The sequence below is a fragment of the Rhipicephalus sanguineus genome, chromosome 6 (genome assembly GCF_013339695.2).
Source record: "Rhipicephalus sanguineus isolate Rsan-2018 chromosome 6, BIME_Rsan_1.4, whole genome shotgun sequence".
In the NCBI taxonomy this organism is placed as follows: domain Eukaryota; kingdom Metazoa; phylum Arthropoda; class Arachnida; order Ixodida; family Ixodidae; genus Rhipicephalus; species Rhipicephalus sanguineus.
The window spans coordinates 119,164,803-119,741,518 of NC_051181.1; the positions used below are offsets into that span (position 1 = coordinate 119,164,803).

At 46.2% G+C, this 576,716-nt stretch overlaps 9 protein-coding genes and 1 long non-coding RNA gene across 10 annotated transcripts; 6 read left to right on the forward strand and 4 right to left on the reverse strand.

The window, feature by feature from the left end:
* The first annotated feature begins 5,488 nt into the window (after positions 1–5,488).
* LOC125759019 (cuticle protein 14-like) lies at positions 5,489–7,991 on the forward strand. Its single transcript, XM_049417024.1, has 3 exons — positions 5,489–5,632; positions 6,683–6,784; positions 7,153–7,991. The coding sequence occupies exons 1-3, from the start codon at positions 5,627–5,629 to the stop codon at positions 7,702–7,704; spliced, it is 660 nt and encodes a 219-aa protein (XP_049272981.1). The 5' UTR covers positions 5,489–5,626; the 3' UTR covers positions 7,705–7,991.
* Positions 7,992–11,665: 3,674 nt separating this feature from the next.
* Positions 11,666–18,868, forward strand: LOC119397499 (cuticle protein 14-like). Its single transcript, XM_037664924.2, has 3 exons — positions 11,666–11,671; positions 16,951–17,058; positions 18,337–18,868. Exons 1-3 carry the CDS (start codon positions 11,666–11,668, stop codon positions 18,838–18,840), a joined length of 618 nt encoding a protein of 205 aa, XP_037520852.1. The 3' UTR covers positions 18,841–18,868.
* A 9,962-nt stretch (positions 18,869–28,830) lies between these two features.
* On the forward strand, positions 28,831–32,840 carry LOC119397501 (cuticle protein 14-like). Its single transcript, XM_037664925.2, has 3 exons — positions 28,831–28,836; positions 30,765–30,860; positions 32,340–32,840. Exons 1-3 carry the CDS (start codon positions 28,831–28,833, stop codon positions 32,745–32,747), a joined length of 510 nt encoding a protein of 169 aa, XP_037520853.1. The 3' UTR covers positions 32,748–32,840.
* Positions 32,841–45,564: 12,724 nt separating this feature from the next.
* LOC119398023 (cuticle protein 16.8-like) lies at positions 45,565–46,213 on the forward strand (the record flags this gene model as incomplete). The annotated part of the gene is made up of 1 exon (XM_037665292.2): positions 45,565–46,213. A coding segment is annotated over one exon (537 nt), but the record flags the coding sequence as incomplete, so codon positions are not given.
* A 10,702-nt stretch (positions 46,214–56,915) lies between these two features.
* On the reverse strand, positions 56,916–59,759 carry LOC119396270 (protein TsetseEP). Its single transcript, XM_037663409.2, has 2 exons — positions 59,515–59,759; positions 56,916–58,156 (listed from the first exon to the last, which is right to left on the reverse strand). The coding sequence occupies exons 1-2, from the start codon at positions 59,521–59,523 to the stop codon at positions 57,218–57,220; spliced, it is 948 nt and encodes a 315-aa protein (XP_037519337.1). The 5' UTR covers positions 59,524–59,759; the 3' UTR covers positions 56,916–57,217.
* Positions 59,760–88,027: 28,268 nt separating this feature from the next.
* Positions 88,028–91,791, reverse strand: LOC119396271 (uncharacterized). Its single transcript, XM_037663411.2, has 3 exons — positions 91,661–91,791; positions 90,254–90,349; positions 88,028–89,629 (listed from the first exon to the last, which is right to left on the reverse strand). The coding sequence occupies exons 1-3, from the start codon at positions 91,661–91,663 to the stop codon at positions 88,250–88,252; spliced, it is 1,479 nt and encodes a 492-aa protein (XP_037519339.2). The 5' UTR covers positions 91,664–91,791; the 3' UTR covers positions 88,028–88,249.
* Positions 91,792–108,688: 16,897 nt separating this feature from the next.
* Positions 108,689–123,507, forward strand: LOC119396272 (uncharacterized). The gene is made up of 4 exons (XM_037663412.2): positions 108,689–108,792; positions 118,172–118,282; positions 120,749–121,016; positions 122,173–123,507. The coding sequence occupies exons 1-4, from the start codon at positions 108,787–108,789 to the stop codon at positions 122,904–122,906; spliced, it is 1,119 nt and encodes a 372-aa protein (XP_037519340.1). The 5' UTR covers positions 108,689–108,786; the 3' UTR covers positions 122,907–123,507.
* A 6,666-nt stretch (positions 123,508–130,173) lies between these two features.
* LOC119397502 (uncharacterized) lies at positions 130,174–143,503 on the reverse strand. Its single transcript, XM_037664926.1, has 3 exons — positions 143,311–143,503; positions 139,229–141,078; positions 130,174–130,263 (listed from the first exon to the last, which is right to left on the reverse strand). Exons 1-3 carry the CDS (start codon positions 143,501–143,503, stop codon positions 130,174–130,176), a joined length of 2,133 nt encoding a protein of 710 aa, XP_037520854.1.
* A 6,092-nt stretch (positions 143,504–149,595) lies between these two features.
* LOC119396273 (protein eva-1 homolog C) lies at positions 149,596–390,452 on the reverse strand. The gene is made up of 8 exons (XM_037663413.2): positions 389,945–390,452; positions 170,029–170,264; positions 167,215–167,338; positions 163,980–164,129; positions 162,621–162,767; positions 159,242–159,400; positions 157,646–157,816; positions 149,596–156,283 (listed from the first exon to the last, which is right to left on the reverse strand). Exons 1-8 carry the CDS (start codon positions 390,120–390,122, stop codon positions 155,946–155,948), a joined length of 1,503 nt encoding a protein of 500 aa, XP_037519341.1. The 5' UTR covers positions 390,123–390,452; the 3' UTR covers positions 149,596–155,945.
* A 98,140-nt stretch (positions 390,453–488,592) lies between these two features.
* LOC125759020 (uncharacterized) lies at positions 488,593–498,805 on the forward strand. Its single transcript, XR_007416574.1, has 5 exons — positions 488,593–488,834; positions 489,689–489,817; positions 491,526–491,665; positions 493,994–494,094; positions 498,633–498,805. It is a non-coding gene; the product is annotated as an uncharacterized LOC125759020 (long non-coding RNA).
* The last annotated feature ends 77,911 nt before the right edge of the window (positions 498,806–576,716 follow it).

The following is a 576,716-nucleotide window of genomic DNA, read 5'->3' on the forward strand; positions in this document are numbered from 1 at the left end:
TCATTCATTCATTCTCGTAAAGTATTGTTTTGAATACAGTATCTGTGTTGAAGATGTGCGCGTATAGAGAAACTTTCACAGCCTTGTGTACGAATGCACGACTTCTCCCATGCGCGTTCAAGAATTGCGGTTTTAGCAGGAATCCAACGTTATATAACAGAGTTGTAGCTCTCCCTCGCAACTTCCATGGAAAGCGAGCGTAGTCTGGACGCCATGGCACGAATGAAAATCGACGCAAATAATATTAAGGTCCACTAGAGAAGTGAAATAGTGGAATGCGAGTGGCGGGTAATGGTTCAGGTTAATGAAAACGTAATTACTGAACTACATCGATGACTTTTAGGCAACGCACATATTTTATCCGGTACTCACCGATGCATAACTGGTATTTAAAGCTATGACGGACTCTCAGTCTGCGTATTTCATACATGCTGCGGGTGCTCACGCAGAGATCAAGATAATCTGCGTCCAGTGCAGCGTGGGCTAGAACCTGTTTCCTTAATGTACATCGCTGGTGGAGCAATAATAGCTCGGGCTTGCAGGGAGACGGCCTGTCAGAGGCCGAGAGTTTCGAATTCCAGTCTCAAGGTGACGAACGCGCGAACTTGATTGAGTGCCCCGTCGATTCAAGCGTCCTGTGGGTCGGCGTAGTCCACGTCTCCGTCACCTGTCCAAACATCGGCTCGCGCAATTTTAGAAATAGCCCCAAAGGTTGCCTTAGGTAACAGCTTTTCTATAGATCCTTGGGGCGATATTTCCGATAGGAGAAGAGAATCTCCTCACCTGCACGCAGACTTTGCAACAAAGGCGACTGGAATGTTGCATAACCATTTTGTTCACGAGATATAAGGTATTTTTCTTTCATAAAATGCCATCTATCTTTTTCATCTCTTTGTGCGACTCGCTCGACTATGTTCAAGAACTGAAGTTGTGTTTTTGTTGTGTAGAACGTACAACTGCGTATTATGAGAAATTCCGCAGTGGACGAGATTCCGAGTTCACTTTGACCGTTTGCGATTCGTTCAGATACTCCTAAATCTGTTTTCGCGTTTCGAGCCTATCGGTAGAGTGCGAGCGTGGGTGGGTTGGTACATGACACTTATGAAAAAACCAGAAGCCCTTGCTCTATCGGGAAAATTGGGGGCAAGCGAAGCTTGGCGCGTGTGTGCCTGGCGTGCTTTCTTTCTTTCTTTCTTTCTTTCTTTCTTTCTTTCTTTCTTTCTTTCTTTCTTTCTTTCTTTCTTTCTTTCTTTCTTTCTTTCTTTCTTTCTTTCTTTCTTTCTTTCTTTCTTTCTTTCTTTCTTTCTTTCTTTCTTTCTTTCTTTCTTTCTTTCTTTCTTTCTTTCTTTCGCATTGCGCAACGCTCCCTACTAACTGCTTCCTTCCTCCATACTGGGAATCGGGCCTTCATCCACGTGCTTAGCAGCGTCACACTCCAGTTGCTAAGGCAACAACGACGGTCGTGCGTTCATATCCAGGCGACAATGAAATGTGGAAACGTGAAATGACAAGTCACCTCGATAAAAGATTAGACTGCCATATCAGGAACGGCTGATCGCCTACAAGCCCGCGATCGAGAGAGCACCAATGATTGGAAAACGGCGCGTACAGACACGCATGTGACCGGCCCACCTTCGAGGGCCGCACTTCGCCGCGGTCTCCGGCGCCAGATTTTATTTATTATATATTTTTCGCAGTCACACCTACAGTATCAACGACAACTGCGAAGCAGTACAAGCTTCGCTTGTAAGAAAAACGTGTAACAACACATTCCACAGGACAACGGAGAACAAAGCAAAACGCTGACTTTAAACCATATGCAAGAATTTCTATTAAAGTCGGCGCTTCCTTCTGTTCCCTCCTTTGTCCCGTGTCTCGTGTTGCCTGTTTTTTTTTTTTAAAACAAGCGAACATATATGGATGTAACCTTCCTCAGCTAAGAAATTAACTCGCGACATTGGGCTGAACAGCACAGTTGCATAGTCACTTAGCGAGTGGCGATGCAACAAGAGCTTAACCTTCGCTTTCAGTTTCCTGCATTTGCAACCAGACATTGTTACGGAATGAGGTTGGCATCTTAATGTTTACGTGGCCTTTCCATGTCAAGAGTCCTGATAACAAGGCGCGCCCGAGGTGTTGGTGGACGAAGCCAGACAGCTGAAAGGCCTCTTACATGTGGACTCCCTCGCGAAACGACCTACGGAGGCCACGGCAGCGAAATATTGACCTCGCCGTGATGTAGCTGTCAAGGGCCTTTTATAGTGCGACCTTTACGTGGCCTTCAGGCGAAAAAAGAAAAAGAGGGCACCGTTTGTTACTGGATTTAAGCCATTTGCGTCATTTGACGCTCGTGAAAAGTAAGCCCACTGACCCATGACCTTGAACTGCCTCAAGTCATAGTCTACATCGCTGAAAAAACAACGATCGTCAGAAATGGAAACAATGCATGGTAACTCTAACGTGGTACATAAGCCGCGACAAGAGTTAATTGTCGGTCTCTTTGATGAGTAGAGCCGAAACGATCCTACATGAAGAGTAAATTTAACTTGTCTCCTTAAATTAGCAGAAGGAATTCGTGGCATGATGATAATACAAGTCACACAGTCCCTTGTCCGGAATAAGGTGTATTGCAAGCTTTCTACACCTTTGGAGTGCCTCCGGAATCAACCCACGTTTATGCTAGCGACGAAGTCATGCGATGACGTCATCACTTAATGATTTGTTGCATCATATCATGTTGACACCTACGCCAACGGTCACTTCTCGCGTTTGAGGCACCTAAGGCTTTCGGCTTAAAAATTGCGGAATCTACGCGGGTTTGCGCGCTTTAACATAAAATGAACGGACCCATCTTGGACATTTGCTTCAAACAGAGGAGGCGCTCATTTTCGATGTGTGTGGGGCTTGAGCCAGAAAATACGCATTGTAAAATGAACCCCAGAGATTTCAATGTGTGTAGAATAAGTGCGAGACACGACATCGCCTAACTAATCAACTAAATTTTGGTCTCCCAAGTGTAGGGCCGCATACGAGCTCACTCCATTTGGTTAACCTCTCTGCCTTTCCAGCTTCCTTATCTGTTACACACTGATTTAGTTTCGTCAGCATCTATTTATTCAGAATACCCTCAGGTCCATGTCATTATAGAGGGAAATGGGGAGAAAGATCGCATATAATCACCATAAGAGAGACAGAGAAACGAAGAGGAAAGGCAGGGAGGTTAACCAAGCTTTGGCTCGGTTGGCTACCCTACACTTGGGGTGGGGGAGAGGGGGAATAATAAAAAGGAAAGGGCAGAGAAGAAAGCAGAAGAGTAAGAAAGACATGGATGAACAGTTGGCTTGAAACTACACAACACAAACTCGCGCTATTAGTTCACAGGCACTCGTGAAGTCCGGTGGCCCTCAAGCAGCACAAGAGGGCTTTCGTGGCCTTGCGCATATGCGAGACCGTAGGCCAACGTCCCAGGATCTTCTTTTCTGTCAGTGGTCTTGAATCCAGGTGACGGAGCTTGGCTTCCATACTACGTCATTGAGCCTGGTATGATGGGCAGTGGCATAGAATGCGTTCAAGCGTCTCCTCGCAGGCGTATTTGTTGCATGCCGCTCTGATTGCCATTCCAATGAGACATGAATACGCACTCGTAAATGCCACGCCCAACCACATGCGACACAGCAAGGTTGCATCGCGTCATGTCAAGAACAAGTCACAGGAAATTGAACAATATAGCAAGTCTTCAGGGAAAAAAAGCATTAATTCGTAGAGCATGCGCAAGATACGTTCTGTTGTAGTAGGAGTGTGTAGGAAAGAAAGATGGAGGCCTGCAGCTGCACCGGTGATGCTGGTGGTGTGACATATGATTCAGTGCTTCTGAGACTTTCGTAATAAAGTCTTGTGAGCGTTTGTGAGGCACTGCTATCCACGATGTCTACGCATCATCACGCGCAAGCTTTGGTGATCTCACGCCGTGGACATAAAGGCAATTTCGCAGGTTACGTTTATGAATATTACTCAAAGCTATGTAGAAGAACGTACCAATTCTAGCGCACTTACCGCCTATTGTCGTCGCTTAGACACATCCTTTCTTGCCTCGGAAAATTAATCTTGTTATACCGTAGCATCACGATGACATTCATTTAGCGATGTTATAATAGGCGTGCGTTACACTTCTACATTTATCGCGTGCCACATACAAAAGACAACACGTTATGAATGTCAGACTGTGACAATAGTTCAAACTTTCGTAGTCGAGGATGGAAGCTGCAATATTCGTTGTGACCTTTCTATGCTGAACATATTTCTCGCATGCAGCCGGATTGAGAGTTTGGCGACGGGGTGACGGACAGGCCTGGGAACGGGAGAGAGAGCAGGCAGAAAAATGGTCGGCTTTCGGAAACCTGACCTGCATATTCACTGTCACGGAGCGGGTAGAAAAATGGAGCACGCGAACTTTCCTGCCCAACTTCGTCCGGTTGACACGTAGGAGTCGCATATACTGCCCAAAGCCGTGTGTGTCCACTACTCACTGTCGCGACTTCGCTCTTACTTTCTCCCACTGTCTAGCGTGCTCCTGCACCACGCCACGCAACGGCAGACATGAAAACGAGAAATTGAGTGAAGCGTTGAATAAAAGGAATGAAGTACACGCACGTATACTTGCCGAACTCAGCGGTCCTAGGGTGGTATCGCAGTGAATCGAGGTAGCAAGAGTGAAAAAAAATATACGTAAAAGGCCAACTAGCTCCGTTCGCGACGTCGAAGAATGCGCTGAAGAAACGGAGGCGACCAAAGCGGAGTGACTGCGGTCGCTGTGGATACCGGGCGGACAGCCCTGACGCGCTTTTTATTGTAATTTATAATTCCATTTTTCCCGTAGAATGCCAGGGCAGACCGACCGGAGGTGGCCCACGGAGCTGTAGAAAACTCGTTATTAGTTTAACCTGGACACCGATCAAGAAGGCGAAGAGCGGAAGGCGGGCGGCCTTTCGGGCGAACAACAACGGTGCTCTGAACGGCTTCCGATGACTTCTGGGGCTGTCCTTGGGGGCGGTCTCTCCGCTCGAGGAACACAAAGGAAGCCCAGCGCGGCGGCGAAATTCCGCCGCTGCCGCCTCTGTCATCAGCCATGCGGCTTGCTCGGCCCAGACACACGCACAGACAGACGCACCGGGGTCCTATTCTCCGTCATCTGCTGCTCTTGGCCCCGCGAACTGGATCGCACGCAGCGCGTGCAAGCTCGTGGCAGCGCGCCGGAATCACTCCTTTCCTCCGTAACGCCTGAGACTGGACGCGCGTACAAAGAAAGTGAACCGGTGTGTCAGCGTTGCGTTGGGGGGATTGGGTTGCGTGGATGGAGGGGAGGGGGGGAGGCAGAAGTGTTGGTGTAGCATGCAAGCCGCTCGCACAGCGGATCGTGTCACGTGGTACGGTACGGCTCCCATCGCAGGTCTTGACAGCTCGCCCGGACCTCTGCTTGTGAGGCATTGCGCGTTCACCACCCAGGATCGCCAGTATATAAGGGCGGCCGCAGGCCGGACAGAGACATCAGAACTCGCTCAGCCATCTCTGGAGTTGAGTCGCAGAAGTCCTGTGGAGTACGAGCACACACGCCACCGGCCCACCAGCTATGAAGGTGAGAACGTCGTGCAGGGGCGGGAGGCCCGGTACACCAGCGGCTTCTGAAACGGCTCACTGGTGAAGTCGGACTTGAGCTTAGTTCCTTTGATACTGCGACTTGGGGCCCCTGGAGACCCGCTGCTGAACGCTAACAGGGCTATATGAAAATCTGCAGTAGATTGAATGTTCATCTGTGTAATCTACTCCTCGCTTATATTCAGCAGCCTTAATTGTTGATGAAGGCATAAGTATGGTGATATCTACATAAGTGATAACTACATAAGTGATATCTACAACAGGTATTTGAGGGAATCAGTCTCTCAGCTGTGTTTATATCCCATAAGGATCAATATCGCTGAATTTATAACAGTCTCTGACAAGCTGTAAGCGTTTATTGTTGGAAGTCGATACTTGAACAAATTATCAACTGACCTATTGAGAGTTAAAATGAAAAGTTTAGCTGAAGGTGCACGTAGTAATTTAATTCACTATAGAGCTCACATTGTTAAACCGAGAGATATAGGAGAGAAACACATCGAAGTTAATTAGACGCGCACGTAAAGTTTCCTACACTGAATTAGGGCAAGATGTTATAGGAGAGAACCTAGAGAAAAAAAAAATGTTGCAAAGATGGCGAACTAGCTTAACGTTACCAAAAACAGCACAATAAGACTAATTTTCTCAGATTTTAACACCGAGTAGCTTTGCGAACTTGGCGAGGCGCTTAGTCTCGGTAGCCAAGCTTACACACTGCCATGTGCCCTTAATTAGCCTGAGATAACATTCAAACTTTCCAGAGGTGTGGACGTCTAGGTTCGATGTAGCTAATTAAGGTTGCTCGAGCTTTGTTAATTCAAAATCCAGACTAGAAGGACAGGCGATTTTCGTGTAGCAACAACAAAAGCCTATCCCCGCAATATCTCATACAACCGCACATAAGAAACGCATAAGTTAACTTAAGAAACTGTCAGTCTACCACATTGAAAGAAACCTAATGGAAACAACTTTATTGATTTATGTACAACTTTATTGAAAAGAAACCTAACCGTCTTGCCGTTTCCTTCAGGTCCTCATTGTTCTCGCCGTTGCCTGCGCCGCTGCCCACGCCGGTTTCATCGGTGGTGGCCATGGGGGCGGAGGAACTTCCAGCCAGCATCGTTCTCAGGATGTGAGAATCGTTCCGCATTTGCACGTTGTTGACGCTTCAGTGCGTCACCTTCTAGCTTATCTATGGACAAACAGAGCGTAGCGTAAGGCATTAGCACTTGGGAGCTTCGTATTCGTGCTCGAAAGTACAACAGCGCGAACACCTTTAAAATGTAACTCGACGGAAACATATACACTGATGTAAACTAAAAGGTAAAACTTCGCAGCGTGTGGATGCACTTCCCACGCTATTATGAGCCTCTTCATTGCTACACTTAACGCACAAAACTAAATAAGGTTAATGAGACTGCTAAGCGAGAGAGCATACAAGAGGGATAGTTAGGAACTTATTCCTTTTTTCTCCTCCTCATTCACCTACCATCCGAACAGATCTCCGGCGCCTACAGCTTCGGTTACAACGAAAACCACGCCACGGGCGGCACCTCTCGCTGGGAGTCCGGTGACGGCGTGGGCAACAAGAGGGGCTCGTACAGCCTGCGTGGCGCTGACGGCCGCTGGCGTACCGTCAAGTACGTCGCCGATGGCGCTGGATTCCGCGCTGCTGTGTCCACCAACGAGCCTGGCACCGCTCCATCCTCCCCCGCCTCCGCTGGCATCAACGCGCCGATCCTCCACGTTCCTGCCGGGCACCATGATGGCGGCTACGGAGGTTACGGAGGCTACGGCGGCGCCTACGGAGCCGGAGCGTACGGAGGTGGAGCGTATCTCGGAGGCGCTGCTTACGGAGCCGGAGCAGGCATCGGAGCCGGAGCGACTAAGGCGGCCCACGTCTTCGGTGCTGCTATTCCCGGAACTGGCTTCGGCGGCTTCGGAGGCTACGGTGGCTACGGAGGCTACGGCGGCTACGGAGGAGGCTATGGAGGTTACGGACACCACGGCCACGGCGGCCACGGCGGCCACGGCATCGTTAAGCATTATTAAGTTATGTAACAAAGACGAATGCTAGTTAATTGTGGCTTCAACTCGCCTTTAGTTAGTGTTATTTTTCTTATTGTTGGCACCGGTGCTTCGTCGCCATTGTCGCTCACTCCTCGATGGTCTCTCCTCGTACTATGGCCCCCTTTTGTGCAAAGACTCACGTTCCTAAGCGCATTTCCTTGTTTGGTGCTTCGATGCTGCTCAACTTCGCTCATTGTTTGCTTTCGTGTGTTCGCCAAATAGTGTGTGTCGTGCTTGTTTTGAATAAAAAATGTCTTGTCGCTGTCGAACTTGAAGCGTTGGACTGTTCTTGAAACACTGAAGCAGGTCGTCCGGTCAATCTGGGTCCTTTGCTTGTCATGGTTACGAAAGCAGCGAGGCGCTCATCGCGCTAAATAGAGTCATGTAGTGAGAGATCCCTTTAAGGGTATTATAAACAGCTAGGTTTTTATGCAATGCTTTTAACAAAACACGCCATAGCGTCACTAAATTACTAGTATTGCCCAAATACTATTAGGGTTCTCGATATACAACAGCGCTAGGAGTGCGTATCTTCAAAACGGTTCCTTAAGACACCGAACCTTGAACATCGAATAGCGGCATATTATACTAACAAAGAGGTCTTGATAGCAGCACACACTAAAGGCTTAGGTGTGGACTTGTTTTCCATGTGCCACAAACACCAATACTGTGCCTTATCGTTTGATGCCAAAATCATATCTCATATCAGGCTCATATCCTTACAATGAGATAACGCTTTTGCGAAAGAGGTGTTTCGGATTGCGAAATTCTTCGGCTTCTCGAAGGAGCTTAGTTCATGTAACCTTGCTTCAATTTTTTTTTTTTTGGTAATAGGTAAACTGACAGGAGCGTCACGGCCTCTTTTCAGTGTATATACGCACTTTGTCAAAAGAAAAAATATCTAGTAATGACAATGAGGTGAATAACATAACATAACGCAGGGTGAAACATTGTGCAATGTGACTTAGACTACAACCAACAATGCCGAATGACCCATAAGGGCACCGCACGTTAGTAATGATAGTCGTGGTGCGGTGGGGTTAGCAGACGTCGCCACCTATACCCTTAATTCCGCTTCTCGGTCACTGAAGTCAAACTATAAACCAGGTTGCGTCGGAAGATTGCAGCTCAGGAGCGTTTCTTCACCCTCCCTTGCATTTATTCAATGTAGATGTTATCATTTGTCCAGTAATGCTAAGAGTAGCGTTTCTCAGGACCCAATAAAGTTCTATGTCTGTCTGTCTAACTCATGCTTCAGGGCCCCAACACCAGTTTATACGCACTACCCCGTGCCATGCTTCGCACTTGTTCTGGGAAATATGGCAGGCTCTTTCTTAATGCAAGAGTGCCAGAAAATATGCGTTAAAGCTTATTCGAAAACCTTAAGTACTCCGAGTCTACTTTGCAAAAACCACAATTATCTATACCTTAAGTTAGTGTATTGAGTAAAGAAATGCTGAGTACGAATTTTAGTCATGTCACGTTCGTGTTTGTTGGTCGCTGCTGTGCATACATATATGCAACGAACCGAGGAATCTTTGCCTTATTGGTTGAATCGGTACATCAAGGGCCAAATATCATTTGGTCTTTCTCCCGGCTTAATCTTGTCAACCTGGTGGTTAATGACATTAGACATCAGTCTGTCATACCATATTATGTTAAACCCCGGGTGCGAGCGATAGAGTATCCTAATTCTGTACGTAAATAAGCCATGTTTTCAAGTTTCCGTGACCTGGAAATAAGCAGCGTAAAGAGGAGCGTTCCCAAAGCACCTAAAATGACGCGACTTCAAATGTTGCTTGTTTCTTCACACGCTTCGAGGCGTCGTTATAAAATATTGATAGGTAATCGGAGTTCTGAAGGCTGCTTTCGCCGAACTCCGATGAGAGCGAAGAGGGAACAGTGAATAATAGGTGGATCGTCCTGAATTCCAGTCGGAAAAAAAAAATTGGGGGACGCCTAAGCTTCGCCTTTAAGAGTTGAACGCGATAGCGATATTCTGTTCCTAGTGCGCAGTTCGAACACTACGAGTGTTTAACAGAATGCGCGCACTAAGGTGTGTGCCTTATGTAATGGGTAGCATGCTTTAAACCAGGAGCAATTATGCGCGAGAAACTTTTTCGAAGTTGCGATGCACCCACTACGTGGTCTTAAGGGAATACGCGCAGTAATGTGTGTGCCTTTTGTAATGGGTGGCTGTCTTTAAACCACCAAGTCGTTATGATATTGACCTGGTGTGAGGCCCGATGGCAATGTACGCTTGTACCACGCAATATTACTGCGATATTACATCTCGTACTGTGACACCTGTATACAGGACGCGTATTTTTGGTAAGCATGAAAGTTACTTTCAGTGCAGCTCCAAGCAGAGGCGTGGCTGTGTGGTAGAACACCTGCTTGCCACGCAGACGGCCTGGGTTCGATTCTCACTCGGGCCCAACATTTTTATTATTTATTTTATTTGCAGCTTTTTCCATTTTTCGCTCACGGACAAGATGATGATTTTTCGCTCACAACCAACGGCCCCGACGCCGACGGCGGAATTTCTGCGATACGAGCTCTTTAACGCTATCGCGTTAAAATGACGGGTGGTGCCTACTCCCTGCTCCATTTATCAGGCAAATGACGTACTGCCTTCATTAAAGCCCCCTTCGTGGTATGCAGCTAGGTATATCCAGACAAATGGCGTTAATGGGCGTGATGATCGGTCGAAGCGAAATCTCACGGACTGCTTAGGCGTCTGTAGAGCTTCCGTCAATCCGCATGGAAGTGTGAATAAACGTACAGTAGGTGCGAAACGTCCAAGACACGGAAAACATAAATTCTCTTTTGATCCCTGAATGTGCGCCTGGTGAAATCCTGAAGTGCATGAATATTTGATAAATTTAGGGAATCTTAAAGAATCCAGGAATGCGCTGATAAGCGCTCGCGTTAGTTCCACAGTTCGTGATATTCATGGAGATGAGTGTTTTCGGTCAATTGCGGCCATCGGTGCCGTCTCAACGGCGTCACCGGGGGTTAGGCTTCCTCGGGAAAGATCACGTTTCGGAATTCCCGCGTAGGTAGAACCTCTTCCCTGCAGGCTGTCACCAAGTATAGGGAAGCCTAAGACGTAATACGGAGATGTAAACCAGATCTTACACACAAGGGGCGCCTATGTAACGAACAAGATTGCGTGTTCATAAAAATGAGGAGCATCCCGAGGGCGAATACAGTGCTACTTACGCAGGCGACAGTACCAACTAAAAAGTGCATTAGGAAGCTTATGATTGCTCTTAGATGCCAGGCCGATGCTGATTTTTACGTACAATCTCCATACATTTGCTTCCTTATGTGCGTTACATTCAGCGGCTGGTGCTCTTTGGAGGAGGTGCTGCATGCGCATGTGCAGCATTAACATGTCGCTGCAATACGATACTCACGTAAGATCTTTAATTCATGCCATTGAGCATTCCTTGTACTAGCTATTGGTATAGCAGTCCCAGTTCGTGCAGTTATAGTTTAAGTTAAAAAAAATGTACCAGAGCCTCTCTTTGTAACGCACGTGGATATTACCAGATTGAAGAAAGTAACCCTTGTATATGTTGGGGACCAGAACAGTTCACGACAGCAAAGGCGCCAGGCAGAGCTATTCGGACCCAAGTGAGAGTGGTGGGTGTGAGATCAGTGCGGGGGAAACAGCGAGAGGAGGCAGGATTCAGGGGCTTTCCGTCCCGGTGCTCGTGTGTGGGTCACGCAATTAGAAGAAGAGCTGCGCCGTACAGCGTTGTCGACGAGCGACAGCGTCGATCGCGTCAACCGCGGGTCAGGTCAGGTCGGTGGCGCTTTCTCTCCCACGGCCGTATAAAAGGCGGCCGTCACACGCCTCCGAAATCCGAACACGCTGCGGGAACATCTCGTCTTCGGAAGCCGTCACTCTCTTCGTCAATCTCTGGATTACGCCATGAAGGTAAGTTCACCGGATGTGCGTATACGTAAGACAGTTGTAGCGGTGATAGTTGGCGGTGGCCCGCGTATCACGTGAAACTGTGCTTAAATGATTTTTTTTCTGGTATATAAATAAAAAACCTCAACGATATGAATTCATCTTTGCACAAGTAAGTTGCGCATTGTTGGTAGTACGTAGCGTACTTGTTTACCTCGAGAGAGAGAGACATAACTTTATTTTTGTCCTTGCTGGGGTCAAGGGAGGCGGGGGCCGGGAGACTAGCCCTACCGGAGCCCCCCTTCCTCAGGCGGCGGCCAGACCTTGGGTCTTGGCGGCGTCTTCGGCCAGCCGGACTGCCCAGAGTTGGTCATCCGAGTGATCTCTCCCTTTGAACGATACCTAAACGTCATACGCGTTGCCGTACATTATTCGTTTGAGTGGAATACAACTGAAACAGTTGTTGTGGTACATGGAACGTATCGGGCTCTACAAATTTCGCATAACTTTTTATCTGAGGTTAATGCTTCACGTCATTAGCTAGTGTTTGAGGTAGCTTCGTACAACTACGGGCAGAACAGCAGCTGCGTTGGAGTCATCCAGCACTTGTGCTAAGCGAAGGGTGGCCAAACAGTACTAGAACCTGCAGAAACGTGAGCCTTCAGACTCACATAGGCACGATGTTTGCATAACAAACTATAAAGAGCATAGTTTCTAAGCTTCTTTGTGCACTGAAGGCTCTTTGTTCACTTTGTGCATAACGTGTACCTAAAGCGTCTTGAACTCTGCAGTCGTCGGCATTGTGCCGCCCTAGTCCTGAATGAAACACTCGGACTCCTTCTCGATAGCGTGACATCATATAATATAGCAGCTGAGCCGCTTTGGAGGGTAGAGTTTCTTTACAGCATGCCACGACGTGTGGTATGCCACCTTTTGATTGGATGGGCCTTATCTATGTGTGCAGAAAAGAAGAATTTTTTTACATTGTTCGATTAAGATTGTTGCATTTAAGATAGAAAATTAGAGGGATGTTGCCGTAAGAAGCTAGTGGCTTTAGAGTAAAATATTTTTATTTAGGTCCACATTTCTTGAACAAAACTTCTGGAATATTGCAGAACTCAAACTGTAGAAGCACGCCATCTTACTGGTCTGTAAAGGGCACCTAAATTTACGTAATCTAAAAACTGTTCCGCATAGCTTTTCAAATGTAGATATTGTGTCAAATGCGGTCGACATATTGGCAATAAATGTTTTAGTGGGGAGCTAGAAATCTGTAAACTTGTTTCTTTTTTTTTTATTGCGACATATACTTTCCCTTAAGGCGTGTATATATGTATTAGATGTGGGCCGTAAGACCGGTGTTGTGTACGAAGTGAAGCAGTGCCACAAACATGTTACCTTCGAGTCGTCAATCTATTACTTGCCAAGTCGTCCAGGGGCTATGGCTTTCCACAACTAACCGTCCGTTAAAGGAGTGGTGACACAAAAATTCGGACACAATTGGACTGTTGAATCACACTAATGGATGCAAATAGGTGCCATCTGTACAGTATCAGCCACAAATACAGCCTAAAAGTATTTTAATTGAGTTTTGAAGTTCGTGAATGTTCTGAATCGGAAATAGAAGCAAAAGACGGTGAGGTCATCGAGCGGATACCACGTACGTCACGAGTTCTGGCCGGGTTACCGGAGGCGTGTACGAGACGGACAACGCTGGTAGCGACACCTGATGATGCATAGCCTAACCAGAGACCTACAGTATAACATCGCAGCGACTTACCCGCTTACTGATTCTGTGTAAAGCATTAGCAGTGAGATAATTAGCAACTCACAGTATTCTCATTGCTTTTTTTCCGACAAGAACAACAACGCGACGAAAAAAATAGAAAAAAATATTGTAGTTGGACAAAACGCCACAAGATGTCGCTACGGGCACCACAGTTTCTGCTACTACTGCAGCCGTCAACAGCTCCGGTAACCAGGTACCCGCGAACGTTAGGAAGTCTACAGACGAACTAAAGCTCTCTGCTGCCGGGATCATATTGCGTAGTGGACAGATAACTGCTTCGGCCCTCCGACGTGCGTACGTGGGATTGGTATGCCTTGAGAATGCGGCGTTGCCCGATATAAATAAGAGTCAGTAAAGCGTACATCACGTCACTTGCATGTTACGCGCAAACACTGTTACAGAGCGCCAATGAATTGTGATTTCACTGCTTCCTTCGTCACATCTCGTCCTGCTACTATACGAATGATCGGAGCGAAAATGTTTCAGCACGTCTAATGCTGCGGCTACTCCCAAGCCTGGCGGTAAACGTCCTCAGTTGGACGACGACGACAAGAACAAAATCGCAGCTACCGGCGAGATTCGCAAAATAAATCGAGCTTTTCTTACTGATTTTTACACTCCTTCCAGCTCTTTCGTCCGCCACCGCACTAGATAAGCAACGTAGTTTGACGATCGAGGAAACAAGCACTCGCAACGCTCAACACCTGCTCAACACAGCAGACGAAACAGCAGCGCTGAGAACATGGCAGAAGCTGGCCAGTGACGTCACTGGCTCTCGCGGTCACCTGATCGAGTAGGCCGGCTACGTCACGGGGCCACCGAGTGCTCTTCGAAATCAAAACCACCTCTGGTCATAACATGCGAGCATATAATTAAACATTCGTCTCGCGCTGGGGCAAATGAGTTTCGTTGCCGCTATTGTCGAGTCAGTAGACATTGATTAAGAGCAAAAACAGAGGTTCACAAATTTTCTGTCACCGCTCCTTTAATGGTTCCATTCAGCAATCGAGGCGGCTTCCTTTTGATGCGCGTGAATGGTACGGGAGGAATAAGGAACACAAGTAAAGATCTCCGTGTACATGCGCATGTGTTTCTTCGTTCTCCGTTGTCTTAGCACTTCTTTGTCAGGTGTCAGTGTTTAAGAACCCCACGCAATTGTTACATAAGGCGGTCTGTTAGGGGCTGGTCGGAATACCTCCGTTTGACGCGTTTCTTGCGCTTCGGAGAAATAGAAAAAAAAACAAAAAAAAACAAAAGGAGGCACAGAAAGACCAAAGAACATCTTTCTTAAAGGGACTGTCTACCGTCCTTCATCGCTTTTCTGTTTTGTACCGCAATAGAAAGCGTACCGTCTGAAGTGTCCAACCTTGCTGCGGTTTCTCTGGAAAGTGAGTAGAAATTTTTTAAACAGAATTTTTATATCTGCGTTCGGTCTTCTTCCATTGGCGTGAAACGTGCCCACAACGCTGGTTGGTGGACACGATGACGATTGTAGTGCCGGTAAAAATTAAAACCGAAAGCACGTGATTTCTGTAGGATTACTTTATTTTCGCTGAACACTATTCTAATGAATGTAACAGTCGTTTTCAGCGCGCTAGCGGTTAAATGAAGCCATATTATACGATTATAGAACACTTGTTTTGCTGTAATGCGTTTATTTTAGCACTGCTGCCGCAATCCAAGCCAAGTCGATTCATCAAAAAGAGACAATAAATGCGCGCCCTCACAGCGCAGCACATGTGAGACGTCCTAACAACAATACAGCGGCACGGTACGACCAGGGAGTTGAAGCAGACGAAATCGAAGACGGCGCCGCAAGCAGCGCCACCCGGCGCCTTTTTGGATGCGAAAAAAAAAGCAAAAAATTACTCCCTGACGCAACCGAAAGGTGCCTCAAGTGCGTAAAATGCAATTTCAAGCTATACATGTTTGTTTTTAAGCAAAATGAGTCTACCTGCGAGAATTTCTAGTCCTACCACTAGATTGAACCACATCGCCGTTGGGTGACGCTAGCGGTCGTTCTTTCACGATTTTCAACATCAAATTAAAAATATAATTCCCTTTTTATGGGGCAAAAGCATGCTCGTTGCTGCCGATGTGACGATCTTCTCATTTTCACCACAATCAGAAAATTTTTTCCGAGCGGTAGACAGTCCCTTTAATATTTTTCTGTCCTTCTGCGTCTTCGTGTTCGTTAAAGGGACATTAAAGGCAAATATTAAGTCGACGTTGATTGTTGACATAGCGATCCAGAAAACTCGTAGTGCTACTTTTATACCAATGAGGTGCTTATTTTGAAATAAAATCACGTTTTAATGGTCCGCATCGCGTTAGCGCACTTCAAATCACCCGCCTGAAATCAGACTTTCATACGTCACTGCTGCCGTGCCCAACGTTGCCCGCCTTTACTGCGCTGCTGCCGACGCTAGCAGCAGCAGAGCTAAAGTAGCGGGACCCACAGCTGCAACAACGGCCATTGAAGCCATCGAAGCTTGCCGCCATCGCCGCAATGGATGTGGGTGGAGAACTTGACAACGAGACACTGGCTCGCGACGCTGGGCTCCAATTCAGCGACTTGAGCCCCGATGAACGCGGTATGCTGCTGAGGGCTCGTAGTGTCGGCGTTGTTGCATGCGGCATTTTGCCGAACTTTCTGTCAGAGCAGCTTTCACGAGCGCGCAAAACAAACGCGGCAGTACGCGATCCCGAAACTACCACCGAGACGCGACCGCGTGAGCGAAGCAGGGCGCCGGGCGAAGCGCAGTTCGGCGAAAACGGAACCTTTGAACCACGCGCGCCGTTCCCCATGGCAACGCCACAGAGGTTCTTTTTTCTCTGAATCAAACGGAAACGAACAAACAGCATTTTATTACGTCTTTTGATGCACGGAAGGTTTTTTTTTTATTGCTGCTAGTTTTATTACTAGAGATTAATTGTAGGCAGACTCTCATACGTCATCGGGATCACTTCGAAAACGTCCCACTCGTGGCGCTCATCGTGTGATACATTTAGCTCAATTTCTCGGTAAGTAAGGCACTGCTGTTGATAATATTGCCGTTTTAGAAGTTGTCATACATTGAGCTTTCACTCTGACATAAATTGTTATTTGCCTTTAGTGTCCCTTTAAGCGCTGCAAGTGCATCACGCGTGGTCGAAATTCACGCAAAGTCATCGGCTGTATGACGTTTACTATTGCCCCGATGTTGTTTTGGGACGCCAAGCCGAACGATTAATTAAGAACACATAACTTTCGAGCGTCAGTTTTTCAACTGAGGTCTATTGGCGATAAAATAACCAGGTGTCATACTCATCTTTTTGAAATCTCTTAATTCTTATTTCACTTAAGTAAAAGTATTCTCAAAGAACTACTTGGTGATCAGCCGTGGTATGCTTGAACGTCATAACTATCTCAACGTCTTACCTCAACTCATTCAGGCAAAGCCAATTTATAAGGAAGTACACGAGAAATAACTAATAGTGCTGTGTGTCCTATTTTTGCTTTTTTTCTGAGCAGGAGTACATCGTTTTACCCGTTCTACTGGCTGTGGCTCGGGCTGGATACGTTGCGCCAGTGACTGGCTACATTGAGACGGAGTCTTCTACAAGCCATCATTCCCAAGATGTAAGGTCACCGCTCGAATACCCATACACATGCTTATCTTGTGCAGACGGGCACTGTGTTAATCAGAGATTGATGAAACATAAGCGGTCGTTAGATGTAAGCTCACCATACAATCTATCTTTACGTTTTACACAATGTAAACGCACACCAAAATTCGATGACTGCGCAATTCTGCACAGGCGCAGGAATGAAGAAACGCATCTAATGGTTAAGGCCTGGCGTATAGATAGTAGTGAAAGCGCATGCGTGAGCCAGCCGTCGATTAACATGCATAAAGAAGAAATTGGATGTCTGAACAGTTATCTCTCACGTAGACCTCCACGTGTGCTGGATAAACAGATGGCGCTTCATGCCTGCGCAAGCGCAGTATTTTTTTTTTGTCTACTTTCTTTTCTGCCACTGTGAGCCTTTTCAGTTACTAGTCTGCGTTTTTTTTTTTGTGTGTGTGCATGCCTGCCTTTATTTATCATGTACGACCGCCGTGGCTCAACAGTATCAGAAAAGCGGATTTCAGGTTTTATGGCTCAAATGAATGCCACAAGAATATAAATTGTACAGTAAGACACTGGAAGCTTCTATCGACGCACGTTAACCTGTCCTCTGCAAGTAAAAGAGTAGCGTTTAATATCACTATAGGCTAAAGAAACCATACGCCACCCACTCCTGCCCGGAGATGCTTCTCCAAGAAAATAATTTTGCTAGCAACCACATCTAGATTTCGTTTCTATAAGTGGCCTTCGAACAGCCTTCATCGCATCTACGTGCTGTTTTCTACGTGGACATTAGTTCTGAACTAGTGATTGAATGCTATTTGGGTATATGCAAGGATGGTTTCCATGCTCCGCTCAGCGCGTATGCCTACCAGTCGAGAAATGTTTTTAACGCTCATACCCTTGAGAAGCTTCGGAACACGTTCGCATTAACGTGCAAGACACAAAGCCTAACTGCCTTTGTTCACGTAACAAGATCGAATAATACATACAGAATATTAAATCTGTGCGAAAGACAGTCAAGAGCATGTAAAAGCCCACTTGAGTACTTTTATTCACTCTTAACAAAAGCTTACGGGACGCTAATGTCATTACGAGTTCGCAGTTAAAGTACAATCAGGTTTCAAGCTGAGCTTCAAATTTTATTGCAGAAACGGCTGACTGTCGAACAGCTGTCGGCCAATCAGTTTTTGCGAGTCGGCAGTCTATGGTACATTCCCTCCCCCGGCGACGCGTTCACTGCTCGCTGTGCGACCAATGGTGCGTGACGCCCTACCTTTACCCTCAGGTGGCCGGCAACTACAACTTCGGCTACAAGGAACGTCACCCCGGCGGTGCCACTTTCCGCCAGGAGACCGGCAACCCTTGGGGTCACAAGGTCGGCTCGTACGGAATCGCCGACGCCGACGGACGGGTCCGCCTCGTCAAGTACGTCGCCGACACCAACGGATTTCGCGTCTACATTTCGACCAACGAACCGGGAACGGCAGCTTCCAGTCCTGCCGGAGCCGGCATCAACGCTCCCGTGGCACTGCCCACGGCACCCGCTGTGGAGCCATTGCTTCTCGAGCCCTCGACAGCCGTGGGAGTCGTCGCTAAAGCCATTCCTGCGGTGACCGCGGCCCACGTCTACGGACCGCCCATAGTAGGACCCGTACTCAAGCCAGCCGCGCCCGTAGCTGCGGCGCTGGGTGGTCTCAGGCCAGCCTACGCGAAGAAGTCGTACGTAGCGGCTGCGGTGCAGCCTGGTCTCGAAGTTGAGTACGATGCCCGGGACGACAGGCACTGGTAAAGCACATTATTTTGTCATAAGTCAGAGTACTGCTTACAGCTCAAGCATCACTCAGTGTCCTACGTCTAGCATGTACCACGCGCATAACGGGGGAATGGAAAAGCCGCCTAAAGTCGTTCCTCGTCTGGAAAACGTCAAGTATACAAGTGTGCTTTTTGTGTATGTTAAGGCAGATAAAATTAAGCATAGCACTCGTGAATGCGACATCGTTGTTACACTGTTCGTACACTGCACTACTCGGAGCACATTTCTGGCGTATATTAAGGACGGTGTTCAAAATCCATTTCGCGGAGTGTGATGCCCAAGCTGAAGCGAAGATTCAGTTCCAAGTAAGCGTGATACCAGCATCACAACATCCCAGAGAGCCGTCAACAAATGTGTTCAGCTTGGCCTTCAAAAAAAAGAAAATAAAAAAAAGCGTTAGGTATGTGTTGCAATACCGCTCTATGTACATAGTTGTCACTTCGGATCTAGCGAACTTCAATACGCTATAGAGTAGACTCAAGCTCAAGGGGCCCCTTACCAGTTTTGGGGAATGAACGAAACAATCGCGGCGCGTAGATAGTTTCTCAAAATATTACACAGCTTCCCGGCGCAAAAACTACGGAAATTTAAGACAGACGGCCACGCGCCCTGCCTTTAGAGGTAGACGCACTTGGAGAGGCAGAAAGAGTCCGCGTTAATAGGTGCATGTATACGTAACAAGCGCTCCTCGGAACGCCGCCGATTCGGTTCCTGAATTTGGGTCTTCATTCAATATTTCTATATTGCTTCGCGGCAGGTACACTCATTGCTGGCGCTGTCAAGATATATAGATAGAGAACTAAAATTCGCGCAACAGGGGCGTAGCCAGAATTTTTTTTCGGGGGGGGGGGGGGTTCAACCATACTTCATGTATGTTCGTGCGTGCGTTTGTAAGTGTGCGTGTATATATGCGCAAGCAAAACTGAAAAATTTCGGGGGGGGGGGTTTGAACCCCCCAACCCCCCCCTTGGCTACGCCCCTGTCGCGCAAGTTCCACACCGCGTGAACTGTACAAACTACGGAGCAGAGGTGAAGATTCGCCTGCTTTTGTTGACGCTTGGCTTCTGTTTGAGTCGAAGCTGCGGACTCGCCCTGTCTTTGTTGGTGCTCGGCTTGCGTCCGAGTCGTCCGTAGCTGAGGGTTACCTCGCATTGGCTGGCTTTTCGCCACCGCCTTCTCTCCTCCGTAGATATGCATCTGACTCCCGGCGCTGGCGTTTCAATATTGCTTCGCTGGCTCGGAATTAACCTTACGGCGACGCTGGCGTTCCAAACGTGCAGCGTGCTCGGAGTCCATGGCGGGGAAAGAAACCTCAACGTGTGATGCAGTGGCGCCCTCTCTTGACCTATTTTGATACTGATTGCTATCCAGACGGCATCTTACAACTTCTAATGCGTATAAAAATTTACAATACGACCTGGTGAGGGGACCTTTCAGAACAAATTACGTGTCTGTAGTTCCTAATATGTTCTTAATTTCGAAGCTTGTTACGCTTTTCATTATTTTATGGACATTAAGGAGTCTACACACTTAACAATATTATTAACAAATATGGGGGACATGTTTCAGCCGTTGTGAATGAGTATATAAGACTCGGCCTGGAGTGACTCCAAGTTTAGTGCTTGTCTCATGCGCATAATCTTTAATAACTTGGATATCCATGGATAAATGCTTCCACAGATGTTTTAAATCGTGAGTTCGATTCTTGTCCCCTATATTTGCGAGCTTTGCATCTTTGAAAAGTACTTTGGCTGGGGCAGTGCGAACACATTGGCCCGCACACCTGGTGCAATTGATGCACGAACTCGCTCGAGTAGAATAAATTTCACTTTACCGTGCCTTAATTGTTCAGCTATTGACGTACATTCCTGTAACCAACTTTCAATTCGGCTTCTCAGTTAGGGCAAGAATATACACCTACGAAGTTCCTTGCTTTCTAATCGGTATCATATTAGTTTCGTTTGCATCGTTAGCATATTTCGTGATGGCAAATCTGATAGTTAATTTAAAAAACGCCCATAGAGTCAGCAGATTACAAAATTGAATCAGGCACTAACATTTCGAAAGCTTACACTCGAAAACTTTGAAAATTTAATGCTTGCGCAGTTATGACAGACGAAATGGCTTAGGTCTTATCCGTGTTATTGTTATTATCGAATGTACACCCTTGCAATTCTTTAATAGTATTACGCGAGCGTCGACCCCAGGAAACTGTAGATTTTAATATTTGCGAGAAACAACGAGATCAGCCGTACGACGACAAGCGTCACACCGGCTTCTGAACACATTATCGCACACCTAAGGCTGATAGTGTGTATTCATTTTTAAGCAAGCAGCGTAGCAGACTGCGTTCGCACGCAGACGTTCTCTCTGCGCTTGCGCATCATGTAAAAAATGTCGTTACTTGTAGCCTATATCAGGCGCTACAATGCCCAGGGGTCTATGCTCACGCGTTATCATTAAAAAAATTGCAATGGTGTACCATCGCAGTCGCTAAAGCAGTTCCCATCACCGAAGATACTATCGGAAAACCGAGTAGTAAACATAAACATGGCTTTCGTGTTAAAGTGCTGTCGCTAAAAAGTTTCTGAATACAACCTCTACCGCACTTTCAAAAGACGAGCTGCTCGTAGCAGGAGACAGAGCGAAGCATGGGTAACATTGGAAATAAATTTGCGGAAGTAATTCCCTCAATAGGACATCTATGTCGAGTAATGTTGAAGGAAATGGTAACGGTATCGGTTTTCTTCGCAATTTCAAAAGCGCTGATGCGTCTGCCCAGAACGCGTGGCCGCTAGCCCATTTATTTTTGTAGAATTGTCTGCCAGTTCATGAGTTACAGAAGAAGGTTATGCGGCTCAATGTAAGATAACTTTGAGAAAAAAAGAAAAAAAAACATAAGAAAGGGAAAATAGACAACCACCCATTCAAATCCGTATGGATTTCCTTGTGGCTTTGTGCTACAAATGGATGGTTGTCTATTTTCCCTTTCTTAACCCTTCCGCCACCTTGCGAGATTCCGCAAAACTGATCTGCAAAAAAAAAAAAAAAAAAAAAAAACATAACAATGGTTACGGTGCTCGGCTGCTGACGCGAAGGTCGAGGGTTCGATCCCGGCCGCGGCGGTTGCACGGGCCTCTACCATTTTGTCAAATGGTAGAGGCCCGTGTACTGTGCGATGTCAGTGCACGTTAAAGAAGAACAGATGGTCGAAATTTCCGGAGCCCTCCAATACGGCGTCTTTCATATCATATAGTGGTTTTGTGAGGTAAACCTCCAGATACTGTTAGAAAGAAAACACATAAACAACACAAGTTTTTTTTTTTCTTTCGTTACGGAGCTTCACAAAGGCACACGCGTATGTTGGTATCGTAGTCATTTATCTGTAGAGCCACCATATTAAAGAAAATTGTCTTAGCATCGTCGTCTTCTCTGGACGATTGCGTCGGGGTTTCCTCAGCATTTTGCTATGAAGCTCTTAAGGAAAGCCTATTTTCGTGTAGCAGCATTGCATCTTCAAGGTTGGGAAGTATAGCTAACAGTTGCGAAACTAGCTGTGTCCCTCTGTCGTTGCAGTGCTGAGTTAGGAATGAGACGAAGGCAATCGTTACACATTCTGCTTCGCTTTCGGGAACTGGGCTCTAGGTTTCTATGTAAGCTTTGGTGGCTGGATATCGCTCTGCTATGGGGAACTTGCTTATTGCTCAGCGTTTGTTAAATGTTTTGAGGCCGCACCGCGCGTACTTGGTGCAGTATACACACGAGCGATTTTTATAGAAGTACTGTACTAGGGACCAAACCCATGAGGTTGGGTTAAAGAGTATTGCTCACTTTTTGTGAGCTACGATTGTCCTGGAAAGATACAAGGGTAATAAAACGTGGCCTAACTTGGCACTCATGTTGTCGCGTCGAAACTTTTGACAACTCCAGCGCCTACATAAATGTGTACGTCGCAACCTTGTGCTTACCAGGAACTCAACAACTGCAAATCAGGTGTTTAACCTGCTGTGACGTTTGCAGTACAGCTAACCACTTTTATCTACTGACCTGAAACGTTGTTTCGGGTGCAACTGTAGTGCCAAGCCACGGTGATTATTTGTTTTTATATAGTGTTATTCCCGTTTTGTGTCTGTGTCTATAGTATTGTAATAGCAGGTTATACAGAAGTGCAGTCTTTTTTCTGCTTCAGCTAATCAACAATAGCTGGTGAAAGGTGCACAAACCAGTCTGATATTGAATGCTTACGTTTTAGGCAATATCGTGGTGCGGTGTGCAATTGCTTGATGTAATTTAGCATGAATGTGCATGTTGATTATTGTTTCGTCGTGTCTCTGTATGTGATAGTACCTTGTCTTTACCAGGAAAACTGCACATCTCTCTGTAGGCTCCGGCTCGTATACACGATTTATCTTCAGGGTATATTTACGTCGTGAATATGGTGTGGTTATTGTATATGAGTTGTATGCAATGATTTCTTGTGCGAATAAATACTCACGATTAATGGGAATCCCGCGTCATGAATCTCTGTTTTTCCATTGTAGGTTCATTCTTGTGCGAAAAGGAGTAGTCGCGCGCGACACCATTTAGAGCTGCACATGCATAGACGTCAGACTCTGCCCAGACGGCGCTGCGAAAAACACCGCCACCAGCGCCCTCATCGCAGCCCCGGCGCTAACTGGGTAGTACAAAAAGAGCCGTCCGCAAGCGAATGTGCATAGGCCACAATAGAACCCCCCCCCCCCTCTCTCTCTCTCTTTCATTGGTTACGAGGCGCGGTTTCCTGAAAATCAAGGACTTGGAAAGCTTCTTCCGCCAGTCCACGCTTCAGAAACGTAGAAAGCTCATCAAAGCGAACTGCGAGTACAATGCAAAAGCAGTTTTAGTTATTCCGGCACGCTGCAACTCGCAAGTACAAGCGAGCAGCGCATGACATCGAGTTCGAGGCAAGCCCTCCGCCATCCTCTCTAGCGCCTAAATGCGTTAAAATCGGGTATATACGTAATGCCAAAGCAATGAAGTACATACACGATCAATTTACTTAGCTATGTATATTACGATCAGTAATACAAAACTCGCTTTATCGGGGACGAATGGCCCCGGCTATTTTCGCCTTTCCAGTTGCATTCTCCCTTGATCCATGCCTCGCTTCCTGTGCATTGGACTGTTTTATTACGCATCCTCAAATGGTCTTTTGATAGTCGTCTTCCGTTTGTATATACTGCAAATGGGGACACGTGCGTGTCCACTTTCGCGGGGTACAACCAAAGGCAAAACAGTCGCCTCCGAGATAGCTATACGGCAATCGCAGAGGCCACGGGCAAAACAAACCTGAAGGTGCTCACGACCAACATTTTGAGATTTACTTGTATGACGCACGTGTTAGCTAGTTAGAACCAGAACTCTGAGCCTTCAAAACGTACCTTCGCGATGCCGTGTGGTGACGACCAACTCAAATTATAGGATATCGCAGTGTGAGTATCACGCTTCTTCAGTCAGCCTCTCTCTAGCTGCGCACTTCGTGTTACACGGCACGCACCGCGGTCAGAGCCTCTGCTGAGCTTCATAGTCAAGGTTACCACGGTTCTCCGTCAGGGCTACGCAAAACAACAGCAGAACCACATTATCACACTTTCACATGCGACCGGCTGTGGAGAATACGGGTACTTCGCTCACCCAACGCGCTCGCAACGTCCCGTATCCAGCGCTCTCGCCTTTCTTCTTTGTACGACAGCTATGGAAATCTGTAAAACTGAACGTTGTTATTCAGTTTTTTACGTCCGTGGCAATTCACAACGGAACAGTAGCGTCGATTGCGGCGTTTCTTCGTAGCCTGCGGAGCGGTCTCGTCTGCTGTTGTTTTCGCCGTCGTTCTGGCGAGTGATCCAGCAAGCACTTCATGACGGTTCGGTGGCGCGTCCGACTAGCGGAGAGATATTCACAGCTCTCGTTCTCAGTGTTAAATGCGCAAACACACGCGATATTAAGCTCAATCATTGTTTCGCACTCGCTAGTTGTACCTGGTCCCTCAGCAAACTGTACGAGGGAGTCTGTCTTTGCACTACCCAATACTTCTTCGACAGGTGGCGCCACGCGTCTTGGAAACTCCAGAGTCTGACGTCTATACGGCAATAAAACAGAGGTCAGGAATATGAAAACACGACGGGCGCGAACATTACCACTCACTAATGTTTGCTACAAGACAAACTTCCCAATATTTTTGCCGACATTTTTGTAACAATGTTATTGTTGCATTTTTCGGCCACCAGCTATCATTATTGTAGTGTACGGCAGTACCACTAGATGGCTGTATGATTTATGTAGTGTACAAGAGTACTGACAGATGGCAGCGCGGCATGTACTGGATTCAATAATAAGGGCTGCCAATAAACCTGACGTCACTTGTCCGCCCGGGGACTCGGCGGTCGTGTCACTTACTCGCCCGATGCGCTCGACAATTATCATTCCTAGAAGTTCGGTTTAAATTTTGTCTTCGTCGTCCTTCGAGGATACCTTAGCATTACGTAAGACTAATGAAGACTCATCCAGGTGCAATTTTTGAGTACTATATGGCTGCTGGTTTATGCTCGCGTCAATTCCCAATAAAACTTATGGCCCTCAATTCTCCAGTGAGGTGCCGACCGCTATTCAAGTCAGCTTAAAGGGACACTAAAGAGAGAAACGATTTTTCTCATAATAGTAGTTTATTCTTTCACAATTCCAAGATCACCACGCTTGCCACGTGAAGATGATTGGTAAGCAAGAAAAAAAGCACAAAAAGAAATTGTTGTGGCGACGCCACCTTGAATTTTTCATACCAAACGCCGTGGCGTCATCGATTTTGACGGCGTCTACAAGGTCGGACGTAGTTCATGATCAGTAAAAATGAAGTACTTTGCCCTCTGAGGGAGCCATAAACTCAGCATACTAAGTTTAAACAAAGCTTCGGGAAATTTTCATGAGCCAATGTCACCAGAATACGGTAAGTATACGCTTTGAAATCCGCGACGCAACACGCAGTGATTACGGCGCCGCGAAATTTAAAAATGGAACTTTGACCTTGATTTTCTCGTCTATTAGTAAACCAATAGTGGTGAAATTGACGACATTATAGTTCTCAAATTACAAATTATCAATCTAAATCGAATCATTGTTTCACTTTAGTGTCCCTTTAAAGATGTCCTTTTACAGATTTTCGTCAGTATACGAGTTAATTATACCGTGGCCAGGTTTTATGTGTGGCCTCGTAGAAGCCTTACATAGTTTTACATAACTCCTTTCTGAGGCAGGTTCGGAAGTGTATCTAAACACGCGTTGAGCAGAAAACTAATTGGAAAGAAGAGGTAAAAAAAAATAGCTGTCACAGGCTGCATCTGCTTACATGCAGGTGTTCAGGGACCAAGGAAAACTCACATTCCTTTGAATATATCTACGGCTTCAGCATTTTTCTTTTTGCCGGCTCATTTCAGTCAGCCTGCGAGCCGTCCGCAGAGTCTGTCCGGTGATTAGGATCACGCCAATGTATCTGGCCCCGATTCGGGCATCACCTTGAACTCCCGGTCAGTAGCGGGATACGAGCATCGCGCGGGTCACGCTTTCACTGACGACCTTCGACGGGGATATATATGTCCGCAGCCAGGCATACCTGTTTCCGCAGCAAACCAATCGTAGATTATAGAAGAAGAAGAGAATCACTTTGGGCCTCTCTCATTCCGTACCTCAATTGCTAAGGAAACGAGAATTCGCCTGTCAACGACACTATAAGAGTTGAATGGAGCGTCGCTTGATGGCGCTGATGATTTCCGCGGGAGAAAATATATGCGAGGCGGAGGTCGTCTATATTAAGCGTGCTGATTCTCGTAGAACCTGGGCAAACACAAACGTTGGCAGATTAGACAGGAGTGGCAAGTACCCTGCAGAAAATAAGAAGAAGGGTGCCTCTGAGATTATTGGAAAACGCGGGAGCTACCGCTGCTTGTGTTGCAAGCAGTATAACTTCATGTATTCCTATGCTAGACAGTTAAAGGAGTAATTGTTAGGCTGTGTAAAGGTCGTTCAGAAATGCACACATTCGAAAATAATTATTATTTCACTTGCCGAAGTTGGGTGCTTACAATATACCAGTAGCAACATGTCAAGAATATTTTCGTGGGACGACAACGTAGATTTGGCGCTTCCCTAAAAAGGCACCTCTGGTATATTTATGCTGCAAATAACGCAGTGCTGAAACATGCGGTTATGAGCATTTATCTTCTCGTATCAGGAGTGGTTTCTCAAGCACCAACCTGCAGCCTGAGGAAATTGATGCTCTATATCACTTACCAGGATACTAATAAACCGGGAATGAAAACCCGCGAGACTGAAATCGAGAACTTGCAATTAACCAGCTTTAATTTGTTTCGTTCATTGTGGTCGCCCTTCTTAACATTATGATATCACCAAAGAACTATGGGGTAAAGACATAAAAACGAAAGTAGTCAAAGTTAATCAAGTTTCATTGCTGCATTGCCACGGTTCGGTGAAGAAGTCGACATGGTCTGAGTCATCGCTTTTAGACAAAGGCACACGCGAGCTCTATTGGTCATCGGAGTACGGTGCTTCCTCGGCGCTATCTTCGCTTACGATGCGGCTCTGGGTTAGCAGTGATCCGTCTGCGCTCATCCTGCGTTCCATTCGTGTCCCTATATTTTTTTTTCTTTTTTTTTTCGCACAGTTCCGCGTTAGTACGGATTACCAAACCTCCTAGCGCTTAGTTCACCTATGACTGCCTGGTGCTGAGTCCCGAGTGATTGTTACGCCGCTCACACTGAACTGCCCAGCTAGAGTGAGCAGAGAGAAATTACCTATCCAAATTTTCATGTTCTCTTCTAACATATATCGAGGACCGTGAATAAATACAAAGTTAGATCCAACGTTACTTCAATGTATACCAGCCAATTGGATTATTGAAACTTGAAGAAGCAGTACTAAAGAAATCTCGATAATTCCGAGATGTTTTTCATTATATTTGCTTTCAGGAACAAGAAAAGAAGTTCACTCTACTGGAAGCAATGGTTAAAAGACGTCTTGATGCGCATAAGTGTGTGTCTTTTGTGTAAAGATGCGCGCTATCACTTGTCCATGCGAATGCCTACGAGTGACTAAGCGACGCGCTACATATTTCACGATACTACCACATTTCACATTTATAAAAACCAATATACAATCGCGCTCGACTAATCCTCGTTAGCTCTTCCTCGTTGATTTCTATTCCTGTTTCAACACATACCACATACACACGGATATCAATTTCGAGCTGATAATTAATCACAAATGTATAACAATACATGCCCGTACTTGACCGAAGCCGCGAGAAAGTCCGGCCTCGCAAACTGCCCGGTGCGATGCCCATCTGAGGCCGGCGCGTGGCTAGCGCGCCAGCGACCTCAATCTTCACCACGACTAGCGCTGCTGCTTAGTTTTGAGGTGGAGACGGTAGTTGCATCAGGCACCTCCGCTCCGCCTCTCCCAAGATCCTACGGGCCACTAGCCGTGTGTGCCTTGTTGTACATAGTGACGGCAGTAGTGGTCATACAGTATGCAGTGAAAAGCCCGTTAGCTTCGTGCGCACGGAAGTACCGGATCCTTCTTTCCGGCGTATTTCCTTCTCTCGATGGCGGGCGCCGGTGAACTGCCTTGCTGGGAAGAGCCCCCAGTAGCACCACTATACTGTGGCTTCAATGAGCTGGCGATATGGTGGTGATCAGCGGCCCGCTCTAACGGTGTAATTGAAGGTGCGGTGTGTAGACAAATTGAACTACCATCTCATCGCCTTCTCTTCCAGTCTTGCCCTTCCTTCATCGACGAATTTGCTGAAAGGGTGGTTGTGACGTCAGTGCGCTATTCGTATAAGGGGCCAGCAATCAGGGTTCGGCGCTGGAAACGGCGACTACGTTCCGATTTGGAGTAACCGGCTTCATCACGACAATTATGAAGGTGAGAATAATGATTGTTTTTCCGATGACCAAGAAGTGTTGTTACATCATCAAGCAGATTGATACCGAGCGAATTAAACTTTCGTGGTTGCAAAGTTCGCCACTGATTATTCGCGTTAGTGGTTTTGAAAGGACGACCCTCAAGTTGAGCCCGCCAAGTACTATGCCTAACCCGCTCCCAGGGATATTTTGAGCAAAGATTTTCTTATTGACAGTCAAGATGCATTACACAGTTGGCAAGATAGCAAAATCGTAGTAATACCGTTTTACGAAGATGACTAAGAATTCGAGTGTCGTAAATGCTTTCTAGAAATTAACCCATTTCGGAACAATATTCGTAAAACAAACGTAACTTACGCCAGCACTAGGGCTATCGATTGACAATTACCCTGGTATTTTATCACAACAAAGAAAAGTAAAATTGTGAGCTAAACTTCACAAGTTTTTCCAGCAAAAACTGGGTATCCACTTCGCCATAAACACATTCATAAACATGCATTTAATCTATGTTACTCGCATTTTATTCTTAGAATATACATCTATAGAAAGCTGGAAGATGATGCATACAAAACTGCAAGCCTGGAGACCAGGAAAAAAAAAAGAAAGAATGCCACTTTTTTGATGTGTGAGAAAAGTGCTTTCGGAGAACTGTGCCTGCCTGAGCTAGTTGGTTGCACTTAGTGAGAAGGGTTTCCAGCCAACCGCACTGACAAGGGCACAGGAAGAGAGAGAGAGAGCCATCATTAAGGTTTCTGAACTTCGCAATAAGGTGAATAAATATCTACAATTCGTGACTAGCGGCTTGCAGGTGCATATTTCATGCGACTTCCCTACTGAAACGTTCCGTATGCCAGTCCAATAATTCCATATGTTTGCATACGGAATCCATATGTTTTCCGTATATTTTCCATACGTTTTCCATATATTTCCGTAAGATTCTTACGGAAACATACGGAATTATTGGACTGGCATACGGAACGTTTCAGTAGGGTTGCAGGTGCATATTTCAGTCTGCATGGACGACGTGGTTAATTAAACCGTTCAAAGGCACCAGGTACTGGGATACTGCCAATTCACACGACACGCTACATAAAAGCAGGACTTCGTGCAAACCGACAGATGTGTAGTCTCCTTTGCACCGGTTTTAAAAATTATGATTAGTGTCACCCAGACAGCCGCGGTACTCATTATGTTTTTGCTTGATCAGAGTGCAAGGGCTCACGTCAGCTCCTCCACCGTACAGCATGTAAATGGAGTTCATTTCTCTAGTTAGTTCTGATTAAAGGCAGAATGATTTACTAAACACATTAAGTTTAACACCGCTTTACAGTTGCCCACCTACACTTTTCTTTGTGGATTACCGCGTCGTCTAATGGGACTTGAAATTTACAACAAAATTGTCTTTTTTGTTACCGATAATGTAGCAGCGTATTTCTAACTGACACTATCGATTTTTTCAAGAGCCAGTAGCAACAAGTGGTTCGCTTGTGCGTGTATACGACATGAGCAAGCTGCCAATAATCTCAAGTTGCAAAGCCATACGGAAGACACTACAATTATGGGATAAGAGGCGCTGAGTACATTCGAAGCGCTATTCGTACAAGTATCTCAGTTATCGATTGTGCGCAGCCGGACACGACTTGCAAGATTTTTGCTGCCACGCTTGGCCCAAAAAGCGACATGCGTCTATCTTCACATTACATCACACCATTTTATCTCACTACTCCCCATTAACAACGAAAATGATGAAAGCGGTAGTCCGTGGAGCGCACGCCGGTCCTGAAGTGTCTGATTTCGGCAGTTACGCAAGCGTTAAACGCGGACGCCTCGAGCGGGAATGATAAAAGGTGAAGGGGATAAAACCAGCGATCTTTATTTTATTTTTTCATCTGTTTTCTTCTAAACACTTGTCTTTTCATCATCTCGCAGGTCGTCATTGCGTTCGCCCTTGTGGCCGTTGCACAGGTTGGTGCAGTACAGTACGTTCCTGAAGCAGCGGTCTCTACGCAGCATCGGACGCAGGATGTAAGGAACCTATTCACCGCGAATAGTACTTACGCCACGCGAACTTGCTAACTGACGCTCAACACGCCCGCGCCGTGTGACGTTTCCAGGAGGCATCGCTTTTAAGGATATACTTAAGCGCAACAGAATCATCCAGAGCTGCCTGTGTTGAGTTATTAGCCTCTCAGACATGAAAGGCTAGCTCAACACGCCAGACTTCATGCAGCCACCATAAGGTATTGCCACAGAACAAGACAGTGGGATCTTCAGGTTCATACAATCAAATATCTGTGCCATTGCCGGCACTTGAAGGAGCGACGACCGGCGTTACAAGTAGTCGTTATGCAATGGCCTCGTCTTGGCAGGGCTTATCACCAACGAAGCAGTGATGTGAGCGAAGTCGTCGCCCTGTGTAAGCGTAGCATTGCAATGTCAGTATTGTAATAGTATACTTCGTATTAGATTCTTTTACACAATTTATAAGAATACCACTCCCGAAGGCAACGTACGTTGGCAAAACGATGTTAAAGGGACACTAAAGAGCAAAACGAGTTTTCTCGCATTAGTAAAGTGGTCTTCCACGATACCAAAAACACCACGCTTGCTGCGAGAAGACGCTTAATAAGCGAGAAAACGCGCAAAAAGAAAATACAGGTGGCGACGTCACCTTGGAATTCCCGCACCATTTGCCGTGACGTCACATTTTTGACGGCGCCTGCTTGGGCCTACGTAGCTCCTAATCGGTTAAATCGAAGTACATTGTCCTCTCAGGGGGCTAGAGACTTGATAAAACGAGTTTGTGGAAATTTCGTCGAGCCAGTGGCGCCAAAATACGTTAAATGCTCTTTGAAATGTTTTACGTCACGAATTACAAAGTTCGGCGCGAAATTTAAAAATGAAACTTTGAACTAATAATTAGCTGAACTAAAGCTAATAATAAACCTATGGTGGTGAAATAAACTACACAAGAATCCTCCGAGCAGACTTTATCAATCTAAACCAATTCATTGTTTCTCTTTAGTGTCCCTTTAAACTATCGCTTGAGCTGTATTTCTCATATTGTGCTCGTGATCCAGTCATGTTGTGAGACCGGATCACGATCACCATAATGCATGAATGTGTCGTGCCTGCCGCGGTCGTCTAGTGGTTATGGTGCTCGGCTGCAGGCCCGAAGGTCGCCGGACCGAATCCCAGCCGAGGCCGCCGCATTTAGATGGAGGCGAAATGCTATAGGCCCGTGCACATATACCTATAGATTTAGGTGCACGTTAAAGAGCACCAGATGGCGAAAATTTCCGGAGCCCTCCAGTACGGCGTGCCTAATAATCATTTCATGGTTTTGGGACGTAAAACCTCAACAATTATTAATATTATGAGTGTGACCCACGTGAAATTACTCACATGATGCAATGATACTCATCTCATGGCTGAACGGTGTCTGTAGCCCTCATGTCCCGCGCGTTGCGTGTACCTCACACGCACGCATGTATACGTTCGCAGGTATGGGGCAACTACAACTTCGGTTACGACGAGAAGCACTCCACGGGCGGATCCTGGCGCAAGGAGTCTAGCGACGCGTCTGGCAACACTGTCGGCTCATACGGCCTTCACGACGCGGATGGCCGCGTGCGCATCGTCAATTATATCGCCGACAAGTACGGCTTTCGCGCAATGGTTGCCACCAACGAGCACGGCACAGCCGCTTCCAGCCCGGCCGGCGTGGGGATCAACGCTCCGATGGGACCCATAGGACCTCACGTTGATAACGAAGATACCGGTGGAGAAGAGAATGCCTTTGCAGCTGCGGCGCCCGTTGCTGTCTTTGCTCCCGTTCCAGTCGCCATTGGTGCTCCCGCCTCTAAGGTGTGGCCCGCTGCAACCTTCAAGCGGCTGCCGTTGCCCCTTTGAGGGCGTACGCTGTCCTCAGCCGAGCATCAGCCGCCACTCACTGTTCCCACAACCGCTGGGAGTTTTGTGGCTCCCGCTACGGCTGCTTTCGTGGCTAACGGATGTGAGTCTACCCATTGGGAAACAGGTTGAGTACACTTACGGCAAGCACAAGTAGGCTAAAGGGAAGATGACATGACACCTGATGTACTCATGTCAGAACCCGCGGTGTTTTTCACCCGTTTTCTTGCTTTGTGGTCTGGCTGTTTAGAAGGTATTTATGGTCAGCCTACGGGATAGTCAAATGAGAACACCATGTGTTTTGTTTTGCACCACATATCCTGACAATTATGTTGTCTCTATTTCGCTGCTCGCCCGACTTGCACCCGCATTCATGTTCATGTCTGTACCTCATGGTTATCTTCTTGACCAATCAGCGTGTCCCTCTTACCGTGAAGTGAAATAAACGCATTGTGGTATTTTCATGAATTCTTATATTGTACAAAGAACAACGGACACAAGTTGTCGCTTGGTCATTATCTGCACTGTATTTCTTTTCCTTTTCTTTCAAAGCTGTTAAGGTCCACTGTCAAAAAGTTTTTGTGTGCTGCATCCTCAGCCATTCAATCAATGAACAGTCCCATAACAAAAACCCACAATGCTTTATACCTCACAAAGACCAGTCAGCGGGTTGCAGCGCTGTGAAAGTTCTAATGACGGACAAATGAACACTTCTGTAAATGCTTAATATAATTAACGTTTAGTTGTGGGATGCTGACAAACGGGTGGTACTGTCAAATGATCTTTAAATAACGCGCAATACTGAACAGGACACGTTATTACTACAGGAAACGAATAAGGAGTAGTTTCTAACTTTGCCGTTACAGATGCGAGAAGCACACCCAGGACACGCAGTACATGGTTTACCAGTGCACCTGTTAAGTCCTACTGTTGCGATTGCGCTGGGGCACATACACGTGCACGCATGTACATTCACACAATTGCCTGCAAAGTGAGGCAACACAGTGTCCTGGAGTATTGGTATTTATTTTACGAAATGCATAGCATATACGAGCATTACTCGTGAAAATAAAAATTCGGCAGATCCCACGCATTGTGGGAATCGATGTAATGCGAAGCAGCCAGCAAAGAGCTGAATACATCGCCTTGTTTGTCTTTGAGCCAAATGAAATCATTCATGCCATGGCATCTAGTCCACCATATATCGCATGTTTGCCATGCACGCATGCATGCACAATCTAGAGTACACCATGCCAATGAAACGCATATTCTGGTATGTAAATGCATGACCTGTCCCTTATGTTCATCACGCACTCGTGTCATTCCATACCAATTTTGGTATATATCACGTTAACAAAACGGCCGGAAGCGCACCATGACAGTGGCATGTAAATCATACCGTACATGACATGCATAACATGATACGCATGTTAAGACCTCTCATTTATGTTCATCATACAGTCACATCGCGCAATACCAATTTTGGTGTATATCAAAGGAGCAAAATGGCCGCGAGTGCACCATGAGTAGAGCATGTAAATCATGCCATACATGACATGCATATTATGGTTTTTCATGTTACCACCTGTCACTAATGTTCATCATACAGTCACATTGCGCAATACCAGTTTTGGTGTATATCAAGCTATCGAAACGGCCGCGAATGCACAATGAGCGTGGCATGTAAGTCATGACATACATGGCATGCATGTTATAGTTTTCATGTTACCACCTGTTATTCATATTCTTCATACAGTCACATCGCGCAATACCAATTTTGGTGCATATAAACCTAGCGAAACGGCTAGGAATGCACCATGAGCGCAGCATGTAAATCATGACATACATAACCTGCATATCATGATTTCCATGTTACCACCTCTCATTTACGTTCGTCATGCAGTCGCGTCGCGCAATACCAATTTTGGTGTATGTAAAGCAAGCGAAACGGCACGAGTGCGTCATGAGCATGACATGTAAATCATGTCGTGCATGTCATGCATGTCATGATTTTCATGTTACCACGTCTCATTTACCTTCGTCATACAGTCGCTTCGCGCAATACCAATTTTGGTTACATCAAGCTAGCGAAGCGGCCGCGAATGTATCATGAGCGTGGCAATTAAATCATGACATATATGGCATGCATGTCATGGTTTTCATCTTGCCAACTGTTATTCATGTTCTTCATACAGTCACATCGCGCAAAACCAATTTTGGTGTATATCAATCTAGTGAAACGGCCGCTAGCGCATCATGAGCGTGGCATGTAAATCAGATCGTACATGACTTGCATGTCATGATTATCATGTTACCACGTCTCACTTACGTTCGTCATACAGTCGTGTCGCGTAACACCAATTTTGGCGTATATCACGCAAGCGAAACGGACGCGAATGCACCACGAGCGTGGCATGTAAATCATGACATACATGTCATGGATGTCATGGTTTTCATTTACCACGTGTCAGTTATGTTCGTCATACAGAAATATCTCGTCATAGCAGTTTTCGTATGTATCCCTTCATTTAAACGGCCGCGAGCGCCCCGAGACAATGTCATGTAAATCATGCTGCACGTGACATGCGCGTCATGATTTGCATGTTAGGACCTGTCATTATGTTCGTCATGAACTGTTGTCACGCCGTACCAGTTTTGGTATATATGAAATTAACGGAACGGCCGCAAGAGGCCAAAGGCCGTGGAATGTAAATCATGCTGTTCATGACATGCGTGTCATGATTTTCATGATATGACCTGTCATTTATGTTCGTGATAAGGCCATGTTATGACACACCAATTTTGGTATACATCCGATTAACGGAACGGCCAGGGAGCCCAAAGGCCGTGGAATGTAAATCATGCTGTTCATGACATGCGAGTCATGATTTTCATGATATGACCTGTCATTTATGTTCGTAATAAGGCCATGTTATGACACACCAATTTTGGTATACATCCGATTAAGGAAACGGCCAGGACAGCACAAAGTCGTAGGCGGCTAGATAGATAGATAGATAGATAGATAGATAGATAGATAGATAGATAGATAGATAGATAGATAGATAGATAGATAGATAGATAGATAGATAGATAGATAGATAGATAGATAGATAGATAGATAGATAGATAGATAGATAGATAGATAGATAGATACGCTCAAAGTCGCAGAAGTTCGCTAAGAAATGCTTCGCATTTAAAAAAAGAGCACACTTGGGTGGGTATGCAGCCTGAGCTTGGGTGAAGTGCACGGTTTTTGAAGTACACTGCCCTTACTGTTTTGCTTGTTTGTTTCTTATTCTCAAACAGCATACACCGGAAAAGCGGAGATCTTCCCGCGAGCCATCAAACAATGTATCTGCTCATGCTAATCACACACTAGAACATAAATCCTTTTGTATTCTAATATACACGTTCTTGAGTACCCTATCTTTTAACTTCCTCATGCTACGGTTTAAGTGCACAGTATTTCGCAGGCAGTCAGACTCAGAACTCCATATATCGTTCCTCTATATTGCTGAGTCGATTAAGTACAAGGTGAAAATATTGCTTCGTAGCGCAGATCCCGCGCGCGCAGCGCGTGCATTCCTAAGGAGCGCCACAAAACAACGCTAACCGCAATGCAAAGTACGCATGCTACCATGCGCTGCTTCCGTCTGTATAATGTACTCTTGCACAACGTCAAAAATAAATACACGGGGAAACGCTTAGCATACACCGCCAGCCCCGCTATCGTAAGACCGCGAGAGTATGCGTGTCTTACGCGGCTTTGACCCGGTGGTTGGCAGGGAGGATTTGCGTACGCGCTTGTCCGTGTAAGGCCTCTCCATCGCAAAACATACCGCCGAGAAAGGTCAAACTGCGTAACCCGGCGGACGCAGGGAGTGAACGCGCGAGAACGCTTCCTTGTCCCCGTAACACCGCGGAACTGGCGAGGAAGCTTCTTGTATGCACTTGGTAGCCTGCATTTAGTGCCGAGGTAAGCCGTTCATTAAAGCAGTGGAGTGCACGCCTTAAACCGCGGTGCCGTTAGCCAAGGAGGGCCAGAGATTTGAGTAGGTCAAAGCGAGAGTGCGATGCAGGTGGAAGGGCAGTAGGAAGAAAGCCACTGGTCCTCACTTTGTGTTTTCGCTGTGCTGCGTTTGCGGTTATCGCTTTTTTTTTTCTTTCCAAACAAGCTCCGTGTTTATCGACGCACTGATCATGACCAGGAAAGAACAGTCGGACGAAGCTAATAAGTTCGTGCCCACTCAAAATAAAGAGATCTTCATTGACCCACTGCTATTGCTGAGTTCGGCGTATAGCAACAACGTGATCCGATTGCAGTGCACGATGCTGCCCCCCCCCCCCCCACCCCCCAGCTTTTGAGACATACATTCAGAGCTTGCATTCTCATCCGCCCATCTCAGAGTGCAGTAGACGTCGTCGCGATTAAGGATAAGTGTAAAGCATTCATGTCTAACGCGTAATAAAGGCCAAGCTTGTTGGCAAGCGGTGAGTGTCGAGTCCTATACAACCAACGGCAGTGCGCACGATAGGGTTTATTTTCGTACTCTGCAGCATGAAACGTCAAGCAATGTATATTTGTATGCACCTCGAAGACCACGACCCAATGCTTCTGTTGGTCTATAAAGGCGACCTTTTTGATGGCCCGGTAGACTGCTTAGTCTGCATTTAACGCTGAAGTAAGGCACTCGATGAAATAAAGAAGTGCTTGTTCAAAACTCTGGTGCTGTCTGCCAGAGATGACGGGAGATTTTACTGGCTCCGTGATCAGCCCACAGTGAGGCGTAGGAAGAAAGCCACGGGGTCTCCCTTGTGTTTTCGCGAAAATGATTAAGTATTTAGCGAAACGTATTCGACGAAATACCGACCGACCCAGTGGCTAACCGACGGACGTGTAAATGGGGTGGAAAAATAGCTTCCTTTTCAAGTGAATGCTCCTTACAAACGCGAATGCATGCAGAGTTTTGTTCACTCATTAGTAGAACGTTTCGAAAGAAAGAGATCTGTTTCATAAGCATGTTATTCTTGGCACTATGCTTGAAGCATGAAGCAAGGACAGAGAAGAGGCAGAGAAGCTTCAACTTTGATCAGCTTTGGCCGCCAATAAACAGTTGGTATAGTTGGCGCTCCTCTGTCTCTTCTCGGTCCTTTCTTCACGTTTGAAACACCGCGCTAGGAATAAAATGTTTAGCAAACATAGGCACCAACTCGGCCAGGAACAGGTTCTTTTAGGTCTGATTCAATTATGCTGTGGAAGTTCACGTTTTTGCAAGAAGGGAGCTTAAGCTCAAGCTGGTTCATTGGTGCGGTATATTTCGGCATTGCGATGATGCCGAAATTTACCGCGCGTTGCCCCTGAAAAAAAAAGTGAGGGAAATAATTTATCGTGGGAAAGGGGCGAACGTCCTTGCGTGAAACATTCTCAACTCTGAATGTTTGCGTACGCAAAGCACTCATTTCAACTGATAAGAACGAAAGTGGCATAAGAAAGACGAACGAGAACAAGGTGTGTCTCCCAAAGTACGTAAACATGCTTGGCTACCTGCGCTTTTGTCGCCCATTGACCCTTCTACATGTGCGCCTGCTTGAAGATCCTGAGAAGCTGGTAAACACTCCGCGCGCAAGTTTGCGGCGCTTCGAAAACACACCAACGCGCTCGTACGTGCTTCCCTGCTTCCACGCGGAGTGAGGTGACGAAACGACGGTGTTGAGGGGGAGTGCCGCCAAACACTCTTGTAAACAAGGATACCCGCCCTCGCTCATAAACATCGCCAAGATCGTACGCACCTTATAAGACGTGAATGAGAAATATTCAAGAAACATGGCACGCAGTTTCAATAAAAACCATGCGTAAGCGGAGTAGCCGCAAGTGGCGTCCGCCCGTAAGTGTTGGAACTCACACAATATCACCAGCAACAAGTGGGAAGATTGCAGTGGTGTGACAAAGACCACGACGATGGCGACAGAGAGCGCGTAAAGGTAAAACGAAAACCCGGATTGAAATTGTGCACGTAGCATCAATGCCAGACTTTTTCTGCGAACATAACCCGTTGATGACTTACATAGTACTAAAGTGAGCAAGTTTGGTATAGCAAACGCTTAGCTTCGAGCCCATAGCCAAAAACAGCATAAGCTACACTAAATAAAAAACTGAAGTGAGTAACGCTGGCGATTAACATGCTGGTAGTGTGTGCTTCAGAGGCCTTGAAAGCTGAAGAAAGTACTTGCAGCTAAAACAATTTAATAAAAGAATTAAAGCGCCGCGTGCGTTCACAATGTGGCAGAGTATACGGAGCCGGTATTGTTATGAAAACTGCTAAATGCTTGCTTTTTTTTGTATTCGAAGCACACTTTGTCGGTCTGACTGCATGATTTGCTTGCTTCAACCCCATTACGATGTACTTACTGTACGTAATCACTGCAACGATTTACAGGTTTGATCGATTTGTTCAAGGCGGCGATGTATCAAAACGAAGCGGTGTCAAGACAGCCAGCATGGCTCATGTGAGCAAGAGATCTGTCTCGCACCGTGTTCGATCAGTCACAGCCGAGTGCGTCTCCTTGAACTTGGTCGTAAAGCCAATGCAAGAGTATATAAGAATAAGGAAAAAAGCTCGCTCACGCCTTGACGGATCATAAAGCTCGAGGCACGCATCAATTAAGGGAAGAATAAAAACAGAGCTAAAACGAATCGAGAAACAAGGAGAGAGAGAGGAAGTTGCAAGCGGGTCAAGTTCAGGTCAACGTGTCGCGGGTCGCGTTCGCGCTAAATAAAGATTCACCGGACCCGGTGAAAATGAAGCAAACATCAATCCCAGCGAAAGAGCAAAGTGCCACTAAGATCAGATAGAGTGGCGAGGAGGAGTTGATGAAAATTGAAGGTGAAAACAGACCGCGAGAGCTGCGGCAAAAACACCGCGGCCCAATTTAGAACAACGTGTGACGGACAGCGAAGGAAATAACGAGATTAATGCCAGCCGGCCGCCTCAGCCGCCACCTTGAAAACGCTAGGTTGAAAAGCCGCGCTTGTCGCGCTGTATCAAAACAAATCTTGTCGCTTGGAGTACTTGAGAAGAGTCAGGCAGAGAGAGATAGAGAGAAACGAAGGAGCGATTAAAGCAAGCTTTCTACCTGCCTTCTCTCAACTGCTACGACTGCAAAAAAGAAAAAGAAAGCCGAGAGATGAAGTATTTGCCAGAATCTGAATTTTGGGTGAGAGCTCCCCCCGTAAGTTACATACAGGCTTGGAGTCTATGGTAATATTACAAGTCAAGATGCCTTCCTATCGAAAGTCAGCCCTGAAAAAAAAATAAAAGAAGAAGAAAATCAATTCCTGCCGTTTCACCGCCCGCCTCCGCTTCTTTCCTCCCGCCCTCAACTGTTCTGGCTCAATTCTGTACGCCCTCACTTACGCCGCTTAGTCTATAGCACGCTGAAAACGGCAGGGAGATGTATTGGACGACCGTAGCATCAAGGGGGTATGCCGAGTGAAATGGCTAGAGAGGGAGGGCGCAGAGAATGTGATTTGGCGCAGAGACGCGGCTCATATGTGACGTCCTGAAGCCGCCCCCCCCCCCCTGGCACTACAGCGTTCAACATTCCGGACCATGAGCGGTCGGCATTGTTCCGAGCCGGCTGCACTCTCACACAGTTGGCATCTCCTCTCCTCATCTTTCGAGAAGAGCGGAGATAGAGAAAGAGCTATGTAAAGAGTTTAAATAGGCGCATAAGACGTAGGGTGTAGCTGCCGCGTATCCGTGGCTTTGAAAAGCCCTCTTCGTTATCCTTGAACGGACGACACGAAGTACCAGGAGGAGGCCTACGTGCACTGAGTCGTTGATACTTTGATGTGCGCGTCGTCTTTTGACCTGGCAAATGCTTTGCAGAGCGGCCGTGTCCGTTTTCTTGGTTTTGTTTTGTTTAGCTTTATATTTGTGAACTGTACGCGTCGGTTGTGGATGAGCGCACGAATCGGAGTGTGAGTCACGTGGTGGGTGGACGCCACACCGTGTAAACCTTTTTTTTTTCCTTCTCGTTTTTTTTTTTTCCTACCCGAATTCTCCGTCGAGTCGCCGCATAAAAAGCGAGGCGGGAACAGAAAGAGCGCGCTATTTGGTTTTGGTTGCCCGGCAGCTCAGGATTACCAGTTCAAGCGAAATGAAGGTAAGGCGCGCGTTCGGAAGGTTACTGGAAGTGCAAATTACTTGCCAGGGCTTACACTACGCGGCATCTTTGCAAATGTAGTATGCTTCATTCGCAGTCATTATCGTACAACAAATATCGTACAACAATAAATCGGGTGCCGACTGCTGTCGTAAGATAACGTATAGAAATTCTGTTACGCAATTTTTCGGAACACACAAGGAGTTTCAACAATCCCTCCTAACGCGTTAGACAAAGTAGGATGTAAAGCTCAGTGGCGATCTTTGCGCTCCGTTACTGGGCAAAATATTTCTTTTTAATCGCTCAAGTAGCACTGACACGTGCAGATAGGTAGCTTGCAGCGATCTCATAAAGTGTACTCGTTCTGTACGTGGTTACAGTCATGGCCAGCCCATATTCTTTTATATAAGAAAAAAAAAGTAAATAGCATAGTCTGTGAACCTGCACTCGGGGATATTGCTATGCGCAGTGCATGAATACGGCTTCCTGTTGCTGACCAATAGGTCATGGGTTCGATTCCTGGTCTTGGCGACCGCACAGCTGGTCGCGAAATGCAATAGTACTGGGGTACTTATAGGTGTAGACACGCATTTAATGATTCGTGGTGGTCGAAACTATAGGAAGAAACCATAAGCCACAGCATCCCTTATAAGGATTAAGCCATAGTCACTAGCCCAACTCGCCTTCTTGTTGTCATTGAGATCTTTCGATGCGTCGAGCCCGGCAATCAAATATTTTCTGATGATTTTTAAGTTCAGGAGCTGAGCAACCAGGCTGGTATGAACGCTTAATGTCCGATGGAAAGCACGTTTCAGAATTATGCAAATCCCTATTTCATTATTTGCGTTTAACGTTCATCCACATTTCTGCATTCTCTAATTTCTACATGACGCCATCTTGCACGACACTGGAAAAGCAAGACGAGAAACGCGCAGTGTCTTAAGTAATTGGGCAAAGTATGGGTCACTTACTTTGGTCACATTTGTGCAGACGTTATAGACAAATACTTGCGCACCGCTTACAATGAAGAGCAACTGTAAATTGCCGCACGAGTAGTTTAGGAAACTTGCGGCCCGATTGTACTAAAGAGCCATTTCTGCATGGGAGCTTTCGTCACACGTATAACTTGAGTTAAAGCTATATGTATTAAGTTTACTGAAAGAGACAAGCGCGACAAACTAGCAAAAAGTACTCGTGTTAAGTAACCACGCACGAAACTAGAAAAGGTAGAATGCATTAAGGCTTGGATTGTGGTTAAAATTACTCGGGGCATAATGACGTTGTTAGAATGATAAGAAATTCAGCGTTACTGACGGTTCAGCTATATAGTTCTGCATTTATGGTTCGTTGAGTTACGTTTCACTGTCATGCTATTATTGTGCAGCAAATTTGTTGTTGATGTAAGCTGCAATAATAACAGCCCCACCCCCTTTTTTCTTACTCGGCGCAAGCTCCTATAAAGCTCTGGGTTATCAGTGATGGGCATTGGTTATTAATCAGTAGCGATAAGATCAGCAGATCTAACTGCGACAACGAATGAAAAAGCAATTGAGAATTTCGAAATTGAACTATTTGGTAGGCAGTGTAGGTTTTTAAGAGTTGGGACATTCGATGAGACGCAGCCTTGGCGCGTAGTAGATTAGAAAACGCTGCACCTTACAATGCGGAAATACTCTCGATGTAATTCTTAGCGACTAACGAGTGCCCTCTTTTTCGTCAGAGGCATCCGTGCTGCATTTCAGGCTCATCGTTCTGTTTGATTTAGGACTAAATTTTGAATAGCTGCTAGGTGACTGTAGTCAGTCCGCGCACAAATACAGAAACATGCTTGTATCTTTTAGGGCATTCACTGTGCAGAGAGAGGCCATTCTCAACGAAGCCGAGGTTTCAGAAATGGCGTAGTATTTATGGTGTGCATACATTCGCGTTGGTAAGGTCCTGGAGCTACAGGCCGCTACGGAAACGACTTGATAAGACGGAAATACAGATATTTATGCAGCAAATCTTAACCTTAGACTTGTCCTCATTGTAGGTAAGATATCTCTTGTGGAGGTAGTTGACTGCATATGTATATCCATATATATACTTTTTCATTGCATGAGGGCAAATATTTTGCCGGCAGTCTCAAATCATTAATGCTTTGGTGGTTATTACCTCGTTATCTCTACTCTACGTTTCTGGGTAGGTATCTTGAACATTGCTCGTCACATTCGTTTCAGACGTCAGCCTTTTTCCTGGCAGCCGTGATGGTCCCGGTGGCAGTGTGGGCGATACCTGCTGCCCCTGCAAGCGCCGTGACGAACCGATTCTTCACCGACGGTGTACGTACAACACTGAGGACGCTGCTATTGTTGTGTTAGATCCTTAGCGTGAAATTCAGTTCCCTTCAAAAGCCTATAAGGTCGACAGGATCGTAGGTGTGGAGTCATTTTAGATTTCGCACTAGCTACCTACACTTGTAAATGGGCCAGAGTGTTTCATGCGCATTCTTTTTGCGGCCACACTTGGCTTTCGACTAGCATTCCTTTTATAGATATGTAATGGGAATGGAGGTTGCGTTTGACACAGCCCTTAAGGCAGGCGCACCCATCGCACATTTCTGAGGGGAACACAGGAAAGAGATTTCACGGGGGAAGTGAGAAGCTGGGCGTATTTTAGGGAAATTGTCGGTGCAACTTCTCTAAGTATGTGCTTCCCTTTCTGCCCCGCCACGGTGGTTTAGTGGTTGTGGCGCTCGACTGCTGACCCGAAGGTCGCGGGATCGAATCCCGGCCGCGGCGCCTGCATTTTCGATGGAGGCGAAAATGTCTGAGGCCCGTGTGCTTAGATTTAGGTGCAGGTTAAAGAACCCCTGGTGGTCGAAATTTCCGGAGCCCTCCACTACGGCGTCTCTCATAATAATATCCTGGTTTTGGGACGTTAAACCCCAGATATTATTATTATTAATGCTTCCCTTTCTGGGACGCTTGCATATGAAAATTATCAGATTGGTGTTTTGTATATGTAGCGGACAATTTCGACTTCCCCTTTCTTGCCACTTGTACCAAGCGATACATGGCTATAAAATATGGGGTTCATGTACTTATTGTTTTGACTTATCTGATGCAGCAGTTGGGATAATGCGTCCACATTGCCATGTACAAACAACAATGAAGTAGACGTGATACTGGCAAACTACGAGCCGCTGTTATATGTTAGTGCCTCTTTCTAGAATTTTCTTACTACACAAATTGTCCACAATGTCAAGAGGTTTTAGTGACAAGAAAACTAAGCTTCGGAGAATAAATATACTACAGAAAAAAATAGGCATATGCCGAATTCTACGAAGCCTTTAATACTAACTTTTTGTCCTATATCTATTGTAAGGTCTTCACTGTCATGTGCCTATATTGTGGGGGATTTAAGCACAAGGTATTACTCTTGTTGGCCATGTCAAGCATGCACGGAGTATAACGGGTATAGCCTCTATTAATGCTTAGTTTTTAAAACAATCCATAATTATTCCTTACCCGGAATTTAGGAGAGGGTTGACTAAGATTATTGTTTGTATTCTGGCAACGAAAGCATTGAAACAATTAGTATCCCATCAGCACATCGAATGTACCTCATGTTTTCATTGCTATCATGGTTTATCCTTCCCCGTGCACGCAAATTTTTGTAGGCCACTATTTATGGCAATATACGTGACACCTGGAAATAAATCCTTGCTTTTGATACTCTGTGTTAACTCGAGTCACAGCCTGCACCTCGTTGTGTGCCCTTCTTCCTTCGATTCTCTTTCCATCCTCATCTCACCTCTTGCACTGCCCAGTTTAGGGTGGCAAATCTGGTGTTTCCCTATGGTTAACGACAATGCCTTTCGCATTCTAATCACGTCTCTCTTCCCGAGCCCGCTTGGCATCGAGCCTGTGGGCGTTAGGACGCGCGTAACGAGGACGTTCCCGGGTAGCTAATATGACTATAGAAAATACCCTTAGCGAGCAAAAGCACTTTCTCTTGCTCAACAGCCATAACTAGCTAAAGTTCCCTAGCAGACCTATGGCGGTGATGTAATCGTGAACCCACTGTGCTGTGTGTCTCCGCCTTGCGGTAATATATTGCCTTACGTTGGCGAATTAAAACACGTACTCTCAGACTTACAAATCCACTATGTGTATATCCATGTGGAGGGCAGTTGATTATCGCTCTTTAAATAACCCTTTCATGTTAAAAAACTGGGAGTGGAAACACGAACACAAGAGAGAAGTCAAGACACCACAAACGCCGACTGGGTGAGCCATGTGAGCGCATGCACGGGCCAACCGTCGATTAACTTGAATAAAGAAGAAATCAAATGCCTGAATCTTTCACATAGACCACTACGTGTGCCGGATTGATAGGTGTCGCCTGTTGTCTGGACATGCGCAGATATGTTTTTGTGTCTACCTTCTTTTCCGTCGATGTGCGCCTTTTTTTAGTTGTCATTCGGCTTTGTGGTGTCTTGACTTCTTTCTTGTGTCCGTGTTCTCACGCCCAGTCTTCTTAACATGAATACTTACCAACTTGCTCAGCTCTGTTATTCTAAAATGCCTCTTTGTTTCGCCAGCTTCCTTTAGTACGCCAGCTTTAACTCTTATGTTTTCGATTGATGCTTATGCTTTCTGTGTAAACGCAGGGTCAGGGAGCTTACCAGTACGGATACGACTGGACGTTCCCGGAAGGCGAGGGCGCCTTCCAGCGCGAGTCCGGAGACGCCGAAGGACGCAAGCAGGGTTCCTACGGCCTCAAGGATACCGACGGGCGTGTGCGCATCGTCAGCTACATCGCCGACGAGGGCGGATTCCGCGTCAGCGTGTCCACGAACGAACCCGGAACGCAGCCGTCTTCTCCGGCGGACGCTCTCTTCCAAGTGCCCCAGGGTCCGTACCAGGCGACGGCGTACGAAGCACCCAAGACCGAGAAGACGTACAAGCCGGTCCAGTCTCAAATCCAGACGTCCCAAACTGTAGCAGCAGTTCCTGTCGCCGTCACTGCGCCGAAAGTGGTTCCTGTCGCTGTCGCTGCGCCGAAGGTGGCGGTCGCGGTTCCTACAAGGCACGTGATCCCTGCGACCTACCATTATTACCCACATGCCCACGGGCCTGTGATCTATTCGCAGCCGACCGGAGTCATTCCAGTGCACGGCCGGGTTGTGTATAGATTGTAGTGCCGCTTAACTGAATGCGCAACTGCAGTCTCAAGATTGTGCGAGATAAGGGCAACGCCCATCAACAACCGAAATGCAGAAAACGAAAAAGAAATAGCGGCTGTTATGCCTCCGAGTGCCAGAAAATCATCAACCTGTTGAATACGTGCTGAACTTTCTCACGTACGATGTTGAAGTCTATAAGAGCGCAGCGTCAGCTGATGCTCGTTACAGAAAATAAATGCTCGTTGATGTTTCGGAAAAAAGTGCCTTCTGTCTTGTCTTGCTGGAATCAGTGCAGGAACGCTGAACCAGATGCGTACCCGTTGTTGAAGGGTTCCCGAACGCAGCCGGCGCTTCGACGTCTTGTGTCTTCATTGAATGCATAACCGACATTTTACAGTCAAGTAGTTCTATATTGGTTCACAAACGAATTATGATATAAACGCTCACATACATTAGCACACCCACAGTTATACTTTTATTACCGGAAATTCATAACTCAGGATACCATCATAAATTGCGCTAAATCACGTTTAGAAGCAATTTCAACGCAAGTATCCCAATCGCAGAAGTGGAGTTGGCGAATATATACTGCAGGAATGTCCACTTAATCAAAATGCGAGCGAATATTCCAGAAGCATGACAGTGCAGAACGCTGGAACTAATAAGCAACAACTATCAATCAGTCGTGGTCTCTGCTTACGCTTGCAGACTTGTCACCATCTTCGATGGTGCGCGTCACTGGTGCCCTTTCTCACACCTCCATTATATCCTCTAGTCCCTTTATGACCATCTCCTTGCGCACATTAACGAGCCGAAAGAGAGTCTCGCTATGTTCCCTCACTTTTCTTGCAAGGACAAAAATAAAGTTATGTCTCCCTCTCTCTCTCCCTCCTAAACTAACACTAGCTATTAGTTAGTGGCCGCTAAACTTGCTTAGTAATACAATGCCAGGATGCCATGTTCCTAGAAAGATACCCCTCAAAGACTGACTACGCGTGATTTCATCCCATTTAGTTGCTAAATATATCGAAACATTGGCAGTCTCGACACTTCTAAGGCCGCCTACCTTTAGCACTGACACGCTTCGATTCCGCAGCAGGAAGATTTATTCTAGAGTGTTTAATTAAAGTAATATTATGAAAGTTTCCATATTTAAAGAAATCATTTTCATGTACCCGATGTTTGTTGATGTAAGGTATCGATATCATAATGCAAATCCCATAATGTTGTTTTGAATTCCCTACATACTGTTATCGGATGCAGTCGGAGCCGCAACACGTATGTATAATGAAGGCCGATCAGGCAGCAGCATACGTGGGAACGGCCGGCACTGCTCCCATTAGTCACACAGTCCAGGTGAGTCATTAATCGCCTCAGGAATCTCGGTGAGAAAAGGAGCAAATCAACATTGGCGGCGACGAAAAAAAAGGAAGAGAAATAAGCCTGTTAGTTCAAGCATCTCGGGAACGTTTTGGCTCAAATGTTCGGTCATTTACGTCTCGCGTGTGTCTCCTGCTTTCGGACTTAAGACGATGAATTTTCGCGATACGCAGCCAGCCGGGACGGAGGTGGCTCATTGCGAACTCAAGGGCAGGCGCGTATCAGGATAGGAAGGCACGTCCGTTCGTAATAAAGTGGACCGCGTTGAAAATGGCAAGAAAAAAAAGAAGGCTCTCCTCGGAAAGTGGACGCGCCAAAAATTATTCCAAAGCGATCGTATGGGTAGGGTTTCGGGAGCACTTACACTGCTCGCGATGCCCAGTGGAGAGAAGAGGTGAACGAAGTGAAATAAACGTCCTTCGTGTCCTAGGTAATCCCTACGCTTCGCCGCTTATCCATGGCCAGATCGCTTTAATACTCGAAGCAGTCACCTTTTGTCCATCGAGCCATGTCCTATCAAGGACGTCATAGCGCGAGACCTGCTGAGGTTATTAGTCGAAGTAGGAGAGCTTGAATCCTCACAAGTGCGGGTATATGACTGAACCATATCGACGAAGAGAAAGAGGAACAATGCGCTCAATAATGAATCGTTTTCAAAACTTCCTTAATGTCGGCATTGATCAATTCGCTGTAATAGCTATCATACGACTTATTAACTATGACTCACGCGGTGCATGCGAGGTGGATTTCCACTGACGTGCGGTGAAAATTTCGAAATGATGTGAAAGTTCTTCATGAGACAAAGAAATTGTTAATGGTGGCTGTTTCCTAAACCAAGTGATGAAGGAGGTGATAACCAAAGAAACGAGTGTGCGTTGCAGTGGCGCACAAAAGCACAACACATCTCTTCGTAACGATTGTTGTTTTGTTACGGACTCAGTAGCACTGTTCAATTATTGCAGAGCGAAATAAGGTTTACGGCAAAATCAAATAACCGTCGCGAGCGTATTCATCAAACAGCAGGTGACAGATATAATGGCTCCTTTCATATTCCACTTGAGTCCCGCGGCTGTCGAGTGCATTTCAAGAAACGACAAGAAGTAGTTCCAGAACTCATGTTTTCGTTTTGCGGAGAAATTGTAATGAACAAACATAAGTGTATTCTGAGCCCCTCCGCCCACCCCACCTTCCCCAACCCACGCGTCTCAGGAGATAATGCTGTATAAAGAAAAAAAATTAGTAATATGTAAACCTCTACGACCATTTGTATAGCTGTAACGTATATCAAGATTCGGATTCATGTCATCGTTCAAAGTAATACTGTTGTCTGCAGGCTTCGACGCGGTTTCTTCCTTTCGCAGCAGAAAGTAGCATTTCAATTGTACATTGCAATCGCATGTACGGCCCTATTTATATGCTCAAGCCCAACCAAAGAACATTAATTTTTCGTTATCACAATCTCTAGTGCGGCGCCCTTTGAGCGGGACAAATAAATACTTGCGCTTTGCGAAATGAGGTACACACTTCTCAATCTATAAATCAGCGTGTCACCACAGAACTATGCTTTGAAGGGACAGACCCCTCCACCACTCATTGTAACGCTGTGCACATTGTGCGGCGATAGGTATGACGTAAAAAGCTGGATAAAGCAGGGGTTCCTACTGCGAGTTGAATCTCAATCGAAGATTACTGGCCTGTGTTTTCACTTCCGATGCTATCTGCTGCATACAGCGCAAGAGAAATGAATCATCGATCACTCTTAGCTGGTGCCAAAACAACCACATACGCTCCTGACACAGAAGAGTACTTGTTGCTGAGTGGTTTCGTCGTGACTGTAGTCACTGAGTCGTTTCGTCATGACTTCTTTTGTTATCTGCAGTCATACATTGCGTTTCTGTGTATACTTGGTCAAAACGAGTTGAAGCTTGATGCTGACTGCAACTTCAGGCTTCAGGTGGCGGCGTGTTTATCGGTGTTATTTTCACTGCGGAAAGCTGGACGTTAGCCAGAACACGAGATCTTTGAAAGAAGCCGTCGTGATGCTCATGGTATTAAAGTGGAAAGCAGCAGCTTTTGGTGTTAGGTGGCACATCATGCGATAGCGGCATTCGTGACTGGAATACATTAGTGTCACGTAAATAGAGCGTACGAAGCGCTGGTTCAAAACGGTTTTCGAAAATATACTTTCGAAAAAGAAAATTACGACGGCATTCGACAGATATAGAACAGTCTGAACGCTCATAAAATCCCGACGCCTTCTCGATGCATACCGCTGCGAATTCGTAATGAAGCTTGCCGCACGTGTTACGGGTGTTATTGATACCGTTCGCATACTGTTTTTGTTTTTATACTGCATATTTACACTTTTATGCATTTTCGCTCCTCAGATTACAACGTTCTCGAAGTTTGGGTTTTTTTTTCAGGGAAGGCTCTCGAGAAGCGAAATTCTATGCAGGAGGAACAGAACCCTTACCATCTCTCCAGAGGAACTCAGTTAAGAAATTGCGCTAGAATGGGAGAACTGAAAGAAACAAGATGGTACTTTGAAATTAACGATGATCATTTGGTTTAAACTTCGATTTCATTACGTGGCTTAGCGCTTCGCAAGCGGAGGGTGCTGACCCCCCACAGTGTTCTAGTGGTTATGGTGCTCGACTGCTGGCCCGCAAGTCGCGGGATCGAATGCCGGCCGCGGCGGCTTCATTTTCGATGGAGGCGAAAATGCTTGAGGCCCGTGTACTTAGACTTATGTACATGGTAAAGAACGCCAGATGGTCAAAATTTCCGGAGCCCTCCACTACGGCTGCTCTCGTAATCAAACCGTGGTTTCGGGACGTTAAACCTCAACAATTATTATTAATTATGATTATTAAGCGCAGGGTGCTGGACTTGTATAAAACAGCTCGGTTTCTGTGTTACAAGCTCAGTCTAGGAAGCACTTTAGAACTGGGTACTATCGAAATGCACGCTTAGCGACCGCACGTCTCGTCCGAAACGCCCTGACTCGGTAGAATCAGTTTTACATATTCATGCGTCGCCTCATCGTTCAGTGTTGTGCAATACGAGAGAAAATGAAGGAGAGTTCATAAAGAAAGAAGAAAAGAGTCGACATTAATCATTCGGAAAAGAAAAGCCTCTTTCTACCCGGCGCTGGGAAACCAGGGGCGTAGGCAGAAATTTTTGTCGGCAGGGGGGGGGGGGCACCACCTTGATCTGAAGTGGGGGCCAGGCAGGCAGATGTGGTCGAGTGTCATTTTGTGCTCTGTGCGCCATGGCAAATAATTTCGGGGGGAGGGGGGCACAGGCCCGGTGTGCACGCTCCCCCCCCCCCCTGGCTACGCCACTGTGGGAAACCGAAGATTATTGTTAGTAAATAAGAAGGAAATGGTAAGAGATAGCAAGATACCGAGGCCGCACCTTGTGAAACGAGAAATCTAATTCTGCGATATTTTCCTAACCAATATGATATAATTGTTCCTTAGCTGGCCACCTTATCTGCCATGCTTATAGATCTCTCATAACTGCTATCACACGCGATACGAGACGTTGCTGTAAATGATGTGGCATTGAAAAAACGAAGACGTATCACGTGTCCCGTATCTCGTGTCTCGGATCCCGAGCCGTAGGTGCAATGACTTCGCGTTATTTTTTGTTTTGCGTTTTATCACGCATTCATACAAATACATTCTCTGTCACAGTCAGCACATGGGCTGGTTCAAAATGTGAGGTCGACAAACTGCGGTATTTCTTCTTGAGATTTCTCGTCAATAAGTCCGGTAAGCTATATCTATCTCGCTAATTCAACAAGTACCAAGAGACAGAGACATTGATTATGATACAAAAGCAGAGGCGTCGCGCTGAATCTATGTTCTGCCCTTGAGAAAGAATGAGAGCAAGGTCTTGGCGCTGGGGACGGTGACATTTGTTCGGAACTCGGTTGATAAACTATAACATATAAGATTCCTCAATATGTCAAACCCAGGCCATTCTAAGAAAGCCTTTACAACATGACACCAATGACAAGCGTCCGGCCAAATGCCTTGCAAAACATTTTTATACAGAGATTGATTGACGAACTTCCACAAATGTTCTGCCAGCCTGGTGAATGATTCACATGACGTGTTCTCTTCTGTTGTACAACATCGAGTCGCTGTGGACTCCAGGTGGCGCCATCTATGAACCTCAGTGGCATGTGACACAAAAACTCGTTAAGTTCCCCAAAACGCTTTTCGGGAGCTTAGAAAATCTCACCTATCCATCTCGTACTGTGACGTCACCATTTTCTCTTACCTAATATCCTAGATAAGTTTACGTTCAGTGAGACTCCTGCAGCCCGCTTGATACGACGTTTTCGGTAGTTACAGGTGGGTCGCACTCATCCTATCGCCCGCACAGCCCAAAATTTGTTAAGAAAATATTTTAAATTTATTTTCTTTTACTCTGTGTTTCGACTGCTGACCCGAAGGTCGCGGGATCGAATCCCGGCCGCGGCGGCTGCATTTTCGATGGAGGCGAAAATGTTTGAGACCCGTGTACTTCAGGGGCGTAGCCAAGGGGGGGGTTGGGGGGGTTCAAACCCCCCCCGAAATTTTTCAGTTTTGCTTGCGTATATATACACGCACACATACAAACGCACGCACGAACATACATAAAGTATGGTTGAACCCCCCCCGAAAAAAATTTCTGGCTACGCCCCTGGTGTACTTATATTTAGGTGCACGTTAAAGAACCCCAGGTGGTCGAAATTTCCGGAGCCCTCCACTACGGCGTCTCTCATAATCATATCGTGGTTTTGGGACGTTAAACCCCAGATATTATTATTATTATTTTACTCTGTGTTCCAACATCAAAGCCATTACCTAATGCTTAGAAGCATTTGAACCACGGCAACTGAAAAGGACACGTGTACACGCACACATACGTTCAGTTTATTGTTCATCCCTGTAGCCTGACAAGCGCTTTCACTGGTCTTTGTATGACACCTGTGGCGTAAGGCACTAACGGTCCGTGGGCCGGCAGGAAATATCTGAAAGCATAGCGGCCTTCTTGCGCCGTTAGGTCCTGTTTTCGCTTCTCGAAGTGCGCGGGAGACGCCAGCAACGGTTGTATGTAGGGCATTCCACGGTGAAAGTTGAGCCACGGAGAAAGAAGTATTTGAGGAGGAGAATCTCTCGGCCGCGGCAGCGCGCGAGGGCGGCGCGATAGCGTCACGGCGGAATGCGGTTACGCCGAAGCACGACAGATGACGCTTTCGGCCTGTTGCCATCTTTTACATGCTCTTCTATGGGCGCGACGCATAAAAATCGTGATAGCGCCTCATACATTATAAAATTTCTAAGATTTCTGTCTGTAACATCAATAGGTAGATATGACAGATACTTTAGCTGCAGTTACTAATCGATATTGCCGGAATTATAGGCCGTACAGCGCTTGAAACGAACTGCTAGTAGCGGCCCATGAGCAGACGACGTCTGCCGCCGCATGCACACGCCCCTCGCTCCTCGCTCGCATGTTCTGCACGCGCATGCGTAGGTGGCCTTGGGAGGGAAAGTTCCCTTGGCGATTTGCTGGTTTTTTTTTTTTCTCTTTAGCGCTCTCAGTGGCTTCCGCGCGTTGCGCCGGCGGAGCCGACTCCTCGATGTTTGCGCGCGCTTTTCACGCCGCGAAAAAGGAGAGTGCTTTGCAGATTTCGACCAGTGCTACTTCAGGATGGGGCGGAAATGTGTCGTGCCGAACTGCAGCAGTGGGTACGCGTCCTGCAAGGAGAAGGTAATTACCTTCAAAGTTCCTAGAGACCCAGTGGGGTTTGCAAGCGTGGGCTCGCGCCATACCAAGAAATGACCGACAGCTTACGCCTCGTGACTACGTTTGCGAGAAGCACTTCTCGGACAGTGACATAGACAGGCGGCGCTATTATGGAGAACTTGGTGGCGAAGTTCTCCTTGACAAACCGAAACGGCCAGTGTTGTTTCGAGACGCCGTGCCCTCAATCTTTCCGCGCGCTGTCCCAGATACTTGTCTGCTGTTCTCAAAAAAAAAAAAAAAAAAGGACAATGTGAAATTTCAACCACCTGGGGTTTTGTAACGTGCACCTAAATGTAAGCACACGGGCCTTTAGCATTTCGCCTCCATCTAAATGCGGCCGCCGCAACAACCTAAATCTGAATTGATGGCATATAGGGTAAGTCCCATCATTCGTTGAAATAAATTATACCTAACTCATTGAGTTGACGTTATCAAAAATTATAGATTTCACGTTGTACAAAATATATCACGCTGGTAATTTTCCTGTATGTGACGCCATTTTTGTCGTTAATTTACTGCAAAAACTTGGAGTGCGCTTGAGCTTCGCCTTTGAGAGTAGAACGCGATAGCGTAATCGGGCCCTGTGCGCATCGCCTTCTCAATTGCTAGCCTCGCCGACACCGACGCCGACACCGGTATTTCTGCGAAACGGGCTCGTTAACGCTGTCGCGTTAAAACACATCCATTCGGGCGCGAACGGCGAATCGGTGACGAATGGCCTTGAACCGACGAGCTTCGTCGGAGAGCGCGGTGAGAGGGACGCGCGCATGTTTCCTTCTCCGCTGGCGGACTCTCACGACAGAGGGCGCGGGAGCGCTGTGCCCGATTTCGTGACTTTATTAGGGCGCCCGAGCGAGCGCAGTTTCGCCTCCTCAAGAATTCTTGCTCCGTGAGTTGAGCACAGGCACGACGCGTAGCGGTAGTGAGGGGATTCCCGGCTTTCGACGAACGGAAGTGGCGGCGCCTTTCCGGTTTTTGCCGACAGATGTCGCTGAAAGAGCCAACGCGGACACGTACCCGTTGCAAATACTTCCTCAGTGTCGAGCGCGCGGGATATGTCTTATTTAGCAGAGGTTCGCTCATCATTCTGGGTAGATAGTGAAGCGAACTTCTGCGCTTTCTATTTGTGTGTGTGTAGGTATATGTGCTGTTATGTGTTTATCAGTGTATGTCATGATCAGCACCCAGCACCTGGAGTAGCATGCCAGGCGAATAGCTAGGCTAACATCTCCCGCTTTTCATTAAAACATTTTTTCTCTCTCCATCTCGCTTTGTGCTTTAGCAAAGAACTCGAATGGATGGATATATTACGCCCGGTGTTGCAAAAGCGTTATCTGTTTACCAATAAAGACAACTCTTTGCAAGGGCATTTACCTAACAGTCACTACTGCGGCTCGTGATTTAATATTGAAACTTCAGTGAAATGAATTGACTCGCAGCACGTATTGCAGTGACTAGTGGGAGGGTAAACAGGGACCTGATGTTTTGAAAATAAATTATGTATATCGCTGTTCAGCCACCATCAACAGTAGTTAGCGATTGAGAAATCAAAATGCTTAGTCGACTAATTATTAAAGCTATACAAATTAAGGTTCTAGTTAATTATTAGACGACACATTCTGTTTTACGAATTGTAGACGGTAAGAGTGAATGGCGCATCCTCTTCAAACAAGTTTTCAGCATGGCGCCAATTTTTATGTAGTGATTCTCAAAGTATGCGAAGAAAGGCATTGGCCTTTAAACTGTTTTTATTGTGCTGCAGTGCATAAGATCGGATTTTGTTAAGAAATTATAACAACAATGCACTTTTACCGAAAGGTTTAGGCACATATCGCGAAGCCGGTACCACGTTCAAAATTTGTTTTACCCTATATACGAACAACCTCTATATTATATCGGCGTTTTTGTTCGTCCTAACATTTCTGAATTTGCATTGCATCCTGTTTATTCGCATAAATCCGTAAATGATGCATGGGTGCCTGTCATCTGCGAAGTGTGTACTTGCCACATTCCGCATGCAAGAGGAGGCGTCAGTGGACGAAAGTTCTAGAAGGAGTTTAAAGTTTGAATAGGACTAGAATTTGATTCTTTATGAGAAAGATTTCAAACCTAATCATCGCACTTATCGCCGCCTACTGTGAGGTGTTCACTTGAAATATTGAATGTGTAAGAACTTTTTTTCTTACTTTTCTTGAGTTTGTACATGGTAAATTAAACCGCAGAAGAGTATTCAATTGATTGTAGAGTTCTTTCGCTAGCATGTCATGCTGAGCCAAGTCCCTAACGACCGGCGGCATGTCGTGTCGGTGTTGCTGGCGTCAGTGCTTCTAATATCTTTGCCCTCCTATATTAGTAACGTAAAAGTGAATGGTGTCTGAGAGTCACAAGCAGTACCTTAGTTCTCAAATAGGCAACGTTTGGAGACATATATTAATATATATCATATTATAACATATATTCATATATATTGGAAACATATACTTGCATATGATTTTGTATCTTTGGTATTAAAGTGTTTCGTTATTGCAGCAATCAACGATTTAATAAAACCTAAAGGCTATGCTGAATGATAGTAACAACGGTGTTTAGCTTTCTTGTACGAAACTCTCATCTTGGAATCACCGCTTCTGATGCTTCCTGGTCTGCCTTAGGAACTGTGTCAAAAAAGGGTTCATTGTAATCTTAAGATGTTTCAACGCTTCGATGGCCGTAGAGACGTGAATGGGATGCCAGCCAAAAACTAAGCTTCATGCATTTTCTTGTAGAGAAACACTTACTGTGCTTTATGATATATCGAAGTATAATTAGAGCTCACAGAAAAATTAAGAGCCGTTACCGTATTACATTTGGTTAACTCTTTAGTTAAGAGCGTACGTGTTTTCTTCTGTAGGTTAAATATTCGACAGATGAATTTGGAAATAAGAGATCCCAAAAACGCTGTGTACTCATTCATCTTCTGACACTAAAATATTTTTACATACGCACGCGACGTCGTATTAGGATTTTACTACTTTCTTGTGGCGCCTTCGGTGGCAAAAGAACGCTGTAAGCAAAAGAGAAAATCTAATTGGTAATGCCTCACGTATCTAGCTTTGTTTGAGGAATGCGAAAAAGCACGAAATAGGAGTCTGACAGTAAATATTATCTCATGGTCAGTAAAGTTTCGCGTAAATTACTCTACCAAAAGAAAAACTGGCTAACAAATTCTAGAGATCGAGTACAGTGCTATAGTTCCTGTGCATTTAGAAACGCTTCCCAAAATTATTTAGTCATTACGAGTAAACTGAAAGTGTGCTTTTTACTTAGTAAGTTGGCGTTCTCTTAAACCGCTGCACGTTGTATCACTCAGGGGAGGAATACAAACAACAAAGCTATGAAAAATCTGTATGGTAGCTTTTACTTGAAGAAAGATGAAAGCAAGCTGAAAAAGCCTTTCGTTTATATAGAGGAGGCTTCGTGCATTAGCGTCTCATATTACACGTGTTCATAGCCTAACTTTATAATGGTACTTAAACAAATTCGTTTAAAAGAAACCAACTGTTCACACACACACAGTCGATTCGTTAGAAATGGACTCAAGGTTGTGAGCTTGGCCTTAGGGAGGAAGGAATGGGTCATAAGGTGAGGTTAGGAACGGGTTTAGGTTCGGGGACGATAGGGGCCACAATTTATTGAAAAAACAAAAACGTGGCTTCAACTCCGCTTTTATTCTAGTCATTGTCGTAATGCCCAACGCGGAGCCTCGAGCCTAAATATCACTGCGAGGGCCTTCGGCACTTGAGGTACACACATACCCGCTTTCTTTTGGTGGTGGAACCTGCGCACCTTCTAGAATTAAAAGATGCCCACATTCGTACGCTCGTACGGTGAAAAAAAAAAACAATCAGTCTCGACACTCGCAGCCTGCGCGAGTGCTAGGCGCACGTACTAGCAAAGACTAATAGGGCTATCGAACGAGCGTACCACCTTTTTTCGGCAGCAGGAGACGCGCCGGAGGTGGTTCGTCAACGGACGGGTTTTGCTCTGTGGTCTGGGCTGCGTCTTCCTCGCTAGACTTTTCTTCATCCGGCTTGGGCTCTTCTCTTTCTGGTTTTTGCTCTTCTTCGGGCTTCGGCTCCTCCGGTGTTGGTTCTTCGGGCTTCGGCTCCTCCGGTGCTGGTTCCTCCGGCTTGGGCTCTTCGGTTGCTGGTGTCTCCGGTGCTGGCTCTTCCGGCTTTGGCGTTGTTTCCGGTGCCGGCTCTTCTGGCTTTGGTGTTTCCGGTGCTGGCGCTTCCGGCTTTGGTGTTTCCGGTACTGGTTCTTCCGGTTTCGGTGCCCCGTCGGCTGGGGGAGGCACGCCCGCCCTCGGACTCTCCCCAGGCATCGCACCCTCGTCATCTCGGCCGCCTTCGTCCGGTATCGGTACCGGTCCACCGTTACCTTTGGGGCCGCCATCACCGCGCCCTCCTCCGACATTACAAACAGTGCACTCGGGGCTAGGCGGCATCGGAGCGCCAGGCCCACCTGGAAGCGGACCTCCATCCGGCCTGGGCTCGGCAGGAGGCGGTATGCTGATTCCGGGTCCGCTATCCGGAATCACTCCCGGTACGCCAGGAAAATGCGGCGGGTAAACGGGCCCGTCGCCCGGATGGTGGCCGGGTATTGCACCCGGAACCGAGGGTTTTCCGGCCGGATGATGTCCGTGAGGTATGACGAACACCTGCGTTCGCACGAAGTGTGGGTGGTGCCCGAAGGGTATGTGGCCGAAGTAGGCCGGGTAAGGAACGAACACTTTGCCATGAATGTACACTTTGCCATGTGCCACGTCGTGAGAGTAAGGATTTATGTGCTGAATGATGTATGCCTGCGCCGCTGATATCGCGGCCAATAGGGCAATGACCGTGCGCTGGAAAAGAAAAATAAGTAAATTATAGTCCCGCGGGCTACAAATGGGTGCAACATACAATCTTATTTTCTAAGAGCGATCATGACACTATAGCGGAAACGACCAAGCTTGAGCGATTAAAATAGCCGAAAAATAAAAAAAAGAAACTCTCAAGCGATGTAAACCTCGGCTTCGTAAATACTAAATAACATTACATATCAATGAAATCAATCTGAAAACACTGAAGGAACTTTCGTAGAAGTATTGCGAATTAGTTATAAATGACAATGTGACGATTGGTTATAAATAACAATGTATTGAAGTACAAACAACTTCGCAGAACTATTTATTACCCCGGTATTTTCACATTACACCTTAAGTATTTCTTGCGCTGCTACAGTCGCATGCAGTCTCCCCATCTCAGGGCTTCTATTCTCCAAATCGCGAAAATTCAGCTCGCTTAAAAATCGTAACGACAGTGTGGCTGATCACCCGAAATAAAATTTTATTTCAGCATCCCGCTCACTCCATTTATGTCCCTACAGCTAGCACTCATTGAAGTGGTTCTTGACGGAAGAAGACGCGGTTTCTGAAGTTCTTGCGGGAGCATGGCTCAGCGCTTCTCCTTAGCCACTGTCCTAGAATATTTTCTTTTTCTCGTTGAGCGAATGCACAAAAATTTTATCAGAGGGGATTAAGCGTGATCCTCTCACCCCTCGTTCTGGTTTAGAATTATCTTCAACGTATTTGTGGTACATGCACCATTGAAGACATTTGATTTTCGTTATCACAAAGACAAAGTAAAACATGGAGTAAATATCTGTGTATCCGCAACCGACCTTCACCGTTATGCTTTTGATCTCTACATGCAATAGGTAGTGAGACACAGAACATTACGGCCTAATCACTGTCACATTCTGTGCTCAAGTGTTCCGCGGCAGCTCATGGTTTCCAGAAAATGCAAAAATCGACAACCTACTCCTCGTCGAGTGAAGCGCGGGTATTTGTTACGAGCGATACACACATCAGGTCAGACAAATTCATTGTTAATTGTACCAGGAAAAGTTCAGGTAAGAACGACCGATCACTTCACTCGAACCACCACATGAAGTTCTGAGGCTTGCGTCTCATGCTGACACAAAGTTGAATAGTTGCAGTGACCGCCGCATCATGTCAATCAAATACTAGAAAATCAAATGCTAGTCTATGTCCTGAATTTTCACATGTATGACGACACAACAGACTCTAAGCTTGCACTCCTTTCTTTACGAAAAAACATGTAACACGCACTGCTAGTTCTGGCACACTTAATCTCGGCCCACATCGCAGAAGGGCGCGGTTGCGACGCGGCAGCCCGTATAGACACGTCGCGCCCTTACCTTGTCCATGGCAGCTGAAGACGTCTCACTAGTCGACGACGACAAGTGTAAGACGAGACGACGAGTGAAGAGGATGTCGCCAACTGTCGTCGAGAGCCAGGAAACCTGGCGCCGCGCACTTCTCGCGAACACAGCTAGGCGCACCACGTGAAACACACACAACAGGCGGAAGAAGAAAAGAAGTATCAACCAATTTTCCTCCGGACGGGCCTCGCCTCGCGATATTTATAAGGTGTGCGTGTGAGAGGGGATCGCTCCGGCTGCAACGAGAGGGGGGCGCGGCTACGGCACGAAAAGCCGGCTACCACGTGTAATTCTTTTTTTGCTCGCGTTTGTTTGTTTGCTTCGTTTCGTTACCTGTGTTTTCCCCTCTCAACCGGCTCTAGCTTAGCGAATCCTCGTGCGAAGACCGAGACTCGAGCTTCTCGCCGACATTCACCGAGTCTCATTCAATCGCAAGGTCACTCTTTTGTAGATCTATACAAACACGCTAAAACCCGAGACACATCGACGCACGCGCAGTCATGCAAAGAAACCTGCTCACTCCGTGCCCTCCTAGACGATTCGGCCCCTCCTTCGCCACGGTCACGTTCGTACGTTTCTTCTAATTCCCGAACGTCGGGTTAATTCCCGGAAAAAACACTGAGGAAAAAAAAAAAGGCGAGAGAAAGAAAGCTAGCGGTAACGAAGAGGGTGATTATCCGCAAGCAGGCCGGCTTTCCCCTTCCACGCGACGACGGAGCCAATCAGTGTGTTTGATTAGCGTCTCTCGCCCACACCCGGTCACCTCCTCACGGCCGGCTCCAGATATGCGTCACGTGCCAGTGCAGTTCAATTACCCACGGACCGTCCGCGTATTTCGCAAGCTCATAGACAAACTCTATAGGGTGTGCTGCAATCGGTTCAATCGGGTGGCACGGTGTATGAAGCTAATCGGCGTCGTGTATACAGTGAATGCAGCCGTTCTGGCTAGGTTGCGTTAGTACGGCTCGCAGGCGCTGCACAATGTGTAACCACGACGGGTTTAACCCCGCACCCAGATTGCCGGTTCGTGACTCCGCCTTGACCGGCGCGATGAAAGCAGGAAAAACATGATGTTAGTTAGGCGACCCTAGTGTGCCAAAGAGCAATTACTTGCAATTCATTTATGCGGCGATAAAGTATAACTCTCGGCCTATAATCTTCTACGCGGTCCTTGCGAGGGCCGTGTGCCAGCAACATTCCAGAAACTAACGCCTGCAAGATGAGAAGGCTTCGCGCAAAATAAACTGAATTGGGCAATTTGTCCGCTTAACGGTGACGTTTGAGCGGCGACAGTCCTAGCGTTAATCTTCGATATCATTCGTATATCTTTCTCCTCGTACAACCGCGTTTAATGGCGCTAAACCACAGATGCTTCTTTTGAGTCACTGCCGCTTTCTTTCACATCGACATAAACCAAACTGTTTCTACCGCTGTTTTCCTACTTGGGTAATCCCGCTCGATAGAGGCACGTAACTATGCACACAAATCAGCGATGGAGGCGAATAGGCGGAAAGGCACAACTATTGACAAATGCAAAAACGAACAACAAAACACGGTCACCGACTTTCCTATTTACATATGTGTGAACGCTGTTGCACGCCGAGGTGGGACGTATCTGGTGCTACGACTCTACAGAAAAGTAAAAGTCATCAGTAAACGTTTCTTGCAGATTAGTTGGTTCATACAGAATTAGTAACGGGCTGCTTGAACAAGTTACTAATTTATGCTGCAAGTTATACTCGTTTGATATTATCAATACTAGTTGTTGTTGGGACAGTGCACAAATGGTCAAATCGTCAGTGCAAAAATCATCAATGTTAGGACAGTGCACAAGTCATTTATTGCACTAGGAATAAGCAAGAAAACTGCAACACACATTATGCTGTTGGTTCAAGTAATGCCGAAGTAACCCTGACATAGTATCGCTGCCCATTTCATTGAATGGAAAGATTTATAGTTTTCCAGATATCATCTCTAAACAGCAGGGTGTTGTGACAGCCAATGAATAAGGCGTACATATTCACACGCACATACGCTTGAAAAGCAAACACTGCCGTGACTTGTGAAACTGTTTCTTTATGGGACCCCTGATGATTAAGGTATGGGGCTCGCGCTGGCCTTGTTCACAGACCTTTTAAAAGCAACCAGTTGCTGAATTGTTGAATAATTACATAAGAATTTCTATAAATCGCAGCCAAACCAATCTTTTGGCACCCTTGAGCGCCTTCGGCTGCACTTCCGTACAGTTTCAAATCCATCTGCCCATAGATATGAGCGCCCCTCTCATTCTGGAAGCAACCCCACCCTTGCAATTGACCGACTTCGGTATATCGATGAGCTGTATCAACACTTATTAGTGAGGCAATCGATTACCTTTAAAGTGCGCGCTCTAATAGGCCTGCACCTATAAAACGGACAGCGCACACATTTCAGCTCACATCCCGCATGCCCCCGGTTATAAGCGGCATGCAGACTTCAGCCTAAAGAGCCAAACTATTCAGTCACTTATTGGTTGATGTCATTTAACAGCAGTAATGATGTGCACAACAGAATGCAGGACAAGGAAGGCACCGACACAAACTATACGTCGAGAAGCAACTTAGACAATCATTATTTAATGAATAGATCTCTCTCCCCCTCCCCCCCCCCAAAAAAAAAAAAATAAAATAAAAAACGAGCAGCTCTCTAAATGGTAACCCGCAGTGCGGCTGCAACCGACATATTATTGCAGTGCAGTGTTATTTCATTTCGCCAGAAACATTCACTATGTTTTTGCTTAATAATGAGACCGCAGAAGTATATCCATGCTCATACAAACATTTGTAGCATAATCTAGGGCTGAGAAGAAGAAGAAGAAGAAGATAATATTTAATAAAGAGAAACCATAGAGGTCAGCCTGGAGAGATGGTCTCTAGCCTGCTACACCTTTCCGGGGTAACCTTGGCTTAAGTTTCGTAGCACTATGCTGCACTGGACCTTCGATGTGAAATATAAACTAAGGTAAGGAATCCTTACGAATATCTGGTTTCAGACTAAAATCGCGTAAAACGCAGCCAGTGAACGTGATAGGATAGCCTTGGTACTTCAGGGTACTTTAGCGATTTTGAATGTTCATAATATCTATACATTAAAAGAGTTGAGTATTGGAGTAGTTGGCATTTTGACATTAGGTTTGTTGTAAATAGCGCCACGAAATGGGACCACAGAAAGAAGCACGTCGTGCTTTCTGTAGTACCGTTCCGTTGCATTAATTACGATGAATCTAATTGATAATAGCGACTGAGCTATTGAAAAAAGAGGCTTTAGCTGACGTTTTCCACTGTAGCTTGCCTGGTATGAACTATCTGGACATGGGAGTACCTGCTGTAATCGCGTCAATACGGTACCTGCAGCCGCCGTTTAAACAACTGTGTAATCGCAGCTGTGTAGGAAAGCGGGAGTGCCGGCCACTCAGGAATAGAGCTCGTGCACCGATCAAAGCGTATCTTTGAGGTCAGCCTACATTTATATACACTGCGCACGACGCGTACGAGCGCGCGAGGGTTAATGCACACAACGGTGAAATGTCCGTATGATTGGAAACGACTGCCTTAGCGAAGTCAAGGCGCCGGTGTGAGTTGGTGTATGTGTATAACATCGCGTGTACCGAGGTCCCAGGGCACGCTGACAGGGTAGGCGTTCGAGGTCGCAACTTGGAATATCCGTCGGTTTCCGCGTTTCAGGCTGCTCTTGACGCCGTGCGTTGATAACGCTTTCTTTGGATCTTGCTCGTGAGATCAAGGTACCATGCATGCTATCGGCCCAAATCCTTCATTCCTTTTCAGTAAACAATTAGGGGACGCCTAACATGCTTCATAATGTTGTCACCTGCCAGACTGACAGCGTGACAGATGTGTGAAGACCACCTTTTGCTCAACCAGGAAAAACGCCATGACAGGAAAACACTGACGATCTGTTTACTGCTCGCGTACTACTGCGCTGTTCTCATAGTCAGTATATGATCACCATCAGAACTGTGAAGTAAGCGACCAGAAGGACAAGTTCAACTGGTGTAAGCCACCAATTTTTCCTGTTCAGCGTGGACCAAGGGTTTCGCATGATATTTAACCAATCTTATCATTTCATCTCGGTACTGCCCTTGAACCATACGAATTCACTCTGTACAAGGTTGTCCACCTCTTATCACATCTACTGGATTTGCCCGATGTTTGCTCTAGTCTGCATTAGGATGTAAACTGTTCTCCGTCGATAGTTTATTAAATACAGTTGCCCTTCGGTTTCTTGGTAGCGGCAGGGTAAGCAGACCATTTGGCTTACATCGCTGCACTTAACTGTTCTCATTTAAAACTCTCATGTATCTAATGCATGGCTCATCGGCGACCAAACTTGCAAAACTTCAAAGATAGAGAACAGTAAGGAGGTTTGCTAGTTTTTAGAGGAAATAAGCTTCATAGCCCATCGAGTGCCTAATTGGAACACACCTGGCGAAATGCGGACTCGCAATACCTGCATGTGCGCAGAGAGCTTGGAAGAAACTGGTTACATATATCTCGTGGCCACAATATCGCTATATGCATTAATGGGTCCATAAACGCGATCCCCCTCTGTAACTGACAAAGAATTCAGAAGAGGAATGAAAAGTCGGTTTCGCCGCAACGGCGAAGCAGTGAATGCGATAGCAACAAATTAGAATGTCACACGAAGAACGGCAATCAGCTCGATACTTGCAACGCGCCGCTCGAGCGCAAAGGACTGAAGAAAAGAACACACACAGAATAATAGTAACAATAATTTTAATAGATCACGAGCAGTATATAAACTTTCATGGTTCCCGTCACATCACTTCTGCTAGCTTTGAAACAAGGGACCGAAACGGCAAGCACTACCATCAGCTGAGGACCGATGAAATTCATGAGTTGATGCTTGGGTGCCAATCGTGGGCTTCCATATAGCCTGAAGCAATGCATGCGGTCCTTGTGATTTCCCAGCCTTTCGTCCGCTGCAGTAGATTTTCCAAGCAGTTGCGAGAGCCACGAAAGAATCCATTAGCGAAATCATACAGTGACGCAGGAAAAAGTACAAAGACCAGTACACGGTGGCATGCAATTTATGCGGGCGCAGTCATACGCCAAACCCTTTTCCCGCGAAGATCTCCGCACAAAGAACTGTGACGTCGAAATTTCACACTCTACGGCCAAAGTTGCGCAATGGCCGGAGGATCGGACGCAATTGCCAGTCACACTTAAGCAACCGTGACAAACGCCATTCGCGGATGGTGCACAAATGTAGAAGGAGGAGCCGGAGGCAAAATACTAATTGCCGGTGGTCCTCCAGCATTTCTTGGCTGCGGATGCAGCTTTCAAAGGCGCTGTTTATGTTTCGGCGCCGTGAGTCATTTTCGGTTCGTGACGTAGGACGGTTAGCTAATTCACAGCGTCACCCCCTATATACTCGTACATAGGCTCCGCCCACCTCCGGATAAGGACGCCAATTTTGTCTTCTCATGCTTCTGCGAATGATAAAAGAAACCGCTGTATCGGTGAAAGCCTAAAACACGTTTACCCACCCTCACGTGCCTATGTGTACCGCGAAGAAAAAAAAAAAACCAGGGGTTGGGACTATCCAGGAAAAATAAAGGCTGCCCAGAGTGGCCGACCGTTAATTGCGTTCGTTGCGGTGTCGAGGCCGAGGAGCACGCGACAGTCCGCAGATAAGAAGCGCCATTCGTGATCCCTCTTATAACAATGGCGCGATGCGTTCTTATAAGCCCTTGTTCGTGCGACGTAGCACTTAACGCCATTGTTTCATTTTTTTTTTGTTTTGTTTTGTTTTTAGCGAGCAGTGGAGCGTGCCGGCTCGCCATCAAGCGGATGCCTCCTGTACGTATATGTACGCTGAACTCGCGCTGTTTTGCCATTTAGACTCGCCTGGAGTCATTAAGACGGCAGACAAGTGGCCCGGTTGGCATGTTACCGAATGTAAATGAAGAAGCAAACCGAACCAGCAACAGGCTCTTTCAGTTCTAAGCTTTGAAGACTATAGTATTTACCTAAAGTATTGCGTGCCAAGAGAAATCCAGGAAATGCGGCGGGCGTTTATTAGTGTAGTAATATTTGAAGGTTCAAAATATGCTATAAATAAAGATGACACTTTTCTCAGACCGAAAGAGAGAGAGGGACAGATTATGGAAAGTCAGGCACGTTAACCATTTTGGACATCCTGAGCAAATAGCACTCTATAGTTCTGGCTCATGCAGTCACCTTAAACACGGTAAAATGTTGAAATGAAGAGACAGACTTATAAGCAAGCGAACAAAACTATAGCACCACTTTTCAGCCGACGTTTCAACAAAGAGCCTTTACATTAAATGAAAGAGTCATTCAAATACTTTAACTTAAAACCAAGGAGGAATCCCTCATTCACACATTGTCAGCGACTTTACATTTATGTCAGTGCAGGGTGTAACGACATTGATCGCTTTCGAAAGGCTCGGAACGAAAGGATTATGTGTATATGCCTACAGTACATGATGTTGGCGTGAGTTAGAATAACCCTGGAGAGGTTGGTAGGCATTTGTGCTTCCCAAAAGCAGGCGTGCTAACAGGGATATTCAAAGACTTCATTCTTCTACAATGGCATCACGAATCATCAAAAAGGAATAGTGCAATTTTTTATTCCTGCAGTAGATTTAAAATGAGGAAAAGTAACGGCAAAAACACACGGGACATAGAAAGAGACAACACCAACTGGTTGTTGTGTATTTCCCGTCTGTTTTTTTCGGTTACCTTTCCTAATAATGAATTATCAACTGGCCTACACCCACACTCTTCCAAGTATATTTAATTCGGAACAAGTGCCGCATGACGTCGTACTCAAAATTTGCTTGCGAATGACCCCGTTTCACAGCAGTCTAGAAGTATCCAGTGCTCTGATACACAGCGCTCCATTGCTCCAGAAGTCGTAAGGGGGTTCGCGAAAAAATTTACGCACTCAGCCGGCCTGCCCACCATCACGTCAAAGAGGCGTCCCTCGTAATCTGTTGCTGTCTCGACAGGCTAGCGATTGATACAAGTTGCCTTGAGACGACAAACACTGCACGCAGGCACCGTGAATGTGGCCACCGACCTCCAAACGCGGTGGTGCGGGTCGGAATTGGCTGACCTCCGCGCGAGGTGGGTAAGAAAACAATAACTTCGATGAAACGATGGAAAGACGCCTGTGTCGGTCCTACAGCTATCAACAAGGTAAGGAAAAAAAAAGTACATTAGAATTGCAACAAAATTTTATTTTACTGTGTCTCTTCGCAAGCTTTAAAATGAGAGCCTTCGTGTGCTAGAAAGACGTAAACATTTACGCCATCGCTTAAATGTGTATAATGCACAATCCAAGGTATCGCTTCGAGCTCTGTAACATCCAAAAATACTTTCTTGACCTCAATGATGATCATTCCTTTGATCTTCGCCTAGAGACTTCACGCGCTTACCGTGACAATAGTAACGATGCATTGTTCATGATTATGACGGTGGCTGTATGAAGCAATGATCAGAAAACATTCTCATGGCTAAGAAAGATGAAAAGAAATGGAGGAAAGGTGGTGAGGTAGAGGCGCGGTGACAGGGGTGCTATTTCGTCTCAGCTCCAGAATTTAGTCGATAGAATATGCCTGCTTTTGAGAAATGGAGAGGCTTTTTGAACATTCCTGCGGAGAATGCTATACAATGAAGCGAGCAGAATGGCAACGAGGAACAAGCAACTGAATAGAAATAACAAGACAGCACCAGCTTAACTCATTATCTCAAAGGCATTGTTATGTCACCGTACGAGATGTGTTCTATAGGTCTTGAAAGCTGAAAAATAAAAGGGTGAAGCTACCACGTATATATCATGTGACAGCTATCGTGTGAGCCTGCAATGTAGAGCAATATATCTGATCAACAATAATTTTGTAGTGAGTTATTCTTTCAAATGTGCAAGGTTGCCGCAAGCAACACCCTCCCTCAATTTCGCTTAAGTTGCCCCGAATTTAGAGTCGTCATACTATGGTGAAACCGAATTGGCTGCCGCCAATCATAGGCGTACCAATTGTGAAACAGGGAAGATATAAGTTAGAAAAATGCGCGCCAGTTGTTGAGCGTAATCTTTAACATTTTTTCAACGTGCAGTCCCTGGCAGTTGTCTTTATGTCCCCGCGACCAAAATTAATGGTATTGTGGTCGATAACTATTGCTATATGTTTACTAATCGAATAGAATTACATGATAAAAGAACATGCAGCTTGTCTTAACAAGTGAAAACTCGTACATGAACATTCGCCTTGGGCATCCGCATGAATTTGTGTGATCAGGACAGAATGTGAGCGTGACACACCGTTCGTAGATAAACAGGACCTTGCTGGCTTTAGTGAAGACGTGAACCGAGATACGGAATATTCGACTCGTGTCACTCTTATCAGGTCCTGGGTAAAGTACTAGCTATAGCCAGGACAATACAGCAAAATATCTGGTTTTCCGGATATAAGCGGCACTTTACACAGGACTTGAATAACAGTATACGAGCGCGCCTGAAAAGCGTCACCAGCACGGGGAATAGCAGTCATCATGCACCTCGAGCCGCTATGTTTTATAGCTTGCTGGTCTCGTCATAGGAAAATTCATTACCTGGCTTTTTCACGCCCAAATGTGTAATCCCATTACGAGTCACGTCGTAGTGCTGAAACCTGGATTAACTTAGACCAGTCAAAGATCCTTCAAGTGCATCTAAACTCATGAAGGTTGCACAAAAAAAATCTAATTTTAAGCACCTCTTCAGACCTCTAATGTCCAAACATAGTTTCACTTCAAAGAAAGCTATATTAGAATTTGTTCAGCTGTACATGTGGTCATATTTAGACGCATTAGTTCGGTGATGAAAAGCCGACATATTTAGCTGATGACGATGCCTAGTGGATGTTGGTTTAATGGATGTGGTGTGGTTGCATAGTAAAGGAAATCGTGGGGAGTGAATCTGAGTATAAAGAAACTTCAAAGATTCAGCGTCTCGACGCGAAGACAGACTATAGTCAGCTGAAGACTATGAAGATGGGGACTAGGTGAAAAATACCTGTCATAGCGACCATATATGAAGCGTATAGCTTTCTTTTGGACTCTCTCGATTTTTTCGATGTCAGATATTTTGTGAGGTTCCGTATGACAGAGGCGTACACGAGCATTGGACGAACCAGAGTTTTAGCAGTGCTGAAACCTTAGACCTGTGTCTTGTGTTACTTGGAGCCGAACGTGGTGTACGTTGCAGGTACCCTATAGCCTTCTAAGCGCACAGTTGCACTTGAGTTCAATGTGATACGACCAAGACAGATCCTTAGTGAATACAAGACGCAGATATTTGTATTGCGACACATTTTCTAGAGGTGAACGATTAAACGAACAGGTAAAAGAAGAAGGGAGAGAACGCTTGGTAAATGACGTAGAAACAGTTTTCGGAAGTTAACTTGCGTCTGCCAAGTGTCACACCATGATTGGATTGATGAAAATGAATCATTAAGGATGATGTGATCATTAGGAGTTTTAATCGTATGGTACTAAACACAATCATCAGCGTACATGCGGATTTTAACGCGAATCTTACGTGGTAGATCATTTATGCAAATTAGAAAAAGGAGCGTACCTAATATTGAGCCTTGAGGCACTCAAGACGTTACACCAGAAGCATATGTTTCAAAAGACTTAAAGTTTATGTATTGAGACTGATTGAAAAGAAAAGAAGAAATACAGTTGACTAATGCCTGGCTGTTAAGGATGACAGTAAGCTTTTTTAATGGTTTAGAGTGCGACACAGTGTCGAAAGCTCATGAAAAATCAATGAAAATTGCGTTGATTTGATTGCCTGCATCGAGAGCCTTGATGGTATTATGATGATATATGAAGAGCAGCTTCAGTGTAACAGAAATGTTAGTGTAGTCTATCCGTTAACCTCATCGAGCATAAAGCGGAATGTTGAGACATCGACCTTGGCGCAGCGTAAGTGATATATTGAGCATTACACAGTTAATAACTTGAATGCCGCTGCAGGTGCCGCTGCAGGTCAGATGTGGTTGATAACTCTACGGATGAACTGTATTACTAAGAGAGAGAGAGAGAGAGATACGAAGAGGAAAGGCAGGGAGGTTAACCAAGCTTTGGCTCGGTTGGCTACCCTACACTTGGGGTGGGGGAGAAGGGGGAATAATAGAAAGGAAAGGGTAGAGAAGAAAGAAGAAGAGTAAGAAAGATATGGATGAACAGCGTGAAACTACACAACACGGTGGTCCTCAAGAAGAACAAGAGGGCTTTCGTGGCCTTGCGCATATGCGAGACCGTAGGCCAAGGTCCCAAGATCTTCTTTTGTGTCAGTGGTCTTGAGTCCAGGTGACGGAGCTTGACTTCCATACTACGTCGTTGAGTCTGGTATGATGGGCAGTGGCATAGAATATGTTCAAGCGTCTCCTCGCAGGCGCAAATGTCGCATGCCGCACTGCTTGCCATTCCAATGAGACACGAATACTCATTACTAATACACGAATACACGAATACTAATACACGAATACGCATTACTAATACACGAATACACAAATAATAATACGCGAATGCGTATTACTAAGAAGCTTGCATAACCTTATGGGGAGCACTACATGGCAGTGGTATACCTTATGTAAACGGCATTAATGGTAAGGAGGGCCAACGTCATACGCAGCAGCTACATGAGCACTGTCCGCGTAACTTAGAGTTCGGGACGTTTACAGCTGCTGTTAACACGTCACTGAGACCCTGGAACTTGTGCTGCTAGGGCGCCTCGTGTGCATTGCTCAATTGAATGTTTTCGCCAAAGCTGGCTTCCTCGCTGTAAGAAGCTCTGTGTAGAGAAGCTCTCCACTGCGCTACTTTTCGGTTTTCACTGCTTATATTGAATATGGGAAGTGGCTTTGTGTGTATGTATCGGATAACGCCAGCAAGCTACGGACAGTAACGCTGTAATGAAATAAATTAATCATGACCCTATGTTTTACACTTCATGAATATAATCGAGTTTAACGTGCCAAAACGAAGATATGATTATGGGGCAGGCCGCAGTGTGGAACTCCGGATTAACTTTGACCACCTGGGGATTTCTGGCGTGTAACTAAATCTAAGTGCATTGGCGTTTTTGCATTTCAGCCACATCGTAATGTGCCCGGAGTGGCCTGGAACCGAGCCCGCGTCCTAGAGCTTAGCAGCGCAGCGCAACGCCACAGCCACTAAGCCCCCCCCCCCCCCCACCCCACCCCCGGCGGCTTCCGCTCTTATGGAGTGGTGTTAACAGAAACAGCCTACAAAATAAAGAAATTTGTTGAAGGAATATCTGCATAATTTCCACTAAGCCATCCTTTACTTTTTTCCTTCCCTTGTGGTGCGAAATTGAACCTCGTTGTCTAACGTCGTCACCTTTCATGAGATGCAACGTCGCGTGCTACCTCTAATGCGTGCAATCAACGCCTTAACCACCACAGGCCGTTTAACATAACCACCGCTCATCCCAGTCTGTGCACTAACTGGTTAGTTTCTTTCAGACGCTCAAGATCTACACCTCGTTCACTTTGCTTATAATAGGTTAGCGGCCTAACCAATGAAACAAAAGTATGACCGAATGCCGTTTAACATCGTTGCTCGGAAAACATGGGTTTATTCTTAACTACTTATGCTTAAAAACAAAACAAAACAAAAACCTTTTCACGAATTCTTCTAGTAAGTGCAAGCGTGGTTGGTAGCTGTTACTGAGATCGCGACTGGTCACAGTTAACGTATTCAAGCTCAAGGTAACCTTGAAGACCTGCCAGCATGTATCGAAGACGTAGATCATGGTAATGGTGGGCGTCTGCAGCTCTTGGTCATGCCTCGCACTTTTCAAAATGTAGACAATGTGGCCTGTCAGAGTGCTAAGTGTGCTCCATTGCCATCCCACGTATATAGTTACTTAGACTTGCCGTCGATCTTTGTGCTACTGTCGAACCAATGAAAGGTTACTACAAGGTAGAAACAAAAAAAAAATGGCGAGGCTCGCACTAAGCCGCGCTGGGCTTGAAGCAGCGAAACTGGATGATTCTTAAAACTGATCTGGTTGCTTCTAGGTTGCTTCTAGGTCTTAGCTGGGTGATGCAGGTTGTTTCAAGGTTGCTTCTAGGTCGTTGCTGGGCTTTAGCTAGGTGATGCTAGGTTGTTTCTACGTTAATTCTCAGCGCAGAGAGGTTCGAGCTAAACTACAGACAGTGACAGACGCGACACGGGTGTGCAAATGCGATGAAACCGAGCGTTCACACCTCTCATAGATCTACGGACACGTCGCCCTTGGCGTAGGGCTTCCATCGCTTCGGGGTCATCTCGCAGCCGCCGTAGCCTTTCCCGTCACCTAGTATTCTCTCGTACATACTCGGGGTCTTCGGCTCGCCGCCGTCGCTTCGCAGTCATTTGTTGTTGTTGCCTTGTTCATTTTTAGTGGACCAGTGGATACTAGTGGTGGGATTTACCCCGTTTCTGTGGCACATACCCGTTTATGATAAGGAGGAGGAATAAACGTTTATTGCACGAAACGGTGTCGCGGTGCTAGTCCCGCGTCTACCCTAGGTGGGAGGTCTCCTCATTCCAGGAACCCTCTGGCCTTCGCTCCCTCTTTGGCCCTGGCGACGAGACGTCGTTGTTGGTCCAGGTCCTCTGAGGCGAGCTTGGCCTCCCACGTTTCGAGAAGGTCCTCTTTTTCTTGAGCGGCGTTACAGGCATTCGGCGAAGGCGTTGTGTCTGTCTGCATATCGTACGTGCACGCGAGGATCATGTGGGCCAAGGTGTCAGGTACGCCGCAAATTGGGCAGAGGTAGTCGTGCAACGTTGGGTACACTCTGTGCATCAGTATACCGTGGGTGTAAGTGTTGCTCTGCAGTTTTCTGAGTATGGTGCTGTCCTCTTTGTTGAGCTTTGAATGTGGTGGGGGGTACTCTCTGCGTTCTAGCCTTTGATGTTGCAGTATTGCAGAGTATGTGATGGGTACGGACTCAGCCTCCGCGGACGCAGTCCCGGCGTCTGGAGAGTGGGAGGGTGTTGGACCTCTAAGCCTTCCAACTGCGGCGGGGTTAACATCGAGCCAAAAACACGTCTTGCAAGATGAACCGCTTTAATGGAACTAGAAAAAAAAGAAAAGAAGAGGGCGAGCCAACGCTGCTACGTGAGCACGCGTCAGCTCGTGAGGAGCATCCATAATGATGATGTTTGGTCATCTGTAGACGAATGACGAAGAAAAGGAAGTCACAACAGTCTCCCGCGCCGACAGATGACGTTAGTTGGCTTCCAACGGGTAAAGTAGCTGTACGGGCCGCTTCACAACAGAGCCGTCGGGCAAGCATAAAGAGCAGGTCCTGACAATGCTGTCGCGTCCGCTGATCAGTTCCTCTATGCGGGCCAAGCTCCACAGTTGCCTTGGAAGCTGTTTATCCCCGAGTAGAACTACGTTGCCTTTCTTCAAAGAGTCATTTCTTTTGGCTTGGTTGGATGTAAAGTTCCTGAGTTCATTAAGGTACTCTTTATACCAACGAGACCAAAATGCTTGCAAATCATCTTCTCGCTTGCTCCAAAGTTTCTTCAGTGCATCGTTGGTAGACTCGGTGTTGATTTTCAGTTCGTAATGTGGTAGCGTTGTCAGTCTCCTTCCTACGAGAAAATCTTCTGCAGATAGAGGGTACGGTTCATCCACGTCGTTGAACACGTAAGTCAAAGGTCGAGAATTCACCACGGCCTCCACTTCTGTTAGTAGAGTAACTAACTCTGTCCGACTGACAAGCCGTCGCCCAAGCATCTTCTTCAAGCAGGTTTTTACAGAACGAACGAGTCTCTCGTAGAACCCGCCCCACCAAGGAGCGCTCGGGCAAATGAATTTCCATTGGATCTTCGAGGAGGAAAAGAAGGCGAGTACGTCGGGGTGTCTTATCGTTCGCCAAAGCTTCTGTAGGTCCTTGGACGCTTTGACGAATGTTCGTGCGTTGTCGCTGTAGATAGTGTGACAGAGACCCCGCCGTGATACGAATCTCCGTAGGGCGCAAAGAAAATTCACTGTGGTCAAGTCTTCAACCAGTTCCAAGTGAACAGCTCTTGTCACCGCACACGTAAAAAGAGCGATATAGGAGCGCTCGTGGGGATGCCCTTTGATGTATAGTGGCCCCGCAAAGTCAACTCCACTCACGAGGAACGGAGGGGCTTGAGTAGCACGATCCTGAGGCATACAAGGTGAAGATTGCTCAACAGGTTTACTCTGTAGGCGTTGGCAGATGACACACCGTCTTATCGTTTTCTTCACAGACTGTCGTGCTTGAAGAATCCAAAATCGTTCTCGAACTTGAGTCAGAGTGTCTCGAACTCCCCCGTGGAAGACCTTTGCGTGAGCATGATTGATTATCAGCATACTGAGGTGTGAGTCTTTTGGTAGGAGGATGGGATGGCGAGAACTGTATGAGTCGTCAGCCCTGGGAGCTTTTCCTTGTATCCGAAGAAGCCCGTTTTCGTCTGTGAACAGTCTAAAATGCCCAAGTGGACTTTGTAAAGGGAGCGGTTTCTTGCTCGCGACACAGTCTGCTTCTTTATCAAAGTGAGATCTCTGTTCCTCTCGAAGCAAATAGCACTCCGCTTGCTGAATTTCCTCAGCAGACAGCTCCCCAGACCTATCATTTTCCTTCTTCAACCTTTTGGCATAACGGAAGACCCATGCCGTTACTCTTAAAAGTTTGGTGAGGCTGCTGAATCGTTCAATTTCAATCAGCGATGGCAGCAATGGCCTCGTATTAACAGCATGGGTACTGACCTTTAGTTCTGTCTCAGCTGCCTCGAGCTTTCCGTTTTCGATGTCAATCCTTCCCCCATACACAGGCCAGCACGTATCAGACATTGCAAGCCATCTAGGTCCAAACCACCACAACTGCGACTGGCTCAGTTTGAGTACAGACAAGCCTCGAGTGAGCAAATCGGCGGGGTTTTCTTTTCCAGGACAATATCGCCATCTGGTATACTCAGTCAAAGTTCTGATTTCTTGCGTCCGGTTCCGCACAAACTCCTTCCAGGTAACGGGATCCTTGTTAATCCAGCAAAGTGTAATCTGGGAATCGGACCAAAATGTTGCTTCACCAATTCCAAGGTCGCAATTCTTCACGATGTAGGCATACATTCGGGCTGCAAGCAATGCTGCCATCAATTCCAGCCTCGCTAGAGTGACCGTCTTTAACGGCGCAACTCTGGTCTTTGCCATCAGTAGCATAGTCCGGACGGTGCCACTGTAGTCGACCGTACGAAGGTAGGCTGCAGCCCCGTATGCCGACTCGCTTGCATCAGAAAAGATGTGGAGTGCTGCCGTTTGGTACGGGCCTTCTCCGCCGGCTGCTAGGAACCTTGGAATACTGAGGTCACTAAGCATGGTTACCTCCTTGCTCCATTTCAGCCAGAAAGCAGACAATTTGGGTGGCAATGTCTCATCCCAGTCAAGGTTTTCCTTCCATAGATCCTGTAAGAAGATTTTCGCCCGTACTAAGAAAGGTGAAAGAAACCCCAAAGGGTCGTAGATCCTTGCAACAGCCTGAAGCACAAAGCGTTTTGTAATCCGATGCTCCTGTATGAACTGGAGGATATCCTGGGGCTTGAACGAAAAGCTATCCGTCTTCTTGTTCCAATGAAGTCCCAGTACTTTCAGAGGTCCAGAAGGTGAGCAAAGAGATTTTTCCTGTGAAGTGATTCCTTGTTCGAAGGCGGCAGATACTAGAGGATCGTTGCTGGCCCACTTGCGAATGTTCATGGAAGCTTGCCTGAAGATCTCAATTATTTCTTTGTGCATCTGGATAGCTTCTTCAGCTGTGTCGGCTCCAATCAGAAGATCGTCCATATATATGGAGCTTTGCAATCGTCGAGCTGTCACAGGATAGAGGGTTTCTACGGACCTGAAGTGGTGTTTCAATGTAGCAGTCAGTAAGAAAGGACTTGAAGTAGCTCCGAAGGGCACTCTAGTCATTCTCCAAACTTCTATTTCCGGCATTGGGCTGTTCACTTGTGGGGAAGTTTTGAACCACAAAAAGCGGAGCGCATCTCTGTCTGGTTCTCTCAGGCCAATCTGTAGGAACGCCTTCTCGACATCGGCATTCATCGCTACCTTGTAGCGTCGGAAACGAAGCAGTAGGGTCACTACGTCAGGATTTAGATTTGGGCCAGCTTCCAGGTTATCATTCAAGGACTTTGAACCCGATTCGTGAGAGGATGCGTCGAATACGATGCGTACCTTCGTAGTAGATCGGTCCTCTCGTATTACAGCTCGATGTGGCATATAATACAGGGGTCTAAGTGGATGCTCTTCTGTTTCCGGTACTCTTTCAGCAGATCCTTCATCGAGGTACAGTCTAATAGTCTCATCGTATCTTTTCAAGAGCTCGCTGTCCTTGTCAAGTTTTTTCATCAAACTATGCAGACGTTTGGTTGCAACTGCATAGTTCGCTGCCAAGTCGACCCTTTTCTTCCACGGTAGCGCGACTTCGTACCGATTGTCTTTCTTCTTGATGTTGTTCTCGAAGTTTTCCAGCACTGAATCGGCGACCTTCGTTTCTTCGTGTTCGGCCTTGATCCCGATACTTTCAAGATCCCAAAACCGAGTCAGAAGTTTCGAGATGTCTTCCTCTGTCACCGTGGCTCGAAGGACTACGACACTGGTACTCTGTATTACTTTGGTTGTAGCAGACAACGGCCCTTGAACAGTCCAGCCCAGTCTTGTCTCGACAGCTTTCAGCTTTTCGTGCACAGGCTTCACGGTACCAGTTACTAGATCCCAATAATAGTCTGAACCAATTAGGACCGCAATCTGTTTGTCTTCAACTCCTTGCAGAGAGAGAGCTTGCGTATCCAATTGCATCTTGTTCATTTCTCTCAAAACGTTTTCTTCTGGTACCGGAATGCATTCACTGCATATTGTGTCCACCACCAGCGCATCGATTGAAATCGGAATTTCCTCTTTCGCAAGGAGAATCGATACTCGCACCCTCTGCATGGCTTTCCGCGCGTTTTCACCACCGAACACGCCTACGGTCAACGTCTCCTCTTCTATTACTTCGCAGCCAAGTCTTTGGGAAGCTTTCGTTGTAATGAAGCTCCGCTGACTTCCGCCATCGAAAAGGACTCGGTAGCGACCAGATGTTTTGTTTCCTGATATGGTGGCCGTCAGAGACTGCAGCATTACGACTGAGCTTGGCTGCTTAGAGATTAGATTGACCGATGCAGATAGCACCTTCTCCTTGTCGCTTCTGATCTCTTCCGATGCGCAAACGGGTGTTGCGTGCTTTCTCGCACACTTTCCACATTTCAGCCGGCTTCTGCAATCTTTCGCCAAATGGCCCTGCTTTAGACAACGGAAGCATCTTCCGGCTTTGGTAAGCATCTCCTTTTTGAGTGAGAGGCTGATCTCCTTTTTATCACAAACTTCAGCAGGATGCTTTTCGGAACGGCAAAACAGGCACTTCTGCGGACTACTAGCTGAGCTTTGTAGAGCAGCTGTCGTGGAAACGTCTCGTGGATGGCTGGGCTTTAATCCTCCTTTCTCTGGTGTGCGACGACTTCTGTGTATCTCTTGTTCGGCCACAGCTTCCCGACAAGTCAGTTGAAGGTCGAAGAATTCCAAAAGCATTTGAAGCTCGTTATCTTCTGTATTCGAAGAAGCTGCAGCTGATGATGATGCCTTGCGCGCCTCGTGAAACCGAAGTACCATGTCAGTCGGGAGAACTCTTAACAGGATTTCTCGCAGCATGGTGCAATAAGTTGTCGAGTTCGTGCCAAGCGCCTTGAGGCTTCGAATATGAACCTGTACTTTGTCGTACAGTTTCCTCAGCTGATGGACGTCTGCTGATGATGACACCGGTTTGAGGTCCAGTAAACCTTGTAGATGATCTTGAACGATGATCTGTTCATCTCCAAAACGCTTCTTTAAAATTTCAATGGCGTCTGCATAGCACTCTTCCGTAGCTTGCAATCCCGATATAGCTGAGGCGGCTGCTCCGGTCACCAGACTGCTCAAGTAGTTGAACTTGTCAGCTGTGCTCAGCTCGCTGTTGTCGTGAACTGCTGATGTAAACTGGGTCCAAAATCGCGGCCACTGTCTGCGGTTCCCGTCAAATTTTAGGAGTTCTAGCTGCGGAAGCTTGCTCTTGCCGGAAGGTAACGGGTGAACGTTAGTAGGGCGTGGGGTTGGAGGCGACAGACATTCATTCAGTTTGACGCGTAGGTTCGCTGTCAGGGTAACAACCTTGTCACGGTATTTTCCAGCGTCTAACGTCTCGCGTTCTAACAGGTCGTCTGGCGTCTCTTCAAAAATCGCCTCATCAACTTTCTCTATCTGTCCGTAAAAGGAGCTGATTCGATCGAGGAGTACACTTACAGTAGCTTTCGTGACCTCTCGATTCTCTCGCAAGTTGCCTTCCGCCTCGGCCAACAGGACATCGAGTTGAGACCGCAGGCTGTTGCGTCGTCTAAGCTGTCGTTCCATTCTGTCGCACGCAGTCGGGGAATCTCGCCGAGGTCGCAGGCGCCGCGTCTTCTTAGCTGTCGCGGCTCCGTGCGTCGATGATGTCAGCGGTGTCTAAAGGTCCCGGGTTTTCGGCACCATGTGTTGGACCTCTAAGCCTTCCAACTGCGGCGGGGTTAACATCGAGCCAAAAACACGTCTTGCAAGATGAACCGCTTTAATGGAACTAGAAAAAAAAGAAAAGAAGAGGGCGAGCCAACGCTGCTACGTGAGCACGCGTCAGCTCGTGAGGAGCATCCATAATGATGATGTTTGGTCATCTGTAGACGAATGACGAAGAAAAGGAAGTCACAACAGAGGGGATAGCCCGAAAGACGTGATCGCGGGCTGCGGCGTGTGCCGCCTCGTTCCCTTCCAGGAACGATTTGCTAAACAGCTTCGTAGTTGAAAACTAGCGTAGCTTTAACTAAGTCGCGTAAGGCCGGGTCACACCGGAGCTGGTAGGCACCTATAACTGGTCCTGGCTTGGCAAGGCTTTTACCCTCTCACCTCTCTCTTTCCTACCTCTTGCTATGCTATACTATACACGGATATGCTTGCTATCTTCTTTTTTTCTTTGTGTCTCTTTCTCTCTCTGTCTATTTATTTCTCTGTCTTTCTATCGTTCTCTCTCTTTTTTACCTTTCTTTCTCTCTCTTTTCTCTTTCTCTTCCCTTCTGTCTTTCTCTGCCTCTCTCTGTAGTCGTTCTCTTGCGTTCTATCTTTTTTTCTCTTCCTTCCTTTTCATTCTATCTCTTTATTTTTACCTCTTTCTTTCTCTCTGTCTCTGTATTCGTTCTTCTCTTCTCCTCACTCTCACATCTCTCCATCTCACCCTCACTTCCCTTTCCCACCTCCTTGCTATACTATAGTATACTATAAAAGCCTATGCTATGCTTAGCTAGCCTGCCTGGATTGCCGAGTGGTCACGCCGCTCGCCTTTGGATCGTGGGTACGCGAGTTCGGATATCGCCTCACCAAAAACTTTTAAATGCGAAGCATTTCTTAGCGAACCTTTGGCAATTTGAGCGTTTCTATCTATCTATCTATCTATCTATCTATCTATCTATCTATCTATCTATCTATCTATCTATCTATCTATCTATCTATCTATCTATCTATCTATCTATCTATCTATCTATCTATCTATCTATCTATCTATCTATCTATCTATCTACGTCTGGGTGCTCTCACGATCGCCTCCTTAACTTGGCATGGGAGGGTAAGAGGATTTTACGAATATGACTGTCGGGTCATGACATGAATAATGTGAAAAATTACACCATCTCCCGCTAAAGGGGACCATGAGGCGATGCGAAGCCGGAGCACTTGCACGATCGCGTTCCGTTGGCGTTCGTTGGGCATGCTACCGACCTCGCGTCGTGGAACGCGAAGAGGGACGCTACTCGCGTCGTATCTTCCATCTAGCCTGGCCGTTAATTCTCACAGGGCGAGCGGGGAACGCGGTTGACAGGCGGGCGAGAGGGGGGCAGCGTAGGAGAGGAGAGAGAAGACGAGGGGACGCTCATGCGCTCGAGCTCATCGCGGCGTTGCGCAGGAGAGGATTTCGGCATGTCTAGCCCGCGTTTCAGAGGAAGAGTGGAAAGGGGGAGGGAGAGGGGAAGTGGAGAAGGTATGGGAGAAGAGAAGTGGAGAGGGTATGGGAGAGGGGAAGTGGAGAGGGGAAGGGGAGAGGGTGAGTGGAGAGGAGAAAGGGGAGAGAGGTAGCAGACAAGGGGAATGGTGAGGGGGAGTGGAGAGGAGGTGTGTGGAGAGGGTATGCGCATGCGTAGTAAGGATGGTCACGCCGCACACCACCACCGGATTGAGCTCCGCCTTAAGATACTTCGCATCTAAAATCCTGTCGCGCACGTTGTCAAACCCTTTCCTCCAGACACGTGTGGCACATACCCGTTTACCACGAGCCGCGGTGTACGGGTATGCGCCAAAGGTGATTGACAGTTTATATCTACCCAGGAATGGCGAGAACATACACTGGTAATTTAAATGCGAGAGCGTTAAGAAAAATCGACATCGGCAGCGTTGACCAGACAAACGGAAAGAATAAGAATTAGGATCCCAGCAGGAATCGGACCCAAGCATTCTGCGTGGCAAACAGGTATTCTACCACAGAGCTACGCCAGGTCTATAAACTGGTTTGGAAAAACAGTCTCTGCAGGCGTAATGTTGGTGCAACGTCAATTGTCGTTGTGGCGCTGGCCATCTAATTTTACAAGAAAGCAATAAAAACTACATATGCACTCCTACGATACAGGCGTCATATCAGATTAACGTCTGTGGTTCCAATCTTGGCTCCGCTTTTATAGCAGTCTAGTAAACATTACATTTGTATTCCTATAATTCAGCAAGCTATATTGAAGAATTGCTCGACCCCGGAGGAATACATTAACGAAAGTTACGTATGATATTTGCATTATTGCACCATAAAGTACACTCAGTTTCGATAATACAGACGTGTGTACTCCAACGTGAGGGCTGACATAAGGTCGCACCATAAGTTACCCTTTAAACGCCAGTGTTGTCGACGTGCCTGGTAAGCCCACGATATGCACACAGCTACTACACTTACAAAACACGTCGATCCACCTCGTAACGCTTGGCTCAAAGCCATAAAGTACAGCATAGAAGAACTCGCCGAGTGCTTCGCATGAAACCGATTCCCACAACACGTGGGATCTGCGGAATTTTTTTTTTCGACAAGAATTTCTCTCTTCCGTTTTATTTATATCTCCTTCTTTCTATCTATTTCTTTTTCTCTCTCTTTCTCTCTTTCTTTCTGTCTCTCTGTAATTGTTCTCTCGCCCATCAGAGTTATTGCATCCCACGCCGTACAAATCGGCGCACGTGTCCTGAGATCGAAGCAGAAGAGGAAGACGAGGATGAAGATAAAGAAGAGGATGAAGAGCGCCTGCCGGTTCATGCTCATCATAATTTTCTGTCTACGACACACGGCAAACCTCGAGCATAACAGGTCTGCAGTAAAATGTCGAGGCAATGGCTGAAAAAAAGGTAGCTTTGAGTCTCTATTTTTTTAAGCATTTTTGAGAAAAGTATCGGCACAGTAGTGGTCAGTCGCCCGCAGGAGCGAATATTATATACCTAAGAGTAAAGCTATTTATGAGGGCAAGAAAAAAATAGAAGCGTTTTATTTTAAAGCGCCTTCAAAATATATTGTCTTGGCATGCCGCATTTTAATGAGCTGTAGCAGGCGGTTACTTTTTTTTCAGCAGAATGCGAAAAGATTATGGAAGTGTGGCAATATACATTTACGGCTTCGGTCGCAGTAGTTTACGTCACTTTCGCGTGGCTTTCATCAAACCGACAGACTTTGCAATAGGGTTTGCTAACAAGAGACTTGTGGCCGCACTGCATCAATGGCATCGCTAGGGGTACACGAATGCAAGCACAATACGACACTATAGTCTCGTATTTATGTATACATAAATGTGATTGCGCTAGAAGACTCGGTGACTCGAATTTACAGTTGAAAACAACCTGAATTTCCATTCATCTTTAGTCCTTCGTGCTGCTTGGAATTTCCCATTACACATTATACAAAAGAGGCATGTTTCTTTGGCTTCCTCAGATTACACCGCGTAGAACTTTGTATGCATTCGCGCTCTGTGAATGCATTCGTTGTTCTCCGGAGCCTACGGGGTGTGCGTATTGTTAGTAGCAGGCCTTTCCATAATACTGCGGTGAAAGAATGAAAGGAGACGGCAGTGAACGGGCAAAACAAAACAAGATACCTACGTTTTTGCCCGTTAGCGTTCACTAAACCAAAGCTAAGGAAAACTTTCAAATGAAGATGTCCAAGTTCAGTGTTGAGTCTAGTAAATACACATATACATACTGTAAAGTTCCTGTAGGAATTAAAGATAAATTGGTGAGCCATTTTGGTCAGTTCTGAAAGAATGAAAAAAAAAAAAGAGAGAGGACAGAACTATTGAACTGCGTACGCTAATGCTTTATTGTGTATAAGGTGGCATTTTATTTATGCCCCCACTTCTAAACAAGTCCTTTGTTTTTGTATATTCTGCAAATAAAAGCATTCTCTCTCTCTCTCTCTCATTTGTCCACTGCATGCTCTGTAGGTCTTGCGCTTTGACTTTTAGGTCAGTGCCAGGGTTCCCTCTATTGTTATTTTAGTCGAAAAAATTTATCGTTCGACTCCTTAGGGTAGAAATTCAGAATTGCCTGCACGTTGTTGATGACAACAAAGTTATTGTTTCTCTGTTTTGGTGTATACGAAAGCGACTGATAAAGAGCAACACCAGACGGAGCGTTCCAAGCTATCTCGTTGTCCTGAGTAGCAGGTTTCTCTTTTAGTCGGAAGTCAGCCGTCTCGCCAGCTTGAGCTCTACAGGCGCATGCATTAACCCTACGCTTGACGTACTTGAACGAGCAGGCTTTTAGTCCATCTGGGGTTACGTTTCCTGGCGCGAAAAGTATGCGACCCGCAACGCTTGCCTGGCGCTTGTTCTGTTTTCAGCTGACGACGAAGGCATCACTCATGACTTACAGACATACGAACCCAAGTAGAGTTTTCGGGATATTTTTTCTTTCTCCTTCTGTCCTTCGGGGAAAAAAAGCCGAAGCGGACACGGTTCGAGAGTACAGTATGAAATATTAATGCGCGGTCGAGATATCTTGCCGCCAGCTGTCTAGATATATCTCCGATTTACGACCACATGCAGATCTCTAGCGCATTCTTTCAAACGCTGTGCAGCTGTGCTGAAATTGCAAGAGTGCGCATGTGCACGAGAGAGAGAGAGAGAGAACTGCAATAATCAAGAAATGAATAAGGAAGCACATCCCAGGAATAAGCGCGTGGTTTATTTTAGGTTTGTTGCAGTAGTTTATAAGGTTATATATTAACCAGTTACACATATGTTACCCGAGTTTTGCGCAATTTTACCGCACTAGGCTCCTGTTACCAGCACCAGTGAAACAAAGTCATTCAGCCCAGAGATTCACAGTCGGCGTGGAGTAATGCTTTTGCGTATGTTTAGTTTGCGGTGATAGGAATTCGCAGCGAGGAGGGAAGAAGGAAAGTAAGAAAGAGTGTTACGCGCTTCGAGAGTCCCTGACTCAGTGATTTATGAGGCGTTACAATACGCTTGTCGTATAGGAATGAAACTTTGACTCAAAGATGCACCGCTGAAGTTCTCTGCTATCGAGATTCCACGTCCTAAATTTAAGTACGCTGAAGACGGTATCTCTGACCTTTAAAGTTTTCAGTCCCCTCAGGCACGTTTTTTGGTTTCGGGGTGATTATGTGACGTCTGACGACTTAGCAGGTGGATTAAACTCATGTAATTGTCGCGGCATCAAGACACACTTTTCAATTATATGCAAAATTCAGTCAACCAGAATCTTTGATACGGATACGAGCGAATATTTCTCTGCCACACATTCTGATTAATAGGCAACAGATGCCGCTTCCATATCCCAAAGCAGGATAAATGTTTTCTTGAGTTTATTTAACAATAACGTCACTGGGCCACGTTTTGTTGATTTCATTCACCGCTCCAACGACCGCCTCAAACACCCGTAGTAACTGTTACGCTATCTTAGACTATATGTACTTGCAAAACATCATGTACTGAACTCATACAGCGAATCATGTAGCGTAAGAAAAAAAAAATGGCACTTTCACTTCGCGAAGCATTGACAGCGATGGTGAGGTTTACAGTTGGGCTTGAATACCTAAGACGGCTATCTAACTTAACGCGGGTATGCCAGACATTCTGTCACACTTTGACGCCTTAGCACGCGGCCTATAATCTGTGAAGACTGTAGGATTGGGCGTGTTGGTGTTGGTACAACATGATTATGAGTGCAAATCAGCACAGCCGACAGGAGGGGACAGAAGAGGACACAGAGCGCTCTGTTCAGCGCTCTGTGTCCTCTTCTGTCCCCTCCTGTCGGCTGCGCTGATTTGCACTCGTAACTATAATCTGTGAAGGCATCACGCCGGCATCACCTCCTTTGTTTGTTCGAGCTAGCTAACTGCGATGCCAGTAAAGAGCTGTCTATAATGCGGGTGCAAGACAAATTACTATAGACCATTTTTTAGATCGTGTTACATATATTTCCATTTCTCATTCAAGTTTAGTAGTCCTATAGGAGTGAGGCAGAAAGCATGCACTGAGAAAAAACTGCTTACTGGCCAATGATTGGGCGCTGCAATGTTACAAAAATATGTGAAATGATTCAGAGGCGACAGAAAAGACTTGTCTGAGCAACTTTGCAGTTGCAGTATTATATTACATAATATTTACCTGTTATACGCGGTATGCATGCACAGAGTAATACGTCTGCAGAGAAGCCGATGGCGAAAATTTGTTTTCAATGAGTCTCTATAAACGCTTTTGTTATAAAAATGAAATAGGGCCACTACGTGCTCGAAAAAAATAAAACAACAAGAAAAGAAAGTGAGAAGCACTTTCCAAAGTAAAAAACAAACAGAGGCGATGACAAAAGGTGCGATAGCCCATTCATTACGTCATAGTCCAAAAGCACTCTCTACGCTTCTAGCGGCCTGAATTCTTCCTTCAAGGAGGCACACGCTGGGTGATTGCGTACACACAATAGCACGCGACCCGATAGAAATGCAAGGCTGGAGAGGCGGGCCGTCACAGTGTTACAAAACTAACACAGCGATTACGTCTATACGCAGGAAGAAAAAGCAGAGTCGGCAACAACCCCTCCCCTCACCCCCCCCCCCCCCCCCCCCCCCCCCCCATCGCGCGCTGCATTTCGAAAGCCGCAGGGTTTGCTTAGGAGTGGTATGCGGACATTGAAAGTGCCGCGTTTCCTCAACTATAACCGTCGCCGAATGTAACGTGAATCAACCTACGCAAGTCGGATGGATGCGTCGGCAAATGTTAGACGAATGCATTGCGAGTAGCGGAAAAAAAAATACGGCAGCCCGTTGCTTATCTTAGCCTTCTTTACTAGAATGCCGGTGGCCGGTATTCAAGGTGCTTCAAAGATGATCTTAAATTGAGGCAGCTCTGAAAGCAGTTTCCATGCAGCAAAAGCGCAATTATTTAAGAATGCAGCTAAGTAAGAATCATTTCGCGTCTTATGAAAATTAGTGATGGGAGGTGTAGCTAGGATTTTAGTTCTAGTTAAGGGGGTCTTGAAAATCTCCATGTGTGTGTGCATGCGTGTGTTTTTATCTGTAACTTATATATACATAAAATGCTGCAAAGAGATTTGGGGCATTTTAAACCCCTCCTCCCTCCTCGACATCTCTACCTAGCTATATCAATGTGATTAAGTTAGGCTTAGTGAACAGATAACTATACAGAGTTGCTCTATTCAAATGACAGTGGCTCTACAAGAATGACGCTGCATATTGTCAACTGTAGGCAGAGAAAAACGATATATGTGTGGTATAGACACGTTCACTGATTACGGGCTATCAATTCGCGAAATATGCATTGTTTCCTACTACAACTCAGATCAATCTGCAGGAGAACAATACTTATTCTAAATCACTACGACGCTACCTTAGCGTATTGAACCAACGAAGATTTCCTTCCCTTCGTCCCTCGCGTACTCAAAAGACAGGGTGCTTAGATTCGAGTGAACGCGGCAGTAGCCATAGAAAGAAAAATATGGAAGCGATAAAAGGCGGCGGGCAAAACACAAAGGCAAGAAGCGAATTCGGCTTTATTTCACCGCCGGAGCTCTCGCGTCGCTCGAGATATCCCGGTGGATGCCTCCTCCCCTCGTGCTTCGTGCCCGAGAAGATTGCTCGCAGAAATGCAGCGCGGAAGTAGATTTTCCTTTAATGGCGTGGGAAGCAGGAATCGAGGTAGCGCGTCTTGAGAATAGAGGCGGCTAGAAGAGAGAGAGAGAGTGCGAAGGCTCGTTGGCTCACTGGCAGGTCGTAGCAGCCTGGCCGAATTCAGGCTTCTTTTTGTTTCTCGGCCCGCAGCTTTTCACTCTACGGAGCCGTTTCGAAACTTGCGCCCGGCACGGAAGTTTGGGGGCTTACTGGTCAATCTACAGCTGACTTTGAAGCCACCGCAAGAAACAGTAAGGCTTTATGCGCATCGAGGAAGAAAGAGGAATAAAGAAAGGCGAAGATTCTAAAGCGTATAAAACGGAATGAAAATGCATTTATCGTCTTAAAAAGCGGTCGGATTTGTCAGAACAAAAGAAAGGCGTGAAAAGCAGTAGAATCTTTCAAACAGTCGACCGAGGGGCTCGTAAAAAAGTGGGACTTCAAAAAGTACAAAGGAGCCATGGGGTGTCTGCAGTGATCGACTGATGATCCTTCGCCACGATTACAAGGCCGCATCCACTTTTAGTCGAAAGGCGGCCACGTCCACCACGTCACTCTTATTCGTAACTTTCCCGGAAGTGAAGACATTCGAAAAAGAGAAAGAAGCACTTATTATATTTGTGCTTTTTTTTTCTTTTTGTCTCTTTTCGAGAAGGCGTGACAGCTAGTCAGCGAAGTGGGGGCATTTGCGCGCGTGCTTCAGCAACAATACAGAGCTCCACTCTTCGTCAGCAACGAAATGTGGTAGTCGTGGCTCTGAACTGCGGAAGTGCGAGATTCTGCTGACTCATTGTAGCGTCGTTAGCAACCCAAAGATAGCCTACGCTTGTACTGTAGGTTAATGTTGCGCTGGTCAGCAGGTATTTCCCGACTAGTGATCCGTTTTGCAGATCGCTAACAGTTTAGTAACTTTTATCCTCGTTGCGTTCTTGTATCCAGGTGAATATTACCTTTATTTATAGGGTGGGGGGGGGGGGGGGGGGAGAGGCTGGGAGCAGAAGGGCGGAAATAAAGATCGCCGGTATTATTTATGATGACGCATACTTGCTCATCGGATTACGCCTCCCAGAAGAGCAATTTGCGACGTTATTTAGGGGAGCTCCCTAACATAATACGGCTAACAAGTGTTTTCGGCCAAACAAACATTGCTTTGCTGGCAGAGCGATTCATTGTTACTGTTGCGTTGTCAAGCCGCATGAAAGGCACCCGCTGCCTTGAGTATTGTTCTCCCGAAATGTCTTCCCGTCCATTTACCAAAAATGGCAAAGAAATCACAATTCTTCTTTAAGCTATCCAGTAACTCTACTCGCAATCGGTGCGCTTCTTACAAAGTTGCTATGCGAGTGATAATACTGCGCGCAAAATATACTCAATAAGCGTCTCCATACAAATCACGTGGTGTGCTTCCGTCTTGGGACTTCAATCTCCATCTTCACTCTCTTCATTGATAGCTAAACAATTAAACTCAGCCTTTGTTTTAACCATCAAGCCGTTTACTCTAACACGTTCCTTACGAATAGTCGAAGCAAAGCGCGGATGTTTAGGAGGTTGAACTGGCTTTCACTGAGGTTTAAGCGTAAATTATTTCGTACGTTTCGATCTTATGCAGGCATCTAAAATATGAGAGCACTTGAGTAAGCGTGCACATTTTTCTTCAGTCAACGAAAACTTTGTACCCCGTTTTGCTGGTTTTTGTGGTAAACACGTATAAGCGTCCCTTTTTTTTTTTCCTGCGAGAGAATTAACATAGACTCTGTGACTGACTGCTGCGCTCGTGCACGGGCGTCTCTTTAAACAAGTGTCATTTCTTAAACTGAAAAACGAGTATAAATATCAAGTGCAAGAATACGGAGAAGAGACCACAGAGATAAGCGGTATAGTTAATGAATGTCGTTGTTTATTCCACTCACAGTCTCGCACACACATGGATATTATTACACTGAAAAAATCTTCACTCGTAAAGAGATCGAACAGTTTACAAACATTGTAAGAAGTAGACATCTAACACCGACGTCTTTCAATGAGGTTTGCACGAGCGTGCTCGTGTAATGACTTTGCATTCTTACAACATGCTTGAACCTGGAACATGCAGTTAGGACATGTTAACGTTTCTTCTTGATGTACCTAACTCCATCTTTGCCCGCGTGCATGGTTACAAATCGTCCGAGCTCGTAGGACTTATCTGCCGGCACGTACTGCACGCCTTCTTCGGCGTAGTGTCCCTGTCCAGATGGCGCAACGTGAGCGGGGTGCAGTGCAGGCAAGCCTTGAGGCCCTTGGATGTAGACATTGCCAGCCGTGTCCGAGACCACGCCTCTAGGGTAGTAGTGGACCCGGCCCATTCACATATTTCGACAGGAACGGGTTGGGGCTCGCCTTTGAGTACATCGGCGTGCCGTAGATGGACGCGGCAGTGTAGCCGATGTCGACGAAGCTCTTACCATACCTCGGAGCTGCGGTAGTAGCTGCTGCTGGGAGAGAATGATGCTTTGCGTGGTGCAGCGCGGCTGGACTGGGGCGCGTGCTAGTGATTGGCCCGGGAAGGGAGTAGATTGTTCTCGGAGGCCCGCCAAATGTGAACTGCTCCTGGCTTGTCTGTACTGGCGCCTGGTTAGCGTATGCGTTTTGCTGGGAGTAGTAAGCTTGAATTGGTCCCGACGGAACTTGCGGCTGAGCATACGCCGTGTAGGCCGGAGCAGGCGCCGAGTAGGGCGGCTGAGCGGGGTTAGCTGTATGATGCGTAGGAGGAGCTTGGGCGGTGGGTTGCACAGGATACCTGTACGGCACGTAGGCTACTGGGTATCCGTACGGGTAACTGTACACGCCTTGTCCGGCTCCTGTCGGGACGACCTGAGCAGGTCCGTTACCTTTCCCGTAGTGGTCGGAAGGAACGCTGAGGTCAGTCCCTACCTTAGGGCTAGTTCCCGTGTCGGCTCCAACGTACCCTGGAGTGGCCGGCTTAGAGCTCTCAGGAGAATACCTGGGTGGATATACGAAGCCATTCTGTCCCGGCGGTGGTCCGGCACTTCCCGTAGTGTAGTCCACGCCTTGAGGGACGGTCGCTGGTACGTGTACGGCTCCACCTGTTTGGTCAGCAACGCCGTGTGTAGGCGCACCAGCACCAGAGTAGGACGATCCGGGGTAGTAAGGTACGTAGTAAGGTTGCTGGACATACTGCGTGGGCTCCCCGGCGGAGCTTCCGGAAGGATAACCCTGGTTTTGCGCGTAAGCCGCTGGGTAGCCCAGTTGTTGAGCGTAGTTCTGCAGAGCATTTGAGTACTGTGCAATGTCCGAAGTCGGGGCGTAGACTGCCCCCGCCCGGAGGTACTCAGCCGAAGCGCCACCAGACACGCCTTGTTGTAGGTATTCTTGGGGTATTGCGTATCCAGGCAATGATCCTTGAGGGTACACTAGTTGCGATTGGTCGCCGACACCAACGCCTGGAGCTCCTTGCTGTTGGATCGAAGTATGCTGATTGTTCTTGCTAGTGGCCGCTCCGCTCAATGCCTGCTTTGAACCGGCATGTAGGGACACTGTGGTGGTTGGAACACGACGAGAGTGCAGATACGACCTTTGCTCTTCTGCTTGAAAAGCGTGGTATCTCACTGTCCTGCCATCGCCAGGCTTAGTACTTTGTCCTCCATGTAATGCATACCGAGGGTCATCGTCGTAAACCACACGGTAGGGGTTTTCAGGCTGGGTAGGCAAAAAAAAAAAGAAACATATTTTACGCGCTGCAAACAGAACAAACCTCTTTATATGACACGATCACAGATAGAACACACGGGTAATTGTATTAATACTATAATAACTGCTGAAAATAGCCACTTGATGTCTCTCGACTACCATTGCGGAAGTGATCGAAAACCAAGCTTTTGTACTATATCTCCTGTAAAGCTAGGTCACTTAACATGTCTAAGTAAGTATTTTAAGGATTTTCTTCATGGAGGAGGAGGAGCAACTTCATTTGAAGCCAGCGGAGGGGGGACTAATCCACCCGCCGAAAAAATTTATTTAAATAGCCAGAGTATCAATGAGAAAGGAAACATCTGAACAAAGAAAGGAGTTGTTGACGTTTATTATATAAAGAAAACTGGTAGTTATATGGCAAATATAAAGACTGGCCGGGTAAGAAAAGCGTGAAAACTTGTTCAACCATGTCTTTAGCATGCAATGACATGTAAAATTAAACACAGCAATAAATCTGGTTAAGTATCCGTGTACTTTCTATTGTCGCACCTGCGCTGAATTACATCATAATATCATGCAAATATATTCAGAACAACAAGTGTCCCGATGGACTATGCTGTTAGTACTTACTTGATCGCTCACGTACTGAACACCATGGGCCGAAATTGGGGATCGCCCTTTCTGTGCCTCGGCCAGCGCGACTAGCACGAACAACATTGGGAGCCACTGCAAACACGCACAGTTAGATTACCAAGTGTCAATCGCTTTTACTGAAAGTGAGGTAATTGAGTGTATCTTGATACCTTTAGCCAACTATTTAATAGAGCTGAAAAAGGAAGTGGGAGGGGGGGGGGGGCTTACATGAGGGCTTGCAAAATATTACATATGAATGATATGTTCTCTGTAGTTACTGAGACATTCTGTCCGTTAACCCGTAAAGTTATGTTGTCTTTAACGGCCTTTTTCTGTCTTTTTTTTCAAATCTCATTGAGCTAAATAAATAAACGAAGTAAGTAACAGTATGACACACAGTGTATCAATTTTTTTTTACAATTCTTCATCTGTGTGTGCACGAAGGGACGTTGGGTGCAGGTAGGGTACAAGTGTGAAATTTCTGATCTTAGCTTTTGTAGTCTTGTGCTATCTATAAAGCATGAGAAAACTTGACAGGAAGAATGGAACGTCCAGCTTAGTTAACATTGTTCCTGTGAACAATACTGCGGTTATTTACGCTCAAATATTAGCCTTTAACTCCTAAACAAAGACCAGGGAACGCGTTTAGTCGGGAATAAATAGCATTATTTTACCATTTATCGTCAGCATACGAATACGCGTAGCGCATGCTATTTCAATTTCATTACTCCACCACAAAGTATGCAACGAAACAGCTACCAAGATTAGGTTCCGCATAATTTGCGAGCTACTGGTAAATATTCGGCAATAACATCGTCCGGTGATACTAGCCTCGCACGGCTAAGCATGTTGGAAACGATCAATTCCACTGAGGCATGTGAAAGGCTCCTCCACTCTTGTTCAATGTATACATTAAAATAAGCACCATTTCGCTCCTTTTACCGCAGTACTTGAAGAAATAATGGAATTGCACCACAAAGTGGAACAAAGGCGATAAAGCCTCAATTCGAGGTGCAAGCACGGCTTGTTCTCGAAGTTATTCTTGCTCAGTCTGTGAAAACATAATGCGGCACATGAAGTGAGATACAGAAAGAAATAAGTGAATGACTTGCAACGATAATGTGCTAATTCAGTGTTTCGTTGCTCATTATTTCCATTTCAAGATTGCAACAAAGTGCATTATACGTATGTTCACTGGCACCTGTGAGAAAGGGCTCGAAACATTTTACGCTATCCTTTCAAACACTTCACGCTACCCTTAAAGGAAACACCTCACGGTTCCCGAGAAACATGAGCGCCGGCAATTACAACTCGTTTCGCGATAGCCAAGCGGCGAAGAACAAAGCACTGCCGACATAAATTAACGCCCTTAGAGCGCGCGCCATATCCCCGAGAGAAACTCACCATGTTTCGGCGTATAAGCCAATGTTCGCCGTGTGTACGTCCGTCCGCGCGCGCAGCACCGTATTTTTCTCCAAATGCGAATGAAACCCCGGAAGGCGGCCATTGAGGGCGCGCTTTTATATGGGGCCCGGAAAGAAATGAAATCAGCGAATCACGACGAAACAACGCGCATCCCATGGGGCTCTCAAGAAGCGGAGAAGAGAACGAGAGTGGCGTGCGAGATTGAAGAAGTGGAGGAGAGTGAGGGCTCCGAGAGAACGGGACAGAAGAATGAAAAGAGCCCAGCGTGGCCGGACGCCGAGACAAAGTCCGCTTCCCTCCCTTCACTTTCCTCCTCCAGTTGTTTTCGACCCCGAGAGCGGGCGCAATGCACAGTCATTTACGCAGTAAGCGAAAGTGAGAGACCCAGATGCCGTCATATGTGGGAGCACCGCTTCATGCTTGGTAGGGGTGGAGGGGAGTCGCAGATCGTCTAACGGTCCAACTCGTGGACATCGTTTGGCTATTTCAAATAGACGCCCATGAGCGCATCCGCAGAGCTTTCCTGTCCCGAAACCTCCCACTGCCGTCGTCGTTCGCCACGTTTCTCGGAAGATTATAAATGACGGAAGCAGCAGTTCTGGGGCGCCATATAGCGTCTGATGTCTGCCGCGGCCGAGACAACGCGTGTCTTGGTAGGCGTGGCCGGTCGGTCCATTCGTGCGTGTCTGTGTAGTCTCTTCCTCCCTGATGCTGGAGGCCGGGTAAACGCTTTGACCTTTTGTTCGCGAATGTCGCCACATGCTCGCGTGGTACGCTGTGACGAAAGTGGGAATTGTTTCGCACGTGTACTCAGGGAACGGAAGCGTCCGTGAAGGCCCCCAAAGCGCCGTCGGAAGTGATTCGCTATTGCTTAATTTTTCCGCATACACCGAAACATTGGCGACGGCCGATTTAAGAAGAGGCGCTACAGGTGCCGCTTCATGAACCATAGTTGAGTCGAGAATTAAAGCGCCGCGGGCTTACTACGAACAGAGCTTGGCCATAGGGAGAGCAAGGCCTTCGGCATAAAATGCGGAGGTTCTTCCCTGCCTACCTGAACGGAGACAGTTCCTTGCACCTCAAAGATATACGCCTGTGCTGAAGAGTACCTATGAGGCCTGACTGGCCGTTTGAGGACAATGACACCTTTGGTTTAATCCCGTCGCGTTCCTTTGACGGGCTACAACGTCCGAGTTTAGACGAAAAATATGGGGTGATTCCGAAGGCAACGCGCGGTCTACTGGGGCGTCTCACTAAGTCCTGTATAGAATAATGATATACTTCTCAACACGAGTATATGTACGGTTGTAGGACACACACACACACACACACACACACACACACACACACACACACACACACACACACACACACACACACACACACACACACACACACACACACACACACACACACACACACACACACACACACGCACTCACTCACTCACTCACTCACTCACTCACTCACACACACACACACACACACACACACACACACACACACACACACACACACGCACACACACACACACACACACACACATGTACCGTTATAGACGGTACATACTCTCATTATCTAGGTGCCATCTTCCCATTCTATTCTATGATGTCATTAACTCATCTTCCATCGTTATGTTTTTTTTTGCTTGGGAGTTCCATGTGAAAATGCCATGACCCCGTTTCTCGTACGTGGACACATCCAGGGCCACACGAAATGCGCTACCGGAAGTCTTGTGCTGTCATCTGAGCGGTGCACAGAGCAACAATAAAGCAGCAGCGACATCGCTGTGCTTGACAAACGGGACAAGTGAACGAAGTAACTTTTCTTGGGCTAGTTGGTACTTTCTGAACGGCGTGATCTGTTGTGCAAAACTCGAAAAGAAAGACAAGGACGCAGACAGGAGTGTCAAAGCGTCTTTATTTCTACTGCTGTCTGCTCCTTAATTTTTGAGTTTTGGGCTGCAGATCATGTCATTCAGTGAGTGAGCGAGAACTCTGCTGAATCCGAGAGGATCATCGTAACCTGCTACTCGCTTTTGATAATAGACACTTAACACAATAACCTGCTCGCCTACATAAAGATATTCCAAGTCTACTTTAAAAAAAAAATCTGCCAGCTCCGCTTCACGGACACTGATGAAACAGCGACGCTGGTGGCCTTCCCTTGGTCAGGCTATTGCATTTCTATGTTTTGCTAGTCTTTCAGATATTGTCACTGCTCTTTGTTAAACACTCTTTGTGAAGCTTTGAGGTTGTAGTACAGTTTTATTGCATCTTGACCATACCACTCTTATACACAGGTTCACAAAGAAGCCTTCGCTAAAGATGCACGTCAATGGGAAGGTCATCAGGAATGTTTCTGGGAAGGCAGTCTACAGTTGTCGCAACGTGAATCGGCACATTCACCACCTGTCCTCTAGTCCCATACTGGCCACTGCGGTGCGTTAGCCCGTTCCGGCATCAGTTCTCGCTGACGCTCACGTCAGGCGGCTTTCTCATCGGGATAACGAGGAAGCTTGACCATTCTGAAAGCGCAAATGTCGCGGAAATGGGACAAGACACATGCGTTCTAGGCGAACGAAAGCAAGGTACTTCTTTTTTTCCTATTCTGGTTATTACTACTGCGCGCGCCTTCGGTGCCCACAGTCTTCTGCTTCCTCTTGTTGTGTCCTACGAGTTTTAAAGGGATACTAAAGGCAAATATTAAGTCGACGTTAATTGTTGAAATAGCGGTTCAGAAACCTCGTAGTGCTCCTGTTATGCCAAGGAAGTGCTTATTTTGTAATAAAATCACGTTTTAGTGGTCCGCATCGCGTTAGCGCACTTCAAATCACCCACCTGAAAGCGGTCTTTTTGACGTCACTGTTGCCATGCCCAAAGTTGCCCGCCTTTACTGCGCGGCGGCGTTCACCATTAGGGCATTCGGCAACATCACATGCGGGCGGCATTTTGTCGAACTTTCTGTCAGAGGGACTTTCAAGAGCGTGCAAAACACGCGGCAGTACGCATTACCTAAACTACCACTGAGACACGACCGCGTGAGCGAAGCCGAGCGCCGGGCGAAGCGCAGTTCGACGAAAACATGACATGTATGTATGTGTCATGTGACATGTGCTAACGCTAAGAAAGGTAACCAAGAGGCTGGATTTCTGAAAGTTGCAGTCACACACATGCACACGCACAGATACATATCAAACGAGAGTGAGTCGTCTTAGAGATGTGACGGCTTTAGTTGTTTTCACTGAAAACTGAAAAGTAAGTAAAAGAGGAAAATGGCAGATAAGAACAAGAGCACCTGCAACGCGACGCTGAACACATTTGATTTGATGGGCAAGCTGTACTTATGTCAGCAAACGTGCGGGAGATATTCTTCTAGCCACACCGGTATTTCTTGGCATACGCGCCTAAAGACACGAAAGGTAGTGTCTGCATTTATCGTCCCACACACGCAAGGCGTTTTTTAAGGCGAAATCCTTAGATGCCTCATCAAACGCGAAAACTGACCTGCGCCCCCAGGCGGCGTCCCACGGCGGCGGCGTCAACACGACTGATGCAAAAAAATCATCACCACGATATGTCGCCACCACATGACGCCACCATGACGCCACAACAGATCGCCAAAATTTGTGACGTCATCAAAACGTCACTATGACGTCACATAATGTATAGTCACGAGGTGACGTCATCATATGACATTACTGCTTGGTCAAAGGTGGGCCGATCCCTGAGGCAGTGCAAAACAAGGTGAGGCGTCAAGCAAGAGCAGCTCAGGGCTGTCCAAAGAACCCGCGAAGTCGCCGAGAGCCTAACCTCCCGGCTCCAGCGTGGGTGCGGCCCGCAGACGGTACCCCCTGAAGGGGGCACTCATGGTCTTCTCAGGGCCTCATAAAAGTTCCTTATCTATCTATCTATCTATCTATCTATCTATCTATCTATCTATCTATCTATCTATCTATCTATCTATCTATCTATCTATCTATCTATCTATCTATCTATCTATCTATCTATCTATCTATCTATCTGTCTGTCTATCTATCTATCTATCTATCTATCTATCTATCTATCTATCTATCTATCTATCTATCTATCTATCTATCTATCTATCTATCTATCTATCTATCTGTCTGTCTGTCTGTCTGTCTGTCTGTCTGTCTGTCTGTCTGTCTGTCTGTCTGTCTGTCTGTCTGTCTGTCTGTCTGTCTGTCTGTCTGTGTGCAGAAAGCTTGCAATGCCTGCGATCCTGGAGGCATTGCGAAACCACGTTAGTTGGAGAAAGCTTTCGGAGCGGGGACGCGGGTAGTCCTATGCATCGACTTATAAGAAAAAGAAGAAGATGGCTTTCGCCGTGAAGTCGACTGAGGAGGAGGCATAAGGGAGGCTGTGAGTTGTTTATTTTAATGTAGCTCAGCAGCATCTTTCTAACCATCAACATTGAGCTCATATTTATGCCAAACTGCATGCTCGCCGGAACCCAGTCAGGTGGATAACAGTAACGGACCTCTCCTCAGACATTCCGTTCGCGCGAGCGACTAGTGGAACTAACCGCTCTTCCTTACTACACAACACCACGGTGGCAGCTCTGACAGATACTGCAACTCGCACTTCCTGGTTTGTTGTAATCGGCTTGCATAGCATGAAGAGAGGTGCACTCGTAAGCTGCTTTTCTGATCATAATAAAAATACAAAAACATAGATGGCCACCTTCGTGGTATTATCGACTGCAGGCTTTATTGTGAGTTCTTTCTTGCGACGCAGCTATTGTTTAGGGACATTCTTGTATTTTTCAACGGGTGCGCACAATCTCTCAACATCGGGTTGGTAAACTTCGTTGAGTTAGTGTTGTCTAAAGTAGCCTAGTTTTTTTTTTATACAACCTATGAAATGTTTGTCCTGTCTTTATTGACTGCTGCATTCGCGTGATATACAAGCTAGAGAAAACGAATGCTGGCCTGGTATAGTGAGCTCCGCTCGTCTGTGGCTGCCTGCGCATTCGGAGACAGCCTTTTTTATTTGATATCATATGACAGGAGAAGTTTGCGGCCGATCTTGTCGAGTATCACACAGCGGTCTTCAAGTTCGCGGTTTGCTGACAGTCCCTTCAGACATATGCTCGCTTGTTTAGTGGAGAAGCAGGGCTTAGTCATCATTTAGGGCGACGTGCGCTTCCGTACTGCCTGCAGAGCGATCTACAAAACCGCTGCGCGATGATGTGTGCCTCCGAATTCGCCAGCAGCGGTAAGCGTGCACAGATAATGGATCTAACGCTCGCTTGCTGGTTTCTTTTGCATTGTTGTATACTGCGCCTTTGTGTAGCTTAAGGCAACTCTTTATTGTATTCGCCTCGTGGAAAATGCCAGAGCCACTGTAATCTGCTTAACATAAACATATGAGTAGTTCTGCATTCCACAGGCACAAGCTCCGTTAAAGTGACGCAATAAAACATAAACTCGACTGTATTAATGAATTATTCTGATACATTACCGGAAAAAGCTACATTAAACGTGAAAGTGTAAGAAAACAGAAGAGAGCTTCACGGCAGGGATTGCCGCACAGCCAGCGCCAGCGGAACAAGATGTGATACACTGCATTCTCAAAAACTCACAAACTTGGTAAGTTTGTGGTATTTCTGCTATGAGACTATGGCTCACGTCAAAGAATGTATATTCAAATTCTTGACGTCAGACTGACGTACTGACAGTATGGTTTTCGCGCGAAATTAGAAAAAAAAAGAATGGGACTTCACCTACATTTTCTCTCAACCTCGCATCATATAATTAAATTAAATTGATGTTTACAAACATGCGATGATGTGGAGAGTTGCCATGAAAGCAAGGCTGCTTGCGGTGATTATCACTGCGTGGCTCCATCAGAAGCTGTCCACTTGTTACCGCCACGCAGTCGCCATCACCACGCGTTGACTTGCTGTTCACGGCCGCAATTCACGTCACAACAAAACAATAATTTTAGTTGTCTAAACCCGGGCTGCGGAACGTCATACTTCCATGACGTGACGGTGCTGCAACTGACGCACAGTTATACTTTGATAAGAACGGCAGTTTAGTTGTCATACATGTTACAGCACATGAACAATTGGCACAAAGACCATGCACTCATAGACAAACACGCATCAACACATAGACAAGTACAACTTTTGGAAGGTTTAATCCTTAGACAATAGGAACATAAAGGTATGCTTCCAGCAAACGTAAAAGTCGTCTTAAAGGGGTCCTGCAACACTTCTCTAAGTAATCTGCGAACGGCTTCATTAAAGGAGCTTATTGCCTCAGGAATCGACTGCCGGAATTTTTTTCTTTTTAATCCATCAAGTACGAACGGAGCTACAGAGATATGTAGCACGCTGTAAGCGCTTTCTCTCTTCTCTCATCCCGACGAGTGCGCTGGAAGTTAAGCAGGGAGAGTTGGCACGGGGGAAAGAAGCTACGTCACGCGCGCGTCATGACCGTGAGCACTTTTCTTTATCTTCTTCGAACGCGCGGTACAGAGACCTTTGTCAGGCGTATGAAAGGCCTTTTGCCTCTGTTCCTTTTTCTTGTATTACAAGAAATAAAATAAAGATACTACTGCTGCTACTACTTTCAGTGGGATGGCGTGCGAGCGCGCGGTACGTCTTGCCACCCCGCGGTGGCCGTTGTAACTATGCAGCTCACGATGTTCAATTCAGCCAATGGCCGTGGACTTTGGGTTTACGGCGCGGTCATTTGGGTTTATGGCACCATTTGTCGAGAGAAGAGTGAGCGATTTCTAGCTGGCTTTGAGAATTAATTGTAAATTCCTGGCCGCGTGCTGCGCTATAATGTTCGGCTCACATGCTCTCGGGAGCCTCACTACCCATCGGCAGCGTTTTCTGAACATGCTGGAACAATGTTGGAATGTTGCGAACACTATGGCACGAAAAGAGCAAGACCCACTTGAAGTACGAACACCGAGGTGTTCATGTGTATTCGTCTTTTCGTGCCAAAGCATTCTAGATTGAGAATGTACCAATAAGCCCGCAAGCACCAGCTCTACTGCATCAAAACAGCGTTATATTGGCGAAACACTTGCAAATAAATCAAGACTACATTTACCGCCAAGGTTTCGATTGAATCATACGAGATGATAGCGCCAACTAGCTGATGCGTTTCTTTTGTGTACTGGCCTTTTTCCTAATTAGAAAAATTCTTTTTTTCATTGCTTGATATTATGACGGCTGGACGTATGGACCTGACAACAGCGTCATTTCTCCGTATCCCTACAAGCGAAATTTTAATAGAATTTCTAACATAGACAATCAGATGAGCCACGTCCTCTATCCAGTGACACATTGTGACATTAATGACATGCTTGAGAGCAGCAATGAGCGCGATAAAAAAAAACAAAAAAAGAACAGAGCGTCTCACAATCAGCAAGAGTTGCAAGGTATTTCACAAACAGCGCGGCCAAAAAAGAAATAGAAAGTTTGTTCTACACGGCATCGGTCTTGAGTTACGCAGCCTTGCTCCTGTTAAGAATTAACTGAAAGCTCTGGAACTTTGGCTGCGTACTCTTGGTGTGTGCCTCTCTTGTGCCGCCGTAATATGCTTTGTTTTCAGTTAGACTACAGTTCGGTATTTCTCATTAGAGTCCTTTGCCATCGGAGAAAGTTGTTAGGTCAAACACAGCGGATATCCTTGTCGGCACGCGAACTCGATTTACCGATACGGGTGTAAGGTTGACGGTGGTTGTCACCTCACCCCTTTGGTATGTGCCGGCGACACTGCGCTTATTACAGCAGACCTGATTGCCGGATCACCCTGGCTTTCTCATATCTGCTAAGAGGTAATCATATTTCCTTCGAGATCGGTGTTCGCGATTTGGTCGAAATCTTGTTGCATATACGTGCCACTGCGCTGCCTCACCACTGAAAGTATTACTCAACACTATAACGCGAGCGTCGCTATGCACGAAGAAATCGGCTCGCGCCTTCAATACCGATCTAACGAGGTCAAAGGCACCAAGCGCTCTGCAATGTATACTACTTAGTTGATCTGAGGTCAAAGAAAATGAAGCACTGGCTATACAAAAAAAGAAAGCAGGGAAAAATATCGCGGTATAGTTGAGTAACACGTTTCGTGAAAAGGTCAGACAATCGAGGAATTCGAAGCGCTCGGAGCGCTCGAAGAGGGCGGGTGTGCCAAGGTCTCGGCAATCTTTTAGTCATTCGTCCTGATTCGCCATTCACTGCCGGTGCTGCTCGCAGTGAACCACGAATATTTTTGTTTGCATTAGTTATCTGATTACTTGTTCCAACCCCCTACGTAATCGCAATCGATGCGTAAATGTAGGTAGAATCTCTGTCGGCAGTATAGGCTAGAAAGCTGGGCGGGTTGGTACGGGAACGTAATTTAACTTTTTACCACGAAGGGGGGCTGGCGAAGAGTAAAACGACACGACCAGCCCTCACTCAAAATTGAACCTGTATTGAAAGAACAACGCAAACGTGTGATTGCAACAACGCTAAGGAAAACTGCGCTACGTGGTCCAACGGATATTAACACAGAGAAACAAGCTGTGCGTACAAGTGCCTGGTGGAGGAAAATCAAGGTCATTTTATAGCATGTCAAAATAAACGCAACGAAGACCAAAAATACACATCAGCCCGACGTTTGTACGTCGCATGACTGTAATCCTTCGAGCAAGTTAAGGATGTCAAAGTTGAGAAGAATTAGGATCGCACAGCATAGTTCACTACAGATGCAAATTGCCGGGACAGTGTCGCAGCAGCCGAGATCAAGGCCAAGACCAAGGGAAAAAGTTCAGGCTTGCAAGACGAATACAATCAGGACGACAAAATAAAAAAGGAACCTGCTAAAAAACGACACCAGATCTTCGTAGTAGAGCCTTGATAATGAATTTTCTCGTCTCCGAAAATTATTCATCGAGAGTACAAATCCATCAAACGCAACGCTTTCACAGAGCACGTATTTGGAAAAAGCCTCGACAACCCCAGTGGAAGGGCCGGCGCACTAGAATACCCTGATGACCTCACCATGCTCCAGGACTACTTACTGGAGCTGATGCGAATACATAAGGAAAACAAATGTTTACTGACGATTCGTGTGTTTTAGTGTGCTTCACCCTCCGTCACCACTGTGGAGTCGCAGAGGCTGTTAAAAACTGTGTAGGGACGAGGAGTGGCGCCAACATCTTCAAGACTGATGCGCTCGAATGAAGGGTGTGTCAGCGGGAGGCTTCACCATTGCAAAAGTGGTGCATCCTCTTCTGGTAACAACGGGCGATCATTTTCATCAGCCACCATGTTCTCGAAGGCGTTCGCCTCTACCCCACTTCCCTCCTCGAAAACACAACATAAAACAAACAAAACCTAGATAGCCATCTGGCAATACATTAGATGACGTTTATATACGCTCGGTACTTCATGCTCGGTACCAGAAGGATGACGACAGGATAATCATGTCCGTCCCTGATGGAAGGTAGCGGCTTTTACACGCTACCGGTGGCCTGGTGTCCCAGGTTGCTCAATACCACGGATGCTCTCAGGTCGTGCAGCTGCGCATGAGATGTAGATAAACTGCACAAGCGTCCCTCTACGTGGGAGGAGCGTAGAGGGACGTCGATAGCAGAGGGTCATGTGCCGAAAGTGAAACAGAACGTGCCGGTCGCGTGGAGTGCGTCCTATTCATTTCGATTGTACAGCTTGGGTATGTTTCTGATGCGAGGTACTATATGGTACTTGTGTCTTATTCAGTTCACATATTGAACTTGGGTATGTTTCCGATGCAAGGTCTTCACTGCATAGTACTTCTCGATTAGCCACACTGCACCTTGATAGTGGAGTGACGGCCATCGGCACCTGCAGTGCATTAGCATTGTCTAATGAGGCAAGCATGGTGCGCAGCAATGCTGCGGGTGAATCAGGTCTGCTCGTATCTGCCGCGAAAGGAAGTGGAATGGCAGAGAAGTCGTGGTAGAGGCATCTGCGCCCCCATTTCCTGGGGGCCACCTACCGCGGTAAGCAAGACGAGATGAGACTACCACTCATATAGCCTTTCTTACGAGCGGTCAGTGTGGTGGCTCAATGCGTGTCCCGAGAGCGGGGAATCCTTTAATCCTCACCACTCATGACACTACCAGTGGCCTGCTCTCGAGAATCGCTTGAGCGTGTGGCTGGTGCATTCGTGGTGCTCAATGGTTGAGCGCAAAATGATCAGGGATTTCAGACGGCCTGCATCGTGATTCCTATCACGACTGAGCACAGGTTGATCTAACACGCGTGTCACTTCTTAACTGTGAAAACCTCGATGTACTTAACGAATGTCTTTTTTTTTTAAATTCTTATACGTAGGACAAGAACAACGACAGGTTAAACAGGGACGCTCTTTAATACTGATTTCTCCTCACGGAAGTACACAAACTACTCAACGTCTCGGCACTTTCTGTTTATTAACCATAATAAGAAAAAATGTGTGGATTCCTGCTCGGTTCGATCTCGGATACTCTCCGAGGGAGTCAGCTATTTTACCACTGAGCCTGACCAGTGCTTGTAAGCTGCTCCCGAAAAAAAAAAGACCGTCTAAGGCGTCCTACAGCCTCCAATAGGGTGATTCACGATGATGGTTATGACAGCATATTGTCATGAGAAAGAAGCTTTCTCAATCATGTCGATCCTGATTGTGCTGTCGCCGCTGCTCGTGTTCCACGCAGTTTTCTGACACACGTAAGTATCCTGCTGTGATACTTTGGCTTGTTAGTGTTAGTACATAGTTAACCACGCTGGCTATAGAGCTAGAAATACGAAAGCCAGACACGCGTCTTTCGCTCTTGAGGAGTTTTATCTCCGTCTTCTCGTCTGTTTCTAACAATCTCTATTCACAAATACTACGTCGCTTCGCATTTTTAAGCAAGACAGCTAACCACTATCACGCAGGAATGTAAGTAAACCAGTGAGCTCAAATAGAATGCGCCCTAATGATTCCACGTTCACACTGTGTATCTCATTAATTCCGCAGTATTAACGACCACGAGTTTCTCGCGCACGTAGCATTCCTCAAATCACAGGAGGACCCCACACTCACCCAACTGAAAAGCTTGCTTTTGGTCGGCACAGCGCAGAGCTTACACGGCGTCGTGAATAATTCACGCAACGCTGGTTTTTCCGACAGATCAGAAGCGACAATCGGGACGTCCACCTCATTGGCTCGTTCGGCCTCTCCGCTGCAATAGGGGCGACGGTAATCCGTCGTCGCATCGTCGATGGGCGGAATAATCCCATGCGCGGATTCCTATTTTATCTCCGCCTCGCGCGCCGGGAACACGCATAACTCAGAACGAATAAGCAGCCACTTATACGAGGCTTGGCCGAGAAGTATAGCGATGCAAGCACACCCGGAGAATACGCAACAAGGGCTGTCCGCAAGCGACATTCGGATCTCCCACCAAGCTACGCCACTTCGGTGTGAGCGATATTCAAGGTTACGGCTCTTTTCGGCAAGAAAATGCTACCGCAGGAGCGTCTTGAAACGTGTGCGTCGCGACATAAAAAAAAAAAAAAAGCGGTCCATTAAGAGCTGTTTGTGATGCGTTATTGTACTCAAGTTTCGCTGAGTGCTTCGTTATACGAGCTGAACCGAGTCAGATTCCGAGATTCCGGATCAGTGAAGTATGCGTCGATCTTATCTAAAGCTGTCGTGGACAGTAGCGGCTTCTTTTTTTTGGCGGAGTCCTAGGGAACGGAAGTGTTTTCTTCGAACGAAGCCGTAATCAAAGTGAGCAATCTTTTTGCTTCTCTGTACTGGGCCTGTTAGAAGCAGGCAGCTAGTAGATGAAGTCATTATTCGTGCTTTAATAATCCCTGTCTTCGTAGCGCTTTATTTGGTTTTAAGGAACAAATGGAGTGTTCCACAAGGTACAACAGCTCTATACCCCAATTCAGCCATGCACTTATCACGCAGAATGCTTGCCTTGCCTATTACGTTACTTCAACGTATATTGTTTTGCTCAATTTGTCTCCCACAAACTGAGTAGCTTACTGAAGTCACTGTTCTGAGCTACGTACATATGGCATGTAGTTAGTATTGTGTGAATTTTCATGCAGTCTATGACAAGGTGTAGAACTTCTATACAACTATCTATGTCTTCAGGAAATTTCTATAGACTTTTTAGCGAATTATGTGTGAGGTTGGTAATTCTTTCTGTGCGCGAAATTGGTTTCTTATTGGCACCAACCAATAAGTAACCAATCATGTGCTGGATAATTACTGGAGAATCAAACGCTCATAATCAACAACGTTTACGACTTACTTAGTCACGACAGTTTTAACCGGACACTTAATTCAATACGACAAGTGATAACTTGTCTGTAGTGCCGAAGTGCCCTGATGAAACAGAACATGTCGTTACCGGAGCGAAAGGCCGCGCGAGAAAACGAACGTTCTTTATATATGGTCGCAGGTGCTGTTTATTAGGAAACACCTGTGGTACAGACAATTTATGCGCATTCTTTAACGCTTGTAACTTGCTCGCATAGCGGTATTCGAATATGTAAGCAGGGATGTAATGTGCGCACGTACGCATTTGATTGACTACCTATCAGGTCGTATATTATCTGCGCACGTACGCCTAGAGTGCATACAACGTAAGGCTGTTGAACTAACCTAATGATTACTGAGAGTGATTAGTCTTGTACTCTACAGAAGCTTCTCAATCATTGTACTTCAATATAAAACAGAGATAAGTGCAGTTGAGCCTCGATTTAACGAAGTCGTACTTGCAGCGAAAATCTTCGTTTTATATGCGAAGCAGCTTTTGCGCTGGGCTGTGTCCGTAGTTCTATTGGCGACCGTCCCACCTGCAATAGCCACCTGAGCGCGAGCTCGCGCCAAGGAAAAGTCATCTTCCTCTTGTTCTTCGACCGCCTTGATGATGATACGTGCAGAGCACTTTAGGCGCCCGGGCTGCCGTACGCTGTCCTAGCTTGGCGTAACGCAGAGAAAACCATGTGTGCTGGCACGCACTAGCGCGTTCAGGCCTCTGTAAGGGCTGGGTAAGACGCTGTGGCCTCTCCCCCTTACACTCTCTCAGCAATTACGTGAGGGCGTCGAGGAACGAGATTCTGCAGACGCGCGATGAACCCGCGTGGCGTGCTCCAACAAGAGTTCGGGACGAGTGACAGCAACAGCAACTACAGTGAATGCATGGTGTGCTCCACTTGCAAGGACGCGTTAACATTAGGCAAGGTGCCCGTGATGAACGGAACTTTAAGTCGACCCATGCGCTCCTTCGCATCCCCACATGGTTCCCTTTAGTGGGAGATGGTGTAATTTTTTTTAGAAAACTTTGTTGTATCGAGGCGTCTCTCTTTCACTAGAGCAAATGACCTCGACAATATCCAAAAGCTTACTGCTCCGTGATATTTAGCGCACGAGCGTCCGTGAAGTTATTACAAGAGCTTACAAAAGCAACACCGAGCAATAAAACTCACAGGGTCCTTTACGCATTCGCCTAAGACGATTCGAGGACGAATGCCGTCTTCTGCTTTTTTTTCTCAGCCGAGGTATTATCCTCACCCGCCCCCTTCAGGAAGCTCTCTGCACCTAACGTGGTTTTGCAGTGTCTCTAGGATCGGAGGCAATGCAAGCTGTCTGCACCTGACCTGGTTTTGCACTGCCTCCATGATCGGCCCATCTTTGACCAAGCCACGATGTCATGTGATGACGTCATGTTATGTGACGTCATGGTGACCTGATTGTGACGTCACTCATTCTGGCACTCCATGTCGTCATGATGACGTCATATGGTGGCGTCATCACATCATATGCTGATGTCATCACACGATGATCATTTTTTGCATCCCTCGCCCTTTGACAATTCCTTGCACTGCCCGGTTCAGATTGGACATACCTCGCTTGGCCTTACTACATATTCCACCACGTAAGCGGCACATTCGTACGTGTCAAGTACTATGTATCCACGTTTGAGTCTAGGATGGACGCCACCCATGGGTTTAACTGACCCACCTTTGCTGCACGGTGCGGGGTAGCATGAAGGTGGGACGAGGAGCACCCGCTCGGAGAACCGAAATGTGCTCTGCCTTGTCCATGACGCCGTGATGTTCCCATAACTGCGCCATTGAATGGTAGCTGGTCGTTTCCAGGGCCTGGTGCATTGCTTGGTACTTGTTTCGGGGGCTCTCTATGTGTTTCTTCTGCACAGCGACGGCGAAAGAGCGCCTTCTGGCAATGCTCGTCTTCTTCTTTGCTTGCCCGATTCCTGTCGCACATACTTCGTTGTCGTTGGACATGATAGTGGGGCTTGCCTTATTCCGGTGGCACGTACTCGTTCGCGCGGTTACGCCACCGACGGCGACGGCAACGCCGCTCAACGCAGGGACGGGCGCTGAAGAGCTGCGCTCTTAAACATGGAGGACGCTTGAGCTTCGCCTTCAAGACTACAGAACGCGACAGCGTAATCGGGCCCAGTGCGCATCGCCTCTCAGTCGCTAGCCTCGCTTCGCTTCTCGTTTAACACCTCAACCGCGCCGCAAGGAAACGAACGTCCGTGCACGAAATACTGGCCATTTCAAAGTACCCTTGAGTATACCTACTGCAAGTACAGTTGCGAAGTGCCCACTACACCATAATTCTTCATTTTGCTAATCGGCGATGTACAGCCGCCCATTTTTTTAACCTGAACGCGCGAACGACGACCGCCGAGTTGATAAGCGCCGTACAACGGAGTGCAGCGGCGAAATGAACGAGAATACGCGCATGCGCGCTTTGAGCAATCCTGGGCAGCTGTCGTCTGCTAGGCTTTCCCGGGGACCGGACACCACCCCCCTTCTATTGAGCACTGCTATCATCCTTTTTTTCTTCTGAGCGCTGCCATCAAGTTATAAAGAAAAGGTCAAGTGTTTGCGCTTGAGATGGATGGAATGTGATTACACACGCTGATTATACTGCGAGCGTATCAGCATTTTTACAGCCGTACTGTTAAGCTTTTCGTTATGTCATGCGGAGTCGACAAGAAACTCTCATAATCAGAGGCCGGCGCACGCTCCGGCTCTCTTCGTCCTCTTCCTCATGATCTTAGTCAGTCTTCATGCTTAGTGAAGACAATCAAGCTAAGCTAAGATCAATATAATTAAGCCAATCCATGTCACAATAACGCTAATTAAGACCACACTAAATAAAATCTGGCTAACGTAGGCCATGTTAATCAGGATCATATAATTAGGACCTTACTTATTAGGTCCTTCCAACTTAGGATCTCGTTAATTAGAGCCAAGCTAATTAGAACCTTACTTCTCAGGACCACGGTATTAAGCACTTCTTATTAGGATCATGCTAATTTCGACCTTGCAAGTTTGCATCATGTTAATGAAGACCTTGCCAATAAGCAGGCCTAATTATCATAGTCTTACCAAGCACAATCGTAATTAGCAATGTAATAATTAGGAATGTGTTAAGGTAATTAATAAATCAGCCTGGATTAGTACATACTAATTAATACACCTTTAATTATCCGAATCTTAATTAGCGCTACCTTGGTTAGAAAATCCGTAGTTACAATGACCTTAATTAGTATGGTCTTAACTAGCTTGATCTTAGCATAGCTTGGCATGATTGTCTTGACTAAGCGTGATGACAGATAAGATCTTGAAGAAGAGGACAAGAGAGCATGAGCATTCATCGGCCTCTGACGATGAGTTTCTTGTCCCCTTTTCCTTTCCCTCCTCATCACACCACTTCCCTTTCCCACCCCCTTGCTACACTATACTGTACACGGCTATGCTATGCTCACCTGGCATGCCTGGTTAGCTGAGTGGTTAGGATGTCCGCCTTCGAATCGAGGGTACGCGGGTTCGAGTCCCTCCTTGTAAAATGATTTTTTTCGTCAAGAATTTCTCTATTTTTGTTTATTTCGTCTTTTTATCTCTTTCTCTCCCTTTTTTCTCTGTCTCTGTACTCGTTTTCTCCCCAATCAGAGTTATTACAGGCCACGCAGGAGGAATCGGCGCACGTGTTGCGGGAGCGACGCAGAAGAGGACGAAGATGAAGAAGAGGATGAAGAGAGCGCGCGCCGGTTCCTGACGATGATCATTTCTGCTCACGCGTCACACACCAACGCTCGGCTTAAACCGCTCCGACGTTAAAAAGCGGCCCTCTCTTGCGTTGCACTAAGACTATACACCGACCAATACATCATCGGCGACATTGAAGTTGATGACTAGTTATTCATCTGAGGCGTGGCGCCTTGCGCAGATTATACGCTACCAGAACAGAAGAGCGATAAACTGTCCATCCTCGTTGTTCAACTCAGTCGACTTGAGCCTAAAAACATGCGCGTTCTCAAAAGGATCGCACGAAGGTCACAGACGAGGAGGATAACGATTCACGGAAACATTGAGCCAGCGCCGAAGACCACGCGTCCCTTGGAAAGCCAAGGAGACCAGCTCTTCGTGCAGCTTTGGTCGCCTCCGCCTTTTAAGCCCGAACGATCATCGGTCTTTGTTATATACGTAATACTGTTTTGGCCAGTAGTCAAAGGGCGTTGTACACACGCTCACGCACCGGAACTGGCACCGCTACATACACGTTCAGTTGTAAAAAGAAACTGAAGAACAAATGAAAGACGTGTAGAAGTGCAGGGTACAGAAGGTGAAATCCAGCGCGTGAAATAAACAAGGGGACACGTATACAAGCAAAGTCTGAAGAGGGGTGCAAAGTGAGGAGGCTCAGAAAGGGGACGAGCTATAGTCGCAGCAAAGACAGCAAATGCCGCAGTATTTGTTATTCCATAACTTAAAAGCATCGTCGCTGCTGTCAAGGCGTGTGTTGCTTTCACCCTCAAGACGAACCACGGAGAAGAGGGGAGAAAGGAAGACGTCGTCTTTTCCGTGGTTGGGTGAGGTCCGACGGCAACGGAGTGCGAAGAAAAAAAAATGGAGGGGCGGGTCTTGGTATATAAGCGGGACATCCGTGCTTCTGGCGCTTCTCGCGAGTGGTCTCGAACGTGAAAGTTGTTTGTTTACACCGACTATTTCACGCCTCGAGGAGGTGACATCCGAAGGCAGCGGCGGCCAGCGCGACTTGATATTGACTCACAATGAAAGTAAGTTACTCACTGTGTCCCTCATGAGAACTTGCGCAGGTATTCTTAGTCTTTACTAATCTCATTGATGAGAGTGGGAGGGGGATCGATACGTAACCGAATTGCGAATTGGTACCTTTTGCCAACGGTTTTCTTTTTTTTTTTTTTGCGGCGTATCATACCATTGTAACTAAGGGAGTTAGCCCTAGCCTGCACATATTCGATGGATGACTCGACGATGCAATGCATAAGTATGGCGTATGAGTAAAGGTAATGAAAAATCCTGCGCCATCTATAAATCGTTGCCTTCATGTCAGCATTTACTCTAGTTCAAGCGACTAGTACCCATAGAACCTTCTTTCAGTTATGGCGGCGGATGGATGAGTGGTGTAGATGACAATATCACATTTACACGACAACGATTATTTTAGCGAATGTGAGTGGGATGGAGACCGAGGTCAGAATTACGAGAATGACAGCACAACAATAATGATGCAGTTTGTTGACGATGATGACTATTAGTGCGTGCGTTATTAGTGAAAAGCAGGTACGTTTGCTTGTAGGGGCCCTCAGTGACCTCCGTATTCTAGAACGTCCCTTCGCTCAACGCTCCACCTTGACTTGAGAAAGTCGGTGGGAGCGTCGTCTCTAGGCAGAATAGGTAATTACATATCAGCGATAAGCTGCAGCGATTCTTGAGAAGTGCGGCGTTATTTTCAGTCGAGCAGCGGCGCTGCGCTCAACTCGGTCAAGTGAAGGATGAAATTCGAGTCGATGCTTGTTTAAGAATACGGGGTAGCATAGTAGGCTGGTATCGCGATAGGTGGGTCGGCCTGGCATGCTTAGCTGGTAATTCTTCTTCCTAAGTATCTCAAACGTTGTTAACAAGGTTTTGTGACCATCACTAGGCGTCTGACAGTGCCTCGTGCTGCGTTTCTGATTGCGCCGAGACCAGAGAGCATGTCCTAATATCCGTTCCTTCTTATAGCAACGAAAGAAAAGCATGTTATGCCGCTTTAAAGTGACATCAGGACAGAGAGTTTACTGAGGAATACTGGTACTAAGGCCTAGTCTGTCATATGCTCTGCGAACCACAATAGTACTTGCTCAACATTAAGTGGACAACCGAGCTCTATCACGCGATGAAAGCTGTTGTGTGTGCGCGGGCATCCTTTGTATTCCCTTTCCTTATTCCTTTCCTTAAACTTTTCCTGCCCAGTTCCTCCTCCCCCAGGGTAGAGCAGCGCCATACACGTACAACCTGGTTAACTTATCTAGCCTTTCTTTACCTCGTCCCAGTTTCTCTCTTCCCTTTGTGAAGCAAGGGCCTCATCAAATACCGCGTCAGAAATTGGGGTACGCTTAAGCTTCGCCTTTAAGAGTTGAACGCTATAGCGATATCCGGCCCCATCATCATCGTGCTCTGTTTCGCTTATCCCGGTCTCACACACACGCACACGCACACACACTCGACATACCTGTAGTAAAGGTAAAGGTTTCCGCCCTCTTCAACAGCACTTTTATGACAACAGTGTACCCAATACGTGTGTGTAAGAGAATGCGCGCGCTAATGTGTATGCCCTGTGTAATGGGTAGCATGCTTTAAACCAGTGGCAATTACACGCATGATACTTTTTCGAACTTGCGATGCACCCACTACGTGTTCGTAAGGGAATACGCGCAGTAACGTGTGTGCCTTTTGTAATGGATGGCCGGCTTTAAACCAGCAACTCGTTATGCAGTTCACATGGTGTGACGCCCGATCGCAATGTACGCTTGTACCCCGTTTTATTGCGATATTAGATCTCCTACTGTGACGCCTGTACACAGGACGCGCATGTTTGTGAGGCATTAAAGTTAATTTCAGTGCAGTTCCAAGGAAAATGGAGTGGCTCTGTGGTCACTGTAAAAAGCTGTACAAAGATGTGCGTGATGCAATTTTACCCGTCCCTCTGTACAGGGCCATGCACAGTGGAGGCCAAGGGCAGGACGTGCTAAAAAGGGTTAAAAGAATGGAAGTGGCGCCTTCCACGAAGTCCTTCTTTTTTAAGCTTCACACAGGCACATTGCATGTCAAGGTACTTCTTGAGGAGCGCGGTTTTTTCTTACCTTGGGCTTCAGACTACCTTATCTGTAATAAGCCAGAAACTATTGACCATGTTTTCTTACATTGCTGGGAGGGCGTGTACTTTTGGGATGTACTACAGAGGACAATCAAGAAGGAATTCCCGTTAGATCCATATGGTATCAGGTTTCTCCCAATAGATAATGAGAATGGATTGCCGTTAGACTTAATAATGTTAACCGGCCTTCACTGTCTATGGGGGGCCCGTATGGCGGGATTTCACCGCGATCCCGATGCAAGGCCCACAAGAATGTACTTTCGAGAGTGCACGTCGATATTTGACGAATTGCAGAAAACGCAGGAGTTTGTACCTGAGTGGTTATCGAGGGTGGAACCTTCACAGTGCTCAAGGAATTTTAAAAATGATGTCTGTCCAGTAGGACGGATACCATTTGTTGTTATTTATTCTATGTACTTGTGATGTAATTCGTGTCTAGAAACAGGCAATAAAGCAAAAAAAAAATGGAGTGGCTCTGTGGTAGAACATCTGCTTGCCACGCAGGCGGCCTGGGTTGGATTCTCACTCGAACAGAAGTTTTCCTTATTATTTATTTTATTTGAATCTTTCTCTATTTTTCGGTCATGGACATCGCGTTAAAATGTTGGCGTAACCAGAATTATTGTTCTGTATCGCCAATCTCGCCATACAAGGCACACTGTGGGGAGGGCGCCGTCCAGTCCTAAATAACCAAGCCTGCGGTAAGCAAAATTAGTGCTAATGCGACGAGCAGGCTGACCTTCTGGATAATAAGTCCTTGAGCCTCACACTCATGACGTGGAGTACTCCCGGCATATAAAACAGCAAACGTAAATGTACACGCAGGAGTGGACGCCCAGCAATTTATTCGGGATGAATGCGGTAAAAAATTTAGGCACACACCCATACACGACGAACGATGCTACCAACTCTACACCCACAAATCTGTAAGAATTACTTCATCAGCTTTGGCTGTGCAGATTCAACACGTACTATCACCTAAAAGAAGCCGAGCCATGGAAACACTACCACTGCCAAGTAGTTGGTCACCCTGCGTGCAGTTTTCAACCTCATCTTAAAGCAAGCAGCCAGCGCCTAGGTCACACGTGCAATACTCTTGCAAGAATCTTCAAGCAAAAATTGGCTACAGTTTCTTGTCAATTATATCGAGAGAGAACGAATATAACTGTGCCTTTAAGCACATTTTTCGTTTAAGCTTTTTGTTGCGCAGAAATGAACTGCATCATTAAGCACGTTGTAGTGCGAAATGGTTAGCGACTGTGGTTATCTCGCCTGCAAGCGACCATTTCGGCAACTGTCACGTTTTAGAGCCCGATGATTCTAGGCCACAGATGTCAAAGGTAGATAATATCAGTAACAAAGGAGGAGGAGGAGAAGAAAAACGGAAAGACAGGGAGGTTAGCCAGTTCTCAGACCGGCTGGCTACCCTGTGCTGGGGAAAGGGGAAGGGGGAGTGAAAGATGATAGAAAAGAGATTTTACAAAAAGAAGAAGAAGGAAGAAAAAGAACATAGATACGATTCAGTGCACCAAGAGAAGAACTGTCCAAAGTGTTTGATAGACTTGACAATCGTCCCCTGTCGGAGGAAAAGATCTTGGGACACTGGCCGAAACCGTCCTCGGCACGGAAAGCTTTGAAAGCGTTGTTGCGCTTTTTGCGCGCAACTAGTCCCATAGACAGACTTTGCGCAGTATCAGTAACAAAGCGGAGCCATCTGAAGATATATCAAGAGCAGTCTTTGTTAGTGACGATGCCAGCGAAACCTCAAGTACACAACTCTGCTATGTGATTCACAACACTGGGTCGCTAATGTTGAGTCTGATATAAGAATTACATAAGGACTGCGTTCGTCTGCATTAATCACTAGACCTCCAGTTGCCTGCAAAATAGTTGAAAATGCATTAAAACATGGTGCTTCGGCATGCACCTGCAGGAAATGAATGAGGGTAGTTACAGCAGTAACAGAAAGGCGATACTGCTTTTCACCTTTGAATTTTTTTGGGACCCAGCACTAAGGTTCACGATCACGAATCATCTAGCCACAGTTCACGTGAATCATCACTAAAGGATAAAAAAACCGATTCTATGCTAAGCTGGCTCAAGTTTTCTGAAATAACAAAGGAACTGAAATTTAGACTTTCAGATGTTGTTGCCAATGAAGTGAACCGCAGGCACGACACACCTTTGCGCATGAGGTTCGCCTTACCAGCTTCTCGTCATAGGTACCTGGACATAAGATTTTATACTACGCTCGGCGCCTTCCTTGGTGTTCTTAAGATCTGTATTAGATCTGTTGGCATTGCGATCAGAATTGTGCTATATTCTTTGCTGAGAATTGAATGAAAGTACAGCAAGCGTTACCTTCTGTGACTCATCATTTTTGCTGCCATTTCAGGATCCCAATTAGTAAAGCTTTACATTATTTCATTAAGTGCTGCAGGGGCGTGTCAAGAAATTTTTTTCGAGGTGGGGTTTGTGTGTGTGGTGGGGGGGGGGGGGGTCAGCCATACTTTATGTATGTTCGTACGTGCGTTTGTATGTGTGCGTGTATATATACGCCAGCAAAATTGAAAATTTCCGGGTGGGGTTCGAACCCCCTTCCTCCCCTCGTTATGCCCCTGAAGTGTTCATGTCCTTCAAGGGCACTGTGAGGATTCTTTTTCATGGGGATGGGTTCCACTCTTGTTTATGCATGTATATATACATAGAAACTGTAAAAAATTCGGAGGTAAAGTGTTTTGAAACTCCCCCTCCAATTGATTACACCATTGATTGGCAGGTCGTCTTGGCCAGTGATATACCTAGCATCCGAACTGTTCAAATATTCTCTTCGAGAAATTCTAACGTCAGACGCGTCTGTGAACACCGTGGGCTCAGCTGCGCAAAATATCCAAACTGGTCGTTTAGCGTATGCAGTTCAAGCTCGATTTAACGAAGTAATGCGGACGCCCGAATTATTAAGTTAAATCGGGAATTTCGTAAAATTGCGAAAGGAATTTTTTGGTCCTTCGAAACCTAAAATTGCAGCGTTTTACGGCATTCAAAAGCTACCACGGCATTGTTTTTGTCGGTAACCCAAATCTCGCCACTCTGATGTAAGAGTTTGAGTCAAAATCAAGCCGACATGACGCGAACTGCAGACGCTCGAAACGAAAGTACGAGCGTTACTTAGCCCTAAATTTTAGCGTTTCAATCCGGGAGTACTGCGGCACGCAATCACAGCGGCTGAACGTGGTTCTAAATTTTAGTTCCGTTTTTCGTTTCTCCCCTTCTTGTAGGTTCATTTTTTTTCATTGATCTTTACCCCTCTATTGTCTTCGTGTGGCTTCGTAGAACCTTTTTGCAGAAGACTTTCTTTCCGCACTTCGAACTCTCAATTTATTGATAGTAAAGATACGCCAATTAGCGTTTATTAAAAATGCAGTATCAAATATTACATTTAATTTTGTAAATACTAGTAATATTAGAAAAAGAATCTATTGGGTGAGGCTTGCGTTTCGTACCCTTAGGAAAACGAAATAACATGTTTCGACTGTCGAGCGAGCAGTACTCTGCTCCATTGCATAGCACGTTACGAGCGTTCTACATATACATCACCGGCACCACTAACAGAACCAGCGTATCTAGGAACGCGAAGTGCTTCAGTGGAGCGTCGCAGCAATAAACTAAGGGCTGCGGAAGTGGCAAGCACTTTATAGTAAACGTACTATTCCTACCGTGGTTGTATACGGGGACTGTCGCGCACTGAGATTTCGATGCGTGCTCAATAATCATTCATCTCCAAAGGTGGGCTTAGTGAACACAAACGACACAAACGAAAAAGTACAGGACATAAGGCAACGAGCGCAAACTACCAACTGGTTTATTGTCTGAAAAAACGTAGCCCCAAGAAAGGGGTGTGTCAAACGAGCATGCGCAGATGCTCATAAGAAGGCAAACGGGGCAGGGCGAAAATGAGAGGGGGGGGGGGGTACGAAAGAAAGGAAAAGGTGAAAAAGGAGGGTGAGGAGGGAACGCGATCCGAAGAAGCAGGATCGAATCAAACTTAGCTTGTAATTTTCGCAAAATCCACCTCAGCCGCTGTAAGGACGATAGAAGGGGCACTAACACAAGCTTCCTCGCCTTCTTCCATAATTTTCAATGTCTAAAATTTCTCGGACCGTTTTTTCTTCGGAGCGTGCTACTACAGCTGTTCTTTCGAAGAAGGCTTTACATGAACATTTCTTGCAATGTGCCGCTAAGTTACTAGCGGCTGCTAGCTGCTAGCAGGCGTCACGCTAGCTGCTGTCATCTATCATGGACACACCCCTTTCTTGGGGCAACGTTTTTTCAGACAATAAACCAGTTGGTAGTTTGCGCTCGTTGTCTTTTGTCCTGTACTTTTTCGTTTGTGTCGTTTGTGTTCACTAAGCGCACCTTTGAAGATGAATCAACACCAACTAGCCCACCTTATAGCTCTTCTCAATAATCATACATGGTCAAAATTATTCAAAGCCCACCTTTACTGCAGCCTTCGATCATTAAATATCGGAAATTATAAATAGTAAAACTGCGTCAGATAAAAGTTATTCGTATCTTTTTACCGGTGTGAAAATGCAATAATTAAGCTTATGCCTTTTAGGCCTAATGAATCGATAATTAAAGAGTAATAACGCCATAAAACTGGGCGTTTTAGTAGTTAACGTAGGTACAGTTAAAATGAAATACAAAGAGACAAACGACAGCATTGCTTGAAAGAACTGCATTACAACATGCATCCCAGTCTTGGATGCAGAGCGAAGACCTCTAAACGTTGTATTAAGGAAGTCTATTATGAGTTTGTTATTCGCACACATTTTAAAGATGATAGTCTTTCTTGGGGAGCTTAAACGCAGAAATTTTGGTCTGTCTGTCTTTTTGTTTGTCGGCACGTCACTCGATTCAGCCACCCGGCCAAAGTTGAACCACTTTCCCAAGGGCCAGCCATCTTGAACGGCTGACTAGGTTCATACTTGTGTACATTGTTGATCAAAAAGCAAACATTACGCATATCTGAGGCGCAACATCACTAGGTAAGTATTAGGTGGTGTGTTTCTTTAATAGAAAATACATAGATACGTAATTCTGGAGACCCTAGCTTCTTAAGCTGCGCTGAAAATGCGACTGCGCTGAAACTTGCCTTCCTCCGTGCCCTCTGCACGGGCTCATTGTTGTGTTTCGGTTTCGGTTTCGGTTCTGTATTGCACTGTATGAATGCCATGGGGCGCCGCTCTGACATTCCTGTTTTACCCAGGCGACGTGTAAATAAGAGTGTCTGGAGAGTACTCGTTGAGTGCGGACGTTTCTTCTGCTTCGGCGCTTCGCGCCAAACCGCGTGTTCGGGCCGGCTGGCGTCCCCGCCGGTCGCATTGGTCACCGCCGGTCTTCGCCTGCTGCTGCGCCGGGACTACCAGCCCGCAACACAGCACTCATGTTTCCCGACGTATTGCCAGATGGCGTCCATATCTCACGCAGCGCCTCTTCTATCGTCTTTAGACGACATTTGCAGCGAAGCACGCAGACACGCGGCCAATTTGTTACGTAAGGCGCAGAGCCATGGGACAAATAAAGAGCTCCGTTTGTGATAATACTTCTGAAATATATAAAACCAGTAGCTTGAAAAAACATAATATACTTTTTACTACGCAGTAAATGTTCTGTCTCATTCTGAGCTAAGCAAGATCACTGCAATGTGCAGAAGCATAGGTGTGCGCATAGGGGGGGGGGGGGGGGGGGGGCGCAGGGTCTGCCCCATACATTGACTTAATAGAGAGGGGGGCGTCGCTATGAACCTACGCCCCCCCCCCCCTTTGAAGGGCAACCCTGCGCACGCCTATGTGCAGGAGGTAACTTCTTTTTATTATTATTATTATTATTATTATTATTATTATTATTATTATTAATATTATTATTATTATATTATTATTATTATTATTATTATTATTATTATTATTATTATTATTATTATTATATTATTATTATTATTATTATTATTATTATTATTATTATTATTATTATTATTATTATTATTATTATTATTATTATTAGTTTCTTGCTCTCGAGCTGGTTCACAGTGCGCAGATAAACTGTCATCCAATTGCAGCATGTGAAATGCGGCAGTCTCTAACCTCATTACGAGTTCTTTGATGCATCCATCATGGAAGCATGTTTTATTTAGGTTATGACTTCGCCAATAACATCGCGTTTCAAACGAAGGTACACCTAAATCTAAGTGTACCTCCGTTTGAATCGCGATGTTTGAATCGCTACGTTAAAAAACCCCAGGTGGTCGAAATTTCCGGAGCCCTCCACAACGGCGTCCCTCATAATCATATCGTGGTTTTGGGACGTTAAATCCCAGATATTATTATTATTATTATTATTATTATTATTATTATTATTATTATTATTATTATTATTATTATTATTATTATTATTATTATTATTATTCCTGTGTCAAGAACCTCTGTATTACGACTGTCGCGATCCCCTAATGAATGCATTCGTCGCACTGTATAGTTTATTTTTATTATTTTTTTTGCGTGCGCCTGCACAAAGACCTTACGGTTGTTCCTGGGCACGTTAAATAAATAAATGAATGATTAAATGAATGAATGATTATTATTATTATTATTATTATTATTATTATTATTATTATTATTATTATTATTATTATTATTATTATTATTATTATTATTATTATTATTATTATTATTATTATCAGACGAAGGTATCAGTCAATGCATTAACAATGCACAGGTAAGTTTACACTTTACGTTTTAATTATCCGGCTGTCTACATAAGATACAGCCTTTAAGACATCAATGTACAGCGCAAGGTCCAGATCACAATTTGCTGGTTCTGTACAGAACTCGAAGAGTTCATTCAGCATGACATCATCTCCGTACTCATGGCTCGTATCACTGTTCACCACCACTTCTTGCTCAAAGGAAGACGCAGTCTTCGTTATACGTCATGGCATCTAACCAGACCTCTATACAGCAAGTGTCCAGAAACTGTGCCGTAATAATCGTGATAGTGACAAAAGCACTAACAGATCAATGATTCCATAACGATAAGTGGTACCAAACCTGTGTCAAGAACCTCTGTATTACGACTGTCGCGATCCCCTAATGAATGCATTCGTCGCACTGAATCGCCCAACTTCGAGTCGTCACTTATCGTTTCGAACATCGTGCGTCATTCTGAGTGCTCAGTGTTCTGAATGACTGAGGAGGTGTCATCCATCTCAACCGCAGGAGCAGCTCACACTACTGTTCCTGCTCATCGGATCAACCTGCGCCGCCTTGGGTCGGGTGCGGGCGCCACTAGCCGAAATTGGCACCAGCACGCAGTTTCGCAACGAGGACGTAAGCCGTTTAGCCTTTCTTCCTCTCTTCTTCTTCTTTAAGCTGCCTCGTTGCTGGCGTACACGCAAACTCGTTTTATTCTTTTCATCGGCATTCAACCGCGGTAGCCTTCTGACGCCGATCTCGCATCCCGCATTTCCGCAACGCTCGCTAGTCACGACGCTCTCGCTCTCTCCGGCTTGCTCGCTGGGGGGAATGCCTCGCCTTAACTCAGTCAAAGAGCTGAGACACGTCGACTCCAAGACGAAACCACTTGACTCGTGAAAGTGCCGCTTTTGTAGGTCGAGAGCAAGAGCGAAATGCCGCGCGTATAGGAAAGAACACGCTGCTCGAAAAGAAAATAAGAAACGAGCAACACCAGAAGAGAACGAGCGCAACGCATTGAAGAGACAGGCTCGCCAGCCTTGATAAAAGCGCTTATGCATGCGTACTCCGGTTGGCAGCGAAAAGCGGAAGGGGCCCCAGCCTGGAATGTGAGAGCAATATACTGGGCACGTGTAGTACACGCATCTCTTTTAACTTGTGGCTCGCTTCCCTGCGGCCGGCTGGATGCGCCCAACTCTTCGCTCAAGTGTTGTGCAACGTTACCGGTAGCAACGCTTAGGTGAAACACGATAAAGAAGATACACTTAGTTTGCGTATGGTTACGAGGTGGAAGCGTGAAGAAACGAGCTAACGTTGCGTGCTTTACAGTTGTCAGCGTTCCAGAAAAAGAGACGAGTGAAAGTGAATCCGCTGAGCTGTGAAGCGTGTCTTGCAGAGCGAATACTCGAGTTTAGACAGGAAGTGTATATCAGGAAAGTTACTCTAAATAAGTGGAGACGCAATATGTAAGGAGCTATGAAAGAAAAAAAAAGGAGGCGGCAAGGTAGTTTGACGGGTATTGCGTAACGTTAAATGAGCGGGCTCGTACGTATACATTACACTGCCAGCATGGCGAAACGTACCGTAACAGTCGGAAGCAACTGAAGATTGCGAGACGCTCCTTCCACGTGTCATACTCTTTAACACACGCATACTATGCAAATCTCGGCGGCACCGGAAGGGAACAGAACTCGGCACGTGTTATGAAACTTAGTACGACTCTGCTTGCTAAAGAAACGCGGTGAAATTGCCAGCGTTCCGACATACGGTGACCGTAATAAAAGAGCCATTTCCGAACGTGAACAATCTGCTGCATAGTTGATTTCGTAAGAGCTGGCTTCTATCGGACTGTCATTTCCAGCCTTCTGCAAGTCCTTGCAAAAGGTTCTGCAAGTCCTCGCATAAGGTTGACTAGAACTTAACACTTGTTTTAACGAGCACATATGTGTCGAACGAACTTTGTTGCGATACTGAATTTTTCATCCAGATGGTTTGAAGCAAGCAGTTCAGAGTTTAATTAATACGTTAGAAACAGACATGACTCGGTGGAAGTTCATTCTATAGTGCACAATGATGGAAAAGAAAAACGGTATAGTTCTTGATTACATTTTTCAAATCTATTATTTTTATTTTTTAGTGAAGTACCATGGCATCTTAAAACTTGCCGTAAGAATGACTTATTCATTCGTATGCTCTTTACATATTCGAAATTCGCTAATAGTTTGGCAACCGTGCATGGCTATGCAGATAAGAGGCATTCTTGGCGAAAAATAGTATAGTCCCATCTTTAGAAAAACATCACGTGCTTTCTGCGTTAGATTCCTGTTGATCCCCTCGAAATATAACATGATGACGTTAAAAATTAGCATTAAAGATTATAAAAATGTTTTTGAGTGCCTTCAACTACACGTTCGTACATCAATACAAAAGTAGGTCATACCACGATTGTATACAGAAAGGCTACTCACAACAAAGCACAGAAAAGCGGTTAATTTCTGCGTTTGCTTTCAGGAACTAAAACTGCCTCGTGAAGTGCAATGTTTTGAAGGATTCGATTTGTATACGAAGGCACATTGATTATTCTTAACTTTCTACACGGGATGTAGCGAATTGATCCTTCGTATATTTTATCGATGCTTGCAATGTTACACATAACAGCGACAAGAATGCAACGACCGTCACGTATGTGTAGAAATAGAACGTAAATAATGAGCTCCAACACCCGTCAGGAACTTACAATCTTTAAAGTCCACCATAAAAGGCCTTCATGAGTGCTTCTGTGAGATATTATCTACTATTTTTTTAGTATTGCACTTATTGTTTCAGCAACAATTAGCAGCTCTGAAGGTCGTGTAGGTCCGTGCTCCTGTGACTAAAGTTTGAGAGAACTTTACAGTACTTATTGGGCTGGATTCAGTGCGTATGTATGTTTTTTGCTTACGGCTTTAGTGACTGTTATATTTCTACTAGACGACATTGTGGCCTCTTATTCTAATAATACCCTCCAAATCTGCGGAAACATTTGCTAGAAAACGTTGCTAGCGGAGCCACAGCATTGACATGTCCTAATTAGCACATAACATTGCATTCCGGATCACTCAGGGCTTGGGAAATTACAACTTCGGCTACGACGAAGACCACACATCGGGTGGCTCGTTCCGGCGCGAAACAGGCACTGCCCTGGGCGCCAAGGAGGGCTCGTACGGCTTGCGTGACGCTGACGGTCGCGTGCGTGTCGTCAGCTACGTAGCCGACGAGCTGGGCTTTCGAGCGTCCATATCAACCAACGAGCCCGGAACTATGCCATCGACGCCTGCCGGTGTGAACATAGGTGTTCCCCAACAAGGGCCAGTCGCGCCAGCGGTGCCAGGTGAGTAAAAAAAGATGCACCAATTACGTCTGGAAGCGCGGGCAGCAGAGGCAGGATGTTCTTCCCGGTATCCTCGGAAGTAGCAGAAATGGCAAGAGAATGCGGGGGAAAAAACCACTCATTTATTAATTATTACTACTTTAATAATGCTCGTAACCAGTAACTACAGCCTGTATACCTAGTTAACGCTTTCAGTACACAGCAATCGACCATAGGCAATGCAAATCGGCTGCGCCTTTCTGTCAAATTGGCATCTAGCTTGCTACGTCGCACCACGGTTTCCTTATTGCCTTCTCAATTTTATATTATCGTTCCACATATGCTATATTACTTATTGCAGCAGCTTCTCCATAACGGCAATACCCCCCCCCCCCCAAAAAAAATTCTTTTTGTGGGTTTGCCTTAAGATTGAATGACATTACGATTCACGGAATACGATATGCCCTACAGCTAAGCTATCGCGATTCTCTGCCGCTGCCTGCATCCGAAGTTTCGCCAAGGCGAGTTGTCTTCGTAAGGGCCAAGACAAATGCCCAACATAAACAAGTCAGGTCTAAGGCTTTTCTCTTCCCTGCGAAATGCCAATGGCTGCTTGTACACACGAGAATTTATCGTAAGCTTGCTTGTTTGGCAGGCATAGCGAGGAGGCGAGTAACTCACTAACGCTTTAGAAGCAGTACAGAAGTGCAATGCTAAATTCATCCATTCTTCTTGTCTATACCACATCACTGTGTCATCGTTAACGGTCGTGAACTATCTCCTTGTGCCGTTATCTCACCACAGTGCCGCTGTATTACAATGTTATTTTTCTTACCGTCCACACGTAACCTACCAGATATTTTACCTCCAGCAGGCATATCTCATCACGCCGGCCATTAGCTTTAACTCATCACGCGCATTTTATCGTATTGTTACCTCTTCAGCACTCAGCCGAGAAATGGACCACCTTTCCCACCAACTCACTTCAATCACCGGTACATTAAATGTATCTGATAAGTTTTTGACCGACTGATCGCATGTGGCCATTCTTTAATGCCAAACCCTGCGTAATACCCCCTGGAGGAGTCTTCAAGGTAATAAACTGATGTCACAATGTGGTTACATTGGCCTTGTCAGAACCACGCACGCATACGTATTCATGCACGTCTATTCGCAGTGGCTGCGCCGGCTCCAGCTGCTCCGGCTCTAGCTGCTCCGACTCTAGCTGCTCCGGCTCCAGCTGCCTATGCTTCTCCGACACGAGTCGCTTTTAATGCGGCACCCGCTCGCCGCCCGACGTACACTCCACAGGAGCCAGTGGTTACTTTCTTCCAAGGTGCCCCGACACCCCTTGACATCAAGTCGGCACCCGTGGGACCACAGTCGTACGGTGTCCCGTCACCATTGGATATCAAATCCGCGCCTGTCGGACCGGCATCCTACGGTGGTCTGGCAGCAGCGCTCTTCGGGGCATCACCCCTAGCACCCGCGGCCCACCCTGCACCAGCTCCTTGGTCTGGCGTGTATAGTGGTCCGGTACAATCACCCGCAGCTCCCGGGGCCTACAGACCTCCGCCTCCAGCTACCTACAATGCGTCACCGCTTGCTCCCGCCGCTTATGGTCCATCTCTGCCCGCGACGTCACCTTTTGGCGCTCCGGCGGCACCATTCCTCGGAGCGCCACTGGCGATGCCAGTTGGCCACCACTACGTCTACAGACAGGACAACTTTGTGACCCTACCCGCTGACGGCAGGCCGTACCCAACGCACCCAGCGCCACACGCCTACCCGTCGCCGTACTCTTCGCCGCATGCGGGACCTGTGGCACATGTGACCACGTCGCACGCGTACAGCCACAAGATCGCGCACTCGTTAGGTGGGGGTCACCACCGCAGTTACACGGCTTACTAGGGAAAATAAATTATTCGGTTATACTGCCAACAGTTACATGTCAATGTCACGGTACCAAAGATCACCTTGGCTCAATTTTTCAAGGTGCCGTACGTGGTCCTGCAGCAATGGCAAAGAAACTCTGCTATAATTGAAACTGTACCACAATTGTCATAGTTATCATTATATAAAACTGATTGCGACTATTAATAAATACAACACCTGAAAGGTGTTGTTTCAGAGAACAGATGGTATACTTCTACCATTTTTATTGTTATACTGCAGCATGCACGGATGGCCAAATACTCAGCGTAATCGATTCACGAAGGAGGAAGTTAGACAAACATCGTCGTCAACTACGGACACACATTGAACACTTTTAATTCCAGTAATATTCTAGAGGCATCAGCGCTGGAGCATTTGCCTGCGACGCATTGGTTGCCTAGATTTTGAAAAGCGGATTCAACTCAAGCAACAACGACAACAAAAAAATGGAATCATGCAGCACGTCATACACAATATCCCACCGACGAAAGTACTTTCTATGCCAACTACACCGAATTATTGAAGATAATATACGCGTAATAAATGAAGAAATTGAGGACTATGCGGCTTTGACGCTGCCTTCATTTTACTAATATTAAAGATTACCTTTATACCACCCTGCCACCCGCTTTTCGCTCCATTATGGGTTTGTGTCTATGTTTTCGGTCGTCATTATCATTATCATCATAACTTGCACCCCCCCCCCCCCCCCCGGTAGCAGACGCGTTAACCTTTTTGCAGATATATGCCTCCAGCTCAACCATCAGAGTTAATCAGTAATAACCTTCATGTTCCCTAAGCCTCCGGGCCTCTTTCTTAGCATTAATTATAGAATAAGAATTGAATATCCTACCTGTCGGATCAGGACAGGAGCCGGAAATTTGGTCATGGAGCTTTTATTGCAATTTTGAAGCCTAATTAGTGTGACTGAATTGGTTGAAATTGCGACGTGGAGCTCCAAACAGAGGGAATCGCATCAACGCCATTAAGTGGGATTCAACGTTCCAAAGCAACATCCAGACTGATAAAAGACGCCACAGCGGCGGTATGCCGATTAATCTAGGCCACTTAATGTTTATTAACTTGCCTAAATGTCTTGCACTTTTGTATTCCAGAATGATCGGGCCGTGACCTCCGCGAACAGCGCGCGGTGGTTCTTGAACCAAGCGCTGATATGCTACTTTGCCCGCAGGAAAGGAAACGTATAGGCAATAAGAGAAGCGACGGATGACGCCGAAGCAACTGTAAAATTGAGTATTTCAAGAAATTCCACGCACTTTATAAGAAGCGTAAGCAGCAGCATACTACCCCGTTGTGAAATCGCCGGTCGGATCCCGTGTACCCTTCGTGTAGTTTTCACGCACATGCACTGCGAATTTTGCATGAGATTACAGTAAAACCTCGGTGATACGATCACGGCTCGTGCGAATTTCGGGGTGATACGAATTTTTCTGTGGTCCCGGCCAAGGCCCATTAGACTGCAATGTATTGCAGTACAGTTGTTGCGAACCAATTTGCACGCCGCGACGTTTGATACGAACGTACGCTAGCGGACAGGTACGAACAAATGCTGCCCGCGCTGTCGCGGAAGACGCGGCAGTCACGCGCGGGCGTGGGAATGCGCGCTCCGCGACCATCGACGGTGCGTCGTTGCCTCCGAGATAGGAGGCGTGACTATCAACGGTGCGTCGTTGCCTGCGAATCTTCGAGGCCTATAGGCGCCTTCGCGTTTAGATTACAGATGACGTTGACGTCGCGCTTTTTTTTCCTACGCGTTGACGCTTGCCCCTGTGCTCGATGCAGCAGAGCATTTGTACTGTGTTAACACGTGCCTGCCACGTCGATGCAAGCCATGTCCCCGACATCAGACGTTCTATGAAACAAGACTGAAACTTGGGCTGCGGGTCCGTTATTAAGTCCCATTAAAGGTGAACGAAGACCCCAAGAGACGAAGCGGACGGTCTTGGCGAAGGAGCCTGGCCTCTATCTTATCGTGTGCAAAGCGCTTCTTAAGTCACTTTCACTCTGTGTCATGCAGAAACGCGCAGTAAGATTAGGAAGGGACTACTGGCGGTCACGGGGCACAACACACCTGGTTCATTAATTACACACGCGCGCATGCACCGTATATTTACGAGTACAAGTATGATCATTGACGTCTAAAAACTTTACTGGGAATCATTCAGAACTGTTCATGACGTCGCTGCGGCCCTGAGAAACACTAAATCAAAACGTTTGCCAACTTTCTTTTGTCGCATGCTAATTTTCCATGTTTTCTGGTGATACGAATTTCGGATGATACGAATATTTTTGGTAACCCTGCGAGATTCGTATCACCGAGGTTTTACTGTATTCTGTTTTATGTTCAAACAATCGTAACTGCTCCGAACACAAGGCAAATGTCAGTACCTCGTTCCAACACCACTGCACATGACTAAGCTGATATCATTGTCAGCAGTAAAACAGCAACTATAGGGCCAATGCCGCCTTTACTGCTTAAACGAGAAGCCTCTTGTGCACAGTGCACGACATATTTACATTACTGCTATTTTAAATACAGAGCATTTCTTAGATACCCTTAGGCAGTTTGGCCGTTTCAGTCTATCTATCTATCTATCTATCTATCTATCTATCTATCTATCTATCTATCTATCTATCTATCTATCTATCTATCTATCTATCTATCTATCTATCTATCTATCTATCTATCTATCTATCTATCTATCTATCTATCTATCTATCTATCTATCTATCTATCTATCCGCCTACGTCTGGGTGCCCTCCTGGTCGTCTCCATAACTTGTAATATACCAAAGTTGGCATAGCAACGGATCGGTGTATGACGAACAAGATTCACTGGTCATGACATGAATGACGCGAAATGCCTGTCGCGTACGTCATGAAACCCTCTTCCTCAGTCAAGTGTGGCTCATACCCGCATACCACAGTTCATGTTATGCGGGTATGCGCCACGGCTGTTTCACAGTCTCAATCAACACAGTAACAGCGAACACGCACACTGAAAATTCCGGCATATCCCACGTATTGTGAGAATCGATATCGTGATCACTCACCGAGTACAACAGGCTGTGGTGTAGCGTCAGCTGTGGTTGTTGCTTTGGCTATCCGCTCTTACAAAATTTCATAATTAGTTACCTTGATAAATAGAATGATGTCAAAATACATTCATAAATTAAAAGCAATTAACACGTAATGTTCACCACGTGCAATGGCCCGTCGGTCGGAGCCCGCGCGCACGAACAGCTGCAACGTGGTCTCTCGACATTCCCATTCAGGCCATGCACATGGCCCTCCAGAATGACGCAGTGTTTTCATTTCTTATGTGGCTGGACGACGGCCTCATGCTAACCGAGAATGACGTCATATTGACTGAGAGCCAGTTTGCGACACGCAAAGAAACCTCCGCTAAGTGCTCTGACGGCATACTACGGGAAAGCGGATGATACATACCGGTTCGCGAAACGTGCGTGCGTTCTCCGTCATAACGGACAAGTATAAGCAATACATATCAGCTTGCCGCTTCTGGTGTTGGTAGTATCCACGTTGCTTTTGGCATCATTACGCAACTGTAAACAGTTCGTTATAAACGTATGCGACTCTTCGACATATGTGTTTGTGTATAACATTTGTACGTATATTTAGCGTCATTTTGTAACGTTTCGCTCAATAAAAAATTACGCCACAGACATCATCTCGCCGCATGCTTCGCATAACATCGATTTCCATGGTACGTGGGATCTGCCTAATTTTGTGTATTGCATTGTCTCAATCGCGTCGTTTAACTTACAACACTGAGTAGTATCTGGTACAACTTATATCTGGTACTATATCTGAGTACTAATTGTACAATTCCGCCTTACTTTTGATACTGCTATTCAGAACGCCATTATCAACTGTGTGTGTTGTTCCCTGTGCAACCATAAATTGCGGAGCAAGACTATGAAGAAAAAAGAATATAAATTACGTTTATCACAAGCGTACTAGCGCCAAGTTTATAAGGTGTATATACAAAACAAGTGGTTTTACAACTCGGCAAATAAAGAAGTTTCTGCGTGTAGGCTGCCTGATCAATGCGACCTACAACCTAACACGCAGTGGCGACCTGGGTCCCTATAACGCTCGGTTGAAAACATCCAACGGGAAACCGACAGTCGCGGCCTTCGCGCCATCAGGGTTTGGAATCGGTATGTGGCCGTGAGTGTGCCCATCCTCATCGTCCTTAGCGAGGTCGTTCCAGCTTCCCGGACCCACGAATACGTGGCTGCTGTGTTCTGCCGAGCCGTCGTTATCCCCACTAAGTGTACGTGGCTGCGAGCTGAACTTTGTTCCAAGTGTAGAGGGCGCAGTCTGGAACGAAGTGCCATTCTTGTCATACAAGGTTGAAGAGGCTTCGGCATCGGCTTTCCTGGACGTTGGCGACGCGGAGGTTCTGATGCGACGCACGTGACTGTCGTGTGTCGAGTGGTGAGTGTGATCACGTGTGGAAGGCGTGCGACTTATATCTAAACGAAACGCTTCGTGATTGTGCTTTGTTGTCTTTGAGGCATCTGCATCATTGTCCTCCGTAAAAGGCTCTTCGCTTTCCAATGACTTGCGCTCAGTAGTGCCATGGCCGTCACGTGTCGTCGCGTAAGTCTCTTCCGTGGTGCCTAAGTCATTTCGAAGAGTCGTTTCCATCAAATTCGTGCTTTGGTGTGGTTTCGAACCAACGTGACTAAGATGTGTTTCATTCTTCCCAGAGGCATTCGTTGCATCTTCTGTGCTTGGGCTGTAGTTGGTGGCGTCGGCATTTGGATCTTCTCGGTTCACGTTCATCGTCGATAATGTCGCTCTCGTAGTCCGCATGTGTTTTCCAGAATCCGCTGCTGTCGAATCGGAGTTCGTGATTGGTATCGAACCGACGTGGATCGGATGTGTTCCATTACTCGATGAGGCAGGCGATGCAGCTCCTGTGAATCGGTGGTTCTTATTCACTTCTGTGCTCGAACTGCTGACTACTGTAGCATCTGCCCTGGACGTTCGATCTTGCGGGATTGCTTCCGTAGAGGTGTTCAGAGCCATTTGCGTAGAAGGCTCGCTAGACGTTGAATGCGGCAACGCCGATGATCTTTTATCACGCACCGTTGTAACCACGTGTATTTTTTGTGTTTGTTCGGTGCCTTTCGGGATGCTGATAGGCCGCTGACCGTGCCTGTGATGTTTATGGCGGTGAGTGACTATCAGGTCCTCGTTGTCAGGAAGGGGGCTAGACTTGAGGCCTTCAAATTTTGCTGCCGTTGTCGATTGAGACAATACTAGAGGCGGAGTCGTCGTGGTATCTTGAGGAACATGTATGCTATGAGAGTGCGCCCCTTCAGGCGATACTGTTCTAGCCCCGGTACTGGGGCTTGGAAAGTGCGCCGGATTCTGATTGACCGTTCTTACTGACCGCGGTGCTTTGTTAACCGAAGTTCCATGCGGTGATATTTCGTGAGGCAACGGCGCCTCCCTGTCGTCATGCGCAGCGGTCAGCGTTGAAGCGACGATGCTTCGGTTAACGCTCGTTGTATAACTTTCTTCACGGCCACCATATGTCGATATAGACTCGTGGCTTGCTATCGAGTGCGTTACACGGGCTTCCGGAAGTTCACCTCCTTCGGGGTACCAGATAGACGTGTAGGACGTATGCGACCGCCTTGCATTCGGGTCCTTCGGTGGCATAGTGCTAGTGGAAGTCAAGTCTGCACTTGAGGGGCTATTGTTCAACGACACATTCTTGCGAAGTATAAAGGTGCGAAAGATGGTTGGTCGCGTACTGACCCCGGGTAGCGTAGACTTGGTCTTGTTTCGTCGAACAGTGAGTGCCTTGGGCAGTTCTGAAAAAGAAACAGTAGATGTTGTAGCATGGCTTTGACACTGCTATTCAAACAAAGCGCAGCAAGCTGTGCGTCTTCATTGAACGTTATTACCCCTTTATGCATAAAATGTTAAACTCATATATGGTTCATGCAACTGTCCATACCTTATGAAATTTTAGGGCCCATTACACGAAGCTACAAGGTGATTGTAGAGATTTGTGTTGAAGCTCGATCGGGCATAGCAAACGCGCACGTGTTATTTACAGCAGGCGTAACGTTCGATTTTTATTTGAACATCGGTGTTACATTATCTATCTTCGCCGAACCTTAATCGCAAAAGTAATGAACCGCATTTTCCAAGAATACTTTCAGTGGATAGTGATCTAGTTGCAAAATTTCTTGCGCGAATTGAAGTATAGCTTTGTATCACGTAAATAAATATTTGAAACTCCAGAAATTCAAGTTTACCGCACATTTCGATGATCAGTTGAGCTACGTACATTAAGTTCGCAGGGAATGCTAGTGAGCATCCATTCGTTATTTTTCCGCAATCTTATCCATACAGGCATGTATACTCGATGTTACTTCTAGTATATTATTCACGCTATCTTGTAATGCATGTTATACTTGTTTAGGGCCGGCAAATTACGGTGTCATGTCACATATATTGGCCGGAATGCAGGCCATCATCCACTGTTCATTTGAGCGGGTGATTTGAAACGTAATCGTCAGTAGCACCCTTCAGCATCACTCTCTCTTGAAGTAGTGAATGAAAGTCTTAAGTGAATAAAGTAGTGAGCAAAGGCCGTCTGTGTCACTTTCCTGTCCCGTCTATTGCGCTTCACCTTACCAAGTATGTATCACCAACTGGTCTAAACCTATACTCTTCTACAGTGAACTAAAGCATGCCGCCGAGATCAGTGCCCCTTTACACATTGCCTGTCCCCTATCAATGGGTTACCGTTCTTAAAAGGCTTCCTTCACTTTTAGGTACCAGTGCTTCGACTAAATCATTCTCTCTTTATACCATCTCGAGGTCACTTAGATATTGTACCGTGGCTAGTTGACCAGCCTGCTCTTCTGCAAGAAGTTAACTTCAAACCCACAACGGGACCAACTTGGTCGAGGTGACGTCATTAATACCTTTAGATACAACACTTCAACACCGCGGTTGCCCGTTGACGTACCTTTGGCGACGGCCGGTTCGAGTTCACGCAGGCGCCTCTTTGTGCGGACGCTGCTCATGTCTCGAAAGACGGAGATGAGCAGGAAGGCCGCGATGATGATCGTGCCGGCCGCGAGCGCGAACACCAGCACCGACGCCAGCACGGTGCCTTTGGTCGGGCGGTCGCCTTGGAAGACGAGCGCGGCGGTGTCCATCACTCTCACCGCAAAGTGGGCTTCTTCTTCTCCTTCTTCTTCTTGTACCCAAGCTGGCTGGCTGGTTTTAACGCCTCGTAATACAGCTCAGCCCACTACAGAGGATTATGATGATGATGATTCTCCTAGGGTGATTGGCACCTACCCACTCTGTGCGATCGGCGAAGAGTCTGCCGGATCATATAATCAGAAATTTTTAAGTGTTAATACAGGTTACAGAGTCAATTAGAATGAAGAGTTATGGTACATGAGTCACTACTATTAGAGCGAAGCTGCATGTGGGTAAGGTTTCGTGCATTTTTAATGCGATAGCTTTAATGAGCTCGTTTCGTAGAAATGCCGGTGTCGGCGTTGGCGTTGTTGCTTGTGAGCCAAAAATCGGCGTTCTCTGTGAGCGAAAAATCGAGATAGATTCAAATAAGTAAGTAACAAAAAAACTTTTTGGTTCGAGTGGAAATCGAAACCAGGCCTTTTGGGTGGCAAGCAGCTGCTCTACCACAGAGTGCTGCCATTACTTCGAACTGCTTCCGGAAAAAAGAAAAAAAAACCTATACGAACGTCTTGTAACGCGCGGAGTCATGTAATGTTGCGTGGCAGAAGAGTAGAATCGCGCCGGGCGTCGAGACTTGTGAATTGCACAACGAGTGAGTATTTTAAAGGCCCACCCAATTCAAAGCGCTCAGACATATTTAAGCGTCATCATCGGCAGCAAAAGTATCAACAAAGTGAGCAGCTGCTTAGCGCTTTGCCTTACGGACGCGTAGTGGGTAGTTCGCTGATTCGCAAAATGAAGAATTATGCTTATGGCGTAGTGGGCACTTCGCAACTATACTTGCAGTAGGCATTCTGGGATTCTAGTAGGCCAAACGGCACAGACGTTTCATCGAGAAGCGAAGCGAGGCTACCGTTTGAGAAGGCGATGCGAACGGTTCCCGCTTACGCTATCGCGTTCTACACTTGAGGCGAAGCTCAATCCTACTCCAGTTTTTTTTTTCTGTGCGTGAAAAAAAAAACAATAAAAAACGTATGTACCGCTAAAATTGGACTAATTCCACTATTGACCACAGGTTCACTAAAAATGCAAGCACAGATGGCAAACACCAATCAAGATCGTGCTCGAAACGCTAAGCGTATGCGGCAAGTATGGGGGCCAGGCAAGACGACGAATGTCACGAAACGGAGAATGCGGCAAAAAGACAAGCATTATGCTGCTCCAACCGATAACTTTACAGGAGTATAAGCTAAACTTAAAAGGAACCTTCTGGACAAAATTTTTGGATTTAGTTGCACGGTGTGAGATTGGCTATGGCTGGAAATTATGTGTCACCTGCACTCTAAGAAAAAAAAGAGTATGCGTGACTCTTTTCGGAGAGTTCTGACTTGCCACGTATACGACTCTCTTTAAATAGTCACGGTGACTCTCTTGGTGGGTCAGGGTCGGCTCGCTCTAGGAGAGTCCCCTGACCCTCTAGGAAGAGTGGAAAGACTCTCATCCGAAGGATCACGTTACCACTTAAAGGGAGTCAGACGACTCTTGCCGGTAACGCTCCTAGGGGGGTCAAGGGACCCACACCGAAGCGTCAAGCGACTCCACAAGTACTTTAAGCTACTCATTTTATCCTTGCTCTACTTTTGCGCGACTACTGTTGAAAATAGTGGAGTATTTATTTTAAGCAAGTCCAATAATACTTGCCGTTCTGCCCAGCGACTGTACAAAAAGAATAGTTTAGTTTTAGCAATATTTTAATAAAACTCGTCAAAACAACACATATTTTCCAGCAAAGTTATATAAAAAGCGCGAAAAGATGGTCTGTGATTTCCAATTAAGACATATTTTCCAGCAAAGTTATATAGAAAGCGCGAAAAGATGGTCTGTGATTTCCAATTAAGAAGTTTGGGTATTCCTCATTTACATGCTTCTATGAGTATAGCCAACTAAAATGTGTGACTGTGATGTGCACAGTGTCATATGGTGCTAAATGAACAGCAGAAATCGCACTCATGTTTCCATATTTATTCCTTGTGATTAAGAATAAATCAAAAAGTGGTGACGGCTTGAGGCATCAGACTTGTGGCTTGCTAGGTTGTCGCTCCTGTCCAGCGTGAGCACCATGAAAAACGGTATCTGAAAAGCAGAACGTGATATTATGATGAGAAAATGAAATTGCAGTAAAGGTTTGCAAAACCTACACAATAAGTGGTTCGCACAGACATAATAAAGGCTAACAACAAAACAACAAAGCACATCCTCCGGCAGCCAGGGGTATGCCGTGAGCGGTTATTGACCGCATGTTTTACAAACGTAACCCATCCTTAAATACTCAGATAAACAGATGCGAGTACTAGGGCCCGAACGACACCCATCGCGTGCGTACGCCGTCTACGTCGAGATCAGACATGTCATATGCTAGAATTAGCGCACATAACTCCCACAATCACGTACACTCACTGGATTCTGTTATAGCTCCCAACGTCATCGCAGTGTATGCAAACCACGAAAACAGCAAACAGAAACGAGGGAAAAGAGTGCACGCCGGAGGCCGCAACAACGCGCGCCGTCGAAAGTCTAGAGCTTTTTCACTTTACCGGCGAGGCGTGTCCAACTTGAATGACTACCGCGTACATTCTGGAAGCCACCGTACTATATCTGCACCTCAAACTACCGTCTTTAAGCCAACAAAAACCATTACATATAGTGCGTCTGAGCGTTCTGTACACAGGCTTTTTTTTTTCACGTTCCCAGGCGTGGAAGCACGCTGCACACTCAAGGTCGATGGAAATGTTATTATGAAGTAGACTAAAGTGCATCTCAAAACGACATCTTGCACCTTCAGTAGTGCAGACACGACGTGCGATCAGCAAGAAATGACCCTCGATTATTGTTTGCATCGCTCACTTTATGGGAGCTTGTACAGCAACGCGCATAACGGTGGCAACTCGTTAACTGACAGCTTTAGTTGGGCATCCGCAACAGCCCCGCGGATACAGGCTACTGTTGGAAATGGCTGGCAGATTCCGCAGAGCTGCTGCAGACGCCCAGCTAAAGCTGTATAATTAGTACCTACGAAAGCAGTACACTCACCGTTAACTGGCGCCCGTTGTCGGCGTCCGCAGTCCGCAGCTCCATGAATATTCCGCCCTCCAAGCGTCACTTCGTGCACGGAGCCGGCGTCAACACCACCGAAGACGCGCAACCAACGCAACTGACGCAACCACGCGACCACGCAACGCATTCCAATTCGCAATGCCCATAGACTGTCGCGCCGCCAAGCGGAATTCAGGAGCGTCCTCTCGAGGAGGGTTAGTAGACGATAAAATGGCAGCACTACGCTGTCGCTCCCTTGTTCGGCTGTGCTAACCTCAGTGTTAACGCATTGGCAAGGAAGGAACAGTACGACTTTGCATGTTCCCTGCATCAGTGAACAAACCGGGCCCTCCGTGACATGAGAAATCTGATTCGTTCTTGCGAGACGCGAAGTTTTCGTGAAAATACGTGGTAACTCGCGCTTTCAATGCTAGCCCACAGCGTACGCATACTATCAGCTTCGCGAGGCTTTCTGCAGCCACGTAGGTTAGTTAAATGTTATCGTCTGACGTATTCAGTTGAATCTCACCCTGTTTTACTTGCATATAGCATTGGTCAGTGTTTCTTGTAGAGCATGAATCCCATAACACTGTACGCGGGAGGTCGCGCGGGCTCGCGATGTGCTCTTGTAAAACTCAGCGATATCAAGTTCTCGATACATTAAAATAGGGCCTCTATCCTTTGCAAGCAAAGCGCTGTTACTAACCGTGCGAGCGACGTTTCAATCATTCGAGGACGCGTCTGCTCCACGCCTTTCGTGGAGCGAACGCTTTCAACACCGTCCTTCGCCAGTGTGTTGGTTCCATAGCCAGCGCTGCGCCGTTTGTTTTTGTACGTTTGTTGATAGGTGGCAGCACACTGCAAGCGATTTGCTCGTTGACCGATCCGAGAGCATAATGTTCTTCGCGCCCAGACGTCTCTCTAATTGTAAACGTGGTGACGCGGAGTGGTCGCAGTCGTTCGGCGGAGGAATTTCTTCGGATTGCTTTCAGCAGTGATGTTGAAAGAAACCATCTTGACGACGAGGATTTTTCACTGGACATTGAAGACTGTGAAAGCACCGAGAGTGACAGCTGTGACAGCGACGATGAACGATCAGCTGAACTCACGAGGAGCGAGTTGCACTTCACGTCCCCTCGTGCGTTAATGTTCTTTCACGCTCGTAAGTCACTTTGATTGTATTTAACGTATAATATCCTTGAGCGAGATCAGAATAAAAGCATAGTTCCTCTTGTGCATTGCATGTATCACAATTATTGTGGATATTATGGAGCGCCGCATCGCCAACACGCTCGAGCTCGACCAGCGAAGCGAAATGGTTAGAGCGATGGAACGTGCAGTCACGGCCGCAATCCACGCCTCTCGGCTAACTTCTTCGACGTTGCGAATAGCATAAGTGTGCATTCTTTTCGATATTCATGTTTGGATCGGGCTGATCGAATCTGCAACATGCGAGTGAAGTGAATTGCACACGGCTAGAGTCTCAGCATAGCTGTGACACAAGCGCTACTGAATGGGATGTTAAATGCTCGTGTTCCGTTGAAGACGTAATACCGCGTTCCCGACTGCACAAGTAATGACGACGGCGTATTGTTTGCAAACCATAACCACGTTAAACGTGCGGTCCCGTGCTGCAGTGATGACGCTACTCGCTGGCGGCCTACTACTGCGGCAAATCCGTCAGGCAGGCTCGGTACGTACTACCTCGGTGTGCCGTTCAGCTCATACGTGAATTTTAGTTCATGCAGTTTTATGTAGCACGCACAGGATTTCGCAAAGCATCGTTATGCACGGTAACGGAGCTGAAATATAACCTTTCACACCGCAGCAAATAATTAGGTGGGGGGTACTTTGCACTTTTCCATGGTTTGGGAAAGTAGTTTAGTCTCATATCCAATTCAGCGCGGCTCGTGAATTCATCCGGTGAAAGTGGCACGGGCCGTACGTCCGCACGTCCTATCTGTTCCTATGCTAACAAACGGGTTGACCCTCCTCCTGGCGCCATCTTGAAAAGCACGGCGCGCCACCTATAGTTCGTGGGCATTGCGAATAGACTAAGAGACTGAGAGACTGATACTGCTGATACGACAGAGAGAGGAGAGCGGCGCGCCACCCCGGCGCCAACCCCGTCTGCCTCGCCGAGCAAGGCGCCACAACGGCGCCAAAGGGCGAGCGTGCAATATGTATGGCGTATACGGCGGCTCTTCCGTATACCGAAGCCAATCGAAACGCGCTTCAGGAGGGTCCAGTGACTCCTTCCCAAATGCGAACTCTTTTTCTCTGCCTGTACCTTCCAAAAGGGGTCAGATGGACACCCGAAGAGAGTCACGGTGCCATGACCCTCTTTTGACGCTCTTTTTTCTTAGAGTGTGCGTATCGTGTGCTAAATAGCTTCCCTGACCATCCACCTTCACAAAGTGAAATGGCTCACAATTTTTATTAGACTGTCTGTCTCCTTTGTAATTACTTTCGCACCACGCTATACTAAATGCGACAGTAATATGAAGCAAGCTGCAAGAGAATTCATTGTGCCACGCCAACGGTAACTGTTACTTGGTCTATTATTTAATGGAACTTGAATAAGCAATGTTAAGGCGCCTCAGACAGGCTGGCCGACCTCACGATAGGCAGACCAATCTTCGTCAAGGACGGCCTTGTCATCCCTGGCTTGTTAGATTTAAATGGTTAGTAGAGTGGCGTTACGTGGTGTCGCTGGCGGTGGCAGCTATGTGCAGAGGAGAGAATAGAATGAAATAGAAACCGTTTATTCAGGTCCGTCGGGGCGTAAACTAGCACGCACCGGGCCGCTCCCAGAGGAGAGAACTCAAAAGAAAATTAAGACTGTCATTTTGCAATTCACTCATAGATATTACCTTGTCAAAGCCAACACAGGGGTTACGTCTCAATCACCGTAGTTGATGGGTCAGCACGCAAAGTGTTGCACACGAGCACATTTCAGAGCGACGCCATATATGGCTAGGCGAAACAAAAATTCGTCCATCCTACGTAAGCAAAAACTCCTAGAGGGCATGTGCCAAGGAAATTGGGCGAGCCTCACTATTCACCACTGGTCCATTAAAAATAACGTTGCCGGTGGGCAATAACGTATGTGCTACAGAAATAGGTCAAATCCCGCTACTCACCACTGGGCTACTATGACTGAAGTAGGGAACACATGGGCGGCAAACACCAATTAAGATTCCTGGACAGACGTAACAAATAGCTGAGAAAGATTTTAATGAACCTTGGGATTAATCCAATAATAAACACCAAGTCTGTAGTCTAACCTTCAACCCCGTGGTCTACATCGGAACGCTGCAGCTACCGCAGACGACGGCTCGCAGTGTAATAAAAGCATTTATATGAAGCTCAATCCATCAAAAAACTTACCGCTGCTCTTCCGACTTGCACTTACGAAGCCAACAAGTGCTCAGAACGTATCACATTCGCAAGATGAATGGTAAGTTGCGCGAAAATCGCTGCAAAAATTACCTGCCACTGCGTTTCAATTGTTTATTGTACATGGCGTTGTGCCGTAATCATAACAATGTGCTATAGCTACGGAACGTACTGTAACTGATTACGGAATGTTGGATATCTTCGAAATTCTGGAGCGTAGCTCGAAAAGCTATTCACGTCTTGCACAGTCATCATGCAATTTGCTGTATACTATAGAATACGGGTGTACTGCTCCGAGCGCCATGTAAATGTCGACAGTAAGGCACGCCATGATATTTGCTTTGACATTACTGCATTGTTCTTTACAACCGTTATTCACATAACCACCCACCGGGAAAAATTTTATAGCTTCATTAACAGGCGCCGGATGGTTTAAGTATAATAAAATGAGGCGTGAAGTACTGACATTTATGCTAAATCACCAGATTGGTCAAACTAGGTTCAGGTGCGCGATATACCAAGAGCACTGCAGTTAATAATAACAGTTATGTTCATAACCAAGAGAACAAATATACACTTCAGCGTGGCCCATCTAGCTGTTGCAAAAGAAAAAACAACGCTACAAGAATAGCTTCAATGGTACCAAAACAGAACAATTACGCGTGCGATTACAAAAAAGGGAATAATCTAATCAGCATTCGTTTCTAGAGTAAATACTGAAGTTATACAGACATGAGACACACAATATACATATAAGGCTTGAAACAATAAGTTAGTTCGATTACATGTAAGAGTATATCGCCAATAAAAATTCTCATCAGAGCAGTTGGGAAAGTAATTGGGCCCACGGAAAAAAATTAAACAGAAAAAAAGACGCATAATGCTTCTCACTGTACTACTCGGACCGCTTGAATAACACAGATTATGATTAAAATAGATACTCCGACTTAACATAACAAAATATAACAAAAACTACACAGACGTTTCGTCACCTATGCGGGTGACATCTTCAGTATGAACTGGCACCGAATGAGCGGAGGTCATCCAGTCATTTCTAGTCTCGTATGTCTCTGTACACATCCGGTAGGGGGCCACGGTTGCTGTTGCACGCCGACCTGTCACGGCGGATGAACCACGACTCGAGAAGCTTTCTCTTGCCCCACCTTTGTTCCCGAGCCGCCGTGACAGGTCGGCGTGCAACAGCAACCGTGGCCCCCTACCGGATGTGTACAGAGACATACGAGACTAGAAATGACTGGATGACCTCCGCTCATTCGGTGCCAGTTCATACTGAAGATGTCACCCGCATAGGTGACGAAACGTCTGTGTAGTTTTTGTTATATTTTGTTATGTTAAGTCGGAGTATCTATTTTAATCATGAACTCTCCCGGCTTTTGGAACATTTTTGAATAACACAGATGGGCACAACTACTGGCACAAAGACAGTTCGTGCAGTGTCACGAGCTATGGCCTCCACCCCGTTTCACTGCATTGTCGCGAATGATATGGCTGCTCTTCGGCCCATCGGTGACGTTATGAGCGGCAGAAGCCGCGGTGTCTCGCGGTTTTAACGACGACGTATCCACGCCCGAATGACGTCGCTCGCTAACAGTCGTGGGCTCAAGCCGCGAACGAGTCGCATACGATGTCGTCGAAGTCGAATCTTCGATCTTTCGCGTGAGCGGTGTAGTCGCAGTCGCGGAATGTTCTTTCGTAACAACGCTGTGTTTTGTCACATTCCGCCGAACCATCGCACTCATAGCAGAAACTTTTCTATCACGATGCTGAGTGTTGTTGGCCTGCCGGGGATTCATAGCTATTACGATGACCGGCCGTTGCTTCGCCAGCGGTAAGGCGCTACCATGATTACCTCCTCGTGGCTGTTTTTGCGCAGTTGAGTGTTCCTTCCCACGCTGCGTTCTATTTGCATTCCTATGGACGATCGCTGTAGTACGGCTGTGTCCTCGCAGCGTAAGTGTGGCGTTTGCTCGTGAAGTAATAACGATAGGTCTGCTTTTCGCTCGTGACCTTCTTTCCTGTGACACGCCTAACAGACTCGTAAGCGTGAAGCGCATACCGTGTTTGGCCGCTGAAGCAGTCTCACTTTTGTATCTCTCCGCGTGACGTTGATCTTTAGAACTAGTCCTGGTCATGATTCTACTTGTGTCAGCTTTGTGCCATGTACTACTTGGGCCTCTGGTCGTCGTTGACGCGTTGCGTCCCATAGGACCAGGAGACCCTTCCGCTGACAAATTTTTGCGGGCCGCCGGAAATTGCACTGGACGATGTGTTGTGTATACTCGAACGTTGACCAAGCCGTCACGTTTGCCTAAAATGTGCCGTTGCGTCCGGTGGCCTTTCGGCTGCGTCGGAATCGACGTTCCCACTGTTGCCTTCACTTTCATCCTTGGACGACTTGCACGTGGGTGCGTCTTGGACGTCACCACCGCAGGCGCTTTTGTTGAGAATGACCGAGCGACGGTGCTGTTCTTATCGTGAATGCGACGCGTACGCCCTCGATTTGCCGGTACGAACATCTGGCGTACGTCGCGTCTGTCAGGAACAACAGAGCCTACTTCAGACCAGTCCATATCGTCGCTTAGGTAAGTTGTGCCGTCGCCTTCATCGATGCCGCGCGGCTCTGTCGGTGTATTCTCGGTGTTTTTATCTGTCGTGGGATTTGTTCCGAGCGGTTCGGTTCCACTTGAGTCTTTGGTAGAAGAATATGCCCCTCTGGCAGTCTTATCAAAATCGTTATCTTCGACAGTTGCCCTGGTGGTGGAAGGTCCACCGTCGTTCTTGTATCTAGTGATCAGCGCCATCTTTCTGCTCGTAGTATCCGTGGTGGCGTCCTCATCGCCAACTTCAACGGTATTCTCAAGGTCCAGTAGTGTTTCATCCCAGTTTCCTTCCGACGTGCTGTAAGGGCGGCGCTGTCCCGCTTCGGTGGCTTCCGGGTTCTGCGAAGGTGCTCCGCTTGCCGTGTCGATAAATTCAATGTCTCCAAAATGATCTTTGGTGGTAATGTGTCTTGGTGTTCCACTAAACTCTCTACGCTGCGTCGTAATTTTTGCCAGTTCTTCATCGTCTTCGTCGCTAATTGCAAAAATTTCGACGTCTTCGGTGGGGCCGTACGTGATTACCAACGCAGCCGTTGTGGAACTGCTTTCCTCGTCTGAATTTGCGTCGTTCCTGTACGACTCCGCTTCGCTGCCTCCCTGTGTGTATATAGACGCGCCCTTTGGCGTCACGTGAAAACCGGTCACTCGGTTCCCTTTGTGAGCTTGGACATCCTGAGGTACACTCTCCGTCGGGTCATCCACTTGGTACGTGGTAACTCGCGTTGACACTGTATGCGCGTCGTCGCGAATGTCGGCGCTGTCACGAGCTGCGCCTTGTATATCGGCAGTGTCAATGCCTTGTTCGGTTACGTCCTCGTTAGGGTACGGTGGTTCCGTTTCACCAGCACCTCCGGCACGCGAGTGAGCGTCGGTAACCTCTCCGGGAAAGACGGTCGCCGGAAACCTTCGATCTGTGCTAAAAGGTTTTGACACTTCTCCAACGCCGTCCTCTCCATCAGGAGCTGCAACGTCCGAAACAGCCACGGTGATGGGCGATTCGCCCACACCTTCCGTGGTTGAATCGAGTGTATCGCGCACCTCTGTGGCCGGAGATGTTTCGGAATCGTAATCCGGCTCTTCTTCTTGAATCTCGTGGCCCACATCACGAGGGATGGCAGCCGTAACTTCGGTTTGTGCTTTGCCGCTAGAAGGAAGCTCGTCGCCTCTCTGGGATCCGTTGTCCCTCTCGGCGGGCTCGTAATTGGTGCCTTGCTCCCAGACGACGCGCGTCTGGTCACGTGGTACTGTGTCAATGACGCCTTCTGTGCGCGCTGACGTGTCACTCGTCGCGTCGTTAAAGTTCGCTTCCACGGCATCAGTCTCGCGTGCAAACTCGTCCTCTCTGTGGTTGTCCAAGTCGCCTTCTTCGGCGGCGGTCGCGGTAGATGAGACGACTTGCGAACGTGGACGAGTGTCGTCGTCATCTCGGTCGCCCTGCTCGCGTGACGCGTATTCGGTGTTGGGTTCTGAGGTGACATCGTCCTGCCCTGATTTCGTCGCATGTCGACTTTCCGGAGCAAACGGCTCTCCTTCTGCTGTCGTAGAAACGACGGCGTCGGCGGCCTCCGTACCCTTTTCGGTTGTGGTAGAGGACGGCTCGGATTCGTCAAGAGCCGGACCAACAGGCTGCACAACGTCGTTTTCTGCTCCGTCATTACGCAACGAGGTGTCGTTAATTAGTCTATTAGTAAAGGTGACGTCATCTACCGCTGTTGACGTGCTGTTTAGGTCAGATACGAGGACCGAATACCAGCGCGGAGTGCATGGGCCTTTGTTTCTTGGGGAAACGGGAGCCTTGGTCCTTCCTGCAAAGAATAAAAAAAGGATGGTCAGAACAGTTTTATTTCCAACATATTATCTTTATTAATATATTTCCGTAACCGCAACCGTGTTGGTAGGAATGGTATATTTAGGCCTACAGACGCAGTAATCATAAGGAATACTTTTGCGGCATATTTTGCAGGTACAAGCATTCACCGGCATTGGTACGTCTACATGCTTCTCGCGGTTGATTGCGCAACAAAGCAGGCCGAGTTCTGTCTTATTACCGCGCGTGCAGCATATTCACTTGGAAATTGTTAAGGAAGCACGGCAGTGACGAAGAATAATTTTACACGCTTACACAGGCTTGCCTCACGCCGGAAATGAGTTGGGAGTGGTGGCCACACGTGGTTGGCAGTTTCACATAAACACGCAAATAAATCCAGTATTTGTGCGATATTTGTAAAATTTCTGATTACAGCATGTAACGGTGCGACGACAAGGTCATGAGAAAAAATCCCCTGACAACCAATACAGCGACGTCACTATGAGAGGAAAGCTGAGAACAAATGATGTGGTAACCTCAATTTATTTGACTTTGGATTGACCTACTTCACTCAGTTCGCCAGGACCATGCGTATTTAGCGTGACTACGCAATGTGAGAGTGCTTTACGAGTGCTTGAGTTCTTACTCGCTAACTAAATTTATCATAGTGAAATAATTTTACTAAATTAGCTTTATCCAATAGCCCACATACTCTTCCTACATAATACCGCCATTTGACTGCTCGGATTAGTAAAGCTCACAGCAACAACGGCATCCTTGAACGTCCGAATCAGCTAACGCTCTAGGCAGTGATGGCCAGCGCAGATATTTCAGGGCGCATAGAATTATCTTGTCATATTGGAAAACGTTCAAGTAACTTTACCATACATAGGTGTGTTTGCCTAATTCCTCTCATTCTTTGTAATGTAGATGCGCTGAGCGAAATGCTTTCAACTTTCAAACGAAAGCTGAAAGTTCAGTTGAAAGTTTGCTCACCACTAGTCCTGTCCTCCTCTTACGTTTCTCGTTTGTGCATTTCGCTCAGCGCATCTACATTACAATGCCGTACCAACTAGCCCGAATTGAAGCTTTACTATCCTTTCTTTTGTCCATATAGAGCTAATGTTGTACGGGGGTCTTCACATGTGCAGACTATGTATGACTTTTAACAGCCAAGCTGTTTAAGCGGACCGTAATCTGTTCAACGCGAACCAAAAAAAAAAAAAAAGCTCAGCGCCGCGATGACGCCAGCACGCGTTGCCTGGCAACCAGATGCACTGTGCGCCTGCTTCGATAGCCCATACACGGCTCCGCCACCAGTTCGCCTGCCTGGACACTGCGCGCAACCGCTCGGCCGCGCCAGACGTGACGTCGCGGCCAACTGCGCGTGCGCTCCTTCGTTCTGTATAAAGACGGTGCGTGGCGGCGGCGTGCGGCGACAGATGCAGACATGGGGAGACAGAAGAAGATTCGCACTGCCGATGAGGAAGCCGAATTAACCGGGAATCGCGGCGCGCTGCCAAGCGAGACTGCTGGATTCGACTCGTCCAAAGTAGTCTACGATGTAGTACGGCCGAAACGGCGAGAGGTGACTGTGTAGGACTCGACTAGAACTTGGAATCACTTGGAATTACTTCGTATAACTTAGCATCACTAGGCATCACTTCGTATGAACAGAACCTGCTAGGAACCGATCAGTTCCGCTGTGCCTTTAGCCTTGCGCCCCTAGTGCAACGCCCGGTTTCTTTTTTTTTTTTTTGTGCGTGTGTGTGTGTTCAGGTATCAACACTGCACTAACGATCCACCATCTCTCAGTGCTAGGTAATTGTGCTGCTGGTAACACATTGTCATACCTCGCTAGCCATGCCACCAAAAATTAAAAATGATCCGCCGCGCTGGTGTAGTGATTACGGTGCTCGGCTGCTGACCCGTAAGTCGCGGGCTAGTTCCCGGCCGCGCCTGTCGCATGCATGTCTACGGAGGCGAAATGCTAGAGGCCCGCGGAATGTGCGATGTTAGCGCACGTTAAAGAACACCTCGAAATCTCCGGAGTCTTCCACTACGGCGAGGATCATAATCATACCGGGGTTTTGGCACGCAAAAACCACATATTATTAAAAAATAAAAATGCTGTTTATATAGAGAGATCTCGTCTCTTCTAGAACTTCGTAACGCGCATCAGCGACGAGGCTGCTTACATACTGACGAGGCTGAAGTAGCATATACTTGCCTTTGCCAACCAGCGCTTTGGCTGCACCGTGCCGGCTGGGACCCGCGCCGGTGTTCCAGCCTGCGAACACCGTGTAGAGGACAAACGCTGTGACGCCCACGGCGCCCACTGTAAGCGCGATGACGAACACAGCGGTGACAATAGTGCTACGGCCTGAACGACTTCCCGCGAAGATCAACGACGAGCTTTCCATCCCCGAAGCGAGCGCTGTGGCGAATGTGAAAAAAGAAAAATGAACGCAGATAATGATAGTTACAGCACTCCGCGCGGAGCTCAGAGTTGATGATGAAGACCTACGTCACTGGCTCACACCCACCACGGAGGATTGGCACAGAAACGAATAAATTTCTTTCAAAAATGAACACATATAAATTGTGAAGTTATTTAGAAATTTTAGAATACTGAATATAAATTAATAATGGTAATTTACAAATACAGAGTTGCTTGTGTCCACGAAGATCATGACGCATATCTTAAGAAGTATTTCTGAGCTACCTTTTCTGCGAAAAACGAACGAACAAACATTGTTTAAACTTGTTGGAGACAAGACAGGCCGAGAAGCAAGGAAATGAGATGCGTAGTTATATAATACCAGGTATCGAGCATTCCGTGCCACATACGAAGACTGCAGCCCTCGTCAGCTGCCACTCTTTACGCATTGCATGTTTATACCGATTCTTTAGAACGAAGCTTTATTTTCCTCTTTCATTACTTAATTTCAGCTTTCGGCTACTGGTACCGGACATGCCGCTATAGAAGCCCCCGGCAGGTGATGCACGTAGGCGTAAACGGGAGCTAGAAGAAAACCTCGGTGCGTGAATTCTGCACACCCCAGCTTGAAACGCATGATGTTTCATGAAGTGAAGTGTTGTCATGCACTTTTCATGTTCCTTTCGTTCATGTTTCATATTGCAACAACAACACGCCGTGGACGACACGTTATTATAGTCTTGACGCCGTTGTGGTAATTCACCCGTTTTCACGTCGTCATCCGGAAGGCGTGATCGTTTTGTTGTCCTCATTCTGCGCATGATCGAGTGCTTCAAGTCTGTTAGCTGAAACGGTTGCAGGTGAAAATGAGTGCGACTTGGCCGTAGGGCATACACATAAAAAGGGTCGCCAAAATGGTACACCATTCTTCGCGAACACTAATAACGCTGCTACTCGTTGACTGCTTCGCATGAAAGTGATTTCCACAATGCGCGAGATCTGCCAGATCTTTTACACACTGAGGTATCTTCAGCGGACGTCAAGGAGGAGGAGAAGGAGAGAAAGGAAAGGCAGGGATGTTAACCAGTCTAGAAGGACCGGTATGCTACCCTACACTGGGGGAAGGGATGGGGGAGATATAAAGATAGAGAGAGAGAGAGAGAAGGAGAGCACGCACGCACAAAAAGTCACACACATTTCACGGTCATCATAACGACGTTAGTCTATAAGCGACGGTGCAGGTCTGATGCCTTCAAGAAGTTTAGCACTGCCTTCGTCGCCTTCACCCGCGATGACCTATCAGGACGACATTCCAGAATGGTTCCTGCCGTCATCGGTCTGGGATCTATGCGAGCAAGAGCGACGGCGAGGGACGTCAAGATTATCTTATAATCTAATCACGGTAACGTGTTTATGCAGGGCGCAGTGCATACGGGAAGAAGCAAAGAAAAGGAAACACCAACCGTAGCGCGACGCGATTTTACGGTTTAAGGAAGGGACACATGAATAAAAATGGCGCAGCGCTAAAGCGCCGCAAACGAAAAGTAAAACTGCAATAATTTCAATAAGAAATCGAATTTATTATCGAATAACTATCGAATAGCATAACTATTAACCTAAACTCCTAAACAGGAAATGCAGAAAAACAAGTTGTTCACGTGAAGAAAAAGGCATGGCTTTCCGTTTCACAAGGACATAGACGCGGCGAAGGTACAGTAAAAAATATCATTCGTATAACATAAAGAATCACTGTATTATATCTGAGTCGTAAATTTGTGTTAGGCATGTCACGTGAGTCCATTGCCGAGTGCTGGTGAAGGCATTTGTATTACGTTTACAAGATTAAGGAGACTGTGAATGTAGGTGATATTGGGGAATGAAAAAACGGACCATGCCCACAAATGAAATTTCACTATAATGAAACCGCAATATTATACCTCGCTTGATACGCACTCTGTGGCATGCGCAAACTAGCTAGTTGGCTTCGTGAACTTCCACAGAATAAGTGTTCTACAGTAAAAGCTCGTTAATTCGCATTTCACGGGACCGGAAAAAATGTCCGAATTAACCGAATGCCGAATTATCGAAAGTATCAAGAAAGCAATAAGCAAGTGTCTATGACATCAATGCATATTATTTTTCTTGGTGAATACGTAAATCCGGTACTTATTTTGCATAAGATCAGTGTAGAAGCCGCAATTTTCATCATTCGCGACATCGTTCACATTGTGACCGCGGCTCATGACCCTCATGTCTTAAGCCTAAAAGTGCTGTGAAGTCGTCCGTTATTACACATTACCACAACCAACAATACCACGCGTACGTGACGATAATTTTTTTCGCAGGAAAAATGGCTGGCGTTTGATCAGTCGTCCATCACAATGTAGCAAGCGAGTTTGTAGCAATGTACCGCGACTTAAGCTCTTCCTCTTCAACAGCGTCCACCATGTTTGAGCTTTGTGACATTGCGCGCGCGTTGCCCGAAATAAAAACGAAGCTACTGAGTGGCGCATCCACTGTGGACGAAATCGTGGTCGCTAAAGCACGATAATAGAGCATTTTAGCTTCACGTTTTTACGGTCCGCTCCGCTCCGAGTTGGCCCGCTTAGCTGTAGCGGAGCGGTGGTCGACTTTTTGGTTTTAGTTATCCGTTCTCCGCTGCCGAGCGGATCTTTCGCAGTTGCAACGCCCTCTGGCCAAATTCAGCCTCGTTAAAGATGAAAAAACAGTTTTGTCACTTTTACAAAGTAACACAAATATGTATTACTCACTTGTTCACGCAGTATTCACACGTGCGCATGCGTTACCGGCTCATTTCAGGGAAAAAAATAAAGCGTCGACTTCAAGATAGTCACGTACAGTCAGCGCTGTAGCATTCCAGATCCACTGCAATCCGTTTGGACGCCAACAGGGCAGCAATGTTTTCGTCACCTGTGCCGTCTTGTCTAGTTCGCGTCACTTCCTTTAATTCGGCGACTCGAAGTAAGCACAAATGTTCGTCTAATCTCAAGCGCTTTCGCGGCTTCCGCTGCGCAGACGAACGTGAAGCGGCCGTTCACGTGGGAAGCACGTTGAGCACTGGAGGCAGCCATATTAGAATATGCGGGAAGACGACGCACGCGTCAGGGAGGGCGCGCACATCGACGCCCTTCGCTAGCGGGAACGGCAGCGACAGTCCGCGCTCCGCTTAGGCTCCCTATTAGCGGAGCGTGGGCCTCGCTCCGCTAGCCCGCTTACGGCTAAGCGGAGGACGCATGCGCACTCGCGCCCCCGCTCCGCTTAGCTGCTGAGTGGAGCGTAAAAACGTCAAACTAAAATGCTCTAATAGCGTCCACGCAGTTATGAAGGCACGCGCGCGGCCTATGTCCAGCGCCGAAACGAAACTGCTGAGCACCGTATCTGCTGCTCAATACGTAAGCCTGGCTCGCTAATGTACAATCATTGACGACGACTAGCAGTTCTGAAGGCACGCGGCGAAAACGAAACTGCTGCTTTCGCAGCTTTGAACCCAGTCGCTATCCACGCGTCATAGATAGAGCCCACGCAGTTCACGTGGGCCGGGTAAAATGAAACACGAAACAAGTTTGCCGCAGTCGCTGCAGCCTTGGTCGCGAACAACGCGATTGTGGTATAAGATTGTGGATGGCGACCGCGCCTTTCTGAAGGCCCGCGGCTGTATCGGTTGTTCGCGAACGCCATTCTCGCTCCTTTGTGTCGCACGTTTGTGGCACGTCGTGCTTGGCGCGATTCGAGGATCGTCCCAATTAATCGGGTTCCGGTCCAAATTAACGAGAGCTTGATGCCCCTAAACAATACATATACTTGCCGGGACCGGAGAAATGCGTCCGATTTATTAGATTTTACTGAATTAACGGGAGTCCAATTAACGAGCAACACTGTATATGAAAAGGCACGATTAATGTGTGAAAAAAAAGTATATTTGGGGAAAATGCATAGACTTCAAGGGGCTGGGGACGCAGTTGCTATTGCGCGTTTTCTATGATATCTCAAGTTCAAAGCCAGCGTTCTTTTGTCTGACCTTTTCTTGTAAAAGGGTGACCATAGTAGAGCAGGATAGACCTACAGAAACAGCGTTGCGATGTGCAGGAGTGTGCCGTCATCCACGCCTTACGGCAGTACACGATATTTCACTATTATATACCTTGGCGTTGACAACACACACACAGAAATGAATTCATTGTCAGTGAGTGACTTTAAGACGTGTGCACTGACGACATAAATATACAAATAAGCGTTTCTTCTGACGCCTTTTCCGAGTGCACATGATTAACCAGGAAGCCATATCCGAGTCGATGAATGTGTGTGGGTAAGAAAACAAAAATCACCGCATCTCCACTAATGTGAATCACGACGAATGGCGAAGCACTGGGGATCATACCGGTATGTCACCGTACGTCTCCCGCGCGTTGCCACTGCGAATGTAAATTGAGTGACGTCATAAAGTGTATATATATATATATATATATATATATATATATATATATATATATATATATATATATATATATATATATATATACAAATGTATTTACTTGGTTCCTCTTTAATAATAACAATATCTGGGGTTTAATGTCCCAAAACCACGATATGATTATGAGGGACGCCGTAGTGGAGGGCTCTGAAAATTTAGACCACCTGGGGTTCTTTAACGTGCACCTAAATCTAAGTACACGGACCTCAAACATTTTCGCCTCCATTGAAAATGCAGCCGCCACGGCCAGGATTCGATCCCGCGACCTTCGGGTAAGCAGTCGAGCGCTATAACCACTAGACCACCGTGGCGGGGTGGTTCCTCTTTAATGCTCTTCTATTTTATTCCTCTTGTTATAATTCGTATATCGTCTTAAGTTCTGGATTCCGTTTTCCCTTCATTATTACTGCTTTGTGCTCTGTGAAATGGTGAGCCAATGGTTCTTCGAGTGGATCTAATCTAAAGTTGGCAAAGACAAGGTCTATGCGCGTTCCTCGGGTGGTTGTTGGTTGTTTCTAGTCATATAAAATGTATCGTAGAGAGTATCGAGACATCATATACTGCATAATCCAGTCGCTGTCCAGAATGTCTACGTTGAAGTCGCCGACTAGTATAAAGGGTTTGTGCTTGTTGTTTGGTAATCGTAATCGAAACGTACACACATATGTTTCGCCTTTGAGGAAGAAATCCCGCAGACTTTGAATCAATAATTACTATGCCTAAGGGCAGAATCTCGAAAATTAAAAAAAAAATTCCGCAGACTTCTAAAGTTTTCTCCGATTCAAGCTCTTACGAAGGCATTTCTTCAGAGATTCTCGCTGAAGACAAACCGTCAGGCACGACACCTTCCACATCCCACTGTGCATATCCTTCAAAATTGTGACAGCCAGATTTGTTGATTTCGGAAACATAGTGCCTTTAATTATTATTCGACTTCATTTTTATTGGTATTTCAGGGGCGTTTTGAGTGCTGCATATGACTTTTATCTGAGACTTTATAACCGTAATCGTGATCGCCACATACACATATATGTTTCGACTATAGCAACGGTTTTCTATATACCGTGACAGCGGACAGTGAGATTCGACGACAAAGCTAGGTCCTAAGGTGCTTCGCCCCTAAAAATGCCACCACAGAGTTAGCTTTATATCATGTACCGTGGAGGCGCATGCCATGACCAATACCTGACAAGCACAAACTATGCGCAGCTGCAGCTTAAACTCGGTCTCAACAATTGCTGTTTGCACATCGTTAGTAGTCTGTGCAGTGATGTGCATGCACTTTCAAGTATATCCAGACAGTTGTCACGTCTCTGAAAGGGCGTGAAAAAAAAACAATACGCTGTTGTACCGCAGAAAGATGACGCTGTGGGAATCGCAAAGAACTTGGAGACGGAGCTTGAAGAACTTGAAAGGCGTCGGATTACGATGTCGCGCGAGGAAAGAAGCACAATGACAGTAACAAAATAGTGAGTGTTCTTTATTAACATCGTGGTATAAATGTCCCGACACGCACGTTCTTTTTTCACTCGATACAAAGGCAAAAAATAAAAGAAGGTGTCCCACGGCGAAACACGAAAAGCTTTGGTAGATTCTCGGTACAAAGGTACTGTTTATTTACACACAACAGAAGTTTCAGTTGACCTTTCACTCATGGAGGCTCGATAATTCATTCGGCACCCACTTTTTCATCTTTCTTTTTTTTTTTGAATTCGTGTGCTTGGAAGATATGCCATCCCCTGTTGTGGGACATTGAGCAAGTACGGCAAATACCGGCCCCCACAATCTTTATGACAACCCTTGGCACACATGCACACAAGACTAGCTGATACATACAAAACATTACAAAAACGCCATTACACGGTCTTCTAAACTAGCATGCATCTTTTTGTTTCAAATAAACGCAGCTTTCTAGTCTCTGCAGAGATTACGGCCTGATCGCCACATAAATGCGTTACACGACGTACCATCCACGCAGGTTGAAATGCAAACTCACTGAAATCAACTACACAGAGTGGTTTTACTTCTTCAGCGTAACAATTTGCAAGATAATTTGTAACACACCAGTAACCCGGCCTTTAACACACAACTTATGAACATTAACCGTGTTTTTCGACAAGCTGCGAATGCAATCTCACATCGCACATTGCAGAAATTGTAGTTAAAATGTATTTCGGTTTGCTTTGTTTGCTACTTGCGTCTTAATCTAAAGTTACGGTACACGCAAACAAGATTGCCCTGTGATATTATAACCAGTGTCACATTATTGCTTTTTTTCTCCGCCGATGTAACGTAAAATATTTGCACACTTTCCTTCACAGTAAGCAATCAAATTTTACCATCGCATTGTGAAATGAAAATATGTCATCAGGTTTGAATATACAATCAAAAGAAAAATACAACAAATCTATGTTGATATTGGCAACAAGTCAGCCGGTGAAAGCTTGCTTCTGATGCAGCAAGAAACTTTATAAGTATCTAACAAAAGGAACGCTAACTTCATATAGTTTGTTTTATATTAATCGAAGTGTTGTAAATTCTCGTTCATTTTATTTTCGTTGCCCTGAGTATGTTTTAACAAAACTTAACCGATCATGAAGAAGCGGTCACAGGGCCCGTTGTGCGAGGATCGTTTGGGTGCCTAGTCTTGCAGAAAACATGGTTTTCGCACAGTTCGAAAAAACTGCGGTCGCACATCATTACCTAGCATTTTTGTATTTATTTACACGTTAAGTCAATCTCGTACTTAAACTTTTTCTTAACACTTATGTCTTCCCATTGTGATCATATCACAGGGAATTGAAACGTTCAGCTGGAAGCAAGAAGCTGCGTCAAAAACTGAAGCTCTCTGATTTTTTTTTCTTCGGAAAAGGCATGAGAAAAGTTTCCGTTTATCAAGTAAAGAAAAATTAATTGTTAATAACATAAATTCGGCGTATTAAAAGGGAAAAAAACACTTCGCAAACTACGGGGGAGTTTAAGGAAAATAATCTCACTGCCCCGAGTAGTGTATCACTAATAAGATAAAAGACACATTGCAAGGCACCCGAAATGAGCACGCCAAACTCATTTTCCAAGTTTCCGTAATGTCCTTGCCACTTCAATGAAACCCACGCACAAAGCGATAACACTTATCGAAATTGGCCACGCATAAACCTCACATACTGACGTCGTACATTCACAGGTTCCAAAATAAATACTGTACATAAACGCAAAAATATCCTTGTAGACCATTTGCAGATAGCAACAGTATGTGTGGAACAGCGAGTTTGTTCAACAGCCGCTTTCTTTTTGAACACTTTCCAGTATCAGCTCGACTTATAAATACAATTCAAATCGCTCTCAAGTTAACTTGGCAGACTGTGAAGTGTCTGGCTATGTCGGTGCTTCATATTTGGCACAGCATGCGTTCAAGAAGTTTAAATAAACGAACCCAAGGCGAGGCTTGTGGGATGCTTACTATCTGTAACGTACTGAAAGGCAAGTGTCGCAAGATAAAACTGCAGCAACTTATCATGAAGAGCGGTCACGTTCCTTTCTAACATTTCGTAATTATCAGATGTGTCAGACAGTTCACTAAATTAAACAGCCTAACATCGCTTGCTATTCGATCACAAATTATGTAATAGAATAACTGATATTTGACTCCCAATTTTGAGAGCAGTAAAATTTACAAAGCGGGATAATACTGTTGCCCCGGTCTTGGTTGGCTACTAATGTCTTTAAAGTGAATCATTAATTTTCTAAAAACGTAGGAAAAATACGAACAATGAATTATGTATTTCAACCCCATGTGGTCATGAAAACCGAGAATGCAATGCAAAAGTCGCACTGGCAATATTATTGTACGAAAATTTCATCCAGAAGAGCGTAAAGTAATATCTCTTAAGTGTGCAGATAACTTAGGATGCGGCCATGGAAATTATATAAAGTTAGGTAATACCGCTTACAACTATATATGTTTCATTATACATTTGATAAACGTACGAGGTGTGCGAGAGAACGGATAACGCAAGAATGTGTTTAAAGAAACTCCTTCAACAGAAGTGCCTTTGCTAGAAAATTTAAAGAAAGAGTATAAAAATCGCAGGAATTATTATAATACATATGTTCTCCATACCTAATTTTGCACATAGCCCAGACTAAGTTAGCTAACTTTCTATTTACAATAGGTTTTTCGAACAGTGTTTCTTTCTTTACTAAAGAAAAATATTGTGCTCCACAAACAATACTCTTCGTTTCAAAACTCAGTAATATTATGTATGTAATGACCTTTCAGCAGACTTATGCTGGTGATGTGCACTACAGCACATCTAAGAAAATGAACCCTGAAGACTGCTTGCTCATACTGAAAAAAACAATAATGCATAACTTTTCAGGAGATTTACAGGAGATAAAGAAGAAAACAAGGCCTCGTACATTCGCATGTGCGCACCATAAAAATAATCATTATGCGGTATTTCTATGAACATAAAATCCAACGGCATAAAATCACAGCATCCCATTCAACCATTTTTCTTGAGTGTTAAGGGGGATATCATTTTAAAAAAATGGCAAACTAAAAATCCTCCTTTATCCACCAGAATCAGAATTCTAGATTTGAAAAGTTCATTTTCAGCTCTAAAGGTGTCCTGCACATTCCGAAAACAGCGTTATTTAAAACTTTCAGCTACGAAGAGACAGCCATTGATTAATTTTGTGTTCCCAATAATACCAAACGTTGAACGGATGCTGAGGATATTTCATCCGTGTATTAGAAGAGGCATCATTAATGCTCAGTTCCCTTCTTATTTAGTGCTGCTTTCACTTAGTCGTCTTTTGAATACATGCTCGCATCTGTTTACCGGTGTGCACAATATTTCATAACAAAATTTTGAAAGTATGCATACACATGGCCCACCAAACATAGTCGCACACTGAAATAGTGATAGAGAAAGCGCATCAAAAATCAGACTCCTGCATTTACCAAACAGAGATTGCACCAAACCATCGTCACAGAGAGGAGGAAGTATCTTGATGTACAGCGCGACATATGTCTGCCAAAAAAAAAATGCCCATGTGCACAAGTTAAGCACACGAATACTTACAACATATATGGTACAAGTTATACACACTAGTGCAGTCTATACAGAAACAAGACACAGTGAGCACTGGTCTGAATCTTGCAAGTCGAAATGCAGCAGTACGTACCACCAACAAAATCGTGCAAAGACTTGTGGACACATCATGCTTGTGTAAATGTGCGTAAGAGGAAATTATATCATCAAACCCAATCTCAACAGATCGCTCATGCACACTGCATAATTATTCGAATAAAATTCAGTCTTTGCTATGTCAAATCATGTGCACAAACTGCTGACCCTGTGTTAGACAGAGCTCATGGCCTCCTAATTGAACGCGTTCCTCAAAAGGTATAATACACCAGAAGGAAAAGCAACGATATGCCTCCCTGTACAGACTAAACGTGACGTTAATACATCCGGTATTAGACATATGTATTAACTTCGCCTCTACTTGACGCACTGACACGGAAAAAGTTTTTTCAGACAAACATTAAGAAGTTGGATGACGGCGTTCTGGAGGCCATGCCGTTCGAAGAAAATCCCACGACTATAATGCTGAAATCTTCTAACCGCCCATCACACACACCAGCACTTTAGGATCAAAAGTTCATGTCGCATGTCTGAGCACTCCTGCCATCGAACGCATGCCATCATTCTCAGTTACGAGAGAACACTGACTAAAACAAGCAATGCTCAGCAGTAAAAGCAATTCGCCAGGTTTTTGGCCTGAATAAATATTTCTACAAAGCTACACACAATTTCTTCGTCGTTTGGCTCGCGATCAACAGAAAGTGACGATGTTTGAAAGCAAGCCACCAAGACTGCTACTTCGTCAACCTTTGGTACCAATCCCTTTGTACTCTGCCGGAAAGGTGATCCCTCGGGGTGCCCCGTACCCTATGGTTAAGCAGTAAAACCTGCTCCACAGAGCTTCTATACCGCTTCACTGTAAAGCAGATCTGGAAAGTGATCTATCCCTAAGGGTACACACGTGGGGACGAAATGCAGTAACGTTACACACAAACTAATGACGTCAGGCTTATGTGCGTTAATCAGACGTGATGACGTAATATAAGCATAAGAAGGACACACAAGTGCTCTGCCTATACCCTAAGCCCGACTCTCCAAAATCTGTTCTCAACGACGTTCCCTCTGTGAATGGTGGGGTGTTTTCAGTTAAATGGTGCCACATTTACCCGTTTGCTTGCCTCATAGTTTAATGGGTCTGTAACAAGGTGATAATGTGAACAGAATGAGTGTAAATAAGTTATGTGGAAGCACTAACAACATACACAAACAAACCACTGATGTACAAGCCTGTAAGCACACAGTTGTACCTCTGGCTGTTACAGATGACAAGATGATGTTAGAAGACACGTGGCTCGCAGGTCCTTGTTGAAATAGTCGATTACGTATTTGTTCGAAAGCCAGGTCGCAGTTCAATGAACGCGGATATCTTTACACAAGCCATGCTTGACCCATCAGTGTCAGTATAATATGACGATTAATGCCAACGCGAGACATTCAGGGAAGTGAAGCCTTTGTATTACGTTCTGCTCAAATATACGCCACAATTACTTAAATGAGTGCGGAAACGGGGCGCAATCTTTATTCTACAGCGAAAATAAAACACAATTAGTGTTGCCGCGTCTAAAGATCAGATGCTGAAGGCACGTCGTGGTGCAACACATATCTATGGTCTGGAAATTAGTGTTAATATCTGTTGGATAATTTTACAACACTTTTTTTATATTTATATCATAAGAATCATCCGTATAAAACAGCGTCATAAATAATTACACAGTTCCTGACTATATGATAACGCAAACGAAAATCTACACTTCATTTCCCCTGAACAACTTGCGGTACTTTGCCGCAGAAAGAGAAACATGCTGACACAAATATAATTCATTCTTAAACGCATTTCTCGACAAAATTAACAAAGAAAGAGATTGCACACTCCGGAGAACGAAATTATTACTGCACACAAAATAGTGACGTTTCTAGGAACGAAATAACGACAGAAGAGGAAAACGAAAAAAAAATATTGTGAATGAAAAACGCGGACAGATCATGTCGCGTCTCTCACTTTCACAAGAGTCTAGTGTGGCCTTTGCACAAAATAATTGAAGCTCATCGTCGCGCTATGGGGGATCTTCGTCTGATGCATTTAGCTTTCAAGAGCACCGCAAACTCGTCGTCCCACTACAAGAATCCTACCAGAAACAGATGGTGACATTCCAGTGAGCAGGCGAAATTCCTGCAAGCACAAAAGACTTTCACATGTTTTCACACCCGTCAACACTATGATGCCGGCGGAAGATAAGTCGCCAGCTGTCAAGCACAAGCGCGAACTCCACATACTGATACAGTTCTTCAATACCTCACAGGTGGCGCCAGTGCTTACTGCTATGCGTTGTCGTTTCTGTACAAATACCACTGACGACAGCGCCCTCTGGAGTAGACAGATGATGGCGCGCCGATACGACGAACGAACGCAGACTGTTAAGACACCTTCAAAACACTGGTCATTTGTTCAGCCTTCCATTTGTGGTTCCTCTTGCACCAACGCACACAGCGAGATGCAGACGAATCGGTGGCATTTTGCAGAAGCATAGTCACCAAGCAGCTGGCACAACCACTGCCTACTCGACACGACACGATCTCGGCTGAGTTCTCACACAGAGACGCGCTGTTAATCCACTCGCTTGAGTTCAGTCCCGTACAGTTAATCTTTGGCGTCTACATGATCCTGACTGCGCGCACGTCGGCGGCTCGAGGGGGTGACCAGACGAGGAACGGGGGAAAAAAATAAAGAATTAAAGAAACAGGGGTAGCGCGAAACGTGTCACCTCCTCGGCCCATTACCACTAGCTGTAGTAGTAGTTGTTCATGGACCGCGACATGGGAGCCCGAGGATGCGTGTCGCTGTCTTGGCGACGCATTCCGGACCTGTTGGCGTACCGCACCACCTCGATGGTGTGGGCGTGACGGCCCCCGGTGCCGGTGACGTCGAACTGGTCCCCGCCCCCACCGCCACCATCAGAATCGTCGAAGGAGCAGGACAACGGTTCCGAACACTTGGCCTTGGCCCGCTGCCTGTCCCGGCGTCGCTGCACGTACAGCCGGGCCGACAGCACCACGAGGAAGGCGACCACGCCGCAGCCCACGCTCAGCGTCACATATAGGATGAATTTCTCCTTGTTCGCTGCAGAGTAGAATTGATAGATATTCAGAGATGAACGCGGGTAAGACTTCAATATTTTTCCCTCTCCTGATGAAAATACATTGAGACCAGTTGTGTATGGTCTACAGGCCTGGCATAAGCCACATTGATATCCCTGCCAATAGCTGTCAGTCAAGCCGTTAGCTAGGCCTGATTTTTGCTCTGCTCAATTACGTTTAATAGCAGCTAAGTTTGCCTATATCTAGAGTGCAGCGAAAAAAGATATGTGCCCTGGTTGCCATGTGTCAAGAATATGTTGTTAAGTGGTACGGCATTTAGTAAAATTCATGAACAAACAATGAAGAATCAGGACTCTTAGAAAGGTGTCTCCGCTAGCGAAGAATAAAGCTACAGCGAGCTATGGATCCATGTATAGACAGCATCGTAGGTATTTTTTTTTTCTGCAGTACTCCTGGGTGCGGGCATGACTGCATCGCCACCATTGGTGCGAACGTGAATCTGGCCCAGTTTCGGGAGCCTGTTTGGACTGCGAGATCAAAGCATTGTTACCACGTGCCTGATGCAGGATTATAGGCATCACAGATAACACACATATGAGGTGAAAGCGCGTGATGTATAAATGATGGCGAAAGAAATTGAAGGAGCCTTTAACATGGCCCTAGAGCCCACATTACCACCAAGCCACGTCTTCATACAATCGCAGAAGCCAGAAGCAATATACATTACCAGTTAAGTGGCGTTTACCAATGTCACTGGCACCGCTTACTTATATTGCAGCGCGACAAATCACAAAACGGAATTCCATCAAAGTTAATGCTGGAGAGCACACGAATAACTATCAACTATGCACGAGGTACCGAAAAACTGTATATACCAATTACGCAGGCAATAATCCCATGACGCCAATTAGTATCGACATTTCTTCTTATATACAGATCAATATCTTTAGACTACCGACTTCATTACGGAAGAGTTCTTTCTCGTCAGAGCAGCGGTACGAAGGCAAGGGAGTATAGCTGCGCAAAAATCTAAAAATTCTTAAATGTCAGCTGGCATCTTTTTGGGATAGCTTGATTCTGCCTAAATACATCAGGAGATCATGCACAGTGTAGCTACAGCTACGCATGGTCAATAAAAAACAGTTTGACCCTAAGGACGAAGCACTGAGAGGGATAGCAAGGCGTAGCGTTATGCTTGAATTACTTTGTTGTTTCTTCCGGCCTAACGTACACCGAGTCTATGACAACCCCAAAAACAGCTGCGCACAAGTCGCGCAAGCACCGTCTGCGGAACAGCACGACAACGGCGATGACGACGGCGCGAATGCACGTCATGCGCCCGTGTAATTGCCATTGAAATGAAATGACAGACTCGTAAACATACCTCGTATAAATTTGTATGCAGCGACCCATTCGGTGACGAAGCCCACAGCTCGATGACCGTTGCCGCCCAACGTGCAGTTAACGTGCTTGTCGTCTTCGGCGGTCCTGTCACTCTGCACGTCGTTCTTCTTGTTCGGTGGCACTGGTAGCATGTTTCGGTCCATTGGCACCGCTGGCAATTCAGTGAGATAAAACAAGACACTTCAGTGGAATAGAAAAAGGAAGCAGCTCAGTGCTATGGACCTGTTTCGCTGCAGCGTTCGTACGAGTAAACGACGTTTGTCAACCAATTTATGGTTTCTCAGCTATGTTTTGTCAACTGTAAAATATAGACTTAAAAGTTACCTATCCTCAGCACTTCACTCTGAAATATGAAGGAATTTTAGAGGTATGAGAACTCGATGTGAATCGTCTTTGTGCCGCTCTATAGGACAACAAAAGGACAACGAAAGTCTGCAATGAAAACACGCGCCACTGTTTGCTTTTTTTTTCCACAGGATAATTAGCAAACGTTCCAACATGTTAATGCTGTAAGTAAGTACAATACAAGCGTCACTGACAGGCTGCAAGCAGTATCTCTTTGAAGGGGCACTCTAATTACTGTCGCGATGTCGGGTAAACTAAGCTTGTGAGCGTTACAGGAATGTCATAATGCTCGCGCGCATTCCTACTACTAAGACATTTTACCATATGTTGAGACACGATGATGTGAACCCTTCCCAGCTAGCATAAAAATACATTTATGTAGCAATCAGGTGCAATCTTTAATTTTTGAGGCGCTCGAGATTTGTGAACGAATCATAAGTCACTGCAGCTGCAACACTGCCTTGCCATTTTGTATGACGGTGCACCAACTGCTTGTAGCTTTTATTGCGTGATTTTGAACTGTTGCAAACATGTTGGCGCCTCGTAGAAACGCTAACACTCCTGTTCTGCGAGGTGTAACAAATAGATGAACAGTGTAAAAATAAACATACACCTTTCCTCAACTACACAAAACAGCACTCATTGATGAGAACTAATTAAGTTCTAGTTATTGTTGTGCCTAGCAAATAAAAACGAGCCCTTAAAATCCCTCGTCCTTCATTCAAAACAGCACTAAAGCACACGAGTTCTCTCAGATACTCCAGAAGTAGTAGCATAAAAGCAGCAAGAGCATAACTTCGCCGAAGTGTCCAATAGTTGCAGCCATGTTAGAAAATACAAACAACACAACAAAAACATCAGACGAACATAAATGGCCACTACAATTCCCTATGCTCCTTAGTGAGGACGTAATCTGAACCATGGACATAACTTCAAGCTCACATTTTGCAGCTTCTATCTCTTTCCGTGGATATCGCATACCAGGTCCTCCACACCAACGTTTCTGTATTTACAAATGAGTTCTCTGTGGAACGCCCTGAATAGACTTCAAAAGTGCACGCCGTTTCTTCCGACTTGTTTAAGAACAGAGTTTAAGAACGGAACTGAAGCGTAAGCACTTCGATTTATTTAGTAATTTTGCGCAAAACATGCGGAACACAATACCGGACGGTTACACGGAACTATTCCAGCACGTACGAAATCTAAAATAACGAGCGCACGATGCACTTACCTGGCAGAGGTTTGGCCGATGCGTACGGGCCTCCGGCGGGACTGAAAGTGGACGGCTGGTAGCGGGCCTCTTCCACGTAGCCTTCCTCGTCTTCGTCCAGTTTATCCTTGGCCGAGTCGCTGCCACCGATATCCAAGTCCTTCAGTATCTCCTTCGGCACTGCGTAGGGGAACGCAGAAAATGTTCACGCTGCATGTCAATACAATGCCACGAAATACATGAAGGTCAACGGGACAGACCCACACTTTGATAGCCTAAGGGAAAAAAAGGGGGGCTTAAAATCATATTGTCGGCCCCAAGTAAGCACTGATAATGATCTAACTCCCGCAGCTAACTGTGCATAGTTCTTTGGTGTAAAAGTAGAGCCTAACTTGAAGTTTACTCAACATTTTGCTTATATTAAACAAAAAACGGCTTTCGGCATAAGAGCTCTAAATAAATCACTAACATTTTTTTCTTGTTCACCCATTATTGTCTTTGTACTTTGCGTTCATACATAGTCATATCACCTATGGTATTACATCCTGGGGGAATGCATGTATTTGTCACCTCTCCTCTATTCGGCACAGCCCCACCACGGTGGTCTAGTGGTTATGGCGCTTGACTGCTGACCCGAAAGTCGCGGGATCGAATCCCGGCCGCGGCGGCTGCATTTTCGATGGAGGCGAAAATGTTTGAGGCCCGTGTACTAAGATTTAGGTGCACGTTAAAGAACCCCAGGTGGTCGAAATTTCCGAAGCCCTCCACTACGGCGTCTCTCATAATCATATGGTGGTTTTGGGACGTTAAACCCCAGATATTATTATTATCCATTCGGCACATTCAGAACCGGTCTAGTAGCATTATTACCAACAATTCTTTTCGCTCTAATGCTTCCCCACTCCTTCAGGGTAACTTTTTTCTTCCTGTATATTGGTTGTTTAGCTATCATTTACTTATTATATTCTTTAAACTGCGTAACAAACAGCTTGATTATGAACTCATTGAATCTGGGTTGCTCTCTAATACTAATAGCACTAGGTTTGCCCGTAACTTGAACTTTTTATTACCTCATTGTAACACCAACTATGCAAAATGACGTCATCGTTTTCGGATATAAAACTTTTGAATGACATACCCTATTCACTTAGGTCATTATCTACTTTCCATACATCCACACATTAATTCAAAAGTTTTATTTCGTATAAATAATTCAATGACTTTTATGTGCATTGCTGTTTATTTATACTTTCCATGTTTCAATTATGTAATTTTCCGTATGAAAGTTTGTCTTTTCAATTTTGTAAGTATTTTTTATCTATCTATTATGTGTAGCATTGTGTTCGTTAGTTCTTTTGCTCATATGTTTATGAGTTCTGCTGTTTTAACCTACCTGATATGTACAAATCGTTTTTAACCGAGGGTCCCCCTGCAGTCATTTTGACTTTGGCACCCTCGTCTCTATAACATCTGTAACCAATTTTTGTATCATGTATTGTATTAATGAACTTGCAACTTGAAACTTGAAACATATTGTTGTTTTATTCAGCCATATTGTGGTGTTGTTGTTAGAGCAACGGGCTTCGGCACTAGAAGCCCGGAGTTCAAAAGTAGCCGTCGAAACACTGACTAACGTGTCTTCATCGCCAACACCTTTTGCCTCCATTTCTGCCCACCCTGAGGCCTACAGGCGATTTTCTTTCTGACGCAATAAAACGATGGTGGTGTCACTCTATCCGGAAGTACACACAGAAGCCACACTAGCTAATAAAGGTCTGTACACCTTTAACGTTTATTACACGCTTGTAAGTTTGTAAACAGTGTTCAGCTGGCTCATGACTAATACCCTCACGTTTAACGTGTATGACATAACCATTGTTGGGGACAAATAACATTTTCTTGTTTGTCGACCTCTTGTTCAAAGTAAAATTTACGTTAGCTGCAGCGGACTACAGGAAAAGTGCACTAGCTAAACCTTCGCAGCTATCCCTGCCAAACAAGTTCTCATGTCAGATATTTTTTTACATACCAGATAGTGAGAATTACTACGCAGTTTCGAACTACGCCTTTATTAATCGTGTGTCTAATAAGAGCTCATTCTCCTGTGCAGGAAAAGTTCCATAGCCGCAGTAGTAATTTACACGCATAGGGCAGCAGTGGCGTAGCCAGAGGTTGGCCCACCAGGCACGTGCCCCCCTCCCCACCCCGAATTTTTTTTCTGCCACAGGATACAGAGCACAAACTGACACTCGGCCACATGTGACTGCCCGGTCCCCACTTCAGATCAAGGAGGTACCTGCCCCGAAACAAATTCCTGCCTATGACCCGGTAGGGTAGTAAATCGAATCTTTCAATTCAGGTTGTCCTCCATGCCTTCCCCTCATTTTTATCTCTCTCTCTCTGTCTACTCATAGGCCAAAGAAACAATTAATAGGATGTAACATTCTTTCCAGTGTATTTCTCAGAAAATGCACTAATGAGCACATCACTTTTGGGCTTGGGTAGCATTTGTTGACAATCGAAGTATCTTTAATTTTTTTTTAATTATTCCGTTATTTCATGTGCCAGGACTGAAAAAAAAAAATCTGCGTCACTTCCGCAGTTCCTCTCAACGGTTGCTCTACAACTGAGAACTGTTCTTTTAAAACACAATATGAAGAAACACCAGACAGGGGCGAAATAAAGCGAGCTGATTCTCATTTCAGCAACTGCAATCGTCGCTCCCGCCAAAATGCGTCAGTGCGATTGCACTGCCATCTGTTGGGCTTCCAGCAAACGAACTTTGCTGCGACGATAGTTTCGCCACCTAGGCACTCAGCTGACAACTGCGGGAGTGGTGGCGGCCTATTTGAAATGTTTAGTACAGCTCCCATCGCGTCTTGCTACCGTTGACATATAGTCGTTGTAAATTGCCCGAATTATAGTAATACAGGCAAAGTCATCCTCCTACCTAACCATAACACTGCGTTGTCAATATCCTGGCAGCTGCGTCGACAAGCGTGAATTGCGACAACGCTTAGTCGTAATGTGTAATCACGTGACCCATTCCGAAAGGCGCGCGACCCTCGGCACAACACGTAGTTATAGTGTGTTTCTTTATTTTTCTTTCGTTTGTTGAACAGCTTTCGAAGCGCCTCTTAAAACTCTCGCGACAGAAGACATCATCGCTACACGGTACATCGAGAGCGCGCACTTCGAGTATTTTCAGAAAGTAACATCCTCTAGTATAGAGGATCTTACTTCTATGGAGGATCGTCAAGTATAGAGGATCTTAGAGGATCTTATAGAGGATCCTGTATAGTATAAACGATCTAATAGAGATCTCTAGTGTAGATGACCCCACAGTCCTCAACGATTCACCTAATTTTGGCTGTATTTCGGGGATATACAAGCTACTCACCGCAGGTGTAAACAACCTTTAGGAAGAGTCTGGAGTCCTTGTGACAGCTTGGATTGCCGAAGGTGCCCATGTCGGCTGCCACAGTGCACTTGCGCCGTCCGTGGCACGTCGTGAGGACCGTTTCGGTAGCGTAGCTCACCTGGCAATCTGCAGGTGTTGGAATGAGAAGTCCGATTAGAACAGCACCATACGATTGGATGTGCAAGACTGAATACAGCCTCGAAGTAACTTTTTTCGAAAGTGCGCTAGTTAGGAACGCCAGATTCGCGAAATAAAAACGTAACAAAGCCAGAATTTTCAGTAAAAAGAATAAATAAAACGAGGTGGGCTACAAAGAAGTATTCTTGAACAGCACTGACCACATGGTCAGCGTTGTACAAATGTGCTTCTCTCGTGCCTCTGCCTTTGCGATAGAATCTTTTTTTAAAGTACAATTTTATGTGACAAGACACTATGAAATAAGCGTGAAAATGTAGCACGAAAAGGGAGCTTTCGAAGGGAGAGAGACAGAAAGAGAAGAAGCTTCGGGAATTGAGAAAATGCTAGTTCGTTGATTGGACACAGCCCCTTCGTCATTACGGTGTAGTCAGTCTAGAAAACAATTAGCGGGTGGCTCGCAGAAGAGAGGGAAATGGCGAAGTATACCGCGACTCTAAACGTGGCTGGCTTAGAGTGCGTGTTTTAAGCGATTACTTCTAATGAAATAAAAATAAAACATACATGTCGGCAACCTCTAATGGTAGCTGCGACTGCTTTTCACGTTGTGGTACTGATCAACAACAACAAAAAAAAACAGTGTAATATGTGAAGAAACGTCCCTGCTTAGAAACATCTAGAAAACTGGACTAAATTAAGTCCGCATATGCTAGTCATTAACACAATGGAACACATACAAAAAAAGAAATACGAGGAAAGGTTGCAGCAAGCAGCACATAAATACATATAAACAAAGAAAGAAAGGGAACGGATCCGGGGGCCGGTTTCTTTGTTAGATGCAGCCTAATGAAACCGACAGATATTGAGGCAAAGAAACAACATAGGGGACATTATATGAAGATTATGCGACACTTCCACTAGAAACTAAAATAACGCTGTCTATGCTGTACTAGGCTTCGATATCGGTTGGCTTAATTGGGTCAAGTCAGAAACACGTACACGAGCTCACAATGTGGCGTAAGATTAACAGGCAGGGAGATGCGGAAGGTACGCCGATGACATCACACACGTATACAAACGTACAGCACTGAAAAGTCGGCTTGATAAGATGAAATCAGACGATGGTGCGCATGGAACATGCGCTCACTTTGTTATCTCATCTTTTCCCTCAAATAGAGTTCACTGTGAACGGGCGTGACCTACCGGATAGCTTGACGTCCTGCCTCTGCGGGCATTCGGGCACGCCCTTTTCGGTGCCACCGAAATTGGCCGAGTAGATGACGATGCGCAGATTCTTGTGGCAACGCAGGTTGAGGACGTCGTTCTCGCACACTATACGGTTTGAAAATGTGGCTGCAAGAAAAAGAACGTTTGAGGTGAGCGCTCAAACGAGGTATTGGAAGACCATGGATGCATAACCAATACTCCAGCTGCCAGCATTCAGTAAAAATTGTTGTCAACGCCGTGGTAGCTAGCGGATAAGCAGTTGTGGAGCAGCTGATAATTAACACCAAGGACGCAGGTATGACTCACAGCCACAGTTTACAGCTTCAATGTCACCCGTGAAATCATATGCCCGAAGTTAGTGTAATCGCTCTCCTCATAATGACTGTATTCGAAAACGCAACAATTCATTGCTATACACAGCTATGATTTTCAACTCGCGTATTATTGGTTTCCCCATCATTATCGTCTCTCTATCTTTTTTTTTTCTTTTTTACGGAAGAAAAGATTTTCAGACTATCTCGTGATTTGTGCGTGCAGACACGTATAGCACGTACCTAAACCTAAATGAATACGTCTTTTCTGTATAGGAATCGGGCTAAATGCCCCGAGTATATATATCAAAATAAGCGAGGACATAGTTAACATTGATAGCCTGTGCAAGCGTTCGTAGTAGTTGAGTTTTGCCAATAGCCACTTATCTAGAGAAGCATTCAAGGCCTGTCTGCCAAGCACTTTAACATGTTCCCAATAAAACCTTAACGCGCGGAGATTCTCTCAGCGTCGCCTTGCCGCCAGCTGATGCATCTTGTAAATAGTGTGCAATGTGTTTTTAACAATAAACCTAAACAAAACTAATGCATATATGTTACAATACAATGAAATGGCACAATGCTGGAGCCACTGCATAGAGAGTTTAGAAAGGTAACAAAAGCAATCACGTCAATTCGACTCCGCGATGTATCTCCGCAATTTAAAAAAAAAAAAGCAACAAAAGAAGGCTCTCCTAGACAAAGCAGGAGCCGTGTAATGTATCTCAAGCAGTGTGTTTGAGGCAAGTTCCTTCAGGAGAATGAAACGTGCGCTCAAACTGCAGATGGCAAAAGACGGGCATAGAATATAAAAACACAAACGCAGTAAATTTTGCTCATATCGTCAACTGAAGATTTACCGCACCACTTTTGGCACGCGAGCCTCTCTCAAACTGCAGCAGTGTTTCTAATTTAAGCGACGTACCTTATCATTAACCACGTGCCTCGAATGAAACCGAAAGACCAACGCAATATGAAGCCCATCCTCCTCCGCAAACTGGACTAACATGTTTCTCTATTTTACTGTCTTGTTCCCAGGGGTTTATCCAACTGTAATCGTGCAGCAGTTCTCTATGCCCCGCCCTTTCCGCCTTGATAAAAAAAGGAGGTAGAAGCCTGTTTTAATCAACGAGAACAGTCGCTATGAACAGCGCCTGAATCATGCGTAGGCGTGCGCACGTTAACATGACGTGCACCGGAAATTCTCGAGAATATCAAAACTGCAACACACTTGGAAGTAGTTGAGCACTACATTACGTGCAGATTCGCCAAACTAATCTTACTGTCTCACTGGATTGGGAGAAAAAAAATGCGTTAACTACCTAAAATCAGAAACTAACAATGGCGTTATACTAGGCAGCAGCACTCTATTTGCGTCAGTTAATGGAACTATGCTAGGAATGATTTCGAAATGTAATATCTCTGAACCGATTGATGTAATTCTTGCGGACTCCGGGTGGAGCCGTTATTAATCGAAATCACGAAATATCTGCACAGCAAATAAATAAATAAATAAATAAATAAATAAATAAATAAATAAATAAATAAATAAATAAATAAGTCTAAAATGCACTACGATTGTACTTTTTTAATATGTAAGGTAGCTCCACTACTGTAGTTATTCCTTTATGTTCCTACTTCCTACCATCAAAACAAAAAGTTTAAATTTAATAAACGCGTGACAAATCCACTGCTCCGCTTGAAGCACACTGTTAACTATCTCGTTAATTTGATCGAATATTATTCCCATAAAAAACAGGGTACTTAAATATTTAACGCAGCCTATTAAGCTATCAACGTGAGGTAGTTGAGGCACTTGAACAGCTCGCTTGAATTTGGGTGATGGGAAATTTGCAAAAACCAGAAATAATCCAAGGATGGATTTTATTTTCATGCACCACAGAGAGACATTATCGCCTAACTCAAAAGCCCATCGAAATTAAACCAAGCTCTGATAGGCGCAACATCGCGTGACGGTTATGATGCGATCGTTTTGACACGTTAACATCTCCTTTCTGCAAACATAAATTCATAATACTCTAGTTCGTATGGTAAGCCCACGAGTTAGTCAATCAACAAAGCCATCGGGTCAATAAAACAATTGAAAGTGAAACTTAAAGGCCGCTTCACTGTAATTATTAGGCCTCGCCACTCAGGCCTTGCTTTCTGAGCATACCGTTACTGTCATTTCTTTTATAATGTACCACATATAACGACTGAAGTCACCAGACCACTGTCATTATTTATTGAAAGCAAGCGTGTAATAATAATTGACATTAACCGTGTAGTAATAATTTGATGAATTGTATAACTCACTCGTGGACATAACTGATACCTAATATCGTAGTCGACGGCGTGTTTGCGAGCGTTTTAGGAATGTTTGGAACATCTATCAAAGGGAAAGCTGCCGAGCGAAAATAACAAATTAGTTTGTAATGATAAAGCGGTCTGTCATAGCTTTATTTTCGTTAATTTGATCACCATGACAAGTGCCGCCATTAGTTTGGCAAAAGTGCAAGGTACAGTAGAGCTCTTCCGAATTGTTAAAAATGTTTTAAAAAATAAATTTAGATAAATGCAAATGTGTCGAAAAAAAAACTGCGTTAAGTAGTTAGTTCTAACAGTATAGAGACAGCAAAATATGCATGATCAAAAGAGCCCAAGAACACAAACACAGTGACAAAGGCCCAAACACATATATAACTACAAATGTAAGCAGTGCATATCAGATACGTCCCGCTTACGACTAAAGAATAGGAAGAGTGCGTTCCCAAGTTGCGTGCGAAGGCAAATTCATGCTATTGCATATGCTCAGTATTGACAAGACGGTGGAGTGTTGGCACACTCGCGAATACCCAGCCCCCTTCACATCCCCTCCCTTTCCCCTTAAAATGCTCACTCACTCGGTCGGCACTTGTAGGCGACCTCGGCGTACTTGTGTACACCAGGGCACGGGTCCACCATGAACGACTTTGCGTCCGTCTTGACTGTGCACTCTTCCTTCTCCCGGCACGCTGCCTCAACCACCTGCGGTCGTGGTTTGACATGCCAGAGTAAGTCAGCGATACAGGGCCGCCTTTATGTATTTACGACATAATATTTATCACATCACCCTACGAGACCATATCTCGAGATGTGTTGTGTGGGTGGCGACGATACATATTGATTAGGCGTATGAGAAACAGAACAAAGAGAAATCTTAGCTGTAGGCAACTCGGTATAACTCAGTGTGTCACACGGACCCAAGATGACCGGTGGGTTGCAATATTAAGAAATAAATACCGCGAAGACCTTTTTGTGTTGTCGCCGCACATGAATGGTTATAAACAGGCGTTCCGATATGGTTAGACACGCCATACACAATTACAAGTTGATGAAGAAACATGCATTTGTAGAATTACGGTATATTTTGAATGCAGAGAGGAACGATGATAAGCCTAGTAATGAATATAACATTTGTCAACAAGCCAAGCTAGGCTTTCATAGCATAGCTTTTTCTGCTATCATGAATGTTGCACAAGTACGTTTTCTTTCTTCTATTGATACAGCAGTACAAGAAGAATCCTTGTCGGCCACCGATAAAGAATTGCTTCTTTTTCATTTTTATTAAAGAATATAAAAAATTCATTTTACTTTGTGAGTCAAATAAAAAGAACCCGCAGCCAGAAAACTTATTATCAAGAACCCATAACGAATTTCGTGTTGATATTGCGTTGGCAGTAGCAAGACTGCTTTTGCAAATGCATATCTAAAATTATAATAATAATATCTGGGGTTTAACGTCCCAAAACCACGATAATATATCTAAAATTATATTTTCACGACAAAGCTCCGCGTGTGCATTACATTGGTAGCACTAAAAGAAGCTGATACTTTTGCGTTTTGCTGACTCATTCTGCATACGCCCACCACAGTTAATGCCGAAACTTCACACTTGCATTCAAGGCCATTTAAACTTTGCATAAGTTGAAATGACCTTGAAGAATTCGCGAAGTTATAACCACACAAAATGGTCAAGCCAAATGCAACACACGAGAGACACTATGCTCGTTTGCGTAAATCATTCTTATTTTACACACACACACACACACACACACACACACACACACACACACACACACACACACACACACACACACACACACACACACACACACACACACACACACACACACACACACACACACACACACACACACACACACACGCGCGCGCGCGCGCGCGCGCGCACACACACACGAAATCAACTTCCAGGGTGCATCCCAAGTTAGTTACTCGAGTAATTATTACCTGAATAACTAATAATTGCTTACTTTCACATAATTTCGCACACTAATTCTGCATGGTTGAAACAGCCAGCGCATGTGCGAACTTTTGTCTGGCGGGCGTAACTTTGTGCCAGTCTTCCGGAGCCCGAGCTTTGTCTTTGCCGCAAGTACGTCTGTCATGCGGGTAAGACAGCTCTACAGAAGAAGTACAGTAATGAAGTTAGCTCGACGATATAAGGACAAGTGTTCTCGTTGTTTCTCCTTTCTTTTTCTTTTTTTTTTAAATTTTACGTTACCCATGCATTTGCAAGTAGCTCATCCGCACTTTTCGACAATAGTCAAGAAAATAAATATTGTAGACAAGGGGTCGAGTTTTTTAACGGCATGGTTGCACGCAGCAATACGTTGCCAAGAAAGTTACCCGGGCACATTTGGATGTGTATAGGCATAAACAATACGAAAAAAAAAAAAACAAGTGCCCCTCCTTCTTTATTGTGATTTATATTTCTGGTGAAACAAAAAGAAAGTGATGGCACAGGTTCATTTTTCAAGGAAAACCTGGGGAATTGGGCCAGCATGCATTCTAAGCACGTCTAATACAGAAAAATAAATAGTGTGAGCGTACAAAGCGCCGACGAGAGTAGAGACCTAAGCAAATACACGATCTAATCTGAATCCGCGATTTTAAGAGCGAACAGCGTTTTCAACCATTTCAGTGGGTGGATTCTCGAACTAAAACACCCAAAGACAAACAGCGCCAACTGAGTAATGAGAGCATGCCGTCAGAGCATGTCGTTTATTCCTCGCACAATTGAAGTTGAGTTAAGGGTCACGCTAACCCGGCGAATGGACGTCTTTCATCTGCACATATTTTCTCCAGTCTGCTGCTCGCCGCCTTTTTCGCACTTTGTCGACGTGGGACGTGACTGCAGTTAATAGGAGAGTGTGTATATGCGAAGTGCGGCCAGGTGAAAGATAAAATCCGCAAGCTCCATGAAGTTTGCGAGACAGAAGTTTTACAAAGCCTCAAGTTAACGGTGTCGAAGTGTGCCAGGCTGTGTGTACGCGCCCTTCAACACGCAACGCAATCATGTCTTCTCTTAGCATTCACAACAAAACTATATAAGCATGTGAACGTTATTGAAATGAAAATCTAGTTTACCTTAGAATAGCCGAGAGCTGGCCAAATTGGCAGTCATTCGTGTTAAAAGGCGGGGCGTGCAAACACCGACAACCACTACACGTATCCAGGTTACACATCCAGTTCACCTATTTGTTTTATTCTCTCCTAGTCGCCGTTTGCTCACCCAAAGCGGCGTTGAATGTGCACCCGCGTTCACGCCCACAGTGTAATAAAAGCATCACCCCATATGCGCACAAATACACGTTACGTTTCTCTCGCAGTACTAAAGCAAATGGTATTTCTATTGGAGAAAGAAGTCCACTCACCCTCAGCGCCTCTTTAGCGATGCACTCGACGCTGCCGTTGTACTCTTGTGCCGATTTTGCGCTCGCAGCGCCCCCTTCCTCGTGCGACGGCGGCGGGCACAACATGTGGTAGGGCACGGAGCGTCCGTACTGGGCCACCGAGATGGAGATGCTCGTGTTGCGGAAGCAGCGCAGCTGCAGCTCCTGGCCGTCGCAGGCGAACTTCTGGAACGTCTTCAGAGTGCCCGACAGAAGCGCTGCACGAGGAGAACAAGAAAGAAAAGAAAGCAAGGATTAGAATCTACGTCAACTTCGATTACTAAAGACTTAATAGCGCAGAAGCATTGGCTGTGTCGTTCGATAGTATTTCTAAGTTCAAGCAGATCTATCACACAAAACGAAGCACATGTTGAAGATTTGGCATATAAGGAAATGCTATATAGCGAAAGCCCCGCGTAGGTGCTTCATACTTTCTTACTTTCAAAAGATGCAATACATGTTGCGGGCAATCTTCAAAAGCAGTTAACTTCCAAGTAAATATAAATATTTCAAAAAATGTAAATCAACACGCTTAGACTTCGCACACGCGTCACTAATTCTTGTAGGGAAACTGCGCTGCGAAGTAATTCTTGAAATGTGAATTTAAGGAAAAGCTAAAGTGAGATTTCTTGGTTTTGTTTTTCTTTTATAGCATAAATTTTCTTACCTTATCATCACTGAAAGAAAAAAATATAAGAGGAAAAACGCGCGCACTCCTGACTAAAACCGCGACTGTATGAAATATGCAACATTTATATCCTACAACACACCTCCTGCTTATTCTATACAAGAAAAGAAAGTTTTGACGTTTCGACTTTCAACAGTAGAGTTAGAAGCGACAAGCTATTACACGATGATAGATCTCAGTTCGCTCAGAGCTCCGAACCCGCATGCTCTGCGGTTGTTTATACAACCACGAAAGTCAAAATCTTGTTGCAGTATACTGGCAAAAACACGCTGTCAGCTATAGTTCGGCACAGCTTTCACATCTCGTTCGAATAACCACGGTTCTCGCCATGCATGTTCTCTTCTCTTCCCAAAAACTTCCTCGTGCTCCGGAGATCTCGCAACGGAAATACGCCAAAAAGGTACAACACGGGCTAAGCAAGCCGTTCCATAATCACAAGATCCTTGCCTGCTCACGTGTTTGCCTGACAAACATCGCAGACTTCCGCATGGAAGCCCGGCGGAAATGGGAAGGAGGGGGCGAAAAAGGAGAGGAAATGAAAAGAAAACACGGGATGGAACAGCATTTGCTGTTCCATCTACTGGGCATCGTGCACGGTGCGCATGAGAGGCGGGTCGCGGGCATGATCGAGCATGTGTATCCCCGCGATGCCAGGGCCGCGGCCACTCAATCCGGCGTAGGCCTGCCCCATTCCGTCTTGCAGCGGAGCCTTACGACGACGGCACGCGCGCACGTGCTCGTATGTGTGTGTGTGCTTGCGTCGTCTCCGGCTGGCGGCAATTTTCCGCGGGAAAAAACTCGTAAAGCAGCACGGGGAGGTTGAACAGAACGTAAATAACGAAGCTCGGGAGCCGCTAGTTCAAGGTTTCCTGGCGCGCACGCGCGCCCGTGGCTTGAATCTGATGTCGAACCGCGGCTCCGGAGTCAGGTTTATCGCTCAAGTTGAGAGAACGAGAGAGAAAGAGAGGTCTACCCGTGTACGCTATATTTAAACCACCGAGGAAGACTCCGACGTAGTACGTACACAAGCGGATAACTTAAGTGCGCACGTTCGGGAGTGGCCTTCAGGGGACGCAAATGTGTGGATGCTGCACCCGGAAAAGTAAACGGGAAACAAGCGGCAGGCAGGCCGATCGTGCGCGTGGATGCGTCGTGCGCGAAACGCTGTCACAGCAATGTAAAAACTTCGACTACCGCTCGCTTGAACCAGAAAGAGAAACAGAATATGGGAGAGGCTAAAACACGCGGAAAAGTGTTGCACGTGTCGATCGCGCGTGCCATGCTGCGAATAGTGTCCACGGAGGCCGCAGCTACGATGCAGTCACTGGGCGAAACAAGCAAAATCAGGCACGTAACATAGTTTTCTTAAGCTCCGAACTCGCAAACTTCGTTTTGCTACAGCGGTATTCCAAGGCGCCACGGTGGTATAAGTGGTTATGGTGCTCGGCTGCTGACCCGAAGGTCACGGGTTCGAACCTTGCCGTGCGGTCGCATTTCGATGGAGGCGTTATGCTAGAGGTCCGTGTATCTAGATTTAGGTGCACGTCAAAGAACCCCAGGCGTACGAAATTTCGGGAGCCCTCCTCTACAGCGTGACTGAGTCATGCCGTGCTTTTGGCACGTAAAATCCCAGACGTTATTGTTACAGCTGTATTCGATACATTGTATAGTTTCATGGCGAGGCGTGAGCCTGCGGAGCAGCCACATGCAACAGTTCCCACTATTATTTTTTTTATTTGCGTAGTCGCGGTTTACTTTTGTTCTATTTGCCCGAGTCCTTATGCACGCATTTTTACCCATCGCACACGTTCTCGCTCCCTTCTTTTTTACGATCGTATAGAGGCACGTAGAAGGAGGCATTATGGGCGCTACATAAATCAAACACGAGCCGCATCCCTACACACCTCGCCACAAGAAGCGAGGCAAGGCGGGCGTAGTGCAGCAGAAGCATGCAGTGTCAGGTGCCTTATGTTACAAGTCCAGAACACCCCCTAGCACGACAGTAGCAAGTTTTTAGATGCAGCCACGGCGCTGACGCCACTTTGGGAAAGCACGACACGGAACACGTGACGGCGTCACGCCGTTTATGGCCGCAGCTGCGACCTGTCAGTGTTGAGTTGCGCCACTGTCAGCCCCGCAGTGCGTCTTCGCCGAGCGAACGCCTCGAATGCCTTTTACGGACGTTTCGATCGTGCCCTTGAGTTTCAACGTATGCGCTTTTAGGCGAAGGCGAGAAGTCTCTTGTAGTTTGCGCTAAGTAGCCTTAAGTATCTGCTGTTTATTGGCGCAAGGGCCATTTGATGGCCAAAGAGCGCCAGGACAAGTAGCCTTAAGTAGTAGCCCTAAGTGGTAGCGCTAAGTAGTATAGCGCTAAGTAGTAGCCCAAAGCAGCACTGGGCACCATACTGCGGGCTAAACAACTATGGGCTAGTTTGTTCGAAGCCTAACCTTCAATTCAAACTTTCACGTTGCTGCTATGAAGTTGAGACCTTGGAAGGTTAACAAATTAATGCTCAGTCGAAGCGAAGGCACAGCTGCCGTGCAAAGCCTCGCTAGAGCGTTATCACGAGGGCAAATGCAGCGGGAGCCATTACTGCGTCTGAATTGAAAGCCGCTGATGCCTGAAAGAAATTCGGAATGCCAATCTCAATTACCAGTACAGGAAACGGGGGTAGGGAGGTAACCAGTGTAGACTGGAACGCGTCATCAGCATGGGAGCACCGAAAAATAAACCTTTGCAAACAGTCGAAAGAACGCAAATTGAAAGTTTGGAGATTTCGCGCTTTTTCAAGTCGGTGAAAAAAAAAAGTCCCCAACATAATTTTTTTATATAGTGGTTAGACAAGACTGCGAAGGAAACATCAGGCGACAGTGTTATACACTAGTGCGACTTCACAAATTATTTTCTGTATATGACATTTGAAATTGAAATTCCTTTCCTCTGGCTCCGGCCATTACACATTCGTCATAAGAACACGAATTTCATAAGCAACTGACCCTGCGCACCCCGCTGTAATACAGCCGGACAATTCCTCAAACTGCGCGTTTCTTTTTTTTTTTCCCCTCGTTTATCCATGCCTTCATTCACACTCTCGTCGTTACGTTGCAGTGGGTTCATTTTTCTTTTCTTTACGCGCGTGTTTGCTCGAAAAGCGCCATTTCGCATAATTTCCTGACATCGCGGCCTCGATCTTTGCTAACTTTCGCTCGCTCACTTTTTCATCACTCCGTAGACTGCTCGGCGATTTTCGACATCCCTCATCTATTTCTCTCTTCTTGCACCTCCGAGAGAGAGGCCCTTCTCCATATAAGGCGTCGGGCCTAAAGAACGCCCAGTACCATTAATCACGAGTGGACCCTGGAGAGATGTATACGAGAAGCTTGAGAGAGAGCAAGAGAGAGAGAGAGAGGGGGGGGGGGAACTAGAGAGATCGAGTCACGGAGGAGAGTGAGGGCTAAGGGCGGGTGCACTCAAGGCCCATGGCTTAGCCTTCGCAAAGTTTTTTTCCTCCTCTCTACGACTTTCGCTTCCATACAGAGTGGAGGAGGGAAGACCGAGGACCCCCGACACCTCGGCGAAAGTACATTTATTAGAACGCCCCCTGGGAATAGGCTTCTGCCGCTGCAGCGCGCGCACGGCGCAGTGACATCGTGACGGCTGCTCTCTGCTGCTTTGCTTGCTGGCTACAAGAAAACAAAGTAGGGAAAGGAAACAACAACCTACCAAGCAACAAACAAACAACAAACGATGTAAGCGGACCGAGCGCCACGTTCCTTTGCGTTGGAAGAGCGAGGAGCTGCATTCGCGTGTAATGTGCAGTTTAGTTTCACGTTTCCACGCTATACATACAAGAGGGTTAGAGAGGGAAAGTGTGGGGGAGAGAGTGAGAGAAAGAAAGGAGGGAGAGATATGGACAGATGAGCGGATATCTGATGATGACGACGCAGCAATTACGCGAGCCTCGCGAAGCGGCGACGCTGGTGCGCTGAGGCTGCTCTGTTGTTTGTATGAACATGTCGCGTAGATGGATGGGTGCCTATAGGGGACACGAGACAGGGAAAACTAAGACAACGGAGCGCTAACGCAAACAAATACAAAGAAAGGTAAAAAGACTGGCCTGAAGTTTCTCGTGTGGCATGATTGAGAACAGTCAGGTTACCCCGACGTTTCCGAGCCCCCGATTTCGGAGGTCTTTCTTCTGCACACTGGACGCGGACAGTAAGTGAACGAATACTAGAGTTACTAACAAGTTAGTATCCAGTGTGCACGAAGAGCGATTGCAAGAGAGATGAATGTGGTGGCGAAGAAAGAAGCGAGAAAGAAGAAGGTGGAGAGAGAGACGGAGGCACGATGGAACTGGACCTTTGCCCTTTGCTGCAGTGCGGGTTATTACGCCAAAACTGTCCTTGCTTTACTCGGATGTATGTCTTCAATACCAATAATTCGAATGTTAAAAGCACTACTAACCATGATTCACGACTACATATTCATGAAGGCCTAGAGTGCTTTCCCATGCAGCATGTTCGGAGGCGCAATACAGCAAAACTAGACGCAAGCGTGTATGCACGAAGTAACTTAGTTTGCGTATCTTTGGAAACATGTTCAACTATGCCTAAGCGCATGCCCTCGAAATTAAAAGAACACTTAGACACCTTGATGTCTGAGGAACAAGAATTATCACGTGCCAGGAATGAGATGCTCTCTTACCGGCAGTTTGACTCACAATCCTTTCTAAGAGCAACTTTAAACTGAGAAATACCGCGATAGACAAAAGGTTGCACAAGGAAGGAAGATTGACCTAGAAGATATAGTAGGTGCTGTTCCACTAGAATTATTTTCGACTTTGCTGAGTGCTTTCGTGCTGCTCGGTGGCCAGTGAAGCTGCGATTACAAGGCCACTGAAGAATAGTTCCGAATTTGGTATTTGAGCGAAAAGTTGGTTAGACCATAGCCACACCTCCAGCGTTCCACATCGTCGTCTTCACAAATTGGATTGCACCCAAAGTCCTAAAGGTCTGATAGCGCAAACAACACGACAAGCAGTCTTAAAACAGTTAGTGTTGCCAAGCTTTCTTACCATGTTACACCCTTAACCTCGTCCATCGGTAATTTGCCCCATCGTCTATCTCTACACCATTGTTCACATGAGAAATCATTGTGATAACTTGCGACCTTGTATTCATAGTTTGTGGGATGCATAGTTTCGATTGTTATGTGTAACAGGGCATGCTCTCTATACGTTTAGTTTTGTGTGCGTTATATGCGCTCAGTATATTCTATCCGTATGTACAAGAATATAAGAGCGTATAGCACCTGATATCAGAGTACAGGGCACTAATACTTTGTGAGACGAGGAGTAACCGACGTCGAATCCGTGCACCGAGAATTCTCTTATATCAGTAAAAACGAAAACCATCATGAAAGAACCTCTTGCAGTCGACAAGGACACCGAGGCGTGAAAGACGAGCAACGAAGGCAAGGGAGAACACTACATTCCGATCACGAATCACGAGCTGTCCTACACCCACCCACACTCTTCTAATTTCTTGCATAAATATAATTGCAGTGAAGTAATGAAGGAACATACGAAAAGTACAAGAGCTCTGACGCTTGTAGTCTGAACGAATTATCCACTTATATTGTTGCATAACGTAATTGAATTTCGCAGTATGGTCGGATATGGAGATTAGATCTGAATGCGGTGTCATTCGATAGTGCGACGAAATCTCAACCCGTGGCATTACCACCTCTCAACACGACATCTACGCGTCTTAGCTGCATCTGGCCGCATATATTTCGTTTACAAGTTTGTCACGTTCAGACGCTCTGTATGCCAAGCTTAAAGATGCGTACATTCTCTGCAATCAAAAAAGTGTCGCGAGTCGTGCCGTTAAGCCGTTAAAACTTGCGCAGAAAAATAGAAATACTCGCTAGGCCAGCGATTCCACCGCCGTGATGTTTCCCCAACCGTAAGTTCTCCAGAGCGGGGCAATTCAACGCTCACGCGTGGAGGAGCAGCGAAGATTGCTCTCAGGGGCCCGACTATGAAATCGCCTAAAGCAGAATACTAGAAGCAATAGAAAAATATGACAAAGCGAGAAAGGGAAAAAAATAAAAGGAACTCAACAGGCGCCGAGCAAGCGAAGCACTAATCCGGGTCAAAGACCCTCCTCAGTTTCCCTCTCACGTCACTTTTACCGCGAATCCACGAATCGGAGGCACGGAGGATATATAAGGTAACGACGATTCGACGCTAGAATTCAGGAAGAATGCGATGAATGCGCGTCGTTGCCGAATAATATAATAAATCTAACTGAGCAAAATGATACGTCGCCAAGTTGTGGGGTTAAGTAAGTTGAGTTTAGTGGTACAAAATCAACTAAAGATGTGCTGTGCAAGCTACTTGGTGATAAAATTTAGCTAGAAAATCCAACATGCACTGTACTTGTCAAAGATTATTTTGTAAATCTGTTTCATCGAAAAATCCGATCACGTCGGTCAGAGGTCCAAGTGATTTCCTAGAATTAGCATCGGATGACGTGGTATATACAGGGTGCTTTTTTTTAGACAATATGTATATATTTTTTATATGAACGCAATGCCAGTCAGGCACCTTTTATATTCACACACGAACTCTACGCCGAGGCGGTAATACTTTGCCGCACCTTAAGTTACAGTGAAAGGAGTAATTAACAAAAACGTGTTAGTTAACCTTCTATAGATAACTTGACGGGAGTTGTTTATACGTAAAAGTTGTATGACGTCACAATTTGTGGCACACCTAGGTTTGAGAAATTCCTAAAAACACACCTATTTTGAGATATTAGTCATCGAAATTGATGGCCCCTGTGTAGGCGATATCGAAACTGAGCGCGCCGAGCGCCAGACCGGAAGTTCGCGTGACAAACTTTGAAAAATGGCGCGTCGCAGTAGAATCCGGTCTGGATAAGTGGCTAGTCGTCTCAAATGCACAAGCGGACCACTGCGCAAGGGGCAGCTTGATCAGCCCTTCAAAAGAATGCAGAGAATAATTTCTGGTGTTTTACGCACCAAAACTAGGATATTATTAATTAGGCATGCCTTAGTAGAGGGCTCCGGGCAGTTTCGACCACCTAGGGTTCTTCAACGGGCACTGACATCAAACACTTCAAGGGCCTCTACCATTTCACCTCCACAGAAATGCGACAGCCGCGTCCTGGATCGTGCCCGCGCAAGGTACAGGATCTTACACCGTGACCCCGCGTCTTTCGGGTCAGCATCCAAGCACCGTAAAAGCTGCGCCACCGCGGCGGATTCAAAAGCACGCGGAACCACTTAGACACCTATGGATTCTGCTTCGACTCGATGCCTGCATGGGCTACCCAAAGATTATACAGCCGCCTAATCAGTCAGGAAGGACATTTATTGAACACACACACACACACACACACACACACACACACACACACACACACACACACACACACACACACACACACACACACACACACACACACGCACGCACGCACACACACACACACACACACACACACACACACACACACACACACACACACACACACACACACACGTGCTGTTGATCCCCTATTCAGCCGCAATACCTTCTATAAACGATTACGCATCACCTATCCGGACTCTTTTGAAACCCCTTCTCTGGCCGAACGCGAGCGCTGTATATACGAAGGGAGAAGCGCTACGGTTATCTGAAATGCGTAAAGTTAACTTCTAGGCCTGAGAAAGACGACCAAAAATTGTTTTACGATTCTTCGGAAAGCTCGAAAGCCGTAAAACCTCGCCCCGTACCAAGCGAGTGAGCAGAGAAGGCGAAGGAGCGGGAAAGACGTCTATTCCGCAAGAACGGTGACGACCCCTTTGCGGTGGAAAGTAACGCTGTAGATTATTTCAAGTAAAATTTAAAGACAAAAAATATATATTCAGGAAGCCTGGCGTTGTATCGGAGGGTTGGTAATAAAGACGTTCGTGGAAAACCTAGTCGTGACCAGAAGCCTAACTTTTGACACTTCAGCGGACACAGCCATGCTGTAAGACGAAGAGTGCTTGTATAATCTTTTTTTATTTATTTATTTCTCATGCGAAGCTGAACTTGTGGGAGCGAACGCAAGGTCAAGAAAGGGGGCAAGCTGACCTCGGGATATCTTAATCGTAAAGTGGACTGCAACGTGGCAGCCGCAGTGGTTTACGACTCGGCAAGAACGAAAACGCGAAGACCAGAGAGTTAAAGGATAGAAGTAGACGAGATAACAGAATATAAGATACGTGAAAAGCGACAAAGATCAGCGTAAAATGCCCGCAGTTTCAATTCGTGCGCGTGCTATAGGGGTCGCATTGGTGTTTCTGCGGCCGAACTCACAAAGCCTTTCTTTCGTGATCGTTCTTTTCCATTACCCATTCGGCTTCGCTATTGATACGCTCGGCATCACGAGTGGCTGAAATTTCCTCTTACGAACAACTAAATAGCCGTATGACGATATTGTCAATACGGGACCTGTTCTTTCCGGTCGCGTTGCGTTGGTGGTGTTGAACAAGCTATACATGTTTAGAATAGCTTTATTTATATATAGTTAGTCGGTTAAGTGCTTTTCCCTCGGGATCTTAGGTTGAGATGTTGGGTCTCGTAGCTGACGGAAGATCGAAAAGAGGCAATTCTTGAGGGAAGAGCAAGGTGGCACTTCTGCAACCCTTGCGGGAACACGGCCCAGTGAAAATGGTCAAAATGGGAATGCAAGAAGGGTTCGCGAAGGTGGCGCACCCTCTCCCCGAGAAAGCCGTCGCATCTGCATACGAAATTGCACCGGCATTCGGGGATGGTATTTAGCAGGAGACATTCGATGGTGCTGGCGAAACCTCGTAGCTTTTGTTTGTTGCGAAATATGGAATAACACCACATCTCTCACACTTTCAAGACATGCCGTCTTTCAAAGCATGTCGTAAGCTAAGATTTCCAGATTTTCATCGATGGTTTTCTTTAATTTGCTAAACGAAGCCTCGAAGCCGTTCTCGATGTGTTGGTAATGGTATCAACCTTGTGCTCTTGGCGTGTGCTTTAAAATGCTTTGAACATTTCGATCCTGAACCACACCGGATTGCATGTGTTTGTCTGATGCTCTCTTTATTATCGTTTTACGCATGCCTTGCAAAGAAACATTTCAAGCAGGTTGGGAATAAAAGAGCGATACGGTCTTTTATTCCCAAAAAACCTCCACAATTCCTAGCAGCTCGCCACTGAGCTACAGTTGACACAGGGGCATGGTATAGGATGTGTTTCGACAACGTGACAGACCAAGAGAATCGATCACCTGCCTCTCACCTGAGACACCAACTCCCTTTCCATCGGATCTCGGTGCTCCCCACCAAGCACTAAAATCCAAGCCCTCGACGGGACGCACACGTGCCCTAATTCCCCCGTGTGCCTGCATCCTTCCCCGTAATCTCACCCAGGTGCAGAAAGTGCCTCTTCTGAGGCTTCGGGATGGAGTGGGCCCTCACATCATCCATTAACTGGGCTTGGAGATAGACGAAATACGACCGACGAACGTGCCCGATGTGCCCGGCTTCGCTGGCACCCGTACACCTGGGTGAATGTGGAGACATCCACCCAGGTGTACATTTGGGCACGAGCCTACATGAAGCCTTGGGTTTTAGAGACGACAATGGAAAGCTGAACACACCCGCGATTGAAATAAGTAAGAGACGGTTAGAGTATTGGTGGCAGAAAATTAGGCAGAAAGGGCAAAACTAAATATTGGGGAAAGAAAAAAGGACATTCTGCCGTAAAGGGCAGAGAACTAGGCTGAGAATTTAAGTTTTTTTTTTTCTGTAGTAAGATAGATTTAATTGACACTAGGCCAACACTAAGAAAAAGAAGAGTAAAGGGATTTTTTTTTGTCGAGCCTGGTGGCACACTTTGTCACCGCCCCGTTATAAAGGGGACGCTCATGGCATCCATCTATCCATCCAGGCAGCCTTTTTTCTCGGTCACCTTTTTGACGATAATGCTTTTTTGTTCTTGGTGTGAATAAAAGGTACCTGATTGATTGATTGATTGATTGATTGATTGATTGATTGATTGATTGATTGATTGATTGATTGATTGATTGATTGATTGATTGATTGATTGATTGATTGATTGATTGATTGATTGATAATTTGCAAAAGGCAACGATGAAAATAGGCAAAATAAAACTGGCAACCGCCGCGCCAGAGTGGCCCAACGCCCGCTTATTCTTTGAGAAAGGTGGAAAATAATCGCAATTTGAAGACACAGGAAGAAGGGAAGCAGAGGGAAGAGGAATCACATGACGACCAGGCCCAAGTGCTGAAGAAGCGATTGAGAAGAGACAGCACCACCATACGAACAGAGGAGACACGGAGAAACGAAACGCATGCGCGTCGCGCTAATTACAAAGAAGAATGTAAAGAAGTATCACAAGTAATTACTCACGTAAGAGCAAACGCGCAACAACAACGAGGACAACATCAACAAAAGACTACAAAGCTGCGTTGGGGTCACAGAGGTGACCGACGTTGGTTCCGGACCCCAAGATTGAGCGATCGCTGTCAGGGCTCACGTAATATCCCACGGATCCAAGATTGCGCTTCGCGGCCTACTAAGCGGGCCGGGTAAGAAAGGACGGACTATATAGCGTCGTCCACGGCCCGCAGTACAGCAGCGTCCCGTCCATTGCCGGTCGGTCAATGCCGGTGCAAGGCCGCTGACTATCGGCGATAATACCGCTGCCAGCGACGAAGGCGTTGGTTCTGCTTAATTCCGTGCACTAAAGCGAGGCAGTCGAGGTGTCGCTGTAAACATCAAGCGCCGCAGATTAATTAAGAAAGTCGTGGTGCACTGCTTCTGTGGTTAATATGAGTGCGCTGACCAAAATTGATATCGATTCACGTCGGTAAAAAATATAGAACAAAAAATGGAGCGAGAGTTAGGGGAAGTGTTTGTATTGCGTTCTTTTCCTCGTACGTATTTGCTTGTCTATGCATTATATTTTGTTGCATGCCTTGCAGCATCTGTCTCTAGCGAAAGTATCGTCGATGACAGGACGTTCTACGTTGTCACTGTTGATCTTGAAGGAAAGATTTCGCTTCAATCCCTTATCAACTTTGCTGAGAATGTTGAGAGTTATTGAAATTTATGTCTGAGAATAGACCGAATAATTTACATATAAGTAAAGTGTAGTCTCTGACTCGCTGTTTAAATGATATTTGATTAACGTGCGAAATATTTTCAAAAAAGTAATTTCGTAGACGTCATCGGTGTGCTAGTAGGCACAAAAATTAATAGCGACATTTTTGACAAGCGTGTTCTTTCCAAAGAAGTCACAATTGCACTATGTGCACTACACGAGCCGTATAAGCCTCACACAAGCAACTAGAAACTGCACATAACTAAGCAGATAAATGGTTAAGCTTTGGCGACCCCTTAACCGTCCGAGATCCGTGCCCGAAAAGTATGATTAGCGGACCAATACGGCCTCGTTTCTTTATTCCTCTGTTCCGGGGGCGCCATCGGCCCAGCGCGGGGATGCAAGAGAAAGTACGGTGCACAGGCTCTGCACAGCGGCACGCAGGTCCTAAGTGTACGGGGCGAAAAAAAAAAAAAGGAAGGCTAAATCTGCAGCCTAAATCTCCCATCGATGGGATCGTGGTATGACGGTCACGTCCTGTTAATGCCCACTTTATGGAGTCGCGGAGATTCGTTTTTCGCTCGACCTCGCCCTTCCGCCCTCCTTGAAGCAGCTTGCCTCACCAGTGTCTAAAACACCTCCATCCTCTCCCCTCGTTCACAGCTATTTTCTTACCATTATTTCGTTTCGTGCCCCGCGGGACGAGCAGGACAGACTACCGCCCATACAGTGTGGGCAGTTCGTCCTTTTCGTTTACGCGAATTCTGTGCCGGTGAAACCAGGGACCCATACAGGAGTTTTCCTACAGCTACACACCGCGTATGGAGTGGCAGCATTCCAAATTCTACCCAAGCAGAGATAACAAGATTTTCGCTTTCGGAAGACTGTACAGTGAACGCGCGCCTTGGCTGTCACAGTGTCAGGCTAGGGGTGTACCAATATTTTAAAGTTTCGAATGACAAAACAAGTAGTGTCCTATCCGATTGGGCATTCAAGTATAATGGCGCATATTCGTAAATAGCAAATAGTCTTCGAATAGGTCTTACTTATTTCAAGGTCTCAATGTGAGTAATCGAACATTTAACAAGGAATTAGAGCGAACTTATACAAGTCTCATCTCCACGGGAAATGAAAATCATTAACTATGAGAACATTAGCGCAGCCTGCCAACTCCCTCCTTTGTTCTTGAAGAGCACCTCCCTAAGACTATGCGCGGCAATTATTCACACTCCCCTAAGGCCACTGAGTATGCTAATTAACTACTTACTTGTCGCTAGAGCTCCATCTGAGTTCTAGTAAAAAATGTTATGTCGGACACTGACAAGCTTTACGAAGCTTTACGATGGGCAACTGGACTGAGAAATTAATTTCACGGATGAAAACACAAAACAATATGAATAAGTGTGGCTGAAAACATGTCTCAGACGTGTGTGTCATATCTGCGTGTCGGTAATGACATCGATTACAGCACTAAGTGGTGTTCGCAGAAATCTTTTTCTTTCTTCGTACCTGACCTACTAACGCACACACTGTAGCGTGTATCGACGCTGCACGGATTTAATGGCGCATTTTGCGTGCTTTCGGGCTTATCATTCGTTCCCGTTTTCTTCAAGTTCGCTTCATCATCTTCCGCTTAACTCTCTTGCATTCGTACACTATTCAGTGCCGCACGATATCGCTTTCTTTCGTTGTCGACGGCGGCGGCCCTTCAAAGCGCAGAAAGAGATTCCCTCGCCGGCTCTAATCCGTTTACGGAAATTGCTCCGACATCTTTTCGAGTCCTTTTTTTTTTATTCTCCGAGCCTTTTCTTTTCGCTACGCTGTCTGCTGCTCTCGTGTTACGGCTCTATATAACACACTCACCGCGATGCCGAGTTCTCGTTCTTATCGCCTCTTATGTACTTCAGGGAGTCTTTTACGGCAGCAACTCGGAACACGTGTCGTCCCCTCCACCCCGCTTTTCTTTGCTTCATTCAATATCTCCTTGTTTCTTCGCTGTAAGTCCTTTTCTGTTCTTCAGCTTCGCTGATCGCCTTTCGCCGGCGAGACAGGTTTCACTTTTGCCGCCTAATCACAGGCAAATCTCGAAAGGACGACTTCATCGAGAAGCGCCGCTGTATAGCTGATCGCCCGATGCAAAAGGTCGAGAAAGATACGTGTGTCTCAAAAGCCGCCGCCCAGGTAGACTCGTTTTCGTCTTTCTTTCCTTTTCTTATTCTGATTGGCGCTAGCCTTTTTTTTTTCCGCTACTGCGCATTTTATCTGCACCCGTCTCCACAATCGCGACTGAAAGCTCTTTAGCCGTTCTACCGGAAGACGTGAAAGGGACTTCACTCTAGCATCGACGACAATAAAGTCACTGTCATTAAAAGCATGTTCTCGGATGAGCCGGCGAAAGTGGGTTCATTTCGGATACAGCTTGATATCCATGCGCGGTTGTGAACCATTTGGAATGAACCTGATCTCTCAGCTGAGGAGCCGGTGATTGCAGGACTTCCCCCCCCCCCTTCCTATAAGCCGCTCAGCGCGAACGGAAGTCGGCGTTCGTGAATAAGCATTCGAACGGCTCTTTTGTCTCGACACGCATATGTGTCCTGGATGGGAGCACAATGACGCAAACTGTATGAGCGAGCGCGCGGATACGATACCGGAGCCGTTCAGTTTCCGGATTCGCCGTCAGCGTTCGGGTTTAGTCCGTACGTGCCTTATAATAAGCATTCGTATTCATTCGTCCAGTAAGTCTTCCGTGAATGCGTGCCAATCTCGTTAATGCTATAGTCGTACGTACGCCGTATAAGGCGACATTTCAGGCGCGAGTTGAATGAAGCGTTCAATTACCTGACAGGCTTGGACTCGTCCCAAGATTTGCCTGTCCTTGCGATGTCGTCGTAGGTCTTTCAATGGTAACACGAAAAGCGTAAAAACGTCCTCTTCAATGATCGTAGTGTTTTTGTTAAGAAGCGCTCGTTTCCAAAGAATGTATACATACATATATATACGCAGGTTTGGTGCTACACGCGCCTCATAAGGTTTACAACTCACGTGCCGTGTACAACGTGGTCAGAGATATGACTGTATTAAAAAGGCACACCAGATGAAGCGATAATGCTCACCTCCAGGGCATGACTACGTAGCTGTGCATGCATCTTTCTTTTTCTTTTTTATAGTATCTCCCTCTCTCCCTGCCATCTTCCCAATACCTATCCCCCTACGCCTGTGCAGGGTAGCAAACCGTTTACCACTACCAGGTTAACCCCCCTGCCTTTCCTTTTCATCTAACTCCCTCTCTCTTTCTCTCTGTGCGCGAGTAAGTATAGGACTAATTCACAGTATCCTGCTGTTGCACGTATATAGGACTATCGCTTTTGGGAGCTTCAAGTGAGCATCCCATCCTAAGAATTCATCTGGCGGCCAATGACGCAATCATACGCGGCACAGCTATTGCTGAAACGAACAAAAACCCACAAGAGAACATCTGAATTTCTAAATGGGACGTATATTTACTCAGGCTGCTTAAATCATCACCGTCTCTCGGCCAGCTATAGACGGCTACAGAAAAATGAATATCATGTTGCTCTGCAAAAAGAGAAAAAATGAAGGCCTATAGGATTGATGGCTCAATATTGAAGGCAGCCCACGTACTAGACGTGTGGGATTCCCGTTCCCGCTATAGCCGAGAGCTGATAAACGGCTGAGCCGATACGAAGGGCCGGGGCACGGTTTCTTAATCCGCTGCCAAAACAAACGATTGAAATCCCCCGCTTCGCCGAAATCGGAGGAAAACAAACAACCCCGAGGACAGACGAATAAGTCTGTGCGCACGGAGATTGGAGGAAACGGGATTATGACGAAGAAGGCATCTCAACTCGCGTAAAAAAAACCGTCTTCTCGTTCATATTAACCATAGGGCTCGGCCATTTTAGAATGGTCTAGCGCATTCAAGTCATGACCCGCCATGGTGACTTAGAGGCTAAGGTGAAGCGTTGCTAAGCTCAAAGTCGTGGGTTCGACTCCCAGCCTCAGCGGCCGCATTTCCGTGGCGCTGAAATGCAAGCACACCCGCGCGCTTATTTAAGCGCACGTTAAATTATCCCAGGCTCTTAAACAACACGGCGCTCGATACTTTCTGTATCAAAAATGTCGTATCACACTGATAGCGCGCACGCCATTCGTGACCCGAAAAGCATACCCCGAAATCGAGGAAGGGCACACGCATGATAGATGACTATTATTGCTGTGATACAAAGAAAAAAATAAAATTTAATTTAATAAACTCCCCAGACAAACCAAACTGTTTTAAGGGTGCACGCACGTCGGGAGAAGAGTTGGGGAGCAAAGGTTCATTCACACCTGCGACTTGCACCAGAAGCGCGGCCATTTGTGACTGGCGACCAAAAAGCGACTCAAGGCGACCGGTGTTCACACCTGCGTGCGACTTATACCCGTCGCCGTACAGAATTCACTTCTGCTCGCATATGGCTCGCATTGCCATTTCCCCGTAAAATAAGCCGACGTCCTGTTCCTGCGCATGTGATTGGTTCAGAGGTGTTGCGACTGCAGCCGCGCGACTGAAAAATCGAGCAGCGAGCGACTGATGCCAAAGCAGTCGTTTTGCGACTAATTAGATCGCGCGACCGGTGCTAGCTGCAGGTGTGAACGAGCTTTAAAAGAAAGAGAAAATACACGAGTCGGTATTGTTCGCATACAAGCACGGCGAAGCATATCAATACAGTCGCGCACTTAAGCCTATCGCCTTCACGTATACCGTAGAAGAGCTCTTACGGCTTCCTTCTCGTCTGGTGAGCTGCGATGTCGTGCTCCCACGATCTTACCAAGAGCACAGCATTCACTTAGGCCTGGCGACTATGAGCACACCGAACAAGACTGCTTCTAAGTTGGCCCGGTAATTTTCTTCCTCACTGTTTTGTTTTCTTCGTCACATACACCTTCTTTCTACCGGCAAGCTGCGGACGCAGATAGCAAGAAAGCCCGTGCCGCTAACGAGGCGGCGCTTCTGCTGCACGCGACGCTCTTATTAAGGCTCACTAATTAGCACCCGTTAACTCACCTACTGCAGCGGTTGGGTATTATTAGCGAGCGCTGCCGGTGCCTATACCGCGCTGTCGAACCACCGAGCGGCGTTCGATCGTGACTGTTCGCTATCGTACATGGCCGGCCACTTTCGTAGACGACGGGACGAGGCATCGATAATTGCGTCGTTTACGCATCGTCAACGATAGACACACCCTAGTCACGGATTTGTCGCAGTCCGTGACATTTTTTGTTTCTTAAGGTGCGATGTATCTTTATACTTATAAAAAGAAAACAAATCTAGATATTCTGCAGAATTCCTGTATACATATTCTGAGCAGGTTCACGCTGCACAGACTCCCCATATGAAACATATAGAATACCACACAAATTGTTTATATAGTATAGGTAATATGTCAAGTAACCTTTCATTTATTGCTTGAAATAAACTGCTACATCAATGTGCATGGAACAAACGCGGTACATTTTCGTCCCTCGTAGTCTAGAAAAACAAAAATGGAGGAAAGTGAATTGGTAGGAAAGAAAGAGAAAAATGAGTCAACAGATATTAATTTGAGAACTGAGAATTTGAAATAATAATTTGAGTTGTCTGCACAACCTATAGAACGACCACAGCCGCTCGATGAAAAACACATGGTGTTTTTCATCGAGCGGCCGTGGAACGACTTTTCAAAAGGCATTAATTACGTTTTAATGCATCTCAAATAAACCTTTCACAGAGTGCACCTTACGCTCTAAGAAAAACAAAAAAATAGTATGTGCTACTCCTTTCGGGCAGACCTGACTTGCCACGTATATGACTCTCTTTAAAGAGGCACATGAACTTCCTTTGGATATCATTGTACTCTCTTCGGAGAGTACATTGATATTTTTTTTTTTCGCTATAGCGTTTAATTAATGAGAAGGCACTTTTTTGAAGATATTCACGATTGTATAGAATGTAGTATTCTGAAAAAAGAAACACAAATAGCGAAGCGAAACAATCGAAGCCTCAACCCAAAACAAACACCGTATCATCTCTGCAGTTTTTTACTTAAACGAGAGAAATATTTAAAAAAGCAAACGGTCGGAAGGGAGGGAGCAAACTTAGATAACGAACTGTGCAGGCACGAAACAATGACGCACTGTGCTCAGATAGAGATGTACAAAGATAAAGGACAACAGAGGAAATAAAAGTGGCAGGAGATAATTGGCGCACGGAGACCTGGCATAATTAATGAACGCGACTTGCAAATCAGCGCGCGAGAAATTGGCCCCAAGGCGCGTGCCAGGTTCGTGTGTAGCGCTCAGGTTAGATCAAGGAGGGCACGTAGTCGAGGTCGAAATCCCGAAGACAATGCTTTTTCCGAAGGCAAGGAATTCACGAAGGATCGTGAGGCTAAGGGAGAAAGAGGAGGCCGAGGAGCAGAATGAACAGCTGCACTATGTAGTTAAACTATCGCAAGGTCCCTTCTTTTTCGTCGCCTAATTGGGCGAATTCATTTGCAGTGTATAGCCAGCTATGTCGAGCGCCGCCATCATTGCTCCTTGGTGGTATTTCGTGTATCGGAGAAATTGAAATCTACGCGATGTAATAAATGTAAAAACAGCGCAATAGACAATGACCGGTGAAGAACACACACACACACACACACAGCGCTGTGGCGTGTTCGGCCCTAATGGAGGCGGGGAGAGGGGGGAACAGGCCCTTTATCGTGTTACTTTGCCCTCTCCCAGTATCTCAGTGAGTCGTGTCGTCCTAGGTGTGTACCAAGCTAGGTCTTTTGCCAACTGCATTCGTGTCAAGACCCTGCCTACTGAGGCGGCGTTCCTGTGCGATGGCTTCGCTCCCTCAGCAATGTGTACGTGTTCTTCGCCACACTGTTCTTACATTCATTATGTCCTACCAACATGCCCAGCTACCCCCATATATACGCGACGTGTTCGCGAGGTGCCGCTGCCTAATATGTGGACAGCAGAGCCTTAATGAACGGTTGTTGGAGTATACGGGAAGCCACATTGAGGCTACGGCTAATTACACATACGGCCAAAAAAATTGAACTTCTTTCGACATTTACCCGCGTCATCTCTATTTTTGCTCGTTTGCTTACGGCACGCCGCTCGAGTTGATTAACCTGACGATATTCCTTTACAAAGGAGCGCACCTTTACAGTAGTCGTGTATGATCTACCGTTGCCTATATCGAAAAAAATAATAATACAAGGAAACAGGATGCCGCGGCAGGGATTCGATCTCGCGACCTTCGTGTCAGCAGTCAAGCACCATAACTACTAGACCATCGTGGCGGGTATTGTGCTTGAGCTCTCATGAATATTACCATTTTATAGTGAGACTAAATGGCGCCCCATACGGCATCGATACTCTTCTTCAGGGTATACTTACTCCAGCACTCCGCCTGCGCGTAAAACTTTCCTGCACCAAGATTCTCCCTCGTCAAATGAAAACTGCGCAGCTCATCTGTCGTTTCTGCGTTGGGGTGTGCTGCTAATGGCCAATTACTGGGGCAAGCTGGATTTTAACTTTTTCTCGAATAGTGCTGGTTCTTTCTTCGTAGGAACAATCAATGGTATCTAGTTAGATGAGCAAAAACATATCTCTCGGTAACTAAAGCTTTCGCTTTCCCATATATTGTTCACAAAACAACAACGACGGCCGGGATACCCCCCAGTAATGCACTCCCTATAAGGGAAGTGGGAGAGAGGCAAGGTGAACGCAAATAATCCGACGAATTCCCTTATTAACCGCCGGTCTTGACGCGAGATCGGATAGCCGGGGCCCACCTCTAGCTAACGTTCTCCAACTTTTGTGCTGCTGTAAAGTTTGCAAGCGCAGTCGACAAGCCTGCGCGACAAAAAAAAAGGAAGAAAGCGAGCGACGATCCCGTGAGGGGAGCGCGTAAGCTCACCTAAGAAACTGTCGCGAGAACTTGCTCCTCATTAATTTTAATTGGAGAGGCGGGTCTCTCTCCGTCCTGTTCCACGTGCTGCCGATAGTCCACAAATAAGCGCAAGCGACTCGTTGCAATCGCCATTTAGCTTCTTCCCGCGCGCGCACGTACGTTTACACGTGAAAAACAGCTATACAAAAGAAGAGATGGTGATACACGCACGTGCTATCCGTTCTTATTCATTTTCTTATACGAATCGCTCATTATCATTAACGATGCAACCATTGCTTAAGCATTGTTTCCTCGCATGTAATGCCTCGGGAGAGAGATAAAGAAAGAGAGAGATAGAGAGCGAGAGAAGCCATCGGGGGAAGGCAGGGCGCTCTCAGAACTGTGACTCTCTTTTTATACATGTAAGGGTCACATGTGCAGCACTCCTTTAGAGAGGCACGCTGACCCCCTTTGGGAGAGTCGTGAAACGCACAGCTTTACAAAAGAGAGTCAGCGCACGACTCTCCTAAAGAGCTTCAACTTGCCTCTCTAAAGGAGTGCTGCACATATGACTCTTAAGTGTATAAAAAGAGGGTCAAAGGACACCTTTTCTTCTTAGAGTGCAGGCTAAGACCGCTTGATTACCCCCAACTGGGGAAGGAGGAAAGGGGACTCAATGATGAAGAAGAAGGGCTGTTCCGATGTGGCTGGTTATATAACAGGTCTGCAATACCGCCTTTCGACAAAACCTCCTCGCCTGCTGAGCAAACAAACTTGGTTACTGAATGGTGTCCGTGTAACACAATGTTATATGACATGGACTCCGCGGCACGACATTGAATATACTGCGACGATTTACTCGTTACAGTACATAAACTTACAGCGCAGCGCCGAATGCTCTTACGATAAGGTATTATTACTAGTCTTACCTCCTGGACTTCATCGCTCGCGTGAATATGAAACGTACTGGAGGTGAACATTACTGGAGTTAAATCGGCGCCCTTTCTTCTATCCATCGTTATGGCGAGAAATCCATTAGCAGTCGTACCCACTTGGTTCATGTTTACGGACATCGTAGAGCATTGTACGCCGCAAAACATCTCCAAGCAGTTATAGGGGAACAGTTAGAACAGCACAGTAAATAACATTTAATTGTAAGTACGCCCCACTAAAATTGTAAGCACCCACACTCCTCCCTGTCGCTCTTAATAGGAATAGTTTGGCAGTTTGATGACGGGATACTCTGACTTTAGTAACACTCTCGAGGCAAGTCACAAGCCACCAGCCACAAGTCATTTATTCCAAAGCTGCGGTCAGTCTGGGCCGTGCCACGACGAGTGAAATTCGTGCGTGCTTCCGATTCATCCGTTACCTTCAGCAGTTGACCACATTGTATAGCGCTTCACGAGATAAAAACAAAAACAAAACAGGACGCCGAAACATTAGCCAAGTAAGCGAGGAGGAAAACACAAACAATGTGGTTTGCCGTAACTCATGATAAAAGGTAGCCGTGAGAACAAGGACACAAAAGAAGAAACCAAGACTATACACAACCACGTACTGTCCCTTAACTCGGTGCTGTGCATGCGTTCGCATTAGACGGCGCTTTCGTGTAGAAACACGTCAAACACCGACGCAGTGCCAAAGATGGATGTCGCGAAACAGAGGACAAACAGGCTCACATACACCTTTCATTCTGCGCACAGGGTTAGGGCAGCGGAAAGATGGCGCAGTTGCACGCAGCCATATCGGCGCAGCGGCCGAATTCCCGATGAGTTTCCTTTTTTTCGTTCACTGCTCGTGTGTAGATATCTGAGGGAAAGCGGCATTGCTGAAAGATGGAGGACCTCGGGCCGACTACAGACACAGAATCACTCAGAAGGAAGCCTTTGCACGAGCTGCTGCTTCATATAGAAAACGCATGGCATGTGGTTTCAAAGAAAGAAAGAAAGAAAGAAAGAAAGAAAGAAAGAAAGAAAGAAAGAAAGAAAGAAAGAAAGAAAGAAAGAAAGAAAGAAAGAAAGAAAGAAAGAAAGAAAGAAAGAAAGAAAGAAAGAAAGAAAGAAAGAAAGAAAGAAAGAAAGAAAGAAAGAAAGAAAGAAAAATCGCGATAAAAAGGAACGTCGAGAAGCGTGAGAAGTTGCGTACTTAGGCCAACGAGTTACACCAGTATCGAGTTTGGCGTCTCCGTTCTATTTGTCCGTATTTTGTGGCAGTGCTCGAACAGTATACCGCTGATAGAGCGGTTTAGTCGGTCAGACTTTGTGCTACGGTTGGAAGATCTTCGTACCCTATGTTGCTATTCAGTTGCACTTACCTACGGGCACGAAAAATCGAGCGGTTTTGTCAAACGCTGCACACGTTGCATTGCTTAGAAATTGGAGCAATGGGATGCAATGAGCCATCGGAATGGTTGGAAATACAAAAATTGGACACAGAGAAAGCTATTAAAAACGAATCAAATGCTGAGCGACAAAGAGTTGAGTTGGTTGATAAGCATTCATTATGGAAATAAGCAACGCAAGTAAGCATGGACGCAATGGAAGAGGACCAAAGAAATGGTTCTCTTCTATTACATTCTGTCCGCTTTGCGCACGCCTTTGCCAAGTCGCATCTGAAGGATACCTAAAGAGCAAACAAAATACATAAACTAAAGCAGCTCGTCAAAGAGGCTGTGACCCCCCGCTTGCTCGTCGGTACTCTCTGCATGCGAGAAAGGCATTATATGTGCGGAAAACAAAACAGCCGACAAGGGTTTAAGAACTCATACAGACGTTCATTGACGTCCACATGAGCCCAAGATGGCTACCAGCCTCCTCTAACGCCCTCACGAGCCCTCAGACACAAAGCTCATCATATTCTTCTAGTGTAAAGAAAGCTGGAAATTTAACAAAGGTGCACTCATGCACGCACGAAACTATACTGTATTACTAACGATGGCTTTCCGTTGAAACTCAACTGAAAGTTGACGAATACGTTTGACCGATAGTGTTGAGATTCTCTTGTTCAAAGTATGCAGCCGAAAGGAAAGGTTCACCTTCACGAATACATTTGAGAGGTGTTCAAAAGCCTTTGCGTTAGTATATAGCAGCAAAAGCTTCAAGTTTTCTCGAATGCCAACAGTGTATGCATTGCGAAGAAGACGTGGTAATAAGGAAGGCTCGAATGATATCTGACAACAAAGTGAAAGTGAGAGGGGTCGCGTTGAACGTGCCTGAAATTGCTAGCAAGGGCTACCTAAGCACGTATTCTAATCAGGACCAACCACGCATTGCGGAGAAGTCGAAATCTCCGGAACTCTATAGAGACACGACGAGGCACTTGCGCAGCGAGTAGATAAATGAGAGAAAAAAAAAAGAAAATGTGGAAAATGTGCGTACAGGATACACATACACGGACGACGAAATCGCACCCTAACTCACTCGCGCAAGTGAGAAAAAACCGCAACTCAACGCACGTCACCACGAAAATCGAGTGCCTCTCGTGCGCCGAATATCGCAGTTACCAGCGGCAAAAATAAAGAAAGGAAACGAAAGCTCGCCAGTATCAACTTCGAAGCGCAATTAGCCCTCGAGAGGGAACAGGATGCGGCCGAGTGTCGACGCGACCGACGACTTAGATATATGTCCCTCCGAAAATGAATGGCTTATCGGACCGCCATTTGTCGGTGGCGACATTGTTTTTCGCCCTTGTGTGTGTATATATACACGCCATGTGTACGCGTACCCGCGGGTGCGACGGAATGAAAGATAGAGCTGCCTTAATCTCTCTGGTTTTTTTTACGTATTTTTTTGCGTACTTTCTTTCGCACTCTCGATGACCTCCTCGTACAATATCCCGAAAGCGTGCCTACTCCTCAAATGACGTTGCGGCGTCGTTCGGGCTTGATGCGAAAGCGTGAACGTGCTTTGTATATAGCGCGGGAAAAGCGCCTTAGTGCCGCTCTCGCGTGTCTGCGGCATCAAGGAAATAATAATATCCGAGGTTTTACGGGCCATAACCACAATATGATTATGAGAAACGCTGGAGTAGAGGGCTCCGGAAATTTCAGATGTCCGGTGTTCTTTAACGTGCATTGACATCGCAGAGTATACACTGACCTCTAGCATTTCACCTGGATCGAAATGCAACCGCCGCGGCCTCAATCGAACCCGCGACCGTCGGGTCAGCAGCCGAGCCCCGTAGCCACTGTACCACCGAGGCAGACAGCATCAAGGAAAGAATGAATTCCTTACAACAAGTTGTGATGTTTGAAACTGTACCAATCGTCCCGAATGTTGAGCTTCGCTCAAGCTAGATTGTTGCATCCTGGTCTCCTGTCTGGCCACATTAATGTTCGACCCAGTGCGCGGCAGTCAGCAAACCAATATTTGTGTCACGTGGCTTGTCTGCAGCAATTCTGAAAGCCATCTCTCACGTCCACGCGTGTGGTATATGATCCACATCTACAGATATTTTAAGAGAGAAAGAGAAAAAATACCCAGCGTTTTCTTTTTTCTGCGCCTGTTGGTTACGTTCTACCGCGGCCAACATGCAGTTCATGGGATTTCGGTTTAAGACGACGATTGTCAACGTTATGCAGCTGAATAAATTATATAGAGCAATATTTTATTACGCTTCACTGCTCATTCATTCGTTCATTTTGCTCGTTGGTTTCTTCCTTCCTTCCTTCCTTCCTTCCTTGCTTCTTTCCTTCATTCATCGTTGGTTCCTTCCTTCCTTCCTTCCCTCATTCATTCATTCATTCATTCATTCATTCATTCATTCATTCATTCATTCATTCATTCATTCATTCATTCATATGTCAAGAGACACAGTTGAACATTTCAGTGCTTGCAACATTCGACGAGCTATGCTTTTCTAAAACAGCCCTACTGGCCACCCGATGTGCCTAGTCCACCACTCATAGCTGATGTATACAATAACCAGGGTCATCCCTCGTGAAAGCCATAACATCCAGGCTGTCTGCACGCACGGTCGATGCATCACTGCGGAAACCAGCGCACATTTGAAAAAAAAAGAAAGATAAAAAGAAACAGGACAGAACAAAAGTTTGCGAGCTCGCACTCCTCCACATGTACGGCATCCTTCACGCCCCACTAACCGCGCGCACATAGACAAGGCCGCACTCGCACGGCAACAGAAGCAGTCACAGCCCATGAGGTTAGCCAGCAACGGTATAATGGAACACGGCGGGCCCAAGTGACGAAGAGAGGTCGCGTCGACAGGCAGGCAGGCGCAGCCCTTGACGGCCCTTTGAGAGCAACGGAAACCATGGCGTGCGAGCTGACGGCCGCGCGCGGCGCTTGTCTACGTAATGCGCCGCATCCTGCTCCACTGGTCGCGTAGCTGCACGGGCCCAAACAATGGCTGAAGAGAGAGGCTACAGCGGCGAGTGCGTCGATGGAAAGCGGCCAAACAAAACGCCACGCACGGGCCTCGAAAAGCTCGGCCAGCCAGTGTTGACAGAGCAGCGAAATGCCTTATATATACATACTGTAATGCGCAAGGGACCAGATGTCGCACGTGCGTCAAGCCGCCTGTGAAAATCGTGCATCGCTTGCAGCGCAATGCGAAACCGTGCGGGAAATGAAGACACGCGAAAAGTAACACAGAAACACACACTGGCACACATGCACAAGCACACAGCGAGGGAGAGAGAAAGAGAGAGCGTCCGCAAATTGCAGTCAGAGGGTGGAACACCCAATAACGTTGCACCGTTTATAAGATTGGTAGGATAATACAAAAACAAAATATGCTCGGGAATTGCACCTTGTCACAGACACGCGTTTACACATGCTACAAGGCTAGTTGGAAAACTAAAGTCTGCTACGAGAGAAGCTGATCTGCAAGCACACCTAGTACAGGTGGCAGGTCTCGCGGTAGCGTCTGTATAGCTTTCTTGGGCCACGCGCACCCACCGGGGCGACGCTGTGTGGCGGCGCCGGAATCTGGCTTAATTAACGAGCGACTCGCTAATTGCGCCAGACGTGCGCGAGCAGCTGCGGGGAACTGCGCGCGACCCGTCAAGAACACACGTGTGGTACACAACCAGGCAAAGCGAGCGCATCAGTCGTGTCACGTGGTGCCTTATGTAGGCTCGCGGCTAGTAGTACATACGCCCTGCAAGTGTGCCCTGAGAATAGCACACGACGCATCCGAGTTCGTTGACATAAGCATAGGTAGTTGCATTGGAGAAAAACAATAGTTCCCAGCGAGAGCCGGGGGCATGAGACACCGGTGACGAAAATACGCCACAAGCTTGACATTATGCTTGGGCCACTGCCTGCTAGAGGTCTTGAAGGGACATCTTCAACTGCAGTGAAGTGCCCCTTTATTAGAACGGAGTGGACTCATAACCTCGTCATTTTATGCGTACCCTGTCAAGTTCGTCGTTGACGTTTCACTGTTTCGTCCCTGCGGTATGCGCTTGCGTCTGTGCATCCTAAGGCGTCTGTCATTATTTTTATCCCATGCTATTTGATATATTTCCTTAATCTATATTTCCATGAATGCAATAAGAGTGACCGTAGGTTTAAAGCAATCCTTAAGCTCATTACACACGTCATAGTAGCTCAACTATGGCACGCAGTGAATGCGCCGTGCATTTAACGTTGGTTTGTGGTTGGTTTATGGTGGTTTTACGTCCCAAAGCGACTCAGGCTATGAGGGACGCCGTAGTGGAGGGCTCCGTATAATTTAGACCACCAGGGATGCTTCAGCAAGCACTGACAACGCACAGTGCACAAGCCTCTAGAATCTCGTTACCAGTGAAATGATGTAGAGCACCAAGTCGGGCTAGTTGGTTAAGATTCATTATGACGACTAAAACTGCGCTAAAAACACAAAGACTGCGCGAGTCCTGTTTTCCTCGTCTTTGTCTTTGTGTTTTTAGCGCAGTTTTAGTCGTCATAGTGAAATGATACCGCCGCGGCCGTGATCGATCAAACCCGCGTCTTTCGGTTCAGCAGCCGAGCACCGTAACCACTGTGACACAGGGGCGGTGACATTGAATGTGGTAACGTAACTGTACATTGTGTGTACCAGCCCCATGAGGTTATCACCATGAGATTACACCATGAGATTATCATTACACCACGACATCACGAACTCTGACATTTAGCGCCATGACCATGGCGCCGACTCCTCGGCTACGCGTGACAAATGAACAAAAAGTGCAGCAAACACTAAAAAAATTAAAGAATCGCAGGAGACCCGGGCCGTAGCCAGGAAGTTTTTCAGGGGGGGGGGGGGGGGCACTTGCTGAAGGCCTTGACTACTTTAAAAAAAACAACCGTCTTCATTATTTATTTTTCGTAAAACACCCCTCTCCGTCAAAATTTCAAGAGGGGGGAGGGGGGCTAGGGCTTCCCCCTGGCTACGCGCCTGCAGGAGACTGCCATTCATATCGCGAACATTTTCTCAGTTCTGTACGAAAGTAAAAGACGGCACTGAAGGGTGCGCTGTTACAGTCGTAAACACGACGCCAGAGTTAATATAGAGCCAATCACGTAGTTAGTAATAGTAAAGTGCATGGTGTCTGCCGGGGTGTCGATCTAATGCCATCAACGCGGTCGATACTCATGTGCCGCAATCCTCGGCTCAGGAATTTCAGAGGTGCCTACTGCTTAGCCGAGATTCCAGTACTCTTTCACGTTCCGCTCTTTTTGACGAGCTTAGACTCGCCGAATATCCGAACGCACTGGCTTCAGTGCTTGCCACGTTTCCATTTTGTAACAGGATTACACCAGTTCCTATACTGTTACGTCACTTCTTGCTCCTGTTCTATTCTTCATTTTTGTATTTAATCATCGAGAGTAACGCCTCTCTCACGCGTCAACCTCGCCCTCGATCTATAATTACTCGCCGTGAAAGTGAAGAAGAGGAGGGCGACGAAAGGCTCGCAGGTCTTTCTTGCTTCCGTAAGCGCACGGGAGGAAAGCGCTTTAATAAACCTCGACGGGTACTTCATTATGGACGTGTCTGCTACCGAAAGGCAGCTGCCGTACGTACGGAGAAAAAAAAAAGCGATCGAAACTGACGCCTGGAAATGTAGCTGCCATCCCTTCCCCCAGCCCCTTTTTCCTTCCACTGGAGCGTTCCCATTTTTCTAGACACGTATATTCTTTCTTCCTTTATTACGCCCTATATATGTGAGACGGCTTTAAAAAAAAAGAAAACTCCCTGGCGACATTTTGCCTGATGAGAGGGTAGTGGCTGCCGCCACCATTCAGCTAACCTCTGTTCACGGCTTTTGAAAAGTCGACGGCCGTGATTACAGTGGGGGGTTCCAGACGCTCTATTTCGTGCATCTTCCAATTTCTTTCTTTCTTTCTTTCTTTCTTTCTTTCTTTCTTTCTTTCTTTCTTTCTTTTATTCATCATGATTGCTTTGTGCCCTTGAATTTATTATTTTTTTCAGCCTTCAATTTCGTTTCTCTTCCCTAGATTCCTCTCGCTTCCTTCACTCCATTTTTTTTTTTTTTCATATATACAACCTTCTTTTCAACTGACCGCTTCGGCGGTCTCTCCGTGTTGATACATTCCCGCAAACATTCCACCTTGAGCTCTGCGGGCGCCGTTATATTAATGCGGCCTTACGCGACGTTCTTGCCAGTTTCTTTTCCGAGCTCGTTCAAGCACGAACGCATTTCCCGCGCTGAATCTTTAACGAGTCAGTTTGGTTATTAGTTGCCGCAGTGCAAAACCTTTTTGCCCGTGGCGTAGCGTCTGGGTTTTCACGTCCCCGCTATGTCGAATGTGCTTCGAGCACTTGCGCATGTCGTTATAAAGTTCTCGCGCCTCTGTTAGTTTGTTTTCATTCGCGTCTCTCCTAATTACGAATGCGGTCGCAGTTTTATAAAGCGGGTAACTCCTTAGCTTTAACCAATCTCGTATCGTCAGTCTAGTAAGTGTTTTGATTTCTACCTAGTTCTGCAAAGCCGAAGCGTATTGAAAGTATGTCTTAATTTACAACGACTGTCCAATATTTGTTTCTTTGTTTTTCGTTCTCTTCTTGTTCGCGTGTCCTTTCGCAGTGAACTAATAGCGGCGGTCGGATGCGTAAGCAAGTAGCCATTCAGAAACCAGTGAGTCGTTAATGTGGGAGTTAAAGCAAAGAAAACCTAAAAGCGACATAAAAAAAGTAACATGCATGCTTAGGTACAAAACAGGCGTATTAAGGCAACTCTATCTTCTCACTTCTCAATAGTCTGAAGACGTCCACGCCTCGCAACAACATCTAACGTCGTTACACATACGGCACCGGGATTTGTGAACAAGAACAGCAACAATGACGACGACAACAACGACAACGCGAATGATGATGATGATGATGATGATGCGACGATGACAACAACGAAAACAACGACAGCAAGAATTTTAGAATAGCAGCTTAGCGGCACCGTGTATGCATTCTATGACAGCTACACGCTAATGTAAATTGAATACAGCCTTGTCTGAGATCACTATTGAGACGCTGTGAAAAGCTTGAACATATTGTGACCTGGTGCATTAGCCTCTTTACCAAGACTGCCTGGCATCAACCAGTTATCTGGTGCTTCTGCTGTCGAACACGCCTCTTGCTGCAGCTACACGCGCGTGCTTTAGTCGGCAATTAAACGCCCCCTCGTTATACCGAATATGAAAGAAGACCCGCGGGCTTCTCCATTTGAGTGTGGCAAGAGAAGAAACATTGTATCATACAGGAGCAAATGGGCCCAGTATCTCAAGTACCTGAACGGCTCATTTGAATGCTTGTTTCCTGCGTATAAATTTGTGCCGTCTTGTTTACGCCTTCCAGCTCCATGAGCCCACGAATGTGCTCCCTCGTTAAAGCGGCCTCTTAAGGAACGAAAGGCCTGAAGGAAGGGTGCTTTAAATGACTTCGAAAAAGGAATGGTCTCAATAAGAGCTGAAGAAGAAGAAGAAAGGAAGGGTGTAAGGTCGAGTACCTTAGTCGATAACGATCGACATTGGTAAACAGCTTGTTAGGCTTGAGCAAAGATTACGTGTTTTGGCCTTGTGTTTTGTGTGTGTGCACGCGCGCGTGTGTGCGTTTGCCTCGGGCAATGAGGTTGTAACTTTTCTTGCCCGTGGAATTTGGTCGGCTTAATGATTGAAGCGCCCTTCGGCAATCTAGTTCGGCCTTTATCAAGGGAGCGCGCGTTCCGAAAGAACTCGGGAGGAATGCCCGACGGAAACCTGCTGGTTGCCTACCTTAACCCGTTCGCTGAGTAGTAAGAGACGCTAATATATCCGTTTGTAGGCAAGCTAAAATGTGGACCAAGGGCCACACGCACACGCACACACCCTCCCGTAAGAGAAGTGTATGGCTGCGACCAAAGCTAGATTTATTCGTGTCAATAACACAAAAGACAGAGAGAAAACGACACGTTCAAACTGTTTTCGAGCGAAAAGATATCGACGCGAACATTGTGCCTCGGGGATTTGCGCGAACACGCTCCGTGCGCTTATATACCTTCTAGATCACTTGCCTGCGGGAACACAGCCCGTACCTACGACTCTATAAGTCTGTAGCGATCTCATTACGATGAAATATACGCGATCCACTTTGATACATGAAGGTATATCGACTGATGCGAACGGCGGATGAGAAGGATGCCTAGAATTAGCTGCACTCGGAAGAGGACGAAAGGGGGATGGAAAGAAGGCCGCGTGTGCCAGCAACAACGACAAAAAGAAAACCGAGATCGCGCAATCGCAGGCGTGATCGGTTTGTCGTTCGCGAAGGACGCGAGATACAAGGGAGCCACGAAATCCAATCAGGGTGCTATCTCGCAGAATGTGTGCCCCGAGACAGGAACAAAGGCGGCGACGAGCCGGCAAACATGACGGCGAAAATTGTCGTCGAAAGTGCTCGCATCACTCGCGCCGATCGCCTGTCTGAACAATAGCGTGCACCCCGGGAAAAGCTTTACCGCCGACGTTACCTAATCAACGGGCCGAGTAACGCTAAGCATTTACAATCGCTGAAAAGAGAGAGGTGACAGAGAGAGAGGGAAGCAAGGAAAGGTAGGGAGGTTAATCGGACGCACGTCCGGTTTGCTACCCTGCACTATAAGAAGAAATACCTAAAGTCAACAGATCTGTGCAACCGCTTGTGGACTTGAGCTGCCCCAAGTGTGCGCGTGATTTTGTCCACCTCTCTCTTTTCAGAGAGACAAGTTATTACAGGTAAAGCAGAGAGGTTAACGAGGCTTTCTCTGGTTTGCTACCCTACGTGTAAGAAGGAGAATGAGGGAGTGAAAGAGAGAGAGAGAAACCGTGAGTTCAGATGATTCACAATTTACATGCACAGCGCCATATTGGCCGCGAGATCGACCTATATGTGGAAGCACCGTCGCCGCTTTAGTGTGGAGAGGCGGTCGGAGGCGCGTATACAAACGCACACCGCGGCGCTTCGTTGCGAGCGGTTTGAGCGGATTGTCGGCGAACAAAATGCGTTGACTGCAGCTTACTGGTAATATATACGCTCGTCATTGTTGAATCGATGCACGAAGATCATCCAACGTTACCATTACTAGTGAGAGAAGCGTCATCTGCGGATGAAAGGGATGCTCGCCCTGGATGACAGTCTGCGCTTACGCACTATATGACGTTTTTTGTTGTTTTCTCTGTACGGTGTCGAGCTTGTGTTTTGTGCACTACGCACTGCAGGTTTGAGCACTGAACTAAAGTGTTTACTTCTTGTTCATTTGTATACCAGCCCATATTCATGTGCGATGAGTTCAATAGCACTGTTCACGCGAATACATATATATACGCAGGTAAGAGTTTAGCACTGAGCTTTAATCGATTGATTACGTGCACGACGGTGATGCAGCTAAGGTGCGGTTATTTTATGGAACAAATATCTTTCTTTTTTTAAACTAATAATGTCCGCTGCCTTCCATCAATTTATAACTCCACGCAAACGCTCAGGATAATGTAAAAAGAAAGGATGAGGTTTTGCGTGAAATTATACGACGTAAATGTAAGGCACGCCGTCGGGATTAATTTTGAACATCTGGGTCCTTGAAAGCGTACCTATAAATCTAAGCACACGGGGGGTACTGCATAAATTTCGCCCTAAGTTAAAATTGCGCGCGGCAACTCTGTTTTATTACTGCCGTGTCATTCCATTGTCTGTTTTTTCTTTTCTTTTTTTCTGGGACAGTTTGAGTACCGAAGTCTCAGACTTCACTGGATAGAAATATTTCGCTGTAGCGGGACCACGACCGTACATCTTAAGCACAACAAAAGCTCACCATGAACTGGAGTGCCGCAGTTATACATCTAACAACAACGCGAAAGGGCATGAGCCTCGTTTTTTGTTTACCACCGAGTCGCTAAAACGCTGCATTCACACACTAATGTTCCTCATGTTTGGAACCATGCCAAGCGCACTTTAGGGTGTGCTTGAACCAGAAAGCGGCACCAACACTGAAATGATTCTGGCGAACGAAAGGTACAACACCAATACACAGACCTCTCGAAAGTCGCACTCACTGATCTTATTACAATGCGCATGCAGCCGAAAAAGCTCATTTGCTTCTGTACACTATGTTAGGTATACGTACGAGCAGTTAAACTCGCGCTAACATAACAGAACAAACCGCCCTTTGAGAACGTGCAGGACGTACGCGCACATGCAAACACGACGTGGCTAGCAGACGACGCAGGGAGCGATCCACACTAGGCGCGCTTCAGCCAGTAGCCGCCAGGCGGCGACTCCGCTCGATCTCGCGGCCAATAGCTAAAAAACTGCAGAAGGGCTCGTGTGGCTTTCTGGCCTGATGAGCTGCGATACAGCCGGCTTCCGTCTTTTCTCCCGTGAAAGAACGATCATAAAGTCTGCTAAACAACATATGCGATGGCAGATGAAAAATTATTTGAAATGTCCCACTGATTTAGCAGTAAGATACGGGTTCGTTAATAATTATAAATACCACGTGTATCTCCCGTTTTTTTTTTTGTTTTTTTTCTATTGTCGTTGTCGCAACTAGAGTCCAGGACTTTCAGCTACCAGCCGGAATGCTGGCCGGGGTGAGTATGATATTAAGCCTTTGTTCTATCTCTAGTTGTGGTGACCAGCCAGCGATGGTGTTAGCCTAATCGTTTAAGTAGGTGCACCAACGGCATACTTGCTAAAAGAGACCACAGAAAGTTACGTGCACTTTAAAAGCGAATAAAAGCGACTACGAAGTACAAACGCACCGGCAAAACAGCCCTTCTCGCCGATAAAGTAGAAGAAAAAAAAGAACAAACATTTAGTGGTATCCGAGGAGTCAGATGCGTTTGCATTGGCTGCTGGGGTACTGTTAATAAAAAAATTGCAACTACAGTGCATGCGTTCGCGATCTTGCTTCCGAGTTAGTGCAGTCAGTTACGTCAGCTAATTATACAGCTTCCACGCACACTGCACGGATTTAGCCATCTCAGTGTTCGCGGGCCAGAATCGGGGGTTGGCGCGCAAATGCAGAGAGCGACAAATGATGGGCTTCCGAGAGTGGCGACGGCAGGTTGTAACGACGAGGAAATGGGGTTGCCGCGCCCATCTGAGACATCAGAGGGCAATGCGAGACGACGAGCCAGGACGATAGTAAAAGTAAGTTGGACTCCGAGTCTGGTGCACGCGTTTCCTCTCTCTATCGCAAAAACGAAAGTAATCTACGGCTCGGAAGGTCGAGAACGAACAAGAAAAATAAAAGAATCATTCGAAAACAGTAGGTTGGTATGGCTATCTCAGATGAGATGACGAGTAGTGAGAAGCGTGCGAGAGAGGGTGGAAGGAAGGCTAAGGGCGAAAGCACGTTAGGTGGAACGAGAAAGCGCGGTACTCGACTGGCTAGCAAAAAGAAAAAAAGGGAAGGCGAAAGGAAATGAGGGAACGGAGCAAGGCTCGGACACAAATCTGGTGGGAGCATTAAGAGCGGGGATATAACTCCCGAACCAAAATTTTTAAGCTCTCGGGGCGGACTTTAACGGCATCGCGGGAGGAGAAGTTGTCGACGATTGAACCTCCTTCCCTGTTGATGGGGTATGAGAAGTAAAGAAGAAAGTGACACAGTAAGCAGTTCTCTTCGAGCTGTTAAGCTGCGATTTAGAAGAGTTTTCTATGTCTCTTAAGGCCTGGTAACAAAACATGCGATCTGCTGCGCCCGCTCTTAGATAGATTGATTTTGATTCTTCTTTTCCCGTTTTGACGAGGAAACAGGGCTGGGTTTGAACGTTGCAACTGCTTAGCTAAAACGAGAGCTTACGCCCGTAACTGCGACGAGTTGGCGTTCGTTGCTCGTTGGACTTATACTTTCTGCTATGACTACGATTACGACGCGATGTTCTTTGATAGAGAGTGCACTTCGTTTCACTAGGTGTATCGAAGGGAGCGCACGGAGATGAACTGCTTAATTCAGGATTATTTCGTTAAAATGGGCATTTTATTCCGCTGCTCTTTATGTATATGTTGATTTCAAATTTACTCTAAGACGGCTCATTAAGTTTCTGTCTCGTTTGCTTGTTATTAGCGCAATCAAATTGAGTTCAGCACAGGGCAGTGCCAAACACTAAATTATCAAACGCGACACGCAGAATACTCGGGAAATGGCATGTTTCGACGAAAAATGAGGGTGACCGTGCTGTGTGTAAGACTGAATAACTCAGCTAACTTGGGTGTGGTGAAATAGTGAAGAAGACGAGGACAGCAGCGAGGAATGCGCCACGTTGCGGACAAAAATGGAGCGCGTGGTGGTGGCGGCGAAGAAAGAAAAGGAAGAAGCAAGGAGCTGGCAGTAGTGGCCACGGAGGCACAGCGTTCGAGAGGCCACGTTCGCGAGGGCTACCCGGGACAACCGCTGGGCAGCCTCCTGACGGGTCGCGCTCCTGCGGGCGCTGGTGACCAAGGTGTCCGTGTCCTGCCCGGTACCTGGCCGGTTCCTGCCTGCTTCTTTCCTGCGCTTGCTGGTTCCGGTCTGCCTGCCTGAACGCGTCGTCCACCACCACTCACCCTGCTGCTCACCTAGCCGCGCCGCTACGTCTCGTCTATCTGCTGAGACGGTCGACCGTCGGCCTGCTGTGCTGCAGACGTTTACCCGGGACATGAGCAGGATGTCAACGAATGTGAGCGCATCACTCTAGGACATTCCACGCGTATTGACATTTTCGTTTGAAGTGTATTTGGGGATATCTCTTATGCGTGTATTGTCTTCAAAAGTTGCTTCTGCTTGATAATATATGTTGCTTGTATACCAGCCTTATCGTGCACGGCTCCTTCCTTCACCGCACCGTACGTGAATCAAAGTGACGGTCCGCACCTTACTCTTTACATTGGGCATGTTTTTACGTAAGCTGACCAGAAAGCACCCAAACAACAAAGCAACACGAAAAAAGAAGTGAATGCGCGCACTGTCCTTCGCGAGACATATTTCAAGTTCGTCGAACCATTCCTAAAAGACGTCTCCTACACGTTAAACATTTGCGTAAGACAGGCGAGGCTGATATCATTTTCTCAAACAGAGGCTGGTCACGGGGCAAGGATAGATTACGCATCAGTGCTCGGCACGATTCAGCAGGGGCGCACGTGCGAGCAAAAGAGCGGCCGCCTTTGTTTTTCAGTGCAGCAATGCATACGCGGCCGCGTCGCGAACTCAACCCCTGAAGCCCGGCGTTATTCAAACACAGCTGTCCCGCCGAAGGGAGCTCGCAGACATCGCGTCCCGCGCACTTTGTGAAGGGTGCAGACATGCATACACGAGGGCGCATTTCCTCTCTTTCTCTTTCCTCTCCCCCCCCCCCGCTCTCTCTCTCTCTCTCTCTCTCTCTCTCTGCAAAGCTGCAGAGGTTTCACACACTTCCCTGGTGACAGCACGGCAGAGAGTTCGTAGAACAGGCCCTTACCCAAACCCTCTCTCTTTTGTCCATGGCCTGCAGTAGCCACAGACGCTCCGAGAGGCGCTAGCATCCTAAACCGTTCCCATGGCCCATGGCAGCGGCGGATGGTTGTGTACCGTTTTGAAGAAACACGATGCTCTCAGCCTTCGTTTCTTTCTGCGTTGCTTCTCCGTCGCGCTGCTTGTTTCCCGCGCTCCGGTTCAGGACGGTTCGCAAGTGTGCGCCAGTGAATACGGTTGTACTGGGCACGTTAGTAACGGTGTTAGTAACGATAACCATCGTGTGTGTATATTCACACTGATACGAGCGCGAAATTTGCCTATTGCTCGCCTGCGTACTGTGTACGCAGTGTAAAACTGTTTGGTCGTCACACAAGCAAAGAAGACGACAATGTAAAAGGCGACGGAGACTTCAACATTTCACCAATTAAAGCAGATGAAAGATGCAGTGCTCTACGTTATTATGAAGCACAGGGCTGCCTACCAGGGTGCGTCATTCGCGTGACACACTCGAGGCTGAATTATCTCCTCCTCTGCACATACGTAATACATCCCCATCTATTCTCTCCCTCTCTTCTTGTCCTTTACTCCCCTCCTCTCTCATTCCACGTTAACCGTTCTGCAAATGTCAGCTTGTCGAGCTAGACACTCACAGTGCGGTAGTCAGTATAAATATTCCTTTTTTTTTTTCGTTCCTCGTTTTGTATGTGCATTCTCCAAATAAACAACCACTCACTATTACTTCTATTAAAATGAATGTTTGATATGTTTCCAAAGTTCTTTGTTCGTACACACGTTCAGGCAGGCGCACGGAAAACCTGCAGAATAATGGCGCCCAAGAAGCTTAAATATGAAATGCAGTGATCGAAATTAAAGTTCGAAAAGCGGGCTAACGTTACCTGTCACGAGCCAGTTACGAGCCCGTCTCTTCCTTTTTTTTTTGCAACGTCCTCTCTTTCAGTTAGGCTTCTCGCATATCTTTCACCTTTACCAGCCTGTTCTCAGCGAACGTGCGTCACGAAATCCAGTGTTCCTCATTCGCTGATGTGTGGGTGTGCTGCTGCATACACTGTCCGTATTACACGTATACAACACGGTACGTGTCATTAGGCAGACAAACCAAGCCCCTCCCCGCCCCAAAATAAAAACAAAAAACTGACAAATTTCCCCAGCGCATCAAGTAAACGGCCACAATCAGGCAGAAAACAGGCAGAAACAAGATACGTAGGCAGAAAACAAGAGATGAGTCCAGAAAGGACAAAAAAGCCCCGACCGTAAACAGATGCCAGGGGGCGTACGTATAACGCTGACCATACTATACTTCGTTATTTCACCACGGACCAGCGCTTGTTTTTTTCTATTATTCTTAACTGTAGCCGCACAGCTCCGCGGAAAACAGAATCGCTTTGGGTCGCTCTCTAAATTGCCCACATCAAAAGTCCGCGTAAGATGAGCCTCGCTTGTATGCGCAGAACGAAAACAAACCTGGACCAGGGGTGGGGGCCAGAACGAAGCAGATCCGAAAGAAAGAAGCCCATCGCTTCGACACACGGAACGTGGTTTGCATTAGCGCTGTGTGTACACGCACGAGCTCGCGTGCTTGCGTATAGCTTTTGCAGGACAGGGGAAATAGCGAAACGCGCTTAACTGATGACAATAGCAGTTGGGACGCGGTTCGCAATCAGCCGAGTGTGTGTTTGTATTTGTATACGCCGTGTACAGCTATGCAACACCGAAAACGGTGCCGAGCTAATTAATTCCGCTCGCGAGTGGGCGTAACACGGGCGAGTGTGTAAGCACGGACGAACAGTGAGCGCTCTCTTTGCGGCTGCAGGGGTCGATGCCGAACTTGCACCGTACGTGTCTCTATGCTGCGCGGAGCAAATAATTCGCTGCCTCTCACCGCTTTCGCTAAGCGAGAGGGTCTATCGACTGTGCGACGCCTGTTCCCCCTCGACTCGGTCCCCGTGTTCTGTTCGGTAAAGTAGGGACCTCAGCTTAAAGCTTTAGCGCAACACGATTCCATCGAATCGGTCTCGCTATTGCATTTCCCATGACCTTTCCTGTTGTACCTGTTTTTTTTTCTTCCTTAATTCCAGTTTGTTTGTTTTTTTTTTTCCTTGAGGCAGTCGCAGACGGCTAGAGCCGAAGTTTCTTTGTTCATCCCTTGTGTCTCGGACAATTACCGCCGCGTACAGAAAATAAATTAAAAAAAAAGTTTCGTACGATGTGTTTCTTTCCTTGACAGTGGAGTCGACTTATCTGCACGTGTCCGTTGCTCTTGCTTGTTTATTCACGTCCTTTTTTCTATTTTTTTTTCTTCGTCCACTTCATTAGCTCCAGGAGGTTGCTCGAAAGCCAGCGGATTGAGTGTAGCGGTGCTTTTCGATCCAGCGGCTTCCAATTCGATACGCGCGTTTGAGTATTCATTTCGCTGGCATTGTACGCACATAGGTACATGCGCTGTTCTGGTGTGTCTTCACTTCTTTTTTTCTTTTATCGCCGGCTCTCTTTAAGAAGACAATTAGAAGAATGAATGGTCAGCTTTATTGAAGTACGGATGACATTGTCCCCCATGCTAGGATGCTCAAAATAACCATTTTATGCATTCGTGCTCTGAGTGTAGAGAATCCGCGTTTTCTGTGTAAGTCTATAACTTCGTTCGGATGAATACGCACGAATTTGAAAAAGGCAAACAACAAACTGGGCTCTCACGGATGGCTTGCACCTTTAGAATGTATAGCAAGTAACAATACATTTAACACAGCTTTTGTTTTTATTGTGAACGGCTCGTTTCGGCATTTCTTTCTCTTTTTTTCCGTTTTGCGTTTGGCTCAGTTCGTCGTACATGGTGTAAGGCATTGAATAATGCTGCTCATTGCTTTATGAATGAGCGTCACACAAGCAGCGTAATCTGGTCAGCAGTGCGTCGAAAATAAATTAATAAAAACATTTTTAATGAATCGTATTTGATAAATAGCATAGAACCGTGGAAGTATTTTTCTTACACCGCGCATACAACTAAGGCATGGAAGCTTAGCCTCGAATAAGCCGTCGAATAAACCTTTCTTCTCATGTTGCTGTTAACGAGAGCCTTCTACTCCTTGATATATATATATATATATATATATATATATATATATATATATAACATGAGAAGAAAGGTTTATTCGACGGCTTATTCGAGGCTAAGGTATGCGCGGTGTAAGAAAAATACTTCCACGGTTCTATGCTATTTATCAAATACGATTCATTAAAAATGTTTTTATTAATATATATATATATATATATATATATATATATATATATATATATATATATATATATATATATATATATATATATATATATATATATATATATATAGAAACACTATGGTAATCCTCTAGTCCTATTTCTTTAGTTTACGGATTATCCTGCCGTTACAGCAATACGGGACTAACCTTACCTAACCGATCCTATGAAGATTCACAAACTGCAATAACACATAAAAATAAGCACAAGTGTTCTCTCTCCCACGCGCACACACACCGAGAGAGAGAGAGAGAAAATAGGAAGGGATCAGGCTGACAGCTGCCACCTAGAGTGTTGCAAAACCTGCCTGTTCCCTCGGGAAGGGGGAATTTAGAAGAAAAGGAGATGTGGAAATAAAATAGGAAAGTAAGCAAACAGCACAGACGGGGAAGTAGTAACACGGAAAAAAAAAACGCTAGGCGAAATCGGTTAGTTCACGGGGAAAACAGAAACAAGTAGAATGCTTCTATCCCGAGTTCTGCACAAGTGAAAGAAAGCGCTGTGAAATTCAACCTCGTTATGGAAAACTTGAGGTATTCTAGCTGGTGCATTTCATTGTCACAGTGTTGAGTATAGTTCAGTCTACATATGCAGCGCTGGTAATTTCTCTCCTACGTTCTGATTTTTTTTTTCTCTAAGTTTGTGTGCGTTGGTCTGAGTCAGGGAAGGAGCAGCCGCGCTTTGTGAACTTTCAGGCCTCATGTTAAAAAAACGAGGAGCAACAATCAAAGCAATTTTCGCGGATCTGTCCGGGGCTTTAAAATGGGAAACAGTTTCTGACAAAAACAGCGGCGTGCTGGAAGGCAGTCATTTTGTATTCGGAGAAATTGACAGGCACGGCACAAAATCCTTTTGAGCTATAGAGAAGAAGAATTTATGTCATTTTGTTTTTACAATGAATACCGGAAGCAGGAGCTGCAAGGATAAGCTCTCTGGATGCCCAATTTCCTCTTTCGAGCACCTGGCGTCACGTTTCATATTTCTACCGTGTACGCCGCCACTCTCAGCTGACGCAAATGCACGATGCACCGAGCTTCGTGTTTTTTATTTCGCTTCTGTTCTACTTGCCACAGTGACATTTGCAGTGCGCGCTGTATCTGTTCTGCTGCTCGTTATCCTGCGAAGTTATGTGCAAAAGTGTATGTAAAGCTACATACGTAATTGAAGCATCTGTTTCGGTAATTAAGAGATGAGGACAGCCCGGTACTGCATTTGCAAAGCAACAAAGAGACTGTCTGCGTTAATATGTGAGCAATTCTCAACTAACATTCATAAGTTTGCAAAAGGTGAACTTCATTTTGCCATACACAAAGCGAACCAAAGAGAAGCGTGTAAGTCTTCGGAATGGCAGTTGAGCGAGCCCCGAAGGTCGCGGGATCGAATCCCGGCCGCGGCGGCTACATTTTCGATGGAGGCGAAAATGTTTGAGGCCCGTGTACTTAGGTTTAGGTGCACGTTAAAGAACCCCAGGTGGTCGAAACTTCCGGAGCCCTCCACTACGGCGTCCCTCAATCATATCGCGGTTTGGGGACGTTAAACCCCGGATATTATTATTAGTTGAACGAGCAGCTGCGTTAGGCCATTATAGCAGCCTATGTCACTAGCATCTTGTAGGCTGAAGCTAGAACAATGCTGTACAAAGCGTCAAGCTGGATAACATTATGTAGTAGTTTAGAACCACTCTTCAGAGCCTCGCCGGGCAAACACATGTTTTCCGACCAAACCTTCGCCCTCTGAAAGCACAGGCACATGCAATATGACGCGTTTAACCTCGACGTGTCATTACTCGTGTTTTACGATAATTGCTTGCTGCAAAATCGCGCATAGAATACGTTATAGTATGCACTAGCGGAAAAAAGCCGGCACGCCCATATGAGCTCACATTCATGCATAGCAGTGATAACGGTCGTGCTTATTGCGCGGCGCGGACTGGACGCGCTGACGCTGAGCAAACGCGTCTAAAACGTCGAAAATCACCATAATTTAATTGGTGCTTAAACCTGACTGCCCTTAAACCTCACTGCCAGAACACCAGGCTGCGCACCCTAATTTTGCATCCGTATTTTTTCTTTACGCCTCTCGTTTTCTTTTCTGACAGCCCGCGTGCACTGCTGTGTTTGCGTACGGTGGAGCGCTGACGTTTGACGACCCCTGCCAGTGACCGGGTCACGCCCAGTTGGAGGTTCACCAAAAAAGAAAAAGAAGAGAGAGCGAAAAGAAGCAAAGTTTACGCGAAACCGGAGCCGCACACCGGGGTCAGCGGGACAGGACGTTCAGCCTAAATGTGGCTCGCACTGTGCGCGTTCATAGGCCTCGCCAAAACAACCGCCGCGAACGAACTCGGCCAGCGCGTTTCCGAGACACCACGTGCGTTTGCTCTGAGGGGCGTGTCGGCAAAGCCAGTGAGCCGGCCGCCGCCTCAGCCTACCCTCAGCCAGCGCAGTGATGGCCGTGCTTACTGCAAGCAGCAGGTCTACGGGGCGCTGTGCGCATGTTTACGACCGGAGAGCGGGGTGGCTGTGCGTTGTACGTGAGAATGACGGGTTCCGAAAAGGATGAAAGAAATAAAGAGTGCTGACGAGAAAACCCGAAAAAAACATGTGGCCTGAGAACAAACAGTAGTGTAGCGTGGAGGGTAACGGCCAACGAGATGGCTTACAGGGAGAATGCAAGGAGAGAGAGTTATGTTGAGCGCGCGGCTCACACACGGGGGATTTCTGGCAAAGCGTGGCCGCTTTTGGGGCGAAGAATTCGAAGACCTTCAGGCGGTGAGCATCACACGTGGTGGCCACATGCCGGGGCGTTTCAAGCAAGCTCAGAAACGAGACACAGCTGAGAGACAGAGAGTTGGAAAGAAAGTCTGGGAGAACAAGGGGAGAGTCCACGGGAGAATGCGGTGCGCACGGAGAGGATGAAGATGAAATTGGCGGGAATGCGGGCCAACACAAACGGCCGAGACTCGGGGTGGAAGTCCGGGAATTCAAGGCCGGGTTAGTCCCGAGAGCTGGTGCATCGCAGTCGAGAGGCGTTGGTGCGACCGTCGTTCTTAACTCAAGCATTTGAGCCCTGCTGCCGTGCAGGGTGGCGGTGTTCGCGAGAGCTCTGTCACCATCTCTTCTCCGTATGAAATTGGAGATACGAGGCTCTTCGGTTTTTGAATACTGGATATTTCCTTTCTTTCTTTTTGATGAAGCGCTAAACATGGGAGGGGCCTTTGCTCTGCAGTGGTCGTAGTCAGGCTGACGATGATGATGATGACTATGATGAGAAGAGTTAGTCTTAGATAGGTTGCACTCGGTGGACAAGTTAAACTGTTCTTATAGTCTTAGATAGGTTGCACTCGGTGGACAAGTTAAACTGTTCTATGTAGGAAGCCTCGCCCCAACACCCCCCCCCCCCTTTTATTTTTCGATTGCGATAAGGCTTGCCCTTATGGCACAATACTATATATGTATTAGATGTACATCAGCGTCGCTGCGCTCGCAACCTTAAGTCATCAACGTTCTGCTCGGTTGCTGCGGTGGCGTGGTACAGGGGTACGGAAATTCACAATCCAGCTTCAGAGACAACCAGTACCACCCCGTGGAAGAGAATACAACTGAGTGAAAAGAAGCCTCTTGGTCGCCTCTATAGTTCGGTTCCACGCCAGGCGAACGCCCAAGTTTCCCGCCTTTATACTGTCGATGACCGAGATGATGCCACTGTCGTAGCGTATATTGATGCCAGTGCTAGTGGCACCACCATTCATACCGCTCTTGAGTGCCCATTAATGCCAGAGGTTGGCCAGACATGCTCGTATTTTGCAGATCCCGCACCACCGGCACACCTTGCTGAGATTGCCGCCATACGTGACGGATTGGCAGCGATGCTGCCTTGTCTTCAACCTGGTATTCTCAGCTGATCATTCGTACAGACTCGACGCAAGCTATCCACGTTATACGTAGAGTGTATCTGTCTGCATCGCTCTCGGATAGCATTCCCCATCTTGCTGCCTCCGCAACTGTGTGGATACTTGTTCTGTGGCTGCCTCGGGCCGCTTTGTCGGACCTGGTCAAAGCTGATTTGGCAACCCGCCCACAAGTTACACCACAAACCCTACCGCATTTTCCTGAAGACGCTCAAGGACAGATGCTAAGGGAAAAAGAAAGCCTTCGACGCATCACACGACCTCTTATACCTCCGTGTGGGTCAGACCTCCCTGGAGGTTTAACCCGCCGAGAGGACGTTACGTTACGGAGGCTTCGTGACGGGGTCGCGCTTACCCCATCTGTGACCACCCTTTGGGCGCAACGTTACCGCAGCCAATATGGTACATCGTGCCCATTTTGTGACGCCCCAATCCGCGATGTGACTGCCACACACTTGCTGTAGATTTGCACAGGCCTACAACTAAGCCGCCTTCGCCACCTCCGTGTGCGTTGAGACAAAATGTGCGAGCATGTCTTTTTCAAATGATAAAAGACATGTCAGTACTGCCTGGCCATGAAATGGTGACTATACATTCCATATTCTCAAGTTCACTTCGGGCCTGGCGCATTGTGTGCAGGCCAGAACAAAGCAGACAGGGCATAACTCCGTTTTGAAAAGTTGCTTCCGCTGACATAGTTCTTGGGAGTTCCGCCCCTCAATTTAACATCACGTCCTATCTATCACCAGTGGCAAAATGAAGAACTTTGCGTGGGTGTGTTGCCTGCTATCGCCTGTTCAAGATTCCTAAATACAGCAAATGTGCATAACAAAACTGGTGATTTGAGATTGTTGGTACGTCTCCTACCTCCATGTGTTCCTGTGTTCATGTGTTCACACACACACACACACACACACACACACACACACACACACACACACACACACACACACACACACACACACACACACACACACACACACACACACACACACACACACACACACACACACACACACACACACACACACACACACACACACACACACACACACACACACACACACACACACACACACACATGTGTACGGATTCAGATACACGGGACCCGCCACGGGGAGGCAAGTGATATGATTAAAGAGCGCTCGTTCACGCACACACGGCATCGCTTCACCCGCCAGCACTTGGCACACTCTCTCAGATGTGTTAATCGCGGCACTTCTAATTAAAGCGTAAGCACTCTTTGTCTCTTATTTATCATCCTTATCTCTCTCTCTCTCACCGCAGCATGAACTGCTTGCTCTGGCTGTATCTATTCCCCAAAGCGTGCTCCCTCCTTGACAGTGGCGGCTGCCTTTCACGCAGCAGGCACGCCCAGTCGAAAACGACATCGGCCCAATTCGTCGTAAAGTACGACACATCAGCTGCAACCACCGCCTTGCCATCACTCCCGGAACCAACCCCCGCTGCTCTCGGCAACACATGGAGGCGCCAATTAGGTCTGCCGCGGGAAGCAGGGTCACTCACATCCGCTGGGATCCGTTTGTCGCAGCGACCGCCTGGCATCGCCCATTTGGCGAGCGCGTGCTAAGCTCATATTCGCATGACTCGAAGGAGGCTGACTTCGGCTAAAGCGGTTTGCACGTTGTGGGCGGCGTTGGTCGAAGGCACTGGGGTCTATATAAGGTGGCTCGGTTAAATGTCCAGTGCATGCGAGAGTCGGGTGAGAAACTGGATAGACGTGAGACTCGACTTCGAACGTATGCAAAGGACGCTTCCGTGGGAACACTAAAAACTGAAACAAGTCCGCCGCGGTGGTACACCGGTTACGGTGCTCGGGTGCTCGGCTGCTGACTCGAAGGTCGCGGGTTCGATGGCGGCCGCGGCGGTAGCATTTGGATGCAAGCGAAATGTTAGAGGCCTGTGCACTGTGCGATGTCAGTGAACTTTAAACAACACCAGATGTCAAAATTTCCGGAGCCCTCCACTACGGAGTGCCTCATAATCAAATCGCGATTTTGGCACGTAAAGCCCCAGATATTGTTATTAAACGCTCAAATAAGGCTTGTGGATGGTCATCTCTCCTAAGGCTTTCAAAGTACCACCACGGTTATTGAGGTGTTTTCTCTTCCAAGAGTGCTAGTTCCCTGGCAGCGGTTGCCACGTTAAGGTGAGAGCAATATTTAGAAAGCCATTGGTGGCTAAAGAGAGGTAATAATCCTAAGTTCCCCATCTCCACAAAATTAAAGACAGTGCGAGAACTGACCAGATGCGCTTTCGCTGCTGCTCAGTGGTGGGATACACGCGAAGAATTGTTCTGACATCTATAATTTCTGTATTCTATCTCCGCGAACGCCGCCCACTGAACGACATGCCCTCCAGGATTCAAGCCACGAAAATGGGCATTTCCTTGACGGTTCACCGTTATCGCATGAATAGCGCTAACGCATGATGCTCCTCACTCGAACGACGGCGACTGCTTATTGCAGCGTTTTCTAACATTTATGAGGCTCAAAATTTAATCTCCTTTTTATGTAAGGCCTGATATAGAGGCCCAGCTCTATCTTTCCTCCTCGTCCTTCTTCTCAGCCTCCTCTTCCTCGCAGCTCAGTGCTAGAACAATGGCACGTCAATAGTCGACACCCCCACCCCCGGTCCTTCGCCGGTCCTTCCCCGTTCTTCCTCCGTCCCCCGGCTGCCGTGCGAAAAGGATGTTGTCACAACCACAAATGTTTGTATAACAGACAACTAGGCACAAGAGCGGTAGCACGTCAGCTAGAAGAAAAGCGAGAAAAAGAGGCATTCAAGCTCTTCATTATTCTACTCTGCGAAGCATGTGACGCGACGGTCTTCGCGACAAGCGGCCCGGTCGACTCGAAATGAAACATTTGTACCACCCCATCTCGAGGAGGGCGCGTCACCGGGCTCTCATCCTATCTCACGCAGCTATACAGTCGAATCGGCATCGGCTAGAGACAGCGGGACGTTTGCAGAGACAAAGGAACCGCACCCTCGTTCTTTTTTTTTTTACTTTCGTTTCACGGATGGACGGAATCCAAAAGGCAGCGCCACGGCCCATCCCCAGCGTAACCATCCGCACACGTTCAAACAAAGCCATTAGCCCAAGAGAACCATAGACTCCGGAGCACGAAAGCGAAGGAAAAACAAGAAACGCATCGACGACAGTACGAGACGAAAAAGACAAAAGGGCGTCGCGCGTTAAGCTATATATTCGTGTGTGTGTTTGACATACTGTTATACAAAAGTCGCTGCAAGAAACGGGACAAGAAAATACGCAACAAAGACGCCTCCAGCGTCGAAGAACTTAGAGGGAAAAAAAAAGAATGAAACTCTTTGTTCTTGAGGTTCGCGCTGAATCGAAGAGCCGACTGGAAAAAAAAAAAGTCGGGAAACAATGAATGAGTCGAGAAATCGGAGAGTTAGAAGAATCAGAGAAATGGCTGGCGACGATGATTTCGTCAGTGGTGAAAAATAAATAAATAAAATAGAATAAAAATAAAAATTAACGCACTGATATGTGAGAAGAAATCTGTGTGAGCTATCGGGTGTCTGTGTTTTTGTTTCTGCAATGGGCAAGCGCCTCATTTCTCTACAGTATAGAGCGGTTTTTCTGCGCTCCCTTTTCTCCGATTCCATACTTCAATCAATGCCCAAGACTCCCCGTCGATTCTTGCGAAGCACGATTGCGTACGCAGACCCCACCCCCTCGCCTTCACCGCGAAAAAAAAAAAAAAAAAAACCTTCGAACCCCGTGTCATTCAATGTATCGACAATTACGCAAAGAGCACCGTAGGTGCTTCAGCTTTCACGATTTCTCCATGCCCGCCTTCATTCCGTACTTGCCGGCTGATTTCTTTTCTTTCTATTTTTTTTTCTAGGCGCCCAACCACTCGCGAAATCACTTTTCCCGACTTCGCTCTTGAGTTTCCGAGCTCCTGCCTGGCGCGCTACCGGCTCCGTCCGTCGCCTATTAAATATGAATCGCGCGCCGCCGCTTTCCTATCCCGTTTGATCAGCCGATTGGGCACACGGAGCGCATAGTTCGCCGCCCTGCCAGCGCCCATTCCTTTCCGAGGATTCTCCTCTTTGCTCATCTCCATTTGCCTTCCCATTAACCCTTGCCTTCCCGGGTCGTCTAACACTCTATACGATGAAACACAACAACACGACTGTAATGAACTTCTTTGTTGCTACATCCTAAGGCTTCAAAACGAAGGTCCCCGGCGTCGCACACGTGCGGTGCAGCTAAGATTGAGCAGCATTCGCTCGAGCACATGCGAGGCTTTACACTCCAAGGTTTCTTTCTTTCTTTCTTTCTTTCTTTCTTTCTTTCTTTCTTTCTTTCTTTCTTTCTTTCTTTCTTTCTTTCTTTCTTTCTTTCTTTCTTTCTTTCTTTCTTTCTTTCTTTCTTTCTTTCTTTCTTTCTTTCTTCTTTCTTTCTTCTTTTTCGTCAAATTAACTTTGCTGGCTCTTTTTCGTTATCTGTCGGTCTCTAAAGTTTCTCGCTGACTTTTTCAGCAACTAGTTCAATTAGAATGCTAGCAGCGTTGCTAACTAGAAATCGCGCGTAAGAGATTATTTGAAGCTTACATGAGCTCTCTCTTTCTTCGTTATTACTTTTTTGCAGCACCTTTGTCAGCTTCGAGAAAAGTTCCCCAAGCTTACTTCACCTGAAGCATGCGCGAGTTTTGTTTCTAAAAGTAGGTGCTAACCTCTCCTGATGCGACCTGGTCTCCGGTGAGAGAGAGTCAACCGATTGTGACCCTGTCACGGGTTTCATTCATTTTGCAATTTTGGAAAGCCTTTAAGGACAGGCACATCACAGGCCACATCGCGCTACACGTGCTACAGTCTTTCACTATAATGGGGAATTGCGCACGAAAGCACGCTTGTTCACGTGAGGGTTACAGGGCAGCATGTAGTTTACGTGGAGCATGACATTGCACATCGGTGTCGCTGAATTACGAGCGATGAAAGATTTCCTTTGCGCACGTACGGAGACGCAAATTCGTTATAAGAACCCTGCCAAAGCGACATCTCGACAATGTTTTCATCAATCAATAGAGACAACTTTTCATTGCGCAAAACATTTTTATGCGCTAGCTGGCAATCAAGCAAGTCTTTTCTAGCTTAGCAGCTTGACGCCTTAGCCGTTAAGCCTGCGACAGCGGGTGAAGTATTCTAGGAATGTCTATGGAGGGTCTAAATCTATTTCCGCGCTGTGCCGCGAATCTGCAACACTGCAGATGAAGGTATGACCGCCGGGCATCTACGAGAGGGAAAGAAAAAAAAAAGGGAGGGCATTGCCCTTATCGTTCACGTCTGCTGTAGCTACTGCGGGCCAAGATTGGCGCCACGAACCATTGCGGGCGGACCATAAGCGTTCGAGCAATGCGAAGCGGCCCGCGCGAGCCACGAAGCGAAAGATCAATGCGAAGATTTTGCGGGGACCGTGATGACGTTGATGGTAATGGTACCGCCACCAGAGCCTCACCATCTAGCCCGTGCGGCGGCTCGCTGAACGCAGGAACAATGCTGGTCTCCTGCCGACCGACGTTGCTGCTGTAGTGCGGCGGGGCACTTTTATAATGGCTAAGAATGGGTGGGAGGAAATGAGAGAACGTTATTCTGATAGGTGCGTGAAAATGAAGAGAAAAAGAAAAGAAACGAAGAATTCGAAGTGTACTATAGTTCGGTGACTTTGCGTTCCGACTACAGGCATCCGTGCTTAGTATACTATGTGCGGAGAAGAGATAAGCAACGAGAAAGAAAAAAAAAACGCGAGAAGCGGAATTTCAAGTTAAAAGAGTGAGAAATAACAACGTGGGAGGTAAAGTAGCGGCACGATAGGAAAGAAGTACTCGGAGAGATTGGCGGCTGCCTCGGAGTAGCGGCGGCATCTGGCGGTCTTGCCAAATGCGTCTTGCTTCGCGAGTACCTCGAGAATCAGCGAAAAAAAGTCGCCATAGAGTGAGATGAGTTCTTCGGCGGGAGTAAGGGAGTAATACTGCTGCATGCCACGTCTCGTTTCTCAGCTTCGTGGTTCTTTAATATGTGTGTATCAGTGCTGGGCAGTATCGAAGATACATGTATCTTAGATACTATCTTAGATACTCTATCGGTATCTTGTATGTGTATCGCGATACTTCTCGAAATACGAGTATCTGTATCTGTATTTCCGATACATTCGATAAGGTATCGTGTATCTTAAGATACAAGATACTTCTATCGCAACACAACCGTGCGAAACAATAATCGCTGGCAAAGCTCCGCTTCTCAAGCTGATACTAGTGCCATTAAGCCATCTGGATAAGTCTTGGGGCAGTTGAGTTGAGTTGAGTTGAATAAACTTTAGTGACGCAATTTTATTTTCCGCCAAAGTACCCCAGTGAGGGCAGAAGATGAGGAAGACAACCACGCGGATGTCTACGCCCAGCCCACGTCCCTTTTGTTTAATGCCGCAACACTTGCTCTTAGCCACTGTCCTGCGCCGCCTCTTTCACGCAAATTCTGATGTTGCTACAGTGTCGTTAGTGAAGATTCTCTTGCGTCTTGCTCCGTAACGAAATGTTATGCGTGCAAGAATGGGGTTCCTTTGCGTCGCGTGGATTTTACATATCAGCGAGTTGATGGATCTCGTGGATGTAAGCTTGACTTGCATGCCATGAATTAACTTATATGCAAATAAGAATCTAACGACGTTAGCAACACTGGTACTGATGCTAGATCTAAAAGAGCAAGCGTTTTACCTAACAGAAAATAGCTTGGCGTACCGTATCTTTCACTTCTTGCTGCATTTATTCAAAGAATTTATGAAATCATAATTTAATTATTAGCACAACTGCTTCCTTAGCTATCATTTTACATCCCTTACATTACCTAAGTCTCTGCACTGTTTTTCCGGTCTGGTCACTGTAGTATGTCTTTTGTAACGCGCTCCCAAAATAAGATCTCTGCTTTATTCTTCTGCCTACTGTATTTCCATTACTATTTACGCAGTTACACGTTGCCAAGGTGATGTTGAAAATAAGTGTATAAGTATGTTGGCGTACCTTGAGTAAACAGTACAAAACATTCTGTTTACCGCTTAGCGTCCCAACGAGCCGTTTCAGGCAATTTTCCATAGGTATTGAATATTTTTTATTGTCTCTACAGGTAAGTTGACAATACTTCATGCTCGTAGTTATTCAGGGCGCCGTCTGTATTGTGTTTCTGTACTCATTCAATGTGAATGTTTGATACGCAACCACCTCTCTATTTTACTTATATTTGTTTTCCTGTTTTAGGCTTTCTTAAATATTTTTCGCATTACTAATCGCCACGTAATGGGAGCTATAAGTGGCAATAGTGCGAATAGCGGGTGTGTCCTGCGACGCTTTGTGGAACTATCCAATACGTCTAAGACACTTCTGTGTTGCACATGCTCTCTCATTGAAGAAAAATTGCTAAAATGATTGCACGTTAGTGAGTATATCAACAAAGAATCCTTCACGTCGGCAGATAAGTAGAATATGAAAATTCATTGCAGTTTTACGTCATCTACGTAACACCAGGGGTCTCAAACTGAGCTTACATATAGTCAGCGGGGGCCGCAGTCGCGATATTTAGTTGCAAGGGCCGGGACAGTGAAGATGATGAGAGAGAGTTTGAATAAAATGACGTTTGAAAGGAAGCCTTTCCCATATCTCATATATAGGTCATTTCTGAAGGGGACTTGGAGTCAGAATTCGAGAAACATCGATACCGACGTACAGAATGACTGATATCTGGACGCGGATTTTGAAATGTAGAGTTTTTATTCCACGGTTATGTTTCAGCACATAGCGACCACATGTTCCTCACGAGAAGAATGCTTGAGACCAGTTATGTCTGTGCAGCTCACGAACATACTTATTTAGAAAATAAAAACAAATGAGACGAAGACGGTCATGTGTGCGGGCCGGGCCGCTAGCGAGAAGTCTTAAACCACTAGTATACACCATGCGTCCCCCCACCCCCCAAAAGAAAGAAAATGCCGCTACCAGCGTTGTTGCTGCTGTACACCTGTCCGGATATATGGTATTATGCAAGCTGTCTTTTACGGACAAGGTAAAAGTCCACACCGGTATTAGCACCCTCGTGCGAAGGCTTCTTATTGAAGTTATTGTGATTATATGGCAACCTGCTAGATGGTCGGCAAGCTGTGCAAAGCAAGTACCGCTGTCAGCAAAGTGTACAAAGAGTTGTCCTGTGAAGAAGCTAAAACAAACCCATTAAGTTGTTTTGGAAGGAAACTAATGTACTTTGAGCAAGAAGGGCAAAACTTTTGAGATACTAACAGACATTTCATTCAAGTGAAACAAAATAGGTCACAGGAAATTTTCAAGCAGACATTTTCGTGCGTAGGCGTTTGCTGCTACATTATATGGATCTATAATAACAACTTTGAGAATGTATCGAAGTATCTTAAGATACAATTGCCAAGTATCCAAGTATCGTATCGGATACAATTTTTGCGGCAGTATCTTTGCCCAGCCCTCGACTGTATGTGTATATATATATATATATATATATATATATATATATATATATATATATATATATACACACACACAAGAATACGTACACAAGAATAGTTGACGTAAGCTCTTGTGTTCTTTGATTTGCCGATCTCGCTTTCGTTAACAGACATCCATCTTAGTTCTTACAGTTTTACTTGAAACTTCGCGTCATCGCTGATATCGAGGGAGCTGTCTAAACAGCGCTGGAAAGCGAAATCTAAACGAAGAAGCCGCTCGAAATTTCGTGCCATGTGCTCCGAGAAATGTTTTTCAGCTTTACACGCCCACACCTGTGCACCGTACTGACACTGAATGACGTGGGCTGGTGCGAAGATAAAACACTTACTTTGACTTGTGGAGTGAAACTACGTATACTGTTTACGTCGTCCGCCGTGGTTGTACAGAGTTTATGGTGCTCGGCTGCTCACCCGAAGGTCGCAGTTTCAATCCCGGCCGCAACGGTCGCATTTAGATCGAAGCGAGATGCTATAGACATCCGTGTACTGTACGATGTCAGTGCACGGGTAGAACACGAGATGAGTGAAATTACCGGAGCTCTCCATCACGGTGTGTATCGCGATCATATCATTGTTTCGGCACGTAAAACATCAGATATTATTATATACGTGTCCACGGCGGCTCCTGCATTCAGTGGCGCTGGCAAAAGCAGCCAGAAAACACATATTCTGCATAAAAAATCTCCACACAGGAGAGTTCCTAGTTTTCCTCTCTTTCAAAAAACAAATGTCCAGTGGTTTTGAAAGACCTTGCGATTACGAATAGAAGCCCTGCAGGGGAAAGCCCGCGGCCCTTCTATAAATGCAGCTACTTGCGTGAATTCTTGGCGGCTCGGATGAGAACAAGTGCGAAGCCGGCACGGGTTTAGGAAATCGATGACAGTTTTGAAACGTCATTCTTCCCTTCAGTGCCGCTGCGATTCACGGCGCATTGATTTTCATTTTTTTTCCCAGCTCCGAAGAAGACAATGGAGACGGTGAAAGAGGAAAAATACCCTGTTAACGGGCCGCAAAACTGGCGGAAAACCCTCTCGTCCTCTTCCCTCTATTGTTGGAAAGCAGCAAGCCACCAACCAATGCTCGTGCGTGTGTATGTTCGGATCGAAGCGAGAACTTAAGAAGGACACAAAAACTGACGCCCTGCGAAGCCCGCCACTGTTTATCCAGACGAGGCAAACACGAAGGCTTAACGGGGCGGACGCCCTTTGAATGGCCTCAAGTTCTCGGCTGAAGGATACTCGCTGATCCGGTAAATTCTTTGAAAGGGACACGGTTATGCAAGCCAGCGAACTTTGTGAGCCGTTAATGTCTTGAGTGCAATAGTGGAGGATAGATTCCCTTGCGAAAGCGAATAAGTATAGAAATATCGACGGTTGCGGTCATTACGTGCGCGATGTCTCGTTCCTCCATATCTTCGTTAGCGCTCTGAAACGTTCAAGACCGCCTCTGTTATAGATGGATGAGTGCGAGATCTCTCTTATTTAGTATTACATGTTTTGTGCTGATCCAAATAAGGCAGAAGTTCGGGGGAAGTTGGAGCCTTGAAGAGATGAAAAAGCCTTAAACAGGGGGTGTCGATAGAGCCAATGCTTGGACAAGTGGTCTGTCATCAGTTGCAGCTTTGAAGGAGACAATACCACATGTCGAAACATTGACTCTGGGGGCATCCCCTATTCAAGGATTTTAAATGTTTTGTGCTGACGATATACGAGCTACATTTTTTTTGTTTTACCCTAATAACTAGCATTGAAAATGTGGCTTGCTGTGACCACCGATGTGTCCCCCTGAAATATGAATAAGACCTGTGAAAAAATCTGCAAGGTTTTTTTTTTCTTTTTCGGAATACAAGCTCTTTTAAAGAACAACGGCGATGTGGGACTTGATGGGAAAACTGGTCACACAGACTCCACCCAGAAACAAGGATGAAAAACGTATCGGCAGACTTAGTAGGGGAGCCTGTGCGAAGAATGAGAACAAGTACAAGAGCTAAGCAGACACGAGAAAATGCTATTTATTGTCCTTGTTCACATTCGTCGGGCTGGTTATATCTAAGAAGATGTGCACCGGCTCGCCCAGCAACAAGCTTTGCTGGACTTAGTCGGCAGGCAGACTTGCGTGAATTTCCACTATCCCAACATAATATTCAGCAAAGATATTAGTGCGATTATGACTCTGATTATGGTCATGCCAGGCGTTAAGAGACTTCAATTAACCAGGGCAAGCAGCACTGCATTATCACAGAATGCAGCGCTTCGTTAGCTTTTTTGTACATCGTTGAGTGTACTTGTGTAACACTGGCTCTCGGTGTTCTTATGAGTTTAAAAGCGAACAAAATGAACATGAAAAAGTCCGTTTCACTGCCTTCCTGGGTATAAAACTTCGGTGTTAGTACAGCTCCCCGTGGTAATGACTGAAGTGCGGATTACAGGGGCGGCGCGACCCGCAAACACAGGTAACAGTGTCATATTAGATACGTGAAAACGCGTTCAACGAGCCTAATTTCGCATTTTCGGCGGAAACGATGCGCTACTGATCCTACTTGATACAGAAAGTGAGCGAGAAGCTAGGAACGCGAAGATTAAGTGAAAAAGCTAGCTAGCCGCAAAAGTTATGGACGAGCTTCCGCGACTGAAATTAGTGTTTGAGCGAAGGGCGTCCAATGAATGTTCAGCCGGACAGAATTCGCGAAAGGTGGGTGGCTGGTGCATGTACTGATGGGTGAGTGAGATACTTGCTGTTTGAGCAATCCTTGATGACTTTCACTATAACTTGGCAATATACCTGAATGAAGGGCCTATATGGAGCATTGCCTCAACTGTAATACTTTATCGATAGTGCTAGGTACACTAACCTGGCTCAGAAATTACGGGAATATTTAGTGAATCATTCGTTCGAAGTCAGGAGTTACTTGCACTGACTTTTTAATGCAAAGAAATAGGCAAAACAACGAATTATTACTGTCGCACACCGTAGAAATGGTACGTTATTCCAGTGTCGCGAACAGCGACCTTTTATCTCACACCCAGCCACAGTGCCTGGGGTGCCATGGTGTGTTGTCACCCCATGAATCGTGGGGTGATAACAGCGTAAACTTAAACGAATATACTAATAAAGAAATACACAGAGGACAAGCGCTAACTTCCAACCATGGGCTTTTGTATCATCGGCTGCACTTAGGTTAGAAAAACTCTAGGCGACAGTGCGCCTAGAGTTTTGCTTATAAGCCTTTGCTTATAATTGTAGGAGTGTTTCTTTGTACGCGCATGTTCCCTTTTACTGCTGTCTCATACATCGGGTACCTGTGTGCGTGCCCGTGTGCATGTGTGCGCGCGCGTGTGTGAATAAAAATGCAAATGAAGGAAGCGCATGCGGCACTAGTGAGCCGTTTCACAGGTGTACAGGTTCTCTCCACTTGACTTCGCAATCTAACTTGCATTGTGATTAAATGTTGTCAATGAATAGTCAATGGTAGTTAACCAAACTATAGTCCTATGCATGGCAATATTACACTGGGAACGGAATAAAGGACTGACGCAGGGAAAGATGTGATCACATGGCTAAGAAATAAAACGAAAAGTTGACTTAGGTACACTTTAAAAAAAACGCTCATGCGATCTTCGTTCCACGTGCAGCACATAAAAGAAGGAACAACGAAGGTATACTCTGAAAGGGAAAATACGTTTAATATAAATGCCCACGGTTGAGACGTGTGCATTAGAGCGAGAATAAAAATAGAGGTATGAAAAATCGGGATAGGGTGAGCAACTTCATTAATATTCCATCCCCGAACAAGACCAAGTTCAACCTTACGCTTTCAATTCCGCGACGTCAGGGTAGCTGTCCAGGACGATACAGTAAACTTGCCGTCACCAAAATCCAGCACCATCCACTTACCGCAAAGAAAAGTCGCAATACCATATTTCTCGCTCATTCGCTCGCACCTTTTCTTTTGTTTTCCCACTTCTCTTCTTCGTGCGGAGGCTAAAAATCTGTCACAGCAGGGTAAGGATGAGCCTATGCAAATCGCGCCATTCTCGGCAGCACGCAGCCTCATTTCGCCATGTAAATGAGCCAATCAACTTGGCAATTAGCAGCAGCGCCGCACCAGGTTGGACTAAAGGCTCCGCGGGGAAACGTGCTTCGCCGCGCCAGGGAACTTCAACGCAGGGTTTTTTTTCCAACGGCCCGATGGAATGGAAGTTTCGTTACGTTATGACACACGTATAACGTTCGAAGCGCCGGAGGCGCGAGTGCGGTCGATGCTCGCAAGATGGGGTGACGCGATTGTCAATAACGGCTTCGACGTTCCGCCGGTGAAATGAAATAACGTGATGGGCGTGATGAAGCGAGCGCGCGGCCAGGTATATGAGGCACACTGAGTGTGCCTTGGTAACTGTGGGTAAATTACCTTCTCGGAGCTCGTGTGTTACAGGACGAACGGTGAAACCAAGCGGCAAAATGCTCGCTTTCATTGGCGGGGTCTTGAAGCGAAGTATTGTTTGGCGAGAGAGCCAGGGCTATTGCAACGATAGGTATTGTTTCATGATTCTATCTTCCCCTGAACTTCTAAGATATCTGATATGTGACAATGGTGCTGACGATGCCAATGTGTTAGGAACCAGCTCTCACCGCGCTCGTCAGGACCTTTAGTAACAAAACGCGATGATAATTCTCTCCATTCCCTTCCCGGCGCTTTTGTGTGAGTTCCGGTCGCACCCGCGAGCAGCGTTGGCGCTGCGCCGTTAGCACCAAATTATCTGTGACCCTATCCCCATGCTGGCGAGTTCGTTAAGACCCTCGCCGCTAAATATAAGCTGCAGAGGAGAAGCAGCGGGTGCATCAAGAGCCACAAATGGGGGAGGAACTGAAGACTACAGGTATGGTAGTGCTCTTCGCCGGCAATATCAACAAGGAGTACTCCGATCTTTAGCGCTTTGCTATGAACAGCGATAGTAGAAGCATAAAATTCACAAGAAAACGTGAGTGAGTGAGTGAGTGAGTGAGTGAGTGAGTGAGTGAGTGAGTGAGTGAGTGAGTGAGTGAGTGAGTGAGTGAGTGAGTGAGTGAGTGAGTGAGTGAGTGAGTGAGTGAGTGAGTGAGTGAGTGAGTGAGTGAGTGAGTGAGTGAGTGAGTGAGTGAGTGAGTGAGTGAGTGAGTGAGTGAGTGAGTGAGTGAGTGAGTGAGTGAGTGAGTGAGTGAGTGAGTGAGTGAGTGAGTGAGTGAGTGAGTGAGTACTTGGACGACATCGGAGTGATTTAAGGTTTCCCGCCACTAACTATGCCGCCCCCAAACAAATGCTGCAACACCTACTCACTTTACTAGATGGTTTATATTAATCGATTCTTATGTGATCAGGGGTTTATGCAGGATTCTATCCAGGGCACGGGGGTACGAGTACAGGAAGAGCGCTCTGACTGTTGGGATGGTATCAAGATAGCGCAGCAAGACATGTACACAAGAAGAAACGAAGACGAAGACACGCTCACATTCAACAATAAAAAAACTATTTCCGGGATTAGTCGTACTTATACACCCAAAATACTCCGTCTTCCTGCAGTCTTCAGGAAGGAAACGTGGGATACGGAGCGGATGAGGGTGAGCGTGTCACGGGCTCTTTCGGGGGTTGGGGGGAGGGTAGTCTAGGGGGGTGTTTTGGGGGGAGAGGGCTACAATAAACACAATGAAAGAACAGTGATGCAATTGAACTATTACATTGTGAAGTTATGCTAAATATTCTCCAAGAGATCGCACTGCTGCTATAATGAATATTCGCAAGAATTTATGAAAATCAGTGTTGCAGTCTATTTTTTTCGCAGTATTTTAGATTGAATTAGTTTCACGCTAGTGTGTGAGAGATAAATCGATTTCCAGCTTAACCGTGTAGTCGTAGGAAACTCACCCTCATAAAAGGAACTGGGAAATAACATATAAGAAAATTTGCTTTTCCGCTTCCCAACATGCCGCAAGAAAAAAAAAAAAGCAATGACACTACGAGTCACAAAAGTTCCTATCTTTTTAAGCTGTCCTCTCTCGTAGGACCCTATACACAAAAAATAAGAAAGATGTGAAAGCGGCACGCTATTAATTATCAGACCGAGGCACTTGAGCTCGTATTGCAACCGCAAGTGATCCGTCATTAAAAGTAACGTAGTTAAGGGGACGCTCAGAGACATAAAGGATCAGCAAGAATAAAGAAAAAAAAGGAAGAAAAGTGGAATGGCCTCTTGCCATCAAGTAGGCGAGGGACGCCCCTGTAACGAACACGCTAATTGGGTTACGGGGCAACGCGCCGTAAAGTAGCAGAATGAAGAAGTCGTAATAACAGAAGCAAAAACTGCAAGCTTCAAGCAGCAAATAGTAAAGCCACTGCGCTCGTTAGGAGGTTAGGATAGGAGCAAAAGGAAAGAGTGGGAGGGGAATCGTGGAGTGCGAGAGTTTGCAGGGATGACAACGGATATATGCTAAACTGGTCCGACCCATCGCTCGCCATTCTCCCGTGCTCTTTTTCAGCCCAGATATATTTGTTGGTTGTATAGTGTGCGAAGCTGCACGTTGGCTCAATTTCCCTTTTTTCCTTCTTCTACTTTCGAACTTTCGCCCATGCTCTGCGTGGGTCCAGTGTGGGTCCACTTTTTACTGTTTTCCTGAGCTGGGCAGTGTTCGCCTTTGCCACCGAGCAGTATTCGTCAGCATGATTCGCCGCTAGTCGACGTGTAGAGAGACTCAACGTATATGAGCGGATGAATGGAATGATCAGCGTTGAAGAAGGGTTCGTCTAGGTATGCAGTAAAACGAAGAAGGCGCATGCTGAAGATAATGATATAATGAAGGAGAAGAAGAAGTTGACCTGGACGGAGTTGTAGTAGGAGAGAGAGAAATAACACGAACAAAAGAGCGAAAAGCTTTTTCGGTGGGTAAGGTGGGCAGTGCTAGGAATTAAATGCGACGGAATGCTTCAGGCGCGTCAAATGTCGAGTGGCTGCGTTTTGAAGCGGCCATCGATCGTATGTTAAACATGGAAGTCGCGTAACGATAGATTATACTTCTAAGTCATAACCGCCTGCAATTCATCGCCCCTGTGACTGAAGTTGGCACTGTGCCACAACTTTCGAGCAGTGCTCAACGAGAAGTTTCAGAGCAGCTGTTCGAGGCTCTGTGCTTTGATCGCCTAGGATAGTGTTGCAAGACGTGCATTATTTCACTTTCCTGCCTCTCCTTCATTATGGTGGGTTAATGAAGAAGCATTAAGCTCATTTCATTATTATTACTGTTGGTTTGCCACGTGATGATAGGCAATTCTGCAATTCGAATGAAGCATGGCTACATCTTTGTCCGTGGAAAGGAAGTATCCCATACAATAATTATGCCTCGTACAAGCTCAACGCCTGTGAAAGACATACCAGTTTGTTGCAGTAAGCGCCAATGAAACGCCCTGCAACGTCAAGGTTTAACACACACACACACACACACACACACACACACACACACACACACACATACCTCATAAATAAGGAAACGACCTGTAGTAATATGTATCATATGTACTGAGGACAACAACAACAACAGCCATAGCAACAAAGGCAGCAGTACAAATAAAAAGTCAACATATTTTTAAAGAAGGAAAGCACTTTCAACTGCGAAGCATTTCTTAGCGAACCTTTGGCACTTTGAGCGCTTCTATCTATCTATCTATCTAGCCGCCTACGTCTGGGTGCTCTCACGATCGACTCCTTAACATGGTGTTGACCAAAATTGGCATTAGAGGGTAAGAGGATTTGACGAATACGACTGTCGGGTCATGACATTCATAACGTCAAAATCCTGTCGCGTACGTCGCCAAACCCTTTCCTCCAGACACGTGTGGCACATAGCCGTTTACCACGGCCCGCGATGTACGGGTATGCGCCACAGGTGATTGACAATTTATAGCGACCCAGGGACGGCGAGAACAGACATTGGTAATTTACACGCGAAAGCATTAAGAAAAACCGACGTCGGCAGCGTTGTCCCGACGAATACAAATAATAACAAACACGACCGCAGTGGGAATCGAACCCAAGTGTTCTGCGGGGCAATCAGGTATTCTACCACAGAGCCACGCCAGGTCTGTAAAGTGGTTTGGAAAAACAGCCTATGCAGGCGTAATGTCGGTGCAACGTCAGCAGTGGTTGTGGTGCTGGCTACCTAATTTTACAAGAAAGCAATAAACACTACATATGTACGCCTACGATACAGGCGTCATATCATATGAACGTATGTGGTTCCAGAGCTGGCACCGCTTTTATAGCAGTCTAATAAACATTACATTCAAACATTCAAACAGTACAAACAGCAAGCAATATTGAAGCATTGCTCGACCCCGCAGGAATACATTAACGAACGTTACGTATGATATTCACATGAATGCCCCATATAGTGCACTTAGTTTCGATAATACTGACGTATGTACTCTAACGGGAAGGCGACGTTACGTCGCACCATAAGCTATTCTTTAAACGCCAGTGTTGTCGACGTGCCTGGTAAGCCCACAATGTGCACATAGCTATTACACTTACAAAAACACGTCGACCTACCACCTCGTAACGCTTGGCTCAGAGCCCTAAAATACAGCATAGAAGTACTCGCTGGCTGCTTCGCATTAAACCGATACCCACAACGCGTGGGATCTGCCGAATTTTTTTGATCAAGGTGTCCATTCGCAGATGTGGATCATATAGCGCGAGCGCATCTGCGACTACCGTCCAACAATGGCGATCTGTCCTGATAATATCTGATGTTTTAGGTGCCATAACCACGATATGATCACGAGGCACGTCGTAGAGGAGGGCTCCGGAAATTTATACCATCTGACGTTCTTTAACGTGCGCTGACATCGCAGTGTACTCGGACCTCTGGCATTCCGCATCCATCGAAATGCAACCACTACGTCCAGAATCGAACCCCCGATCTTCGGGTCAGCAGCCGAGCACCGTAACCGCTGTACCACCGAGGCGTACGATGCGATCAGTCCTAGAAACGTGTTGAAAGCTGGTAGCGAACATTTATGCACGACATCACCGCGGGATGATAATAAACATCTTAAACCAGCAATGCATGCGATCGGACGTGATCAGCGCCGGTTTCAGACGCGGCATGCCTCGACGAATATTAATAAGTTGACCTTTCGCGTGCCCAGGAGTTGTTCCGGAAAGACTCGTTCACAATCAACTGCACCCTTCGCCGTCTCAGTACATGCAGGTCGTTCCCCCTATACCTTAATGGCTAAGTAATTACCGAATGTTCGCGAGTTGCCAGCGCTCATTAACTGCCCCGATGTACTCAAGTCGAGAGTCCGCCGGCTATCACGCAATGATGCGCAGCTATCCATCACGTCTCCAACCTCCGCCATGCGACGGGACGGGCGTGGAAACGATGTTCATTCAAAGCAAACGCCCTGCGTGCCTCGGCCCGTGTGACGCCCTGTTTGTGTGGATCAGTACACAGCATTGCGAAAGCTGAACGAGCACGAGCGAAGCTCCGCCTGCGTTGTATACAGTGTCACACGTAACTTGCGCTAAGGCTTAAAATTTACATGAATGCCACCTAGCTGGAGTGAACAGAGGCGAAGTTGTCTGGTAGAAAGTCGGGCTATTTTTAGTTTTTGTTGTTGTTGTTGCTTTATCTTTGTCAGAGCGGTGAAGTATTCTTTTAAAATATAGTTTTGTTGAATTCGTGGTAAAACATTGATTTATGGTTCAAGCGATTAAGACCAACAATATATATATTTTTTTCACGCACTGCAACCCCAACTAGTGGTTATGGTGCTCGACTGCTGACCCAAAGGTCGCGGGTTAGAATCCCGGCCGCGGCGACCGCATTTCGGTGGAGGCAAAATGCTAGAGGCCCGTGTGCTTATGTTAAGGTGCACATTAAAGAACTCCAGGTGGTTGAAATTTCCGAAGCCCTCCACCATGACGTGGCTAATAATCATATCATGGTTGTGGGACGTACGGGCCCGACAATTTATGTTCTTATTATTACTAACCTCAACACCTGTAAGCAACTGCACCACAAGCAATTTTAAAGTACACTATTGTACTTCGTCCGTTCTGGAGAGGTACAAGTGCTCAAGTTAGATACGGTCAGACTTTAAGTTCTTTATAATTAAATGTTTTCAATTTCCTTCGATAATTATACAACTGCAAGCCTAACAGGCGCTGCCAAAACCTATGACGCCAGCGTCATGATGACGCCATAAATTTCAATAACACTTGTTGCGTCTTCTGCACCTTTTTAACCTCTACTTCTGGCGATGACTAGGACAAATACACGTGAACAAAAAGTCAGATTTTATTCGAGCGAAAGATTAATAACTGCAGTAATTATTAATTAGAAATCGGTTTTCTAAGCTATTCACAACTAAAACTGCCAATCCAGTGCAACACAGCGCCACTACAGTCCGAGTCGCCCTCCGAAAAAATAAAAAAATAATAAAAAAATTGTGGGGCATTAGGTGTCAGAACTACGATATGATTATGAGGTAAGCTGTGGCACGTGGGATAAGTGAGTGTTAATTTTGACCTACCCCATCTTCTTGAACATGTACATAAATCTAAGTACGCGGATTTCCTTGTATTTCGCCTCAAACGAAATCACCGTGACCGGAAATCAAACCGGCATCCTCGTGCTAGCAGCAAAACACCACATCCACTAAGCTACGATGGCAGCAGGTGATACGTTGAGTATTACAGGGTTACAAGCAAGAGTCCTAATGCAAGCGGCGGCGCTCAAGCGTCGGTAGTGCTGCACAGAACTATCGGGACGCACTTTAATTCCTCGGGCGTCAACGCGAGTGAGCGGCGGGCAGGTATTCCCGTGACGTCTGCGAACGGTGTGCGTGTCATCACTGGGATTGATGGCGGGCCTGAGAGCCGTGCCGACCAGCAGGCAGTCGGGAAGACCGACCTGGAACACCCACGAAGAGGTCAGCGTGGCGCGCCGGCGTCTTCGGCGCGGCAGTGGATGCTCCCTCGGCGAGAAGGCACCCGTGGAGCCCTTCATCTTATGCCCCTCTCCCGCCTTTTGATGAGAACCGCCTTCCGGTCGCGCGGAAAGATGCGCGTTACGCCAACGTTCATGGGTGTGAACGCGTACGCCTAGCGATTCTCTCTTTAAAGCGAGGCCAGCCGTAGTCGGGCGTATCTGAGCGGGTCATTGCTCGTGGACCATCGTTGTATATACCACTGTTGCAAATGGACTATGCAGGAAGAAGAGAGAGAGAGAGAAAGATGGAAGGATGCGTGGATGGATGAATGGATGGATGGATGGGCTCTTCAACAGAAACTAGAGACGACTGCATGACGACATGGATTGGCATGATACTCCAGATGAATGTGACAGCGAGTTAAATGATACGCGCAGAACATACAGCACTTGGCATACGCATGCCCTAACATAAGAGTTTTGATATCTCACATTCAGGTAAGTGCCACTCAGAAGCTAGGGCACGTTGAGCAGCTGAATAGAAACGCGGTAAAGACGAGACAGTGATGCCTTTTTCCGCATACGCATTGTGCCCCTCTAGGTGGCAGTTGCCAGCTTGCTCTCTCCCTCTTTTCTCTGTGTCCTTGTGTATCTATGTGTATGCAAATCAAATAAATAAATAAATAAATAAATAATTTGTTCCGTGCTACAATGCTTTCTTTACCTGCTCAACTAAAACACGAGCCATGAACTAACGTGCTCGAATGCCATTTGGTACAACGCGTGGATCGTCCTGACGCCGTCCTAGCCGCGATAAGTCCGTGCTTGTCCTTGTCGTCTTACTCGCCTTTGTGTTTTTTTTTTTGCGTTGTAGTTATTTCAAAAGATGTTCAAACACTCACAACTTGCCACCTTAACCCTAAAAGACATAAAGCGACAAAGTGGAGATTGAGGGGTCGCCTTCGAGAAGACGATGACAAGAAAATAGAGTGCGGCATCCAAACCTGTCAAAGGAAATGGCTTTTTCTAAATTCCTGCTCAGCTTCGAAGAAATGAGTTTCTATATTAGAAAGTTCGGCTCGTGTCTGTGGCTAATAGAGTGCGTTTGCGGTCACTTTTCTCATTAGTAATTTTTTCTTTTATTTATTTATTTCTTTATTCTAGTGCTGCAGATTAACTTCTTAGCAAGAAATTCTCACCTACTCTGGGTATTCTGACTTTAGAATTGAGATTATACGCTTGTAGCTTATGTCGCGACCTGTGAACTACTCTCATGCACTCTATGATGTTTTAATGCCTTGTTCCCTCCAGAGTGTTCTCCCTTATACTGCACGTTGGTGAGAGCGAAGGCGCACATAGCCGGCGCCAACATCACCTCATATATATGTGTTCAGTAAATGACAATAGAGATTATAATTTTTTTAATAAACGAAAACAAAACATGCATTGCAGATAATGCGTAGACAAATACGACGACATACAAAGTCAAATGCACTTGTAACGTCACCGCCCGTGCCGAGATCAAAATGCTCTACTGTACGCTTTTCCATCGGCGTCACATTTCACGTATTACTCACGACTGCTGTGTGCCTCACCTATCTTCCTTTTTTTTTTCTTTTTGAATACATAACCGAGACATACATTTCCATACACGGCAGTGTTGAACTCTCTTGTCTCCTGCGGCAGACGGCAGAGTGATACGCAACACTGCGGTCGAATCTACGGTATGGTACACAGTAAGAAAACCCATCAGTCTGGCCCGGCTTCCACGCACTAATGGAACGCGTCGCTTTACCGTCGGCCACGGCGAGCTCACGAACAGGCCTGGACGTCTGTCCAATGTACACCACGGGGTGTGTAGTATGTAAGTGCTCGTAAGGTTGGATCCGAGCAAACAGCAAGAAGAACTACAACAAAATCAACTCGCTCCATCATGACTTATGCATGCTTCTTCGGCCCCGACTGCCGGCTTCCTAATAGCTCTATCCGTGCAAGCAGAAGGGTAAAGGTCACTGGAGTTCACACCGGACAGATGAGTCAAGAACGACGGCCTAGAGTTTATTCGCTGTTGCGTACATGTAATGTACCTTGGACAACGCCCTCACTTACTGTAGGGCCTGCATATATGCATAGCGGTACGGGCCTTGTAAACCCTGGCATACAAGAAAGAAAGAGGAACTCTATGGCATGGTATACAAGTGTAGGTGGGTATACTTGCATGTTTATTCAAATTAAAATTAACTGCCATGGTTTTACGTTCCGAAACAGCGATACCATTATGAGGCACTCGGTATAGTTGGGGACTGCGCATTAATTTTTACCGATCCGGGGTCCTTTTACGTGCACCTAAATCTAAGGACACGTATCCCTTCTGCACCTCGCCTGCGTAGAAATACGTCCGCACCGGCCTGGTAATCGAACCCGCGTCTTCGAACTTAGCAGCCCGGCGCCTTAGCTACTAAGCTACCGAGTCGGGTTCTTTTATTTGTCTGTTGATATACATCAAATTGCGCAGAAAAAGGAAAGCACATAACAGACGAGTAGCGACAGAGAGGCAGCGTATACACGTGTACGCGTGTACTGATGCGTAGTCAACGCAGGTCGCTGCTTTTAAGACAGGTTCATGAGGTTCCTCGTGAGACTATGTCGTAGGTGCAGATGCAATGTGAAACTGCAAGGATAAATTACACAAGTTACGGCAAAGATGAAAAGAATATAACATTGATTCGTCCACTATGGCTGCCATTCGGGCACACTGCCATTCGGGCCGATAGCCACAGTGCAGCAAGAACCGTAGTGGAGTATCGACGTTTAACTTAAATCGCCTTAGTCGACACTAGCGGATAAATACGGGTCTAATCAAATTTACAGATGCTCAAATGCCTAGCTCTTACACGATTCGAAGTGACGACCTACAGAACGCTGCCCAAGCGAACGTGTACAGCGTTCTGTAGGTCGTCACTTCATTAACCCACACTCACATGAGCAAAATAAATCATCATATACTGTATGGTTCTTTAACAAAAACGCGCATTAATTCCAGCCGGAGGCTGTTATAAGATTCTCATTAAAAATGCGGGTGTATGTACATGGTGATCCGGGAAAAGGTTTATTGACCTGTAATGGACTCGTACACAACGATAATGAAGCGCTTAATTAGTTCTGGCAAGCGAACGAACGAATAGTAAGTAATATACGGCCCCTACTGAACAAATCCCGCACGTTGATTCTCGTCACTCCGTATACAATCGAGGCGTTTCACCGAAGCCTCTATTCCGTAACACCGCTACGTTCGCAGGCCGGTCATTGTACTATATAGATATACGCTTAGCAGCTATTGGCAAAGCCTCCCGTGCTTTCGTATACCGGCGAACTGAAACAAAACTCCGTTTCACTTGAAGCCACTATTTACTCAAAGTTTTGTCAGACAACAGTGCGACCGCACTTCGTGAGAGTTCGCTTAAAACACGGACCCTTTGCGCCAGCAGGAGAGGGCTAAAACGAGTCGTGAACCGCAAAGCGTAGGCAACACAATGTTTCGTTGCTGAAAAACGAAAAACAAAACAAAGAAAAAAAAGACTTGCCGAAGTTCGCGGAATACTCGCGGTTAACAGGTCGAAAGAAAAACACTTTGGAGCAGAGTACGCACACAGTGAATCGACGAAGCGGCACAGGCTATGTAAACACACACTCTGCTGAGTGTGTAAAGTAATAAAAAAAGACGTATGCCAGCAAAAAGAAAAACAGGATTGAAAGGAGAACACTCCTTTACGCACACGCTGCAGCCTGCGAATAAGTGATAGGTGAAGCGCGTTGTGCGGGTCTTCGCGTGACACATGGTTTGGACCGATCGAATATACGCCTACACTATATGCATAAACTCGAACGCAGAGTGAATACCGGCTGCTATTGCTCGCACTAGCTCACAACTCTGTTTATATGGCAAAAAAAAAAAAGAAAAATACTAAACGAAAACGAGGATCGTCCTATACCGCTGCATCACCCGCATGCATTTTATGCATGCCTGCATATATAGACCTTTAACACAGAGTAAAAGAAAGAAAAACAAGCCAGCCGTCACTGCAGATGCGCAACACTAAGCCTCGATATATGCGTGCAGAAGCGGGAGCTAGGAACTTCGAACCAATCCACAGTGTCGGTAGGAGTAGGAGCACACGCACTTGTTGATTCTAGTCATACTAATACGCGGCTTCAGTGAATTCGCTCGTTTCAATTAGCTCTTTTAACAAACGCGGATGTCCCGAAGTCATCCCTACTACATGCTTCTAAATGTTAGCTAAAACCATCGACTTAGTAAGAAGGCCGAGCTCGCTTTTATGAATACGCTTTAGTAGCGTGCGCGTGCACGCAGCTCAAATCCGAGGACTCGCGTTCAGCGATTGTGCACGGAATTAAAGCCGGGATCCGGGTCGTAAAAGTTGCAGAAAGGCGTGAACACAGGATCGTCCCGCGGAAGGAAAGAACGGGGCGAACGCAAGCGCCCCGAGGGTTATACGCATGCACGAGCGATACTTTTTCATTTGTTTCCATGTGACGTCGGCATGCAGCGTTGAGTTTTGCCGAGTTGGCAGGGAGTAAACAGAGCTGTTTACCTTTCATCTTCCAACTGAGGAAATGTACAGCGCAGGCGCAGTGTGAAACTCCCACGCGCAGCGCCGAAAGAGTATACAGAACGTGCGTATATATCTTCCACATTTCTTTTTTATTATTATTATTCTATGCGCGTTTCCTTTCCTCGGCATTTCGTTTTCCTTCTGGCCCAGCGTGCCGCTGCATCGCGAAAGCTTTACCGTTTATTTGAGAAGCGGGAAGCCATGGATACAATCGCTTCTGAGTGAAGTACCCGCTGCGTGCGGCATTTCTAGATGCGTATATCGACGCGAAATGATTTATAAATAAATTGGAAGTATTTTTATGGACAGTCATGTGGACGCTGCCTGAAGGCAAATAATAGCGGGAACGCAGCAACAGTGACGAGTCAGCCTGGAGGGTGCGAACGGACTTGGATAAGCTCAAAAATGAAACGGGAAAAGAATTTTGAGAACGCGCCTCGCGGTCGGCGTGTTTATTTATTAGAGCATGGTCAGCTTCCCGTTAAAAATGAAAGAAAATAAAAGAATAAAAATATCTTAGTGGTTAATTGATTGCTTTAATGAGGGAGTTTGTTTGCATTTGAATACAGTGGATGCGACGGCATAAATAAGAACGACACCCATAAGTGGTGGCCTCGATCACAGAGTGATGTGTTTATTCACCCATTGATTGTTTGGTTGATTAATTGATGGACTGATATTAATAAGGGAGAGGAGATGAAAACAGGAGATGGCGCTACGGAGAGAACTTTAGCACTGGAACACAGCCCATGGGTGCTTTCATGTTTTTTGGTCACGTGGTCATATAATGACGTAGCAATTTTTATATTAACGACAATATTTAACACCATGCGGTGTTAAGCTCAAGGGCTACGAAGAATTGTTGGCACTCCTGTCCGTGCGTTTCAAACTTCAGGCTCACATTCCCTATACAGTGAAGCTTCTTGGAAGCGTTGCTGGAACCCCTTTCCACAAGCACAGCGTGCACAACAAGCACAACAGCAAATATTTTATGCTTAAGTTTATGGCGGAGGCGCCAGCCTCGTTCAATATTGATTGCGCATCGCTTCGTAGAGACTTACATCGAAACTAAACGCAATAAGTGAACAGGAAAAGCAGAAAATTTCGGTACGGGTGGACATTTCTTGAGCATATATAGAGTTTAGCGATATAGAGTCATTTTTAATTAAGCAAGATAACTATGTTCAATAACACTTCGAACTTTACATTCTTTCGCGCAGCGCTGATGAGTTTACTGCGCATTACGGCGGACACGGGCAGAACACTCACGTTCTGTCCGAAACAAGAAAGTTGAATAAATGACCAAGTATACGCTGAAATTGATTTCAAATGTAAAAAGGTTCTCATCGGCATCCGTCCGGGTGCTGTTCCAGGCATCTGAAAATGGATGGACGCTCCGATTTGAACAATGCGCTCCGTCCCAGGCCGGAGCCACGATTCATTACCCTGTCATTAGCCCCGGATGTGAATTTGCGTCAAAACTAGCGCTCGTATCGTTGGGGTCGAAAACGCTCTCGCTTTTTTCTCGACGCCTCATCGTGACAAATAGCGGCGATGTAGTTCTGCCGTTGCACTCGGTACACCGGATGCACGAACGAAAAAAAAAAAAAAAACAAGAATCGACAAATTAATGCTCTCCCGCTTGATGCGAATATTATAATAATATCTGGGGTTTTACGTGCCAAAGCCCCGATCTGATTATAAGGCATGCCACAGTGGAGCGCTCCGAAAATTTCCACCATAAGGTGTTTGTTACTTGATTTTATTTATATTTAATGTATATATGGAGAGGTTGGTGCCAGTGCATGGCGCCGGCTACTCCTCTTGGGCAATGATTGCCGTAGCGAAGTAGAAAATAAACGCAAGGCTATACAAAGGCACATAGTACAGCACTCAGTCACAGTTCTTCAATAGAATATTGTGTTCCTTAACGTGTACTGACATCGCGTGTGCAAGCGTCGCATTGATTTTTCTGCTGGCTTGTTATACTTTTCACAACGCCGTTCGTAAAACAGCTTCGAGTTTCGAGAGGAAGCCAATACATTGAGAGAAGTCAAACACCAAACCGCGTGCTTGCCGTTGCAGTCACTGAGAATGGCAGAGACCTAATACGCGCCTAAGTGCAACGTCACAGGAACTCCCCTCAGCAAGCTGGAAAGCCTGGTTCGCACGAGCTATACCTTATATAAAACGCGGGCAAGGCATTATTTCAGGTTATCATGCGACGGCAACGCCCAGTTCGAGGTAATAATACACACGCCGATGTGCCCCGCTTCAGAAGCGTTTAATCGGTTCCTCTCCAGCACCTGCTTTGCGTGAAGCTAGCTGGCCCGGGCCTCCAAAACGTTAGTTCACCGATGAGCCGTGTAATGGGTCAGAGGGCACAGCGGGCTCGTGCGGAGAGCGGCGCCCGAGACGCGTAAAAGCGCGGCCGGCAGTCGTGACACCGTCGTGAGCAACGCCCGGTATTTAGTGTTGCCGCCCTGTCTTTATCGTGATTGGTGCAGCAGTGAAGCCGAAAGCGGAGGGCCCACGACACCCACCTTCGGCGACCCTCCCGATACACCTGATCAGAAGGGAAGGTATCACTGAATCTACGAGTATGCCCCGTTATAAAGTTACCACCACGGAAGTAATTAACTGAATAAAATTTGATTAAATGATGTTTTATTGGTTGGCTCTGGCTGTCTGGCGTGCCCGCCTGCCTGTGTGACCGACTGACTGAATGTCTGAATGATTATTTGCCGCCTCTCTGTCCATCTGGCTGACCTATAGTCGCCGAATAACTGACTATCTCATTGATTGATTGATTGATTGATTGATTGATTGATTGATTGATTGATTGATTGATTGATTGATTGATTGATTGATTGATTGATTGATTGATTGATTTGTGACACCAAGGATGCCAGGGGTCACGAGACAACCCATAAACGAGGGCTTCAGATTGAAGTTTAGGCAATACACTCGAACAGAAGTGTGCGGGCGTCCTTTACATGCGTTTGCTTTTGGAAGTCCGAATACGATTGCATCAGCAACCTTGCGCTCGGCTTCCGAACGTTGAAGCCGCAAAATCCTGTGGGCTGCAAAAATGAACACAGGAAATGGTGATCCGTGAATGTTCATTCACCAGCAACTTCAGGACGCGAATTGACACAATCGGCTCAAATCTATCCTGAATGCACCCAAGACACGGCATGCGCGCATATCAATGGAATTTATGCGAACAGCGCTCTCCTCACGCCACCTCAAGTACTCGGGATGAAACTCGTGCTCCGAAAAGATTATTCGGCTCCGGTCGTTAACAATCTGCTAACAGCGGCCGGTAAACAAATTATTCACACGAAGTTTTAGTACGTCATTAGTAATTTCCGAACACAGGTCCTTGCCTCCCTTGCTTTTACCCTCAGGTTCCCATCATCACTTGTCACAATCTAGACGTTTGAAATGGCAACTGCGATGGGTAGTCAACTTCGCCATATCCGCTAAGGACCGCGCGTGTTTATCAGAGGTTGTCTCGCTCTTTCTTTTTTTCTTTTTTGTTTTGTTTCGCTTAATCAAAAACTCGCGACGTCCAAATGAAGCGAGAATACGTTTGCCATGCACTCTGGGAGAAATATCAGAAGCGCACTCGGAACGTTCACGAGACACGATCAAACATACGGACGTGTGGAAACATATGCTTAGCCTATGAACTTGGTTCGACAGATAACGTCTATCCATTAGCGGCGAGCGCTTCCCCGTTAATTCCACGCTTTCGCCGGTTTGTCGGTAATGCGACGCGAAATGTAAGCGATAACCACGCAGCTACGGTGTTGTTTCAGGCTGTCGAAGTGCGCAGCTCTGTATATTTGGAAAGCTCGTGAATTCGGGAGCTCACGCGGTCGCCCCACCGATAATTACTGCCGGTTGTTCATGTCTCGAGTTGTTAGAAGCGTTAGAATTCTGCAAAGATGTGTGTGTGTGTGTGCGTGTGCGTGTGCGTGTGTGTGTGTGTGTGTGTGTGTGTGTGTGTGTGTGTGTGTGTGTGTGTGTGTGTGTGTGTGTGTGTGTGTGTGTGTGTGTGTGTGTGTGTGTGTGATAATATACGTCGACAAACTGAGGTAGGAAATAGCTGCTTATTGATTTAATAAAATACTCTTAATTGTAGGACACTTCGGTAAGTGAGCATATTGGCCATTGGTCAGGCTACACTTTGACCCGCAATGTGTACATTAGCTTGACGAAAGGCAGCAACGCCTTTCAAACCTTAAGAAGTGTTTCAAAGCTAGCTCTCTCTTCAGCTGACCAAGGGAATAATGGATACACGGCTTCGCCTATTGTTTTATTTTTTTATAGGATAGAAAGAAATGCTGGCGCACGACTTGTTAATAAGGTGCCAGCTAACCCTATCCCTATAGGCATCCAACAAAAAGTCTTCCTTATCACCCCAAACGTCTCAAAATGACACCACAACGTTACCAAAAAATCAAAAGGTAATACGTGGTACGTACGACGCGCAAGTTAAAGCAACACCAGGACATTAAAGAAATTATAATCACTGCGTCCAGGTAAATTTGCCACGCTGTCGAACCGTTTCAGAAATAACAACCAACTAGCGGATTTTCGCGCCAAACTCATTTTGTCAATTTAACGCCGCACTCGCTTTCGTTATTTGACGCTACTTGCGCAGCACAATTTTTATTATTTTTTTTTTCGTTTCTTCGCCTCCTTTCCCGAAAAACCCTGCTCCCCGCAGAAATCGTCGGACAAAATTGAAGCCAGTGGCGCGAACAGCCGGCCTCATTGTCTCGCGAAGCTCCACAAAGATCGCGTCGTTTCGTCGCCTCACCCCCCCCCCTCACCCTTTCCCATTCACCCTCGTGTTTTCTCATTTGCGACTCTCAAAAGAAAGCGCCCTTTTCTTTTTCAGGTCTGCCGCTATATAAGTAGCCCCGCGCCGACGCAATCTATATTGTCTCCCTCCTTGGACCCCTTTCTTCGTTTCTCTTTTTTTTTTCTTTTTTTTGAAGCTCTGTTGTCTTCTTCACCGCTACCTTCCTTTTTTAATCTCGTACTCATTTTCCCTCTCTCTCTTTCTTCTATGACCCTCCACTCCATGCATGCTGGTCCTGCGGAATCTGCTGCCAAACAGTTAGGCCGCGTAGGGTCCTGTAGTGGAGAGTGCAAAATTTTAAAAAGAAGAAGAAGAGAGAGAAAAAAAATCGCACAAACAGCGGGATTACACACCGCGTTTTCCGCGTTCTAATGCACTAGCGCTTGCAAGGGCGCCTGAACGCCACAGATTTTCCTGAAAAGCACCAAGTTCCAGGTCAGCGAATCATTCGTATATACTACACCACTGTATGCGCGTCTCGATATAATGCGTGTCCTGCGAATCTATATAATATGTACAGTCGTGAGCAATTTGAGCTGGAGCACTGAAACTACCTTTCAAAAGGTCATAGCGGCTAAATGTAGTTGGCAAGCTCAAGAGTGTTCGTAACACGAGTTGTTCAAGCGGAGAGGTATATCTGGGAATTCAATACGTCACATTCCTATGAGTATATTACAAGTAATATATGAAAAAAAAAAGAACCAGCCATGAATTCGGTGTTCCGGCTTGTATTGCTGACGATAGTCCATCATAATATACGCTCATTTCCGTGTTTTCTCAGAAAACACCCCGATTCATGGAATACTGTTCAGACGAGAATTTCTACTTGTTTTAAAGGGACACTAAAGAGAAACAATGAATCGCTTTAGATTGATAAACTGTACTCTGAAAACTGTAATGTCGTTAATTTCACCATCACATGTTCATTAATAGAGGAGCAAATCAAGTTCAAAGTTTCATTGTTGAATTTCGCGCCGAAATCTCCGCGCGTGACGTCACGGATTTCAAAGTGTATTTATCGTATTTTGGCGCCATTGGCTCAAGAAAATTTCCTCAGACTTGGTATGTTAAGTCTACGGCCTCCTCAGACGTCAATGTACTTCATTTTTTTACCGATTAGGAACTGCGTAGGCCCTAGTAGGCGCCGTCAAAATATGTGACGTCATGGCGAATGGTGCGGAAACTTCAAGGTGGCGTCGCCACCCACATTTTCTTTTTGCGCGTTTTCTCGCTTAATAAGTGTCTTCTCGCGGCAAGCGTGGTGTTCTTTTTTTTTTTTTTTGGTAATGTGAAAGAGTGGTTTACTAATACGTGAAAAATCGTTTTGCTCTTTAGTGTCCCTTTAAAGAAATGCGAGAGTCCCTCCGAGTCAGTTTACACACTTCGGTGAGCATGCGGTGCTCGGCAAAATGTCTACATAATGTCTGCCTGTCTCCAGTGCCTTTCAGTTTTTTTTTTAATCTTTATTGTGCTTGTAGTTTCTTTTTTCATGCGAAGAGAGATAGCCGGCACCGACGAAGGTGCCAATATAAGCTATGACGCATATCAGTGTATTAGGGTTAGTGAAATTTCAAAGAAAAAGACAGGCAAGCTCTGGCTACCCTGTGCTTTGGAAGTGAAATGGGGGGGTTGGGGGGGGGTTGTACAAAAGAATTAACGAGAATGAAAGAGTAGACGAGTCAATCAAGGTGCCACAAAGTCATTACCAACATGTCAATGTCCGACTAGCAAACATAAATCCAAGCGAATGAGCATCACAACATGACGTTCAGTTCGGTGTCTTTAAGGAAACACAGCAACCTTGAGGACAGTAAACACAGAAACAAACTAATCACAATGCCAAAGAAAAAAAGGAAGTATGATGACGAACGCATCGAGATGGGGCACACACATGTGAGCGCGTCTTAAGAACCGAACAAACGCGGTATACCCTGCTTACGTGCTGTTCGCATGCTGCTTGCAAGGCATTTCAGATAGCATCTCTTTCTATAAAAGACAGGCGGGATGTGGTGGGCGGCAAACTGGAACAAAGCTGAGGAGGCCGCCGCGATGAGGAGGGGAGATGCGCCCGGGTGCCGGGGCCGTCCGAGAGGTTAACGCTCGCGTAATTTTATACCCGGCAAGCTTAATAATTTGCGCTGACGCCGAAGCAGCGAGTACTTACCGCGCTCAAGCACCGCTATGCCTGTGTTTTCCGGAGGGCGACTCTTGCGGTGGCCTTACACGCGCGGCCGTGCATGGTTTCTTATTAACGCGCTGCATTTTCCACTTGAGAAAAGGAACGAAGAAAATTAACGACCTAGAGCGATGAAGTGGTCTTGTTTCTCTCCGGCGGCGTTACGTGTCATCTTCTTCTCTTATGGCTGTTATTGGAGACCGGTGCTTCCGCGCAACGCCCCGATAATCTTTCTATGCGTTTCTTCTCTTCTTTTTTTTTCCATGTTCGCGTATAACGTTTTATCTGTTTTCTGCATTTGAAGGAGTCGAAGGCTTCGGAAGCGCCAGCGATAGAAGAAGTTATTAAGATAAAAGAAGATAATAATGCGAATGGAACGCGATCACAATGTATCACAGAAGGGAGGAGTGTCTAACACGTCCTGCCTTTGTCCGAGATAAAGATGCAATGCGAACCGGCTTTTGCCCCAAAGTACCGGGCTAATGAATGCGCAGACAGCGTTACGGCCGTTTACTGATTTATTGCGTAACAACCACTATGCTTCTTAAGTACAGTCTGGTCTGACCTCTCTCTCGTTGTTTTTCTGTATTAGTTATCACGGGATATGTGCGTGTGTGTTTGACGTGTTAGAAACAAGTTGCAGCCAGCTTTTGCATTTAGTATCTGTGATGCAGTTACAGAAGCATCAACAACAAAATGAAAGTGCGAAATGGAAGAAGAAATAAACTTTATTAAGAATGGGCAGGCAGAATTGGTTTTGGTGGCCTCAGGTGGAAGAAAATTATGTCACCACGTACACTGAGCGATTACTTGAACATTTCGGACGTCAAATATCGTCCCACGTCCTTTCAACCACGAGCGCGCTCAAGAAGCAAGTGATGAAATTAAGCGAGAAAGAAGATGGGGCACGTTGCATGATTTGCAAAAATTTTTATCGTCACTTCAGAGTAAACGTGTGCGATGGTGTACTGTACAAAGAATGGCTGTGAACGGATGAGCAATAAGATACAGGTGGTGAACCAGAGATCTCTACGTTGGTCTTATTTCTAAAGGGTGGGGATATGAAGATATTTCATTCAAGGAGCGGGGGGGGGGGGGTAGCTGGGACATAGAGGGGTTGATCGGTCACGCACGGGCGGAGAATCCGGAAAGATTGTAATGAACTATTTATAGCTGTCGGTTCTATAAGAGATCACGAACTTCGATGTTTATCTCTGTTTGTGTCGTCTCGAAGCAAACGCTTACTAATTAAAAACAGTTAACAAACCACTAAAAACTGCTTACATCGCAAAGGTATAATTCTCGCATAACAGATGAGTGGACGCACCTGTGTGTGCACACAACGAACTCTTAAAAGAGGTTAGGTGCCGTGGGAACGTAAACTTGGTGATCCTCCCCCCGTCCGTGTCTGTCTCTGTTCAACAATCACGAATTCTTCGGAGCGAAGGCATCAGTGGTAGGCGGCGAATAGGAAAAAGAAAGAAAGAAAGAAAGAAAGAAAGTAAGAAAGAAAGAAAGAAAGAAAGAAAGAAAGAAAGAAAGAAAGAAAGAAAGAAAGAAAGAAAGAAAGAAAGAAAGAAAGAAAGAAAGAAAGAAAGAAAGAAAGAAAGAAAGAAAGAAAGAAAGAAAGAAAGAAAGAAAAAGAAGACAAGTCCAGCTGGAAAGAGAAGCACGGCAATATCTCGGTCGTCACGTTCGGTTTAACGGCCACGCAGCGTTTCCAATGGTTTGGCGTGACTGGACACGCCTCGCCGAACGAAAGCTGTTGGCAGAAATGAACGCGCGTTTATCGCTAACCGTCCGTGCGTGCGGTTAATGTATTTTGCTCGTGCTTTGTAGTCCTCCCCCTGACACATGGGCCGCCCCCATTCCGTCCACAGTACTCGATTTTCCTCCCACTCATTGAGACGATATAATAACATCTCGGGTTTTACGGTGCCAAAACCACGATATGATAGTGAGAGAAGCCGTGGAGGAGGGCTCCGGAAATATATCGACCATATGGTATTCTTTAACGTGCACAGACATAACACAGTGCAGGGGCCTCTTGCACTTCGCCCCCATTGAAATGCGACCTCGGCGGCCGGGAATCGAACCCGCGACCTCGTGATTAGCAGCGTCATACTTCAGCCTGCTAAGCAGCCATGGCGGGTGTCATTATAAGCTGCAGCACTGAAAAGATCGCTTAAAAACAAAAATATATACCTAGCGCGCTGATCCCGAAAGCGGATATTTGGGTACTCTCGGTAAAGAGTACGAGCGAGGGAAACTGCATAAATAAACTTCTAATTTAAAAATTATGTTTCTTGGAGCACACACGTCGGTTCGTTCGTTTATTACGTCTTTCTTCTTTTTTTTTCTCCACTTCACAAATTATCAAACTGCCTTCGAGCGGCCCTTCTAGGCCAACTAAAACGACGTCTCGTAGTTTGAAAAGAAGAAAATCCAAAACGAAAGAATGCACAGAGAAGAAAACGCGCTGATGAGGGCACCTCGCGACACCCGGCTTCTGGGTGACTCTTGTTTTCTTTTCTTTTCTTTTTTTTTTTCAGAAACTGTTTTGCTCAAACCGTACGACATCCTGAAACCCGACGTAAAATTAAAGTGAAGAATGAACGAGAGAACCCTTCAGAAGCTTCGAGCGGATGGCGGTCACTCCGCCCCTCGTTAAAATGTGTCACGGCCCCAAGAGCAGCCCAAGTGTTCGCGGTTCACGAAGTCGTTGAGTAATGGCTTTCTTCAGCGACGCCTCACATCGGAACATTTTCACGTTAACTTTTGTTCTTTTTCTTCGAATGCTTGAGCTCGCAGGCAAGACTGCGGCACACGTGTAAAGAAGTGCCCTGAAGACCACACGTATACGCAGGCCCCACAATTTATACTTTACCGATGCTCTTCGCATCAGCCTTATAAGCCAAGCACATCTACACTTCCATAAACGCAGGCGTGGTTGGTTGTAGGCAGATGGAAATGCAGAATGCGAAATATGAAGAACGAAACAAGGTCATCCTTGTGATTGCTTGACGAATGGATGGCATATACATCTAGCATGACCCGAGTTTCAGCCTCATGAAACGCGAAAAGTGGCTGTCTGCGTCGGCGTCAACACACAGTGATGGAAGATATCATCATCATAGGATGATGTCATCTTGTGACGTCCGTACAACGTTATCATGACATCATTTTGTCTTGTCGCAATTGATTGGGTGGAAACACTGACAATGGCTTTCGCTTTCGAGTCGTCTTAGGCGAATGCGTAAGAGAGCGTGTGGTTTTTTTTTATTATCTCAACAAACTTTAAAGGCCAGTTTCCAGCTTAAATGTGGTTTGTCTTCGCATAATCGTTGCCAGGAAACTTACTCGAGTTCCTTTTTCAGTTTTTTTTTCTTTTTCGCACCTATTTATAAACCACTCGGCCAGCTTACTCGCCCATGATTCTCGGAGCTTACGCTCCGCACAGCGAATTGTCATTACAGCGCAGACCATTGCGTCAATAAGCCCAGAGCGAAATTTCGTAACCGTGGCCTCCGAATAAGCTTGAACCGACACCGAGACGCGGTGTGTATACGACACTACTCCACGAGCGAAGCCAACGTTCACGATAATACGCGATGGAAAGAAAGCCTCCTCCGCGGCGGGGACAGACGAGAGCTTCACTTAATGACTCGCGCCATCCGACCTGTTTCCTTTGTGTCGCTATCGCAGCCAGTGGCGCCTACGTCCTACAAACACACACACAGGCACATACGCAGGAGCTCGTTTGCGCTGACCCGAGGTCCGAGCCGGTGTATATCCCGACCCCGGGCCCGTTGTCGCTGGCGTTGTCGGTGGCGAGACAATCGGTATAACAACTCTGGGTCGTGGAAGCAACAGTAGCCGCACTAGCGCGAAGCAGTTACATGTATATAGCGCGCGGTCTGGCCTGCTGCTATCACGCGACAATCAACCCATCGGCCTGTACAGCTGCAGTGGCATTGCGTCGTGATGAGGTTGGCACCGGGGACCGGATAGTTTGCTAATGGAGTCATAAGCACGCGGAAAAGGAACGCTGGCTATGCTGCGGAAGATGTTCTCGCCCCGCGAGCGAACGGACCCGAAAAGAAACGAAAACATGTACGCGTAATCGGATTGAAAGGGCGCTCATTGTCCGGCGTTGGGGATATAGGTGTCGCTGTTTTCTCACCGTTCGGGTCCAGTAGTGCCCGTCGGGAGCTTCTCTAGATTGCTTTATCCGAGGTTGCTTGTGTGTGTGTGTGTGTGTGTGTGTGTGTGCCGGCGTCGCGCAATTCGACGGTCGTCGTTCTCCCGATCGTTCTCGCGCATAAGACTATAACACGCGAATCGCGACCAACTAAATTAGGCGAGAAGCTATATGTGAATGGCTTCTGTCTTGTTCATTTTTTTTTTTCTGTTGTTGTTGCTGTTGTTGTTGTTGGATATATCGGACAATATCAGACTAAAGTGAGAACATGTTAGATAAGGAGACCTTGCTTCACCTCTTGTTCCTATCGTACAGGGACACCCAAGACCGCGATACCGACACTCGAAGAGTTGATTAAGTCTCAGGTTCCAGCTACTTTCTTATCCACTACAGAGTGGGCCCATATACTAATTGGAACAATTGCTTATAGTTCTTCCTTCAAGGCCATGATCAAATGAAGCCGTGAAACCGTGATCTGCGAGGTTTGCCTCTTTCCGGAAGCTCGGACACGTCGCGCTTTCAGCGTACGTTCGTCGTTATTGCGTTCCAAAGGGAGCGCTTGCGAGAGAAAGTTCATCTTTCGAAAGAAACCTTGGACAGGCGTTCTTATTTTAGAATGACTACACCATGGGCCACGTCCTGGTTCCTCGCGCGGCCAGCCGCAGCTGATCCACGAGGTCGGAGCTGGACTAGCCAAGGCTCTCCCCCAAAGCTAGTTAGTGGGGGAAGGGTTTTGGAAGGTCTTGGTTGTGCTTGTTTGCTGCCTCCTAAACCATAAATCGAAGGGACCTGGGTTCTTCGCCGAAGCGCGCCATTGCTGACAAAGGAAGGAACGAAACAAAGACTGCAGGCGACGAAGTTAACCAAGAAAGCTACATACCCCCCAACTAGTGAATGAAAGATAGAGAGAGAGAGAGAAACGAAGGGGAAAGGCAGGTAGGTTAACCAAGCTTTTGACTCTGTTTGCTACCCTACGCGTAGGGTGAGGGAAAAGGGGAATAATAGATAAAGTAGAGAAGAAGGAACAAGAGTAAGAAGATATGAACAGTTAGTGGGAACACACACAGCACGAATTCGCGCTGGTTAGTTCACAAATGCTTGTGAAGAAACGTCTTCAAGTATCAGATTGGGGCTTTCGCGGCCTTGTGACTGCACGAAACCTCGGGACAAGGACCCGGGATCTAGTCCTCTGAATGAGAGTATTGTATACAAGGCTATGAGGTGATCTCTGGTTAGTTTCTGGAGACGTGATAGCAAACATAACGCGCATATGCGGACGCTGTAAATTCAAATATTCTAAGCATGACCGCAAGACTGCACGGAGCGTTTCTTGAAAACCATTCGTCAGAGTTTCTCTTCTGATGCGGCACGAGGCACGAGAGAAAGGGAAGGAAAATTATACAAACGAAAAGAAAAGGACGCGGCCGACGAAATATCGCTGGAGGTGCGCAACCATGAAATATAAAGCTCCTCGAGACGGAAAAATGAAAGCACGAAAAAATATGTTTAAAAATGCAAGGGTCGTTATATATATGCAAAACGGGTCCTATATATATATATCTATATATGTATATATATATATATATATATATATATATATATATATATATATATATATATATATATATATATATATATATATATATATATATATATATATATATATATATATATATATATATATACGCGTTCGGTCCTGTCGAGCTGAGTGAAAAATCATGGAGATTCCCAAGAAGAGAGACCTACTTCGCCAAGTGCGGGAAGAAACTTCCGGAGTAAGGAAAAAAAAAAGGAAGAAATTACACCGTCCGCACGCAGTGTGACGCGTTGTCACTTCGGTTTGCTTCGCACTCGGTCCTTCAGCAAACAGAAGAAAAAAAAAATCTGAAATGAATGAACCGTGTCATCTTTTAGAAGCAGGACCTTTGTGCCACCTTTCCGTAATTATTTCCTTATTTTCGCGTCTCAACTTGATTAACGCGGTGCCAATTGATGAAGAGTGCAATTTGAGATGAGAACTCGTACAGTTTAGGAATGAGTTGCTAGTTATCGAATCGCTCGCCGCCGTCGGCCCAGGGAGTTCGTAACTTAACAGCCCCTGAACTAAATTAACTGAGCCTTTCTTGATATAGTTCTCTTCTTATACATAACTATACCGATTACTTTCACCTCTCACACTTCCTGCTTTTTCATCCACTCTATCATGCATTGAAGAAGCAGCGCACAAGAGCAAGCCTTTGTTAGTTCATCCGAGCATTTCAGTTCTTGTTCCATTTACCGTATTTATCCCGACTTGAGCACCAACAATAAACAGCGGCTATAGATAAAAGACACTTACCAGGAGACACCAATTACGCTCCTCGCGGATAAGAACAGCAATAAGGCGACACCTCGCGGACAAAGTTATTCGCGACTATCCTAAATCCTCCGGCTTCCACACCGAGAGAAACCTCTGTAGTTCTGTGCTCGTTTTCATTCTTTCCTCTCTCTCTCTTTTCTATCGCGATCAAGTGGAGGATAAATGGGCGCTCGTCCATCGTCGCGAGCTTAGGAAATTACCTCCATATATTCTTCCGAGCGGGCTCTGGCGCAATTCCCACAAAAGTTATCCAGGCTGGGCAGGCAAGGTAGAAAAGAAATTGGAAGTGCGAAGTTGTCCCCCCCCCCCTCTCTCTCTCTCTTTCTCTCGCTCTCTTAAGAGATAGATCTTAGCTCCGTGTCCGTCTACTCAAGCTCCTGCGTATATCTCCTGGCGCATTTCCTCGAAAATACGTACCGTGAGATTAATTCTGTACGTTCTTTTTGCTGTCTGTTTTACCATCGCATTCATTCTCACCCAGCATGGGTAATGATTAATTAGCACAGAGGATAGGCATAAGAAAACTGAGCCTAGACGTTTTAATCACGCGAGAGCTACCCGGGGATGCGCGCATTTTCGGGCTCAGCGTCTTTCGCGCTAACCCAAGTTATAGTTGTACAGTGAAAATAAGAAGGAAAAGCGCACGAAACAAGAACAAGAGAAAGGAACAGGTGCAAGTCTGTGTAAGAAGTTTTGGAGCAGATTCACACGTAGGATCATCAGTGTTCCGCAGCGCTCGCGTGGAAGATGCGAATAAATTTTTTGCGAAATTTACTCGACTTGGTTGGGACGACGAAACCGAACGAAGTCTGAACTCTGAAGAGAACAGCGTTAGGTATATATTACTGCTGTAGATAACCACTTTCTTTTTCTCTTTTTCAAGCAAAAAGGAAACAACCTACTTGAAATTCCGTTTATAGAACTATCGAATACGCTGTTGCTTTGAACACGTTACTGACTTCGCAGCATGGAGCAAGGAAACTAACATAGCAAGAGCGTGGCGAAGTAAGGAATCTTTCTGAAACTCCTGTTCAGAAGACGGTCACTTCAATGAGACTTAAAGACGTTAAAGGAAGGAATCTCGTGTAGGGAAATAGTGCTGAGAAGCAGAACGCAATAAATGTTGGAACGACGCAACAAAAAGGACTGCCGAAGACCACGCAAAGCGCTGACTTTTGAACAATGCTGCTGAAAGTTAGCGCTGTTTGTGTGTTCTTCGCTGGTCCTTGTCTATTAGGCTGTTTTTACAGTTATGTCCGACCAATGTACTCAATTTTCCTCCGTTCGAACAAAACACGTTTGTCACTGTAATGACACAAAAATAGGGCTTTTCGTTAGCGCGTGTGTTTGAGACTCATAAATAAGTGAACAGTGCTGTTGTTGTTGTCGTCGTTGATGTTGTTTTTGTTTTTGTTGTTGTTACTCCGTATCAGACATAACGTTCGAGCTGGGTACCGATAGCCGAATTGAAGCGCGACAGAAGCGGCCCCTGAAGAAAGAAAACAACACTGCGTATGCGAAGCGAGTTGAAATGTGAAGAGAGACGAGATTTTCAAACTCGGAACTTCCACGAAATGCCCCGCAGCGCAGCTGCATGGAACTCGATCAAACAAACAACCGGGAAGACAGGACGACGCTGGAAACTCTGCAACAGATCTCCGACACAACCCGTTTACGCGGAACCACCAGAAAAGCGTGCGCGCGGCTGTGTACGTCTCGCACCAAAACTCGACACGCACGCGTGGCTATAGCACGACGCGGCGAAGCGAGCGGCTGCGCGCTTCGCCAGGAAGAGACGTTCTTTTTCACGCCAGCGCTTCCGGCGTCTTAGCGCTATAACAGCGCGCAGCTTGCGTCAACGCTCGCAGCGTAAGGAAAAGCGTCTTCGGCGTCGACGACGGCGCAAACAGCGCGAGCGAGCGACTGTCGTGGCGGCGTGGAAAATCGGCGCGACGGCGCTCCTTCGCGCCTGCCTGCGCATCGAGTTTTAGTCGCCCGACCAAGACGACGCGGTTGTGCAGACGCCGCCGCATTACAGTATTTTGTTGTTGTTGTTGTGAGCAGACGAGAAGGCGAATAGGCGTGAAGCCAGAATGAATCGTGAGAGGCGAGAAGGTTTCGCAATGAAATCGTGAGATGCGTATGGGGCCTGTGTGTGTTTGTGTGTTGCCGACGAAGTCTCGGTTCCCGCTTCCGCTGTCACGAAAAGGTTCGCGCGCTTCCATCTCCTGCTGTCGTCGTCGGCGCTGTTTTATTATAGTAAAGACGAGCGCCGGCACAGGTAATTTCAGCAATCTATGCATTCAGTGCCTTAATGAACGTCGTCTATTCGCATAGAAACCATAGCAGTTAGCCCTGCGCAGGCGAAGACGTCGGCATTCAGGGAAACGCACGTTTCCGTTGGCGTAATTAAACCCCCCCGTATGCCCATCTGCAACGCACACAGAATCGTTTTCAAGGTAAAGCTGGCGGCTGGTTATTGTTCGGTCTTCATTTGCACAAGTTATAAGTGCACGGAAAGGAAGGAGAACCTTCAGTGGAATCAATGGATAATTGTTGCCACGTGCTTGCAATGCAGCTCACTAAGATATCACGGAGTTTGAGTGTAATGATGATATGATTATGACGGACGCATTCACGTGGAAGGTATACCGATTCAACGCATAGCAAAGCCTCACAGAAATGCGGCTGCACATCCATGCTTTAAAGAGAACAATTTTTTTTTACTATTACGTTGCGTCATTCGGCCTTTTTGGTGACGTTCGAGTACCGTACTGTACGGGTTTACGGAATTCTATGAGCGCTTGTTGAATGTTTCAATATGTACTACGTACAATCATGCGCGCATAAAGTGGCCATGATTCCTACGTTCATGCTTATTTTCATCAAAGATTCAACGTGTAAAACATGCAATTTCATGCACTAACAATCTTTAGGCATCGCAACTGCGACGACTTCCAATATCTCTCGTGTCACACTGGCACATACATGTAAATGTGAGTCTTCTATAAACCCATTCTTTCAGTGTGGTGTACTCATTCAGAATACTTAGCCGAAGATGAGCATACGCCCAATGCAACATACCGATTACAGAGTGCCGGAATCATAAATATAAGGCTGATACCCGCCACGGTGGTCTAGTGGTTATGGTGCTTGACTGCTGACCCGATCGAAGGTCGCGGGATCGAATCCCTGCCGCGGCGGCCGCACTTGAGACGGAGGCGAAAAATGCTGGAGGCCCGTGTACTTATATTTAGGTGTACGTTAAAGAACCCCAGTTGGTCGAAATTTACGGAGCCCTCCACTACGGCGTCCCTCATAATCATTGCGTGGTTTCGGGACGTTCAACCCCCAAAAATTATTATTGTTTAAAAATAAGGCAAATCAATGAGGCCGCTCAATATAATGCGCTACTCCATTAAGAGGTCAGATGGTGTTTAGAGGCGCTTATGATCCGAAATCACGTGTGCATCTTCCATCCAGGAATTTGGTTCCTCATTAGCAGGCGCGAGTGCCAGAAGAAGGCGGGAGTATCGAGGGCTGCTCGCCGAGTAGAGGACGCCACGCCGAGGTGATGTGTGGCCGCATCGCGATGACCCTCCCATCACGGGGCTAGGATAGTCGTTCGCCGGATAATCAAATAAAGTCATTTTCTCTCATTGCGCAAAACAAAGGTGCGCTCACTCGCACTATATCGTGAAGTTGGAAGCACAGATGGGTTTATGCTAGCATCTTTTCTAGTACTTCGATTCCGAAAATAGATAAGCTTCGAACACACATCCCCACATATAACAGGCGAGAAACCGACAACCCACTCTAAACCGCGGTGGAGAGGCAAAAACCCTTCACTTATAATAAAAATTGATTAAGAAAGAACACTAATGCTTCGTTTCGATACGGGAAGAGAGGCACTGAAGCGACGCCGAAACTCGCTCATGAAACTCAGACTTCCCGGTGAAGAAGAACGGCTGCGTCAGGCACAAGTATAGATGGTTCGATGGCATCGTTGCTTCGTTGGGCAGAACGTTCTCGGGCGGAACGAAGGAAGGATTCTGCGGTTCGGATTGTAGAGACAAGTCGCCTGCGCGTTGCGTGCGAAACTGACAACGTCAACAGCCGGGGCGATGCACACAACGTGCGATATGTCTATTCTTTTTTTCTTTTTTTTTTTTGCCACAGTGGACACACGAAGTTTGAAGCCCCGCGCTGCACGGTTGAAAGCAAATCTGTAGAAACGCGTTTGTGCTGGACGACGACACTGTATCGACTTTTTTTTTTCGACGCGGCACAAGAGTTTATACGGAGTGTTTGTGTTTGTTGAGAGCTGCAGTGACAGATCGAGGCGTAAGAAGAGGGAAGGGAGACTTCTGTCCTCAATGGTGGGGTTTATACAGAAGTCACATGCACAGGAAATGAAACGCGACATGCTGGAAGAAGATGATAGGGACGGGTCGACACAAAAATGGAAGAAAAAAAGGGACTTCCGTGCCCAGTACGAGTGACGCATGAACTAACGGACATAGCTCATTGCGCGCAGGGGTACAATATATATCGCGAAAGTGGAAGTCCGTTTTTCAGTTCTCTGTACGCGTACATCATTGACGTAACGCTGGAAAAACAGTTCAGCATTGTAGAAAGCCTTGTGTTTCCTAACGAAGGGAGGACCCCTCCCGAAACTGTTGGGAAATAAATATTTATATCACTGTTGACAACGCCTCCGTTGTGTTATACACATTACTCAAAAAGAACTGGTCAACTGAACCATTAACCTACACTTAAGACTATCTCGAACCAATAATCTGCAGCATATGATTGTCACTCAATGAATCACTCATCCCTACACGATTGCAAGAATCAATAACGAACACCCGGTTTCTATGTTAAATTTTAGTCGTTCATTTGCAGTACTAAATAAGTCGCTAGTAAGCTTGGGCACCACCGATGCATCGCGGGACAGCTGAAGCTTGTAACACAGCAGCGAGTGCGTGCTTAATTAAAGCATGGCCGCTGACAAGGAGTGGTGCTTCCTCGCACCACCTCATCTCTGAGGTCCTGCTAAACAGTTGCGTGCCCCCGTAAAGATTTTGTTGAGCTGTGTTCTCCACGCGCACGTCTGCTAGTTTTACAAACGAATGCGAACGGACAGGCATTCTCGCGAATCCTAGCGCACTGCAAGCATCCTGATGTGGCACAATCTCACCATCGGGTGCCTTCGCAGCACGCCGCACCCATGTGTTTCTCCAAGACCAGCTCCGTCGGAGAAGCCGAACGAGATATACAGAAACACACGGGGAGACGACGGACGAAAACCAACGAAAAACAAAAGGGAGGCGCTGCAACGCATTTTCCGAGCCTCAGACCTTACAGCGGGGCTCGCTTTAGCGGCCCATGGCGAGCGTAAACCGTAAACGCATCTGCGGTGCTGGTGTAGTCGCTTCTACACCAAACCCCGCAGACCACGCGCCGCTCCGATGCAAGCCCTACCGAAGGGATAATAAACTGCCCGCTTCCCGAAGCCCAAAGTTTATCCAAACATGTTCCTTGCCGTCCAGATGAGTCGGCGCAGAGGAGAAAGCATCTGCTTTGAAGAAACGCGCCTGGCGTCGTCGAACTGCTGGAGGAAAGATGGAGCGAAGACAACGGAAGCAAGCGAAAGAGTGGAGGAGAAAAAAAAGAAATATATGACAGAGCTGACGGCAGGACGCAGATGATCACATCCTCCCAAACGCCCCCTTCCATCCATACGCCTTGAGTCAGCCCCTGTATAACTGGCCTCTCCTCATGGTCTGGGCTCGGAGGAATACAGTTGAAAGAACGCCAACCAGATTTCGCAAGCGGACGAGAGATCGGCGACCACGACGCATCTGTTTGTGTTCCTTCGGGCGCACCCTGCTATCATCGCTTGGCGGCCGCGGGTCAGCCGGTCAGCGCCTCCTCTGCTGCCGTTCAAAACAAGAGCGCGCAAAACTTGTCTCGTTTTCTTTCTCGGACACGTGCTCGAAGGTCAAGTTAGCATCGTGCTAAGGTAAAGACAGCAGCAACAAACAAAGTGGGAAAAGTGAAAGTACTGCATGGCTAAACCAGAAGCTGCAAGAACGTGGACGAAAGGAGGGAAAAAATTGGCCACGTATTCAACGAGCTGGTTTTGCGAAACTTCAGGACCATTCGTAGAAACGATAAAGGGACATTACAAAGGCATGCCGAAATGGAAGGAAAAAAAAAAAAAGAAGCCGTAGACGTCTCGTATCTGGGCCCCCGTTCCCAAGACGGTTGCTTCACCGAGGCTTATGCGAGTGTACTTAATTCGGTCTCTCTTAAAGCTTCGAATCGTTTGACCAGCCTCGGAAAAAGTTTCACTTTGTTCACTTGCGCAGTGTAGCAACCAAAGCGAAATGAAGAAAGGCTGAAGCGGTTCTGTCCACGTGCACCCTTGGGGCAAGGCTAATCTAGGCCTAACCAAACTTTGCAAGATATTACCGACGAAGGCTGAGCAAACACTCGGGTAGAGCGCTTCAGGCAGAGACTGCTTAGCTTTGCTCTGCAGAGACCACAGAAGGAGCAGTGGGATGCGACAGGATATTAAGAATTAATAGAAGCTTCTCCTCAGCACTCGCAGGGCGAGAGGCTAAGAGGAGGCGCAGGCTTCGGGGCGATGCAGTGCGTTAAAGCGAAAACGGAGGAGCGAATTGAAGAGAGGGACGGACAAATTCGAATGAAGTACACTGGCGCATGTGTCAGCGCTTCCTAAAGGCCGTTTCACATGACATAAAATACAGCGATTTTCAGGATGCGAATTCGCCCCCCCCCCCCCCTTGCAGCGAAAAAAACAGCCCATCTCTCTCACCGTAACGATCAACGGCGAGCGACCAACACTTTGAAGATTTTTCGCTGTGTTCGCAGTGGCACGGCGATTTTTTGGTCGGGACCCGTCGAAATTGCGCCGACGTGTTTGTTTTAGTTATGACCGCTGCTGCGCACTTCGAAATTAATTTAGGTGGGAAAGCGTTTTTTAATTACTACACGCGTGCTCTTCGCTGTGTCGTTCATGAAAACTTAACAATGCCATTACGCCTAGATTTTTGAATCACATTTGAAAAATTATGCAGTGCCTGCCACAAAAAACGGCAACAAGAACCCTTACGAGCCGCGCCAGTCGCTGAGCAAAAACAGCAGCTCGTTCGCAGCCCGCGGATGTGAAGGAAAACCGCCATTAGCGGCGGTTACGAACAGAGCGAACGGAGCGATTTTTTTTTTTTTCGCTGCAATCGCGGCATGGGAAACGTCCTTAACGCGGACAGGGCGGTTACTCAACAATTCTTTTGTATTTGCTTCGCTCTTGCCTTGAACTAACCGTTAGCATTTGCTACGCCCTCGGAGATCTCCAAGTCGCGAAGCTCCACGACTCGGAGCTTCGCGTTGGGCGCAAACAGAGAGTCCACATATGCGTTCTGCACGCGTGCGCCTTTCGCAGAACTCTCGCCGCTAGCGAATCACGCCAGCCACGCAATCACCTGAAAGACACGGTCAAACCTAATGCTGCATCCTCCCAAGGACGTCGCCCCTGCGCACAACTCCCAGCCTCCCCCTTTCTCGAAAGAGACGTTCGCCTAGGTCCCCGCCGTCCACTTTCCCATATCGGACAGCGTCCCATTCAATTAGGAATGCGCCATTGAAAACATGCAACTCAGATCCAATCAGCCGTGCAACTGGATGGGTCCGGAATCTGGGGATGAATGACCAGCTTTGACGTGCGTCAGAAGACACGCAAGGCCTCGTCTGAGGCACGCAGATCTTCGACTAGCCTTTTTCCAATTTCTTGTTTGTTTGTTTTTCTTACGCTTTTATATAATGTGTGCGTTGGACCTGCCACGCTGAGTCTCATGGCACCCGGCGCTGTCTGTCACGTAAGTTAACATGCGTGTGCTGTACCACACGCTTTCGTTTTAATTATTCACCGAAGGAAGTTTCAGAAAAAAAAAGGTAATAAAATCCCTACTAATGAAGCTCGTGACACGTGAGCCCGACCCAGAGCTCGAGGTGCACGGATAACTGCAAGAACGGTAGAACATTACGTTCGCACTCAGCGTAACGAAAGAAGCGAGAAGGGGGAGGGGGAGGGAGAAGCGAAGATAGTGGGAAACGGGCAAGAGTTGAAAATTTTCGCTCGCAGCGCTGTTTCTGCGTGCGGCTCACCTAAAGCGCGAGGCAATTAGCGGTGGGTCGCAGTAAAGCAAAGTTTTTCTCTTTCTTGTCCCCCATCAGTTCTCAGCCCTTCAAAAAACCATTTGTCAGAGCATTAGGTGGGTTCGGTGCAAATGGTCTAAGTAGATTTCCCCCGCACTTCCGACAGCGCTGTCATTTGTGCCGGTGCGTTCTCACTAGCGGCAGTACGATAACTTTGAACCACCTACTTTATTTCGGTCGCTTCTATTTTACGTGTGACTTTTAATATGCCTTTCTTAACGTCTGGTCCCTGACGTGCTTGCCGCAGGTTTCTCAAACTCGATAATTTTGCCCGTATTCAAACCAGCAGGGCATATCTTTTACATCTACCGCGGTTCCTCTCTTTCTAACGAACTCTACAGGTACCCGGTTTCTCTTCAATATTTTCTCTACTTTAGTTTGTTCAGCGATGACGCTTTCAATTTCCTTTGACACATGGGTCCAATTCTTTCAAATGCGTTATATCAAGCACATGGTCTCCTTATCATGGCACGTTCATGGCTGGCGCTAACGAAGACGCTGTTGTGTTCTAGCACAAATACTGACGTGTACTGGCCTCACTGAACATTTGTAGTCCTCCTGTGTATCATCTTGTATGACATCAGCATTCAAATTTTCCTTTCTTCTTCACTTCGTACTCCATCTTTACCTTCACCCTCGTTGTATAGAGCAGCAACTTGGACGCTCACCAGGTTAGCTCTCTTACTTTACCGTCCTCGCTTTCTCTCTGTCTGAATAAAGGGGCAAAAGAGACACTGACAGCGCAACGGAGTCAGACTTGAAACCAAGTTCCTCAACGATGAAGGTGTTAGTGTAACTCTAATAAAATTACGCATCAGCTGAAATCAGATGTATCTACAAGGAGGACAAGTAGTGAGTGAGAGAGAGAGAGAGAGAAAGGGCAAGGTGAAATGAGATGGTTCTTCGTACCTTCGACAAAGTCGCATGTATACTGTAAGTACAAACAGGGAACGCATACAGCCACCCCATGCACGTATGTATACAGGTTTCTACAGAGTTTCCCAGGACGAACTACGCAACAAGACAAAAACACGGAAATACAAACAAGGAATTCACCTCCTTACGTTTAGAACGAAAGAAGGTGAATTTAACGGCTCGTTTTTATTTGTTAGACCCAACCTTAATCAAAACCAACAGACAAATGAAGCAAACGCCCCTGTAGCTTCGTTAGCTTCATTTGTCTTCATTAGTCCGTACGTTATTCAGAATAGGTTATTAGAATAGCGATCGAGTGAGCCGGATACCTTTCGTTATTTCATACAGTGCAAAGAAAACGCGGAATGAGCTGCTTTGTACACACATTACGAGGCACAGCGGCGCTACAAAACGCTTTCGTGCAAATAAACGAAAAGAAGCACAAATGCACGGGCGCTTGCCGCGTTAAATTGACCCGACACTCTCACGCGAAAAATAATGCGCGAAGCGCGAAAGAGCTCCTCTCAGATTGCACGAGCATACGCACCTGAAGCGCCCGCTCTGCGCATGCAACCTTCCATTACACGCTCACAAAAGTAGTCGGCGCGCGATTCTCCAAGATAACCCTAAACTATAACTTTACCGGCCTAAACGGGGTTTAAGCTGGCGAGCCGCTTCGAACATTCTGTCACTCCGTTCCCACATGAAGCAAAAATACAATAAAATAAATTTTGTGTGGCGCGCGCGCGCCACACAAAAGCGACAGCGACACAGGGCGAGTCAGAAAGCCAGAACGATCGAGAGCGGCGCGTGGGAGACGCGCCGAAGGCGCAACAAAGGCGCGAGGAAGTATAAAATATAAATCAAAACTATAAGAACGAACGCGTGCACAAAATGTCAGAAGCAGCCAAACAATGAATCAAAAGGGCAAAGAGGGGGGTGGTCTGAAACAAGAGGATGACGCTCGGCTGGCAAAAGAAGGAAAAGGGGGCGTGTGAATTTTCAAAGGCTCCCGAGGGGAGCAAACACGGCAGCAGCAGAGGGGCTTCCTATTCATAGCTCATCGCCACACAAGCGCGCGCACGAGCGCGCGTTCTCGGCGGTGCATCGCGAGGGCAAAAAGCGGCAGCAAGCAGGCGCCGCCGCCGCAACCAGAGGCGGCAGTCCGAGATCGCGATGCTCGACCCTTTCCTTTTTTAAAACCCGTGGCCCGCTCTTCCTCCTCTCCCGTATACCCTCCGGGTGTACTCTCTCGTCGCTGCTTCGAAACCGGTGCTGTAGTCTGTTTCACCGGCGACGACGACGCGGAGTCGTGCCCCTGGTGTCACGCACCCGTTCACAGCAAAGTTCACAGCAAAGCGTTTTCTTTTGCCGCGCCGCCCCCAAGTCGGCAGCGGCAGCCACGCATAATCTGCGCCCGCTACGCAGACAGTGCTGCCTCGAGGCGCCTTCACCGTCGTGCATCGGCAAAAAACGCATCCTACCGTGAAGCTCGAGTACACCGGCAGATGGTGCAGTCTCAACTGAGACCGGGCGTGCAGCGAAACGTACGCACGCACGCATGTATACAGCGAGTCGCCATGCACAGAACGCTCGTGCGCATCAGAACGCGCATGAGAGACTCGCCGAGTGAATTCAGCTGTTTGCGAACACCTCGCCTATCAAGCGCGGCTGTTATTCTAATCCGGCCATCCTAATTGGATAGTCACGCGAGCATTCTTTTATTCATATCTGCAGAAAGTATAAGCTAATTAAATTAAAGTGCAACGAGATACGAAGTTGCGAGCAACAGCGTTTTCTTTGGGATAGCCTAGCACGTAATGGTAAAGCTTTTGTTGTTAACGCTTAGTAAATTAGTGAAAATTAACCATCTAAATGGTTAATTACTAGCTAACAACTGTGGACATTCGGACGTCTAATTCTGCACCGCATTAGGAAACGTCGTGCTCAAAAATCTCCAGCCCGCTACATCATTCCTAATTAGGTAGCTTTTTTTTCTGCTTTTCAGATTAGTGGATCGATAGGTGAAGAAATAAATGCGAAGCGGCAGCAGCGCTTGCTTGCTTCGCATCTCCGTATCTCGTTGCACATTTTAATTAGCTTGGAGATACACAATGTATATATTACGCCGACCTTTCAGGTCGATAATTATAAATATTCCATTGGGAAACGGGTCTACAAGAAGCCCACGAAAATCACAATTGTTTGCCAGGGCCTTATTGTGGGACTTCTATAAACGTGTAACCAATCGGGATAAGAACTTCGACGCGTTATCCCCGGCCTCTTTCAACAATCGTGCCTTTCCCACGGTTTTGGCCGGAGTCCCAAAAGCGCTGCCGTTCTCCTTCGGCAGGCAGTTGAGCTACAAAGAAACGAAGCTCGATGACCTAGTTGAAGAAGACTCAGAGCGACATCCGTTAAAAGAACAGCGAAAAAAAAAAAACAGTCCGGAGTGAGTAAGAACGTTGTCGGAGAGAAAAAGGCTGCCGCTGTCAAGAAGGCGTTGTTACTCTCTCGTCAGGCTAAAGAGTGCAGCAAGGTTGCATGTGAAAAAAAAAAAAATGGAAAAAAAAAGAAACAAGGTGGGGAAGGCTGTACCGCATATAAAGTCAAAGAAATCCTGCTTGTCACTACCGAATGTGCAGGCATGGATCGACACTACCGAAAAATAAATAAAATAAAATGATTCTCATTGATTGCAAGCCTCTCAGTGGTACTTTCTATTTCTTGACCCCGTCGAAGTCACGTGGCTCGCACGAATGAACGGCAGCCGTTTCTCAAAAAGGCGCGAAAATGTCCGGCCCCTGAAAGAAATCGAAATCGGTTAGCGAGAATAAATAGGCAGAATAGGGGGACGCGATCTCAGCCGGCATTTCGTTTAGGAACACGAGGGTAAAAAGGAGTGCGTATTGTATATTGAATGAAGAGTGCACGATGGGCCAAGCGAGGGGTAGAAAAAGGATTTCGAGTGGAAAAAGGAGCCGGCTACGAAGGGGTTTGGAAGAAAGCCGAGGCAATCAATGCTTTCGACGTGGTCACTGCATTACGTTCGCTGTCTGGATAAAAGACGAAGGGCCGTCGAGCTACTAAAGCGAAAGTCGAGAGGAGAAATCAGGTTAGTCTGTATACAGCGGGAGATGTCCAAGATAGAGGAAAAGGGGCGGGATTCAATGACAAGCGCTTTCTGTCGACTGGTTCGCGCTGCGTGTTTATAGTATAGGAAAAAGAAAGAACGAAAGTTGCAAGAACTGGCTGGCTAAAGCGCACCAAAGGAGACAGTAGAAACAGAAAACAAAAAGATGCAGGTGACATCTGAACACTACCGGGATAGCAGCAGGTGTGGGGAACATGCTAGAGCAGTTTCTCGCCCAGAATTTAAAAAAAGAGAGAAAAAAGAAAGAAAGGATAGAAAGGGGTGTGAAAGGAAAAAGCTATAGTGCGAAAAGGAACCGGAGCACAGACCGTGTTCAAAGCGAAAGCGCGAGTATTAGCCGCGAAATTGAGGTAAACATAAGTTTACGCATAGCGGTCAGCGAAACGAACGCACGGGTGGTAGTGGCTGTACTCTGACCGGAAGGAACGCGCAGATCCTTGCCCTAAACACGGCGTATAAAAAGGGGCCGTGGAGGCAAAAAAGAAAATTATAGGCAGCGTAGCAGTAAATGAACTAACGCAACCGCTTTGAAAGGAAAAGTGAAACATCAACCGCTGTCTTATCTCTCGTGCGCGGAGCCTCCTATGCGGAAAGAAATGAAACGAAGAGACGGAGGAAAGGAAGAGGGAATGGGAAAGGAAATGCGCTAGCGATGAGAAAGACAGAGACGCGGTGCTGAGCCGTGCTCCCGCAAGTGTTTCAGATAAGAGCACCGTGCTCTCCTCCTCCTCCTTAAGAACAACTATATAGAGGATATATAGAGATAATGAAATATAAGATGAAAAACAAAACAAAAACAAACACAGGAAGAAGAGCGAAGTTGACCAGCACGAAAGACGAGACGAAATACATATGTACAAACAGGACCAGTGCTGAAGAGGTTCTCCAAATTCCTGTACGTCTCGAAGGCCGCTGGTAGATGCCCCAAACGCCGAGGAACGCACAGGCCCTGCCACAGCTTTGGACGAAACTGGACAGGTCCGAGCGAGAAATGCGGGAAGGGCCATTAACTGTCACTTTTCTAACTCTTTCACATCCACTCTTCCAATGGGGCGAGTGGACGAAGAGGATGGTGCGGACAAGCGGCGAAAACGAAAGTGGAAAAAAAATTAGAGAACAGGAAAGACTTTAAAGAAATTGAATATTGAAACAGCTCCGTAGCCTCAGTTGGGAAGATGAAGGTGGTGACGGTGGCGATCGTCGGCTCCCTTGTTGAGAGGGCTAGCGCTGTTCGCTCCGGATCCTGATGCGACAAGAAGCAGGCACTTGGGGGGAGGCCGGCAACATCTGAAAGCTTTATATCGGCAGCCTCTTCTGAATTAATTCACAGTGCAAAGTGACTGAGCGAATTTCGTATGCATTCGACCCAAACGTACAATTTAGCGCACAATACGCATTGCGCAGTCCCGTTCGGTGAACGGCCACGGGAAGCGCATAACCTTACGATACACAAAGTTTCTTGTTAAATTTAAGTCGTGTGACCTCCAAGAATGGTCCTCTAGGGTTGCTCGCGTTGTTCCGGGACTCTGTACAGAAGCCTACATTTTTTTCGGTACACGATGGTACATCTGTACAATCCAGAATGAGCACCTTTTGCGCACGTACAGGGTGTTTCAGCTAAAAAGCACCAAGTGATAAAAAATTAAGCATAGGCGCTACGCGTCTGAAATTAGCGCAATATTGTTCTGACCCATATAGAGCACGTCAGAATATTTTTTTCAATCCGCCAAGCTCGGTAATTAACAAAGATTGCTTAATGAACTTTTTAAATAGCAACTCTAGAGAAAAGTTTTCACTACAAAAGTTGTAGCGCTTGTTCAGAAACATCGAATTTTTTAATCTATGCTAAGATAATTCCCCTGCTTAATATGTTTCCGGCCTTTCTTTAAAGCGCGCGAATTATAAAAAAATAGCACGTGACTGCCGCCCAGCGCGCGGCGCTTTCAGTGCCCTCAAATGTAAGTTGAACGAATTATCAAAGGCTGCTCCGCGCACGAAGGTCAATTGAGCAGGCTGCCGGTGACTGCGATGGACGCTAAATGATGATAGGGGCGTACCATCCCCCCCCCCCCCCAAAAAAAAAGACCTACGGAAGAGTGGCCGTCACGTGTGAGTGCATCTTTTATCTTGGTCCTGCACCACGCTGTCACCCTCGCCCCTTCCAATGTGTTCCTTCATTGGTGCGAAAAAAAAAATGCCTACCCAACATCAAATGCTACCTACGGTCTCATGTAGCATGTGCTCCGTGGCTGACGCTTTTTTGTTGAATAATTTTTATTTGTTGTTGTTGAAACGATATGCTCATTTTGTTGCTTAACGTCCATCGCAGTCACCGATAACCTGTTACACCGACCTTCATGCACGAAGCAGCCTTTGATAATTCGTTCAACTTACATTTGAGGGCACTGAAAGCGCCGCGCGTTTGGCGGCAGTCATGTGGTATTTTTTAAAGTTCGCGCGCTTTAAAGAAAGGCCGGAAAAAAATTAAGCAGGGGAGTTATCTTAACACAGTTTAAACAATTCGATGTTTCTGAACAAGCGCTACAACTTTTGTATTGAAAACTGTTCTCTAGAATTACTATTTAAAAAGTTCATTAAGCTATCTTTGTTAATTGGCGAGCTTGGCGGATTGAAAATAATATTCTGACGTGCTCTATATGGCTCAGAACAATATTGCGCTAATTTCAGACGCGTAGCGCCTATGTTTAATTTTTTATCACTTGGTGCTTTTTAGCTGAAACACCCTGTATAGAAGCTATGGCTTTGAAATTTCTGCCAGTCTACGCGTATTCAGACCTCCCCATACACGTATGTAGACTTCTACAGAGTTTTCCTAGACGATCTACGCAACAAGACAAGGAAGGAAGGAACACAAAAGGGAGAAGGCAGGGAGGTTAACCAGACAGCAGTCCGGTTGGCTACCCTACGCCGGGGGAAAGGGCAGGGGAGTGGAAAGATGGGAAAGACAGAGAGAGAGGGGGGGGAGCGAGAAAAGAAAAGGAAATGATCAATAAATGCGCTGACGCGCATGTGGCGGTGGCACTGTACAACAGTCAACAAGACAAAGACATTGAAGCAGCTATGGACCATTCACTGACCGACGGTGAGTCATCGTCAAAAACGAACCACCAGTGGCAAGTGAAGCTATCGATGATCCTTTGGCATGTGGCTTGCTGCGTGCGCCTTCCATTAAACCAGTGTATAAACAATGAGAGAATAAGGGAGTTTCACTTTCTTATGCCATCATACAGCTTATACCTTGCCGAGCCTTTTCTGTAAACAGGCCGCTTTCGGAAGCGAATTGCTGACGTTAACCAAAGCTCCCGGCGGGTTTCTTGTTTATATACTGTCTCGACCTCACCAGTCAAAACCAGCCGGGTTGCTTCGGCTACGTCGGTCTGCGATCACTCTCCGAACGAGGGAGCGGTTTCCGGTGTTTACAAGAGAACGGGCGTGGGATGGCGCTACCTCCGAAATCGCTGTTCATGCTAACCTTCACCTCAACACACAACAGCGAGCCTCTTTAAAGCGAGTGCGGGCTGCGTGTGTGAACGACGTCATACGACTACACGTAACGGTCTTCTTAACGTTGCAACGTGACCTCTAATGTCATGATACTGAACGCAACTGCTCTATCGGTAAATGAGTGACAGCGCAGGAATAATTACTGTACGTTCTTTGACTGCTTAATGACTGACCTTAAGCCGTAGAATTACTAGTTACTTCTTATGTTACTGTTACTATAATCACGTCAGACCTCACACCTACACAATGCAAAACCTGTCTGACATTTACAGTTGCAACAGAAATGGGCTACAATCTTGCTAGTCGCACGGATAAACCAAGTGCTATAAATGCCACTACAAAACTTGACTAACACAAAGTTAATAAACAACCGTCTTATAAAACGAGTCGCAGAAATGAGATCAAAAACACACAAAAACGTTAACACAGTCGCGGACACTGTCCGTGGCTGTGATTCGTACCTCAAGTCCTCAAGTACATGTGCTGGTAAAAAAGCGCCGCTCGGTGCCACAAATGAACCAAAACTGTAGTGCAGGCTAACCAACTATAGTCGGATACGACTTTAGAAGGCAACGGCATTTCCTCCTCAAAGGCGGATGAACACAAGCCTGCACCAATGGGCGCGCACTCGGGACTGACGTCATGAGCGGGACGGCCGGTGGCTCCGCCTTCGGGGAACAACGGCGCGTGCATGAGTGGAACTATTTCTTTAGACGCGGAGGCACGGAGAAAGAAGTATTTGAGGAGGAGAATCTCTCGGCCGCGGCAGCGCGCGAGGGCGGCGCGATAGCGTCACGGCGGAGTGCGGTTACGCCGAAGCACGACAGATGACGCTTTCGGCCTGTTGGTTGCCATCTTTTACATGCTCTTCTATGGGCGCGACGCATAAAAATCGTGATAGCGCCTCATACATTATAAAATTTCTAAGATTTCTGTCTGTAACATCAATAGGTAGATATGACAGATACTTTAGCTGCAGTTACTAATCGATATTGCCGGAATTATAGGCCGTACAGCGCTTGAAACGAACTGCTAGTAGCGGCCCATGAGCAGACGACGTCTGCCGCCGCATGCACACGCCCCTCGCTCCTCGCTCGCATGTTCTGCGCGCGCATGCGTAGGTGGCCTTGGGAGGGAAAGTTCCCTTGGCGATTTGCTGGTTTTTTTTTTTTCTCTTTAGCGCTCTCAATGGCTTCCGCGCGTTGCGCCGGCGGAGCCGACTCCTCGATGTTTGCGCGCGCTTTTCACGCCGCGAAAAAGGAGAGTGCTTTGCAGATTTCGACCAGTGCTACTTCAGGATGGGGCGGAAATGTGTCGTCCCGAACTGCAGCAGTGGGTACGCGTCCTGCAAGGAGAAGGTAATTACCTTCAAAGTTCCTAGAGACCCAGTGAGGTTGGAAGCGTGGGCTCGCGCCATACCAAGAAATGACCGACAGCTGACGCCTCGTGACTACGTTTGCGAGAAGCACTTCTCGGACAGTGACATAGACAGGCGGCGCTATTATGGAGAACTTGGTGGCGAAGTTCTCCTTGACAAACCGAAACGGCCAGTGTTGTTTCGAGACGCCGTGCCCTCAATCTTTCCGCGCGCTGTCCCAGATACTTGTCTGCTGTTCTCAAAAAAAAAAGACAATGTGAAATTTCAACCGCCTGGGGTTTTGTAACGTGCACCTAAATGTAAGCACCCGGGCCTTTAGCATTTCGCCTCCATCTAAATGCGGCCGCCGCAACAACCTAAATCTGAATTGATGGCATATAGGGTAAGTCCCATCATTCGTTGAAATAAATTATACCTAACTCATTGAGTTGACGTTATCAAAAATTATAGATTTCACGTTGTACAAAATATATCACGCTGGTAATTTTCCTGTATGTGACGCCATTTTTCTCGTTAATTTACCGCAAAAACTTGGAGTGCGCTTGAGCTTCGCCTTTGAGAGTAGAACGCGATAGCGTAATCGGGCCCTGTGCGCATCGCCTTCTCAATTGCTAGCCTCGCCGACACCGACGCCGACACCGGTATTTCTGCGAAACGGGCTCGTTAACGCTGTCGCGTTAAAACACATCCATTCGGGCGCGAACGCCGAATCGGTGACGAATGGCCTTGAACCGACGAGCTTCGTCGGAGAGCGCGGTGAGAGGGACGCGCGCATTATTCCTTCTCCGCTGGCGGACTCTCACGACAGAGGGCGCAGGAGCGCTGTGCCCGATTTCGTGACTTTATTAGGGCGCCCGAGCGAGCGCAGTTTCGCCTCCTCAAGAATTCTTGCTCCGTGCGCGGAGGCGATCGGCTGCCGCGTTTCGGTCGTCTGGGCGAGGCCTCTCCTGCCTTCTAAAGTTGTATCCGACTATAGTATTATCAACCGGTTACCCTTCCCACCTTCAGCATATAAGTCACCTCTCTCACAACTACAGCAAAAAAAGTGTTCTGAACATTGGTATACTGCGGACGCACATTACTGCAAAAGAAGAGAATCAGCGAAACCTTCGTCTCATATAAGTTTCGCTCCCTAATGACTGGTTCCATAACTCGGCGGATTGAATTTAATGGTTAAGCGCCGGGAAGAAACCTGGGACACCGTTTTCTCGAAGCTAAACGAGAGTAAGTTGTACAGATTCTTCGCTGGACGCTCGCGTTATGGGTGCAATGTAACACACTGTACTCAAGCTTGAATTGCGATGCAAATCGGCCGTGTTTATTTTATTATTTTCAAGCAATGATTTACAATGAGTCGAGCAAGCAGTAATGAGGACCATCACAATGAGCCTCTCATTAGCATACTGCAGCTCTCTTTCTTTTTTTCTTTTTGAAAGAACACATTCAATCCTTAAGGAAGCACGCGAAAAAAAAAAACACGAAATAAACGTAGAAAGTCAAGCGAGGCCCCTTCTGATCGCCTCTAGCAACCGATGTATCTTGGGCGCATTAGCGCTCATTAGCTACAACAACAAAACACGGCCAGCCACCATTACCACGGAACGGAACACATAGTCCAAGACAAGCATCTACTCCCCTTCGCGTAAAGCACACTCCCACGAGCCTATATTCTCCTTGTGCATGTGCATGTGCGTGCGTGTGCGTGCGTGTGTGTGCGTGTGCGTGTGCGTGTGTGTGTGTGTGTGTGTGTGTGTGTGTGTGTGTGTGTGTGTGTGTGTGTGTGTGTGTGTGTGTGTGTGTGTGTGTGTGTGCAATACGTGAAAACTATCTCATCAACTCTACTAGGGAAGCGGAAGCTCGGACCAGCCACCAAGTGACCACATCCGGGTGTGCATTGCACAAAGGAAGGACGACTCCTCGGACATTCTACGCTACTAATCGTCACTTGAAGCTTTCACCAAGCTAACATCGCGCGAAAGGCGGTAAGAATCGGGCAAGCTGAGAAGCGGTCCCCTTCTTTTTTATTTTTATTTTATTTTTTGTTTAAGTAAGGAGCGCAATAAAACAACGGCACAAGAAGAAGCAGGAAGACGAGACGAGCGCATTTTTTGGTTGACCAACGTTATCCATAGCTTTTTACGCACAGGAGAGCTGGCGACGCGAAGCGCAGCAATCGGACGTCGCAACGTCAACTGAAGCGGGGGCGGAAACACATCGCCCGCAACCCCCAAGGGAGAACGCCGCCGGACGTGCAGAGTGTAAACACCAGGAGCGGAGAGAGTGCGACAGTACAGGCAAAGCAGAGTGCCAAACAAGCCGACCGTCCGGCAACCAGAGCGAGCCCGCAGAGCAAACACGGGTCCGTCGTCCCCTCCTGCGTCTCCCTTTTCCTGAGCGGAGGAAATGTATGCTCGCGAGGGGAGTGTGTCGACGGTGCCGCCGGAAGGACGCCAGAGTACGCGTGGCACTGAATGGGAGTCGTTCTTGGCATGTCGGCGAATATCCGCGCATGCGTGCTCGAAAGCAGCGTGCAGGTAATACGAAACCTTGCGACGAATGGATGTTCTATTCGGTTGTGATGTGCTGTTTTGCTGTGGGCAGCAAGAGGCTGGATATGCTTCGGTGGCTCAATTTTCTTCTGGTCGCACTACAAAACAAATGATGTTTGAGAGAGAGAGACAGAAGACTCAAACGGAGGACTCGGCACACCGTAAGATGGACACTGCACAAAGTACCACCTAAACGATGTAATAGTGGAGAAGGCGATGTAGTAGTGCAGTGAGGTCTGCGTTGAAGCAGCGATCTCGAAAAGTTAAGGTGTACTCACAGGCATTAACCTGGGAAAAAATTAAAGCGAAAATAAACAAAGAGTTATCGTGTCTTGCTTTCTTGCAAGCGCCTGCTCACGTAGGTCTTCCATCCTTTTAATTCAAGCGAAAAAAAAAAAGACAAAGAAAAGGTGAATAAAGAAGATTAAAAAAATTGTCATACAAATGATTTAACTGGATTTTCACTCAGGCGCAGACATGGAACGTTATCTCGTACAAACATAAAAATGACAACAAGACATATGGCACGGAGTTCTGCAGAGAAGCAACGCCACCCTTTATCATCAACCAATAGAAAAAGTTGAGTGTACAACTCTATCACCACTATACCTCTGTGTGCACACTGCAAAATGACCCCCGTGCGAACCTTACTCCCAGTTCGTCAGTACGGGCCCAGAAAACACTACGAATACATCGTGCTCTTCACGTCAAACAGGCGTGATTCGAACCTGCCCCTCTAGCGATATATCATCAGAGCACTGCACCTAACTGCAATTCGGAGAGGTACGTACGACATCGAAAAACAGCAGCACGCGCGCGTGCGCGCGCCGGCTCGTTTGTGTGTCTCGCCACCTTCTCCTACCCTCCACAGCCTCCGCAGTGCTGGTATCCAAGAATCGCATCGGGAAGGTCTCGTACCTCGAAATGGGATTCCCACTCTCCCGCTGTCTTCCGAGGGGTCCGAGCTCTCGGGGCCGCACGGTCCGAGACGCTGAAAGCCGCGCATGCACCGGCCGCAAATAGCCCCGCCGCCGATCGGGATGTTTACGGGACGCGCCAATTACACGTCGTCAGCTCACCAAGCCTCGCTCGCTCTGTCTTCCTTCCTGAGTGCACAGCCCCTCGAGCCGTTCCCTTCTCTTCTGACAGAGGATCTCCCGCCGATGCCTGGCGTTCACTGCGCTAAGTATATACTACCTACTGCCTGTCTCGGCGATTCGACGTAGCACCGTGCGAGCTGTAACTCCCCGTGACGATCTAGGAATTCGGCACAACGCACGTCTGCTCTCGCGAAACCGCACCACAGTATGTACAGTCAGCGTCAATATTTTAGAGACCACGGACTGCAAGAAAAAAGCTGAATATATTCCAGCTGCTTTGGCAGGCAGCCTTGATATTAGATTTATGACCTGTTCTAAAACGCGGTAATATATGTACTGCCTTGAAATTAGATTTATGACCTGTTCTAAAACGCGGTAATATATGTACTGTGTTGCTCGATCGAATACATTGCACAAATTGCTAAAAAATTCAAAATTTTTTCGGACCTAGTGGCTCCTAAACTTCTGACGCCGAGTGTGCAGCGTGCTTCTGAGTTGTGAAGTTGGACTCGTCAGATTCCAAAATTTTGAAGAAATTCGCATTCGTCAGCGCTTATCACAAAAATGCGCTACTGTGCAATTGGCTGAAGCGTCCGTGCAACATCTCTCAGAGTTATAAGCAGTGGTTTCTCTGCTCTTGCAATCTTTGCCTGCAAAGTTCCTGAGACGAAAATGGGGCATGTACCGAGGATATACAAAATTAAGTGACGGTAGGGTACTGGCCGACGCTTTGGATGTATCTCGTTGATCATCGTAACTCCATGGCATCTCAACTGGAGGGAACAGCAGATGCAGCATAAAGCAAGGAGACAGGCCGTGTTGTCGCTCCTAACACCCCCGTTTTATAATGCAACGATGATGATGTATTCACAGCATCACGATCACCGTACGACCTCGGTGAGACAGCCATCTTCAGAGCCATTGCTCAAGACGAATAAAAGGTCTTCACGAAGACAGCACCATCGCTGGCTCAAGTTCCTGCTTTCCCAGCGTTGCACGCTATTAACGAAGCAGCAAGGATATGGTCTTGCTTTCACTTTGATAACTCATGGAGATGCGTTAGTGATGAAGACTCGCCGTGTACCCACTATTTCGCTAACGTTGCTATAGGTTTTGATGCTGGCACATAAATCTTCTCTCATACGCCGCTACCGTGCTGATCGCAAGATGCGTTACACTATAACTCCCTCGTGGTCAGCAGGGCGCCACCCAGTGATTATGTTGCGCCCTGGGGAGTCATCTTTCAGCGAGACCGCGAGTGGTCAAAGCAGGCATCGGGGTAAAAACGTGCCTTTGACAAACAATGAGACACACAAACTGCGTTCCCAAACACCGATTGTACTTTACACCATTGAAATGGGACCCAAAAGAGGTTTAACTCGCAAAGAAGTGCATTCATTTTTTTTTCCTTTCGAAATATTTTTTTTTTCATAGTTCACCTTCTTATTACGAAAAAAGAAAGTTATTCGAAAATTATCCTTGCTTTCTTTCGAAGCTCTATGGAACTTTGACAAGTGACAACACAACACCGTCACTTCACCGGCGAGAAGGTGTAAGTAAAAAGACCATTGTGCACGTTGTGAGTTGCTATACTGATATTCAATGATCCGCTTTACGACGGGATATAAAACATCGCGCGCTACTTCCTACGCCCTTGACTACCGTTTCTTGTACTTCGAACCTTACAACTTGTAAGCACCGTTCCAAACCCAATCAACCTCCATCATCACGCGCGAATCTTGCATACACTCCTCCCCGTCGATACGCAGATTCTAACGCGTTTCGTACGGCGCTCTGCAGACAGACAGGAATATCGGGAGCCCCATCACTGCAGCCATCGCTGTACCACCTCCGATATTCCGGCGTTTCTTCTTTCATCCGCGATGCCCCTCTTCCGGGCTGCGATTTCCTGCTCGTTAAGGTTCGCATCGCCGGTGCTTCGTGGTGCACCACGCGGGCACTGGGCAAACTCGACGCTGTAGTAAATGCTTCTGTGGCGTGCTTCGCGGCAGTTCTTCGTTATGGAGCTCGCAGGTAACGATGATAGCTGTTCTCACGCTCGACACTGAACGTCGCACTCACACCGCGCAGCCATGTGCGGAACTGATATATATCGATCTATCGTCGTCTCGATGCGGTAGTATTACTCAAGGCGTAGATGCGGCTCAAGCTATTGGTACGCACGCTATCTGCATATGGGCAAGACACGTGAACGCGTTCGAGAACACATCCGAGAACAATGTGAACACGATGAGCGAGGAGGTGCATGGTTCATCGCTACTTTCTTGCGAGCATTCTTGGTGAACCGTTCTCTAACAGCTATGAGATAGAAAGAGACAGAGAGAGAAAGAGATGGAGAGAAGGAGAAATGTAATGAGGAAAGGCAGGGATGTTGACCAGGAGATAAATACCAGGTTTGCTACCCTGCACTGGGTAATGGGTAAGGAGAGACAGGAAAGAAAGACGAATGAGAGAGGGAAGCAGATAAGTAGAAACACACACATACGTGAATGTCATGCTAAGAGTTGGATACTAATGACTGAGAATAGTTAAACTCACAATAGGCCACATGATCAGACTGATCTGAAGACGCCAGAGATGCATATAAAGCATCTTCTATTACGAGCCTTGAAAATAAGTACTGTTGGATGCTTTTAGCAAACAACCCTTCTGAACTTAAACTTGTCTGCGTCATCTTGCCTATGGGGTAACATGACACATCTCGGGATGATACCACAAGATATGCGTGGTATCTTGTGGGGGTCACGTGGTTGTGCTGCTCCGGTAACAATACATTTAGCCTGCGCTTGCGAAGTCCTATATGTTTGCAATACTCACAGACTATTTTCTTCCACAGTACTATGCATAAATATTGTAAAATATTTAGGAGTTATTTTTATTCACTACAGGAGTGAGAAGACCTTGACGCTTGCAGGAGGTGCTGAGTAACTAAAATCCTCTTGCCGACGCTTTCGAAAAATAAGAGAAAGATAAGGTAAAACCAGCCACAATCCCCATTTACCATGCAACAATATACAGTCTAACATGGCCCAGTTTTTTAGTCTATGCATTCGAAATTACGCGCCCACCTCATGAATGACGACACTGATTTCGTGAATGCAAAGTTACGCACCCAAAATGGAATATATATATATATATATATATATATATATATATATATATATATATATATATAGTGTGATGACGAAGAGGGGCACCGAGGCTCTGGCGCGCGGGGAGCGGATCGAGGCAGAGGAAGAAGAGGTGGAGATTAGAACAGCTTGCCCGAGAAACGGTCACGTGGTTGTGCTGCTCCGGTAACAATACATTTAGCCTGCGCTTGCGAAGTCCTATATGTTTGCAATACTCACAGACTATTTTCTTCCACAGTACTATGCATAAATATTGTAAAATATTTAGGAGTTATTTTTATTCACTACAGGAGTGAGAAGACCTTGACGCTTGCAGGAGGTGCACTGCGATTAAGTCCCATATCGCTCTGACCAGACCGCCTCCCGGTCCTAGGCAGTCCGTGGTCCTGCCCTGAGCTTCCTTATCCAAGTCGTGTTCACCCTCAGCGGTTCCTTCAAGGGTGTCTACGTGCATCCTACTGCGGGGGTGCGGCCGAATCGGGCGGTGCTCTTAGACATTGCAACCTAATGTCTCTTTCGTCTCCCGGCCAGGCATATTCTGCCTGGTCGGCTTCCCTTGCTAACAATGACTTGCCAATCGATCTTTTTTTGCGCAGTGGTCTGAACAGCGTTCCTGTGGCCCTGGTTCCAACCAATGGGGAATCCATTCGCATGAAAAACCCGAGAATAATTCAGGAAGAGCTCCGGAAGATAACTGATCATTTCCAACTGATCACCGAGGTGCGTCAGTTTGGACGTGGTGGCATTCTGTGCTGCTCGCCGGACCAGGCCTGCATCACAGATCTTCTGAAATGCACAACGTTTGCCTCTCATCCGGTGAGCTGTTTCGTGCCGGCCCATTTGGCCTGTGTGAAGGGTCTAGTTCGTGGCGTGGACTCGAGCCTTACACCACTAGAGATACTAGAAATGTTTGCCGTAGCAGGAGCAGTGTCCGTATTCCGGTGCTCGCGTAACGTTGAGAACAAGAAGGTCCCTACAGAGTCGGTGATCGTGACATTTGCCGGCACGACTCGTCCGACCGAAATTAAAGCATGGCCTTTGATTTATCGTGTTGAAGCGCTATCCCCTCGCCCACTTCAGTGTAGAAAATGCTGGAGGTACGGACATACCTTAAAGGGATGCAGATCGGAGGTGAGGTGCCGTACATGCGCTGAACAACACAATACTAATGATTGCTCAACCCAAGAAGTGAGATGTTGTTTATGTAGTGGACTTCACGCAGCTGATGATGAAGGTTGCCCTATGAGGACACAGGAGTTGCAACTCCTCGAGATAATTGAACAGAAACGATGCTCCCGGCGTGAGGCCCGATCTGTTCTTTCAGAGCGCTCACGTGGCTATGCCACCGCTGCCAACCGGGCCAATCAGACGCTCGACCCGTCGCTGACGGATATAATAGCATCAACGGTGGAAAGATCGATGACGAAGTTGATGGAAACTTTATTTGTGAGCCTAACCGAATCATTGGCACAAGTAGTGAATACTCAATTGACACAAATCTTGCAGGGCGGTAATCGATATGCTGACAATCCTTTACTACCTTCTCCAGGAGAGATTACTGAGGTTTCATCTGAACCAGGCCCTTCGAAACCAAAGCCAAGCACGTCGAACACAGGCCGTAAACTAATTGTACCTACTGAACACGAGGTAGATTGGAGCTCTGACTCCGGATCCCATGATTCGATGTCGGAAAAAATGGACCTTGATTCAAGAAAAATGAAAAGACGTGCTTCCCCTGAAGCACAAGGGTCTTCACAGAACTCCAAAGCAAAGAGTAAGAAGTACCAGAAGGAAACCTCATCAAAAAAGGATTTCTTGAAGGATAGCATTTTGGAGAAAGCAGTGAGTGCTGCTGGTATTTTACCAAAATAGGCAGTCTAAAAGTATTACAGTGGAATTGCCGTTCTATTTTTTCAGCAACTACCGACTTATTCCATCTTTGTGATCATTATTCCCCCGATGTTATTGCTTTACAAGAAACTTGGCTTTCAGAGGAAAAGTGCTTTAAAATTAAAAATTACCGCACATTTAGATTAGACCGGCCTTCTCGCGGTGGCGGTTTGGCAATTTTTATATCCTCCAAAATTGCTCATAGAGCGAAAATTACATATCAGTTAATGACTTCAGATAGCGAGGTTCTAGCATTAGACATTACTATTCCGGGATACCTCCCATTTTCGTTAATTAATTCATATTTTCCAGCGGGTGTTCAAAATTCTGCCGTTCTAGATACCGTAGTTTCAAATTGCCGCAAAGATATTATATTAGTGGGGGACTTCAATTCTCACCATATTTCGTGGGGTTTTAAAACTGACTTGAATGGGAAGCGTCTGTCGGATTGGGCTAATAAGAATAACTTGATGTGTATCAACACCAGAACTCCCACGTTTGTGTATAATCAGTCTTATTCTGTGCTTGACCTGACTTTTTCTAGTGTTAATTTGTCCATCTCAACATGGTCTGCTATTAATTCTGGCACAAGTAGCGACCATATGCCTATATTTTTTGAGATGGTATGCCCAGTAACTTCCATGATTCGACCATCGGTTACGCATGTAAATTTCAGTACATTTGGAAAATTACTACGAGTGGCTATATCTAACCGAGCAGATGATAGGGAACCAGACGCTATCAGATTAAGTGACATCCTAAAAGAATCGTTGAATAAGTCCAAATTCACTATACACAGCTCCAAAAGCGCTTCGACCAACCCTTGGTGGAATGCGGACTGTTCGCGGGCGTATAGACTAAGAAAAGCTGCATGGAAAAAATTACTTTTCAACCAGTGCCCTCGCAACTGGAGTGACTATAAGTATGCCGCCGCTAGTTTTAAAAGAACCGTTGCCATTGCGAAGGACAAATTTGACAGTGAACGTTCTGAGTTTCTCTCAAAGACAGCAAACAGAAAAGCACTATTTCGCTTTCTGAGAACCAAGAAAGTTCTTCCAGTACTGAAAACCGTAGAATCTGTAGTTTCAACACCAAGTGAACTGAAGTCCTTTCTCGAAGACATCGCTCAGGGCCTAGAGAGTCGCTTTACGACTGTTCTCTTATACCAACCCCATACCCCTAAGAGGGGTGAGGATTTTGAGGAGGTCACAGCTGCTGAGCTAGTAAATGTGGTAAGAACGCTGCCTAATTCCGCTCCAGGTCCTGATGGTATCACGACGTCGGTAATAAAAGCAGTACATAAGATATACCCCCTTGGCCTACTCGAAATTGTGAATCACTCAATTAGAAATTCTTGGATCCCAGCTGATTGGAGAGTTGCAAAAGTTATTCCGTTATTAAAAAAGCAAGGCGCGGGGTTTACCTTAGATAATATCAGGCCTATAGCACTCACATCAAATCTAGTAAAACTCGTCGAGAGAACTTTACATAGCCGGGTAGATCGCTGGATGTCAGAAAAAATGACACTGAGCCCATGTCAAATTGGTTTCAGGCGTGGTTGTTCCATTTGGTGTGCACATGTTGATCTAGAAAGTAGAATACAGCTTGCTCGATATCAGAAACAATATTCAGCTTTAGTAACCTTAGATATCACCAAAGCCTATGACAGTGTGGAGCATGTGAAACTGATAAATTCGCTTCAGAACTTAGGACTGCCAGAATACTTTGTGGCATGGGTCTATGCTTTCTTGAGGGATAGAGAATTTTATTGCTCGCAATCTGGTGTCAGTTCTTCAAAATATAAGCAAACGAGAGGCCTCCCGCAGGGTTCAGTGTTATCACCCTTATTATTTAATATTCTGCTATGTTCTATTCCCATACAGCAGAACGTGCAGGTGTATGTGTATGCCGATGATATCGCATTTTTCGCTACGTCAGCAGACATTCACACTCTTTACCAAACCCTGCAGAAATATATGAATAGCCTGGAAACGTGGCTAGAGGGTATTAATTTATCGCTAAATATTAATAAAAGTGCAATTGTTGTTTTCGCACAAAATGTACCAGTGCAAATTTCATTACTTTACCGACAAGCCGTGATACCTCAGGTCGAGTCAATTAGGTATTTAGGAGTAACCTATACCGACAAACTTGACTGGAGACCCCATATAGAAAACATGGCTACTAAGGGAGCACGCGCAGTAGGGATGCTGCGTAGGCTCAGCAATAAACGTGCCGGTTTGCGCAGAGACGTGCTCGTCATGATTTATTGCATGTACATTCGACCAATTCTAGAATTCGGCTGCGTTTTGTCTTCTGGCTCTCCGGCTTATAAAGTTCGACCATTGGTTTTGTTAGAACGTGAATCATTACGATTATGTCTGGGGCTACCAAAATTTGTTGCAAACAATATTCTATACGAAGAATCACGCCTGCCGTCTCTTATCAAAAGATTTCATATTTTAACAGTACGTACATTCCTAAAAATCTATGCTTCTCCACAGAGGAGGTCACAGTATGTCTTCATTAACCAGCAAGCCTCATTTTTTAACCACCAATGGTCTAGATTACGTTGCCCCCAGGTCATTTTTACACAGAGACTTTTGGACCCATTAAAAGTTCACCTCTGGGAAGTACAGATACTCAGCACTGTAGAAACAATTAGGATTGAATTTGATGATATATATCCCAAGAACGCGAAAAATTTACCATATAAATATCTAAATTGCATTTTGGAAGATCATCTGGCCACTTTAGAAACTAATACTGTGATAGCGACTGATGCGTCCGTTTGTGAGGAGAAGGCAGGTGTGGGAATTGTATCATTCTCTCTAGACTGGTCATTCTCGATTCGGTTACCGGACTTCACCCCTATTTACCAGGCTGAATTGCTGGCAATAGTCCTAGCATTGAGTAAATTGCCCCAGTGTCTATCAGCAGTGGTTGTACTAACAGACTGCCTCTCTGTCTGTTCTGCGTTAAGTGCACCTAATTTATCGAGTACCATACAGACGTTCTATTCGATGATTCCCAGGCATGTACGGCTGGTTCGATTAGTGTGGGTACCAGGCCATAGAGGGCTAGCACTCAATGAATATGCGGATGCACTGGCAATATCATCCCATGATGGCCCTATTTTGTCTGTATTGCCCACGTCAGCGTATGTCACAGCAGCGAGATTTGAAAAGCGTACCACGGCCAATAACTTCGATAAATCTCCTTTGTTTTCATCAGATTTCCCACAGCTAAAGTTTCCTTGGAAGAGCAGATGGTGTTCATCTAGGAAGGAAGAAATACAAATTACAAGGCTACGCTGTCGAGTCCCACCACTGAACTTTTACCTTCACAGGTCGGGTCTGGCTCAGTCACCGTTATGCCTCCACTGTAATGAGAGGGAATCTCTGGAGCACTTCTTTTTGACGTGCCGAAGATTTAAAACACAAAGAAAAAGACTACTAGAAGAACCCCTGCGGAAGTTGGGCTTGAATTTGTCACTTCCGGTGATTCTTTCATTTGGGGCAACCATATTTGGTTTTAGCCACAGGAGCGTTTTCAACGCTGTCTCTAATTTTTTACGAGAATCCAAAAGAATTGAATGTTGAGTGTAGCCTCAGTTGTCTTATATGCAACTGTATATATATATTTTTTATTGTTCTTGTTGTTGTTCCTATATAGGCGTTTTTTTTTCTTTTTTCTCTTCTTTAAATCTTGCGAGTTTATATGTAAAGGCTAAACATTTCATTTCAGCTTTTTCCTTCACGAAGTGAATTAGTTTCCTAAGCAAAGCACCGTCCGCTTCATGGCCTATCCCCCGCAGTGGGTTGAGCCAAAGTACTGAGGAACCAACCAACCAACCAACCGAGAAACGGGTGTTGTCTCTGTCTGGTTCTTCACAATGGCGTAGCCTACAACGCAAGCCGAACCTTGCACCTGAAGCCACCTGTCATCGCGCGTCGTCGGCAGCGCGGGTCTCTCCATCCTAGGAACGCCGTCCACGCTTCCTCGGTCATGGACACCATGGCCCGACCGCTGCTACAGCTACCCATCAAACCATCCCAGGACGGCGTCCAGGCCTCCACGGTGGCTCAAGGGCACGCTTACCCCGGCGCCGCCAAGACAGTGCACGGCCTACCGTTGCCAGGGAATGCCGCTCACGCTTCCCGTGGCGACACCCTCTCATTCAGGGCTCCATTCGCACCTGAGCCGCTTTGGGATGCGGTACGAGCTCCTTCGGACCAGCAGCCCGCCGTCGTGGGCTCAACCACCACCGCCTACTGGTCCGACATTACGGGCTCCGCACGCGAACCATCGGAGAGCCCCGCGCACCTGCGGCGTACCATTGCGCGACTTCGTGTCACAGCCAAAGCCTTGACAGCGTCGAGCTCTGCGCTGTTTCCTCCAATAATTCCCGCACTGACAGCCATCAACGCCATGTTGGATGTGACCACCTCGCTAGACCTCGAGGCCAGCTCGCCTGAGCAACGCAGAGAGGTCCGGTCTACACTCAGCCAGGTCTCAATCCAACTTGGTGACTTCGCCCACACACTCTACCCTTTCGCGCCTGCCGTATCACCATCACCTTTGTACTACCGGAATTCCGCGGCTTCCAGGACGACGTAGAAAAATGGGTGGCGACCGTCAACGCCCTGGGAGATCGCGAAGCCTGGACGGAGGCGCAGAAATGGTCCACGGCGGTAGACCGCCTTCGGGAAGGTGCCGCGGCGTGGCACAGGTACGACGGCGTGAGGCAGCAATCCTGGGCCGAGTGGAGCACCAGGCTCATAGCTGCCTTTGGACCAATTGACCACCACCTCGCTGCCACCACCCAGTCCAACCTCACCGCTACCGAGGATGGAGCTCTGAAGGGGCACCACCTCGAGGCTGCAACTGCGCGCTGCAGCTCACCAGCAGACTGTGTCTCAACCTGCCCTGGGACAAACACACAACTGAGACCAGGCATACCACCTCAGGTCACGGACTCGGCGTCAGTATCCAACGCCAGAACAAATCTGCTGGTGGCCGAGATCGTTTTCCGTCCACATCTGTCGGAAACGCTGCCCCATGCTCGTCGTCGCTTGAGCCCTTGGAGGCACCGGCACGTTCTGCCATGCAACTGGACGGTCTAACATGCAACGCGCCGTACCTGTCCGTGGATTCCAGCAAGACCCCCTCTGAACAGACGAAGGCGGATGAGCGTACCGCACAGCATGCAATGGCAGAACGTGAGAAAGTTTGCAACTTGCTACGAGACGTCTACCCAGAAGCCGCCAAGGTGTTTGACACGGCTGAGATCGTTTTGATCGAAGACCTGCCAGTTCAGCACAAGTCTCCGGCTGTTGGAGCGGCTTCTGACGAGGATGTCTCGGCTGCTCGCAGCGTCGCTTCAAGAAAAGGTCATCGTCGAAGGTCAGCGCGTGAACACAGCTTCCCGTTGCCACAGACGTCTAGTAAGATACCTAGAGGCCCATCGAACCATTGCAGAAAGAGCAGATGGCCTCGTTCGGTGCAGCAAGTGGCGTTACAGGACCCACCACTTCCTTCCCTGTTCTCCCAACTGCGACGGCATGAACGTGCTGGCTACATACGACCACATCATATCAACCAGGGTCGCCCGCTAGAGCACGCTGAGGCGCCCTTTCAAGCCAAGTCGTCGCGTGGCCTGGACCGACCATCGCCATGCAGCCAGTGTCGCCCACCAGAGGCACTTCTGGCAGGTCTCCCAACCAACTTGCAGCGTGGTCGGGACCGACCACCGCGATGCAGCCAACACCGCCCACCAGAGACATTGCCGACTGTTCCGCGCGCTCGCAGTCATGGCCGAGTGTGATGACGAAGAGGGGCACCGAGGCTCTGGCGCGCGGGGAGCGGATCGAGGCAGAGGAAGAAGAGGTGGAGATTAGAACAGCTTGCCCGAGAAACGGGTGTTGTCTCTGTCTGGTTCTTCACAATATATATATATATATATATATATATATATATATATATATATATATATATATATATATAGTTATCATGAAGCATATACATACAGAATCGCGCAGAACATAGCACATTGCTTCAAGCAGGAGCCGCGCACAGCGACACTGCCGCAGGCTATAAAGCCGCAAAGTGAGCCAGTCTAATCTATATGCAACAGTTTCGGTCCCGGCGCACCATGGACCCAAGCTATAACATATAAACGCGAAATGCCAGGTTGGCCAACTTAACCGAGATAACGCTACTTTCTTTCTCTGCAGATTTCTTTCTTTTGAGTGCGAGAGGAGCGTCCTGGGTTAATATGCATATTCATGAAGTGCGCCCTGACTCCGCGCGCTATTCGGATATGAGCTACGGGCATAAAGGGGGTTATGAAACGACGTATAGCGAGGGACTAGATCGAGAAATTGTAAGCCCGCGAAGTCACCCGCAACTTTGTCTTTTAGTTCGCGAGCGGGCTTTCCATTGTAGCTTGTCGCGTTGCTAAATTTGTGGTCAATTTTGCGCCTGCACGCGGAAGTGAGAGATGGCCTTGTTCAGGTGACAGTTATACGACGTCCCGCAACGCGTTATAATCTTCTTTTCTGACCGTCACTTCTTCTTTATGCTTTACTACATACGAAAAAGGAATTAGGATGAAGTTGTTTTACGCATGTCACCAGAACGCAATTTCAAGGTGATGCAAGACCTCATAAACTATGAACGAACGGTTTTTATTATTTTTTTTTTGCGCAGAATCCCTCGTTATATACCTCTTTCCAGTTTCCAATTTAGCAAGGTTACGTTTTGTGACTTGGTTATTGAATAAAATTTACGTGACATTTCTTCTAACTTTTTCTCTTGTCCATTATGGGAAACCTTTGAGAACGCTTCTTATCCTATGTAAAAAAAACTTGGGCATTCTTCACGTTAGAATGACACAAGACAACCGGCATCTGTGGAAACCAACGGCTCCGAAACTGCTGCATGATGCATGAAAGCATAATTAAGTATTCCGAAACGAGAAACACAATACAAAAAAAAGAAACAGAAGAAGAACACCATCTATTACATTATCATCTGCTTCGTTGCATTAAGTAACAAGGCCATGTTTTTCAATACATGAGAACACCGGAGACATTATCTGGGAATGGTGTATACATCATTCCCAGTTGTGTGATGCAGAAATTATGACTACACTATAGTGTAGTCATAATTTCTGTACCACACAACCAGTTACGCTAGGCTACCTTTGTTCCACCGCAACTCCGTTACTTAGCTTACTGGTCCCAATCCAATAATACAGTAGCTCGGCAGCACCATTCGCCGCATGTGGCATTGTGTTCGCACGAACTGTCTTAATGTCCGGGGCTTTCGAGCTATGCCAGTGATATCATGCATTGTTCGCGCGGGAAACAGAACATCCTGTAAGTGGTTGTTACGTGAGACGGTATAGAGGAAGAGGTTAACGGCAGCCCTTCTCTGCGGACAAACAGGGTCGCGAAGGCGGCGTATTCACAAACGCGAGACAAGTCGTGAAGCCGAGACGAGCCGAAGACGTGGACGAGAGGGCGTCGAAACGGGCTCCGAAATGCGAGCGGCCCAACAATGGGCCCATCACGCAACGAGAAAATACAAAAGAGGCAACGAAGAAACTCCAGGTAGACATGTCGTATCCAGCACGCACGAAGATGTAAAAAAAGGCCGTAACCGGAGCTAAGTGCGCGGGACACGGTTCTCGCGTTGAAATCGACCCGCACGCGTACGCAACAATGCGTGCGCATTACGTGGGCAAGGCGGAAGGTAGGAGAGAGAGAGAGAGAGAGGACGGCAACGACCGACAATATACGGTTAAATCAGTCCTTTCGCATGCAAAGTCGTCCTCGCTTGCTCCTTGCGAGATGGCTTGTGCCGGGCCCCCTTTCATCACGTGCGCCCCAACCTCTTTTTCAGCGGCCCCCTCCTCGCAGTCTTTTGTCCGGCATATCCTCTACAGCTCCGCTTGAGCGTCAATATAACGGTGCGTTTGATGTCTGGAGCGTGACGTAGCCCTCACTCCACTACGGTGCGATACTTGTAGCTCCCAAATATATGCGGGGAGGCGGTGGTGGCACTTGAGATGCACAAGAAAAAAAAAAAGGAAAAACTGATGACTGAGGAGAGCAAAGGGGGAGATTAAAAGGGCGCTCACAAAAAAAAAGGGGGGGGGGGACAGAGAGGGGCGTGTTATGCGTAAAACAGCCAAACTGGTGCGCGTTGGCGATGGGCGAAGCAGATGAGAACGAGGAGCTCCCTTCGACTTGTCGCCGATAGTTGCAGTAAAGACGCTGCATTGCTGAAAACTTGGCTAACGACGTCTAAGAACACGATAAAAAGAAAGAAAAAAAAAGAAAGGTAGATGGGGGCGAGGTGTAAAGCTCGAATGGCGCACTTGAAAGGAACAACGCAAGAACGGCAGGAGGAAAGAATCAAGAGCGAAGAAGGCGGTAAAGAGGCTGCAGATGTGCCGAGATGTGCCCGAACCTTTTCAGTCCATAGCCCCAGCGAAAATGCCCAAAGCGCGTCTGCACGAGCACGCATGCGCGAAAGAACAAAGATAACAAGTGCGTTACAAGCTCGGGGATACAGGGACAACAGGGATGCGGAACAAGGAGGGAAAGGGAAGGAAAGAGGGAGGAGGCGATGCAGGATACAGAGCACGCTGGGGCGCGTGTTCTCACCTGGGACTGATTTCAGGAAACGGCGATACAACGGAGCTCTCGCTACGATCGCTCGCTATAGCATCGCTGTAGCGTCCCGCGGGCCCCATTCCCGACGAAAACAGAGCACGCGTTCTGGCAACGAGCGGTGCCTTACGATCCTATGCACACGCGCACGTAACACTGCACGCGTTTATTTCCACGCGTGCTCGTAGTAAATGCCCTCTGCGCGCGCGCGCGCGCGCATGGAGTTAAAGAGAGAAAATGGTGGGAGAAGAATACCCAGTACAAGCATCGATATCTGTGTACAGGCTAGTGTTTTATTCATGTGTACATCCTGTTTGTTTGTCGTCGTTGCTCGTTTTGTGTTCGAGGAGCGCGAAGCAGCCGACACGGCCGGGAATAAGCCGGCTCGCGTAGCTTCGTTCGCGGCCGCCCGTCGAGTCGTTAAGGCTCGTGGCAGAAGCGAACCGCGAGTGCGTTTACGACCCGGCGCTCATTTGGACGGCCGGCACCAATTGAAAGCGATAGGAAAGGGATATGTGAAGCCGGAGGGTCGCCAACAATAGCGGTTCTTCGCAACGTTCGCTTTTATTTCGCCTTTGCCTTAGTGTAATAGCGGCACTAATTTTTTTTTTCTCTATGTGTCTCGGAAAGTACCGGACACACATGAAGCGTATGGAGACGTTTATGTTTTTTTTATGTATATGACGTGGGCGCTTAACTTTGTTCTGCTGTCTTCTTTACATGCTTGTCTATACAGCGTTTGGGTATGATTCATTGTTTCCTTTCTTTTTTTTTTTTGTTATGAGATAAACCACGGTATTTTCTTTTTTCATCGCCCCGCCACGGTGGTCTAGTGGTTATGGCGCTCGACTGCTGACCCGAAGGTCGCGGGATCGAATCCCGGCCGCGGCGGCTGCATTTTCGATGGAGGCGAAAATGTCTGAGGCCCGTGTACTTAGATTTAGGTGCACGTTAAAGAACCCCAGGTGGTCAAAATTTCCGGAGCCCTCCACTACGGCGTCTCTCATAATCATATGGTGGTTTTGGGACGTTAAACCCCAGATATTATTATTATTTCTTTTTTCATCGACACAACGAACACATGCGCAAGTCTTGCGTGCCTTAGAAAACTGAAGTCTGCACTTACGTTTTGGAATGAGCTACAAGCGAGCGAGCGAGCGAGCGAGCGAGTGAGCGAATGAATGAATGAATGAATGAATGAATGAATGAATGAATGAATGAATGAATGAGTTGACAGGGCGAAACAACAACATAAAATGGAGGATTCTGCAGGGGGCGACTGCTTCAAGCACCGGATATTAGCCCTTGCCGTTCGCTTAAAAAGATGTGACGTGTAGTGGTCACGCCACACTGAATTCCGTGGAGCCTGTTCATCTTGTCTAAGCTCAAGTAATCTACCAGTGGACCGTGCAAGAAGCAGCCGCAATATTTTCTGATAATGCTTAAGTGTTGCTACAACATTGACTGATTATCGAGATGACGAACGTGCGCAGCTCGTGGACCAACGGGAAGATAAACGCCTAAGCGATAGCGTACAGTCGTGCACTGGGTGATGCAAGCCTGCGACAAACTGTGGCCTAAATCTTGGGTCACTTTACGATGCTTACGAAGTGAAATAGTGTTTGTATTGTGGATTGGATTGGATTTGATAAACTTTTATTGGGTCCTCCAAAACACAGATCACTGTGCCACGGGGGCCGCTCCCACGTCGGGAATTGTGAGAATAATCGCCAGCCAGAGGGACCCCGCGGAGGAGGAATAGAAGACGACTACGGGTGCATGTGGTGCGAGGCGCGTGTGCTAATGGCAGGCACTCTGCTGGACGCTGCCGGATGTAGCTGCCGTGTACTGATAGCTAGGACCTAGACAGGAAAGACGTGGTCCTCTCCCAAAATATGTAACTCGGGCGCATACGCACACACGCATACAAACACACGCGCGCGCACGCGCGCGATAGGTTTGGTTTGGTTTATTTAAGGCAAAAATTGATACAACATTGCCTTGGGGGACGCGACTAAAGGCTGGGCAAATGCCCGACTGGGTCGTGCCACCCTGGCAGCACAGCAACTACAGGAAACGCGCCAGTAACAACTGCCAGCAAAGAGCACATAACAGTAAGCATTATTCTTTATACGGGTACGAAGATTGTTAGACAGACTGCGAGGAAATGAGCAAGCCCAGAAGTTTCGAGAGGGAAATACGAGACATCAAAGAAATTGCGCGAGGAAAACACGGACAGAAGACACGTACAAGCACAGCGCAAACAGTGTCCTTGTTTTCGTCGCGCAATTTCTTTGATGTCATGGATCACCAACTAGCCCAAAATGCTGCTCTCATTAAGGAAACGCGAGTTTTAATGACACGCTGGAAATGTTAGCCTAAAACGCGTACCTGCGGGCTACATAGTTGATTGGTCACGATCGAACATGGCAGAACTTTTGTTTGTCTATTTTTCAGTGTCCTCGTCGTTTCGATATGCGCTGCCATATACCGTAATGATAGCCTCTTTGATAATTACGACGCACGCTCTGATCGCGCGAACACACAAATCGCACATAGTCGCAGGCGCATACATGCGAAATAGAAATATTCGCGAAGTTTGTAATTGCGTGTGGACCTGAAGAACGCCAGCAGCACCCTTGCGGCCCGTGACGCATAAACGGCTTCTCCCCAAAGGCTGAAATTGGTTTGCCACTACTTCAAGCGCGAGTGGCGTTACAAATGGTATTGCTATCTGCCAAGATTTTCGCTGACGAGTACGGCGCCATCCGTCACAAAGAACATGACACAAGCGTTACGTAGAAAGGCTGTCCTTCGCATTTTTTGCTGAACCGAAGGTCGCGGGCTCGATCACAGCCGGGGCAATCGCATTTTCGATGAAGGCGAAAGTGTTAGTGGCCCAAGTCATGGCCGCTGGATGAAAAAGCGCATTTTTCATCCAGCGGCCGTGCCCATATACTCAGATTTAGGTGCACGATAAAGAACCTCAGGTGTTCTAAATTTCTGCAGCCGTCCACTGTACGGCGTGCCTCATAATCATGTCGTGGTTTCGGCACGTAAAACACCAGAAATCATGGTCCTTCGAATTTTGGTCCTAAAGAATATATATACTTCACGTAGTTCACAGTTCGCGCGAAACGTTTCATGCACATAGGATTCGTAGAGTCCTTTGTCGTCACTGGACGCGAATGTATTCTCGGAATATATTATGAATCAGTGCATTTTATTTGCAACTGGAAGACAGTGAACAAATGCGGATTGAAATCACAAGTTCCTCTTTACTTCTATCCCACCCTGTATATCTTGGTAAACCAAAGCCAGAATTCCAAGCGCACAACGTAAGAGATGCACAGAATAAGAACTTAAACAGAAAAAGAAAGGACTAGAGAAGACGTGATCTAGAAACAAAACAACAAAGCCAACGTGCTACGCCAAGCTAAAGTAAGGTAAGCGTCCTGAAAGTTTCATTAATAAGGCTAATGAAGACACGTTCGCGAGGCTCAGCAGTGCGGAATAATCCCTGGCCACGTGACGCTAAAAAAAGAAAGTGCGAAACAAATGGAAGTTTGTACTTCTACCTCAATTCGTTATATAAGAGATCCCTTCCGCATAGTTTCAGTGCGCGCCAGGCATTGTCTTATTTGATCTGCTTTAATTGTTCTTTTTTTGAACTGCGTAGTGAAGTACTTTGTTAATTATTTGTTCACCAGCTCGGCGGTTTTCCGCTCCACTCTAAGCCACTCTTCTGTTACGAGCTCAGAGCCGCATCATAAAAGAAACAAGGCAAGTGTCTCGACGCGAAACGAATCCGCAACACAGCTTCCGTGCTCTCATGTCCCGGCGCTCGAAGATTTTTTGATTTTTTCCTTTTATCTTTGTTGATCTCAATGTTCGTTTTCATCTGTGCTAAACGTTCCCGGCGCTTGTAGAGACGAGTCGACAGTGGTTCTCAAAGTACAGATAGCCCGTTCGGGGAAGTAAGAAACCAGACATAACAAACGAAAAAAGTTGATTGGATCACCCCCACGACCAAGTACGATATGTATCACACACTGTCAGGTAAACCGGACGGAACGATAGGTTGTGACTGTTCATTGACAATGTTAATGTGTTGCTGTTGGCATAGGCGTGCGCACCGGGGGGGGGGGGAGGCGCCCCTCCTATTTACCTAAGAGGGGGGGTGAAAAGTCAGCCGCACACATTGACATATTAAAAGGGGGGGGGGCGCTGCGACTCGGGGGGGGGGGGCGCAATCTCAGCGCCATACATTGACATAATTGGGAGGGGGGTGCTGCGACGAACCTTCGCCCCCCCCCCCCTTAAGCGGAACCCTGCGCACACCTATGGACAGTAATGTTGTCATGACTTCGTAGTATCGTTACAGACTCCCTTCTCCTTTTTCATTCTTACATACAACCATTCCCCTTCGCAAGCACAGGGTAGCCAACCGAACATTTCCTCTGCTTAACCTCCCTTTCTTTCCTATACCTTTCCATCTCTCTCTTTCTATCCCACTCTGTCTGTCTGTAGGAAACTCTTGGCTTTTCGCCATTGTGACTTACGCGTGATGCCGATGACGATGACCACGACGATCATACACCATCTCAAGCGCTGTCGCACTTACTGACTACGATCGGACAGATTATATATGCAAAAAAAAAAAAAGATGTTAGGCGAATAAGCTTATGCCGCATTTCCTTCACTCTCTCTCTCTCTCTGACTGTCGAAGAAATTTTCAAAGCCAACTGAAAAATCATAAAGCAGTCAGCGCGGATGGAGCAAGCTGTTCGCCTGAACAAAAAAAAAAAAATAAATATGATGAACTACCAGCAGTTGACGGACAATAAGGTAAATAAAAGACCACGTTCGTTAGTGTGAGGGAGTAATAAGCTTTTTTTTTTTTTTTTACGGTGACGAGCACATTACTGCGAGTGTGCTCCAACATGGACGCTCCGAAAGAAAGAAAAGGAGAACACTAAAAAATTGACCAAGCTAGAAACTTCTAAACCAAATTTCCTTACCCTCAGGGATAAAAACAGTGACGCTGACTGTTCAAATCATATATAATTGTACCCGGTCAAAATGTAGAATTCCAAGATAAAATATACACTATATAGGTGGCCCCGTGGTTATTGACCTATCGCCTTAGAGAACGTTCTCCATTCTTTAATCTCCATTTTTCCCCTTCGTGTTGTATCATTTCGGGATAGTTCCGAGAAGAGGCCCGCCATGTATTTTATTCTTTGTCAACACAAAACAACAAAGCGGTTACAATACGTACAAGTCATCAAACAGATTATGCAGTTGTATATGACAAAAAAACACCGCTATTATTTAGCCACTTTCTTCCACATTTGCAAAGAAGCCTGACGGCTGCTGTTCCGAGCACTTGCAAATTTTCCTCCAAGCTTACGCTTGTCGCTCTCAAAAGGGTGCTAATGTATAGCGCGAACAGAGTGAGAAGAGAAGCCCGACTCTTCGCGCGGTGCAACCCGTGTCATTGTGTTTTGGGGCGCGTCTCTGTCGCCCGGTTGATGAATGGCCTTCGAGTAAACCGTTGTTCGCTCAATCGGTGCGCTTCACTTCAGAGTGATGAATCACTCCCGTCGGCCAGTACCGCGCTGTTTACAGATCGCCGAGAATGCCTCGCTTTTTGAGCCTCGCAAGTAAACGCGCGCAAACTTTCATTGCGTGTGTTTACTAAAAAAAAAAATAAAATAAACAGTACTATCAGAACACGGGCTCGCGCCCATACACAAACACATACAAAATGCTCTTCCAAAATTTATCACCTTCCAAACAAGGACCGCCCCGACAGGTCTTCTTTTTCAGTCGGAACGCTTTGTTTGATCTTGAATTGATGCATACGTGGGTGGCTTAACGGGTATATACCATCTTCATGGTGCTGCTGTAAGCACGAGCTAGACGGGTTAGCTTATGCTCGACGAGAAATTTGAAGAAAGGAGGGATAAAAACACACTACGAAATGCGATTGACTCTATTCTGGGTTCAAGCGCGAAATCGCCACTGAATTACAGGAGACGATAGCGTCAGTCGATGCTTTTGCTAAAGTGAAACGCTTCCCGGAACGCACAGCGTAACCGAACAAGCAAGAATTGTTTTACCAACATAAGTTTACTGTTATACAGAAAAAAAAAATAATGGTAATGTGTCTGGGATACAAATGTGCGGAAAACAGGAGAGCCGATGCGTGAACGACCGGACGTTCTTTTAACAATACCCGTATGGCCTTACGTGAGAGGGTCAACGTCCTTCAGCAGGCTTCGAGCCTACAGCAGGCTTCGAGCAAAGACAGACTCTGAGGGCCTGTACTGTCACTGGCCACATCAACCATTTTCAACCTAAACACATGGCTCAGACAAAACACTGCCTCTCTTTCGTCTAGCCGCTAGATATGTAGCACATGCAGACGCGGTCATGAGCGGTATTTCCCTTTCTTGTGTCCACAAGCTGCTCGCTTATCGAGAAGGATTTGTTCTAAGACAAAACATACTACCACATAAGGAACGAAGGAATTGAGGGAGTAAAGAAAAAAATAAAACATAAGCCATCTGCGCCGCCTAGCCTACGACGCCACCCAAGTCTGGAAGGGGCCTCCCAGAGAGCCCAGATGTCACTTTAAGTCGCGGCGCAGCAGACTTGGTCGCCAGCAGGGTGTTCGGCCGCCTGCATGTGATAATGGGACGTTTCTGCACACACCGCACGTCGATGCCCTTGCCCTCCATCGCTTCCCCGTCCCTTCATTTCCAAGGACGACAACCTGGTACTGCGAAAGAGAAATGGGACAGACGAAGTCGTGTTTCGTGTCACACGGCCTGGGACCGTCGCTGAACGAAACCACACGCCGTCACCGTCAACACCGAAGTCACCGCCGGTGCCTCTGAACCGCTCGTCGTCAGGAGCAGCCGCCGCCGCAGCCTGAACCGGCCGTCGTGCCTGCGACCTCCCACATCGCTAAATACTACTACTGCGCATACTTCCCATGCGTGAAGGCCAGCGCTTCACGTATTTGCCGAGTGCAAACTTTTTGTCTTCTTTGTCTTCTTGAGAATGGCGTGTATTTCGTTTCTTCTTTTTTATCTGGGCCTACACACTCTTTGGTCTCCTGACCTGGTCCTTGTGCTACTTGACGCGCTGCCTACGCGAGAAGCCAAGTGTGGATTATGTTTATCCCGTGCTCGTTCAGGAAGACAGTAGGCACACGTTCTACAAAACAGCTCGAAGACACAATGTACGAGAAATAAATTATCAGAAAAAACACTGATCATCTTTCTTGCTCATAGTTCGTCATTTCCCGTTAGTCGTAAGGTGTGCATTCGAATTTTTCCCACCAATTACTACGATGCTCTTAACGATGTTATCTTTGCTACCATTGTATGCAAATGAGGTCGAGAAGGACAAGTCGATCGAGAAGGACCGTCGATTAACTTGCATAAATATGAAATGAAATGCCTTAACAGTTATCTTCCACGTAGACCCCCTCGCGTGCCAGATTGATAGATTCGCCTATTGCATGGGCATGCGCAGATAAGTTTTCGTGCCTTCTTTCTTTTCCGCCGTTGTGCGTCTCTTCAGTTAATTGTTAGTCGGTGTTTGTGGTGTCCTGACTTATTTCTTGTGTCCATGTTTGCACGCCCTGTCTTTTTAGAATAAAGGACAAGTAACCCGCTCACGAGAACCCTTTATTAGCGTGTTATTAATAAAATTTACCGAAGAATAGCTAAACACAATGCGTGTGATCGTCATCAAGATGTGTGCAACATTTAGTGTGAACAGCATTCAAGCCCGAAAACTCCGCACATGTCCTTGTTTCTTTCTTTTATTCCTTAACGACGGTTGAGATTATGGGTTGAACAAGGCAAGGAATTTGTCGTGCCTGTGTATGATAATATGTCTGCCAACAAGAGGAATGACAAGAGCTTGATGTAAGACCAGTCGTCCGCAGTATTCTACAGGACACGGTTTCATGGGCAAACATGAACGCGTGTTCATCCACTGCATTCTTTGTTTTAGGAATACGCTATCCAGGTCTCGAAGAATACGACGGACCTGAATTTCGTATGTGCATGTATAAACTCAGTTCTTCTTTTTTTTTTTACGCAGCTCTCATAACCCGTAAATATTTGAAGCGCACTATACATTTATTCACATCATACATCGCACAAGACGAATTATGTGCTCCTCGCATAGAGTTATCAACTGCCCCAGACAGCTGCCTGCAATATGACATTTTATTCGAAGAGTACGTGCTTGAAGATACATCCGTGCACTCGCACCACGACAACATTGTTAGAAGAGGTGCGCGTTCTACGCGGGAACCTTTTCTCCTGCGCGCAAAGTGGCCATCCACACTGCCCAGCACTGCCCTGAATCAGCACAGTTTCGCCTTGCGTGCTGTCCAACATATACGAAAGCGCAACACAAGAGATGCCCGCATGTTTCGCTGAGACCATGTTGCATTTCAGAAAACATTACCCGAAAGGAGAACTGCCTTACCTTCTCTCTCTCTCACTCTCTCTCATTCGGCCTCTTAAAAAGTACATATAAAAGAAATCTGTCGCTCACATAAGTGTAAATGACACACAAAACGCAACGAACTTCACTAGCGGGAGCGCTCCCTAACACGGTCTTTCATCTCAGCCATATCACTGCGTGAGTCGAAGTCCGGCGTTTGGCCAGTAAACTGAGCCTACCACACACTCACGGATAAAGCTGGGCGTCCAGTCCAAGCAGGAAAAAAGAAATATTAAAAAAATAAACCCAAGCTATACACACACTACCACACACAAAAAGCAAGCAAGCGCGCGTACAGCGCGGAGATGGCAGGAGGCGCACCCCCACGACGCGTACTCCTCCGTAGAGCTCCGTTACGTCGCGTCCGGATGAGCGACGCGCGCAAATACGGTCCGGATCCGTTTTCGGGACCCACACACTTTCTCGCGATACGCTCCTTGTTTGCCTTTCTTGTGTATCCGTCCGCCGGCGCACTTCGCTTCCGCGGCACGTAAATACACGCACGCACAATATATATAGCGAATATAGTATATATACATCTACACGCTAGCGACATCGGAGAGCGTGAGACCGTCCCGCAGATGCGTGTCGCGCCGCGTCGCTGTGGCGTTCACTTCCAGTAACGAAGACAGCGAGCGATAACACTATAGCTCTATGCTATAGCTCCAAAGACAAAAGAAAAAGAAAAAAAGATAGAGATGGTATGCATCAAAGGCGTCGCGGTTTCCTCTTGTGTAAGAGCTGTATTGGCTGTATATATATATATATATATATATATATATATATATATATATATATATATATATATATATATATATATATATATATATATATATATCGTGTTCGTTGCTCGTGAGGCGATGAGCAATTCGTTTCCTCTTGCGCTTCGTACATGGGGGTTTTGTGTTACTTGGGTAGCTTTATACTGTTGCGCACAGTAACCATGACCAAAGCATTAGACTTGTACGACTGGTCACTGACAAAAGAAGAAGAAAAAAATGTAAATACTGAGCACTCAGTGATGGATTGTAACTCTAAGATATGACATGCACAAAGTGTATCGTTCGTTTCCTTTTCGGTAGCTTCTTACCGCGCAGTGAAGAAGTTCCACGCTATGCGACCTTTAAAACAATAGGCTAAATACAGTTCCTTCATTGTGAGAGCCCAGAATAAACAAATGTGTTCATCACTGTACCGAAAGGCAATTGCGTTTTAATGGCGACTATAGCTGCATAGCTAACACAAAAATTCAGGAAAACTTGTAACTTCGCTCTTTCGTCACGGAAAATATATTTGAAGTAAGCTACCATTTCCGAGCAAAAATACATAAACAAATATAGCGGGGAGACGGTTTTCGCATATCGTTGTCAAGAGGGTGTTTTAGCAGTTTCGGTTTACCGTTACAGTAAGTATGTAAATACCCAACCGTCGTGGTCGGCACCTATAGCTTTTTTAGTTCGCGTTACCTTGTTGACCACTTTGGTCATTTGATCATGTTACCGCACGCTGTGAACAACTCGCTCGGCTAAAAAACTTCCAAAATATCTCTGTGCCGACCGCGACGTTACGGTACGGCATTTCCGTACCTACCGCACGGTATACTGCTGAAACACCCTAGTTTGCTCTGCCTCATTCGACGCATCCGTACGGTAAGCCGCCGGATACTTTCCTGTTATCGGCCCGAAAGACGGGCTCCGGGTCATGGACAACTCAATGCAACCGGAAAGATGAATTCTCCATTCGTTTCGCCTACAGCAAGTCCTGCTGTGCTCTTCCTCCGACAAGCGTGTGTAGGGTAGCTCCTTTTCTTTTTGCCGTCTCCAGCTCTTTCTCATCTGGGCGTCTCCCGCCTTCCAATACATACGCCGTCCAGCGTTGAATAATTGCTCCCGGCGTGCGGTCGCCTTTGATGCATTTTCGCGACGGCCCTGTGCAGTGCGGGAACGCGCTGCTTCTTTCAAGCGTCCGCCCAGTCCGATGCCTCTCTCCCAGTGCATCGCTTTTGGCGCGCATAGACAATGACCAGATGTCGCGCCGTTTTCCACGCACCCGCCATCGCAGGGCGGCCTTCCTTCCGCGGGAGAGTGGAAGGTCCCGCCTTTACCCGCGGCTTCCTTTTGTTCCCGTACACATGAAAGCACACCCTCGCCAGCCACGCCAGTGTGTGGCTCAGCTCCGTGCGTTGTTTCTACCCTCCTGCATTGGAAGGAAGTGCCACGACACCATCTCCCTCGCCGCCCAAAGCGGCACGCAGCTGCTTCGGTCCGTCTGTGTCCAGAAACGCCCCAGACCGAGGCTTCTCGGAGTAACCATGTTTTACAAGGCTCGTATTTTATAAAAAAAAACACATGTCAGCTTCTACGGAGAAGGAAACAGAAAAATGGTATTTCCATTAATAATGGATTCTTCGAAAACGCAAGTGTTTTGACATCATGAATTTTTGCGACGCTACATTGAGCGAAATGAAGAGGAGTAGGGCGATCGGAGGAAGACGTTCATTGTTGGCTGCAGGTGGGTCTAAAGTCCCTAGATTTTTCCCTGGAAAAATCTAGGGACTTTAGGTGGGTCCAGCCACAGGCGCCTCTTTTAAAAGCCTATTGAAAAGTGTATAAATGAAAACTTCCACTTAGAGTGCTGTGTTTAACAGGACATCAGGAGATTCCCGACTGATGAATGACTTCAAGGAAAAGAGTGCATGTGTGTGAAGGAGGGGGGAGGGGAGGAGGCTCATGAGGCAAGAAATGCAAGGGGACGTGAACTTACTTTATCTTATCTTTGCTTTATCTTTGCTTACTTTATCTTATAACTTGTCTTTGCCAGCCTAAAAATGGGACCACTTCTCTCGATGCCGATGTACGAAATGCCCGCTTCGCATATACATGTAATGTTCTTTCGTGAGCAAGACTAAAGGAAATGTGCTTAATCACGCGCCCACTTAGCGACAGGGAAGTAAGTCTACCGTGCATAAGGCGGCGAATTTCAAAGGCGCATATATAATGGGGCGTAGCCAGGAGCATCATCGCCTATATACATTGTTCGCTTTTGACTTTCCGCCATTCTTCCTCACTGTCTCTATTCTTGTGCACTTCGTGCACCTATCTGCGACGCCATCCTCCTCAAGAGCGCGGGGCACCGCGCGGAGTTATATACGGAACTATCCTCCTCCGAGTCGTCCTCTTCGTCACTTTTTTGAGGCGGCGACGAAGGCTGTCTCGCGTCGCCAGCTGCTCGAAGCGCTCCCCTGCTACGACCGTGTCGCATTGAGGAAGGGACCGCGAGCGAGAGACAGCTTCTGCCGACACAGCCCTTTGTCGTGAAGCCGCCGCCGCCGCCACCGCCTCCTGTTGTAGTACTCGTACTAGATTCCGCTTTCCTGCGCCTTCACGGTGGCGTCGGTGTGGACAGCGTACACGAGCGGCGGCAGCGACCATGACATCAGAAGGAAAAAGGAAGGGAAACGAGACGCTGTTTATGAAGGGGGCGCGGGTTGCAGGGAGCGCATCCTTAGAGTTAAAGGAACCGTGAGGCGGCCAGGTTCAGTGTCGAGTGGAAGGTCTTGCTGGTTAGCGGCAAATAACACGGGGCGCATCTCCGAGATGGAATATAGTTAAGCAGAGGCGAGAGGAGGTCAAGATCTAACGTGCAGAAAAGCATCCAACTTTTGGAAGCAATGTTTAGCTTCCGTTTACAACGACGCGCGAAGTTATTTGTGGTCCTAAGTGCAGGTGTTTGTTTGCTTTTCCAGAGCGAGTGCCCGTCGTGGTCCGTGTGTCTAACTTCGGTATATATTCCAAGCTGCGTACAAGAACGAACCTGAATCACAAACCTATATTATATCCGACATGCCTGGCACGGTCTGTTGGAATTCACCAGAAATCCGACCACATACGTAAAGCCCTCGGGTTGTTGGCTTTTTAATAAGACAGCACTCGGGAAAGTTTCTTAACAGTTCAAGGAAAACCGGTAGCAGTTTTCCTGAGAAGAGTACAGATAACTTTAGAATACCAGTAATCTACTTATAACGCGCCTGTTGTCAATGAACGGATAACAGACTTTCTGAAATAAGTGCGTTTGGAAGTCCGTCGGCCGCACGAAAGAAAGAAAGAAAGAAAGAAAGAAAGAAAGAAAGAAAGAAAGAAAGAAAGAAAGAAAGAAAGAAAGAAAGAAAGAAAGAAAGAAAGAAAGAAAGAAAGAAAGAAAGAAAGAAAAAACAACAAAGATGCATACAGGCATGGATGGTAACTAAATAACTTCGACACAAATTGGTGAACGAGAAATACACATCGTATAAGTACTGGAAATTTCGTTATCAAAAGTTCATTGTTAACACAGAGAACACTGAGGAAGACACTAATGCGCAAATACGGAAAATTGAACTAACGTCCTGAACCAATTTCTGATTATGGTGATTCTCATGCAGTTAACCTGATCTGTTGCTCTTAACATAATAAGAAGTTTCCCAGGGATTTCAGTGCAGTTTCACAAGCAAACTGCCTTTCTTTTTCTTTTCCTTTCTTCAAGTCCTCTCTGCATTTGAGCTAACCAAGCCTTATACCTAACTAATTGTGGTACATTTTGCTTTGCAGAAGTTTACAGATTTGTTACAGGGCTCTTTCTTAGATGTCGACCAGCAGAACCCCAGCTCACGAGCAACGGCGCGAATACAAAGTGTCACTTAAGCTTGCGCAGTGATAGAAGCCCAAGTTTATCCCGAGTACGTTTCTACATTCCCCTATTGCTCACCTTCGCATCTAATGACTCTCTATATACAACACCAGGGTTTCGGGCGCACGACAGACAATCAGTCTTTCGCTCCCAACCCACGCCACCGCACGCACTCTTCCGCACTCAGATCACGCAGATGAAAGAACTTGGGCAAGTGAAACCCCGAACCAATCCGCCATCGGAGGTCGCCACGTCCGAGGCAAGATTTACAACGTCTCGCGATGGTTACACAAGCCCGCGAGATAGCAACAGTTTCAACTGCACTCTCAGTATCTCGGTTGCACAGGCACCTAACGCAGAAAGGAGCGGTATACAGAGGGAGCGAGCATGCAGGAGACCGCGGAGTGTTACGAAAACCGCCACCGTTTTCATTGCCCGTATGTGTGTGTGTGTAGCGCACACATCACCATGCGCTTATATATAGCTATAGGCGTAATGGGCGTATGTAAATACGTTATACGCCGAGTTTTCGGTACGGATGGGTGTCCACGAAAAAGCCGCCTATAATATACTGCACTACGGGAGATATCGAAGCCCACACTTACGGACCGGGTCTTTCGTTGCATGCATGGATACGGGGAGGTGGTCGCCGGACCGTGGAATGAGTCAAACCGAGTTATGGCTGCCAAGTGAATGTTGAAACGAGCGTCTTCACCCACCCCCTTCCAGTCTAGTCCCTTGCCGCGGTCTTTATAAAACGTTGGGCAAGCAAAGTGGAACCGTGGATCGCCATGGAAACCAAGGATGGGGCTCTCTCTATATATATCGTTTTAGTGTATGATGTCTATAAGCAAGCTGGTAGTCATCAAAAGCCCACTTTTCGCTTGATATACTTCCCTTTCGTCACATCCTATAAAAAAAAAGGGGGGGGGGGAGTGGGCACGAGGCAAATACGAGATTCCCGGTTCATTTACGCAGCCACGTACTGGCATGGCAGTGGCTAAAGTAGGAATGGGGTTTGAAACGTTATGGCTATGTTTCACCGGAGAGCTATATAGGCTCCGTGCAGACGTAACTCCGCTCGGCGTTCCTAGCGGCAAGAAGCGCATATTTGACGGGATGCTCTGACGCGCTCGCAATGGGGTGAAGTCGAAGAACTATGCCTTTTACGATGACTACACTTTTCGTGCTTCTCGCGCTTGGCTAGTGACCAGAGCGACGGTACGTCCGCGTTATCAACGCGATCAGTCAGCCGCAGGTGGTGGACGATAAGAATAATATAGCATACAACATCGCTCCGCGATTGCACCCCTGCTCGCTCCATGCTCCCGCTGTGACGGCGCGAGGTATTTTCACGGGCAGTTCGTTTTGTGCCGGTTCCGCTGTTCATAGGAATGCCGAACTCCAGGAATAATTGCTGCGTTGTTGGGTGCAATAACCCCTACAGGAATTCTCTGGGCACGCGTTGTTACCGGTTTCCATTTAGAGAATATGAACGGGATCGGCGTGGACGGTGGATCGCACTCGTTCGACGACAAAAGTGAGTTTTTGTAAATAGATGGTTTTTTTTTTTTCTGGGGTTGCATTTGCCCGTGATTGTTGATCTGCCGAGCAACACCTCTTCCACGACGCCGTGAACGTGCCCCGCTTCGAGGAGGTCCCTGCCCTTCTTCAGATTAGCTCCTCGGAGGAAACTATATCACGTAGCTCTCTGAATCCAAACGTAATATTAATTGGCACGCTTCGCAGTGCCATGGCAGCAAAACACGAGCCACGACGACGAACTCGGCTGCACTGGTTAAGTCGGCGCAGCGAATGCAGTGCCATGGCCGTTCGATGGAAAGCGTTTTTTCATTCAGTGGCCGTGACAGTGCAATTGCTGGTATCGCCAGTTTCAAGCTGCCGCTGAGTTCGCTGCCGCGTTTGCCCGAGGGTGATAAGCTGTGATTGTTTAGTGAGCGAGGCGGCCCGCGCTATACGTGCGCAGTTTCGCTCAACGGGCTCGTGACCTCCGTTGTCTTCCGCCAGCTCATGCATTTAATGTTGCCGCGTTCGCCTGAGGATACACGAGGTCTGGCGAAAAGAAGCACCCGCGCTAACGCTACGTTTTCGGACAGCTGCTAACAATTTGACGTCTTTTAGAAGCAAACGGCAAAGGAAACGCCTCAAGCGAAGCACCAAAGCGCGGCGCAGTGGCTTGCCGCCGCCTGCGTTGTCTGCTCCCTTATCCCGCCAGATCTGCTGCCGTGGCCGCTTTGGCGCTGGAGGCAGCGCGCGACTATGGCGGCTCCTAACGTATGCACGGTGCCCATAAGCCTTGTGGAGCATAAACGAGCCTACCGAGAAACACACACATACTACCCATTCGTCCAATGCAAAAACGGTAAAGGCTAATTAGGTTGCAATTCTGAAACATGCATGTTAAATGAGAACAGCCAATAAATAGTCAATTGCCAGCGCTTTTGAAGGAACAAACGATAACAGTATGTGTTCGACCACTTGCGCATGTTGCGGAGTTTTTCGTAAACTAGCAACTTGCGTTTGGCGCGCAATAAAACCTCGTAATTCGACGTAGAAACATGGTAAATGGCTCATTATGAGCGACCTTACACTCTCACATATTATAATGCTATTTAAGAAAATCAGCAGGTATTTTTTTTTTAAAAGGACATCATGCAGGGAAGGCCTCAGAGGACTAACACATCGAGTACAACGTGCACTTGCTTCATCAGCCGGGTACCTCGCACCGCTCGGGAGAGTTTAACGCACGCCAGAGGCGTGCGCAAGCCGGGTGCTATTTCCAGTGTGTCATTCAGGCCAGCATCCCGGAGCGGGGTCAGAGGACAGCCGGCATCCCGACAACGTTTTGGCAGGGCAGTGCATCTCCAATCGAAAGCTGTGCTGCACAGTGAGATTACGACACTGCTCCTGAACATCACGACGTCATGATATCATCAATATATGAATCCGTAACTTTTGAATACATTTGTACAAGTTAAGCGCGCAACTGGAGGTCCTAAAGCGAGAAATATGCCAGGGGTAATAAAAAATAGTCCGTGTAAAAGTAAGTCAGAAGTGAATGGCGCATTGGGGGATAAGAAATGTAGCATAGCATACAAAAAAAAAATATGAACTATAAAATTAAAACGAGAGAAGCGGGAAAGCATACACGACTTAGGATCACCGCGGCAACATACATTTCAGACAGAGATGGAAGGAAAACGCATGAAGGGTTAAGCAGAGAACAAAACCTCTTTTACGACATTGAAGTGGTGGACAAACACAAGTGAAAAGACAAAAGGTAGAGAAAGAGAGAGAGAGAAAGAAAACATACAGTTACACGATCACATTCGGTCACGATTACGATAAGAAACTGCAGGTACGGATACACTTTGTTTGGGCAGGTTCGAAGAACGGACGGACGGACGGACGGACGGACGGACGGACGGACGGGCGCGCGCGCACACACACACACGCACGCACACACACACACACACACACACACACACACACACACACACACACACACACACACACACACACACACACACACACACACACACACAAACACACACGCACGCACGCGCACACAAACACACACACACACACACACACACACACACGCACGCACGCACGCACGCACGCACACACACACACACAGACTGAACTTTCTTAGTTTCTATTCAAATATTTCCCTCACAAACCGGACTCGATTTCATGATGCAGGATCGAATCTTCACTTTCTCTTCCACGTCCCCCACTCGCACGTTTTGTAAACCACCTTCAAAATAAACGCACGTAGCATAAAGAGAAACGACAGGTTCAGGAAACACATTAGAGTGCGAGATAGAGAGGGAGAGAGAAAGACAGAGAGCTGTGCCCCATAAAGGCGCATCAACAGAACAATTGCACGCTCTTTTATACACTTCTCTTCCAACCACAAGTGGCCCCCGTATAAAGAGGGCACCGAGTGTGGTAGGCAGGGCTGTGCGCCATTTGTCTGTGGTGACCCTCCAGATGGACTACGATGTCCCGGGACTTCTATTAACGGACGAGAGGAGAGTCCGGAACGAGAACGAAGCGATCATTAGTTGACCGTGCGACGAAGACAAAAGCGAAGACGGCCCGGCGAAGGAGTGGGGAAGAAAAGCTCCGGGGATAAAATGGGGACAAGCGGGACACGCGGAAGGAAGGGTTGCGCGCAAAAGTAGATCAACAGAAAGGCCAACGGCCGATGCGGGTCGCAAGGTCCGTCCAGCTAAACAGCCGGGAAAAGACGGCAGCGAACGACGCCACTTGGGAGAAGCGACAGCGGCCGGGGTTGCAGGGAAGTAGGCAAGACAAATAAAAAAGGAGGTCAGATAGGGAGAGCCGCGCCGCGTGTAAGGACAGGAAAGGGAAAAGGCGGGGAAACGAGGATGGTAATGCGTGCGTACGTGTTTCCGCTGCCCGAAAGCAAGTGCCCCAAGGAAAAACAAAGAAGAGTGAGAACAAGCTCTCCAAGCAATGCGCACGAACAAATGCGGGAAAACGGGAAGAGAGGTGTGGGATGGAACGAAAGGGCTGTATAGACAAACGGTCGTCTTGAAGATGGCCGGTAGAGGTGGCCTACGCGAGTGGGGAGTTAAAGAAACAAACTCACCCGTAGAAGGGGATCCCGAATAGCGATAATAAAGGAAAACAATAGAGCAAGAACAAACTGGTGGATCCAGGGGAACATGGAGGCCCTTTGAAAGGCAGCCACTCGGGATGCAAAGGGTACAGGGGGAGGGGGGGGGAGACGACGAGGAACGGTAAATAATAAAACAGCCCCATCCCATAGGGGATACAGGAGGTTGGTTGAGGATAAACAAAAAAAAAACAAATTGGGGAAAAAAGGACGTTGAAAGCGTAACCACGCTACGACGACTGTATAGATTCTCTCTTCCTCGGCGCCTGACTGATTTAATTTCAGATTTTCCCGTTTAGTGGTGCGCGCAGACTGCTAGTCCCTATGCGGTATCTGCCTCCTATACACGCCTCTTGTTTTTTTTGTCTTTTTTTTTCCTGAACCGCTTCGAATCCTCCCGTCGCGGTAGAATGGCGGGATGGTGGCCGCACAAGAGAGGAAGGGAAAACGGGAGTTGCTGAAGCACGCGAGAGGGGTTTGGGGACGGCGATCGGGCACCGCTGGTCGGGCTCCTCCCTGTCGATGTCGCGCGGCTTTTACTTCGACTCCCGAATAAGCTATGGGGAAGACGGACAGCGCACTGGGGAGCGACGAAGGGTGCACGGAAGAGTGTCCCCCGAAACAAAGACTGCTCCCCTTCTTTCGCATCTTTTCTCTTTTCTTAAATTTTCGAGATCGTTGTTTATTTCTCATACTCTTTTTCCCATGCCACTGGTGTGCTTAGCTTCCCAAATATCTGCTTCCGAAAAACCAACGGAGCTCTTTTTCCTTCCGCAGAAACTGCCTCGAAATGTAATCGCTCTACATTCGCTTTCCGTTACGTCTTGACTATTGTACAAGTTTCAGATGTACCCATCTGTCCATTTCGAAAATTGTCCTCTTTTATTTACTCGAACCAATATCGACCCAGTTGCCATGTACCGTAGGACCTTCCCCCGTGCACATTCTTTTTCGTTCGTTCTTTCTCCCCCTCCCCTTTTTTTTTCGTTTCTCGTAATATCTGCTCAGTATACGTCACCTTTAATTTACTGTTCTCAATACCTTCGCTTTTGGACTGGAATCCGGGTCTGCGGCAGCCAGAATCGTAATTTTCGCAGGGCCGCTCTATCTCACGGGGAGTTCCTCCAGAAATGTCACCTGTCGAGCGCTATTTCGAAACACATTTTACATCTCCTACAATTGAAACTTCTCTCGCAGTTCTAGAACTCTACATTAAAAAGAAAACAAAAACATCTTGCTCTACTTTTCTATGCACGTCGAGCGATTTCGTGCTTCAGCTGGGAGAAAGGGCGATAGCGTTTATCTCGCCGGTTGCCCCCAGGTCCGTTCCACATTATACGACCGCCTCATTTATTCGCTGTCGGAAGCTCGAAATTTCCGCTTTATCATACATTTATCTTGTCACTACTCTTTATTTATTGGCGTATAGTACTTCTGGCTGCGTCAGTCACTTCCTTCGCGTAGCACTGACAGTGTCAGCCGGCTTATCGCAAGCAAACAAACAACTAAAACTCACAGGGTCCCTTATGCAATCGCCTAAGACGATTCGAAGGCATAGGCCATCCCGTTTGGCTATCTGGTCATCATCATCACAAACATAATCATCAGAATGATATCACCTTCATCATGAAATACTGCTCCAGCATTATCATCAATGATGATGATTTTTATCGAAAAATTATGATGATTTTTGGTACCGTTTCTGTTGACGACGACGACGACTAAGCCGATGGCCACTTTTTCCCGTTTGATGAGTCATACAAGCATTCCGCCTTAGTAGTCTTACGTGCAGAAAGGAACCCCTTTATCCTCCTAGTCCTCCAAAAGCACACTCCGAAGACTAATTCGCATAGCTTCGCCCGAAACTAAAGAGCAGCAATGTAAGCGCACGCTTGCGCAAATACGAAGACGCCTCGCTTCAGAATATCCCTCGAGCAATTAATAACAACCTTTGCTTCGAAGCTCAAGCATTCTTCGCTATCCTAAACCTCGTCGTTTCTTTTACCATCAAGGGGAAAAAATTAACACTATAAAGACGATATTTCCAAATACCACATTCTCATATACAGCGGGAATTCAGCGTACCAACAGCAGTAAGAGTTCGGCGGGCAGCCGCCAAACACCGTCTCATTGCTCGTTATCGCGCTGCAATCTGCATACGTAAGCCAATGCCGTGAAGAATGCATACACTCATTTGCAAAGCTCGGTATTCGCGCAGTACGCGCCGATACGGCGCGCGTAGTTAGTTTGCGAGAGCGACAGCGATTTCGACACGGCGCCAGCGTTACGACACTCGAAGCGCAATCAAGGTGATGACGCAAGAGCGAAGACATTTTAGTTTGCGCGCGCGGTGATCCACGCGTCAAGCGCTACCGAAAATCGGGAAGGTAAAGAATGACGATTGAGAAACGCTTAAGTTTCCGAAGATATTCACGGTCGCCGGCTAGACGACCAAATAAAGACAGGAAAGAAAACGGCCGACTGCGTTCATGGTTTTCGTTCTGGTAAACCAAACGCCTCGTAATGACGCAGTTCTTGCACCCCGTGTTCTCAAACAAGCCTCGACTCGAAGTTCGTCCTTCACTTGACCAAAGTGAGCACAGCGCCGCTCGACTGAAAATGACGCCGCGCTTCTCACGAATCGCTTATTATCGCTGATACGCAGTGACTTGTTCCGCATAGAGACAGCGCTCCCATCGACTTTCTCAGGTGATGGTGAAGCGTTGAGTGAAGGGACACGGGGGTAAGGCTCACGGGGGTAAGCAACCACAACACATCGCAAGATAAAAAAAAAAGTGGTATAAACGATGTTCGTTGTGGTGCTACGGCTAACAAGGTAGCTGATATCGAGATCGACGCACGTGCGAGCGCACCCAAACACAACCTGCGCAATTCCCGACGAAACTCCCCCGTCGATTCGGCCAACAACACGTGGGACTATAGGCGGTGCGTACTCACGGGGCCCGCACTTACGAGGCTGGCGTTGCTAAGCGACCGCGTGGTAATCCCGCAACAGGTCGCGACTAAGCCGGCTGAAGATGTCTACACGTACGAGAGCCACGAAGAACAAAACAAATGAAATGATTTAGCGTCGCCAGTGCTGTGGAAAAAAAAAAAGAATGTTCGCACACGCAACAGAGCAGATGCTATGTAGGTTCAAACGGACGCATGCACTTCTTTGAAGCTCTTTCAATGCGAACAGTGCGTGAGGATTTTATGCACAAGTGACGATATATGGGCCGGTCGAAAGCAAGGCCTCTACTGTGTACTAAGGATATTGATCGCAGGCATACCGAAGTAGCGTTCAAGGGGTTGCCTAGGGGATGAACGAGTCTTATGGGAGGAACTGTCAAGGGAGCTCTCCCACGAGGTGTATCTCTCGAAACGTTTCATGTCGTGAACGAGAAAAAGAAACGTTGTATGGTACTTATCGTTAAGCTATAGGCTTTTTTAAACAATGGTACGAACAAATATACAACTAGTGAAAGTTGAAAAGTACAAGCTACAATTATAACTTCGTAAATTATGGTTATTTATAAGTTAATGTAAGTATATTGTAATGTAAACAAATTATTTTAACAATGGCAGTCCCCACCAATGTTACCAGTGCGCTAAGATTGCCCTGAGTGGAGCAAGCCTACCTGCCTGTCTACGTGAGAGCTCTTACAGTGTTTTGGTAGCGAGGAGACATTACAGCACATCTTCTGCGACTGTCCTCGCTATACAATGCGCAAAGAAAATCACTCGCAGTCGCTCTTGCTCGTATAGATCCCAGACCGATGACGGCAGAAACCATTCTGGAATGTCGTCCTGAGAGGTCATCGCGGGTGAAGGCGACGAAGGCAGTGCTCAACTTCTTCAAGACATCGGACTTGCACCGGCGGTTATAGACTAACGACGTTAGCATGACTGTGAAGTGTGTGTGACTCATTGTGCGTGCGTGCTCTCCTTCTCTCTCTCTCTCTCTCTCTCTATATATATATATATATATATATATATATATATATATATATATCTCCCCCATCCCTTCCCCCAGTGTAGGGTAGCATACCGGTCCTTCTAGACTCGTTAACATCCCTGCCTTTCCTTTCTCTCCTTTTCCTCCCTTCCTTAATTACCGTGTTTCTGAGCAAAAAGGGAACGCTGCGGATACGATTTTCTCTTTTTACACGGGTGTGCTTACATTGCCTCCGAGACCGAGTCAGCGCGGTCTTCATCCCCGCTGTTAGTTGAGTAGAAATTCTCTTCTATATTAGTCCTATCGGTTAGCTGCACCACCCTGAATCAAAATTTCTCTATAAGAGAAGTGGTGTTACACGCTACGTCATGCAAAAATAAAAGAAAAGAAAGGGGGGGGGGAATCAACGCGAACACGAGTGCGCGAGTTCCCCTGCGACTTTGTCACGAGTCGGTCCGGCGCGCGGGAATAATCGGGCATAATGCGCCAACTCACGCTGGGCAAAAGCTTGGGCCCCGAAAGATGCAGCGCATGTAGTTGGGGAGACGCGGGAGCGGATCCATGGGAGTCCCTTTTCCCTTCCCTCTCATGAATATTTTGCAGGAGGAGCTTGCGAAACCGGTAAGGGAAGAGTCCCAGGTTTTGGTTGGTGGCTGGCTCCAGCTCGCCATGGCGAGCTGGAGCCAGCCGGAGAATACGTCCGTGCACGGACGTATTCTCTCTGTCTTAATGGCAACCATGAATCTGCGACGAAGTTCCCGAGTCTTCCCGAATTGTACGCCGTACGTGGCTGGCTGTGCGTACGTCGTTCACGCATGTATGCTTACGTCCGTCTTCAACAAAGCCGCGGTATGAGAATAGGGGGCTCCTTATAACGCGTATAAACCAGAGCACAGCTGGCGTCTCGTACTAACGTCGGCTGTGCTGAATAAATTGGACAGCGTACGTGTGAAGGGCGCGTAGAATGCGAAGCGACAGACTGAACAAACGACAAAAGCACCGCCTCTAGTGCATGAACAGTATATACATTATACGTGTGTGGTCTAGCCAAATCTTGCCCTAGGGTCCCGTCAAGTATAACAAGTCTCGGTTAACTTATAACGAACGAAAGAATGAAAAATAACTCCCTCGAAAACCGAGAGCAAACCAGCGGCGGGTTCGTTCTAGAAACAGACGTGTATGTGTGAAAGGGTTCACGGCTGAATATGAAAGTCGAGTTTGTTTAAATTTTTTTTAAAGGCAAATAACGCACACAGTGAAACATTTCCTTTGATTCACCTAACCACGCCAGTATACACACTACGCAGCTAGTTGAGGTTAAACAGGTTGTGTAAAAAATCTGTTCCGACTCACAGACGCCCTTAGTCCCGCCATATTTGTTCGAATTGCGTCCGTTGAGTACACAGTGCGCGTTAGCTCAATCGCCCAATCACATACTTTTTTTTTTGCAATTTGCTGTGCCGTTCTTGTAAACCTTGTTACTTTGAGTCTTTGTAATCTATCCGTGGGTGTACTGATCGTTATTCCGCCCGTTGTTCCCATCAAACAACGTGAATAAGTTTGCAAACATGTAATACTTATCAACCTCTTTATGAAACAAGGAATTTGCAGTGCCTTAACTTTCACCAAACACTTTGGTTGATGTACCGCGGCGTTTTGTTGATGTGCGGTTGTAGGTTACATGTTCGTTTCACTGTCTAAAAGGACACATTTTGATAGGGGCAGAATGAGAAACCCCTAGTCTATCATACATACAACTTCAAGTCACAAAACTAAATAGAAGCCTACCAATGCGGTGATCTTCATAACCTATACTGTCAAAAAAAAGAAAAAGAAAGCAGACATCAAAGCACGGAATCGTTCGTTTTTTTTTTTCTTTATTAGACAATGTTTCACCATGTAACTGAAAATAAAGCGTTCCTGCCTTCTCTCCTGAATAATACGGAATGACGTTTCCACCCACACTAGTTTGCTACATTCCATAGAACAGCAACTTATAAAACAGCTAAAGCTATATACTGCCGCACCACCTATATATACACAACAAGATCAAAGAAGAAATAAGTGAGTATATTTCACTTAAGCCACGCCTAAACGCACCTCGCTTCTTTCCAGACAAATTAAATCACCTTCTACCGAGCTTCCGCCCGCGTTGAATTATATTAAGCGCTCTGCGAGTTCTTTTACACGTGAACAGGAACAAGAAATCCGCGTTTTCGCGCAGTCGCTTTGCCTGTCGTAATCCGAAAAGTGGAAACTTGATTCAATAAAGGAGATCCGCCGGTTGTCTCTGCAAATTGTGCTCTGCGAGCGCTCACTCCTGAGCCACGTGGACGCCTTTACATTTTGAACTGATAGCAGAGTAAAGCTATATAAGATGCCGAAAATAACAAACAAGATTATGGAAAGTATTGCTATGATTTGTTTTCGCCAAGCTTCTAGACTTGCCGTGCCAAGGAAATATTGGTAAGAAAAGGAAATTGATTCTATATGGTTAGGTGTGCCACTAAGAAAGAACATCAGATGTCGTGAGCTTACTTCTCAAAGCCATTACAGCAAAGAACCTCCCTCATACTATGTACAGTGTAGGTTGTACACGAATTACGTGGCGCTGTTAACGTTTGTCACGTTGTTCTTTCGTTTAATGCCGCTACAGTGCGCGCGTGATTTTACTGGAGCTTGCATCATTGCTTGAATATTTCTTCCAATGCCTCTGAGCTATGCTGTGTCGTCGGGTATTCTGACCTGCGTGTAATCACCCATCTTTTTACCGTATCCACCACCGATCGATATGATAGTTCAGTTGTTAAGCGATATTAATATTCGTAATTTTAGGTATGGCTTCATCTATCGTTCGCACTTCGCTTAGATCTGAAGTAGAGTGGCGCACTGGGCGAGCTGGTATCACTTAGATCACAACTTAATGTCTTTGACCTGAATGACATACAAACGCATGTATTGCGTGTCGCGACAGGCATCTCATGCTATCGCAAGTGCGCATACCGCTTGCACTGACACCTATACGGCTGCCGTATAGTTTCTTCGCAACAGGTTGCTTCATCGTGCAGCGAGCGAACGTTGACGCGGAGCGACCCCTCCCTGCCGCGGCAATGCGCCTCTTATCACCGACTCGTCCGCAAGCTGCATCCCGGTCTTCCTATTGGATTACGATAAAAATTACCGCGCTCGCTTCACGCGTTACGCAAGAACGGTTGCGCAACGCGGCATCGGGGGTGATTCCGAGTTCAATTGACTCTCGCCTCACGGACCTCACGATTTCTGAACGGTCACGCTCAGATTCTCAATAGCCGAAGACCACCACACGCGAGCTGGCCTGAAACACGAGAGATAGAAAGCGAGAGAGAGAAAGAGAGAGAGAGAGAGAGACAGAAGAGTTAGGACGTAGTCCCGAGAGGGGCGTGAAATATGGAGCCCCCAGCCTATCCTCGGATCAGTTCGATCCGCGGCAAAGCCGCTTAGCTATATGCGGGGCGCTTGCCTCCAGTGCGGTGCGCTCCTCGGGAGGATTGTGCCCACCCTAATCGATGGTCTTCCATCTTTCCCGAGAAAAGAGGGAAGAAGCGCCTCGAGGAGAAAGCCTCGCTGAGTCGTCCGTGTAGATACCATAAATCACCCCAACGAGTGTTATATGGCGGCGGAGTCGCTTCGAAAAAACCCGCCGGCCGTAAACGGCCGGCAGCCCAGCGCGAAGTCAAGGACAGTTTAGAGCGGATAATAAGAGGCAGACAGTCCGGGGGTGTCATTAACAGACACCCGAAGATCAGTGTCCGAATATATAGGCTGGCACTCTCTACGACACCAATTGTAACGAGTGAATTCAGGTGCGTGTATAGTAACGCGAAGCGCAGGGAAATTGATAGTTTCTAAGGCTGTGTATCTCGGCTGTGGAGGGTTCCTTGGAAGCGTGAAATTAACCAGCGCACCGTTTGCCGTCTGGTCGAAAAAATAAGATCTACCGAACACACGATAAAGTACACCCCTGTGCGATTCAGAGGCAGTGTCGTGGAAATCTGCTCCGTTCTTGAGACATAATACGCACGGCATTTTGTAATGTTACAGGCACGTGCACGTTGCAACAGACTCCATAGCATCCATGAAACTCTAACTGAGGCATCAGTTGAGCAAACTTCCGTTGCTAAAATTTCGTTTAATGTGACAGCAATACGCATGCAGAATATTCTCAGTGAGCGCGAAAAACGATATTCTCTGATGGTTAATTCTATAGAATTGGCATCGAAATCGCAAAAGCTAATAATCGTTGTCTGTTTATTTAGATATTAGATCAATACAGAAATACATAAAGGAAAACAAGACACACACAAAAAATATCAACTGATGGCAGCAATGTAATTGTCTATAGCGGCCTGTAGTGCAGGTAGAGTTAGAGGTAGAGGAGGAAAGGAAGGAAAGTACTGTTCGTCATTTTTTTTTTTTTCGCGCAAGCACGGAAGCGCAGATGCAAAAAGCTACAAATTTCACAAATATAGTCCTCAAGGTGCGCTTTTGAGTGCCTATATATACAGATATATTCTTAGGGTGATACTTTCGTTTATCTTGTGCATCCTTTCTCCCATGCTGAGTTAAAAGTTTCAGGCGACTGGCTCCTTGCAGTCCAAAGACCCTCTCGTAATAAATTTTTCTATCTCTCTCTCTCTGTCGCTTACTTTTGCAAAGCCACAGATTCCGCCGCGAACGCAGCTGCTACCGGCCACACCACAGGAGCTCAAAGCCCGACCAGCGATGAGCTGTAAAAATTTCAACAAAGAACAGAAGCGTAGGTCCTTGCAAGAAAACGAAACAACGCGAACGCAAGAAAAGCACGACAAAAAAAAGAGACAGCAAAAAGTACAGACAAACAACAGGAAGGTCGAATGTGATAAGAAACCGGCAATTTTATTTGTGTATTTTTTTTTTCGTTCATTCCTCTCCTTCCGTATCCTCGGCCAAACGTGAGTATGAGGCCACCCAGGGCCGACGACCGCGACTCGCCAGACCCAGACGCGCACACTCTCTCCTCACTTCTATCCTCACACTAGAACCGATCGACGGAATGCCTCGAATTCTCGAAATAGAAGAGGCCTTCCTTTCATCGGGGTTCCCACTTCCCTCCTTTCCCCAGGCTTCCCGGAGTTCCCCAAAAAAAGTAAAAAAAAGAGAAACCTTTTGTGGCTCACTGAAAGCCATCGCAGCGGGATGCCAACCAAATGCCTATACTTCCCCTTCTCCTCACCCCGAGCTTCAACTCTCTACTCACAGTCAAACGCGAGCGCACGCAAATACGCGTAAAACGCATCTCGGCGAGCATATGCAGAAAAAAAAAAAAGAAAAGTTCGCGTGGCCTACCATACAGTTCCATACAGTTCTGAACCGGGAGAGGAGGAAACGGAAGACAGGGTCGAGATATATGTGACCGGATGGATGCTCGCGAACAATTCAATTCGGCCAGCCGGCGACGACAGCCGACGCAAGGAGGAGACCGCGTCTCCTCCTTTCCTACGTTGACAATACGGAAGACATCTCCCTGCACCCCAAAAGCCTCGTGGTGTGGCCGTCGCACCGCGGAATGCTGCCTCGATGTGCGTGCGTGTGTAGGTGCATTCGCGCGGATCAACGCGAAGCCGTAGCCGTAGACGAAGCCGTTTGAAACTATACACCGCCTGCACCCCACGTGTCTGTCGGAGCACCGGGAGCAGAGAGGTCTCCTTTCTTCGTCGGGGCGGGCATTTGTTGGGTTCGATCCGTGACTTGATCCAGCCCGTGGTCGTTATAATGGAAAGAGTGTATTCGAGGAAAAAAGAGTCACCGCCGATCTTGGTGCCATCCGTTTCCATACAGCCACCAACCGCGCTTCCATTTCGTAAACGTCACCGCCGCCCAGTTCCGCGCATAAATACTCTTCCGTCGGAAGGTATAAAGAGGATAAAGTTCGACCCCCCATAAATCCCATCGGCTGACAGCAGCCGAGCCGAAAAGGCCTCAACAACGACCGCTGGAGACAAGAACGAGAAAATGCGGTATAGAAACTATAACCAAAAATCTTTTCATTTCTTTTTCCGGCCGGCTTTCGGCATTCGTCTCGAGACGCTGGCTTGTGCTGAAATCGAATGTCCTTCTTTGTTTCTTCGCTTTAGCGACTCGTTTTAGTGGCCGCGGTTTCTCGGCGAGAGATTGCATTCGAAAAGTTGAATGATGGATATCGATACAGGGTGCCCCGCGTGCTATTATATTATGTCGTGCGGTCTGTGGTTTGCGAAGTTTCACGAAAAAGAATAAGAATGATAAGTGAAAAAGCACCAGATAAAAATAGGGGGGTGCTTTCGATCCGGATCGTGAACGCGCATTTCGCAAGTACTTTGAGGTGGCGTTTATGGAACTTCTGAAAGCGTTTGACGCGTTCTCCCCGCAATATTACGGTGCGCTAACCTCGTTGACGTCGTATAACTGATTTACTTACGTATTCGCTATCGCACATGTTATTTACGAATGCGTTCGTAGCTAAAGAACACGGAAAAGAGCTAACGAAAACGGTAGCGAAACTGTTCTATAATTTCGCACTGTGCGAATTATAGAACAGCACCTAGCGAATTATCGTATGATCTAGAACTGACAGTGTGTCACCCAATATCACTTTCTTTTCGACTCTCTACTAACCTGCTTTATTCGTTCATTTGCTAAATTTGTTCGGCATCATTTCAAACGTTATCAGGAGCGCAGACAAAAAAAAAAAAAGAAAGGCTGCCAAGGTGCGGTCGACAAGAACAATTCCCACTGTGCTCTTTAGATGACGTGAACAATTAACGGTTTGTCTCTTGACTTCATTAGGGTTGTATCTGACTTAAAAACAAGACCTTGATTCATTCCGCTACAATTTACCATTTATGTAACACGACTGATAAAAGCGGAAAAGCGTGGCAAATTACTGTGGGAAATTCGGTCTACCGTGTACCTATAACTAGAGTCTGCAAAAATTATCTGCCTTTCTGAAAATAAACCTCTCTCTCTCTCTCTCTCTCTCTTGGAGAGCGCACTCATTTTAGATGATTTGGCTGGACAAGTAGCAGTGGCGTGCAAAACTCCAGAAGACAGAAATGGCCATCACAGCCCTCAACATGAACACATTGCGTCCCACGGACGCAGCCAAACTCGCGGATAATGCAAAAGAGTTATTCAAAAACAACAATGAATGAACGTCTGGCCACATCTACTCTTGAATAGTCTGTGAAGTCTCCGTCCAAGGACTAAAGCATGTGGACTGCTCAAGATTACATCTGATTTTGCATTAGTTCGAAAGAAAACCCGTAACGCTCTCTTTTAATTTAGCTCCCTGTCAATGGCGCTGCGCATTCTTCATGGAAAAGACCACCTACAATTATTCCCAACGAAAGGAACGTGGGCGCCCTCTCCCGGCACGCATTAACGCTGCACTACGGCGACGCGCTCGAACGACAGGTTTACCGAACCCGGCAACAGCGCCGAAAAACGAATGGCAGACTCGTATATACACGGGGAGAGCGAGTCGAACGTAGAAAAGTACGGAACAACTGCAGTGAGGAATGCTAATCTATTGCCGCCTGAGCCTCCCCTCATTACCGCCACGAGGGGGACCATCGAAGAGCCTACGCCGTTCAGAGACAACTCGCCAGACTGGCAATAAGGCGGCTAGAACAGTGACGGGATGCCTGATTACGCCTGCCTCACTGCTATAGGCAACAAAGAGAAAGAAATGAAATAGGCTTGTCGCTATTGACAGCGTTTGTATGTGCCCCGAGTCGCTGAACTTGCTCGCCGTAGCGAAGGCGACCTATAACGGGTGCCTCCGCACGAAAATGTGACGGCTTAACCCGTCACTTACGGATGCCGCACGCGTACGCTGGCACGCAGAGACAGTGTTCGTCAGCGCTAATCTGAAATGCGTGTGCCAGTGGCATATGCGCACAGTTTCCATCTTCGAAGAGAAAATCCGGCGTTTTTTTTTTTTTTTCGTGCTTCCGTATGCTTTGAACACCGCCATGGGGTTTCCTGAACAAAACGGTGCACGGATTGTGAGCAAACTGTTATAGCTATAGTATGTTAGCGCAAGAGAACCGCGGCGTGTACGAATCTCCCAGACAGAAATGGCCAGCAGTGTATCTTTAAACTCTACAACGCCTGGCCGTCTCTGGCCAACCAACCATGTGCTCTGAAAGCTAAGCATCGGCGTCTTGATGAAAGACCACTTACGCAGGAGAAGGTCCTGGGTCCCATGGCCCGAGCATTCTGATACATTCGCAAGGCCACGAAACCTTTATCCCGCTCCCTAAAGTCAACTGGAGTTTACGAATGCCTGCGAACTGTCAGTGCGTGTTCCGTGCGTTCTTATTACCTGTATACCATTTTTTTTTTCTTTTGTACACTATTCTATCTGCTATTTTCCTTTGCCAACCTGACAGTTCTTTGGTTGAGACGCACGCCCTTCCCCCTTTGCCTCTCTCTCTTGTTGTTATTATGGTCGAGATATATCTGGTACAGGTGGGCGCATACACTGTAAGACAATAGTTTACGGGTTCTTTTTAGGACGCATATATTTAGCCTCGGCGTAAATTGTGCTCGCGAATGCCATTATGATATGCGATTTTAACCCACGTGTGGAAGTTCGAGGCAACGTAGCAGTTGAACACTTACTGCCTGAATTGTTTATTCCGGATGCGTCAACGTTACATATTGTATTCACAAGGCGCATAGCGCGATGCATTTATAGCAATACGCATCGTAGAAGAAAAAATTAAAAGGACACGTGCCAGCACTGTACAAAACGCTGCCGATGCCGAAGCAGACAACGTACACGTGTACATGTGGCGAAAGGCGGGCTGGTTGGTACATGTCTCAAAGAAGGAATTAACAGCACAAACACGGGACGAAGAAGAGAAAACACTCGCCCGTCCTTGTGTTCTCACTTGTTCCTCCCGTGTTTGCGCGGTTAATCCCTTCTTCGCACGTGTACTTTCTCTGTTTCTTGCATCCTGCATTCTTAAACTATGTTGAAAGCTTCGGCGTTTTCTTAATTTCAGCGAAAACGGCGACACATGTGCTTATGATCATTCACCTTCCTGCGACAGATAACATCAAAAAGAAAAAAAGAAACGTCATTAGTAGGCGCGCAGTCCTGATTTGCAGGATTCCGCACGCAGTTTAGGCAACGCTGATAGAGTTCAGCTTCACTGCAGTAAGAGCAAGTTGAGATTCCTTGAACAAACGTAGCGGGAATCATTATTACCCCTAACTCACTATTTTGAAGCTCGTGCCAAAAGTTTGACAGACGCACTTTTCATATGGGAGCAGACCACTTATCTTACTTTCCTTCTTACAAGCTTACTACTGGCTGGTGCGGCAGTAAAGCTTGGTTGACAGCCAGCGCTTCATCCATGCCTTCCGTTTGCCCCCATACGTCGTTACTCTATCTGTATGCACAGCTACACAGCATTATTAACCAGCTAGAGTCGGCATTGCTCCGACCAGGGCTGGGCAAAGATACTTTGAAATTGTATCGCGATACGATACAAGATACTGAGGCAAGAAGTATTTCAGATACAGATACAAGATACTACCGCGATAATTGTATCCGATACGATACTTGTCAATTGTATCTTAAGATACTTCGATACAGTCGCCAGTTATTATATATCCATATGATGCAGCAGCAAACGCCAATGCACAAAAATGTCTGCTTGAAATTCCTTAACTCTGACCAATTTTGTTTCATTCGAATGAAATGTCTTTAGTATATTAAAAGTTTTGTCTTTCTTGCTCAAACAACATTAGTTCACTTCCCAAACAACTTACCGGGAAGAACTTCAACAAGAAGCCTTCGCACGATGGTGCAAATACCGGCGTGGAGTTTTACCTTGTCCATAAAACCCCACTGCGCAATACCTGATCACCGGCCAGGCGTACAGCTGCAACAAAGCTGGAGGCGACATTTGCGACGAAAGGTGTGTACGTAAGGGACACAAAACTGCAATGGCTGTTCATATTCTATGTATTTGCTGGTGAAAAGCGTTCGTTATCAATATACTCACTAACGTGCAATCTTTGAACAATTTTTTTTAAATGAAAGAACATCTGCAACTTGGAAATATCTCAGACGTACTGTATTGTCACGTGGTATAGTGACGATTAATAAGGCGGCAGTCAAATTGTAGAAACGAAACTCTTTACTTAACTAACTTAAGGTAAGACAATAGAAAATTCATTGCCTTAGGAAAATTGATTGAAAGGGCTCGTTGGGACGCTCATGAGAGATACGGAGCATTTGGTATATATGTTTCTCGAGTCCCCCATCTAACATCTTCTCGAGGGCCCCCATCTAACGTCTTTACGATGGCTCCTAATAATTTCCATTATTATAATGCTAACTCAATTTGGCTACTTTATTATTAGATTAATTTATTAGACTTTATTAGATTAATTCCTTATTTCCTTTTAGATTTCCTTTTAGATTTCCTTTTAGAATTCCTTATTCCTTTATTAGATTAATTCCAAATACTTTGACTCGCAAACAAATTAGAGAGTACTTTTGTAAATCGGAATGAACACTTAACAAAATCGTTACTACATTTTCGCATTTTCTTTTGTAATATCTATTTCGCGCTCAGTGTTTCAATGTACAAAGTATCATCATATTGTGCATCATAGTCATGTTTACAGCAGTGCTTTTCTTAGTGTTGTAAATTCCACTGTTTATGATTTATGACAATGCATTTTCACATTTCTTCTCACTAAATGTATTAGATTTCTATGTTATGTTTAAATACCATGTGTTCGTAGGAAAATACAAGTGTTATTCAATATGTTGCATTTTTTTTTTCAATTGGATTAAAATGGTGTATTATATTTGGATATATGCTAAACATGTATATATGTGCTGGTTTTAGTGCTACTGTTGCCATGTGAGGGCCTTCAGGCACATTCAAGCTGTATTGTGCAGCTTTTCGCCTGAAGGACCCCCAACAATTTCGTTGGAAAATAAAAGCATTTCTGATTTTCTGATTAAGCGGTAAGGAGAACGTTTGGTACTGTCTACTCAAGACCTGCCACGGTGGTCTGGTGGTTATGGTGCTCATCTGCTGTCCCGAAGGTCACGGAATCGAATCTTGGCCGCGGTGGCCGGATTTTCCATGGAGGCAAAAATGCTTGAGGCCCGTGTACTTGTGTAAAGCCCACGCGGGCGTGAGCCCGTGTAAAGAACCCCAGGAGGTCGAAATTTCCGGAGCCCTCCACGGCGTCTCTCATAATCATAACGTGGTATTGGGACGTTAAACCTCAAGTATTAATATTACTGTATAGTACTCAAGGCACGCCCACATCATTATATATTTGTTTTCAAAATCGCCTTGGCAGAACAGTAAGCTGAAGTGAAGTATAAATGTGCAAAAAATACTAGCAGAAATAACGCAGACATTTAAAAGTAACAATAAAGCAGAGAGGTTATTATGGCAGCACGTTACATAAGAAATATTGCAGCGACCACACCGGAAAAAACAATAAAGAGACCTAGGTAATGTAGGGAATGCAAAAGAAGGACACCAAAGAAAGCATTTGTACTAACAATCGAATTATGATTTCAAAAATTATTTGCACGAAAGCACGAAAAAAATAATATGGTACACCGAGATATCTTTTGTTAGATAAAGGCTTGTTCTATTAGATCGAGCATCGCTATCGGCGGATCTATTGACCTTATTGACATATAAGTCAATGTCATCGCATGTAATGCAAACTTACATCCAAGAAGTGCTTCAAATCGCTGATGTGTGAAAGCCATGAGACGCAAGGCAACTTGAAGATCCTCTTGCACCACGCAAGAGGATCTTCAATTACGACACGAAAGCGGCATAATAATTTGCGTAATAGACGCTGCACTCATTAGAGTACGCGAAGCAGGACCGTGGCTAAGAGCACGTGTCATGGAACTGACAACCAAAAAGAAAAAAAGTCGACGAAACAAAAGCTACGTTGGCTGGGCGTAGACCTTCGCGCGCTTGGTTGTGCGGAGATTACGCGAGCGCTACCACATGATTCTACTCCTCCAATAGGGACGCGCAGACCTCGTCGCCTGCCCTCAGTAGAGTACTGTGGCGGAAAAATGACAGACGAGCGCAGACTCACAACTGATTTTATTGTAAACGTAGTCGACCTATATAGTGTCTAGCAAAAGACAACGTGCCTTTCGCACGGTCTAAAAAAGATAGGAATGAAGTATGGTGTACGCGTAGCATTTTCAGCACCAGGCAAGATGTCAAAAGTTTGCAGGATGGTTAGTGAAAGGAAAGAACCTGCTTGCATGGCACTAAGAAATCAGTGTCATGTTCAACGTAAGGAAGAAAACCAGTATGTGCCATGCGCTGTGGGTGTTTTGTATCAGGTGCCCTTGACTTGCGGGAGGTCTTATATCGGTGAAAGCGGGAGGTGCATTAACATGAAGTTATAAGGGAACACGAGCGTTCACTATCCAAAAGTCCAGGTTTGCATTTGCCAGCGCACTGCAGGGAGTGCTGTGCCTGTTTTTCAAGATGCGAATGTCATATCTAGAGATAGTAGATACATAGGGCGAAGAATAATAGAGGCTTTCCATATTGGAAGAAAGGGAGAAGGGTGCGTCCTCTATAAGCCTGTCGGATAAGGAGTACGCATATCTCAGTTCTACATGCTACATGTTGACTTACGTGGCCCTGCACGTGCACCTTTTTAGAATTTTTGTGTGGGTTTTTGGTGTGGCGGTGCGGTACGCTGATAAACTTTGACTGTGACACGTTGTCTTTTGCTGGACACTATATAGGTCGACTACGTTTACAATAAATCAGTTGTGAGTCTGCGCTCGTCTGTCTCTTTCGTTCCTTCTTTGTGTCCCGTCTTCCGCGCAGTTTGCTAGAAGATGAAACCTTACCAACTCGCCCAGCTTTCGACGCTTGTTACGGGAAATTAAAATTATGTCGCCGCCCTTAGTTTTATTCAGTGACTTAGCGGTGCCCGCACCAGCTTGAGAAGCGGAGTTCAGCGAGCGATAATTGTTTCGCAAGGTGGTGTTGCGATAGGGGTATCTTGTATCTTAAGATACACGATACATTATTGAATGTATCGGAAATACAGATACAGATACTCGTTTTGCGAGGCGTATCGCGATACATATACAAGATACCCGAAGAGTATCTAAGATAGTATCTAAGATACATGTATCTTCGATACTGCCCAGCACTGGCTCCGACGTTCGCATCACCCACTCACTCCAACTCCCACGCTGACACGTGCGCAGCTACAAACAAGAGAAAGTGTGTTCGCATGTATCTCTTGGTTTCAGTAAAAGCGTACGGATTGACGACTAACATTAGTTTCCAAGTTGCATTCTTCTCCTCCCAGGGCAACATTAAGGAAGCACGAAGGGTACATCGGATCGTTCCCTTTCGCAGGCGTTACTCCGCGCGGAAGCGCCCAGCATACGTAAAGCGCCCCACGATGCAGGCGTGCCGACATTTCCACTTACGAGCAGTTAGCCTCAATTAAAGCCTTCCAGACACGCCGTTCGTTTTTCTCGCGCCGTCTAACTCACTCCCGAAAAACTCCGCTTCCACTTGTACATCGACACGGCTTCTCCCTTCTTCGTCTAGGCAGTTAGCGTAGCAGCGCAGAACGATTGAACGAGACACAGAAGGAGTTCTACATAATGGAAGGCGAGGTGAAAACACGGCACACCATCAGGAGAACCAATTAGGAAAGGTGCGCTTTACGGAGCACGATCCCTGCGTAGCGCGTCTGCACGCTAAGACGGACCTCCGTGTAGACACGGAACAATCAACGATTGCCTGTAACCCCAGCTAACTAATCCTGTGCAGTGCGACGAAAGCTCCGGGTCGTACCAGCCAACCATGCAGGGCGGTGAAGCTTGCATTGTTCGCCACTAATCGCCCCCTGAGCGATGCCGACTGAATGAAAGCTTCACGGAAGGTTCAGTGGCGCGCGAATGGTGGTTCGTGTGTCTATGGTGACTGAATCACGCAGCCGACTGTAGATAGTCACTGGCCTGCCAGGGGTTTCAGCCTTCGCTTCGCTGCACGGAACTGCTGAAACGGAGTGTACCAGACACCAGTCTTCGTGTTTGTGCAAGACGATACGTTGGGCTTACAATATAGCAGCGTTAGGTATACACGACGTTGTCTTCACTGCCTCGTCAGAACGTGTAGTCCGTAAAGTCGCCCTCAAACACGAAATTAGAGACCCTTTATCAATCGAACAACACTCTGCCTTCAATTCTTCATATTGCACGTGCGTTGGAAATATTTGAGTGAAGAAACCGAGAAAAAAGGCTACTTCAGTAATGATTTCCCAGTTTGTTAACAAAGCAAGAAGTGAAATTCGACGTGTCTCGCATTATCACTGCAGTGCCTTTTCCTGTGACGCGTTCTCGTGATCCTTAGGCTGCTTCATAAAGCTTAAGGCAAACAACCAAGGCAGAGAGAAGTTAAACGCTGCATCAAGCTCTGGCTTTCTCTCTCTCTCTCTCTTTTGCCTATCTCAATACGTGGTCATCACTGTCGACTCTCGTCAGAATCCTACTAGTATGGTCAGACGACAGCTGAGCTTGTCTGGAAAGCTGGTGTGAATCCAGAAAAAAATTTGGCTAGAGCTCTTTAATATGTTCTCGTGACATTTGTTTCAGGTCATTCTAAAGCTTAAGGAATGTTGGACAGACTACGACGGGCAACAGTGGAGTGAACGTGTAGACTTAAATCATATGTTGTGTCGTTATGCCTCAAGTGACTTTTATACAAGGAACAGGGAACATTGCAACAGAGCGCTCAGGCGTCACTTATTACAAGACCAGCTATGGGCAGTCCAGGAGGCCCGCGAAGTGGCAGAGAGCCGCGGGCTCTCTGTCCCGACGTGAGAAGTGCCCTCTACGCCCAGTGCTTAGCCGGGTGTCCTCTAGGACCCCTCTCTTGGAAATTAAAGTATTACTATACCACTACCAAGAGAATACAAAATAACAAATAACACGATAAGCAACCTCGGCAAACGAAATCTTGATGAAAGCTTTGTCCGACACTGATAGCGATTGCGCACTAGATGTACGACTTGGATAAGATAGAAAAAGAATGCCGCCGCCCAAAATAGTTTCGCCTGGGCGTATGATCCTGATGTAGAATGAAAACCTACTTGATTAACGTTGTGGAAACGCCCAGCGTTATTAAGACAGCCAAATGTCCAGGTGTCTCACTACGAAGGGAGAGCTTCTCAAGGTCGTCTCAAAAAAATTATTCATCTGCCGTTACACACACACACGACTAGGTTCACTTTACTACAGGCATTACTTGTTTTTTTGTTTTAATAGCGTAACGACAGTTTCTTCAATTATGCAATTGTGCATATATACCTGATATGTGCATGCATATATGTATACATGAATGGAGGGATCAACATGGCGGTCGTAAAACAGGAGGAGAAGTTTTTTTGTGATAATGTAGTTGCTGTAAGCGCCATTTCGAAAGAAATAAAGAAAAAAAAGGCATTTCGTGGAAAACCAATCTCGTCCTCCGGCAATACAAGTTGTGCTCAAGGGTTGACGGCCCCTCCGTGTGCAATGTCCCCATCGCATCGCCTGCGGCCGGGCCTCCCCACAAGCATCGGCGATTTCAAACCCTGGGAAACGGCGCACAATCAGATCACCTGGCACGCCGAACGACACCGTCGTCTTCACTCGTGTATACGTACACTGAGTATACCGGAGGCCCGTGGAAAGCACTTCAAGGGAAACGCCCTCATATTGGCCGGCAGGGCCCGACAACTAACCGACAGGTCGGGACGCCGGCCCATCAGCCCGAGCTGGGGCCGACCGGCCAGCACCTCATTTACGAGTTTCAGGCCGGCTGGTCGCGGTCATTGAATTTCCCGGGCGTCCATTTGCGAGCCGAACATCGGCCGCTGCAGTGGCCGCTTCCTGCATGGCCGCCGCTCGTTTGGCAAGCGGGGCGAAGTGATTTCGGTGCGCCCCTGGCGGGCAAGTCTCGCGTTCCTCGGCCTAACGAAGCTTCTCGTTGGCGCACTTTGACTTCCCGCCAAATGAGCCTCCTCCCTCCTCTCCCTTTTACACATTGTAACTGCTTCTAGAGCGGTGCGCCGGTATCTTGACCTCTTTTATCCCTGAGGTCTTCGATGAAACGAAACATTTCCAGGAGCACACAGAAGCAAGCAGGGGCGTAGTCAGAAATTTCTTTCCGGAGTTGCGGGAGGGGGGGGGGGACATACACTTACTGGGGTAGAGGGACTATATGCTTACAGCCCTACCTTCTAATGTTTACTGTGTTTTCAGCTGTCGGCCTATGTACTTCGAGAACATACTTATACGTCGAAGCACACGCACGAGGTGCTGAGAGAAAGAGAGAGACGAAATTTTAATATGTGCCCTTGCAGGGGTCAAGGGAGTCGAGTGCCGGGAGACTAAACCTTATGGGGGCGCTCGGCGGCTGTCAGCGCATATCTATAGAAGACAACGACGATCGCGTGTGCGCTCGTATCACACGGCAGCCGCTGGAAGCGGGCAGTTGCGGCCGAGGCTTGTACCAGTAAAGACGTATCTTTTTGGGTCTCGGCCTCATCCCTTAAGGGTTCAGGGCTGGCTGCAGCCGCAAAACCCCACAACCTACCGGAGTCCTCCATCTAGGCGGCGGCCAGACCTTGAGTATTGGCGGAAAGTGCGGGTGTTCGAGATCGTAACTACCTTTTCCAATTGATCGTTTCAGTAAAATCCCTTTTATCACGAAGCCGTCTACGATAGCCGTCGCGATGGTTTAGTGGATATGGTGCTCGAGTGCTGATCCGAAGGTCGCGGAAGCGAACACCGGCCGCAGCGACCGCATTTTTATGGAAGCGAAATGCTAGAGGTACGTGTGCTTAGATTGAGGTGCACGTAAGGAACTCTAGGTGGTCGAAATTTCCGGAGCCCTCCACTACGGCGTCTCTCATTATCATATCGTGGCTTTGGGACGTATAACGCTAAAAATTATTATTAATAATAGTTACTTACATCAAGGTCACGAAGCTGGCGTACTAAATGTGGTTAGCTGACTTGTTTTTACTTTCTGGATAAGAAAGAATACGCTAAGTAATGTGAACCGCAGCGCTGCAGACAAATTCACATCGCCTCATTAAAACAAAACTCCGAAAAGCATTGGTGTTCTTATCCTCTAAATGATAGTATTTTCACAGCCCTCTTGAAGAACACGTCTCCTGCTGATAAGCAGCTCAAGTGTTTAGCGCTCAGAGCAAGCAAACAGACGCTGTCATCACTGACATTCCTGCAATACCACACCACAATGTGCGTCGGCGAGAAGTCGCGCCACACTTTACGCGATAACCAAACACGGTCAGCAAAGTGTCTTCCGCAAGTACACGTACGTGCGTGAGTACACTGCACATTTAACGCGTTCCGCAAGAGACGACTGCGGGAGTCCGAGCTCCTCCAGGAGTAATCGGTCTTCCGGTTCCGGCTACATCTTCTTCCTCCTTTCTTCGTGCCTCCTCCATCCACTCAACCCCTTCCTGCCGTCGCCCATATCCGAGGGCTGGCCTGGCGAATTTCCATTTCCGCTATACGCCGCGGTGCTGTCGACTATATACGTCATATGTGTCCCCAGGCAGAATGTCTCTGGGTGGGCATTGTGTAATTTGACTGATACCTTCGGGCTACAAGACAACGCGGTTGCGACAACTAGAAGTTTGTTTAGGAGTGACGACAATGCTCGTAATGCGCACGTACAGCGTTCTTTTGATGAAGGAATTCAGTGTTCTCGTAACTACATTAAGCCGTCGGGCAAAAATAGTGTGACAGTGAACACGGCATTCATCCGTGCAAAAGGGAACAAAAGCCGCATTAAAAAAAAAAAAAAGACAAGTGGGCTCTGTGACCATCTTTGAAAGGACAGTAGATGCTGCAGTGTCTTTGTGCGTCACTTTTTTGTTCTGTTGTATGCCTCGCCTTTTGTATCCCCGTTCCATAGTGCATGGTTTCTTTAAATCGAATTGTGGAGCTTTGCGTGCAAAAGCATGACGTAATCGTGAAAAAAAAATGTTACGCAGGAACTTCGGATTAATACTCACTACCCATGGTTCTTTGACGCCCACCTCATCATTATCCCCCTGATCTATATCCACCTATATCCGTTTAAATATAACCATCTAAATGCGGCTGGAATAAAACTGACGACATGATTTTCGGCAGCGCAACACCATATTTCCGCTATACTACCAGGGTAGCAGACCTACTGCAACATCTATCTCTGTCTCTATCCATTTTTGCAGTGCCTTTCGTAAAGCACGAACACGTGTAAACTGCAACGCGAACAACACATTACCCGTCTCCTCAAAGGGGCGAGTCCATCAGCATGAAGTGCCAAGCTAATGTGGAGCACAATTTCGAAACCCATTAATGCACCTAGGCTTCGTCTCCCTTCAGCGCTCTCCACGACCAAGGAACGACGTTAATTCAGCCGGCGACTTATTCGGAAATGCAACACGCGCACGGCGACATTACAAGGCTGTCCGTTTCGTAACCCTAACCTAAACCCGGCCAGCCTCTACGTTGTCACCGTGCACCGAAATCCCCCCGAGAACAGTAGCGGCCGAATAGAAAAATAAATAAAATCGAGCTCATAGACTAAAGTTTGTCTTCGGGCGCGTCCACCGCCTTACACTCAGGCGTGGTCTGGCGGAAAATCCGCGCGACCAGCTCTCATTACCGATGCAGCCAACAGTGTGTAATAAGATATTGCTGCCTCATCATCGTCTAACGGGTTTGCAGAGCGAGGAAGGAAAAAAAAAACAACAACACCAAATTGTTTACATTACGCATCTTGTTTCCGCCTGGTAGCAGAGGCTAGCCGCACGACCTAAACGAGCTGCATTTCAAATCGCCTCGTCTAATGTAATCCGATTCCAGATTTGTTCGGCCTCGCCTATAGCGCGCTTTACAAACACAGCTGATGCCTATACGCTCGCGAAAACGCCACTCGTCAAAGCGAAGCCTGTAATAATCGCGAAATACGGGGCAACTAGGCGCGAAAGAAAAATACGTATACGTGGCTATAGAAATACGTACAAACATACAGGTAGACATATGCGGAGGCTGATACATGTTTTACAAAGAGGCTGCCGTGAAAGCGGAGTTCCCATTTACTCGGAAGGACCACGCATTCGTCTCACAGCTGGTTTCGCATACAGCATGAAGGCCCTCGGAGCTTTTATGATGAAAGCTCCGCGCCTTCGGTTGTTTGTTTGTTGTTTGTATTCTATCGTAAGCGCGGGATTTAGGGTATTTTAGTGCGCCGCTAGAGGGTGTTACCGAGCTTCCTTCCTGAGAAAGCAAAGTGGAACGTCAAGAAACGTAACTGCTTTCTTCTTTTCCGGACTGCAAAAAAGTGATTTGTCTGGATTTCCGGAGAGAACGCTTTCTGCGTGGCTTCTCTGTTCGTAGCTTCTCTGGTACGCCGTCGTAACTAAATAGAGATGGTGTGAGCGAGGGTTAAAAAGTACGTTCTTCGCGAAGAAAGCCTTCAAAGGGAATGCGCTCGCGTATGATGGTTTTCTTCGTTTATTTTTCATCCAACCTTTTATTCTTCGCGTATAGTTCGCTTTTTATTTGCACACGAGCTTATATCGACATACTTGCTGCTTTCTTTTCGTTCTTGCTTCGGTGTTTCAAACGAGCCTTCCATTTTAAGGAGAGGCTGAGCTTGTCGTGGTTTATAACAACGATGCAAACAGGCATTTTCGAGGAGAAGTGCCAGATTTCCGGGCGTTTATGTGGGCCTCTTTTACTCCGAATTTTCCTTCCGCTTTCTCGTAAGCCCTTAAAGCTGAAATAGAGGCCCTCGCTTAGGTGGTGGCACGACATAGCGGTCACAGCGCTTCTCTGTAACGCTCACTGTATAGCTTGCCGCGAGAGGCTCTGCAACCACGTAACTCACAGGTTGCCGGCAATAACTAGAAGAATTTACATCGCTCTTTCGCTTTTGACCTTTCCCAGAAAATTTGCCACAGAAGTGAAAAAAGAAATTTGATGTCGTGCATCTGTATGATAAAAAAGATATACACATCATCAAATATATTCTCAGTGCAGTTTCTGGGAAAATATAACATAGCCTAAATGGAAGGTCTGCCTCTGGTCCGGACGGAATTTCCAACAGGGTTCTCAGGAACCTGGATGACGACTCCATCGAGTATCTCACTGAAGAGATAAATCGGGTCTGGAAGCAGGGCTTGGTTCCAGAGACCTGGAAGTCCGCATCGGTGATACTCATTCCGAAGCCGGGAAAACCCCCAGGCCTCGCAAACCTTCGACCCATCTCCCTCACGTCATGCGTGGGGAAGGTTGCAGAGCACGTCATTCACAAACGCATTTCGGACCATGTCGAGAAGAGCAATTTACTTCCATACAACATGGTTGGCTTCCGTCCGGCTTTGTCGACGCAGGATGCGATGAAGCTCATCAAGTGTCAAATAATCGACAATCCAACCAGAGACGTCCGGGCTATTCTGGGTTTAGATTTGGAACAAGCTTTTGACAACGTGTCTCACGCACACATTCTGAATGTCATATCGGATCTCAATTTGGGCGCATCCTTTCACGGTTACATCAGCTCCTTTCTCATGGGGCGGAAAGCGACACTTAAAATTGGAGACCTAACAACAGAGGCTTTCGAGCTTGGCCCTAGAGGAACACCGCAGGGAGCGGTCGTTTCACCGCTATTGTTTAACATAGCAATGAGAGGTCTCTCGGAAAAGCTCTCTGCTATAGGCTCCGTGCAGACGTAACTCCGCCGCCAATGAAGGCTCCCCTAGCGGCAACAAGCGCAGACTTGACGGGATACTCTCACCCGCTCGCCCTGCTCGCTCAACGGTTCCGCGATGACGGCGCGCGGCCTTCTCGCGGGCTGTTCGTTTTGTGTCGGTTATGCCAAACTCTAAGAATAATTGCTGCGTTGCTGGGTGCAGTAACACCTACAGAAATTCTCCAGGTACGCGATTTTACTGGTTTCCTATCAGAGACCATACGCTATCTGTAGGTTTGCCTAGCATGTCAATTACCCTATGCGCCTTAGAGATACAAAAAAGAAAAAAAATGTGCCGGCCTAAATAAGTGCACTAAATGTACAGGTCGGTCCACTGTTAAAGGGAACACTCGAATGAGCCCCCTTCATTTTGCTGGCCCCCTCATTCCAAGTGGATGTGGAAAGGTTGTTTGTTCAAGGTACTGGTCTGTCAAAGGGAGTCGGAACTGTCAACCACCAGTAGTCTTATGTAAATCTAAGCCACTGTACTATTGCAAGAGAGCGATATCCTGACATGCCCTGAACGCTATTGTTCCCTTTAACAGTGGACCGACCTGTACATCGCAGAGCAGACTCATTGCCAAGACGAAGTGTCAAAAGGTATTACTTCACACCTTTGTCGCAGTAATTATGCAGAAACGCTCATTTGCCGAAACATTTCTGTTTAATATTATGCGTGGTGACAGTTCGACCACTTCCTGATGTGGCACTTCTACATACTGCTTGTATATACTCAGCTGCTTGCCTGAGAGCCTACATAAAAATGAGCAAATCATACGTTTCAAAACAAACAAGCTCAGCGTTTGAGTAGAGGCAGGAAGGAGCATGGTGTGGGACTGCGAGGCCGCGTCGCTGGCCTCTGCCCGGAGCACGTCAGACAAAGTGCACTCAGTGCTGCCGAAAAACCTCAGCACGTGCTCGACGTCGATGCTCTTTGCCCTAACTGTAGAGGCAGAAGTTTCTCCAGATTATTTGTAATGAAGCTGACGAAAGGAGAGAAGAAAAAAAAAACTCGCTCACTTTTTTCATTTTTTTTGTGATTGCCACAGTTGAGTGTTTCGGGTAGACGTTTTTAATTAAAGGAAAACCCCATTATCGCGGTTTGCTTGTCTTCGATGCGCAAGTAATTTCATTCAGGCACAATGAAACTGCCGCGGCGGTTTTATGCTTTCCTGCGACTCCGGCACGGCACTCCCAGTTGGCCGCACGGATGTCCCTGCTTTAAGTGATAAGAAAACATTACATGACCTGTAACTAAGAAAATGCAAACTTAAGCGACATACCTCGATTTTCACGGATCTTCCCGGCGCGTTCATTCGCATCTGTGGTGCGCACTTCCCCGTGACTGACGATCCGCCGTGCAACGTCTCTTCCACCGAAGCCGTGAACATGCCTCGCCAGCCTCGCTTCGATCGAGAAGCTCTCTGCCCTTATTTAGATTAGCTCCTCGGAAGAAACCATCTATAGCACGTAGCTCTCTGAACCCAAATGTAATAATAATTGACACGCTTTGCAGTGCCATGGCTAGCTAACAGCCGCTGTGACGACCGCTCGGCTGCACTGGTTGAAATCGGCGCAGTGAACGCAATGCAATCGCCGGTGTTGTCGCCTCTTTCAAGCAGCCGCCAAGTCTGCTGCCACGTTAGCCTGAGGGTGACAAGCTGTGATCGTTTAGTGAACGAAGCGGCGCGCAGTTTCGCTCAACGAGCCCGTAGCCTCCGTGTCGTCTTCCCTTGCTCATGCATTTTATGCTGCCGCGTTCCCCTGAGGGTGCAGGAGGCCTGGCGAAAAGAAGCATACCCTCTAACATCAAGGGTCTGTGGCAGCTGCTAACAATTTAACGTCTTTTGAAAGCGAACGGAAACGAAAACGCGTCGAGCGAAGCAGCAGAACACGGCGCAGAGGCTTGCTGCCGCTTGCGTCGTCTGCTCCCATATCCCGTCAAGTTTGCGGCCGTGGCCGCTGTGGCGCTGGAGGCCGCGCGCGACTGTGGCGGCTCCTAACGTATGCACGGTGCCTATAGACGGTGTTAGTCACACAATCTATGCAGATGACATAACTATATGGTGCACCAAGGGATGTGAAGGAGATGTTGAGGCGAGTCTCCAATCGGCAGTCAATGAGGTTGAATCATACCTGGAAAACACGGGACTAATATGTTCCCCCAGTAAGTCCGAGTTACTCCTTTATAGACCAATCAGACGAGGTCCCAAGCCCAGGGGATGGAAGCCATGGTCATCAGACTCATTTCTGATGACCATCAGAAATGAGTCTGATGACCATGGCTTCCATCAGATGACCATTTCTGATGACCATCAGAAATGGTCATCAGACTCATTACTAGGGTGTCTAATAGAAGAGGAGGCCTGAAAGAAGACAATTTACTCCGGATTTTCCATGCCTTTCTCATGAGCCACATCATCTACGTAGCGGCCATGCACACCTGGCACAACTTCGAGAAAAAGAAGCTTAACACCCTCATTCGGAAAAGCATCAAAAGGGTGCTAGGCATTCCGATGACGGCTAGCACAGAACGCCTTTCTCAATTAGGTGTGCACAATACGCTGGATGAAATCATCGAAGCACAAGAATCAGCCCAGCTTGCTCGACTATCCTGCTCTTTGGCAGGGAGAAGAATCTTAGCCATTCTGGGCCTCAATCCAGTGCTGGCAGAGGAGAGAAGCCATCCAATCATCGAGGAGCAAAGAGAAAATATTCTTGTCGCACCGATCCCTCGCAATATGCATCCGCAGCACAATGAGGGAAGGCGTAGAGCAAGAGCGATTGCGATCCTGAAGAAGATCAAGGATGATCCTCAATCGGTCTGCTTCGTAGATGCGGCACAATATGGTCGCTCATCTCACTATGCCGTGGTCGCAATAGATAACAGAGGAGAAATAATCTCGTCGGCCTCCCTGACTGGGACCGCTTCTTCTAAAGCGGAGCAGGTTGCTATTGCTTTGGCACTCTTGGATGATAACAGGACGCAAATCTACTCGGATTCTAGATCGGCAGTCAGGGCATTTGCCTCGGGCTCCATAGTGAAAGAGGCACATGACGTTCTTAAGAACCGGACCATAACTATGCACACAATCATTTGGTTCCCGGCACACCTTTGGACTCCCTCACCAACCTCAACGACATCGCCCACTCCCAAGCGCGCGTACTAACTCTCCGCGTGGGAGGAGAAGCCTTGTCACAGAGCAGGGTTCAAGAGTTCCGCGACACTTTATTCACATTTAATGAATTCACGAAGCATTTTTATCTGGAAAGAAGAGTATTTCCTCCACCACACAAAAAGCTCACGAGACCACAGGCGATGACCCTTAGGATGCTTCAAACTAATTCTTATCCGAATCTTGCTTTCATGCACTGTCTATTCCCAAGTGACTTCAGCTCGCAATGCCCTGGCTGCGGGGGAACGTGCGATTTAGAGCACATGCTTTGGCGGTGCCCCTCGTTACGTGGGGATAAGGACCTCACAGAGCAGAAATGGAGCTCGGCCCTCAAGAGCTCGGAATATCAGCAACAACTTTGGGCTGTCCAGAGAGACTGCGATGCGGCGGTTAGGCTAGGTCTAACTGTCCCCACGTGGGAGCGGCCCGCGGTGTCACCCTAAGGGGTGGCACTTCTCCGGATCTTTAAATAAAGTTCTTCGTACCGTACCGTATAATATACGCTTCTGTTTGTTTGTGTTAGTGATTTGCGGAAATTGAAGCAGATGGGAAGTAACCGAACATCGTATATATAACAACCATAAGGGCGTGAACTATTATCAGAGTGAGTATACAACTTTATCGAATATCTTACATATTGGTGGCCTGGGTCTAGACCGCGCTTGGGGTAGTTGAGGAACCCCGCTGTGTGGCCCAAAGTTGGTCACGCAGATCTGAGCTAGTCAGTACGGCTCTCCACAGCGTCCTATAGTTCATCTGGGAGCACTGCAGTTCTCTTCCGAACTATGTCGCAATCACCGTGCTCCAAATAGATATTGTTAAAGGGGGAAATGACGCACATATGACGTAGCAATACGACACGGAGGTTTAACGTCACCTTGACGCGACGCATGTTTAGCTATAATATTGTTAACGTCCCGCTATGCATTTAGCGCAAATCGCAGCCCACGCTGCTATGGCGTGCACGGTATGCAGGCGCACGTGCGTGTACGTACCGGGTGTGATTTCTGCAAGCAGCGCGCGATGCTCGAAGCCGCGCATTACGACGCCTGAGCGGCATCCGGCAACTTTCGCTGCCGCATGGTTCGATCGCGGGAAAACCGCTTTCTTTTCCTGCTGGCACGTGTCAAGCGCGTTTGCTGTTTTGGCTCTTCTCGGGCGGTAACGTCTCTCGTCGCTGTTGTTGCGCCCAGAGGTTGAATAAATTGTCGCGGTGCGCGGCGACCGCGAACGATATCCATTGATCATACCGCGCTGTCGGCGTGGCGACGCCAGTGTGTGCGCTGCCCTCGAGCCTCGTAGAGAAGGCTATATTGTGCGGAATAATGGGACGCAAGCGGATGCTTGGAAGCGCGGTGATGGTGGAATGAGGAGGACGGGGTTATAAGCGTAAGGAAGGAAGCCAGGAAGGTGGGCGAGGAGGCTTCTGGGAGCTCAATACGAAAGGCTTGGAAGAAGAAGGCACGCGCATACACACATGCACACACGCAAAAAAAAAAAACAAAGTAAATGACGGGCATGGGGGGAGGCGGAGAGAAAGATGGCCACAGGAAAGAGTCAGCTCTCTGCGTCGGTATGACCAACACTTAGAAAACATACAGCAAGAGAGAGGAAGGGAGAGTGCTAAAGAAAGCGGGAAGCACACGGGAATTCATCATATTTTTGATATTTTGTTAAAGTACACTAAGAAAAGCGTTTATAGGGATGGCGATGTGGATGCCTTTTGAATACGTGGGCAGGGATGAGACGGGACACACACACAGCGCAACGTTCAACTTGTTTAATCAAAAAACGAGGGGAGCTTCACATATATACGCTGAAGCACGTGACTCGAGGCCTGCGCTCACTGGGAACTCAAAAACTGTAGTCCTTTCTCGGATAACGTCAAGGAAGCTATGCTATAACACAGGATCCTGTGGGTTCTCAAATTGATTTGGCTTCTAATATGAGTCTTGCCGATTTATTATGGTTGCGGTATATGAAGGTGCATTGATGAAATTTCGGGGTGCACGAGCACCTTTGGCACTGAGTTGCGAGGTGACCGTTGGAACAGTTCCTGACATTATAGGAAAGACAAACATTGTAGGGAAACGTAAAAAGGAACAAGGAAGGTTAAGGCAAAGTTAATATAAATGAAGATTGGTAGAAGAGAAAAACAAACGAACTCCACGAGTCCAGCCTGAGCTTATCACAGCGATAGTTTGCCTTACCCACGAAGGAAGGAAGGAAACACTTCGGTGTATGCTGATTCCTGCTTTTCTTTCTGTGATTGGCTTGACTAATCGCCTTCGAACATACATTCGAACGTACAGAAGGCGGGCAATATCCTTGGTCACTCTCATGCTCACTTCCTGCAGCCTTAGTTGTAATGATTGAACAGGATGATGATATTGATTGGCGTTCCCTTAAAAATTAACGGCAACAAATAGTCTAACCCGCTTGACGTAATCAGATTCTCTACGTCAGCTATTCGTATCCAACGCAGTATATATAGCCTATCGCCTATTCCTCCTCGATTTTTTTTTTCACCGTTGAAACCTTCTCTATCTTCTTATTGTATATAGAGATATTGCATCTCTCTCTCTCTCTCTCTCTCTCTATGATATATATATATATATATATATATATATATATATATATATATATATATATATATATTGCTACGAAGCGCTACCGAAGATGAAGAGGGAGACGTATATATATATATATATATATATATATATATACGTGTGTGTGTGTACACACTGAAGCTTCACGTTTGTTTTCATTTTAACCATTGTTTCTTCCGAAAACTTTAGTCTGTCTTTGTGAAGAAACAACAGCGCCAGGAAACAGCAGTGACACAAATGAACAAACACGAACGCCGTCATTTTGTCCTCCCAGCCTGATTTGAATAGCGGGCAACAAAGACGTTTTGTGAAATGCGCTCCCCTTTGAAAGAAGAAAAAACAATGAACGTTTTTCTGTAAAGCCCGGCTCTTTTCTAAGCTGTGCCGCTTTTCAGAGGACAAACACGCGAAGCGCTACTCCTGTGCTTTAAGAAAATAAATGACGGAGGTCCTTTGAGCTGTCCAACAGCACACGACGGGCGACGTTCTTAAAGGAAGACGCTGAAACGAAGCAAAGTGTTGCCACGTAAAACCTTATGTGAAAGATGGCTAAAATTGTGAGACGCGCTAGTTCTTATTCCAGCAAAAAAAAAAATAATAAAGAAACAAATATTAAGCCTACAACGAACAAGAAAGTAAAAACGCAAAGGAAGCCGCATGCGAAAAAAAAGGGGGGGCTTAATTTAGCTGCCATTGTCACGTGCTTCCGGAAGACAAAAGAACAATTTTGATCTTAATTTTCGCTTTACTTGCTTTTCGTGCATTTGCTATGGCTCCCTTAAAAAAAAAGAAACTGAACATTAACGGGTAAGTTCTCTTATGCTACAAGCTATTGCCCCTTCAATCTCGTGGTTTCCTGAGGGCACACGAGTACAGCAGAATTTTCCGTTTTTTTTTCCTGCCACTCTTTGAAATTCGTATCTTCTGTCACCTGGGGGTTATGCTAGCTTATACACCGGACACCCACCTTGCTTTTTGGTTTTGTTGTTAATTAACTGTTGAAAAACGGGTAGGTACACAAAGAAAGTTGCAAGTTGTTGTATATCAGGGTGGTTGACCGTAACAGAAGCCTCCGGTTTGCTATCCTACGCTAGGGTATAGGTAAATGGGGACAGCTAGACGGAAATATACACTAAAAGGCGAACGGGAGAATTACAGTATCTCTAATAGGCATCTGCCACGTAATAACGTCAAAAATCACATGGTATATCTTATGCATTTGCCTAAGATGACTCGAAGGGGAAAGTCATCTTCTTTTCCTCCTCGGTCGATTGCATTGATCCTCCCTCGACGCAATGTCTAATCTCACTGCACACGGTAAACTGAAGAGAAGACTAAAGAAATACCTGTTGTGAATGCAGTCGGTAAGCACGAATGTGTACCATCAGCTGAGCAATCCACTCGTGTGTATAGTACCTTGCTGAATGTCATGGCACTCAGCAAGGTATTATACACACGAGTGGATTTTTGATCGCTTCAGTGCTGAGTAAGATGCATCTTACTCAGCATTGAAGCGATCAAAAATCCTTGAACACGCGGGTGTGTTGCTGGAGTCCCCGTTTCTACGAGTAATTTTGTCTTCTTCGGGACTGGTTTTCAGCGTGTAATAGCGGTTCCCTTACAACAACAGACTGCGTCAGTCGGTACATCTTGCGGCGAATTCAAGCGAATTACGTAGCTTTCTTGCGCTTACGTCCACAGAAAAAAAACGAAAGACAGTATGCAAAACAAAGTAAGGGCAAACGTTCGATTGGCTACCAAACTTGAGAGAAAGCCCAAAAATTTAGAAGGAAAGAAGAGACTAAGTGCGCGCCCATCCACAGAAGCGGTATACACAAAACTGACGGCAGGCAAGAAGTCGATAACAGGCCTCTTTCCTATATAGCCCTATATTTGCGGTCCTTATAGGCGGTGCACTGCGTTTATACAGCTCATTATACCGAATAAGTTGCTCGGCACAATCGCGTTTCTTTCGAACCAGCGACTGTTGAGCAAGACGTCGTTCGAGACCCGACATCTTAAACGAGGCCTCGCCTGTTCAACGTTACTTCGCTATCATGTGAAAGCTCGCTCTTTCTGGTCCACCTGGAACGAGTGTTTAAGGCTTACAAACTTGCAGTTTCGTTCAGCAGCTAATCAAGAAAACAAAAGGTAACGAAATTCACGTAACATTGTATCAAAAGTCGTGTCGCAACCTCCTTTTCCTTATATATTTTTTTAGGCATTGCGAAAGCCACCGAAACCCCGAGATTACTTTTATGGGCCTCGCATACAGAGCTTACTATAACAGGGACGATAACGCGAACGCTCTGCTGTAATGCAATGACCACATTTTTTTTTCTTTTTTGTTGTCTCCTGGACAACTCAGCGTTTTGAAACGTTATGACGAAACTGTACGCATTTCGTTATCGACTGACTTCCGAAGTATGTTTCAAGCAAGGAAATGCCTTATTCACCACAAGCCCCCTACTCTCCACTTCTGTTCCTTCTGTTTGGCAGTGGCCATGTTCCAGATAACGAACCAAGTCTTCGCTTCCCCCTATAACAAGTGGTCAAAAGCTCGGTACCTCAAAAAAAGACTGTTGAGCAAGACAGCCACCGCAAGCAATAAGTGCGAGTGCCCGAGAAACGAGCCATACGAACGGAGGAGGCCAGCAGAATTTTGCAATCCAGCGAGTCCCATAATGAGGAGTGCGACTGTCTCTCCTGTCGCTTGAAAGGTACGCAGTTAGGATTCATTGGTTTTTTTTTTTCTTTTCCGTTTTTCTGGCGCGACATACCACCAGCGAGACTCTGCACAGAAGCTCCTCGTCGCTGCCGATGTTCCTCGTGGGTACGCGGCTTGGTTGTTTTGCGTTTGCTTGGCGAACAACCATTTCGGTGGTGACCGTATAGGGACCATTAATTACGCGCGTGCCGCAAGCAAAGACACGGCTACGTCCTTGCTGCGATGCTGTGCAGAACTTTCTAGATTCCGCTTGCGTATATACTGGAAGCGACGTCATTATCCACAATCTCAGAGCGAGAGCGTTGGAAGGAAGCTATACAGGGCCTGACCACACTATTCAAACACCTTGATTAAACCGCGAAATGCTCTCGTGGGTAAAGAACTGAATTCCTTGAAATAAAATGTGTTACCTTTAAAGAAACCCTCGTATTTGTAGTGACCGCATTGAAGAGAACGTTTAGAAGGGCACAATTCAGTCCTTTTTTTTCATTTCTGTCTTTTTGATGAACATTAAGGAATGTCACGTGTAAAGAAGTTGTGGAGAAAGATTTACAATGACGCAGATTTGAGATGAAAAAAAAAAAAAAAAGAAGGTACCAGACATTACGAAATGCGGCTCTTGTCAAGCTACGGATCATGCGAACTCAAGGATTGCGTGACCGTTGTTACAATGCCCACGTAAATTTTTATTTTATTTTTATCTTTAGAAAAGAGCAGTGCACTGATATGTGAAGTAGTGCACCAGATGCACCTATGCTGTTGTTGAACTGGTAAGAATGGAAACATGCTCGTCTGTGATAACTTCTATCGGTACAGTGTTATAGATTTAAAAAAGAAATCTATGTTATTTTGTTTTTCATTTCTATTTTCATATTGCGAGTGTTTTACGTGCATTAGAAAAATCAAAACTAAAATAAATATTTGACTTGAGCCTAATCAATCACGTTTTACCTGCCACATTTTCTCTTCTATACAAAAAAAAAAAAAGTTACTTAAACTACGACCCAGCCATTTAATTTTTTTAAACCCGTGTGTTCCATAAGCTATATTTACTTCCTTTTCTTTTTATGTTGACTTGCTAATACACATGATGCGTCCACGTTACATGCCCTTATTGGATATGTCTCTCTCCCTTTGCAATTATGTTATACTCGGTTCCTTCTTTTAAAACCTCCCGAGATCTCGTCAATATCGCACATTCGACCAAAACATTGACGATTTTTTTGTGTTTTTATTATTTTGGAATTACAGAGCTTCAGAGCTAACTTTTTTTTATAACATAAAACCCGTGCCATGCCGTAGTTCTCCCCAAATTCTTAGCATAAGACGTGTCACCGCCAGAGACAGGCCTGAGCCAGTTAGAGACTTGCCCTATACCAAAGCTTACGCTGTCTTCACGCAGACAGGGTGCACTCCACCGGCTATACATTTTATTCTTGTCTTACTAGTCATCGGCTACAAGGATCTCTTTACACTAAAAAAATCGGGGTATCAGTGCACGGCATATACGCTGGTTGTGCTTTTTTAACCCGTTGACAAGCACAACCATGTTAAGCTGGGCCTCTGCTATGACACTGTGAAAGTGAAGCTAATGCATCACGACAAGATCTCAAAAAAAAACAGAAAAAAAAGAACACATAAACCAAACTAAACGAACAAGCTGACAGGCGCGGGCCTGTCCGCTGCAGTTTGCAACAAAATACAAATGAAGAAACACTTGAGTTCCTTCAGGTGTCAGCAGTGTAACCGGGATATAATAAAATAAAAAAAAAGCTATGCCCGGCTCCGAAGGAACAAACCCTAATATCCCTTTTCTTTTTTGTACTTCATCTCTTGATTCTGACAGGACGCAGTTCAAAAGAACCCCGACCCGTCGCTTGATAACCCGACCACACTAGACTTTTCGAGTCGGCGAAGCAAAAGCCTGAAACTAACCACCACGTCGCTTTAACCTTTCTTTCTTACATTTGAATTCTCGCGCAAGCAGTTAAGCAGTGGCAGTGACATTACGAGTTCAACGGAACGCGTGAGGAGAGAGTTCGTTAGAGCCGCTACACTATATTTGCACGGCAAGCTTCACTAAGTTATTCAGCCTTCCTGCATCGCCCTTCACTCCTTACTCGGGAGCCTTGCCCACCTTCAAGAAAATGCAGCAGCCGTATCACTTTCTAAAGGAATAATGGCAAGAATACAAGAGTGAACTGACGAAAGAAAGAAAGAAAGAAAGAAAGAAAGAAAGAAAGAAAGAAAGAAAGAAAGAAAGAAAGAAAGAAAGAAAGAAAGAAAGAAAGAAAGAAAGAAAGAAAGAAAGAAAGAAAGAAAGAAATTTCCCGACGACGCCACAATATTTATTCCACCAAGGTATCCTTCTTGCCTCCTCTCGTCTTCACTCTTTTCCCAACGCCTCGGGGGCCATAGGGCTGAAGTTATGATAAGAATAAAGAAACACACACACACAGAGGAGACGAACACTGTTATCGCAAGAGGACGGAACTGAAGCGAAGAATGAAACGTATACGCCAAAAAAATTAAACAGCTGTACTCAAACGTATAGGGCGAAAAGATCGCATCAAACACACGGGGCAGCGCCGGTTAGAAGGAAGCCCGGAGCGCACTCATTCCGCCAATTCGTCGCGCTGCGCCCCTCTGATATCGGCCGGGGCCCGCTTTGCACACGTCGAGGCGTTAAAGCGACGCATTGACTCGACGGGAGTTGGTAGTGGCGTGAGGGAGAGAGTGGATCTCCCTTGGCCACGGGCACCTCTGTGTGTGGCAATGTGTGTGTGTTCGCGAGCTAGGTGTCTGTACGTGTGTGCGTTGAAACTGCGAGAGTTCAGTGAAATGCCCGGGCACGCCTTCATTATTCAAAGCACGAGGTACCTACTTGCGCGCGAGCTTCGCACCACTCGCGCTCCTCTGCGGAAGGAAACAGCGTCTGACTCTGTCTCTTTCCCTCTATCTCTCTCTCTCTCTTTTCTGACTTATCCCGTCTTACCTCATCCTGTGCGGCAGCCCAAACAGTCCTGGGACGTGCCAGATCGGACCCCCGCGGCTTCATAATCGAAATCGAGCCGGTCCCGCGCTTTCTTGGCTCCTTCCGTGGATCGCCCCTTCCTTCGGTTTTGTTTGGCCTTTCCGCAAAAGCTTTTGTGGCTTTGGGCCCGGCGCCAACGGCGGCGTTCCATGGCATGGTGTGCAGTGGCTGCGTTCTTTAAATTGGGCCTCTTGCGATGAGAATACTGAGGAAGAGAATTCCGCGAAATGAGATATCTTAAATTTTATATATATATATATATATATATATATATATCTTTATTTTAATAAAGGAGAAAGAAAGAGAGGAGTGAAGGAGGGGCCGGAAAAAAAGTTCTTTCTCTTTGCAGCCAGCGTCATCTCTCCAAATGCCGAAACTGCCGAGGAGGTCGCCATAGCATTAGCTATGCTTAATCCGAACTGTCATACAATTGTAAGCGACTCTCGCACAGCCATCAGCAACTATGCCAAAGGAAGAGTCTCCCCTCAAGCACTGCGCATTCTACACCAAACGACTCGTACACACGAAAACCAAGTTACTCTCGTCTGGTTCCCAGCGCACGCAGGCGACGTCCACCCGCATCTCACCAACCTCAACGAGGTAGCACACTCCGCTGCACGAGGTCTAGTCAACCGTGCCGGAGGCCGCATTGGTGAGGGCGTTGACCGCGATCGTCTCACCAGTTATAACGACCTTACGAAGTCATTTTGCCTTTCCCGAAGGATCTTACCTCCACCTAACCACAAGTCATGCCGAGCTCAGGCCACTACCTTACGTCTGCTACAAACTCCTACCCGTCACTTTCCCGATATCACAAGATTTACCCCGACATATACACTAGGAACATTTGTAAGATATGCAAGACACAGGTAGCATCGCTCCCTCACATGCTGTGGGAATGTCCCGTCCAGTACCAGAATGTTACTACCGAGACCCTCTCGTCGAGATGGTGCGCTGCCCTGCGCAGCTCCCACCTCGACGATCAGCTATGGGCCATCCAGCAAGCCCGCGAGGCGGCGAAGAGGCAAGACCTCGACGTCCCCACGTGGGAGGCCTAGGCCAAGGAACTTAAACTGCTGGTTGATAATAAAGTTTATTCCTCCTCCTCCTCTTAAAAAAATCAATTTCAAAACCGCAATGTGATTATGAGGCACGCTTTAGTGGAGAACTCCAGAATAATATTCACCTCTCGGAGTTCTTCAACGTGCATCTAAATCTAAGAACATGGATGTTTTCGCATCTCGCCCCCATCGAAATCCGGCCGCCATCTCCCACAGAAAATTTCGTCCTCCATCTACAGTGTCGTAGTTATCACTGTCGGCGTCATTGTTGCTGTCAGCTTTGTTATTTTATATGACGGTAGCGATACTTTATTTACAGCATAATCTCAGGAAAAACTGGACATCAAATAGCTAGCTAAAAACTGCTAACTAGCAAAAGGAAATCCAGCACGGGCCAAACGACCACTCACGTTATGATAACGCGCGCTTTGTAATCAGGCAAATGAATCGCACGACTAATAATTAAAGTCGCAAGGCGGGCCTGCGAAAAGCGAATAAGCAGTAAATACTCTATACACTCCCTATTTTTATAAGCTACAAAGTAAATGCTGTTTAACTTACACGACAACTAGGCCTATGTTTCAACTATTTTGATCTCAATTCCTATCTCTCGTAACCCCATTTTCATAAAAAGTAAGATGGATATAGACTAACTTCCACACGTTTTCTGTATTGCCGAAGCATCGTTTTCTCCTACAGTGCTGATATATGCGGCGAGTGAGTAAGACAACCCGAGAGAAGCTTGTCTCGTTCAAGTCTCCTGCAATTACTTCTTCCATACCTTCTCCGTCTCTGTGCTTGCGGACATTGTGAAGTGCGCAATTTTTTTTTTGTGGGTGTTTGACAAGTTTTGAAATGAAAGTAGGCAAACAAAGAGAGAGAAAATCCGACATGAAAGGCAAGGAGGTTAAGCATAATCTATCTGTGACTCGGTACTGTTCAACGAAAAAAGAGAACTTGGCAGAAAAGAAAAGAACATAAGTGGATGAGGATGGCATAAATTGCAGGTTGTATTTAGCCTTGCAAGACGTGCGGGCGATTGCCCCAATCCGATCCTTCCTTTCAGAAATTATGGGAAATAAAGAACATGCCACAAGACTCCGTCTTCGCAAGTCCCTTGTGTTGGCCCAAAGTAACAAGCGTCTAGCTAACGCCGGATGAGCAACGTACAACGGGACGCTACGGATAATTTGCCCTCCGAGTATCCTTTAAAACCCGGCTTCAAAAGGCTTTTTTTTTATATATATTGACCAGACCTGAAAGCTCCGACTAACTCTCTCGCGAGACAAAACAAAGAAAAGTAAAAACCTCTGCGGAAGCCGAAAGGTTGAAGACGCTGCCCTTAAGACCAAGAAACATTGGGCTTCCTTGTTGACTCGGCAGCCCCCGCCCGCTTCGCGGAGGTTCTCCTCTTCTATCGGCCGAATCAAACCTTTTCTTTGCACAACACCGTTAGCCCGGGGGATATTTACAGATCCGCGCTGGCGCCCCTGTATACATCCGTTGCGCTGTTACCGCATCGACTATCATTAAAGAGAGCAAAGAAGAAAAAAAAGATAGAAGCGAGGAGGGGACAACTCGACGACGAGGACGACCCTGACTGTTGACGCCAGCCCCCCCCCCCGCCTTCATCTGAGATGAAAGGTGGAAGGAAGCTCGCGCGAAGTAACAGGTACACGCCGCGGGGCGTCGTTACGCGAAGAGCCCAGAAATAAATAAGAAACAAAAATGGAACCAAAGTTTCCCGAGCAAACACCCGCAAAGCAGCGAGGCCTGCGAACAGGTTCGACGTGCCTAGCGTGTTGTGCTTGTGTGTGCGTGAGCGTAGTTCGCTGCGGCGTATCTGAGTCTGTGCAGCGCATCTGCGGTTCAGAAATAAGCGCGGGAGGGGGGAGGGCATTAAGGAAAGGGGGATGCGAAGGGAGAGAGTATTCATTCAGAAAGAAGAAGGAATCTCGAAGACGGCCGAGGCACGCGCGCTTCGGGTGACAACGCCCTCGAGTATGTGGAGAGAGCAGTGTCGATGTAGGGGCAAGAGCAGAAGATTTCGCGGCTGCGTGTCGCGACGACTTGGTAGCCGAGTCAGCGACCCACACCTTATATAGACCGCCTTGACCGCGAGTGGCATGTCATGTCAGCATCGCGCAGGTCGGTCAAGGGCAGCACGTGAAGCTTTTCGCATCGCACTGAACACTTCGAAAACTTCGAGAAACTGAACGGGAGATAGAGAGAAAAGGCGAATGAAAATAGGGAAGGTTAACCAGGTTGCGGATGGTTTTCTACCTTACAGATATACATTGGGCAATGCAGTATACCACGAGTTGATATGAACCACAAGAGACATGGGAACAGCGGTAGCCAAGTAAGTATTTAGTAATTTTGAGGCCCCAGTAAAGCGTAGTTTTCCCAGTCATTTTACAGTTTAAGTTATTTTCTGCCTGCCGCGGTTTCTTCTTTCTGTCAATACACCTCATTTCAATGTAGCAAGAGCTTGATGTCTACAACATGATCAGGGGCGTAGCCAAGGGGGGGGGGGGTTGGGGTGTTCAAACACCCCCCGAAATTTTTCAGTTTTGCTTGCGTATATATAGACGCACACATACAAATGCACGCACGAACATACAGAAAGTATGGTTGCACCCGCCCCCCCCCCCCCGAAAAAAATTTCTGGCTACGCCCCTGGACATGATCATATACATATACGATCGTATGAGATAGAACGCCACATGAACCCGCTTTACAGCTGCAGCGGCATATCGGTGCGTTCAATCTAGAGGTCTAGAAGAGGAGTTCAGTCTTTAGACCAGCGTTCCAAAACTTCACATCTCTTCACTTTTCAGCGACTTATGGCAAAGATGAAATAACAACAGCTAAATTGGTACTACCACAAGTCCCAAGGGATAAAAAAAAAAAACCTCCTTCGCCTCACAGTTCAGCAAAAAAGAGATAAGAAAAAGCAAAGACAACTACTTCGAGTCTTCGTTCGGTGGTGTAGGGTAGGTCACGACCTCCCGGCAACTGCAGCTCCACGCGGCACGCTGCTGGGCGAAGGGGACCGTCTGGCGCACATCGATTATATGCCGCATAGCATTAAAGGCCCCGCAGGGAAGTGAGCCCGGGTTCTTCTCTTTTGTCGTCGAAGACAATGGAGCCAATTTTCGACGATGCCGCCGCTGGTCGACGACCTATCGAGACAGAGACGGCTCCTTTTTCCTTCGAGGTATAGAAGACGGCGGGAAGGCCGGCGGCCAGCCTGCGCACAAATGCGGCGTGCTTTTCGTGACTAAGGAGCCGGATAGGAGGTAAAGACACGGCGATAGGTTCGGGGCCGCCAAAAATGAAAATAAGAACATATACCCCCACGCAGGTTATAGGGCGCGCAGCCGAAGCCAAAAGACGAGCCATAGACAGGAAGAGTCCGATAGGAGCCGTCAGGCGTTGCATTTATGCATGGCCGAAAGTCCCCGCTGGAGGCCTGCATAGCTCCAGAAGAGCGCCCGTCGGTTGCGCAGCCTTCCTTTATACAAATGCGTCGTATACTCGCCGGATCGCATCAGGGGATTTGGGATTCGTTCGAATCTGACGGTGCTCAACCGAGAAACGGCGGTGGTGAGGAGGACAGGAAGAGTTGAGCGTGTGCTTTGCGTGTGTATACGTGTATACGTATATGGGCCTTGCAGATCCACCATGCCTACGCATTCGTTCCATACGCGTTCCATACTGGTGCCTCGCGATTCCACGAGGCTTTCTATGTAGGAAAGAACCGGAAGCGCAAGAGAAATATAAGACAAGCGAAGTGCATGGCGAGCTGTTGCTGAATGTCGCTGCAATGACGTCAAAGCGGGAATAACGCCCGTAGTAGTCCTAAAGGCCGAGAAAGTCCTATCGGAAAGGCCTCAAGTAGTAAAGAATAAAGACAGTGAGTAGGAGATAGAGAAAGGGAGGGATAAAGAAATGAGAGAAAGGTAGGGAGGTCAACCAGAATTGTAGCATCTGGTTTGATACCCTACACTAAGGGGAGGGGAAAATAAAGATGGAAAGGAAAACAAAGAGAAGAGCAGGCACGCGAAAAAAAGAAAAGGTGCAGAGCGGAAGGAGTAGGAGGATATGAATGTGGTATTGGAGCTGTTATTGCATATTGAGCACAGTTCCCTGCACTCTGCTGTAGTCAGCGCAAGGACTATGCATGTGTTCTGGCTTAATTTTTTCTTGGAGGTCTAGCGCACACTCAGTTGGGGTACTGTCTCTTCTGGTATGACCATTCGTTGATAACGCCCTACATTAGAGGATTGAGTGATCCACTATCCACGCGACGGTTACACGCCCTTATGGCAAAGTACAGTATAGCTATCCCTCATGTTTGTTTCAACAGGGGCTATGGGGAGGGGGGGAGAAGCCGAGGTAGGGTGGATAACTACACTCGCAACTTTCTGGTGTCAGTGGCCCTCGACAGAATCCTACACAGTAGTCGGAATGATGATGTACAGACCACGTAAACTTCCAGCTGAAATGTAAGAAGTGAACCTCTTCATCAATGTGCGATTGCGCCTGAAGATTGGCACTTTTGGATAGGACGTCATTCAGGCAGACAGGACGTCATTCAGGATCGTTCCTCGCGAGGTTACAACCATACGCAATTTGTCCGCTTCAGCTAAACTACAAGTCTATCCTATTCTGACGACGCGTTTGCTACAAGGATATGTCGTGCAGGGCAGTCATTGGAGCACCTGTCCTCAGAACAAAATAAGCCTACAGAATAAGCGACATAATTTTGGCCGCAAGGCTATAATAAAAAAATAAGTTTGTCGATGTTTTACGTCCCAGAACCACGACATGATAATGTACCGGATTCCGGAAATTGGGACGTTCTTTAACGTGAACCTAAATTTAAGTACAGGGGTCTATAGCACTTCGCCATCGTGGAAATGCGGCCACCGAGGCCCGGGTTCGATACCGCGACCTTCCGGTCAGCATTCGAGCACCATAGCCACAAGGCCACGGTGACTGATCAGACGCAAGGCTGACAAACGATAACCTGCAATCACATATGGCACAATAACCTGCGGGAATACGTTACGAGGTTAGCGTACAGAGTAGGTTAAGATCATTTTTTGCTTTTACAGTCGGTTTATCGACGATCACGTTATGCCCCATTGGATGGAAAAGCCGCAACGTCTCAATGTATATATAGGTAGAGGGGGGGGGGGGGGGTGAGAGGCCAAGTTAATACTCATGAAATATGCGCTCGTATCTCGCACATGTTTGCCTAAGGATACGCCGGGCGTGGTAGAACTTGCTGCCTTAGAGATTCCTACACCGTGTATACCCGTGCATATTGACATACTAATGCGTGTTGCACGCATACGCGGATACGGAGACGCCCTCGGGAAACGAGTGTGCGCACAAATGTTTCGCACGCTTGAAGGGAAAAAAAAGCCTTCGCAACGACTTGGGACACGAAACTAGGAAGGCAAGGAATGAAGTCTTGAATAAAATATCGCGTATGATTCCGTAATTTCGTTTTAGTGAGGCGCAGAGCAATTGCCTTTAGAGATTACATCTGTGATTCTTTGCTTAACCGCAATACCATTGGAAGAACGGTGCACTTCTTTTTTATAACTCGAGAGAAAAATTCTCCCTGCTTACTACAGGCGCGCTCGAATCGGCATATATAATCTGTTATTAGCAACGTTGCTTGTTGGGCGAGTTAGAACGAGTCAGTCATAACGTAGTTCAGCGCAAAAAACAGGCCACAGACGAGTAAGAGGACAAGGACACAGCGCATGTGTCCTTGTCCATGTCCGCTGTGTCCTTGCCCTCTTACTCGTCTGTGGCCTGTTTTTTGCGCTGAACTACGTTATGACTGAATCTGTTATTAATTACGTATCCCGCCTTCCCTTGCCGCGTTGTATATCCTCATGTGAGTGCATTCACAGTAAGTAGGTGTAAAGATAAGACTGTCGCTTCGATGTATAACAGACAGCAGCTTCTGTCGCGCACGTAAACGTTTTTGAGCTTTAATTTGAGGGAAAGCCACATGGCAAAACGTGGAAAAACCACGATATATGATTATGAGGGGCGCCGTAGTGGACGGCTCCGGTTTAGTGACCACCTGAGGCTCTTTAACGCGTATACCTTAGCCTAACACGGGTGATATTGTATTTCTTCCCTATCCAAACACGGCGGCCACTGTGCCCGGGAATCAAACCCGGGTCCTCGTGCTTAGGAGCGTGATACCACAGCTGCTAGACGATCACGTGGGGTGCGCGAACGATGCCTTTACAATTGTATAATTCTGTTTTTTTTTTTTTACGTCGTAGCAAGTACGCAGCTTTTGTTTTGTCGTTATTACTGTTTTCACACACTAAACTAGCAACAGGCTGCGCAATACATACAACAGATGTGAAGCCTCGTCGCAAAATTGTTTCCGTCGTGAACAGAGAGCCACTGCGTACGCGCTCGGGCGCCGAAATGCCGAAAGCAAGACGACAAGCAACCGCGTTCGGGCGTTCGAAACAGAAACGCAACTTTTTCTAACAAGAGAGTTGTCGGGGTGCCCCATGGCCTGTAGAGCGTAGAAACAAATAGATCACAGCCGCCGCCGATCCTCTGACGGGCACCCTTTCCAACCGAGCGGCTCTCTTTGTTATCTTCCTGTTTCCGTAACCCTCGCGACTCTAGTCTTGGCTCGGTTGGCGCCTCGTTTCATTACTTCGCAGCTGTGCCAAGAAAGACAGCCAAGCGAACCGAGGGCGCGGAACAACGACGCGACGACGGCACGACCCTGTATACAGCGACCGGAGGAGGGAGGCCTATGACCCTGCACTCCCCCGCGACGCGAGCGCAGTCGTCAAATCGTTATAACGTCGTCTCTATAGCGTGCATCTGACGTGACGTTGATACGTTTTCCGCCTTTTCGGAGGCATCCTCCGGGGTGGATAACGGCTTCGTCCGTGATCTAACAAGTGGTGGCGATACCGTGACACTCGCATCATTCGCAGATCGTTTCTTCGGTTTCGCCATATTTTTGTAGTGCTTGTTTGGCTATGAGAAGAAAAGTGTGAAAAGAATCCCTGCGGACTTCTCAGGAAGGAAGCATCTTAGTTGACAAAAAGAAAAGAAATTTCTCCTCATCCAGGATATGATTATGGTTGTCCTGGAGCTGGATGAATTTTTCGTCAACTAAGAAGCTTTTCTCTTTTTTTTTTTCCTGAGATTTGCGATTTTTTGTGAGGAGAAAAAAAGGTCCTCAGCAGTCGTGCTCCGCAAACAACGCTCTTTATAACAACGCTAGGCACAAATATCGTGCTGGGTGTATCATACCTGTTCGTGCAGGCCACTACTATACAGGCGAGTAGTGCGAATCCGGAAGTCGAATTTAATAGCTCAATCGCACATTGCGCTGACCTACAGCAGCAGAATAAAGAGAGAATTCGAAACCGAATTTACGAGAACTTCGCGAGTGTGAAGAGACATCACAATAGTAGAAGAGACCTCGTAATTGTAAGGTGAGAACCGTATAGGTACACAACAGTACACCGCAGGTTTATTATACTACGTCGTTAAGTGCGACCGGCCTTCGAAGTATGCTACTCCGCACTGCTCATCGGTGGTCACGAGAAAGACAGGTCGACGACTTCTCCACCTTGTAAAGTACGCTGTTTGCGTTAACTCGTGCAAAAATATAACCAACAACGCGCACAGAGAAAATCGACACGTTTAAGCCGACTTTACCACACTGCTCTGTAAGTAGCGGAAAAGCCGGCTTAAGCTTGGCAAAATAGCGTGCGCGACGCCAACCTAAATCTTCGCAAACTGCATTGCGAAAAAGCCGGCAAAAGCCTACCGAAAGACACCGCAGTAAAGCCGGCTCGACGATTTGGGAAAAACAGTGACGTAGTGAATTCCGCACAAGTGGACGGCGCCGTTGGAGTACTGTAGAAAATGAACAAACAGGAAATAACGAGAGAGACAGAGTGAGGAACAACTTCATTAAAATGAGGCGGCTTGGCTGCTGGTTAATGTGGATGAAGCCCCCTCTTCCAGGGCACCACTGGCAATTGCGGCTCGCTTGGCCTGATCAAGGATTGTCAGGGTTGCTACCAAGTTCAGTTCGGATAGTCGCGCCTCTCACGATTAATTGATTATTGCGTCTGTAAGCAGCGGCGAGACGGTGACTGACGGACGCTGCGTGCACTGGCATGTTAATAACAGCCAGCGCTGTCTATTGTGCGAGTAAACACGGTATACAGGCTTCCCACAGTGGGCTTCGGACAAACCCATACCCTCTTTCCAGTCTCCGTTTTAGTCACAGTTATATACATCTTTTATATCCCAGTTAACTGCACAGGGGGGTTGTTCTCTCTCCAGATTTTAGCGTTAAAAATGGCGCTTTTGATTACTGACCTTTCGGTCTGAAGAAATTCCTGTTTGCTTCCCGTGAACTCTTTCGCGTAGAAAATAAAACGGAACTTAGCTCCTCTCGGTGCCTCGAAGTCCCGTACGCTTACTATAAAAAGAATAGTCAAATCAATCAACGACAGCGCACCGAGGTCGCGAGAAGAGTCGGAAAGCGCGTGGTCCCCTCAGAAGACGCGTCGCGCGTCCTCTGTCAACCTCGAGGAGGTCGCCGCATCGCGCGTTCGTTGTTACGCTTTTGCGACGGACGCGATGAAGCGAGTCGGCCCTGTAGCAAAAAAGGCGTCGTCGCCGTCTGGCGAAACTCGAAGCGGCGGCGGCGGCGCCTTCCTTCAAGATGGCCGTTGCGCAACCCATGCCGTGCATCTCACCCAACCCCCACGCCGCCGAGTCATCCACGAACTCGCGCGAGCATATATATATTTACAGTCGTGCCGTTGCGCTGTTTTGTTGGGGAGGGGGTCGAGTAGTGGAGTTGGCCTCCCCGCGGTATTAGGAACTCGGATGTTGTGTGCAGCACCCCCTTCGCGGATCTCCGGCAAACCTTTACGGTCGCGCAGCCCTACAACGAACTCCAGTATTACGAGATGACCTGTATAACGAAGCATTCATTGCGTCACGGTTAGATTGCCAGCGTCAAGGTGAGCGACCTTTACAGCGAAGGGAAGCGAAGTATTCTGACGTCTACCAGCTGCACATGGCGAGGTATTTTGAAGGTGCCAAGGCGAAAAAAACTTTAGCTGAATCAGTAACCCTGTTTAATTATACGATACGCTGTATCCGAATCCTCGAACTCTGACCTCCATTGCTGCATCGAGTACAGCATTTCAGGTGCCGCTAGCTTTGGCTGTGAGTTAATCTTGTAGTTACCTTCAGGCAGTGTAGCATTGGCAGTCTGCCTATGATAACAATATTAGCAGCCCACAGTGAAAACACCACATGTGTTTGGCTGGGAAGAGAGGAGGTGCATGAGAGATGCGATATTGTATGAATTCAATTTGGGCTTCGAAGTTGACTGAGTGAGAAGTACATTTTATCAGACCGTGAGTAAGATGCTCGGAGATTCGAAGGAGTCAATCAAGCCTGTGAATCATAGCTGGATGCGAAACATCTTTATTATCACCGAGACACGACACGTTAGGTGTCACGCAAATCCAAGCAGCGAATCTCACTCCAACGAAGCGGAGTTTTGACGCTAAATAGTTCTCAGTCAGTGAAGAGGCCCCGCCGAGGTCACTCTTGCCAAGACGCCCTCGCATTTTTCTGAAAGCCGGACGCTAAAGCACCGTTGGCATCGCTGCAGCCAACTGCGGCTCGTCCAGTTCTTCAGAAAGGGCCGCCGCCACCGTTCCCTTGCCTCTAGCCGTTGACTCTTCAAGCAGCAGCAGCGGGTCGCTCAAGGCCACGGCGTCGGCAACCATGATGGTCGCCTCGGACGAAACTCCATATGTGGACTATAAAGCGACGTTCTCTCCCTTCCTTTTATAGGCCTTTCCTTTTTACACCATTGTTTGCGACCCCCGAGAGAAGCTCCGCGCAGGCGTGAAGGAAGCGCCGAGCCGACCGTGGGAGTAGACGAATGCCCTGACCGACCTCGGATATGCGCCGGCATGTCCGGCATCGGAGCGGGCCGCACACGTCAACCTATTGCATCTGTTCGTAGAAAGGCTTCCGAGTCGTTTTGCTGTCACAGCAGTATAAAGAACGTTTTCCTGCTCGTCATTCACTAGCGTCAACGGGATGGCCGATAAAGAAGGAAGAGCAGTCGGAGGTCGCAGGACGTGTAGAGACCAAAAAATGTACAGTGACCGTAAATGGTACGTATAACGATAAGATACAATGTTTCGAGCGCCGCCTTGCCACGTGTGTGAGGCTAATGCGAAGGGGCGTGCCTTGTGTGATATATTACTGCAGAACCGCTGCGAAACATGCAGGATATGGGGGACTAGCGTCATTAAGTTGCGATACTCTAGAACTAGATCTTCCAAGCGTAAATACACAGAAGGAAACAAACAAAGCAACAACAGCCAAAGGCTAGAATTTCACGTAAGAACACACGAATCTTTGACCAGATTGTGTGACGTACGAGACTGACTAAGAATACTGGCGTGATTTTACTTCGTGAAATGAAGGGACGTGCTCTCCAGAGAAAATTTTGCCAAGCACCTGGGCGTGCTGAATGAGGTGACATGGTAGTTACTTTTCCATAGGTGGTATTCTCATTGGTGCATGATGATCCAGCCGTGACAAGCACGCGCGATTAGTTCCCGCTATCGCTACTAGTGCCACACGCTAGTGTAGGCAGAAGAACGACGACCGACACTTCTATCTGTTCTTTATGGTCAGCGTCACCGCAGTGAGATTTATGTCTATACGAAATAATAGAAGTAGATCCGCGTCCAGACGTCCCATCACGTCGATGACGCCGTGTCGGCACAGCTTCGATGCCGCGTTAGGAACCCGATCGAAATAAATCGCGAGCGTCTCCTCCAGGATTCCCCCTCGCTACACGTGTCGTCATTTTACGCGCAAGAAAAGTGTGTCGATGCTCCCCAAATTTAGGAAGCATGTGTCAGTGTACTGCCGTCGTGACAACGCGCCACCGAAACAGGCCGGACCGTTCGCGGGGCAGCAAGCGGAAGGCATCGCAGTCCCGGTGTCCAACAAACGCTACAGCTCTGATGGAGAGTAACTGTGATCGCTGCTTGTGGCCCCTCCCGCAGCCAAACAAAGCATCACTCTTGCCGGACTGCACATCACTCACCAGACACACACACAAGCACGCACACGATACACTTGGCTTGGAAGACTTCCTCTCACCCAAACACCGCTCTCGTGGATTCACTTTCCTCCTCTCCGCTCCCTCCTCATCCTCTTCTACAGCCGTTACTGTGTACAACCCCACTTGGTATCACCTCTCTCCCCCTCTATCCTCTTTCGTTTGCTGGCGTGCGGGTAACAGTTTCCGTCGACAAAATTGGCGCCATTATTCTTGTGGGCGTCCCCTCTCCACCTTTCGGAACGCTTACGCATCTCCCTTTTCTCTCCTCTATCCCCTTCCTTCTTAGACCATCTCACTTAAGGCTCCATTACGGTCTTAAAGCAAAAGACGGTACGCACTCCCTAGCCGAATTCACCGCTTCCTATAACGCACTCGTTCCCTGACCCCGTTTCCGTTTGACGAAAATTCGCTCGCTCGCGCCAGAATCAGCAGATTTCTTGGCCGCAAGCGACGGGCGGCGTCGCTTTTATGGAGCTCCTCGCAGCTCTCTCAACTCTCACGTCCCGTCCTGCCATTTTGAGAGAAGGAGATCCAGTTTAAGCCTTTAAATCTCCCGAGACGGCTTCTCGGAGTGCCAAAGCAAACGGATGACGTCGCCTCCCTTTAAATGGGGCGCGCGCGTGTCAATCTGAAACGGAAGCAGCTTTGTTTGTGTGTATATCGGCTTAAAATTCGAGAACATCCTCGATGTTTGTACATCTGGGAACCGACTAGGGCGCCGATTTTCGGATGGGCTATGCCCCACTGCGGCACTAGTTTGTTCTTTCCGTTCCCGTCGGGCCGGGTTAGTTCATTCATTCATTTTATTTATTTACATTACCCTCAGGGCGCATAAAGGCGTTACAGAGGGGGGTGGGTAATATAACAAAAATGCAGTAAAACAGAGCGTAAAGATAAAACAAATTAATGAGAATACATGATCAAACAATAATAAGCTATTAGAAACTCAGGACATAATCGGCTAGGGCAGTCTTAAATGATGACGCGGTTCCACTCAGCACGGGTCTTTTTGTAGAAATGACTGAAAAACATTAGTACCGTAGAAAGTGCGGCATTCATTCATTCATTCATTCATTCATTCATTCATTCATTCATTCATTCATTCATTCATTCATTCATTCATTCATTCATTCATTCATTCATTCATTAAAACTGATTCTACAACTCAGCTCGGCGACAGTAAAACTAATGTATACTTCACGGCCTGCGTCATATATATGATGGCATAATTTGTTGCTTTTACCGCTTACCCACCGTGCCAGTTTAGGGACTAAGGTATTGCGTAGCTATGGGCTCGAGGACGTTGGTTATAATCCTAGTCACAGCGGTCGCAGTTCCATGGGGGTTAAATGCAACAACACCCGTGTACTTAGACATAGGCGCACGCTAAATAATCGCAGCTGGCCTGAACGCACCTTTGACTGGTTCTGGGAAGCACGATTTACAAACGCAGGTATAGTAGTTCGTCTTTAGTGCCACTTTTGCAAAAAAAAAGGGGAGAAAAAAGAAAAGAAAATGAAAAAAACAATGCAGGAGAGACCAACTCGGTAGCCAAACCCTAAAATTTCGCGCAAACCTGCAATGCAAAGCGTTTAAGCGCAGCTCTTGGCGCTACGCCTGAATTCAAGCAGCATTACCGCACTCCGAAAAAAAAAAAAAGAAAACCTTGTGCAGCTCAGAACATTTGGTCCTAACAATCTAAAAAAAAAAAACTGAAAATGTAAAGAAAGAACAAGGAATTCCATTCAGTTTACGCCGCTACGCTTGAAAAAGCCAACGCTAGATGTTCGCAGGCCGAAAAGGCCAAGGCGTAGTGGCTCGGCCAAGATAAAGACTTTTTTTTCTCTTCTTTTTTTATCATGCATTTTTTTTTCTGCAAGGCTTACACAGAGTTTTGTTGGACAAGCTTTCGTTTTAAGGGGGCGCTGTTCGCTTCGATAAGCGCCCCACGAGAACCGGTTGTGAAAACATAAAATGTGCATGTTTTGAATCCGATCGTGTCACAGCTGCTTGTAAAGAGAGGAAAACCTGTACACTCGCACGCGCAGCGCTGTATTGCGTGGCGAAACTCAACATATACGTGGCTTACAGCAGCTCGTGCGTAAACAAGGCGTTTTATTTTTGTAATACATGGTACTGGCTTGCTGTTCCTGTTCTTTCTTTTTTTTTTTTGTTCGCAGTCACAATGCAGGAAGCTAGGCCCATAAATAGCGGGCAACGAGACTGTCGCTGTATATCATCAAAAATACTAGAACAAGAAAAAGTTCAACGTAGTGTGAAAAAATGAAAGCGCGAAATAACGAAAATTCATTCTGTCAGCTAGTGTTCATGTACTGGTGCACAGCAGCACGCTGTATGCAGTTGGCTCTAGGAGCTGGCACAAATAATTGTACCTATGGCAATGTGCATTACAAGGAATGATAGCAAATAACTGTCCCTGGAGAGCTGAGCCAGGATTCGTTAGTTTTTATGTATTTCTCTTTTTTTTTCACTCTCTCAAAGTTTACGTGAACGAAATGCTACCGCCTTCGATAATGCCGGTTAATATTTCATCATCATCATCATCATCATCATCATCATCATTATTATTATTATTATTATTATTATTATTATTACTAGTATTACCATGATTTTTATTATTCTTATTATTATTATCATCATCACAATCAGATGCTTTGCACGACAAGTCGACATGGTGCATGATGCCCCCGCACTATATCTCTCTCACGCATACAATACATAGTAGTGCTACCTCGGCTTGAAACAAAACACACGAACCAACAGTTTATCCACCTGGAATTGTCGGTATTCCATTTCGTACGGTGTGTCATTATACGTGAGAACCACGGACAAGGAAGCAACACAGTAACACACACGGAACGCATTGCGCTCCGTGCGAGTCAACATGATCGAAGCAGCAGTCCACCTATACCGGATTAAATTGTCACAAGGCGCGCGTTGTTCGAAGCACACGCTATAGTATGAGAAGGCCCCAACTCCGCAGTCCCAGGTTTCCAGCCGCAAGAAGTCGGAAGCGGCCTAGGTCTCTGGCGTCGGTAGACGTTGAAGAATGTGCCCGCTGCCGGGGACCTGTTTGGGTCGTACGAATACCCCAGGGCCTGCACGCAGCCACCCACCTATACGAATATGGAGTGGCGACGCGGTCGGGTCGCCCCCTAATTGCCCTGGCAGGATGCCCCGAGTCTCCCGTGCGCTTAGCTAACTGTGTCCCGAACACAGTCTCACTCATGCATCACACGCAAGCCTTCTGATAGGGCTGCCGTCCCTTCCTGGCCTACTTTTCCCGACACCACACACTCCTGCTTGCTTTCTTTTGTTTGGCCGCAGTCATACTATCTGATTATTTCTCTAGTCTTTATATATAGGCAGACAGACAGACAGATAGATTTACTATATATATATATACATATATATATATATATATATATATATATATATATATATATATATATATATATATATATATATGCACTCGCGCGTACAACTCATCTACTCACTCACTCTGCGGTTACACCTTCCCGGTGGCCTGTTTGCCCTCTAAGCACCGTTATTAACCATCCAACGATTTCAAGGTCGCTGTTGATAGCTTGATCACTTTGCGAGCCGGCAAGATTGTGAACTTCTTTTGCTTGAGTATGTCAGCTTGTCGGGTCAGAATTGAATACAGGAAGGGAACCTGGACGCTTAAGAAAACGGTTCAACTGAAATTGAGGACTGCGCTATGAGCCATGGAAAGAGGAATGATAGGTACTTTAACGTTACACGTGTAACCTTAAGGGACAAGAAGAGAACAGATTTGGTCAGGGAACAAACGGGTATTAGGGACGTATTAGTCGAAATCAAGAAGAGGAAATTAGCGTGGGCAGGGCATGTAGCTGAAGGCAAGATAACCGCTCGTCGTTAAGAGTTAACAGACCGGATTCCAAGAGAAGTCAAGCGCGCCAGGTGAGGCAGTAATTCAGGTGGGCTGATGAGATTAACGTTAAAGCTTACGGGGATAACGTGACCGCAAAAATTACAGCATATCCACGGAGTGAATGATGATGAATGGGCGAAGCTGCGGAGGTTCATCGGTAAACCGTGAATCTTCCGTGAATTCTGCCCAGTACATCATCACCGACGTGAGATCGGGCGCGTTTATACTAAAGGTTCGATGAGTTATGACGACTTGCAGCTCAATTTAATTTTACATGTACGCTGTGAATTTTCATTGTTTAGATAACCATTGCTTTAGAAAACATCTGGCGTCTTTCGTTAAGCAGCTGGCGTCTTTTCGTTTTGCTTTATAAACATCTGGCGTTCTTTCGCTTTGCTTTTACAGAACATCTGGCGTCTTTCGTTGGTTTATTTCATCAATCAACGGCGTTTTGAACAAAATTTTTATTGTTTAATCACGCACAGGAGAAATCTCACCAGGCACTCACTACCTTGGAGGTAAACAATGGCTGCTAATGGGAATGAGAGACAGCAGAAGTCGGCTTTTAGCTAACACTTACACTTCTACTAACGTTTCCTACTGGAACATGCCAATGGCTGCTAATGGGGAATGAGAGACAGAAGAATTCGGCTTTTAGTTAACGCGCACGCTGCGAATTTTTTATTGTTCAACAACGCACAGGAAAAATCTCCCACCGGCACCACCTTGGAGGTCAAAGCGTAAGACTGGTTACGCACTACGACTACTACGACTACGACTACGAGGGACGAACGGGTGCCGCCTTAAGGAGCTTCGCCCCTAAAATACAGGACCGAGTTAACAGTCGTAACATGGAAGAGGCCTTTGCACTACCGTGAGGGTAGTCAGGCTGATGAGGATGAAGAAGAAGATGATGATGATAAATTAGGTACATAACATATGCCATAGAAGGGGGTGGAATAGAGACATGGACAGAAAATACGACGACAATTTGAAAGCACCTCCGTTGTCAAAGAACCGAAAGAAAAAGAAAAAAAGAAACTCTACGTACGGGTAAAGAATCTCGAAACTACGTGCACAATATAACCACGTCATTATGGACGGTACGGAAGGCAAGAAAAGCTCATTATACACGCTGCCACTGAAAGTGTTTGACACCTAATTTATGCGCGCTTGAATGAAAAAAAAAAAAATCAACATTTGAGATATACACTATATGTGCGTACAGAAAGAAACAAAGAAACGACATAATTTAGGAAATTCCCAAACGAACGCCCAGGTTATGTGCGCACCCTTCATCGTTGTGGGCTGTGTACAGGCCGTCGACAAATTAATTGCGCCCGTCAAGCGTAGAGCAAGTGACAGCACAACCCTTCCTCGCTTAATTATGCCCGCTGCGCGGGAAGCCTGGCACAGATTTAGAAGCCGAAGAGGCCAAATAACAAAAATTAATAGAACGAAACTAGAGAAGATGACAGAGAAAGAATGCGTCGAGTGCTCACGAAAGCGTGTAGACAACGATTAATAGCTCGTGCCTGCACGTGTCAGTCGCCGCAACTTGTTTTGGCTTCCGCGCGTAGCTTGAGTTTCAAAGGCATCAATTCAGGTGGGGGAAAAGATAATTGCATGCAGCTATTGAGTTCGCCTTAGGATAGCGCTACGTAAGGTGTATCCCTCGTGAGAAGCCTTTTTTTTTTTTTTTGCTGTACTACAAGACTAAAATATAAGTGGTTGTCGGTTCTGTTGTGGTTTTTGTTAGAAAATAGGTTACATGGGAAAGTAGGCTACATTATATCCAGGTATATCGAGACACAATTAAAAGACCATAGACGATGGTGGTTAATTGTTTCCGGTTATTAGATACAAAGAGCAAGTTTTCAATCACGACAAAACTCAGAAGTTAGCTTTACACGGCGCTGACTTTCCTCCAAAGTTTAAAAAAAAAAGGCAGTAAACAATACAGAAAAGAATTTGTCTCGGAAGAATGGGAGAGAGAGAGAGAATAGAAGATAGCGATATTACCGTGCTTAAATGCAGTTCGCGTTTAAATGCAGCTTAAATACATGCTTCGCACAAACTCCATGCAGTGCACCTAAGACTTTAGGGCTTGTGGCAGCCAATAATTGAGCAAGTTGTCCATGCGTCCCACAGAAAAAGATATGAAATCAAGAGGACCTGCCGTTTGTGTGCTGTTAATTCCTTTCCTGAAGATTTCATTAGGTCGACGTTGTGTTTAAGAGGGCAACTCTTCCGCGTACCTCCAGTATGGTTGGCTGAGGCAAGCAATATCTTTCGCCGCACTGCAGAGGAGTTTATTAGAGTTAAGCTACTCCCAACACGGCCGCAGGAATGCAGTAAACATGTATACTCGACTCGAAGACCGGAACGACGAAATCTACTTCGGCGCGCAATCAGCCCTGAATAGTGGAGTCTGCCCGTCTTCCGGGAACCTTAAATAAGGCGTTAGACGCCTCGGACATCAAAGGAATTGGCGCCAATAAAACGGCGTAATGGGAGAACCAGCTAGGTTTTACGGGTTTCCGTGGTATGCGTCGGCAGCTTTATACACTTAGCAGCTATAGGCGTCGAGAGTAAGATTCGTGAGAGGAGAAATTTTCGCGGTATCAAAGGTCGCGGCCATATGCGGATATGAACTTCTCGCGTGGGGCGTATGTCGCAGAAATCATTCTTATCTCTCGTCGTAATGCCAAGCCTCTTATTTTTCATTTGTCTATAGATTTGCGCAGTAATCGTGGTAGCACCTAAGGTAATGCGTTCAAACCAGTACAATAGAAGTTCCTTTTCTTTTTTTCGTTAAGAACGAACGTTATATGACGTCTCAGGCACCCTATACCGTAAACAAGGCGATGTAGGGAAAAAGATGACATTGCAATCACTAAAAGTAACGTAATAGTAGCAATTGTTGGGGCTTAACGTCCAAGACCCACGATGTGATCATGAGGAACGCCGCAGTGGAGGGCACCTGTAATTTCGACCACCTGGGGTTCTTTAACATGCACCTAAATATAAGCACAAGGGTCTATAGCATTTTGCCTACATCGAAACGCGGCCTCCGCGACGTGATTCGATTCCGCGACCTTCGGGTGATCAGTCAAGCACCATAACCACTAGACCACCGCGACGGGCAATCACTGAAACACTACGGGAAGAATAGTGGGAGGCATTAGTGGGAGACCCGGACCCTAATAGACAAAGCAGCCTGATCGAACGGCACGAGATGGTTATGAACCATGGCTGCAGCCTGGAGTAAGGAAACAGCCCAACTAAAGTGCGCCAAAGTGCTTGTTTAAAATAAACGTTCGCCTTTCCTTTCTCTGGCAGTAAAAATGCAGCAGCTTGATGGTTCGACATTGCACTATACACGTATTGTGTACAGCACTGCAGCTTCGAAGCAGGTGACTGCCGTGTCAGATTGTTGCGGTACGTACACCCCATTTCCGCCCACTAAAGTTGTGGAAGGAGCTATAGGCATCAGCAATGCGTTAGACTTTCAAATGCCGTTGCCTCTGCGTGCCAGCAAACAATTAAGCGAAGAACTCTATCACGACCCAAACACGGAGGGTATACCGAGTTGCAGTGAGTAAGATAAACTACGCCCAGGACGATCACGTTTGGATATCTCCGGCCAGTACGTCAATTCTGATTGTCAGTTTACGCCGCATTCGTGCATTCTTTGCGCATGGACACGCGTACCATCCCACTTGCCTTTCATTAGCTTTATTGTGTTTCTTGAGTAGCTGGAATTTGCCTCGCAGCGTCTGTCCTTGAAAGCGGAATTGGAACGATGTTTGCTTCCTGATGTGATGCGTGAGCAGCGTGATCTGCGGAATCATTTCCACTAATACCACGATGGCCAGGTAACCACTGAAAGGCAAATTCGACAACTGGCCCGCATCTCACACTGACGGAGTGGAACGCACCAAGCATAAGACATCCCAGACTACATCAACTTAACCCTTCACTGCAACTCCGCGACCTCCATCCGGCCTTCATCGACGCGAAGCTTCGCTTCTCTATCGCCTTTGGTTGAGAGTTGCTTTTACGAAGGCATATACAATGTTAGTCGGAAGGACTGACAGCGCGGCATGCGATGTTTGCGGCACCGAAGAAAACATCGAACACTTGCTGTGCCACTGCCCTCGTTTTGCCTCGAAGAGACAAGTACTTTCCAACGCACTGAGGCGACTGGATGATCGGCCAATTTCCGTGCAGGTGCTACTACAGCACCGTCCACATCTCTCGACGGCCCACAAGGCAGTAAAAGCACTATTGTGCTTTTGGAGAACGACGGGCTTGTGCGAACGCCTCTGACTTGTGGGGCAATCCCGCATGCTGCAGTGAATTCACTGCATCTCTTCTCTCTCTCTCTTTTTCCTGTTCCTTCCTCTCTATTTCTCGTCTTTCTATTCCCCTTCCCCAGTGTAGGGTAGCCAACCGGAAGTGTTTCTGGTTAACCTCCCTGCCTTCTTTTCCGTTTCAAAAGCGATGGCTTTTGAAATGAGCCAGAAGCAACGTAAGTGAATGATCGAACAATATTATATCACCACCGTCTCTTGTAAATGTCGTCAGATTACAATTAAAAGCATAAATTTGCTTTTACAACAATACGTCTTGCAACGTTCTCACGCCGCAAGGATGGGAAAGAAGTGAAGAGCAACCATACAAACAAGCACACGCACCCATAAACAAAAGAAAAATCAGCATCCTCAAGCATCACAGTTTCTCCGCTTGATGTCCATGTCATTCCCATTTCTTCCCAAGTTCTTAAGAAAGCTTGAGAGCGGAAGCGCGTTTTTTTTTTTTTTTTAGATATCGAAATACCTTCCGGGCCCCAGCGCTTTGATGTCCGCGTTAAGGAGAGAGACACCTCGGGGAAAAAAATGAGCAAACATCGCCGGACAGGCGGTGGAACGGTTTCACTCAAGATATAGCAGCCGCATTCTTCTCCCGTTTCACACCTCAGTTTAAGAACGCCCCCTTGCCGACCTCCTATTTAGGGTTTGTGTCAGCTTTGTGCTTGGCTTCGCTTGACTCTTGCTTCGCGATCCCCGGGGGCCGGCCAGCACCACCGGACAAAAACGCCCGGCGTCCTTTTCGCTCGAGGCGTGATCGCCAAGAAAGCGTCCCAACAGGGACGCGACGACAAAGCGCGCGAAGAAACAACAACAAAAAAAGCGAGCAACGACGCTATTTACCGGGGAAAGGATCGAGACGATGAAGGAGAAGAGTACAGAAAGAAACGCGCATCATCCTCATATTGAAAGCTCCGTTCTCATCTCTTTTCTCTCGGGGGTCCTCCGAATCATGTCGAAGCGTCGGTGACAGCTCCTTCTCCGAGCAACAGCCGACTCTCACGGCAGAACAGATCCGTCCGTGCCTGACCTCACCTCCTCTAATCGCTTGGCTCTTCCCTCGCAGCCGCGACGTCCCGTTTCACCAAATACGTGCAGTGCGCTATACAGCTATACGTACGACTAACTCCGAGCAGTGCAGAGTGAACATTATAAAGAACACTGCGAACACTACACAGGAACACTGCGATGATGCGTACTCGATTCCCGACCACCGGAATGGAGCGTGCGCCCCCTCTACAAGGGCCAGATTCAAATAAAGCGCGCGTACTTCGACACAGCTGCGCGTTGAACACGCTCAGGTGAAGGAAAATTAATCACGAGTCACCCAATACACGGCTGCGCCTCATGATCATATCTTCGGTTCGGCACGTAGGACCACATAAATTGTTGTTTTTTTCTTTATCTCTCCAGCTTTCGTAAGCCTTCCAGTTAGACGAGGGTCCATACATATGTCTGAAGCACAAGGAACCTTACATACCGCATCGGATCCCACGTAAAATAGTCATATTTATAGGATGGATGAAGCTTGCGGAGTACACGACGTGAAGCAACGTTTGCCGTATATGAGTGTGTTTAATTCATAAGAGAGTCATGGAACGACAGCGATGCGCGCGTTTCCTTCGAGACGCCACATCTGTAATCCTCTTAACTATGAGCGAGTGCGCCTTCTCGCGAAAGATTTCTTTCAGCCGCTTCTATTCCATTCACGGAATCCCCTACACCAAACCGGAACTTTCGGATGATAAGTACTGAAGAGGCGACAATACCGGCATAAACTGAGGACACAATATATATAGTACGTTTCTTTCGTCTAGCACAAATCCTACCCTACTTGACGCTGGCGGAATGAGGCTGTCCCAGCTGGATTAGCCTGTGCGAAAACTGTTGTTGCTTCTACAAAACGCCAATGTGTGTCGCTTCAGACCCCGGTTGGCTGAGAGGAACCGCGTAGCGTTCGCTGCGCTGCGCCGATTTAACGACTCGCGAGCGCGGGAAGTGCACGATGAGGCTGTTAGCTGCAGGCCGAAGGCGTACAGCCGAGAAATGGAACGTCGGAAGTTCCCCGGGCGCCGAGAGGGCCAGCTTTCGAACCTGTCGACGATGACCATATAACCGTAATGTTACAAGCGGGCAGAGAAAGTATAGTTGGGGTGCCGTTAAGAACAGCGTCACTACAATCTAGGCACTTATTGTCGTCTCGGGGATAATCTTCTTGGCGCCTCCTCTTGCTCTTTTGTTCCTAAACCTATAGACTGCTCTCTTTCCGAACGTACTTTTTTGTCTCGCTAAAGCTCTCTCTAGGATAAGTACTTGCCACATCCGGCCAACATCCGGTCTTATGGAAGCGAATAATACTACTCAACACGTCTTGTGCGCCTGCGCTAGTTACGACAACCAGTGCCACCATCTCTCCAAACAGTATTGGACCGACTGGAGCAGAAGCCATTTTCGGAAGCCAACATCCTTGGTATATGGTCGCACGTGCCGGTGGCGCAGAAAGCAACAAAGGCACGGCTATGATTTACTTGGACGTCTACAGGTCTCGGCGACCGCTCGAAGGCTTGACGGGCACCTCCAAGTGTGTTCACCATCGGTACTCTCTCTCTCTCTCTCTCTATTTCACTTTTCACGCCTTCATCGATTTCCCCAAGTGCAGGGTAGTAAACCTGACGCGCGTCTAGCTACTCTTCCTGGCTTTCCTAGGTTCACTACACTCTTAATCTGGTCCTGGCTAAATGCTGGCTATATCCAGGAAACCAGACGAAAAATGTCCGGTTTCCTGGCTATCTCCAGCACTTTAAGCGGGACCTGATTGAGAGTGTATTTATCTCTCTACGGCACATGAGGTGCAATCAGTGAGTGGGAAAATGCGGACGATGTCAGTATAGCAGAGGCTTTCCATGCGTCTTCAACAATCTTTCGGACCAATTTCTCCTCTCTCAAAACCCAGCAGCCTGCATTAACATTCCGTCATTCCATAAGGCGCGCTTCATCTCCTGGCAGTGTCTCTCAGAACATCGTCTCTCCTGCGCCTTCCATTACGCCGCCGTCCCAACAACGAACTGTAGAAGATGCACCTGTTCCGCATCCCTATACATCTCCTTGTATCACCTGCGCTGCGAGGCCCGGAACGGGATGAAGACTCGGAACAGATTTCGTTACCTGGCACCGGTCCCACTCTTCTCTCACTATATTCACGGCAAGCTATAGATGCGACTCGGTCATTCTGTCCCACGCACTGTACACACCCCTGGCCCTTCCATTCGGCTCCGCCCTCCCTCCGTTCTCCATGATACAAGGCGCGACACGGCGAGTCGGAGCGATGTCCCGCGAAGCGTCGTCCGTTCTGCTCTCGTTTGCTTCTCAGGCCTTGGTTCGCCTTTTGTGTATACCGCGCACGCTCGAAGCGAAGACTGCACAGAGCGGTTGGGCCTCCTTTAATGGACTTTGCTGGTAAAACGGAAGCCTCGTTGGACGAGAGAAAGGCACCGAGATACATGGTGGCGCCTTGAGGTAGAGAGAGAGAGGGAGAGAGATTGAAAGAAAGCAGCCCTCTCTTTCGTCTCCTCGTGCTTAGGCAAACTGTCCTAAGTAAACGGGCGCGCGGTGCGCTGCTGTCTTTCGCGCATGAGATGGCAAAGAAAAAAAAAAGTAAGAAGTCAGAGTAAGAAGACCACCCGCCGGGGTCTTTTCTCTTCTAAACAAACGTCAACCCCCCTCCTGAGCAGCTTCTACACACGCTAGCTGCTGTGCATTTATCGCCTAGGCCCATGCGTACGCGTCTTGCTTTTCATGTTGTTTCTTTGTTGTTGTTTCTGTTCTCTCTCCGAATTCCTGCCTTTTACTGTTGGTATATAGTTACTTCACGGTTTACGCATGCGCTGTGTGCGTGTACGAGACGACAATGCGTTTTGTAGAGCTCGGGATCATTAACGGGAGGGTTCACTGCCCCCGTAAAAGTTGTAAGATACAGCTTCGCTCGCTCCCCGTTTTGTATATTTTTTCTATACATATGCACAGTATAATGGTTCGTGCCTTCCGGGCGTGTTGTACGGTGGCGTGTACGGTCATTGCGAAAGAAAAACGTGACTCGTAAGCCCTCGTCTATTCTTGAATCACGGATGATAGAGAAAAACCACCACACCCGAGTGTTTAAGTCGTAATAAATCTTAGCCAAGGCGCTTATAAAATATTACCAAGTCGCAAATCGCCAAGACGCCTACGTGCAGTTATTTTTCAAGTGCTCGTGTTCGCTGTCAAAACATTTGCTTAGGTGAGGTAACGAGGTGCTTAATGCCGCAAGTTATTAGTTCCTGAAGTTTCTGAACGAAATTAGAGCACTGCAGTTGCACTGACCTTTATAAGATAAGAAGTAAGGGTACACTGAAGATAGAGTGCCCGCCGCAGTAGTTTAGCAGGCTGAGGCATCGCGCTGCTAACCTCGGAGTCGCGGGTTCGATCCCTGGCATTTCGATGGTGGGCGGAATGCAGTAACACCCGTGTACATAGATTTAGGTGCAGGTTAAAGATCTCCAGGTGGTCAAATCATATCGGGATGTAAGCACGTAAAACGGCAGAGTATAAAGTACCACAAACTAGCCTGATATTCGATCTACGAATGATCTCGACACAATACTTAGAGCTGGAGTACAAGTGAGAGATTGTACCATCAGGGCTGATCTGGGCAGCACTTACGACATGTCATTTTACATATCAAAGTGCATGAAACAGCAGTGACTCGAAATGCCACAAAGTAACTCAAGCAAACAAAAAACAAATAAAGATGTATACAGAACACTGTCAAAGTGGGTCACATCCTTTGAAATTAAGAGCAGACCAGTAAGGGTGAGTGCAGTGTGCGGGCAAGTATTCAGTATCGATGTTCGAGGCCACGAAGGTCCGAGTAATTTCAAAAAATACGAAATGACCCCGGAGTGTATGGCAACAAGTACCTATCAGCAGCCGCTTAGTCGTGCCGCAAGCTGCTCTCCAGTGGTTGGTCCTGACTTAAAATGCCAAAGACTCAATTCAAGGCTCGTACATATAATTACCAATGGAATGCCTATATCGGTGAAGGCATTCTACGAGTGTCGGTAAAAGAGCAATTAGTGGAACCTTTACGTGCACAAAGTTTAATTTGCTCGGAAAGTAAAGTTCTAGAGTATCGTGATCTTTTTTTTTTTTTTTTTCGTGCTGTTCGAAGCATGCGTCAGGATCTCGGCGAGGATGTTTCGCACTATTTTTCGAGCGCTGATCTTTGTAAAAGTAACATAATAATAATAATAATAATAATAATAATAATAATAATAATAATAATAATAATAATAATAATAATAATAATAATAATAATAATAATAATAATAATATCTGGGGTTTAACGTCCTAAAACCACGATATGATTATGAGGGACGCCGTAATGGAGGGCTCCGGAAATTTCGACCACGTGGGGTTCTTTAACATGCACCTAAATCTAAGTACACGGGCCTCAAACATTTTCGCCTCCATCGAAAATGCAGCCGCCGTGGCCGGGATTCGATCCCGCGACCTTTGGTCAGCAGTCGAGCGCCATAACCACTCGACCCCCGCGGCGGGGCTGTAAAAGTAACATAAGATGTGTGTCTAGCGAATGGGCAACACTAATAACCAAGAAAATTTAATAGCTTGAAAGGTAAGTTTCTGTTTATATAATAAATAACAAAAAAAATCTTTGATGTGAAGTTTGTGTTTCGTTTTAAATTTAACAGACTGCTTAATCACTGTACTAAAGTTAATAATGCGACCACCTTAGGGAAGGCAGCTAACACCTTCTGAAATACCGCTACTTTGCTCCTCGGAAATTTAAACGGTTCGCTATTCTCCTGACCAGCCACTATCTTTAACTGCTTTCTGAAGCATGCACCCGAATGCTAACGTTGTCTCGACATCCACCAAGCGTTACCATGAATCGAACCAGCTTTCGACTTCTTTTTTTCTTAAAATCTAAGCAAGTAATGTCGTAATGCGTATAATAAACGATTAGCGCGACAGAAATGCAACCTTTCCGAGAAATTTTACCGACAACAAAGCAGCGGCAAACGCGAGATCTTCGCTCGCAGATTTGAATCGAAGTATGCCCGCTTCACTACTTGTCGTGGCACGCACTGCAGCGGATGAAGACAGATACATCGCGTTCTTTGGGAACGCCTCTCCCATATTTCCCACCACCACCGAACGCTCGAAGTGATTCCCAAGCGCAAAACCGACGACATTCCATTGAACGTCCCGCATAGGATGAGTCTTTATATGGCACCTGTGTCCAACGGAATCTGGCATCGTTTGCGGAGAAAAAAAAACAAAAAACAAGAAACATTAGGTTACGTAGGCGAACTGTGTCGTCACTGGCAGCAGCAGAAGCAGCGCTGCGTTGACTCACATTGGGAAAGGTTGGGGGGTGAGTGGGAGCAAATGAGATCGAATGACTTCTTCAACGACTGTTTTGCGCCGCAATGCGCGTACACGAATTCCTTCGGAGACAAATCAACTAATAATAATACAATAAAGAGATGCCTCGTCACGCTTAAGTGCGCTCCGCCGCTCGCCCATTGTGCCTGCGGGCGCGGCGCCCTATATGCGGTATGCGCCGGCAGTGGTGGGGAAGGCCTCGCCTTGCCTTTCACGCATCGGTGTGCCGGACCAAGGCCGCAGTAAGTGTTTTCTCTGTGTCTGAGTTTGCTTTCTCTTTCTTTCTTACTGTCTCTAGTTATGTTTTCGCTTTCGTCGCCGCAGTCTGGATCCGGCATTGTTCGCATGCCGACCGCCAAAACGCACGCATCTTGCGCACGCAGACAATTCGCATACTGTACCACCGCCGGGACTGCGACGAAGGAATGAAGACCGCCCCTACGGTGACGTCGACGATTAGCGATAAGTGACCTTGGATTCCGCGGCGTCCAGAACATAACAACACCTGACACGCGAGCATTGCCAATAAAAAGAGGGTTCTTAATTAACTTTCGGTGGACGAATGAATCGCCGTACCTCGGAACTTTTTCCCACATTCCGTCGCGATGCATGCGGCAGCGTACCCAGAATAGGAAATCTTTTTACGAGTTCTTCATTCAGGAGAGAGTAGCAGACATTACTGCGTTTTGCAAATAAGAACTGTAGAGCTTTTATGTACACCGCGGCCACCTCTTTCCTCCCTTGATTTTTTTTTTTAATATAAACGACTTACGTAGTGAACAATTCGCTACTGCAAGCCCATATTCTGTGCGCACAAGCCGTGCACATATCAAACAATTTTTTTTTCAGAATCATAGCAGAGGACAGAATTATTTCCTTAATAACAAAGTAGTACCGCAGTTTATTTATTTATTTATTTATTTATTTATTTATTTATTTATTTATTTATTTATTTATTTATTTATTTATTTATTTATTTATTTATTTAAATTCATTTTTGTCAACCTCTTCCTTCATATCACGAACAAATTCTCGCCTCACGTCACGCGCTGTTCGCTACTTTCACATTTTTACACATCAATCAGAATTGTATATACGAACATTAACCCATATATGCGCAAACTCAGAAAAAATGACAAAACAAATATTTTTTTCACAAAAAGTGTACTTCTACCCTCAAAAGAAAGCACAAGTTCTTTATTTACTGCCAGGTAAACGCAGCATTGTTTTTCAAGCCGTCCTCTGCACATAGGACACGGGTCATTAGGGGTGCTATGTGCGGGTGTGGTAAGCCTTGAAACATTTCACGTGCACACCGACATTGCACTTCTTCCTCTCCATGACGTCTTTCATAAAAAGCACGCGTTTGCCCGGAGAAAGCGGTCGGCACGTGGCGGCATGAAAAGCAAGGAATAGCTAGACTTGCACACGTTGAGAATGAGGCCTGCTTGATGTGCTGTAGGTGGCGATAGTCATCAGCTAAAGAAATAGCGATGCTAGAGTGCATCAAAGAAGCGTCCTATATGTAGGACACGGGGCATATATGAGTTAATGACTCAAACCGTCTTAGCCTATACACGTAAGCAAAATGGTGCATTACAAAAAACTGAACTTCAACATCTCCACGTGACGTATCCTACATAGCTAAATCTAATATACCTTAATTCGAAAGTAGTACTCACTATCTTATGTACTCTCTGACACGTACCACTCCCGTCTATAATTCTGTCAGACCATGAGAGTACAAATAAATAAATAAATAAATAAATAAATAAATAAATAAATAAATAAATAAATAAATAAATAAATAAATAAATAAATAAATAAATAAATAAATAAATAAATAAATAAATAAATAACTTTGCATCCCATAGCATTAGCCTGAGCGTATACTAGGTGTGCCCGCCGATAATAACAGCAGTATACTGCACCGAACTATACCGGCCACAAAGCACGAAACTTGCGGGTCGTCGCCGAGCTGTCGACGGCTACCGCAGTATACATCGACTTGATTCTCTTTTCGACGGGCGCACCTTGCGCGAGAAGGGGCCACCTGTTCACCCCGACCGCGTTATGAATGACGACAGCTAGCCGACCGCCACGGCGGTGGAAGCCCGAAATAAAGGCAAAAAATGATGACAGCGACAAGAAGCGGCAAGTAGATAAAGGAAACAGCAAGACGCATTAGCGCGCTCTCCTGTCGAAGCCAATTTGTCAAGCAAGCAGGGGATCGTTAGGAAGGGTTGCAGAGTAGCCCGGAGGAAGGGAGCCCGGCTGAGAGAACCTGCCCTCTTTAAGCTACCATCGCTGCCTCGGGGTCGCAGGTCACCGCGAAACGGTTCAGACAGGCTGGCTGCTCGCTTCTGCTGCTGTTGCCGCATTGCGGATGCTCGGTGATTCTTGTGTTAGCTTCTATACGCCCACAGCTAGGTAGTTAGTTTCGTGAGAGTTTGGTTTAGTTGAGTATAGAGCGAAGTCTCGCAACCCCCGAGGGGCGGACTGGATTTGGGCAATTTCGGGGCGCGGTAATCTCTGGACAGAGACGAGCCGTTGTGTGTACGCCTACGTATGTCCAGGAAAATGGACGCGCCTTGTGTAGTGCGGCGCAAGACAGGCTACCCCGCAAGACTGCGTTTGCATTTCTAAGGTGCTAACAACTGTTGAGGTCACAAGACTGTGACCCAGAGAGACAGCATATGACAGAGTCACGGTTGGCTACTACTGACTGACTTTTCGTACAACTATATAAAAAAAGCACTTTCCTCTTTAGGCGAAAATTCGTCTGTCGACGAGTCGCAGAATTGCACTTATTATTTCTTCTTTAAAATCACGGTTGAAGCAGGGTGTATAGCTCAGTGTGCAAGTGGATGCGACGAAAGATCAGTCAAGACTATAGTTCGAAACACGCTGACTTGCAAAGTGCTTGCTACGTGCGTTTTCCAAGAACAACATCTAAAAATATAAAGGAAGAAGAGACGGTGATTCTGCTCGCAACATCGATCACGTGCTCCGCGAAAAAAAAAGAAAGAAAGAAAAAGAGGCTCAATAAGTGTGCACTTTAAAGCATAGGCGAAACATCGAATGCATGACTGGGCCGGATATGCTTGATCAGGAACATACACTCGCGCAAAAGTGACTGGCGCTTTATAACGGCGCATTTCAGCTGCTCGAGTACACTTTGCCCCACTTTACCGCGAGCCGAAACAAGAAACTAACAAAAAGCACGCGTGCTGTCTAAGCAGCAACGTTCAAAGCGATGCCTGCCAAGAGGGCACCTACTTTATAGCATCAGGTAAGTACTCCGTCTGCATCGAGAGAGCGAGCGCGCGCGCGACCGTTTCGACGCGATGCGGGCGCTTCATATTGAGACGGAGTGCACGCATGTTGCGAGCTCGCGCTCCTCGACAGAAGAGGCTGCGCGCCGCATAAACGGTGCCGCTACAGTCATGGCAGGACGTGACGCGCACTCAGATCATCGTGCCGCCGCTGTCTTCTTATACGTTGACTGCATTGTGCCGCGCTTTATAGTTCGCAGGGATCAGCACCTATGGGCGCCATCCTTCTCTCCTGCATTCCTCTCGTTCTTTCTCTCTCTTTAGTCTGCCTTCTTTTCACGGCGTAGGTTCGCAGTCTGCCGCGCAGAGTCATGAACCGCTATGGCTCATCAGTCGCATATGCGCGCGCGGCCCTCCACTTCTGAGAAGACGAACGCGCAATGCGCAGCCGTAGACGCGCTCCTCCACGGGCCGCTGCTGCACATAACGTACGGAGCGGACGAGGCAGCAATTACGTCCGTCGGGAGGGCCACCTGGTTGCGCGGCGGCAGCGGCTCGGCCGTACGCGGTCAGCGTCCTTGATCGCCGATTGTTCCCCGTAAGCGTTCAAGGTGGACCACGTGGTCTCCTCTTCGTACGGAGTGACCTCGCACCGTACGAGCTGCGCCCTGCAACAGCGAGCAGTGGCCCGTTGCTTTCTTGATTGAGTGCCGCCGCGTACACGGCACTATGAACTAATTGTAAACGATTGCCGGACGCCGGTGGTCGGAGCAGAAGCTGATGGCGTGCGTGTGCGCGGGTTATCGTGGCGGTGGCTACAGCAGTTCTCGAAGCATGTGCTATATGCTGTTCGTGACTGCATTCTACGTGTACAGGTGTGGTGTAAAGTTCCCAGGCCGCGCTGCCATAGGATTACACGGGATAGAGGCCTGGGAACCTTTGACCACCCCTGTAATGTGCCTGTTTACCAGAACCTTACCCGCTGACGATCGTGACGAAGTGACGTCAGTAGATCTAATGAAAGGACGCTACTCGGGAAAATTGACTTTACGCCGTATGTGATGTGATAAAAAAAAAGCAACGGTCAGCAACCTTTCCACTTGGGTATTGAGCGGAGAAAAAATAATTCCATTGAAGTTATTCCTTCATTCAGGGTTGCTACGTCGCTTTAACGGTTAATTAAGACATATGAGAGCAACTGCTCCAATAGTATTGAGATGCAGCCTGCTCGTCTCTTATGAATTTTCTCACTTTAAGAAGAGGTAGATACGAAGACATTCATGCAAGTTATGCATTCCCATATTACCAATGGATCAAGCTCAGGCTGCAATGCAAACGGAGTTCCTATAACAAAATTAAGTCCCCATATCATGACGAAAAAAAAAAAAAAACATTGCTATACTCTTCCACAATCGCACAAGCTGTCACCTGCAAATATGTGCGCGAGGCTGAACGGCTAGTATAGATCCTTAGAGACAGACGAGAGAGTGCTTGTGATACATTTGTGTGACATAAAAGATACATACTGAAGCGTAGCTATCACCTGCCTAGACTGCCGGAGCACAGTATACACTCTCGCGCTGTTGAGACGGGATACAGAGTTACAGCTTGCCGCCAGCCTCTATAACCTCCCCTGTAGCAGCACCACCGCCACCTGTTTGCGAAATGGTGTAAGAAATACAAAGATCCGAAGGAACGTCGATCGTTCCGAGCACAATCACGACCATTCAAAGGAGCGCCGTATCGCCGAACTCCCGATGTCAAACGAGCTGAAAAGAAACGACGGCATGTACAGCGATTGTGTTGAGGAGAAAAGAAAAACGACAAAGGAGCGCTGCAAATGCCGGCCGCTGTCCTCGGGTTGAATAACACGACAGCCGCAAGTGTTACACGAACACGCACGTCGACTCGGGGCCACCACACCCCCTGCTGTTGATCAACGAAACACGGAAGCCCCGGCCGATGCCGTCCTGTCGATCGCGCGCACCTGGTTGCATACCCACTGCGTGCCTGGCGGTCCTCTTGCGAGCGCCTCCAGTTCAGGAGCACGCGAGAGGTGTGTGCCCAGGCGGGTGTTGCTGTCGTCCCTTCCCCTCCTCCTCCCTTGCGCACCTCCTCTCGTCTCTATTTCCTGCTTGCTCCGTTGCGCAACCGCCCTACGACGAGCGAGCGCTTCTTCCGCGAAGCCTTCCCCCTCATTCCGAGGACCGCGCCGCCACGAAAATGATCGCGCGCTCCAAAGCGCACTTTCGCAAGTTCCTTCTTTCACTCCGCTCCGGATGACACGCACGCGAAGCTCGGTTCGTTTGCCCCGAAAAGTGTCGCACCTTTGACGAGCTTTATTCCGAGATAGCGTTTGTAATGGCTCCTGTGGAACGAATTCGAGTGTTTATGAAGGAATTCCTGCGCTGTGCGAAAGAAAATATATCGAGTGGTTTTGGTGGCACCACGCTGGAAAGCTCGAAAGCAAACAAACGAAATGCAGAAAGACAGAACGTTTCGTAAGTGTCCATATGGAGACTAGTTGGCATGGCAAATTTGTATGTTGTGTGGACGCGTTGCTGAGGTATGCAACACACAGGTAAATAAAGGGTGGACACAATAGTAACACGTGATCGCTTCGTGTTTACTTCTCATCGCCCTGCGAGTCTTATCCTATCAGTGAGATTATCGTTGCTTCCGTTACTCTCAAACGACAAGAAGGATGTTTAGAGCGCAAGTCAAGCATCAACAGCCAGGTTGTCAGTTTATGCAAAGCTGACAACCTAGCTACTGTTTCCGAATTAAAAGATGTCATCTTCGACTCAGAATGGCATCATAGTCTGACTGGCTTACAGAGTAGCTAGGGCCGCTTTTACTAGCTCGATGAACCAAGATGGCGGAATACGATAATATGGCGGAATCTGATGACGTCTACAATTAGCGTCCCTGTTTGGATTGACACTGTGTATTGAAAGCGCTAAGTTTGTCGTACAAGAATTTAATAAAAGAAGGGAGTCATGAAAGCAGGAAAAGTACTCGAGAGAATTGATAAAGGCGTATTTTTGCAAGCTTATTTGTTGGTACCGTAGAAATCGATCGACAGAGAGAGAATCAATTTGTCTTCACTCTCTGCTCAAGTCTAAGTGTGCACACTTTCGTCTTCGATTTGACAATGGAGCGCGCGCCACCTGCACCGTGCTCTTCGATTTGACTTCGCGCAAGGCAAGCACATGTATACGAGTCCTATGGTTCTCCAGCACTCGCTGCTTTGGAAGTGAACGTGTTTGCGCAAAGTCTATAGGTACGACATGACATTGCACGGCAGTATAGTTTACTCACCCCGCTTTGATAACAACTGTTAATCTATATGGCTGGCATAAGCACTCGAGATATTCAAGTTCGATGGCCGAAAAGTTGTCAGGGCCATATTACTGAGGAGTTGTAACGTCTTTTCAATTGCTTCCTGTGATATGGTCTCCTCGAAGAACAGACTTGCTGAACAAAAAAAAAAAAAAAGAACATGAAGAGAACGGCACTGCTATTCTCCATTCCAATCCAACGACGTTGTACTATCAGAATAGCGACCATTCTGATGGAGTAAACAAAATACCCACCCTTTCCCTACGAGCGCACTTGACAAGACGGTTCGATTAAGTGCCTTTTTTACAGACAAGAGATTGTTCGTTGCTGCTCTTGCCTCCTAGATTTGTAAGGGCCACATTTCGCGACGGTGCAGCGTTGAACGTGCACGACCTGATGTCGTCGTTCGGAACCATAAAGAACTGGTTCAGGTAGTGCATAGAAATCAGACATTTCCTTTACCTTTCGGTTGGTTCTTTCGCGCTGCCTTACTGCATACTTCTTCCTCAATCATAATATTAGTTTTAGAAGTAGTTGAGGGCTGTACCATTCGCGACGATATCACATCACCGCAACGTACCCAGATGCGTCTGCCGTTAAACCGACGACTGAAACATATTTTTCGTTCCCTAATCCAATCTCACGAAAAAAAGTGTGGCCATAGAATTTCTTTCAGCTTGTACCGCTGTGCCTTGGCGAAATCGAATTCATGAAGACGTCTATTTCTGTATTATTTTGTGCAAGTCAGCCCACTGTAGTTTGAAAGCAATCAAGGGAGGGTAGGGGGGGGGGGGAGAAGTTCTTGGAAACAAGAAAAAAATAACATGATTACCAGGACTTGAAGTTTACCCGCCTTGGCAGAGCAAAGAAGCACGTTTTGGTACTGATTCCTGTCAGTAAACGAACACAACGTATTATATATATATATATATATATATATATATATATATATATATATATATATATATACAATATTAATGAGAACTAACAGACAATAACGCCAAGAAAGTACAGGGGGTGTTATTTGTAGTATTTAGAATATAAATGTGAAGAAAGTAAAGTGGACGAAAAGATGACTTGCCGCCGGCAGGGACCGAACCTGCGACCTTCGAATAACGCGTCCGATGCTCTACCACTGAGCTACGGCGGCGGTCATCATCCCGTCCACTTTCTGGGGTATATATGTTGATTTAAACCTAGGAGTGTTAGTCAGCGCCAATCGCAGCCATGGCGGCGAGTGTGAAACACTCTTTTTTTTGTTTTTTTTTTGCCTGTTGGCGTCACGTAGCACGTGATCTTTTTACGAGTTGGCAGCTGACCAATAATCCCTCGCATACTACCTGAAGGCATTAAGTCTGCCAGGACGAGACCCTCGCTATGAATGAAGGAAAGCAGATGATTTTTCAAGGGCTCGTTTATCTTTGTTAGACACAATATATATATATATATATATATATATATATATCAACACCAAAAATGCTATCAGCGGGCCGAGGAGATGCAGCGTGTAGCAAATGACATGTGCTACGTGACGCAGGAAGGAGGCAGGCATCCTCCTAATCCGCGTCGACGCTTCACGAATCGGAGAAGCGAAAGGTGGCGGCAGTACGGAAGAACGGCCTTATCAACTCCTTTATCAGAGCACCCGGAAGAAATACCGCCATCACGCACCGCCTTCTCTGCAACGCCGACCCCCCCTCTTTTTCTTGCCAGGGGTATAACGTTATCTGTGATTTATACCAGTCTGTGGAGAAGATATATACTCCCTGACGCTGCTGTTGCGAGGGTGAATAGCAAATAGAAGAGGATTCCGAAGAGATTGCGTTGGCTTGAGAGCCTGCGGTGTAGACCATGCGGCGCGGCTGACGCGCAGCGCGGATACGAAAAGCGCACGTCGGCAATTGAGATACGCGTGTTTCTTATTTCCTGAGAAAATTATGCGATAGTGACAAATGAACAAGGTACAACCCACGCCCAACATTATTTTTTGTTCGTTCGTTTTTTCAAGGAGTGAGAGCGCCGCTTAAATATTGCTTAATGTACACCAAGGCCCTTTACTGGACTGGAACCACATTTCCGTATCAATCGATTCTTACAAAACATTGTTCGCTTTCGTGAATGATTGGCTAACATGCAAGACATCATAAGACGACGAATATAATTAGCTGATATCGTTTAACAAGAAATTTTAATTGTCTTGTTTTTCGATTCAGCCACTCCCCTCTGTAATGCCCTCGGGTCTCGGGGGTATGTAAACACAGTTTCAGTGCAGTCAACTACATGGCTTTCTGTGTGTCACGATTATTGATATAATCGTGTAATACGTAAAGCCTGTTGTGACAGTTGCAGTGACGTGTGTGTGCGTAAACGCCACCTCTCGGACACTGTTTCTGACCACGTTACGTGCTAACGGCGTTCGATAGAATCACACCGGTACAATCACGAAAATATTACATAACGAAGGCTCTTTCTTACTTTTCTTTTCTTTCCAGGTGTCGGGGAAAGGTGAGCTTGTATAATGAGGTATCGCATGTACATCACTCGTTTTCAATTACCTACAGTTGCGTACCGTGATTATTATTTCTACGATTTGTTCTTACCACCTTCATCTGTAATGCCATCTGGCCTGATAGGTATGAATAAAACAACAAACATATAATCGAACATACGTGGAAGTCAGGGTATGGCGAGTACTAACTATGCAAAACCTTACACGTTGCCCATTCGACGTGACTGTTTCAAATAACGACTGTTTCTTCAGACAGAGGATACGAGTCAAGTGATGCTCAAACGACACCTTAAAGCATTATAGCGGTGAATGTAATAGATATTGGATGTTGTATAGAGCTGATGATGAATTATGGAATAGCTTGGGCCTCTTAACGTACGCTAAACACTTGTTATATGCAGCGTTTATGAGATACCGAATGTATGTCCACCCACAATCGAACCCACAACCACACGCACGTATACCCACGCGATGTAACAGCCACCGAAACATCGCGATGGATCAAGCTCCGAATTCCGGGCCGTAGTGCATAGACATTCAGCGTTTGTGCACATCTGAACTCTTGCTGGCTCCGACAGAATATACTACACCTGCAATGAGAACTGGTTACCGATAAACGGGTGCAGTCAATTCTCGTATGCAACGCGATTCAAATCTGTTCCTGCGACCAGCCGCAAGACAGGGTGCTAGAGCAGCAAATCGAAGCAATAACTTGTGCCGCGAAGCTATACGAGTGCAAAATAAAGAGAAAGTCCGACGAAGAGAAACTACCGATGCCGAGTTAAACGGTACGCAAAACGAAGCCTCGCTAAGTACCGCTCGGACCGAGGTGCTCTCCAGCGCAGACGCTGGATCGCGCATTAACGGCCCCCTTTGCGCGACCATTAAGACGTCGTTAGTACCTGCAGAAACATGCGTTCCTGACAGCGCCAGAATCGACGACGACCGGTGGAACACAACGGCCGTTTGCAGAAACGAAGTTCATAAAGGGAGGGGACACGGGAGAATTAAGAAGAAGAAAAAGAAGAAATGCTAAGACGGGCGAGTACAGCTGTCATGTAGGTACGCGAATTTGTGCTGCGCGGTGGAGAGGAGGAGCAGCGGCAAATTAATGGTCAATGTCTTCTTACGGGAAAGTACGAAGCTACACTGCTCGATGTGATTCTGCATTAGACGCGGCACGGTATATTCCTCAGCCGTGCAGGCACTGCGGACGCCGTTCAGATGTTTCCTCCTCTCCCCGCGTAATGGGATTGAAGCAAGATGGCGAAGGAGGTCCGTGCGTGCGTGTGTATGTGGACGACTGTACGCGTGCGTTATAGATTAACGAGACATCACCTCCCTCTTTCTTTAATACGATTTCCGAACCAGGAGTCCTTAGTTCGGCATTTAATTAACTTTTTTTTCTTTTTGTTCTATTCGCAGAAAAACGCTGCGGCGCTCTATTCCACGCGTAAGTACTAAATGCACGCGCTTTCCTGATTTAGTACAATTAACGTTGGCGGGTATTTGCACTCCGTCTTGATGGCGTTGCGCCGTCATATAACTAAGTGGATGAGAAGATACAAGACATAGCAGATACGATTTTCTTCCCGTTAATTATGACACTAACCGCTAATATCGAAAAAGTATAAGCAAATATTTGTCACATCACATCTTTATTATCGTTCGTTTTGACACTTACGCCTATTTTAAGCGATGTGGAATGTGCTAACGAATAGATAAGAAAATGTACAAACACTTTATACATCACAGCAAGCATATATCACGAAGAAAGATAGGACGATTTCTTATTGCAAACAAGGAGAAATATTAAAAATATGTAATGAAAAGCAACTCACAGGTAATTCAACTATGCAATAAATCCTGTTGTAAATGTACGAAGTACTAAATGAAATAATATAAATTGTTCAAAAAGTGACACCTCGCAGGGACGTCATTTGCAGCACAGGTCTGGCTTGGGCTTACGCAAAATGTAGATTATGAACAACGCTGCTATAGGCCTGTTTTTATCGCTAATTTTCAACAACTTTGACAATTAATATAAGGAAGTAGCTGGACACGCTTTTGGGGTTAGACTGACAGCCCACTGGGCAAGCATTTTTAAATTTATTTTTAAGTCAGCACACTCGCGTTCATCTGACATCGTTAAGGTTGATGTGCCGACCAGTTTCGCCGCTCATAGGATCTACGCCAATCTGTCATCTTTTCTTGCGCGCTCGTCATCGTCAAAAAGAAAAAGATAAATAGGAAAGACCGATAAGGATGCGGCGCCCAATCAGGAACGACAGTGACGAACTCCATTGCGTTGCACACGCGTACAAAAGCAGTGACGTTCGCAAGGTGAGCGAAAACAGTGACAGCGCCTTACGCAGGGGAGGCCGTGGTTGACACTGACCAGTGGCTGTCCATGCTCGCTGACGATGACAAGATGGCAGATTACAGTACACAGAACGACGATTTTGTATATAGTTTTCCGCGTATTGTGAAACGTTCCCAGAGGGCTCTGTCCAGAGTGCATTTCCTCAGCAGCCACGGCATGGAAAATAATAGTAATAATACTGGATGGGGTCGCACGTCCCAAAACCATGATATGATCATTACGGACGCCGTAGTGGAGGGCTCCAGAAATTTAGACCACACGGGGTTCCTTAAAGGGCACCTAAATGTAAGTACACGGGCCTCTAGCATTCTCGCCTCCATAGAAAATGGGGCCGCCGCGGCCGGGATTTGAACCCGCGACCTTCGGGTCAGCAGTCGAGCACGGTATGGAAAAGATCATGCACTTGACAAAATTTGCTGTTGGAATAGATGCTCCATAATCTTAAGGACTGGTAGCGCGGATTCGACACAGGACAGAGAAAAAACACTGATGCACAGGACAGGCGCTTGTCCTGTGCATGTTCTTTCCCTGTCCTGTGTCGAATCCGCGCTATCCAGTACTTAACATTACGCACTCGGTTCACGCAAGCAAGGCTGACAAGCCTGTTAAACTACCCGCGTTGATGTAGGAAACGCTGGTTGGTTGGCTGGTTGCAAAACTTTATTGAGGCCCTGCAAGGCGCGCGTTAGCGCGTAGCGGGCGACTCCCACGTCGGGTGTAAAAAAAATATATCAGGCATTGCGTACCAAAACCACGATTAATTTTGTCCATCTTGGGTTATTTCACGTCCGCATTAGAGTAAGTACACGGGTGCTCTTACATCTCGCCCCCACAGAAATGCGGCTGCCGTGGCCTGGAATCAAACTCTGCTCCCTCGTGATTAGCAGCGCCAACACCACAACCGCAAATCTACTACAGCAGGTGAGGGGGCACTGTTGCATAATGAAAAAAATTAGCCGCGTATCTGCGTGCTTCGCTGCAAATGTCGTCGAAAGACGATAGTCTTGTGCCGGTCGAACTACACGAGACCTCCTCCTCTACGTTGAACCGCCGCATCTGCCTCATAGCGTCGCATTTTCAGCGCAGCCTAAGAAACATTAGGGTCTTTAGAATTACTTATCTACGTATTTTCTAGTAAAGGAACACACCTACTAATACTTACGTATTGATGTTGCGCCTCAGATATGCGTAATATTTACTTTTTGATCGACAATGTTCACAAGTATGAACAGCCGTACCAGTTCAAGATGGCTGGGCGGTAAGCAAGTGGTTGATATTTGGCCGGGTCGCTGAATCGGGTGACAGACAGACAGACAGACCAAAATTTCTGCGTTCAAGTTCCCCAAGAAAGACTATCGTCTTTAAAAAACGTTTTTTTTTTCCAGAGTGACCATCACGTCGGAGTGATGTAACCGAATGATGTGAGCGGAGACACCCACGGATAAAGGTATACATTACGCAGGCCATCGGTTGTAATTTACAATAACCGGTGCCCAAATGTGCTCGCCGGCAGCAGTGAGAAAACGGATGCACCAAGCCCTTATTGCAGCTGTCTGTGTATTGTAAAATCTACACTCACTTAAGGCTAAGGTGCCCATCCCGATAAGTTAACCTTAGCAGACACGGCAGAAAGATGACTTGATGCAGCCAAGCCTTTCGAGCCTGTTATAAACGAATACACTTTGGACACAAACAGCCCTGTTTCAAAAAAAAACGGAAACGTCCACCTTGGAACGACCACCTGAATGAAGTGACGTGATAAAAAAAACACAGAAAAAAAAATAACGGCGACAGCGTCATAGCAACGGCCATTGCCCATACTTGACACTATCCAGGTGTTCGGAAGCGCACGTCACCTGCTCTCAGGTGACAGGTACAGTATGGAAAGCCGTTTTTCTGTAAACAATACTGCTGCAATAGAGGTACAGAGTACATACACCGAAATAGCTATACTGGCAGCCATAGGTTTACGACTGCGATTCACAAGCACGTAACTGTAAATACCTGTGCAGCGCCGCTATACGTTGGAGGCACGTCCACTTTGAGCCATTATGAAATTGCAGAAGCGTAGATAGGCGGGCTAGCTAGTATAGATTCATTATGAAAACTTGGCAGCGCAAGCAAATGAGACACAGAAAGAGCAGGACACAAAGAAGCGCGGAACGACCACGTTGAGCCAACCTAGAACGTAAATTTGATCGCTCACACAGGCTTAAGTTACCGGTGTGCATGATGACTGCGCACAATAGCAGCGCGATAGCACATTGGCGACGGCTAAGTTCACAATGCCTCTCTGCGTTTACTTTAATTCAGGGGTTTCTTAAAGAATTGATGTCTCTTTTTGTATTTTTTTTGTTTTTTTGCATTTGTATCGATATAATTACGCAGAACCAGCAACGTCATTTGTCTCCCCGACAGTCTTAAAATGATTTCCAACAATTCGTACTTCACTGTCGAAGAAGTGTTGCGCTTATGAATGTATATAAATAACTAAATAACATGACAGTTCATTTCATGTGTTTCAATTTAATAAATTTGTGGCTGCTACATGCAACAATCAGTCGAATTTGTACGAGCACAGGTACCGTACACGTCTTCTTCTTCAGACTCTACTACACAAAATTTCTCATCGCAAGAAAAAAAAAATAAGATAGTCATAGCCTAAGGGAGTGCCTTCAGAAAAACAAAGGCGGGAATACACGCCCGCACCCTCACACCCAAAAGGGTGTGCAGGGAAACGTATGCTGGGTGTGTCCAGATAAGATCGAACACGAGGTCCCGGTCGCCATTCCCGATTGTGATGAAATTTACTGTAGGTCTAGGCATTACACCCAGAACAATGGTTTCGCAGTTAGTTTTGCGAAAAAAAATTTTGTTCGCCTGAAAAAAAATATATAAATTTTGGCCACAAAAAAAAAAACGCTTTTCCGCCAATTTCGCGATTTCTGAATTTTGAGCGCACCTAGGAAAAAATCGGTGCACTTCTTCGTCACATTATTTATTCCCCTTAAAGAACAAGTGAAATACAATCTTATGAGTCTATTATTTCCCTTGCTTGTCGAGGCACTTTTGAAGAAAAAAATCACAAACTTGTCAAATCGCACAAAATACCTCCATTTCAGGAATTTATTGCTGCAAGCAAGTTCAAGTGAGGATAATGAAAATCGGTACATATTAACTTTGATACTTTCGCTCTCTCTTAAAATAATTCGCGTGGTTTTGTCGAGCTCGGTTTTACTTGATAATTGGGCTGAAACGTAAGTGATTTACCAAAAACGCCGAACTTTGAAAATGATTTTCTCAAAAAGGCCATTTTTAATTTTTTTAAAAATCCCCCTGATTGAAGTCAAGGACGTCATCTACGATTGTGAAGAAGAAAACATTGCATTATTTTGGTTGCTAACAAGTTATAGTGCGTCAAATGTCACCATGCCAGCCTAGCGGCCGCGTCGTTCGTTATGAGCTGAAACTCGGATATAAGTTGCTAAAAATGCTTGTACGTGACATAATCACAAATCAGCAGCTCTACACCAACAAATGCGCAGCCCGGTGTCATGGTTAAGCAAGCTTTGTCTTGGGATCAGCCGCTTGACAAACCCGCAGCAGCGGCCGCTCGATGCTGCGGGCACTCACATTACATGAGAACCGCTTCGACTGCGGATGAGCTCCGCTTGCGCGCCAAACTATACGCGCAGAGGACAAACGAGAGAAGGAATGCATCACTGTGAAAGTTAAAGGCCGTTAAGTGCCAACAAATGTCATAATATGCAACGAAAACTCTGCCGGCGATTTCCCAGTGAGCGCCTCCAGTAGTGCGCTCATGTGTTGCTTTCTTTCTTCGGATGGCCTAAATATAATTAGGTACATTCTATGAGCAACATATGGCACAAAAGAAAGCCATTGACGTCTAAAGAAAGCTGTCATACGTGCTTCTGATGGTTGAGCAACTCAAACTGCAGTTGTTCATCTCGTGCCAGAACACTTGTGTCAGCCGGCTGTGAAAAGAAGTGTGTCTAAGTCCATTACTTCATTAAAGAACCGCTTTTACAATACTGTATTGTTGGGCGTCCGCAGATAGAATATTCAACGCAAGTCGAGCGTTTATCACGATATTATGCGGCTTCGGGCATAACAGCAGGGGAAAAAAAATACATCCGTGCTGTATTGAAGGAGCTCACTGGGAAATTGCCGGGAGAGTTTTCTTTGCATATTATGACATTTGTTGGCACTTAACGGCCTTTACCTTTCACAGTGATGCATTCCTTCTCTCGTTTGTCCTCTGAGCGTAGTTTGGCGAGCAAGCGGAGCTCATCCGCAGTCGAAGCGGTTCTCATGTAATGTGAGTGCCCGCAGCATCGAGCGGCCGCTGCTGCGGGTTTGTCAAGCGGCTGATCCCAAGACAAAGCTTGCTTAACCATGACACCGGGCTGCGCATTTGTTGGTGTGGTGCTGCTGATTTGTGATTATGTCTCGTACAAGTATTTTTAGCAACTTATATCCGAGTTTCAGCCCGTAAGGAACGACGCGGCCGCTAGGCTGGCATGGTGACATTTGACGCACTATAACTTGTTAGCAACCAAAATAATGCAACGTTTTTTTCTGCACAATGGTAGATGACGTCCTTGACTTCCATCAGAGGGATTTTTAAAAAAATTAAAAATGGCCTTTTTGAGAAAATCATTTTCAAAGTTCGGCGTTTTTGGTAAATTACTTACGTTTCAGCCCAATTATCGAGTGAAACCGAGCGCGATAAAACCACGCGAATTATTTTAAAAGAGAGCGAAAGTATCAAAGTTAATATGTACCCATTTTCATTAAGCTCACTTTAACTTGCTTGCAGCAATAAATTCCTGAAATAGAGGTATTTTGTGCGATTTGCCAAGTTTGTGATTTTTTTCTTCAAAAGTGCTTCGACAAGCAAGAGAAATAATAGACTCATAAGATTGTATTTCACTTGTTCTTTAACGGGAATAAATATTGTGACGAAGAAGTGCACCGTTTTTTTCCTAGGTGCGCTCAAAATACAGAAATCGCGAAATTGGCGGAAAAGCGTTTTTTGTGGCCAAAATTTATATATATTTTTTTCAGGCGAACAAAATTTTTTTTTCGCAAAACTAACTCCGAAACCATTGTTCTGGGTGTAATGCCTAGACCTACAGTAAATGTCATCACAATCGGGAATGGCGACCGGGACCTCGTGTTCGATCTTATCTGGACACACCCAGCATACATTCGCTCCTCCTCCCGCTTTTCCCTTACTATATCCCGCTGAAACCTTATTTTAAGGCGTAACTAGCTATAACGACTGGCACCCGTGATGTATCTCCTGATATAACGAAAACGTCGCATCACTTTGCGTCTAACCCTGCCGTAAAATATGTCCCAATTTTTCTCCTCGCCGTTCGCGTTTGTCTTGGTGGACGGATCACCTGTGACGCCTCTCGAAGCTGACAGCCTGGCCTGGTTCGCCGCGAAGTTGAGAGCGTCGTTGCCGCGTACACGGCTTTTTAACGAACTCGAGTACCGCGTCTCTGGATCGCTTGCCTCGCATTTTTTTGGTTTGCACTCGAGGTGTGACCTTTCCGAAGACGCTGACGGGGATCGTTTTTCAGGCCATTCGCGGGTGAACTACCAACGGCGTGGCTGTCACTGAATAAGAACACGTGCAAATGTTGCGTAAACAGCACCGAGGGAAACAGCATTCAAGATATAATGTACGGCATGTTTTCCACAACTTACTTGCCTACCGCTAGAATATATAAGAACAATGTTTTTTCCCGTTGCTTTCCTCAAACATGAATATGTGAACAAACGCCTACGTGAACTTATGAGTTCTCGAAGGAACTTGTAATAATGCTACGATATGTGGTATCCTTAAGGCAACCTCATCACGAGTATCGGACTCCAATATAATTTTCTCCTAACAACTCAGAGGATCAAGAGTGGCCTGTGTAAATACATTATATAGACCGGTATCCTGAAGTATTTTTACGCTCGTTGAGGTCGCTTCATCAAGTGCGCTTGCTTCATGCTGCACCCCTTTTGTCAAATTCTTTTCCCTTGCTCTCTCCGACGGGCTTACAGGGTTACAAAGATACCTCCCTGATTTGCTCAAAGCACCAACAACTGAAAAAAAAAATAAAATAAAATTTGACCATGTGTCTTACAATCCCACAATTCCTGACAGCGTCAACTTCCACCACGCACGCATTTTCGAACCAATTACAGACCTCAAAGCTGCTGACATGCCCCCTCGGGTCAGCGAAATAAAGCCGACATACAACACGGCGTATACAAAATGCGACAGCATCTAAGAAAAAAAAATCGCTAGCATGTTACACTCTAACTCTTGAAGGCGAAATCCTGCTTCACATTTGGTGATGCATTAAGTTATACATTCGGGGAGACAGAGGAGCGCCAAATCTGGAGATCATCTCCCTCTTTTGTCTGTCCTTTCCTCATGTTTCGAGCATTTCGCCAGAAATAACATATTTAGCAAACTTATGCATTAAATCAGCTTGGAGTTCTCGGTCTATTGCGCTGTTTCTCCCCACCTGAAGCCTTCTGCCCCTCACATGGTGTTTTACGACCTCTGGGATCGGCGCACCTTTCACCAAGCGACGATGCCATGTGAAGACGTCATAATGCGATCTCATTTGATGACGTCATGATTATGACGCGATAAAGTTATGCGATTTGTGACGCCATTATGACGTTACGGCATGACGTCATAATGACGCCATGCTGTCTTTTGTACAACTTCATTCGGATGCTGTGTTTCGCTCAAGGGGCCGCCGCACAACGATTCGATTTTTAGGCGAAAGCCTTATAATTTAATTAAGATAGAAGGAAAACAACGTAGGAGTTAAAACAGAGAATAGCCAACATTAGCAATAACTTAGTAGTCTTAATCTAGCGTTATCGAACACTGGCCGTTATTTAGACAACGCTAACCGTCATTGGATATTGAGCCAGCACTACAGGAAAAAATGGTGAGCACCAAAGAGTGCTGGTAGTATGTAAGCAAATACGGTAAGTGAAGTCGCGTGACTTAGTGAGACACTCGGTTCGATCGCGCGGCCCATATTTTTCGTGAGAAATTCGGACATCGTACTTCATTACAGGACGCGGGCATTGTCTTCGCCAGCACGTCTATTGTATAAATCCTGCTGCTGAATTCCGTCGGTCCAATCGCCTTAATACAACGCCATTTTCGTTCAGCTCGTCGCAGTTGCATTCCTCCGTGCAGCATCTCCTTTGCGCAATGTCATTCGCACATCAGAGAGAAAGAAGAAAAAAGAGAGAGAGGGTGAACGCGCGTCGATCGCGTAGGAGCGGGACTCGCCAGAACGAAGAAAAAGAGAGAGAGAGAGAAGTATACGAGGACTGGCGCTGATCGGCACGATGATAGCCGCACGCGAGAATGATGAATCGGACGGCGACGTCTGCACGGAGGCGCGTGGGTGAGCGGTGGGGGGGATGATGCCCGTCCCGACGCGCACATCGGTGTCTGACAAGTTGCGAGAAATGGAAGAGGGGCGCCGATTTAGGGGAGGACGGAGAGCAGAGAAGTGCGCGCCCGCGCCAATCCGAAAGAAAACGGCGTCGCGAAGAAGAGGAGGAACGGAAACGTGTTCATATCGAAATGAGGGATGTGCGCTGTTAGACAAGCGATGGCTTTAATTTGTCGGAGGTGGCGTGTCTCTATTTGGACGGCCTTTGGCTTGGAGCGTGTTGAGAAGGGGAGATCAGAAAAAGACGACGACGAAATGATATAGTTGAGCGGTGAGTTAACGAACTGTCAGCACGTTATAACTTGGGAGCTCGACGTGGCGCGTTGCGTATTCCGTCTCTGCTCCCGTAAGTTAATGGTGGGCGTGGAAAAAGTGATCTTAGTCGAGGTGGTTATTGAGAACTGGTGCATATCAGTTCTTGAAACGTAAGTAGAGGATGAAATAGAAATGGAGTACGCTTTCGAAACTTAATATAGGCGTGTATGTACGACTGTAGGCTTACTATGCATAGTGTGTGACGCAACTTCTCGCCTTTCAACTCCATGTGTTCCAGAACGCCTGGGACTACGTGCGGACACTAGTTACTCCATTCCCTACGTTATCTATATTTTACGAACTGGTGACGTTTAAAGAAAATTACAATTTGTTTTCTTCAATTTTTAGTATGGGAAAACTTCTAGCGGCCATGATAGTGTTTCGAAGTATCTTTCTAACATTGTTTTCAGTGGACAAATGAAATAAGGAAGCTAGTAGCCAATAAGCTTAACCGGTAGAACAAGTGGGTGCATTCACAAATACTCAGACGCAGCCAAACAGTGTGGGCGTATGGCGAAAGAACATTAGTGAGGCTTAACGCAACGACGTCTTCCAATTGAAGATAATCTACTAATGCCGGATACACCTGTATAGATGGGAAGAAGCCGAGAACTCGAAAGTAAGGCGAGTCGATTTTCAGCTCACCCACATCCTTACCCATATTGGTTAATTCTTAGCATTCTCAACGCATAGTCCAATGTTCCCGGCATGCATGTCCGTGGGCTACTTCAAAATTGCATTTTGGTGGATCTTCAGCATGTCTCTTCCTACATGCATGTTCAGAAAGAGCCGGTGTTTCATACTGAAAGCGTTGGACTGGACAGAAGTTTAATAACGTTGATTTGCCTCGTAGATATCTGCTTGTCAATCTAAGCATGTAAAGAAAAGACTAAGAACGTGGGAAACTCACCAAACAACCGTCATGCTTTGTGTGCGCTGTAGTTAAGCCGTGAATAATTACCAACTTGCCTAACCAATTCTACACAGCCTTCGCAACGAGCGTGATCTCAATGCGTGGGAGCCTTTCGAATGTTATTGTTCTTGTTGAGATAACCTTGCCTGAACGAAAACACGAACTAGGTATTACATAAATTACACGTTTAAATGAACAGGCTTTCGTTCCTTTTCATTATTAACACTATCTGAGTTCACGGTGCTTGTAGAGGACGGAGGATTATGCATCTCCTAATTCGTGTACGTGTCCCATACGGCATAGAAACTTCAAAACAAGAAAGAAAGAAAGAAAGAAAGAAAGAAAGAAAGAAAGAAAGAAAGAAAGAAAGAAAGAAAGAAAGAAAGAAAGAAAGAAAGAAAGAAAGAAAGAAGGAAAGAAAGAAAAAGAAAAACGGTATATTGACGACAGTCCAAACGTATGCATACAACACAAACGTTCTCAACAGTTTACTTAACGGAAATGTTTCAGGCGGAGCTATCAAAAACGTTGCTCTTGGATAGCAAACAAAGCACTCGCAAAAACGCTTTCGCTGGGTTGCATATACTGAACCACGCATCCTTTATTTTTATTTTCTTGGCATGCCTCTTTTCTGAAAACACCTAACGAATGTGCTGCCTGGTATACACTGCTGAAGAATGATTTTAGCAAATATTTTAACTCGTCAGTAACACGCTGACTAAGGTAAACGCGAAGGTTTGAAAATCTTTGCTAACCCGCCACGCAGTCGTGAGCTCGCCGTGTTGCAGTTCCTCAGAGCGCTCTTTCTTGTGCGAGCATCAAGCAAATTAACTGTCGACGCTTTTTGCAGATCCCGATTGCTTATCGAATTAACGCAGATTCGGTATCGACAAGTTCGCGCCTAGGCCGAATTTTGGAGATGAGAACATTCGTAGACACTGCGACATAGTCGGGGATTAGCAAACAAGAATGCGCTGACTTATTTGTGCACCGTGCCGTAGACTAGTCGAAGCGTTAAAAACTTGTGAAAGAAGCTTTTCGCTTTGTGATTTAGGTGCGACGCACGACGTGTCTTCTTTGCCGAGAAGAAGTTTGAAGCAGTAATTCGAAGTTCAGACATCGAAACATGATCTTATAAATACCTACTAAAAGTTGGGTTATATCAAGCGGACCTCTTTATGTTTTGCTGTCGTATAAAACTGAGCCAACAAGTGGCTACCATGGTGATGGATAACGGGATGTAAGAATGATGGAAAGGCAGACATACCAACGTTTAAATAACTAAAGTAAACATGCAACCGAAATTATTGAGGTGTTGTGTAAGAAAACAAAGCGATGCAAGCTGTTTTTTTTTTGCTATGTCGTACATAGCGGGTCATACAAGTACAATAAAAATAGATTTATTTATTTTCTTATTTTATTTTATTTATTAGTACCTTCAAGGCCCGAAGGCATTACAGAGTGGAGTTGCATATGTGCGAATGCATAAGAGATTAATGATTACATGAAAAGAACGTCGCCAGACGACCTGCAATAATGCCATCACAGTAAAAAAAATAATATTTCTTCAAGTATAAGTTGCTTCACCCGTACAGAACTCAGCATATCCACCCGGTTTCAGTTATTTTCGCTTCGGTAAATTCGCCAGGTTCTGTCACTGTTTTTTTTTTTTTTTTCAGAAACATACATACCAACGCGCACTAGTTTTTTTTTTCAGTCTTTCTGTTGTAAATTTACGCTAAAAGTATAAGTAAAATTTCGCAAGATCGGGTCCGGCATCCGATAGTTTGCCTGCCCACTACCGGACTGCAGAGGCACTCGGGCGTTCCTGCCTGCCGTAAAGGCACTTTTTGAGTGCACGTGCCGAAGACTTCACTGTGTAGGAAAACAACCAATGACGAAACGCTTGTTTTCGAAACCCGTAATAACGGCCTCGGGCTAGTCGCATCTCTGTGACAATGTAGAAGAGTACAGCACACTGCATGGCAGTGTGGCAACGTGCAAAACAGCTTCAGCGCGTGAATTGGAATAAGCGAAGCAGAGAACGAAATTTGAGGTTGCTTGCACAGATTTGTCGCGAAAACACGAATACTGAAATAACGTGAAGAAGGATGGACGCTAGACCAATGCGTACTGTCTGAATCCCACTTCAGCCGACGTTTTTTTGCAAAAATGTGCAGAGACCGACGCCCAAATGATAATAAACGTGGCCATACAAAATGCTAGGTCCTTGTGCTATAATACAAGCATGAATAGGAGCTTGTAGCTAGCGCGAGGTAGCAGCTGTGGACAGCATAAGCACCCACGGCTACGCGTGCTCCACCGCATTCAGGCTCTACACACCGAAAACTCCTCCCGGAAAAAAAATATAAACAAAAATGAAAATATGTTCTCAAGGTTTTCAGCCATTCGCAAAAACACACACCGGCGTTTCGGGCAGGCGCACGACACCTTCACGACAGTGACCCGTGCTCTGTAGGCGCCGGCAAGCGATCGTTTTTTCCAACACGCACCTGACGCGAATAGCCGCGCGGCGGTTCTTTTGTAAAAAGCCGCCGCAGACCACGCGGCGCCGATTGCACGCCAGCGACAGCTGTCCCAAGCTACGGCGGCGTGCGCTCGTAAGAAGAAAAAAAAAAAATAATAACGCACGCGCACCGGTCCAAAGGCAAGCCGTAGTACACAGACCCTTCAGCTGCGGCACGCGGAAGAAGCGTGGGCTTCGCCGAAGCAGACGACGCAGCACGCGTCGACGAAGCCGTGTGTTGCGATGTGAAGATAGCGTCGCAAAAAACGCTGATGTGTAGTCAGCGTCAGAAGTTTTAGAGACCACTAGGCTTGAGAAAGCTGAATTTACCAGGAAACTGTGACTATTATGTTCGGTCGAACTGAGCGGTGGATGTTGTGAGCCTGCTTTAGAACAGGCCGGCAATCGAAATTCCAGGCTGCCTGCCGAAGCAGCGGGAATATTCATGCTTCTCTTGTGTCTCGTGGTCTCTAAACTTTTGAACTTGACTGTACAAAAAAAGAAAAACAGCGCTCACAAGAAGCGTGCTCGACAAGTGCTGCGACAGCAGCGAGTTCGAGAAAAGCCGGGGACGGGTCAACGAATACCAAGGAAAAGAAAGTTGCTAAAAACTCACGCAGGTGAGAAGAAGACGCGACACTCGGCACGAGCAGGCACAAGACGACGGCTAAGTACCGAATCCACGAATGCTCGGCACAAACACTTGTCTCCGGTGCATGCGACGAGGTCGACACAGTGCATCCCATACGAGTACGACACTGCCGCGGCGCTTGGGGGGCAGCCGAGGCTGCCATCGTGGTTTCGGACACTTTCCACACAACTTGCGCACGCTCGTTTTGAAGATGCGCACCAAAAGAACTCGCGTTATCTATCCCGGCAAGAAAAGGAAGCGCGCACCGCACGCGCGCGCGCGTGTTTGCCACCCGTTGGGTTTACGGCGGGTGAGCCAGTAGCCTCGAAAAAAAAAAAAATCACGCACTCGAAGACGCAGAAGAAATTTTTTTCTCTCTCTCCCGGAGAGATAGGAATGAGAGACACACACAACGGGACTTCCAAAAGAGCCGCGCACGACGCACACTTATTGGAACATGGGCCGAACCGACCCGAACGCGGGCCACGCTGCCACTACTGACAGCGCAGTTTCAGCGGCGTGCGAGGATGCGAGCGCGGCCGCGTGAGGCGCTGCCGCATGTCCCATCACACACGCTTCGTAGTGCGCGCTTCGCGCGCATGCGTAGTGGAGGAAAACAAAGTCGCGTCGTCGTCGGCCGGCGGACGCCTGGTAGTAGAGCGGTGGCGGCGGGCCCCCTCTCATCCCATGACGGGCCGCTTTGCGAGCAAATGCAGCAGCAGCAGCGGGACACGCGAGCCCAGCAAGCCACCCTCGGAGGGAAGCTGCTTCTGCTGCTTTTCTGCGAACTTACTTCGTGGCTCCGGGGCGCGCCCTCAAGCCCGTAGTAGAAAGAAGGGACAAACGAAAGCGGCTCCCTGAGTCACGCGAAGTAGAGCTCCGAGGAGCCGGAGAGGCGGGCCGTGAGCTATAAATACGCCGGTGAACGCTTAGGAGGAGGAATTGAGAGAAACTGGTAAGAGGGGAAGGAAAGGAAGAGTGAGCTGACTGTCGTACGAAAACGACGAATCCATTGAGGGTTCCATTGATGATCCGGGAAATCATTCCTCCCGCCGTCCAGAAATCGGAGATCGGGACGATAATGGAAGAATGGGACGGAAAGAAAACAGGAGAAACGCCCCCGAGAAAACCGGAGGGGGGGGGGTAAAATAAATCCGAAATTATGTATCGCGAAGGAATTTTTTTTGTTGGTTCTGTTTGTGGTATAAGTGTTCTGCTGCACTAGTATCACCTATACATAGTCGCTTTCGGTTTCCATTTTCACGAGCTTCGCCGAAGATAAGTGAATCTGAGATAAGTTTCCCCCTCACCCTTTATTTCTTTATCTTTAGACTGTCCCTAATGCGTCTCACATCTCGCTTATTGTCTAGAGTTTGTTGCAAAACGTGCCCAGGTGATCAGATGCACTCTTCGTGTACAGAAGTATAACTTTTGGTTTCACTCAAGAAGATGCCGAAGTCTGCACTACCAGCGTTCATTTTCGCACATCTTTTAGATACGTCAGTTTTCGTTCTCTTAGTGTTAGCGGTACAAAATAAAGCAAGGGATAAGGAACAAGTGGGTATTTGAGGGCATAAGAATGCACTTCGCCCTCTGGTACTTGTGTGTTTTGGGGTGTGACGGTGGGTACGTTGTTCGATGTTGCAGGCTATCCGTGTATTCCTTGGCTCTCTGCCGGTCTTGTCACTTGCCCTAGAGAATCCCTGCATCTGTGTTAGTCGCGGACAGAGGCTTCTGCTGCCTTGTTCCCCGCAAAGGCTTCGTGACCCGGACGATGTGGAGATATGGTTGGAGTTATGTTTTTTTCTTTGTTCGTTTTCTCCTTGATGTGGATTGAAGTTCCGTCAAGGAGATGATCGACGTCGATGAAGCAGGAGGCAGGTTGGAGGTAATAAAAACTTGAAGCTATATTGTAGCGAAATATTTACAGTCATATGTACATCTTGCCGAAGCACACTGATGATAACATGGACAACAACAGCGTCTTACTCTTCTACTTAACTTTTCTTAAGTTAGAGCCTAGAACACTGTTACTACATACGAAGAACCGAGTCTCACTGTTCGACCACCGAGTGGGTACGGCCCAGACGAAAGTTGCATCGTACGGAGTCTTACTGATCGATCAGTTAAGTGATTACAGCCTAGACTGAAGGGAAACGAATTCCGTCCAGTCTTAAGTACCTTGCGGTAACAAAGAAAAGGGGAGGTGGCCACTGGTGGTCCGCCTCGACATTCCCTTATCCAATCCGTTCATTCTCAGATTAAGCCACTCCCTACTGGGCTGTCCTTAATCTCGACAGCAGTGTCTTTACAGCGCAGACAAGCGTTTTGGCACTCTTTCCCATCATGGCGCTCCCTCTCCTTCCCACGCTCTCAGGGATTCTCACGGTCAAAATACATCTGTATCTTAGCCCTGGTGCATTCACGCCATTTTCCCATACACATCGAGTTGAACTCGCGGAGCCAGTCGTTAAACCGTTCCGGGAAAGAAAAGGCGCCTGCGTGACCCTGCCTCCCACGCATTCGACCTTGCATTGTTGCAAAAGCACATCTTGGTCCGTGTTGGGGTCACGCATACTGTCGCCTCGAGCGACGGCTTAGAGCGGGGGATGTCCTCCTCATTTTCCCACACATTCAGGCCGCCGACCTCTGAGAACGGTCGCTTGACCGCAACCCATGCTGGCCATCGCTGCTCAAAGGAAGCCGTTTGCTTTCTCTTGATAATTGCACAGCCGAAGACCGGGCAGGGGGAGAGCCGAGAAAGAAGCTTTGTACGACGTACAGTGCCGCGCCATCCCGTCTGCACGATCGACTTATGAGGGGCCAAAACCTAACAGTTGGCTCCAGTTTGAAGAATGCGTATTAAGCTCACATTTCACCCTTCTGGTAACTTCGGCAAGCGGCTTGAGATTCAGTAAGAATAAGTTCATGCCTGCTGCCGCCTGTCATGTATATACGGATCAAGTCTTGTTGGGTGATAAAACTATGAGACCAATACTGCACACAATTACGAACCTCTTTCAGTAATATCGTGCCACGTCTACAGCTAACGTTATTTAGCAAGATTTTTAATCGGCGCATGCAGTTTCATTTTACCGGTGCTCACTTATAATGTCTTGTAATCGTTGAGAAAAGTGTTGACGTGATGATGCGAAAGCACGAAAGTTAATCATGCTGAACCAACAGTGAACCCTGGTGTTTAATGTGTCTCAGTGAAGTGGAGAAGGCAATGATATTAAAGTGTAGAGGGAAAGGTAACTGTACGCTTGTGTTTGTGATTGACAGATATTAATAAAAGCTGCAGGACACTTTGCGTGTTATGCGTGACGCACGTAAAGTTACGGTGCCAGAATCTTTTGATATAGAAAGCCCTGTCATCCATTTTTCTCGAAGAAACACAACCGTTAGCCCTTTCAACACCGTGTGAAAGATGACCGCGGAGCAGTGCCTCAAGGTTTGTTTCTTCCGAGTGCCGACGTAGAGTTCGCAAGTGTACCTCGGCGCCCGCTGCACATCTACGCGAGCCCGAACACAACGGAAACTGTAAATCACAAGGTGAACGATCTTACAGTGCCAAGACCAACTGTGTTGCAGCTGCTTGGTGAACTTAAACACGTACGCACTCATATATTAAACAAAGAAAGGAAATTTTCGCAAAGTTATGTGCGTATTCACCTTCCTGTGATGCATGCCCTGACAGCAGCTGCGGCAAAAGCACACCCACATGCACTGCTCGCAACGTTTGTGTGCTATACAGTGGGAGTAGCCTTTGCTGCTATTAGCCCCTCGATTTACCTTTTAGCGTCGTCAACTAAACGCTTGATTCTATTTTCTTACAGGATTTATCAGTGTATGAATTTAAAACCTTGCTTATTTCCCCTGTTTAGAATGTATGTTATGAATGCATGTTATGTTATTTGTTTATTCATGTAAGTTATGAAGTTTCTTATTCTTTTTCTTATTTCTGCATTATCCCAAATTTGATTCTTTAAGCAAAATATCTTGTCTTTTTTTCTTTTTTATCCAGTGTAATACTTCCATGAGCATTGTTTCAGTATATTATCCCCTTGGGGCGCGATGCCCACATATGTGGACGCCTCTTCATTTTGCCAGTTGTTTGGACCACTGGACAAAAAAGAGCAAGATCAATTGCGCGTAAGAGGACTTGAACCTTCGGCACAGCCAGTGTGTCTTGACTTAACCTCAACGTGTTGCGTAGGACTGTAGTTTGGTGAAGGCGTCACTATGCTTGATGAGTGGTTCAACGTGCTGCGTTCCAGGACCAACGTCAAAAATGTTAATTTTCTTTGTACGAAATAAATACAACCAACAACAAATTGCACATGCATTTTGTGCCTGCGATTGATTCTCTTTGTGTAAAAATGAAACATGACTGACTGCGAGATAATTATATATTCAATTACATGCTATATAATAACGATTAATCGCTGAAACTCGCACAAAACAACATACATCATTTTCTTTCTTGGAATAGAATATCGATTACCTTAGAACTATATTTTGCGAATATGACACATTTGCAGACGCTGTATCATAATCCTGAAGGGGTTATATAGTGTGTTTCATGTAGCCGTATGTACCAGGAGTTTGAGGGTCCCTCAAGCCGCGTTCGGGTGGCTTTTTTTGCTTCCCTCTAACTCCTCCATTTAGTTGCTTGCTGGGTTGTGTTCATTGCAATTCATGTAACAGCGCGAAATCTTAACAGAGTAAAAAAAGTCGCGGAGTCGGCGACGCACGCTGATTCCGGCATGGGCCGTGAATGAAAGCTCGTTGGTTAATAATTTTATCTGGAATTTCATGTGCCAAAACCACGACATGATTACGAGGCACGCCGTGGTGGAGGGTTCCGTAAATTTCGACCACCTGGAGTTCTTGAACGTGCACTGACATCGCACGGTACACAGGCCTCTAGCACTCGCGCCTCCATCTAAACGTGACAGCCGCGGCCGTGAGTCGAACCCGCGACTTTCGGGTCAGCAGCCGAGCACCGTAACCATTGCTCCACCGCGGCGGACAGTAAAAAGAAAAAAGAAAGGGTCGTTACCAAATGTGGTTTGAAATATATGGTCATAGTGGTGTATAGGGCAAACTGGATTTCGTTTTTCGCTCCCCGCCCTGCCTTTATCTTTTGATTAGTCCATCTTCCTGTATTGAATACAAGGGTTAGTGAATCTGGTCAGTGCATCCATCCAGTGCATAACCACGAGAAACAGGTGAAGATAGAAAACACGGTGTTTACGTGGACCGCTCCTGGCGCGGTACTCTGTGTTTTTGCCATCTGGTTTGCGTCCGTGTTATGTTGTCTGAGGCCGATCGAAGCTCGGTGGGTGGGAGTGAGACTGGGGCGTCCACTGACGTGATACACGATCACAATGTGGGCGTATACTGGGAGACATAAAAAGAAACCCGTGGAATCAGCTGTCGCAGATGGGCAAGCTCAAGAACACGCATTGCTTAACGCCGTGAGACCCGCGAAAACATCATAACCGAGCCTATATATCTATCTGACATTGCCTGCGTCATTATTTTTTTTGCGCTGACGCCGAGTGCATGCGCTAGAAAGTACGATGTCGCTATGCCTGAGATCCAGCTGCTCTTGCGCATAAAAACACACCGCTAGAGCCATCAGTTACGATGAGAGAGGGGCGGAGGTTCAGGGGTGTGGTGCCTCTCAAGGCAGCACACCCCCTCGCTCCTGCCCTCTCCCTCCTGCCACACCATTCGTCGAAAACCTTAACATACGCAATTACCAGTTGCTTTTACATTAGACCTGTAGTATACTACTGCAACAAAGCCTTGCGCAAATAAACTTCAAGTTTTGATCGCAATAATGATTTTGTATAATGTTGTTGCACCTTGCTGTTTGTAATGTTTGTTTCGATTCTTTTTTTTCTTTCTTCTTTTTTTTGGCATTTTGTCTGTATTGCTCTTTATTGTTGTTTTGCAAATACTGATGCCCTCCTTACTCAATGCCCTTCAATGGGCCTGTAAGGCATTTTGAGTAAATAAACAAATGAATAAATAAATAAATAAATAAATAAATAAATAAATAAATAAATAAATAAATAAATAAATAAATATGAGCACCCACATCGACACACATCTACATCAGCTTTAACGCTTCCTGGGCGTCTTTCTTTCTGAGTAGCCACTCGGTAAAATGGAAGAGATACGTCCCTCTTTACCGTCCTATCGAAACTTCTCAAAGACAAAGAAAGAACCCACGGTATCTTTCCATTGGTCTAGAGAGGTAATGTGTATGTATTGTTTTTTCTATCGGATGAAGAGTTTGCTGGACGACTTGAGATGAAGTGTGAAGTGTGCGTTTCTTTCAGATGGATAGTTTACTGGGCGATTTATTAATGCAGCTTGACGTAGACTGCGCGAAAACGACTAAGGCAAAAAACACAAAAATAAAACAAAACGAGCGCTGCGTTATCACACAAGCACCGTGCTCCCCCCCCCCCCTTTTTTTTTTTTTCCGCCGTCTTGGTGACTTTCGCGCGGGCCGCGTCAAGATGGTTGTTTTCCGTGAGCATGACCACTGATTACAAAAGCACCCAGTTGTTATAACTGCGAAGGGCTCACGGAAATGTTCACATTTAACTGACATTTTTGCGACTTGATGGACCGACCGATTCATGATGACAGATGCCGGTGACACGGAACGAGATGCTCGAATGTAGCTATTAAAGACGTAGCCCTATCGTGCTTGCACTTCCAGTATCAAGATCATCTTCAGCTCCATTCTCACCATTACCACGCGCATACTTCCCTTAATACCATCTGAAAGTGACTAGCCGCCACTGAATAACGGCTTCGTATGCTGTATGAACTGTGATCCTGAAGAAAAAAAAACATTAAACAATACAACAGCCCACGAAATATGCCTAAATTATGCTTTCTGTAACGGGGCGTAGCCAGACCTTTCACTGACCGTTCTGTCAGTCTTATGTATGTTCATGTGTGTGTTCGCATGTATTGAGGTATATACATTCGAAACTGAAAAATTTCGAGGTGGGAGCGGCTGAACCCCCCTCCCCCTCTGCCTGCCCCTGGCTACGCCAATGTATTGTACCTTTTCATTTCATCCAGACAAACCGGGCACGGCGACGAAATCTGGCATGCCACTATGCAAAAAATCTAAAAGCAAAGCCGAAGGCGATTCTAGAATACGCGGTCCAACAAACGATTTCCCCGAGAAAGGGCGCTGCTTCGAGGCAGAAACAGAATACGACCGAAATTGTGAAATTCTATAAAAAGTACAAATAAACACAAACAAACAAACAAGCAAACGGAGCGCGTAGGCCCCACAACACACAACTGCATGATCCCATTGAAAGCGAGCGAGGCGTCGTAAAACTCGCTATATCCACACACAACGAATAAGGCAACGCCGTTTAAACGGGAAACAGAAGGGGCGCGAGTGGAACGAGTAGCCGCAGAGACAAACGGTTCGCAAATCGACCGCATTTTTCTCTCGACATCCGGTTCCCTCCTCGCTGAATATCTATATCGGACTGCGCGGTTCGCCTCGGTTGCACACGCACCATCGACATCACTCCGAAAGCACATACAGTTTTATCGCTTGGCTTACCAAAAGAGAAAAAAAAAAGTTTAAGAACAACTCTTCAAAGGGTGCGGCGTGCGTTGCTAGGACTTGGGGATGCTCGCGGACGGATGGATAGGACACATAGCTGGCAAACGGGTTCCGCAGTTCTTGTCACCGCATTGCGTTCAATTTGTTGTGTCCGTCTTTAGCTGCCTAGCTTGCCATGTCATTTCTTTCACTTGTTTATCTAAGTTTTGCTTGTTTATTTATTTATTTTGCACCGTTGACGACGCCGTAGCCCTAGAGAACTGCGAAAGCGTACAGCCGTGTAGAACGTGAGAGTTTCTTCAGACTAAGTCCTCTTTTTTTCTTCTTTTTTTGTTAAAGCACGCGAGCTTGTGGAACAACAAAAGTACGGATCTCGAACAAATACACGCTCGCAAACCGTGAGAAATAGTAAAACGGGAAGAATCAAAACAGAGGGAAAGAGTGCGATTCTTAAGGCGCTTAGAAGAGAAACGCAAAAGAACGGAAATTAAAACCAAACAAAGCAGTCTGAAGTTGAGGGCTTAGAGGAAGGCTCGGAGGCCGAGAAAAGTGAAAAAAAAAAATGCGATGATAAAACCGTGCCAAGTGGAAGAGAAAGGCTTGGAGTTCGTCCAATTGTCTCTTTAGGCCAGCACGCGTTTGACCGGGAGAAGCGAGTCCCACGCGAGCTATAGTATATAACGCTGCTGCTGTACTCTAAACGTGGCTTCCTCGGCTGGACTGCTGACATTCAGCGTGTGAGAAGAAAGTGAGAAACGAAAACACAATTTGCGGTAGTTTGTTTCGACGTCGGCGTATCTACGGAGCAACCTCTGCACGTCGAAAGTAACATGCCGTACGCCACTCCATTGCTTCATGTCTGGATAATTTCGTTAGTTTTTGTTTGTTTGTTTGTTTTTTGCTTAGCTACTACAGCCATACTTCATTTGAGAGAGGGGTTAAGTGGTAGATCGTGTAAAATACTTTGAGTGAGCAAAGTGACATGACGTTGGGATAGTTGTTAAAAGTAAAGAATAACCACATTCGCGCCAATTTAACACGACATAGAGAAGATGACGTATACAGTGAAGCGCTAACCACCAAGCCGTTTACACATGGAACAACATCAACGACAACTGAATTGTACTGCTGCCTGACCAAGCAGCACCAAATTCGGTTGTTGTTGTTGCTGCTGCTGCTGCTGCTGCTGCTGCTGCTGCTAACCAAGCAGGAATGCAATTTCTTTGGTATTTAACGTTCGCTCGTGCACGTAATCTGTTCTTTGTGAAGTTATTTCTTCGCGGAACGCGGTCATTCTGAAAACATTTAGCGCTGACGGTACGAAGATGCGAATTCCTCGAACTGTTCAGTCAACAGAAATGTCGTGTTTATATTTTACGAGAAAGGTGCCAAGTGAATGTGGACGGTGTGCTTCGGCTTTTGCGAGCTTTTCCGAAACGTTTTCACTAAGAAGCCATATATATGGCGACAATTGATACCTCGCGCTGGGAATTGCTGCTAACGCTGTTCGAACGATGTGTATTAATTTTTTTAGCAAGAAGCTAAGGTTTTTAAGTGCGAAGCTGTTTAAGCTGTCGGCAGCTTGTGCACCGTCGTGCAAAACTCCTCAGGTGTGTATGCGCCGCAGGAACTGGGCAAGCCCCACTACAGTGTACAGCATGTGCGAGCGTCAAACGATAATGAACACGTGAAACAGAGAGAGAGAGAGAGAGAAAGAAAGAGAGAAATAAAGCGATAGAAAGAAAGAGTAAGAGAAAAATAGAGAGAAATAAAGGGAATAAAAAAATAAAGACAGAAAAACATAGAGAGGGAAAGAAAGAGAAAACACAAAGAGGGAGAAAGAGATAGGAAAAAAGAGTAAGCTCTGATTAGAGAGAGAGAGAGAGACAGAAAGGGAAGAAAGAAAAAGAAATATAGAAAGAGCGAGAAACAGAAAGAAATAGAGTCAGGAAGAAATAAAGAAAGAAATAGCCAGAAACCGATACAAAAAAGAGATACCATAAAGAGAGAGAAAGAGAAAGAAAGAGATAAACAGGAAAGGCCGCCCAGCTGCACTCTTCCCTCAGGCTTGGCAAGCCTAGTGCGAAGCTGGCAGAAATTTTTTACAAAAATAATTCCTGAAATATTTTGCCACCGGCTATGGTTCGGAAAGGCCGCACACTAAAACAATTGACATGCTCTTGGCTCTCCGCTTGTGCGGTGGCTACTCTGTTTATATTTTAGGGGCGAAGCTCCTTAGGGTGTGGGTCGTTCCCTCCTCTATAGTAGTAGTATGTATGTAGCCAGCTCTAGTTTAATGAACTGCTCACTAGATGGCGTTTCATGTATTTCTTAGAGCTCTAGTTTAATGAATTGCTCACTAGATGGCGTTTCACGTATTTCTTAGAGTTGCTGTTTAAAGATGACAGATGGCGCTTGATAATGCGAATGGCGCATGTCATTGGATGCCTGCGATCGTAAAAGGCGCTCGCTCTTGGCGCGCTTTCTCTTTCGCTCGGAGTCGCCGGACGGATGCAGATAAGGCGCTCGCTCTTGGCGCACTTTCTCTTTCGCTCGGAGTCGCCGGATGGATGCAGATAAGGCGCTCGCTCTTGGCGCGCTTTCTCTTTCGCTCGGAGTCGCCGGATGGATGCAGATAAGGCGCTCGCTCTTGGCGCGCTTTCTCTTTCGCTCGGAGTCGCCGGATGGATGCAGATAAAGCGCTCGCTCTTGGCGCGCTTTCTCTTTCGCTCGGAGTCGCCGGACGGATGCAGATAAGGCGCTCGCTCTTGGCGCGCTTTCTCTTTCGCTCGGAGTCGCCGGATGGATGCAGATAAGGCGCTCGCTCTTGGCGCGCTTTCTCTTTCGCTCGGAGTCGCCGGATGAATGCAGATAAGGCGCTCGCTCTTGGCGCGCTTTCTCTTTCGCTCGGAGTCACCGGACGGATGCAGATAAGGCGCTCGCTCTTGGCGCGCTTTCTCTTTCGCTCGGAGTCGCCGGATGGATGCAGATAAGGCGCTCGCTCTTGGCGCGCTTTCTCTTTCGCTCGGAGTCGCCGGATGGATGCAGATAAGGCGCTCGCTCTTGGCGCGCTTTCTCTTTCGCTCGGAGTCGCCGGACGGATGCAGATAAGGCGCTCGCTCTTGGCGCGCTTTCTCTTTCGCTCGGAGTCGCCGGACGGATGCAGATAAGGCGCTCGCTCTTGGCGCGCTTTCTCTTTCGCTCGGAGTCGCCGGATGGATGCAGATAAGGCGCTCGCTCTTGGCGCGCTTTCTCTTTCGCTCGGAGTCGCCGGATGGATGCAGATAAGGCGCTCGCTCTTGGGGCGCTTTCTCTTTCGCTCGGAGTCGCCGGATGGATGCAGATAAGGCGCTCGCTCTTGGCGCGCTTTCTCTTTCGCTCGGAGTCGCCGGATGGATGCAGATAAGGCGCTCGCTCTTGGCGCGCTTTCTCTTTCGCTCGGAGTCGCCGGATGGATGCAGATAAGGCGCTCGCTCTTGGCGCGCTTTCTCTTTCGCTCGGAGTCGCCGGGTGGATGCAGATAAGGCGCTCGCTCTTGGCGCGCTTTCTCTTTCGCTCGGAGTCGCCGGGTGGATGCAGATAAGGCGCTCGCTCCTGGCGCGCTTTCTCTTTCGCTCGTCGCCGGGTGGAGGCAGACAAGGCGCTCGCTCTTGGCGCGCTTTCTCTTTCGCTCGGGAGCGGACACTTTCCCTGCATTTCACCGATCACAAAGCGGTGATAATGAAGGGACCACATAAACCAACAGTACAATAAAAGTTTGATGTTTAATATATACACGGTGTTTCACACTGTTTATATGATGTACTGGATGTACTGGGCGAATTTCACGGAAGAGTTTTACGGTTTACCGATGATTGCCTCCGGAGCTTCGCCCCACTCATCATCATTCACCCCGTGGATATGCTGTGATTTTTTATAGACGATAGCCTTTCTTGGGATACTTGAACGCAGAAGTTTTGGTGTGTCTGTCTGTCTTTCGTCTGTCTGTCACCCGATTTAGCCACCCGGCCAAAGTTTAAGCACTTGCTGAACGCCCAGCCATCTTGAACTGGTAGCTGCGTTCATACTTGTGAAAATTGTCGATCAAACAGCAAATACTACGCATATCTGAGGCGCAGCATCAATACGTAAGTATCAGGTGGTGTGTTGCTTTATTAGAAAATACATAGATACGTAATTCTAAAGACCCTAGTGTTTCTTAGGCTGCGCTGAAAATGCGACGCTATGCACGAAAAAGCCCTCTGCCGACGATATGGTGCTGCCACCTGGCAGTGGCCCTGGGTTCTGCACAAGCCCATGTTTGCCGACGCCACTGCCAGATGGCGTCGATATCTCACGCAGCGCCTCCTCTATTTTATCACTGCCAGCCAGATGCGGTCGGTTCAACACAGAGAAGAACAGCATCACGGGTGGCCGCGGATGAGACCAGGACTCATGTAGTACGGCCAGCAGAAGACTGTCGTCTTTCGACGACGTTTGCAGCGAATCACGCAGATACGCGGCCAATTTTGTTTGCTGTTTTTATTGCATCGTTCTGAGCTACACGTTAATTCTGATGCTTGCTAACGCATGGTCTTTCTTGCGGGTTTACCTAGTTAAATATAGAACCAAGTTTAATGTAGTAAAACCTTTCTTGTCATCGACTGCAACATATAAAAGTGCCCCCGCGAACAAGGCTCGCATGAGTCCGGTTGTCTGAGAAAGCACAAAAGATAAATCGAATCAGGTGACTCCACAACGGCTCTTCGATCACGCTCTGAACTATCTTGACGTTCTCCGAACTGCCTCTTAAAGAAAAAAAAAAAACAGAAATGAAAAAGAAACAAAGATACTTTCGTGGTGAGCGTTTTCAGCGACTCGCGTCTCAAGCACGAAAAGCAAACGTCGAGAACACGGTTAGGGCCCTCGTCGTTCGTGCATCGTCGACGGAGCATCCCAGGCACGCTTCCATTCATGCGCATTCTGCGCCTGCTGGAATTCCGCATTTGAATCGTCCTCATTCTGTCCGCATCCGGGTGAACGGAGGAGAGGCACTGGGCTCTACCCTGACAAATGGGCTGAGCGCCTCGTGCCCGATGAAAATGATGACGCGGAGATGAAGAAAAGTATTCAGAAATGAATGAAAAGAAGAAAAAAAAGAAGAAAAGGAATAAACAGGCTGAAAGAAGTTGCCCTTTTAAGAAAGAGAACGCAGTTGGTCTGTGTGCAGGGAATGGTAAGACTGATGATAACAGCCGAGAGGGAACAAAATATGGCGAGCTTAAAACAAATTCTCTAAATTTACTTGCCGAAACCACCATATATGGACGCGATATTGAGCTTAGCAGTGTAACGCCTAAGCCTCTAAGACGGCGGGTCTGGTAAACTTTCCTCAGCTTGCTACATTCCAAGGAAATTCCCAAACTATTTTAGTTGTTGACGAGAGCATTTATCCGTCCGGCACCTTTTCTTTTTTTAACACTGCTCGTCCGGAACCTTACTGTAGCATATTCGGGACTTGCTTCTTGTTTTAGCAATTAGTCAAGAGAAGGGAAAGCTTTTCGAAGGGCTAGTTTCTTTCTTACATACAACCGAATGAATCCAACAGACAATTAGGCCAAGGAATGCATAGGGGACGTTAATTGTTATGTTTAATAGTAGTGTAGAGATTATAACGCAAATCTAATTTCACATCGCAATTTGTTTCATAGGTTTATTTTATTACACTTATAGTTTTGGTTCTGTGCTACATGCATAAGTACCCATTGAGTTAGTCCCATTGTCATCTTAGGAGTGTAACATTGTCCTTGAAAACACATCTTTTTTACAACTCATCTTAGTGCTTTGGACCTAATTATTAATATCTAAAAATAGCGTATTCATTTTTCATTCACCTGACCCAACAACTTATGCCGTTTGTTATTGCCTTGTAAGATTTTATGTTTGCCCTTGTATTCTGTACTCAGTGCTGGCGGTAACGCTTTACATGTAACGCCGTTACCGGTAACGCGTTAATTTTTTTCGGCAGTTTAGTAACGCACTCGTTACTATTTGGAACTGTAACGAGTAAGGTACTTACGTTAACATTTTTCGGTAACGCGAGGAGTCACATTACTCGTTACTTTTTATTCCAATTATTCCGGAAGGGTTACACAAAACTCCTTCGTCTCGTAGGCGCCACATTTCCAGAGCTATCTTTTTGTCGAAGCGGCGGACTTCTATTCGTCTGCCAGGAGTTGACGATGGGAGTATCATATTTAATGCTCCCGTCGAGCGCCTATTTACTGTAGGTGCGGACGTATTCACGAAGAAGCGAGGCAAGCTGTCCGACGAGAGCTTTGCAATAGAGCTGTTGCCTACGTTCAACAAGTTGCAGCTGTTTATCAACTTTGTTTTCAAAAGTAAACTTGCTTCTATCTGCTTCTAAAGCGGGCACACGTTTCTGGTTGTTGAATTCCTGGGCGAGCGAGGCTGACCTTAAACGCATCCGTAAACACTGGCAATTTTTGCGGCAATTATATAATTTAAAAGGAGGGGGGGTATTTATACTGCAAATATTTTTTCCCCGAGACTATGCAATTGAAGCATTACTTTATTGCAACAAATTCTGAGTATATGTTTTCTACGATAGTCTATAGAAGCACGCCGTCAGAAGTACTGTAAATTTATTGAGAGTTCAGCGATGTTTTTCTTTTCTGGAGAACATTGACGATAATATATCATTTTCTGTTTTATGTCGCTTTGAGACATGACTTTACTATGTGCCGCAAAGTTGTAGGCCATCACATGCAACTCAACATTTACCTTTAGTCCACTACAATATTGTTGAAGTCCGGCATACTTGTGGAAAGTCTCCTCGGTATATCAGTATTCCAGCTAAATCGTTTTATCGGCTAGAAATGTTATGTCAAATATATCTCTGAACTTTATTAAACTGCTATTCGGGGTTCCAGCTGCGAAAGCCCATTGATTAAAATTTTTGACCATGGAGTAACGGCAGAAGTAACGTGCGTTACTTTTTTTCGGTAACGGTAAGAGTAACGCGTTACATTTTTTTAGGTAACGTAGGGCGGTAGCGCGTTCCTTTTTCGTTAGCATGAAGAGTAACGTATTTAGTTACTTTTTTTTTGGGTAACGCTTACGAAACTGTATTCTATCAACCAATGGCGGTTGTACGGCTGTTGTGGTGCTTAACTGCTGACTCGAAGGTCGCAGGATTCAAACCCAGCCGCGGCGGCCGCAGTTCGATGGAAGCAAAGTGCTAGAGGCCCGTGTGCTGAGAGTAAGGTACACGTATACGTTGAAGAACACCAGGTGGTCGAAATTTCCGGAACCCTCCACTAAGGCGTCTCTAATAATCATGTCGTGGTATTGGGACGTAAAACACCTGCAATAATCATTATTATCTCTACTCCATCATCGTAGAGCAATGTACGGGTGACAAGGCCTTAGTCAGGCAGACATTATTCCGCCTTTTGCCTTGCCATCCAAGACCCTCGCTGTCCGAAACAATCTCAAGTAAATAAAATAAATTGAAATTAATCAAAATGGCCACCCTTTCCGTCGGTGGGATCCTAACCCACAACTATTGAATTATGCTTTCGATGCTCTATCTATTGAGCTACGACGGAAGGTGCTTCCCCTTCCGTTTCGTTGGGTATTTCTGTACGTGCAAATGAATCCCAGAGAGTGTTAGCTAGCGCCACTTGCAATCAAAGCGGCGAGGGTTCCACACTCGCCACCTTGACTACTCTTGGCTACTTTTAGCCTGAGTATTGGCTCCTTTTCAAACTTACCCAACGTCAACCCCGCTGCACTACCTTCCTCCTCTTTCACCTATTCGCTAAACGTGAGTCATGCGAGTACTAATGCATTGCCCGAGTTTCCTGCTCCGTGTGACAAGACGCAGGCGGAAGAAACACGAAGTTGTACAAACGTTTTTCTTTTGTTTTCTTTTTTGTTCTGTTTTGAATGCTCACGACGTCTAGAAACAGTGGGAGAGAGAGAGAGAGAGAGCGAAAAAAAAAAGGTGGAAAGCGCGATGCTGGGAGCTCTCGCAGCCTTGTTTTTAGTGGACCACAGAAGCGAAGCCTTCAGGACACGATCGTGAACTGCTTTTGAATGGAACATATAGGTAAGTAAATAAATGAACGCCTTCAACGTCTCCGGTTAGGTTTATTATAAGTGCGTGGAAAGAGAAAATTCTGATAAACTGGTCTGTGTCAACTTCACTTAAGATAACACGCATGACGCGCCGGGAGCGAGAACTGTAGGCGCATAAAGTTTAGTGGCTTACAAAAGAGAAATGAGTGGGTCCCGCACGCGCACTGAACAGATAAGCGAGCCATTTTCCCGTGAAGCGGCTACAGCTACGCAGTGAGATATGTTTTAAGGATACGTCATATATAAGCATGCGTTGTGAAATCCAGAAGTGTAAACAGAATGAAGCAATATGAGTGCTAATACCAATAAAGAATGTCACAAAAGCTCCACAATCTCCTATAGCACAGATTCTTATAAAATTTTACCGTAGATTTATAGAAACTGAGCAAGCGCTGTGCCTTCAGAAAGCCTTACTAATATATAGTTTTTAATATTTCGTAATGTGGATTGTAATGCGGCGTTATAACGAGATTGATAGAGGGTGACAGAGTTACGACGTGAAAGGTGAGGTGAGGGGTAGGGGGGGGGGGGTATGTAAGTCTGGCCTCTCGTCGCTCCATAGGTTATGTGTTAATCTGGTGGCATGTTTAGAGACACTGTAATGACTGGAATGAAGATTACGTAAGTGAAAATAGCGCAATAAATGTATAATTTAGAAAGCGTTCATGCTTATGTACTGTAGGTCGCGGGATCGAATCCCGACCGCGGCGGCTGCATTTTCGATGGAGGCGAAAATGTTTGAGGCCCGTGTACTTAGCTTTAGGTGCACGTTAAAGAACCCCAGATGGTCGAAATTTCCGGAGCCCTCCACTACGGCGTCTCTCATAATCATATCGTGGTTTTGGGACGTTAAACCGCAGATATTATTATTATTATTATTATTATTATTATGTACTGCGTGGATGTGTAGAGAACAGAGCAGAAAGCAGATAGGGCCAACATATAACGTAACGAGGCTGCATCGTCGACACTCCCTCCCCCCAAGGAAAGAAAGAAAGAAAGAAAGAAAGAAAGAAAGAAAGAAAGAAAGAAAGAAAGAAAGAAATAGAGAAAGAAAGGAAGAAATAAAGAAAGAAATAGAGAAAGAAAGAAAGAAAGAAAGAAAGAAAAAAAAATAGAGAAAGAAAGAAAGAAATAGAGAAAGAAAGAAAGAAAGAAAAGAAAGAAAGAAAGAAAGAAAGAAAAGTAAGAAAGAAAGGAAGAAATAGAGAAAGAAAGAAAGAAAGAAAGAAATAGAGCAAGAAAGAAAGAAAGAAAGAAAGAAATAGAGAAAGAAAGAAAGAAAAAATAGAGAAAGAAAGAAAGAAAAGAAAGAAAGAAATAGAGAAAGAAAGAAAGGAATAGAGAAAGAAAGAAAGAAAGAAATAGAGAAAGAAGGAAAGAAAGAAATAGAGAAAGAAAGAAAGAAATAGAGAGAGAAAGAAAGAAAAAAAGAAAAGAAAAAAAGAAAGAATGAAAGAAAGAAAGAAAGAAAGAAAGAAAGAAAGAAGAAAGAAAGAAAGAAAGAAAGAAAGAAAGAAAGAAAGAAAGAAAGAAAGAAAGAAAGAAAGAAAGTAAGGAAGAAATAGAGAAATAAAGATCATAACTTGGTCATGTAAAAAGAGTAGCTGGCGCTCATGTACGCAGCAAAAGGTTTTGTAAAACATATCAATACGAAAAAGGAGGGGGGGGGGCAAGGGAAGAGTGTAATCACCCTAAAAAAATTGGATAGGCCATCAGAAACAAAAATAATGAATGCGCGACACACAGGAAAGAGGGATCATAAAATGCGGTCTACAGCAATAAACCTCTATTTCCGGCGTTTCCGGTTTGCAAGCTGCCACGATAGAGACATATTTTGCAAGCGTCAGCTTACATCATGGCCGTATGTAATATAAGGTCCACCTTCGCAGTCGAGACTCTGTGCTTTCCTGAAGCGATGACGCAACGTTTCAAGTTATCGCGAGATACGCTATAAGCGTTTCCCAGTTTGCGCTGTCAGAGATTGCGGCATGTATCCACTGCCCACTGCAGAGACTAACGTTGGCGCGACTTTCTGGACACGCTGACCGTGGCATACTGTTGTCGCGTTACTGTTTCGTTTATAGCAGAACGTACGTAATAACGTTTCACGACCTTGCTGTGAACAACCTCGCCACATGAACAATGCGGCAACATTTTCCGCTTCTCTGACATCGTGGAGGAAGAGCTTATCCATATGGTCGAAAGTGGAGCTCTTGCGTGTCCACCTGCCTTGCGTTTCCTGAGCAAAAATGATAGCACGAGGGCGACATATTAGTTTTGTAGCGCTCTCGCGAGTAGTTGCCGTGTGTTTTCGTAATGGCAAGTCTTGTCCCTAAGCGCCTATAAAACGTCGCAACTTTTATATCTGCGCAAATCAAAAATGCGTGATGGTTTTTCTTACGGTTTTTCTTTCTAATACCCCGTTATAGCAGCAAGAAAAGAGATATGGAGCCAGTTTCAGCAGGTTCAGAAAAATACAGGGGAGGTTGCAAAACAAAAAGCCATTTTGCGTCATAAATGTATGTGCATGCGCAGAGGCTACACATATACATGCATAAAGTTTTATGCTTTCTTGCAACCATAACAATCATAAAAAATATCACGTGGAGAATGTGTCGCAATTGTGCTTGTTAGGCGGATTGCTACGAAGTACATTTACTGCATATGCTCCCCTCGTTCTTCGGATCTGCGTCTTCGGAACAGAGTTCCGAAGACGCAGATATTACTTGCACAACAACTCGCAATATCGAAGTAGCTAATTTCTAAAGACTGCCCGCGCTGCTTTCTTTGTTTTTGCGGACTGTTCGCGTTTAGAGCTAACCAGTGCCGAGAAGTAGAGAAGTTCTAACAGAAATTCTGAGTCTTGCTCGGCGTTCGAACTTACTAATTCACTGGTGTTCAATATAAGAAAGTGTCTAGGGACCCGTTAACTGTAATGTCAGCGTGTTTCATAGAGCGTCTTAATTAGGTTCGGTATCTCGAAAACTTCTGTTTGAATTATTACTGAGCAATATGATTCATCACACCCAAGTTTAACTGCCGCAACGACAAGATGCACTCTAACCTACATAGTTATTACTCCATTAATGTACTATTTTTAGTATGTTCTGAGCACCATGAGTTCATAATTACGCCTTGCTCATTGCTTACATAGACATAGATGTATTCTTATGTCTGAAATCGCGAGTGAAGGCGACGATCGAAGGCAGTGCTCAACTTCTTAAAGACATCAGACTTGCACCGGCGGTTATAGACTAACGGCGTTATCATCACCGTGAGATGTGTGCGACTTTGTGCGTGCGTGCTCTCCTTCTCTCTTTCTCTATCTTAATATCTCCCCCATCCTTACCCCCAGTGTAGTGTGGCATACCGGTCCTTCTAGACTGGTTAACATCCCTGCGCTTCCTTTCTCTCCTGTTCCTTCGTTCCTTACGTCTGAAATTTTCGGAGGGGATACAGCGCAAGAGAAAACGAGGACAAGAAAGGCGACGCACACAGAGCGCTTTTTCGCGCTCTTTTCGCCTCTACCAAACCCCTGAAAAAGGAAGACATCGCTACGGGAGCGCGAAGACGAAGACATAAATGTTTGAGCTCAGTGAAAGTGTGTATGTGAGTGCTAAAGGGAAATAGAGAAAGGAGGGTATAAGCACAGTACAAACGTAATCCAACAAGATGAGGGAAGGACGGCTTTAGTCCACTTCGATCGTAGTAATGGCCGACCCGTAAGCCTGACCGCCACTAAACTTAGCCATAAGCTTGCGCTCCGCCTTAATTCACTGCTTCGTACGTCGCCTCATTTCACTCGATAAGAAGTAATCTTGCTTGCGGTAGCAGAGTGCTCAATTGGCGATTCTGTGTGGGTTGGAAATTGGAGGCAATCGAGTCAGCTAAGCAGCCCGCACCTAACGCAGTTTCCTCCACGGCACTCACTATGTTCGATAAGATTAGGCGAGATTGGATTTGGTCCCCTCCGACTTTCCTGTCGCTTCGTTTTGTTTATACAGCACCAATTAGAGGAGGACAAAGGAAAATCGATTTTCAAGGTAAATCGATTACTGTGTCCAGTCCTGATGAACAGCCCTTAACCGTACTACGGCACGTGTGGCTTGGTCATCTAATGAAGGCACAGAAGACCTTTCTGTTGACCCGGTTAAGAGAAAACGCTATTGAAAACGGGTCAAAAGAAAAGACAGAAATGGTAGAACATCTCAGTCAACAGCAGGAAGAATACTCAAAAGATTGGAGTTTCAAAACTTCCATTATATTTTTAAAAAGGCCCTGCAATACTTTTTCTAGTAATCAACGAATCACCTCGCTAGCAAAGTTTATATTACCTCACAAAACGATCGCTGCAACATGTTTTTTTATTCCGTCAAGTACGAGCCGACGGAGTTACAGCGATTTGTCGCATGCTTTAAGCGCTTTCTCTCCTCTCGTTCCCCCCGAGCACGCAGAAAGCTAAACACAAAAGTGGGAGGAGGGGGGGGGGGGGGTTGATAACAAAAGGGCAAGCAGCTACATCACACGGACATCACACGCACACACACACACACAGACGCACACACACACAAACACACACACACACACACACACACACACACACACACACACACACACACACACACACACACACACACACACACACACACACACACACACACACACACACACACACACACACACACACACACACACACACACACACGCACGCACTAAATCTAACCCTTCCATACACAGCCTTCAAAGTCAGCGACTACAGGACGTAAATGCGAGGTTCGCATCTCTTTCGCTGACGCGCGATTCAGGAAGTCTAATTACTCCTCCTCGTCGCCAAACTTGAACAAATGCTCAGGTAAGCAGGTTCACTATCGTAGGAGAGCTGACGCAGCAGCGACCGTGACACTACGATTCGTAGCATTCTCAGTGCACACCGTTGAGGTGGAGTTTCGTGATACGCGTATGAAAGCACATAAGTGGAGAAATGAGGTCTGCGTAGAAGACGCCTAGCTGAATAATCTTCGAATCGCGAGATAGAAATAGCGTGATGCACACAATATAAAACATTGCGGAAGTTGACAAGAGCCCATGAGGTGTGTCATTCAATGAAGCGCCATTCTGTTACCGCTATTAGTTTGCGCTCATAGCCTACAGCTCCCGAACAACATTGAAGAGCCTTTTTTGTTTAATTGCTCATGAAAAGGGGAAACACTTCTGATTTGCTTTTAACTAGGGGTGTGCGAATATCAAATTTTTCGAATACGAATCGAATACGAATATCCACCTTCGAATATCGAATCGAACATCGAATATCAAAGTAAAAATGCTTCCACAGTAGCAATATTTTATTTAACATGTAGCTATTTGAAAAAAAAAAACATTAACAGCTTGACTGGCAACACAACATACACTGCTATCTCCAGAACACAATGTCCAGGCTAGCACAATGCACATCACAACACAAGCAAACATCACGGCACAATGAAAGTAATGACTAGATGTTATCATGAAGAAATATGAGTTGCTCCACATGATCAGGCAGCAGGCGTCCCCCTTCTAACAGAGACAACTCCCCCCCCCCCCGCCCCCCTGCCACTGAAAAGGCACGCTCGCTTGGAACTGAAGTGGCTGGTATAGGGAGGTACATGGGGCAAAGCTTTGCCAGACTGGGGCATCTGAAGGTGCCTACAGTCTACAGTCCGCCACCAGTCACATGGGTCACTGTCTTTCTTCAGAAGTGGTCCCGCATAGTGAACGAGTGGTGGTGCGCCACGTTACGGCCGCATAATATTGAAAATGTATGGTTACATGATCGCCGACAGCGCTGCACGTCGGAGATGCACCAGCAATAAATCATACGTATTGGGGCGCTCGTCGCAGGCAGATATCGTGCCTCCGTGTACTTACGATGTTAATCGCTCCTCTCGGCAACGTTTTTAGCTATGACGAACGCAGCAGAAATGTGGAAGACGAATTATTTTATGCATGATAATCTTATCGCATATTCGAATTTTTCGAATATTCGAAGTTATCGAATATTCGAAACTTTTCAAATACACGATTTTCGAATCGAATACGAATATTTCGAATGTAATATACGACGAATATTCGAAACTTTCGAATATTCGCACACCCCTACTTTTAACCAAGCATTCGTTATGCCTAAAATCAGGCTGAGAACAAAAAAAAAAAAAAAAGCCACGACAACGAAGTCCCAGATTAGGCTCTCGCTCTCAGTATCATTAAGGTGAACTAAACGTGACGCATTTTGTTAATTATGGATTCCTTTCGCGTGCTGAACCAGCGGACCGAGTTTTCGAAATCGACACGACGGAACAGCTTCTGAATATCAGCAGATCTGCGCGTACTTTGCTTTGTCATGAACCTTCCCATCTTATTGCCTCTGATTGATGACATTTACGAACTATAGCTCTTCTTAGTCACCCCGAAAAAAAGATGATGACAACCACAACAACAACGACGCCGACGAAGAAGACGGTGGCGACTTTACCCCCACCAGTAAACCCTCCCATGCCAAGGACGCGTATGCAAGTGCACTATACCAGTATAGTCATCATTATTATCATCAGTAGCAGCAGCAGCATCACCATTAGCCTGACTTCGCCCACTGCAGGGCAAAGGCCTTTCCCATGCGCCGCCAATCAACCCGGCCCTGTGCTTGCTGCGGCCTCGTTGTACTCGCAAATTTCCCAATTTCATCTCCCCACCTAACTTTCTGTCTCTCACTTGCGCGTTTGCCATCTCTTGGAATCCAGTCTGTTACCCTTAATGCCAGCGGTTATCTTGCCTACGCGCTACATGCGCTGCCCATGCCGATTTCTTCTTCTTGATTTCGACTAAGGTGTCCGTAACACCCATTTGTTCCCAGTCCCACCATGCCCTCTTCTTGTCCCTTTGAGATTACACCTATCATTTCTCTTTCTATTGCTCGCTGCGTCGTCCTCAATTTAAGTTGAACCCCCCCCCCCCCCTTTGTACGCCTCCAGGTTTCTGCTAGTATAGTGCACGTGCGTAACTGCCCATGCGCTATGTGTGCCTTGTTCTTCCTGTCGTCGTTTCTGCTGCACAATGCAACACGACTTCCATTCCCCAACCAGCTAATCATATGGTTGCCATATATTACTTTATTTCATGCAGAGTTCCTGAACTTCCACAGAATCTGCTTCTCCAGCTGTAATGGCGAAAAGTGAACAGTCGACAGGAAGGACCTTATTCGCTGAGTGAATGACGGTCTGAGAGAGTACTGCCACGAAAGAAGACAAAACGCCTTCGCGTCCTGAGCTGCGCAGGCTGACGACCTGACAACGAGCAGAGGGAAGGGAGTCCGGACATTGGACTTCCGGGATTGCGTCGTTATCGGATGCGTTTCGATTTCACGCGCGATTTGACGGGCTCGCGCAGCTCGACCCTACACGCTATCGCGTAGACTTGTGGGATGGATGCCGCAATTCTTCCAGTTCTTTCTTTTTTCTTTTTTTTCCAAGGCTTCTTCTGCAGGAGCCAGTTTTCATCAGTTTGATGCTTTTTCTTTTTCTTCATTTTCATAGTGAGAAGATTTTGTGTCACGCATGTCGATGACTCCGGACGCCTGTCCCTTCCTGCGAGATACAGTGAGAGTTCACAATAGTTTAGCTGACATGTTCACATTAGACTGCATGATATTGTCACGTGGTCGTGACGTCGACGAGGGCAGCAGTCAGCATGTCGAGATGAAACTCTTTATTAGGCCGAACTTGTGGCCGAGAAACTGAAAGCTACAGCAATACACTGATAGCGACGAACAGAGCGTCGACCGTCGATCAACTGACAAGCGGTCACGCGCGTCGGCTTTTATACAGGCGCTATCGAACTTTCCAGCAATATCGCTGGTGGCGGCGTAATCTCTAGACAAAGCTGGAACATTCGCGTGCGGGGCGCAATCATAACAAACCGATCTACTAAAATCGCGACGCTTCTAGAACACTACTTTGCGGACAGCGTCGAGCGTTGATAACCGTCCCTGCCGGTCAAACCCGAATACATCAAAACAAGACAAGAAGTGGGCGTGACATTGCCCCCCTCTGAAAAAGCATCGTCCCGATGCTTGTGAAAGAACATAGAAGAGAAAAAAAACAAGTGCATACACAAATAAATTACAATAACAAAGGAAAAAAAATAGAGTCCCCAGGCTCGCTAACGCGCAAAAAACGGCTTAAGGCGCACGACATGGACGACTTCAGGTCGCGCACGGCACCGCTGGGAGTTCGTAATGCCGTCAGGGACAACCTCATAGTCGAGTGCGCCGAGGCGTCGAAGTACCCTGTACGGTCTGAAGTATCGTCGAAGAAGCCTCTCACTAAGTCCTCGTCGGCGTATTGGCGTCCATACCCATACACGGTCACCGGGTTTGCATTCCATGTGGCGTCGTCGAAGGTTGTAGCGGCGGCTGTCTGTCGTCTGCTGGTTCTTGATCCGTAGGCGGGCGAGCTGTCGTGCTTCTTCGGCGCGCTGTAGGTAGGTGGTCACGTCGATATTTTCCTCGTCGGTCACGTTTGGTAGCATGGCGTCGAGCGTCGTTGCCGGGCTTCATCCGTAGACCAACTTGTATGGCGTCATCTGCGTCGTTTCCTGTATGGCCGTGTTGTACGCGAAGGCCAGGTACGGAAGGATGGCGTCCCAAGTCTTGTGTTCGACGTCGACGTACATGGCCAGCATGTCGGCGATGGTCTTATTTAGACGCTCGGTGAGGCCGTTGGTCTGTGGGTGGTACGCGGTGGTGCGGCGGTGGCTTGTGTGGCTGTATTCCAAGATCGCCTGAGTTAGGTCAGCCGTGAACGCCGTACCTCGGTCGGTGATGAGAACCTCTGGGGCGCCGTGTCGAAGGACGATGTTCTCAACGAAGAACTTGGCTACCTCAGCGGCACTGCCTTTGGGCAGGGCTTTTGTTTCGGCGTAGCGGGTGAGGTAGTCGGTAGCCACGACGATCCATTTATTTCCGCAAGTCGACGTTGGGAACGGCCCCAGGAGGTCCATCCCGATCTGCTGGAATGGTCGCCGAGGAGGCTCGATCGGCTGAAGGAAGCCTGCTGGTCTTGTGGGCGGTGTCTTCCGTCGCTGACAGTCTCGGCACGTCCTTACGTAGCGAGTGACGTCGGCGGCAAGGCGCGGCCAGTAGTACTTTTCCTGTACTCGTGCGAGCGTTCGGGAAAGTCCGAGGTGTCCAGCCGTTGGGTCGTCGTGCAGGGCATGCAAAATTTCTGGTCGCAGTCCCGAAGGTACAACGATAAGGTAGCTGGCTCGGGCCGGAGAGAAGTTCTTCTTTACGAGGACGTTGTTTTTCAAGGAAAATGATGCCAATCCTCGCCTGAATGCTTTTGGGACAACGATGGTCCTGCACTCCAGGTATACCACTAAACCCTTCAGTTCCGGGTCGGCTCGCTGTCGCTCGGCGAAGTCTTCGGTACTTATGGCTCCCAAGAAGCTGTCATCATCCTGGTCGTCGGGCGTTGGTGGGTCGACGGGGGCACGAGACAAGCAGTCGGCGTCGGAGTGTTTCCTTCCGGACTTGTACACGACAGTAATGTCAAATTCTTGAAGTCTTAGGCTCCACCGTGCGAGGCGACCTGAAGGGTCCTTCAAGTTAGCTAGCCAACACAAGGCGTGATGGCCGCTCACAACTTTGAAGGTCCTGCCGTAGAGGTAGGGGCGAAATTTTGACGTAGCCCAGATGATGGCGAGGCACTCCTTTTCTGTTGCGGAATAGTTGACCTCTGCTTTAGACAGCGACCGGCTAGCATAACTGATGACCCTTTCCAGTCCGCCCGTCCGCTGCACAAGGACGGCGCCGAGTCCTATGCTGCTTGCATCGGTGTGAATCTCCGTATCGGCGTATTCGTCGAAATGCGCAAGTATCGGAGGTGTCTGCAGGCGTCGTTTCAGTTCATGAAATGCTTCGACTTGCGCTGTTTGCCACCTGAATTCGACGTCGGTCTTCGTGAGCTGCGTTAGTGGCTCGGCGATCCGTGAAAAGTCTTTGACAAAGCGTCTGTAATAGGCGCACAAGCCGAGAAATTGGCGCACAGTCTTCTTGTCGGTGGGCGGCGGGACAGCGGCGATGGCAGCTGTTTTCTGCGGGTCTGGGAGCACCCCAGTCTTGCTGATCACGTGACCCAAAAACAAGAGCTCCTCGTACGCGAAGCGGCACTTTTCTGGCTTCAGGGTGAGCCCGGAGTTCTTGGTTGCTTGAAGTACGGATTGAAGTCGCTGGAGGTGATCGTCGAAGTTCGAAGAATACACAACGACGTCGTCCAAGTAAACAAGGCAAGTCTGCCACTTCAAGCCAGCTAATACAGTATCCATGACTCGTTGGAAAGTCGCAGGTGACGAGCAAAGACCGAAAGGCATGACCTTGAACTCGAACAGGCCGTCCGGTGTTATAAAGGCGGTCTTTTCTCGGTCTCTCTCGTCGACTTCAATTTGCCAGTAGCCGGTCTTGAGGTCCATCGACGAAAAGTAATTCGCGTTGTGGAGTCGATCCAGGGTGTCGTCTATCCGTGGGAGAGGGTACACGCCCTTCTTTGTGATTTTGTTCAGGCGACGATAATCGACGCAGAAACGTAGGGTCCCATCCTTCTTCTTCACTAACACCGCGGGAGACGCCCACGGGCTGTTGGACGGCTGGATGATGTCGTCGCGTAGCATTTCATCGACTTCTTTCTTAACGGCCTCCCGTTCCCGCGTCGAAACCCGGTAGGGACTCTGACGGAGTGGTCGAGCATTTTCTTCTGTTATGATGCAGTGCTTAGAAAAGGGCGTTTGTCGTACCCGCGATGACGACGAGAAACAGTCCCTGTATTCCTGCAGAAGGCGTCGAAGCTGTTGCTGTTGGCGAGCGGGAAGACTTGGGTTTACGTCGAAGGGTGGCTCAGGGATCGTCGTCGTAGCTTCGTCAGAATCGGAAAAGGCACACGCATCGCTGACGGCCAAGATTTCTTCGATGTATGCAATCGTCGTGCCCCTGCTCAGGTGTCTGTATTCCTGGCTGAAGTTCGTTAGCATCACGCTTCCTTTTCCTTCATGCAACTGAGCAATGCCCCTTGCGACGCAAATGTCATGGTCTAGCAGCAAACGCTGATCGCTCTCGATGACACCTTCGATGTGTTCAGCTTTTTCGGTGCTGACGGAAATTATGACGCTGGAGCGAGGCGGGATGGTAACTTGATTCTCGAGCACGTTCACGGCATGTCGACATGGACTCGTATCCGGCGGTGTCGTTTTGTCCGACGATAGGGCTATCGATTTGGTTCTTAAGTCGATGACGGCGCCGTGATGATTTAAGAAGTCCATGCCAAGTATGACGTCCCTGGAGCAGTGTTGCAAGATTACGAAACTGGCAGGATACGTGCGATTATTGATTGTGACTCTTGCTGTGCAGACTCCAGACGGCGTTATTAGATGGCCTCCAGCGGTGAGGATTTCGGGGCCTTCCCAAGCGGTCTTAACTTTCTTCAACTTCGTGGCGAAGGGCCCACTGATGACGCCACGACCACGTGACGTCACGACCACGTGACATCTGGTGGAGGTGCTGTTCGTTCATGCTCCGGACGCCCCCGTCAAGCCGTGAACCCAGCACCTCCACCAGATGTCACGTGGTCGTGACGTCGACGAGGGCAGCAGTCAGCATGTCAAGATGAAACTCTTTATTAGGCCGAACTTGTGGCCGAGAAACTGAAAGGTACAGCAATACACTGATAGCGACGAACAGAGCGTCGACCGTCGATCAACTGACAAGCGGTTATGCGCGTCGGCTTTTATACAGGCGCTATCGAACTTTCCAGCAATATCGCTGGTGGCGGCGTAATCTCTAGACAAAGCTGGAACATTCGCGTGCGGGACACAATCTTAACAAACCGATCTACTACAATCACGACGCTTCTAGAACACTACTTCGCGGACAGCGTCGAGCGTTGATAACCGTCCCTGCCGGTCAAACCCGAATACATCAAAACAAGACAAGAAGTGGGCGTGGCAATATCAAAAGTTGATTGACTGAAAGGCAGAAAGAAAGCCACACATTTCCTTATGCATTCACGTAAGACGACTCGAAAGAGAAAGCCAGCTTCTTCTTCTACTTCGTTTGCTTCTTCTTCTTCTTTTTCTCAGTCAATTGTATTGATCCATCCTCTCCCCCAGTGCAGGGTAGCAAGCAGGACATGCGTCTGGTTAACCTCAATGCCTTTCCTTGCTTCTTTCTCTCTCTCTGCAATGCCGCTTCTGCGAACAACACGGGTCCCTGCAGCCTATGATTAAGGAAGCTGCAGAAAATCCCTAATAATAACCCTCAAACATTACCGTACCAAACGAGCTTTGGGAGAGAGCTTTGGCCAGCTCCAACCTCGACGATCAGCTAAGGCTGGTCATGATATCTTCTCAAATAAAGACATTTGTTCACTCGATAAATTTATCTCTAGTCTATTCACTACTTGACTGAGTATAACTTAGCCAAGAGCTAGATGAGCGAGACGAGTGAGTTACTCATGAATTGCCATTTAAAAACATGCACGAAAAAGAACCAGAAAAATAAAACATTCCTAGGGAGGGTGCTTTATCTTCCGCAGGCGTATAAAAATAAAAGTGTGAGGTACGGAAGACAGCTACGTAGGACTGTGCGCGCGTGAATTTCCGTGCGGTGACAAGCGCGCACGTCGCGTGATGGTGGCCTGCTTGTCCGCTAACGAATGCCGGCGTTTCCTGCATCGCTGAATCCAACGCCAGTAGTGACAGCCTTTCGTATAACGCGGTACCTTGCTCGTAGCTCAGCTCGGGCACATGACACAGCCTTACCCAAAGTTTCCCGACTCTGTCCCGCGCGTGTGATCCTCATACATATGAATAAGGCATCCAGTGTGACTGCATGACTCCAGCAGCATCTCTCCAGGATATATAATTGCGACCATGCTCGTTCCAGTGCATGCCTCAAGTCGCGACAGCAGGGTGGGAAGGCTTACGAAGTATTTACGCGCACGGCAACGTCTACATTTATACGCCACTTTCAATTACAGTCGTACTTTTAAAGGAAACGCTTCTGTATTAAAGTAAATTTGGACTTCGTTGCTTTGCCAGAACGAGTTGGGGCATTGCAGTGGCAAGTGTTAATTAATCTTGACGTCACTTGGTAACAGAGCAGACTGACATTCGAGATAGAAGGACGAAACAAGAACATAGGATCAGCTGTGAAATATAGATAATCTAGTTCGATTCAGGCTTATAAGGGCTTCATGCCCTGCGTCTGAGGTGTGTGTTTCGCAAGATATGCCGCAGATGCGCCATCTTCAAACAGTCAGCGCATTCGTATGTGGTCTTTGCGCTCCTTGTGGTAATACGAGTACAGTATCACTGCGAGGCTTTGTTCTTATCAATTACTAAACTCGTTTCCACGAAGCTGTATTTCGATTGAGCACTGACTCTTGAGCGGACTGAATTCCAACAATTATTTCGCAACTTATTGGTAGTTTGCGTCCGAAGCTTGTGAGCGTGATGTTCGAACATACGCGGGCACAAGTTTTAGCCATTAACTCGCTGGAAACCGTTAAGGTATAGAAGACGTGCATTGGGACAAGGTTGTTGCAGTCAGCTCTTCTGAGGCTGTTTGCTAACGCGTAGTTTTCTTAAAGGAAGTAAATAAAATCGACAAAAAGATGCATTAGAGAAGTGTACATTGTGCGATCATGCGCAGTAAAGCCAAGTATGCCATTTTGAGCGATCGGCGCTATCAAAATCACAGTGAAGGTGCGCAAGCGTCCGATGCTAGCAACGAGTGTGGTCGCTCACGGGGAACAGAGTGCTGTTGCTCTCCTTTCGGTGATGTGGATCGATACCACGACTATAAAACAAGGGGAGAGAAATGCGGTACAGACGGTGCGCGACGACCAAGCACACGTGCGAACCTACACGAAGTCTTGGTGGCAGACGAAAAAGCTCTCCGTACATTACCGAAACGTGCCGTTCCTTGATGGCCTCTGATCAGCCGGCGTTCAACGCACGTGCGCCATCAAACCTGTGGAGCAGCGAAAGAGAGCCCGAAAGGGCCCACACATTCGTACGATACTGAGTGCCTCTATTTGGACGGTGAATGGGGCTCATTTTACTTTCTGAACGGGCACGGGCGCTGTGAACTCGCATAGTGTACGCAAGTGTACCCGTAGTTTTTCTTAAAACACTATTCACCACTCCAACCTCCTTTCGACTATCATTTAAAGGCGAAATACTTGGATTCTTTATCAAAGGTGAAAACGTACCGTCGGCTTCAACACGAAGCGATGCAACGGATCATCATGTGATGACGGCATTATACTACGACATCATCATGGCGTCACATATCGCCCAATTTATGAAGTCATTGTGTCGTCATGACGTCAGTATGACGTCACGTAACGTGAAGACATGTGATGACGTCATCACACGACATCTTCGCTTGGTCATGGGTGGGCCGATACCGGCGGCACTGCAAAACCATGGTATTGCACATCATGTGCACGTGAGTTGTGCATAATGCTGGCATCGCCTCCTATCCCGGAGCCAGGGCAGAACCACTTTAGGTGCAGGAAAGCTTACAAAGTGGGGGGGGGGGGGGTTATACAATCCACTGCGAAGAGCAAGAAAAAGAAGAAGATGGCTTTCACCTTCGAGTTGTCTTAAGCGAGTGCATAAGGGATCATGCGACTTTTACAGCGCAGCTGTTTAGCTATTCGTTATGCCGCGTAGCGTGACCTGAAAACTATCATCATCATGAACCGGCACGCGCTCTCTTCGTCCTCTTCTTCATCTTCTGCTTCGCTCCCAGAACAGGCGCGCCGATTTGTCCGGCGTGGTGGTGTGCAAGAACACTGACGGGGGAGAGAAAGAGTACAGAGAGAGAGAGAGCAAGAAAGAGATAAAAGGGGAGAGAAAGAGTATAATAGCGAGAAAGGAAAGGAAGAAAGAGAGAAAAAGGTCTAAGGCGAGACAAGGAGTACACAGAGAGTTAGAGAAAAAAGAAGCATAGAAAGAGAGAAATAGAGATAAAGAAAGGGAAGAAAGAGAAAAAGATAGAAAGACGGACAAAGAAATAGACAGAGCGCGAAAGCAATAGAAAGAAACAGATACAAAATAAGTAGAGATGGGCGAATAGCAAATTTGAGGTTCGAAGCGAATCCGAAGCGAATAGTGATTTGGTCGAATAATTTCGAATCGAATAGTTCGAATAGTATTTACCGCATATTATTAAGAAAAATGAGTGTTATTGTCATGACCCTTGCACAATATTTTTAAGAATTGGAACTAGGTATGAGCGAATGTCACTTTTTTGGTTTGAAATTAAGTGGAAGGAACCTTGAATAGTATCAATATTTGAATAGCAGTAGGGTGCAGGTTAAAAGTGGTACAATATGTTACAATTTAAAAATTACTATACTTAGCGCATATAAGCCCATATAACACGATTTAAACTTAAAAAAAAAAAAAATGTACACTTCACCTTGAAGTGTGGCTTCGCGGCAGTGCAGATTTCTTTTGTAAAGGTGGTTTCATGGTACAGCAATCTGACGCTACAGTGAAACCACCTTTACAAGGGGTTATGTGCGGTCAAACATACATATATTCGTTCATTTCGAATACTTCGAAATTTCGAATAATATAAATTCGTATCGAAGCGAATTCGAATACTGTATTATTCGTTCGAATATTCGAAACGCCCGAATATTCGCCCATCCCTAAAATAAAGAGATAGAAAAAGGAGGGAGCAAGCATTGTCATGTATATTCTAGCAAGGGGTGGGAAGTGGGAATGAGGAGGAGGGAAATGAGGAAGTGAGAAGGCAAAGCACAGCATAGTCTTGTATAGTATAGTATAGTATAGTATAGTATAGTATAGTATAATATAGTATAATATAATATAGTATAGTATAGTATAGTATAGTATAGTATAGTATAGTATAGTATAGTATAGTATAGTATAGTATAGCAAGGGGTGGGAAAGAAAAGCGAGAGGGAGGAGGAGGGAAACGAGGAAGGCAACGCCACCTGCTCCACTGCTTCGTCACTATTCGTAACCACCAGTGCGTAGCTGCCGCAAATTTTTGACAACGAAAGCTGTTATGAGATCACAACAACAGCCCATTTTGGCTCTGTAGTTGTCCATCGCCGCCGCCGCCGCCGCCGGTGTCCGTAATCGCTATCACGCTAAATAAGAAAAAAATTAAATCAGAAAAAATCGGCAGATCCCACGCAGTGTGGGAATCGATGTAATGCGAAGCAGCCAGCAAAGAGCTGCATACATCGTCTTGTTTGTCATTGAGGCTAATGAAGTCATTCATGTCGTCACATCTAGTTCGCCATATATTGCGAGATTGTCATACATGAATGCGGGTACAATCTGGTATATGCCATGCTAGTGAAACATATATTCTGCTACATATGTAGGATGCGTAACCTGCTGTTTATGTTCGGCATCCTGTCATGAGATACCAATTTAGGTATATATCCAGTTAACAAAATGGCCGCGACTGCACCATGAGCGTAGCGTCTAAATCATACCCACATGATATGCATGTCATGATTTTCGTGTTACCACCTGTTATTTATGTTCGCCACACAGACGTTGCGCAATACCAATTTTGGTCTATATCAAGCTAGCGAAACGGCCGCCAGCGAACCATTAGCGTGGCACGTAAATCATGCTGTACATGAAATACGTGTCATGATTTTCATGTTACCACCTGTTATTTGTGTTCGTCACACAGTCACGTCGCGCGATACCAATTTTGGTGTATATCAAGCTAGCGAAACGGCCGCCAGCGCACCATGAGCGTGGCACGTAAGTCATGCTGCACATGACATGCGTGTCATGATTTTCATGTTAACTCCTGTTATTTGTGTTCGTCACACAGTCAGGTTGCGCGATACAAATTTTGCTGTATATCAAGCTAGCGAAACGGCCGCCAGCACACCATGAGCGTGGCACGTAAGTCATGCTGCACGTGACATGCGTGTCATGATTTTCATGTTAACTCATGTTATTTGTGGTCGTCACACAGTTACGTCGCGAGATACCTATTTTGGTGCATATCGGGCTAGCGAAACGGCAGCCAGCGCACCATGAGCGTGGCACGTAAGTCATGATGTACATGACATGCGTGTCATGATTTTCATGTTAATTCCTGTTATTTATGTTCGTCACACAGTTACGTCGCGAGATACCTATTTTGATGCATATCAGGCTAGTGAAACGGCCGCCAGCGCACCATGAGCGTGGCACGTAATTCATGCTGTACATGACATGCGTGTCATGATGTGCACATGACCTGCCATGCATGCACCTGCCATTTATGTTCGTCATACACTCCTGTCACGCCGTACCAATTTTGGTACATAGCAAACTAACGAAACGGCCACAAGAGCACCAAAACAGTGGCATGTAAATCATGTCGTTCATGACATGGATATCATGATTTTCATGTTATGACCTGTCATTTATGTTCGTCATAAAGTCATGTTTCGCCATACCAATTTGGTGTAAATCCTATTAACAAAACGGTCAGGAGAGCACAAAGTCGTAGGCGGATAGATAGATAGATAGATAGATAGATAGATAGATAGATAGATAGATAGATAGATAGATAGATAGATAGATAGATAGATAGATAGATAGATAGATAGATAGATAGATAGATAGATAGATAGATAGATAGATAGATAGATAGATAGATAGATAGATAGATAGATACGCTCAAAGTCGCGAAAGTTCGCTAAGAAATGCTTCGCATTTAAAAAGTGTCTACGATCGGATGGAATTTGAATCTGGGCCCTCCGCGTGGCTGACAAGTATTCTACCGCAGAGCAACACTTCCGCTTCGAACTCCTTCAAAAAAATACCCTATACAGGCGTCATGGCGGGCAAGGAATCGTGTTAACATATCTAACATAGCGTCGTAGAAGAATAAAATAACAACCAGGCGTCACACAATGCGAATTGCGCAACGAGTGGGTCGTTGGATGCTTCCAACCCATTAAAAAAGATTCAGCCATAATTCTTCATCGTCGTCAGGCACAGCACAAACAAGTGCACACATTGCCTTACAGATGTGTAGTGGGTACCATGGTTCTCCGCAGAAAATTACGATGATTTATGGCGCAGTGGGTACCTCGCAAGTGTATTTGTGTTAGTTGTCCCAAGAGAGTCTACAACGGACTCTAGAAAGGCCGCTCTTCGAGCTTTCGCTGTGACTGAGCTGCGTGTTCGCTCAGGCCTGCCGATTTTTTGTCCTTACAGCAAAACACGAAGTGTAGGCGTGGAGAACTTCGTTGACTAAGACGCTGCATAAGATGGCTGACTGCAAACATTGGCTCTCTCGAAGACGTGGCTTTGAAGACAAGCTTAAAATACTGCTCGGAAGTAAGCAGGATGCTTTGCTGGGCAATTTGCTGGCGTATCTTAACACGAGGCCAATCTATAGTTTCTTGACGGTGAAGCGCTAAAAGAACCGGAGACTTATGAAGAACACAGGACACAGGTGAAAAATCCTTCAACTTCAGCTAGCCGCGAGCACACCTCCAACGACGCACATATTGGGCATAGGCAATTAGCAACTCGTGATTTCAGTGCACATTCCCATAGCGGCGTAACAACACAGACGTCATGCACAACGCCCTCCCCTGTTTCCAGTCTCCTTCCCAAAATAATTGAAGGCGGCAACGTTGCTATACGGCTCCGTGCACAACGTGAGAACCAGGGGAACTCGAAGCAGCTGTCAGAAGCAGTTGGAGGGAGCCCATGGATAAGGGGAAGTCTGCGGTTACAACAGGCAGCGAGTGATGCCGGCGCAAAAGTTCCGAAACACCCGGATAGCGCGAGAGCCTGAGCTGTTTGTGAGTGGGTCGGTCGCAATTATTACTCGCCGTAAGTGTACGTATGCGGGTTGCGTACAAGGATCGGTAAAGCGCGGCTCCTGTGACACGCGTCGCGCGTGGTACGGTATAACAGACGGGTTTGAATTCGTTCTCCCGAATTTAATTCGGTGGTACGAACAACCACCATCAGGGGTGAGATTGCTTTGACTGCATCATTCGTCTCTGCAAATGGCTTCCGCTATTTACCGAGCCAGAGTGCGGCAGGTTAGAGATCTTTTGAACATGTCCGTAGTTGGACGTCACTGTGTGGTGATTGTAGAACGCGTTGTGCACGGATGCGAGGAGAACGGTGATGCGAGGACAATTTATATGGTAGTGTCGCTGCCACATTGTGGAGAGTAAGGCATCTGATGACTCGCGGGAGGTGATACCTGCACGTTCGTGGGCACCAATACTGGGCACCAATACTTTCAAGGATGAATGTGCGCCCTAATACGCGCGTATCTATACATGCGAATGCAAAGGCTCTGTCTGATAAGGTGATGATGTACGGCCTTCAATGTGACGTACAAACAGGAAACGATGGAAGTATAAATGGCGTGCTGACCTGAATATAATATTACAGTTGCATTTTTTGAGAATCGATTTTTCAACGATATCCTGTGTTTAGCCGTGGGTCTCGTGTATAGTGTTCGTGCTTTCGCGTTGTCGTGATATGCGTATAGTACTCAAAATTTTTTACACCCTTTGTACTAGCTCAGCAGATGTAGCGCTGCGCCGCAGAGCTCGAGGACACTTGTTCGAATCCCAGCCACGGCGGCCGCACATCGATGGCAGTGAAGTGCAGCACGCACACGCACACGCACACGCACGCCGCACACACACACACACACACACACACACACACACACACACACACACACACACACACACACACACACACACACACACACACACACACACACACACACACACACACACACACACACACACACACACACACACACACACACACACACACCAGTGTACATAGATTTAGGTGCGCGTTAAGGAATCCCGGGTGATCAAAATTTATCCGGCGTGCCCCGCAACGGTATGCTTCGTATCTCATGGTAGTTTTGGAGCCGTAAACCCCAGAAAATATTATCAGTAATCATAATACAATTAAAAGGTGTTTCTGTACTGAGTCACGCGACAGATTCATTCAATTTCCTCGTTTCTAGTCCGGGAGTCAAAATCACCTCAGTTTCTTAACCATAGAACGCCATATCCATTGACCTGTCCCAGCGGACTTCGGCCTCACCAAGAAAACATAAACGCCATATAATGTGTGTTGCACTCTCGATGCTTATAAGTACAAACAACATATGCTAATGAAGAGAAAGTGCTTGCGGCTTGTATACGTGCATATTTGGACCACGAGTACACGTGCTCTAGTCCTTAATCTTCGTAGGCACGCGGCCGGTAAACACTGTAACGAATGCAAATTACCGCCGCACCGCGGATCTAGCGGCCGCGGTAGTGTTATGCACGAGTGATCACTCCCTCTCCTCAGTGTCTTTATTTATATCCTGTGTGCACGATTTCCTCCGCGAATCCTGGGGCTTACTCATGGGGACCGGACGCGCTTATCTGTAATATCCGGAGTATGGAAGTAGAACACGCGAAAAAGAGTTTTCGTATTTAGCACTACTACCTGAACAACGCTGATTATGAGTCATAAGCGCATGAAACGAGGATCAAGGGAAGTAAGGTGAGTATGTCTCTGTTTCGAATATCAGGAAACTTGTGCACGCTTGCTAAGGAGAGAGAACAAGAAGATACTGAGAGGATAAGAGAGAGAAAACGTAAAATAATAGAAAAGAACGCCAGGCCTGCGCTGAAACCGCAGCACAGTCACAGCGAAAGCTGGAAGAGCAGCGTTTCTAGAGCCCGTTTAAGCTCTCTTGGGGCTACAATACAAGTAGACTAGAAAGGTACCCACTACGCCATAAATCACAATTTTTGTGAAGTTGGGAAGCACCTACTAAGCCATTATTCGTCATTCTGCGGAGAAGCGAGGCACCAGCTACACGTCTGTAAGGCATTATGTGCACTTTGTTGACGCGACGACTGATGACGATGAAGAATTATGGCTCAGCCCTTTGTAATGGGTTGGAAGCTTTAAACGGCCCACCAGTTATGTAATTTGCATTGGGTGACGCCCGCTCGCTATTTCCCTCTCCCGTCATGCTGTATAACATACGTTGACGTGGGAGAGAGACGGGGGGGGGGCGAAGAACTTTACTGAGACCCCGAGGAAATGGATCATGCGCTCATGGGCTTCCTTGGCAACCAATCCAAGTGCACTTGCGAGGAACCCACTACGCTATAAAGCATTGTAATTTTACTGAGACCCCGAGGAAATGGATCTGCGCTTATAGGCTTCCTTGGCAACCAATACAAGTGCACTTGCGAGGAAACCACTACGCTCTAAATCATTCTAATTTCTGAGAAGTAGGGAAGCAGGCACTGTGCCATTTTTCGTCATTTTACGGAGATCCGTGGTACCTGCTAAACGCATGTAAGGCATTATGCGCACTTTGTTGATGCTGTGCCTGATGACGACGAAGAATTATGGCAGAGATCTTTGTAATGGGTTGGAAGCATTTCACAACCTACTCGTTGCGCAATTCGCATTGTGTGACGCCTGGTTACAGAATTCGCGTTGTGCGACGCTTGGTGCTTATTTTACTCTTCTACCACGCTATATTGCATATGCTAATGTGGTTCCTTCCCGACATGAAGCCTGTATAGGACCTTTTTGCAAGGCAGTTTCAAGCACCGGCAGGCTCAGAGGTTGAATACTGGGCTCCCACGCAGAGGGCCCAGGTTCGAACCTCGTTCCATCCTGGAATTTTTTTCTTATTTCGTTTTTTTTCTTATTTCGATCGATACTGGTTACGGACACCGGCGGCGGCGGCGGCGGCGGCGGCGGACAACTACGGCGCCAAAAACGGCCGGTGAAATGATCTCATAACAGCTTTCGCTGTAAAAAAACACGGCGAAAACGCTAAGGGAGCACAGGTGAACGCCTACGCTCTCACTATTATACACAGCTAATGAAACCGACAGACATTTAGGTCAAGGAAAGCATATAGGACATTATTTGTGGTTTCGTAACTGTATTGTAACGATTATCAATTAAATTGAAAGAAATTAAAGTGGAAGAAAAATACCCCTTTCCGTCGGCGGCATCTGAACCCACAACCTTCGAATTCGAAGTTTGTAGGTTCGGATCAGGCTGACGGAAAGGATGATTTTCCGTCCACTTTAATTTCTTTCAATTTAATTGAGAATCGTTACAATACAGTTACGAAACCACAAATAATGTTTCCTACGCTTTCCTTGGCTTAATTTTCTGTGGGTTTGATTTGTTGTGTATAATGCAGAAAAACGAGTCCCTCGGACAATTGCCCCACTTTTATGCTCTCACGAGGCACTTATTAAACTACTTTGATGCTGTCAGTCGATTGCATTTTCACCGACGGCTGTCTTGGTATGGTACGCACTACGCTTTGAATGTACGTGAAACAAGTCGTAATCACAATTACGCAGTTTCTGTGCGCGAACAGCTGGTAAAGGCGAACTCGGAGTACAAGCAAGAAGAGAAAAAGAGAGAGGACTGTGACTTCTCCTCGCGTGCATTACGTTCTGGTTTTCAAATGTTTCACGAAGTTATCGAAAGAAAGAGAGAGCGCACGGAAAGAGCGGCAGAACTACTTGATCACCACTGGCTCGCGTCCCGAAGCAAGGAACGCAGAAAGATAACGAGGAGCATGCCGAAGAAACGACATACCGAGCAGAAAATCCGATAAGTATCTCTCGAAAGGCGTGGCACTCTCTAAGGCTCTGGATGAAGAGTCAACAGGGCGCAATGGCTATGACGGTGCAGTTTGTCGTAGCTCCTATAGGTATGCTGCGCAGGCCCCTTTTTTGTTTTCTCTAATCATTTCTCGCTCCGTACTGCCTACTGTTTTGCATTAGCTCCTGCAGTTACGCTGAAAGCTGGAAGGCATCTCTATACGCAGAGATTTTCCCCGCTCCTTCTTATCACCTCGAGAAAATACATCGGAGTTGCTTCATTCTAATGGCTTCGCCACGCATCAGCGGGGCCTGTGCGCACTGCTTCCCCAGTCAGTGGAGTATCGGGAACTTGCTATCTTACGCAACACACACCCTTCTGCAGGAAAGAATAAAACGAGGGGTCTGACTTCAGCGCGTGCGACATGTGATTGCATGGACGCGCTAGACTGAAGTGGAATACTTCTACAACGAACGCTTTCGAAATGGAGCGATCTGTGTAACAAGAATTTTTTTTAGATTTTTGTTTGTTGCAAGAAACTTGACTTAGCGTTGTGCATTGTTTAAACTACTTTTTGCAGCACTCCAAATTGGGTCAGAAGTTATTGCAGCAGAGCGAAGTGAGTCGTTCGGGAGACTATTCTGCAGAAAGCGAGAAAGAAAAAAAGTACTTCTATGCTACCGCCGGCTGGTAAATGCCAGTCAGCTCCAAAATTCATTAGCTCAAAGTGGTATATCAAATTTGCCCGCGTCGTCAAAAGAGAAATATTACATATTATGAACTTTTCCCACAGGCGATACGAGCAAACGCGAACAGAATAAAATTCGCTGTTTATTTATTTAGCGACAAAAACAAGGCAGGTAGCATTATATTAATCAAGCGACACTCAGGAAAGAATGACATCAAGGTTTGCGGCCACGACAGCCAGAATGCACTTATGTAGTTTATACAACCGCTTAGAATTTAAAAAAAAAACATATAAACGGAAGTCCCGTAAAGCCGATCACTCTACTCTCAGCCTGAACGAAACTTTGTAAACTTGTGTGACTGTATGTGTTATGTGGTTATCACTGTATATATCATAATCGTCACACAGCACCTGGAGTAGCATGTCAGGCGAACAGCCAGGCAAACATCTCCAGCTTCATTAAAATGTTTATCTCTCTCTCTCTCTCTCTCAGTAGCACCCGAATGTGACTTTTTCGCATGCATAATTTAGGAGCGGGATATACACGATATTTTAGAAATGCGTTTGAAATATGCTTCACCTTGCTTCTTCCCCCTTTCCAGCGCACCAGTAGTACGTTTTTCGACACTTTATGACCGACTAACAACAACTGAACCGCAAGTCATTTCAGGACGCTTACCAACTCCATGCTGTCGTCCAATATGCCCTTCGACATGCGTCTGTTATAGAAAGAATGGCTCTCGGAGGACCAATACTGGCAACACGGCTACGCGGCTGAAGCCGCGTAGCCGTATTGCTTCCAAAGGCAAAAAGAAAAAGCTACATCTTAAGTTCTAACTACGTGCTTCTCGGCTAGGCTTGCTCGGGATTAAAAAAAAATTTATCGAGTTTTCAGAATATGGTGCACGAAACATTTGTCGACAAAGACGACGGGGAGTGGATTCAGAAGTTAACGGGGGAGTATTTCAGGAAACACGTTTTCCCGAGTGATAACCGTAATCGTTTATTTATATTTTCGCTCCAGCTTTCAGCTTCTCTACAACATAGTCTCGATGCTCAACACGAAAAAAAAAAGCAAAATATAAACATTTATGAAGCGCTAGCCGGCCGAACAGCAAGATTACATTGTCACTTCCGCCTGCGTCGTTTTGTTTTCACCGTCGTAGTTTTCTTCCTTATTTTTCTGCCAGGAAGATAACAAAATACGCTCTATTATTTAACCTGAATGAAAACATTCGCACGCGCTGATTAGGGTGCGCTTTCTTTTATTTATCATACCCTACGACTGCACGTTCTGAATGAGAACATTCTGAGTGAGAACAAAATTTCTAAGCTGCGCTTGGCAGGCCGTAGAGAGAGAGAGAGAGAGAGAAAAAAAAGCAAGTGTCGTCCTTATCGAAGTCGTGCAGACGTCGGTGCTTAGATATATTGGATGCTAGTCTTTTGTATGCACGTGCCTTGTTTCACAAAGCACGGATCGTTGTATTTCATTCGAACAAAAACTGAACCCAAAAGAAATGTTCTTGCGCATTGTTCACGAGACAGACCTTCGTTCTTTGTTTCTCCCACTCGGTTATCTGACAGTTATATTCCAGCAACCGAACCACACCGGCTCCGCGCAGGCAGGATTCAAAATAATTGTCAGCAGGAAGTCTTTTTCATAAGTATTATATTAGCAGGTACAATTATTTATTTTAATGAAATGTGTTTAAGGAGAGGTTGGTGCCTAGGTACAGCTCTGGCTACTTCTCTTCTGTTACACAATAATTTGCATCACGAAGTTGTCAATAACGACAAAGTAATACAAAATTTACCCGTGAGAATGAAACAGTTGAAAAAAAATTTACATCGTCCCTTGTTTGTGAATAGCAGTTTTATAATGTTATTCGACGCTGCCGCGCCTACTAACCACTGTTAATTGTAATCGAAAAGAACATTGAATAGACACAAAAGAGGAAAAATACTTCAATTTGTGTTATCTTAGTGCACTTATTAAGCGGCAAAACTTCCTTTGTTAAATTTGAAGGATATTAAAGATACGTAAAAATTAGAGACTGCCGGCGACTCTGCTTTGAAGTTCCCGCCCTGGTTTCTGCTGACGGCGTGATTTTTTAAAGCGTATACTCTCTCGTTTCTTGCGCGCTCAACTGTGAGAGCACGTGACTACGTGGTATTCAAATTGTCAGGGAGCTAAGTTAGTGGCAGAGCTAGGGTTTTGACACAAATCAGCTAAAATACAAGATAAAATGGGACTGATATTTTATCCAACACTAATCAAGGATTTCTCCGCCAAAATGAATGAAAAGGAATAATTAAACTAATACTTTACCAGCGCGAACGATGCATTGTTTTTGACTAGGGCCGTTTGCATATCAAATGCTGAACTCCTAACCAAAGGGGATAAAGAAAACTCCCCTATCAGATGAGATGGTCTCCGGCGATCGCTATAGAAGCCGCCGTCGATGCACTAAGAGGCAAGCCTAGGCAAATCCGGAGTGCCTGGGCCTGAACACTTTGTAACGTTCGTAGGCTTGTTTTGCTTGGACTATGTTCAGTGACTCCAAGGCGGCACTACAGTCTCTTCTGTCACCTTTACGACGCGGCCCGCACGAACAACTTGTATTTGAGATTGCAGAAGAGACGCACCATTTAACTAAGAAAGGGCACGAAACAACTTTTCAGTGGCTTCCAAGTCACTGTGGGATTATCGGCAATGAACGGGCCGATCAAGCTGCCCGTTCCGCCCATACTGAAAACAATCAACTCTTAATACCGCTCTCAAGAACTGACGCTGCACGGAAGCTCCGCGTGCTTGCTCGCCAACTCACCATGTCGCAGTGGAACGAGTCACACTTCCAGCACGCACGACTATATGCCCTAGACCCAACACTCAGCCTTCGAATTCCCCCAGGACTTCGTCGAGGTGACGCTACCCTTCTGTGCAGGTTATGGTTGGGTGTCGCATTTACCTGTGCGTACGCGTTCCGCATAGGAATGGCCGACACCGCAGCTTGTGACTACTGCGGAAGTGATGAAACAATTAAGCATATTCTGTGCGACTGTCCACAGTACTGTTCGCAGAGACAGTCGCTTTGCAACGCGCTTGACAAATTGGACGACCGAACTCTTTCGGAAGAAAGAATCCTGCGCCACCGACAGGACTTTACGTCTCAGAAGAAGGCTGTGCAGGCGCTAATGCGCTTTGTGCGTTCAACCGGGCTATCAGAACGGCTGTGATAGGACGTCCTGCACGTGTGTGCATGTGTGCATGTTTTGTTCTGTTTTTATTTTATCTCCCTCTCTCTCTGTCCTCTTTCCAACCCCTCTATCCCCACCCCTGTGCAGGGTAGCAAACCGGTCGCTCGCACAAGGTTAACCTCCCTGCCTCTTCCTTTTCATCTATTTCTCTCTCCCCTATCAGATATTTTCCGGGAAGAGGCGAACAACAAAGTTACGCGTACGCGGTGACCGATGGCAGTAATCCTGTGGGTGAAGGTACAGTTAGTAACACCTTGTGGAAAGATGCACCTGCATCTGGCACTTCCATTATTCACGCTACATTAAACGACATAAATGCACATGCATGCTATGTGCGAACTAACAACTTATAATGCCTGCTTTAGTTATTTCCGTCACAGCGCATTCGAAGCTTCCTCCTTCACTCACATGCGTAATACTATATTATCAGTTGAAACGAAATGAATATGACATGCGAAATGAAAAGCTTGAACGTTTGAAATGCGTGAGTGTATTGATCTGGAAGTGCTTGACAGGATCAGTTAGGTAAAGTTAGTCTACAGCTTGGCGATTCATATCTCGTATTTGAAACATGTTTATATATATATATATACAGAGAGAGAGAGAGAGAGAGAGAGTGAGAGAGATTCAAAGATGAAGCGCGAGTCCAACCATTTCTTAGAACTTGTGCTACATGTACTGAGAGTTTCTTTCTTTCTTTCTTCTCTGGTCTCTGATGTGCGCCTACCCCGTTGAATTTAAAGCTTTTGGTCCCTTGTTTGCGATCTCTTACAGAGCTGCTAAAACACACACAGCACCAACGCCCGGGGGCCATTATGGGTCTCTTCCGGAATGAGGACGACGTCCTCCTACCTTTGGCCACTCATGTCTTTTTTTGTTTTGTTTTTTTTCATTCACGCGCTGCTCGCCGCCTTGAAGTTTTCATACCTCCGTCATCCTCGGATAGCTCTTAGACGGAGTACATTCTCTTCAGCGCTTTTTTCTGTCCCTTGAAACGCAAGAGTGGTTCAAAATAATGAGGGCACGTGGAGGCGACTATGCACTTCAAAGCGCTCCACCCAGGAGACCGTGCCTACCACGCTTTTATGGGTGAATGTCAAATGCCAACCTATACGCCAACCATGCCAGGTGAATAGCGCGCTTTTGTACGTCTGCCTGCTAGACGGACCCAGTTTCCCGCAGAACATGTGCGTGCGTGCGTGCGCAACAATTTCGGCCTATTGGACGTCGCTGTTTTGTACAGCAGCTAACATAAACTTGTCCTTGATTACGTAAGAAGTGATTGCTTTCCGTGGCAGGAAGCTGAAACTAAGCCTGATACGTCAACTAAGCCATGATTGAAAATAACGCGCAAGGCGTTACCATCTGTAACAAGCATAGGCATCTGACTCGACAGTTTAACGTCGGTAGACATGAATGTTTATTTCGTTCTCTCTTAAAGCCGTTTAATTTCAGAAGGTCAGCGGAACGTTGGCAGCAACTCTCTACTCGGTCCGCCGGATTCTGCCAAGCAACGATGAGACACGCGAAGAGGTTGTCTTGCTGTATCGTTTCCTTAGTCCTCCAACTGCTCACTGTTTACGAAGCGCAATTCTATCGTCCTACTGCTTGGAAGTGGGCAATTATAAAGGCATACACCATGCCATGATAACTGTTACTGCACTTCGTCTTAGACTCATTCTAGTCTTGCAAGAGCACACGAAATTCAACACAGTTTCACTAATTGTGACTAAGAGAGATAATTAACCAGAATATAGAAAAGGCAGGTGCCTTTCAAAGGCGGCTGCTCTTAAAGGAACACTAAAGAGAAGAACGATTTTTGTGTAATATTAGTAAATTACTTGCTCACAATTCCAAAATCACCGCGCTTGCCGCGAGAAGACGCTTTGTAAGCGAGAAAACGCGCAAAAGGTAAATGCGGGTGGCGACGCAACATTGCAATTCCCGCAGCAAACGCTGCGACGTCATAGATTTTGGCGGCATATACTGGGTCCCGCCTGGTTCCCAATCAGCAAAAAATGAATCGCATTGTCCTCTGAAGGGGCTGCAGGCACAACAAACCAAGTTTCACGAAATTTAGTTGAGCCAATGTCGCCAAAACACGAAAAATACAACTTTGAAATCCGTGACGTCACGCGCGGCGATTTCGGCGCGAAATTTAAAAATGAAATATTGACGTTGATTTTCTCCTCTATTAATGAACTTATCACGGTGGATGTTAACGGAATTAGAGTTCTCGGAGTACCATTAAGCAATCTAAACCGATTCATTGTCTCACTTGAGTGCCCCTTTAACAACCGTTCCACTATAGGGAGTGCCTTCCCATTACACACGCGTCTCTCACCACATATAGGTTAACCAACATTTGCCGATGTTATCAGTCAGCTTGTTCAACGAGGGCCAGCTTGTCTGCTGAGGGCCATTCTATACGGTGCGCACGGATGCAGCGATCTTTCCACGCGGAAATCGGTTTTTCCTATTCGTAACCTCTCTTCATCGCCGAATAAAGTAAATATGCACGCTTCTATGCCAGAGAAAACGCCACATCCGTTGTCATCAGAGCTACAAGCCACACATGACGCCCTCGAGTGTGTCACATGCGTTACCAAATGTTACGGAATTCAATATGAATACACGGACATGCTCGGTGCAATAAAAAAAGAGCGAAAGTATGACCAGGACACTCCACGACAACAAAAAAGAAAACATGAACTTAGCTTGTCGTACCCCTTCGTAATTTCCATATCCTCTGATAACATCATCAGACTTCAGCAATCCGACACACCGATCTACTCGTTCGATATCGTTACCCTGCAACTGAATTTTCTTGAAACGCGAAGTTTTTAGGTGTTATTTTTTCATGACTACATGAAACGGCATTAACACACGTTACTGTTATTTATTTATTTATTGAAAACACCTTACATGCCCGAAAACATTGAGTAAGAGGGGTTACAACGAAATCACAAGTAACTTTGTAAGGAACACAGTTGTAATGCAAGTAAATAATAACATCCAAGAAAAACACCGCGTAAAAAAATTAACAATGCAGTACGTTAGCGCAATTCAACAGCACATACAAAAGCAGATTACAGCCCGTTAACTAAAAGAAAACGCAACACTTCGTAAAGATAAACAAAGCTTCACAGTTCAACGGTAAAACAACGTTACGACGCTATTGTTAGCAAATGCACCCAAAGTGTGTGTCGAAAGGTGCTAGGGCAATACGGTAAACTTTGCAAGGTCTTGGGCGCGTTGAAAAAAAAAATGTCAGCGTGTATTACTAGTTCCTCAAAAGCTTTTGATATCTAATGCCCTTCTCACATCACACCTGCGTTATTGCAGCTTAAATTGGGGTAATGGAACAAAGGAATTTATAAATAATTTTATTATACTACAAAAAAAGGGGGCTGTACGTTCTGCTGCAAACCTTCCATTTAATGCCCACACTTCACAAATATTCGTTAATTATAAAATCATTAAACTAAACCTGCTATATCAATACCCCTTTCCTTCAGATCTGATACCGTAAAAAGTAGGAAACCTGCAACTAAATCTTTCTTCGAACCTAAACCGACATTCTGAACGCTGGCATGTTCCGCGGCCTCGTACTAACTATGGTTTTCAAGCAATGAGTTGTTGCTTGACGAATGTACTAAATAATTTCAAAATTACCTATAAAGATGTGTGCACAGTCTCTAATACTCTTATTTTGAATGCGCTTCGTTAAATATGTTCGTAGTAATATTTCTCGCTTTATATAACATTCTTTTTAAATATACAGCATGTGTATTGTTCGTTTCCATTGTCTTGGGGTATAGTATATTCCTTCTGAAGTCTTGTTGCAACAGTGAATGTGTGGGGCTTGTCAAGCTGTTTTAATACAGCATTTTTTTTTTCGTCCCAACCACTTACTGTGCAACTGTATGTGGTAAATAAACGAAGTCAAACTCCAACTCAAGACCCATTGGTCACGCAGCCTTTTCACCAAAGATCACTTCTCGAAACCCAAAAATCGGTCCTCTGAATTACATGTATCTTAATTCACTTTGCCCTTCAGTTTACATTACTCTCAATATCTGAGCCAGCCATCGCAGCAATATGAGCTACACTTCCTCAATAAGGGAAGGCTGCGTTGCATGTTGAAGAAGACAGAATTGTAATGGGAAGAAAATGAGAAAGAAAAAGCTTACTGGGAGTTCGATACTAACACACCAGTAGCTAAGCACAAATGCAAATGCGCTAAATAGGCAATAGGTAAATCAAACTGGTGAAGAAACCGAAAAAAAAAAAAAGAGAGGCAGGTGGTGTTCAACGTGACGAAGAGGAGAGGATGACGCTATTTTGAAATTCAAATCCAATGGTATGCTGGATCTCTGCGTATGCCACTTCAAAATAAAGAAAGAAATAAAGTAAAAAGAAAGAAAGAAAGAAGTCGCATGAACCAAACGCACAACCACACTATTGGTTTGAATTTCTGTTATACGGCACTTACATCGTAACGCACAGCGCCCTTCACCAACGTCAACTCTTTAAGTGTAGGGGAATATTCCCAGACATTTATAAATGCTGCTCGCTAAAGTTTGTCTAATAATGTCTCAACAATCTCGATCTAAATTAAGTAGCTCATACACCAGAACATCACGCCATAGTCTATCAATACTGCCTGATACACTGAGACATGAGAGCAGAATTGGGGATGCTGTGAGATGGTTTCGCAACTAAAGACACTAAATTCTAGAAATTGTCGCGCTGTACTTCTTAACCGCCAAAATTTTGCAGGGAAGGCTGCGGCGGTGAAACTTGGCTTGATGAACGTATACAAGAGCTGCAGTATCGGTAATCTGGCTGACGCATCAGTGCATGAATAAACTGAATGAAAGCCCAAGAAAAGGTACTAAGATATTGACAGTAAGAATTTTAAAGTATATATGCTGAGGTGTAAATCGGAAAATGACGTGCGAATTCGAAGAAGCATGCCGATAACGGATGCCAGAGGTACAGTTAGCAGCAAAAGCAAACGTTTCGGTTTACTGTCAGTTAACACAGAAAAATACAAAGCATGTGTTAGCGTTCTGTGTACTATTCTTTAGACGCACAGGTGGTAGAGTTAACATTGCACTACTGTATGGCGATAAAAAGACGCGTATTGCAGATTAATATGCCACGTAATGAATCCTGCACTTCACGAGGCAACCTCTGTTTCTTAATAGGCGCGCTTCTGGCTGTAAAAAAAGGCTGTACTGTTTATAATCACCAGGCATTTCGAAATAAATTCTGGGGGGCTTCAGGGCTATTAACCATGATGTCATTACTGAGGAGAAATTCAAGGTCAGTTTGGCTTCCTGGGGTTCTTTAAGCTGCACCTCATGTGATACGAGTACGCTAGCACGTTTTCGTATTGTGTTTATAAAAATGGGAATGCCACAACCGGCGTCGAGTGAGAGACTTGGTACTCAGCCGCGCCACATGCCTATTTTCATTCATCTATTTTGGTAGCTAGATTTCCAACGTACCGTTAGCAGCAGAGTAGCGGGTACCTTTCAGCAGAAAGCGTAAGATTGACAATATGTCTGGTAACAATGTACGCATTACAGAGAAACTGTTTTGTAGAATTGGCGCGATACCTAGTTAATTATCATTTTTAGACCAACTAATATCTTTTCACTTTTTGTGTGTCACCAAGAGAACTGTCATATATTGTAAGGAGAGCGCAACCTGCTCGACCAAGAGAGAGGGATGGCTAAGGTCCATGGTTTCCTGAACTAAGGAGACTATCCCCACCTACGGTAAAACACTTTTGCCTGTCTTTATTAAATGTTAATCTGTCTCATTCCCCTTCTCGCTCTCTTTCGGTTAGCGACAGACAAACGTGGCCTCGTCAGCTGTGCTCAGCCGCAATACTTCGCTCCCTCGCATAATCACGAAATGGCTTCCGTACACGTTTGTGAATAAGATCGCACATCCTCTCCAGGCGCACGCTGTGAACCGGTGCCGCAACTTTCGAATATGCTCGTTCGTCTGCGATGAGAAGCAGCGTCGTATTGATTTGAGACGGATGCTCGGGGACTCATAACACGCGACAGCCGACACAGAAACAAGCTCCCGCACTTTAGGGATGCTCGAAACAAGGCGTGAAAGCGGGCTTGTCCGGGTTGCTCCAATATATGCAGTCTCGCGCGCGCGCTCGCGTTTCAATGTCGCAGAGCCTATGCCAGGCAGTTGTCGAGGAACTGTCGGGTAGACAGTGCGGAGCACTCTTGCGAAAGGGAGAACAAAACTTTTGCTGTTTTATGTAAGTGACGCGGCGTTTATCGCTCCGTTCTTGCGATAATTCTATCCGGACACTTTACCTTTTGTCCTTTTGAGCGTCGTTTCGACACCGGTGCATGTGGCGTGAGCTTCAGAATCTCTAATTCCACTTGCTATCTCGATGTTTCCTGCGAGTGCGTTGACTAAATGTTTTTTTTTGTTATTGATTGAAGCCTTGAATATAGTCGCCCAGTGAAAAGAAGACCACATAAAAATGGCAGTTTTGCGCGGTGCCTTTGTACCCAATAGTACGTAAGATTACCTGGCCTGTTTCGTTGAGATTGATCTGCGACCGACAGTTAGAAGAAAAAACTCAGCAAGCCACCAAGAAATGTGAAATTTTAGTTAGTGTTTCGGAAGATATGCGAATGACAGTACCACGAGCATAGGACCGATCCTAATTCAAGTGCGCAACACGTGACGTCATTCTCGAACAGAGCTGTGAGTTGGGTTATTTGAAACAAATCATTCATAATGGTACCGAGCTCAAAACACCCGACAAGGGAACAAGAGAATATCGGTACGTTTTCGTTCCCTTGTCCCTTGTCTAGGGTTTTACGCTCAGTGCCATTTTGAGTAATTATCAAGACTAAACTTCGAAGAGAGTGCCGCCTGTTTGGTTCATAGTATGAGCTGCCCACTGTATCAGCCAAGCTTCGCGTAAAAACCTTTTGTCGGGTTTCCTCCTATTGAAGTCTTTAATGCGTGTGCCCAGTTGTCGATATGGTTGATAATTATTCATATGCGCAGCTCGACTTACACACGACACGATGAAACAAAGAAACACATCACAAACGCTCGCAACTCCTCCAAATGAAAGTCTACTGCAACATGGTTGAACTTGTGGAAACGTTCCGCCAGTGTATTGAACACCTGAGTGTCGTCCTCGACGCCATCCTTTTACCCTTTCAACTGACCCGAGAATTTAGTGGTTGCACCGATGCAACAGAAGTACCGATAGTTGGGAAAGCTAGTGCTGGTTCATATCAACTACGCAAGAACATGGGGAGATCGTGCCGTCTTCTTCCTTAGCCCCATAGTGTTGTTGCCTAGTTAACGCATGAATAACCGATGTACAGCTGTATATATAGGTCAAGCAGAGACTTTCGAAAACACCCTCAGAAAGTTTTTCCCAGCGTTCCTCTACATCGACAAACTTGCCGCAGAGATTATTCGAAGGCATGAACGCTGCTCGCAATTCCTGCGTACCCCTGGCAAAGACATGCGATTAAGTTCCACCGGTTTACTGGCACGTATGGAATACCGGCGCGTTATCCGGTATGACCTTCAATACTGCATTTTTGAACTTGGAAAACCTGAGAAATGGGAGACACCAGTTCACCGCTGTGTTTGAAACGGTTTCAGTTCAATCACGTTCAGTTAATACCCTTTCTTGGGGAGGACGGAGGAGGGTACACGACATAAAGTTATATTAGATATCGGAAATACTCTAGCACAGGTAGAAGTTTGAAAACGCTGTCGTTCCTGGAGTAAGTACCGTTAACGATAAACAACACAGGAGGGGTCAAAACTTAGTACGAGTCTCTTTCATTCCAAGAATGTCCATTGGCGCAGCGTGCGAACCTGTACGTTAACAGGTCAAAGGTCTAATTCAGCGTTGACGACTATAGACAGCACCCATAAGAGCTGAACAGCGACGCGTCGCACTTGCTCTGCCACGCTCGTCAAGTGAATCATACGTTACACAATGTAACCGTTACTCATGCCTGCAACAAATCATCCGTAAACAACCGCAGTAACCTTGTTACACCCCGCTTCGGTTATACGCTACTTTAGTGCTGCCACAAAATTCTTTTTTCCTCCTAAACAATCTTGATTATCATTATAACGTGCTATCAATGTATTTTTCCATTTCTCTCTGTTCCCCTCCTTTCCCACAAAGGGAAGCAAATATATATCAAAATACACAGGTGTCCATGTGCGCCAGGCAGCCTAAGTCTTACGTTTCATTCTCTCCCCTAAACTCTCCTCTTCCTTGCCAGTATTCCCCACACAGTGGGCCATCAGCGACGGAAATGCTCAACACATTCAGGAACGCGCCATAAAGGAGAGGGAACCTAGGGTTGCGTAGGGAAGACGAAGACCACGCGAAGCGCCATTTTGAGGGAGACAAACTGCCTCGACATTGGCTTCGGCCATGCCTCGGCGCATCGCATAATGGCGCCCGATTTGGTCCCCTTGTTTTCGCACCCTTCTTCGTCTGCGAGCAATCGCAACGCAAGCAGCTGCGACTATACCATGCGGACGCTTCCGTCTTCTGGATGGGTTGAACGACCAGCCGCACTTTTTGGAAAAGACGTTCGCCCCATTGTGTTCGGAAACAATGGGGAAAGGGAGTGTTTCCCCCGCTCCCTTCTTTCACTCTATACCCTCGACGTAATCGAAGCGCGGCTCTCTTTCTACGCTATCGGCGGCGTTGTTGAAACCGGAGGGAGCCTTCCGTAAACACAAAAGCGCCGATTTCGAACGGAAAACGAGCAAGGACTTACGAATACGAATACGAATGCCAGCTTGTATTTCCACCTTACCAGCTTACCTCTCCGAAATAACGCTTCTCGAGATGAGTTCGTTGTAAAAGGGAGCGAAACTTTTTTTGACGCAACAGAAAGCTGCGTAAACCTTCAAGAAGTTGCGTTGTTTTCTAAAGATGTTTTTGCGGTTGTGGCATTCGGTATAATTTACGCGTGAGGTTGTAAACGACAGAGCATCTACTAGCACACGAAAAACATCAGACTGGCTCATTTCACTGTGTATATATATATATATATATATATATATATATATATATATATATATATATATATATATATATATATATATATATATATATATATATATATATATATATATATATATATATATCAGAAAATGGTGTGCCCGAGTAAGCTATTTATTTTTCTGCGCGTGTTCTGTTATTTCCAGTATCATGCTGTTACACTCCTAATCAGGTCCCGCTTAAAGTGCTAGATATAGCCAGGAAACCGGACATTTTTCGTCTGGTTTCCTGGATATAACCAGCATTTAGCCAGGACCTGATTAAGAGTGTATGCCAGGGCTCCTAACCCAAACTTCCTTGCTTCGGCAAGGCATTCAAGCTGGTAGAACGTCTGACGCAAGTGGTGTCAACATCGATAGACTGTCTGATGCAACCAACGTCAACACCAGCGAGGTGCCATGCAACCCCCGGCAACTCCTGCGATGCGTCTGACGCAACCGACGGCAATTTCTCACGCAACGTACGGCAAGCCCTCTCATCCACGCATCCGATTCCAGCCAGCGACCAACGGCGGTTCCTGACTGAAGGCTTCGAACTACTGGCTGATGCAAGGATTCGGCCAGGGTTATAAAAGAACCAAGCTGCGCGAAGAGGGGGGACAGCGAACGAAGAAATCCCGGGTCGTCGTCGCACCTCAGTGCGAGCCCCACAAGCTGTCGGCACCAGTGCCGAATATGTAACGCCTCTGTTCATATGTATATAAATTTGCCCAGGCCACCGCCGGAAGCCAAATGCTTCCGGCCGACGTCTAGGGGGGTTGTAGAAGATGAAGGGGGGATTCGTCTCACCCCGATCACCCGTACTCTACGGCGGGTGCTAGTAAAGTGCTTTCTCTCTCTCTCCATAAGATGTCGTCCATTAATTAAACATATTCCTAGTAAGCAAATCAGTGTTAGTTGGAGAATGCTGTGTCGTACCGCGTAAAAGACCAGAAAAGAACTTTGCCTTCCAGAGTGTGGCTTCCATTCAGCACCGCGTATGTGACGAACAAATGTGTTAAGAAAGCGGTGCGTTTCAAAATTCCTAAAATAGTAAATCTATACTTCCTTGTCGTCCTGTGAAACGTACAATACGTTTAATGAGTTAGGATATACTCATTATCCAGGCGAGTACAATAGTATTTGAACCGCTACGCCTATGTATGTACAAAACTTGCGACCCTCAGCTACATCAAAGTACTTGGCAGAGACGTTACATCAGTATAGTTTAAAAATGCGGCAAGCATGCTGGTGTTAGTTGAGTAGACGCAAAGGAAAATATAATCACTGAAGGTTACGACACGGCCGTCTTTCTCATGTAGCATTTTCCAAAGGGTAACGAGAACTCTCCATGTTCTTGCGAAACTTGAGCGCGAGGAATTCGTGCAAGGCAATGCATTAAACGACCATTTTTCTGCGAGAGCTGTTACCCAACACTATGCCGCTTAGTAAGCGGCTTATACGAAGCGATAGCGAACACTGGTGCTTTCAGAATAAAACTTGAAAAAAGAAAAGCAGGCTGAGTGGTGTCCTCCAATCATGAAAACGAGACAGGTAATAAGTACACTGTTGCGTCACCACGCTTCCATCGAGCCGTAATAGCGTTAATAGTGCGCGGAATTCATGGGAATAAGACCGTGATAATTGGTTCTTACTACACCACTACATTTTATTAAACACCGGTATGACGACGTACATACAGACTCCAAATCTTAATGAAGACAAGCAGATAATAAAGCCAAGGAGGCTTCACTGTCTGCCGGTTTTCATTAAGGTTGTTTCAAACAAAGAAGCGAGCCCTAAAAAAAATTCCCTTCCTTCATTAATATTTAGACACCAAAGTACGCCGAGAATTGGGTGCTCAACTAGAACCATGGCGACTACAGTATCGCGCAATAATATTGTGTTGCCCAACATGTTGCAGTTCCAGTAATCTTTGAAAAAGAAAGAACGCCCACCAACTGCTTTTACATACCATCTTACTTCCACATATCTCGCGCTTATACCTCTCAAGTATCTCCCGACTTGTATCGCACAGAGTACCACTTTGTTACTTCGAAACGACCCAGAGAATGCGAGTATGAAGACATCCTCATGTTTTTTCTATACACGATACACGAAGACGTTTGGGGTGTGACAACCACAATGCTGTAAAAAGTGCACTACGTCATTTATACTGGCCCTCGCGAAAAAGAAAGAAAGAAAGAAAGAAAGAAAGAAAGAAAGAAAGAAAGAAAGAAAGAAAGAAAGAAAGAAAGAAAGAAAGAAAGAAAGAAAGAAAGAAAGAAAGAAAGAAAGAAAGAAAGAAAGAAAGAAAGAAAGAAAGAAAGAAAGAAAGAAAGAAAGAAAGAAAGGAGAACGTGTTGCAGTAGCGTGCGCTGGAGGCATGTTACTTAGTTACGGCGTATCCAGTCTGTATGGTCGTTAGACGCTCTTACTCGCAACGCCATCGTATGTCCGATACTTCCTTCCCCAGTCTCTCGAGGTTATTTCGCAAGGTTGGGTCGAAGACCCAACCTTTTGTTCAGTGCCTTTAACTTCTTCGATCACGGGTTGTCTCCTCGGCTTACTGCGAAGCCACTTGGAAGATCGATTTACTATATCCCCCCTTATACAAATGAACTATATCGACTCAATGTTAATTGTCCCTCTTCGCGTAGGTAATGGTTGCGTTCTACCTTATTACGTCATACAACTTCAACGGAGGCTGGGTCGTGCTAACGGGCTTGACAACTCTACAAGGATCGTAACCCTTATCTTCTTTTTTTTTTGTCTATTGAAACGGTTCATAAGACAATACGGATGATATTTCTGAGCTCACTTCCGAGCTTGGGTCGACTGATGGCAGTCGCTACGCCGATGACAAAGATAAATACTAAACTTAGCCTACTATGACGCTGAATGTGAACGCACCTTTTCTACATAGCAATTTAAACTTCTTTAAACGCATTTAAGAAGGTTTTTAGAGAAGTTTAATAGAGGCAGTCCCCCTCAGGAAAGGACACAGAGACATGTAAAAAACGCCAGGCCTGCGCGGAAAGCGCAGCACAGTCACAGGGAAAGCTGGAAGAGCGTCATTTCTAGAGCCCGTTGTAAACTCTCTTGGGGCTACTAATACAAGTACACTAGCAAGGTACCCACTACGCCATAAATCACAATATTTGTGAAGTTTAGAAGCACCTACAACGCCATTATTCGTCATTCTGCGCAGAAGCGAGGTTCCAGCTGCAAATCTGTAAGGCATTATGTGCACTTTGTTTACGTGACGACTGTTGACGATGAAGAATTGTGGCTCAGCCCTTTGTAATGGGTTGGAAGCATTGTGTAATTCGCATTGTGTGACGCCCGGTGGCTATTTCACTTTCCCACCATGCAATATAACATACGTTGACGTGAGAAAGAGATACAGAGAGAGAGGGGGAAGAACTTTATTGAGACCCTGAGGAAATGGATCATGGGCTTATGGGCTTCCTTGGCAACCAATGCAAGTGCACTTTCGAGGAACCAACTACGCTATAAATCATCATAATTTCTGTGAAGTAGGGAAGCAGCCACTATGCCATTTTTTGTCATTCAACGGTGAGCCGTGGTACCCGCTAAAAACATGTAAGGTATTGTGCGTACTTTGTTGGTGTTGTGCCTGATGACGATGAAGAATTATTGAAGAGCCCTCTGTAATGGGTTGGAAGCATCCAACAGCCCACTCGTTGCGCAATTCGCGTTGTGTGACGCCTGGTTACAGAATTCGCACTGTGTGACGCTTGGTTGTTATTTTACCCTTCTACCACACTAAAATCATATGTTAATGTGGTTCCTTCCGGACATGAAGCCTGTATAGCGTCTTTTTGCAAGGCAGTTTCAAGCACTGGCATGGCTCATACCAGCCTCCCTGTGCGACAAGCTTTGAAGAACATTACCTGTTTCTCTGGACTTGCACAGTACATATGCATGTAAGCCTTTGAATGCTTTTGCAGTGCTTGTGCGATTATTGCCGCTAAGTGAATGCATCACTACGTCATAGAGTTCGTGATAATTTCAAATACGCATTATAATAAATACCAAGAAAGAAAAAAAAAGAACCGGCATGGCTCAGAGGTAGAACACTGGGCTCCCACGCAGAGGGCCCAGGTTCGAACCCCGTTCCATCCTGGAAATTTTTTCTTATTTCTTTTTTTTTCTTATTTCGAGCGATAGTGGTTACGGACACCGGTGGCGGCGGCGGCGGACAACTACGGCGCCAAAAACGGCCGTTGAAATGATCTCATAACAGCTTTCGCTGTAAAAAAAAATTTACACCAGCTCCCGCTAAAGGGGACCATGAGGCGATGCGAAGCCGGAGCACCTGCACGACCGCGTTCGTTGGGCATGCTACCGACGTCGGGCATGCTACCGCCCTCCAGCCTGGCCGTTAATTCACACAGGGCGAGCGGGGAACGCGGTCGACAGGCGGGCGAGAGGGGGGAGCGTAGGAGAGGAGAGGGGTAGGGGACGTGCATGCGCTGGCGCTTATCGCGGCTTTGCGCAGGAGAAATGAGGCGCGCGATAGGGGCGGGGGGAGCGTAGGAGAGGGTTTCCGCATGCGCAGTAAGGGCGGTCACGCCGCATACCACAACCACCGGATTGAACTCCGCCATAAGATGCTTCGAATCTAAAAGCTCGCAGCTATCCCGTACGCGCACCGGATGGCGCAGTGTCTAAAGAACGCTAATAAATATCAGGTACAAGTTGTATCTTTGGCGAGAAATCAGTTAAATAGCTTGCGCAGTCTGATAACTAAATCCGGGCAGGCACTAACGACCTTGTGCCAGATCAACTACAGGCGGAAGTTCGTCCCGTTCTCCGTAGCGGTGGTCTACGCAATGCCACTACCACGCGGGAAAGTGTGCTATGGGCTGGGTCGCTGCTTAAATGTTCTCCTTAGAGAGCACCCCGCGGCTCTCAGAAATTTCACTAGCTCTAACTTGGCTGCGCATTGCAGACGCTGCCAATGCGAACCCCTGCTTCAGAAAACAACGGTTTTGTTCAAGAACAGAAGTCGACGAAGCCGCGAGATAGTCGAGGCATATCACATGCACATAGATTCCGGCTCGTGTGTTAGCAAGACATCTATCACATTGCATCAAAAAGAAGCATAAATGGTTTGTTTCCCCAGTTTTCTTGTTTATCCGGCACGCACCATGCGACCTAAATGTATGTTATGATTGTGCCCGCAGTAAACTTTCAGGTGTGAGCCAGCGCTCGTGTCATCCAATTCTTTGTCCTTCGTCTGTACCGCGCTCACGTTCAACCAATTATGTCAAAGTACCAACTCACTCAACTTGCCGAGTTAATCCGGGAACTGGTCTTCTTTCAGATATATAAAAATAAAAATCCCCTCTCTGTCACCCGCAGTAGGTATGTACCTGTTTACTTTGGTACCCAATAACACCCTGGCAAAAACAGTGAATCGTACGCTCAGGCTCTAGGAGAAGAGAAAACGTTAAGATAGCGCTGTAACCCCGTAGAAAGAAAGGAGCTGCAATTCAGCGGCATAAAAAAAAAGTGTGACAGTGATTGATGCAGTAATCTTGAATGCGGAAGAAGGCGATGCAACACTGCATCAAAGAAAGAAAAAAACAAAACAAAAGCTAACGAAAGCATGAAGTCTACACCTTTATATCGGCTAAGCTGAGCGTGTGAAAAAAAACAAAGAAAAAGAAAGGCTTGCGCGATTATCTAAGGTAAAATAATAAGTAGCTATATCCTACAGTGTACAGAACTGCTTCGCCCGCGAAAGTACATACATGCCGCCGGGTACTGTTTTGTTGAGCTTGTGCTGCACCAAAGGCTCTTGACAAACACAAGTGATTAGCGCAATAAGACTGGAGGGCGTTCTCTCTAACATTCCTCGCCGTGTACACCCGAGGAGTAAACACCACGCTGTGCAAGCTTCCGTATGACTGGCTTTCATTTTGCAACAATCTTTCTTTCCTCTTTTTTTTATACTTCTCGCAAGCGCAGTCCACTAAGGCAAACTGCACTGGAAGAGTAGCATGTTGTCTTGCTACTTCATGAACGTCTAACGAAACGGAGACCCCACGGGATGCTTACTCTCGTGGTTACCTTTTCGTGTTCCTCTCTGGAGTCGCTTTCGTTTCACCGTCTAGACGGCTGATGGAAAACGACCGTGGTATGCGAGTCAGAAGTGCAAGTATTGTGAAATAGATGGTGTCGGTCTGAAAGTTGTGAAATCATTTCGCCTCATTAGTATACTCTGCTATCGCACTAACGAAAGCGTCGAGAACCGAGGCACCTTGCTTACGCCACTGCGGTACCATCTTACGTACGTGTTCGTTAACGCGAAGTAGTTCGTACGTGAAAGTTTAGCGTGGTAATAGTACCTTTGCTTAATTCCAGCGCTGCTCTTGTTAGTCACACATTTGCTAGGTAGGCGACCTGAAACAAAAAATAGGTCGAACAGTGGCGTTACTAAAGAATCAAAGTTTAATTATCTTCGTATATTTCAAATGACGCAAACACTAACAAAAGCAAGCAAGAAGATGAAAAAAAGAAATGAAGGCAATGCAGGGAGGTTAACTGCTATCCAACGCGTACGAGAGTGTAAAATTCGGGAGTAAACGAAAGAGATAGATAGATAGATAGATAGATAGATAGATAGATAGATAGATAGATAGATAGATAGATAGATAGATAGATAGATAGATAGATAGATAGATAGATAGATAGATAGATAGACAGACAGATAGATAGACAGATAGATAGATAGATAGATAGATAGATAGATAGATAGATAGATAGATAGATAGATAGATAGATAGATAGATAGATAGATAGATAGATAGATAGATAGATAGATAGATAGATAGATAGATAGATAGATAGATAGATAGATAGATAGATAGATAGATAGATAGATAGATAGATAGATAGATAGATAGATAGATAGATAGATAGATAGATAGATAGATAGAGGACGGAGGGAGGAGGTTTGAGTCTAGATGATTCACAAGCATGCTGCGTAGTATGACTGCGGTCGGGAATTCAAGTCAGTCACTTTCAAGTATTGCAGAAATGTCCCGACATTAATGAAGTGCGACGGCAGTTTCCATTTGCAATGGGTGGAATCGTGGAAGAACAGCGCCTGTAGATGGAGGCGTTTCTATTCGGATTCTCATGAGATTACAGTGAAAGATGTTGACGTGCAGCATGGGTAAGCGCTACAACAACGCAAGATGTTCACGGCAGGTTGTTTGCGAGAGAAAAGTGTTAGGCTGAGAAAACAGCGTAACCTACGAAGATATCGGTACGGCGACTTCCTCACGTGCAAAGGCGTGCGCAGGGATTCTTACCCAGGGGGGCGAAGGTTCATCGCAGGGCCCCCTTCCCTACTAAGTCAAAGTATGGGGCAGACATTGCGCACCCCCTCTTAGGTGACTAGAGGGGCGGCTGCCTTCCACCCCCCCTACCCCCACTTCCCTGCGCGCACGCCTATGCTCACGTTGTAGCAAGAACCTTACCGCGCCACCTAGCGGTGCGCCATCAATACCGTCGACCGCAGCGCTGGTCCGGAAACGGGTCTTGCTGTACACTGGTATATCAGGTTTCTAATGCCGCACAGAACACTGTTAGCTCGTTGTTTTTGAGCAAAGCGCTTACCTGCGGTATGAGCGTCACACTTCTACTTTGACCGCAGCATCAAAGCTTCATGGCGCGCTTCCAACGGTGTACCGGTGGGTAGATATCACTTTGAGAGAAAGACATAGATTGATAACAGTTATAATGATAGACTGCTCTCGAGACAGAAGCACGTAAGCGCAGTGGTAAGTATTGAATCTATTACCTTTAGAACTGACGTGTAAATGCGAGCTCGATCTTTCCGTCGAACGTAAGGCTTTGAAGAGAGACCAGTGCCCTAGACTTCAACAGATCCTGCATTGCGTGTAGCTTCTTTCTTTCTTTCTTTCTTTCTTTCTTTCTTCTTTCTTTCTTCTTTCTTTCTTTCTTTCTTTCTTTCTTCCTTTCTTTCTTTCTTTCTTTCTTTCTTTCTTTCTTTCTTTCTTTCTTTCTTTCTTTCTTTCTTTCTTTCTTTCTTTCTTTCTTTCTTTCTTTCTTTCTTTCTTTCTTTCTTTCTTTCTTTCTTTCTTTCTTGTCATGAGTCCAGGAGCAAAATATCTGGTGGCTCTCCATATGGGGAGTTTTACATCGGAATATTTAGACAAGTGCTCAAATTCTGCTTGATGAGCAATTAAGGTTACAGCCCTTTTTTTCTTTTTTTTATCAAACGTAAATTTTTCACAGGGAAAGAAACCCGAGGTGCATTGGCATGACAGAATCTGGTTGCGTCACATCACGGGGAATTCGGTACCTCTTTTGATTTTCACTATTTGCCAAGGCTTGAAACTTACATGGTTTCTTCGAAACGTTACCACACCCGACTCAAATTAGTCATCTCTGCGGTACCAGCGAGAAGTACGTTCTCGTTCGTTAAACTTGTATTCAGAAAGATGCACGTTCGAACGGCCTCATCACACATTTACACATCCATTGACAATCTAGTCAACCTTTCAGGCGGCACCTGACAGTCGTCTACCACGTACGTGGTACGCTACCTGAGCGGGTTCACTAGTGAAAAGCTGGTTCGGTAGACACACGAAGCCTGAAAAAGCATTAGTGGACCCGCGAATGACGACCACGAGCACAGCGACTCGATATGTTAGCTTTGTTTTCTTGTTGAGCTTATGAATGTCTGGGAAACCTCTATTAGACAATTTATGTATGTGTAAAACTAAGGAAAAACTGTAGTGCAACAAACAGAACACGGCTAGCGGATCCTTTGTAAGGGGCGAGGCGGTGCTAAGCGTTTCTAAACAGGATAAGCAGTGAGTTATTGCACGTAACTGTCGAAACATGCTTCGTTTAAGAGCGTCAGCGTCTGCGTTTTTTTTTATACAAACGTGTTCTGAAGTGAGTTATGCTCACTGGCAAAGCCGCGTTGGCCGTGCTCTCTAAATAATATTGCCCACCCGAGACGGCCCGTGTAAACCATTTCCACTGTTTCTCACATGCGTAGCAAGTGCTCAGTAGAGCGGCGAATTGTAGCTTTCGCGTCACTCTTTCTCGGCCACACATTGAGATTAATCGCTATCCCGCGCCGCTCTCCCAGCAGCGATTAAGGATCCATTACAATGGTCCCTACTGCCCGCGAGGGCTGCGGTTGGTTCTGTGTAGCTCCGGAGACGAATAGAGTCAATTTAACAGAAACTACACTTGTTTCACCCAGTCTGTGAAAAGAGCCACGTATGAAGTAGGGATTGTTTTAAAACGGCGGTTCTGTGGCCACGCGAGCGAGATCTTCGAATTTTTATGCTAGGATCGTTCATGATCAAATTCGGCCTTTTATGTTGCTCGAGCGACCTGTCGAACGAAGGAACGCTTATTAGCATGTCTTGGTAAATTCAGTAGGCAACAGCAAAAGTGCATACGACAGCCGACGCAGCAGCTATCACCCAGAAAAAGGAAATGCCAAGTAAGATACCACAAGTGTAAATGCTATGGATACAGTTTAAGCTTTAGTTGCCGTTTCAGATATGTCATGCTCAATAAACAACAACATAAAGAGACAGGCTGATATCGACAGACTTACTTCGTTTTAATTCGTGTATGCAAAATATGTACTACATCTAACCGCCTTTTCCCGTTGATGAGAATCTCGTGCGGTACGTGACTGAGATGTCGTATCAATGATTGAATAGAGCTTGCTCTTCTGGCAACTTTTGTTGCTATGACGACATGATGACAGCTTTTTGATGCCTTATTTATGGACACATCGGCAGCCGCAGAGATCACACCCCACTAGTCGCTGGCAGAAAAAAAAATGTTGCACATACGACGCAGCTAAAAAAGTTAATCACAAGTTCAACTTAAGTAGCCGAAACACGACTACCACCCTAAATGCTCTTCTCTCTTCATGTAAAATGCGTTCACGGGTCTAGCTTACTAGACTGGGTACCACAACTTGGAATTCACATAGACCCCGAAGAGAGATGGCTCGAATTAAGTGTCTTTTAGAAATTATATATCTGGCTCTATGTATCGCGAAGTGAAACGAATCGGAACCCGCTACATAACATCTTAGAAGAATAGTACCGGTGATTTAATTAAAATAGACCCACATGCCTTCGTTTGCTCAAAGACGTCTCCAAGACTCCTAATTGAAGTCTTTGGGATGATAGACGGCGTACTGCTTTACCGAACCTGAACCGTTGACGCTCCATTGTGATGCAAAGCACGGGCGCTTATTTTGCATAGTCGAAAAGAAAAGGCTAATATAGCGAGCAAGATCTTTATCTAGCAAAGACGAAGGAGACAGGAATTAGGCATGTCGGGAAGTTTATGTTGCACAGGACTCCTCCTTAGCCTCCAGCGTGTCTGATAATTAGGCATGCCGCCGTGGATAAATTAATTCTCGGAGAAATAAACAGGCGTGCGGTGACAGCAATATCCACAAACAACCCTTCAACAGACGGGTAGGATTCTCCTACAACGAAAAACAAAACAAAACAGGGGTATCTTCAACGGAAACCACAGGAATGCATTCAGATGCTTGGTACATAAGGTCCTTGAACCCCTTTCAGAAAAACTCTGTCCGGGGAATTATAATGGAGAAGATTGCAAATGGTAGTACCTATTGAAATGCGAGGACTGAAATAAATTCGGCAACCCGGACGTGGAATGTCTCCACTGCCAGTCCTCTCTTCGGAGGCTTTCAACTCACTCCTTTCGTGAATTCTCATTCAAAGAAGTCCTTTCACGCGCATGGATTCATATTACAAATCAGGCCGCGGATTGAGCCAGTGGAATCTCGTTGTTCGCGAGACAATGACAGAGACATATATTCGGAAAAACTGCGTGGGTAGGGATGTATTTCGCGGTAGGCGAACTTCGCCACGTAAACAGTGGCCGGCGAAACCATTGAAAAGGCAAACTTATGAGAGAGTCTGCACAGCTAAGGGATTGTCAGAACACTGGTTGAGTTCTTCGATCAGTTATTTCTTGTTGACTTACTAACTACTTCGCACTTATGAGTACTGGAATATACTGCCAATGTTTGTGAGCAGCTTCGCCAGAAACCTTGTTGTCAGACATATTAGATATGCCATAGATTGTGCAGCAAGATAACTGCACTAAAGAGGAATGCATACAACTCTCAGAAAGATAAATGACTTAAAACCGAACGCTTTCCGTTGAATACGTGCGATAATAAACCAAATTCACGAGGTATATCAGAAGCAATGGCTATTAGGGGCGAAGCACCTGAGGGTCTCGGCGTGTGGGCATGCATCGGCGTCTGCTGTCGTGACGGTCCATTTGCTTGAGCGGTAGAGAGGGCGCCACCGCCTCAGCGCTCGCCGTGGGGCGAGAGAGAGCGAACGGCGCGCGTTGACTATGGAAACGCTCTTTCTGCGATGAACGCTGAACTACCAGCTCATAAGGAACGAGAACGCGCCCTCGCCCGCGAGACACAACGCCGACGCAGGCAGCGTCTGCTAGCGAGTTTCTTGATGGAAAAAACCGACTGCTCGCGCTATACAACCGCTCACCGGCCATCCTGCAGATATAGGCACTGGATCTTGACCTCAATGTAGTGCCGGTGGGAGATTTCTCTTGTGCGTAGTTTTTTTAGGGGCGAAGCTCCTTATAGCGGCACCCGTTCGTCCCTCGTAGCTTAGTATGTAACCAGTCTTACGCTTTGACCTGCAAGGTGGTGCCGGTGGGAGATTTTTCCTGTGCGTTGTTGAACAATAAAAAATTCGCAGCGTTAGCTAAAAGCCGACTTCTTCTGTCTCTCATTCCCATTAGCAGCCATTCTTTACTTCCAAGGTAGTGCCTGGTGAGATTTCTCCTGTGCGTGATTAAACAATAAAAATTTTGTTCAAAACGCCGTTGATTGATGAAATAAACCAACGAAAGACGCCAGATGTTTTCTAAAAGCAAAACGAAAGAACGCCAGATGTTTCTAAAGCAAAACGAAAGGACGCCAGCTGCTTAACGAAAGACGCCAGATGTTTTCTAAAGCAATGGTTTTCTAAACAATGAAAATTCACAGCGTACATGTAAAATTAAAGTGAGCTGCAAGTCGTCATACCTCATCGAACCTTTAGTATAAACGCGCCCGATCTCACGTCGGTGATGATGTACTGGGCAGAATTCACGGAAGATTCACGGTTGACCGATGAACCTCCGCAGCTTCGCCCACTCATCATCATTCACTCCGTGGATATGCTGTGATTTTTTTTTCACAGTCCTTTCTTTCTGTACGACAGAACGAAACTTGAAGCTAGTTAATCACGTTAACATAGATGATTATCGTGAGATTTGTTCTGCCACATATACTAGTATCATCGCTCGGCGCTGGCCACGCCGCAATATTTGCAAAGCGTCGCGATTGTTTGAGATTGTCCTGTTGAGATTACGGGCAGGACACGAGTAACCTAGTTTATTCTAGAGCTAACGCGAGCACCAGCGATAACACTGGAAGGTTCGATAAGGCATGTATCAAAGCCGAGGCATTTCACAGATGAGCAGATTACTTTACGGCCGATGACTGTGTTCTCGCCGCTATCAGTGTACAGCGTGAATTCCTTGTACTTTGGCCTTCCATTTTTCCGGGCGCAAGTTCACCCAATTGAGAGTTCTTTATTTCCGGAGTTTAGATGCAGCCTTCTTCACCGTCACAACTACGTGACAATACTCGACTCTACGATATCTCGAACTGAGCATTATAATCCGGAACGTATGCTTAATAGTATTATCGAGGTTATCACTGCCCAAAGTGATAAGATGATATTATCGAAGAAAGGAACTCTCATAAACGAGGAAATGAAAAGCCCCAACAACGGGGACCAGCATGGGGCTGCCCAGAGAGCCCACAATGCGGCGGTCAGGCTTAGCCTGCCCCTCCCAACGTGGGATGAGCTTACTGCGCGCTAGTCCTGTCTCTCAGGAGGACTGCTAATGAAGTTTGACCAACCAACCAAGGAAATGTTGCCTTTAAGTGTGCAGGAACGAGGAGGAAGCGAGAAGCGCGAAAGCGCTGGATATCATGGCCTGTTTAGTGAAAACTTCTGCGAGATTTGAGAATGGCGATGATCTATCGTTATATGTGTATGTCTTTGTACCGCAATTGATTCTTTTATTACCATGAACTGAGGTGGGCTCTTACGGACAGTGTTTTGTCGATCGCTATTGCACTCACGAAACGCCCTGACGTTTGGTGACAAAACATCAATATGACAACACTGATAGGAGAATTGGCAATATTGAAGAGGCACGGCAACACGAGGCAGGGAAGCGCGCAGGACCAGAGGTGAACCAAGTAGCGTCGCATTTCTATGAAGTGTGCACTTGAGAGAGGACGAAAACAGTAAGATAGAAGGCAGGGAGGTTAACTAGAAAAGGGTCAGGTTGGCTACCCTACGTTGGAGGAATGTGAATAAAAAGATGAAGGAGAGAGACATACAGGCAAAGAACTGGGTGGTAAGTTCGCTGACGCACGCATGCGGGTTTGCTCAAGCTTATTCAAAGGCTTTCGCACAGGTCTATCATCATCAAGAAGCAAAACAGCGCCTTTACTGCTTTGTGAGCTGCGGCGGGCTTGCATGGCGAGCAAAAGCGGAACAGCCACAGATATGACAAAAAATAATAGCCGCAATGTCCCAATTAAGATCTTTGTAATGTCAAAACAGCGGGTGTTAAGCACTAATACTAATAATCCGTGGGGTTTTACGTGCCAAAAGCACGATATGATTATGAGGTGTCTACAGAGTAATTCTGACCACCTGGAGTTTTTAACGTGCTCATGATTGTTATCTGCATTTCGCCCCCAACGAAACGCGACCGCCATGTCCAGGAATCGAACCCGCACCCTTGAGCTAAGAAACAAGACGTGCTACGTGCTAAGCTACGGCGGTGGGTCAAGGGCGTGAAGCACTGATCGAGAGGGGTAGCAAGAGATCGAACATTTTATTTAATACCGCGCGCTAGCCACCGCTTCATCGTCCACGTGCGTTCTTTAAAAGTTTATGAATATTCGCATGGCCCTCACTTTCAATCCAGTGTATGAAAAAAGAGCCAGATTAGAGAGAGAGAGAAACGTTATTGAACGAAAAAACTCATAGGGTCCATTATGCTTTCGCCTAAGCAGACTCTAAGGCGAAAGCCATCTTTTTCTTTTCCTTCTGAAACGATGTATTGATCCTACCTCTCCCCCCTGCGAAAGCTTTCTGCGCCTCGCCTGGTTTGGCGCTGCCTCCGTGACGGGCCCAACTGTGACCAAGCGATGGTGTCATGCGATAACCTCGTCAATTAACGTCACTGTATGTGGCGTCATAGTGTCGTCACGATGACGTCACACATTCGGTATATGCTTGTACATGATGACGTCATCACGTGATGAAGACTTTTTGCCTCCCTCGTGTTGTGCCCGACGCCGCAGGACGCCGACGCCGACGGTCAATTTTCGCGCTTGATGAGGCATCTAAGGCTTTCGCCTTAATAATCAGAGTTTTTCAGGGCGGCCGCCGAATGGGGATGTGCTAATGGTCGGGGTCCCTAGTGTAGGGCTCTGCTGGAATTTGTCGTCCGCTCCAATATAGTTCTCTATTCTATTAAGAGATCTTTTTGCTTTTGAGATATGCATTAGCCGACACTATACCTAATGGCTTCACGCCCTGAGTTATGAACAAATGTCCACTCACTGTCGGCTCTTTGTAGGGGCCCTCAAATGCGCGCCCACGCCTGTAGTATACGTGAAACCGCGCGAAGTAAGCAAGGAAAGCATTATTCAAAAACGATATCTACCTTGAAAACATTTTTTGAGACAAGCTTATTGGTACCAATGCATGACATTTCGGAAATTACGTCATTAAAATGGGACCAAGCCAGTCGCACGTTCCTTTCCACGTAGCAGACTTATTACCCTGTACTTGATGGGGATGCTTTTCCGCAGAACAAGTAAGTAGTGCGGCAAATCAACATTGCCGTTACGCCAAGCGACGCCTTAATTAGCTGAAATTAACGTGACGGCGCGAAAGGACGAGCTCAACGGTAACAATACTCCTCCATGTTCTCCTTGCAATGTGCGTCTAAAAGAAAGCACCTTTGTCATTTTGATACTATCCCGTGTGGGCGAGTTGGCTACGAATTGGGCCTTGATTTCAATGAATGCTCGCTCGTTCCTCTGTCCGAATGTGCATGAACTGTAAACAGTGCTCGAATTAGGAAAATCAAATTTACGCGCTTCATATCAGAGTTCCTTACTGAAAAGCTTTTTCGAATAACTACAGCGGCATTTCATTTATCCTTTTTCTATTCTTCCATATAACCCTTTTTTCTTCCTTCCTAAAATATAGGGCAGCCAATTGGAAATACCCTCCGGTTAACCTCACTGTCTCTTTATCTTGTATGCCTTTCTCTCTCTCTCTTTTCTACCCGATAAAACTATGTATTAAAATATCTTGTTTGCGACCTAGTTTGCACTTGCCATGAGACAAAAAAAAATCAACAAAAATACCTTAAGTGTCTACGATATTCCTAGGTGAGAACACCGGCGCATTTATTAGCTTGTTGTAATATTTCCTACGTTTATGGGCACCCGACGCATCAACATTAAACTAAATCTCTTTGAAGTATTCTTAATGCGGTGCAGATTGCACTGTTCAAACCTCCATCTATCGCTCAACTGAATCAACCCGGCTAATTCGCATATCATAATAAACAAAACCATTTTGTCCAATTTTTCTTGGTCGAAAATTGTATTCGTTTACTGACCTATAAAACATACTTGTTCTCACTTGTTTATTTTATACGCAAGATGATATACTTGAGCTTATGTATCTAGCATGCGCAACAAAGAAATCCAAATACACAACGCTATGTCTTCAGAGAAACTGCAGAAAGACGATTGACAACAAAAAACGAGGCTTTAATGGTCGGCAGAACGAGAACTGACAAGTGTGGTGGAGCTACAGAAGTAACACTTGAAGAGCATATATAAGTCGTAAACATCACATGTAAGAGCGCATGCGTCGTAAAATTGCTACACAAATAATACGCCATGGCATTTGAATAGACCAAGAGGAGCTTAGGATGCAGAGGCAAACGCTGCGCACATTAATCGAACTTTGATGTGCGAACAGATTTATGAGCCAACAACTTTCCCCCAAAAGGCTCACACGTACACACAAACGATTCAAAAACGGCAATGAAATGACCTATTACGCTCACTCGCAGACTTCGTGCGCTGGTTAGCAATGGTTAATGTAGGCTAGTGTTCGGTAATGTTGACTAAATGATTATTAATGATAAACAATGCTGGGTAATCTTGGTTAAATATATACTGCTAATAATCGCTTGTGCAACTGAGGATTGGCTAGTTTGTTAAATCATGACGAATGGTAATACTGGGCAATGTCGGCGAGATATTGCAAAATGATTAAGTGCCGTTGGCTTACTATTTATCCGACGGCGAACATTGCTTAAATAGCAGTAAGTACTGGCCCGTGGTGCTAGCCATAGTTGTCTATTCGCTGTTACAACGCCAGCATTGTCTCTATTCAATACACGGACAGCAACCGCAATTGGTTCCCCTTTCTTTTTTTTTTATTGGACATCGAGTTGTATGGTTTTTGCGGCAAGTATCTATCGGACCTTTGAAGTGGCGTGCTACGCACGTAGGTCCGACGGATGCTGTCGTTTTCACGCGTTACCGCGAGAAGCCACACAGATAGCGAGATTTTCGCGTGTTTTCTGGCGTCCGCGCGTGGCTTGGCGTCGGGGCGAAAGCCAGAAGTGGGACGGCAGCTCTTCCCCAAGTCTTCCCACAGACAAATTTTCTGTCGTTTCACCGGATTTCGCCATTTGATTTCGCCGCCGCTCCTCATAGCTTTGCCACGCTTCGTAGCTCCCCGCAGTTGAACAGTCTCACGAGCCGCAAAGCTCGCAATAAACAGTCCAGAGGTTTTGCGATTCCTTTTTCACTTGAAGAAGAGAAGCGTCGCCACAGCGGAGTACGTCTTTGACAAATAACCGCGAAGAACAAAGAAAAAAAAGCAAGTATTGTCAGATAAAACATACATGAGAATTCGACAGGGTATTCGACCTTTAGAGAGCTTAGTGGGATGAAATCGAAAAATAAGTATGAAGTGAAAGAAGAGAATTTCGAGAGCTTACTGGATTGATGATGCTCGAGCTAGAAGAGAAACAGAAAGACAGCCAGCGAAGCGAAAGTCGCAGAGGCAGTGGAGAATTTGTCCAATTGTGTTTTTCGCAAGGATGAGTTTACCCGAAAGACACAATGGTTCCCGCCATAAGATGCATCTTTAGTTGCTTCGACAGACTCTGTGTTGAAGACGGTATCAAGAGGGATGCACAGAAGAAAAGCAGCTTTAAGGCCGATGTTCCATTACTGTAAACAAAAATATAAGAAAAACACACACGACTTATGCCTGACTACGGGCACATTGATTTTACATATTTTATCAGTAACCGTCAGCTTTTTGTTTTTGTTTGAGGCCATTCCCGACGTTCAGGTCGGGGACAAATGCTTGCTGAACATTCGTAAACGCTTCAAGGGGATGTACCAAATAAGGGAAGTTTAAAGGCTAATTTTTCTTTGTTAAACACAACATTAATTAGAACTAACAGACAAGAAAGCCAAGGAAAGTATAGGTAATGGTATTTGTACTAAGTATGATGTAAATGTCAAGAAAGTAAGGTGAACTAAAAGATAACTTGCCGCTGGCAGGGACCGAACTTGCGACCTTCGAAAGCGCATCCGATGCTTTACCAACTGAGCTACAGTGGCCGTCATCTCCCCGTGCACTTTATGGGGTATATATGTGTGTTAAATGCACATATGTACCCCATAAAGTGGACGTGGAGGGGGTGGGGGGCATGCCGGCCGCTGTAGCGTTGTTGTTCCGTCATACACTATAAGCATCCGGCCGATTAAAGAGGCAACAAACAGGAATTTAGTGAAAAAAAGAAATCAAAACAAGAACGAAATACAAAATATTAAACATTAGGCTGATTCTTGAACAGGTCCAAAACGGACATTAATGGCACCATACAGGAGGTGGGTACAGTACACGCGGCCTTGACAGTGGACAGAAGACATCACAGCTGAAGGCGACGAAGGCACTGCTGAGCTTTTTAAGAGAGACGAACTTGGACAAGCGGCTGCGACAGAAATGTCGCGTACCACGCAAGAGTGACCGGCTGATTCTGTGTGTGCAGTGTCATGTGCTATCTTTCTATCTTTCTCTCTCTCTTTCCTCTCCATCTTTAATCTCCCCCACCCTGTCCCCATGCGTAGGGTAGCAAACCGGTTGTCCTATACTGGTTAACCTCCCTGCCCTTCCTTCTCTATTATTTCTTCTCTCTACACGCACATGAAACAGTGTCATAAGCAAGCTCATGTGTACGAGATGTCAGAATGTGCTGAACGGGGTACCTTGATAGGTGTTGGACAGCGGCCTGGAATACACATCATGGCTACTACATTCGGGAAATCACTACGCGTGCATAATCATGTGCCGAGAAAGTGTGCGCGCCGTGCCACGCATCGTGGATTTCGGCACATATTTACGTTCGTTGACAATGTGGGATTTTGTTTCATCTAGGTAGATCCAGCCGGGAGTAGCCGCGCAATAATTAACTGCACCAAGTCGCAACAACTCCACAAGGGCGAGAGAATGAAATATCAAAAAAGAACACCAGGCCTCTTTCAGCCAACCACCTCGACCCTTGCCGCCATTAAACATTCTCTCTCTGTGTCGCCTAAGAAGTAAAACAAAGACTTGCTTGATTTCTATCCTACGAACTTTTCATGCATGCCTGCCGTCTTTCGCTCACTGTGGAAGCACTAACTTCATTGCAGATTGTTATCCTTACTCTCCGGCGTATAATAAAGGCATATTTATGTACAGTTTCGTTTGTATTTATTCTCTGATGTATATTTTTTAAGTTCTTACATATATTAAGACAAAAAGGAAGGCAAATGGAACTGAAGCTCGGCGGGCGGAAGCCCTCTTCTCGGCAAGGTATACGGTGTCTTACTCCGTCTAGATAATCACAGGGAAGTCGCGGTAGCTTCGAACTGCGCCTTCGGAGCCATCTCTCTGGGCGTGTGCAGTGACTCTCCCGAGCTCATGAATATTTTGGCGCGTTATCGTTGATGGGTCTGGTGCATTCAAACGTGAACGGGACCGTCGTGGCTCTCGCTATACTGTGCTTCACTGTACAAACGGCAGCAACGAAAGCATCGGAACGACTGCAGATTTTTTTTTTTTTTCATTTTGCTTAGGAGCGTTCCATATTCGTTCCTCCCTCCTATAGATCTGCACAGCCCTGCAGCAGTGCTGACGAGGCAGGAAAGGCAGGACGCGTGCGTCTTGTCGAATGGAAGGTTTAAATTTTGGTGCCATAGCGAGCAGATCCCTCTCTAAGGGGCGGTATAGCTAACATTTCCTCCCATTGCTTCGGCAAATAACCACGCTTCCCCATCCGGGGTAGTACTTTTCCATTGATCTTCTCCCCACATTGCTCTACGTACTTCTTATATTGAGTACGCCTAAGGGAGAATGGTTATATGTACCCTTCAGTGCCGTCTTCCTACCTTCTCATCTTAGACGCATGCACGCAACACATACGCACACAAATGCTTTTCTCTTACGAAATACGCGAATGCTATCGGTACACTTTGTGCTCAGAGGAGCTTTTCCGCATACACCTCCTTTTAGGCAGCGTATTATCGTGTGAGAATATTTTACTGCGGGTACAAGAACTGACTATGCTTGAATTCCCAATCCTTTAATGCATGTCAGCTACTATGAATTGTAAATATACCACTGCACTTTAGTGTTCTGAATGAATGCGAAGATTCGGTGTATGTCACGCTTTCTTTTTCTTTCTCGCTACTTATACGATTCGCTGGCACTTACTAGAATGGGCGAATCAACGGCGCGTTTGACATATGTTAACCATAATAAGAATGGTTTGTGGAGAGAGAGAGAGAGAGGGAGAGAAATGTAATGTGGAAAAGCAGGGAAGTTAACCAGAAAACATACCGGTTTTCTACCCTGCACTAGGGAAGGGGTAAAGGGAGACAGAAATGTAACAAAGAGCGGAATGGGATAGGGAGGGAGGGAAGCACACACACACACACACACACACACACACACACACACACACACACACACACACACACACACACACACACACACACACACGCGCGCACACACACCACACACACACACACACACACACACACACACACACACACACACACACACACACACACACACACACACACACACACACACACACACACACACACACACACACACACACACACACACACGCGCGCGCGCGCGCGCGCGCGCATGAGTCACAGTCGTTCAACGAGGCGGGTCACAGAAACTTCATCAGCGCCTTTGTTGCTTTCTGGCGTGAAGCTCGATCTTTCCGACATTCCAAGATTGACTGCTCAGAAAGCGGCTGGCCGTCGAGGCGAGCAAACGCTGCTGAGATGGACTGTCTCTCGGAGCTGTACTGAGGGCACTGACATAATATATGTTCAATGATTTCGTCATTGCCGCAATGGTCACATGATGCAGCGCTGTCTGTCATTCTGATGCGGCGAGCAAGGCGTTCGTAAAAGACACAAGCCACATGCGGCAGAGAAGGGTCGTCTTGGATCGGGGTAGGCCAGATGGAATAGTGAGTCGTAGGTATGAATCCAGGCGGTGAAGACGGGTGTGGAGAAAACCGAGCGTGTTCCACATAGACCTTGCGACATCACGCGCAAGCGTATTAATCTTTGCTGCTGCGTCGCTTCTCGGAGAGTTCCGCAATGTGGGTAAAGAGAATCGGTAATTAATCATTGTTAACGTTAATAATTTAAACAGCAGGCGATGTACTTGCCCGATGCGGACGTCTTTCTCAGCCAAGAGCGACTCCAAAAGTATCGATGTACTCCTTATCTCGTTCATTCTGTTGCGAGCAAGGAACACTTCCTTATCCGCTGCTTGCCGTTTCGAATCATCCGACATATATATTGTGTATATTGTTACGGCGCTTCTGCCGCAACAAATAATTTCTCTCGGACTTTTGTGACGTTGTTTTTTGTTCATGTTACGGCACGAGAAAAAACGCTGCCACGGGAACAGAGCATGGTGCGCACCACTCTCGCCCGCGTAATTTAGTGCGAGCTCGCCGGAACACTGCCGCGTTAGATCAATAAAAATTAGGACCGTACGTAACTCTCGCTCATTTTGTTTCACTTATCTGCGTATTTTGTTGCTCTCGCTGAAATTCATTAGTGGTCCTACCCCGTCATTTAAATATTCTCTGCTTTAGCTTTTTCTTGATTTGTCGAATTCTCGCACACAGTGGCGCGGTTTGTTTACAATGCGACGCGAAAGCATTTATTTTCATTTCTACGAGGACTCGTCGTTTATTATTGTAGCAGAGGCACGGTTACATTGTTTTTAATTGCGGACGTGCATAATTGATCGCTTTTCTAATTAGGAATACCGAATACTAATTGATTATCGCAGATGGCACGCATTTCGAGCTCGCGTGCATATGCATCTAGCGGGAAGGGTAAGCCGTGGGCCTAAGTCGACCTGCAAAACATATGGAACGTAATAAGTGTCGAACATAAACACATAAATACAAGGGAAATTGCACTTACCGTTACATAATTTTTCAAACATTTGTGCCTAGCAGATAACTTATGGAATGTAAGTTAAGTGGAAGTCGATTACATTAGAATGTGGCATTGGAATAAACTTGAATTTCAGAAGTGGTAATTTTCGAGGGAATTGATCGTAATTTTTTATGTATGCATACACAAAAGAGCAATTGAACTGAAGCTGAGGACCACTGGCCCCTGATTTCACTTCAACACACAAGCAAAAAAGGAGTATTTTTGGGGGCATATGGATATTTTAGCCATATAGATTCAGCCAATAAAGTGCTGTTTCGTGCACCCAATACAAAAGCATAATTGAGAAGTAAGCATAATAACATAAAATGGAAGTGCAAATGCAACATCCACATGATATATGCTGAACAATGTTCTCGTCATTCTTCGTGCCACATACACATAAAACGACAGAAAACCAAAAAAATTATATCAAACAGCCTTGAACACCAAAGTAAAGCGCATTTCTGCGCATTTTTTGTACGTATTATTGAATACATCATTTCACAAGCACAACATACGTTAAGTGATAGATGTGAAAACTCTCACATACTAATCAATAAATGGGGCAAAACTGAATTTTACGTGACTCAACCGTAAAGATGTCTTTGATGTTAGGTTCGAATTTTGTTATTAACAAGCAAAATTTTTATTTTTACTTGCACAATTCGCCGCTATGGAACATACCGTATTTATTCGAATCTAAGCCGATGTTTTTTTTTCGAAAAAACGATGTGCGAAAGTGGGGGGGTCAGCTTAGATTCGAGTACAATGACTATATTTTTTTTTACTGGCCTTGCGAATTTCGGGGGTCGGCTTAGAATCGGGGCCGGCCTAGATTCGAGTAAATACGCTGTTTATATATAACTGCAGAAGCAGGCGACAGAGTAACACCCATGGCTTTTTTTTTTTTTTTGCTGCTCTCTTGAAGTTAATTAAGGGAGATAAACACGGTAATAAAGCACAGTCGTTTTCAAGTATTCGAAAACTTTCTAAAAAAGTGGAGTTTAAAGAAAGTGGGCGGGCAGGGGGGGGGGGGGGTGGAGAAAAAAGTACGGCTCAAACTACTCGAACATGTGGGCAAACGATGTTAAGCGATAATAACGATACTAATAAGAAGTATTGTGTTCTTGACGTTCTGCTTTATTCTAGCTGTTACCCCCTTTCCCCTTCCCCAGCACAGGGTAGCCAATCGGAGTATATTCCTGATTAACCTCTCTCTCTCTCCTCCACCTCTCTGTCTCTGTCGTCTTTATGTGTAATAAATAATATATAATAACTGTTGGGGTTTAACGTCCGAAACCCCTGATATGATTATGAGAGACGCCGTAGTGAATGCCTCCGGAAAATTCGACCACCTGGGGTTCTTTAACGTGCACCTAAATCTAAGTACACGGGCCTCTAGCATTTCCGCTTCCATCGAAAATACGGCCGCCGCTGCCGGGATTCTATCCCGCGAACTGCAGGTCAGCAGTCGAACACCTTAACCACTAAACCACCATGGCGGGTATTTCTTTACGTATAGAAATACAGCTTTGTCAGGGTTGTTTTTGCCTGGAAGAGTTGCTATGCCTCTCAAATAGCTCGTTAATACTGTCCTTGATGTATATTTGACAGTATCGACAGAGCAAGGCCCGTGTATTCTTCTTGGAATGAAATGAGGACGTGTTATCGAACAGGGCCACGGAATTCCTTTTTCCAGGCTAATAAGCTTTCTATATACGTATGTAATCAGAAAATACGCTAAAACTCATGATGGCTACATCAAGGGGAAGACCAAAAATTTTAAAATTACGAATTTTCTACCTGTGGGGTTTCTGTCGGAGTTAATCTATGGCGCACGAAAAGTGCCTGTACTGACAACATTATTGTTGCCGTAATGACCTTCCTAGTGTAAAACACCCTCAAGGGCCTGACCCGCCACGTTTGTCTAGTGGTTATGGTGCGGGACTGCTGACACGGCCGCGGTGGCCGCGGTGGCCGCATTTTCGATGGAGGCCAAAATGCTTGAGGCCTGTGTACTTAGATTTAAGCGCATGTTAAAAAACCCCAGGTGGTAGAAATTTCCGGAGACCTCCACTACGGTGTCTTTCATAATCATATCTTGGTTTTGGACGTTAAGCCACCCGAAATTATTATTATTATCACCCACAAGGACCTATCAGGAGCATTTTTAAGGATGTGAAACGCCACCTATACGAATGTTGACCATGACCCCACCGCAATCTCGCAGGAAACTAATGGGATGTACCAAAGGATTATCGAACTGCTTAACCACAAAGTATTTCCAGACTAGAAATGGTTTGAGCATTTCAGCGCAGTGATTAAGAAAACTTCCTTAAGATTTATAAAAAGAGCATGAAAACTGTGGATGGAATCACATTACCAAGCATGGTGCTCGAAAAGAGCGCTCACGTTCATTAAAAAGGAGAATTGATTAGTGTGGAACAACCGAGACAATTATTGTCGTTGCCACACCGCTTTAATTGGGAACCTAAGAAGTCGAAACACGAGTTATCGGGATGGGATTCCCGCAAAAGGAAGCGAATTGAAATTATGAAAACTGCATTCATTGAAACACGTATCAGTGAGAAATCTTATTACAATGCGCTTTTTTGTAGTTAATAAAAATGTAGCGTAGAAGCATAGTGCCGATATTTCCTTACTAGGGTAGAGAAGCTATAGATACCTGTCTAAACCTTGCATGCGCTCGAATATGCGATCGCTGACCAGTGTATAATGTAATTAAAATACCCACGAACGAATGAAGTTGTCTTATATACGGGAGGCTTTTGTTCGCGTGCATTGCAACCGATAGCGCATGGAAGTACGGAAAACTTACTGCTCATAATAAAACGCTCCTAGTAACGCAACCCCATCACAGCGTAGCTGAAGAGAAATGTTTAGTGCAGACCCTTTTTGTGGTACCTCGAAACCTCTGCCGAGTTGAAAGATGTTTAACGAAGGTAACGGTAAGGTGCGAAAAGCAACAATCGGAAGCTGTGCCTGCTTTTTCAGCGCGGTTCGGCGAAACAGTCAGCAAATAAAAAGTGCGCAAAGGGGAGTCGATACCGGAAGAAAAGAAAGATTTCACCGCGAAAGTACACTGGTCGCTAACGTAATTGAACGCTTACAAGTGCTCATACCGGACGAAAGAGTGCAAAACTTGGTGCGCACAATATCAAGCTGCCTGTGACAGCCCTGCGTTGAATTAACTACGTGCAACTCTTGGCAGCAAGTCGCTAGGTTGAAGAAATACAGAACGTGTATAGGTGACTGAATATACAACATGCTTTATTATTTGCTATTACATCTCGCATAACAATTTTCCCTCTTCAATCGTAGTTGCATTTACAGGATTTGACATTGAAACCTGCAGGGATTTTGTAAATAACGCGCGTTCAAGCAACCAATGACATAATCCTTTTTTCGAGTAGTTTGTTAAATCACCACATTCTATGGTTCTTAGTGCAACTGGTTTCGCGACCAGAATGCGCAGAGACTACAAAACAACAGAAAAAGTATCAGTTTCGCCGCAAGGGCGAAGCAATTAATACAATAGCAACAAATTCAAATGTTATTTGAAGTAAAGCTAGCATAGCGTAAGATCTGACGTAACTCAAACAAAACGCTGGCGTATATGGAAACACGGCCGCTGTAGCGAGCGAAGCGACCTTCGTGCTGTCTATGGCTATGAACATTGCGATGAGAACATAACACGCACAAAGGTATGAGCCGATTGCTGCATGATCCCCTATAAATATACGACTCGCGCGATCGCGGACGACCACGCTCGGCTGATGGTGGTGGTAAAGCTTTATTACCGGAAAGTGTCCTGAAGGACACCCGGCTGTTCGTCTGTTCGTCAAGGTGTAGATGGCACCTCCCACGTTGGGACGGGGAGCCCTAGGCTCTCCACCGCTTCGCGGGCCTTCTGGACAGCCCAGAGCTGGTCTTAAGAGCAGTGAGCTACGCCCGGCTGGATTGGATTGGAAAAACTTTTATGCCCTGCAGGACGCGCTTTGCGCGTAGCGGGCATCTCCCACGTAGGGACCGACAGACAATACCTGGCAGCCGCTTCATGGGCCTGTTGACAGCCCATTGCTGGTCGGCGAGAAGCGAGCTTCTGAGGGACGTCTCCCACTTGTCTGAGGTAGAGTCGAGATGAGCGTTTCTACACTCACAGGAAGTGTGTGTGAGTGTCGCCGTGTATCCGCACGAAGGGCACGTGTCGCTGGGGTGAGCGTCGGGATAGAAAACGTGAAGCTTGCCGAGGTTTCGATACGTGTGCGTTTGCAAAGTACGCATTTCCTACCGGTTACAAGCAGCCCCTCTTCCGGCACCCCTCCATGAACCTTCCGCGCGACGGAGACGGACGGCTCTTTTCATCTCGGCTTGAGCCGCTTTCGTCGACGGCGCTCGCGCGTTTTCACTCGCACGTAGAACATCCGATGGGCGGGGCAATGTTATCGATTTGGAATCTGTACGGAACATGACGGTGACGGCAAAAATATGCCTGGAGCGTCCATATAATTGCTACAGCAATAAAAGAAGAATCAATGACATCGCAAGAAAAGACAAAGAAATGGGCATCGTACTTCGTACCAGGTTATACAGCAGAGCCAAAAATAACGCATACAAGAACACGTACCATGGGTCCAACGGTGGCGGGCTGTGCTTGGTCGTTCTGTATCTCTAGGGCGTAGGTACGGAAACCCGCAGGGCTTGCAAGCTGCGCTGGAAAAGATTTAACGATTTGTGACACGTATTCGCAGATGCACGCAAGGGTTGGAACATTGCTTTGGTGTTGCAACGATTGTTTCGTGCGCGTTCAAACTTTGTCGCATTATTCTAGCGTTTTATTTTACGCAGTCTGAAAAAGCATTTCCACGCGTAAACATTTATCATACGCCCATTTCGTGACGCCAGCATGCGCAGGTGCCGTGGAAGGCATGTAAAACAGAAAAAAAAAAGAATGCGTCTGAAGTTGCAGACACAAAATAATAAACTACATCCGCTACGTGCAAGGCGTCGCTTTCTTGTTTTCGCGATCATCTAGAAAAACTTCCGGAGCTCCCGCTACACGCAATCGTACACGAATTTCTACCATGGCATTTGTCAAGAGTCACTGCGGCAGTAAGAGAGAAATGCGGGAGATGGTACTCGAGAGATTTGAAAAAATAATGCCGCTTACGACAACCGCCATAAATTTTCGACTTTTCGCGTGGCCTCGTTTCGAGCGGTCATGCGGTATACTCACGAAATCTTTGCAGTGAACGGAATGAGGGACGACGCGACTCGCGCTATCGCGAGTCAGGGGGGACAGAATTCGCGAGTTCGGTCATTATACCTCTATTGTGAAGTAGCGCACTTTGGACGGGGACAAGAAGGACACGACACCGTCCCTTTTGTCCCCGTCCAAAGTGCGCTACCTCACAATAGAGGTATCATGATCCGTCACCAACTAGCTCAGCTCTCAACCTTATTGCAGTTCGGTTGTCTGGAGAAGGTGCAAGATCACACGACGCGTTTTCCGTCGTGTATAGCTGTCGGTTACGATTTGTCTGCACGTACAGCGCCCGAACAATCTGTACCTGTTCACTGTACGAAGAACGTTGGATTTCTTTTATCTGAAGCACAACGCACATTTGCTACGATTACAAGGCTCGAATTCCTTGAAGCGCGCCTAGGGCTCTCAATCGGTATTCGTGACAATACTTTCTGCTACTTTCCGTGGTAGCTTGGTGGTTGTGGTCTGGTGGTGCTGCTGCTTAACGCGAGGTCAAGGGTTCGAATCAGGCACGTAGCCAGGATTTTTTTTAGGGGGGGGGGGGCCCAAGGCCTAATTGTTCGAAAGAAAGTCTTTCCATGGCAAAAATAAAACAAAAGTTGCCCGGGAATGCAGAAGGCCGGACAAATTTCGAGGGGGGCCAGGGCCCCCCGCCCCCCCCCCCCCCCTTGCCTACGTGCCTTGTTCGAATGCCTGTCGGGATGGCCTCTTTTCAATGAAGGCGAAATGTAGAAACGCTCGTATACTCAATTTCGTTCTTTGTCTTCTTTTTTTTTTTAGGAGGGGAAGAGCTTTGAGTACTAATGTCGGGATGTGATAGGGGGCGCACCATGCTGGGGAGTCCCACAGTGATTTCGAAAACGCGGGGTTTGCTACCCTGTTTACAACGGGTTCTTTGCACTTCGTCGCCATTTGACGTGCGGCTAAACATTGAATACCACAGTCACAAGATAATGAAAATTAGTCCACATAGTCACCGAAAAAAACCAAATATTGAAAAAAATTCCGAAGTCTGACAATACGGTGCGTTATGGAATCGTATTGCTGGTTTCGCAAACAAAAAAGCGCCAAAAATTACCTTCAATTCAATATTTACTAATAGGGAAAGAGCTCACTCCTGTGGCGTGCGGTAGAATGCAGGTCATCATCGCCTACAGCGCAAACTTGCTTTTCGCACTTGAATGCACGTATTCGTGCCGTTATTTTGTAAGTTATCCCAATCGCTGCTCAGATCGTGCTCACTTTTCTCTTCTCTTGCATCCTTTTTGTAATTTCCATATTTCCGAGCCTTCAAACGCTACTGTTCTACGAACGAAATCCCGTACAACCTTTCAAGGCATTCTGCATACAAAGTTGACTCGAGACCTGACTATGACATGCAATTCCTGGTCTCGCCGTGTGATATCGCACCGCAAGCATACAAAGAAAACGTCGCGTAAGTCATCAAACAAAGCAAGACCAAGAATTTTTTGTATCCATTTCTATAGCAAATGGGGATGCATGATGCACGCCTGCATTGTTACCGAGATTGCGGAATGCGCTAGTTTCTGTGCCAGGAAAGATTCCTAGGTGTCCCCAGTGATTTCTCCTTATATCCACACAGAAAGGAACGCCAGCGTCCGTTGCGAAAAGTACCATGAGTCGACCTTTTATGATGACCCTCTTTCGAAACTACACGTGGGCCACCATAGTGACCAAGCACGTCTATTAGGCATTCCTATCACCTATATTCACCTGTCTAGCCGCATAAACTACATTGCGCAAGGCGCAGTTTGCCTTTGGCGGTTCCGGCTGGCAGCGAAATGAATGTTCCATGGCGCAATATGGATTCTTACGCGCTATACACCCCTTTCTATGACAGGTAACGATAACGCGAGAGCTACAACTATTCTTGTTTTCTTTTTCATGAATGCAGAAGGTCTTCGTATTGCTAGCGGTATCACTCGCGTTACAGTCACACTGACTCAGGCTTTTCGTGGGCCTTTGAAGTGCTTTATTTGTGAGATAAGACACCGGATCAATAAGGGCAAGATATTTTCGACAGAGTCTATATTTTTATGCGATTCCAGGTACACGGTGATACGCTGGTTATAAAGTGCGAACAAATGTAGCGCATGTTTTTTACGCCACGACTTCATTGCAGTCTGGATACTGCCCTCTGTCTTTGCAGTGCTGTGACACACAAGCAATCCATAGATGGTTACCTCTCACCTTCGTAACGTCGAATTCCACACTGCCTCAGAGAGTCTAGGCAATGCCTTCATTCGCATGAAATTGAACAATCCTGTTTCTCTAGTAGACCAGCAGTCGGTGGTTCTGCACACTTCACTGAGTGCTTAGCTTCAGATGTTCTTGTGATAATCCACCGAGAAATAATTGAAGCCTCTCCAAAGACCGGCATGTTAGTGCAGCAAGAAAAATATCATAGCATTAAACCAGGAGTCTCAAGCTCACCTCACCTAACGGGTCACAGTCACGGAAATTTACTCCTCTTGTATGAGTCATTGCTAAAGGGGATTAGGCGTCATTACTTCAACAACATATTGATACCTGTCTCCAAGATGACTAAAATCTGGAGGCCAATTCTCAAATATCTATAGAGTTTTGTTTCACGCTTGTGTATAAACACATGGTGACTACAGGGGGTGCCTCACGATAAAAATGCTTTACACCAGTCATGTCTGTGTAGCTCATGAACATACTAATTAAGAAAAAAAAATGGGTCAAACGCGGTCATGTGCGGGCCGCGTGTTTGAGACCCCTGCACTAACCGAACAACATAAACGGTAATGTAACCAAGTGTCTTTAAGAGTTCATAATTGCTTCTCGCGCTGAGTACAACAAAGCAAGGACGAAAAACCGGGACACGTTGACAGCGGATGACGAGCCACAGTTTCCAGCTGCCACCGAGCCAACTATTAAAATATTCATCCAAAAAGAATCCCAAAAAAAAGCGGCGCGACCTTTGCGAGAAATCGAAGAACAAGCGGAAAGTTTAGTAAGTTTCCTCATTCATGAAAACATTTTTATTATGATAAGAAAATCGCTCAAGTACCAAGCGAAGGTAAGAAAACAACTTTGATTATTTTGTTCAGCGAAAATATGCGCAACCGTGAATGAAAGCACATATTGAATTTTTTAACATAGTATCCACTGTAGTCTCAACCACGTGAATGGAACGTTTGTCAGTGCATGATTAACGTTACTTGTTGACTCCTTCAACGTATGCTTGATTTAAACGCTATACTACAAATGTCATCGCCAAACGCGCTATCAGCGAACGTCACGAGCACTTAATTTGAAAGACAGCTATATGTGCACGAAAAGCGCGAGTAAGCCCAAAAAAACGCGTCAAGCGATTGGAAAATTCTACAAGCGACTCGGGCAATTAGAAAAGCCACATCAGCTTACTATAAACGGAACTGGCAGCTCTGGTGCGGAGCCATTCGTTGTCAACGTGTCCGTGCGCAAGAACTAACCCTGAACAGCCATCAATTTCTCTCTTTCTCTCTCTCTCTCTCTCTCTCTCTCTCTCTCTTGTTTTTCCTAAATACTCTTGGACATAGAATAAATCGGAATACACGCACAGCGTGCTGCAGTGTGCACTTGGCTCCATGAACGTGGCTGCAAAGCCCGTACACAAACGAATACCACAAGAAGCCACTGCTCAACAACCACGCCCCCACGTTGAAATATTTGTGTAATTCCGTCTCCTTCACAGCAACGTCTTCTTCTGCGTGTCGGTCCAGCAAGGCAACGAAGAATAACAATGTAAGATGAAAACTCAGAGGAAACACGACGGCTAAATTTCGATAAATAAAGAACTGCTATTACGCGCCCATTCCCGCACTCAATTAATGCTGCTGCGCAGTGCATATATTTTGCTTACACGTATAAAGAAGTAAGAGCACGAAGGAGGCATGTATTGAATAATATGGACTCACCAAACGGAGGCATCTCAAACTTTCTTGAGCACTCGAGCACAAGGGCTATATGTGGTTTCAACGGGGGATATGCTCTGTATAGGTGGGGACACGTCACGGCCTACTCGCAAGTCGCGGTCGACGAGATTAAGTTGCAACAGATTAAGCGGCGTGGCCCCGTTGGACGGTGACGGCAGCGGATATCTATCGGCGGTACGACGAAACTGCACGAAGGAAAAAGCTTTTTTTTTCTTTGTTATCTATCCCGTTACAATAGCAACCGGCGATTTGCGGGCATTTTGAAATGATCGAGCATCACGGCAAAAATAGGTCACTGCCGGAAGACGAAGGCGCATGTTTCACGGGCGTCTGACAACTGCAGGTCAAACACGCCGAGGTCGACACGCACCCGTCTGTCTCAAAAATCGGATTTGCCCCGTCATGCCGGTTGCTATAGCAACGCGAGATAAGAGCGCGCTTCTGTCAAATTTGCGTCGTTACGCCGATATACAGGCACTGCCGTCGTTACGACTTTATCTGGTCGATCGCGCCTCGCGAATCTCCTGAACTAAAATGTATGCCCGTTGTTAGCGCTTTGTGTTGGCGTTTTCTTGGTGTGGATTGCGCGGTTACACTTCAAGACGTTTTAATCACTGTCCATAAAATGAGTGGCAAGAGGACAGTGGAACCTTGTAGACTCTTGCCACTGCGGGGATTTTATTAGAGCTCACAGCGACGTGGCTTGGACAGAGGCGCCATATCCAGAAGTGATGGAACGCCTGTTGTGGCCACCGACCTGTGCATGGCGTCAGACTGGGTGAGTAGCTCCTTCAACGTGGCATATTTGATTAGGTTGAGTGGACGAGCGGCCGTTGCGTAACATGTGCACGATTTAGTGAGCGCGAATTCTAAACAGCGTTAGGAATACGATAATTACGAGTGGTCGTGGTTGTCCATCGTCTGTGCATTAGGCTTGGTATTGAGAAATATCATGCATAGGGTTCCCTACAGCAATTACTAGTGGTAACTGTGCTGAGACCGTTCAGCCGACGTGGGAGTGATGGGTAGGTCGAGGATTTGTTTCGTCTTCGTACTCGCGGCTTCGAACGTTCTGGTGGCTTTGTTTTGCTACTCTTTTGCAACTTCAGTGACCCGAATGACATTGCTAAACTTTTTCGTCTCGAGACGAAGGCAGTGGTTGTACCCTGGTGGAATGTCGGCCTCACAACTATTAACGGTGTTCGCGACGCTGACGCATTGTGTCGTTTGTCTCTGCCTTGTGTATAGTTTCTGGCGACAACGATTATTCGTAACGTTGCTGGGATAACCACAAACATTCTTGTTCATCTTCACGCACTTCAGCTGCGAGCTTTTGCTGCCTTTTGAGACGTCGAACGTTACAGAAACCGTGTGACCTTTTTCACGATTCATTAGTTGTAAGAATGCTGTTCATGATGAGAACCAGCTCTTGCAACACTTGTCTTGCGCTATCTGATCAATTCAACGGCGCGCTAACGCGCCTAGCAGGCGTACAGTTATCGCGCCTGGCGGGCGCCGACTGGGGGACGAGAAGATGCATGCGAACGTGACGTTCAAAAATTGCCTCCAGACGCAGTTTACAACGCAGTTCAAGGTATCACCCTCGCGAATTTTGAAGTCACATTTTCGAGCGAGACCAACTACCAAACGCTGATGGAAACTACACTTGCTCCGTGACTTTGATCCACGGTTTGTAAAAATTCAGTGGAGCCCTCGTCCTAAGCGATCACCGATTAAATGTTTATGAGGCGTATTTACTCTTTCATGTACCTGAATATACACATCAATCACCTAGCAGTGAAAAAAAATCTGCATTTTGACATGAAGGCACAAAATGAAAGAGAAACTTAGATCTTAGAACAGTAGAGACCATGGTCATTTATTATTATTATTTAATTTGCAAACAGACACACAAGGAGGACGCTCTCCATCAGAGCCGAGTCATATAGATCTTAAAGCAGAAGAAACCACAGGAAACATTAAAATAATTGGTTATCAGAGAAGTTCAGGCATCTTTTTAAGTCGGCTGATATTATAAGCACACTCTCGCGAACAGAAAACAGAGTCGCATCTGATTATCGTTTAGCGTAGGCAAGCATAGCACGAAGCCAACCCTGAGTCACCCCTCTTAGAGACAGGGACGTGCGATTTGAACCATTAAGCCGTCTAAGCACATGAAGTCGATAGTCTCGCGGCTAACTATTGTTTCATACTAGCGCAGAGCACTTCATACTAGTGCAAATCATTATTTTTGTTCTCTAGCGCACACTCAGCTGTCTAATCGAAGCTGAACCTGCGAGCTTGAACGTTTCGCCATAGTTTCTCAATCGCCACTTCGTCCCAAGTTTCAACGCTGTTCCTACTCATCACAACTGCGAGAAAGCAGTCGAGAATCCAGGCCCATTTCAGCGTGAAGAAGGGATCGTTCCGGAGAAAGTCCTCCTTACAAAAGAACCCCTGCGTCTCCCAAGCGCATTGCCGGGACGCACGCTATGGAGTGAGAACGACTGGGAGTATCTCAAAAAAACAGATCGCCCCTGATCGGCTCGTCGTTATCGGATGCATTTCGATTTCACGCGCGATTTGTGCCGTTCGCGTGCCGACTGTCATTCTTTCTTCTAAGCCTCCCTCGGTCGTGCGCGCTCTTCCGGGCTGTCGGTGTACTTTATGCTCTGGCGATAGAAGAGTTTTGTCTCAACTGGTGCTCGTCTATGTATTGACCGAGCACGAAGCTTATGCATGCGTATGTCGATAGTCTAAACGCGTCTCGTGTTTCGCTTTTGCTCGGGAGCGGAGCTTCACGGCAACAGTATAAGTTACGCCGCAGGGGCGGCGTCAGGATCTTTAAGGCGAAAACGTTGCATGCCTCATCAAACGCGAAAAGTGACCGTCGGCGGCGTCAGCGTCAACACAAATTGATGCAAGAAGTCATCATGTGATGACGTCATGACATGCATGGCATCGTCGCTCGGTCAAAGGTGTGGTGCAGAACACGTAAACCACGCATGGTGCAGAAAGCTAACGGGGCTGACGTGGTGGGGGGTGAGGGAGGGGATCAATACAACGCTCGACTGAGAAGAAAAAGTCACAGTTTCGCCGCAAGGGCGAAGCAATGAATGCGATAGCAAGAAACTAATGCTATACGAAGTGAGGCTCGTCAATGGATACTCTCAGTTTGAACAGCGCTCCTGTTGCAAAGGCGGCCGAAGCAGCGAAGGAAACTAGCGTGCTTCAAGCGTCGAGCTGTGACACTTGATAGTTCGCGCTCATCTTCTGTTTGTTCGTTTAGCGGCGTCCCTTGAGCTCGAGTGGCTTTCGTACGCTCCGTAACATGAGCGCGGACATCACGCTGAACGCTTGAAACATCTCTCTTCCCCTCACCACGAGAAAACCGCGCGAGCAGACAGCGGAAGGGCAAGGTTCTCCCTGCGCAAATGTAAGAAGCGAGCGAGCTCACCGACGACATTTAAATGCGCCCTTCGCGCTCCTCGCGCCATCTCGCTGGTAATGAAGAAACGCTTATAAGCGCCTGCTGTCTCTGAGTCCTGCCATCGGTAAAGAGTGTGTATATAACGCTCGCCGTTAGCTGCCTGAAGGATCTGCGCTTTCTGGCGTAGTGGTTCGCGCCACGCGCTGGGGTACGAGAGGTCGCTGGTTCGATTCCGCGCTTCGGAAGCATTTTTCTGAATTATTTTTCTTTGGGACTTTGATATATATATATACATACTTATACATACAGGGTGCATGACGGCGGCGACGGCGACGGCAAAATCCAGCCGAGACTGTTCATATAATTGCTATCGCAATAAAAAGAAGAACATGGCTTTCGTCTTCGAGTTGTCTTACGTGTGCGCATTAGGTACGGGGGGTTTTACTGGCGGGGGCACCCCGGCAGGTGAGTTCCTTCATGGGCACAGGGAGGCGGGGAACATATGCGTTATATTTTGAAGAGGTTTGCTCTTGACAGAGCAGGGGGAACGGTGACCTCCACCCCCCCCCCCTTCTGCCTCCTTTGCCCCGCGCCCCCCTTTCGTAACCCCTCTGGCGGCGCCGCTGTTTCGCTAAAAGTTATAGGCACGATACATGTGCTCCTAACGTGTGCGCAGCCTTGCACAGGAGCAGACAAAAGCGCACTACGTGCGCGTTATCGCTGCAGGAATAGAAGGGGCGCAGCGCTGACAAATGAACGGGTGAGCCTCCAACTTGAATAAAAACAAGCCTAATTTATTGACAACTTATGTGAGCATCTTTTAGAGAATCCTCATTTTCAAGTTCACCCTGTGGCCGTATTCCGCGCCGCGTTTCTTTCTAACGGGAACCGTCGCCATTCTAGCGTTATAACTTCATCAAATGTTTACCGAGCACAGCGAAAACACTTCCGGCGGGCAGTTAAAATACGGACATGATAACACGACGTCTGTGGTATCATTTACGACAAATATTTCCAAGGAAATCATTCGCACCGACTTTGACTTGAGCTTTTGCCGGAGGGGGAACTAAAAATTATGTCCTACTGGTACGAAATTCACGCTATAGCATTGCAAAACCCAACAGATTTTCTTCGATAGTGCAGTGACAGAAAAAAAAAAAGGATTTAAAAAAATTCACGCATATCCACGAAGTGAATGATGATGAGTGGGCGAAGCACCGGGGATCATTCGGGTAACCGTGAATCCCCCGTACAATGCCCACTCGAGCATGCAAATGCGTGACAAACACGTGTGTACAGTATATACAATGTTGTTTTATTGATGTCATAAGGCGTATATGGTGTTGAGGTGCGGAATTCGTTTCTCCTTCATTAGGATCGCCTTGTGATCGGTGAAATGAAGAGCCAGGGGTTCTTGAATGTGCTGTGATCTGAAGTTAGCGAAGACGAAGTCTATACACGTCCCCCTGGTTGTCGTTGGATGTTTATGGTCATATGAAGTGCATCTGAGAGCATAACGCACCCCTAGCGGTCTCCATTCAAACCAAAGACGCGCCGGAAGCGAGCGCTGCGATCGCAGCACCCCTAGCGGTCTCCATTCAAGCCGAGCACGCTCCAGGCGCGAGCGCTGCTACTGCAGCGCCCCTAGCGAACTCCGTGTAAACCAGAGCTACGCTAGACGCGAAGCTCGGCCCTACACTCTTAATCAGGTCCTGGTTAAATGCTGGTTATATCCATGAAACCAGACGAAAAATGTCCGGTGTCCTGTCTATATCTAGCACTTTAAGCGGGACCTTAGTAAGAGTGTAAGGCTCTTCGACCCTAAAACACCAGAAGCCTCGCTGACAGCGACGAAGGCCAGAGCTTGGGCATAGATTGAACAGGATAGAATGTGATGCGCCCCTAAATAAGAATGGGAATTTGCATAGCTTATTAAAGTCTCTTTACCATTGGCTGGCCGTCTTCCCTAATGAGATGTGACGCATCGGGATTGGCTGAAACGAACAACATAGACGGCACACACATGCGCTGTCTGTCTGTCTAATTCGGTCCGGTTGTTCCGGCTTGTTCCGCTTCGTAATGATCCAACTAGGCCAAGTTCAGCACCCTCCCGCGTAAGACGTTCTGGCGTATCTATATAAGGCGTTTTTTGTGAATGCAGGCCCTGGTCTTATCGGAGTGCTTTTCGACTTCACGCGTGATTTTAGGCGATCGCGTGTCAACATCCCATTCGATTCGCAATGCGGAGATTCGCGATCGCACGTCCTTTTACACAGCGGCATTCGAGGCTCATTTGTCACGCAACGCTCCCCTGTGGTCTGAGTCATCCGTTGTTCGGCCTTCCGTTTAATAATACCTGGGGTTTTGCGACCCAAAACCACGATATGATTATGAGAGACGCCGTAGTGGAGGGCTCCGGAAATTTCGGCCATCTGGTGTTCTTTAACGTGCACCTAAATCTAAGTACACGAGCCTCTGCCATTTCGCCTCCATCGAAAATGCGACCGCCGCGGCCGGGACCGAACCCGCGACCTTCGGGTCAGCAGCCGAGCACCGCAACCGCTATACACCAGAGCACGCCTGTCTCGCACCCAGGCTGCTGGCGAGCCGAGCGGATACTCTCGCACCCAGACGCCGGGCTGACGGGGCTGCCAAGGCGCTCGGGCTGCACCAAGTAAACAGGGCAAGCTGCAGTTCTGAGGCTTTAAAGTGCGAAAAAGTACCCGTTCACGCCGCTTCAGTGTATAAGAGCTCGTCTGGGCACTACTGCGTCGTCTTTGGATGCCAAAACAAGCAGCGCAACAAGAGGATATTAGCGTTGTCTGCGACGATTACGACGTGCCACGTAGTGCCGGTGGGGTGTTTTCAGCTTCGCCACGAGTGGATTACTGCGATTCAAGCAAAAAATAAACTAGGGGCCGAGTGAAAATGCGCGAGTAAGTACACTAACTGCGTGTATTCTGCAGTGTGATGCCCACCTATTTCATTTTGCGAACCTAATTTGCGTGACACGCAGCTGGGTTGAAGGCAGCCGCGAGCTTTGTGTGGGGGTGCACTTCATACCTTTGAGCGTTTCCTCTGACGAAAATCTAGTGCAAGGTAGCGCTTTCATGCACAAGCAATCAGCATGTTTTGCCATTTTCAACGTAGTATTAAACTTTAGTGCTTTTGTTGGCATCCACGCCTTCGAGATTTCGTCTTCAAAAAGTAATAAATGGCACGGTGCTCCTCAACAGCTGGCCAGAATTTCATGCTTTCATTTCAGTGTTTGATGTCCCCAAATTTATCTGGACACTATAGGTATTCAGCTGCACATAATACATATATTGGCACGTAAGTAAGCAGTATACTCGCGCCAGTGTCCTTTACGTCGCAGGCGTAGCTAATCGGCTAAGAGTAGCAGAGTTTCGCTTGTAAAGCATCATCGTTACAAGAATAAAATCGCGCAGGTAGCTTCCAAAAGGGATCGCTGAACGATACTTCAGGTTATACTCGCTGATAGCCCGCTTTTGTGAGCAAGACGCATTATTGTAAGAGCGCTCGTGAAACAAAAATTACGTTCCGCGAAACTACCTGTAAAGCGTACTCTCATTATTACGCGATGCATGCTGAAATAATGAGCTTTCACAAAACTTTGTGCACAACTTGTAATATGGGGCAACAAAACATCGTTTCACTCTTTCGCGATCTGCACTGCAATTACGATTCACGCGTACTAAAGCGAGAACGTTTTTTTTACAAATGTAACAGCGTACGTATCTGACGAGGTTGCTTCCGCAGCCCACTCAGCACTTACTGTATACATTGTGGACTTGCATGAGCAAGTTGTTCTTGATGTTCCAATAAAATCAGCGAAAATGTCCAGGCTAGAAAAGACGCGAAACACGCTCTCCGACGGGCTGAGTTTCGGGAGTTTCACGTTTGCTCTGTGTAGCGTCTGCTGGCGTGGCAGCCCGCGCATGTTGTTTCGTCGCGTGTGAGATAGATGGCGCGACACGCGATGCAAATATGGCGATGCGCATGGAATTCGCTGTGTTCTGGTCTATACCACCGCGGCGGACCGGCCTTCCGTTTGTATTTCGCTCTACGGTTAGGCCGTCGTTAACCCGCCTCCGTGGACTAGTGGTTATGGTGCTTGGCTGGTGGCCTGGAAGGTTGCGGGATTCAATCTCGGCAGTGGCGCACGCATTTCTATGGAGTGAAAATGCTAGAAGCCAGTGTGCTTAGAAGCCTGCAGGTGGTTGAAATTACCGGAGCCCTCTACTACGGCGTCCCTCATAATTATATCGTGGTTTTGGAACGTAAAACCCAAACAATGATTGCTGTGACCGTGGGCATGTTTTAAGACATGGAAGAGGTGCCACATGAGCTTGCGTTGCCGTCTTCCTGGGGCTGCTACGAATCGAAAGCGCGTAGCATAAAAGCATGTATGACTTAGGGACATTGCGCTGAAAATAAGCGTTCACTGTCGGTCGATCGGCTGACAGTGACCGCTTAGCACAGAATTACGTATAAGTAGGCTGATATGGGACGCACGGAGCCTCTCGGCGAATATCCAGGAGAGTACACGAAGAAGTCGGAACGCACGGTGATGCAACAAGATAAATTTTAAATGTGAGAAAGCAGTAATAAGCTTAGTCGACTTTCTAGATTCAATCCTCGCATTACCTCCTCGCTTCTAAAGTGTTGTGCCGTGTGTTTGCTTGAACTGCTTTTTACCGTCTTCTCTCGCCTCTCGGTCAACCATTGTAAATTATTAAGGCACCTTCTCACTGGTGGTGCCAAAGCTGAAGGAAGTGCTAAGCTGGGCAGCCATCTTTGTTTCTCTTCAGTTCACTCTTCCTTTCCTCCTCACTTTCTTTCTTATTCTCTTTTCCAGTTTTCTCTGTCATTTTTTTCCTCGGTTCATTTCTATTTATTTGTATTTTTCTTCCTATCGTTTCCCCTTTTATTCTCTCTCTTTCTTTTCCTCGCTTGCTTACTCTTTTTTCCCCCTTTTTTTACATGCTTTTGCCTGCGTTACGCCAAGCGATGACAGCGTACGGCTGCATAGGACAGTCCGGGCCCCTAAAGTGCTCCGTACTTGATATCATCATCAAGGCGCTCGAAGAACAAGAGGAAGAAGACTTCTCCATGGCGCGCGCGCGCGCTCTATATGTTACAGATGGCTGTGCTCTGCGTGGTTTTGCCAGTGTTACGCCAAGCTACATGAGACGACGACAGCATACGACAGCCTGGGCCCCTAAAGTGCTCCGCACTTAATAGCCTATTTCACACATAGGGCCGCGAACTCAATAATCTCGTATATGAGGACACGCACGATTCATATACGCCCCCTTATGATCACATATATACACAGGTTATTGTTGAATATATTCCAAAGACGTCGTAGAAGATTTCTTCATAGAAAAGTCTCAAGCTGTTTTGCTGGCTAGGCTAACATGATTTTATCGCTATTATCCAAACCCTCTAAGCCAAAATCATTGGTGCGAGGCAGCAGGTTTGGTTTCACAACGTCGTGTACAACTGGTGAGAATTCGGTTTACTTCGAGTGCCTGCCACAAGCAGCCCCGAAGCGAACACGTTGGCGCATAGGTGCGCCGTTGCCCAAAGTGGGTGAGGGGAAAAACGGTGCGGTATAGGCGATGAAGGGTAACTGCTGTTTGCGAACACCGGGTCAAAGTTATGACTAGTTGTTTCCATATACACTCGCGCGCTCCGTTGTTTACGGCTTGCTTGGAGAACGCGAATGTGAGCTCATCGAGGTCGACTTCCCAAATTTAATCCTTCGATCCGATGCACCGCTCCCGCGTATCTGCGCGTGGCGCGTGTTGTTTACACAAGCTTCGCATCGTAGGACTCGGAGGCGTGTTACGGGGATGGCGCGTCCAAAGCAGGTCGCGTTTCTATTTCCGCTAGCTGCGGAGTGCAGCGAGTAAAGTGCTGACGGAGTGTAAAGCGTCAATTTATGACTCAGCAATGCATGCACTCTCGTTTCCACGGTCTTCAATTCGTGTCGTACCGTCGTTATTTGGACACGAACGCCTACATCAAAGCCAACGTTAGTTTTAGTGGTCGGATTCGTCGCTGCACGACGCGGTTATATCGAGTAAATGCGCATGTCAGTCGCCACACTAAAGGTTTTGATGTAGCGTTTCCATCAGGGAGAAATGTACATGACAGACTCAGGGGCGTAGCCAGGGGGGGGGGGGGGGGCTTATGGGGCTTCAGTCCGCCCCGAAATTTTTCGTGCTCTCATACACCACCAACCAGCGGCGTCACCCGGGTGGTGGGATTTATTGGGCTTCAGCCTGATTATCATTTATTTAATTATTTATCTTTTTCTGACCCTCAAAATGTTAGCAGAAGCAAGTTTGATATCCGGCTCTACACAGATGGCTCAAAAATAGATGATGACACAAAACATCAACTGCTAGCTTCTCCCTGGATTCCTCCGCCATGCTATATGTTTAAGTCTATGAACGATTTTAAGCAGAAACGAAGTTTACGTACCTTGGCTGGACAGGTACCGATGGCTTAGCTACTCAGCGCTTCAAGAGGGTGCGTTTTGCCGAGTGTGTGTCCTTTTTAGCAGAAGTGAGGTTGGCAAGGGCCAACATGCGCGCACTAAGGCCCTCGTATCCAAGCCATTTCAAAAGTGGAAGCACGCCCTCGAAGTCTTCGGTGCACATGAAATGAATAAATCTCACACTGACGCTCATCTGGTAGCCGATAGTTTCTTCAAACCTTCTCAGGATGTGTGCCCAGTGTTGTTGATCAACTGGACCATGGCAGGCAAATTCAAATAAGAGAGACCCGAAGGAAGTTACAGCCTATTGTTGAGACAGTTCTCTTGCGGGCGGCAAGGTGTGGCTCTCCGTGGACATAGAGACAGTGGTCCCATGGATTTAAGCACAGCCTCCTCTACAAATACAGGCAACTTCAGAGCGCTGCTTCGCATGCGCGCGGATTATGGCGACACAGATCTAAAAAAGCATTTGGAAAGTTGCCCAAATAAGGCCTCATATTTTAGTCCAGATGTACAAAACCACATTATAGAAATCTCTGCTGCAGTCATCAAGGCAAGCCTAGTCGCAAAAGTAAACGCTGCAGGCTGCTTCTCCGTACATGCTGATGAAACGACGGATGTTGCTGGTATCGAGCAGCTTACTGTTTGTGCAGGGTACCTTAATATGGATCCGAACGGAATCGAAGAAGTGTTCTTAGGCTTTGTGCCAATTCACGACCAAATGGCCGGGCCCTCGCCGACAGCATCATAAGGCTCCTTATAGAAATGGGAATTAACATGCAGCTTCTCCGTGGTCAAGGCTACGATGGTGCAAGTTCGATGGCCGGCAAAACGAATGGTGTTCAAGCTGCTGTTCGTGAGAAATATCCAGCCGCACTCTATGCACTCAATCTAGTTGTGTGTGCGGCATGCTCCATCACAGACATTCTAAATTGTCTTGGGACTCTGAAGGCGACGTCAGTCTTTTTCCGTAAATCTTCTAGCCGCTCACACGTTTTGCGAAAAATGATAAGTTTGAGCTGTCCTGAGTCTACAAGGCAGCGCCTTTTGGGACTATGCGAAACGCGCTGGGCCGAGAAGCACGATGCAGTGCTTTCATTTGTGAGCCTCTTTGAGCCGTTGATCGCAGCACTAGAGGAGATTAAGTTTAACGGAAATGGCGAAAGTCCAGTGCAGGCAAACAGTCTAATGTTGGCACTCTTTTCACCAGCTTTCCTTGTAAGCCTGCATGTGACGGAGCACGTGTTAGCACTGACTTTGCCACTGTCAAAGAAGCTGCAGACGAGGAGTATCGACATGAGCGCTGCCATTGACGACATAGAAGTGATACAGCAGACAACTGAAAGTGACCGCAAGAACACGAATGCTTCTTCCTCAAAAATATTTGCACAAGGGCAGGCATTGGCAGAAAAACTGAGTGTGGGAATCACCAGCCGTCGAGCCGGTGTCCGGAAGCAAAACCTTGGGAGCAATGCATTCGAAAGCGCGGAAGAATATTTTCGCAGAACCCTGTTCATTCCGTTCATGGACCACCTACTAGCCCAGTTAAACCAACGGTTCGAAAAGCACAGGGCACTTCTAAAGGACTTTTCATTAATGGTACCATCCGCAATACCATCAATGCAAGATGATCGGGAGAAATGAGCAGAAAGTCTCCTGACCGTTTTTGCGCATGAAGTCGAAACGAGGGCTGGTTTTGGAGAACTGCGACTATGGTGGACAAAGTGGGCGAACAAAGCAGCAAACCAGAGCCCCGGTACTGGAACCGATGCCCTCTCTCATTGCGACAGCAGGCTCTATTCGAATGTGTACAAGCTACTCCAGATTCTAGTCACCCTTCCAGTGACCACTGCCAGCGCAGAGAGAACGTTTTCAAGCATGAGGTTACTTAAGAACTACTTAGGCTCCATGATGTCTGAGGAAGGCATGGTTGGCCAGGCACTTCTCTACGCCCACAGAAATGTCGATATCAGCGTGTCGGAAGTCATTGACCGCTTCAATAAGCTTCCTCGTCGGGTCAACTTTGTCCATTGATACTGAGCAGGACAAAAATCAGTGCAAACGAAAGGAAAAGACACTGCTGTTCGACAGTTCAGGTCAATGAGCCCGTAATTCTGACGCAATAATATTGTTCACCACCTTTTAAAGCCGTGAGGATTTTGTACCTTTTAGCAGTTCACACCGTGACCTAATATGAACATACGAATACGGGCATAGGGTGGACATTACCAGCCAATCGACAGCTTCACCTTGTTCACTGAGAGGTCGGCATACGCGGCGTTACCAAACAAATTCAGCTATTGGGAAGCCGTACCAGCGGCATTGTTTGTTACAGTCATTTATCCTTTTTGTTCTTCATTGCTTTTTGAACTAGAAGCGGCAACCTTCCTTTTATATTGAGTGCAAAATAGTGGTTCGCACTTTTAAAAGTTTTGAAATAGTTTCTTTCGTTATTTCTGTGCTCTTCCTTTATAGTTGTGTCCACATGGTGCGTCCGAGACAGCAGCTTGGCCCAAGGAGATATCAGTTGGGCATTATGCATAGTGATCATTCCTTAGTTCCGTTTATTGATTGCATATTTAAATGTACATTTGTGAAGTTTTGCGTAAGCATACTGCGCACTGTTTCCGGTGACTTACACTGCAAAAACTGTCCTTTAGATTCCTTCAGATCCACGAACAAGATCTACGTAGAACTTACAGATGGCTCTCATTATATGGAAATAGGGAGTACATATTCGTAACTGCCAACGGACATATTGCTTTATTTTCATTTAGGGAGAGAGTGTTCTAGAGTCCTAAAGAAAAAGAAAGTCCTAAAAGTCCTAAAGTCGAAAAGTCTTAAAGTTGACTGCGCTGTTAAGTTATTTTCCAACCAAAGACCGTCACGTGGCTACTTTTCTTGCGATAGCAATTATATCGGCACTCTCGACGGGTTTTTGTCGTCGCCGTCATGTTCAGTGTAAAGTCCAAATTGATAACATCCCACCGCGCATCGTAGGTTCTACCCGTGAGTAAAAGCTCGCGAGCAGCGGCGACGATAGCGGCTGATGCAGAGATCAAACGAGCTGGCCTATCTGCGTCACTCGGAGGGCGCATGCGATAACATCCCCCCGCGTGTTAGACCTGCCGTCGATGCTGCTCAAGCAGAAACGAAACGCCCCGCCCGTCTTGAATGAGCATGGATGGATGCGAGGGGGGGGGGGTGCTTGAGCAGCAACTGCGAACTTTGATCCTAAAAGCGCGTTCACGATCGCTTGCGCGCTCGCTATCTCGCAGGCATCAGAAAACGGCTCGTATACTCTTTTAGGGACTATACACGCGCTATCCGCACAGCCGCTCAGCGCCTGACGGGACACCTGCCGCCCACAAACGGAGGAGGAAAAAACCGGAACGAGGCCAATCGTCGCACACGGGGTACCGGTTTTTCCTCCTCCGTTTGCGGGCGGCAGGTGTCCCGCCACGTGCGGAGCGGGTGTGCGGATAGCGCGTGTATAGTCCCTTACGCGCGCTCTCAACGCAAAGAGACTGCGAAAAGCGCACGTCTCCCTGGAGCGGCCGTATTCTCTTACACCAACGTTTTGTATAGTTACGCGAGATCGGATCCAAAACAGTTAGCTGCCAGCCTTCCTTCTTATAACATTACAATTTGTTGCCTTTGCATTCATTGCTTCGCGCTTGCGGTGAAACTGTGATCTTTTTTTCTTCAGACACGATGCGTTTACAGAAGGCCTGGGGAGCGTGCAACTACCACTGTTCCCTATGTGAGCGGTTTAAATCTTTAACCATTTTTTCAGGTCAACCGAGAGTGGTTAAATTTGTTGCTTTGTGCATGTTACCCTCGCGAGCAACGAGGGTAGACAATATTTTGCTGCCGTCCTGACATACTGGCAGACTGTCTGCGTCTGTTTGCCGCGAAGTAGGCATGTGCGAATATTCGAGCACTAGGAATGTTCGAAGGAATATTATAGTATTCGAATTCGCTTCGACACGAATTTAAGGTTCCGAAATTTCAAAGTATTCATAATGAACGAATAGGCGTATATTGGATGGCATGTAACCCACCTGTGAAGGTGGTTTCACTGCAGCCTGAAAATGCAATGCCGTGAAAGCACCTAACCAACAAAATTGCGCAATGCCGCGAAGCCCCGCTTCAAGGTTAAATTAACATATTACTCCGACATAGATTAATCATTTTCAGGGCCGTAACCAGAAATCTTTTTCGGGGGGGAGGGGGGGGGGGGGTTCAACCATACTTTATGTATGTTCGTGCGTGTGTTTGTATGTGTGCGTGAATATATGCGCAAGCAAAATTGAAAAATTTCGAGGGGTGGGGGGGGTTGAAACCCCCAACCCTCTTCTTGGCTACGCCCCTGATCATTTTTTAAGTTTAAAAGCTTGTTATACGGGCTTATATGTTATAATATGTTATATGTATAGTAACTTTATAGTGTGACGTATTTTATCGGTTATAACTTGCATCTTACTGAAATTGAAATTCTGCTACTATTTGATGCTACTAAACGCCACTAAACGTAGCGTTTAGTAGCGTAGCGCTTAGTTTAGTAGCGTTTACTTGCAGCAAAAAGAATGACAGTCGCACATGCCTCGTTCCAATTAAAAAAAAAAACGCTGTGCAGGTTAGTTCGGCCTCGACAATATTTATGCTAATTTTTTTTATATAATGTGTGATGCATACTATTCGAACTATTCGATTCAAAATTATTCGAGGTAATCACTGTTCGCTTCGAACCTAAAATAAATTTGCTTTTCGGACATCCCTACCGCGAAGGCTTCTGTGCGGCGTTCCACGGTGCCTAATAGACAAGGACACAAGGAACATGCGGCGCTGCTTCGTATTGGTGAAAAGCGTCCCTTTATGAAAGCCTCCTTTCGGGACTGTGGCACGGGAGTACAAACCGGTTCGCTGCAGCGGCGGCGGCCTGCGCATCAGCTTCTCTGCAGTGCACGATTGCTAGCGGCGTTTTGAAAACAGATGAGCAACTCCGCCACATAAAAGTAACATTTACAGTAACTCTAGGGTGCAGTAAAGCTTTAGGGTGCAGGCGCTCGCAGCGACCCGTAGCGGCTGCCGCTACGGTCGTCGAAAATTAAAGGGGGGAGGGGGTAAGGGCACCGGTACCCTGTTCCTCTTAGATCCGACCCTGGAATTTTCGTGGTTGTTGCAATTTCATTCCGAGCTGCGTCTTGAGAGGTTCGTGCATGCTCGCGTGCGACTGCAAATCTTTCTAGCCTCTCCAACGCAACATGCCTAAAAAGAAAAAGACAACCTGTTCCATGACGTTATGCAAAAGAACTCGTGCAATGAAAAGGCATCGATTCTCATTCAGAGCTTCTACGGATCCAGTATGCCTGCAAGAGTGGGCGTGAAACATCAAGGGAGGTCCCTCATGTGTACATAAATTTCATTTGACTGTTCGCTGATTCTTACTTTTAATTAATTATTTTTCTTTTTTATATGCACCTATCTTTTCCTTTCACTGTTTACATTCTGCGCGAAAATATCTGTCTTTGCGTCTGTTCATTTTATTTTTGTTCTTGATGTAACCGCTATGATTGTCAATGAATATTTCAATCATTGTACTCAAACATTACTGCGTGAAAAAGAATGTTAATCAACTAGAACGGAAACCCCGAATTTCCTACATGTTTGTTCTCTACGCCAGCATGTGCCGTTCAGAAGAAGCTAATCTGCCCGCATAGTCTCCAGAGTTTTCTTTTCTTCGTTTTACAATTTATCAGCGCCATGTGTGGCCTACACGACGAGCTTATACCGCAACAAAAAGCTTGGCTTCAACGGGAAACTCCACAGAGCGCAGGCTCACACGCGCGAAAGCACGCCAGCGAGCGGCAGCGCCGTCTGCACGCTGGATCGCGCAATCTTTCCACCTGGCAGGCGCGCTCACGACACTAAGGAGACCTTCCTAGCCCGTATAGTTCTGCGTTCGTGTGATCGTCGTGCCGAGTTCTGTTTGTGCGGTCGACTTTTAACGCGCTGCCTCGCATTGTGTGTATTGTGTGTTGTATTTCGTGGTTACTGACGTAAGCGCAAGTATACGCGGTACCAGGCAAATAGTCACCAGATGCCGACCGTGCGACTTGAATCTCTGCGACTGCTTTCTTCGGTGTGACCGACGGACGCGATTCATAGTTTTGAAGAACACCTTCAAATGTTTCCGCACGTCAGTGAGTAGCAGCGCCGCAATCCTTTGTCGACGACGCGTTCTGTCGCCCTGGAAAATGCTTTGACGCTCGGGGACGGCCGGTAGCTCGGCGATTCCTCGCTTGGCGCACCATTGGAAACCGGCGGTCATCTAGCAGTGTACGCTGCCAGCGTATTTTTTATTGCCAGAGGTAAGTGAACGTTACGCTTCGTACATTATGAGTTATTGTTATTGTAGTACGCCTTGTCGCCGAAGAAAATCGCATAACGTGTTGGTAGTGTATGCGGTTGTAGTTGTGAGGATTCTGCTCGCGCATGACATTTGTCAAGAACGTAGTCGGTAGTGTTATAAAGTTTTGGTAATTAGCTCGCTTGCACGCACTGCTCTACGCTAATATTTGCTGAAAGGAGACAACATTTTTGTCAGGCTCACCATTGTCATGCGTTTTATGTATGTCTCTCGACAAATTACTTGGAGTAACGCCGTGAAACCTAAGCTTCAACATCCATTTCGTTCGCACGAGCTCTGAAGGAATAATCATCAGCCACCGTGTGAATCGTGAATCGGTACAGTGGGAGAAATATAGTGTATTTAGGGATGTTTTCTTTAGGCGTGCATTTTATTTGTCATTATGTAACGTGACCCTCAAAAGCGTTAGGTTAGCATTCTTGGACATTGCTTATCATCTTTCAAGCAATAGATAACATAGATTTGCTAAAAATGCAGTTTCTGCAGCATGACATTGTATTTTGTTCAATTGGTTTGCCCCATTTTTATCCTTTATGCACGTTCACCTAATTTGACAAGCCGTACTTTCAGCTGAATTTTCAATTGCTTTTAGCACTATATGTGCGTCCGTGTATTGAAGTCCCACCTCTCATCGCATAATAATAGCTTGTGAAGAACGACGCTTGTCTTGAATTAGCCATTTATCAGAGCTCTTCCTCCCTCCTCAAAGGGCAAGGTGCTGCTGGCACACCTGGTTCGGCTTTTCTTAACCTTTTTTTTTTTTTGAATGCTGAAGTTTTTTGCAACGTACTGCAGGTAGCAAACAGCAGTGCCTCGACAAACAGTGGAGTGCTGACCATGCAGACCAGAAGGTGGCTGAGGCAAGTATGCTATAGGAGGTGCTTATTCAGGCAGAAGAAATAAGCATCTGTAGCCAACGTAAAGGTAATGTACAAAGTTCCATTTAATGAAGAAGAATCTTGTTTTGAGCTAGTCATGTCGAAGGGAAACAATGAGCGCTAGATAAATGAGATGGAAATGCAGAGTAACAATGTTATGTATGCCAGCAACCAACTTAAGTTTATTCATGCAAAAGGGTTATTTCCAACTGGTTCATTTAGGGGAAGAGCCCACAGTTTCCACGAATGGGCATACCTGGTAGCCGTTGCACAACCTGTTACTGTGTTTTCGCACTCATTATTATGTGCCACTTACTCTTGTGACGTTCCACCAAGGTGAAATTACTTCACATAAACAGCAGCGAGAAGGCTCTTGCTAGCCAGTTCAATTAAGACAGCGTTACCGTAGCTTTTAGTTCCAGTAAACCAGCTAAGCTGTATAGAAGAGCGTACTTCATGTTTGTCACCATGGACAGTGCATTTTGCCTGGGAACATGGCTTAGTTTTGCAAAGGAAAATGTTGCCTTTCTGTAAAACGTGGTACTGGGAAATGGCATTGTGCCAAAAATATTAAGGTTTATGACTTCTTGCAGCACGCATTGTTGTACAGGGATGTTAGCGTTTTCATAAATACAATGCATGGTGCTTGCAGAATATAGCGGCCCACTTTAAAATTTATAACTTCATGATTTTAGTATCTGGGACAGACTTTACTGTATACGATTTGTTTCTGGAAAGCTTCAACCTATCTTGCAATTCTTCAAGGCCAATACTGAATTTGCTGTGTACATTTGGCTGCACATTCTCATCACTTATGCTAAACAACAGGCTTGAGTGATGTGTGGAATTCCTGTCAAACAATTTTATTGATTACCTCGGACGATCTACTCTGCTTCCCACAGTTATTGGGTGCTTTGTGTGCATGTGCTATGCATGCTAGAAATGAAAACAGGGAATGCAGCTGGCAGCATCAACGAGTACAATGCCCATAGGCTATTATGAGGTGCGAAATGTTGCCACTGCTAGAATTTACATTATGTGTGCATGGTACAGCTGATTGTGTAATTTAGCACTTTCCAGCTACTTACGCAGTTGGAGCAGATGTCGATCATGTTTATTGTGGTATGGCACGGCCACCAAGTTCGTGCATTCTGCATACCAGGAAACCTGACACGAAGCAACGTATTGCTGTGATGGCAGCTAAGTGAGAACGAATGAGTTTGTCTTCTCTGTACATTTGTCAATATCATTACACAGGCTTGTTAAGTGCATTCAAGCGGCTTTAGCAATGCACTTGCAGCTACAGAGCCAGTAAAGGCAGCCAATTTCATCATCAGAGTTCACTCTGCAAATCCCACTTTCCATAAAGGGCATTGTTTTGTGATAGCTTAAGGTCAAAACTTGCTCAATTAAACACTTCTTGGTGTCTGACATTACATGAATTATGATAATTGTTATATCTCATGTGAAATTATGCCATTGTTTTTTTTTTCATATTCTTACTTTGCATACACACTTTACGACTGCACCCTCCCCAACCGAATCTTTACTAGTGCTACATTCTGTTATGGGTGAAAACAATTATTGAACTAAAAACCAGGCCAAGGAAAGCAGTATGATGCCCTGTAATGTAGGAGGATGCCGCTATTGCAGTGTTTAGTCTAGAGCTGAATTTAATGAGAAAGGGCAGCAATGTGGGTCATCTGTGGATATTTGCAGACCATAATTGTGTTGTGGTCATTTTGTTATCGCAGGAAGCATCTTCAAAAAGCAGTGCTACAAGGATGTGAGCAGCAGTTTCCCTTCAACGAACGGGTCAAATTCATGGAAGCCACGTGCCTGCTGCTTCTGGCCTACACAAACATGCAGCCACCATAGTAAAGTTCTTGCAAAGGTGTGAGACATCCCTATGCTGCATGGATTGAGCATGTTAATTGCCTGTTTTTTATAGCTTATAGTAATATGTCTACAAGTGTACTTCCTTCTAGTGTATATTTACATTCTCTTAAAGGGCCAGTCAGCAAGCTCCGACTTCTTTTTTTTACACCTCCCAAACAAGCTCGCTAATTCGTACAGAGGGCCGCAGGAATCACATTGTCCGAATGTCAGACACTCCACTTCTAAAAACAATAACCGCACCTCCTCTTCAGCGCTTGACCAGTCCTCTTTGTTAGCGAAGTGGTGTAATGTTGCCTATGAGCAACATTAAGTAACGCTGACTGTTGAATAGTCCTCAGCAATACGAAACGGCATTTTGGCTTTGTGATGATGCAGTATCTGTGGTTGTCACAAGAGTTGCGAATTGGTTTATCTCGCCAGTGCTTTTACTGTGCTTCCTCACCGCACCGCTCTGGCACAGTGGCACATCGAGGAAGCCCCTCTTCAGGACGGTCAGGCTGAGCGAGAAACTGAAACCAGCTGGAATGTTCGTTCTATCCCCTGTGGCTTCATTATTACACCACTTAATGAAAAAATTCATGTGACAACATGTTCACGTACAAGCGTGCAGTTGTCACAAATTTTAGACTGCGGGGTTGTTTAGGGGCCCTTTAGCCTTAAATTATGAATGGTAAATTCACACGTCACGTGGTTTTCTTGCTTTATTTTTTGCAATGCTGATTTTTAAAATAGCATGTCAGCTTCTGTGAGTGGTAATTTATACATTTATCATACAAAACATCCTGCTATATTCAACAAGTGTTATTATAGATTTTTCATGGCACCAGAGCCACCTGCTTTTTGCCGTGTGGCAGCTACATGGAAGTTCATTGCTATGCTGCTTTGTTTAACTGATATCTTTTCAATCATTGCGTTTCACAGTCCAGGGTGTTTGGTGTATTTGCATCTTGATGTGTTTAATATCATACAAGTGATGGATTTTTTCTGTCTTCTAGTGTTACTTTGCAGCTATTTAACTGTGGTTTTCAGGGGCATATCTAGACAGGAACATCAATTCTGCTAAGCTTTGGTTCGAAAAGAGACGCTGAACAGGAGTTCCTTAGGTGCATGCCCTGAGCACCAGCCCTTTGGATTACAGAAATATCTAAACTGCATAATGTCTGCAGCTCCTTGCTTAATTGCATGTCTTTCTTCAACCTACAGCTCTTTCCATAATCCTTAACATTAACCTACATTACCAAGTGAACATCCCCCGCTGCAATACAGTGGTTATAATGGTCAGCTGCTGATCTGAACTGTGCGGGTTCGATCCTTGATGGAGTGGTTGCACTTTCGGTGGAGGTGCAAATCCTAGAGGTTCCTGTGCTTTTAATTTCACGTTTACATACAGAACCCCATTGTTATTATTACATCAGCAAGTGGACAGAGTGGTAATTCTAGATTGTACACATATTTAGTATAACAGACAGCTGAGCTGGTTGGTAGGTATTCATGTTAAAAAGGCAGGGCATGCAAACATGGACACAAGAGAGAAACCAAGACACCACTAACGCCAACTGGAAAGGTGGACAGTGGCACAAAATAAAGTAGACACAGAAACTTATCTGTGCATGCCCAGGCAAGAGGCGATACCTATCAATCTGGCACGCGCGATAGTCTACGTGAGAGATAACTGCTCAAGCATTTGATTTCTTCTTTATGCTAGTTAATCGACGGTTGGCTCTCTTGTGCACTGCCATTATCGATATGCCAGGCCTCGACAATTGGACGCATTTCTTCATTCATGTGCTTGTACAAAACTGCATTCATCGAATTTTGGCGTGCATTTACGCTCTCAACAATGTAAAGGTAGATTAGGTGATGAGCCTCCAGTTAGTGATCTCAGCGTTTTAGGTATCTTGACTCTCTTGTGTCCATGTTTGCATGCCCCATCTTTTTAACATGTGTTCATATAGTGCGTAAGAGAAATAGGTTATCTAGTGAGTTATTTGGAAAGTAAGTTTAGGGCGAACACCAATATAGCAGTGTAAATTAAATTTAAGCAATGAATGCATCGGGCTGGATTAGGAAACAATATAATGGCAAAATATAGCCGTTTGCTCTTTGCTTATACTTGTCTCAGTTTCTTGTCTCGTATGCTTTGACAATGACCAGGTGTCGTGTTGGATGCTACCTATTGGTTATGAGCTATACATAGACAAAGCAGAGGCTGTTTGGATGCTTTCTAAACAGCTACCTCATGGGGAGAGAAAAGTTCATTTGGGTTATGTGAGGCATGCTAAAAAAAGTCGACTTTTTTCTGATGTTTTTGTTTTACTGGCAGACATTCTACACGAACTTGCCCAAAGGCGGAAGGAAGGCACGCACAGATGGACGCATAGAAATCATGGGGCTGCCGTAGAAGCTGTGAATGAGCATTAACCTGTGAGTATGTGTCTTAAACATTTTGCTGAAGCCTTTTATTTTGGCTGAACATTCTTATCGATGCTTTGTATTCCCTGATTTGTAGTGCAATATTGTTACACCCTGTTGCTTTCACAACAGAGCTCTTTAGTCTGGTACAAGGCCCAAAAAGTTCGACCTAGATGACCAAATTGCGGCAGCTAGTTGTTTCCACAATTAATGCATTAGTGTAAAAAACGCAATAGACGGAGCACAAGAAAAAGGAAGACACAAACAGTGCTGTGCTCGTGTGCTCAGTCTTCTGCACTGCTTTGTTTACGCTCTGTCATACCAACACACACAAGCATCCATTTTAGCTTATGTAGTAGTCCAGCTCATACACTTGGTAACGTTCTCCAACGGCAGGATTACCGGATATCTGGCTTGTGAAGTCAATCTAAAGTGCATGCCTGTTCGTGTAGACTTGTGTGCATCCACCATTGAGATGGAAATGCAGCTGTGTTTTAATATTTTAGCCAGTATAGCTCGTGAATGGAATTTGGAGCTGTGACAGCAACACTTTTATGGGGGGTGAGTTACTAAATTATTGTAGACTTGTGTGCATCCACCATTGTGATGGAAATTCAGCTGTGTTTTAATATTTTAGCCAGTATAGCTCGTGAATGGAATTTGGAGCTGTGACAGCAACACTTTTAGAGGGGGCGAGTTACTAAATTATTGTGTATTTCTCGATGTTTGCATGTTATAAACACATAGCTGGTTAAATTTAGTCCAGATTTTACGCTATCTTAACATATGACCTTCCGTACTGTTCGAAGGCATTGAACCATACGAAATGCTTTGTGCCTTTGTGTGTGTGCCGAAGGTTAGGAGTCATTATACTAGAGATAGATAAAAATAGGTCAGAGGTTAAAGTAAATTTTTCGCAATCAACTTCGTGTGGGCAGTTATTCAGAGCAGGGTTTTGAAGTAATTTAGCAATACAAGCAGATTAGTGCTTCATTTTAGTGTCTGACAGTGCACACTGTTTTATTTTAGTACCTATTTGGGTCATTTCACGCCAGTGTGCCAGGTCGTTTTTTGACCATTTCCAATATTTTGTAAAACTGGTGCTGTTATGTTTCAGTATGGGAAGTAGTCATTCAAGCGTTATTTTCGGGGAAAGAATTGCATGATGCAGCAAAGACCTTTCAAACTTCGCATGCAGAAATGAAGCTGTGTCAGGCAAATTAATTGACACATGGTTATTGCGTCGAGCTATTACTACAAAGCATTTGTTTCTTTAACATAGTCACCAATCTTTCATGACTATGATAGTCGAATTTATTTTGATTTCAATTTATGCTATTTGCAGTCGTGAGGAAACATTGCAAAATGCACCATTTTTAAGTATATTGTAAAAAAGACTGAATGTTTCATGTGAAATATATTGACAGTATGCGTTCAGTGCATATACCAAGGGTTGAAAATGCTGCTGGCAAAAAGAAGCAAAAATGTCTTCAAATTGGCACTTGGAAGAAGTAGTGTTTGAACCCATATTGCGGGCTCTCTTTCACTGTGTAGCAATCCCAGCTAAAATGTTGCCTACACATCATAGTGTGCTTTCCTCGTGCGATAATTTAGACAAAGTTTTTAAGGTGTAATATTATCTTCAAGCGAAAAATAATTTTTTCAAATGAAAAATAACAAGGCTGTGGGAAGTTTCTTGGAGCTTTGCCTTCACTGCACAGCACATCATTGTTCTTGCATGGTATTTCAGACAGAAGTATTGCTTAAATCTGCAACATTTAGACTTGCACTATATGAGCACAGGGGCACCCGCGTGAATCCTGTGCCAATGTGCTGTGCAGCGAAGGTCAAGGAACGAGACTCTGTGCAGGCTAGGGATTATTCACTTCAGTAAATTCTTCCTTGCTTACAACCAAGCAGTATATATTTTTTTAAATGGAATATAAATTGCCAGCAAAGTATACCACACAATAATGTCTTGGCGACATTTCTGTTTGGAATGCTACATAGCAAAAGCTAAGCTGCAATATGGGTCAAAAGCTATTTTTTCCGACTGTTACAGTTTGGGTGGAACGTTTCTGATTATTTTGTTTTTATAGTAGTTTTATGACAAAGTGGATATCTATTTACTTATTTATTTATTACTTGACAATACTGCTGACACCAGTAAGCAGTATTGCAAAGTGGGCTACAGTGATAAGTTACACATAAAATGATCTTGCTAAGCAAAAACAGGAGCATAACATATACAAAACACAAGATAAACCAAGAACATCTATACAACCGTCTTAAGGAAAATGATAAGGGAACAGCACAAAATACAAAGGCAATGAACTTTGGAAATCAACCTTCGGTATTCCATACGAAAGAATTAGTCTTTCTTCTGATAAATGTTAACATTAGAACTTCAGCATTTTGCAGTGTTTCCTTATGGCTGAAAAAATGTAACTTAAAATGCAAATTAGTAAACTATTTTAGCCATGAAACACTGCCACCTTCAGATTAAAGAAAGAAATATTCTGCATTAAAACGGGAACAAACAGCGCTGGACACGGGACGAAGAAAGAACAATAGACGAGGGTGCTGTCGCCTTCGTCTACCTTTTTTTTTCCGTCCCGTGCCCAGCGCTGTTTGTTCCCATTGTAATCATGTACTAACCAGCCCAGTTAGGTGCTATCCTGAAATATTTTGCTCTAATTGCTCAAAGCAATAACTTTGTATAAGTTATCTTGCATGACGCAGTTTCACATCTGTAGATGGATGGATGCTATGTGTGTTCCCTTTAAAGCGAAGCATTGACATGCAAGTGGCCAAGCTCAATTTTTGAATTGGCTTAATGCCTTTCCTACCTGAATTAAATTTCTTTCCTTAAAAAAAACTTATAATAGGTAGCTTATTTTTCGGCATTGTACAAAAGACCTTGCAAGTTTGTTTTTGGCTGTTCTCGCTGCTTTTCCACTACCAATCCTCCATCCGTCTTTTACTGATTTCTCTTGTGGATGTGTTCATCTTTATCAAGCTTTCTCTAAGCCTAGGGCTTCATGAGAGCTAGTTCCCAACACGTGCATGGGTGGACATTTTTACATTTATTTAAAAGGTCGTCCGTCATTTCCATATCTCTCTCACAATCAGTGCATGTGACGCCTACTTACTGGATCTCACTTTATGACTGCATATTCTAAGACAAGATTAACTCGCTTCAGACATTGCACTAGCTTATCATATGCTTCCCTCCTTACTTCGTCCTTATTCTTGCGATAGTTACTCAGAGCTTTTCATTTTTAGTATTTGCTATCCATTAAATCATCTCCACCTCTCTGACATTGCACCTAACGCTTATCGTGCATAAAGTTTAATGCATGCTCTCAGCATCACGAAATTTCGTCCTGGAAATTAGCACTTGACCACAGGTATGATCTTTTTAGCAGCATGATCTTTTTCAACAGCAAAGGAGTTCGTTAAAAAACCACCTTTTATACTTAAAATGGGGATGACTAATTCCATACCTCGTTTATTAAAGTTAACCTCTTTCAATTTCCTTACGCTTGTTCTTTGTGTTGTGCTTGCCTCATGGTTTGCAGTCTTTATGGATCTGGTATATTTAAAGAGTTGAATAGCCGGTCACCTGCTTATGACACTGCAGCTTAAGTATTGCACCCACTATCATTGCCATAGTAGCATTTGGTACAGTAGAGGTTTGTAATGAATGTAACGAGATGTGCAGCTCATGAAATAATTGTTGAACAACGAATGTTGTTGGAGCTAGTGATTCAACAAGAGGACTCCTCTTTAGAGGGGCAACGAATTGCATCAAGGTTGCTGCAACAACTTAGACACATCAATTTGTTGAAACATTGGCTCCAACAACACGCTTTGCTTTGTTCAATGGTTTGACATTCATTCAAGCCGCCATCTTCAGCTCAACTTTTGTCGCGTTAAGATGTACAGGATATACAACTGTCATGTTGTTTTCTGATAGAATTCAAGAGCTATTGACAGCAAGCCTTGCTTCTCAATTTAATTCTCATCCTTTACGTTTACGCTTTAATCTTTGTCATCTTCAGCCTTATTATATGTGCACTGCAGCAGTAGCCCTTCGCAGTGGTCTACAATTTGCCTCGTCTTGTGCGAGCCGATTCCATTTTATACATGCGCAATTCTTCATTTCTTCACCCACATAACTCTCGGCTTTCTCGGCAGCATTAAGTACGAAAATTGTAACTGTTAAGACTTTTGCTTCAACATCATGACAATAATTGAATAGAATTGGTAATGCACGTAAATAAATACTCTTGCAGTTAGAACGTAGTGTGTTTAACCCTCAGTTCTTGTGTACTATAGCAATAAGTCTTCGTGAAATCATGCTGCTTGTTCTTCATATAATTAGAACGAGTCCAGAAATATCTGCAAAATACCGTTTCTGCTTTTTTGATTTCTGAAACAGTGATGCTAAGGGAGGCCATGTGCACATGCACCATGGCAATGTTTAAATGTGTATAAATTCTGAACATTGCTGTTGCTCTAGGTGTTTTCTTTCACTTCCTTTTCAGACGTACAGAAAGGAGCGAAGTGGAGCTGTCCATGGGCCGTGCACACAGTTTCATAAGCAGGCTTGCAACACTTTTGACAAATATGTTCCTGAATACATCTGCCAAAGTGGCATTTAAAGAAGCATGTAGTAGTGTACTTCACTGTTTATTTGGCATGAAGCAGCAGGTATGCTTCCGTCATCAGCAAGTTCACACAGTACAGTGCATCTACACATGGCATGCTACCCCCACATCTACCAGCTCGGGATGTGTAGCTTGATTGTAAAATGTTTACTTTGACTTAACATAACAATTATTAACAAAATGACATGAAAGTTCTGCCACCTATGCAGGCGACATTCTCAGTATACGCTGCCAAATATAAGCGGAGTTTGACCAGTCCATTAGTCGCACATTTCCTTGTAAACATCTCGTAGAGGGCTGCTGTTGTTGTTGCAAGCCAATGCGCCGTGATGAATGAACCATGATTCCAAGATTTTTCTTTTCCTCCGACCTTTGTACACGAGGTAGCATCGTCGAATTGATTAGGTCAAAGTTATGCCTTGTCATTCAGCAGCGTTCAACAAGCTCCGTCTTAGAACATGTTGCATGGGTGGTTTTCGCAACATCCTCTTTGTGTTCTTTAACCTTCGATTACCTTCTTCAACCCATTTCGCCTATGCAAGTTGTGTCGCAATCCCCACATTGTACTTCATAGATGATCCCGCTCTAATCTTCGGCGGTGTTTGTGTATACCTTGTCCTTAGGACATGTGTTCACAAAGCACAAAGACCGCACAACTGCGGATGATTAGAGCAGGGTACTCTACAGAGTACGTTTAGGGATTCACGACACCACTTACATCGGCGAATTGGGCAGGAAAATGCCAATGACGTTCAAAGAACACAAAGTGGGAATGTTGCTAAAGCCACCCATGGAGTGCATTTTAAGACAGCTTGTTGAATACTGCTAGACGACAGGTTATAGCTTCGACCTTAACAATGCGACGATGCTGGCTCAGGAACGAAGGTGGAGGAAAACTATTGGAATTATGGTTCATGCATCATGAAGCATCTGCTTGAAACAACAACCACAGACCCATACCGAACGTGTACGTAGACGTATGTGGCTAGTGGACTGGTCGACCTCCGCTCACTTGTTGCCAGCATATACCGAGACTGCCACCTGCATAGGTGGCAAAGCTTATGGGATTTTATGGTGCAGTTGTGGTACAAAACAGTTATTTTGCATTAAGGCAAATGTGCCGTATTATATTGGACAGTACGGGCAGACCAGTCTTTAGTATCTTAACGTAGGAGGCACGTAAGAAGACCTTCTTTGAAGGAAATTGTTTTATTCTGGTCACGGAACAGTGCTCTCATTCAAACAAAGTGACGGAGTGCTTTGTTTTATCTGTGGTAACGAAAGCACTTCGTAAGAAGACTCCTTTTTAGAGAAATCGTTTAATTCGGATCGCGGAAAAGTGCTCGGCACCGCTATACCTTCAGCTTTGTCCGTGTTTAGGGGCCAGATTTTTTGCAGTGTATGTTTTGCCCGTATTGGAGGTGTACTTTCCCATTCTTGCTTTTCCCTGGCCGCATCATTTGTGCAAAAAGATGAACATTTTGCGTAAACAATCTACAATAAAATCTTTGATCTCGTCCTGGTTATTTTGTGTACTTCAATTTTTTGTTATTAGGCGCTTATTCAGTTTAAAACTGATGCAGTTCCGAAATTTACGTGATATTTGCCGTACCTGTTACACACACACACACAAAAATATTGAAAAGATTGAAGACAGTTATTCCTGGAAAGATTTTGCGGGCATGCCAACATAATATTTTTACGAAAAAAAAAACACATTTATTACTCGTTCTTAACAGAGGGCAGCATTCAAGAAGTGATTTGCAGCATCTAGTACAAATTGTCACTGGTAATACATGTTAATGATAATACCAGTGACAATGTATGTACATGGTAATACATGCATATACCCACGACTTTTTTGGAAAATTATGAAACCGGACGACAAAACCACAGTCTCTCTTTGTGACACTTCTGGATCCCCCGTTGCCAATTGCGACGTTCCATCCGTCAACTCTGCATTTTGTTCCGTCTTCACTAACGAACCTAACAACGAACTTCCTGATTTTCCGCATTTTGCTTTTCCGCCAATGCCAAAGATTGAAATCAATTGTAAAAGTTATTAACCAATTAAAGAACTCTTCGTCATGCGGTATAGATGGCATAAACGCCAAAATTCTCAAAATTACTAAACATGTATGCAGTTCCATATTGTCAATCATTTTTCAGCAGTCACTCGACACAGGTGAAGTCCCATTAGACTGGAGAGTTGGGAAGGTCATTCCGGTCTTCAAGAAGGGTGACCGCTCATTTGCAGGTAATTACCGACCAATCTCGCTCACTAGTGTTTGTTCAAAGATCATGGAACACGTCATCTTTTCTCATGTTGCTACATTTTTATCATCCGTAAACTTCTTTCACCCAAACCAACATGGCTTTCGTAAAGATCACTCATGCGAGGCCCAGCTAGCATTATTCCTGCACGACATTCACCTTCATATGGACCGTAACATCCCAATTGACACACTGTTCTTAGATTTTGAAAAAGCCTTCGGTAAGGTACCCCGCTCACGTCTCCTTCTAAAAACCTCGCGTCTAAACCTTCATCGGCATGTTTTTAACTGGATTAAAGCATTCCTAACAAACCGTAAACAATTCGCGCATGTTAATGATCACTCCTCCGACCTCTCCCATGTCTTGTCCGGCGTGCCCCAGGGTACCATCCTAGGGCCTCTTTTATTCCTAATATACATTAACGATATTCCGCTTTCCGTTGAATCTAACATCCGTCTTTTTGCTGATGATTGTGTCCTCTACCGCCCTATAAATAACCCCACCGATGTCTCCCCTCTACAGCATGACCTCTCACGCATTCAGCAGTGGTGTACCACCTGGTTGATGTCCCTTAATCCGAAGAAAAAAACATTACTAATTTATTTCCATCGTCGCCGAAACCACACGCCGGCTACTTACACAAACAACAACTGTCATATAGCTGCTACTGAGTCGATTGGGTGTTCATCTTTCGAGTGACCTATCTTGGGGCGACCATATAAATCACATAATTCACTCCGCTAACCGCGCTCTCGGGTACATACGCCGTAACATTTCCATGGCACCACCTTCCGTTAAACTACTCGCTTATAAAACCATTGCCAGACCAAAACTTGAGTATGCATCTGCTGTCTTTGGCCCCCACCAAAGTAATCATATCGAAATACTTGAGTCAGTACAGAACCGAGCAACCAGATTCATTGTTTCAAATTATTCCCGCTACTCGAGCATCTCCGCCCTCAAATCCCAGTTAAATCTTTCTGCCCTCGCTCTTCGTCGTCGTATTGCACGTCTCTGCCTTTTTCACAGATTCTTTTATTCAACACCGCGTGACAACCACCTCATCCAGCCGGTCGATGTCGACCTCGATGTCGAGGTCATCGCACAAGTCATTCAAATGCTGTGATTCCGCCACGTGCCCACACCACCTCATTTCAGCAGTCCTTCTTTTTGCGCGCTGCCCGAGACTGGAATGACCTTTCGAACGAAGCAGCAGTCATCCGCGATTTTGCGCGCTTCAAAAATGCCATCCAGGAAGCCGACTCAACCACATCCTAACATACACCTTCATCGATACCGCCATTTTATGACGCTCACCCCTCATGTAAAGTCCCATACGGGACCTTTGAGGATATAATAAATAAATAAATAAATAAATAAATAAATAAATAAATAAATAAATAAATAAATAAATAAATGTTATTCATATACTTAGTCGTTCTAAAAATTCAATGAGGAGGTCGCGCTGCAACGTTCCAACGTGAGCCCCCCCCCCCCCCCCGAACAAAATTCCTGGCTACGCCACTGGACAGACTTGAACTTTTTCCCGTCGTTTATAGAAGACTGTATGTGTGGAGCTGCAGATGTGCATAGATGGTATATATTATGTTATTGGGAAACTTAAGGATATTATTAAACGAATCTTTGCTTGTTATCGTATAGTTATGCATGCATTTGCCTGTTTCTGGTTGCGTCGCAGCACGACTTGCTGTTGTTCTGGAAGTCAGTAGTTGAAGAGCATATTATGCAGCCCACTTAGCAATGGTAAGCCTGTGTCCTAACCTTCACTGGAAAACTGGGTGTCCCTTGTTCGAAGCCGCCATTCAGACGACTTGTAGCACGTTATGCAACTTTTTCATGCCGTAACTGACCGTATTATATACGCTGTGTTCATGGACTTAGCTAGTGATAACAGCTGCTATATCATTAGCTTCAATTGAAGAGGAAAAAGCTATTATTGGTGAAGGCAGTACTGTGCAACTAATATTGCCTGTTTTGTGGCGATGGACTAATAAATATGGTGGACGTCAATAATTCTCCTATATCAATCATTGGTCAGTTATTTAACAAGTGTCTGGAAATTGTGTCTGGCTGACCACTCTTCAGTACTCGCAGCAACAGCCCAACAGCGACAGGCGTGTGCTAGAGGCACGTTAACTCGGGGATAATCCTAGGAAGCACTTGGTTTTAGGAGTATACATGCATATCCGGCATGCTTTTTATTGCGTCAATACTTGCGCTGCAGTAGCTCCCCCAAAGAATTCTGAGACTGGCTTTGGTGATGAGAAGGCAAGTAAGGAACAGGAGAGAGAATAAAGGGAGGAAGGTTAACTAGTTTAACGAAATCGGTAGGCTACCGTACACGGGGGGAACGCATGCGGGAGCCTGAAAGTCATTGGTGTAAAGAAAGAGAAAGATGGCGAGCCCACACAATGTCACGGTCAGTCAATCCTGTGTGGTATGCGACATCACAATTAGTCTGTAACCGCATGTGCAACTAAGTCTGTTGCCTTGTAAAAATTTAGCAGTGCCTTCTGTTTATGCGAGATTTGTTCTTGAGGTATAAAGAAGATGAGAGAAGGCAAGTGGTGGCTTCCAGTTCCATCTAATAAACGTTGAGGTTTCGCTCGAAGGGTGAACCGTTGATGTCTGAAGCAAAATATCAGACTACACGATATTGCCGTGTACAATGCTGATGTAATGAAGAGTGTCTGCTGCTTTGAGCGACCACTACCTGCCGCCTCTCGCTTCATCTCTTCTGCTAGCACTGTCTACGCGGTTAACAACACTGTAGGACACGCTTACTACTCTTACGGCCTTCAGACCCGCCCTAGGTTGCCTCGCAGGTGCGGCGCACGGCCCGCGCAAGCACTCAACCACACGGACAGCCATGTCACGGTCGTGCTCTCCTCCACTATCACTCGCGCGGTCACGTGACCTCTAACATAGCACACACGCGTAGAAAACGAGCGTCTTCTACTCGTGAGAGAGCGAGAGCTCTCACGCTCTTTCACTCGCACCCACAGTATATGGAGCGCGGGGCGCGGCCTTAATACTAGTGGAGTTTATATGGAACATCGCGGCGACGGTGGCAACAAACGGCAAAAATGAACCAGCAGCGTTTATTAAACTGCTCTCGCTATAAAAGTTTAGTAACGCGTGATCACCGTAGTAACATACGAAGCCCTGTATTGTCCTGTCTCATATGCTGTTACATTAAGGGAGCCGCACAACGTGCTCGTGTGTTTGCAACCAAATATGCTTCTTAGTGGAACTATGTCATAACGCGGCATGAAAAGGTACACAACAGGGGCGTAGCCAAGGGGGGGGGGGGGGGTTGGGGGGTTCAAACCCCTCCCCCGAAATTTTTCCGTTTTGCTTGCGTATATAGGCATGCCCACATACAAACGCACACACGAACATACATAAAGTATGGTTGAACCCCCCCCCCCCGAAAAAAATTTCTGGCTACGCCCCTGGTACACACGGTGAAGCGACATCATTTAGTATTGGCGATAAATCGTGAAACGGTCGACCTAGCTGCCAAGGACAAGCTTTTAGAAAGAGTGATAACAACATAAATAGTTTCCATGTCGCCAGTTGCATAGACTTAAGAAGAAAATAAGAAAATACTTACTGTGGGAATACGCAGTGACTATTTGTCCCACAGCTTCCATATGGTGTAAGGCCATAGGAAACAATTTATAAAGTTTTATAAAAGCAGCATGTGTGCTGCTGAAGGTGTATCTGCATCACTGGTGGGTTTAGAGCGGAATGAAAGCAGGCTTAAAAAACAATAATACAAACAAGGACCCCCTTAATGCGTGTTATACTTTACGGACTTTATTTTTTCCTTCTTTGACGGGAAAGATCACGGTGCACGCGCACTCCACATAGCGATCATTATTTATCCAAGACCATTTTCTTGTATCTCTCCCATTTTGACGAAGGATTGCGCAGACTGCTTCTGCAGTATAACGGTGGAATAAATCTCCTATCACGTAATTCAATAAGGGATCTGCCCGCAACGCTTTTTGTCTTCATATTCCTGGCTGGCGCCGTCCTACTGAGCTCGTTTAATCTAAACCTTGTAGCTGGCACTGGGCATGAAAAAAATGCTACTGGATACTGAAGCGACTGCCTTTTTGAGAGGAGTACTCGCGTAGGAAATTTGCTTTGAAGTTCCGACACGTAAATCGCTACAAAACGCCCTGGGTGTTCTTTCTTGGAATGACCTCTTGGAATATCTGCATTTGTAGATATTCCAAGATATGATCGCACTCTGGCGGCTGTAACTGGCAAGGCAACGAGTATAACTTTGCAACACTTAATACATATTTGTACCACATTGTTTTCTCTTCCTACTCCCACGGGATGCCCTCGCTTGTAAAATCTAGGAAATATGAGGTATCTAGCTGAGTTTCAAGACTGTCTAAGCACACGACTTTCTCAAAAAAAGAAAAATGAAAGTATGTCACCTGTCGTGCATCCTTCATAATTTTCGACACGTAGATTTATGGTCAATAGGGAGTGGACAGTACACCATTTGAAGAATGAAATGTATGGAGTAAGAACACGATCGGCCTGCACTCCTTCAGGGTTGTTTAAAGTAAGGGGTGCTCCTTCCCCATTGTGTACTGCGTGAAAATAAAGTTTGGAATATAGATCACTATACATCTGGTCCTGCAAGCGCTTTTGCACTGAAAGGGAGATACTCGTGGACAACACGAAGGAAATACGGTTTCCTCACGAATGGTGTGAAATGATTGTGTTTCCGGAAGGTTCGCGGATGATTCGCAAGGAAGTGGCTTCGTGCTTACCTTGTGGCTTCGTGCTACAAACGGGTGGTTGTCTATTTTCCTTTTCTTAACCCTTCCGCCACCTTGCGGGTTTCCGCAGAACTGATTTGCAATATGTGTCCAGTTGCTTCGAGTTGTCGATGGATTCGCCCTCGCGCTGCCAATTGCTAGCTTCCTGGATAGCTCAATTGGTAGAGCGACCGCCCCGGATAGGCGTTGGTCCCGGTTTCGATCCCCGGACCAGGACGAATTTTTCGGCAACTAAGAGGCTTTATTTCTGAGAAATCTGTATGGATTTGCTTGTGGCTTCGTGCTACAAACGGCTGGTTGTCTATTTTCATTTTCTTAACCCTTCCGCCACCTTGCGGGTTTCCGCAGAACTGATTTGCAAGCAGCAACAGTGAGTCCAAAACACAATACATCGCAATTCGGTAAAGTAACCGGACGAACTTTTGGTTTTCTGCCCTACACTTAGAGGAAATGAAAGACGGAAACACATAGACTCCAGATCAACATAAGCAGGCACAGAAGACCTCGAAAGTGTTGCCCACCGATTTACCCTACAACTGCAGCAACGTCCTCCGATAGCTTCTTGCAACTGTGACAAATGTAGCCACGCTTCCTTACAGTTAGCCTCCTAAAATGATCCGGAAATAAGCCCGTTTAGCGCAATCGAGAAGCGCAATAAGATGCTCGAACTGATATCCGCCCCTTTAATGCCTATACCCGGAAGCCCTAGGTCGCAACTCCCGCAGCCAAGTCTTCGCCCAGAAAGCAACGCAGATGATGATCAAGTTGTCATTGCGTATGATGAAGGACGCAGTTGCACTGAGAAACGGAGCCTGTTATATCGGATGTCTCTGCTCGGTCATTGCGCAGCATTCGATAAGCACCCCTCCCCGTCACGCATTTATGACCGGCGGAACCCGTTCTGAAAGCGTTGCGCCTGCGTCCTGAACAGCAGGCATTTGGCATAACTCTACTACCTCGCAGATGGTGTGATTCATTCCAGTCATTTATCTGTGCACTTTGGCGATGCGATTAGACGCAGTGTTGCATGCGAGCGTATTTTACCTTCGGAATATCCAGCTGTTAGATTGAACGATATTGCCCTTCATTCTAACAAGCCTAGGCCACAGCCAAAGATATAATGCTCGAAAAATGTTACAGACAGTTGAAAGATCTTGAGAAAACATTTGAGTATATACTTTTTAACGCGCACTGCACTAAAATCTGTGACATCCACGCTGATTGCGCGTTGTATTGAGCTCCATTCTGCCGACGTTGCTGGATGTTTCGATTCACACGAACGATGGTGACCTTATCTCACTTCCTCTTAAGACACGCTTTTAGACAACTGATCACGTGTGAGAGAATGCAGGAGCAAAAACAAACTCTTAGATCATCTCCTTCGACGTCACGAAACAAGGAGGAATCGCGTACAGGCCAAAGGAAAATACTGCCGACCAAATGACACATGGACTGGGCGATCCGATAACAATCTCCGGGAGGTGCAGCGGTGGTCTGGATTTTCAAGGAGAGGCAACAGGGCGTAGCTCCTCGCCTGTCGTTTATCATAGCCTCTCCCCCCCACCAACCACGCGGAGCTCCCTGCTTCACCTTTTCGCGTCGCTTCGTAGGTGTCGGCTACGCCTCTTATTTTTTTTTTTTTAGTTCACATTTTCTTCGCTGTCTTTGGATGCCGAAATTATTGTTAGCCTTCCTCCAACGCCCATGCGTCGTCATGCTTATCTGCAGTGAGCCCTAACAACACAACTCCGCCTCGCCTCTCAGCAATGAATGTACCGCGAGTCTTCTAGAGAGCGCATTCTGATGTCTTACTTCACGCGTACATCTCGCTACCGGCTGGGCCTGCACTGCTGCAGGCGACGAATATTAGCTTGCCTGAAGCGATTGCGACCTTTGATCCTGGTTCCACTAATACCTTTCTTCCCATATTTATTCATGTCCTGGTTCGGTCGCGGCAGCCGCATTTTCGATGGAAGCGAAAATGCATGAGGCCCGTGTGCTTGAATTTAGGTGCACGTTAAAGAACCCTAGGTGGTCGAAATTTCCGGAGCCCTCTACTACGGCGTCCCTCACAATCATATCGTGGTTTCGAGACGTTAAACTCCAACGATTATTATTATTATTATTATTATTATTATTATTATTATTATTATTATTATTATTATTATTATTATTATTATTATTATTATTATTATTATTATGATTATTATTATTATTATAACATTTAGTGGTAGTAACAGCGCTGCTATAGGCGAGGATGACGTAAACAAAAGAGGCGCTCCATGGCGCCGACTATCAAGTGTAGTCATACCACTGGTAAACGAACAACTTACAAGCAACAACAGTCACGTGGTCTTGACTCTTCGGCCTGCAGTTGGGGTCACAGTAAGAAATACGCAGCTTTCGGAAGATCACTCGATGAAAGAGCTACGCGTTTTCTGACTGTTCGTGTTCTAGTCATAAAGTTCATTGCGATGTTGCAGTTATTAACGTACGCCAACTCGCTCCTCTTACTTTATTCATCGTTGCTGCACGAGCGACTGCTGACTATGATAAAAACGAAAATGCTGGGCATGTCAGAGTTCGTAGTTGAAAAGGGGCTCCGCATTCAGAGCGAATAAAGATTTAGTTACAGAGCTGACGAGCACATAGGCCTACACGTGTAAGAGAAGGACGCGCAAGATGTGGCTTTGAGAGACAACGAGCGTGATACAAAACAACTGTTGGTATTGAAATAAAATGTGCTAAGGTTATGCAACGGATTCCCGTGCCATGCTTCGGTGCGCCCTTTTACTTACGCCATAGGAGAGCCCATCAACCTTATTTTGTAAAAGGGACGTGTTCGTGATTTGGGGAAAAGAGGTTTCTTGTTTCTACATAGGCTTACGTGTTCTATCTATACTCTCCCGTATTTTGCTTTTTGCCCATTCCTGCGGCGCTCAGCCAGGCTTTTACATGGACTGCATAAAATCGTTCCAACTTTATTTTGCCAGCACTAACTCCCTCCCCTTAACAGGCACTTCAAGAACGGAGAAAATGCTCCTCTCTCTCTCACACACACACACACACACACACACACACACACACACACACACACACACACACACACACACACACACACACACACACACACACACACACACACACACACACACACACACACACACACACACACACGCGCGCGCGCGCGCGCGCGCGCACGCGCACGGCGTACTAAATGCATGCATACTGGTCTGCTAAGTCGTCTGACCGAGAAAAATTTGAGCGTAGCTCTCCGTAAGGAGCAACACAGCAATAGAACTTCCGACAGCGAAGAACTATGGTAACTGGCGCTTCATTATATACGAGACAATTAACGACCTACGAAGCACTTGAAGACGGTGTAGATAAGATTCGTACGCTCCGAAGGAACAGTTTAATCGAGATGCGCTTACTGCACAATAATCTAATATTCTCCGGGTTCTTTGTGAGCATTAGCGCTACGCATTACGTGCTCTCTGTACATTACGCAGCAATCTTCATTATGGTTGTCGTTATTATGAGTTGGATTTTCGTGCCCTTTCTTTAGTTATTGATAATGTGGTCCTTAAGACAAAGATCTAATTTTTATCATTTAGAAGTGCTGCATTTATTTCGCTCCAGTGGGCTTCAAAAGTGTGCACTTCAAAAAGATATAGCAAGAATATTGAGTAACACGAGCGTGGCACTGGGCTAAAATTATTGCATAAACGGTGAGTCGTCCTTATCGCACTTGCACAGACGTCTTCACAAAAAAGAAAAAAAGAAAGATCGCAGCAGTATGATGCTGCGGGTTCCTTTGTCTGACGAAGAATTCAGTGTAGCGCCTCATTTGAACAACATACATGTAACGGAAACGCACCAACGTTTTCATTCGGAGCTTTCTTTTTTCTCACTTCATTTCAGATCTGTACAATTTAATTCTATCAAAAAAGGCTATGTGCTCCAAGCGCGGAGCATTTGTAACTCTCGCTAGCACGATTTTGTCGCAACCTGGATTTCAAATTAGAACGCTATCATCGCTTACTGTAATTAAGCTAGTTATTCATTTTTTTCGTTACTTTAATACCTCACCGTTGCAAGAGCCGTTGTCTCGTGCAGTTCTTTTCCACCTTTAATTACCCCCAAGTAATTTCCGTCCACTCGAAAGGTGGCATTGTTTCCCGACACGCAAAAGAAGCCGCACTTTTATTCCCGGTTTCATTTTTGCTCAATGAGTCTCATCGCACTGCATCCAGCTCATGCTAATTACTCGTTCTGAATTAATTAAGAAGCGGTGCTTTTGGTGGCGACGAAACAACCGAAGATTTTACATCGCTCATTAAATGAACATTGCGTACCTCCAGGCTGTAAGCCTATAGCAGCCGTAGCGGGTGCATAGCCATGGCGTTCTGCAGCTAAGAGATGGCGGACGCGAGTGACGTCAGTGAAGACCAGTGTTTGAAGAGAGAAAAAATATTTGCAGACCTCTTTCTGGAGTTATAGCTAGGTTCACATCTTAAAGAAAAGACAGCTCTCAAACACTAAACCAGCGCTTCACAGAACGGCGCCTCTGATGACTGAGGAGGTTGTCTTCTGGAGAAAAAGTAAAGGAACATTAGCACACGTATAATCCCTTAAATTATTGAATTACAAAATGCGATACATAAATGTTCTTGCTTTGATGACATAATTGTACAGATGTTGCATATTTTGTGTCTTTGTTTTATTCATTTAAAAAGTAAATAGAGGGGATGTCGCTATTTGTTGGCGACGACTATCTCTTTTCCCCTCGGTTATCAGCATAAATTAACAGTTTCGAAAAGAATAAACCCTTGCGTTTGGTGAGCGAAATAGTTCAGCAGATATTCTCGTTGTCATAAAGTCCGCGAATTTATGAGCCACTGACATGATGTGGCACGGTCAGCATCCATCGCAAATGACAGGGTCTTCGAAGAAACTATTTTGTGCCAAGTTAAGCTTGCTTCATCTATAGTATGCTCATGCGGCCGCGCTGACGAGAATGCGTATCCACTGTAGTGCATCTGTCCCAGGCACACCACACAAAGACAAGCGACCCGAACGGGAGATCTGTTTACAGGATTCAGAGCGAACCTTCGTACTTTCCAAGGCTTAGAGACCCAAGACTATCAAATTTAACGCCACAATATAATACATTTCGTCGTGTGTTCCTTCCATACATACAGACGAGCGCAAAGTAACCGCCAGGAAAGGCTCACACAGCAAAAAAAAAAAAAAATCACGCGTTCGATGTGTCGCGGAATTCATTCATGAACTATTTTCACGGTGTTTGCGTTTGCACGACTTAGCTTAAATATATATATAGTTATTTCAACTTAGGGAACGCTCATGAATATATAGTGGCAATATCAGGATATTGATTACCGGCTCCCTTCGAAAGGATGGAGACGAGTGTACATTTGCATGCGTTGCGTGTGCGCGTGTTTAAGTTACAACCACACTTCCGGGCTCCAGTATTTAATATATAGCTTGTCCTCATAGCTCTGGAGATCTCGACCGTCAGTTTTTATCCTCTGTAATTAAAGAACGAGCGTACGTGCCTTTATTGAATTTCTTGTAGGATACCCTTAGAATATTCGAATTGAGAAACGATATGCCGGGAGAGCTACAGGAACAAGTCGGACATCCAATACAGACGAACGGTTTAAGAAACAGTGCACAGGTGCAAAAAAAAAAAAGAGATAAAGAAAGAAAGCAATGCCATATACGAATAAAGTGTAAGATTGCTAAGTAAGGAGATGTCTTTAGTTGTTTTAATTTGCTACCTCGTGGACACCTAACATCGCACGAAGGAGAAACGGATCTGAATATATCGGTTGTCTTGATATATGAATGATAAAGAAAGTGTACATATATGTTGCTACAAATAAGTTCATGCATTCAATCTTTTTAAAAAGGCAAATGCGCAAGTACATTTCGATATAAGTATATATATTTTAATGAAATGCGATTGGTCAGAAGTCAGCTGTTCGACGACGACTGCTGGCTTCTGACCGATAGCGTGAAAGGAAACGGAGCAAAAGCCTAGCACGTACAGGATTCGACCCCTGCGTCCCTCAGATGGTAGAATACAGACGTATTGTCGTTGCCATTTCAATTCTTGAATTACAAACTTGATTTGTTGGTGCGCATTTGGGGATGCGAGCATATTCAAATGTAGCGCTAAAGATACTCAAGGCCAGAATAAGAACCACTTGAAATATGCTTGCCCTCGTAAAAGAGCGTGAAGCTTCACCCGTGGTTCATATCTAGGGTATTGAGAATATGTCGGTAACGCCCTCTTCTGTACTATTACAATGTCAGCGTAAAGTGACGCCGGTTTCCTGCTATAGACGCACCAGATACACGCCCTATTTCGACGTGTTATAAAAATTGAAGAAAGCACTGAACTGAATATAAGTCCAGAGCGACACAAGAAAGCGGTGAATGAAGATTTCATATAGGTAAAATCTGCAGATGACGTTTCACAAAAACGGAGTCGTGACACACATGCGCACACCCAGAACACAAGTTTACTTCAGTATGCTGCCGTTTCCGCCTGCTCAACTGTTGCGTTCCTCTAGAATCGCGCCTTAGCTCAACCCGGGAAAGGGATCGCTACACTTTGCGAAGCGGCGGGAACGTGAATTTTCAATTGGCGCGTAAATGGCAGCGCGCGCAATGTTGGCAGTCGCGGCGGGAACACCGAAATCAAATCAGAGGGAGAGAAGGCTCGCATCTGCGCCCTCTGCCGGGGCTTTTACCGCCAAGCCGGCATCACGCGGGGATTCAACGAAGCGAGAGAACGGCAGGTAGGAAAGTTGGGCGCAGGTGAGGGAGGGCTGTGTTTTGAATTTCAGATTTTCTGAAGAGTTGGCAGGGTCTCCTCGATGCTCACATATGGCATACCTCATGCCTGAGTAAAGGGGAGCTCGGCGCACTGCGTCACAGCGTAATGGAGTGGCAGGCCGTCGAATCACACAAGAGCAGCGGGGGAACATCGCAAGAAGGCTGCTAAGGGCTTATACGAACGACCTTAAATTCCTTTGCAAGGTGGTGTTGCAAAGTGTTGCACTCTGCGTCTGGTAGCTATACGGACTGGCAATACGTAAAGTACTTACACGCCAGCAGAACTTCAATCCATGTTTATATGTTTCGTACGTCTATTCGTATGTTTACAGTTGTAGTGTATATTTATAACTTGCTAATATTGATTTTCCTTAACAAGTGCCTCGACATGTTTATGTTAAAAACGAATAATACTCGATATGTCTTTCGCCATGCTGAATGTTCTTGTGTACTCTCGAGCAAAATCTATAGCATAATGAAAATGTGTACGCACGTGACGTACCTGGCTATGCATTCGTAATTGTATGTTTTCTTTTCATGCGACCCGCAACTAGCCTCCGTCTGTTAATTGGTCCAACCAGTTTTTAGTAACTTCGTATGTTGTATGTCTGCAAGTAAGCAACTTAAAAGAAAAAAAAAAACATTTCCTGCCTGAGCAAGTGCAACAGCTATCTCAAACCCGGAAAAAACCTTGAATCGGCCCGGAAATCAATTTCTGAAAACTGTCGAACTTCCACTCCATCTACATAGGTGTGGTATGGGCTCCCCAAAAAGGATACTTCATTTGTGCCAAGAACTTTTACGGTACTGATGCGTATATACCAGAAAGGTGTTCGGATTCCTGGTATATGCGAAGCTTGGACGCCCCGCGCAGCGCGTGCTACAGCGCGGGCGTTTTAAACAAGGCGTGAAGCGAGTTTTGCATGTCGCAGTATATGCAGTCGCACTCTCCAGGAAACTCATGGCCTCGTCAAACGTGTTGAGTTGCGCATAAAACAGGCAACAAAAACGCAAGATGCGAGACTCGCTGTTTACGCCCGTGTGGGCTTCTCGTTACACCAGAAACCGGCTGTCGATGTTACCTTTTTGGCATTTACAGTTTTTTCTATCGGACTTCGACGGGCAGAAAAAGCAACAACAATTTAATTCAACTTTACTTATATAGCATACGCGGTTGTTTTCTTCGCCTTCTTATTTCCGGCGACACTCGTAGAACGAGCACATGCTCGCCTTGCTCAGCTGTAATCGTAGCGAGCGTTTCAGCGTCAAATACATGCGTGTTTTAGAAAACTAGCGCCCGATGCGAAGAAACTAGGCCACCAGAAACCGACATCGTTTCATTCTAACTTGACCTTATTTTTTCTTGCAGTGCCTGCCTGCTAAGTGTCGTCCTATTTTTCTACAATTGACTTTGCTTGGGTTTCCCATTGTTGTAAACACGTTCGTTAGCGGTGATTTCAAGTTAGAACGCTGCCATTCGACGTATCCTTCAAATACACAATTTGCCATCGTACGGTGTCGCCGGGAACTCTTCTAAATTTTTGCAAATTCTTGTGAAGTACTGCGGTCAGTTGACGCACTGTTCATCGAAATATCTACACCGGCGTTTTTGAGCAAAACATTCAACCCCCAATATTAAAGCGAAAGCCTTAGATGCCTCAACAAACGCGACAATTCACCTTCGACATCGGTGTCCCCCGGCATCGGATGACGTCCCCACATGACGTTTGCATGACGCCACATATCGCCGAAAATTGTGACGTCATCATGCCATTACTATCACGTCACATAACGTGACGTGGTATGATGATGACATCCCATGGCATCGTCGCGTGGTAAAAGGTGGGCTGATTACGGAGGCAGGGCAAAACCAGGTGAGGTTCAAAAAGCTTGCAGTGCCTGCGATCCTGGAGGCAGTGCAAAAACACGTTAGGTGCAGAAAGCTTTCGGGGGTTGGAGGGGCAGGGGGGGCGGGGTGGATGATCAGTACATCAACAGATAAGAAAAACAAGAATACGGCATTCGCCTTCGAGTCGTCTTAGATGAATGCACAAAGAACCCTGCGAGTTTTTTTTCCTAGCTATCAGCGTCAGCCGCTGCGTATATAAGGCTCTGTTGCTTTTGCATTGCAAGTCTTGTAGCATCCCAATAGGGGGCCAGTTACAAGCCGCTGCGTTGATCATGTTGTATTCCGTTGCTCTGCAAACTAACGAGGTGGGCATGTTTGCCCGAAATATCCCAGCGGCCAGTAATCGTTAGTCGACAAATAGAGCGTTGATCCATGCCATTCCCGCGTTCTGCGAATAGGAAACGTTGAAACATATCGGATGCATGTAGTTTGTTGTGACGTTTCCAATCATATCACCGCGTTACGAACACATTGTGCGCGTTTGGTCGAGTCGACATTAATCAGCGGTACTGGTGCAGTATTCATCTCCGTTAGCACGGCCACATTGACAGAGTGCGCACATAAGCGTCGGTCCTGCCAGACTTCTCGTTTTTAACAGAAACGCCATTAGGCAAACTGAGATAACAGCGCGCTGCGGACGACTTTGTCGTTTCCGTGCATGCCGCCTATACGACTGCGTCCCAAAATGCGTGCTTGAACAAATCGACAGTACTTCCTTGGAGCGCCGTATCCCAGTGGTGATGCATGTTTTTTTGTTTCGATGTAGTCGGTGGTTCGGACTTCAGAATCCACAGCACTATAGCCGCATCGATCAGTTCACGCTCGATGCTGCTGAGCGTCTCTTCTTCGCGCTGGGAGAAATACGGCGGCTCTATATTATCTCTACAAATAGTCGGCGAAAACTGAAAGCGGCGATCAATACGCAATGCGAGCAGCGTTGTATTTCCTGCATTGCTTCGAGGCTGGCTGGCAATAGAGTGCACAGCGATGTTTGTATATATCGCCGAGCACGATATGTCTTTATTTACAGCAAGTTATGTATATTCGTTTATTCTCTGAAGTTTAAGAAGTCTCCCACTTTTATTAACGCAAGAAAAAGGTCTATAAACTCTAAACATGTTGACTGTTATTACGATTGATTGGATTTATAAACTTGTGTTTTTTTTTGTCGGAAGTTATCAAGCTTTCAATTGTCAAATGCGTTTCAAGCCAGAAGGATGAAACTTGGGCAAATGCACGTTCCAAGTCAATCTTACGAGCTCGGTGAATGAACAAGCTTAAAACCCCCTATAGGCACCGAATGAATTATGAGCAACACAATCGAAGAAGAGCGGAGGGGGGAGTTCCGATTGATTCTGACCACCTGGTGTTACTTAACATGCACTGAGAAGCTTAAGTACACGAGAATTTTTCCATTTAACTTGACTGTGAGACGGCCGCCGCGATTGGGGTCGAATACGCGAATTCATAACTGCAATGTCTTGGGCACTCTGCACAATCCTGTCAGTTCTTACGCGCTCCCAACGAAAGAAAGCAGCGGACACTTCTACATTAACTGAGTTAGTTTCATTGCAATATGGCAGTTAACCAAACTTCTATTGAAATTAGTTTTGCCCTATCCATTCATTACGGTTCTAGTGCAGGATGGATAGAGCTATATATTTATATCTTCTATATCTGCCCTCTACGTATATCTTTTGTATCTATATCCGTCGTTATGTATCTATATCTTCTTCCCAATACTGACTAGGACGGATAGAGCTTGCTCTATTCATCCCGTATCTATATCTTCTTTATCTATAATCCTCCTGCATCTATAAATTCTCACTGATCCCGAGTTTAGGACGGATAGCGCTTGCTTTATCAGCGCTGCACTCGAAATTGGGGAGGAGATATCGATATTCTCGCAGGGAAGTCAGAGAAAGAAAGAAACAGAGAGAAACAGGCAAAAATGCAGGCAATCACTGTTGTTGATGGCACAGGATATAGCCTGCTGTGTTGTGTTTGTATTGTCCGTTTTTCGTGGCTTGCGTCCGTGGGTACACCTAATGTCTCGGGTCATGCACTTTTCATGAGCCGACAGCTTTCTTTGAAGGCAAAGAGAGAACTGGGACGTGCAAGTCCAGACAGTTGGAAAGGGTTTACAACCGTCGCATTCGTTGTATTCTATAGAGATGCTTGCCGCCCTATATAGACGAATGGTTACGCCTCTATTTGTTACTCTGCTTGGGCAGTATGCACTGTTCGCCTCATGTCGGTTGGTCGTCCGTAACTTCGTGCGCTCGCCTAAACGCTGCCGTAAAAGGTGTTGGTTAACGTCCGGCGCCAGCTTTCTGGACGGTAAACTGTATGTCGGCGCCATTTCATTTGCGGAAGGTACGTCCGTAAGGCGCGGGTGCCGAAAAACGTGGGCCCTGTACACCGGCGCCGGTCATACACATTGTAAAACCAGTGACGTTAAACACCGCTGCCCGATGCATACAGGAAGCGAAAATGCCTGTACGAGAGGCACGCACCCCAAAGCGACCCGTGTCAGCTTTCTGTGCAAATCAGTCCCCGTCTTTACTGAGAACCTTTATGCTCCGCCCAACTCCCACCACCGTTTACAAAACCCCGATTTCTCATTGAAGCTACAAATGCCAACAAACTTGCTTAGCAGGTAATGGTAGGGTAGTTAATAACATAATATCTAGGAATTTACGTGCCTAAACTTCGATATCATTATCAGCCACGCCGTAGTGGAGGGTGCGGAAATTTCGATTGTGTGGTTTTCTTCAACGTGCACTGACACCGCACAGTGCACGCTTCTGTAGAATTTCGCCTCCATAGAAATGCGACCGCCGCGGCGGGGCTAGTTGATTGAACATGTTCTTTAAAACAGCAGCGCAAATTTAATAAACAAGACCTCTCAAATTCGCGCCGTCCAGAGGGCCCGTGCGAGGGACTTCAGGTTTATTTAACCTGACGGGCCCCGAGTGGCCCTAGCCAGGTGACGTTGAGTTTACTCGCGCCTATTGTGGACAGAATCAAGTTGTTGCACTCACCAGGAGAAAGACACGCCCACACGCGCGCGCACACACACACACACACACACACACACACACACACACACACACACACACACACACACACACACACACACACACACACACACACACACACACACACACACACACACGCGCGCGCGCGCGCGTGCGCGCGCACGCACGCACGCACGCACGCACGCACGCACGCACACACACTCAGATGCACCACATGCACCATCAGCGCCTGTGGGATGTGTGTGTGTGTATGCGCGTGCCTTTGTTCGTCCTGGTTTCTTAAAGAGAGCATGTGGCGTGGCGCTACACAGTATGGACGGCAGCGGAATGGTGGAATGGTGGTCTCTTCGTATTTGCGATAACTACAAATACGAGGAGGCCACTGGTAACCTCTTGCGCCATTGTTCCCGATTCTTCGGTAACAAACCCGATTCCGTGGTAACAAAGAAATTAACAAACACAAGGCAGATTCTGCATGCATAACTAAGAGATAATAAAAAAAAAGACAGGGAAAAGGGGGAACACGCGTAGTTTACATGCAGAAAAAAAAACGATGAATTTTCTTTGTGTTTAGCAAATGTCACGGCGATGTGCGCCTTCGCGAGGTGGCTTTAGTCCTGCTTTCAGCTAGCGCGCCGAAAATTTTAGCTCCTCAGCGTAAAGATAACTGGGGCGGTCGAGCTAATTTAGGAGCCAAACGAGCACAACATTGACGCGTATGCGTGAACGAACTCCTCGTACAGTTCCGTTCCAGAACTGTTTGTCCTCGGAGCCCTTTTCGTGTATAGGGTGGCGTCGCCTCAGTATAAGCAGCGGCGACCATTATGTAGTCGTGTACACTTTCATAAAGAGCCACTTCTATCTCGGCGATGGGTCGTCAAGACCACGCACGCACGCATCCCAAAGGGTAGGACGTTCGCATTGTCTTTGTGGACAAAGGAAGATAAGAGAGGGACAGAAAAAATAACGGAGCTTTACTCATTGCTATTGTTTATGACATAGTCGACGTAATGGAAACGCATCTGGTTTTATGTGGCACGCCGCTGCTCTCTTGTGCATTGTGGCCGGTGGATATAAGGCGTCGGCATCGCACGATCGATACAGAAGGGTCTTGGTGCGAACTACTACACTGATATTGCTCTCACACTTGAACTATGGGCATTTGTGCTACATTAGGACACCTCAATAACGAAAGCCCTCACGAACGAAATTCTCGCGGCAACGAAGAAATCTGGCGTCCCCGGCGAACGTCCATCGAGTCCAATTCATTTGCCCCTTCTTGACAGCGAAGAGATTTTAAAAAGCCCTCCCGCAGTAGCGAAAGTTTCAGGTAGTGATCCGCAACATTTTGTTTTGCAACCCATGAGCTAGTTGGAAATCCAGAAGTTCGAAAATTGCAGCAACGCTCATTCGACAAGTTTGGCAGGTACGTTTCCGCCAACAAGCAACGGTACGACCATTGTTGTTTATATTCCGTCGGATGGGGATGATAGCAACAAGCCTTCTTCTCTTTTTTTTTTCACTGAGAATAGTTTTATGCTAACGTCTCCGTTGGCAATTGCGTCGGCACATGGCGTTTCAAGTGACATCACCGACGAAAGGGACGTCAGACCTAGAGACATTGAAAGTGTGCGCAAAGAAAATGACAGTGACAACGAGAATGATGAAAGCAACAAAACGCAAGAAAGGCAAGTAAGTGCGCGAAGTTCTTGATACTTCTGACATCATTCGCACTTTCTTCGGCGCCCACGATGATGACGAAGCATCGCAAAGCTTATTAAACTGCGAGGTTCGAACCGTCGAGCTTCTTCAAAGCAACGCGAAACAGAGCAAGAACAGCGACTTCTTTAAATAAATTTTGGTCGCGCGAAGTAATTGGTGTGAGTATTTTTTTATTTTAGCGACAACGAAATTCTCACGAGAACGAAGAAAAACCGCTTTCTCTGCGATTTCATTATTGAGCGGTTCGACTATGTACTTAGAAGTATCAATTGAGTGTTATCATCTATTCGTTTAAAGCAATTGTCCTGCCAACCTGATTCTCATGCAGGTCGCCATGTGTGGCGCTGTTAGCCTAATTAGTTTCTGCAACAGTCATTTATTTCTCGGTTTGAGTGTAGAAATGCTTAGTTAGTTTTATTGCTTTGTAATTTAAGAAAATGGTGAAGCCGAGCTACGTTCTAGCTCAATCTCTCCGCCGCAACTAATATGGAACATTACAGAAAAGAATAAGAATAATTAAAAAATACATTGCTGTTTTCGAATGCCTATTAGACAGACGTTGAACTAACAGCTGCTAACTACAATCATTATCACTTACGCGTCTCTAAATTGTATTTATATACAGTCGCAACTACCCCCTGCAGAGTATCAGTAGAAGCAACTTATCTTGTTCCACTCATAATAATGTACCCGCACGTGATGTTACATAATGCTGTGCCAGTATTCCCACACACTTTCATAGGATTGCAGTATTGGTAACTTTGGCGTATTAAAAAATTTAAAAAATGCCCCCACCTACCCGAAGGGAATCGTGAGGAAATGCGAATGCATTTCTTGCGCCGAGAGTACATGGCGTAGTAATTTTATTGGCGTAAAGCTGGACACATCGGCGCGCTCAAGTGTCTCCCTTTAGGGCGCCTTTTTCAACGAACGCTTCCTACGTGCGTTCGTAATCACCTCAGGGATTTTGCCACCGCCTTCAATGCAGCACAAACGCGTTTAGAACGCGCTGTTTTCAGGCTGTGCCAAGGCAGCACAAACGCTACGAACGCGTTTCAAACGCACTGCATTGAGGCGGTGGCGCAGGACGGAGAGAGAGCGAACGGCGAGAGAAGGAGCGGCGAAGCACTGCACCTACCCTCTCCTATACTCTCTCGCACCACATGCTCCGGTCGCTAGGGGCGAGGATGGGAGAGGGAGTGAGAGCGGAGAGATAACACCTGCCGGCGCGCGGACAACGCCGGATGCCTGACATAGCCCGACTAAGAAATGCATTCGCATTTAAAAAGAAATGTGGAAATCTTGAACAATCTGTCCGCCACGATGGTATCAGAGGTAACGGTGCTCGGCTGCTGACCCAAAGGTCCCGAATTCGATCCCGGCCGCGGCGGTCGCATTTCGGTGGAGGCGAAATGCTAGAGGTCCGTGTATACTGGTCGTTGTCGGTACACGTTAAAGAACGCCAGATGGTCGAAATTTCCAGAGCCCGCCACTACGGCGTGCCTCGTAATATCAGATCGTAGTGTTGGCACAAAAAGCCCCTGATATTAAATTATTCACCGCACCGCTATCGAAAGTCGTGCAACAAACCTGAGAGGAAGCCTAACTGTCTCACAATTAAGCTGACGTTGACCGCAATAAAACATCGTCTTTCTTTCACTGGGTCTCGTAAAAAAACAAAACAAAAAAAACACGCTGCGGTGGCGCGTCTGAGCGTCTGTCTCTGTAGCGGATGCCCGTAGATAAACACGTTACTTGCTTCCTCTTCGAAGGACGTTATTGAATTAACGTGCTGCGCAACACCAGTGGGTCATTAGTCGCCTTTTATCCGCGATGCCATTGCCGTGTAGCCGAGACCCCTCACCCGTCGAAGACGAGCTCCCTTTGTGCGGCCTACCTAATTTCTCCAATATCGGTGGCCACCACACTCGCGTTCCGGGCCAAATGACCCGGAAAACTGATACCCATCGCTGTTATACAAAGAATCTCTCTCGACTCGCGGAGTTAATTGCCTCTGGTCGCAGTTGATTACGTGGTGTGCGTATTTGGCTTCTTTGTTTAATGTCCTTTTAACTTTTTGTGCAAACTGCATAAGGTAACTGGAGAAGCTTTGCAACTCAATCACAACGGCAGCTTTGAAACACCTTGCGTAATGTATGAGATAACAGAAAGTGATCTTTCCTATGAGACTAGGCATAGTGCGCGTTTTAAAAAAAGCGTACCTCTGACATCCCGAACCTGATGCACAAACAAGGCGGCAGCATTTAAATGCTCATCATGCCGTGTAATTGATTACATCTATAATTATGGTAGTTGACATTATGTGTCGTGTGGCAAGAGGTCTCAACACTTTTCTGCGCAATTGCCCACACGCTATAATTTCTATGTATTGTTCGTACTCGTCAAATCATACTGCGCTGTTGCAAGCACCATACTTATAGCCCTTTCTGACATCATTCACTGCGCCATCCACTATTGTCAATGTTTATATTCCTGCCTCCCTCCACCCTTCTTTTATTCTACCACTGCCCGCTCACCTATCAGCGTGCAAAGAGCCAGCCATTAGAGGCAGCGCATCGCGTAGCTTGTTCCCCGTCGTTGCTGAGGACAAACACCAAGACGAGAGTAGGAAACGTGGCCATTCCGGAGCACTCAGCCGGCGTGGCTTCCCATTAGGGAGTCTCGCAGCTTAGACCCGCCAGGGATCAAAGCAGAGAGCATACATTTCTTGCCCGGTTATTCAGCACATTCGTACGCACGCATAAACGTGTTAGCCCTAAGCCCCTGCGTGCTTCAGCGAAATAGTTCTGTGCAGCTCGGTAAAAGGAGGTACTTTGGCTGGTCTGTTTACGCTGTAGTGGAATCGTGGAATTCCGTTAAGTCGTATACAGTCTGCGTTGCTGGAGACCAATGGCATTCACAGCACTAGAACACAAAAGAACCCCGATACTGACGCGAAAGTGCAGCCGAAGGAATGCAACATGGCATGACTGAAAACAACCTTTCAAAAGATTCGTCTGATTCGGCTCTTGTGCACCAAAAGTAAGGAGTGTACCTTGTCGCAGAGAGTGCCAGCGACAAGATAACGTTCGGTGCGCTAGTCTCTTTGCAACAAAGGGCCCAAGTACAGGACCTGAACGAGCGCAGCACCTCAGGCGCAATCGCTTCATCTACTTATGATATATCGAGTCTGCTTTCGTAAATTCGATTTCCTGTAGGACTTGTCTGCCCGACCTTTTCTCGGCTTACTGCATTTTCCAGTGAATTAGCTTGACATACGACTGTCATTACATTTTTGGATCTTATCCTTACTTTTTGGCTTCCTATCAGCGCTGCGCGAATCACATATACGATGCGAAGAAGTACACGTCTGAAATGGGAAGTGGGCCGCTAATTTCTCGCCCTTTGTAGTGCCAAAACTGTGCTTGCTTCATTATGCAAAGAACACAATTGTTACGCTTTTTAAGCAGCCAGTCCTCCCGTATCCAGCTCCCGCGATGCATTCCCTGTACATGGCCCACTAAAACAGGGTAATGACGATGCGAGAGTTCAGCCACTTCGTTTTAACAATGTTACCTTTCCGTCGTTGCAGCTTTCTCTCACCTGCTCTCTCTCTCCCTCTTTCGCACCTCTCTTAATAAACAAAAAAAAAATGGGAATAAATAAGCGTCATAATTTGCAGCTGCGCCGCGTGTCATGGGCGCCGTTAAGGTGCGGCTGGAATGACTGGTCTGGTTTCGTTTCGCTAAAGCGTCCCTTATGCGAGGCCGTTAGAGCTCGTGCCGTATGCGAGCTCTAACGGCCTCGGGTACGTGTTTAAGAAAAGTCTCGCTTCTTCCTACAGCTGTCATCTCGTTCATCTCTTATTACTACAACACAAAAATTCGCAAAACAACTGCTGTAAACCATTTGACGTATATAGAGGAGTTTTTCATAATAATTTTTACGACCTCAAACTCTGTGGCTGCGTATTTGAAGCTGTCTCAATGATTCTGGGTAACTACTTTCTAATGGACAGGCTGCACGCTGACGTAACTTTTACGCGTTCCAGGCCCGACAAAGCACAAAAACATTTTACGGTAGGATTGTCTGGAGGATAAAATCCAGCCAATCCTGACGATGGACGTATCAAAAGGCAATTTTACCGGCCAATGGCGAAGAACACTTGAGAATGAAGAGCTTTGCAAGTATATATGACCTGTGATTTTTGGGACTGCTTACAAAGAACTGAAAGCGTGTGTGCCTACTACTTCCACACTGCGTTCATGGTGTGCGGTGCATAATTTCACCATAAGACAACGTATGGAAGTCATAGATTGGGAGAATTTCACTTTCACAGCTGTATTCTAACCTCAGGCCGTAAAAGAGAGCAAACATCGGTGCCTACTGCAGACTAGGCTATACGCACGATATGCGTGGTTATTAACGGATGTTTATAACTATCATACAGGATGCGGCATGCTGTCCTCTTTCTATATATTATCGCCTCTCTTGCGCGTATTTAAGCGATCTTTAGCTTGAAAGGCTAGCCTCCGTGAGAACAGTTATCCCGAGAGTTTCCAATGCTGCGGTTTGTTGATAAACTAGAACGACTTCACCATTCGCACGCCTGTTTTAATACACCGAGTTTTGCTTACTGTGCGGTTAGGAACGTGGCTGGCGTGAGGTGGTTTCTCTTAAATTATGAGTGGGGCTCCGTGTTTTCGGAGTTAATTTTTCTTGAAATTCGGAGGATGTTTTTGTGAGTTTATTTTTTTGGGGAGGAAATTCGGCGTTTATCGGAGGTTATTTCACGTAAATCTCAAATTCTCCGAAATTCGGTGTTTAATTTTACATCATAAGTTGTTGCAATCTGTTCTTATTAATTTCATTTCCAATGAAAATGCGTTGCATTGTTGCTGATAATCCTGTTTCTCCATCCTGCCATTTTTTCTTACTTCCTGCTCATTCACCCCGTTAATAAGGCTGTTGATGTGCACTGCTGCAAACTCGCCAAAATGTAGTTTTGGGGGAGCTGGAGCTAGTCAAGCTGCTTCTCAGCTTTTTCTCCCAGCCTCCTTCATCTTCATGATGAAAAATAAAGGACCTATTATTACTATTATTATTCCCAATACTCTAAAATCTTAGATGAAATGATATCTGAACACGAAAACATGCGAATACACTAAGTGTATTTCAGATGTCTGGAAGGTTTGAACGCACAAACACATATACATACAAGCACAAGTGCAAAACACTTACGTTTGTTCGTGTTATAGCCTTAAAGCTTTTTGTAATAGACGCAAGCATATTTTACGAGGTTGCTACCGCTGATGGAGGTGCGCTCCTTTCGAGTGATGATTCTCAGCTTTGAAAATGCCCTTTTAAAATCGGAGTTTTTCGGATAAATCCGAATTCTGAAAAAATTTTACCGGCGAATGTTTATCGGATTTTTTCGAATTTACTCGAACAACACAGAGCCCTGATTATCATTTATAACCATAACTTTAAATGTAGCCTCTGTCTTTCACCGAACGTATCAGGAAAAACTTAAGCTTAAATACCTTAATGGCGATTCAGTCGCCATGCCAAAGTGTGTTTTCTCTCCAACGGTCCCAATGCTGGTATCCCGCGAATATGGGCAAACAAAACAGTCCTTCCAGTTCGATTACACATTGCATCATGAAGGCACGGGAGTATCGCAGCGCAACAGAACTCTGCTTTGATGCGATGAATTCGCGAGACTGTCAGCGTTCGACACCATATAAAATAGCATCGAGACTGCAACTTAATGTGTATTGCTTAAGATGACCAGACCATCACCTTCACTCACCAACATTGGGATCGTCGGAGACAAAGTGCAATCGAAGGCGTGGGTGGGCTGTCCTATTAGTATCGTATACATTATACATTAAAGTAGCTTAACCCAGAATGGGGAACATTGAGATTTTTGTTTGACCTTCCAGCACGTACGCCCACCAGAAATACTAGACGTCATGTCTACCTGATGCAAGATGTTTACCATGCTTTTTTTAAAAGCTTTTGTGTTTCTAATTTACACCACACCTTCTGTGAGGCGTCCATTATCACGAATGGATAAGATCGGATCTGATAGATTTTGCGTTTCAGAACTCGTATGCGAATACAGAACAAAAAGTGTTTTCGTTGCAGTAAAAATAGCGAGGCTCCTGTTTTTCCATGAGCTTAAAATGGTACGACGATCGAGGCATGAGTTGCTAAGCAAATTTTGCCTGCCTTCGAGGCACTTACTTCAAAACAAGGAAGTTTATGGGCTTGACATTGAGCCAGACGACGCCTTTGTGAAATGCAAAAAGTTTACCCAAACCCAAAGTGGGCTGCAGCAAGCACTTCAGTACATTTTACTTAATACGCAGTGATGTGCAGTTGCCTTGAGCTTTGTCCATGAACATCTTAATATTGCACTTTTATGCTCGTTTAACAGTCTATTGACGCGATCGAAGCTCATGAAGTGTGTTGTTTGTCTAGAATATTTTATGAAGATTCACTTGAACAGACAGTGCAAGCTTTGATCTTTCCCAGAATATTGGATATAGCTGTTTCTTGAGACGCTGGAGGTATACTTACGACACTTGTTGGAGTTTAACGTCCCGAAACCACGATATGATTATGGGGGACGCCGGAGGGCTCCGGAAATTTCGACCACCTGGGCTTCTTGAACGTGCACCTAAATCTAAGTATATGGGCCTCAAGATTTTTGCCTCCATCGAAAATGCGGCCGCCGCGGCCGGGATTCGATCCCGTGACCGACCTGCGGTTCAGTAGTCGAGCACCATAACCACCGTGGCGGGTAAAGAGACGCTGGGGGTGATAACATCGGTGTATACGCGCGTAATACTTAGAAAGAATATACGTTGAAAACGCATGTTGTAGGCTTGATTCTCCAGTTCTCTATTTTTTGCATTTCCGGCTTCCCGTGCGCCACTGTGCAGTTTGATTACTCGGGTTAGAGGCCATCGAAAAAAAAAAGACCGCTGAAAACCTGGATATATATACAAGATCTTCATAGTCGAAATAAATACCGAACAGCCCGCTTCCGACATAAACGCAAGTATTGGGCATACTCTTGTTTTCAAGGGTGTAGATGCATTAGGGAGACTGTGGTGTATACTAAGTGACCTTTAACACATGAAAAAAATCAGTCTCCGCCAACACGGCTGCATCAGACAATTATTTGCCTCCGAGAATGGAGCAATATGCTATTGGACTCTGAGTGTAGGTGAGAGATTAATGAGCACGTAGGGTATCGTAGACCTTATTCCGTAAAGCCTTCGACCGAATGTGTTTAGAAGGTGTGCGAGTGAAAGTTTTCATTGCTCTCCAACAGCCTCAGAAAAAAAGCGAGGCTGCCTCAGAAAAAAACAAAAAAATAAATAAATCAGTGAAATGCTGCCGACGTATTTCACTGCGTCGTTTAAAACTTCACTAAATGTGTCATACAAACATCGACGTTTCATATCGGTTTCACAGAATTAGGCTCAATAATGGTGGCCCGTCACTCTCCATAAAATCGACAAACTTTGCCACGCGCTCAGACTCCCGATGGCGTCTTTCGGCTGCGTGCTCGTACACATGAACACCAAGTGTGGAGTCAGTCACCTAGGCAACGCCCCGGTGGGCCCAAAATTTGTGAGCCTCATTAGGATGCTGTATCACAAAGCGAGTTTTTCCAGATACCAGAACGTGTCGCGTGTTTAAATCCTGACTCCTCCGTTAAACCCTACCGGAGAGTCTGCCACCCTGTTGCATGTACACAGCCAGTCCCTGGATTGGTTCAGTGTACCGGAAACACATTCGTCGGAGCGAAAGCGACTGCTCCTCATGAGCTCAGCGCATTGGATTTTGCCGATGCTTGCATATGCATCGTGCGCGAGTTTGAACAAGCTAGGATTAAATAAAGGTGGCTTGCAGGCTGCAGCTAACTAGCGACACAAAGCCCGTGACGTCTACCTCGGTTTCCTTTCCTGCCAGAGGCGCAGTTTAAGGTTAAGTCAGAAGCATTCAGAACGGGCGTCAAGTTTTCTGAGAACTAACAACAGTTTCTGTGCATTAAGGTACGAAGCGAATAGTAGGCCCGAATGCCTGTTCTCCCTTCCTGTGAGGTCTTTTGGTATGTTTGTAAAAGAAAACACGTAAACAAAGACTGCGGCATTGTTGGCCGTGCTTCGATATCGGTAGCACGAGCACCGAGTGACCGAGCACTTCCAGTTTTAGAAATGTTCATACAAACCTTCTAAAAATAGAAATCGACGGTTCTGGTCCGTGTTAAGAGTTACATTTGATGTATAAAATATCGGAACATAACTTGGCCTAAGATAAAAGCCAATTAACTGTCCCGATAATTAGTCAAAATTAGTTTATTGAGTTCATTGAAAGATTTTGAGCAGCTGGAAATGTTGCGGTACCTGGCGGAACAGACCTCAATCATGCGTGCGCTTCTTTCTGAAGTGGCCAGCCCCTGAGGTGCGCTTCGACAGCGCGCGTAACACAGTTAAACCAACGAATACAGCAGGGCACACGACGCCCAGGTGCGAGTGCTACTAGCTGGCACCTAAGTGAAACATTAGGGTCTTCTCCAGAATTTCGTTACACTATTCTAACTTTAAAGTTGTTTTGTGTATGTATATGATTATTGGTTATGTTAACTTGTTGTTATGCCTGAACGTGATAACGCCACTGGCTGCTTATGTGGCGTTTGATGCTTTCACTGTTTCTTGTATGTGGCTGTATTATTTCGGTGTTTCTTTTGCGGTGTCCAGCAGTTATTTTTATCTTTTATGTGATACCAAACCTGCATGCTATATGCACCACACATTTTTACCTTCCTGGTGTTACTTTTCTAACGTTAATTGATATGTTACTTTGAACCATGCAGGCTTATACTCTGCGTACGTTTAGAGCTAAGGAGTAGCCGGCGCCCTCTGAGTGCTCCAGCATCTCTGCATATCATATAAACGTGATGACACCAAACGGCGGCAGGTGATGACAAACGCCCAATGCAACGCTGGTAAAATTTGTTGAGTATTCACTCGGTAGGGCCGATAGCTGGACGTCTACAAAGCTTTATTAAATGTGACAGCGAGGCATAACTCCAAAGGCGAAAAAAAAAGGCGCCGTTGAAAACTTTGTGACAATTATGGTTGCGTCGTGTAGACAGAAATACCGGACTAGGCAATTTGGCAGAAGTGGCTCCGAAAGCTTATTGCACTTTTCTTGTCGTGTGTTGCAGCGATTACAATTTTTCTTTGAAAAAAAAAGGCGAGCAAACAAGAAAGTAGAGTTCATTCCCACCTACAACTTGATCGTACTCCATAATAGCGAGGGTGTTAGCCGTAAGACAACGGAAGACCCTTTATACACTCAGAGGTGTTAAAGTTTTTAGTGCGTACAGTCACAATCACGCCTACATCTCTCTTATCCAGCGCAGTGGCTGAATGGACTAGCTGGTGATTCATATGAGAATAAACAACAGGAAAAAAAAATCCCACGGTCCCTTACACATTCGCGTAAGACGACTCGAAGGCGAAAGCTGTCTCCTTCTGCTGCTTTTTTCTTCCCAGTCGATTGTATTGACCCTCTGCACTTCACGTGGTTTTGCATAGCCTCCGGGATCGCAGACATTGCACGCTTTCTGCGCCTCATGGGGTTCTGCAGTGCCCCCGGGATCGGCCAACCTTTGACCAAACGCTGTCATGTGATGACGTCTTCATGTGACGTCATGATGACACCACAAATACTGGCGACTGTGACGTCATAATGGCGTAATATGGTGGCGTCATCACATGATGATTTCTTGCATCAATAGTGTTGACGCCGACACCACCGATGGTCAATTTTCGTGTTTTATGAGCCATCTAAGAATGTCGCATTAGTAGCAGCGCTGAGCCGAAAAGCAGCCAAGCGGGCAATCGACGCCCGGTGTGGTTTCCACTGGTTGCTTTTCGTCGGCGAGTCATTTTATTGTTATTATTGTCTGGATGTCGGCCGTTACTCCTCTTTCCTTTTGTCGTCATTGCTCTCTATCATTTCAGCGTATTTGGACCATCCCTCTCATATTAGCAACTCTTTTCAATCTCCGTCCTAAAGCGGCGTTTTAAATTTCTCGCTCGATCTCCGACCCCTTTAACGCATTCACCTAGCGCCGGGTTTTTCAGTAGTATCCTTTGTTTCTTTAAAACAAGAAATCGAGTGCTCCAACCCCTGACGCCGATCGCTTCCTGCATTTACTGTTTTTTTTTTCTGCTGTGACCGAGGATGGGGAGCCGAAACACTCCAGTTACAGTTGGCCACGGAGACAAGGCTTCGTAGCCCATCCTTTTTAAACCACCGCTGGATGTACAGCAAGAAGCACAGGCGGAACCGGTCGAAACTGCATGCAGTCTCCTGAAGGAACGAACGACCGTTAAAAAGTCGTTTGAGGTGGACATTTGAGAAAGACTTACGAGGGTAATTCAATCTGGATTCACGAGAGGTCTGTGTCTGCAGTGCCTCTGCGGACCTTTCAGCCCTTTCGTCTTACTTAACGTTCTTAAGTTTCACAATTACAGATATTTGTCGGTTTTTGTAAGACAATGACCTCGTAGTTCCTCGATTCCATTTTTAAGCTTTCCTTTCGGAAGTGCTTTCTTCTTCTTTTTTTAATGTATATACCTACGGCTAGTACACAATGAATGACCTCAAGGGATCGGTTTTCCGAAATTTGTGCTAGAATTAAAAAGGCGGACGCAGAATAAAGTAAGAAATTTCAAGAGCCAGAACATCTGCCTTCATTTTTCATCTGTTTTGCATAGAATAAATAACGTCGGTAGCATAAATTGTGTCTGGCCGCGTTTCTTATCTAAAGAGGTTCATTACAGGAACGTTCTTGACCGTATACGGCCGTGTACATGTGGGATCTTCGTGAATGTCGAGTTAATTTTTGTGTGTTTGTTTTTACGTCAGAACTTTCAGAGTCTCCAGTCGGCCGTGATGATATTCCTCCTAGCCGGAGCGAAGTAACGACGCCGGTAGAATTCCGGTGATTGTTTTTGGTTGTTTTTCGAAACCAATGGCTTTTCGTCGCGGATGGGTTCTTCCTGCCAGCTACCATCTCCTTTTTTTCCCTCCACCTATCCTGTCCCCAAGGCAACTCAGGAAACGTAAAACGGACAGCGCATGCGCTTTTCCGCCCGCGTCCACAATTGCAACGTATTCCTCACTTATGATCTATCATTGATATCACTAAAAAAATTGACGTCTTCCATCTTAATTTACACCCTAAAAAAGAAAAAAATGATACATTGCCTTTGTTTAAGAGGATCATTGCAATCTCACGTGCACAAGAACGAAAAAATGCCGAAACAAACAAGCGGGAAGAAATTGCGAGAGCCGGAAACGCCTTGTTAATTAGGCTTCTTTTTTTTTTTTGCTCGCAAGGTTACATGTTGCCTAAGGTACACAGCATAATGTTTAAAAGTAGAAGGCATAGTCACAAACCGGGAAAGAAAAAGAAGTACTGTGCATACTTCAAGCATAATCGTGTCCTTCTACGCGACCCATACGTCAAGAATTGATTTACGGGAGCACTTTACACGCCTCGAGCTCCTAAGTGGCCACGAAGTCGTTTAAAACTCGACTTTCCCAGCCGTAACTCTGTTAGTTTCATTTCACGGTCCGGTGACCAGCCAAGGCATTCTGGTAGCACGGACCCCACCGCACTCTTTCTTCTGAAACTGTTTGACGCCTTAAAGTACATACGCTTTCACTCACCAAGGGGCTGCCTGCAATGTATTCACGCTGCAGTATATGCACCCCAAGGGCGACCAATGTGGACACGGTGATCTATATTTCACTAAGAGGGGTAGTGGTGGTTGTAATGGTTTGCGCAAAACTACCTCCCAACGAACTCTGTCTGAAATATAGCCTTCAAGGAATAATGCAGGCAAAAAGGGTTCAACGATGTTGTACATTTGAAAAGCTCGATGCAGTGTGAAGAACATTTTACGAATGTTCCTCACACTGCATCCTCACACTGCAGAGAAAGCCTTCCTATCTTCGAGCATTCCATTTTCTGAAAGTTAGTAAAAATAAACAAAGAAAGGAACAACAAGCACGACTACAATAATGATGGCAGTGACAAGACATTTTTTTTTTCACCAGATTGGAATGGCAGAAAGAAGCAACAACAACAACAACGACGACGACGACGACGACGACAACAACAACAACAGCAGCAGCAACAACAACAACAACAACAACAACAACACCGCCACCACCACCACCTTACAACGCGGTTGTCGAGGGCTCCCTCGGTCACGCTCTCTCTCCCTTATAAAAACTGTCGCTTCAAGAAAAAAGAAATTAGCAAAGCGGAATAGAAACAGAAGAGGAAGAAGAGGAAAAAGATGAGCAAGAGGACGAAGACGGCGCGTGCCGATTCATGATGATGATAGTTTTTTATCTACGACACATGGCCAACCTCGACCTAAAGAGCTGTGCTGTAAAAATGAAATATAAAATAAAAGAGCAATAGGTATGTGGACATACTCTATCCAGGTGCGCGTAGAGCGTGTGATAACTGAGAGGTGAAGATGCCATAACGGCAACACTATATAAAGGCCACGGAAAGACTACAAAATAAGATACGGCAGCGATAACAAAACTTATTTTGTGTAGCTTTACTACCGATTTCGTGATAACGTAGATGCCAAATAGTAGTGCATTGATTGCGAATATTTATAATCACATGCATAACAGAAGAACGTTAAGGCAATGTTAATAAAGTATTCGAATGTCGCTTCAAAGAAGCAGGGCTTTATTTTCCCCCATCTCCTTGAGAAGTAAGATGCTTTAGTTAACATGTTTGTTGTTGTATAGTTGCTTGGTAGCGTAGTGTGTATAACTGCAGTCTGCATAAGATTGCGTCTAGCGCTTGTGTAAGTTACACTGACGCAGTTTATAAGTATTTAGTTTACAAGCGTCTCTAGTGCTTGCGTGTACCGGTTCAATAAACTTTCCTTTGTGGGTGCGTATAGCACCCTCAGTCGTTAACAATTTGATCTAAACAAACCAAGTGGCGATGCTTGAACTTCGTAAGTGTAGATTTTAGAGTTTACGCTTGCTTGCCACATATAACATGTGTTCAGTGTAACAGTTCGCTAAATATGTATACAAGCTAGGGAACCAGAGCGGAAACTACATTTTGAGCTAGTTTAAGGTAATTGGAATGTATTATAAGCGTTAAAACGTGTACACAATAAGCTGCGCAAACACCCGAAATTCCTATTTGCGCTCTTTAATTAGAATTTGTACGCTTAGTTGTGTGGTTAGGTTATGGTCCACACACGTACCTCCATTCATTCACCAGTGAAGAATTGCCGGTAATCAAGAGAGTTCACCGTCTTTTCAAGCCACGAATATCCACGAAGGTAATATAAGCTACAGAAAGCTATATTAGGGGCCCGTGTGTTCAGATTCAGGTGCACGTAAATGTAGCCCAGGTGGTCGAAATTTCCGAAGCCCTACTCTACGGCGTCTCTGGTCAGGTTACGTTATATATGGCTTATTAAAGCCACATATAACGTAACCTGACCATTGTATCAAGAAGACGCCGGGAGCAGGGCAAGCGCATGCATTATAGCGACACGTATAAAGCATGCTCGCAGAGAAGTTGAAGACCCCAGTCATGGCGGACCGTAAAGCCGCTCCGAGGGGCGTGACGGCTGCGCTGTCTGCACGATGGTGCCCATGGGATTTGATGAAAACGGAAGGGCAGAGTTCTGAAGCCGGCATCGTTTCCCGAATAAGTCCCAGGTGTGAACACGCGGAGCAGTGGTCCCTCCACTCTCGCCAGATCTCGTTTAGCTTTTCTCGGTGCGCAAACCTTTACCGCTTTTACGCATTCGTTTCGCAAAGTTCCATTTCCACATATTTCCACAAAAAAAAGTTTTCCTGCACACGGACTCCGCGAATAGGAGCTGTCTGCGAAGCGGCGTTCACCCCCTAGGCTGGTTTCGTCACACGGTTTCGTCACGTAGAATTCAGTTTTTTAGGGGCGAAGCTCCTTAAAGTGGCACCCGTTCGTCCCCGTCGTAGTGCGTAACCAGTCTTAACGCTAGTACTAGATCTTGACCTCCAAGGTGGTGCCGGTGGGAGATTTCTCCTGTGCGTTGTTGAACAATAAAAAATTCGCAGCGTGCGCGTTAACTAAAAGCCGAATTCTTCTATCTCTCATTCCCCATTAGCAGCCATTGGCATGTTCCAGTAGGAAACGTTAGTAGAAGTAGAAGTGTAAGAGTTAGCTAAAAGCCGACTTCTTCTGTCTCTCATTCCCATTAGCAGCCATTGTTTACCTCCAAGGTAGTGCCTGTTGAGATTTCTCCTGTGCGTGATTAAACAATAAAAATTTTGTTCAAAACGCCGTTGATTGATGAAATAAACCAACGAAAGACGCCAGATGTTTTCTAAAAGCAAAACGAAAAGACGCCAGATGTTTCTAAAGCAAAACGAAAAAACGCCAGCTGCTTAACGAAAGACGCCAGATGTTTCTCCTCTCCTACGGCGTGCACTGACGAAGGGTATACCCCACGTTCTCATACGAGTAAATCGAAAAGTTGGGCGATGGCCGTTACACGCTTCTTCAGACCAGGCACATGGGGACTCCAGGAGAGAGCTCGATCGATGATCCCTGATAATCCGTTCGTCCGGGCATAGCAGATATTGTGCATTGATGATATATTTATTGATGAATATGGAATGCGAGGTCACTGTCTTTCTCGCAAAAGCGTCCGGCGCAGATTTTTCCGGGGAAATCTTGAGGCCTTGTTCTACAAGGTACGCCAATACTGAATTCGCGACTTTTTGAAGCTTCGCGCGTATCTGAGGTCGTGACACACTTGACAACCAGACACAGATATCATCTGCATAGATGTCCATCATAACGGAACCTTGTATGCGTTTTACGAGACCGATTAGAACAAGACTGAATAGTGTCGGGCTCAAGACACCACAATGACGTACAACAATGAGTGTCTAGTGCTCAGAAGACGGTCCATCATCAGTTTGCCCACAAAAAAACTCACAGGCTTTCTTATGCATTCGCATAAGACGACTTGAAGGCGAAAGCCATCATCTTTTTCTTCCCAGTCGATGTATTGTTCCCCCCTCCATAACCTTTCTGCCCCAAACGTGAGAGAGAGAGAGAAAGCTCTTTAATGAAAAACAGAGAATTCTGCCGGCGTATACACAGGCGCCTACATGCTACTCTGTATAGGGGAGGGGAGTGAGGACAGGAAGGCCCTAGGAGGAGGGCAGGAAAAAAACGTGGTTTTGCACTGCCCACAGAAACAGAAGCATTGCAATCTTTCTGCACCTCACATGGTATTGCCCTGCTTCCACAATCGGCACGCCTCTGACCATGCGATGGTTTCGAGTGATGACGTCATCCTGTGACGTCATAGTGGCGTCATGATGGCGTCAAATATTGTGGCGATCTGTGACGTTATGATGATGTCATGTGATGACGTCAACGCGTGATTATTTTTCGCATCACCCGTGTTGACGCCACCGACGCCGCCGACGCCGACGGTCAATTTTCGGGTTTGACGAGGCATCCAAGGCTTTCGCCCCAATAAATGTGGTACATTCTTCAAAGAGCCACATCGTTTGCGACGAGCGGCAAATGACAATGCAACGGACTCTAGCAACAAAGCTACGCCACGTCGGATTATCGATTGTATAATATTCTGGGCTCTCAACGCGATCCCCCTACCACTTCCGCTTACGGTGCTCCTTGGAACGAATCGCGTCTTGAACGATGTCGCGCATCAAGAGGGGTTCGAAATTTGAATGCTCACTGCATTGGGATGAATACAAAAGACACCCGCGTATGCGGCTTGTGTTCGTTGCAACAAAATTATGTAGTGAATTTTTAAACTTCGCTTCTTTTGCTACGCATCCTACGCAGACAAAGGAGCGATGATGATTAAAAAGGAGCAGGGTGCATTTGTTTGTTTTTTTTTAATTTTATTGACATATAAAGAAAGGGACATTTCTTTTGTTGCGGGACATAGACAGTAGTGATATTTCGGGGGTCATTGCTCCGTCTTTCATCTTCCCACTCATACCTACTCGTATGATCATCATTCCCACTCACACGAATCATTCAGCACTGAACAGTGAACCATCAAGGAATGATCCTATCATATCTCTCTTAAGGCAACACCCCATGAAAGCGGATAAAACTTGAAACTGCTCTGTTTCTCCCATTAACCGCAATGCAATTTTTCCCCTCTCCCTCGCTCTCTCTAACCCTCTTTCTTGACCCTATTTCCCTTCCCCAGTGCTGGGTAGCAAACCAGATGCTAATACCTGGTTAACCTCCCGGCCTTCCTTTTTTCATCTCTCTCTCTCTCTCTCTCTCTCTAGTGACATTTGTTTGTTAATTTTAAAAAAATGACATGATTATCAAAAATGACATTGTTAAAGAAACGTAACGCACAACTACTAAACCCGTTGGGGTGCTGTGGTCACAGATCTTACGAAGGATGACAATTGATCGCTTTTTTAACTCAAGCAGTTGGATGTTTGAGTGAATGTCTCTAACTTTACGCTCATTAAATCAGAATAGATAATCTATTCTGATGCTTCGTATATTTGGTTTCTTATATTCAAATTAAAAACAAATGAAGGCTACTTAGTGAGTAAATCGAGTCGGTCAATACGACTGGCGCCAATGAAAATGTGTATAATCAAGTTCAGAATTTTTCTACTTTTCACTGCAAGTGCAGCGTGTTGTAATTTGCAGCTGTAATTATGCATTGGCTGCCATTTTGAATAAACTTACCTGTATATCATGCCGAATGTCGCGTGTTGTACGTTTGCCCACAATTTTAGGTCGAATGTTTAGCAATATACCACGTGTTTGAAACCAGTACTTACATCTTTGCGCAGCTACAACCACATTTAATTAGGATGGCCTTAGTATTATCCTCGCTAAAACCTTCATTTTTTATGAGAACAAACCCGCATAACTCTGTGTACACGAAGCTAGACTGAAAGGGAATGTGTTGTTCGGACCTAATCGGAAGGTTTGTGTGTAGTGCTCTAGAAACCGGCACGATAGTGTTTCTATCAGCGGCACTGAAATCTCAAGGTAAGCTTTCCCCTTCAAAGCTGTCCACACTTGTCGAATGAGGTAGTCCTGACCGTTTACATATCATTAAAGATAACAATAGGCGAAGCTAATGCAACTGACAGAACTGTCTGTTTACACGCTGGCACGCAAACAACGTCAGTTAAGAATAGACTGAAAGCACGTGTAACTCCTTTCTCCTGTAATCGTTGGCGTGTAAGGGAGCGGCCCTAAAGATGGTGAAATTGAAAGCCCAAGCAGCCTGCGAAATTAAGATCCCGTGGACAGTATACGTCAACTGTTGTGTTTGAGAGCAGTCTCACAAATTAAAAAAGAAGAAGTGAGCGTTTAATACAAACACATTCAAAGTTTGTCGAGCCGATACCTACAGAGCCCCGTGTACTTTTAGCAGAGCGCTGACACGGCTGATAACGCGGCCAGAGGTTCGGGCTTATCATTCAAATGAGGAAGTCGAAATGAGATTGAGACAATCCAACTTCAAAGCTTGCTTTGATGGGTCCCTATTGGTTTCCGTGGACAAATGCTTGAAGGAGGAAGTCCGTCATTTCAGCAAATACTGCGAAGGCCGGACCCGAGTTCCTTTGAGAGTTGAGATTGAACTGTGTTGCCTTCGCGCTCGGCTAAAATTGAACTCGAGCTCTTCCTTGAATGATCGGGGCAGTAGCTGAAAGACATTTGCATTTCTATGCTTTGACTGTTCAAGCGCACTGAGTTCAGAACAAAAGCAAGGTTGGCTTCTTAAGTTATTGTTTAGTATTTCGAAGTCCCCCTTCTCGTCTCACACGCTGTCTGCGAGCTCACTTCAATCGCGCCTTTATGCGACCTCTTAACGTCCTAGGGAATCCCGACAAGATTTCGTTAATGAGTTTGCATCGGACACTTTAAAGCGTACATTACTTTCTCATAGCAACGAAAGCGGCCTATAAATATGTCAGATCTGCCTTCTATACAATTGCTGTGAAGCTACGAATAACAACTTTTGGCGTAGCCTTACTTATCTAAATACTTGTGACTTTTTTTTCTCCTTATGTAGCATGGAGTACATCCTATTCTTCACTTTTTATTCAGACAAAAAATAAATAAAGGAACAACAAATTAACTGCATTTAAAAAAAAAGGACTTGTATATACGTGTCGAATCTTATGTCCTTACAAGTATATAATCTAACATCACCTCCTACAGAGCCATGGCGCGCTTTCGGAGCTGATCGCTGAAGGCCCATGTGGACAAAAGAAAACTGTGTTGTGTGCAATAGAAATGTTGTTCAATCTTCCACAAGACCGATAAATGTGTGCTTTGATACCTTAAAAAATACTGCGATCAACTATCAGCACTAACTGCCTCTTTTATGATTTATATATCTTGAATGTGGTCTGTTTCTCTTATGAGATAACGTGTTTTGTCTATCAAGCTTACCTTTGCCGTTTTGAAATTATCCACTGGCTCCGCGAACGGCTACCGCAAGATTAAGGAACTGATGCTTGACAATTCTAATTTTTTACTTAGAAATAATCAGCTCCGTAATACTTATCTGCGTAGGCGGTGAATACACGTATAGATAGGTTAAAAGCAACTTTTAATATGAGAACTCAGAGCGGAAAATGGCACAGGATAGACTAGAGCACTGCACGGGCCCGGGCCGGCCCGAAAGCCTGGGCCCGGCCCGGCCCGCGGGCCGGGCCGGGCCGTCTGAAGCGTTTTCCGGCGGGCCCGGGCTGGGCTCGGGCTTGAAAGTGCGGGCCCGGGCCGGACTCGGACCCGCTCATTAAAAGGCGTAAGTCGGGCTTTCGAGCACACGCGAACGTTATGCACTGCATGGTCTAAGGTATACTGTGCCAAGCTCAAGTGACACGTGCAAAGAGCTGGCTCTTAGTAAAGCTTAGCAATAAAAATAGAAAAACAGTTGAAGTGCTATTTTGTTTTCACCAGTATAGATATAGATTGGCACTGTATATTTTCACTAACGTTGCGTCTGCGGGACCAGACTTTGTCAAAATAACAAGTACATCGTGGTGGGTTTCCTTATCAACACGCCAGATCACGTATATATATATATATATATATATATATATATATATATATATATATATATATATATATATATATATATATATATATATATATATATATATATATATATATATATATATATATATATATATTAACAGCACTAACAATGGGCCAGATCACGGTTGTTCCCATGGGAGGAATAAAGATTTCGGCCTTTTATTCGAGGTTGACACATACGGTACATTTCATTTATATTCCTTGGTATTACGTGCCAAAACCACGATATGATTACGAGGCACGTCGTAGTGGCACCGGATCAATTTCGACCACCTCGAGTTCTCTAACGTGCACCTAAAGATAAGTATATACACGGGTGTTCTTGCATTTCGCGCCCATCATATTGCGGCCGCCGTGGCCGCGAGAATCGCACCCGTGTCCTTAGGACTTAACAGCGAGACAGCTTAAGCGCTGAGCTACCACCGCGGGCAAAGCAACATTTCGATGCATGTACACACCGAATTTTCCGTCCGATCGCCCGCTACAAAGCGCACGGCATCATTAATAATCATCATTAACAACTAATATCCTCTAGCGGGCTTGGGTCAAACCTGGTCATGAACAAGCGCGCCCTGGATTAGTTTAGTAATGAACGCCGGGCCCAGGCCAGGCCCGGGCGTGGAACGACGGGCCCTGGCCGGGCTCGGGCTGGGTACGGTCAAGTACGCCCGGGCCCGGGCCGGGCCCGGGCTTGGAACCACGGGTCCGGGCCGGGCTCGGGCTTCATAAAGCGGGCCCGGGCCGGGCCCGGGCCGTAAAATCCGGCCCGTGCAGTGCTCTAGGATAGACTGCAGTCATACGGATCACGCAATAGCTGAAGAGTAACCAGCGAGAGAAACACCCCGACTGTGGGATGAAAGGGAAGTCACGTTCTTTTGTACCGTTGGAAGCCACTGAAATGACGATGGTTGCTTTATACTAGTAGCTCACGACCGCACCAGAAGGTCGGCATTTTAAGAGGATCAATCAATCCCCCGTTCCCCGTTTCAGTGCGCCAAGACAAGAACTTTCTAATGCCGTAGATAAACTTGACAATCGCCCTTTGTCGGAACAAAGGGTTTTGGGACCTTGGCCAAGTCCGTCGTCAGCACAGAAGGCTTTAAAAGCATCATTGCGCTTCTTGCGGACAACTGGTCTTAGAGACATACTCTAAGTAGTGTCATATTCTCGTTTCCTTTTTTTTCCCTCTTTTTTTCCTTTTCTTGCTCTCCTTCTTTTTTTGTAACATCTCTCTTCTATCATCTTTTATCCCCCTTACCCCTTCCTCCAGCACAGTGTAGCCAGCCGGTCTAAGAACTGGCTAACCTCCCTGTCTTTCCACTTGTTTCTTGTTTCTTCTTTCAATCAATCAATCAATCAATCAATCAATCAATCAATCAATCAATCAATCAATCAATCAATCAATCAATCAATCAATGAAAGTTTATCTCACGAAAAAATTCTGCATTGTATTCAGGCGTAAAGGCTGCTCAGGCAGCTTGATGGGCCCCTGGAGACCCTTACATTGGCAGCATAGGAGGCCGTGGGTGCCTCGCATATTTCAGAAGTAACAGGGTACATTTCTTGAAAAGACTCTTTCACGTTCCGGCTGCCTCGTGTCGAGGTGCTTTCTGTTGTGAGAGGCATATGTCGATCCAGGTGCTGAGAAACGCTGCTGCGGTTATAACGCGTCTGGACCAATCTGCTGCTCAATATGAAAGAATAAACAAAATAAAGTTTTAGCATCATTTTAGCAAGCGCACTCCGACCGTTCGACGTGCGCCATCAAACCTGTGGAGAGCGTCGAGGGCTTAGCCGTGTTCGGCCGCTAATAAGAATCTTTATTTATTCTTGAACTGTGTACAGTTCCTACCTTTTTTATGGCTTTCGAGAATGTAGGTCATTCGCACTGTGCGCGGTGCCTACCAATGATTTACCATTGAACTGTGCACTAGCTTGCTTCTGAAAACAATGTCCGGTCCTTCATATATGGCCTGACGTCCTGGCGTTTACTTTTCAACCTAATGTCTGTCAGAGTTTAGCCAGATCGCACGCGAAAGTTGCTAGCGAGACTTGAAAACAAAATAAACCCCTTTCTCTGTTCTGAAGTTGCGATTTTGGCGGTGTTATCATAATAATATCGCACGACTTCCTGTTATTTTCTATCGTGTGTCGTTTTTTTTCTCTCTCTCTCTCTTTCTCTCTCATTTGTAGAAGAAGAAGATTAAGCTGAAGAAAAATATAAGAGCGTGTATCGTATCGCTGGAGAAATGTTTCTCCTGAACGAAATTATGGCGCTTTGTTGCACGGCAAGCAAATGCTGCGGCAAAGTGTCATTGCCGTGACAAGCTGATTTGTGAGCGCAGCAGGGTGATTCCACGTAAGATCGAACAAACGATGGCTGGTCGACCTCTCAAATTTATTTCAAAATTTTATATATTATTGCCTGATGAGTGGAAAGAAGAGATCCACAATTTGTTTTGCCACCAAAAATTTTTTCGAACCACAGGAAATCAATAATGACGAAGAGGTGGAGTGGAGCGCTCATCCGCTCTGCTGTTTCGGCCAACTTTCGTTATGAATTGCACAAAATATATTAAAGTTAGGTAGCTGAAATTTATTTACCTAAATATATGCATGCTTTTGCTTCTGCTCAGGTATTTTTAGTTTTTATGTGTAGTGTAGATATTTTTATAAAAAACCTAAAAAATGGCCCAATCGGCAAAATTTTCTTTACTTTGAAGGTCTTTATCTCAAGAAAGCCTTGTAGCAGAGCGACAAAAATTCTGCATTACGTGCTTCGCATGTGTATCTACCAAACTGCCAAATGTTGTATTTATATAACTTTTCAGTAAAGAGATATGATCGGGCTAAGTTCAAGAAAACGCCGAACAATGAAAACTTCTGACGACAATTAAAAAAAAACCCCATTTTTTAAAATTCTTAAACTTTGTCCACTTATTCTCCACCACATTAGCTTTCACAATCATTAAAAACATGTTGCATAATGTCGTTGCGCTAATAGTTACGGCCCCTCCAAAGAGACCCTTAGGCAAGGATGGGCCAATCCGACTTCTTGCCCAGCAAGTGTATAAAATGCAGGCAGGATTGAATTTCTTTTTATTAAAAGGTCAGCAGGTACCTAAAAAGGTGTCGCCGGCACTGAAGACGTTAATTTTGAAATTATTTGGTCACTGCAGCGGCCACGAGCGCGGAGCTACCGAGTAGGCGCGCTCACCCGAGATGCTCGTTGTAAGAGACGGCGCAGTGAGAGCTCGTTCTCGCGTCCTCAGACCGATTGAGTTCGAAACAGCAACACCTCTCGGATGACTTGAACGCACGTGCACTGGAGCTTCGCTACTGTATCCGCCCTCTGTTCGTATCTCAGCTAGGCGCTGATAACACGGCGGAGATGGAAGCAAGATGAAAACTCTATAAGGGAGCTATGAGCGCTCGCTTCACGCACGCTGCTGCCACAGAAACTGCGCTGCGCCAGTTGCGATCAGTGGAAAGCATGAACGTGGCGCTCCAGTGGCAAAGCAAAATATGGATTGTCAAAGGAAAGAAAAGCAAAACTATCGGTAACCGGATGCGCTTGTCTATATTAGATGCCGGCAACAGACGGCGTGAACTGGCCGCGTGTTCGGTGCGCTGTTCACACTTCATTCGGCGCGGATAGTTCTTGTGCTTTGCTCTTACTCTACTCCTCCTGTGCGTCTCATGACGAGAAAGTGTAGCTCTCAATGAGTCTATTGTGGAGACTACCTTTCGAAGCACAAGAAGCTTAAAGGATTATTGACACGAATTTTAAAAAAATTCGCATTGTTGCTCTAAATAAAAATACTAGTGTCGAGAAACTTAAAACGACTATTGTGGTGCCTGGGAATGCACCCTATATTTTAATTAGCGCCACCTTAAATAGACACTTTCGGTTTCGATATCGAGGGGGTGGCTTCTCAGTGTCGTTTCATAGCAGTGTGACGTCACGGAGATACAGAAATTCGCGACGAACTAGCGGGAAATCCGTCATCTGCTCGTGGTGCAATAGACAACGATGAGTAAATTGTCGTCCAGTGACCCTGACAGTGATTTCTACTATTTAGGCTGCATGCAGGACGCAGAACTCGCGAACTCGGAGGAACTGTCTTGACTTGTCGGGATAATGTCCTTGCAGTGTGGCTGGCTTGCAAATGCTCAGCGACGAAAACTTCAAAGCCAAATTAAAATATTTTATACGTGTTCTCCGACTCCAGTGTGCGGACAGCGTGGACACTGCATACCAACGAAGCAAAAAATGTGCCTTTTGCGATGTCCCAAATCGTGTCAGTACTCCTTTAATTAATGCAAAGAAGCCAAAATTTCGCAGAGTTACCTACCTAGACATAAATGCTTTGAAGGAACGTTTAACGCCCGAAAGATCAGTGACTGTCAGTGAGACGGACTACTTGTGCTACGCGTGCTTTTGCTACCACTGCAATGAAAGATCTTCACGGAACGCACTCTATAACAATGACATTCTTATGCCCCCTGAAAAAGAAATCAACGCAATTAACCAGATCACTGCGACTACCGGTGCACGTGCGTTCAAGTCACCCGAGAGGTGTTGCTGTTTCGAACTCAATCGGTCTGAGGACGCGAAAACGAGCTCTGACTGCGCCGTCTCTTACAACGAGCATCTCGGGTGCGCGCGCGCCTGATCGGTAGCCCCGCGCTCGTGGCCGCTGCAGTGACCAAATATTTTCAAAATTAACGTCTTCAGTGCCCGCAACACCTTTTTAGGTACCTGCTGGCCTTTTAATAAAAAGAAATTCAATCCTGCCTGCATTTTATACACTTGCTGGGCAAGAAGTCGGAATTGCCCATCCTTGCCTAAGGGTCTTATTGGAGGGGCCGTAACTATTAGTGCAACGACATTATGCAACATGTTTTTCATGATTGTGAAAGATGATGTGGAGGAGAATAAGTGGACAAAGTTTAAGAAATTTAAAAAATGGGGTTTTTTTTAATTGTCGTCAGAAGTTTCCATTGTTCGGTGTTTTCTTGAACTTAGCCCGATCATATCTCTTTACTGAAGAGCTATATAAATACAAGATTTGGCAGTTTGGTAGATACGCATGCGAAGAACGTAATGCAGAATTTTTGTCGCTCTGCTACAAGGCTTTCGTGAGATAAAGACCTTCAAAGTAAAGAAAATTTTGCCGATTGGGCCATTTTTGAGGTTTTTTATAAAAATATCTACACTACACATAAAAACTAAAAATACCTGAGCAGAAGCAAAAACATGCATATATTTAGGTAAATAAATCTCAGCTACCTAACTTTAATATATGTTGTGCAATTCATAACGAAAGTTGGCCGAAACAGCAGAGCGGATGAGCGCTCCACTCCACCTCTTCGTCATTATTGATTTCCTGTGGTTCGAAAAAATTTTTGGCGGCAAAACAAATTGCGGATCTCTTCTTTCCACTCATCAGGCAATAATATATAAAATTTTGAAATAAATTTGAGAGGTCGACCAGCCATCGTTTGTTCGATCTTACGTGGAATCACCCAGCAGGAAACAGAGTGGGAAAGAGCAGTTTAGAACGAACGCCCAAAAATTGCCAAGTTATCATGCCATAGTTGTTCTTAATGACACATGAAAAGATGACAAAAAAATTTCGGCATGTTAGAGACGAAAGAGAGACAAAAAAACATGGACGCAGCGATGAAAATTTGCTCCCCCTAATGGAAAACACTGCGCACTGTCCACGTATGAAGTTTGGGGTGAAGGCCTGTCCGCAGTTTGGCAGTGCCCTCAACACGCTCTCATACGGTGACAACAATACGAGACCTTGCTTCAGTGACGTCCACGGCATGAGCTGGGCTTTCGTCACGCGAGACATGCAAACGTTGAAACGCGAGAACAGGCACTCCCGAGATGCGATTTCACATCGTGCTAACGTTGTCGAACGGGATCTCGCCTGCAAAATTAGATTTACGCCGCGCTCCTATGTCCCTACTATGCATACATTGTATGATATACCAAGCGTGGTAGGCAACAAAAGTTGTCGTCTCGTTGCAACGCAGCACACAGAACAAACGCTGTCATGTGTTGCGTTGTGGGCGCTTGCGCAAAGAGACACGTCGTATATTGTGTCAATGTGCTAGTAGGCTGAGACATAGCAAGAAACTTGCTGCTTCTATGATAACGCGGAGAAATGACGGTACACTTCTATTCGCACTTCTGCGTAGGGCTCCAACACACGAAATGAAACTATATTATTGCTATTGCAAGACTTTTTCTAAACAATTTCTTAGCATTACGCCAGCATGTACTCTCGCTTGAGAACGTTCACTACCGGGTTGTACACTAAGTAACGTGGCATTGTGCACAGTACAGCAGCCTATGCGTAATTTACAAAGCTTGTAGCTTGCTGAACTACATACTAACAGTGGGTAGAAAATCCAAACAAAACATGATGTTTTACCTGTGCTCTTCATATATTATACCTCTATCATGAACCATGAACCTACATAGTATAATTATATTGTAGCTTAGTACCCGATCCTAATCGTAATAAAGAAGTAGCTGTAAATTACCGCTGGCTCACAGTTCACGCTTGCTCGACATTGAGTTTTTGTTGTGAGTATGTAAGCCAATTATGCGGACTCTAATAAATCATTCTCAGAAGTTATCCTGTGTGTGTGTGTGTGTGTGTGTGTGTGTGTGTGTGTGTGTGTGTGTGTGTGTGTGTGTGTGTGTGTGTGTGTGTGTGTGTGTGTGTGTGTGTGTGTGTGTGTGTGTGTGTGTGTGTGTGTGTGTGTGTGTGTGTGTGTGTGTGTGTGTGTGTGTGTGTGTGTGTGTGTGTGTGTGTGTGTGTGTGTGTGTGTGTGTGTGTGTGTGTGTGTGTTGTCTGAACACTCGCGCATTCTGTTTCGACATATATGCACTTTGTGTGTGAGCTCAGCATATTTTTTTTTCTCCAACTAACACGATTCTGCGACATTCGCGGCCATGAGGCGACTCATCGGCAGCATTGTCCAACGAGAGGCGAATAGTCCATCTCTACTAAACCACAAGTCAGGAAATACACTACGCTATAGAGTTAGCGTTTTCTTATTCTACTGTTAAGCACTTGCGCGCGTGTGTGCTCAACCATTCATTGATGAGTCGCCTTTCGTTTCCAGTTTCGCGTGGTCGAGATGGCACGGAGGCGAGACTCAAGCTCGCGAGGCGAACGACCTCCGGTCTCAGTGATTCCTCATTGTTTGCGCTGTTTCTTCCGTTTTCCTATCTCAATGTGGGGGCGCGTACGTTCGAGCCCTCGCGCTGCAGGGAGCCCCGCCTGCCGCGTAATCAAATAAAGGGAGCGGTTATGGGGTTTTCAATCTTCATATTGGCCAGCGCACGCTACTCGGTCACTCTTGTTCGCTTTGATTTCCTCAATGTTTTTTGGGGGCAAGAAGAAGAACTGTATAACAAAAAAGAAAACAGGCAGGGAACGCAGGAGCACAATGGAGCAGAGATATTGTAACACATCCATTTATAGAAGCGAGCAGCCTGTGAGTGACTGAAGAATCTTCTTTTACATGAATTATATGGAAGAGTAGCACAAAGATCATCAATGAAGCATACGTATTTCACCCAAAAGAAGCGGGAAATTATAGCAAGAAGATGCTCGAATGAAAAGGAAATGTAACTAACGAGGTTCAACGATTTGGCATTTCCCACAAGTAAATAACCTTGAACTTTTGGGTTAAAAAAGATCGCCTGGTTGCTTGAATGATGCCTACGCCATGTATTCACGCGGAACCGTAATAATGAAAACGAATCGCATATGGTAGGTCATATCTAATCACGAGCTGCAGTTTAACACTTGCATTTAAAAGAATTCTGTGCAACCGTTTTACCATATATTAATGAATTAATATGACGCAGGTTAAGAAAGACTCTAGAAGGATCCATTGATGGGCTATTTGGTACATGTCTTGATATATACTGAGTGTATGCAGCGCAATGAGACGAAGACGAGAGAAGATACACAAACGACATAGACTGGCACTGACTTTTAACTAATCTTTTTTTTCCTTTTTTCTGGCGCTCACTTCCAACTGATTTATTGAAAAGCATGAGGCCCGATTTTATGCATGCGAACATGTTATGAACAACCCAGATGCATCACGGGTGAGCATACAAAACAGTTACAAAAACTTATCAGTTGGAAGTCAGCGCCAGTCTACGTCGTTTGTGTGTCTTCTCTCGTCTTCGTCTCATTGCGCTGCATACACTCAGTATATATCAAGAAATACTGCTTGAAATTTTATTTTGTTCCATAGTACTACAAAGAAGTGAAAGTGGTAGCGTCGTGAAATCTAACAGGAGAATATGTTGCCAGGTTAAAATGGGCAGATTATCAGCAAAAAAAGCGCCAAGTCACACATAGGCGAAAAATATTATTTACATTTACAAATCGCGATGTCACCAATGTATTTTATTGGGGGAATCAGTTGATCGATTGCTGTGAGACGGCGTAATCGTACGCAGAATTCCAATCGCTGGTCGCGATTGCTGAACGTGTATGGGCAGCAGGAGTACAAGTAAACATAGAAAGACGGTGCTCAGATGTTTCAATGCGAAGAATTGGAATATATTCGGCGCATTTTTTTTTGTAAGCCTGGTACTTCATACCAAGATATATTGCGTGTTTAGCCTTAGCTTTTAAATGTGGGTAGACCTTCAAGTGCACAGAATGTAAATCTGCCTGCTGAACGCTGGGTTTTTTTACTCTATGATAAGCTTGTAGATAGGTAGCATCTCTAACAAACATATGATAGCGCAAGCGCATCCCGTTGAGAAAAGTTTGTACCCTGGTGCGCACAGTTTCATTAATTTGATAACGAATGCTACGTGAGGCATTCAAGAGCGCATAGTCGCTGTTACCGAGTTATATTTCCTAAGCAGGAGCAATGATACAGTAATAAGGAGTTCTTGGTGGTTCTTTGTTTTTATCCAGCATGCGTAAACATCGAATTGCTAGTTTGCGGAATACCTGAGACAGCCCAGCGCAGCTTGCGGCACGTTCGCTTTGTAGTGTGCTCTATGAATATTTCAGTGCCGGCATCTAGAAATTACGAAACTTTGAAACGCTCGCGCCCGAGACGTTACTTTGTCTCCATAATTTCTGTGCACTCTAAGCTGTGTGAAACCCAAACCAAAACTTTAAGGAGTTGATATACGTGCAATATCTAGCCGGTGCTGGCGAACGAAACAACGGCGCCTGGTCATAGATTTAGCTAAACGATCCGGGCTGCTTTTGGACTTGAGAAAAAGTCTGATGCCGCCACCAAGGCATGAATCGTCAGCGCATCACGTATTCAGATGACCAACGTCAAAATTTAGCTTTGAAGTCTGGATACGAAAGTTTTACCGTGAAGTATCTGATAAAATCAAGGCTGATGCATCAGTAAGCGGAAGTTACATTTCAACCGATAAGCATAAAACAAGCGTATGACATTCCCTTGATCTTGTGGTAACGGAAAAGAAGAAACTCGACAAAAATGCAAAGACAAGTCATTGGATCAAAAAACGAATAGAAGTAAAAATTTTAAAAAAATGTGCAGGAACCATCGACGGTTGTTATCCAAAATAAGCAAATAGATGAACGCTTTCAGAAAGCTTTTCATTTTATTCAAGAAAAGCTGCGTTCGAAGGACACTATTTGTTGCACTGTGCACATTTACGGGGCGTTTTGCCGTTCTTTGTGCAAATTTTCGCATAACGGAACTGTTTAATAGCCCATTTCCAGCGATAGTACAGGCCGACGCATGTGCGGATGGAAACAGGACAATTTAGGGCAAAGTAACGCACATACTTTCGTTTCCACCGTCTTCAGTTTGGGCCATATCGGCGCAATTTCAACTCGAACGCATAGGGCAATTTCAACTCGAACGCATAGATCAGTGCCAGCACTATCTTTCGTCGGGTCATGACGTGGTTATCTCGAGCAATTGTGCATACGAGTAGCTATACTGAAAAAATTTATGTCACGTTTCGATCCGTGAGTACTGTACACATAATCATATTCGTCACGCGTGTCGTTTCCAGTGACGCGGGTAGAGGAGTGGAAGGAAACTGCTATCCTATCTTACCGATTCGGGAACACTCTCCCGCATCCTTCCGAAAACGGAGAGGCGAGGGTTGTTTTGCTCAAGCCGCTCAACTACAGCATCTAGATTCAGTTTAAATGCAGTTATCATCATCATTTGATCGTTCGAGCAAACGTAAACGTATATGTTTACCTATGCACACCCGCGAGCAAAAGTACACGGACCGCGGAAGCGCGAGCTGAAATCGCTGTCCACGACGTCTAGTCGCGAGCCGTCTGCCGTCGAGAGCATTGCTTTGACGGAATAGTTGTCGAGAGCATTACTCTGACGGAACTTATTAGAGAAATGTTCTCGACAGAGGAGACGGCATGCCACTAGACGGCGCAGACGGGCAATGGCCCGTATGCTTTTGCCCAGGGGTGCACGTAAATGTTTACGTGTGGGTAGCTAAAGCATTGTTCAAACGAGCGTTCTGCTAACACGGAAACGTAACCCGGTATCGCGGTAACGCGGTAACGATAAGTACGCGGATAAGCTATAAAACTCTATGAATGTTCGATTGCCTCGAAGCACTTACCACGGAAAACAGGCGAGAACGGCAAAACGAAATACTCGATTGAAAGAACATCCGACGTTGTAATATTATTAGGATTAGGAACTTCAGGCATTTCCGGAAATGCTCTAGTATATATTAGGGCATACGTGTGTATTGTGAGTACAATGTTCACAGCATTCGTCCTTCATCCCCTTCATCTGTATATAATCCTCATCACTGTGAGCGTCACCTCCGTTCTGAGGGTTGGTCGTGCTACTATCTATCTGTCTAAAGAACTTTATTTGGTCCTGAGGAGGCGATGGCCCCCTACGGGGCCTCGTTTGCGGGCCGTTCCCACGACGAGACCGGAAGTTGAAACTCGACGGCCAGGTCGTGAGCCCTCTGGACGGCCCGAAGTTGGTCGTCCTCGTGGGGACTTGTGAGCACTGTGTCCCAGTCCTTTTCTATGGTTGGAGACCCGTCGTCCCTGCCGAATAAAACGTGTTGAGGCCAGGACTGTGCTGCTGCCTTTCAGAGTACTCGAGGTGCTCGGTATCACGCGGTGGTGACGGTGATGATTGTCCTGCTAGTCAATACACCAGCGGTACAACGATAACATTGCGTTTGGTCGTCTAAATCTGTTCAACGGATGTAACGCATCAAGAATTGTTGGGGTTTACGTCCCATAACCGCGATATGATTATGAGGGACGCCGTAGGGGAGGGCGCCGGAAGTTTCGACCGCCTGGGATTACTTAACGTGCATCTAAATATAAGTACACGGGCCTCATGCAGTTTCGTCTCCGTGTAAAATTCGGCCGCCAAGACCGGGATTCGCTCCCGCGAACTTCGGGTCAGCAGTCGAGCACCATAACCACTAGGCCACCACGGCGGGTCGGATGTAACGCGTGGGCTATTTAAACACAAGTGACGGTACGTTCAATCCCAATCGCTCTCGAACAGTCAAGAACATACTGTGGTGGTCAGCGGTTCCCAGGCCCATATGCCATGCATTGCTATGGCAGCGTGGCCTGGGAACTTTTCTGCGTTCTCTTCGTGTGTACAATCTGATTAGGAAATCGAAGACGTCCGAGAACGCTCCGATACGTACAGCCTCGGTGGCAGTTTTCGGCTTGCTACCTCCATACTTCTTCTTGTTCTTTGTATATTTGTTTATGGTTGTTTATATAGGTATAGCTACTTATTTATTACATCGTTGATTTGGCCTCTAGAAGAAACCCATATCTATTATAGCAGAGCGCTGTATCTCTGCGCCTTTCTGTGTGTTCTGTCTTCCTTGCGCTGTTTTATCTTTCCTAACTATGCTAGGAAAGGGGAGAGTAGGCTTGTAAGTAGAGTAGACTTATAAGTAAGCTCTGATGAATGAACGCAGGTGCTCCTCAATATGGAATTAGCGTTATCACCTTTGGTCTTGGAGGTTACGGTTAAATCCGCACGACCTCACTTTCCACCACTACACGAAGTCGACAGCTCTTCCTAGAAAAAAGGCTCAACTGCCGCAGAAGGCTCACTTCTCTCAAGGAGCGCCAAATGCCATCGGAATTTGCTTCCTCTTTGGCCGTCCGCAATGCTGGGCTGCTCAGTCACTCCTCGTTGCCAATTTATTGCGCTTGCGCACCGCCGACACGGAAGACCGGGTCGAAATAATGAGGAGGCAATATGGCTACTTGGAGTAAGGGCTTCGTAGAGTCACTTTTATTGCTGCCTTTCAATCGTGTTCTCTCGCCCTCGTTCTGTGAAGCGTACTGACCGCGTAATGCCAAGATGTATTGTAGCCGGGCAAACTTGTGTTTCACCTCTCGTTACCTGTTCCCAGCGTGAGCACTCCCCGGCGGAAGTATGCGTCAGTATCAAGTTGAGCTTGGTTAGGTTGAAGGTAGCGACCTGTTGAGAAACCTACTTTACTGAAAGCACTGCATTCAGTAAAGTACCTGAACTTTTTTTTTTTTTCAGTTCTTATGCCCAGCATGTCGTAGTACATTTTCTCCCCTTCGTCTTATTCTTTGCATCGCAGCACGTAGGCGAATATATTCTGCCTGACCTACTCCGATTTTCGATAAGAAACTTTCTTCAAACGGTAAGAAGGCCGAATTTTCTGACACTGATAATTGGCGCTGGCATTGTTTTAACGTCCAATGTATCAGTAAAGTCTAAATCTAACAGCGGTGCCACGAGTCACAGACATTCCACGACAAGGTGCACGAAGATAAGCACTGCGTTTTGTCCGTCATGCAGCGTGCCTTTGTAGCAAATATTCCTTCTTTACTGACTGCGAGAATATAGAACTGTCGACTTTTAGCCCTTTCTTTTGTCTCATTTTCTTACAAACACTTCAGAGGCCTTTGTTCTGGCTCATTGTATAGCAGTCTATTAGATTAGCCGGACGCGTGCAATACCGAAGGGTTACGTTCTTTTCGGTCCCTCCTTTTTTCTTCTCGTTTGTAACGTTGCAGCAAGTCTTTTAAATAGCTGTGCACCAACTATCCCAACAGAGCGTAATGTAACTGCCCACTTGTACTCACCAAATATGGCGGCTTCATCTGTGGTATGCTTTCAGCGTGGTGCCGGCTATTCCGGCCTGTTCTTATGTTTCTTGATATAAAGATAGTTGTTTCCTATCCTTTCATCTGGGTCTAGCGTTGAACAACGTCCTGGTGTCGTCTACCGGTGCACATCGTTTAGGACGGCGATGTGAGCCGCTTGGTTTCCCTCTAAGTAAGCGTGTCCTCGGGGTTTAGATAATGTACGCCTTAAAGCACTTGCAAAAATATATGTAAAACGCTTAAACTCTACCACATTTCGTTCCGCAAAACAATGTCAACAAAGTGACGCATCTGGCATACAGCTTTAAAGTACATCCGAATTCCCTTCGGAAGCTTAAAGACGTTCTCAAAGTTATACAGGTCTACAAATGACAGCCATGAAGAAAGAGCCTGATTTGAGACAGAACATAATGCGAACGAAACAGCGAAACACCACGAAAGGATGAGCGAATGTGCGCAGCAACACAGAACTGCATAGACCTATTGAATGCAACCAAGACATCGCAAAAAATCTCTGCATACAAAGCGAATAGAACGCCGTTCAAATGGGGGAGAGAAAGGGAAATATCTACGGAGACAAACGCTTCGCAAATCGCGCGCATTTTTCTTCGACATCCGGTTCTTCCCTCCACTCTGAATATCTATATCGGACTGCAGGGCTCGCCTGAGGCTGCACGTAACCCAAACGTCGGTCAGGCAGCGCGTGCAGTTTCGACGCTCACTTTATACGAGAAAACAGAAAAAGAAAGTGCGTTTTCGACTAGGCGTACCCTGGGCGTGTTGCGAAGCGAAGACTCGGGGATGTACGCGCGTGTACGCGGCCGGATGGGCAGGACATACGCTGGAAAACGGGTGCATTCAGTTTGTTGCCTCGTTCTACGCTTCTCGCTGTAGCTTTCCAACGTGCCTTCATGTTTGAAGCTGGCTTGTTTACTTTCAGATTCTTTTTTTTTTTTCTGCGTCCTTCCCGAAGCCATACCTTCAAGACGTGAAAGGCACACACTGGAACGTTTGGCGAGTGTTTCTTCGCAACGACTTTAGTTGTGTCTTCTTAAAACAGTTGAGGTGCTAGGGCAACAACTCGCGCTGGTCTTGCAGAAATGATAATGTACGAAAGTAAAAAAAAAAATATAGGATAGGGAGAGGCGGGGAGGTTCGCACTTTAGTTTTTCAAAATTAAGTGCTGCTGGTTGTTTTCGCTGTGAATTCGGCAGCTTCATTTGAATACTTTTCGTAGATTGCACGCACTGATTTGTTAGGTTTGTGGACAAGCCCAAGACCTGGTTTAACAGTTAGCCCTGACGCTACAGAAAGACGTGTGTTTAGAGCTGCGCAGTGTGTGCTTAAACTTTAGGAATTGTTTGGGAGAAGCAGCGAAAATAAACGCGAAGGCTGAAGCGTCTCGTCCAGATCCGCCTCTGTACGACTTTGTCGAAATCGTTTCGAACGTCGTGCCAGCTGAGCGACGCAAGACCCATCAAGTTGAGAACTGGGACTCTCTCACTTTGCGAGAACCTTAGTTTTGATAGCGCTCCTTGTTTCCCTGTATTTTTCTGTTTACGCGTAATTGCCGCTAAAGTAAGCACAGAAGCGGCCGACACATCAGGAAGCAATCACACAGACATGCGCCTCGCCCTTCCAGCTGCACAAGTTTCGGAAGTGCCGGAAGCAGAGTTTGAAGTACCGCTCGAGTCGCGGTTATTGTTTTGTTTTGTATATGTGCTCTGTGTGTGTCCTTTCAGAGACAGCTATGTTTTACAGGATTCGGCAGTTACAACGCCTTTAGCACAATTCTTAGTCATTTGTTTTGATATTTAGAAATGTTTTATAGACGATTTTACGTAAGACATGTGGACGCCGCCACTTTGAGCCGATAAACGAACGTCTTCTCAATTTTGTATATCGCGACGTGAATAGATAAGGTCACAAAACTTCGAAAGCACCAACGCAACCGTTTTCATGTAAGTCCACCGTAGCACTGTTCCTTTAGTTGTTGAAGATAGAAAATGGCAAGGCTAACAGCCCAATGTGGGAGCACCAAAACATATCTGTAAAATTGTCTATACGGCTCTTGCCATGGCAAAATGTAACATGGAGTGCCGTGGATAGAAAAAAACTTTCATTTGCTGTACTTGCATTCATTCGTGTATCAGTTTCGGGCCGCATTTTATTGTATCGTTCGATCTGCACCACGCAGAGCCTACTTGCTGCAGGCAAGTTTGCGCTGCGCGTTGTCTTGTGCAGCTTTCTCGCGCTCATCCACCGTTTTGAGTAAGCTGAAAATCAGTTTACGCTTACGCACAGCATCGAATGAACACGGCGAGGTTCTATACAACCACGAGTCTTAATTAAATATGCAGCTGTCGGCATGATTCAAATTACGCTGCGTGCCTTAGAGTGCACGACAGATGAAATGCCGCGGCTAGACACCGCCTCTTCGATCATACTGCTTTAATTTTTTTTCTCTCGACTTCTTTTCGGACTGGTCCTTACAAAAGAATCATTGTGGCGAGCGTTTCCAGGAACCGGCCTCTAGAAACTTAGGAAAATAAACAAATAAAGAAAAGAAGGCTGATGCGCCAGTTCACGCATCGCTGAGAAAGCATTGCGTGCGTCTATTCATGCGCGTTCTGTCCCCGCTAGAATTTCGCATTCGAATCGTTCTCATTGTGTTCGCGTCCGGGCGAGTGGAAGCGACGCACTGCGCTTCGCGATGAAAAATGGACCGCGAGCTGCTTGCGATAGATTGATACTTCGATGTGAAGACGCCAGAAGGGTTCGGAAATTAATAAGATCATAAACTGGTGAAATCAGAAGGAAGAGAAAACATTCACGCGTTAGAGCGGCCGACAGAAGCTGTGCGAGATCGGCGTCGGCTGTTTACTTCCAAAGTGATATTGCAATATCGTGTATAGATGCTGGCTACGCGTAGTGGCAAAAGCTGCGTACGCTTGTAGCCATAGCCGCATGGAGATAGTTGAATAAGTAAAATATGCAGATAATCAGCTGCACTCAGAGCTGTCAAAGAACGAGCAGTAACGAGTGCTTGAGTGGGAGCTTCTTGAACATACGGCATCATAAATAATTATTGGCTTCTGCTATGGCATAAGTCAAAAGCCGACCTCATATATGAAGTCGGCTTTTTACGACTCAGGATCTCTACATCTACCCAACGCGAGTAGCTCCCTGCCGTAGAGTTGAGCTTATGATACATTGTGACTGCGCAGAAAAGTTTCCAGTGGCTTGATTTACTAAGAATCACAATGCGCCTTGAATTGATACGGTTCACTCCCCATCAGCGTATTTCAGGCACACTGTGAGATCCCACCCAGCCGTGCCCGTCGGTGTCAAATATCCTATGCACGCCATATCTATGCACGCCATATCCCACGATCATCTGCGATCACCTACCATATTTTTTGCATATGCGACCATTTTGCTGGTCTAATGGAGCAGTATACAGCATAATAAATAAGGAGACTGATGCAATAAGTGCAAAAAATACAGTAATCAAATAAGGAGTTCAAATAAGGTGAACAATAAAGCAAACAGTACATCAACACGCAAGGCACTGAATGACTCATATACAGAGAACAACGTCTAAGAGCCAGATTTTTAATGGTTTCTCAAGTAGAATAATAAAAAAAAAAGACCCAAAGGCTACAGAAAGGCGCTGTATGAGCGACAAAGCACAGCCCCTGCGAATTTTCCTTATGGGCTACGTGTTATCAGGGTCTTCTGCTTAAATTTTCTTCTTTTTTCTTTAAACTAAAATTTGCTCAAGGAGTAGGATGAATTATAAAAGAGAAGTGTCTGGCAAGACAGATAACTCCAACTACTTCCACATTTCTGAAGAGTGTTCTAACGAGTTATCTAGGAGTGGAGCTCGCTACAGTTACAACAATCACATCCCCAAGCTCCTCAGTCTAGTGATCAACAGCGTGGCATGCACTGCCGCAGTTACACGGAGACGAAGACCCGCGGTAAGATTCGCTGCTACGCATCTCGACGTTACTCGGTCAGTGCGCCTTCCGGTTATAGAGTGCATGAGAGGATGAGGTAGGACACAGAGGTAAGAGAAAGAGGAGAGAGACTCAGCGAAGCCAGATTGCTTCCGGTCGCCATATTGCCTCCTCATTATTTCGACCCGTTCTTCCGTGTCGACGGTAGCAACCGCAATAAACTGGCAGGGAGTAACAAGTGGGCAGCCGAGGAATGCGCAAGACGAAACGGAAAGGACATGGCACGGCCGCGATTGGCGCTCCTTGAAAGAGCTGGAGATCCTGTCGCAGCTTAGCATTTCTCGGAAGAGCTGTTGACATTGGAAAGCGAGGACACGCGGATTCTCAAGTTTAACCTCTTTGGACATATATAGATAAGCGTGAGTTTCTCGTTTTTCCGGAAGGGGACTGCAAGATGGCGCCGAGGCCATCTTGGTAGCGGCGCCAGGAAGCGGTAAGGGTGATACCCAGACATAAGTGCGCTGGGGAAAGAAGGAAAGCTCACAGGGACACTTATCCATTCACCTAAGACGACTCGAAGGCGAAAGGCATCTTTTTCTTCTCAATCGATGTGTTGGTGCTACCCCGCCACCCTCTGATAGCTTTCTGCACGTGACGGGGTTTTCCACTGCCTACAGGATCGGAGGCTGGTTTTGCACTGCCTCTGTGATCGGCCCACTTTTGACCAAGCAAGGATGTGAGATGATGACGTCACTATATGATGCCAAGCTATGTGACGTCATGATGACGTCAAACATTTTGTCGATCTGTGACGTCATGATGTCCCATGATGACGTCCTCACGTGATGATGATTTTTTTGCATCACTCGTGTTGACGCCGCCGACAGGGCCCGTCGACGCAGGACACCGGTAACGTTTGGCGTTTGATGAGGCATCAGAGGTTTCAGCCTTAATAATTCTGTCGTTGCTGTGGTCAAAACTTCGAACTATGTTTACGCATGTTTCTTTTTTACAGCAGTGTACTATACATGTCAAGGACCAAATGCAGCTGGTGATTGAGGCTACTAAAGTACGCGGCTTGGGAGTGGCAATGCAGGGGCGCGATCGCACTCCACCCTTCCCCCGAACTTCCGCACAAGGAAGATGTTCGATGTTGGGAGATGTTCAGATGTCCCTGCCAAGATGTTCAGTCAAGACCAACTTGCACAAATGTCAGTCCTTCGGAGGTGTGAGTGAGTTCACCAACTTTGTTTTCTGATAGTTCTTTTTTCTTGCTGCCTTGTCCCCGCTTCCCACCCGAAAAACGCGCTTGTCTTGATTGGGCACAATATAGCAAGATATCGAGTAGTTGACTCAAGCATCAGGCAGATCAGGTTCCATGCTACGTGGAAAGAGACGCCCGGCACGAGGAGCGATTGCCGCCCAGGTCTTCCAAGCTAGGCCTGAAGCAAAATAATCACGACAGCCATCCCGATGGACCTAGAATCCTACCGACTTGTGGCCAATATTTATGCAGGCATTAAATATCTCCTTCAGTAGCCCGACACCCGCTAGCCTAACCTAGACAATAAACAGTTATAAACGTTTTACAAGAGAAAGTATTTCTTTCCTGAGCGTAATGACGCGTGCAAGCACTTTTTCTCTTCATTATGTATATCTCAAGCAAAGTGTGCGCATACGAAGTAAAGCTTAGCGTTTGTTTCCAGCTTCAGTAATATCTTGGGGACGCATAAAAGTTTCATAAGAAAGCTCCACGGAGGCCATAATTGCTTCCCTGCCTGAGAGGTTGTGTGCGGCATACCAGCAATTCAATGCGCACGCGTATCGAAATGATTAAAGTTGTAGCACTTGTTTCCCAAAACACCATTGGACAGGAATACTTGGCAGCATAGAGCGTACGGCTCTTGTCCCTTAACGCAGCACTCGTAATCAAATTAACCATACCATGCAAGGCAGCAGGTAAGCGGTAGCGAGTATTCTCACGGGCTCGTGCCAAATTATGCCTCGTACAACCACGGACCCAACTCACGCCTATACTCCATGTGCATGACTAAAATAGTATCGACCGGGTAGTTCTGTGGCAAAGCCTTTCAGACAGTGTACGTTTATGAAAGCAAGCAAAGTATTGCATGTTTAGGAGGAGGGGGAAGGAGGCGCTGCTTACCTACTTTCCACCGACGAATGGCGCAGTCGTGGTTAAACAGCGCCCAATGCAAAGCAAGAAACCGCTTCCTGGTTTTCACTTTGCCAGCGCTGCGTGTTTACTCCAGTATACTGGGAATTGCGGAGACAGCGATAATGAATGCTCGGTACGGCAAGCTAACTAGTACGCGTCGCTTTCGGCTAAATTCGTGGTTTCACTTTGATTACAATGCCGCATTATGGTGCCGAATCTGAACGCACGGTATCGCAATATTTTTGCACATCGCTAAACAAACATTCGCCGCGACGGGAATACTCGGTCCGTTTTCCTAACCTAACTATACAGGGATTCCCGATTATTCGAAAACAGCGCGGGAAGACAACATTATTCATGCGCCTACGGGCAACATTATTATGGGACAAGAGTTGTTTGCATCGGCGGAGCATTTTCGTTCCAGATAACATTCTCGAGCGATCAAACGGAGAACCATCGGAAAGCATGTGTAGTATATACACACGCTTTGTGTACGCGGAAAGGTTTCAGAACATTTCGAACTAGCGGCTGCTCCTCTGTTTCTAAATCAAGATGAAGCCGTGAACTATTTGCGAGGCTGCTTAAACGAACAAAATTTATTCTTCGCTGATTCCGTCTCTCCTTGTTACCTACATCTGCAAATAGAATAGAGAGTCATTTGGTCAACTCGCATGAGCCTTCACTTGTACAACAACAACAACAACAACAACAACAACAACAACAACAACAACAACAACAACAACAACAACAACAACAACAATAACAACAACAACCAGAACAACAACAACCAGAACAACAACAACAAATTTATTCTTCGCTGATTCCATCTCTACTTGTTGTTACCTACATCTGCAAATAGTAGAGAGAGTCTTAGAATAACAGAGAGCTGAGCTAGTTGGTACGTATTCATTCTGAGGAGGTCTGTCCTGACCTCCTGCTTGTGTCCGTGTTTGCACGCCCTGTCTTTTTTTAGAATGAATAGAGAGAGTCATTCGGTCGACTCGCATGAGCCTTCACTTGTGCTGCTGCTGCTGCTGCTGCTGCTGCTGCTGCTGCTGCTGCCGCTGCCGCTGCCGCTGCCGCTGCCGCTGCCGCTGCCGCTGCCGCCGCCGCCGCCGCCGCCGCCGCCGCCGCCGCCGCCGCCGCCGCCGCTGCCGCTGCCGCTGCCGCTGCCGCTGCTGCTGCTGCTGCTGCTGCTGCAGCAGCAGCAGCAGCAGCAGCAGCAGCAGCAGCAGCAGCAGCAGCAGCAGCAGCAGCAGCAGCAGCAGCAGCAGCAGCAGCAGCAGCAGCAGCAGCAGGAGAATTAGAGAAAAGATTACGCGTACAGTGAATTGTACGCTAAGTGTGAATTGTTCACGAAACACTGCACGAACTGATGCTATAGCCGCATAGCTGCGATACCGGTAATGAGAAATGATCAGATATGTTAACTACCATCTAAAATTCTGTAATCATACGGTGCTAATTTTTATTTAGGCCTTTTATAGAAAGACGAGATTTTTTACGTCAAGTTTATTCATTGTCTACAAATGGCTTTGCAGATTATGCAATACCGAACCATTAGAATGTCACTAGACTTAGTCTTATTGATTAGCTTGGATCCAGCAGTACACAAACAAAATATACTCAAAAGCCTTTCTGTAGATGGTACGAAGGGACCTAATATAAGTAAATAACTGACCGAGGAACTTTCGCGCACACAATTATTGAAACGTGAATATCCATACGCTGAAACGTACGCATGCGTTGCTCTGCAGCTGTAAATGCGGAATGCTCTTTGGATGTATTTTGAATGTTGTGCTGTCTTTACCAGTGCGATGAAAAAGCAGTAATAATAGAAAAATATTGTCCATTCTCTTACAAATCTTAGGTTCTCACAAGCGCGTGTCGTCATGCGTGTGTGGCAGTTATATTTATGCTTCCACCGTGCTTCTGCACAATTGTCTCGCTTTATTTTTTCCGCTACAGAAAGCTCAGGGAGGCAAAGTGCGTAAGACCAAGCGAAAAGGCGCCCACTGACCGATATGAAGATTGAAAACCCCATAACCCGCTCCCTTTATTTGATTACGTGGCAGGCGGAGCGTTCTATAGCGCCAGTGCTCGAACATAAGTCCTCGACGCTCAGGAAAGGAAATCACGAGATACAACGCGAGCAGTGAGGAATCACTGGGACTAGACGGCGTTCTAGCTCCCAGAATATGGGGCGGCCCGGACTTCGGGGCTGCTACGTAGAAACAAAAGAGAAAATTGCACTGTTCACAGAATTAACGTACACGAGCATATAAATAAATAAATAAACAAATAAATAAATAAATAAATAAATAAATAAATAAATAAATAAATAAATAAATAAATAAATAAATAATTAAATAAATAAATAAATAAATAAAAGAATCGCGACTTGTGGTATAGTGTATTATGTTTCCTGGCCACGATTGTAGGTGTTTCAATGTTTGTCTCTTACTGGTTAACAGTGTGAATGAATCATGTAGACGCGTCAGTAGTTACACACTGACGTCGAGTGTTCGTGTGCTGTTATGCATGCAATGTACACATCAATGAGCAATATTCATGAGAACTTACACATCAGACGAATAAAAATGAAAAAAAATATGAAACACAGGAACTAGAGATCAATACATCTATGAGCACTTTGGTACCGTTTGCATTCATAGTCTATTGATTGAAATTACTGTGTGTTCCTTACCTACGGGCACGAACACCATGTCTCGTTTCGGAAGGAATGTAATTGAAAATTGTTTAGCATACACTGGTAAGGTGTCGTTAGCCGCAGTGAAATGTATGTTGAAGCCCCTGATAAGAGTTTGTGCGGCGTTTCGCGTTCGTTTACCTTACGAACTGGAGCTTGCGACCCCCATAACACGAGCTATTCTTATGCGCAGGAATATTCTAATTAAGTTTCTGCAAAACATAACGTAGCGTTTCGTTTCTGTTCTCGTACTACGGCACTCTGTGAAACAAAAGCGGAATGAGCCATCCAGCGCGAAATTCGGCACAACGCAATGCGTCCCCATCATCACCCGAGTTGCATGGTTCGCTGCTTGTACGCATGCCGAGTTCGCCGTCGCCATAAACGAAACGTCAGATTATGTGCACGCCGGTTTAACAACATCTTCTTTCTCTCTCTCTCTCTCTCTTTACCCACTGGCACCTCGTGTATCGCGCATTGCTCACAAGAGATCAAGCATGAACCAAGCTTTCCGTAATCCAATTTTTTTCGCGGCATCCCGCTACACAACGCGGGGCCTGCCGCTGAAATCACGTCTTGGTATTGCGTATTGCCATTGTTCTACGTGTGCGCCTTCTGCGGGAAAAATATCCCGCTGTTGGCGTAGGTGTTGTCACTATGACGAGGGGAAGTTCTATCGAGAAAGTATTTTTTTTATTGTAATGCCTTATAGTGCTTTCGAAACGTAGCAGTAGCGCTGTGGTACCATCCAGCCTATGTTCTCACGTTATTAAAAAGGCTACGCAATTGGAAGCACCGCTGCAACTGTCCTACAACGCAATAATTTGTCCCTTTCATCCGTTTTTTGAACCCGATTGTGCTGAATATGTTACAACACATGTTTTATAAAAGGCGTTATCTGATACATTTGATAAACAAATAGCATCCGCATGTATGGCTACAAAAAAGAAATCGTATCCATGCATGTAACGCGTATTAAGAAACCCTCGGTGGCGTAATACTGAAACTTAAGGAATGTTTAGAGTGAAGTTTAGAGGAAAGTGTGCAGTGTTATTGGCTTCAGGCAGTCATTGTAACGTTTAAGTCGTATTCCTTTTAATGCAAAGGGTGCTTCCATACTGCCTACGATTACTTCAAGAATGAAAAAATCGCGGGACTCTCACTGTAATTTAGTATGAATGTTTTATGCTTTAGGCAGCTATGTGCGTTGTTCAAATATATTTATCACATCAAGTCTCCTCCTACTCCTGACCTGCCGTCTTGTTTAAAGTGGTTATAGTGAAACGTGCGTTTTTTCTCTCTCTCTCTCTCTTTAAAAGGGGGGTGTATTTCATAGTGAAATATTCTTGTCTTGGTGTGAGATATTTATTATTCTTCTTCGAAACATTATAGTCTATGTGTACATGACGCGAATGCGCCATCCTGGCTACTCCCACGACGGGTGATTGCGGTTTACTAACACGAGGCGCTCCTTACCTATTCGGCAATGCACCCATTTAGCAATCTTTCCGATGAGTCATCTTTTTACAGTGCTAAACTCCTCGTTTATCTTTTCCCGCTTCCCAGATTTTTCTCCAAAACCTGCGTGTCGGCGCAACGACAATGTTACTTTGCCACATAACTTAGTTGATGCGAGAGAAAGTATCCTAATTTTGCGCAGGGGAAATGAGAATGCAAGTGAATCCGCATCATGTCAGTACAGAATGGGCTCATTGATTTTTAGCGAAGACGAGTTGTCATTTTGCCTCAGTAATAATTACTGCATCTGCAAAAGCTCTGGAACTGTCATTAAATAATAGGAGAATTTATAATTATTTTTTATTCCACCAGTGGCTAACGCATTGGTGAGCTTGAGCGCTGTTTTCATTTTAACTGCACCCCGTTTTAAGAAAGATGTTTCTAACTTGTCGAATAAATAGGGTCCGATGGAATCGATGAAACCACGTGCGTAAGCTTTACTCTTGAGATATTTCAGTTACAAAAACATTACGTATAACAGTTCATTATATTTCATTGCACAGTGTTAGCTTCTGAATAATTGTAGGGGTTTAACGTCCCCAACGCGTGAGCTTCGTCTATATATATAGATGACATTATCTCACTGTATTGCAAATACACTTATTAAGCAATATAATAACGGCTGCTATAAAATTTGATAGTATTTATGGGGTACCTGAATAGTAATCGATAGACCGAATGAAATCTGAATTTTAAACTTAATTATAAATGCATTTTCAGCGTGAAGAAGGAAGGAATAAACTCTTGGAAAGAGATGTGACGACACTGAGGAGAGCGCTCACCCAGTACATGGTCTTTTCTTTTTGTTGTGGCTTGTGAGATTGTGTTCTTTGTTCTTCCTTGTATTCTAGAGCTTGTAGCCTAGAGACGTCACGCAAATCACTACGCCGGCGTCATAGATTACGGCAATAAATTATTACACGCCAGCTCAGGAAATTGCGATGGTTCTTTTGCATTTTCAGAGCTCTTTCTTAGGAGAATCCCGAATAGAGCGAGAGAGAGAAATAGAAGACGAGGGCAGGAAGGTTAACCAGAAGGTAGTATCCGGTATGCTACCCTGCACTGGGGTTGGGGAACAGGGAGTTGAAAGAGAGAGAGAGAGAGGGAGCAACAAGCACTGCGTACTCTAGCAAGGCCCGACATCTTGAGTTTCCAACAAGTGTGCATAGTTAATTTTCTCTAATTTAGCTCACATTTTAAATTGATTTTATTTCGATACGGAAGCATTCCAAAGCCCTTTATGGCAACCAATACGTTCTCGCGAATGTGAAATACATGATGATGTAGAGAAACGCTAACGAGAATTGCGCATAAAAGTAAACGCTAACTTGAGCACGCTAAAATCATTATGTCTCTGAGAGCGAACGCGTATTCAGGACAATGTAAAACAAAGTAAGAGCAAGTCGTTGCTATGTGAATGACACACTTTTCGGGGAAGCTATAAAAAAGAAGGAGCGAGACCTACACAGTATCAAGAAGAAATAAAGATTCTTATCACCACCCACACACGCTTAAGCTTCTTGACGCGCTCCACAGGTTTCATGGGGCACGTCGATCGGTCGTAGCGTGCTGGCTGAGGCAGGCGGCGGCCATAAAAGGGGGACACGTTTTCGTAATCTAGCCAACTCTTCTCGCCACCACTCTGCAGCGCCGTCCAGGTTTTTATTTCCTGTTTTCTTCATAGTATTGAGCTACTGCTTGGCCCAGACGCGTTATAACCGCAACGATGTTTTCCCCCACCTGGTTCAGGGTGTGCTGTGCGTCAGTGAGGCCTATCTGGAGCAAGGCAGAAATAATGCGTGATAAGTAGTCAAAGGTTTCAGGAAAGATACTTTCCTTGCTTTTGAAAGCAATTGGAAACAGAAGGCTGCGGTTCGTCCTTTGAGGCATCGGCCATCTGCTTTCCGGACGGTGAAGCGTCGGTCTGAAGCTGCCGCCGTTATTTCAATGGCTTCCACTCGTGGAACGGAATGTCTTGGTCTGCCCGCAACGCGCAAAGCGAACGCGCTTTTCTTTCATCTGCTGTTTATTCGCTGTAGGCAGGTAGTGGGATGGAACCCTGGTTGCGGCGGCTACATTTCGATGGGGAAAATTCTAGAGGCCCGTGTGCTTAGATTTAGGTGTACACGTTACAGAACTCCAAGTGATCAAAATTTCCGAAACCCTCCATTTCGGCATCTCGTAATCATATCGTGGTTTTGGGGCGTAAAACCCCCACAATTGTTACATTCGCTCTATTTTGTTGGGAAATTTTCTTGTACTCTACCCTCCTCAAACGTTTTATCTTTCAGCGTCACCCGAACCATATTTTAATCCTTAGGTTCTATTTGTTGCAGCTTTTCTGGCTTTAAAGTATTCCGCAAAAAACTTGGAGCTGTGTCAGGTGAACCTTCTTTGTTTTCCAGGAGCCGCTTCTAAGTACGCCATAGATATCAACAAACTGCGGCAAACATCTACTGATGAGATCTTTAGAAATCCTGTTTCCTGTCATGGGGAGGGGGTTTCAGCTTGGTCAACCTTAACTCTATTTTTTTGTACAGTAGTTTCGAGCGTTTGCTACACTGCATTTTAGTTTTTTTTTATATTTTTAATATTTTTAACCCAACAGGCGGGGCTCTGCGGTAGAATACCTGATTGCCACGCAGAATGCTTGGGTTCGATTCCTGCTTGGATGTGGATTTTCATTGTTTGCATTCGTCGGGTCAACGCTGCCGATGTCGGGTTTTCTTAACGCTCTCGCATTTAAAGTGCCATAAACTGTCAATGACCTGTGGCGCATACCCGCATAGCGCGGCCCATGGTATACGGGTATGTGCCACACGTGTCTGGAGTATAGAATTTGACTACGTACGCGACAGGATTATCACGTTATTGATGTTATGACCAGGCAGTCATATTCGTCAAACCCTCTTCCCCTCCTATGCCACTTTGGTCTACACCATTTTGACGAGGTGATCACGAGAGAACCTAGACGTAGGCGGATAGATAGATAGATAGATAGATAGATAGATAGATAGATAGATAGATAGATAGATAGATAGATAGATAGATAGATAGATAGATAGATAGATAGATAGATAGATAGATAGATAGATAGATAGATAGATAGATAGATAGATAGATAGATAGATAGATAGATAGATAGATAGATAGATAGATAGATAGATAGATAGATAGATAGATAGAAACGCTCAAAGTGCCTTAGGTTCGCTAAGAAATGCTTCGCATTTAAAATCTTGACTATGGTTCACAGCGCCGTATTGAGAAAACCAGAATGTTCGGAGTGGTAAAAAGACCATCGTAACTAAAAATGAAGAATTAGCGCTTGACAGATGGCGTACCACAACAGGGCGTTCACACTGATGAATGGAATTGTACAAAGGTAATACTTAGTTACAGAAGGTTCAAATCAATTATTACGATCTGTTCAATGAAAGAGTTAAATGCCACTTCTTTTAGATAAGAAACATGATAATCAGATCGTTATCTAGATACGAATATCTGGAATCAAATACAGTGAAAAAAAAATAGAGATCGCCTTGTTAGAAACAGCTACATACAAGCAAATAAAACAACTAGATATAAGAGTATCGACAGAATTTGACACTGAAGCCAACTGCGTAATAGGAAAGAAATGCTAAGCGGTCGAAATATAGTTATAGACAACTGAAAATCGCGCTATACGCATACAACCGATCCACACTAGATCCACATCTCAATATGTGCCCTCGAGCAAAGTTCGTTTCGCGATAAAACATTTTCCGAAATTACGGATCTTAGATTCATCTGGATAACCTTCAATAGGATGCCTGCGTAATAAGAATTGTAGATAGATATGCCAAGGGGTCTGAATACCATTCCTACTTTCTCATCTGCAATGAGAACCCTGATATAATTTTAAAAGTTATTAACCATGCCGGCATTCCTCATTACATCTGCAACTACCCGTATGTTATGCTGTACAAACAGTGATTGTTTCGAAAATTTGAGCTCTGTGTTCATACCTCCAAGACTGTCCCTAGGCGCATTTCTTGGTGTTCCGTATGCGAGCATAGCAGGTTGTCATTGCTGCGCGGCAGATCTGCTGACAATGTTCAAATATGCTTTCTCTGCACGTTAGCTGACGAGACGGGGCGAAACCTTTCACGTGTTTTAGTTCCATTCTGAACGGAAATTGCTTCCGTGACAATTGTGTAAACAACTAGCCATATCTCACTGTACTATGAGTAAGAATTCTATAAGAGCGGTTCAAAAGGACCGTTTTGAGTCTGTCTACAGTGCTAAAGATATATTGCACCACCGCGCTTTTCTTTCATCCATCGAGCATTCGATTAGAAACTGAGTTATATATGCATAAGACATTCCGTATGTCTCTGGCATCGTATGCACAAGGACATGAGGGTTCGCTTTTGTAAGAAACTACGAAACTGTAGGAACAGAATTCTAATTAAACGCCCTACCTGCCGTGTAGGCGTGTACTTCCACGTTTCTTCAGGCGCGCGGTATGCGGGCGCTCTTGCACTAGCCTCGCGCACAGCGTTTACGTTAAGAGCATGTAATCATCATTCGCAACTCCCTGTATATTTATAACGTCTGACTCCTTTTGTTCTACTGCGTCACCGAGTCTGACTATATGAAATCAAATGCAACGTAACATCATTTTGGGATGGTTGCACGAGATTAATTGAGAGCTTTTGTAGCCGTCAGGTGGGGTCTCTATTCGTTTTATCCATGTTAATCTGTACCCTGTACGCGCTTTTCTTAATAACGCCGTGTCGCATTGCCTGAGCGCTACTTCTTGTGTTGTTCATAGAGAATAAGCAACAGAAGGTTGTATTGATTGAGGACTCGTTTCTCTTTGTTGGACACAACCTGCTGAAACCAACAGACAATGCATCTTAAGTAAGGTATAGGTGACATTACTTGTATGTTTTAGCCGCTAAAACATACAAGCAGTGTGTCCTGTACCTTTCTTAGTTTCATTGTGTGTTGGTTTCATCAGGTTGTGTCTATTACAGAGGACAAGATGTAAGTGTGCAGTTAGAATATGTGGGGCAATTTGTTAAAACACGCAGTATACCTAGCAGTTTGAACTTGTTCACGTCAGAGGAGGCTTTTCGTTGGGCATTTCATTACCCGGACTGTATCCGAGCTATCCGAGTCGAGTAAAATACGGGAAGGATGCGCTCCAACGTTGTAGTTAGCAAATAAGCAGTCTCTTCCCGTAAGTTTAGTCATTTGACGATGTGGCAAGTGTAATTAAGAACTACTTGTACTCTTTCGGTAGTAAATCACTACGGGCACGCCAAAAGTGATCAACCTGGCTCGTTTACTTTGTATGCTTAGGAGGAGGAGAAACAGAAAGAAAGCCAAGGAGGTCAACCAGACATGCGTCTGGTTTGCTACCTTATACTGTAGAAAAAGGATTAAGGGATTAAAAGAACTGCCATGGTATGTTAAGCAGGGATGGCAAGTTGAATAAGCCGTGGGCCTAAACATAGAAGGCGCTGCCTGTATCGTTTTTACAACTTTCTATGAGCAACACGCGCTGCGTTAATTGTAATAGGACGGAACCTCAGTAATCTGGGAGTACTGGTGTACCGTTCGGTGCGTTAATCCATATGCTGTTTGAAAAAAAAAAAAAAAATATATATATATATATATATATATATATATATATATATATATATATATATATTGGATCTCGAATGCGCGTACCGTGTTGAGGATGAATTAACGAACCACCACTAGCACCATCCATAATATGATGGAGTATACGACATGCTCCCTAACGTAAGCGTAATAAAAACAAAATATATTAGATTTGTATGCTATAGGGCAAGAATTGCTTTTCTCGCAAATTAATTGTATTTTGTAGCAACTCTTTCCCGAACAAACAAAATAAAATATCGCTCAAGGAAAGTGGTCTGGAAAGCCCATGCGAGTTGTAGGTGCTCCCAAGTTGCCATGCCTTCGAGACAGATGATGGCTGGGATAGGGTGAATCGAGTCATTGTTCAACAAACTTTAGCTCGAAACGGAATGGGACGCAGGAAGCGTTTGTCGCGTCTCCACCTTTTCATTGCCCTGTCGCTTTCCCAGCTAGATTTTTTTACAATGATCTCGCGCAGTTAAGCATGCATGCCCTGAATGTATTCATTACTTGGCCCTCCGAGTGTTATGACTTCAATAGCGACTACATATCAAAACAATATCAACCCGATTAATGAAACAAAGGAAACAATATATATATATATATATATATATATATATATATATATATATATATATATATATATATATATATATATATATATATATATATATATATATATATAGCGTCATAAAAGCGTTGACCTTGTGTCTCGTTTGTCGGCAGGGCTTGATGCGTCGCATAAAACCGCGTTCTACGGATCTTTTGGATCTTTTGTATTCAGCCCTGACTTTGGACAAACAATCCCTCTTGAACCTTTCAATGCATTAACAGCACCATTCATTTCGAGCCGCGCTCAGCGGAACCGGAAGTGGATAGGGGTCGCCGCGAGGAGCCGAACGCATTACAGCAGGGGTGATAATGAGACGCCGCATGGCTTTGTTGCTTCGTCCCGTCATCTTTAGCTGTCGACGAAAATGCCATTGTTATAAGCGCAGTTCATTGTAATTAGGACAGAAAAAAAACGCTGCAATACATACATGCCCACTCGTGGGATGTCTAGCCTCTTTTGAAAAAGGCCTTTCATCCGTGGGGGCTGGAGCCGTGGGGAATTCGATGTTACGTGAAAGGACTTGAGCATGAGTGCGGGGCGAATGGGGGCTAGAGGGTGTTGAAAAAAAATAAAATCTGGGGATTTGCTTACCACTATGCGATTATGGTGCGCGCCCTAGTGGAGGACTCTGAATTCATTTAGACCACCAGGGGTTTTCTTTAATGCACACCTAAATTTACGTGCACGGGTGATATTGCTTTTCGTTCGTCATCGAAATGCGGCCTCCATAATCGTGAACCGAACGAGTATCTTCGAACGAAGCAACGTAACAGGTTAGCCAACAAGCTACCACGGTTGGTAGGAGGCGTTGGGAGCTGAGCTGGAGACGTAGAGATCAAGAGAGAGAGAGAGAGAGAGAGAGAGAAAGCATCATCAGGATATTGGACATTGCGACTGAAGTATGTCTATCGACGATATATTCCTTCAGTATATCTCGTCCCGCGTGCCAGCACCACTGTAGGGATCATCAGCAGTTCATCTTTTCGCTCGTGCCTATCGATGATTAGGTTGCCTTCATGGTAGAGCTTACTCAAACAAAACAAAACAAAATAAAAATCACGCCATATCCACGAAGTGAATGATGATGAGTGGGCGAAGCTCCGGAGGTAATCTGGTAAACCGTCAATCCCCGTAAATTTTGCCCACTCGATCATCATACAAAGACCTGACACACAAACGGGGGGGGGGGGGGGGTCCTCATATATGACGTTAAGCTCAGGGGAACGTGTGATGTCGGCGTTGCCGTTTTGCCTTTCGAGGGCGAGAGCGCGTTCACGATCGTTTTCATCCATGGCAGAAAAAGAATGTGTGGTCTGGAACGCGCTTATACTTCATGGTCATCAGCGCCATCGTCATCGTTATCACGTGTAGTGGGTACATTCCACTATACTGGAACGCGCTTATTCTTCATGGTAATCAGTCGTCATCGTCATGGAACGCGCTTATACTTCATGGTCATCAGCGTCATCGTCATCGTTATCACGTGTAGTGGGTACATTCCACTATACTGGAACGCGCTTATTCTTCATGGTAATCAGTCGTCATCGTCATGGAACGCGCTTATACTTCATGGTCATCAGCGTCATCGTCATCGTTATCACGTGTAGTGGGTACATTCCACTATACTGGAACGCGCTTATTCTTCATGGTAATCAGTCGTCATCGTCATGGAACGCGCTTATACTTCATGGTCATCAGCGTCATCGTCATCGTTATCACGTGTAGTGGGTACATTCCACTATACTGGAACGCGCTTATTTTTCATGGTCATCAGTCGTCATCGTCATGGAACGCGCTTATACTTCATGGTCATCAGCGTCATCGTCATCGTTATCACGTGTAGTGGGTACATTCCACTATACTGGAACGCGCTTATTCTTCATGGTCATCAGTCGTCATCGTCATGGAACGCGCTTATACTTCATGGTCATCAGCGTCATCGTCATCGTTATCACGTGTAGTGGGTACATTCCACTATACTGGAACGCGCTTATTCTTCATGGTCATCAGTCGTCATCGTCATGGAACGCGCTTATACTTCATGGTCATCAGCGTCATCGTCATCGTAATCACGTGTAGTGGGTACATTCCACTATACTGGAACGCGCTTATTCTTCAAGGTCATCAGTCGTCATCGTCATGGAACGCGCTTATACTTCATGGTCATCAGCGTCATCGTCATCGTTATCACGTGTAGTGGGTACATTCCACTATACTGGAACGCGCTTATTCTTCATGGTCATCAGTCGTCATCGTCATGGAACGCGCTTATACTTCATGGTCATCAGCGTCATCGTCATCGTTATCACGTGTAGTGGGTACATTCCACTATACTGGAACGCGCTTATTCTTCATGGTCATCAGTCGTCATCGTCATGGAACGCGCTTATACTTCATGGTCATCAGCGTCATCGTCATCGTTATCACGTGTAGTGGGTACATTCCACTATACTGGAACGCGCTTATTCTTCATGGTCATCAGTCGTCATCGTCATGGAACGCGCTTATACTTCATGGTCATCAGCGTCATCGTCATCGTTATCACGTGTAGTGGGTACATTCCACTATACTGGAACGCGCTTATTCTTCATGGTCATCAGTCGTCATCGTCATGGAACGCGCTTATACTTCATGGTCATCAGCGTCATCGTCATCGTTATCACGTGTAGTGGGTACATTCCACTATACTGGAACGCGCTTATTCTTCATGGTCATCAGTCGTCATCGTCATGGAACGCGCTTATACTTCATGGTCATCAGCGTCATCGTCATCGTTATCACGTGTAGTGGGTACATTCCACTATACTGGAACGCGCTTATTCTTCATGGTCATCAGTCGTCATCGTCATGGAACGCGCTTATACTTCATGGTCATCAGCGTCATCGTCATCGTTATCACGTGTAGTGGGTACATTCCACTATACTGGAACGCGCTTATTCTTCATGGTCATCAGTCGTCATCGTCATGGAACGCGCTTATACTTCATGGTCATCAGCGTCATCGTCATCGTTATCACGTGTAGTGGGTACATTCCAATATACTGGAACGCGCTTATACTTCATGGTCATCAGCGTCATCGTCATCGTTATCACGTGTAGTGGGTACATTCCACTATACTGGAACGCGCTTATTCTTCATGGTCATCAGTCGTCATCGTCATGGAACGCGCTTATACTTCATGGTCATCAGCGTCATCGTCATCGTTATCACGTGTAGTGGGTACATTCCACTATACTGGAACGCGCTTATTCTTCAAGGTCATCAGTCGTCATCGTCATCTTTATCACATGGAGTGGATACATCCCACTATGCGTGGCTAATACTAGAAAGGAGGGACAGGCCCACTCCCTGAGGAGCTTCGCCCCTAAAAATGTCTATACAGTCAGTGAAGCGAAGCCCTCCTAAGTGTGCATGTTATTTTGAGTTCTAAACTTCACAGACTATACTGTGAAAAGATCTGTGTTGAAACCGCTCGTGAAAGAGACTGGCAACTAAAAATCGCCAGGCCTGCGCCGAACACGCAGCCGAGTCACAGGGTAAGCTGGAAGAGAGGCCTTTCTAGAGCTTTTTGTACTCTCTTGGGGCAGCTAATACAAGCACACTTGCAAGGTACCCACTACGCCATAAATTATCATAATTTTCGTGAAGTAGTGAAGCACCCACTATGCCATTATTCGTGATACTGGGGAGAAGTGTGGTACCCGCTACACATCTGTAAGGCATTATGTGCACATTGTTTACGCTGTGGCTGATGATGACAAAAAAATATGGCTGAGCTCTTTGTAATGGGTTAGAAGCATTCAACGACCCACTCTTTGCGCAGTTCGCATCGTGTCACGCCTCGTTGTTGTTTTACTGTTCTACCACGCTATAATACATATATTAACGCGATTCCTTGCCCGACATGACGCCTGTACAGCGTCGTTTTGCGAAGGAGTTTCAAGCACCGGCGTGCCTCTGTGGCAGAATACTCGAATGCCGCCCAGAGAGCCCGGGTTCAAATCCTATCCGATCCTGGATTTTATTTCTCATTTCATTTTTCTTATTTCGCGCGATAACGGTTACGGACATCCGCGGCGGCGGACAACTACGGCACGAAAATGGACCGTTATTTTGATCTCATAGCAGCTTTCGCTGTAAAATGATGTAGGGCATATCAGTACAAAGGCGGGCGAGAAAAGACCAGGAGATTTTCAGGACGAAATATTTCGTGAGATCGATCTATGATGCGTCTTAGACACTTATCTCAGTTATCATTTGGACATGGAACAAAGCTCTATAAGCAATCCAGCATGTGGATCGCATGTTGGCTTTCGTGTAACACAAATTTTCGAGGCGCTGTAGTACGCCATGTAAGCTGCACGTAACAGGCGACTTCGCTGATTGAGCGGGCGGAAGCGTGCGTTTGTCGTATACATTCCGCAGATGCAATCCACAAGCCAGAATAAATGAAAGCGAAGCTCTAGTGAGGTGGTTAATTAACTTCAGTATAATTTAACGTAGTGCGTATAACTCGTGATTTTTTATGCTGTGAAACGTCCACTCTGCTAAATGCTATGCAGAGAAGCGGGTTACTAGGTTATTTTCCTGCGATGTTTATTATGAAAGGTTGCATGACGAACCACAGCGCAACTATCAAGGCGGATGCTATGCTATGCGATGCTGGAATACAGCCATAACAGCTGGCAGAGGTGCACTGTGAGACGTGAACGCAGCAATGTACGATTTTTCTCTACAGAGAGGAACTGTAATGAGGGATGGACGCACGGAGCACTAACGCATATATCTAAATACATTTGGGCGTTGCATCACAGTGGCCTACACCTGTATTTCCGATCCGCCATGAATAGGTAAGTATACAGCGGTACTAAAATTGGTTATGTCTAAAAAAGTAAAAACGCTGTTACAAAGTAAGTTAGTTGTAAGCTGACGCCGATACGCGTCAGCGAACCCTGTACACATGTGCACGCGTTTTGTGCGTGCGCTCACCAGGTTGCGAACCATCTACGCGACGGCGTGGTAAAAAATTTCATTTGGAACTCAAGCGCGAATAACTTTATTTCGGAGTAATGGTACGAAGGCTTTAAACTACGCATTCGTTTCCTTCTCTTTATATTTCCCTATTACTCCGCCGGCAGGATATTCAACGAACGGTTTGCACTTCGCTTACTGTTTAAATAGCACGCCTAGGCGTCTTTGAAAGAAAAAAATTATCACTCGGGGCAGTGAGTTAAATTCAAACGGGCAGATATAGGAAAGAGCAAAAAGAGGGATAGCTTCGTGATGAAAGCTATGGGCCGGATGAGCTGAAACAATGAACGCCGCCTTAGGGATGGCTTCCGCTCATCTGTAGGATCAACTCCAAGAAAACTATTCTTTTTTTTTTCCGACGTGAAGCCAACAATAAGTAAGTCAAGTCATGAAGAACAACTAGACGTGAAAGAGGAAGCAGGTTCTCAAACACCGAGGAAGTTAAACGAGAGCATAAAGAGTTCTATAGGAAACGCTGCTCTAGCACTCTAACGTGTTTTCACCTGGGACTGATTCCCCGGAATGACGCCCTCTTTAGAAACCCAACCCTTCCGTTTTTCGTCTAACCTCAGGGGCCCCATCATGAAGAGAGCTCTGTCGTTCCGCCCCTAGGAGCAGCGTCACGTTCACACCCCTGCTCTGGTATACTTCGCAACTGACCTGCGCTTTCGCGTCGATATAGCGCCATACGTATTTTCACGTCTAAATAAAAAAAGAAGGTCATTCAGCTCTCTGCTACATTCAGAGGCACATAACTATTGTCTCTTTATATCATCTTCTATTTCATTTAGCTCCTTTTTTGAGTACACAGCAGTCATCTGCTTCTGACCGATAGCCAACTTCACTGTCCTTTTATCTATCGCTTCACTATCCTTTTGTCTATCGCTCCTCATCGTTTTTCGGTAGTTCATGAGAATGACATTTTCAGCATATTTGCCACAAGGCAACGAGATCGCCGAACATACTATATATATATATATATATATATATATATATATATATATATATATATATATATATATATATATATATATATATATATATATATATATATATATATATATATATATATATATATATATATATAGTGCTGGCGCTCAGTCTCTGTGATTAAGCATGAAGGCTTAAATGCGGGGACTGGGTCTGACTATAGGTCCATTGAGATAGAATTATTGCGCAAAACGCGACCACCACTATTTCTTAGTCAATGCGTCATCGATCGCTGTGTCCTCAGTGCTCGCCCTTGGAGTGCACTCTCGCGTAAAATGCATTACAGCAGCTCCTCGACGAGTTAAAGTGTGTGCATCTTACGGCATCAAGCCGCTTTCGAAGAAAAAGTGCTGCGGGGTCCGCGACACCGGAATGCGTCTGCTGGTCATCGAAGCGTGAAATGAAACTAACAGAGTTATGGCGGGGGAAAGTCCATTTTTAAACGACTTCGCGGCCACTTAGAGGAGCTCGAGGCACGCGAAGTCGTCTCGTAAATCACTGCTCGGCGTAGGGCCGCCGCCGTTCACGAGGGTTTAAAAGGCAGTGATTGCGAAAGAAAAAGTGAATACATTATTTTTACGTAGCCGCGTTACTGTGCGTAAACTGAACAATGTATCCGATGGTAGCTTTTCGGGTAGCATCCATCAAAGGGGTAAACACCATATATAATCTTTTCAGAGTTGTTCTAGTTTCTTTGTTTATTTCTTATGCGCAATATTGAAGTCTGCACATGACATAAAAAGTTATCTTGCTGTTATTAATGCGTAAGGTGGACATTTTCAAACGTTACAGTAATGGTCAGTCGCAAATAGGCAACTGGTTGTGGACGTGATACATGAACTGGTACTGTTCATGATGTGCATGAATGCGCAGTTTTGATTTCCTAATACCCCTTTAGGGACGCGATAGCTGGCGATAAAAAAAAAAAAGATGGCAGAGGGCACAACCACACACTCAGTTGACACTTGAATGTCTTCCTCTTGATACTAGTCTTCTGCCCCATTTCAAGCATGAAGGCTATCATTCACCGCGTATTCACCGTATATAAATCAAGCAACCTTAAAACATAAGGGTTGTGAATTTTATTCCATGTTTCGTTTGGCTTGCCATGAAATAAAATTCGTAGTGTACCCTTTTTTTAAGGTTGCTTGGTTTAAACACTTATCATATGTATGTCGGATATTATGTGTTGTCTGTTGTGTTGCCCGCATGTGATGATTAATCTACATTAAGAGTCTCAACCACGCGGCCCGCGGACCTCTCGCAAGCGGCCCGGCCCACACATGACTGTCTTCGTCACGTATATTAATAAGTATGTTCATGAGCTACACAGGCGCGACTGGTCTCGAGCATTGAGACCATTCACACCCATGCGGCCACCATGTGTTGAAACATAACCGTGGTACAAAAATTCTATATTTCAAGATCGGCGTCCCCATTTGAGTAATGCTGAAGATAGGTATCGATACGTTCCTCGAAACCCCACTTCAAATCCGCTTCAGAAATGACCGATATATGAGATGTGGAGAAGACCTTTTCTAAAAGGCAACGCTGGTTGTTCAAACTGATCCCCTCCCACCCTTCCCTCCGTGCGGTCCAGCCTTTACAGTCTCGGCCCTTCCTGGAATCATTTTCGTGACTGTGGCCAGCTAACCGAGGCGAGTTTGAGAGTCCAGATCTATATGATGACTAGAGACATCGTTATTTGCATTTCGGACATCTTTTATATTGCCGTGGTAATACTAAAATTGTCTATTGTGTGTGCAACGCGTCTTTTGGGTTCTGAGGTTACTGTGGGAGCGTTGTTTGATTTGGTTTTGTTATTTATTTTATATTTATTTATTTTGTCCCGGTGCTACTGTGAGAGTGCTGGTTGACAGTTTTTTTTTTCTTTTTGTTCTGTTTTTTTTAACGCCGTGTTCTGTTATTCATTGTGTTAACGTCAGAAGGTTCTGAGTTGTATCTTCGACCCCTTCAAGTGTTCAGGACTATACGGCGCTTTATTTGTGCGCCACCGTCTTCTTGCATCATAAAAAAAAAAAAATAAAAAAGATGACTTCGGTCACAGAGCATCCACACAAATATGGACACATTTGAATCACCTTCTTAGGACTGTAGAGAAAATCTGTCTTTAACCGCTTCTTCTGGGATCCATTCCCAACCTCTATAGGAGTTAATTAATTCGTTAATCATTAATTAGTAAGCTAATTAACTCACGGCAGAAAGCCTGATGGAAGGAACAAATGCATAAATGAATTTCCTTACATCCCAGTAAATTATTGCG

Bases quoted from the DNA above. Each gene is read 5' to 3' on its own strand.
- LOC125759019 (XM_049417024.1), top strand. The intron at 6,785-7,152 runs GTGAGAATCGTT...CCATCCGAACAG, and splicing joins GCCAGCATCGTTCTCAGGAT to ATCTCCGGCGCCTACAGCTT.
- LOC119397499 (XM_037664924.2), top strand. The intron at 17,059-18,336 runs GTAAGGTCACCG...CTTTACCCTCAG, and splicing joins CAAGCCATCATTCCCAAGAT to GTGGCCGGCAACTACAACTT.
- LOC119397501 (XM_037664925.2), top strand. The intron at 30,861-32,339 runs GTAAGGAACCTA...ATACGTTCGCAG, and splicing joins CGCAGCATCGGACGCAGGAT to GTATGGGGCAACTACAACTT.
- LOC119396271 (XM_037663411.2), bottom strand. The intron at 89,630-90,253 runs GTAAGTACTAAC...TTGCCTACCCAG, and splicing joins TTCAGTACGTGAGCGATCAA to CCTGAAAACCCCTACCGTGT.
- LOC119396272 (XM_037663412.2), top strand. The intron at 118,283-120,748 runs GTAAGCCGTTTA...CGGATCACTCAG, and splicing joins CGCAGTTTCGCAACGAGGAC to GGCTTGGGAAATTACAACTT. The intron at 121,017-122,172 runs GTGAGTAAAAAA...GTCTATTCGCAG, and splicing joins AGTCGCGCCAGCGGTGCCAG to TGGCTGCGCCGGCTCCAGCT.
- LOC119397502 (XM_037664926.1), bottom strand. From the start codon at position 143,503: ATGGAAAGCTCGTCGTTGATCTTCGCGGGAAGTCGTTCAGGCCGTAGC. The intron at 141,079-143,310 runs GCAAGTATATGC...TATTCTTTGCAG, and splicing joins CAAAGCGCTGGTTGGCAAAG to GAAGGACCAAGGCTCCCGTT. The intron at 130,264-139,228 runs GTAGGCTCTGTT...AATCCTCTGTAG, and splicing joins ACGATATGGACTGGTCTGAA to TGGGCTGAGCTGTATTACGA.
- LOC119396273 (XM_037663413.2), bottom strand. From the start codon at position 390,122: ATGGCAGCCTCGGCTGCCCCCCAAGCGCCGCGGCAGTGTCGTACTCGT. The intron at 170,265-389,944 runs GTGAGTTTTTAG...CTCCTCGTGCAG, and splicing joins CGCGTCTTCTTCTCACCTGC to CGCTTCTGTCGGGCACTCTG. The intron at 157,817-159,241 runs GTAAGTGCATCG...CTGAATTGCCAG, and splicing joins ATCGGCCAAACCTCTGCCAG to CGGTGCCAATGGACCGAAAC.